This window comes from Chiroxiphia lanceolata, chromosome 6, assembly GCF_009829145.1.
Source record: "Chiroxiphia lanceolata isolate bChiLan1 chromosome 6, bChiLan1.pri, whole genome shotgun sequence".
Lineage (NCBI taxonomy): Eukaryota > Metazoa > Chordata > Aves > Passeriformes > Pipridae > Chiroxiphia > Chiroxiphia lanceolata.
This window is the reverse complement of record NC_045642.1, coordinates 31301432-31857068: the sequence shown is the minus strand read 5'-3', so window position 1 is coordinate 31857068 and position 555637 is coordinate 31301432. Positions and strand designations below refer to the sequence as shown.

The 555637-nt window shown below is 38.8% G+C and overlaps 5 protein-coding genes across 18 annotated transcripts; 3 read left to right on the top strand and 2 right to left on the bottom strand.

Annotated features, from left to right (window-relative positions):
- Positions 1-51677: 51677 nt before the first annotated feature.
- On the bottom strand, positions 51678-77647 carry BMF (Bcl2 modifying factor). Of its 2 annotated transcripts, XM_032690706.1 has the most exons (6): positions 77574-77647; positions 76132-76296; positions 74895-75215; positions 73795-73958; positions 60081-60178; positions 51678-51908 (listed from the first exon to the last, which is right to left on the bottom strand). In XM_032690706.1, the coding sequence occupies exons 3-6, from the start codon at positions 75208-75210 to the stop codon at positions 51791-51793; spliced, it is 696 nt and encodes a 231-aa protein (XP_032546597.1). In that variant the 5' UTR covers positions 75211-75215; positions 76132-76296; positions 77574-77647; the 3' UTR covers positions 51678-51790. The 2 variants fall into 2 exon arrangements, with proteins under 2 accessions (XP_032546597.1, XP_032546598.1); XM_032690707.1 differs by lacking the exon at positions 76132-76296 and having other exon boundaries at positions 77574-77634.
- An 89224-nt stretch (positions 77648-166871) lies between these two features.
- Positions 166872-458835, top strand: GPHN (gephyrin). Of its 12 annotated transcripts, XM_032689718.1 has the most exons (30): positions 166911-166983; positions 169135-169199; positions 258754-258832; positions 289113-289170; positions 322094-322186; positions 331910-331948; positions 347310-347404; positions 351557-351623; positions 355786-356058; positions 357293-357400; positions 363417-363551; positions 381253-381309; positions 383285-383356; positions 389351-389392; positions 403290-403352; positions 405719-405761; positions 409058-409195; positions 413679-413771; positions 417256-417311; positions 422264-422383; positions 426475-426533; positions 426748-426901; positions 428832-428953; positions 437686-437757; positions 448094-448181; positions 450164-450237; positions 452921-452985; positions 454251-454354; positions 455532-455628; positions 457831-458835. In XM_032689718.1, exons 2-30 carry the CDS (start codon positions 169187-169189, stop codon positions 457962-457964), a joined length of 2613 nt encoding a protein of 870 aa, XP_032545609.1. In that variant the 5' UTR covers positions 166911-166983; positions 169135-169186; the 3' UTR covers positions 457965-458835. The 12 variants fall into 12 exon arrangements, with proteins under 12 accessions (XP_032545607.1, XP_032545608.1, XP_032545610.1 ...); XM_032689716.1 differs by lacking the exon at positions 169135-169199 and having other exon boundaries at positions 166872-166983; positions 457831-457964; XM_032689717.1 differs by lacking the exons at positions 169135-169199; positions 331910-331948 and having other exon boundaries at positions 166872-166983.
- Positions 458836-477292: 18457 nt separating this feature from the next.
- MPP5 (membrane palmitoylated protein 5) lies at positions 477293-533962 on the top strand. The gene is made up of 14 exons (XM_032692113.1): positions 477293-477433; positions 505483-505995; positions 512499-512707; positions 517969-518046; positions 518763-518909; positions 519550-519711; positions 522624-522701; positions 523603-523786; positions 524852-524923; positions 525395-525466; positions 526200-526367; positions 527124-527326; positions 528716-528826; positions 530902-533962. The coding sequence occupies exons 2-14, from the start codon at positions 505629-505631 to the stop codon at positions 531076-531078; spliced, it is 2028 nt and encodes a 675-aa protein (XP_032548004.1). The 5' UTR covers positions 477293-477433; positions 505483-505628; the 3' UTR covers positions 531079-533962.
- A 596-nt stretch (positions 533963-534558) lies between these two features.
- Positions 534559-544700, bottom strand: ATP6V1D (ATPase H+ transporting V1 subunit D). The gene is made up of 9 exons (XM_032692117.1): positions 544557-544700; positions 541922-542039; positions 540680-540759; positions 539251-539318; positions 538541-538585; positions 538002-538105; positions 537553-537619; positions 536044-536122; positions 534559-535429 (listed from the first exon to the last, which is right to left on the bottom strand). Exons 1-9 carry the CDS (start codon positions 544595-544597, stop codon positions 535288-535290), a joined length of 744 nt encoding a protein of 247 aa, XP_032548008.1. The 5' UTR covers positions 544598-544700; the 3' UTR covers positions 534559-535287.
- A 131-nt stretch (positions 544701-544831) lies between these two features.
- EIF2S1 (eukaryotic translation initiation factor 2 subunit alpha) lies at positions 544832-555399 on the top strand. 2 transcript variants are annotated; one of them, XM_032692115.1, is made up of 8 exons: positions 544832-544954; positions 546618-546859; positions 548377-548456; positions 548900-549051; positions 551560-551666; positions 553393-553490; positions 554147-554290; positions 554578-555399. In XM_032692115.1, exons 2-8 carry the CDS (start codon positions 546619-546621, stop codon positions 554701-554703), a joined length of 948 nt encoding a protein of 315 aa, XP_032548006.1. In that variant the 5' UTR covers positions 544832-544954; position 546618; the 3' UTR covers positions 554704-555399. The 2 variants fall into 2 exon arrangements, with proteins under 2 accessions (XP_032548006.1, XP_032548007.1); XM_032692116.1 differs by lacking the exon at positions 544832-544954 and adding an exon at positions 545470-545492 and having other exon boundaries at positions 554578-555112.
- The last annotated feature ends 238 nt before the right edge of the window (positions 555400-555637 follow it).

Genomic DNA, 555637 nt, shown 5'->3' with positions numbered 1-555637 from the left:
CCTGTGCCAAGCGCCCTGCTGAGCGCGGCTGGCGCTGAAGGGTGGGATTTGAGACTAAACGAGCCAGATCCCTGGACTTGTACAAGAAACCTGCGTCTGGCAGGGGCGAGAGGGCACTTCGAATCCCTAACACTTGAAGCTCCTGAGGGGCGGGTTCTGGGAAAGGGGAGTTTTGTGTCAGGCCCGGGTTAGTCGACGCGGAGCACACGGAAATAGCGTGTGATCTACTGCCTTTTTGTGTTTCTCAATAGTAAAATAGATTTGTTTTTCCTCCGTGGACCTAACAAAAGTGAAAGATTGTGCCTTGCGTACACATGAAAGGGGAAAGCTGCTCTCGGGTTGATAGGTGCTTGAGCCCATGAGGAATTCATCCTGTTCATTTATGAGCTCTGGTCTGTGTTCTTGTTCTAGACAGAACTAAAATACCTTCTTGCGTTAACATTCTTATGATGGGAGTGTTGTTTAATATACAAAACAACACTAGATAATCAGAGCCTAGTCTTTTTTTAGAGTTCACAATTATTCTCTGTCCTTTTGCAGGATAAGCGGGAGGCAGTAGAGGGTGCTGTGATTGCACACACAGAAATGAAACTGCCTGAAGAACAAGGAAACAAATACCCAAGAAGCAGGTCATCACAACATGGCCATGGTTTACCAAAATCTATCAGGTTATTAAGGTAACTCCATTATGTTAGAGTCGAAGGGATTATAGAGATCCAACACTACCTTTCCCTTACTGTGGATGGTATTGTTCTCCTGATGTTTTTGCACTTGTGTTACTTGTAGTTGAGGAGGAAAGACTTCAGCAAAATAAATTCCATTGTTTCTCATAGCATTAATAATCTCATAAAAAACTACGGAATGTATGTTAAGTCTTCTGAAAACAGGCCTTCTAAGGGGACACCGTCAGTGCAGTGGTTGGAAGTACTGATACACCAAAGCCTTGCAGAATTGTAGAAAGTGATGGTCCCTGCCCCTACCAGCTTACAGTCAGTTGCCACAACAAGTGAAGATGGGTGGATTCTTGGAGTCATAGCTTACACGTACTTCCTCTAACCCTGCCTCACTGCAGGAGCAGTCATAACAAACTCACTACAAGAGGTTATTTTGTCAGGAATCAGAGCAGGGTTGTGTTTTCAAGAGAGCTCTGAACATAGACAATGTAAGAGCGTTGCAGATTTTTACAGGCAACTTGTGAAAGAAGAGCAGAAATGGAAAAACTAAAACAATTGCAACATACTCCCTCTTGGAAACTGCCATGGTCACAGACACTGGAAGGCAGAAGTACATTTCCACTCATGCTTGCCAAAAGAGACGATGGGTGGTCTCATAGCTGAAACACAGGGACTGCAACTCTCACCTGAATTCTGACTTGAATTCACCATGAGTTGCCATTAACTGGTCTCCTAACTTCCCTGTGCCACAACTCTTCTTTCATAAAGGTGGGGAAACATATGTAGTTATTATCTAAATCTTTTACATAACAAAAAGCATCAGTGCCTGTGGGATGAGCACCACAGAGGGTTTTTTTCCCTTTCACGTGAAACTCTCACCTCTCTATTAGGTGCTACTTCATTTGCCAAAGTGTCCCTTCAGGACATCATGGCTATAGTTGTGCCCACCTTGATGTAGCTGGGGTGTCAGTAGCAGTGTAGCTACTGCATCAGAGACTGTACAAGGATGCATGGCATTTACCTATCCAGGTAGATTCCTTGCAGGAACCCATGACACCAAAGCTCTGGTTCTGTTTTATGCTGGAAGAAGGGACAAAGGGGAAACCACTGTGAAGAACTCCAGAGAGTTGCATAAAGTTTACATTTTTCAAATCTGTTGTTTTATCAGCAATTTTTTTGAAAATGTATTTGTCTCACTGCTAATAAAAGAAGTGGCTCCACTGAACTGCTGAATTTCTTTCCACAAGAAAGAAGGAGGATTTTTTTTTTTTTTTGCATGCATGCATGCGTGTGTGTTAGCTTATCTTCCAGATCTTGAAGCTGTTTTTCAAGCCAGAATGTCACAATTTAATTGGAGGAGAAGCCTTAATCACAGCTTGCAAACAAGGTGAAAATGGAACATTTTTAACGATTCCTTTCCAAAAAATAAATGGAACAGGGGAATGCTGACATTGCTTTACTTTTGCCAAAGGCTGCCAACACTCCGAGGGAATAAGCTATTCAGCTGGCGAAAAAGTGCTGAACAAACACTGAAGGAGCTAAAGGGATACTCCCAACCATGATATACTCACTTTTCACTCTATCTCCTGCCCCAGTCTAATGGCTTTCCCCTCACTCCCTGCCCTCAGGAAAAAAAAAGGGGGTAAAAAAGGAAAAAAAAGAACAGAAAAGACAGGTTGGATTAAAACAGTAGCAAGAGGAATTGGTGGATCCTGAGAGTTGGCAGGGGTATTAGTATTTTGTAACCTGATCTGTCATGTGACCAGGGCTAGGCAATAAAAATAAGTCTCCTACCAGCCCTCCTGTTTGCTCGACTTTATTATATGGTGTCAGTGGAGAACTAGTTTCTTTTTTTTTTTTTTTTTGGCAAAAATTTAGCAAATGAAGCCACCTGAATCATTAAATCCTGAAGGAAATCTGGCAGAGAACTGGAGGAGGTTGTTGCTGCGCTTCCAAGTTTTCCTGGAAGCAAGCATGTACTGAAGAGAAAACGAGAGGGTGAAACCTTCTCCTCTTCTAAATGTGGTGGGAGGGGCAGGAAGCAGAAAAACAAAACTATTAGAAGTAAATTAAATTCTTGATCAGCCTTAGTGGAGGTTGGCAAAGATCTATTTGAATTAGCCAGCAAAGATTACTTCTCGTTATGGACTACCACACATGCACATTCAGCTGCCGCACACCACAGTGAGCAGAAATGTAATAACATACTGTAAATTACAGTTTGCTCACCACAGTGCTCAAGATGAGTTAATAACAGATAATGGCCCACAATTCACAAGTGGATCATTCTGGTAATTCTCTTTGATCTGTAAGTTCAAGCATACCACGTCAAAGTATAGCTATGTGCAGGAAAAAGTCAGTGTTAGAGCAAAACCCCAGTAACAGTCTCCCCCCCTTACAAGTCTATCATTAGCTCTGTAAAAGCAGAGATGCACACCTCACTGCCTTACTGGCCTCACCAGATCTGGGATTAATGGGCAAAGGAAAAGCCTTCCAGAGCCAATGTTTAACAGCAGCTGGTTGGGCAGAAAGGCTGTTAACCCTGGAATAGCTATCAAAACATCCTCTGTGCCAGAGAAATAAAGAAAAGTTTTAACAAGAGGCATGAACAGTTATTATTTTTTCTAGCATTAGGTGGATTTTCAACAAAGTGATTACTGGGTTACATTTGTAGAGGTGAATGTCAGTCCTGAGACTGAGTCTTAACCTTTTTTATAAGTGGCCCTTGTAAAAAGAAACAAAGGACATACAAAGGGATGATGATCAGAGACCTGTTGAAGAACATAGATACAGAGGCACAGAGCAGTATTGTTTGCCTGATAAGAAAAAGAGAGACATTCTGAATACCTTATAAATTCCAACAGAGAACTAAAGGCATTTTAGAAAGATCTTTCTGAGACCATGATATGCTACCGGAAAGCTGCTGAGCTCCTCGTGAGAAGGCCAACTTCCAAAGAGCTCTCCTCAAAAAACAGGAGGTGTTCTATCTCGTGTTAGGAGCAAGTTCATGTACCCTGAGCTCTTTCCCAAATATTTCTGTTCATCTTAGTGAATCCGTCCTATTTTATTTAATATCATGTTATATTTACACAAAATGAGTTTCAAAGATAGGTTAAGTAAACCCTTGAGTTCAACAGGCACTGACTTTCATTGTGTAATAACAATGTTAATAGTGACTTATATTTTGTGAGGGAGACTAGAAAATAGGTATGGGTAAATTTCTTAAAACTCTAATGCATCATATTACTATTGTAGTGCAAACTGAAGCCTATCTGAGTGAGACAAAAAGACTGTTTGTTGGAAAAGGGCTTCATGGTTTTGAAGTACCATCCATATTTTACAAAGCTTCCCTGTCAAGGAAGACAAGGGATGTATATTTACCATATTGTTATGTGTCTCACACATGCTCAAAATGGTTTTGTAACAAGCCCCCATCCCACAAAAAAACAGGGGGAAATAGGCCAAAAGAAAAGCAGCCCAGATGTGGAGTTGGTCATCTGTACAAGTGATGGCATCATCTATGCTCTCTAGGGAAAGCCTGCAATGGCAGGTATGTACTGAATCCATGAATAAAGTTGCAGTGCACAACATACTTCTGGAAACAGTGAAATTGAAGAGCCAATTCACTTAACACCCAGAGCGTAAGAAAGGGCCTAGGGACAAGAAGCAACATGTCACCGTATGTGTTTAGTTTTGAAGGACAGCAAAAGACAGTCTCACAGACTCCCAAACCAATGCAAAATACTGCAGGAAAACAGGTAAAAAAAAAAAAAAGAGATGCAGTTTGAACATCCACACTGTGTTTTGAAGGTACATTGCTCTCAGTAACTTTCATGTGTGAGTAGAGCAAGTGGAGTGTAAGAACAGTGTGTTCTGAAGTAGTGCACCTGTAAGGTAACACAGCTGAGCTGTCCTGTCTTGTCCCTGCTGCTGCCCTCCTCTAGCAGCCTCTCTGGTGGCAGCTGCCTGCTGTGACTGCTGCTGGGAAGTGACACTGCACTGCACACGCAGACGTGAACTAGAGACTGCATGGCTGAGAGCACAGCACCGTGGTTTTGTGATATGAGCTCTCTGTGTGGTTTCAGTGGATCTTTGTAAGTCATCTGTGAACTCCAGTGCTGCAGGATCAGGCCTGTACAATACAATGCACCTTCTGGGTGCTCTAGAAATTATATTTACCGAACCTCACATCTCTCCAGCAGGAAGAGGGTATATAGTCATCACTTCATTCTGTATGGCTGATTTCTAAGTAGGTACAGAATGTCTGGTTAAGAGCTGTGCAAGGCATCAGGGACGTAATTAAGCTGGAGCTCAAGAGTAATGAGGTGACAGAGATTGAGTTGAGCATCATTTCTTTCACATCGATGTGCCCTACTTTCAGAAAGACAGAAATACACTTATGAAGAATTTCCACTAGACATTACCAGTGAGGTTACAGGATTTTTTTTTAACTGTGTAAGTATTTAAGGGACAGAATGAAGAATATCACACCATTTAAAAAAAAAAAAAAACAAAAACAAAACAAAACAAATGTCAATGGGAATTCTAGGTCAACAGAACGTCACCAGGGAGGACAACATTGTCCTTGATATTAGAAATCAGCTGGGGATGTGTAATTAGAAAAAGAGCCACAAGGTCTTTGCTATCCTCTGTTTGCAGTCCCGTCAGAAAGACAGAAACACAAGCAGCATATATTCTCTTAATACAGAGGAGTGGTGTTGTCTCAGGAAAAAAGGGGTCACCTACCACCTCACCAGCACTGTTTCCTGCCTCTGTTGAGGGACCCCAGCAAAGCAAGACCTGGCTGAACTTCTGAGATTTAAGGATCACAGCACAGGCTGCAGTGCCTGTAAAACAATAGTTTCTTCTCGCTCGGGTAAGGATGTGTGATACAAGATCTGCACATCTCAACAAAGAGACAGTCAAGTCAGTTACCAAATGAGTGAGGTGACAGATATTGGCTTAGGCATTATTGCTCTCACTTCTAGAAGCCCTAATTTTGGAAAAACAGAGACAGTTTTGACTGTTACCAGCAGATATTTTCAGTATGACTCCCTTCTCATTAGAGCTGCCAAGTGTACCTGCTTATTCAAGTTTTACTTGCACTTCATGTGCTTCCCTAACGCTTCTCCAAATGTCCAGACACTTTCTAGGAACAGGTTGGTGTGGGGAGGCCACTTTGCACAGCCAGCAGCTGCCCTGGGTTCGCTGGGTCAGCGGCAGGAGGAAGCGGTTTCCTGTTTTGCTGGTGCTCAATGCCACTTAACAATAGGGGGAAAGAAAAAACTGCAGGATCTAAGCATTGCAAAACTGTTTTCTACATGAGCTGTCTGCCTGCCTCCCCACTCTGGTCCGGATGCCCCCACCTCACACACCCACCCTGGCTGGTGGATGGCAGCAGAGGAGAGGAGGCGAGGCACTCGAGGCTGAGGTAATGAGGGCTGGAAGGTATCTGAGTAGTACAAACAGCCTGGACCCATGTCAGTGAGTCTGAAACAGCAGGCTGAATATTGCTAGTTTGTATCCTTCCTCCTGCCTCCTATGCGAGAGAAAAAGAGAAACATGTGCAGACCTTCTGGAGCATCAGTGTCAGCAAGAGTCACTCGTGCCTTCTTACAACACCTAAAACGTCTTGTCCATCATATTATATGGTTTTCAACACCATCCTGAGATAACCAATTCCAGCAGTGGTCAGTTCATTAGGGCAGGAACAGCATTGGCCATGATTTCTCACTCTGCTGTTCTGAAATGAGTCCTTCTCCTCTAATGGTTTGCTCAGTGCCAAATCCTTAAACCTCTCTTATCAGCTCACAGAGTGCTCTTTCTCTCCTACTTGCCTCCTACTGCCTACACACTCAGGCAGTATCCCTTGCTAACATGACAGAGTTTGGTTCTTATAATGCCTGTACATGTCCAAATCCTACCTCACTTACTGGCTTTGTTTTTCAAGAGCTTCTTCTGAGATTAAGGGTTGCAGAGGGTACCTCTGTAAAGCAGATGAAACTAAGAATTGTAACTGCGACTGGAGCCACTCAAAAACAGGAAACGCAGGTACCCAAACTGTAATCTGAATTTGTTGTTATCCCGGTCCCTTTATTTCTGCCCCCCTCTCTGTTTTTGAGTATATGTTGTCTTCAAAGGTGCACAGAGCAGCAGACAGGAACCTCAGTTGGATTGGAAGTCACAAGCTCTTTGTTAGCACTCAGGCTATAGAAATCCCAGGTGAGTCACTCCTGCTTGCAGTAGCAGGTAACCCAGACATTGCCAATCAAACTCACGGAGCCTTAAATGCAATCCTGCCAAAGAAATTATCAGAAGCAATGCAGGTATTACAAACACAGTTCCTTTGTTATTGCCTGCAGCCTTAAAAACCTGTGACAACTGAATCCTACAGCTTTCGAAGTTCAGGAGTGGCACTGTTTGAAGTACATTGCACTAAGTTTACAAAACAGTGTGCCAGAAACCTCCTAATTGAAGGATTTATTTTGTTAAAGTTTTTGTTTGTTTATTTTTAAAGGAAAGCCTCATCTAAGAACCCCACTTGTTGGTTTTGGTTTGGGTTTTTTTCAGACAAGCTGTGATTGGGGTATAGTGCCAGTAAAAAGCAGTAAAATTTCCAGGACTTAAACTGCCAAGCACACAGTGAGTTTTACGTAGAGCTCAGTCAGTGAGACAGAGTAATGTAGGGCATCTATCCTTATAATCACCCAGCATTGTTTTATCATCATCTGAACACAGCAGGAGAGCTAAAACCCCATTGAACTACATTGGAGGAAGAGTGCTTTAGGCCTTTATGAAGAACATCACAAAAAGAATATGTTCAAGACCAAAAAAGCCCCCACAAGTCCTAGCATAAAACTGGCTTCGTCTATGCTAAAGGTTTACCTAACATTATTCTGCAATCAAGATATGATGTTCTCTCACCTTCGTCTTTATTTTTTACACAGACAAGACTGAAGAGTATCCTTGATGCAGGTTACTCAGAAGGCATCTATCATCTGTCACATGTGTTTATATATCCATGCCTACTGTGTGCAGTCTGGGAAAATCCCATAGTGCTCTTGAGGGAGGATAAAGAGCACAGGGATGAGCAGTAGCGTGACACCAGCTACCCATGGAGCAGCAGCGTCTTGAATGTTGTGTTGCACTCAGTGCTGTTAGGACAAGTTAATTATCTTAGAGGAAGATAATCAACAGAGGAAACAACATCATTATTCAGCAAGACACCAAATGCTGTCTCAGGTGCCTGTTACTCCAGCTCGACCACTTTAGCTGTTAAAGGTGTATTAGTCATCTGACCACACTGAACATCAGTCTTTCACTCCTCATTACACACCCAAATACAAGCTACAGTATAGGCTTGCTCTATCCTATAATTACATTATATGGCTGTGCTATAACATCTATTATGTCTAGAGGTCACACTCAGAAGCAAATTAATTAATTGCACTTTCTCCACTTCTAGATTAAGATAAGGTTTTGTTGCTACTTTTCAGTAAAAAACTGCTTTTTCTATAACTAACATGGTTTCCTATAATAAACTGCTTGTCAGCAAGAAACTCTTCATACTGAGGCAAGCAACAGGCATTTTATCATCACAGGGCACTTGATTATCAGTATTATAAAGTTATCTTTTGGCAGAGAAGTCTTGGCAGCAAACAGCCTCTTCAATCTGAGATTAGCAGTTCTGCACCAGGCCAGTGCCAAAGTGACAGCTCAGCCTCTCGGTTCGTACAGTGGCAGAGTGCTGCCTGGGGAGATGCATCCCTCTATACAAGTTGAGTGCTTTTCTCTTCAGCTTGGCAACAAGGGTGGCACTCGATGTCTTTCAGAGGCATACAAATTGAAATGATGGATTTAAATTGGATTACATGATTTGTCAGATGGCAAATGTTGGGGTGGTCTTTGGACTGTTTGAACGCAAGAGTATGGAGAAAGATAGTATTTTGGCAGCTCTTTAAAAAAGGTTTTCCCTGTCCTGCAGAGGACAGGGCTCCAAAACTGATTCCCCAAATTCTCACACCTTGGGGATCAATAGTGTGACCCTCCTAGGGACCAGGATTGCAGCATGGCAGGAGAATGCACCTTGAAACAGGCCTTGTGTTCACGGATGCTCTGATTCAACAGTGTGGGTTCAGAGAGGCACCAAAGAAACAACCTTGCTCTGGCTGAAGAAGATGCTCATTCTCCCAAGAATCATTTTGCCTTTTGTTTTTCTCTTTTCCCACATACACTTTTTGGGGGGGGTTGTTTCAGTTCCTCTTTTTTTTTCATTTTTTTCACTTTTGTTCCCCTCTCTCTCATCTCTCTCCTCCCCATCAGTTACTTCTCTGTCACCAGTTGCCATTCTTCACTACCCCCTGCCGTGTACGTGGCTGTCACCCAGGACGGTTTTCAATAAGCAAGGCAGTGACCTCACTAACATGAGGACTTCCCTGCCAGTGCTTCTGGTGCAAGCTGTGGCACTAATGTCAGAGCTGGAGTAGCCATGGCATGATCAAGCTTGGAAGGTGAGTCTTTTTGCTATTTAAGGCAGGACAGTTCTTAACATCGCAGCGCTGTGAGAAGGAACAGCCATTGCCAAAGGGAGAGCTGTTGTGCTGCTTATGGTGCACACTGGTGTTTTGGTGCAGGGGTCCAGGTTGCTGTAGGAGTTAGACATATCTGTATGAACCAATAGTTTCCCACCCAAAGTGCTCATAGTTTAAGGGACTTTCATAAGCTAAGCATGATCAAAATCTCTAGTGAAAGTTGCCATGCATTCAAAGAGCAAGTTGGGTAAGTCCCGTCCTCTGCAGAATGAAAGTCCTATCTCTGGGTGAGGAAGAAAACATATCACTTTCTCTCCTTTTCTTCACTGTTTTGCTTCTGGTCCTAAGCTACGAAAAAACCCCCAGGATTTCAGGGAACGTTCAATCTGCAGCTTGTTCTCAGCTGATCCTGTTGCAGGGAGCAAGTTCCTGGCTGATTCACGAGCAGTAAAAATAAACACAATCTGGGGAAGGCAGGGAGGAGGGAGGGAGGCTGGTGGTTACATAGGAAAAAGTAGGAGCTACAGCAGCTGGTGTTTTCTTTGCTGGTTCTTTTCAGAGGATTTAGGCAGGTTGGAGATGTAAGTGATTAATGGAGAATGATAACACCTCACCCCCCTCCTCCTCCTGGAAAGAACATGAGTCTTTATGCCTATCACTGGTCTTTCAGCTTTAACCTTTCCAAGATTTACACACTCCATCCACTCCGATGCAGTGCTGTGGAGCTGACAGCACATCTGGGTGTATTAACTGTATGCTCTGCGGTTTTTACAAATGCTTAGGGTTTGTTCTCAGTGTTTGGAAATGCTGCACTCAAAGCCCTGAGACTTCCCCCATGGAGCTGACCAGGCTGAAGCAATGAACTGCCACACAAACTCAAGACTGTTTTTGGGTTTTTTTCTAGCCTCTTCTCTGTGTGGAATAAAGGACACAACTCTGAATTGCTGGACCCCAGTAAAACATGCCTCCACAATGGCTCCCAAAACACATTTGGGAATAATGTACAAGTAGCAGAAGTCCTTTTCTCTCCCTCTCCACAAGTATGTCAATTGCTTTGCCAAGCACATCTAGGGATCCCGCCCTCGGCTCTGCTCAGGGCTGATCACATCACAGCATGCTTCTGTTCTCTGCTGCATGGGTAAGAGCTCTGCTTTTCTCTTACCTTTCTTGCACTGGAGAAAAGCGTTCAGCAGAAATAGACGGGCAAAGGTGCAGGCATAGCTTCTGCCATTGATGAAAAGGAGTTGCAGCAGAGGTTTTGTGTTATAACGTTAAGGAGGAGGTTCCCATCAGGAACAGCGTAAGACAAAAGTTAAGGAGCTCTTATTATTGTCTTAAGCAGGGCTAATGGAGGCATAAAATTAATAATAATAGTGTGCTAATGAAATTTACTGAAGATGAGATAACACATCAACAGAGAGGATGAGTAGAATGCCTGGAAAAAATTTGATGACTTTGGAAATTACAGAATCCACAGCACGAAAGGTCATACACTGTGGCAGCAGGAGCTCCTGCTGTAAAGACAAGGACACAGTATTTTGTAAGAAACAGTGGTGAATAAAGACCAAAACCATTTCATTCTTTACAAGATAACTAAGCCACCAGTGGGACACAGCCATGGAAGAGGTAAATACAGTCAGAGGATGTATTAGACAAGATACTTTAGCTGATTAGAAAAGCATTACTGCCATTGTATAAGTATCAAAACATCATCTAGAGCAACATATACAGCCCTTCACAACCATATTTACAAAAAAAAATTCCACAACAACTGATGATCAGGGACATGAAAACTGTAAAAGAAACTGATTTAAAAGCAACAAAACAACAGGAATGGATGAGCAGGGACAGGAGCCTTTAAATATTTCACAGGAGAAAACAACAGGGAGAGAAAACTGATTATTTAAAGTAAATCATGACCTTAACAGAAGAAGAAGATGGTATAAAATAATGACCAAGGGAACAAGCTTATATGAAAAGTCTCCATTATATTTAATAAGGGCGAAATAGAGTGAGGATGGAACTTCACAAATTACTAATGTTCTATGATGTGGAAGGCCCAGTCAGACCCTTTCCATCCAAAGTCCTGGCATGGACTTTGCAGATGCATATGCATTAAGAACAGCATGGGTGTTTACTCATAGGGTGATTTAATCTTTAACGATCAGGACAAGACACTGAGGTACTGGGAGTGAGAACTGGAACCTATCATGTCTTGGTCCCTCGCTGAAATTCAGACCAGCCTGAGTATGGCTGAAGGAGAATCTGTTGGTTGGTATCTCCTTTGGTAAATGAGCTGCTGTGCAACTTCTAATGGGCAGCTTTCTGTGTCACAAAATCACCACTGTCAAAAACGGTGATAGTGGTAAGTTTTGCAGGCAATATTTCTAGCGATGCCAAAGATTGCCTGGATAGGGAGAGCAAACGAGCCAGTAGCTGTGTGCAGTGCAGTGGAGGGGGTGGGTGGAAATCATGCCAGGTGATGCTACCTGCCCTGAGTTCAGAGAAGGATCTGGGTCTCTATGACTGCCTGCAAAACACTTGTTAATTTGACTTCCCCAGTGAAAGCACAAAGACCAAAGTGAATGGTAGTGCCCTCTTACTGTCCCAAAGCTGGTGGTGTCTGCCATGCTCTGCCAGTGGGGCATATGCATTTACACACACTTCCCATTCCCTGATTTATGAGACCATGAGCTATGTGCTTGCAAGGCAACCATGTGCCCCTCTCTTGCATCTCCCCAGTGCACATTCACCACCACATATTCTTCTTGTGGTGCAGGCTGGGACGAGAGGAGAGGAGGCCTGGTAAAGGCTGAGTTAGTCTCAACATACTGTAGTCTCCTTCAGTTTTAAGATCCAAGACAGGCTTTTGCCAAGACAAGCGCTGGCACATCTTGCAGCAGGAGGGAGGGGGGAGTACAAGGGAGACGAGGGAGCAGGGTAGAGAGGGAGACCAAGAGAGACAACTGATTATCTTTTTTTCTACTATGCTGGTCTTGTGAGATAGGGGAAATTTATAATGCATGTACATACTCCAGGTTTTTCAAGAGCTGTCTTTAGCTGTATATCATATTTCCAGGGGTCAAATGTTTATACATTTTGTCTACAAGAGTAAAAATGTGTATTTTTAGTAGGGAGTGAGCCAGAGTGCAATACATTAAATAAAAGGCAAGTTGCTTCACTTCTGCTGTGAGGTTAGCTAAGTGGTGTAGGCTTTGTGCCCCATCTTGACCAGAACTAGTTTATCAGTCAGACCACACCACCTTGACTGCATTGCATTCTTCCTTCCAAACAAAACCACACCATCTTGAACAACACCTGAGGACACTTGTTTAGTAAGCTTATACCGGTTTGAGAATTCATACATCTTTGATATGTAAATACTTTCCTGGACTCAATCAGCCCACATCACTTTTTTAACCCACAAGACACTGCAGTTGCAAGCAGCACATCACATATTTACACAACATGCATGTAAGTGATGTTGTAGCCACACTGATGAACTTTGTCCAGACAGGAACTCTGTAGGTCTTGAACACAACCAAACTGACTGGCTATCTATAAAAAGCAATATAGCTTTTCTAAATAAGTTTTCTAATTAAGTTTAACAAAAACAGATGCTATATTCTGCACCTGGGACAGGGCAACCCTGGATGTATGTACAGAGTTGGGGACGAGGCACTGGAGAGCAGTGCTGTGGAAAGGTCGATGGCAAGCTGAATACGAGTCAGCAGTGCCCTGGCAGCCAGGAGGGCCAGCCGTGTCCTGGGGGGCATCAGGCAAAGCATCACCAGCTGGTCGAGGAAGGAGATTGTCCCACTCTGCTCTGAAGCCCCACCTTGAGTACTGTGCTGTTTTGGGCACCACATTATAAGGAAGATATATATAAAGCTACTAGAGAACATCCAAAGGAGGGCTGCCAAGATGGTTGAGAGTCTAGAGTGGAAGACATACGAGGAGCGGTTGAAGCCACTTGTCTTGTTCACCCAGGTTGAAACTGAGGGGAGACTATTTGCGGTTTACAACTTCCTCACAGGGGGAAGCAGAGGAGCAGGCACTGATCTCTTCTCTCTAGTGACCAGAGACAGGACCCAAGGGAATGGCCTGAAGCTGAGTCAGGGGAGGTGTAGGTTGGATATTACGAAAAGGTTATTCACGCAGAGGATAGAACAGGCACTAGAACAGGCTCCCCAGGGAAGTGGTCATAGCACCAAGCCTGACAGAGTTTAAGGAGCGTTTGGACAACACTGTTCCTTCTCAGGAATCATCCCAGCATTGCTACATAGGGTGAGGAAGGATCACTGCTTGGAAAGACAGACATTGCTTATGACTCACCTTTATTGAGCAAGGTTTAGGGAACAAGGTAGGGTTTCTAAGGCCTTGAGCAACATGGTCTAGTGGGAGGTGTCCCTGCTTATGGCTTTGGGGTTGGGACTAGATGATCTTTAAGGTCCCTTCCAACCCTTAACATTCTATGATTCTTCTGCTAAAGCCAGAAGTCCTGTGAACAGCCTACAGGGAAAATGAATACACATCTCTCACAGAGTAAACTGTTTCTCAATGGTCCTGCTTTAGTTGCTGCCCACAAAGGCAATTTTTTGATTTTTTTTTTTAACAGCCTGTCTCAGAGTTCAGTGGGGACATGCTTCCCGTGGGATGAGGAGCCCTGCCGCCCTTCAGGTTGCTCAGTCATCCTGCAGGCTGCTCATCATTATCAAGCATGCAGCAGTCTCAACAAGTCTGGTAGCATTGCCCATGCCAGATCAGCTTGGTCTCTTCCCCTGAGTTGCCTAGTGTTAGATGCTCATTTTCCACACTCAGCCAGTTCAAGCTTTTCTGACTCAGAACTGCAGTACTTGGGGTCTTTTTGTGGCTACTCTTAAAACACTCACAGGGTCTGTCCCAGCTTAGCCTCAAGTATCTTTCTGGGTAACCTACTGCATACTACACAAACATGGGCACTTGCCAAAGTATCAATTCAGCGAGGAGCAGGCTGAGGTGTGGGCTGTTAGATACAGAGGGTTTGCAATAGCTGACAACATACTTGGCACAGCACAAGGCATTAAGACAAAGCCCAACCTCAGCATGAAACCATACCTAACTCCCACGTGTGTTTGTGTAAGGCAGGCAGCTCTTGAGGACAGTGTCATGCTTTTATGTGTGTTTAAATAGTGCCTAGCACAACAGAGTCCTAATCCAAACCGGAGCTCTTAAGTATCACAGTAATGCAAATTAAATAACACTAATAATATGCTTTCCCTCTGTGCTCAGCAGGTCAGGCACGAGGGAAGGCCCCTTGTTCTCTTGTTGGGAAGGACCTTCACATCAAGCTGAGACACATCTTCAGACTAACTTCAGTCAGCGAGTTACTGCCCATTAGCCAAGCTGCCCTGCCAGACCTGCGATCACACCTCCTCCTGAGAGGTGAAATGGGTTAGTCTATACCCACGAGAAAAGTTAATGTCATTCATCTTGCGTTTGCCCCAGCTAAAAGCACATATTTGTACAATTACCAGGGTTCAGCCAACACTGGTATTTTAGCAAGCCACGGTAACTTGGCTGTGTCAGAGTCTATAGGACCATTTTTTAGAAAACAGATAAAATGGAGTTGGTAGAGAAAAGTTTTCTGCAGACATTTGCTGAATGTGTACTTTTTAAAATAGTCCGTGCCAGTTGTTGTCACAAAACTTAATGAAAATTCTAGAACTTCTAGCAAATTATTTCTGACCCCAAAAGAAAACACGTTTCGGTCATTTCCATCTATTCTGTAATCCCACATTATTAGTTGGCCCATTTCCCGCAAGCAGAGTGCTATACAGCAGGTAATCCTACAGACACAGCTTGTTACAGACTTCACCTCCTGCCATGAAACTGCATTGTAATGAATGATGGCTGAGGATCTGATCATGACTGAGCATTTCATCTCTTCTAGTTACAGAAGGCAAGGAAGAACTATTAAAATAATTAAATATACACATCTACATCATTAATCAATAACAAAATTTTCCAAAAAAAACTCACAGAACTTGGCTGACAGTAGAAAACCACTTTCACAAATAATATAATTGTCAGAAAAATGTAATTAGACGCATTATCCCCAAGTAATATAGAAAATAATATGTATAGAACAAAGGTGCAGCATTCAAACAATTGCGTCCAACAGATGTCTTCAGTTAGCTGCTCATATACAGGGGATATCGTTTGAGAAGAGGCTGCAGACTACACAAGATCAGCACTGTGCCTTTTAGCACTGCAAAGTTTTAAATAGGTTTAAGAAGGGAAGCAAGATTGTAATTTTGCTTATCAGTAACAGCCTTTTTGAAGGCAAATGTTGAGAAAGATGAGCGATATTAGGATAAGATTAAAAGTATGGCTTTTGATAGGACATTTGTTGATTAGTTTTGTAGGTAAATGCACTGGATTAATGGCCTCTTTCATATTGTAACAGTATCCTCAGAGGGATTTGCTTCCTCGGCTGCTCTCGATCCCCTCCCCCAGCAGTGTGACATGAGAAATGCAGTGTTTTTAATGACTGGAGCAGGAGAGATCTTGTTATTGTGGCTGCATCACCCCTCCAGGACACAGTTCAGTAGAAGTTTGTCATGTGGCTGAGCAGAAACGATGAATGCAGGTTTTATGAAGTTCATTCCCCAAATACAAAGGAACAGGGGAAAAAACCCCACCACATTCATGGCTACAGGCTGTGAGAGTACACAGTTCACAGCCGGAGCTCTGCATTGATCACTGTCAAGCTGCTGGACTGCAATGCACCTGTGAGCTCTCCCCCACTCCCTGAGCAGCAAGCCTTTACCTGCACTCCCACCTGCATTCACAGCACCTTCCCCCTTACGCATCTCCCTTCTCACCCCTCTTCTTTCCTAGCTGGAGTCATTCAGTACTTTAGTGTCCCTCTGATACCTAGCTTGTCTGGGGAGAACTAAATCACTCCTCTGCTTAGAGGCACGTGGATATTCACTAGTTAATACCCACACACACTTGTTTCTTTACAGCCCTGCTGCCCTACCTCAGGTATTGCTTCATTTCCTGTTTGCTCCCAGCACTTGCCTCCTTTGCTTTAACTCCAGGCCATTATGCAGACTAATATCAAACAGGTGGAAGAGGTAAACATTAAAAAAAAGACTGAACAACCCAACATGTCCTTCCTCTCCTCAATGGGCATGATCATATTGTCAGGAAATGGGTAACAGCTGCAGGTGCTAGAAAATCAACTACATGTATAGGAATGCCTGGAGTTTGTGTGTTGAAAATACACAGGCAAATAACTTTTACTGTGAATAGGTTATTCTAAATGGGTAAGCACTAATGCAAGGTCTCCTTGAGAAAACACCCTCTGCTCACTTCTGCTATAACAGCAGTCATCTTGCACTAAGTGAGCCCCCTGGAATCATAGAATGGTTTGGGTTGGAAGGGACCTTAAACATCATCTAGTTCCAACCCCTCTGCCATGGGCAGGGACACTTTCCACTAGACTATGTTGCTCAGGGCTCGTCTGTATCCAACCTGGCTTTGAATACTTCCAAGGCTGGGGCATCCACACCTGCTTCGGGCAACCTGTTCCAGTGTCTTACCACCCTCACAGTAAAGAATTTCTTCTTTATATTTAATCTAAACCTTCTCTATTTCAGCTCAAAGCAAATCCCTCTTGTCCTGTCACTAAAAGTCTTTTGAAAAAGTCCCCGTCCAGCTCTCTTGTAGCCCCCTTTAGGTACTGGAAAGCCTCAATAAGGCCTCCCCAGAGATTTCTCTTCTCCAGGCTGAACAATCCCAACTTTCTCAGCCTTTCCTCCTAGGAGAGGTGTTCCACCCCCCTGGTCATCTTCTTCTCCTTCCTCTGGACTTGCTCCAACAGGTTTATGTCCTTCATATGCTGAGGACCCCAGAGCTGGATGCAGTATTCCAGGTGAGAGAAATTAGGGTCTGAGGCAGCCAGTCTGGCTTCCAGCAACGGCACAGTGCAGCCTTCCAGGACACAACACCACAGGGTCGAAACCTAAATTGGGAACTGCCACACACTCACCTCCCTGGCTGCCACCTTATCCTGATCTCTCCTCAGTGTGTTTCACTCTGCAGGATTTGGGAGCTTGGTTGCAGGAAGCAGGTGGCAGTTCTGGCAAAAAGCATATGTCCTCCTGCTGTGGCGTGTCCATAGGCAATCTGTGTGTACCTATGTCTGCACACACTGGTCCGATTTGACCATCTGAGGTTTGTGAATGCATCAAATGCTGGGCTTTATAGGTTAGGCACTTGGTTTAACATTTTCCTACATGTACTGGGTCATTCAGTTTGTTGGCATCTATGTGACAATAATTTAAGGTGCTGTTTTCCCTAGGAGGAAGGTAGGCAAGGCAGGACGATATCAGGAGTTGCTCCCTTGGCTTTACTTGTCCACTCAAGTCTTTCTTGAGTGCATTTCACCAGCTTTCTTTGGGAAATCAGTATCATTATTAGCTGTCAATAAGTCACTCCATTTACTGCTCTCAGCTGCTCAGGAGGGCACAGCAGACTCTGGACTGGGTAAGGTTACTGCATGATAACAGCAATTCTTAAGTCAAATAGTGTAATGAGGCTCTCTCTAAACAGTGACAAGTTTTGGATTTCCCATAGAAACATGTGATTGTGCCTGTGTCTTTGCCTGCTGTGTTGCGGACTCTCCCCCTCTTCTCCTCCGCAGGTCTGGTTCCCCAGCCCCAGCCCCAGCGGTGGTGGAGCTGAGTGGCTGTGGGCACTTGATGCTGATTAAATTCTGCTGACTGAGGAAGATGTCAAATTCTACCCAAAGCAGAGAGCCGCCAAGGAAAAGCTGCTTTTCTTTGCTTTTGACAGCTGGAGCCATGAATTTAAGCAGAGGTCTCACCTTCAGGCAAGTCAACAGCTGGGCAGGGAGCAGTCTTTCTTAAAGAGAGAGTGCACCGTATTTTGCTGGCGTTCAGTGTTTCCAGGAGGCGGACAAGTTGAAGTGCAAGAGAACATTTATGTAAAAACCCAGGTGCAGCTGGGTTTTTTGTTGTTATTTTTTTTTCTTTTACTAGAGAATGACCAAGTAACAAACAAGAAAGAGGAAATGAAAACACAATCTTAATTCCCACCCTTGGTGTTTCTCGTCTTCCATTTCCCCTGCAGTACATACAAGGAGAAGATGCAGCCCATGTCTGTACAGGAAGTTCCTTGAACACAAAGTCCTTTCGCTAAGAAGACCACGCACTGCGTCACATCTATTTTTATACTTGTATGCCGGCCATGCTTCAGGAATCAGTGACTCTGTTGACCAGTAGTGGGGTCCATAAGACTCTTCCCTGTTTTTAAACCTGTCTGTGCATAATAGCCATCCAAAGCTCTTACTGCTGAGGAACTGCTCCTTGCCTTTGCAATGTGACACCTGCAGGCTCAGTTCAGGGGGCAGTGGATGGAAGTTCACACAAAACATCGCTGCCATAACTAAAAGCCCATCACTGCAGTTATTACTGGCAGTATCACCAGAAGAGTGAGTGCCGAATGGTACTAAAATATAATTAGGCTTCACTCCCACACTGTACTTTCTGAGTCCTGTCATTGCAGGGCCAAGCTTTATGATACCAAATTTTCAGCCCCATGGAGCAGAAACCAGGACCCTGAGGAGGTCCAGAACTAGAAGGCAGGAACAGACACATCTTGGATCTAAGTGCAGAGGGAAATACATAGCACACAGTCGCATGGCCCATGTCATATCGTGTAATTCATGTGTATGGTATCTTAGCAGGTGTGATTGGCCACAACTGTGAAATGCAGTGGAGCCTTTTCCTATCCTTCATAAAGCCACAGCTGCTTAGAGTACTCTGGCCACTAGACAAGAAATTAGGGGTGCTCCCGAACGCTCTTGTGGAAAAGACAACTTTAGGAAAGAACGGGCCATTAGATGAACCAAAAGGAAAGTACAGAACTGTTTAGTTTGCAGTCAGATGGTAAGGGACATCCTGGGCTCCACATGCTGATCTCAGAGATGTTTAGGTACTTCATGCAATAGCTGCCTAATGCAAAATGCAGAAGCAATCCTTAAGCAGGGTGAGGAAGCCAAGGCTCTGGCTAGGGAGTGCCCTAGCCAGTAGGTATCATAGCCATAACAACTCTTTTTCTGTCTGACATAGTGAATCCAGTTTAATTTCCCTTCTCAGCTGGAAGACCTACAAGAGAAGAAATGTACCACCCCAGTCTCTTAATAGTGTTTAAATAGGATTTTTTTTTTTTCTGATTTTAAGAGCTGAAGGAACTATTGAAAGTAGGTTTTGGCAGAGTTAAGCAGTAACTGAGGTTATCAACATCAAAATTTAGGGTATAGGAACCAAAACTCTATCCAGATCCCAAACTTAATACAAGCAGGTCCTCTTTGGATTTAGCCTGACACAGCATTTTTTTCCTGAAATTTTTCATCTTTACTTTAACTCCCTAAGTAGTAGGAAAAGTTGAAGGTGATTATGAATGTGTCGTCTTATTTATCAAAGACACAGGGAGGCAAACAAAAAAAGAAGTTTTCTTAACTATTTCATTATCATGGCATAGATGGAAAATAAAATCCCACTTCTACCATAATAGCAATTTACTACTGTCCTAAACCTTTTTCTAAAACTAAATCTCAGCTTTCAAACATTTTTAAGTGCAAAGGCATTTGGAAAACCTGAAGAAGTTATAGTTCCAGTAGAATCAAAGGACAGAGACTACTTCTTGCAAGAAGGCATGGAAATCTGGTGCCAGACTTCTTTCTCACTAGATTTTCTGCCTCATTTTACAGACTCCTACTGTTCAGGTAGGGCTCTGTAAGAGTAGAAACTTGGATGGCTAAAAATATTTTCCTGAATTCCATTTTTGAATGCTTATGCAGAGCCCACCATCATCATCTCAAGTAATAAAGATCCTGAGTCCAGCGGAAACCAGCAAGACATGAAATAAAAAAGGATAGTTTGTTGTGAGCATTGCAGCTAGAACTGCAGCTAGAACAGCTTTGTGATTTTAGAAAAGAAACTTAACTATCAGCACATCATGACATTTTTGGTGTGATGCATGATGATGCGTGGGTGGACTGCAATGCCACATTATGTTATTTCAATATGTTATCATCATTGGGGTTTACTGAAGCGTTGCTGTGTTTCAGCAGAATGTCATTATCTCCTCCAGCAGCTTCAGCTTAGCCAATCCTACTAGGTTCGCAGATATTTAGTGAATAAAAAAAGTCTACTTTGCCTAGATTTGCATCTTAATATTCTAGCAAACCAGATGACTGGAAGAGATTTAATAGAAAAATATTTTAAAATGTAGCTGCACACATTCATACTGGAGGCCTCATTCCCACTTCAGTCTTTTCAGAGAAGGGAAACATGCCTTGTTACTTTTGCAAATAATCATGCAGTTTCCATTTCAAACAATAATTATAATTAAATAATATATTAGAAGAATAAAACCAAACTATTTTCTTCAAAAAAAGTGTTCTGTTTTTATTCTAAAAAAAGTGTCAACTATAAATTTTTCTTCTAATTCCCAGGTACCTTGTGGGCACAAAGGATGATCTTGCTGCAACTTTCTGTCAAGGAGAGATGCAAATAATTTGATTAGCTTGCTACACAAAATGGATCTGATCTTGAAATACTTGGGTAAATATCAACTATACCTTCTAGAAGTAAAGCTTTAAACTAACACTAATGGAAGTCGTAGGATGAAAGCTTTCTCTGCCACATTGAAGATACAGAGCACAATGCACAAACCTAGATGAATTTAAAAGAGAATTCAGAATATTTAGTCTGTAGTCATTTAAGCTAGGATCTGTTAAGCACACTTATGTATTCAGTTGGATAGTAGCTTTCCACACAGGCCGTGTCCTGGAACTGTGCTGAGATTATTTTAGCCATGTGAAGGACCTCTGTGTCCCTATTACCAGGAAATAGTTAATATTCTTCCCCGCTGGGGCCCACATGCACCTGCACAACTGTGGTGTGTGGTTTCTTCTTGCAGCTGCATCTGTGACTCTGCTGCTGCCTGCACAGAGGTCTTAAAGTGTAAGTGGAGAGCTGGTGAGGTTGCCCTTCAGTGGCACTGCAGCCTCAAGAGCTGCTGCAGAAGCAGTGAAACCACTCTCTGAGGAAAGAAATGTGTTCAGCAAAGTGTGTTTCTCAGCTGTTAATATTATATCACTGAAAAATTGAACACATAAATATACCAATTAATGATGTATCCTCATAGTGCCATTCTGGAGTTGCTGTCAATCATTATCTTGATTTTTATAGAGGAAGAAAAACTGAGGCTGTGAGACTAATTTTCATAAGGTCACTGAGAGCAAGCCTGTGGCAGATCCAGATACACAATGCAGATCTTTCCCAGCCCCATAGTTTGGCTGGTCAGCCTCTCTGCTGCTCCCTTAGTTTGCTATCTGAATTCCTTGAGCAAAAGGAGGACTATTTTTGTCCTAATTGCTAAAACCCATCATTCACAATATCTGCTCCCTCTCAGGAATGAGAAGATTATGGGGGTCAGTAGTCAGAAGAGAGAGTTATCAGCTAGCCCTGGGCTCCAGGAGCAGTGATTAGGATCCTGTTATTAACCGCAGACGCATGCTCTGGAGCAGAAGTGCTTGATTCTCCTCTGCATTCGAGATCTGTCTGGTGTGAGGGTGATATATGGGAGGGAAGATATTGTGTTCACTGATTCTACAAGGTGATGTGATTTAGAGGAGCTAGATGGTTGTTTCACTGTATTCCCATCATGTGATCCCCTTAAGGCTTGTATGCCACTGAAGAATCACCAGAGCCTAAGGACTGCTTGCCCTTTGCACTCCTTTTCTGCACCGTTCCTTCCCCCAGCACACTCCCCACGGTGTGGGGGGAGAGTGACAATGGGCACATGAGCCAAATCTGCTGCCTTTGGACTGATGGAGACTTTTTTCCCCCAGGCAACATTTTTAAGCCAAGGATTTCAGTGTCAACCTTGCTTTTAAGAGAGTGTGTGCTGTTATCTTTAGGTTTACAAGTTTCTGAAAAGAAAAGGGAATTTATAGGAAGAAATATGATAGTGCACCTTATCACGCAAGACAGGCAGACATACATGAAGAATTACTGCATGAGGTTGTTGGTGCATGGTTGCACAGGGAGTCTTACTTCATGTTCACACACAAAGCTGCTGGTTTCAAGCAAAAAGACTACCAGGGTGAGAGATCATGTAAGTGCAAAGAGATGCTGTCTGTGTTTTCTGTGTGTACCTTTTAGTATAAAAATTCCCCCTGTCTGCTCTAACAGTAGCTGTATTTAGGTTAAAAACACAAAATGTCTCAGCATAAATCACTGAAGTTTTTCTTACTTTAGAAGACTTCATTTCCCCCTTTCCCCCTGCTTCTTGGCTTTCTTTTATTTAAGCTGAAATAAAACCTCCTGAATTTTTTTGTAAGTAGGAAAAATCTATCCCTCTGTTGCACAGCAAGTGACTCTCACTTTATCTGGTTTAGAAGAACAAAAGTTATAGGAAAGATTCCTGGGAAATGTCTTATTACAGCCATAGCCCTAAGCCTTGATAAGAACTCCATCAAGCTGATACACCCACACATACATATGTAACAGGTGGCTGCTGCTCCCAAACAACCTGCTCCCAAAAGAGAATAAGGTATTTTCTCACAATATTTAGATGCCATAAAGATTTTGAAACTCCTGCTCAGTCTTCATTCACACTGTCAAACCCCTGTCTGAATAGCCAGGCCCCATTGCAGCAAGTTTAACTTAGAGGACAAGGCTTCATTGTCACTGACCCTTTAGCACACCCAGCATTCAAGCATTAGAGTTTCCCTTACGGATTTGAAGGATCCACCTCTGAATTTCTCTTCTGGCATCCAGCAACTCTGAGGAGAGCAGCTTCGTCATTAGGCTCGTAGCTGACCCGGGCAAGTCACTTTGTGTAAGCTTTTCCACTTGTTATAACTCATGCATAGGGACTCAACAGTCTTGCAACTCTTCTGCAAATAAATACTCTCTGCAGGAGGCAAGAGAATCAGACTATTTTTCTCCCCTTTCATTCCATGTCTGGTGCATTTTAGGTGGAAGGCAAGAGCTTCAGCAGGAAAGCAAATGCTAGTGAACCTTTTGCCTCAACTCTGGACCACCTGGATCCAACATCTGCTACTAGCCAGGCTGAATAATTAAAAATAAGAGAAAGATGGCACTATTAATGACACAAATCACAGTGGGAGGCTCCCAGCATGGACACCTAGTCAAGGAGAACCCCACAGCTGTGAGCAGTAAGAGAACAGCAATCCCTTCCTCTGCTCTGGAGCTAATACTTTTGTGACACTTCAAGCTAAAGGCTCTTTGTTGGCTGGCTTGGCAGCTCCTCAGCCCTTTGCTGGACTCTGGAGTTCTTCCTCTAGCAAGGAGCAGCAGCTCCCTCATTGCCTAGTAGAGAAACCCTCGATGCCAGGAGGCTGTGCCTCAGCCAGGGCCTCCTCTAAGCTCTGCCCGGTGTCAGGTGCTGCAGCAGAGCAGACTTCACCTTTTGCATCTGCAGGCTGGCGACCACGGGCTTACTCCCCAGCACCTCAGTGGGTGTCACTTTTTATCTGTGCCCCGTGCATTCCAAAACTGATACTAAATGTAACAAAGCCATCTGCTTCTAGCCATACTGAAGAAATTCATGCTACTACCAGTAACACCAAATAAGGCAATAAAAGACTGCTTAGTTTGCACAACCTTTTATTTTCCTTCCTAGAACTATTTTTAGTTAAACAATTTTCTGCCAAAAAAGCTCTGTCTGTGTCCAGAACTGCCCTGGTCATCGGCGCTGTTACCAGGGATTTGAGCTTTATGGCCCTCATAACTCTGGAGGGCGAAAGGTCGAGCTGTGGAGCCTTTGTGTCAGCTCCACATTTCTCTTTAAACACATGTGAGAGACAAAGCTCCCCTGAGACCCCCATGGAAACTGCCTCCGGGGGAGGGAATAGGGTGAGAGAGCACTGGCCTGGCAGATAAAAGCAACATCAAAAGGAGCAGGGAGCAGCTGTCCATCTGGAGAAGCAAGCTTTTTTTCCTTCTTCTTCTTTTAGGAGAAAGAGATTGTCTCAAAGGATAGTCTCAAAAAATTTTGCATGGAAGGAGAAAAAAAAGAAAACCAACAACCAACCCACCGGCAAGGGGGAGGGCAGAAAAGCCCTGGCAGCAAACAGAAGGAGGTGCTCCTTGGCAAAAGTCCCAGGCTCGATCATTTAAATCACTTTTAGTGCCTCCAAATGCCCGTCGTTGCCTCTGTTTATAGAGTCACAGTGAGAGACCTGAAGAGAATATATTTCCCAAAGCAACATCTGAGCTCAGGAATGAATCAAAACTCATTTCATACGCTGCAAACCCTCTTCCTTCTGACCAAGCTTTTGTTCTGTTGCTGGGCTTGGTGTCAGCCTCCATCCCCACAAGAAAAAACCCACAGCTTGATGACTGCATAGCTGAGCATGTTAATGACAGGTAGGGTTTTATTATACAGGATTTCCAGCAGGTGTAATTGCCAATAGTAAACAGTTTGCATATCAGTATTTGTATATATCAACACAGCAGTTCGGTGTGATCCTTCAGTGTTTCAAACTGACAAATTGCACATCTTTCCCATTGGATTTACAGACACAGAAAGCTCTTCTCCTAGGCTGTAAGTATTAAAATAGTTGCTCAAACACAACACATACCTACCCCAAAATGAAAAGAAAACTGCAGTCAAACTCAACAAATTCAGCAGAAAGTCCCAGTCAACATTATAAACAGGACCAACAGGGCTACCTCTCACTCCTGCCCTTGTTCGAGGGCTTCCCATCATGTCTTCTTGCACCTGAACACACTTAAGAAGATGCTGACAATATATTTCACATTACAATACTGCTGGAAAATACACTTTAAAAAACAGACAGTGAGTGACATAAAATCAAGGAAGTCTAGCTCTTGTTTTTTGCCAATCCGGCTTTCTCAGTATTTTGAAGCTAAAGGTTTGAAATTATTTGAGGACACAAGAGGATGACAGGCTGCAGCTGTCAGAGACTATTTTAAACTCTGCATGAGTAGATGTTGAAAATGTCCCGTAACACATGTTTATCTATCCTGCATGATTCCTAACCTGAAAATATCTGGAAGATTCCCACATGTCTAGAAATGTACCTTGTACCAAAGGGAGAAGGGATGAAGGATGGATGCAACAGTACTCTCACCAGATGGGCAGCACCCCAAGGTGCTCCCTGTCTGCAAAGTCCAGTGCAGCATCACTGCCCTGATGCAGGAACAAGCTCTTCCTTCCGCTCTGCAGTGTGGGTATGAGCCATGGCCAGGGGTAGGTACCCACCCAACAGGACCAGAGCAGCAGTCAGTCCCACCATGGCAGTCCCTGACACCCTGTGGGGTGCTTCACATGAGTGCCTTAAAACAGCTCGGATCATGCAATACGCATCTTCTGCATCCATGATGAGAAGGTGAGGGGGAAGCACGGCCCCATTCACAATTCACCCTGGGACACTGATCAGCATCTCTTTATGTCTGCACAGCCTCCCACAGTGGCAGACTGGAGTGCCCCCAGAAACCTGTGGTGGCTTCCAGAGGACAGGAAAACATGCCTGAGTGTGTCCAGCACACTCAGTGCAGCATATTGCAGGCAGTGCTGGCCTGGGGGACAAGGGCAGAAGCCTGGGGAGATCTCCAGGGAACTAGGCTAAGCAGTGCAGGGAGAGGGCAATGCTCCCACTCCATAGTGACATGGATTATTTTAGCCAACTTGCAACGGGCACCTGTGGCACACTGATGCACTCTAAGAAGACAGATACCTCCATCCACAGTGCTACCCATGGCTCCCATGGCACCCTCCTGTCCTCAACTCAGGCATCCCCTGTGCCACGGGCAGAGCCAACCCCTGCGTTCCTCACAGATCCGACTCCCAGCTCATGCCTTCTCACTGCTGGGATAATAAATACCTCACGCCCGAGCACAGCACACGTCCAGGCTGCTCTCCCGCTCCCCAACAGCACGTCCAGGGGCGGCAGATTGGCAGGTTGCTGGAGGAGGCGAACCTCACAGGCTGGCGGGCAGCCAGGCCACCGTGGCCTCCTGCCACAGACCCGGCATCTCACAGGGCCAGCCTGCCAAACACATCCCCTCATTGCGTGACAGGCCACTGGGTTGCTTCACAGGCTAGAAAAGATTTGAGAGGTCTGCCTCATCACTGAGAGGCCCGTGTAGGGTCCCCTTCACTGTCCTCAACCAGCCTGGGGCTTAGAGGGTCTGGTGGGTAAGCCTCCTCCTGGTTCTGATTCAGAATCAGTACCCAGGGTGCTGCAGATGACTTTCATCTCCCCTTCTTTCTGATGGGGATACTCTGTATTTACTGTTGTTTGTGTTTTGCCAACATCACCACGACAGAGACCTCTGCTTCCTGTTTTCCATTAGTGCAGGAAGGCATGAAGCCCAGGGGAGCCCAGGACCCACACTGACCCGCCCATGGGAACTGCGGTGCAGGTGAGCTCCTGTCAAATCTGGATGCAGAAAACCAGTGGCACTTCATGCCTGAGGTGTGTCCATAATCAACAGCAGTCTTTTAACCAAAAGCCGGGTTGTGTGAGTCCCCACGTATCAAACTGCTTCTTCCAGCCCCACTGTCCTGGCATGGCTCCAGTCCCAGCTTCCACAGTAGGAATAAGCACAGAGCCTCTCCTTCCAAGTAGCTCCAGTGCCTAGTCCCACTCTCAGCTCCACAAACCCAAAAGTTGGCTCTGACGATGCCGGTGAAGAAGACAGTGCTGTTTTTTCCTCAAGAGTGGGCTATCTGCCATGAGCCACAGATTCAAAATGTGGTGAAGCCTAGGGCTGCCCATACATCTATGTTTTCAGATATGTCCTCTTTTTCTACAGATAAATATCTCCAGTTGGATCCTTCTGGATATTTTCCTTTTGTTTAAGCTTTATAGATTTCTCATGGTTTTCTGAATATTTCTTTGTCCCATCAGGTCAAAAGCCCCTTGCTACCCTGCAGCACATCTCAGAGTCTCAGAAAAGTGCCCAGGAGTCACCCCAGTAAGTCCAATGCACAGGCCTACTGCATGTGCACTGCCTGAAATATCTAAATATCAGTTTAAAATGCAAAGAATAACTGTACAGGGCACACACATGCTGTGCATCTGTCTGCAAAATCTTGAACAGATACATGGGAGCCCTAAAGGAGAATTTGTTACAAATGTGTTACTAAAGCCTACTTGGTCTACTCTTAGTGTCTTCCTATCTGTAATAATAGGTCACATTAACTGATTGCTACTTGCGTGATCTCTTTGATTCCTCATGATTATCTCCCAGCTGTGTCTAGAGCAGAAGTCTCTGACGTTGCTCACTGCTGTGGTGGCCACTTCTGCTCGTGTGGTGCACACCATGCAAAGGTTACTCATCTAATGTCCCCATGACCTCATGGCACAGGATTTGCACCCCACAGCTCCAGTGGCTTAGACTGAATTATTCTAGACATGGGTAGATATAATTTCTATCAGAATCTGGCCTTTATTTTAACTGCATTTAGCTCTTGACTATGTTTCAAGTATGCTTCATCTTCCACAGACCTTTAAAATGCTCTTGCACTTGCACACTGTTGCAATAAGTGCAGCCCAGGAGCTGCTCTGATCAGCCAGGCAGAACATGTCAGTGCAAGACAAGGTGTTTCTGATGGATGGACCAAAGCTAAGACGCACGTGCATCTACTGGACAGCCATTTGAGCCTGAATCTTGCTCTTTTCAGCAAGCTTTATTTGAGCATGTAAAAAATTGTTTGCAAAAACAAAATATGAAAAAAAATCCTTCCAATTTTAAGGGCAAATGTCCACAATGTTAATTTATTAAAGCAAGTCCCACCAGACCATGCAGAGGCTCTGAAGAAAGGGCCCAGAGGAGCTTAGCAGACTAAGAACAAATTCTGAGAGTTTGTCAGAGTAAGACTCTAGTATGAGTTGTTTTCTTGCTCTTTCCTCTCTGAGCACCCCACATGCTCTGCAGGATTCGAAAGACCCCGAGGAAGATTTTGTGGCCCACTTCTGCACAGTGAAAGTGCTAGTGTTAATGCAGCACCTTCGTCAAAGCACATGAAACTTTCCCCAGGGCCTCAAGAAAGCCCTTTCCTGACTCTTTGTTTTGCTTTGCCAGAGCTGTGCCTGTACTGAAGGGGTTACTGTCTCGTACAATGTAACAGTGGGGCTGACTTGGCTGGAACAGACATTAACTTCCACAGTAAATCTGGCAGGAGCTGGTAATTACAGAAAAAGCAGCCAGGGGTCATGGCCAGCCAATGCTCTGGAGTAACAGAGCAGAAAATCAAAACAGAGGGGGAAGGGAAATCATATTCATCATAGTCTTCGGGCTGAGGTCGGTCTTCTCCGAACTATCAGGAGCCTGTCGTCAATTGTTATGTTTAGAAGGAGCCTCTGGAAGATGAGGTAATAATAATGTTAAACATTAACTTGTTAGTGCTCCCGCTGCACTGCAAATTCACCTCCACCCCAGCACAGCTGGGAAGGGGGAATGAACGCTCCCTGGAAACAGCCAGGAATACAGGTCGCTAATTGCACTCCTGCATTTGTCCCATTTCTGGCAGTTTTCTAGGGCTAACACGCAACCCAAAGGTTCCTGCTTCGTGAGTCCTGCACTCTCCCCCAGGTCCTGCGTTGTTCCCAATCCTCTGGCACACGCTTCTCCCCGTCCTGCCACTCCAGAGAGTGGGCAGCAGGGCAAGGGAGGTCTGCCTGCCTGCCTGCAGTGCTGCCTCTGAGCTGGCAGGGAGAGCACCCGTGTGATTCCTGGACAGGGTGGCAAAGACTCATGTATAGACCAGGAGCAAGCATCAAATGCCTTTATGGCATCCTGATAAAGCCTGGGAGAAAAGAAGACTGGAGATGTTCCTGATATTCTATAGCTCCCAACAGCTCTGCACTTCAACACGTCTCCTTACAGCCTGAGCTGAAACAATGACTGTCATGTAGCTGTGTTTGTAAGCAGGCTAGCACTTCCAGAGAGCCCATCCATGACAGAGCGAGGTCACAGAGAATGTGAAGGGTTGTAAAATGCAGGGCAACTAATAAGTAAAATAGTTTAACTTAGAGACTGGAGAAGCCATCAGCTCCTTTGGACTTTGGCTTGGCCTCTCACATGCACAGAAACCATCACACCATCCTGTCCTTTGACAGAGTTGCCTAGATTAAACAGAATGACATCCCATAATGGAAACAAACAGAGGAAAATGAGGCTTTATCCCTGGCCATGATGCAGTTTGGCACGTACCCTCTCACGGCTGCCTGGCCTCACCCAGCCCTTCTGTAAATGGAGGGTATTAAACCTGCCTTAAAGATGTGCTGAAGCTTAAATAATCCACAATTACAGAGTATTGCTGACATCTACAGAAGATGAGAGCCATTAAAATGGAGAATTCAACTATCAGTGGGACTATAAAAGAACTTGAGGTCTAATGCACAGAAAACATGGATTAACTGATGCAGGTTAAGCTGGCCTCTGGACAAAGTCATTGACACAGGTGCTCCCACGTGCTATGTACACAGTGGGCTTGCTTGCATGGAAGCCCCTCACCAGCTGCTGCAGAGGGGGACGAAAATAAGAGCCCCTTTTCTGCCAGGCTGGCTTCCCAGCTCAGGCTGAGTGATCCTGGAGAACGCTGGAGAAATGGTTTGTTTACTCATTAAATGACTAACAAGCCCTGTCTGGCTCTCTGCGTGCTGGCCGGTGCTCAGTGGGGCAGAGATGGTGGCCGCTGGTAGAGGCAGTGGGCCACTAACTGACTCAGAGAAGAGAGGGCAGGTGCTGTGCAAGTCTGTCTGCTGCTCAGAGCAAAAATCCATCTGCTGTCACCACCCCACTGGTTGTATCCCAACAGAGTTTACCTTTATAGCACTGGTGTTGCAGTAATCCTATAGATAGTGTGCAGGATGGTAAAACAGGCACCTGCAAGCATATATAACACAGAAAAGTGTAAATTTTGGCTTTAAAAAAAAGTTTGAAAATAAAATTGCAAATTATACAGAGTCTTCTACCCGCCCTGCTGCATGTCATCCTTGCATTCATAAAAACCTGTTACAAATGGAAAAGAAACAGATACTAGGCTCAGACTGGCTGGTAGCCACTGGCTACCAGCTGGTAGCCACTCACTGTTGTATGGTACACACCACCATGCAGGTCACCCTGTCTCAGCATTCTCATTCACTGTAGCCACCTCGTGTTTCTGTTCAAATAAGAACTAGGAACGATGAACACCTTTTTTTCAGGAGATTTCTAGGCCAATTTTTGCAAGCCCAAGGTGTTAACATAAGCTTCAGGTGTTCACACAAACTCTGGAGCACCTCCCTGAAATGCAGCCTGCCTCTGTTCAAGTGCCACGCTGTTCACAAACAACAGAAGCCCATGCAGCAGCCCAGAAGTCACCAGTGCTCTGCCACCCAGGCTTCTGGGAGGCCGGACAGCAGTGGCACGGGCAGGCACAGTCTGGGAGGTCTGAGGGAAGGCAGTACTGTCATTGCCCATGCAGCTCTCCCATGTCCAGGCACAGTTCCTCCTATGTAGCATTGGGGAGGCATCATTTGCTAGAATTAAATATCTCCAGGGTAAAAGGTCCAGGTTGGGACCTCTCTGAGGAGGGCCAAGCCAAGTGCCACTTGAACTTTTTTGAACCATAAAATGTAGGGACACACAAAAATAACAGTCCAGGAATCTTCAGAAGATGTGGGAACAATTCTTACTCTAAATACAAGTGCGATTTTCTCTAACCTCAGTGTCATGATTCAGCATTTCTAAAGTAAATAATTTACAATAACAAAGGCAAGAAACTAAGAGGTTTGTGTGGGATCAAGGTAAAAACAAATTTTGAAACATAAGAGAGATGAAAGGTAGATTACCATGAAAACAGAACATCTTGATCCTACCACTAAAGAAAAGCTGAATTCTCCACCACAAAACCTAGTCTGAGTCATTGTTTAATGAACCAAGCATTGCTCACAAAAACTCAGCTCTGAGAGCTTTTTTTCAGATAATAAAAACAGTGCTGATATTTTTATATTAAGTTAATGGTCTTGAAGAAGAGCCACAAAATTACACTTTGCTGTACAAACTCCTACTGAAGAGGAAAAGTAAAAAGATTCTTGATGCACTGTTTACTTAACCCCCTTCCCTGCCCCAAACCTCTTCTTTTCTCACACACGAGCACCTAAACCCACTTGTGTGCTTGTTGGGAATTACAAGGTCTGTTCTCAGGGCTGTGGAGTTTTGCAGCATGATTCAAAGAAAAGTAGAAACCCTCCTGCTCTCTCCTTGTGTTTGCCAGTTCTGCTAACACCGAGGAGGAGAATGCCAACATAGCTTAAATCTCAGCAGACCTTTACAGATCTGGCTCAGTGTTTCTATCCACATTTTACAGCTGGAGAAACACGTTCAAAGGCAGGACCTTGACAGTACCAGTGTGCTTTTACAAAACAGATTCAGCTGCCTCAAAATTAGCAAGATGAGCCCCGGCATAGGCAGGCCTCCTTTTCTGGCAGCAGAGTCCCAAAGGCAGCTGAAAGCCTCACTGTCTACAGCCATCTCCCAGCAGTGCTAATGCTTCTGCTCCAGTATTAGCAAGAAGGGATTTCTATGGAAATTTTGCCTGGGTGGAGTAAAGATTAAATTATTTGCCCAGGACCAGTGTACAGGTTAGTGTCAGAACCAGGAAAGGTAGCTAAATCTCTGGCTCATGCGGTTAAGGATGTGTGCAGACAATTGGGCTGGGAGCTTGTCATCACCTCTTATGAGGAAAGTGAAAGGGGGAGGCCTCTTGGAGAGCATTAGTGCTTTTATTGCAGAGAGATATTACAAAAGATTGCACAGTGGAACATGTTCCAGAATCGGGAGGGAACTCAACCCTAAATCTTTTGATTCCTTTTGCAGCTGGAAACATGTCACAGCAGGATCCACTGCAGGTCCTAGTGCTGGGAAACAATGGACATAAATGGTACAAGAAGGTTTTTCTCATATAAAAACCACACTTTTTTTTTCCTCACATGAAATTGTTTTCACACCAGGACTCTCCCCAACACTCGAAGGACCGTGACAGGCTGAGCGATGAGTAGATGTGGCACGTGACATGAAGGTGGAATTCAACAGTTGATGGAAGAGATGTTGATCTAAATTATACTTCACTTTACTGCTGTGTGACCCTTTTTCTTACCCTTTGACTGGACTTGAATGCTTCCGACACAGATTTCCATACACTGCAATATTTCAGATACTGCAACTGTAAAACTCAGTGAGGAACAGCCTGAGAGCTTGACTCCCTCACCTTGAACCTCCTTGGATGTGGTCAGGGCGTAGCCAGCCACTGATGTGTGAAAGCCAGCATTTGCTTGCTCACTCATTTGCTTTCAACCTCCACCCCCCATAGCCATTGAAATGTTGCTTTTGGCAAGAACTGGGGCACAGGGGAGGGACAATTACCACGAGCGCTCATTGTTTGCAAAATGTTTTTCTTAATGCCTTAGAAAAAAAAGAAAAGGGTCAGGTTGAAAGGTCAGCCGACCTTTTTGTTTTCTTTGGAATGAGAGATTCAAACCCTTCAGAAAATGTTTTATTAGCTCTTCTGAATTTCACTTTCCGCGGAGGTTTTCTCTCCAGGCGATGTTTAGAGGCACCAGCAAGGAGTGCCTACGCTCATCAGGCTGAAGGTGATTTAAGGAGAAGGACAAGATCTGCACTTTTGGTAATGGAAAGTAATTCTTTGCTTCAAATTTTGTTATGAAAGAAAAAACCCACTTGCTTGCTGAGGAAGGAGGAGCTTAGGGAGTGAGCAAAGGGCTGAGGAGTCAGTTTTACCTTAGCCCTGGTCAGCATTCACTGGAAGACTCTTCTGTTTGATTCAACCATCAGCTAGGGGCATTTTCAGTCTCCTGCATAGACCACGAATGTTTACAGGACAAGTCCGCACAAGCAACATTTCAGCCTCTGGAGCAGGGTGGCTGGTGAGGGCATGGTCGTGTCCTGGGAAGGCACGACAGCAGGCTGGCACTGAGTGGAGCAGTGCTCTGGCTATGCCTGCATGACCCCTTTTCTCCCTGTGGAAAAACACAGAAAATGAGATTCCTCTCCTTTGTAAAGGGCTTTCAAACCTGATGACAAAAGAGAGTATTCAGAGCTGGAAACTATTATTGTTCTTCTCAGGAGGCATTCAGTCCAGGACAGGTTGGAGATTCAGCAGTAAATAGGGATAAGAAAATGCCATTTACTATGGCATAAATGTGAAATAAAAGACTTTATTCTCTAAATTATGGTAACTTTTCTTACCACTATATATTTGGCAAAGTGTGTTTTTGAAGTGATCCAGGTAGTTCCATCCATGCTAATGGCACTAAGAAAGACTGATTTCTTCTTATTTTTCATTTTCAGAGTTGCAGTCATTGAGATGTAAAAGACATGGGCTCCAAACAGAGATGTTCCTGAAATTAGGGTAATCAAAATGGTGTTGGGGCCCTCAGGGATGGGATTCAGACCACCTTCTTCTCACCCTGTAGGAATGAGAAGAGAGTGGTTTAGCATACAGCCTCTCTTCATCAGCAGGCACTGAAAAAGCTTAAGTTTTGCATTCATGCTTCTCAAAATGCTTCACGGCAGGAGCAGCTATCACTTCCCCCTCCACCTATACTCTAGCACGTAAGTGCCAAGCCCACCTGATATGTTGCTAACAGCTTTATAGCTGATTGTGAGGACGTGAGTTGCAAACACAGGCATGTCTGTGCATGGCAATGAGCAGACCCATGTCAGAGATCCAAGGAGCAAACCTAAATAAACCAGTATAACACCATGTGCAGAAAGTAGTTCAGGTCTTGGAAGCAGGACAGCTGTGTCAGCAGGGTATCCATGCTGGAGGTAGCCCAGCTGATGAACCTGCTACCTGAGGTTGCTGCAGCACTCATCCAGCAAGGCTGCTGGGCTTCCAAGCTCCAAGGCAATGGTTCTTCTGGCTTGGGAGAGAGCTCAGAGGCTGCAACACCACAGTCCATGAAACAACAAAGACATCATTTCTTCGGATGTGGGAGCTAGGGGGGAAACTTACCATTTGTCTGTGGTCCCTTCCTATTTACACCTCCTTCATCAATGCGTCTGAGTAACAATTCTATCTAGCTTGGGAAGAGGCTGGTTTAGGAGCCGCTCCATCCTCAGCAGACCTCTAGATTCAACCCCCAGCTCAGAAGACAAGCCCAGATAAAGCTTCTCTTTACCAAAGCAATTCTTGCTTCCTCCCCCCAAACAGCACTGCCCTGCTGTATGGCCCAGCTGTCCCCTGTGCAGTACCACCAAGCCTTGAGTCTTTGAGTGGTGCAGAGGACAGGGATGGTGCAGGCTCATCCTCTGTATTTGCACCAGACAGACATTTTCATCAGCTACCTGGGCTTGGGATGGCAATTCAATCCTGTAGAGTAAATCTATGGATTACAGATTGGAGCAGCATGAGTTTTTGAGATAGGCAACCTACATGAATCCAAGCTACAAAAACAAAGCCCTGACCCTCTCCTCAGGCAGGGTAACCAACGCCCTGGCAGCTCGGCAAGCGGGCGGACTCTGTTACCTAATCTCCAGCTGTGGGCTCTACGCTGTGCCAAGTCTCCTTTGGCTCTGTCTAGTAATAATCGTTTCTGGAGTCCTGCCAGGGCCTCCTGCCAGTTCCAGTCACACTCTACTAATGCGAGAGGCAGAGTTTATTAATTCATCGCCAAGGCCCATTGTCTGGGACACTGCCTGGCTGTTTATTTACTCCAATATGGTCTGTATTTACTCAGACAGAGCAAGCGAGGAGACTTTGTTTAACTTTGTGAGACCTTCTGCTGGAGGAGACATGTGACCTTATGCAGAACTTCAGATAAATGTGCAGAGCTCGGAAAGAACCTTTTTTTTTTTCAAGTGTGGCCTCAAATAACACCGGTAGCTAGTATTGACAAACTGTAGCAAAGTGTAATAAAGGAAAGGAAAACATAACAGAGTTCTCATTTCAAATACATTTGTGAGTGTTTTGAAGATAAAAGCAGAAAAACAAGCGTGTACCCTCGGACTGAGGCCACAAGATAGGGATTTGCAGCAAAGGGAAAGGGCTTTGCTTACAGAATGGGACAAGTCAAGACAAGTTAACCTGAGGCCACCCTCCCCTTTCCACTGGCTTCCAGCAGCATGCAGCTGCAACCAGAGGTGGGAAGAGGCTTCTGCTCAGGGCATGTAATGGCACCTGATGGCAGCATGCTGGTTGTGGTACCTAAAGGCACACAAGAACACCAGTTGTAAAGCCCACTAGAGCTTTGTCCATCAGGAGGGTACTTTTTTCCAGGTAATCCTGCTGTAGGGGCATAAACTTTGGTGTGAATTTCTGTTGGAGTAAAGGTGTCTTCTGCTGATACAATTGAAGCTGAAGATTAAATATGATGTTTTCTTCAGCAATAAAACCTATTTAAGAAATTCCTGCCTTCTTGTCTTTGCTCTCGCCTTCACACTGTTCTCAGTTGCACCTACATTTGCTGTGAAATTGTGCTTGGACTCAATCTTTGCAAGAATCTGTTTTGGGAATGAAGGAAAAAAGAAAAAAAAATTCTCCCTGTAGCATATGATATTTGCAGTCCTGGATAAAGCACCATCACGTACATGTATCCTGGGTCAGCTCAGTCCAGAGAAAGGCTACTGTATTCCTTTAATTTTACTGATTTACTCAATGTAGTAGGAATTATGCATGCATGTACACGTGTATACAAACATACACTACTTATATGTATGTGTGTATTTATAGAGATGATCCCCCTGGGAGTGGGGGTAGGGAGAAATATAGCAATCTGAACAGTGCATGCTCTTGTCTGGATTGTTTTAAGTCAGATCCTCAATGCTATTGTAACATGATTTTGTATTTAATTTCCTGTGTTTGTAACTCAAGCCAGCTTCCAGTGTTGCTTGTGTGAGTGTTTGTTTGGGTTTCTCTGAGGGCCTTTCTTTTGTTGGAAAGTGTGAGGATTTTAACATAGCTGTTAACACCACACTAAAGAGCCCGATCTTGTTTTCATTGGGGCACCAGCTAAAACACCCTTATGTTTGCAGTGGGAGCGGCACTGGTTTCGTGTCCAGCATCACCATCTTCACACACTGGCCCTGCCTCTGTCTGGGGACGGTACAGCTGTCCTTGGGAGAGGTTTTGTTCCCACTTTGCACCACTATGAAAGACCCCTATGTCTTAAGCAGCAGCCCAGGCTGTGACTGACAGAGCAGGTAGATTCCTGCAGCTCCAGTTTTCTTGTCTTTGGTGGACATGTCCCCACCTCTGCAGGGAGATAAGCGGGACACATGGTATGGGCACCCCTTGCCACTGATTCATACATTCATGCAAACCAACTAAATGTGCCCAGCTGTCAAGCCATCATGGCAGAGTCCACAGCCTTGTGTTTTTCTCTTTGGCCTCACCAGTGAGGCCTCTCTGGGCATGAACACAGGCACTGCTTCCTCCCCGCTGCCTCAAGACACTCCCCAGCCTGCTGCACACTTTATGGAGGGACGATGAACCTCAGAGCATTGATGGCACCAGCCGTGGGAAGCTGCGTTTTCAGGGGGTGTGTAGTGGTAGTTTCTGTGGCTGCTGGGTGAGCACTGCAACGGCTTCACTTTGGGTGATGTGATCGCATCGGCTGCCATTCCACACAGGGCTGAGCCAGGGGCATGGCCACCCCTTCAGCTGCTGCCAGCAGAGCTGTTTGCACAGTATACTCCCTATTGAGGTTTGCTGCCCATCCTCCTCCACAGGCCAAAGCTGCCTCTCCAAATATACACAGTGGCTGATACCATTTGTGTGTTTACTGGAGAAGTTTTGCAATGAAGTGTGAAGAGAGGGATATAATCGTCAGGGTATCACGTGTGGGGTAGTGTCAAAACAGGGGGCAGGTGATATGTGGGTTCGTGTCTCTGTGCAGAATAGTACACATTGCCTTCCATGGGTTTTCCTTTCAAGTGGGAATCGGCAACCTCCAGGGTAGAAGGAAGAAGGTTCAGTAGAAGTTCAGCACCCTCTGGTCTTCTGACCTGTGTTGCGTGGATCGTATTATTATCCTTTGAGCTGCATTCTCCCAAAATGCCTAGAAGTGAGAGGATCACTGCTTGGGAGGTGGGCACCTGGGTTGGGCAGAGCCCAGCATTTTCCTGCCGTATCACACCATCATCGTCGCTCCTCCTGAGGGCCACCTCCTGAACCACCACTGACTGCTGGTTCAGTCTTAAGAAGAGTGGCCTGGTGCTATCAGTGTTCCCATATATATGTTCTATATCAGCCCACTTCAGTCCAGATTAGTGAATTTTCCATGCTTTTAGGCCTGGGGCCTGTATTCCCCAGTGGTTTATTTGGAGTAGCATGTGAATCCTAGAGGATGTGTAATCTTATGTTGACCATTGGGCCTCATTTGTGTATTTTATTAGTTAATTTTTAAACACTGACCTAGAGCTCTGTATCCATTTTAAAATAATCCAAATTATAAATAAACAGACTGCCTAGCATGGGCTTGGAACAATAAATCAGGAGAAAAACAATTAAACACAACAGAAAAAAATGGTCTTGAGAGAAAACAGGCACTGAAAGAAGAAAAGACACACCAACATATATTCTAGAGGGAGAAAGAGAAATAATACAAGACTGTAATAAAAAAAAAAAAGAAAGGTAAAGAAACTTCACATGCTTAAAAAAAAAAAGAAGGATTGCATTCAGGCAATTAATAACACAGCATTAGCACGAACATCTCTGTTAGGCTTAATTACAACAGATTCATCTTAATGACAAATCAATCCTCTAAGCAGCTCTTAATATTCACCTTCACTGCTTGTACCTGTTAATTGAGCCCCAGAGTAACAAGAAGAGCCTGTACTTTTATCACATTAAAGATTACACACAGCTGAGCTTTCCCTGACCCGAGGAGCTGGTGAAGGCAGCCCTGCTGTGGGGGCAGAAGGCAACCTGGGGGCAAGGTGATCCCAGCAGCTACGATGAGTAGTAGGGGGCTCATCACCCTCCTGTGCAAGTAGCTCAGGTTGTTGGCTGCAAGCAACGGCAGGAAAAAGCAAGGGTGGCTTTTTCCATGGCCAACTGGTCTTTATTACTCCTGAGTTTGGTGACACCGGCAACAGTATTTGGTTCTCACTTCAGGAAACATATTTGTCTGTGCAGTGGGTGAGAGCCATTTGTTGCCACTGTGTCCCGTTCACTCCTGGACCTGAAATGCCATACCTATACACAGTATGTTTATTCTGGTATCATCTCTCTGGCAGCAGCCAACATTTATTTTTCCAGAAGATGCAAGAAATCTTCTACAGTAATCTGCCCTGGGGAAAATTGTTTCTCTGTTGCCAATAGCAAGAGTCTGATTTATATTCTTCTTATCATATCTCTAATTTAATATTGAAAGTCAATGTTCTTTCACAGGACAATCTAGCTTCATTTACTCACTTTTGGACACAGTGATGTGGCAGTGAGCCCGCTGACGAATTGCATACTGGATCTGAAAAATAAAGGCAGTGCTTAGATAGCTGAGCACACCACTGGACCAGCAGTGGACTGGTGAAAATGGACTGCCACCACAGCACTGAAGGGAGTGGGGTCACCTCCATCCATCCCTGAGACAGATACTCACTGCAGATCTGCAGACAGAATGGCAAATTCTGGGCATTTTGCTGGACCAGTTGAGTGAGAAAGCACAGGCCATCCCTCGTGTGCCCACCAGGACTGGCATTTGCAAAGCGTCCATCAAGCTCCATATGAAAGAGGACAGAGGACTCACTTCTCTTGAGCAAGGTGTGCTTGGCATCCTACACTGCCACTGCAATAAGACCGGAAGGGGGCCTGGTGGCTGTACTGGTCTGTAATTCACTAAATTTATGAATCCTGTGATTTAAATGGCTACAGCACTGTTTCTTCCTTCACTTTTCCATCTCTTCCCCTCTCTAAGGCAGAAAGAATGATACATCCAGTTGCACTAAGCCTCAAGAACCAGTCCAACTCTTGAGAGACTCGTGGCAGCTCCAGCACACCCTGCCCCAAAGCTCCAGGATTGTGTAACAGGATGGTTTAAATCTTCCTAGAGCACACACATGGGGTACAGCACATGACATGCAGACCTTTCCCAGGACCCTAAAACAAGTGATCCTTCCCCTGACAGCACAATATGTGGACCTTGGCAAGAGCAGTGAAGGTCACCAGCATTTCCCCACTTTGGCTCCTCTGCACTGCAGAAAAAGCTCTGAGCTGGGTTCAGGCAGGAGGAGGTGGCCCAGGACCATTTTCCAGAAGCTTGTACCTTGTCCTGTGACTCACAGAGCCTTTCTGTACACTGATCCCACAGATACACAAGCATGTTCTTCTCTTCCTGACTCATTTTTCTAACCTTCCTGCATGGGCCAGTGGGTTTACCTCATCTCTGTACCCTCCACCAGCAGCACCTCTGAGCCTTTCCTCTGCAGTCAGGGGTTTCCCTGTCTTCCTGTGAAGGAGTAGCTTTCTTCTCCTAGCTTTGGCTAAGCAAGCTGACATCCTGGGGTGTTTTCAGTTGTGAGAACTGCCATTTCAAGGAACACACTATTGTGCACTAGATCACACCTGACAGGAATGTGAAGCAATCCAGGCCAGCAAACAGAGGGGTTTGTCCATATCCTGGGTACTCCATGAGACACCACTTCCCCACTCCCCCAACCCCACTGCAAGCAGGTGAATTTCCAGTGGGATGAAGATGGGTGCCTCCTGGTCCCTATCCTCTTCATACAGGATGGAGGTGTTGTTTCAGGCTGGGGAAGCAGCACCCCATCAGTTGGTTATGGATTTCTAGGAGCTAGACAACTTGCTCTGCATGACAGAAACTAAACCAAAGTGCCAAAGTTTCAGTTTAAGTATTCTAGACAAAATTGTTCAATTAGATGGGATTAATCATTAGTTAAATATCATTTGTAAAACACTTTGGGATCCTTCCTGCATTTCAGTGAGCTTTCCCAAATATTTAACCAACAGGCCTGACAGGAGCAAATATCCAAAGATTTGCTCACGTGATGCCTGCAGCTGTGAGGCTACCAAAGCACTTGTCAGGCTGAAGGGCAAATGAAAGGGACAAACTGTGTGTGCAGTGCATTCAGGATTGCTTCCTTCTGGGAAGCAGTGACCTGCCTGTCCCAGTACAGTGCCGTCTCTCGGACCATAATATCCCAAATCATGAATGGCAGTGATTTGCATCAAGGAATGCTCTCCATCATATCCACAGGAATATTTATGTCTGACTAAATAAACACCACCACATGGATGCATGTAGCGCATTAAATAATTACAAAGGGAGGCTGGAAGCAAATGTTCTCAGGCACCTGAGAGGATGCCTACATTGCAATGTAAAGGCATAACCAAAGACTTTGTAGCTGTGCAAGAACGAGTTTTAATTACCCAGCTTAGGCACTGATAATGTAGCACAGATTAGCTGCTCAAATATTTAGTTTTCTTGGGCCAGTTTTCCATCCAAGGCTGAGTCTCACATCACTATGAGTAGACTGCAAGTTCTAAAAGACCCTGCCTAAACAAGCTGTGCTCTACCACCATCCTGGACCAGAAAGGCTGCTTAATCTTTCACTTCAAACAATGATTGGAAGCTGGCATACCGTGAGAACAAGTACAAAGCAATACAAACTCTTCCCCTTTTTTTCCTGAGTATGCTCTACAGAAACTTTTGGTGAAGTTTCATGAAAGGCAACCGCAGGCAGTCTGCCCTTTCCACTCTTGGCCTTGTGGAACATTTGATGTCCCTGCTTCTGGCATGATGCACATGATGCCTTCCATGCGTGGATGCTCATGTCTGGCCAGCATGACGTTTGCAGGTGTCTATGCAGGCTGAGGGGCTGTGGACCAAGGACTAGCTGCCAAAGCAGCTCTCACATAAGGACCAGGGTGTTTTGGGTGGCAAAGGCAGAGGGTGTAGCTCTGCAGTGGGACAGCTGGGGAGGAAAAAAATGCAGCTTCAGCATTCACAGACCAAGCCAGAGTAATAAATAACTACTATAAAGAGTTGAACTGGGGACTCCATGTACCTGTAACATGGTAATGTTTTGAAATGAGCAGCCTCTGGAAGCACTGAGTAAACAGGTCAGAAGGTTCAGTGACTTCACATATTGGAGAGACTAAAAATTACACGGAATTGAGACTAAAAATTACACAGAATCGCAGAATGAGGAGGAGCCAGATTCTGCTTCTTGCTGACATCCAACCAAAGGCCAACATGGCAGTGCAAGCTCCATGCCCACAGGGATTCAAAACCAGGCCTTTCCCTGAAGCCTCTGAGCACCTGCTATCTCTTTGTTATCTTCTTAGAGGAAAGGATCAGGGCTTATTTTTCTGTATTTCCAGCTACTTTTGCTGAGGATCCAACTGCCTTAGTTTTCTAGCACAGGCAGCAGTTATTTGCTGGGTCAGCTTTAGATCTCTGGCTTCTCTATGAATGTCTCACTGGGCTACTTCTATTCTCAAAGAGCCTTCTAAATAACATATACAGTTTCAAGCCAAAAGGGAATTATGCTGTCCAGGCAGCTGTGGTTTATTTGTGTCAAGGTGGGGGCACTAATGTGTATTTGGCCATTTGGAATCACAATTCTTTCAACTTCTTCTAAATCTCAGCTTCATCATTCCTACAGAAACAGTGTCTGGTAACTATTTCAACACCTTAACTATTAAGTTGCTGGAATTGCTTTCTTCTTTCCCTGCCTTTGTGTATGCATTTTTTTCTCCCAGCAGGTTAAAAAAAAGTGTGCACATAATTTCCTGCTCTAGCATCAATATGACAAAACTTACCATTTGTGTGTTAAATGATGTTAAAAAGTTGGGTACAAAATGATATCTCTGGAAAGTTTATGTTTTTATGCTGCTATCATTTCTCCCACTAATATTTCCTTCTGTTCTCTAAATTTTGTTTCCTTAAAGCTTTCATTTCGTGGCCCTGCCAAGCTGTCTATATTTTCTTAAATTCTCATTTCCTCTGGCACACATCTCTTGCTTATAGTTACAGTAACTAAAAAAAAAAAAAAAAAAAGATTTTGCACTGAGCTCAATTTCCAGTATGTAATCTTCTTTCTTAATATTGCTTCACCACCCTCTTTATTCTCATGTTTCTGCTTGCTGCAAACTTACCTGTTAAGTTTGGAAACTATTAATTCACTTCGTTTTCAGAGCTGCTCAAAAAGAACTAAGGAAGAAGCATCCTGGCCTGATGCCTTTTATAAATTTGTGTTTGCTGTGCAAAGGCTGAATTCGTGCTTTGTTCTTCCTGGTTACTTGGGTGTTGCATCTCTTCCCTCTTATGCCTCACTCTGTTTTTCACAGCACTGGTGTTTTTCTGTTACTCTGACTCTCACCTCCTTCCCCTCTCCCCGCTATAAGTTGGGGAGTAACCGTGTGTCTTAACAACATTTAGCCCAAATTCCTGAAATGGATGCTGAGCTTTCTGGGAGAATCACCACTTTGCACAATGCTGAATTAGGGATTCAGTGCACCAAGTTAGATACAAAGATGTTTTATGATTCAGGATTTATCTGGGCTACATGAGCATTCCCCGATTATGCAGGAAGTGGCAGAAAAAGAGTTTTAGAAAAAAAGCTATGAAATTACTACTCCTTTCCTATTGACCATTAGCACCATGACTACAGTGAATGATCAAAGATTTAATTTATAATAGCATTAGGAGCAGCAATTTTCCCCAAAATACTTTCTAAAGTATTCTGAATCTTCACAATACTATGGAGAAATAAGTATTTTTCAGTCATTCTTTACAGAGATAAGTGAGTCATCAAGATGTTATTGCCCAGACTTTCAAAACAACAAGTTCATACTTTGTGCATTGAGTTCTCCATGTGATTACCATAATTGAAGACTTAATCACAGTAGGCATACACAAACGTATAGGGGTAGTAGCATAGTCAGGGACACTCCCATTTCCCTGAAAACACTGCACCCATGCCAGTGGCTAAGTGGGGAACAACCTTGGCATCCAGCTCCCTCAAGCTTCCCGGAAGACCTGTGCTGCCTTCACTAATCTACAACCAGGACTTGTAGAAGAAGACTTTGCTTGTATCAGTCTCTTTCAACATGCAGGAAAAAATAGTGGCAGGTTGATGTTATTTATGAAGAGTAAGAAGAGGAACATAAAACCAGCTGCACCAAACCAAGACTATCTCTGACAGAACAGAGAGCAGAGGACAGCCTTTAAGGGAAACAGGGAGATGAGCAACAGGAGAAACAGGACACCATAATTTTTACACTTCATCTAAAACTGTAAGTCTCCCCTCTTTTAAGCATCAAAATAGTCTGGCATCCACCACACACTTTCTTCAGACGAGGCAGCTTTCCCTCTCTGATGCTGTTTAGTGATGTGAAGGAGCAGGTGACAAGAGTCTCTGGCATGACCCAGTCAAAATGAGACCATGCTGCCTCTTGGAAACCAAAGTATGCAAGGAACAACCCTTTGCTCCTGGTAGCTTGTAGCCATACATCACAGCTTAGTCTAGCAACCGAAACATCAGAGCTGATGGCTTTGAGCTGTTGCGTTTTCACTCCCGGTGGGAGGAGTGGTGTTCATGAAGCCTGCTCTGGGACTGTTAACTTTCTGTCGGAAAGAGCTGCTTCTGTTAGGAATGTCTCCCACCATCAGCCATCTCAAGTATTTTCAGTAAGCTTTTCTGATCAAGAAATATTAGGAAGCAAGTCCAAAAAGCCAGAGTGAAATTAAACTGCTCTACCTAAAGCAAGGAATATTCAATTTTATCTCTATTTCAACATCTTTTGATGATGAAGGAGCTGATTCTGGTTTCAATTTAACATGTACTTATCATCTTGCTGACTTGAACTGTTGCAGAGAGAAGGAGATGCTAAGATTCCAGCTGGGAATTACTTAACAATAGCATCTCCTTTCAGAGACAAAGCAGGAAATCCCTTTAGGGTTGGGTAGAAAAAGGTGGTAAAGCATAAAGAGAAGCAAACATACCCAGCAAAGCCCCCCAAGGTGAATCCTCCTTGGCTGCAAGCCTACAGCACAAAGCTGATGAAATCTATTACTTTATGAGTGTACCTTTAAATGATTCTAAGTCAAACATCTTTAAGCCATTTTCCTCTAACTTTGTGATTTTTCTGTATAGATTGACTACACTGCAAAGAAAGTCCAACATGCCAGTATGTAAGAGACTTCTAAGGGCACTTGCAAGCAGATCTCAGGAGACACCACTGGGAGCTGAGGTGTGCTCTCCTGGGCAGAAAGTGCTTCGGTGGCTGTTGTAGGATGATCTGTAGTGACTGTGCAGAGCTCTTCTTGAGAAGACCAGGTTTCTGGTGTATTCAGAGGTCTTTATGGGGAGTGAAAGCTTTTGATAACTCTATAGGAACTTGGCATCTGTGCGTTTTTCTCTCTCTGGATAAAGTCTTGGCAGCTGCTCGAAGTCTATTTTAAACAAAGCCAGTGATTTCTGGAGAGATGGAAAACACATGAAGGGCACAATGAAAAACAAGCAGAAAATCTGACTACAGGACTGAGGGAAACAAAAGTGATAAAGAACACTTCTTCCTCACTGTCGTTCTTCTCCGACAGCAAGGCTAAGCCCCCTTCACTGCACACCCCAACATCAGGACTTCTCACTACTCTGCCATCACAGGTCCTGCTCAAAACTCAAGAGCTTTTATCTGCTGAGCTCCCCTCCCTTTGATGGTGACTCATGCTGCATGTCCCTTGTCCCCAGCACCGAGATGGGGCTGGTTACAGAAGGTGGCAGTCATGGCAGAAAAAGGGAGCGTGAGACACAAACAGTAATGCAAAGGCCTGCAAAATCTCTGGTAACCAAAAAAAAAATAAGTTATCTACAAAGAATGTCATTATGGTCAAAGCCATACCTCTGACCTAGGGCCAAGAAAGAGCTGTTTATAACTGTCAGTATGTAGAGAAATGAACCTGTAATTTCTGTACGCTGAAACATTATAATTTTTGATCTAGAAGCCTCCTTTCCTGTTGAAAAGCTTGGTAACCAACTGAGCCTTGATCACTTGGATCATATGGGATATTCATGCAAATCCTTTTACTAGACTCAGTTTAAAACATTATGCATGTGCATAGTGCAACTAGTGGAACGTGTCTTGGCCCAGTGACCTGTCCTGGGCTGCATCCCTCCTGCCCCTGGCATGAAAGGCTGCTCAGGTCCATGCACTGGGGAACTCCAACAGGCCAATAACACAGACAAGCAACTAATATGGCCACACATCTGTCTTTAGGTCCTGCCTACACAATCTATATGATCAACTGCCTCCCTTGCCTTCCTTATGCATGTAAGTTTGCTGTTACATCTTGGGTAGTCTCTGTTTGCATTGTAACCTCTTTGGGACAGGGAGGCTGTCTTTGCTTTGTTTTGGAAGGCACCCAACTTGCTCTCAAGCATTCAACAAGCAGTCAAAAAATGATTCAGATGGAGAAGCAGAAACGTGACTTGCCTGGGCTTGACAGCATTTCTTTATCAGCTCCCTGTTCAAATCAAATTAGACTGGCAAGGACCAAAAGAAGTGACTATCTGGAGACTGTTTGGAAGCCCCCAAAAGCTATTGCCATTCTGTTATTTTAGTGCAATTCTTTCAGGAGATGTCCACAATAAAAAAAAAATGCTATCACATCTGCTACTGGTTGGTATCCTTAGAAGCCATCCCAAAAGACAGATCAAGGACTGAAAAAGCATGAAAACTTTGGAGAGAAGTTTAGATGAAGGATAAGATATATTAGGTTTGGCAACATTATAACCTACCACAAATTTAAAAATTGTGAGTCACTCAAAAAAACCAAACAAAACCTACACTAAAAACAAGATTAGAAAATGCTTTTAAAAATACTTTTTCTTTTTTGTTCTGTCTTTCCATTTCCAATTCAACCTGCCCACTCCTAGGGTCCTTGTCAGTTTACCAACTTTGCCAACACTCCAAAATGTCTTGCAAGTGAAACTGCTTTGTTTAAAATCGAACATCAGAAATCTTGCTGCTATTCTTGGCTCTGGGAGCAGATTGCGGTCTGGTGGTTACAAGCATCATGGCTAGCTGAAACACACCCATGTTTGGGTCATCTGCAAGACATGAACCATGGATGTCTGGTTGCAAGAGCATGAATTTCCAACCTAAGGGCTAATGAATCAGATGCTAACACAGAAGTAGGAACAAGGTCAAGTTGCTTCATGAAGTTCTCTTGCAGAAGGGTGACAACATGGATTGCAGAAGGTCCTAATTTGGGATTTCCTTTTATAAGGCTATGTAGCAAGTAGCTGAGATGCAGTTCTGTGAAACAGAGAGCTGAGTCCTGTTCCAAGCTTTGCTCAAAGAGTTCTCATGTCTCCCTAGCTGTTAAGTGGACCATTAACCCATCGAGAACCTTACTATAGGGATGAACATGCTGAAAGACATCTAGGTGCTGGAACTGAAACTATGGCTGAGAAGGCCCTGCTTAGCCCTCTGTTTCTGGTAAATTTTTTCCCTTTGAAAAAATTGTATAATCAGCATGGAAATTCCTCCAGCAAGGGTCAAAACCACATTCTTTATGACAGCTGACAACACCAGCATAGCACAAGGAGGTTTGCACTTGAGCTGTCTGTACTGCCTTTACCTGAAGATGAACAGAAGTCTCTGAACTTCACACTGAGATTCCTACTCAGTGGAAATTTCAAGTGAAGTTGTTAAAAAAATTGTATTAAAAAGGTAGGGCACCTTTCCTTATGTGTTTTAAGGGCACGGATTCTAAAATGAGCAAGTGATGACCCATTTTTAAACCCACTTAGGGCATGCTTTTACTCTAGATAGAGCACGCATTCCTCTACCTCCTCTGGTAAACGTACAGAAAAGTGTTGAACCTTTCAGTACAGCCAATTAATCACTAGTTGGCATGATGAAGAAGTGCTCTGGACAAGCACCAACTGAAAAAAAAAAAAAGGAGACATTAGAAACCATATCTTATCACAGACAAAGAAGTGCAATGCACAGAAGTAATGTCCCATTATAGAACTGTCTATTCTGAGATTAACAAAATGCACTACCCTGTTTTGCACAGTAATGAGCAAGTAGAAGCATAATGACAGAGGGAAGTTAATATCCCAACTTAGAGCTCTGCAACACCCAACTTTTAGGTGCCTAGTTGCTCCATCAGCTCCACCACCCTAAACTGGGTGCCTGAGCTGCCCCTGAGGCAATGTAAAAAGCAGCAGATGTCTGAGAGCAAAAGACATCCAGGCTGCTGTCCTCACCGAGAATCAGCTGGGAGAGACACTGAGGCACAAAGAAAATGAGAAGACTGTCAATAAAACACTTCTCCCAGACTTTGAATACCTCACAAGGAGGTATTCTCTCTCAACCTGGTTCAAAGACTGAATCCTCAAATTCAACTGAGTGTAAACAGGGTCACAGATTTTACATTCAAACTATGCTTTTGCTAGCCCTAAGATGATTGTTTTCACTCTCTTTCCCTGCTCTCTGGCCTCCGAAATATCTAAGTGTTACAAATACGACTGGAGGAGTTTAGAGCAACCCATCCTGACCAGTCGCATGTGTAGGGCACCGCTCTGGGAACAGAGAGCCCCAGGCTCAGATCCCATCTGGCCACAGATGATGACTCTGGGTGAGTGTTCAAATGAGAGCTACTGGCTGATAGCAGAGAAAGGATCACCCTTCCCTGCACCTTTTGTGAACCCTGCTTTGGTGGCATACTCTGAAGCAAGCTGCCCCAGCAGGTTATCTCAAATGAGAGAGGAAAAAAAGCACCAGCTTAGAAGATCATACAGTACTTTGGCAGGAGATTGGTCCTGAGACGTTCAGTGCCTCCAGCAGAATTTTAGGTTGTTGGGGAATGTGAAGACCCCTTCCAGGGTTAGGCAGCAGCTGGATGAGACTGTATGGGTGGACTTCAGTTTCAAAAGGGATAAGTGAGCACCTATGCCCCTTGATGGATCTAATTTTATGCCTTATGTTACAAGAGAACTTGAAAACCAGGAGTAATAATCCCTTTGCCCACCTTCCTCCTTTCTCTGTTGTATCTGCTCTGATAAAGTGCCAAATTGGTTGACTGACTCCAAGCACCTTTAACTAAACATCACAACAGAGTTGGATGTTATAAATTATAAGCCACATCTACCATGTCAAGGAGAGCTCTACTGTGGATGTCGGCTGCGGTAACCCCCCTCCAGCAAGGGAAACTCACCCTGGCCAACTTCATGGGCAGCTAGTACAAAGCTGGATACTCTGTTTTGGTTCTTCTTTTCCAAAGGGCAAGTGAACTACTGCAGTGGGAGAGAGAAAGGGTTTGGTTCTGTTTCTGTGGATGAGGCTACCTGAAGGAAAAGAGGCCTAGTTCAGATGCAGGCATAAGGACTACATGATATGACATAAGCATGTCAGCTCCAGTTTAACAGCTTACCTCAGCAAACATTTCTTTTTCTGATAAATCCCTGATCAATTAAGTATTTGTTCGTGTTTAGGCACAACTCGAAGCACTGTTTGGATTCCCCTGTTATCAGCTCCCAAGAACCATGAGTCACAATCATACAGGGAAGGAATTGAAGGGGAAATGCTTTACTATATCCAACTTTGCAGGAATGAATGTCATGTTGTTGTTACTAGTGTAACCCCAGGCAGGGATATTGCCATGCAGGGATACAGCCAGGCTGCCAGACCAGCAGTACTTGGGTGGTGGAGCCAGGTTTCTGTCCCCAGGTGAGCTGCTCCCAAGACATACATACCAAACCATCCTACTGGAGCTTCAGCCCTGAATCCCACGGGCTGCCGGACCCACCGGGGAGCCACTGCCAGCAAGCAGGGCAGCTGGGCACCTCAGAAAGCCTGAAAAATATCTTGGATTATACATCTTGTCCATTTTTTTACACTCACTGAAGTTTTTGGTGGTCCCAGGCAGAAAGGGAATGAGGGCAGCAGAAAGGGCTGGGTGGCAACACTGAGCCTTGCTATGCCACACCATGCTGCTCCAGGGATACAGGCTTGCACTGAGGGGGAAGGCAGAGCTCTGCATGAAAGCTGGCTGCAAGTACATTGAAGTCAGCAGGAGCTTTTGCCAAGGAGTTCAGTGAGCTCTGGGATACATTAGTTATAGAAATGACTTTGGTAAGGTTTCCTTGAAAAGTGACACAAGGATGTACAACTAGGGTATTGGAATATAATTAAGAGAAAAAGAAGTTAGGACGGATATTGGGGAAAACCTTTTGTCAGTAAGATTTATTAGTAGGTACAGTAGTCTCTCAAGGGAAAATGTAGAAAGTCATTCACTTGGGATATTTAAAATCAGACTAATGAAAGTGCCAGCAAATATTCCATGGGGAGCATGCTTGCACTGACAGGAAAAATGAGCTCTGTGACCCTGTCCTGTCGAAGGAGTGTTGTGTGCAAGTGCTGAGCAGACTGGGAAAGCTGGCTGACAGCTGTGGAGCTGTGGGCTTCCCTGTGTAAACGGGAGTGGTGTGGGGAGCACCAGGAAGCTGCTGCCCCAGTACTGGAAGTGATGGGCAGGGTAACAGGGAAGACTTGTTAGAAGACATTGAAATCCTTTTTATAATGACAGCATCTCAACACCTTCTTGCCAAATGATGACAGCAAGTTCACTGACGACAAAGCTGGGAGGAGTGGCCAATAGCCCAGAGTGCTGTGCAGCCCTTCAGAAGGACCTCGACAGGTTGGAGAGATGGGCAGACAAGAACCTTCTGAAGTTCAACAAAGGCAAGTGCAGGTTGCTGCACCTGGGGAAGAATAACCCTGGGCACCAGCACAGGCTGGGAGCCAACCTGCTGGAAAGCAGCTCTGCGGAGAAGGACCTCGGGGTCCCGATGGACAACAAGCTGTCCATGAGCCAGCAGTGTGTCCTTGTGGCCAAGAAGGCCAATGGTATCCTGGGGTGCATTAGGAAGAGCATGGCCAGCAGGTCGAGGGAGGTAATCCTGCCTTTCTACTCAGCCCTAGTGAGGCTGCCTCTGGAGAGCTGTGTCCAGTTCTGGGCTCCTCAGTACAAGAGAGACGTGGAGCTCCTGGACCTGTTCAGCCTCGGGAAGAGATGATTGAGATGTAAGTCATCACTATCTGCAAGTATTTGAAGGGAAGGTGACAAGAGGATGGATCCAAGCTCTTCTCTGTGGTGCCAAGCAACAGGACAAGAGGGAAAGGGCAGAAACTGACGCACAGGAAGTTCTACCTGAATATGAGGAAGAACTTCTTTCCTGTGTGGGTGACCATGCACTGGAATAGATTGCTCAGAGAGGTTGTGGAGTCTCCCTCACACAAGATATTCAAGATGTCTGGATGCAATCCTGTGCCATGTGCTCTAGGATGACCCTGTTTGAACAGGGAAGTTGGAATAGATGACCCACTGTGGTCTCTTCCAACCTTACGCACTCTGTGATTCTGCAACAAGGAAGGTGGAGTGCAGCAAGTGACCATGGGGAGCAGGGGGTGGTTCAGAGCAGCCACCCTCCTCCAGGATGGCTCTGCCTCCAGCAGCACCTCCTGAGACCCAGCCAGGAGAGCAGCAGCCCCTGAAGGAGAATTGCACTTTGCTCCCAGTACGCACTTTGGCCAGTTGTGTTTGCACAGAGGTTAACCTGGCTACAGCCTGACAGCCTGTTTGAGCCACCTGCAAAAAAAAGTTGTCCCACACTGAATTAGCAGTGTTCCTGCCCCTTTCTCTCATCTTCTCAAACCTGTCACTGCTCACCAAGCTTCCTGTGGGCTGGTGGTCTCCTTAGGAAGAGCTGTCCTCTCAAACAGTCCCTGTTTAGTAGTCATGGCAGTAAGTCTGCTAGCAAAGGCATCCAAAAATGGGAGTTTCTCAATGGTGTGGGTGATCCTGCTGTTCTACGCTCACTGCTGGCATTGCAGAGAGTTGTGGTTCAGGCTGATCACTATGGCAAGACCTGAAATGTTAACATAAGCCCCACTTCGGTACTTGTGCCCTTGCTGTCTCAGATTGAATTGGTATGTTCCAATACCACAGTGGACTGCTACAACGAATCATATACATACATACAACGAATCATATTCAAAAAGGTGGTGAAGTAAAATGATTGAAACAAGCCATTTCTTTACAGATTCTGTTAACTTTTTCCAACTATTTAGTTCTGTTGAAATTTTTGCAAGAACTTGCAGTGTTGTAAGAAGTCAAGCCTCATTGTCCTCTGATTAAGAGCTAACTGTGTCCATGAAAACAAAGTTTCATGACTGTTGCTGTCGTGATTTGAGCAGCAGACGTAAACAGGGTCATCTCCAGCCATAGTGGGTGGATGTTTGGTTTATAGCACTGAGGTTAAGAGTGAAAGCGTGTGACTAAGAGCAGAAAACAGAGGAGTCTTTGTATACATCAAGAGCCCTCAGGCAAAACACAGAGAAGGAGAATGCTGACACAGACTTTAATGGAGAAAGAAAAGAGTCCATTATGAACGTTACAGAGAACATAATTCATTTAAGAGAAATCAAGATTTAAAGGACTTACAGAGAGGAATATGAATACTGATGTCAATGTGTCATGCCTGGTGGTTTGTTGTCAGACTTCATACGTGTTAGGGTACCATGCATCATGTCAGGTGGAAGACAACTCGCTACCAGAAACTGTTGTCCGCTCTTTGTTAGATTCCTGTTGGAAACAGGTTTCTTTCAGTTCAACCTTTCAACAGGAACCAGCGATATGAACAATGAAACAATTGCAGCTCTTGCATTTTAACACCAACCTCCCAAATCTGTAAAAAATTGCTTTCAGGATGCTTTTTCCTTCTCTATCCCTATCTCTCCACAAATAGAAATGGGGGTGGGGGGTGTGAGCAAAAGAAGGAAATGGGGCTGTATCTTATCTGAATTACTCAGGTATGAGAGCACAAGGAGAAAGCTGCTTAGTAGAGCTGTTTCCAAGCTTGCATATACATTGCAGAGACTGAGTACTGGCACATTTACTGCACCAAAAAACAACATTATGAGTGCTTGAAAAATATTCCCCAATCCATACACTATAGTGGCTTCTAAACTTCAGCAGCAGGAGTCATGAAAACAGAGTGCTTTATGCAGTAGCTTGCGCAACCAAAGAACTTTCTCGTCCTCAGAGTGCTTTATTATTTTTAACGAGACAGGCTGAGCACTTCTTGATAAACATTTTTTCCTTGAAGCAGTAATCCTACTTAAACTTTTTACCTTGTCCCTACAGCATACAGCTAGGAAGTTAATAACAAAACTAATTTTCTCTTAAAGTGCTAGTCATGTTAGCACAGAAAGTGAGGGGCCATGGCTGGAAATAAATTGAAAGTGCCCTGTTAGTATGCAGGCTTAGTATTTTAAGAAAAAAAGCTTTTCTAAAGCACATTTTCTAGGATATCCAGTTTCTTTCAAACTACACACACACAAAAAAAATTGTACTAATGTTGCAATAGGAATGTTCCAGCCTGTAGTGTTTGGTCCTGATGCCTAACCCTGAAAATGTTTCCATTTTCCTAAGTCTCGTTTGTCACAGGTGAGTGACAGACAGCAGGTCATGATAGAGCCAAACCAAAGAGCCAAGATTAATCTGGGAGATCTCAAAGGAAGGGAGGCTGTCCATACATCTGTGCACTTGCCTTTGCTTTGAGCAAGGTGCATCTGGGGTAGCATTACAAACCATTCCTTTTTTAAAAGCCATTCTTCGGTACAAGAATTATTAAAGCTTTTAAGAGTGAGAGTTTAAGTAATGGTGAGAATTTAACCACATGAATATGAGGAAATTCAGAGCCAAGCCTGCCATCTAAGTCAATCTCATGTCTGTCCCCTCGTATCAGGGTGTTACAACAGCCTCTTTCATGGTCACATGAGGCTGACCAGGGGACACACTTCTCACTAGATCTAATACAATGAAAAGAAAAACTGTCTTTTTCCCCCTGTGGTCTTAGATGCACATGTGGCTTTTCATACCATACACATCATGTGTTCTTGGAATGAAAGGCCCTTTTGTAACATGCACACACCAGCCGAGGCAACTTAACATCGGGTAGGATTGTTAACTCAGTTCCCTAAAGCCTCCCATGAACACTGTGGCAGCATTGCACTGGAGGAGGAATGTGGTTGAAGGAATTTGACCAGGAATTATAAATAATTCACGATACACACATCACCATTGCTGCTCCACCCAGGTTAACTACTGTTACTTAATGGAGGTGGGTTTTCCTTATCGGAACAGAGGAAAACTTAAGGACAGGCCTGATGATTACGAAAACACGTGTCTTGCTGTGCCTGGGATGGCCGAGACGTTCTCATGGCTGTGTTTGAAGGAGTCATTACCACTCTACAAGCACTCTCAAAGCCACGACCACCTTCCTCTGCTGCCTTTACGTCAGAAGACCAGTGAGAACCATACTTCCTTAGTCGGATTACCAAGCAATGAGTGTTTATTCTCAAGGCCTCAATGCCTTTGAATGTACCTGCGTAGGCAGTAGGAAAGCAGTCATCAATTAAAGTTCACATTTTGCAAATTCAGAGGATGCACCTCATGTATGTCTTAACAAGAGCTTCCTGATTTGAAGCAGCAAGTTAACCGTGCAACTCCAAGGAGCAGCAGTTCTCTGTCCAAGCATGGGAATATATCTTCTTGAAAGACTATTTTATAAATCAAATTATGCCCTAGGAAAGCAGTCCAATCTGGAAAGGTAATCTTGTCTTTGTTGCAGGGCTTGTTATTAGGGTGCACATAAAATGATCTACCAGATATTTTCAAAGTTGAACAACACAAATTTTATCACTGATTTGGATAACTCCAGAATGGGCTGGCTGTGTAAATGCCCTCCATCCATTAGAAAATAAAACAAAGAACACAGACAAAGAATTTAACAATTTTATTAAAAATTGTACCAGTTATTAGAAAAAAAAATCCAAGTATTAAAGTATTAAAAAGCACCAAAGAAGAAAGCACAAAGCAAATATACTGCACAGATACAAAAACAAAAGGAGCTCTGCCCAGTCACCATTGGTACAGGCAGGAGTCCTGGAGGCACACAACCAGAATAAACAAAATGCTACATTCTCACTGGGTCTCAGTCCATGGCAAAGAAGGTGTGTGCACTTCAGGACTAATCCAGACAGAAATCTCACAGGAGAGCATCGGGTTTACTTCTGCAGCAGGACAGTATCATATTCTGGTGAATATCAGAAGTCATGGGGAAACCCTTCATTGAGGCGAAGTTTATTAAGTACACTGCAAATTCTAGCTCACCTTACCCTTTTTGTTTTCCAGATGAAGGACTCTCAAGCCTTTTTTTTTTTTTTTTTAAAGTATCCCACCAAAGTAGAAAAGTCATGCGGGAAGCAGGAGGCATGAAAGAAGGGGGAAGAAAATGTGAATTCATATTTCACAGTATTTTCATCAGTGAATTTCACCTAGAAACATGGGAGACTGTACTACATACCATTGAAGAGAACAGAAGAGATACATGATTAATTTCACCAAAAAAATCCCCAACATCTACATACCCAAACTCAAATTTAGTGGCAGGATTTTCAAATGCACACAGTGGAAACAGACATACAAATCCCTCGGGTTATTTTGAAATTTCCCTTTTACAAGCCTAACTTCTGACATGTATTTAAGGAGATCCTGACAATGTTGTTTTTCCAATGCACTAGTCTCTCCCCATTTTGTCATCAAATACTTCTTTCACAATAGTCTGATCAAAAACTGAGTTGAGGAATCTGTGATGATGCTCTCCTGGAGCTGTGTCCACAAACTGGGGAGACTCCTTTAGATTTAAGAATAACTTTATACATGCAAAATTTCCATAATAGATTTTAAAAACAGTTTAAGAATCTACCCTTCCCACCCCTCCATTCCCCAAAGGCAGCACAGAGTCTGAAGACAGAACCGAAACATGGCTTTAAAAAACAGCCCACAGACATTAGGTTTTGCTTCCCAGAAACCAACTTCCAGCATGGGATTCACAGGAAGAGACCCTCCTTTCTGTGGCTAAGGGGGAAGGTGAGGCACGTGGAAGAAAGAAGGGGTAGGGGATGTCAGACTGCATTCAGTTCAAGAACACACACCCACATACATGCGCACACACACACAATTACATTCCAGTGCATTGATGTGTTTGGTCTTTTCTGCTTTTCCTGGTGGAGAAGAACTGAGCTGTGTAACACCTGCGTGAACACATGCAAACCAAAGAAACAGAGACCACTGAAGTCTTTAGGAACTGTAAAAGATTGTCCTAGGACCTTTTATCAATTCCTTGAGGTATTTCTTCTTGCTAAAACAAAGGCAACAGGTAGGCATTTTTGCAAATGATCACAAATGCCAGTTTGAAAAACAGACTCTTTTGAAAGACATTATTAAAACCTTTGTAGTCAAATTATGCTAATACTCAATAATGCTCGGCTCATGTGCAGAGCTCCCATGAATATGAATGGGCATTCTATGGTTCTTTTACTTACAATCCCGCAGTAAATACTGCTGGCAAAACAAGGCAAGACCTCCACAAATCTGCATTCTCCTTTGATTCTAGCACTTATACTGAGTGCTTTCTCTATTTTTCCCTTTACATAGCACACCATTCAGCATGTCACAGTCTCACCATTCCCACAAGTTCAGCAGAGATATGGGACAGGACTAGCAGTGGAAGGGTGGAATTAATTGTAGAGTTGACAGGGCCACTTTGCAATAACTGCCTCAAGTAATTTTGCTTTTTCTTTAAAAAAAAAGCAACCTTTCTCCCTAGTCTATTAATGGTCAGAATCTGCTGTTTCCCAAAAGAATGCCAAGTGCCACACCGAATGAAGTTCCACCTTGGGTACAGCTCCAGTGACTGCCATGGAGCAACTCCAGCACTGCAGTAACCTCACATGCACACATTGCCCATATCCAGGCTTGAGAGGACAAAGTAAACAGCCAGTAGAAAGGAAGATGCCTTTGCAATCACCCTTTCTACATCAAGAAAGATTAGGTTCCTCGCCTCTATTCTCTTGCTGATACACAGCTCCAAAACAAAGGATGATACGGAAGTTTCTTTCAGGACTCCTCAAACAAGAGTTTAGCCAACAAATATTTAATAACAACCAGCTATTTAAACTGAGATATGTGATCAGTTATGCAGGAATTCAGTGCTACCAGGGATTATCAGCACCTTGAGAGAATGCTGCAGCCCTACACAGATCCATCAGCAGCCCTTTCCATGCAGTTTCATCCTCTCCCCTGCCTTTGTTGTATCCTATTTGCAGCAGTTTGCAGCTATCCCTGGGCAGTCACTTTGTGATTACTGGCTCAGCTTTCAAGAACTGCAGGAAATAAAACTAAAGCTAACTATTCCCTACTAGCACCAGGCTTGCAGGATCCTGGAATGGGCAGGCTACAAGATATTCAAAAGGGTGGGCAGTCGGGAAGGGATAGGAAGAATGGTATCCCTCTAGGAAAGAGAGGTGAGGTCTGAAGCCATTTGGGAGATCTGGGGAAGGGAAGCAAGATATTTCAAGGCTGCTGGTACCATCGACAGCAGGTCAAGCTTTTCTTAAGAACTGTTCATTAAAATAGGCATTTGTTTTAGAAGAAAGATTCAACTCTTTTTTCTAAATTGTTAGACTGTAGTCTTACAGAGAGAAACAGTGTCCCATTCTTTTCACCAAAACGAACTAATACCTAAAAACCTGAGCATAATCGTTCACCAGCAGGATATAAGCCATGTTCTTTGGAACTGTTTCCCCAAATAACTGACATATGTCCATGGCTACACTGCAATAGCTACTCTGCAGGCAAGATCTCTTCAGTGGGTGCTCAAGGGGCCTTAGTAACAGAGAATGGGAGACACATACATGGGTGCTGTGCATCTGTGGGTTTTTTTTTACTAAATGTGTGAAATTTTCCCACTATTTTCTCAAGTAAGTGAGACTGTAAGTATGAAGTAGTTGCTTTTCCATATCTGAATAACCAGCCTGCCCCTCCAAATCTACACGAACCAAAGTAAGACTTTTGGGTTGACAGAGCATACTTCCTTTCTCCAAGATATGCAGATATGAAATATAATTAAAATATATTATCAGTGGTTGTAAATCTCTGGCACCAGTAACCAACACGCATATTGCAGGAAGTCGGCCTTTGTCTAGCATTAGCTCTATGTCTCCAATGAAGTATTGTTGTTCAAGTAGATTTTAACTTGAGACCCTGGCATGACCAATTTTGATAAGTCTGGGAAATACGGACTGGCAAAGATGTCTCTTTCCCTGAGCCAAATGACTCTATTGAGGCAGCCTGACTGAGGAACCATTTCAGGTACTTGTTTCTCCATGTTAAGAAGAGTCTTGCCCTAGATAAACTGGTTGGGTCACAAGAACAGAAAGCACCAGTACCAGACCTATCTTTCCAGCTTACTGATCCAGAAGACAGGCCTTATTAGCCTGTTTGGCCATCAAGTCAAGGCAGAGGGGAAGGGGAAAGCTCACAATGGTTTTTAAGTGTCAGAAGCAGTTGCTGAATTTTTATAGTTTGCAGGGCTGTTATGATGTAGCATTGACTGTTCCTGATAAAGGGGTCCTGGCAACCAGTGGGAAAATGCAAGCATCACAATCCTAGGGCATGCCATGCAGGGAGGCAGCATTGCTACATTGCTTCCTGAGCCTCTGCACTCCTGCCTCTTAAAGACCTTCTCATTTAAGAGTCTTCTCCTTAACATTCAGCTCCTCAGGAGTCCCTAGTTCAGTCTGTGCTTGCACTACCCCTCAGGCTTTCCCAACCATTTAAGTCCTCTTTCTCCAATGACCAGCGTTTACATCAAGCAGACTGTGCAAAGCAAGGTATGGAAAGCCTCGTCTCTGTCAACATGGGCAGAGAGTGGCTTCCACACTGCTGCAGCAAAGTCAGCAACAGCGATCACTTAGATCACTCCGGGTAGCTCTGTAGTGCACATGCTTAAAGAAACAACACAAAACCAAAAACAATACCCCCGCTAAAAAACCCTCCCACCCTCCCTCTCCATAAAACCCACCCCACAAAATATTACTTGAGATTCATTTACATGAATTATTAACCATCATGGACAAACATATTACTCTAGCTCTAGCTAGAAAAATAACATAAAAGGAGAAAAAAAAGTTTTTCTCACATAAACTCTCCTTATGTTGAAAGAGAGTGCCTGTGAGTATATGAAAGTGAAAAAGGCTCAGGGACCTCTTTCAGAGAGCTAAAGTACATTTTGCCACAGTAGAGCAGGATGCAAATCAAGAGAATAGGGCTGGGAGAGAGGGAGAAGGTCCAAATTTAACTCTGTTCAGCAAACTGTTACCAGACACTACAGTGCAATGATAAGATTACACAACTACTAGAGAAAGCATAAATTAGAGAAGAATATGCAGAGAGGGGTGGAGAAGGAAAGAGTATGTGCAAGTAAACTACTCTTCCGTACAGTAATGCTTATTTTTCAGAGTGGACCAAGAGCAGAAGGATTTCTCAACACCTGCAGTCAACATTTGTAACACAACTGAAGAGCCATTCTCTGGACAGCTCTGCCTCACGCTGCCTGTATCATCTGAGACATAGAACAAGGTGCAGTGGCAATATGGAAATGGTAAAAAAAAAAAAAATCTGTATTGCTTTTCTGTTTGCATTTTACCCTAGTTGTCACTGGGTTTGTGAACTAAATATATTTTAGGCTACAGAAAAGTAGCTATCAATATTTAAAGCTACTTCCTTTTGGTAGGTTAATTTCCCTGTGCTGGTCCAATAGTGTCAGCCATATGGACAAACTTCTGAGTGCATACAAACTGGGAACTGCTAGAAGATCTCCCTTGAAGTAATATTACTGCTGCTAGTCAATATATGCCTACAGCAGCCTCCAAACACCGCATAGTAGAGTAATGGACAGACTGCTGGTACAGTGTACATATCAGACTAGATACTAATTAATTTCCCTGTCAAATCCTGAAGCAAAACCATTGGATGCCTGGGATCTAAGCCTTCCTGATCAACCACACTATCGTAAAAGAAAAGAAAGACAAAACAAAATAAACACCCATCATAAAACTAGTAAAAACATATACATTAGCACTGTAGAAGAATGACGCTTGTGTCATATTGCATGGTTTTTGGCTTCATGCTGGCTCATGGGCACTGAGAACACTGAACTGGAAGCAAACAGTAGCAGAAACTACTAGTCAACAGCAACTCCAGGAAGGTTTAATTTTTTCTATTGATGGCAACAACAAAGAACAACTTCATGTGAGAGAGCTGCAACTGGTGCCCAATGGAATGACTGAAGAGGTCAGATTTCTTTGTGATTTTCTCTCACAGAGGGTGAAATGAAATAAACAGTAACCAATGAAGAAAACAAGTAACCCCATGGATTTAAGCTACCTGAATGCTTTTCATTGCTAAAAATGTGGAGGCATTGAGCATCTCTGCTCTGGAAGATACCCAAAGTACATTTAGTCATCAATCCCAGGCATCATTTTTAACTAGCATAATTTTTAACTAGCAGCCAAAATGACACTCCTGCACTCTACCATCACCTAATACACAGGGCAGAGGAAGCCTCCCTTGCACAGAGGTCACCGGTGCGGGGAACCAGCAGCAAGCTTTACCAAACACACCCACATTCTGGCTTTCCTTTGACAGTGTTGGACAAGAGCTCCCTGCCTCGCAAGGCAGACAGCAGCAAAGAAGAGTCCATAAAAACACCCAAACTTGAAGACGAGTATCAGAAAGTCAGAGTCCTCACATCCGGCCGGCGGTGTGCAATGTCTCGCCCCCGAACCAGTGTTTGTTCAGTGCTCCCTGCAGACTGGATGCGGCCTGAAACAGGCGGGCGAAGCTCACCTCTGCCCAGCGTGGTTCCTGTTCGCCTCCGCGTTTAAGGCCAAGTTGTGTAGGAAGAGAAAAAGCTGCCACCACACTTGATTTCTGTTCTGCTGATGCTGTAGACAAGAACAGTTGGAGCAAGGTTATTTATATTTCTAAAATTGCAACATACCACTTCTCTTTTCCAATAACAACTCAGTTACACTTTTCAAGAGCAGACACTTTAATCCCATCAGCATAACAAGGGGGTGCAGCGAAGGATGAGGGGAGAGAGGGAAATGATAAGTTCTCCAGAAATAATTGTAGCTCTAACATTACAAAAAGAAAAGAGCAGACCCTTTATGCATTGTGCACAAGAGGATTAAACTTTTTTTTGCTTGTAGGATTTTGCAGAGTTTAGCCAAGTGCTGTTTTTAATCAGATTGGCTTCTGAGCCTTTCAAAAGCCCCAGCTGCATGAACAAACAACCTTTTTTTTTTTTTTTTAAAAAAAAAAGCCCCCCCTTCACCCCGAAAGTAAAAAAAAAGAAAAAATATAACTGGTGATCCATCTGTAAGTGATTTGACACCGTGAAGGTCAAAGGGTTAATCTTCAATTTAAACCACACTGCTGAGACAGCAAAACTCTGATTTCATCTAGTACAAGAAAACACATTCGTGCACACACACACTCCCCACCCACCCTCCCCCCACCACATTTTCCTTCCCAGCATCTCCAAGATAATACTGCCCTTTTTATAGCCACTTTTGACAGTAAGCCATAAATAATCAGCCTTGGAGCCCTTTCCTACTGACTGGAGCCAATTAAACCTTAAGCAAGAACATACTTGAAAACACACAAAAACCCAAAACCAAGAGGTTATTTCAGGTCCCATTGTCAAGGAAGAAACATGGGAGTTGAGTTTCAGGGGGACACCAGACTATATAATGCAGCTTTGGGACAGGGACACTGCTCCTCCTTTTGTTATAGTAATAACCCTGCAAAAGTGGCCTCGATTATACCCCCACCTTCCTGCACTTTAATGGCATCTCATACAAACAGGTGGGTTTCTCTTTACATTGCCCAACCTGGGATACTATTTCACCTCAATAACCAACCCTCTGTTAGAAGTCAGTCTTCATTTACTCATCCAGAATTCCATATTTGCTAAGCAGACATGATAATTTCTGGAAAACAAAACAAACCAGCCCAAATCTCCGCCCCCTCTCCCCCCTCCCCAATCCCCAGCAGACAAGGAAACAGAAGACTGGCTTCCAACAACTTAGTCTCAGTGCAGAGAAGTTCATAAAAGAGCACTGAAGCACATTATATGAACAAGATGTTTCATCTCAGCTTAGCCCAACAGGGCAGAACAACACGGTTGCAAGGCATTTTTTTACACTGATGCTTTAGAATTTTAAGATTTTTAGCTTTTTGTAGATTTTAATGTAGCTGTAGTTTTCTTTCACTTTAGACTGTTATTTTCTCACAGTTTGTGTGCCACATTCCTGAAGCTTCAGTTTAGCCATCTTTTAACCCCAGGCGGCCTTCATTAAAAGAGCTGCTCTCTATCTTATCTATACCTAATATTGTTTGGAGAATTTTTTCCTCCCATTTTAGGCAACAACATAATCACAAATAAGAGAGAGTTGAAATTGCAGTTGGTGTATTGGAGATATGTCAGCTCTTCAAAGCCCTCCCAAACAGTCATTAAATTATGTTTGTATTTCAGCCTGAGTAGATCTGTGCCATTTAAATCAGAAGCACATACAAAACAGACTTCAGAAAACCTGCATTCATCTTGCATCTTAGCAGTGGGTCATTACTCTTACCCTCAAGACTTAAAAGTGGATGTAGAAGAAATGGATTTAAAAGAGTTTACGCAGATCCCATTACACATTTCAACAGCACTGTGTTCGGAGCATAACGCACAGACAGTGGCTCTAGAGCCTGCTATCACCTCTTTCAAAGTAACCAGCCCCGGGTTCAATCAGTCCTGACTGCCCAGGCATTTCTAGGCTTACAGGTGAAAACAATCTTCTATAAACTATCCCCTAGGGCTAAGTTAAAAAAAACAACACCCAATTTGATCTCAAAAAGCAAGATGTTTTCTGTTTCGTTACTTGTATCTCAGTTTGACCAGGTTTGTCCTTCTTCATCAAACTCCAGAGATTCTTCTCGTCCTCCTCCATACAGCCACACTCCTCCATACAGCCACGCTCCCAAACCTGCTCAAACGTGCACATGGAACCACAGTGTCCCTATGACATCTAGATATCTTGTTTTTATCACGCTATTACAGCTAAGGCAGACTGCTCCTTGGGGTAGGATGACAGTGAAGTGGCATGCAAGCATAAAGTTGCCTTCTGCAGTTTCCACAAGTAGGGAACTATGCTAGGAGAGCACAGTGGACAAACATACTACAGATGCTCTGAAGACAATTTGCTTTGTCAGATTATTCTATTCTATTGGCAGCCAAGAGGATAAAAATGTCTTATAGAGACTTAGTAAGGGAAAGTCAAAAGGATGTTTAAAAATTGGTACAGAAATCCTAAACTTGAAATATACCTCAGCTTCACTGGTGGGCCCTCTTTAATGGAAACTCTCATGGAATTTTATAAAGTGGGTTAATTTGCAGGCAGACAAGAGCAGTGCTGATCTGGGATGTACAACTTCAACTATACCACACTGTTGGGAGGGCATACACATGTAAGAACTCCCATATTAATGTCCCACTTCATGTAGGAGGCCGCTTCGTGCTTTTAACAGTTTTCCAAATATTCTGTCTCCTCCAAATTCTTCATCACCTCAGGAGAAAAGGATTACTTGCTCTTTGCAGTGATAGGTAAAGGACACCATGTTCCGGAAAACACAATGGAACGACTGAGCTCATGCTCCTCCCATTTTTTTGAAGAGGAGGAGCTTTTTGAGGAAGGTATTGGGTTTTGTTTTTATTTTGTAAATAAGAGTTTTAGAGCTGTACTTTTAGACAGATTACAGACCTGAAGGATAACCAATGGGATGGGTATGACAAATAGCGAGAAAAACTCTAATATGTTTTTAAGTTCATGTGCTATTGTGATTATTTCACTGCCTCTTGAAGCCCCTTTTTGTACAGCATTTTTGTCCTTTTCCAGTTAAAAGTGTTTCCCACATTTGCTTAAGACACTGAAAGAGATTTCCATGCAAGAGCAGAATAGGAAATACTTTACCCTTGTTTTCACCTGCTTATAAGAAGCATAACATCTCAAATAACTTTTTGAAGGACTTTGACACCATTAATTTTGTTTTGAAGTGAAAAAATAAAGCACTAGATTGAGGGCAGCTTTCCAGGTTTTATTCCTGTACCTAGAGCTTGCTTGTATTTCTGTGGGTCCGTATTCAGCCAACATTTCCTTCCACAGTACTGTGATCCCATACACACTTTCACTGGCCAACTGAAGCAGCCCACTCATACTGTCCTCTCCTTATAGCAGTGCAGGAAAGTGAACTAGAGCCGGATAATGATTAAGGCCAGAAATAATCTGATAAATAAGTTGCCTTTACTATTGAATAGGTCATCCTAATCCATGGCATCGTGTAGTCAGGCTGATGCTTGTGCCAGGACAACAGAAAGGTGGCTTGTGAAGAGGAGCAAGATGGGACTACTTGCTTCAGCAGCAAGCCTAGCTAATAGGTTTTAGAGTTATGGCTTCACTTCTGGGGTGATCTGCTTTCGGTGGTACTAATTCAATATGGGACAAGAACCATAGAATGGAAATGGCAGATGTTTTTTGCAGTAAACAATTTATGGAAAGAAATAGAAAATGTCCATTTCACAAGTTTCTGTATCTTTTCCCCAGACACGCCTCTGCCAAGATCAAAATTCTCAAATATTTCAAGTCTGAGGGTTTTTTGGTGTGGTATAAATTAGTTACCAGGAAGGACAGAAAACCAAGACGAGTGATTCCATTAATTTAGTAACTATTTTTTTTCATAGGTGATATGTTTTGAGGCATTTTTTTAAGACTCATAACTATTGCAACACTGGTGTATAACTTCCCTAAGCTTCACTGCCAATTTGTCCCTTATCAAAATAATTCAGTCCTCAGAGTCACTACTGCACAAAAGTATCAGGGACGAAGAGTTTGCCATCTCCATGCGGTAGCGACAAAATGACCCTTTTGTGGCTCCCTTCCCAAGAAGGAAAGAAGCCCCTTTTGCCCTCTTTACTAACTGTAACTAAAGAAGACTAGACTTGTGAATACAGTAAGTCAACACAAAGCTGGAAACACATAAAACCATTTCCTATTGCAGCTGCTGCTTTTTAAAGGGGATATCCTTAAGAGACTGTCTGTCTGAAGCGTTAACATGAATGCTTCAATGAGTCACAAGGAAAGGCCATTTTACAGGAAAAATGTCCTCTGCAGCAACAGTACACATTAGTGAAGCCTATTCCATGAACTATGCTGAACCAAAAGCCAGAATACTGGTAAACAAGCACAAAAAAACATGCAAGACTTTTACTGGAAGCAAATGAAAGAGGGACATGAGTGACCCGACATTTATTCCCTCCCCCTAATTAATTCCTAATACAGGTTCCACACTGTAAGCACACAGATATATATCTGCCAAATGGCACCCAGACATCAAAAACTTTTTACTCCTGCTGCGCCCTTGGACGCGGTGATCAAGGGAAGATCAGGACAGGTTATGCACCCCAAAGAAAATGCTGTTCCTCTGACACAGCTCTGTGCATCCTTGAGCATAAATGTTTAAAGATGAGTAAGATTTACTTTTCCACCTGATACATATATGCCATTAATATCCCTACTTAAAAAAGTAAAGAATATGTTCATCATATACACATTGTATGTGGGTCTGGTACATTTTTATCACATACACAGCAGGGTACCTGTCTACCCTCTTGATGTCACAGGCAGCTTCTGACTTTGCTTCATAGCTTCCAGATGGTTAAGGGTCATATTCTGATCCCATCTTAACTAGAAGGATTAATATGGTCATAATGGCACTATTAGAGCAAAAGAAGAATAATAGCATGTGCGTACGTAAAAACATCATTCTTCCTTTAATGACTAATACAAGTATTAGCAACAAGTTGCTGGGGTTTTATTTATTCACTGAATACAAAAATACTTGCACACTGGGAGCAGTTGCTGACTAATCTCTGAAGGCTGTTTTGGCTGCCAGGTGGCTGGAGGCATATTGTGCTACCACAAAATATGCTTTAGCTTAGAAAGACTAAAAAGTCACAGTCCCCAAAGCAACAGAGGTTACAGAAGGTATCCCCCACTGGAGCGAGAAATGCAGGCCAGTGGAAGTCAAATACAAATCTTTGCAGCTGTGATTCCTAATGACCAAAAAATAATGCATGTGTAAAAACTACAAGGAAAAAAAATGAGACAGTAACAGAGAAAAAAAAATGAAAGAGGAGTTTAGGGGCACGATTTCTTGTGGTGACACAGAGAGGAGGATGAGAGATCTTCCTTGGGGATCTGCACCCTTCTGGCTTGCAATAGCTCTTACATGGGACTAAATCTGTGGTAGAAGGAGGTGTCATCTCAAGTACTGCTTCCTTTCTCATGAGGCTCCATCAGACTTTGCATCGAGATAAGCAACACGTGTTTATGGAGAGAGGATATAGAGGACCGGGTGCTGCAGAAGGGATACCGGGCGCAGGAGGCCCCCAAAACCCATTTATGGGTGGCCCAGCCCAAGCACAAGGGGCAGCATGAACTCCTGCTGAGGCGCTAGGTCTGAGCAGCAAACGGCGACGGCTGTTGCCCCAAACCTGCTGCCGGCACAGCTGCGCAGGTGAGCCCTTTCTCAACTTTCTTGTAGTTCAAAAACAAACATGCAGCCACTCGCGCTTTCCTCTCCGGAGCGGGCAGGAAGGGGAAGCAGACAGCCGCCATGGTAACAGCCAGCTGACGGCAACCTGGGAAGGGCAACCATCGGCCACCGCGTTCCCAGGCCCCCGGCCTTCCCCTCCTGCTCCTCCCCCCGGGGGGGGGCGCTGGCTAACTTTCCACAAATACCGTAAATAAGGGACCTGCATTTCCACAGAGCCGCACCTGATACCGCTTTCTACCTGTGGTACGAGGTCCGGGGGGATTCGCCCCCATGTTCTGGGGGGTGGTGGTGGTGAGGGTGCTGGAAGAGATGCCCAGGAGAGGACACCTCACACCACCCAGCGACGGCCGGCAGCAGCAAGAGCGGGCGGGTTTGTTGACTCAGCCCGCATATGATGGGGCAGAGCTGTTCCACAGCCCACCGCGTCCATGCCCTGCCGTGCACGGGCCGCGGGACCCACTGACCTGTTTGGCATCCGTTTCCTCGCCAGCAGAAGGGAGGTGCTCCCAAAACTGTTCACTGCTGCGGAGACCCCCCCTAGTGATTAAAGTCTGCCTCGGGGTTTGGTTAAAATAACACTTTAAAAGTTTTTACAGGAAAAATATCCTGGCGCTGGGGGGAAGGAAGGGGGCGCGGGGCCGCCCGGCTGCGCGGGGAGGCGGCGGGAGGGCAGGTGCAAGGCTGGCGCCTGCGGGCAGCGCAGTCTCTCGTCAGCAGTGGCGATGACTCAGAGGCTAAATTTAGCGAGCGATATAAACACAGCCGCCGAGCGCAAACACGGCCCGGCCGGGCCCTCGCACGCACCGCCCGCTCCTCCTCGCCCCGGCCTCCGGGGCCCGCTGGCCCTCGGGGGCTCCAGCCCAGGGTCAGCACCTCCTCAGGTCAGCCTTGCACCAGGGAAAACCTAACTTGGGTTAGCAGGAGTTGCCTCACTACTTTTATTTTTGGATCGCCATTTGTTCTGCTGTGGTCCGGTCCTTTGAAATTGGCAAGGGTAGCTATCGAGGAGAAACAAAAAAAAAAAAAACCAAATGGAGACTATAAAAGGCTGGTGGGACATTCCTCCTCAGTGGCTTGAAACAAAGGAGGACTGCACTTGGGCACTTGCTTTCCTGCCTTTCCACCATAAAATTTAATTGAGTAAAATACAAACACACACTCCTCACCATAAATAATCAGTCCAAACATCTCATCATCCCCCTCGGAGTTGGCACTATCTTAATAAGATCAACCAACCTAAGCGGAGGACTGGAGGCAGAACAACTGGGTTCCAGTGAGCAATCTTTACATGATCTAAATCAAGTTATAACCTGCATTTTCTAGTCTCCCACACTAAAAAAGAAGTGGGGTATTACTTCTTAATTGAAAAATAATTTCTCAGCTGTCACACTGCTACAAGGGCAAAGCATGTTACCACTGTCACAGCCGGCAAAGTGCTCTGAGAGCTGAGGAAAGGCAAAAGAGCCTGTGGAGACTACAGGGGTTGTACTGGAGAAACATCAGCACTGAACATTAACGTCACTGCACTGATGTTAGAAATACTGCAAAACCGTTCACCTGTGCTGTCCCAGAGAACTGTTTTGTGCTCTTTATTGTGGGCAGCCTTGGTCTTTTGAGGTTGTGGCTGTACTGCCTGAAGACAGCGCAGTTCTGTGTCTGGCAGGGTGAAGGATTCACGGTGCACCACTGCATAGAGCTTGCAGGGCTCTCCTGCCACCCAGCTCCCTTATCCTCTGCCCACTTCCTCTACCAGAGCTAGGCAGGAAGTTTTGCTTTTTAACATTATCCCCTATTTTAAGCAGGAACAAACCCATAATATATTTAAATCTCTTGTCAGCTGAAAGCATGGAGAAGAAGGCTAGATTAGGCTGATGCAAAAGTTTTGTGGTTTTTATTTAACTGATACACAGTGGTTGTATGTGACTTGCATCAAGAGTTTGTATAGCCCAGCCTCCAACAGCAGCATTACGTGGCTGCCTGAGGAAAAGCTGAGGGCAAGTACATGCAATAGGTCCCCCTAATACTCTTTCAGCATCTAACTAGTTTGAGCTTAGGACTTCCCGAGTCAGATCTGGTTTCTGTTTATTTAATGTCTGCTTCAGTGGCCATAAACTTGTCTCGATTCCCCTTGAACCCAGATAAAGCACTGGGATGCACAATATGCCTTGACAAGGAACTCCACAGAGCTACCTGTTTTATGAAAAAAAATACCTCATTTACTTTGAACTGGCTCCTACTAGCTTGACTTGATTTTTCCTAGTTCTTGTACTGGGAGAAGTTGGTCTATCCATCTCCTTCATGTCACTTTTGATTTCTGTTTAATATTCCTTCCCTCTTGCTTTGTGTCTTTTTTTGGGCTTAGCAGTCCTAGCCCATTTTTTTCATTTTTCATATGGAAGTTCCATCATCCTTCTTGACTTTCTCTGAACCTTTTCAGAGATGCAATTCTGCTGCATCATTTTGGAAGAAGAAAAGCAGAATTGCATGTAACATTCAAGATATGGGAGAAACATGGATTTATACAGTGGCATAACTATGTACTTTTCTCAGTTTCTTAACATACCAAAGAATACCATTTCAGATCAGATGTGAAAGGGTCCAGCAAGTTTCTGTTAACCTAAATGTCAAGTAATCAGCTCCACAGGCAGCAGGATTTCAGAATGGGTGCTAGGCAAGGGGCAATAGGTTGTTGTATCATCTGTATGCATAGGGGAAGGTGCACTTCCAAGCCCACCTCTTCCTTCATTGTTATTGGTCAAAATGAAAAAAAAAAAAAAAATTTAACAACATTAAGCAAAAAAGTGTCTCCACTTCCTCATATCAAAGTTTCTGACACCACTGACCATAAGAATTCTTCTTCCCCCTATAGCAACCTCCTTTCCTCAAGCCTAGGACTCCAGTTCTGTAGCCCACGAGAACTTTGTTTTACATCTCAGTCTTCCCAACCTCACACTCACTCTACCCCCTGCCCTCTAAACCAGGCTCACTCACTTCAGCAGTTCACTCCCTCACCATGCTCCTGCATCCTCAGCTGGAGATTCAAGTCCTGCGCTGATGGGCAACGTGCAGAAAGCGGAGCTGAAGAGGTGACCCACTGCTGTGCACAGCAGCAGCAGGGACCAGCAAGCACTAGCCAGCTGGGAAGATCCTGAAACATACTGACCTGCTAGGGAAACAAAAGAATGAAAACACTTACCCAAGTCTCAAAGAGACTGCAGGTACAAGTAAAGTATGGAGCTGCCGGTGCTACAGGCTCAGTCGCAGGACAGTCTGAGCCTCTGCACTACATTATTAGGAAACTTTTCTGAAGATTTTTCCTAAAACATAAAGTCATTATAAAGAATGGTTTCCTGCAAACAATACTAGTGTAAAAAAAGCAACTGTTAAAAATTCCGTGGTTGTCCCTTAATAAACAATGAAGAAAAGCCTGATGAAGTTTGTGATAAATGATGCACATGTAGCACTATGTGCCCACTCTCTCATGCCAATGACTTTCCGAAAAGAGACGCAGACTCCTGTTGCATAAGCAGAAGTGTCTCAGAGGAGACTTTGATAACTCTCATGAGAGACAGAGGGGGAAAAAATATGCAAATTGTAACAGGTTTCACTTTCAAAGGAAAATAACATTTCCTCCTGGATAGGAGGAAATGTCATTGTCATTAGCTTGAGGCAAATAGGTACATGCCTAGTTGTCTGCCCACAGCCAGTATGGATGCAGGCATTTGTCTTCCACAGGCTGCTCAAGCCTGTTGCAGCAATGGTGAGAATTATTTGCTGAACCAACTGGGGAATTCAGAGAAACAAAATTTTCTATAGCTAGATCCACAGAGGCTTTTTGAGCATGGTCAGCATATCCAAATCAACTGCAGGATTCCTGATGTGTTGGAAAGGGGCTTTGTTGTTGTTTGTAATGCACTTATTTACTCAAGAAAGCTCAGCTCTGATTCAGCATCTGGTTCTCATTGAGGCTCAGCTTTTTTTAAACCAAGCTTTCCAGATGGGTTGACTGAAGCACAAGGAGGTCAAGAGACTTGTCTGAGGTCATACAGCAAGTCAGTGGCTCTGCTTGGACCTGAGCCCAGAACTGTTCAAGGCTACCACTCCTTGGCTCTTAAAGAGACAATTTTATCCCCTGTGAAGTGATCTTATCTCCATGAAGAAGAGATGCAATAAAAGTAGTCCTCTCAAAGCTGCAGCCTGCTTAAAAAGAGTTATTTTATTTGGAAAAAAGCTGTAGCATTCCAGTGTCTCAATGGAGCAAGTCAAACTTAAGGGGTGTGATACTGATATACAGTGTCATCCACCCCACCCCTGTATAACCCTGTGCTCCTCTGGGGTGGCTTTACGCTGCTGCCACTGCTGTCCCTGACTGTCTACTCACATCCCAGCTAGCAGCACATCCTGTCGTGAAATACACTGTTGGTTCAGCACAGATTGAAGCCCCTCCTCGAGGCAAGGAAACTTTAGTTCACTCAGGACCTGAAGCAGAGCCCAAGCACTTATTGCCACAGCCTGGGCATATGGGGTGTGGGCAGCACATCTCAGCCAACCAACCAGCAGATCCCCGAAGCTCATCTCTGTTCTCCATAATCTCAGAGTACAGTCTTTAAGCTCAGCCACAGACTGGGCTACAGCAAGCAGTTCACAGGCAAAGGCACACTTGCTCCAAACCAAGAAGGAGGTGGGAGGTCCTGGGTTCTCCTGGAGAAAACACGGCTTGGCTCTAGCTTAGTTTTCCAGGGGTAGGGTGAAAAAACTACAACGGGGGAACTTTGCCAGAAGCAACACAGCTTCAATCAGGTAAGAGGTAGTAAAGAACTCAAGAAAACACAGATGAGTCTCGCATGTCATTCTGCAGAACTTTTGCAAACTGGATCAACCTGTAACAGGCTCTGCTACTTAGGAAAACAGAGGGTTGCTCAAGCTCCTCTTACAATAAATTCAGCATCTTAACGAGATAAAAGCCACAGAGTTCTAGGGAATGTCACGTTATTGCTCTAGCACTGTTCTAAAGATGAAAAGGCCAGGTTTTAAACTACTTTTTTCTGTTTAACATATTAATAGGAAATGAAACTCTGGAAATGGTGTACATGCCAAAAGCAAGCATAGGTGCAGCCAACTTTCTTATTCTTACAAGATGCATACCCAAGAATCTTTTGTATAGCCAAGAACCACAGAATAAATACCATTTAGCTCCAGAAGCCCAGGGAAGAGATAACAGTGACTCTCCAGGGTTCCCAGTGTGGGATGGGGTTAGACCATGCATGCAGCTGAGTCCAATGACAACTCAGTGACGTCAACCTCAGCAGCTATTGCCTGCTCAGTTTCTCTCTCAGCCAGGGATGTACATTAACCAGCAAGTTTTCTGTCAACACAGACTTGCTGCTGCAGCAGGAGAATGGGGACCATACTTGAACTGCTGGAGAGTCTCACAGAACTCAAGACCCATGAGAGGGCAACTCTTGAGCTAACTGGATGCACTGTTCCAATACTAAAAGTCTTTCCTAACTCCCACTGAAAGGGCACACATGTTTTCTTTTCCCAGGTTCACAGATAAGATGTTTTGTAGGCTCCGAAAAGAGGCACAGCTTGTTGAAAACCAGCTTGCTCTCTCTCGGAACTTCACAAGACCACACTGGTGTGACTAACTTTGTGGTATTTTAAATCTGATTCAAGACACCACTCTGGAAAGTTGGTTTTGACCAAATGTTCGAGACAAGCTGGAACAGGGCATCCAAATCAGGGATTAGTTTCACAGCAAGATAAACGAAAGCCCAGTTTTTCATGTCTCAGAGGCTTCCCCTTCCAAACCACAGCACATTGTGAACCAGTTCACGTGTCTCCAGGGGCAGACCGCTTGCTTCTTCAGCAACGGGCTAGGAAAAGTCATTGCACATAGGATAGAGGGGCTTCTGCACAGGGGATCTCTGCCAAAAGCCAAAGGAAATCCTCCATGCAGGGCTGGGAGGGAAGGGATTGGGCATGACAACAAAATAGTCCATGGGGAACAGTGCCTTGGACACCAATATGTGGCTCAGTACTCAGTTTTCCTGACAAACAAGAAAGAATCCCTTAACAGATCCAAATGCCAAGGCCTATCCCAGGGTCAGGCTGTGGATAACCACTGGCTGAACTACTCCGTCCTCAAGTTAAGTTTTCAGGTTGTTTTGTTTTGGGTGTTTTTTCCTTATGCTTTGTTTTCAAATTCAAATGGCCAAAGGCCCTCGCTCCCGCCCCCTTTACAACTTGTTGCTCTTCCAGTTCAAACAAAGAGCGAAGCCCCTCCTCTGCCGGGCCCCAGGGGCCGGGCCGGGCCGCCCAGCGCAGCCGGACGCCTTTGTTTACTACGGCTCCCACACGCCGGGCTGGCCGCCGGCCCTGGCAGTGGGGCCGGGCGGGCACCGGGAGCTCCGGGCCAGCAAGGAGCCCGACCCCGGGCAGCCTTAGTGGGGCCGGTTCGGGTGGGAGCTCCTGGACGCGTTTCCAAGGCACAGACATCAGATATGGACACTCCCCCGAGATGAAAGGGGTCAAGTTACAACCAGTTCCACCAGTTCAGTGCAGGGCTCCTCCGGCGGGATGGTTAAACCTTCCCTTTCCTCTGAGAGCCTGGCGAGGGAGTGGGGTCTGCAGCTATCGCTGGCGAAAAGGCGCCACCGCGGAAAACCCCATTCAACCACAAACAACACGTGTTAAAAATCTCGTGGTAACTCGTTATTCCTGCAGTTTGCTAAATGACGTTCATAGCCCCATCTACATTTCTACAGAGTAATATTCTTTTTACAGTTTCTTTAATCCTCCTGCTATTAGGAGATGAGTCGCAGAATTCCCTTATGTCTCAGATGACACAGAGAGGATCAAACCTTTGCCCAGCCACAAGCCAAATTCTCTGGCCAGGACAGAGATCCTCACTTACCTTTGAGAAGGGCTGCAACAGATCCCACAGTTAACAGAGCAGCAGTTCACTTGGAGTGAGACAAACTTTCTGTCCCCCTCTGAAGTCAGCAAAATTTCTTCATATATAAGCAGATACACACTCTCCTTGTTGGGCTTGCATAGAAGTGGCAAACTATTACCTAGTGCCAAACCTCTGCAACCTCTGACCAGCTCTGCATGGGCTGAGATTTCCATTTACTCAACAGGGGAAGGAGGGCAAGGAAGAAAGAATCAGGGATTTGGGGGGTGATGGTTATTTTGTTTCTTTGAATAGCAGGGTTTCTTTTTTCTTTTCTTTTTTTTCTTTAAGAAACAAAATCAAGAATCTGGAGTGTGGTTTTCAGACCTGATGGCACCTTACAGCTGTCTTTTGTTGTGAGGAAGTTACTCACAAGTCTGAGATGCTAGCTAGGACTGTCTGACAGAGGAGCTGCTAGCAAGTCTAGCACGATCTAAATATACTTTATAACATTACATAGAACTACCCTTAGACAACAAGGAGTGTCAGAACAGACTCTAGGCTTCTTGTTATCTCCAAGATGAGGAGCTGATATAAGCCACAGATGGCCACTTATTCCACAGAAGAGAAGATGGTGGTGGTGACGAAAGTGGAGAATAGGAATAAAAGCTATAATAGAAAGGAGGAGATCCCTGGGAAAAGCCTCATAAACCCCGCTGCTAATGAACTGGAAGAGCTGGAATAGCAGCTGCTAACACAAAATAGCTACCTTCCCAGACAGAAAATGGAATCCCACACATTCTCTTCCTTCCACCTTGCCAATCTTTAGGAAGAGCCAGCAATCTAGCATAAGCAAAAATCTATCAGGATACTCCTGCCATTTTATTGCTGTTGGCATTCTGCTACCTGGAAGTACAGCCCACTTAGCTGATGCCTGGAGCCAGTCTTCTAGAATACCACTCTTAGATAGGTAAATCCCCATCTTCCCCTCCAGAGACACCCTACCCTCTGTATGTGGAGCCGGTGGAACTGGTCGGCAATGCACTGCAACTTCCGTGCAATCTGCACCTCAGCACGTGCTTCCTGCTGACCTTCCTGAGGTTCCTCTTGGAGGTGTGGATCCAACCCAAAGCCAGCTGGAGGGACATGTAAACGGTAACCAGCATTCCCTACAAAGCAGAGATCAGAAGAGTAATTCGTCCAGTGCGAAGATTACCTTTTCTACTCAGTACGCTTCATGTAGGAAAGAGCTGCACATAATCCTAAACTTTTGACTCATGTAAAAGTCCAGTTCCTGAAGCCCAAACAATGACTGTGTACTGTAATCATGGAGTAAAACATTTGCTCAGCTTTGAAATAGACTTATATAGATTAAGCAGAGCATTGTGTTGCTTCCCATAGTGAAATGAGTGGCAGGATCTTACAATTGGTTCTTTTTGCTTGTTTATAGTTCAGTCAAGTCCTTGGGTTTTTTTGATGACAGTTTTGCAGTTTTAGAAGATCTCTGCCTCAAGCTGTCTCCTCTTAGAGGTTGGAATATCTTTTCTCTCAGACTTTTCTCAGTTTTCTGGCATTTAGTGGTACTGATTTGAATTAAAGCTGAATTGGATACACAAAACTTAATGGTGTCGCATCAGTTGCTAGTAAAATACTGCGTGGACATGCTATTTATTCAACAACTTTAACTCTGGTAAAGAGCCTAAAAGCTCTAACTTTTTGCATTTCCCTCTTTCCACTGATAACTTCTAGGAGACTTCCTATGCAGATGAGACCAGTAGTAGTTAAAAAATATAGGCAAATTGTAGGATATAAGGTACAGTGAGCACTTGAACATCTAGCAGTAAAATCGAATGTGATAAAATAAAGCCAAAAAGTGAAAGAGAGGGAATATCAAAGACAGTAGAAGCAATGAGCAAGTGCCTGGTTCCTGCAGTGGACAAGCAAAGGTAAGAAAATAAGCTGTCTTTCTTGAGGGAGTTGGACCAAAGCAAAATAATTTCAGTCCTTTAATAACATGCCCTAATGAAAGAAACCTTGCTTGATTGGGGAAGTACTAAAGGGACAGTTTCCTTGCTGCAAAGCTAATGACACTGGAGTGCTCTTACCATAGAAGAGTCTCCGTGGCTCTTCAGTGACTCCACAAGGCAACATAACATCCTGACTGGAAGAGGACGGGCTGAGTGTTTGAGTTGCCTTGTCCTGCTGCTCAGGATGCCTGATACCGGGACCACAGCAGTGTGTGAGGGGGAATAGTTGAAACCTCCCCAGAAGGCAGCTGTAGGACTGGTTCTGTGTGAAAAAGCCAGTTGCAGTCATCTCACCAGGCTGACCTGCAAGTCCAAAGTCATCAGAGTGAAACACGTCATCGTCCAGCCCATCCAGGCTAGAATAGTCCTCTTCCAGGTAGCTGGGGCGATCCATTGCTCCTGCAATAAAGGGACATTTGAGGAAACAGCTAAGACACAGCAAGAATGCTGTCCAGGAGATAATGCCTTCTGCTCCAACAATAAAACATAACTGTTTTTACCACACTTCCCTCCCAGTGCTGCCCATCTGCATGAGCAGGAGAGGCAAGTGACCTTGTGGTGAATGCCAGAAGTCCTCAAGTGGTGGGCCAGAGAGAGACAAAGTTCACACATGTAACAGTCCACCGACAGCTCTAATTCTACAACTGCTCACAAGTAGGTAGCCAACCCCCAACCTCTCAGCACATGGAAACTGAAAAGACATTGTTTTAAAAGGCAACCCCAATCCTTCCAAAAGCCTTGTGGCCAGTCAGCTTCTTTGGGGTCTGCTTTGCTTTAGCCTGCTGTATTTGAACTTTATGGTATATACCTCATTCACTTTTTCCTACCTATTGGTTATTGAAGAAGAACTCCTGTAATCACAAGGCTGCAAGGCCAGATTTTTAACAAAACCCAGCGGTTGCAAAACTCTAGAGCTGGCAAAGCCATTTCTGTGAAGCTCTCCATTACTTGTCACTGGGAGAGCCAACTTTCCTTTCACCTTCTCATTTCTTCCCTCAGCTCAACTTAAGACATGTCCCAAACTTGGCAATGCAGTCACTTCTTTACCCCTCTTACCCTCAAGCCTACATGCACTGTCACTGCAGTGGTTCACCCTACTACTAAAGAAAACCATTGCTGGTCTCAGTGTTTAAAGCAGGACTTCTGTCGTTGCCACAGTAAACATTCCTGAGCTCTGTTACAGTACAGAGTTGGACTAATATGGTGGAGGGGAAAAACCCCCATAAGCCCTAAATCATTATTTAAGAGTTCTTTGCAAACATAAAGCAATTAGAAGCAGAATTACCAAAAATGCCACAAGTCCCTTTACTGTTACCTGTGCATCTAACCCAATTGGAAGACAGACTCCTAAGAGATCCATCTCCAGGATTTCCACCCAATTCCAAACAAGGCAGTGAAATTCAACTCTTCATGTCTCTTCCTTTGCTCTGGTTTGCGAAGCATTTAACAGAATGGAAGACTAGCAAGAGGAATTTCAGGCCTGAAGGAGACATTAATAATAATTTTATAAGGATGTGTTCAGCGCTGCCCTTGGTGCTCCCATCTCCTCCCAGGCGAGCAGCACTCAGGACACCAGTACTCTAGAGGAGACAAAGGGACTGAGCAGTGCAAGAACTATTTGTGCAGGACTCTAACTTGGGGGCACTATGGTTATTTAAGTTGCTGCATCTCAGCAGTTCACTCAGCTGAGCAACAACTCCCAAAAATGTGTCTTCAGAGCAGAACAAGTACCAGCCCCACAGTTGGTCCAGCTCTGCTGGATGACGGCAGTGGCACAGCACTCATAGCATTCTTATCCATGGCTTAAAGAAGCACACCGAAAGGAGTTACGGGCCCCAAGAGGCACTCATGGATGATCATCTGTCAGCCCCGCTGGGGCATTCCTCAAAGAAAGTGCAGCAAAGGCACAGAGCAAACACTGAACAAAAGAGGGTTTAGAGAGCAAGAAGTTTAACTCAACCTCCTGCAATACAGTCCGACCTTTTTTGAAGAGCTCCTCGGAAATGCCGAAGAGAGAATGCCGAGGCAGCGTGAAGGATAACTCATCCTACAACTCACTGAAACTCCCTCCACTCCCTCCAAACGCAGCTCACGCCGGGAACCGCAGACACTGGACAGCTCGGGTTCTGGGGCTCTGCCCGACGGCGGGCGCACGGGCACGGGAGCTCGCGCGTCCCCGGCGCCGTGTCCGACCCACGGCGCTTCCTTGCCCGAGCCAGCGGCCAAACCCCGCCGGACGGGGCCGCCGCACGCGCGCGCTGACAGGCGGCGGGCCGGGAGCGGAGGGAGGGCTTAGCGCACACGTGCGTGCCAGCGTCCCAAAACAAAGCTGGCCGGCCTCGCTTCGACACCGCCGGCCGCCCTTAACTCCTCCCCGCCCGGGCTCCAGCCTCGCAGATGTGCCCCCAGCCAAGAGGTTTAAACGCGGCTCCTTCGGGCAGCGCCGCAGGACGAGACACCCGAGCCCTGCGGGACGGCCCGAGAGGGGCAGCGCTGCCTGCAGAATCAGCCACCGCCTGCATCAGCAAATCGCTGCCTTCTCGGTGCCAGCCGAGCTCATTCCCAGCCCGCCCGCTCCTTCCTTCTCCTCGCTTCCCCGCAGGCGCGGGACTCCGGGCAGAACCGGCCGGGCGGGGGTTTGCCCCGAGGCGAACCCCCTTCCCTGTCACGATCGCGCCCGGCCTCGGCGCCGCGCTGACCGGAGACTTGGCTCAGAGCGGCCGGCCCCAGTGGCGAAGGGGCTTTCTGGGCACTCACCGAGAATCGGGACAGGCGTCCCGCAGGGACGGGGCGTCCCGGGAGCCGCGGCCGCCGCCTCCTCACGGCCAAAGTGCGGCCGGCGCCGCCGGGCGCGCCGCGAACAGCTGACGGCGGCCACGCCCTCCAGGGCGGCCCCGCCCCCGCCCCGCAGCCAATGGGCGCGGAGGGGCGGGGCCGCCGGCGCGCGCGAGCGGCGGGGGCGAAGCCGCTCCGTCCTGATCCAGGTGGGAGCGGGGAGGGAGTCGGTACCGGTCAGCTCTCAGCGGGACGGAGCCATGGAGCCGGGACCAGACCGGTCCCGCAGCCCGGCAGTCATCCCCGGCCAGGGGCTGAGCCACCCGCACGCTGGGCTAGTTTTAACTCTGATGGGAGTATGACTCCAGCTAGTTATCTTCCGACAAAACCCTGATTTCTTGTCTTTAGATAAGTTAGAAAGTTCTCTTTGACTTGTAAAGTCTGAATGCTGAGGTGTGATGGTCAAGGAGTCCTTCGCAGCATGTCGTGCTTCTTAGTGTAGATGAGTAGCAATACACAGGACTAAAGAATAAACTAATAAAGAAAAATTCTCAATAGTGCATTCTGTGAAGCCCCTCGATGAGAAGATCAGAAAAAACCCAAAAACAAACCCATAAAAAAAAAAAAGCCAAGCTTCATGCTCCAAACAACAGCTTGGTGCCATTTATCCTTCCTCTCCCACTGATTCACCAAGTCCCCCTCACCGAGCTGAGCGAGGCAAAACCTAGGTCCTCGCCGTGCAGCAGCACCCTGTCAGGATGTTTTTGAAACCTGCGTAACAAGATCTCTTGGAAAGGAGATTTTAAAACCCAGCTGGCAGCTGAGTAATGTTAATTGCTGTCAAGTCTGCCACACAGTTATTGAGGTTTGTAACTTAAACTCAGAGGAGGGGTTAGATTGGAAACCGATGACTGGCGAGGTGAGGCTAATTACTGTGGTTTCCTTGTATCACATTGTCTTGGCCAGGCTCTGTGAGCCTCTCCAGTTAAATGTTTCAGAGTCACTGTGATTTTGGGTGAGGTATTTACAGTTGCCATTAATAGATTAATAGGCTAGTAATGTTCATTTCCTCCAAGAACCCATTTCCTTATGGTTCTTGTCCAAGCGTTCATTTCTACTCTTTTATTTGCCAGAAGACTTGAGCCTTTGCTTATGTACGAGAAGATCAGCTCATGTTTGATTTTTACCTCACCACGAAGTAAGAAAGCAAAAGGACTCTTTCATTTTCAGTAAGGGTCAGGATCCTAAATTAATTTAAGCCTCACTGTCCACTTTTGATAGTCACGGGAGTTCTGAGTAGGAGGAGAGAAGAATGCTATTAAAAAAAAAAAGGTGACAAAAAGCATTCTGTATCTTCAAGATATTCAAATTTTATCACAGTGATGGTCAGGCCCTGGCAAAATGCCAGCTGCTGGAGGGCTATTTCTAATTTGAGTGTGTATCACTATAAATAAAAAATGAATGTGCTATGATTCGAACCACATATGCCTTGCAGACTGAGTAATAACGGCCTGCTGGTTAGGCTCATTAACAGTAAGAACAGTACCTGATTGGCTTTGTTTTCATCTCATTGAGCCACACTTTGTATCCCCAGAGGCTGCATTTTGGGAACTCCTACTGTGTAGAAAATGTATGGAAACTGAAATCTATGTATATAATCAGGCTAGATGGTAAGAGGGCTCAGGAAGGATATTTGTGCCTTTCAGTGATTAAAAAAAAAGATATGGCAGCATTTCTAAGAGAGGGGACTCAGAGGGATTCCTTGAGGAAATTAGACATTGTTAAGAAATGGCTCCGAGTAAATAGACCGAAACCAAGACAGAGACAGCGAGTCTGAAATGGAAAATTGTGAACTGGGGGCAAATTATACCACCAACCTCATTGCACTCTACTGAGAGAGTTTCTACAATAGTACGGAGACAAGCTTCTTACCTGGGAATAGGAGCCCCAGGGATGGGTACTCTGAGAGGTTTTTGCTCATTAGTGTACATGGCGGCATTTTGATTCAAGAGATTAATCTTAAACCACGTGCAGTAGTGTCCCTGTGACATCTGTGGATGGAAATACTGTGCCATCCTATAACCTTTCTGTCAGCCTGCTCTACTGCTCATAAAAATAGTGAACAAAATTGCTTCTTTTATTTAGTTAGCCCCCCCTACATATCCCCTACATGTCTTCAGAATTATTTCTTCTTATTTTACTGACAAAACTCTGTTGTCAGCACTGTGCTGTAATTGCAGAGTATGTTGTGATCTTAGGCATGGGTCTTGCCAGCTGCTCTGCCTGGGTGGGCTCCAAAACCCACACAGGGCCAACTTGACTTTGGTGGGGTTAGTCCTGTCCGATGAACTCAGTTTTCATTTCTATTTTTCTATTTTTGTAGCTCTCATGGTTGGAATAGGGAAATTAAGAGTAGCCTCATGGATCATAAAGCAAAGGATGAACAAAAAAACCATGCAGGGTTGATTCTATTTATTTTATCTTGAAAACATTTGGTCAATTGGATGATTTTTCAGGGGGCTCAATCTGAATTCCAAGGATTGGAAAACACTGTCTTCTGCTCTGATACATATCAGCGGGCTTGCTGTGTTCTGCCACATTTTACTGTTGTGTGTGGCAGAAAAAAAGTCTTGAATTTCAAGTTTTGACTATCCCTGTGCATTCCTTACATGAGCCAACCTCTTGGAGAAGGCTGGCCTCTGTCCTGATGGAAGAGCTCACTAGCTTCAGCACCCAGTGCTGGTAGGAGTAAGTGCTGCACATTTTAATGTGTTTGGGAGCAGGATCACTTGCTGACTATATATAAAAGTGAGAGGATAATGCTGTTGGAGTTGTTTTCTGAAGGAAGCAAATTTTAAGGCAGCTCACCAGGGTTCCTCCTTTTTGCTCTTCTGAAACCAAAATTGAAACACTTTTTTTCTCCCCAGATAATGACAGTGCCTTGGGAAAATGCTTCAGCCTCTCTTGGGATGCTGTGCTTGACTCCTACTGCAAACACCGAAGACAGACGTTTGCATTTTCCATTCAGCCTTTCGACTGTCAGCCCTGCAAATCCACTCATGCCTTAAAGGCAACGGGGCTGAGGGAAACACTGTCAACCAGGCTTGAGGCATCCACATTTCTGTATGTTACTGAACATGCTCTCGTATACTGGGGTCAGCCTGAATTTTTCCTCCCTGCTCACCTGCTCACTTTCTCTTTCTTTCTTTTTTCTTTTTTTTTTCTTTCTCTTTCTTTCTTTCTTTCTTTCTTTCTTTCTTTCTTTCTTTCTTTCTTTCTTTCTTTCTTTCTTTCTTTCTTTCTTTCTTTCTTTCTTTCTTTTTCTCTCTCTTTCTTTCTTTCCTTTTTTTCTTTCACTCTTTCTCTCTCTCCCCCCTTCTCCCCCTTCCTACCTTCCTTCCTTTTTCTCTTTCTCTCTCTCTTCTTCTCTCTTTTTCTCCTCCTCTCATAAACACTTGCTATACAATTTCATTTTCTCTAAGCAGTTGTCCAATTCTACAGAATTTCTACAGCCTGCTAATGATGTGGGGGAAGTTTCCATGAAGATTTCTCTTCCCTTTTTTTGAAAAAAAGAGACCAAAACCAGCATTTGCTCACATCTCTGGGTTTCTTACATGGCCCATCTTTTCCTCCTGATTCTGTACTCTTATACTCTCTCTTCTGCTTTTTCCCATCTCATTCTTATGAGTTTGCTTCTCCTTCATCATCTGTCCTTCTTGGATTCTGGACCAACTCCTGCAGCATAAAATTCCTCAGATGTTTGACTCCACTACTGAGACTTCGTAAGGGCTCGATATTAAAGTAAAATCTATGTCTAATCTTTACAGAGTTGCAACTTCATTCTGTTAAGGCCTGATCCACTCCTTGCCAAAGGCAAACTGACTTCAGAGGGGTAAGATACCAAGAACATTTTTACACGTGATTGGTAATGAACACTGACTATACTCAGGACTCACCAAGTATACTCAGTGCAGGGCAGCATTAGGTCTTTATATCACTGCATGAAAAGTTATGGTGCTGTTAAATGTCACAGCTGGCTAATGTGTAACCTTGAAGCTTGACACCACACTTCACTGCCTGCAAGGGTTCTCTGGCTGAGACTGATTTTGGAGCTCAGTTATCACAGAACTGCAGAATGGCTGAGGCTGGAAGGGGCCTCTGGAGGTCATCTGGTCCAACCCCCTTGGTCAATCACGGCCACCTACAGCTGGTGGTCCAGGACCATGTCCAGATGGCTTTTGAATATTTCCAGGGATGGAGACTCCATAACCTCCCTTAGCAACCTGTACCAGTGCGAATGAGCTTGGGTGGAAAATTATGTTGAAATCTCAAGTTCAAAATATCTGATACATTTTTATGTATCCCCAATTTTATTTTTTCCATTGCTTTTTAAACTGATGACAATGATTGTTCCTATCTTGGGGCCCATACACAGATTCTAAATTCTCAGTTTTTTCATTATTCTCAGTGCTACTCACAGGACAGAAGTCCTTGCAGAATCTGGTCCTAACAAAGTGCGTTGCATGTAATCCCTGTAGAGTACAGAGGTATCACTGTTCTCATCTTACAGAAGAGGAACATTGCATTTGTGTGTCATGTGTTTTGGCAAAGAACTGCCAAAGACTGCACATTGGGCTACAAAGACCTTTGGCTGGAACCAGCAGAGAGTATTGCATTCATTTTGGTAAATGGTCAGTGTTACTTCTTGAGGTCTGATCTCAAAAACATTCATATTTAGATGGAAAATGATGGAAAAGTAGAGCTCAACAATTCTGAATGTGAAGATATAGCAGAGAAACTTGACCTGAAGCACTGACTGTTTATGTTTTCTGCGGCAATACAGGACCATTCAGGGTGTTCAGCACAGTGGAGCATTAAGTCCTAGGTGCAATAAAATTCAAACTGGAGCTAGAAAGTAAAAGTGAGAATAAAACCAGAATTACCTAATTCTGTCAATAGTTCAAAAGGAAGATCTAGTGCTAGAAGCTGCTGAGTGCTTCACATTGTAACCTATTTAAAAATATATGAAAAGATAGATATTAAAAATATAGAATAGAAAAATATAAAATTGACTTGTTTTTTTTCCAGTTGCAGGTTTTCCTATCATAAAGGCTTACAGGGCATTGAATATTCAATCAGCTCAGAATACCTTTGAGCAGAGTCTCTGTGTGAGGACACTGTTGTTTGTAAATTCAGACCCTCCATTTTCATATGTAAATCTATGATGTCCCGTTTCACTACTCAGAGAATATTCTTGAAGTAATTTTTTATCTTTGTCTTTATTGTCTTCAGCTAATGACATTAATGTACTCTGCTTGTGTTAGAAGTGTTTTAATAAAACACAAAAATTAAAGATTGCTATGAAGGCAAAAAAATCCACTGTCTGTAGAAAAGTTTCCTTTTGCTGCCTTGACTTTTTGTTTTCACTGCATTCATTGCAATGCAGTATCTTTTAATGCATACTTTTGAGAACTAACATAAAACTGAGGACCTTAATCTTCTTGCAGTAAATCCAGTGGCAAATCATCTCCGAATTCCAGTAAAACTAAGATGGATAGACTTTTACAGTTTGGGTAGGAAAATACAAACAGCTTCCTGATAGATCTCAAAACCTGGAAAACAAGTCTGAAAAGAATTTGGCAGAGCAGGACGCCTTACAATTTTCCTGAAGGAATGTTTGCAACTAATGATTCAGCACTTCACCTCAGTACCTCTAATACTCGTGAAAACCCATTTCCCACACCAGCCTGGGGAGTTGCACCAGGCAGTTTTGGAAAGAGGGGGTTTTTTGGGTTTGAATTGTGAATGTGCAGCACAGCACTCCAGATAGGCAGCATCTAAGAGGAAAAGCAGCATTTCCTGTGATATATAACAAGCATCATAGCTCACCTGTTCTCCCCTGTGCAGCTGGGTGCAGCCGTCCTGGTACCAAGATCACAGGAAAGCTTTATCTGGAAAAGGTCCCTCTGTTTGGCTCCTTTTTAACTCTCCCCTTTTTAACAGATGGTGTTTCCAAGAACAGAGTTGAAAGGCTGAGACAGATTTTCATTTTTAATAACTGAGCTTCAGGTTCCCCAGGGAAAAAATGTTCTCCACTGGAGACAAGAAGGTCCTGTGTCACCCAAATTCTTTACTTATTAAAGAGATAGATGAGATCCTCTTACAAAACTACAGCAAAGTATCTCCTTAAATCTGGAGAGGTGGTCGCTGTTTCTTTTTTGCAATCTTTATTTTTGTGGCTACCTCATGAAAATCCAGCAGGTCATCCACTGCTGGGACTGACAGGGCAGGAAGAGCTGCAGAGGGTATGGAAACTGGGAGGTGATACCTGCATCCCAGCTCTGCCCAAGACACAATACTGCAGTGGGACCCACCCACATGGTTTGTGCTTCCGGTTCTACAGGTGTACAATATGGACAATACTGTGGTGGAAAACATACTGAGCTCCTTCCATAGGTGCCAGTGGGTGGCAAATAGTATTTTTCTCCATTCTGTTAAAGGGAGGTTGTCTTCCTTCAGACTCTGTCCTTCCTTCCTGACTGGTGCTGAGGATGTGCAGAAGCAGAGGAGATTGACACATGTGGAAAACTCATAAGAGAACATGAAACTCTCTGGACTAATTTTCATTATTTGCTTCCAATTATTTAAATGATCTATTTATTTTCTAAAAGAAAAGACATTTAGGGGGTTGCTCACTGGAAATGGAGCAGTTTGGAACAACAACAACAAAAGAACAAACTAAAATAAACCCAACCAGTGAAGCACAAGACTTGTCTGCTCTTTAAAGGGAAAGATTAACATAATGGCTTAAAAACCCCAAACAGTCAGCTTTTCCAATGTCCATCTGCACCTTGGGTGCAGAAGTTCCACCTGAGTATTGCCTCAGATTTTAAAATCTTACCTAGAACTTCTGGTTAGAGGTGAACTGAGGGGGAAAGCAAAGTGGGGAAGCCAAAATGGGAAGGTTGAAAGCTGTTCAGGCACCCACAAACTTGGGGCAGGTAAATCTTTCCTGAGGATTTCTCATAGAGATCAGGCTAACTGCTGGTTTCAGAGGAACGCAGGAGGAGAGAGGGTGGAGAAGGGGGGAGAAGCCAGGCAGCCATGGAGAAATGTGGGTCCCACCTCTTGGTGGCTGCAAGGTGAGGGGCAGGGGGGAGCTATGAGAAGATGGCCAGGCAGCACCCTGCCTCTGCATCTGTGACTCAGGGTTGGTTTGTTCACTCCCTGGGGAAGCACCCTGCCTTCCCCTCTGGTGCTGCACAACCCCATGCCTGACCTGACTCATTGCTCGTCTTCCAGGAAGACTAACCAGAACAACTATTTCTGGTGAAATCAACTTTCATATTCTGTCTCCCTTTTCCATCTCTTCTGTTACAATTTTCTGCTACTTCTTCTTTTTCACCTTTCTGCTTGTTTGCTAATGCTGTGTCCCCTCTCATCTTTTCTTCCTCTCATCTCCTTTGCTGTTCCACCAGTCCCTTTGCTTTCTGCCACCACCTGGTCTCATTTTTCAGTTGTCTTTCTCTTACTCTCTCGTGCCAAGGAAGGGGACTGGCAACTCTGGCCCCCAGCACCACCACAGAGTGTTACTAGCTCTAGTTTATAGCTGTAGTCAGTGTTTTTTGTTATCAAAGCACAATACAGATAGTATTGTTATGGTAACTGAGATGCACTCCAGTCACTGCCCAACCTACTTTATTTACAGTGAAGCTGAAATAGCTGCCTCATCTGCTTGCCTAATGATTTGTGGTATGAGTCTGAGATTCTAGCTGGCCTCCCAAAATCACAGGGCAGGTTTGACAATTATGTTATTTTTGTGTATGTTTTCCTTCAATGCTTGTTATTTCAGCATCTCACACTGGCTGATGCATCTGCCCAAGGCACCCAGCAGCTCAACACAGCTGAGACTCCTTTACTGAAGGCTGACTGCTAAGTGAGGTGCAAAAGCAGTTGGCACTGGAATCTCCCCTCTTTCAGTGCAACACCGCCTTTACAGAGCTGGCTTGGTGGCCTGCAGATCTAAACTGCTGAGTCACACTATTGTGTTTTGAGCTTTTTTAAAGCGCTAGACTATTTTTGAAGGGAAATCACAATAGAGGGATATGGCAGCTCCCACGTGGGGCCCCCCTGGGACGGCTGGGTCCTCACAGAGCAGTCCTCACCTTTGTGTGGTGCAGGGCTCAAGGAAGCCCACACAGCCCCATGCCAGAAGAATGAGCAGCTCGCTTCAGTATTTCCTTTCAATTCACTGTGGCCACTTTGGTAAGGGGTGGATTACAATATAGGAGAAAGGTTACATCTCATGCCTTTTTGTGTATTGCTGTGCTGCGATACCAATTTTTGCAGGCTTTCAGCTATAGCTGTGTGTTAGGTGATTCTCTCAGAGCTCCCAATCCCCATCCCAAACTTCTAGTAAAATCAGCAGATTTCTGTATGCAAGCTCCAATCTTTATTAATTTATCATGGCTAACAGCAGATAGCACTTTGGAAGTTTTTCTGAAGAATTAGCTACAAGTAAATTCAATGGTTAAGTGAAAGTAAAATTAGATCTGGCATGAGCAGAAGGCAGAACAAAGGAGTGAAATATGGCTAAAAATGAATCTGTAGGTGATCTTAGGCAAATCACCATGCCTAGCTCAGGACTCAGAGTTTATATTGCTAAAATAAAGATTCAGTTTTAAGTATCACCTTTATAACTCTGAGAATGGAACAGAAGCATATCAAAGAAATAAAAATGGTGATTATGTACTATAAAAAGGTAACTTTCTTAATTTGAAATCAAGCTCTAGATTATATCCATGTTTACCTCAGTTTTTTGCCCACGCAACACTACTAGGTTAAGGGAATTTAATATTAAGTTATGTTTACTGAAGAACAGAGGTAATAGATTTAGGTTTTATCAGTAAATTTCATGGCATAATACTGTCTGTGGTATCAGTTTATCCATTTCAAAAAATACTGGCTCTCCTCAACCTGTAAAGTCTTTATGCGAATAGAAGCATTGCCTAAATTCCAGCAGAATGTGAGGGTTTCTAAGCTTAAACGGTCTATCAGCAGCTTGTTGCAGCCCACCTCTATCTTCTATTACTGATTTTCTCTTCAAGTCTAGTGTTTTCTCCAGGGTGCCCCAGATGTAGGAGTATCCTATGAAAGTTTCTGCATGTATTTAGTGTATTAATATGCAAAAAAAAGCATAATCCAGGCATTCTGATCCACTTGCATAGTGAATTTCTACTAGTACGAAAGCTTACAAAAGATAAATTTGAAGTCCTTGCATTTGACTGTTCATGAAAAGCACAGAACTGGAAGTTAGATAACTACTAGAAGTTAGACAACTACTAGATAAGACAGATAATTGTGCTTTTCTGAGTACTTACCAAAGAAGTCTAACAAAGTGACCTACAAGAATTAAAATATCATCTTTGATATCAAGCACACTTACCTACACGTCAAACAGAATACTCCTCAGCATGGAAAAGAAAGAATTTGAGGAAAAATACCCCACTGGAAAATTTTAACAAAAAATCACTTGTAACTGTTTTCAGATGACGTTGTATACAAAGGGCAGAGGCTAATTTTCCTTGCATCATTTTGTTATGCACGTGTCTCTACTGTTTAACACTTAGAGGATTGAGGAGGGCTGTCACCAGCCAGGATGTCTGATGAGCAAGTGCCCTTCAACACAAATCAGGGGGCTTCCCCTAAGGGAAGCTAAAGAAACAGATATTCCAGTTTGCGGGTTGAAGGTGGATTGGCATGTGCCTGGTAGAGATTTCCTAACTATGAGGAAATGCTTACACGAGGGATAAACAGGATTTGTAAAAACAAACATAACTGCAGGCAATCACATTAAGCCAAATTCATTCCTAGCCAGCCTTGCCTGGCTTACGCTGCAGGGGTGAGTTTGGCTCAGTGTGTGACCTTATCTAAGGCTGGAGCCATGACATCTAATATGTACAGATATTAACGCTGTACGTACTTGGATCCTTTCATTTGTAAATGGATCGATAGACAAATTCAGTCTGGCATAGAGAAATCATGATGCCCTGAATTTGTGCACACATCTACGTGCAGTGTGGCACAGCCTATACTCTCCCTTAGTGCCTATATATAGAAAGTCAATCTAATGCGGCGGGGCAGTGGGGGCAGGGGAGGCTTTGGCCCTGATCCATTACACCTGGCCTTTCTCGTGCACTATGAAAATTTCATGTTGTTTTCCTCCCGTGTCTCCCGCAGTCTTTGTTCCTCTCAGGCCAGTGCTGACCAGCAACCTCATGGCCAGGCAGGCAGTGAGCTCCGGCTGCCGCAGGCTTCCTTTTGTTGCTCTTGCAACTTCTAATGAGCCGTCAATCAACAACCTTGTTTCTTCGAAGCTTATCTGGTGACTGCTGAGAGGGGCCAGGACTAGGGATAATGTGCAAGCTGGAAGAAAATACACCAAGAACATATTTAAAGTGCTTTTTTCTTTAGTTTTACAACCAAGATTTTTCTCCAAATTGTCCTGTTCAAGCTCTCACCGTAAAAAAAAGTCACTCACGATTACAACATGTAAACAAAGCGCTACTTTAGTATGAAGGAAGAGCAGTAATCTCTATGCCTTATCAAAGTCATCAGATAAACAGGACAAATTATTTTGCGTCAGACTGGCTGGCAAGTCACCTTTTTTGGCAGGAAGAAAGGAGGCTCATTTCTAGAGATGAGTCAAAAGTGGAACTGTGTTGCTAACCCACAAAAGTTTTGGAGGGTTGATGACAAAACATGGTCTCATTCTCCTCTAGGTCCACCTTTATTGTGTTCATAACTCAGCTTCATTACAGATCCATAGGGAAAAGCGAAAGAGGCTGATGGGAGCTGTGGTGAGCTCTGTGGCAGCCGAACCTGAAGTGGCCCTATGAGGCACCGGCTCCCTGGCTCGGTTCAGACAGGGCCACTTGAGCTGAGGTTTGTGAGGAAGAGTCTCACTTTACAGAGTGTGGCCTCTCTTTTCTGCAAGGAGAACAGACAGACTGAAGGCATCACTAAAACATCTCACCTGAAATAAGGCAGCACTGCAGACTTGTGGGGCTATTTCCCTTGAAGTGCATAGGCCTGAAGGGATCTTCCCGCTAATTTATTCAGTTTTATAAATTCCAAAGCCAAACTTGGCTTTGTAACCTACTTAGCAATACATTTTTTAATCATTTTCATTGCTGTCCCTGAGGAAGATGAGTGAGAAATAAACTGAAGGCCCACCAATTGATGTTAACCAAGTAGCTTTGTTTTATACCTAAATAAAGATGCTCATGCAGCTTTAATTTCAGAATAAAATGTGAAAAAAAGCAATCATGTTTCAGACAGCTGATAAAAAAGACAAGTGAGTTCTTTTTACAAGCTGTTGCAGAATCAAGTTGTAGAATTTTTTTGGGGGGGGGAGGGAACTATTTTACTTAATATCTTAGTTTCCTGGAACAATTTTAACATGATAAACGACCTCCATTTTTGAATGGAGGCTAACCATTACTTTGGTGGCTCTCTATTACTTTGACCTTGTAGAACAAATCTTAGAAACTGTACTGCCCCGTCCCATCTCCCTTGTATCTTGTCTATATCCCCAACACATCTGTGCAATGAGCAAATGCTCCACCTTTTACAATAGCAAGGAACTGAGGCCCAGGGAAGCCACGTGACTTGCTCAAGGCCACATCGAAGGTCCAGGGCAGGTGAGGGACCATGCAGGCAGCTGGCACCACTTATCCTTCACTGCCCTTTACACCTTTGCAAAGTCAGCTACCATTCCAGTCTGACAGCATTTTCTACCCAGTTCAGATTTTTACGTGCACTGGGTTTAAATACCAGATAGTCTTATAAACAGCTGAACAACACTGTCAATTCAAACAATTCACTGGGAGCCTCAAGATATCTAGTGGCTTCTGGCACGCCCAGCTCATGGACCAAAATATTATTTCTAACCATGGTGATGAAGGAGAAAAGCTTGAAAGGAAGAATTTCAATACTGAAATGCAAGAAGTCAGGTAGGAATAATCCTACACACTTATTACTTCTTAAAAATATGTGGGTTGAAAGCAAAGTCTTGCTTTTTTGTGGCTTGGTTCTTGACTGCCAGGTATTTGGCATTGCTGATACTGATATTCCCATGTTACAACCACAGTGAAAACACACGGTTAGCAAAGCTGGTGCTGTGATCAAACTAAAACAGACAGAGATGGTCAGAGCAGAGGTGTGAGGCAGTACTGTGGTTGTGTGGTCAGGCAGGTGTGCAGTACACAACTACAAAGTGTTACAAATGAGTCTGTGCTATTCATGTGTAACCTAAACAAGCTTGATGGTACACACAGGCTTTGAAGGGATGAAAATTTAAGAAAAGTTGTTCTAAGAGTATAAAATTTTTCTTATATGTGCCTTTCTTCAGAGTGTGACTGAAGAAGTGAGAGAGTGTCCTGGAAGGGACTTGAATAGGGACCTTGCATAGCCTATGAGGCATGATGGCTTTTACACACTACATCATTGCCAGGCTCTTGCTACACCATGCTTAACACACAGAATTTGCATGAGCTGTGAAGATGTGCAGGGCCAGGATTCAAGAAGTCCACTTTGTTTCCTGACATTTCCTTGCTGTGGTAGCTATCCACCAGCAATGACACATAAGGCATGCGGCTCTCTCATCTTCCAGCTTCGCTTTTGGATGGAAGTGGTTACAAGCTGCTGTGTCTTGTGCCTTGCTCTAATGATTAGGTTGGTTGCAATGTCAAGTACGTGCCTGATGAGCCGGTTACTTGTGTCTAAAGGGATGACTACTTTTAGGAGATACCTCAGCAGCCATAAATCCCCATTGTATGCAGCAGCTATCTAACTCAAGGCCACAGGTAAATAGCTAAGTCCTAGGGAACAATAAGGCTCCACACTCACCCCAGCTTTTCTGATTTCCTCTAGTATTCCCCTGCACAGCACCCTGGCTGCTGTAAATCTCATTCCAGCTATCAGCTGCTCCAAGGCGTTGGCCGTCTAATCTGGACTCAGGAACTCAAAAGCGAGTGCCCATAAAGCAGCTGTGGAGATGTTTGGCAAAACCAAGACTTACTATGTCTGGGCTTGGTGTATTAAAATGCACCTTTTTTTCCCAGCTTATATATAATAGCTGCTCTCAGACAGTACAAACAATCCCTTACTACACAGAAAGTCAGCCAGTCTATCAGCACAGATATAGTTGATTCCAGTCCACCCCTTTATCTCTTACAACGCTCTGTAGGATTTGAATGTGGTTAAAAGCTGTATGATCTACTGTCTTACTGACCCTGTCTAAATTAGCAGTCTAGTGTAAAACAAACTGTGTGCTCCCCCACATATGCTAGCCATGAGTAGTACAATACAGCCTTTCCAGGTGATTCTGGCTAAATCCCTCTACAGCCCTCTCCCCACAACCTGTCTTACTGATCATGTGGATGCAACAGTGACAGGTCCTGACTCTTAATAATTGATTATGTACAGGCACTGTAGTGGTCATTCAGGTGCTGGACCGTGCATGCAGTGTTAGCAGCTGTTCCCCCATCTCCAGCAAAGCAAAAAAATTTTCTATGAGCAAAGTGTGGCCCTTGAGTACCTCTTTTGTAGGTGAAATATGAGACTTTCTGGGACTACAATGGAAGATCCCTTTCTAAATGTCATCTCTAATTAGCCTATTGCATAATTCCTAGTGTTCAAGAAATATTCTCTGTCTGATCATTTGTACATTTAGTAACCCCAGCTGTGCTGCACAGAGGTGGCTGCTGCTTGCAGGGTTCCTGTGCAGTGATGCCAGTCGTTGATCTTCTCTGAGGTGTGTGAGCACAAGAACAAAGTGCTTCTGACAGGTCACAAGGAACCAACAGCAGTCCTAAGATCAGGCTTGGAACAGTTTGGTTTGGATTCTCAGAGTCAAGGAGAGCAAATCCTTTGGCACAAAATACAGCTTTACATGTACAGGGCTCTTGTGTTTTTAAAAGAGAAAACACTGTATATTAAATGTACAGAACATAAACGCCTCTAAGCTCAGATGCAAGCCCCAACGTCCCCAAAGTTTGAGGGACAGAGACCTATATATTTGCTCTTTTTTAATTGACAAATCAGTTCAAATGGTGCAAGTCTCTCCTAATGTGCTCCACCAAAATGGTCCTTGGGGTTGCAGCTGATACTTTTCAGGAGATTTCTTTTTCAAAAGGGTAGGGTCAAGAACCCCACTTAGAGTAAATACATGTCAGCTCCCAAGACCTTTCTCTGTGTTTAGAGGAGAGCATGTCTTATTTAAAAGGAAAATGAGAGAGAGAGAAGCTGTCTGAGTGGCAGGTAGCACACTGCAGTCCCGTGTGAATAATTGAAATGGAATCTGGAATGCACACCACTGCACCGGGAACTTCTGGAGACCATGTCTCGTCGGAAGAACTGACTCTTACAGGAGAGGTAATGGAGAAGTTTCTGGATGAAACCTCTGTAGTCTCAGCCCAAGGTGGAACAAATACTCCAGGATTGAAAGGGGCACCCCTCCTAGCACAAAGTATATGGGATTTGAAAATCAGGCACCAGTCCAGGGTCTAAACACAAATTCACAAACAGATCAATCAGTGATGCCAAGGACAGCCAGAAGGTTCCTTTTGAGGAAAGCATTCTAGGACTTCTGAAGCAGTGATGCCACAGGAGATGAGGGACTGTAGAAATCTCCTCTGACTCACTTAAGTGTTAACATCCCTGAATAGAGCTAGCTGACATGATATTAGAGATACTTTCATTCTTTGGCACCGCAGCTCTGAATGGTACAGGCAGCAATACAGCCTCAGCAGTGTCACAGTCTAGAGACTCTGACTGGCAATTTCTTCAAATAACTAATGATGTTGCTACTGCACTGGCTCAGTGTAGGGAGATGTTTCTTTGTTCTATTGCTGACATTGCCTCTATTGTGTGCTAATCTCTGAGCCTGAGGGACTTGTCTCAAGAAGGAACTCCAAGAGAAGTTTGTGGTGTACAAGATAATCTTCAAGAAAACAGCAGAAGCCTTTGTAAGCACCATCTTCTGCAAATGCTGTCCTTCTTCAGGCATGTTCTGTAGCCTAGATTCTGAACTTGAGGCAGTTTACCTCTCACATCCAGAACACAACCCTGGTTGCTAACTTTCAGACACCATGGTTGAACTGCATGACTCTCAGAACCAAAGTTCAACCCCCCTCCCTGTCCCCTGCACCCTAGTGGAATGGGGAGGGGAATCAAGGTAAAACTTGTATGTTGAGATAAGATCATTTTAATAATTAAAAAAAAAGTAAAATACAGTAATAATTGTAAATTATAATTAGGATGATAATAAAAAGGGAAAAACAAGTGATGCACGGTGCAATTGCTCATCACCTGCTGACCGATGCCAACCTCCCTTCCTGAATCCAGATTGGCACCACTTCCAGGTAACTCCCCCCCCCAGTTTATATACTAGGCATGATGTTCTACAGTGTGGAATATCCCTTTGTTCTGTTTGGGTCACCTGTCCCGGCTATGCTCCCTCCCAGTTTCTTTTGCATATCTCCTCACTGGCAGAGCATGAGACAAGAAAAAAAGTCCTTGACTTATGATAAACATGACTTAGCAAAAAAACCAAAACATCAGTGGGTTATCAACACCACTCTCATTCTGAATCCAAAACACAGCACTGTAACAGCTACTGAGAAGAAATTAACTCTACCCTAGCTGAAACCAGGACAAGATCAACCCCTTATTCCATACCATTGATGTCATGCCAAGTTTACACTCCTCAATATCCCATCACCTTCCCTATTTATCTGTTTTGATAGCTCTATATACAGACATCATTCCTTTAGTCTATGGAACACCTCTGTCAAATTTCCATAAAATGTCCACCAAAAAAAAAAAAAAAGTTTGTCGAATTCATTTAATCTGTGACTTTGGCCTTCCTACTTGGTCTTTCAAGAAAGAAAGATGGTGTGAGGTTGTTGGATTGTTACACGTTGCACATTTGAGTCAGTTCTGATTCCAGTACTGCTTGTTCAGTTTTATCCAAGTTCATTCTTCATTGGTATGAGTGCGACGATTAGAGGGAAGTCAAACTCAGATCCTCAGGGCACTTGTGGTTAAGATCGATGCCATGAGGTGCTCAGTGAGGTGATGAACATGTAGCCACCATAGAAGTGGTAATACACAGTGTTACATAGTTACTAATATAATGCAATTTAGTTCATCGGCTATTCTCACCCAAAATCAAATTCCCTTGGGGTACACACTGGAATTCCTCATTCTCTCGCGTTACCCACCAAGTGCACCTGGGTCCTTGAGCAAAAGTAATCCCATGGGTGGGTTTGACTTTGCCTGAGGCAGGAATAACCCAAACTGTTTTCCCCAACATGTTTTCCCCAACGTGCACTACAGGAACTTTATCCCTTTCTACAGTAGTAAAAGTTTTGATTGGGCAGGGCCAGCCTGATTGGCAGATCCTCTGGTGTTGACTAACCAGGTGACCTTTGCTAGATGTGTATCCCAACATTTGCAGCTCTCACCATCCATTGCCCTCGGTGTAATCTTTAACAGCCCATTACACTGTTTGCTCTGTGATTATGCACCAGGGGCTGCTGTATGATAGGTAATGTGATACCACCCACTCAAAGCCATGTTCTTTGGCCCAAGTGTCTATGAGGTCACTTTGGAAATAAGTTCTGCTGTCTAATTCCGTTCTTTCTGGAGCACTACTTTGCCATAAGACTTGCTTTTCAAGGCCCAGGGTGCTGTTCCAGGCAGTGTCATGGGGCACAGGGTATGTTTCCAGCCATCTGGTGGTTGCTTCCACAATAAAGCACATGGTGCTTGCTGTCATGGGTTTGGGGGAGTGTGATATAGTCAATCTGCCAGGCCACTCCATACTTATGTTTCAGCCATTGTTCTTCATACCAGAGAGGCTTTAAACACTTGACTTGCTCAATTGCAGCACATTACACATTCATGGATAACCTGTGTGATAGTGTCCATGGTTAAGTCCACCTCTGGATCATGAGCCCACCTATATGTTGCATCTCTTCCTTGATGTCCTGAGGTGTCATGGGCCCACCAAGCTAGGAATAATTCACCCTTGTGTTGCCCATTCAAATATACCTGATCCACTTCAATCCTAGCAGCCTGATCCACCTGCTGGTTGTTCCAATGTTCTTCAGTGGTCTGATTCTTGAGTACATGAGCATCTACATGACATACCTGCACAACTGGGTTCTCCACCCAGACAGCAATGTCTTGCCACAATGCAGCAGCCCAGATGGGTTTATCCCTAGGCTAAGAGTTACTCTGCTTCTGTTGTTGCAACCACCCCCACGGGGCATTTTCACACAAGATGGCAGGATCCATCAGTAAATGAGGTATATTGCTTCTCACTTTCTGGTTGTTTATTATATAGTGGGGTCCAGCACTTCACCTTGCTGAACCTCATACAACTGGCCTTGGCCCATCCAGCCTATCCAGATCCCTCTGCAGAGCCTTCCTACCCTTCAGCAGATCAACACTCCTGCCCAACATGGTGTCACCTGCAAACTGCCTGAGAGGGCTTTCAATTCCCTCATCGAGGTCATTGATAAAGATATTAAACAGGACTGGCCCCAAAACTGAGCCTTGGGGAACACCACTGTTTGCCAGCCACCAACTGGATGTAGCACCACTGGATGTAGGTGGTAGGATTTACCACCACTCCCTGGATGTAGCACCACTGGATGTAGGTGGTAGGATTTACCACCACTCCCTGGGCCTAGCCATCCAGCCAGTTTTTAGCCCAGTGAACAGTGTACCTGTCCAAGCTGTGGGCTGCCAGCTTCTCCAGGAGAATTCTGTGGAAGACAGTATCAAAGACTTTACTGGGGAACAAGGGAAATACAAGGGGAAGAGGAGGAGGATGACCTGGGATGTCTCTGGATGAAAGTGTTTGGAATTCTTCTTTAATATTTTGTCTTCATGTGGGAAGATTAAATTCTTCATCTTTTCCCCGCATCTATCCCAAAAATGCTTCCAAGCATTTCAGCAAAAAATAATTCATGTGACAGCTTATGTGAAGGTTTTCCTGGAAGCTAGTTTTGCTTTTTGTGCTTTTCTAACCATCAATCAAAATTAGATGGCAAGTGTTACTGCTGAGATAAAAATTTAAATCCCAATAGAGCAGCACTCTTCTGAACTTATTTAGTGCTAACAGGCTACTGATAACTTGTGTTCTGTAGAATCCATTCATTTGAACAAAATATATATCAAAGCCTTTCCAATGTTCACAAAACATTATCGAGTTCAATCAGTTAGCAGAATACTTTGCAAATTTCCTAGCTATCAAATCAAATACCTTGGAAATGAGAATAATTATTCTTGCTAATTTTAAAAAGGGATAGCATTTTTGCTAATGAATTTTTAAAGTTTCATATGTACAAATTTGCTTTTTTGCTACTTACTCCCCTTTAAACCCATTTTCCAACAGTCACTGCAGGCAGAAAAAAATAGCCAGAAATACTATACCTATAGAGACCCAGATTGCCACCTCTTGGGAACACGGAAGAGTTGAACAGGATGGGGAAAAGTGTCTGAATAGCTGCAGTTGTAGGAGGAGAGAGTGGTTTATTCAGTTGCTTCTCAATGACTTGTCTTACTTAGGTGTTTCCAGGATGCCCATCATATTGGTATCTGAGCTCCATCTCAACTGTCTGGAAGGCAGTAACAGAAAACTGCTATTTGATCTCACTCCTTCTTTATCTTATCTCATCTATCAAGAATGTTCTCAGCAACTCAGTATCTGAGCACCTCACAGAAATTACACAAAGTCATCAACCTTCTTTGGCATCTCCTTTTTGTATTGGAAAAAAGCAGTGCTTACAAACAAGGAAATCCAGATCAGCACTGTGTGATTCAGCTACACTTACCCACAGGGGATGTGCAGAGGATGAATAGGGGGAGCAGAGCTGCTGTGGATAAAAGAAGCTCCACTTGCTGTGGAAGTCTTCCAACAGCCACATCATAGCCACTCATTAATTATAATCTAGCTGATACAGAACCCAGCATGTTTGACATTCAGCACAAATGTCTTAAGATGTTTAACAGATGGCGAAAAGTGAACTACAGGTAAAATGTTGGTCCCAGACTACTCAAATAGCAGCAGAGCCAGAGCTGCACTCCTTGGGCCTGAATCCAGGACAATAAATTCTCTGCATTGGACTTGAGGTAGCCTGGCGAGGAAGGTTTTATGCCTCAGTGGACTCCCTTAACACATAGATCTACTATGGAGGACAACTGCTTCTCACCTCCTGTCCTCCAAGTACACATTAGTGAAACCTCTACTGACTGTGTCTTACATAGGTGCAGCACATCCTCACACTACAATATCCCACTCTGCCCACTCCCTGCTCACACACCAGGGACTGGGGAAGTGGATGAAGTGTGCCTAGATATGCCCAGCTTGACACTTGGGCAACCTTCAAAGCTGTCTATAGGCAGAAAAGGAGCAAAGATCCCAGGGCTTCAGACTGCTAGAACCTAATCTGACAGGGAGAGCTTTTAGCAGTGCTGCTGGCTCAAGCAGTCCTCACACCCTCTCTCCTTCCTACCCTGTGCCACCCTCTCCTCAGTTTTCCATTGTAACTGTTTGTGGAGTTGAGTGGTGACCCAGACTGACCAAGTGGCCTTGTTTGCTCCAAGGCACATCTGAAAGAGCAGCTCAGGGATAAGAACAAGCAGTTTGGGTTCTTTAACCCAGCACTCCTACCAGAAGAAACATTTGTCAGCTCCTGCCATAGTTCAGTGCTTAAATATAAGCCATACTGATGAGGCTGCTTGTCTCAGCTGCTCTTGCTGAAGCTTCTGCTACATGGCCTGCTGACAATAAGTCATTTGCTACATAAATTCTCATAATTTCTGTGCTTCAAATTAATTTAAAAATCTACTGTGATAAACGTTGGCCTCATGAGGAATAACAGAACCTTTGATTTATGCTCTTACAATTACATCTGTTAAGTAGTCACAGGACTTAAAAAAAATCTTAGAGTGGCCAAAGGCTATTTTGTGTACCTTCAGGTCCACAGTTCATATGCCACATAAAGTTTAATTGCTTTCCTGATCTGGGCTGATCAGTCCTGCTCTCTGCAGCATGGCCCTTGCAGCCTCGCTTGCCATCCTTGCCAGCTGGAGCCCGTGCCAGTGTATCTACAGTCAGGCTGAGAGAATGGTGCCTGCAATTAATAAGGGATCATGTGCTCAACTTCTATAAATAAATGAAAGGGACAGAGTCATCCCTAGGAGGCTCGTCACCTTTTAGGCACTCATGCATACCGTAAGTGCACTGGGCCAGGACAACAGCTCAGGAACAAAATGAGCAATTAATTAAACAAATGTACAGTAACAGAGGTAACGGAGTAGCTACCTCCACAGTGGGAAAGCTTCCCAGAGCCATCTCACCTGACCAAAGCCTGGACTAAGCCAGCAAGGTGGAAAGGAAATGGGTAAAGAAGAACTAAGCACGTTTTAAAATTATCAGAGGTTGTGACTGAAAACCAGGAATACCTAGTTCTGTCCTCAGGGTTCAGACACATTAAATCACTAAAGGCTGTGAAACTTCCAGTGCAGAGACATACTCCTGCCCACAGCCATCATGGCGTAACCTGAGAATGTTTGGTCCTGGGAGGAGGAAGAAAGGCAGCCACCTCACATTTGAGTTGGGCTCTGCTGGGTGACTGCTTGTCAGGTAAGCACCGTGCAGCTGGTGCTGGTGCCCTTCCGTTCATATCCCAGCTCATTGTGTTGTAAGCTGATGTGACCCTATCCTTATTTACACCAGCAAGCTGGTGGGAATATTGGCTGGGGTTTTACACTGCAACTGTGGTTAGTTTTCTGCTATAAGGGGGATAGGTATGTTGATCAGCTTTATTATGTACTGCAGGTGCAATACCTTCTGTCAAACAAGGCCAACAGCAAAGCATGGTGGCTCTGAGCAAAGTTTGTGCTAGGTGATGGAAGTGTCCTAGAGAAGTATTAGGAGGTCCCACTGTATGACTGTAAGAATTTCTTCTGTCTTTAAAGCAAACACATCCAGGTATCATACACTGAGATTCACCGTCAGCAGCTTCAGAAGAGCACTGCCCATCTCAGAGACTAAAATGAAGTGGGAGAAACCATCCCCCAAGTCTTTAAGCTTGAGATGAATAACAGTATTGATTTGGGCAAAAGTGTTCCAGTACTGGTATCAACAATGGCTAAGTTGCTTTAACACTCTTTGGCAGAAAAATCTCACCTTTGAAGCCACTTGGCTACAGGTGGTACAACTGACTAGTCCAGGACGACTGAGTGTTCATCAAACATTAGTGATAACTGGTTTTTGAAACACTCGGGAAACACTGATTTTGAGCAAACGTATTACAAACAAGCACTGACCAGCAGCTCTAGTGTAAGAGCATTAACTGAAATGCTAAAATTATCTGTGAATTTAACTTATTTCCAGCATAGATGTAAGCACAGGAGACACAGAGGTTTTTGCATATATGTAACTCAAACAGAGATGCAAAACTAAGGAAATGTGGGATGAAATATATAGTTCCTAAAAATATCTGGTGGGAAGAATTAAATATCTGTTGAAATAGTCATCTTATCTTCAGGTGGAGATAGGTGGATTAATCAGTCTTCAGGGAAATGCTAATTAGTGTAACTGGGAATAGATATGAGAGCCAGAATAAGACCAAGAGTCTTAGTCTGCACTCATGTGAGTGTAATTCCACAGTGAATTGACTTCTGTTGCTCTTGAGTTCATTGGAATAGATATGGTTGTCCATGCTGTGACCTTGTGGACTATGAGTCCCTAGGTGTGATATTAATAAAGGAGGTTTTTCTTTGATCCAGTAATAATGCCCATCTTTGTTCTAGAGCTGCAGAAACTGATTGGACTGTATCTCCCGTGGTGGGATGCAACCAGTGGTGCAAGTGATACACAATTCCCTCTCCAATACAGGAGGTAAAACAGACTAAAAACACACACATGCACACTACGATAGTAGCATTTCAAAATAAAAATGTCATGGTTTCAGTTTTACAAGACTATTACCGTTTACTTGGAAAAGAATCCCAGTGTTATCCCCCTCTCCTATTCTTTTGCCAACAAACTAAATTCTGATTTTGACTAGCTCTTTTTGTTATGGGAGTAATTAAGAATTTTCAAATGTTTCTCCATACCTTCAGCTGGTGCCTACTCTTCACTAGGTGCAGCGTGTTTGGATGGCTGAGTACGGCATATCTCATTGTACCAGCTTGTTGGAGGGCAGCGGGCCCTCTGCCTAGGGAGTCCAGGACATGTTTACCACCACCCTCAGCTGCCTCTTACACTGATAGAAGAAACTGAGCTTTCCCCAACAAAGTAACATACAAAAACAGAGGAAGCATGCTGATACTGTGATCTCCATAGTTAACAGCACTCTGACTAATCCCGGTGAATTCACAGCAAATGATATTGCTGCTGCCCTTTATCTCAGGCTTATAAAGGGAACATGTGGCTCTGATTTACCTTTTCTTACACAAATTACTGCATGAGGGAGTAGCAAGGGAAATAGGAGGCTAGACATAAAAATTACCAAGCAGTCTTTGCTATGTCTAAAGAAGCCCTCTAAGGGAAAAATTATAAGAATGGCAGAAAAATTGAGCAAGAAGGTTGCAATGTTATGTTAGGTACATGCAAAAGCAAGAAAATGTTAGGGCAGGTCTTTGGCTGCTGTAAGCAGTTGTAGCTTCATTAAATAAATTGGGCAAGGTTGATTTACACTATAGGGGATCTGTTATGGTGTTCAGTGCCATTATAATTTCTAATGAGCAGTTTTCACGGTTATTAATTCATCTGGTATTAATAATTTAGCTTTTGGACTGGCCAAAATAAGCTATTTTAACCAGCAAGAATAAGATTCCAAATTGCCATCTGAAGTTGTCTGTTGAGCCTCTGAAAGGTGCTTTTGAGGACTGCCCTGACAAAATGCCTGAAGGCAGATCTGCATGTCTGCTTGAAAGGCCTGTCTAGACTAGGAAAATGAGCAGCTCTTACAGTGTTCTAATGGGTACATATTGGTTAGCACATTTTAAAACACCTGAGAAAAGGAAGAAGATGCTCGGTCAGGTTATAGTGCCATGTACACCAGCTAGGATCAAGTTTTGCCTCTGATAAGGAAAAATCAAACAATCATGCTCCTTCTTCCCTTCATCTCCATTATCCTGTGCCCAGCTGTACAGTTGTGATTCCTGCTTTAAAACTGCTGCTCTCTGAGTCCTTGCTATGCACCAATTTACTAAGCCAGCAGAAAAATGATCACAAAAAAAAGAAATGAATATGTTTGTTGTTCAGTGAGTTAGGTCAGCTGATGGAAGGGTGCAAACAAATACCAGAGCCCAGTAAGTGTCAGGAAGGTGCAGCTGGGAGACAGCGTAGGAATGCACAGAAAATCTCCACCTTTCTTCAGCAGTTACATTGGCTCACTCTACCCAGTAAAACTGCATTCTCTATCCCTGGCATCTGTGTTGAGCCTAGTAAGAAGTCTCAATGGTTGTGTGGGTAGATGAGCACTCCAGTTTCACATCGGCCATCAAGAGAAGTATATAGACATCAGTTGGCTACCTTAGAAACTGTAAATTGTTAATTACAATTATTTATTACTTTAGCATCAGTCTTAATCTCCTCTTCAACCAAGCAATTTTCTGATACTTCATTAAAAGACAGTCTTGGCCCTTAAAATACAAGTCTTTTCACAGTTGTGTTCTGTCACTTCCACAGTTTGTTGTTCTGACTCTGTGTGAGGGGTGCATTCACCTTTGGCCCCACTGAACCCTTGTCATCCCACTGCAGGTCACCTAATGCACCTCATCCCATGTCCAGCTGCTTGAACACCCCTCCCACCCCTCTCCCTTCCACACAGCCTGTTGTATTTCTTCCCCTTTTTTTGTGCTACCTAAATTCAGTGTCTCCTGCTTTTGCACTCTCTGTGATTTTAATGTTTTTCTCCTCTACCTCCTGGGTTCAAACCTCTCCCTCTGCATCCAAATGTACTCCATTTGGGCCTTATTCACCTATTTCAGATCACTGTTTCCCCTTCAGGAGCTCAGATTCACTCAGTCCCTGGCCCACAGGCTGTTGACACAGCTGTCCGTACAAATATCTCTCCTTCAGATGGATAAAAACTGATCAAGATTTGGCCCTTGGTGAATTTTTGTAAGGCATGTGGCCTATTTTTCATTATGGTAAGTGTGTTTGTTCTGCTCCTTCTGGGTACAACAGGAGCTTGCTTACTTGGACAGACAGTGCTGCATATTACGAGGGTGTCCCTGTTCATTTTGGCCTCAATATCTATATTCAGCCCTTCTTTGCAACAGGCAGAAAAGGAGGGGTAAAATATCTAGCCTGAGGCATGAGCTGTTAGTTCAATATAAAGAGATTTAAGTAAGAGCAATGGGAGAAGGAAACAGGCTGAATATCAGGAAAAGCTCCTGCCAGTGAGACGTGTTTGGCTGTGAAATCTTCTCCCAGGGGAAAGAGGTCAAAGCCTCATTGTTTGGAAGTAGAGCTGGTCAAAACTGTTTTTGGAGCAGCAGCAGCAGCGGGAGTGGTGGAGGTGGGGAGAAGAGCAGCAGCTGTGCATGGCAGAGCAGCAGATATATGAGGGGAAGTGGCTGGATGCACAGCAAGAAGAAGCAGGAGGAGCAGGAGAGGCTGACAGAGGAGTGGTGCACGCACAGGCATGAGGGACACAACAAAAGGATCAACAGAAGCGCAGTAGGGAGCAGCAGACAAAAGCAGGAGAGAAAGCAGGGAAAGCAGAGGGGAAAAGAGGCAGGAGCAACAGAGATGCAGGACATGAAAGAATGGTGGGAAATGCCAAGAGAAGCACTGCAAGGAGCAAGTGCGCAGGCTGAATGACAATAGCAAGGTCTTGTTTTGTTTTGTGAACTCGGTGGCCTTGGCTAAGCAAAGCTGGAAGATATTGAAGGACAGAGACAAAGACATCAGATTTGTTGGTGACATTATTTGAACAAATCTCGCCACCTGGGACACTTTGTGCAGTTTTCTCATTCTGCATCAAGGTGTTTCAATGCATTCCTTGGCAAAGCCAGGGATGGGCAGATTTGAGGAGCCACCAGCCCATCATTTTGGGGCAGTACCTTAGAACACGAAGGATGGGCACAGGCCATATCCTGACATTTCCCATCTTCTTGATGATATGAGCTGAAGGAGACTGCCAGTATTAATATTGCACCATAGTTCATTGATTGCTATTTTTTGTTTAGAAATTCCACACATTCAGTGACATTTCATTCCTTTCACTGGCATGAGCTCCCCACCAAGCAAATCCTATTATGATATAAATTAGCTGAGGTTCTTCTGCGATCTCTATCACATACTCTATTAAAAGTCACCATTAGTTACATGGTAAAGCTCTTCACTGTTGCAAAAAAAGGAAATTCCCAGTTCAGTTTCTTTCAGTGTAATATTAATGTTTCCCTTGCTCTAAAACAGGCTACTCAATTTTGCTGAGGTCTGCTACATTGTTTCTACATAGATCTGCAAAGCAGAAAGCAAAGCTCGGGTTTTGGCTGGTCTGCCAAAAGCTTCATGTGCTTAACTTTTTCCTGAGAGATCAGGAGAACAGTGAGAAGATACAGGATCTCCCTAGGACCAAGTGACATGGCTAGAGCTGCACTGAAGTCCTCGTGGATTTTACCCAAGGTCGTAATCCAGACCATATTTCTGCTGCCTTGCTCTAAAGCCTTACTTTTAATTCTTACAGATCTTTTCAAATGCCAATCCACAATGAATATTGCACACTGAATACAAGACTTGCCAACTTAATTTGAAGAAATTGCTGATAATGACAACATCAATTGCCTTCTCATTCTGCTCTTTGTCTTCATTGTTAATCCTTTCTCAGAAACGAAACCCTACTTGGATTACTAATGACAGTCTCTTTGTTCTCCTTATTTTTTTGTTTTTCTTAATTGCCTTCAGAGAGCAATTTTAAAACAATATTCATGCCAGAAGTACAAACTGGCAGAAATGCCATTAAAAGGAAAAGCCTTCTGTAATCTTATTTCTGGTGCAGTGACCAGGACCTTCACAGTCATGTAACTAAGCTGCCAGTTCCAAGGCTAAAACAGTTTTGTGGTAGTTCAGCACAAATGGAACCAATCTAATATAAATCTGTTGAAGCTACCAGTGTTTTTTTACTCCGCATTCACAGCAACCAAGATCAGGATCTGGTGCTTAAAGTGTCAGCAGAATTCATGGAAGGAGTTTGAAGTGAAACAGATAAATCAGTTTTGTTAAATTTAAGGTTTGGTGTCTCTTTGAGAAATGAATGCATGAGAGCCTGGAAATGTGATGCTGCCTGTTACCTCTACTTCAGTTCAGATCAGTTGAATCACACTGAGTAGTTACTGAATACAAAATGACTCGGTCTCTGTAAGTGGATAAATCTCTGAGGCAATTTCACAGCTGGTAGTAACAGGTAATCGCAACAAAAAGCCCAAGTACTAAGTAACAAGGTCACTTACCCCCTCTCTAATTTTGAAATATTCCTGCCTGTCAGGGTAGGGCAACCTTGATGGAGCAGGGCAGCTTGTTTGGATAGCGCCAGGCCTGGGGACAGAGATCCTTTACACACCAAACCGTAATTTTCCAGAGCTGGTACTTTAACCAAAGGCAACAGTGCCCCTCGGTGATGTGATCGTGGTGTAGCACAGGGCTGACACCATACTCGGTTTCCTATGTTTATTGTGCCAAAGGTTCGGAGCAAGACCTCTAAATGAGGTAATGAGGGCAGCCTTTGTGCCAGGAATGTCCTACACTTTATTTATTGCAGAAGGGCCCAAACAGACAGGCCAGGCCACAGGTGTCAAGAAAGGCATGAAGGGACTACCAAAGACTGCTGGGGGCTTCTCTGGAGAAATGAATTCCACCCCATCTTTTCAGCATCACACAGGGACAAACACTCATGTTCCTTCTGGCTTCCAAATCTGGGATGCATCCTGCAAAGGTACTGATCCCTTGCAGTAAACAAAGTCAGTTTGGGCTTTGAACATAAAGTGCATTACAAGATGTTCAAGAGCCACCAAAGCTTGTAGAATTGATTTCTCATACAGGGTATGAGATTAAATAATTTCACTGAGAAATGATGGGTTTACCCTCTGTGGCTCAGCATCTAATCCACAAGATGAGAATATGATCATCTGGCCTTCAAGGTGCCATCCAGAAAAGTTGAAAGTTTATTAACTGCAGGTAGAAAATGAGAATACTGTGAAGATAGAGGATGGTATGAAGAGAGAAAGAAAATTCTATGTTGAAAGTAGAGCTTGTAGGATTTGTACAGTAAATAATGCTGAGCAGTATATATGTGCTGAAGTGAAGAAAAATAAAAAGCTAACATTTTATGTGTTCTAAATGAGGTCTTCAGTCTTTAGAAAAAGACTTGGTTATTACTTAATGACTGTCATCATGTATGCACACATGGACCAAATCAAGATAATATACACGGGCTGATTCTGTAAATTCCTGAATTTCAAGTTTTTGAAACTGTAAATTTCCTGGTATTTTTCTAGCTTAAGGGGTTTTCTGTTTTGTTTTGTTTTTAACGGGAAAAAGCCCAGCTCCTGCCCTACTCTTGCCTGGGGGCCGCGGGCGCCCAAAGCGGTGGGGCTGTGCGAGCATCTAGTGGCCAGAGGGAAAACTTCACCGCCACGTCAACCTCGGCCGGGGTTTCCCTCAAAAAGAAAGTAGAATTCCTAACCACGGAAGCAAACGAGTTAACTTAAGTCCGACATTCACTCTGAAAATTAAGGAATTATTATTTTATAAGAACAATGAAAATGAAATGTTAAAATCAGGTTGTATCTGTGCCCGCTTTCTGTTCCACTCCATGCATCTTCCTGTGCACGTGCTGAAATTATTACTTCGATTTTCTGCATTAGACAGAAAAGCTTAGAGGTTGCTGAGGGAATACTGCTTTATCAAATGTTTCCTGTATTTTACTTCTCATATGATAAAACTTGGTTTTCCTCTTTTCTGAGTCATTCACTAGTGTTTTCTCAGAAGGTTGCGGTGGCTAGTAGAAAACAGAATAGCTACACTATGTTTTACCATACTGAGGCCATGGAATGTTTTCTTAAAGGAGACTTATTTGTGGATGCTGATGTATTAATTTAACTTACAAAGATCATGTCCGGCCCAGATTTGTAGGAACTTGGCAAAGTAACTGGAGCTGCTTCCAGAGAAAAGAGTAAGGCAGAGCAGAGATACAATATAAATATAAAGGATTCCTCACTCTGAACTGTAACATTGTCAGTGGGATTTTCAAACACACTCAGCACAACCTTTCTTTGTTCAGACGATCAGAACCAACAGTAACTACCAGTGGTAATATTAAAGATAATTTGATACTGTCTCTTGCCCATAAAAATAGCTATTCTGCTTATTTGTATTACAAGGGCTGTGGGACTAAAGTCAGGGAGTTAAGTCAATTCACTTAGACACATGAAATACATGAAGATCAGCATATTAGGCTCAGAACTGAATAGAGAATAAAATTAGTGCTACCACTAGAAGTGGCCTTAGTTCTTCACTTTACGTATCAAGAACACCTGAGCTTTCTTTTTTTCCCCCCCAGGTCAGCCAGTTAAAGCATTCAGAGAGTTTTAGTCATCATCTTTGATGCACTAATTCCTTCACCTCAGCATTGCTAACCATGACTAAGTAGATATGCCTTTTGTGACAAAGCATCTAGGTGACAGGTAGCGGGTTTATAGGAGATGCCATGAACGACTAGGGAGAGGAAACTTCTAATTTCAGCTGATGCAGTGGCAGCGATTCCCTATCCTTTGTTTTGTGTGCTCCTAAAATAAATGTCAAATGGTATTTACCCAGTGGTGACAACAGACTGCATCCACTTAAACCCCAATCTTTTTCATAATTTTCTTATATTGCCTAACCTTGAGATCCAACAAATTCCGTATTTTTGGTAGAAATTCCATAAACAGGAGCATTAATTTCCTTCTTTTGAAAAAGTATTGAACTGTTCAGACATCCATTCCATTGCAGCACAGGGTACAGCATGGCAATATCCCAAGTAGGGCCTCTGTTCCCATAGAAGTTACTCCCATGGATAGCTCAGATAGACATCAAATATTAGTCTGCAGTAAGAGAATTTTGACATCAAATCAAACACATGTACTGTGATGTGAAACTACACATAAATTTTAATTACTTCCTTGTCACAGATGAACCATTTCCCACAAATTTCATGTGCAATTTATGATATTTTATGATATACATAATATACAGGTTTTTTGTTTAAATTGCGGTTTTGGGGAAGAAGTTTAAAAGCTTTAGGCATATTTTGTGTATGTTTCTATTGTAAAGTGATTACATCATCTACCAAACTCAAGCTAACTTGATAAGCATCCTCAGAAGACCTCCTCATTAAATAACATCCTATAACTTGCAAAGCAGTAGAAGATGTGGTTGAACACACACCAGCTGTGTTTATATCAAGGCTCTGATCCACAAGTTGATAAAGAACCAAAATATTCATTAACTTCAATGAGCACTTCCCTTCTTTACAAGTGCATAATCAAAGACATACGAACGACAGTCTAGATTTTTCAGAGCAGTTTTATGCACTTATCTTCCAGTCTTATTTTAAGTTCATCTATTTAAATCTTTTTGGTTGATTTGTAAGTCTAAGCTGTTTTATTTTATCTGAAAAAGTATCCACAGTAATAAAAATACAGAAGGACATTTTTTCTTTAGAAATATTCAGTAACTGTAGTCATCAGGCCACTATTAGCAGGCTGCTCTACTGATGTATTTCTGGAAAACATGGAAGTTTGACTCAATAGCCAATTTGCATTATGATGATTTTTTAACTTCAGACTTGAACTTATCCTAAAATTGTTGCTTTGCTCTCTTGTCCTATAAAGACAAAGAAGCTCCACAGCTGGTAAAACTAGGGTTGCTTTGGGGGCATTTTCCAGAGGCACTGAAATGGAAAAAGATGCATTAGATGTTTCTCTCCTGCCCTTCAGGCTGCTGGCAGGGAAGGTAATTGGGAACCAGCAAATATAGCCAGGACTCCCTAAGCTCCAGTGTCACTAAGCTACTGTTAGAGGAAGCTGATACCACTGGAGCACATATGGTGAGACAGCAGTAAGCTAGGAGGAATAAACCAGCTTTAAGAAAACACTTTTTAAAGAGAACAAAAAAGGCCATGGTTAGCCTCTGACTCAAGAAGCCCTACTTCATTGAGTCAGTGAGGCTGCCATTTCCAACAACAGTGGCTAGGAGTTCCTCAGCCTGCAATAATTTTGAATAATTTAATATAAATTTATGTGGAGATGGTACATGGGCTGATGCAGTGAACCAGCTGCAAAAAAACACATGCTGGATGACTGAATCAGAAATCAAGATCTTTTTGAAAGCTGGAGATAAGCTCTGGGGAAAAAAACAAGATAAATCTGATAAACAAACATTGTTTAAAAGCCTCAAGCAAGAACAATAAAACATACAGCTGGGGTAATAACAGGCAGAAAACGGCATTGTGCTATTGTGGATTTTACAGCAAGTGGAAGTCTTTCTGCTATATTGCCCTAATACTAAGATGGAGACTTCAGTAGGACTACTGCTCTTGTGTCCAGGCTAGAGCACCCTTTACAAGAAGTATATGGTTCCCCTGGAAGAATTCACAAGGGACAGACAAAAATGAAGTTACAGTGTTTCTGACTTTATATTTTGTAAATATCTATATATTTGGCACTTAATAACCTTTAGCACACTTACTGCTGTAAAGGCCATTACTTTTCAAGCAATGCAACTTCCTTTATATAACTGCACTTCCCATGAAGGCCAAGTTCCTGAATGATGGGCACCAAAGTTGTTCCTAGAAATTATATACACCATGACCATAGTCATCACCTTCAGAGATTTTACGTTGCAAATAAAACTTGTCTTCTCTTACACATGTATCTATTGGTATGTCCAAGTATAGAGAATGAAAATTATGTTTGATGTTTTTTAGGGGATTAAAATACTTTTTAACTAGTAGTGTAATAGCAGATGTAATGCTGATTTCTGCATCATTCAGCACACTTGTGGCAAGAGCAACCAGGGACTACAATTCTTGCAGAAATTGCAGTGACTCAAGGTTGTGATGCCTGACTCAAACTAAACTAAGACAGCTATTTCATCTTCTACGGATAATTTTCTACGGATAAAATTCAGTCTCTAAAACTAGTGTACTATCCATGTGTACTAAACACAAAGAGTAACATAATTGCATATTCCTAATTAAATCAGAGTGCTTTATCCTAGAAAACAAGTGTGCCTTGTTTTTCTCTATAAGAATCAATTGTGGAACTAATCAACAATATTTACCTGCAGACTAAATCTGTATTTCTGATCTATATTCAACTGCAGGCCAGAAACAGAATCTGACATTTGGAAAGATATTAAATCTTGTCATTATATCTTAGGTCTTCCAAGTTTGTCTATTTTGCTTTAGGATTCAGTGTGAAACATTGGGAGTCAAACAATCTGATAAAGTTCTTTTCATTTGTGAATAGGGAAAGTTGACTTGTATTTCCAGGATACTGCCACAAAAACTGTACTCCAAAACTGTGGTGACATTTCAACACATGATTTCACTTTTTCCTAACTGATATTTCTCTGCTTGTAGCATTGTTCTTCCCAGCCAACTCACACTTTAGGGCTCTCACACGTGCTTTAAAACCAGTCTTACCAAACTAAAATATTAAAGTACTAGCTGAACAGCAGCCTTCTCTTAATGAAAACAAGGCATTGCTCTTGTAGCAGTATGACCACGAGAGGGCACATCGCCAATTGTGATGGTCTCACTAGTGCTGTATTGCTTCATACAAGACTTCTATCTTTACTTTTTCTGCCTTTTCCTGTCTTTTCCAATCACATGAGTAATTTTGTAACCTTCTTTCTAAATTAAATAACATAATTCTCCAGACAGGTTCTTAGTCATCCAATAATTGCTATCTCAAAGCAAAAAAAAAGAAGGGTCTAAATAAAGAGGTGATGGTCAAGCTGAGATAGTGCATCTGTTTTCACTTAGAAAAGGAAGTAAGGCAGGTAGATAATACTTGTGGAACAAATAAGATAGAAGCATGAAAAAAAACCAGGAAAAAAGTATAATAGGTAAAAGTCTAATCTGAAAAAATATAAAGTGTATTATCACAAAAATGGAAAATTCTGAGTGTTTTAAAAGTCCAAAAAAAAGCAGCCATAGTTTGAGGATGAAAAATGAAAAAAAGGCAACTGAATTAATGCAATGTTGGTTTTCCCTAACTATCATATATGATTTTAGTTTTCCAGTGACCACAGCAACAAAGATGAAGAGATGCATTCAGATGTCACCTTCATCTGGCAATTTTAAAACTTTTCCTCTCTGGCCTTCCCTCCCAGTTGTCCCAGAGCACAGGTTAGAAATTGTGTTTTCCATGCAGATGTGCAGAACTGACTGATTAAACTGTAGAATATTTTACCTACTCCTGAAGCCTTTATTCCCTGCACTTATTACTTTCCTCTCTCTTTTTGTGGTTTTGTTTTTTTGGTGTTTTGGTCTGTGGGGTTTTTTTTCTTTTTGCAAGGGCAAATTGCTTGAATTAAATTTTTGGAAATTCTACTATCATTTAAAATATGCTCCTGCTCTCCTGTGGAGTTCTCTTGCAATAGTGGTAGCAAAAATGGCTTCTGTTGCTTTGGAAATAAAATAAGTACTGATACTGCTGACATCACTAGGAGTTACAATTTTGTAAGCAAGGAAGAGCACACAGTATCATATGCAGAAGTAAAATTGGGTCAGCTAGTCAGCATGTTTATAAGCCCATTTAAAATGAGATTTATGCTTTGCCAAAGGATTCTTCTCTGTCTCCTTTCCCATGGGATAGTAAGCCTTTATAACTCTTAGGATGTTACTAAAACTCATCAGAAGTACTTAGTTAATTAGTACTTGTTAGGGATCTCTTCTGAATTTCTCAGAACAGGTATTTAAACGAGAGAGTAATGGTTGTTTTACTTGATATTAGTTAGGGATGATGCAATTTGCAGTAGCATATTGCTGTGTTCTCCCATTGCACTCAAAATAAAGGAAAAACAAGATTAGACCTACTTTACCCGCATTAGTAACATTTTTAAACAGTATTTTTACTTATACATGATGTTATTTGGCACCATTTAATAGAAAACAAGTTCTTTTTAGAGTCAGATGAGGCAAGTGTTCTGAGAAAGGCCCAAAAGGTCAAGTAACTGTACATTGTCACATCTATATCATAATGTATATGCAGCCTGAATTCTCAAATTTCCTAAGATTTGAGATCTGAACTTTGAAACCATGAAGTTATTTTTATGTGTTTTTATAAAATCTGTATTGAAGAGTCATACATGTAGGTAGATGTATATCAATACCCATGTCTGTAACACAATTAGCTAAACAAGGCATAAGAGATTCCCAGCTTTCAGTCCCTATTTGATCCACTTTGCAGCTTTGAGAGGGGAACACTGTGCTATTTGGCAGTGAGTATAAAATTTTATCTTTTCAGTGACCAAAAAGTTTGCTTTTAAAGGAAATTCTTAGTACTCTGTGAAGGCTATTTAAACGTCCTGAGTACACAATATCCAGCCTATGAGACACTCAGACACCTTTAATTCTAGCAGTACTCCTGCATGTCTAAAAGGAAAGTTTACTTCTCTTGAGGTTCCTTTGAGCTACTGCTATAAAAACATTTAATAACAAACAAGAACTTACTGTCTATGCAAGCCTGTCCTATATCCTTTTTTTACGAGGAAAAAAATGTACCATGAATTCGCACTGGCCTACTAAATTGGCAAAAGAGCATTTTGAGATTCTGTAACCTGTATATAACTCCCTTCAAAGAAGCTGCTGTTCTGGCTGACAATCTCATTGCTAACACAAAGACAGTGCAGGTTTGCCGAACAGCACTATGAGAGGGCAATTAGCAAGCCGCCTTTACCTCCGTGCAACCCAAGCCATCACTTGCTCAGATGAAAGGAAGCTGTCAAAAGCCAATCCACTTCTAGCAAACAACACCTGAAATCAGGTCAGTGGCTTTGCAGCACAAGATGTTTCTTGCTGTGCCCAAGAAACTGAAGTTTGCCTTGCTTGACAGTCTCTCTTGACAGTCTTAATAACACTTAGTCAGTGCAACCCAGTTTCTTGCAATCTTATGACCTCCTTTGCAAGCAAAATGCTGGACGAGAGAGGTTCAGATGTTCCAGTTTCCTCCAAAGGTGGAGCCATTGCCATTTATACTCTCAAATTTAAAAAGGTTTCTGAAAAGCCAGAGATGATGTGTCAGTCCTTACATGAAGTCTTTCAACATCCTTTATGATGTTTCATGACTGTCTCAAAGTTGTTTTATACTTCATATTATGTCCCCAGCTAGATTATTAGACATAATGCCTTGCAAGCACAAGGTGGTTCAAATCTAACTTGAATCATCTGGCTTGGTAAAATAAACAAGCCAGCGAGAGCATAAAATTTCATATCAACCTTCACCAGATTTTCTATGTAGTTTTAAATGGCACAAGATACATGATTGCCATTGCCAAGGTAGAATTGCCAGAATAACGCGATATGTCATTCCTCTTCAGCAACTTTACCAGAATTTGAAGGAATAAAGGTAAATCAGCTGCTAGAATCCATAAACCCCATCACCCATCAGATCCCTGACTTTCTTACTCAGCACACAGGTCTTATAAAAGGATGGTTTAGTAGATTATCCAAATAAGTCAGCAGTGCCCTGGCAGCCAGGAGGGTCAACTGTGTCCTGCGGTATATCAGGCAAAGCATCACCGGCCAGTCGAGGGAGGGGATTGTCCCGCTCTGCTCTGCACTCACCTTGCAGTGCAGCCTCACCTTGAATATTGTGTGCAGTTTCAGACACCACAAAATAAAAAAGATATTGAGCTTTTAGAGATTGTCCAAAGGAGGGCAATGAAGATGGTGAAGGGCCTTGAGGGGAAGCTGTATGAGGAGCGGCTGAGGTCACTTGGTCTGTTCAGCCTGGGGGAGACTGAGGGCAGACCTCATTGCAGTCTCTCTGTAGTAGGTTGACCCTGGCCAGATGCCAGGTACTCACTAAAGCCACTCTCTCACTCTGCAACTTGACAGAGGAGAGGAAAAAAAACAGCTAAGGATTCACGAGTAGAGACAACAGCTGAGAGATGTCAGTTACTGATTACCTTTATGGGCAAAACAGACTCAAAGTGGGGATAGTACTTAGACTTATTACTAACAGGATAAAAGCCAAAGAGTGAGAAATAAAACAGTCTTAAAAACACCTTCCCCCCACTCCTCCTTCCTTCCATGTTCTCCCTCCTCCCCCCCAGTGGTGCAAGGGGATGGGAATGGGGGTTACAGTCAGTTGTTTCTGCCGCTGCTCAGGGAGAGTCGTCCTTCCCCTGCTTCCATGGAATCCCTCCCATAGGACAGTCCTTCATGGACCTCTCTGGTATGAGTCCATCCCTCAACAGCAGTTCTTCCCAAACTGCTGTCTTGTGGGTCACTCCTCCATGGGGTGCAGTCCTTCATGAATGAGCTGTATCAATGTGGGTCCCCCACAGGGGCCACGAGTCCTACCCGGAATAAACCTGCTCCAGCGTGGGCTTCCCTCTCCACAGGCTGCAGATCTCCGGCAGGACCCTGCTCCATCTTGGGCCTCCCACAGGGTCACAGCCTCCTTCATGCATCCACCTGCTCCAGCATGGGCTCCTCCATGGGCTGCAGGTGGGTCTCGGCATCCTGATGGTCCCCCATGGGCTGCAGGGGCACAGCTGCTCCACCATGGTCTGCACCACGGGCTGCAGGGGCCTCAGCTCCAGTGCCTGGAGCACCTCCTGCCCTTCCTTCTGCACTGACCTTGGTGTCTATCTTCTTGTTCCCATGTTCTTGCTCTGCTCTTCCCTGGCTAGAATTCTTTCTGCACCACAACCTTCTGTTCTTAAATATGTTATCACAGAGGCATTACTATTACTCCTGATTGGCTTGGCCTTGGCCAGTGGCAGGAAGCCCATCCTGGAGCTGGCTGGCATTGGCTCCATCGGACAGGGGAAGCTTCTGGCAGCTTCTAACAGAAGACACCCCCGTAACTCCCCCCCCCCCACTACCAAATCCCAGCCACAGAAACCCACTACAAACTTCCTCATGAGGGGAAAAGAGGGGCAGACACTGGTCTCTTCTCTGTGGTGACCAGTGACAGGACCCAATGGAATGCCCTGAAGTTGTGTCAGGGGATGTTTCAAGTGGATATTAGAAAAAGGTTCTTCTTCCAAAGGGTGGTTGGGCACTGGAACAGGCTCACCAGGGAAGTGGTCACAGCACCAAGCCTGACAGAGTTCAAGAAGCATTTGGATGATACACTCAGGCACATGATGTGACTCTTGGGGATGGTCCTGTGCAGGACCTTACTTCCCTTTTCTATCTGCCCATATTACTGCTTCCCTAACCCACTTCAGCCCAGATCGTCTGGGCTAGCATAAATATGTTTAATATTGGATCACTTCAGTTGGACTAGGCTAGGAAGAAAATACATGCGTGGCTTTGGCACATCAGAAAGTATGTGGGGCTCTTGCAACTCAGTAAAGGAAGCTGCAAGCAGTTAAAGGCAGGCTGAGGCAGCTTCAACTGCAACCAGGGTTAAGTTAGGGTTGCAGTCTTGTGGAGTTAAGTTATGACTGCAGTTATAATTGAAGCTAAGCTTCTTCAGCTCATCATTCTGGCTTAGGTTTGACTTATTTCAGCTGATATGTGCCAGGTCAGGTGATGTAGCACTCTAAGAATATCAAAGTCAAACTGTATAAAGCTGGCACAAGCATAGTTTGACCTATTGGGGCCAAATTTATACTGGCAGATAGGGTCAGCAGCTGAGAACAGGTCAGGCATTAACAAGAAAGTCAAGGCTTTATTGTGCCACAGAAATACTGTTTCTACTCTTCTGTAATTAAAGGGCAAAAAGATGCCAAAGCCCTTCCTCAGGGGGTACTTTAAGCTTGAACAACCTACAGTCTATTTGCACTTCTGTGCATTCCTTATTTGACTCTAGAAATGCTCCCTCCTCAACTGTGGAAAATGAGCATGTAGGGTAATTTTGTAGGATTCATCTGTGTTGCCTACTGAAGACTTTGCAGCACAATGCAAATGAGAAACATTCAAGATACATGGTATTTAATATGCAAATTGAGGAGTATTGATTTTTTTTTTTTTTGAGTACATATATAACTGTGTAGGTCTCAGCCTGAATTTGCTTAAACTGTCTTCAGAAATGTGAGAAGTTCAAACAAAATTTTGTGCTTATTTGAAAGTCTTGTTCTGGAATTTATTCAATATTTCTGAATAGTGAAAGATGTTAAAAACAGTAGGACATCCTGGGTTTCTTCTCTGAGTAAGCATCTTACTTGAAAATGGAATGCTCCCTTGGGGAGAGGAGATTTTGAATCACCCAAAATATAATTATTTTTTTTTTTACAAAAGGAATAATCCTTCACTAATTCGGGTGCAACACCGGATAATTAAATAGGTCTTGTCTTTCCCTGGTTTCTATGATGAAGATCACACTTTGTACTGGGAGAAAGTTCTGGTGACAAGGAAAGCTCCACAAAGACATCTGAGGTTGTTTTCCAGAGGAACACAAACTCTCTGCAGGACACTAAATCTAGAGGCTTTGCTTCTTTTCTTCCAGGTATCCCTGTACCAAGGGTGACTTTTCTTAGTCAGGTTTTGTTGTGTACAAACTAGGCCACTTATTATTTAGCCTGAGACTTAAGTGTACTGTGGAGAAGGTGGTGTTCTTTCCCAACTTGTTTTCCTGTTCTTAGCCTTAGTTTTCTCTCTCCCCATCTCTCTGAATTTTAAGATGGGAAGCCAGACTGTGCCAGGACTGGACCCGTTTCAGTGAATCTGTATTAGGTGATGAATGGACGCAGTGGACACTTTTCACCTTCTCTGATGCTGTTACTATTGCAAGGTAACTTCCTACTCTGCCCTGTTGGAGTTCTGGCAGAAAAGTGGCAAAAATGGTGGCTGATCAATAAGGGGAAGAGTAAATGGGCTAGATCTCATAATGGTGCTTAGGGACATGGTTTAGCAGTACTGGGTTAATGGGTTGGACTTAATGGTCTTAGAGGTCTTTTCCAACCTCATTGATTTGATGAGTCTAAGTAATCATAAGTATATGATTATAAGAATTTCTTTACTACAAATTAGTACTACTAAACCAGGAAACAGAATCTCCATGCCCTTGTGTATATGGATCTTTAAATATCTATGGCTTCGGTAACTAATAGTAAGAAAGAAAGCTGTAACATTGCAACCTGTATACAAATGAAGGGTGATATTGTACATCCTTTGTTTCCTATTGCAAGCTTTCAGGTATAACCTTTAATTCCTTTTTCTCCTGTAGAAGAACAACTTTCTTCTTTAGTTCTAGTTCTCTAATGTATGCTTCTTTATTTAAATCTCAGCTGAAACAAGAAGGCTTTGTAATTTAAATACTTTCAAACTGCACCTTCTCAAAACTGATTTGTTGCAACAAACTCTTCAAAAGTATACATTAACTGCAGCATTCAGCATGGAGGCATGTCATGGTTTGAGCTCTCTAAAAATTCAATTTCTAAGCTTTCCCACAATTTGCCTCAAATGTAAAAGAGAAGTTCTCAGACAGGCACAACTCAGCATGGGGAAATTTATATCAAAATTTATTTCAGAATTTATTACTAACATAATAAATACTATAGAAACTAAAAAGCAAATAAATACACAGTATTAATACAATCTCTACCACCCCTGGGGCTTTCCCACATCAATCCAGAAGAAGAACCCTCCAGGATGATAGCTAAAGTCTCTCTCTCCTTGGGGTATCAAGGAAGGGGTCTTTTGCACCCCTACCAGCTCCTCGGCCTCTGCCGAGGTCTCCTCCTGGACTACAAGAGAACACTTGTTTTACCAGGTCTTCATCACGATTTACAGGGGATCAGCTTTTGAGCCCTTTCCCCCCGGTTCGTGAACGTTCCTCCTAGAGAGTAAGATGTCCACTCTTGCTCTCCAGGGTGCAGGGTTTCTGGATTTTGCTCAGTCTTTATACCCTAAATAGTTTTCACCAGAAGTCCTTACCCAGAAAAAGCCTGCTTGGTTTGGCTTCTCTCTATTTCAGCTGATGCAGCTTCAGCTCGACTTCCACGTGTCACGGGAGGCATTCCTCCCCCCGCATTCCTCCTTCGGTTTTCAGCTACTCCCGTCCAAACCCACGAGGGCACCTCTGAGCCCCTCGGCCCGTCTCCATGTTTCAGCCTCAGCTCCAGGTCACTCCCGCCCCCACCATTGTGGGGGGGTAGCAGCGAGACTGCTTGAAGTTTTTCTCTCATCCTCTGCCTGGAATTCTTCCAGCTCTGCACGATTGCAGCTGCTTCTCTGGCTCTGGATCACCGCTCAGCCCGCCTCTGGCTCGGCTCCAATGCCGTGCCTGCCTGCCGGGCGGGCTAGCTCCAACCCCCTGACTGGCCTCTCAAGTCCATGCCACCGCCTCTCCTGGGCAGTGGGGGGGAAAAAACCCTAGCCTTTGGCCACAGACACCCGGTCCAGTTATAATACTGTTCCAGGCTCCTCCGCAGCCCAGCCGGGGGGGGGCGGGAAAGAGGGTCTGGTCCCCTGCAAGGGGCCCGCAGAGATCTCTCTCCTCTCACCTCATGGCTTCCGAATCCCTCTCTCTCACTGCCCACAACTTCCTTCAGCTGTAGTAATATGCTAATTTCACAGGGGTGAAATACAGCTCCAATTGGTCCCTCATCGGAAATTCACCTGAGATCAATCACTTCCAGCTCCCTGCCCGGCGGTGGCGGCTCAAACCACGACAGGGCAGAGCAAGTACTGGGGTAATCACTGAGGGAGAGCAGAACTGCAATTCAGTGTGAGGGTCACAGCTAAGTCTGGCTTCAAAAGGCAAAGAGGAGTTAAGTTGTAGGGCAAGCACCTCTGCTTGGAGAAGGTTGAGATTCACAGTGCCTGTATTCTGAGAAAACAAACTCTGAAATGTCACATAGGATAACTGCCCATCGGCAGCTACTGGCTGTTTGAGGGCCCCAGACAAGTTACTAGCATTGAATTTAGAGCTCTGGGACATGAGAAAGGCTCAATGGCAGGACTTCAGGGACATCGTTTTTTCCCTTCAGGTTAGCAGCCTCTCCCTGCTGAGGAGGCATTTGCACTTAGAGACATCAATCTGGAAAGGGAGCAAAATGGACAGACTAGGAAGGAGCTGCTGGAATGCAACTTACATCAGGTAAACATATTGTTTTGAAAATATGTGTAGATAAACTACACTTGGGAGATTATCCTTGCCCTTGAAATAATAGTTGAGATCACATATCTCAGTTTAAGTAGTTACTACTGTATGAGTATCACTGCCAAGTAAGTGTTTCTCTAGAAGTAAAAGTGCTACTGTAATTTCCTTAAATAGTTTTTCTTTAGCTGTGTCTAATGATACTTAATTTTTTTTCAATTAGAATTTTCTATTGTTGCTAACAGCAGTTCCCCTCAGAGGAGGGAGCATTACTCTAAACAGTGTTTCAGGCAGCAACTAACATTTAAAGCAGTCCCACTTCAAAGCAGAGCTCTCTGACCTCCTCTGTAAAACACCAGCAGCTGTCAGCACCCTGTTTATTCCAGCACACTAACTGCTGCTTCTGGCTGAGCTACTGCTACAGATCGTCTGTGCTTAAAATAACCAGGACAGGCATTAGGGAATAACTGCTTTGGTATAACCCTAGAGCTATTATTATAAGCTTAGATTCGCACCAAGAGCCATTTCAGAATGTCCAAGTGTAGTAAATTTCCACTCATAGACAAGCCCTTAGCATGGGAAAGAAACAGCAAATGCTTCTTGATGTGGATGGTCTCTGCAGCATTCTTGTTGCTTCGAGTCAACATACTCAGATTTTGAGGGATGAACACTGACAACCTACCACTGATGACAACAGAAGCTGAAATAACAATGAGCTGCTACATATTTATTTCCTGTGTACTTATCTAACAACTGCAGTAAGATGTAGAGCTCTGACTAGTTCCCAAGCATGTAGATCTCAGAGGAATGAATGAGATAATAAGGGGCTGAATCAATAGACTCCGTCAGGGTCTCAGATGGGACAGAAGATCTTGTGAAAGCCCCCAAACTGGTAATTAGAGGGAAGAAAGGTTTTGTTAGCACCAAAGTCCAGAGCCCTGTGGCTGGGGTTAGGGGGGGAGGAACTGACTTTTATCAGCAGTTTTGTGCCTATGTTAACCTCGCCTGTTAAAACCTGTGAAGGGTAGTGCTAAAGGTAGAATAAAAACACCCTGAAAAACATATAAGTCTGATGAGATGCATCACAGAGTCCTGAGGGAATTCACTTGATGTAGTTGCTAAATCGCTGTCCCTGGTATTTGAAAAGTCATGGCAGTCAGGGGAAGTGCCAGGTGACTGGAAAAGGGGAATGTTGCATCCATCTTAAAAAAGGGTAGAAAGAAGGACCCTGGCAACTACTGACCTGCCATCCTCACCTCTGTGTCTGGGAAGGTCATAGAAAAGATCCTCCTAGAAGCTAGAGTAAGGCACATGGAGGACAGGGAGATGGTTTGCAACAGCCAGTACAGCTTCATTAAGGGTAAGTCCTTCCTGACCAACTCAGTGGCCTTCTACAATGGAGTGACTCCCTCAGTGGACAGGGAAGGGCTACAGATGTCATTTATCTAGACTTCTATAAAGCCTTTGACATGGTCCCCCACTACATCCTTCTCTCTAAATTAGAGAAGATGGATTTGATAGGTGGACTGTTAGGTGGATAAGGAACTGGTTTGACAGTCATATCCAGAAGGCAGTGGTTAGGGGCTTAACGTCTGGATGGACATCAACGACAAGTGATGTCCTTCAAGAGTCTGCATTGGCACCAGTGTTATTTAATGCCTTCATCAGTGATATAGACAGTGGGATCGAGAGCACCCTCAGCAGATTTGTGGACAGCACCAAGCTGAGTGGTGCAGGACACACCTGAAGGGTGAGATGCCATCCAGAGGGATCTGGACAAGCTTGAGAAGTGGACCCATGGGAACCTTGTGAAGTTCAACAAGGCCAAGTGCAAGGTCCTCTGCCTGGGTCAGGACAACCCTTGGTATCAATACAGGCTGAAGGATGGATGGATTGAGAGCAGCCCTGTTGAGAGGGACTTGGGGGTGCTGGTGGGTGAGAGGCTGGATGTGAGGCAGCAATGTGTGCCAGGCAGCCTGGATAGCCAGTTGTCTCCTGTGATACATTAAAAGAGTGTGGCCAGCAGGTCGAGGGAGGGGATTTTTCCCCTCTAAACTGCTCTGGTGAGACCCCACCTGGAGTACTGTGTCCAGCTTTGGAGTGCTAAGTACACGAAAGACATGGACCTGTTGGAGTGGGTCCAGAGAAGGGCCATGAAAGTTATCAGAGGGCTGAAGTGCTTCTCCTGTAAATACAGGCTGAGAGAGCTGGGGGTTGTTCAGCTTGGAGAAGGCTCTAAGACCTTATTGTGGCCTTTCAATAAATGGGACCTGTAAGAAGGAGGGGACAGACTTTTTAGCAAGGTCTGTTGTGATAGGAAAAGGAGTAATAGTTTTAAACTGAGGGAGGGTAGATTCAGCCTAGATATAAGGAAGGAATTTCTTTACAATGAGGGGTCGTGAAGCACTGGAACAGGTTGCCAAGACACGTTGTGGAAGCCTCAACTGTGAAAACATTCAAGGTCAGATTGGATGGGTCTCTGGACAACCTGATGCTGTTGAAGATGCCCCTTCTCATTGCAGGGGGTGAACTAGTTCCTTCCAACCCAAACCATTCTATGATTCCATGAATTTCCATTTCATTGAGTGTAACTGAGCCTGAGGTATCAAAATGAAAAGAAATACTAGTAGTTAAATACACTTTATTTGGATATAAACAAGCTGAAGCAAAGCTAGAGAAGTTATGGGTTGGGGGTGTGAGTGCAATCTGCTACTGCAGATTCATGAAATAACACTTGTTTAAGGGTCACATTCAGCTGTAAGCTTAGTAAGAAAGATTAGTAGGCAAGTTTGTCTGAGGGGCCATTCAGTAGTAAGATAAAGTTGTAAAGTCTTTAAAGTTCAGTTTTATTGGAGGCTTTCACTGACTGACTAAAACTGTCCTGTGTGTACCTAATTCTTCTTGAGACTGCCTACGGGGATTGTCCTAAAGCTGTCTTCAGCAAATAGAGAAAAATGTGTGGGTTCCCTATGACAGCTGATCCCTGAAACAGGAAGAGAAACAAGATGTTCATGAGAGGCATGTAAACAGCTGACCTGAGCTTTAAGAACATGCCAGCAAATTAAAAATATCAGTGCAAGGAACTGGGCTCTTTCTCTCAGAATTCACCATTCCATCCATTAGAGTGGACTGTAAAACTTAACTACCTGCTTCAGAGGTGGCAAAATGCCAACACTTCTCAGCACCAACAAGAAATATCTGTGCTTTCATGAAATCAAATTCCAAGTTCTGCTTTGTGTGATAACCTTTACATGAAGTTTCAGGACTAGTAGGTCAGCTAAAATTGGCACTCACTATTCCCATCGCAATCCATAATCATCCCAAAGGGAAAACTGCGGTAAGCATCCCCATCAGTCTCCAGAAGTGCTTGAGTTAGACATGCCCGTCTTCCTTCCTTGCCCACTAGTCAGCTACATGAAGGCATGGCAGGGAAGCCAGGAGACAGTTTTCATCGCTGGCACAGCTGAAGGCACTATATTCTGCTAGGGAATGCACTTTGAGACATATTTCCACCCCCACCCCCCCACGTTTCTAATCTATTTCCAGGGCTCTGAAAAGAGTTTACCTTACATGTAAAATCTTCTACATGTTTTAAAACTATGGTAAACTTACATAAAGGATGATATGCCATATTTTGCCCCTGCTACCTACACTGAATACTTGAGTTGTCCAAAGCAATGTGAGGCTCCATAAAATGGTTCATTGAAATTAAAAAAAAAAAATCAAACCATCTACTTGCATGTATTCCACTTGCACATTGCATCAGATCCTTCTAGTGAAAGTTTCTCTGGAAAAGCACAGAGTGAGAGTCAGGGGTGACATTTGCAAGGTAAATTCGGATATTCTGTGCAATATGATCAAATATTGTGCAGCCTCTCTGGGCATGTGGTCCAATCCCCTGTTAGAGATGGAGAAGTCCTTGAGCAACTTGATCCAAAGTAGCTCTGCTTTGAGCAAGAGGGTTAAGCTGACGACCTCAGGAAATCTCTTCCAGCTGAAACTGTTCTATGTTATATGATTCTATTCCCAACAAAGTTTGGCTCAGTGGCTGGTAGGTAGAGAAAAGAGCAAAGACAATGCAGTCAAGGGGAAATCTCTAGACCAGGCAAGGAAATAGAAAAGGACTGAGAAAGGAAGAGAGGGTTACATGAGAAACTGGGAAGGGCAAAAAGCAGAAGGAACCCACAGCTGTGATAAATATTACTACAGCCCCCAAGCAGCTTTGGGACAGCAACATGCTGAGGCATGGCTGGGCAGCAGGCTCTCAGGGGTCTTGGATTCCTACAGATCTTCTGCTGTCTAGCCAGAGCTTTTTCAAAGCCACCTTCCCTTCTTCTCTCCCTGACTCTCCCTTTTCTTCTCTCCCTGACTATCCTCTGCTATGTCCTTAGTGACTCTAGCAGCACACTTCTGCCTGCACTGCACCAGACTACTGATGGTCATGTTGATTGTAAGACACAACAGTTCAGTATTTAAAATTTATTTGTACATGCTTGCAAAAGTTTGGTCATACTTTTTGGAAGACTAGTAAATTTAGGTCCTAGTTGTGTAGTAATCACTTCTTCCTGAGAAAGTCCCAGCAACAGTGCACTTCTGTCAGAGACACTGCAGCCATGACCACCACCAGCTTTCTCTTAAATAGCTTTTAGGCTAGTTAGAGATTGGCTGTCACTGTGGCATGCTGAGTACTTTTCTTCAGGAATAATTTCTGCTCAGTCACTCAAATTGTTTTCAGCTTGTTCACTCTCTCCTACATGCCCTCATGGCTTCCTTTCCAGAGAAGATGTTGCAACATGTGTTGTTTCTTTTACTATGAAGCATTCAGGAGTTCTAGGAGTGCTGATGCAAGGAAGGTATGGAAAATATGAGTACTTAGTATTGGATGAGTGTAGCAATTTGACTGTGTGGCAGCCAAACCCTGCTGCCTCAGCTTTGACAGATAACAGCTTCAAAAGCGCGTTAAGTCTCCATCAGATTTCCAACTTTGACCATTATTGCACCTGAAAAGCATGTGGATTCAAAATTTAAGCTGCTCCTGTTTTGATGAAGATGGGTTCATTCTGCAGCCTTAAGCCCATCAACTTTGAGAAAACTCCTGTGAGGATCAGGCCAACAGATCAGCAAAGGGACTTTTAACTCTGTATTTGGTGGGAAGCCATTTGCCCTTTCAGAAGGTTTAACTGTCCCCCAGATGCACAGTTTTCTGTGATGTGTCTGCAATTCTTGTAGCATGCCAGATGGCCTGTGTCAGGCTCATCTGTGTTTCTTGGCTTGGAAACATACACTGTAAACAACTTAAGGGATTTTTCTTTATTTCTGAAGCAGGTTATCCTTTGGCTCTAAGTTCAGTTCCTGGACTAGCTCATCAGCCAAAATACAATTTTGCATACAGTCTCTGCACCAAGCAAAATAAATTCTTAATAGTAATTTAAAAAGAAACCCAAACCAATCCACCTGTATTGCTATTTCCCTTCCATGAACAGTTGTCAAAGTATCTGTGGCAAAACACATTAATTCATCCAGAGAAGCAACTGTAATTTAGGCACAAGGAAGTGCTTTTAAAACCTCTGAAAGTGTCAGTTAGAAAGCTATGCCCTAAAGTATAGCCCTGTTCCACTTTATTTCTTGACTGTATCTGAGTGCAGTGCATTTTAGGGCTGCTTCCAGATATCCTGTGCTGGATACCAGTCGGGATAATATACATATATAACTGTGAATAACCACATATACACAGTCTGCAAAATTTGACTGCTGAGGTTTTTGAAAAGCCTGTCTCAGATCTTGCTGTGTTTAATCACTCTTGCCCATACTGACAGGTGTTTTCACAGGAATACATTCAGATCCTGCATTGCTGCTGGGCATACTTGCCAGGTTTTTTTCATTCTCTCAGAATCAAGAGAAACTCTTTGTTCATAGGCAGTGGAGGCTATTTTGGTTTCCTCTTATGGCTCTTGTTTTGATGCATTTGGAATTTCTTATTACTCCTGATACCCAGCTTACACAATTCCATGGTAAACTCCTTGTCCATCACTTCCATCTTTGTGGAAAGACAGCTGGGAGTAAAATTAGAGGAAACTGAGAATTTATATCCACATCCTAACAGAAGCTATAATGGTTTGGAAATTATAGGGTACAATACAGTTGCTGCTCCCCGAGTGGAATGTGGATGGCATGCTCAAAACATATTCCACAATCTGCAACCGTAAGCACCTGCCAAGGGGGATGGAACAGAGGGTAGAGCGGAGTGGAAGCACCATGGCCAGGCTCTGTTGAAATTGCAGGGAGGGGAACTCAATGGTACTTTGCAGCTGATAAACCACATAACACCTGTCAACCAAGGGAGATAGGAGATGTCTTGATGCTTAGACAACAACTCAGGTGAAATTTCTCTTCTGAGATGACCTTGGTTCATTAAAGCCTAATTGTAATATTAACACCCATCTCCATCCCAAAGTTACCCACCTCCAAGATATAACTACCCATCACTGAGCACGTGCTCTATATTTCATTGACTATTTCTTTAAGAGCAAAACAAGAGAATTTTACATTGGTCAGTAACAAAGGAATGTATGACTAGAGTCACTCAAGCTTCACCTAAACATAAAGAAATAGCGTAAAATTAAGTTGGGGAAGGAGGAGACACTAGAGAAGACTCCATTGTAACTGCTGGGATCAGTCATTGGGCTGAACTTGTCTTTTCCCCCATAGGGACACCTACTGGGTAAAGCCTGTACTCTGTGCATACTGAATACTTTTACTGGGGATTACAGCTATCTGTGAGTTTCTTTGAATATGTTTTTACAGTCAGATACTATCACCAAGAACCCTAGAACCTTAACCTGTCACAATTTTCTATTAATAAAGTGTTATTCTGTATGATGTTAGTGTGGATCCTTCATGGGTGCTGGGAGTCGCCAGCCACAGGTAACATACTTGAATAAAGTGGAAGACCTGCTGAAGGGTCATAAAGTGGGAAGACCTGCCTTATGCTGATGGTGTGTGTCCCTGAATAAGTCAGTTGAACTGCCCTCAGATGGAAGAAATACATTGTGTGATGGAGTAAGTGAAAAAAGATGGAAAACACAGATAGTGGGACACTTTTTTGAATGGTCACCAACAGCTACTGGAATTCTCAACTGAGTGCTTCACCCTGCTGTTATTTTTTTGATATTAACCCTTTGCTTTTAGTTTTAGTAATTGTCTTGTATGTTAAAGTTTGGATGATTATGAAACAATTAGCCTCTCAGTAGTTCATCTAGTGCTACACTTGCAGACTGACTGCTGTGAACAGTTCATAGGTTTGCCTGAAATCAGCTGTTGCACATGTATGTTGATGAAGTCTTCCATTGGGTTGTACTACTAGTCCCATGTAGTTTTCCAGTGTTATTGTTTCCTCTTGTCTTTGTTGATTTTTTTTTTCTTTTTTTTCTGTCTGACTTTCCTTCACTGTAGGTAGCTACAGTGCAGTTCTAGCACTCTCTCCCTGACTTCCAGAATGGAAATATGCTGGAAACAGAGTTCTGAATCCAATTCCCAGAACATCTAGGCACCTAAGCTTCAGCTTTATTAATATCCCCTTTGCTCAGTTGTTCAGCAGAATGGCACATTGCTTTTGACAGCTCCTCTCTTCCCCTTTGTCTTGTGGTTTACACAGTGGAATAAAGGGAAAAAACAAAACTGACAATGCTAAAGAGAGCCTGAGCAATAATGTATGACTATGGGAGGGGAATAGGAGGGATGTTGCTGCAGGGGAAACAAACCCATGTCAGGAACGAGTCCCTGTGCTTCAGTGACGATGGCTGGAGTTATTTTCAGCAGAGTTGTTTCTCACATTACTTCTCCTTAGCTATTTAGTCATCAGGGGGTAGCAGCCTGTCAGAGTCAGCATTCTCCTGTTGTTATGAAAACAGCAACTGCCATCACTGGTTTTTCACTTTGGGTGAATGAAGTGTTCAGTAAACAGTGTTCCCACCTAAGGCAAAATTATATTATGTTGAGAAGTAAGGATCACTGTCTTGCTTTCTTTCATCAATTTACAGTATATTAAACACAAAACCCAGTAGCAACTTACACAGCACCTTTCACTGGATGAATCCCAAGGCTTTACAGGGATAGTTTCCTCTCCTATTGAAACACAATCTTTCAAAGCACCCAGCAACATTATAAATAGTATAGGGCAGGGGATGGAACAGAAAAATGCTGAGACGAAACTAAGCTAGGAATTACTTATTTGTTTATTGAACAGATCTTAGCAGTGGGCAGAAGTTTACAGCCTCGAACACAAATCTTATGAATAACTCAACAAATTTGTCCCATCCAATTTTGAAATTGCCCTAAAGAAATCCACACAACAATCTAAAGTTCAGACTTCACAGTCCATGTTTTACTTTAACTGATATTAAATGATTTCCTATTTACTGCATTTGTGTTGCCCCTTTGATTTCAGTCGGAAAATGGCATGAACCCTAGTAATGATGTGGAAATAGACAATTAGCCACTAAGGGTCAGCCATGCCATCATGCTTGCTGTGCAAAGACTTCGTGTCTAAAATAAAAAGACACTAGGTACATAAAGCAATGCTAGTGAAAGCAGTAGTAGCTCATTGCTACTGGTAGCAGAGGTAAATGAAAAACCAAAGCTTACAGCCAAAATCTTGAATAGATATAAAATAGTAAATGCAATTTGGTTCTTAAAGTTAGAGGAACTACTAACTTTCTTTCCTGTGAAAGAAATTGTAAGCTTGCCTGAACAGGTTTACTTGTATGAGGTTTATTGCTCATTATATTTCTGGATTGTTTGTAGTATAAAATTCAGTGTTAGGAACTGCAGAAATTACGAAGAGGTAAATGTAGGAAATAAAAACCACAGACGAATTTTTATTCATCTCTAATGATGACAGATCTACTGTCATCATTGAATATAAATAATTTTTTGAACTATTTCTAGTGAGATAGAAGGGCAGAAAGGAGAGAGACATAAGAGCAAGGAAGAGCCCATGTAATTGTACAAGCTGAAGATGTCAGCTTAGGTCAACAGAGCTAGAAAAAAGGAAAACAAAATACTTCATAGTCAACTAAATAAGTAGGGATATTTTGTCAGGGATGCAGAGTTGAAACCCTAATTTCTTCTGTTTTGTACTGCTCTGCAGGGCCTTCTTTATGTGTAGCTGAATGAGAGCTAATATCATACTAGGTCCCTTCCAACTGGAACAGTCTATTTTTTTCTAATAGCAATAGACAGCCATGAAAGCTGCCCTTGGCAGTTCAGGAGGATGAACTGGTTGTTGCCAAGATGTGCCTCACAGGCTGCTGGATCTTGGAAAGCTTGTATATATGGATGACTACCAGTAACTTCAAGTCACTTGAACTGTTTTTCACATCATGCTTCATAGGTAATTTATACAGGAGTTCTTGGTTGTTCTTCAGAACCACTGCAGAAATTGGCATTATCTTTCCTTACTGGCATCTTTCTGTTTATGTGCTGTCAGGGTGGACAAGAATGTTGGGCCTCTGACAGATTCCCACGGCCAAGGCTCATGTTGTTCACGTGAAGTCTCTGCATGTCAGTGGGAAGTAGAAAGGTTGGGAGCCAGACTTTTATTCAGGCTTAAATGTTCAGCAGAACTTTCAGTCTTGGACTGGGAAGCTGCCAGGGGTGAAGCTGAGCAGTATCTAGTAGCGTTTTAGACAGACTGAAGGCTTTTGGGCAACTGCTTCCCAGCTTTGTTGGGAGAGTGCAGTTCTTTACTTGTCCTTCTCTCTGAACAGCTCAACAGCCACAAGAATAGGTACCAGGTTTGGACCTTGGTAAAAGGCATATCCCAGTATGTTCTACTGGTCCTCCCTTTGTTTCTGCTGGCAGTAGAGAAGAAAGCTACGCAAAAGCTCTCACATTACTCAGACCCCAATCCATTATCAGTTGGATGTTTAGACTGAAAATTGGTATTGCTAACGTTAATCTTAGGGTGGGGATGGTTTTTTACATCTAAATTCAGACTCTTTAGGATTCACAAAGAACCGAAGTGTGCAGGGCATAGAAAGTTCAGATGGCTGAATTACAGCACTTCAAACCTTTATACGAATAAAGAGGTATCTTGGTCTGCTTGATCATCCTGCTTCTCTTGTATTTGTTAGGGCTAGCTATCTCCACTGAAAGGATTTTTTTAAGCAACACCTTGCTACAACTGAATTTATTATTGAAGTATTAATGTTACTACTGTGCTGCACTCCTCCAAGCCAACAAAGTCAAATGCTGTTGCAAGCTTGAAGAATATAAATTGTTTTTAAAATAACACCTGCAGCACTTGAGATAAAGCAGGGTAAGATTATGCTGATTATGTTGTGAAGCAAGAGGGATTCCACAAGGCTCAGGAACATCTTTCTGCTACTTGGCAAATATTAAAATTTTCCTCTTCCAATGGAAAAAATCATCAGTAACTTGCTGATGAGTAGCAACATGTATCCCTTCAAGAGTCTGACAGTCAACAGTACCTTCACTACAGGAATCTGGCTCAGCTTCTACCACATCCAGTGCTGTGGCACTGAAACTTGAAGTACTGCTGCCACCTGCAGGAGTATGGAAATGAAACTTGATGTCATTTCCGTACTTTATTGCTGAGCTTATCAGGTACAGAATATTCTCCAGAATCTTGCCCATCAGACATGTCTGATTCCACAATGACTGTTTTTTGTTGTGTACCACTCTTTCATAGGCTCCTAAGGCCCAAACACCTCCAAAGCTTCAAGCAGGTTTCAAAGGGATTCTTTGGGTCTGTACTTGCAATGAAATTGCCATGTGTTTTTCTGTTTCCCCCTTTTCAGGTGCACCCTTCCTGTAAACTTACTTCTATTACTACAAAACAGACTGCTACTAGCCGAGTGTGAAACCTTGTAAATCTGATTAAACATCGAATTTTTCCCAACTCTGTCTCCAAAGTGGAAGGTGTGATTGCTTATTAACATGTAACCATGCTGCTCTGCATCTAATTCTAGTATTGTGTGTGCTCATGGACTTGTAACATGTATACATGTAGTTTAAAGAAAGCATCTTTGATAATGAAGAGGAATCGGTGTTGAGGGAGGGAGAAAAGGACTGGAGCAGACCATAGTAAGATAGCATTTGCTCGATACTTGTAGGCTACGTGAGCTAACCTAAGTTCAGCTTGACTAAAAGGCTGATACTAGTGGTGCTGGAGCTGGATGCAATCCATACTGCCTACACCAAAAGCAATGGGAAACGCTGGCAGGGGAATTGCAACTATGCTCATGTTAAGACAGAAGGAATTTGATAACTGGGGGGGAAGGAGGGTATTGAGTATTTGATGTTGGAATTGCATGTAAATCAGTCATGGATTTAGGTGTAATCTGTAGGATACTAGAATGCAATGAACAACATATTGGAAAGGCACAAAGACCACTGGGCCTGCAGCAGGCTCAGCAGCACAATTCAGGACTATAAGATGTAACAGAGAGTTAAAGACACTAAACACAAAAAGTCCTTCAAACCCTGGGATTACAGAACTTGGCAAAACTTTCTTGACAGAGTTTTTCTAGGCATTCATAACAGAAATGAAAAATAATGAGGTCAAACACTTCGGTAAGTATGAGTTTCATACATGACCCCATTATATCTGAGGTGTGAAGATGTAATAAATGATGGAGAGCCCCCACTTGTGTGGCAATTAAGAACATTTCTAGCTTTGCCTCTGTTTTTATACTGTGGAAGTGCTGGTTGATGAGATCCCATTTTCCTGTCCTGAACAACAAGCACAGAAGACAAATGAACTTCTTCTTCTTCTTGGCATTTAACAGATTGTTTTGCTTCTTATTTTTAAGAGTTCAGTTTCAGGTCATGTTCTGTCTTCTCATGACATTTTTTGGAAGGATTCTCCATCTATTGTACATTCAGTACAATCTCACTTTCACATCAGAGATAATTGTTTAGGATAGGCAGAAAAAGATTTTTCTTTCCATGAACTGAAGACAGGATTAGAAAGCAATTCTCACCTCCAAATTTGTTTTATTTCAGAACTGTGTTTTGCTTCTTGAAATGGCCTGATTTTATAAACAACGGCAGCCTATGACTGTGGCAAATTTGAGCTATAAGAATATTTGACATTAAAAAGCTTTAGAAGTTCATGTTAAGCAGTAATTTCCAGCTCTAGATCTGTGTGATGTGATTGCTAGGCACTGCAATCTGGAACCTGCTGAACAAACCATAACAAACCTCATAATCCTTCCCTGTTTACTGGAAATTTTTTACCTTATTCATCAATGACTTAGATAAAGGGACAGAAGCCTCCTCAACAAGTTCACTGATGACACAAAGCTGGGAGGAGAGGCCGATACCCCAGAGTGCTGTGCAGTCCTTCAGAAAGACCTCGACAGATTGGAAGGATGGGCAGAGAAGAACCTTCTGAAGTTCGACAAAGGCAAGTGCAGGGTCCTGCACCTGGGGATGAATAACCCTAGGCACTGCTACAGGCTGGAGGCCAACTTGCTGGAAAGCAGCTCTGCAGAGAAGGACCTGGGGGTCCCGATGGACAACAAGCTGTCCATGAGCCAGCAGTGTGTCCTTGTGGCCAAGAAGGCCAATGGTATCCTGGGGTGCATTAGGAAGAGGCACTGCCAGCAGGTCAAGGGAGGTGATCCTGACACTACTCAGCCCTAGTGAGGTCACATCTGGAGTATTGTGTCCAGTCTGGGCTCCTCAGTACAAAAGAGATGTGGAGAAGTCCAGCGGGGGGCAAAAAAGATGATTAAGGGAGTGGAATATCTCTCTTACGAGCAAAGACTGAGGTAGCTGGGCCTGTTCAGCCTCAAGAACAGATGACCGAGAGGGTGCCTTATCAATGTCTATAAGTATCTGAAGGGAGGGTGTCGAGGATGGAGCCCGGCTCTTCTTGGTGGTGCCAAGTAATAGGACAAGAGGCAATGGGCAGAAACTGATGCACAAGAAGTTCTACCTGAATATGAGGAAGAACTTCTTTCCTGTGCGAGTGACTGAGCGCTGGAACAGATTTCCCAGGGAGGTTGTGGAGTCTCCCTCACTGGAGGCATTCAAGGATCACCTGGATGCAATCCTGTGCAATGTTCTCTAGGATGACTCTGCTTGAGCAGGGAGGTTGGACCAAGTGACCCACTGTGGTCCCTCCCAATTTTTGGATGTTGAGGGGACCTCATGTAAGAAACGGAGGAGGAGATGAACTGGTTTGGGAATTTCTCTTTTCTCAGGAGACCTTTTATGGCTGGGAGATAAAAGGCTCCCAGCCATGTGTCAGAATGTGTCAGAATAGTGACATTCTTTTTCCCTTGAGCTGTTTTTTGCCAGGACAGACAAAACAGGCAAACCCTTACCAAGGAAAGTGTTTGCAAGTTACATCAAAGCATTCTTTTCCACAGATGGGGGAAGGGAAGAGGAGAGAGAAAGGGAAGAAACTGAAAAAAACAGCCCAGAGGGCAGTATATGCACGCCTTGCGCCTTTAATATTGATATGGTTTGAAGCTGGCTCCCTGCCAACTCTCCAAACCTCACCACAAGAAATTCCCCCCCCTCCCCAAAACAAAGGGAGAAGAAAAGGGAAAAAAAAAAACAAACAAGAAAACTGAAATGAGAGAGAGGCAGCTAAAGCAATATATATAAATATATTTACACATATTACAGTTATATACAATTGAAATATATGTACAGTTTCAAAAGGAAAAGGGAAAGGGAAGGGGGAAGGAAAAAAAGGAACAAAACCAAAATAAAATATACACGATCAATAGCCCAAGATCTAGCAACTAAAAGAATTAGCAAAGGAATATCTTACTACTCTCCTTGGGACAACAGAAAGTCATGCTGGAACAACCGCCGGCAACCTCCGTCTCCCAATGTTGGCAAGGCCTTACCAGGCCTCACTCCCCAACACGGCAGACTCAACAGCAGGGAAACCCGAACCTCCAAAGCTGCTGGAAGGAAAGAGGCCGAAGGCCTTTCCTCCTTTCTTCTTATACCCCAGCTTATGTAAAAATAATAGGGAATACCAGGTAAATACCTTGGTTACAAACTGGTCACCAAGGAAGGCCTAGGCTAAACTACCACAAATATGTATGACAAGAAGCCCACCTCGGTGTGTGTTGTTTCCTTCCACCTGGCTGTTTCACAGTTTGTATCGTGTTTCCGAAATGAATCTACTTTAATACTTGAAAGCTAATGGGTTAGCTCTCTGGTTACCTGCATGCATATTGGAGCATGCACAACTTTACTCATTCTGTGATTCTCTGAAGTATGGTCAGTAGAGTTCTGAAATAACTGAAATAAGCCCAGCAATGTTACTGTGCCTTCATCATAAAATGTTACCTGAGTCCAATGCAAGGCTGGACCAGTTTGTCTCCAGTGAAGGTAAGCATAATATTTTTGAAAAAACATGTATGTGTTTAGATATCTGCCTAGTGAATTTGAAACCAAAGATGGATGTGTTGCAATTGCACTCAAAAGTGTTTGAAAAGAGATTGGATGTACAGGATATTTATCTTGATCCTGCAGTCATCTTGTGCATTCAGCCCTTGCTGAAATGCTGCATGAAGACAGACGGAGTTAATTCCTGAATAGGAATAAAAGCCACTACTGAAGTGCAGCTGAAATACAGCTTCCATTTGTCAGCTGGAGTGGTGTTATGAGTAGCTATACAAATTCAGTGCTAGCTCAGGACAAGTGACAATGAACTATTCTCAATCAAATTAAATTTATGGCAAATGGAGAAACAAATCACAAACTGCCTTCTCTCTTATGTAAAATGGAAGGGAATTATTAGTCTAGAGGCCATATTAGTTTTGCCTGTCACCTAGATGATGTGTTGTCTCCCACTTCCAGAAGATAGTGCTCTCTAGACCAACACTATACATTGATTTTTGTCATTATCTAAGGAGATAAATCATTCTTATCAGTGCGACCAAAGCAATACTCAGGGGTTTCTTTAAAACCCAAGTACTTATCTATGCTAATGCTACTATGGACTAAGAGAAAATTTTTTCTTGCTCTTACAGGAAAAACGTGTTCTTTCTTCTTATCTCTGTTTTAAATACTCAGAAAAATCTAACTAAAGCTCAAGACATCTGTACCAACCAGCTAAAAAAATAAAACAAAGGCTTTAGAGACTTCAGAACAGAAAGAGCTGTGGAAGTTGGAAATCAGCTCCACCTGCTTTTTCTCTAGGGACTACTTTAGCTTACACCATTCCATGACATCACTGGACACATCTTTATCTTGAGAATACAAAGCAAAGATGTAAGAAACAGGATAGGGAAGTCAGAGAAAAATAGGTACCAGGAAAAAACCTGGGGTTTGTAGTTGTGCTATGTACATATTGTTTCAAGTAGCTGCTTTCACTCTCTAGGTGGTAGCATAACCTCCAAAGACTTTGTTACTCCTTTCAGAGCAACTGTGCAATTTGATTTTATTTTCAAGCCTACGATTCTTTGCAAGTTTTCTTGCTCTGAGCTAAATTAATACTTTCTGCTGTACAGAGCAAGAACAAGGACTTTTTACACAATGCTGGGACTTTGGGACTGAACATTTCAAATTCCTAAAAATAACTGGGAGTACATAAAAACAGTAACTGAAGGGGAAGGCTTGGGAGTTCTGTGAATGTTGGAAAGTTATCAGAATAAGAGATGTTAATAGCGATTTATGCATCAAAGTGTTGCCCTTTGATATGAGCAGTTGCAGAGCATTCATGGTCTTTCTGGCTTGTTTCTCTAGAGCAGTACATCTCAATAAGAACGCTGAAAAAGCTTCACTTTCCAGAGGCTAACTGTAAGGAATGTCAGTGAGGCATATTGTTCATAAATTCAGCAAGCCTTTCTGTGTAGTACTAGTACTGTAGTGCTTCAATAAAAAACCAAACCAAACCACAAAAAGAAACCTCTCACAAAATTTTTGTCATTGTAATGAAGTCCGATTTCAGTGCTCTCATTCATCCTGGATGAGAGGTGATTACCATGCATGTAGCATTGTGAGAATGGCCAATGGACTCCACAGACCTCAGTGTGTTTGGAGTCACACAGATGAAGAGGCAATGAAGCCTAGGATTCCTAGGGTTCAGAGAGCTCAAAGAAGCCAGCCAGAGGGCAGACGATGTCCTGATGAGTCTGCTGGTGTCTGGAGCACTGGATGCCTTCTGACCTCCCAGAGGTCAGAGTTGCTCTGTGTTTCCATCAGGTCATGACACTCACAGAAACTTCTGAAGTGGGAGATAACTGCTCCTTGTGTTCACTTCTGAGACAGCAGCACAACAGTCCCTGTCACTTTGTGCTTGTCACTACAGGGGCTGACATACCAGTGCATGAGGCTTATTTGAGCTAGATCCACCTGAATGGGTACACACACGCAAACGTGTGTGAAAGATAACTGATTTCTGTAAAACTCTTTCTCCTGACAGGATTCACAAATTGGACCTACCATAAGCATGGTTCAAGCACTCTCATATTCAAAGCAGGCACTGTTCCTGCCAATCTGCTGGTTAAATTGCTGCTGCTACTGTGGGCTGTCACCGGCTTCCCCCGGCCTTGGCAAGCGCTGTCGCTTGGAAAGCAGCAGGCAAATGTCACCGCTATCTCATGACAGGATTCCTTTAATCCTTGGCATCCCCTCACATGGTTGCTTGCTACTTAATGAGTTGCTCCTAAGCACACAGTTAAATAGAGTTGTAAAAAACTGAAAGCTCTCATTGCTTCAGCTGTTGCTTTGGCAGGATTTTTTCAGCAGTTTGCTGCCTTTGACAGTGTCTGGAACACATGCTGTTCTCCAGAAACGACTGAGGCCAGCCTTAAACTGCAAATGTCGTAAATGCAGATCCTGAATGCAGGCTTCATGCAGCCATTTCAGCTTTTTCCAAGAACTGGGCCATGGGCAATTAGATTAAATCCATGGTAAAGTTCATTTCATCTATACATAAAACATGCAAACACACATCTGCAAAATAAATGGCATAAAATTAATTTATACCTAGTTTTCCCTCTGCAGACACTTTTGTGCTGGAGATGATGCAGTATGTAGCCGAGAAAGCAATGTCTGGGGGACAGCGGGCCTACTTTGTTAGAGAAAGAAAGCCAAGTGCAATGGAAATAAGATGAAGAAATAACAGCTTCATAGTTAGGCAATTACATGTTATGCTGGAGAGATGGATTTAACCTCTGCCATAGAGTTACTAAGTGGTACTCATCAAACATCAGAGCATGGGCCACAGCTGTGTTGTGCTTACGTGGTGCTGGTGGGAGCTAGTCCACCCTGGGGACCTGGGCCAGCTCTGCTTGCAGTCAGCTGTGGCACCTCTGAATGTCTGGTTTAATTGGCAGTTCAGATAGACTGTCCATGGACAGGTAACAATTGAACTTCTAGTCCAGGGACAATGAACAGTTTGAGTATGTATTGTCAGTATTCCCATATTTGTCCATTATCTCAGACCTCTCCTACCTCACAACCTCAGCTGCAATCCTCTGCCACCTTTAACTCCTATTTTTTACTTCCTCATGCAAAACAACAATTTAAGAGCTGTTTGTTCAACTGTCATCCACTTCCCACACCCTTTTCAAGCTCAGGCTTAGGTATCTCCTAGTCACTGCAAAATTTGTCCAAGGCTTTAGCTGTGTTCTTTAAAATCTCAAAGTCAAATAAAACATCATCCCTTTCACAAGTCAGCAGGCAGGAAAACCTCATAACATTAAGCATTTGGTTTAAATAGTAATAATACCATTAAACCATTTACCAGGATTAAGAGAAATGAAATAATTCAGATCAGAGAATTCAATTATTTGGAGACCCCGGTTCTATTTTTTCAAGCCTTCAGACTATTTAGCAATAATTTTCTTCTAAAAATAAAGAAGTCAAATTTTGCCATCCATGTTGTTAGTACCAGCTGTCCAAGAGCAAATAAATCTCTTTCCAATCTTTGGACCTTGAAAGAACAATCTATTTCAGGCAAAAATGGTTTGCTGCTTCATATTGGGCAGGCTCCCCAAATTTTCAGTTAAAATAATATCACACATTTGCTCATAAAGAACATTGAAACAGTGTTATTTACAGTATTGTTTTTGAATGCAAATGATGTCTGCAGCTGAAAGGTGGTTTCATCTCTGAATTAATTTACCCCTTTCCAGTGAACTAAAGCACTCGTGCTTTCCAGTACACCCAAATGTTTATGCAAGTCCCAGGTCTAGTTAAATGAGGTTGAGAATATTCTCAATACATGGCTGCTAACACTCAAATACTTGCTAATGGCATAACTCATAAGCAAGACAATTCCATCTTCCTGCAACCACAGCCATAGGAAGAGCAAAATTATTAGCATTCTTTTAACCTAAGTTGACCTTATTTATGCAGGAGGATGAGCCATGAACCTCATGCATACTGCCCCCCTCTACCACGTACCTGAGCTCACCATCTGGTTACTGAGTCCACTGCTCTTTGTATGCGTGACCATTACATGTATGTGCTCAACAAATCACCCTGCCCAGTCCAGGGAAAAGAGGTGTGAGATGAGGTTTCATGATTCTTTGTCCTTTGTGGCCAGTTATTGGCCACTCTCTGATCTGGGAGGCAGAGGACAAGCTGTGCCCATGTACTGCACTGCTCATGTACAGTGAGTCCAGTGTGCTGGGGAAAGCACAGCAAATAGGGGACCAAGAGCCAAGGGAATCACTCTGGTGACTGTTTACAGCCATGGGATCTAGACTGAGCTCCCTTGGCTGGGCAGGACAGCTCTTGAGGTCAAACATCTAAGCACAACAGCAGAGCTCTTATTTTGCTTATTATCTTTGTGAATCACAAACATTCACAAATGATAATAAGCAAAGATCATAAATCATAATAAGCATAAATCACAATAAGCATAAATCACAAAATCATAAATGAAAATGAATTATTTGTGTTTTTTTGTTTCCTGGTTCCTGTTAGAATCAAAACTGTGAGGACAAAATAGATGAGAGCTATGCTAGACCAGCAGATGTTTCTGGAAGGAATGGCTCTACTTTTATGCTCTTATGGTTTTCTCTGATGGGGTGAATGTTACCAGTATCACCTCTACCCCTCTGCAGTTGAAGTAGTGTAAGCCTCCAGTAAGCAGAGGATAGGAGGGTACAGCTGGGAAATTATTTCAACATTGCTAAACCTGAGAGAATAAAGATCGTATTGCAAAGGAATTGCACACATATCATCAAATCAGAAGACTAAGCAAGCACAGTTAAGAAGATGTGTAGTGCTTTTCTAATTTGTCTTTGGTATGTTTTTATTCCACACAGAGAGGTGCACAGGATGCTTTGGGAAGATGTGTGCATGAGAGAGAGTGAAACAGTGTTTCCCACTCTCACAGATGTATTCAACAATCCACTCATTCACATCCCTGTTTCTTTACCAGTTATGGTGCTGATCCTGCTTCAGAACTGTAGGCTTCCTCGCTTTCCCTTCACCTGGCTCCGGGAGACTGAGCTGTGCACCTCCTGTTCATCACACCATGGTTGCAGGAGCTTCTGTGTCCCGCACACCTGGCCTTGCTTCCTCTTTACCACGCATATGCCAAGACAAGCTCCTGCACTTCTCCTGCATTTGTCAAACCCAGGCACAACTGCATGGCGAGCATTACTGTCCCAGTGCAATGACAAGCTGACCATTAAGGAAAACCAGCATCATGACTGTCTGACTTCGGGAAAGATGCTTCTTTCCCCAAAACAAACTTCCTCAACTAAATCAGCTTTTAGATGTTGGTTTCTCTAATTTGCCCTGGATGTAGATACTTCCAGGGCACTCCAGACAACTTTCCTATGTCCCTTTGACAGCAGTTTCCAAATTTCAAAAATCAAACACTTCTAACTTTGCATACCTGACACCATTCAAATGCCCTTGAAGGAATAATGCTTCATACTGTCCTAATAGCACTGCAACATCTTTCAGTTATGTTTTTCCTCAAATTTTTGAAGAACTTGCCAGGTCAAATGTGAAATTGCCCTGTGATACAGCAAACCATACACATTTCTTCGCTCTCTGCAACACAAAAGGCATAAAAAAAAGCTATTACTTTTTGTTCTGCTGTTATACAGAAATTCTGGTATCCACCTTTTCTTTTCTCTTTTCCCCAAATATGCCTACTAATTTGGACTGTGACAGGAACTTGAGATAAGAGAACAGTGGTACTATTATCCTAGGAGAAAAATGTATCCACAAGTGTGTAAAACTGGAATGCTGATGACTCAGACAATCCAGGTGCAAGCTGACAATTTGCAAAGTAACCACCCAGGTGCTGAAGGTGTGCACTCCTGCCACCCCAGGCTACAAGCAGGGTGTTCAACAAGATAAGGAGAGAGGCAAATCCTTTGAGACAGGGTAGTGTTTCTTTGTCCTTACACAAATGACTCAGCTGCAATAACTCCCCTCCCAGGAAGCCCCAGAACGATTCATACATGGCCTGAAGATATTCATGTCTGCTGATGGGCCATAATAGAATCACCTGTGCTGACCTAACAGGCAGCTGTAACTAACATCTTGGAAAGTGTCAAACACTCCAGAAATGTCCCCTGATCCAGTGTTACGTCGTCCAGTGTAGAACTCACTGCCCCAGGGGAGGTACCGGGCGTGTTCCCACCTGGCCTAAGCCCAATAACAAACCACACTCGGACTTCACCCAACACTGGGTTTTCTTCCCTCGCTACATGGGACTTTCCTCACCACCTGGGGCTTCCACCACCACCTCAGTGGATCCGGACTGTGACCACCACTTCGACCAATGAACATCGAAATTGCAGCAGCCAAGTCTTGCCACTGGATCCAACAGGTGTCTTGTGAGTCCTTCCAGTCACCCGGGGGTCCGCAGCCCTGCTCCGACTGCCATCAGTATTGTTATTAGCATTTCTTCTTGGTAAAGAGTTATTTTTTCACTTACATCCAGGCGTATTTGGTCTCTCTCTTTGTGTTGGAGAAACCAGGGGTATTGAATCCAAGGGAGGAGACTTCTGTCCGAGGTCTCCGCCCCTCCAAATGGTCTCAGAGACACCGAGTTAGCATCCCTTTTGCCGTGCTGTAACCATGGTTCCTCAGCCACAGCTGTGCCTGCTGCTCTCCTGGCAGAGGCTTTGCTGACTCACCAGCTGATTCACACAGGCAGCAGCAGCTTTATTTTGCTTCTGAGGAATATCACTATGCCTGTGTGTGGTCCCCTGTACACCCCAGGCCACACCTATATATAGGCACTGTGTCTTCATCCCCAGCACAGGCAGCTGGGCACAGCCTCCAGAGGCTGAAGTGTGGATCTTTTTCATCCTTTGCTGAACACATGGCACCACAGGTCTGGGCCAATAGTTTAGACAGAGCACCTGAATGGATGAGATCTGTAGAGTTAACAACCTAAGAAGGATTTCTCCTTTCTGTTTTGTTGCCAATAGCTGCCTTTTCTTCTGTTCTCCCCTTCAGTGAACATGCACAGTTCCCAGGAAACCTGTACAGTTCAGGCAAAGCATCAATAACTGGACAGGCTGTTATTTAAATAAAATCACTGGCTGTAAAACATTCTAAAATAACTTACATATATTCTGGTAAAAACAACAAGAGTTTATGCTGCAAGCCTGTGCAGGCAAGTGCTGTCTTAGTTCAACTTCGTAAAATATTGATGTTATCTTAGAATTTTTTTCATACTACATCAGTCACAAAAGGAGAAGATACACCTCTCTGCCAAATGGACTGCAGTTCTTCAAACAAAAATAAAGGAACAAGAAAAAGTTACACAGTATAGAAGCAGAAAATGCGTGGTATGTGTATTTTGTTTCCATTTTATTTTCTTTTCAGTTTTTCTCTTTTGCTTTGCTCTGTTTGTAATGTTTCCACTGCCTGCAGCTCTTGTACTGTTCCTTTAAATCTTCATCTCAATTACTTTTCTCAGCTTAATAAACTACACATCTGTTCAATCAATGGAAACATTGAAAAACAATTCTTGGTCCAAAATAGGCTGAACCATAATCAAGGAGTGGCAGGATTAGGAAGTTAACCATGCCCCTTATTTTTACTTGTTTTGTTAATAGATTTAGTTTGTTGAGAGGCTCCTGTGTCTGAGCACAAGCTGACATTGATGGGCTTCAATAGCGTAACTTGACAAGACACACTAATTTGACTGCCAGCTTTTTCCCTTCAGATCTAGGTTTGTTTCTCACGCAGAGGCTGAAGGGAATATCTCTGTCTCCTCCACTCAAGAAATTTGAGGGTGGTCCTCTCAGATTACAACTACAAACTGCCCAGCAATATCAAGTGTTTGCGTGGAATTGTCCTAGGACAAAATGTTCTAGGAGGCTGCTGCAGTTCTTCTGAGTTTCTGTATATGGAGAAACAAAAAGGCTGAGAAAAACTGATATTTGTAATAAGGAAATTAAACTGCATAGAGGAAATCAAAATGGAAACATAGGTGCGTATAGGGAAAAGTCATCCAACACTATCAGCGACACATTTTTGCATTTGTTTTTAAAGGCAGTATATTGACTGGGACTGGCATTCAACACTGGTTTGAAGCAGCACCGAAAGTGGTGGCATAGAGTGATGTTGCATAAAGTATCAATAAGAAGAGGTATACAAATAATGTATAAATGAGCTATTGATATATTGAACACTGTATATTCATGTTTAGTGTCTGGAGTGTGAGCTTCTGGGTGTCAGTTCCTCATGGGGATGTCCTATGAAGCAAGGTGGTTCATCACTACAAAGTCTGTTGTTCCACCATGTCTTTAGGGGAAATCCTTCACAGCTATCTGAATACCACCAGCCTGCATAACCCTTCTACAGTCCCTAAGATTGAACTTTTATTTCAGATACTAACGATTGAATTAAAGTTCAAAGTAGATTCAATTAAAGTTTATTCAAGATACTGTCCATGGAAAGTTATTATTATAACATAGCCTCTGTCAATTATCAGTATTTAGAGAAAACACATTAAAAATGCCTTGCACTCCTGTAATTGTCTTTCATTTGATTATCTCAAAGTACTTTCTAAAGAATTACATAACCCTGACGGCATCTTGTAATGAAAGAATTGTAGTGTTTATAGTTAGGCAATCATACAGGCACTGACAAGCTAAAGCCAAAATTATCAAGCATGAGTGCCTAAATACAACAATTTGAAGCCCTGTTTATTTTAATCAGTGTTAAGCATATGTCTGTCACTGACTTTACAGAAGCCAGAAGATAACATGAAGGTTAGACAAATAAAGCTATTCTATTTAACCATATAAATCCATACATAAATGCCTGATTTCAAGCAAGACCTTTTTAGGTTTAATAGTGTCTGACTATTCGTTAGTTGCAAAGCATGTGAAAGAAATCTTACATCTCAGGGCGCTACATGGAAAGATCCCAAAGGATTTAAAAAACATGTTTCGCTGCAATTAAGCCATTTCTGGAGTGGACTGTGAGAACTGCTTCACAGCCCATAAGGACTTACACAGCAGTGGAAAAGACCAAGTGAAGAACGCTGTACTGACCTGAGTCTGCAAGGAGAATCTGGGTCAGAAGATTGTAATTACTTGACCTGCCTGAGCAATGGGAAAAATGCCACTGATGTTCAATTTGAGCTCTGAAACAATCGAGGTTTACTTTCACTTGTAATAGTGAATTTAAGCAAAAGCTTAAGTAGTAGCAAAATATACGTTGAATGTGATTATTCATACAACTCTTTAAATGTAAAATGTCTTTGTAAGATGCAAAGTAATTCAGTACAGAAACTGTATCACTCAAATGGCTAACCAACAATGAATTAATGGAGGTGTTAGATAATAAATATTCACAACAAATTGTTCACAAGATATTAATGTAGGGAAAATATTTTCCAAATAAATTCACAAATAGGCACAGTAAATTAATGTGAGAAATTCCCAAGCATTTTGAGAGCAGGAGAAAGAAAAGAATATGGTGACTAACCTATCTATCAGAAATGGCGTCTTATGTGGTGATCCAATTCTTGCAGAAAGTGTCATGGGATTAAATACAAGAGTCAGAATCCCATGTAATTGATTTAAACGGAAACGTTGGGTGGTCTAAAAGCCATTATAAAAGATAAGCTTATCTTATTTTATTTAGCTGACTAGCATCCATTAGTACCCAAGGATACTAATGTCCTATATACTGTTCTAGTGAGAGAAGAGCTGCATAGCCTGTGAGGAAGAGGTTGTTTCCTTCTGTTCTGAAAAGAGCTTAATCACTATTGCTACAGCTGAAGTAGCTTTCACAAAATAGCTGAAACAAGATGCTTTACTTTGTGAAATCCAATAGCTGGCCAGTCTAAAAGAGAACCAGCTACAGACTTCACACATAAGCAAACTACAGAAGTCTTTTGGTCTTGTAAAGGGACTTATTTGGTCGCTGTCTTACTACATTCAGAGCATAAAATAGAATATTGTGGGGCAGTACTGGTGAATTTAAACAAACTCTATTACTCCAGCATAATTTATAGCACACATTATAAATACACCCCCAACAACAAAAAAAAAAAAAGCAGAGTGATAAGTTTCCCAAGACTGTTTAGAGTATCTTTTATTCACAGAAAACTGATACCAACAAACATGGGAAAATAATGTTACTAGCAGTTGTCCATCAGCTGACATCTATAAATTTCTTAGGGTGAAAAAAATCCAGATTTGTGATAAAAAATGATGTTTTAAAAATAATAATAAAACCACTTTTCCATATATTTTCATCTGGATTGAAACCAAAAAGAAGCCTACATCTTACTATTTCAAATGTACACAGCGTCACATCTGTCACAATATCTTGCAGTATTCTTTCAATATTCTTTCAAGTATTCAATACTTGGGGTCTCATAAAGTTTTAGCTGCTAATTTAAGCAGTTCCTCTCCTTTTTTAGCTGTTACGTATCTGGAGCCCTGAGTCTGTAGCCAAAACAGTAGCGAACTTGGGTTTCTACAAATGAAGTCCATCAGGTGCCCCCATCACAATGATTTTACTCCATGAGCCTTTATCTCTTTTTCTTTGAGCAGTAATTTGTGACTAAATCCATGAGGAAATTTACTCGCACCGACAAATGGTGCGACTCTTGGGGATGGTGCTGTGCAGGGCTAAGGGCTGGACTCAGTGATCCTTGTGGGTCCCTTCAATCTCAGCATATTTTGCGATTCTGCGATTCTGTGATTTTACAGCTGGATCTAAAAACACTGGTGAAGGATTTATACGTGGCAATGGAGAATCAATTTTGTGAAATTTAAAAGCTGAGGTTGACCCAAGAAGTCTTCAAATATTTTTTAGTTATCTTCTGCACTAGAAAATTATTTCTGAATTTTGAAACAGGAGCCAGGCCTAAAAGAGTTAACTGAGATATCTTGGCCTATTAAGAAACCCCAATACCTGTTTTGCTAGAAGAACATTTTAGGAGCACTGGTTAATATTATGTTCTGTTCTGCTCACTGGACCAAAGGCCTTATTATAGAAAGAATAGGAGTAGTACACACACAGTAATAAATTAGGTAAACTAGATGTTTGAATAAGATCTAGAAGGCCCAGAGCCAGGATTTTGCAAGCTTGAAGAATTCAGGTCACCTAACTGAAGAGGTCAAATTGAGGAAGATATCCATGGCGACCACCAGAGGGATGAAGGCTTGAGGAGAAGACCCCCACAGTAGAAGACTGCGCATGTCTGGAAAGACTCCGCCCAGAGACTAGCCTACATATTAATATGTATATTAAATGATGTAACCATGTATCTAAGGTGTATAAAATAGCTTGCTTTTGCACTTTCAAGTAGAGCAAGTTTGTCCAGCGCGAGCTGGCTTGCTCCTAACATTGAATAAACAAATACCTTGCTGCTTAAAGATAAAAGTCTCTGAGCAGTTTCTCAGACCGATTTTTTCGGATTCAATTTCCATAGCAATATTTTAATGCATCTTCCTAAAATGTGTAAGATTTATAAGGTCTTTTGACTATACCCATTGCCTAAGTTTCTGCAGAACTGCTGTATACAAAAAAACCAGTTAAGTATGGAGGCTTCAAAGTCATGAGCTGCCCTGTGTGCATCTCCTGTCATAGATTCCAATTTAAATGAGCTACACACAAGACAATATGTTTCCATGAACTCATTAAAGCCCCTTAATGCAACAGTATAATATTCAAGTTACAATGGAATGCAGGTCATTTGGAATAGTTATAGATTGAGAATAGCAGAAGAAGATAAGCTCTGGAAGAGAGCTGTGTAATAGAAGCAGATGAGTTACATGCAAAAGAATATGAAGACAAGGACTAGAAAGAAAATAAAAGCTTTTGCTGTCAACTACCTTGACACAGGAGGGTAAAAAGAAACCAGGCTGACGGGACTATAAAAGGTCAAGAAAAGAAGGCAGTAAAAGCATGGCAGCAAATTCTCCATTAGCAGCAATAGCACAAATGGGAGATTGACTTGAAAATCACCGTACCTAAAGGAATGCCTTAAGGGTGAAATTTTTATTAGTAACTTCTGAACCCAGCGTATCAAACACTTTCAGGAAGGACAGAAAAAAGACATACTGACATCCCAACTTAAATAAAGTCTGCAGTGCAAAGTATAAGTTTGGAAGAAGAAAGGCTTTGGAATAGGGGCCACAAAGCCAGCTGCACTTCCACCATCCTTGCAAATTTTTTAGCATTAAGTACCCACTCGAGTTTATGAAGAGTATAACACTAGAGCTACTCTGCCTCTCTAGGCCCATTAGGGTTTCAGCAAAGTCTGAAGGGGCAACCTGGTATACTTAAGCCTTCCACTGGAGTAAAAAAGAAACTATTTATGTTGTCTTTGCAATATGGGAATATATCTGCCAGTAAGGTGCAAAGGAAGAAAAGGAAGGGAAAGGTGCCATGAGAAAATGTGTAAAAGACATCTTTCTAATTAATTACTATAATATTGAACAACTATTGCAGTGTAATGTTTTTCCTGTCAGGCACTCCTGCGTTTATTAGCACCTAGGTATACTAATTTCCTTGTACCTGACCATGTAGATCATTAACCCAGTATAGGCAAAATGCTGGATCTGTAAGAGCACTAGCTGACATTGTAGCTGGAGGTCTTTTAGTTCTATTTTGTTTCCAAAAAGTAATTGCTGAGTCTGTCTCTTGCCACATCTGTCTCTTGCCACGTGTAGAAATAAAATCTGTGGGGAAAGGTAGGGGAAAGTGCCATGCACTTGGCCAGTAGCCATCTCTGCTTCTACACAGAAGATCAGCCATAAGGCAAATCACCTACCAGGTTCCTTACATCCACTTACATTACACACACACACACACTAGACATTTGTTGAAAAATGCATTTCAAAACAGTTTCATGGGTTTAGTTCGAGGATAAACTTCATAGTAGTGTATGTTTTGGTACAATCTGGTTTTTTCCACATTTCTTCGAAATGAGATTTCAAAGGCAGAGCTGAGACATTTCTCCAAAACAGGAATAGACTACATGGCATGCTATTATTAAAAAAATACCAATCTAACAGCCTTTCATCCAGTAAAGGAATGTCTTGCAGAAAACATGTAGAAGGATGGTGGTATGTTATTATCATTCTGTCATATTAGAAAGTATGTGGCCTTTCATTGTCAAATGACAAAAATAAGAAAAATAAAAATGTAGCACACTTAAAAAATTACTGTTTCAAGGAATGCACAGGCAGTGCATGATGCCACATTGGAAAAGAAAGCTGAAGTACTAAAAGGAAATACCTCTCCTCTATGACCCAAAAACATGATGCAGAACAATTCTGTCTTTTCAGCTACACATGACTATACTTTGCTTATATTGTTATTAGATACATTTTTTTAAAATTAAATACACACCTCTCTGATTTCCAGCAGCTCTGTAAATTTAATCTAAACATTTCTTTTCCCTTCAGGTAGCATTATAAGACTATTAAAAGGTAAAAGCAGAAGTGAAATGGAGTTCTCCTTGTGATGTACCTGGCAGAAGAGACAATAGCTAACCTGCAAACAAAACACACAGTAATAAAAGGAATGAAAAAACACCAAACCAGAAAACAAAAAATATTCAAACCTCATTCAAAAGTGTTAGCTATATGCAAACCTTTTCCAAATATATGAGCAGATTCAGGGACACTGCCTGTGTACAAAGAGCCACATTCAAGAGTTGTTTTCAAACTGGCCTGTGCCTGTCAAGTGCAGCCTGTCCTATCTTCTTATTAAATCCTTTTCTAATTCTTTCCTGTGTAAGGGACCCTATTCTGTGTGCATGTGTGAGCTAAATGGCCTGTGCAGTCTTCACTAAAGAAGATTCCTATCCAACATTTAGTAAAATATAAAGGGAAACCTTTCAGCTCTTGACCAATTTATGAAATATCAAGAAATATAGACCAGGTGATCTCTTTGTGTTCTTATTCAGTGCACATTCTTTCCTCCCTCCCTTTTCAAGAGTCACTGGCACTTCAGCTATCCACATGCTGCGGCATTTAATCAATGATTCAGTACACAGCCCATGAGATATGCCACAACACTTCAACAAGCAACTTGTATCTGTCTGTGGGGACAGAGGATCTGAGTTTGTGTCAGTCTCTTCTTGTCAGTTATAATTAACCATACACCTATTTACATACATAAATATTTATACACAAAAAGAAAACTTCCCAGTGCTTTATCAGATCCCACTTTATCACAGTGGATTCTGATGGCAACGAAACACAATTTAGTTTTGTTAAAAACTCAGAGAGAATTTTGAATCTCATAAATATAGAAATCATGGCCCAGATTTTGATACGTTAAGTATCTGTGGCTTCTGGGGACACCTGAAAATTGTAGATGTACACTATCCTTTTCATTTTAAATATCTAGCCATGGTCTTACATGCAGACATAGGAAAATGAATGACATTGTACAGAACTTTTATAAGACTTTCCAGTTTTCTTCAGGCTTTAAAAAAAGCCTGTCAGGTAATGAGAGTGGCAAGGAAGAAAATGTATAATGGATCTTTAGAACCACCCGTGTTTTTCTGGGGTGGGACCAGCTCAAGGCAAACCATCTAAATAGTGCATGTCACACAGGTCACTAGCTAGGTCAGGTGACACCTACTGTACACCTTGTGCTAACCACTAGCTGGTGTATGAACTTGGAAAAAAGAAGTGCAGAATATATACTATGCCTTGTTTAGTTGAGGTAAGTTATTTTGTTTAGAAAGTAACAAAATAATTTCTATCTGGTAAGTTTTAGGGTCTCAGTGACTTGTTAACATCTACCTACATACTGGAAAAATAGTGACAATATAAAAAAGACTACCAAGATTACAAGAAAAATAGCATTTACTGTCCACTTTTTATAGCAGTCTCAGTGGAGGGATTTAAGGACCAAACAGACTAAGTTTTGACTATACTCACCTTGCACCAGAGACTCCACAGGCCATGAAAGTTGGCTTTTGCTAAAAAGGAACAATTTCTCCTCTCAGTACTTCTCATGACCTAGATGCATTGTTCATGTAGCTTCATGCTTAGCCAAATCAGAAAACAGATCTAGACAAAAACTAGCAACTTGTGACAGTGACAAGCCCTCCTTTCCCTTCTATCAGACCACTTACACCAAGACAATCACTTTGCTTAAATATTTCTATTCACTAGAAGACAGACATTGAGGTGCTGGAGTTTGTCTGGAAGAAAGGCAATTGAGCTGGTGAAGGGTCTGGAGCACAAGTCTGACGAGAGGAGGCTGAAGTAGCTGGAGTTGTTTAGCCTGGAGAAAAGGAGGCTCGGGGAGACCTTATTGCTCTCTACAACTACCTGAAAGGAGTATGCAGGCAGATGGGGGTCAGTCTCTTCTCCCAATTAACAGGTGTTAGGATGAGAGAAAATGGCTTCAAGTTACACCAGGAGAGGTTTAGATTGGCTGTTTCTTCAAGGAAAGAGTTATAAAGGGTTGGAACAGGCTGCCCAGGGAAGAGGTTGAGTCACCATCCCTGGAGGTATCTAAAAGATGTGTAGATATGATGGTTAGGGACTTGGTTTAGTTGTGGACTTGGTAATGTTAGGTTTATGGTTAGACTTGATAGTCTCAGATGTCTTTTCCAACCTAAATGATTCTATTTGTCTGCACATGCAATTGTTTTGCTCGGCTCCAGCTCTTCTTGACTGTAATGAGAACCATTTTTGCCATTGGCATAGCTGACATATTCCTGCCTGAGCAAGAAAGATCTGAAGAGAGGAATCAAGCTAGGTGCATGGCTCCAGGTACAGCCATCTAGGTCATTTGCATTTGTTTTCCAAAGCCGGAATCCACAAAATGGAATTATTAAGAACTGAAATTAAGAACTTGAAAATGTGCTGTTGCTGTGAACAGCCCCTCACTTGGATAAAACTTTAAGCACATATCAGGAATTCTTGGAGAGATGCTAAGCAGGTGGAAAGGAACATGGCTGCCAAACTGAAGCTCATTTAATTTTCTAGCCTGTTTTACCATTTTAACGCTTACCTCCCAAAGCTGTGAAATGGTTCCCAAAGTCATGTTTCTAATTTTTAAATTATGTGGTCTAAAGTCCATCTGTTTTTATTCCAGGGATCTCACATGATCTAATAAAAGATATTCTCTCTTTTCAAAAGTTAGACCGTGATGACCACCACAACACTATAACTAAAAAATCTTTTTTTTTCTTTTGCCATGCAAGTGCCATGTCCCTGATGATGACTTAAGATTGCCTGTCTCACCTTGTCTCCCTCATGGTAGTGGATCCTGTTGAAGTGCTATGCACAAGGAGCTTTGAGAGAGTCATATCCCCACATCCTTCAGGGCATGTTCTTACAGGTGACACAGCAGGGGACTCAGGTAATAAAATATTTACTCTAAGGGAGAATGGGGCCCCTTTTACTGACAGTTGTGGGAAGAGAGCAGTTGAGCAAAGCACCGTGTAACAATTATGTCATCTCTGTTGCCAATGCTTAATGTGTGGAAGACTTTGTAGGACATAATTTATTTAACGATTATATGTTAAAATGTCTCATATGATATTAAGTAGTCAGAAGGGATTAGATATATAAATTATAGAAACACTCTGATAAGGGATGATTTAAAAATAGAAGGGAAAGCAAATGTAATCACCCTTAAGGTCACAGCTAATGGCAAAATGAGATCTGTCTACCCCTGCTGCATCCACAGTAGTCAGCCACCAGGTGCCAGGGAGATGACATGAGTTTTACGAGTACCAGAAAAAAAGACTGGATTGGAAGAGAATTATCGAGAGGCACACAAGAAATAACACGAAGTAACCTAAGGAAGAGAAAGATTAAAATGACATTAACCTGATTCAATGCAAAATATTTCTGAGAGTTCAAGGGTATCAGTACTTTCTGTCATACCTCTTTCATACGAATTTTTGTCCATATATACTGTATGACCAGAACATAAATAAAATAAATGGTTTTCCTAGAGATCTCTTGGCCATTCTGCAGCCTACTCTGTCATACCACAAATTTGGGGGCTTTTATAGAATTGTAGGTGCTGATACACCTACAAATGGAAGGTACTGATAGTAGCACTAGCAGAGAGCAACCAGAGTCTTCAAGGGGCTGAATGGAGTGGGAATGTAGAACTACTACCGGGTACTTGTGTCATCTTTTAGAAGCTCTTTTAGGAACTATCCTGACCTTCTCCCAAGTTACTTTCAGTACTGGGTATCTTAATTTCATTAACATAAGACCTCCACCAGTACATTCTGAGATTTTTGTAGAAAAGGCCTCAATCTGTAATTTTTGGTATGTGGGTATTTAACCCGCATATGTGGGTATGTGATATGTGCTAAAGTCTGAAGTGTAAGTGTAGTCAAGTGCAGACAAAACCACACAGCTTTGCATGAAACAGTCGATACGCTCTTTAAAATTCCTCTTCTAGAGATCTCAAGTAATTTGCACAGTGACATAAATTGGTTCCAGTCAGTAGACTGATTGCATTGGATTGAACTGCTAATTGCAGTTAGTGTTGCAGAATCAAGATGCAGTTCACCTCTTCGTGAAATACAACAGCTAGCTCTCACATGAAATAAAAAGAACAAGCACTTTATTATCTGGAAAGTGAAAGTTATTTTTTAGGAGGTAAAAATGGGATAAAGAAGAATTCAAAGATTGATCCAAAGAGAAATCATGGCATCTATGACAAATGGATTTTGTTGCCTAAGCTGAAAGCCATGATCTGTGATCTGCAGCTGTACTGGCTTTCTGGGTGCAACTTTTTTAGCCTGTCACTCCTTAGGTGGCTGTTGTTCTGTTTTTCAGCATGCCCAGAACTGTTCCAGCTCAAATAGCTAGTCACCTGTTCCCCATCTAAGCCTTTTGCAGTCCAGAGGCAGAGCATCACTTATGTCACCAAGAAGTCTATAGTATGCCTGTACTACGCCTATACTACTTTTCACGTGAATTCAGAGGACTGGCCCATTGTCTTCAGTCAAAGCAGTAACAACACGCCCAATTTTTATATATTTAGCCAGTGATTAAAACACTCACCAGAGAAGCAGAAGTTTTATACCCTTCAATCTGCAGATATTCAAACCACCAGCTCCTACCTTCTAGGACAATACTCTAACAATCCTGGCTGTCCCACCACTTCTGCTAAAAACAGGAATGTAAAAAGAAGTGATTGAGTACTTAGCCAAGCAGTAGGGCAATGGGAAAGGGAAACAATTCTGGCCTCTGTTCATCACCTACTGCATTTTAGAAATGAATGGAGATCTCTCTCTTTGATAGTGTAAAGAACACTCACAGGCACTTGAGTGTTTAGGTACGCACTCTAGAAATGACTAGGACAGCAGATTTACTTATGTTCTTGTAGAAGTGCTCCAGCTCCACTTATGCAAGTGGTGCCAGCGCAGGCACAAGGAAGTGAGAGACAGGAGTTAACACTGGGCATATAATGACTTTTCCCTTTCCTAAAAATCCAAATCCATATTGGCTACCTGCGGGCAGCTCCCCACTCCAGCTGCTGCATCTTTGGTCTCACATCTACTTTCTGTACAGAGAATCAAGGCATCTACGTCTGACTTGTAATTTCCAAGTTATGGCACCTTAGAAACACAGCTTCTAACCTCCAATCCCTCATAATATTCAAATCTGGTTTTAGCCAGGATACCTCACCTTTTAGGCCAATATGCACCATTAAGGACCACATCAGTCAAATCACTGATGTCATATTTTTCTTATGACAGTTTGCCTGAATTCTTCATAAATCAACACACAACCTGATTCCACTTCTGTCACAAAAATTGTTACTCCTTAACTTCTTTTAGATCACTGAACCCTTTTTTAAAAGCAGTATCAGACAGTGCCTGAATGTGCACTTGCTGCACTAGAGGGAGTAGGAAGCTCATCTCTGCAATGGGCCGCTTCGCCTGATGCAAGCTGCTATGGAAAACATGCTGTTTAGGGGCTGTGTGAGTGAGCAGGTTCCTGATTATTGGACAGTGAACTGTGAAACAGGGACATCAGTAAAGATAAAAGCTCACACTTTCTGTGAGCTTTTATCATGTTTATAGTTACTTGTTTCTGATCCAGGATCCAGGTGCATGCTATATACATGCCTCACCTTCTCATGATTTTTATTTTACGTTTTAGAACAAAAATAGTTTGCAATGAGTGTCAAACACCCTCTGACTTTGCTTCTTTGTATAGCAAACAGCCCTCCACACCAGAGACTTGTTACAAATTCCTCTTCTAAAGATGAAAAAGAGCACTATAGGGATAGTGTAATCTGTTTCTGTCCTTAAATTATAGGCAAAATGACCCATGCTACATCAGTTAAAGAAGCTTTTCATAGCTGATAGGCACAATGTAATCACTACTGAAAAACATCCATATGCTTCCATCTAAAATGCTCTAATAAGGGCTTTTCTTAAGAAAGAAAAATCCATCAAAATCCTTGAAGGAATCAGTGAGGGATAAATTTTTGTGTATATCATTTTTCCTTTACTGTGTCAAATGAATGCCTGCATCTGTAAAATTGTAAATGTGACAAAGCAAGAGAGCATAAAAAAGAGAAGGGATAACTTATAAAACTGCTTCTCATATATTGCTGCAGTAACTGTAGAAGCAGATCCTCTATGCCATCAAGAGGAAATAATGTACTTCTACTCACAGAAGCTATATATATTATTTACAAGTCACAGTGCCAAAGTCAAAACTACTGTTCTAGTAAGGTTCCCATGTCTTCAGCCATTGTAGCCACTTCTGCAATTTCAGATATTTTCTAGATTCCAATCATCTTCCTTTGTCTGCTTCCCTTTCACATTACTTGCTGGCCAGAAGGCAATAGCAGAATTCTCCACTTGTTTGCCATCCCTCCACCTCTCCCTTCACGTCTGTTTTCAGTTGTGATGTCGCTGTCTTTTGCTCAATCTGTTGACTTTTTTGTCTGACTATAATATCTTCACACTATCCTCATGACTTTCTTTCTTCTCTTTCATTCTTAATTCTGTCCTCTTCTCCTGGTTCTTTCCTGTCTACCTTCAAGCAGATCACAGGCTTCATTGTGTCATAACTCCCTTCCCTTTCCGCAGCTCCCTATCCCCTCCTTTGGGATAAACAAGGCATATAGTCTGTTTCCTCACTTCTAGTTCTCCATGATCCATAACATTCTGGAAACAAATTTAAAATGTCATTAGTCTAATTAGTTTCGAGGTTCAAAGCTTTGAAATGTAAACTAGTGAACATAATTCTCCAGGAAAATCTGAAAAGGAGTAAGTTTTCTGAAGAAGAACTAGAATACCTAGAAAAGAAAATCTCTCATGAAAATATTGAAGTGCTTGGAACTAGCTTTGCTTCCTTTTACAGTGCTGTGTGAATGAATGAGGGAAAGACACTGCCATTCCACCATTTCCCCCTGCTCTCAAGATGAGCAAAAATAGTCAGAAATGACTAACCTTCACAAGTCCTGTGAGGAGAGGCTGAGAGAACTGGGGTTGTTTAGCCTGGAGAAGAGGAGGCTCAGGGGAGACCTCATCACTCTCTACAACTACCTGAAAGGAGGTTGTAGCCAGGTCTAGTAACCACAGCAATGCTGGATCAAGGGTTAGACTTGATGATCTCAGAGGTCTTTTCCAACCTGGTTGATTCTATGATTCTATAATTCTCTGATTCTATGATAAAGGAAAGAGAAATCCATTTCTGTTTTTAGAGCCTTAGTATAGCACTATACAAATCTCGTTAGTCTCAGTTCAACTATACTAAAAGGTTTTGTTGGGGTGATGTAGAAAGGATTTAGAAGAAGAAAACCTGTGTTATAACATTGGAGGGAAAGGGCATCCTACATTTTTGTGGACATGTAATCAATATTTTAAGTTGCCTGTATTACCTAAATCCATTCAAGTGTGATTTGGGAAGCCTCTTCTTCTCTTAAGACTACAAGACATATGTTAAAAACTTTTTTCTTTAATAAATGAGGAATAGTTGTACTGTCTATAGAAACAGTCTATAGGAAAGAAAATGGAACAAGAGTTTTGAACATATTCAACAAGTTCCAAAGTTCTTTATCTCTATGTCCTTGAATAACTCACTTGAACTTTCCATTCCTAGTTTCCTTAACTGTAAAAGAAATTTATACAGCTTGTCTACTTTTGAGATTACTGGAGGAGGTGTACATTCCAAAAATTCTGTGAAAAATCCTGCCTCATATTCTTAAAGTTGTTTTATCAGCTGTACCTACCACCTAAGGGTAGAAGAAACCTCTGTAAGTAAAATCCACACAACTCTTTGAGAGCTTGCATTAAAAAATAAGAATTATTTGATGATGTGGAATTTCTTTTACTCATCTGAGAGAAGCAAGATGGATTTACCTCTCAGTTGACCAACACTAGATCCTTTGAGATGTGTCAGAATTGTGACTCATGAGTTTCATGACTGAAAAAAAAAAGTCATGAACTATCATGTACAGGTAGGTAATACAAAGCAAGAAGGAAAATGTAAGAATAAAAGTTCTACCAACAAACAATCTTGTGAAAATGATAAATGCAGATTTAAAAGCAATGAGGTTTTTTTGCTTTCAACCTTACTTTAAATTATGCTAGCAACCTCTTCTGAGTGCTAGCCCTACTGCAGGTCTTAGATGTCCCTTCCTTAGAGCCATAATCGTAATCTTGACTATTAATGTACACCAAGCCTAAGACCAGTTAGTCTGCCTCATACTCAGGCCAGTTAATGTGGTGGGAATTCCTCTCACACAGCTGTGTGATCCCAGTGAGTCCCCTTCTCTGAGAACAGTGTGCCAACACCTAACACAAAAGATATTATATATTATACATCACAACAGTTAAAGCATTCCTGTAGTGCTGTTCAGGATCAGAAAATCTGGCCACAGAGTGCCGCTGTGGATGGTCTTATAGAACTGAACATTTCAAAACTAAGAAATCAAAATCTGAGAAAAAGTTTGGCTTAGACACCTTGAGGGAAAAAATGAAGCTGTTTTTTTCTTTTGATTACATTTTCCAAATGTCATTTCAGCTTCTCAGGTTTTTTTCCAGCCAAGAATGCTGGAAGTAGAACTGAGATTTTGTTTCAAGGAGCAGAGAATTTAATAAAATATCACATTATTTGTGATTAAATAACCATGGTTGCCATCTCTGCTGCTCTACCATCTTCCCTAAAACTGAACAGCATTTATTTATATTAATTGCCATGTTGGGATCAGTTTGCTTATTCATGAAAGTGCTCCTGATCCTATACAGTGTACATATATAAGACAGGCTTTCCTTCTGAACCAAGCATATTTATATCTATTTGCCAGCTAAAGAAACACAAAGTGCTATTGAATACTCCATTAGGCAGAAAAGATTCTCATCTAAAAAGCCTCTAGAACTTAGAGAACTCCCTCTCGGGAGGGAGGGAGGGAGGGAGGAAGGAAGGAACTTATGTATAACACATTCCTGAATACATTTTGAGAATAATTTTTGAGAGAAATGGCTAAGTTCTGAGACACATAACAGCTAACTGATGCTGTTAGTCTGCTTTTCAGTGTCACTTGTATTTATAGGAGTATGTTTTCCTCCAGAGTATCAGAGTTACAGAATATTTCAAGTTGGAAAGGACCCACATAGATCGAGTCCAACTCTGAAGTGAATGGCCTGTACAGGGATCAAACCCATGACCTTGGTGTTATTAGCATCATGCTCCAAACAACTGAGCCAACTTCAGGGTGGTAATAACTCTATTTCAATGACCCAAAGAATAAGAAGGAAAAGACCCTTAATTGTTAAATATTTGACCTCATCTTTAAATTAAAAACTTAGGCTTACTTAGAGGTAAAGTTTCACATTATGTTGCCAATGAAGGGGACAAGCCCCTTCCTTCCTCCCTTCCTTCCTTCTTTCCTTCCTTCTTTCCTTCCTTCCTTCCTGCCTCCCTCCCTCCCTCCCTCCTTTTCCACTCCTTTTCTAATGACTGTAGTCATGAATTAGACCAATTCATTGATACAACAGGATATTGAACCACCAAAAGAAAAATATGATTACTCCATTGGTGCAATTTGGTGACTTTGATGCCCTCTGTGTACATGTAGTTGCTAAAGCCAGTGTAAAAGACAGGATGGGAAAACACAGCTATGAAAGGTAAAAGAAGCAGGAACATCCAGTTTGACCATATGCTCAATTGTATGCCACTGAAATTTATTAGACATGAAAAAGAAAATGTTATTTTACATAATCTAGACTATGTGTGAGTTATTGCTGTAATCAGGCAGCTTGGCTGCAGTACAGCCACACACCCTCAGGCTACTCTGCACTGTGCAACAGGGTCACTGACAATACCTACCAGGACTTAGAGCTTCTCTAAAAGACCTAGGCAATGAAGGGCACAAAAGTACTTCCAAGCTGTTGCAAATTTCAATCCATCGTTACAAAAATCCATTCCACAGTCAAGAACAGCTTTGTGTGAATTTAACACAATCGATGAATTTATATGAATTGATGGTGAAAAACGATCAGTATCTCCAACAATCAATGATATCTGAAACTCAGGATCACATGCAGCATTTGTCCTCACCAGAACAGCTTATACAACTTTACCTGCATTCTAACATCAATTGCACCTTGTATCAATATACAGAACATATTTTAGAAGATCTCTTACATGAGCATCTCTCAAGGCATCTTATTTGTTTAACTGATGTTACAGTGAGGAAATACCAGGATTTTTCTATTTGAAAGATTACCTCCCTTATTCCTAGTACTGTAACAGTAACAGAAAAAACCCCAAACAAACAGTTTGTTTCTACAAAGCAAAGATGAAAATCCTTCAGAGGTTTCACCTACTAAACAGACGTTTTTCTACACTCAGAAGCTTTTAAAAGTTATACTGCAGCCTGACCACTGAAAACAGAAAAGGAGTTCCAGAGATATGAAGATATTCTCCTGAAGTACACAGAATGTGAATGGTAAACAATCTCTTTCAAAACAAAGTTCAAGAAAGAATTGCACTCAGGTCACATTTAAGAAAAGTGTATTTTGAAATAGTGAGGTGGGATACTTATATGTGTATGCCTATGTAGTACAAATATGTACTATCTGTCTGTATTTAAATATTGAATTCAAAGTTATAGGTCAACTGGCTTTCCCTACTGGTGGAAAGAACAGGTGGAAAGAATAAAATTCCAATGTACCAGCAGAAAGTTTTCCTGTTAGTTTCCTGAAAACCCAACACTCAACTAATCTACAAAGACAAATGAATATATCTCATGTAAAGAACTGGAGAATTCTTTACTAAATGTAGCTTGGGAATATCTTGTTCAACTAAAACAGACACTATTGTGTAAATGGCTGAAACAAATCATGGACATCAGAAGATCAAAATGCTTATACTCCTTCCTGCTCTGAAATATTATGTGATCTTAGAGCAGTTCATAGTTTCTAAATACATTTGCAAATGCTGGGATCCTCAAAGCCAAAAAAGCATTTAGACATCTGATAGGTGGATGCTCAGCATCTCACAGTTATTTATGTTTTAGGGTGATCAAACTGGTAACAGTTACTGGCATTTTGACTGCAGTTCCTGACTCCTCATTATTTGTATAATCAACAATAAAAGAAATGAAAAATAATTTTGGAATACACACACATGAACATACATATTCATGCTTTTAGACATGTCTACATATACACAGAGACACTGTCCCAAATGAAGAAGAGGTTTGAGCCCTCAACATAGTATTTCATATTTCATATTTCATGAAATTGTTGTCATGTAAAAAAGTAATACAATTTTTTTGTAGTATATGGGAGAAAACATCTGGATCACTGCTCAAGGTACATCACCCTTGAAATGATTGACACTTGAAATCTGAGTATAGTCTAAAAACAGCGAGGAAAGTAAAAGGATATCATGCTCCCACAACAAGTTTATTTGTCACCTATGTCAAACATCGAAAGGTCAGCTAGATAAAAAAGGACTTCCTAAGTAGTTGTCCAATGGTGTGACAGATTGGTCTGGGCAATCCAAATTCAGGACTTCCAAGATCTTGTGTTGTAAGCTATGAACATTAAAAATGTAAAGTCGCCTGAATGGGAATCTAAGGGGGTTTTGTGATGACAATTCAAATTCTGCAACAGTTAAGAAATAATGCCAAACCAATTAAGCAGAGCCCCTGCAGAGCTCTTTTAGGGAATAAGAAGGTCCATATCCAACAAAGAAATAAAGTGAAGATTTCTTGCTCTAGGAGACTGATCTGCTAGATTGATGGGTGTTAGGATGCTAATACTGTAATCAGAGAGGAAGCTACCTGGCAGAAGCAGACTACATTGCTGCAGAGTAAATATTTTGAAATTGCAGGACCAAAGTTGTAAGACAGGTTGAGCTTTCTGCTGTTAAGAACTAAGAAAATGCTTTGTTTTGACAGCATGTAAGTCTCCCAATAAATTATTTTTAGCCAAAATGGAAATTGACAATGACATGGCAGTTTCTTTGATTTCAGAGAGACAATTTTGTAAAATAATGTCCTGGTTGCAGCTGGAATAGAGTTAATTTTCCTCTTAGTAGTTGATACAGTGCTGTATTTTTGATTTAGTATGAGAATAAGACAAATGTGAAAGGTCCTCCTAGTACGAATCGATTGCCTACTTATGAGCTATACATTGAAAATAATTATATTTTAATAAGAAGAAATCAAATTAATAACAGAGAACAGTAGAATACATGGGAAATGGTGTTATCCAATACCAGTTTGTCCTTGCTAGTCTGTCACTGGTTAACATGTTTTCCTGAGGCAGAGTAGCTAATATCCTAGAAAAAGTATGTAAATCATACAAAGTTAGGAACAAGGTCAGTAAAAAGTGTATTTGCGCTGCTAAGTTATATATTATAAACACTGATCTAAGGTTACTTCAAGAATACCTTAATGTCACCTACTCTAAATGGAGTTACTGGAAAGCTGATGAAATAAAATTACTTTGTTTTCTCACTCAAGTCGTTCCATAAAATGAGCAGCAACTACTGGACATACACTAAATCACTATGCTACTGTTTAGGTGGACAGCTCTGTACGTAGTGTAGAGGTGAACCCATGCCTGAGCATGGAGCAATACTCAGACTCACAAATTTAGGTACACCTAATGGTAGAATGGTAGAACCCAAGAGGATGGTAAAATACAGATTATTAAAAATTGTATACGTGTAAGATACTTTAACTATGTGAACCTATACTCAGGAGCTACTATATATGTAATTCTGAACTTCTCTAAGTGGTTTATTAGAGTCAGCCTAAGCAGCTACTGAACTGGGATTGAAGATTTCTGGACACATGTAGTTTTGATTAAGTTTCTTAATCTTTGAAAGATGGGTGACAGATCTCAGTTTCCAAGTAATTCAAAACATACAAGCAAAGACTGATATGTCAGAATTATACAATAAAAATAAATATGCACATTGTTAACTACTTGTAATTCCTGTTTCTACATTAATAAGTTACTTGTTGTAAAATATAATTTGAAGTGATCACTGTGTTTCAAAGTTGATAAGCAGTTACAGTCACACAAAAATAGACAAAAATTTAGAAATATTGCAACTAAATATGAGACAAAGTTTGTATGAAGTGGTAAAATGTCAATTTTTCTAATAAAACTGGCTAAAAAGAACAAGAGTTTGACCATACAAACTGCTGGTATAGTTAGAAATTCTACCTTTTTTTCATAGTTATTGTCTTTTGGGATGCCATTTCATGAAGTGTGGCAAGCCAGTGAAAGAAACCAAAGAGGACGGTCCCGTGCCCTTTCCAAGTTTCAACTGGTCTCTGCCTCCCATTCATACTAATTGCTGTGCTGTCTCTGGCACTCCTCAGATCCATCTGTGAGTGAGTTTCCTGCCAGCCCGTATTAAGTCCTGCACAGATTTCTGCCATAGGAGTGAAATGCATTGGCTGATGGAGGAGTCTGATGAGTGCAGTGCCAGAGAGGAGTAAGGATCAGGTGTGGAGAGAGAGTGTGGAGGACAAGAAGAGTGGAATAGGATGATGCAGTGATTCACCAGCAACTTTAAATCCCCTCTCTTAGGTATAGCAACACTAGGACCTGAAATGCTAACATTTTCAAAAGACATTTTAATCTTTCTTTTCAGTATATTTTATTTCCTCTTTGGAAATTGCCAGTATGGCTTAATAAAAGTCAATCAAATAAGATCTAAATTAAAATCAAAGAGAAAAAAAAATATTTCATTTGTGGTTGAACTGAATATTCAGTAAAAAATAACATTTTAGTGTTTCTTATTTTGCTCAGAAACTTCTGCATTGGTCCAATAATGTATTAAAACATTTTTGGATTTTTTTTTCGGATGGGATTGATTCTGTGAGAATGGTTAGCTTAATTTATTTAACTGTCTTAATTAATGACAGTAATATTTAATGTGCATAAATTTATATAGGTTGGACTTAAAACTTCAGTATTGACAGGTGGAGTAAAAAGGGACAAGAAGGATTTCAGTTAAGTGGGGGAGAGAGAAGAATTGATTTAGGTCATGAATATGATTGTCTTAGAAGTAAGGATCTGGAAACAGAAACACCTCACTTCTAGTCTCTGATCCAGTTTTAGATTAGAAGTTGATTAAAACTGTGATTAGAACCCAGGTCTCCATTTTCCCAAGTGAGTTCTTTAATATCTCAAATAATCAGTCACACTTGGGTATTCACCTTCTGGCTTAAGAATAATTATTTACTTACTCAAAGTACAAACCCTGTAAACAAGGACTGAAATCCTTACCCCATCCAGAACAGCTTCCAGAACTTGCTCCCTGGAACACTTGGAGGTGTAGATTTAAATCCAGATTTCAGCCAATATTTGACTGGAGAGCTGAAATACTTTTTAACTTTCAGGTCCCAGCTGAATGCCCTGTCCAGGTTTGTCTTTCTATTAAGGTGAAACCCAAGTGTGTGTCTGTATGCTGCTTCAGCTGGAGCCAAGAAGACTGTGGCAAGTTGCTAATCGGGAAACCATAACATCACAGTGTCCATCAGCAAGTTGGTTGTGATGCAGCCAGCACCTCTGTTACCCTCCTCTCTATAAAACCAGAGTAGTAGTGGCTAATCTTTCATCAGGATAAGTACATTGATTGTACTTACCTGGACACTCAAGCAATGACTGTTAATATCAGCATTTCAAATAAGCAGTGAAGAAGGACGGGTAAGCCCATAGAGGACTTAAGTGTGCCACGGAAATGCAAAAACCCAAAGAAAGGTTTGTTACTGGAAAGGTTATTTTTCTGTGTTTTTCTGCTTGAACTTTGATTAATTGTGGAAGAGGTAGATTACTGATAACAACAGCCTGACTATATTGGAAATTTAAGAAGTATCTGAGATGAAGCTGAGGCAAGAAAGAGTTCTGGAGCAAGACTAAATAAACTACTACAGAGTGTATCCAACAATTTTTAGCCCCGTCTAAACCAAAAATATACGAAACCCTAATAGTACACACAGGATGTGTATTAAAATCTCCTCGCATTTAATGTGACTACATAAAATGGCTTGTAAATATGCTATGTCATTTGTGTCATTTGGTAATTTCGTAGTCACATAGGTGGCAAGCCTCTTCTACTGGTCTACTATGCAAAGATGTATAAGCAGAAACAGCAAATAAGGTACTGATCAAGATCTTGAAAAGCAGAAAACCAAGAAAACTCAAAGAAAAGGAACAGGCATGAAATCTTCTCATACCACCATTGACTAGGCATTAAAGATAGTGCACACAACTGGTTTTATAGATATAGTCTATGAATCACAACAAAAAATATTTCTGGGTGTGATGGATGTAGTCAACTCCTTAACCAAACCAACAGTAGTTTGGTACAGGCTCCAAAGAAGGCAAAGGCCATAGCTGGGCCAAGAACTCCTCTAGAAGACACACCTACAAAGGAGCAGATGCACATGAGCTTGGGACCCAGTGAGCATGATGTACATGAGCTTGGGACATGGATCATGTGTATGCACATGAATAATGGATGTCTTTTCCAAGACTCATTTATCAAGGAACAAAGGAAGTTGTGGGTACAAGGAGTCTCTTGCTTCCCATTGTATGCAATTTCACTACAAGCCAATCACTCCATACCATAAATATGACATTAATGTCGTAAATCAGGGTTGGCAACATTGGAGAAGCCATGGCTACTTCCTTTTTGCCTGACTTTTATTTGGTGATACAGTTACATATGTCTGAAGGTGGACAAACCCTTTGAAAGTCACTGCCACATAGTTCAGACCTGAAACACAATATTATACAATGAATGTTGGCAAATTTGCCTTCAGTCAAGCTGGTAGGAGGCTGCAGCTGCCCTTCACCATATAGTATCCTTCTCTTCCTTAGTGGATCTATTCCAGTAGTTTTAATGCTTCTATTAAGTCAAAGCAAACAACATGGCATGGTTTCCTGCAGAAGCAAGCTGACAGTTTTTCACTTTTGGCCACAGCGTGTGATGACCATTTGTGGTTAGTTCATTCCAAAATATTATAATTTAATTTGGGTTCAAAATACTTACCTTCTCTTTTCTCTTTCTGCCTTATTTCATACAGTTTGGAGTTGTCTTCCTTATTAAACAAGATCAAGATTCCTTAAAGTTTTATATCATCTCTTACAAGGAAACAAGGGGAAATACAGATAAAGGAAAATAATGTATGGAAAGAATTGATTCAGCTCATCAGAATTCTGAATTTAGTTTACATGAGATACAAAAGCATTTTCCTGCTTTTCATATCCAAGTCCTTAATGAGGCAGTTTTGTCAAAGTGAAATCTCAAAAATAGAATGTTCCAGTAAGATGTCTTTTAAATCTGTCTACTCTTTGTGTATGCTAAACTCATCAACTGCTTTTCTAAAATAGCTACTGTTTTGCAGCAAACGAAGCACAGACAATTGAATGTGTCAACACCACTCATGTGGAGTCACACTAAGATTCATTTATTTTTGTCAGGAACCCATACTAGTAGTGAATCAACAGCACTGCATTTGTAGTCAGATGTCACACATATTCCATATCTATCTCAAAACCTTGGTTCTGCTCTCGGATGGGTTGTACAGTGCAGTAAGGGCTGCAGCGACCCAGAAGAACTGGTACCTGGGAGCATCAAGATTGCCTTTGGCTGGCCCCATTTCCAAATTATTCTGAAAGAAAGGAAACCCTTTTTTAGAGTGCTGTTCTTCAAGAAAAGCCTAGAACAGATTAGAATAACTACAGCAAAATATCTGGTGTATCCTCTTTAAGGTGGGACCGAGAAAGAAGACTTGTTGTAGGACCAGCTCAATGAATGATGGACAAAACGGTAATGATGGTGAATCCAAAGGTAATCCTTATCGCAGGATCTCCACTGCTCCTTAGGGATGGATTCAAGCCCTCGTTACTAAGCTGAGCGTATACTTCAATTTGGAACTTCTCTGCCTGGCACTTCTTGAATTCTGTCAGGGAAAGTCTGGACAGAAATTTGTATGTTTGCATAATGCAAAAAACCACACTAGTCCAACATGCCCTGGACACTGATCTACAGAACATTCTTTTCCAAAGACTCATGGAAACAGAAACACTTCTTCAACTGAAAAGCAAAACAGTAACATCTGAAATCTCAGAAAAAGAAAAGACAAGCCGGGTAGACCTACTTTGTGCATTAAATAATGAGAATATATGGTTTTACTAAAACCTTTATCATGGGAAGGATGATGGGGAAGGAAGAGCTTTTGCTGTTTTGGTCTGACCAGGTATGAGAGTAAAAAACCAAAAGGCTGCAATGTATTTGGATTGGAGGCAACTCAAATGGTTATCGCTACCACAGAGCCACCAAAGTCATACCATATAAGCTCAGTAAGTTTCAATCTTCCAGATGTTTTTTTTTTCCTAAGAATATATGTGAGGTTGTATCCTTGAGCGTATGGTGCCATTTCAAAAGTTACACCACAGTAGGCAGCTGAGTAGGAAGAGGCAGCGAGGGAAAGAAGCTGTATGCATGGATGTCTGTCAAGGCCACCTTTCCTTCAGGGTTTTCCACATGCTTGTCATTGCTGCAAATGCCCATATTGCAAATTGTTAAGCTAAGTTGTGATGTAGTTTGTTACCAAGTGGAAGAGTTAACAGTTTCTCTCATTGTGTAATCTCACAGACATAGGCTTTTGTTTAACAGACAAATTCAGCCTTGCAAATGTTGGTGCAGTGCAAGCAATAATGCACTTTTACCATAGACAAAACACATTTCCCTGCTATAATAGTTAAGACAATCACTGAATTTGGGTTCCTACTCATGACTGGAAGTGTAAAACCAGAGAGGGTTCTCAGGAGGCCTCTGGCAAAGGTGGGGTGGCAAGGATAGACTATGGTATGGGCCACTAGGACATTCAGATGGTTTTTTAACCCTACATAGCTAAAATGTTGTGCATGTTCTGTATATTCCCTAGATGCTTTCCCAAGGGAAGGAACTGTTTGGAGAAATTACCTCTTGTACCTTCTTTTAGAGTGATGAATATTTTGCTATATCAGTGGCTACACATAAAATGTTTATACTATTCTTTTTTAGAATTTATAGATCAATATGGACTATTTAAATGTATCAGAAACTAATAACCTGTAGTAGACTACTTTAAAACAATGGCTGCATTGGAAAATCTTTGTATTTTAATGTCTCAAAGCTTAGTTTTTTAGACTCACATTAATAAGCTGGGGGTTTCCTAGTACTCTGTCTCCTATTACTTAACCACTGAGCTAGCTAGTCTCTTGATCTTACTTGGATTTGCACCACAAATAAAATGGCACAGAAATAAAATGGTTTGAATTAGATTAATGATTCATTAAGCCAGGTATTTCATGACTTCAGTAGGATTTGTACCAATGGCACACAGTTGAAGAACCATGTTCCACTGCTGATCCAGCTAGCCAACCAGTTGAAAATAAAAAAGAATAGAGTTAATGAATTACATTTAAGGAGCCATTGAAAAAAAAAATCAAACCTATGTGACAACAAAACTAGGGAAATTATATTGAACACCTATTCTAAATATGAACTGTCAATGAGTTTTTAAATCATCCTTGCCCACATTGTAATCAAGAGAACAAACTGGTATCTTCTTGTAATCATATTGAAGTCTATTTTTTTTTAAATTAAGATTTCTGTAGGTATCTAAGGAAGTGCTTCCTGTATGCCAAAACTCTTACAGCCAAATGAGTAATTAAAATATGTCATTCTGTAGTGCTCATAAAATAAGAAAGGCTTTGATGTTGGCCAGTAGACTAAGACTACATGGAATAAACATGTCTGGCAGAGCCAGCTTAATGAAAGGGTGGTGGTTTAGTTATTGGAGAGGTATTGATAATTAACAGCTGGCAGGTAAAGGTAAAAAGTTTGCTGAAATGTTACTAAGTTGAGTTATACTTTGACATGACTGGGACAAAATGTGACTATCAGCTGTATATTGACTCTGATGATGAAAACTTGTTTTTCTCTGGACAGTCAACATGAACTCTGGTGTGGATTGCCAGCATATTTTCTAGAATGTCTCCCTGCAGTAAAAGGTTTCTGCATCACACACACTTGTTTCCTTACTCTGTCACAAACCTGACTGCAGGACATCATTCCATTCTCTTGAGCTATTATGGATCCATTATATTAACTACCTTTTCACATCACAGTAACAAACCCCCTATTATCAATTTCAGCTTCTTCTTTATTCAGTCTTCAAAAAATTTGTAAACTCACTTTGTTATGTTAATACAATCATCTACTATATCTCTATACAAAAAAATCTAATACAAATCCCACTAGTAGGCATTTATAAGCCAGAAAGTAATAAACCTAATGTTGTCAGCGAAATCTGAATTCTGCCCCTCCTTCTTACCATCCACAAGAGCAACAAATCAACAGGCTACACGGGGAGACTGTGAGATGCTCTGAATAAACAATACTGTTTTTAGTGTAGGGTGTGAGAATCCTCTGCAGGAAGCTACAAAATGTCAAGCTATTTGCTTGTACTTTAGATAATTTCAGATACGTTTGCAAAAAAAAATAATCTTTTTTCCTTGTCTAAGGCAGAATATTCAACACATAGTGACTGAACCCGTGAGGAAACAGCAGTATGAGCACCAGCGATGCAGTATATCTTCAGTAGCCATGCTGTTTTGGGTTCAGGCTTACACCCACCCACATATGTTGTATTATACCATTGCATAACCAGAGATCCCTGGAGCCTGAATTCTCAGTCTCTATGGCTGCACACACTGTAGCTGCTGTGCCAATATAGAAATACTGATATCGTGTGCTGGTGCACCACCCCATCAAAGTGCTACTAGTGTGACTTTCCCTGAGATATAGGATATTTGTTCAGCCCTTTGGTTTTTCTTTGTGCTAGTTGTCCATCTGAGAAAATTATATGCTAGAGAAAACTCCTGAAATGGTTCATTTATACCTACACAAATTACAAATTCTTTCAATAACTGCTTGTTAGTATGCAGTCAAAAGGAGACTAATATGGAGTCTTAACAAGGTAGCATTGAAAACTCAACTGGAATATCCTAAAATATAAATACCTGCGGAAGTAAGAGGGCTTGAATTTTGACAGTGGGTTGTCATTTGCAGTTGATGATGTTGTTGTTAAATGTGGAAGACATTTGCCTACACATCCAAAATGAGTTTAAATATTTGCTTCTTGAGAGTTTCCACTGTCATACAGTAAGACAAAAAAAGATACTTGGTATGACAATAAGTTGCTTTATCTAAACAACTATTGCTTTAGCTTTAATCTCAGAGGAAAGGAGAAGGTCTCACAGGTGAGGGAAGGGAAGTGGCCTGAGAAAGTTCCAAAAACACCTGGCTGAGCCCAAGCGGACTCAAAAGTTGGTGGAAAAACTTTGTGTCTCTGTATTTCTCACCCAGAGAAAAGGAGGCTCATGGGAGACTTCTCAGTCTCTACAACTCCCTGAAAGGAGGCTGTGGGCAGGTGGGAGTTGGTCTCTACTCTCAGGTAACAAGCGGCAGGACAAGAAGAAATGGCCTCAAGCTGCACCAGGGGAGGTTTAGATGGGACATCAGGAGGAATTTCTTCACAAAAAGGGCGATTAGACATTGGAATGGACTGCCCGGGGAGGTGGTGGAGTCACCATCCCTGGACGTGTTCAAGAAATGACTGGATGTGGCACTCAGTGCCATGGCGCAGTTGACAGGGTGGTGTTCGGTCATAGGTTGGACTCGATGATCTCAGAGGTCTTTTCCAGCCTAACTGATTCCGAGATTCTGTGATTTCATGCTAGCCAAAAGCCGGGATGATGACCGTCCTTGCTGCCGATCTTTTCCCACTGTCTGAGGAATTCAATTCTCAGCTCCGCGTAACCAGACGGCGGTTCTGGGAGCCGGCGCTCTCGGCACTGGATTGGTGCTGCCTGCGCCGGGTGCAGCGCGCGGATCTCGCGCTCCCCTCGCCCGCGCCGTTGTACCCGCTGGCCCCGCCCCCTGTCCCGCCCCCTGCCCCGCCCCCTCTGCGCCCGCGCCGTTCCCCCCCCCGGCAGTGCGGAGCTGCGCCGCGAACATGGCGTCCGAGGGCATCATCCTCACCAACCACGACCACCAGATCCGCGTCGGCGTCCTCACAGGTACGACCCGCGCCGGCCGCGGCGCCGGGGGCACAAGAGGGGCGGTCGCGGGTCGGTGCGCGCCGCGGGCCGCCCTGCGGGGTGCCCCTTCGGCCGCGTTTCTCTCCCGTGGCGCCGCCGCCGCCGCGCAGGGAGCGCCGCTCCGCCGTGCGCGCGGTACCCGAGGCCCGGGGCCGGGGTCGGGGCGTGGGGGCGGCGCTCCGGCCGCCGGCAGCAGCGTGAGCGCGGGGCCGGGCGGTGCTGGGCAGCGCTGCCGCAGGCGGGCGGGCGCCGCAGCCCCGGGACTGCCCCGGGGTAACCGCGCCGAGGGGACGGGGCGCGCTGGTGGGCGAGTGCCGGAGGGGCCGGGACGCGGCAGTGCTGCCTCCGAACGCGGCGGAGCCGTGAGTGCGAAAGCGCTGGAGAAGGGAGCCCTTGGCCGGCGCCGGCTGCGGGCCGGCAGATGCCGGGCCTGCCTTCTCCGGGCGGGAGGCGGCCTGAGCTCCCGGCCGCGGGAATACCGGAGCGCGGCACGCTCCGCACGACAGCTCCTTTGGGATGGCTCCTTCCCCTCCCCCTCTCTGGCCTTTTCTCTGGGCGAGGGGGATGCCTGTGTGCTCCCTGTTGGGAGGGGGAGGAGGGCATTTATGATGCTGCTGCTCATAGCGCACGGATGATCCTTTAATAAACCCCTGGCACATGACCTGCCGTGGCTGCACAGAGGGGCTCCCGGAGCCAGTACGTGTGTTGCAGGCCGGGGGGTCTCTTTGGGGGGCCTTTGCGGGTATCTCGGTGCCTCGCAGCGCTCGGCGCTCCGGGGGGCGCGCGTTGCGCTCAGAAGCGGAGCCCCGGGGGGTTCCAGAGTATCAGGGCGTAAATAGCGTTTCTGTGCAAGGAAGGCGCGAGAGATTTTAGCGAGATTTTTGGGCGTCAAGCTGAGAAGGTTTCACCGGGAGCCTGGGAAGACATGACTGTTCATGGAAAGCGGCGTTGTGAGCTCTCTTAGGAGTCGGAGGATGTTCAGACTGAAAAGGGGGTACGTTCATGGGAGAGGAGGCCTGGATTTAACCCGAGAGTTATTTGTTACCTCTGTCAGTGTTTAACCCGAGCGGCACGTTCGGAATCGCCCGTGCCCGCGGGAACCCCGGCGCTGTTCCCCTGCCGGGTGCTGATCCCGCCGCCGGGAGGGCGAGGAGTGCCGGAGGGATGGTGCCCTTCCCTCCTTCCCTTCCCTGAGAAGCGCTTGGCCGCAGGATGATTTTGACAGTAAACTGCTAGAAAAGCAGGGTATGATACCAGTGGAAATCCTGAGCGTTGCTTTCAAATTCCAGGCAGTCAGATCTTTAATAAGGACAGAGTGGATTGGACCAGATGCAGAAGTCAGACGGGGGGGGGGGGGGTGTTCCCTTTGTTCCTGAAGGCTAGGACATGCCTGCCACTACCTACTACTGTAAAAGTTAAAGTGAGAATGGGATACCTGCTGACAGAATGCTCTTTGCATGTTTTGTACGACTTGATGTTCTGTAACTTGGATTATTATTTTCTTTTGATCAGTGAATTGTAATAATTTTCATATGTAATGGTTCTCAGAATACAATACCAGATACATATAGTGTTATACTAATTTAAATAACTATTAAGTCTTGCAATAGATTCAGATAATCTTTCAGAATATATTGGTTTTTACTTTGTACTATAAATCCTGTTTGATCACTGTTAAACTCTTTCAACTTTGTATCGTAATTTGCAATTCCATTGAGAAGAGATTGTGGCCTGATTTTAATTTTTTGGTTTTAAAGGAAAACCAAAAGTCATAACCAAACGGAACAGTTTCAGCTCTTTTCCCCTTGATGTAATTGTTTCAAATTCCAGACCGAACATTTTTGCAAAGAATTATTTTGCCATTTTGAAAGGGCTCACCTTGCTTTCTAACAATTTTCCTAGCCCCCTTTTTGTGTATGTTTTTAGGCATGAAATAAAATTTTATATAAATGTGTTACTTTAATAGCATACATTGGACTAACCTTAATTATTTTTCATTCTAGAATTTCCTTTAACCCCGAAAGAGAACATTTGTACTTTGGAGGGTTTGGACCCCCCAGCTGTTTGTGCTTTTTCAGCTGTGGAAAGACAGCAGACTAAAAAATTCACTCTTCTGAATTTTTCTCATAGAAATGAACTAATAATTGCTTCTTGGCTGGTGTCTGGAGGAATAGCTGTGGAAATGGAAAGATTAGGTATCCAAGCTGGTTTTTTTTATTTTATCATTTAGAATAGCTTAGTGATCAGAAATTAGATAAATAACATGAATCTTTTAGCTTTTCAAATTAAGATCATAGCCATATGTTTGTTTTCTTAGCAGTATATACTTGTGGTCTTACCAGCACAGGCATAGAGATTTATGTTCCTGTTGGACCTGGTATGCGCAGTTTAGAAAATAATCGTTACTGCACTTTATGGTCAAATGCAGATGGAATTTAAATTTACTTAGAAGCAACTCTGTTTAATTAATTTGGAGTAAATTTCTGTGTTTATTTTTAAATGAGGACATATAAAAAATTATTTGGGCACATTGTTGTCATGGTTTGAGATAGCCCAAATTCCAATTCCCTAGCTCCATCCCCCCTCCCACATCTCAACTCAATGTGAGATGGGTTTTTTTCCAGACAAAACACAACCAGACTCAGAATGGGGAAAGGGAATATATTACAATGACTATACAAATAAATACTACAATACATTATACACACGACTACAACTATCTCTACCATGACATAAGTATTTACAATGGATCAGATCTCTTCTCCCCTCCAAATAAAAGTCCAGGAGGGAAAGAAGGACAGATCCCTTCCAGTCTCTTAGGGCAGCAGCTTCTTCAGAGTAGCAGTCACTAAGCAGCAGCATCTTCTAAGGCAGCAGGCTCTCTCTGTCTCTTCTGTCTCTTGCAGCAGCTGATAGCTGGATCTCTGCCAGCACACACGAGGGGGGTATCCCCCTCGGCCACTCGTCTCTCCAAACGAGTGGTCTTCCGTGGGCTTCGTCACCCCAGACAAGGTCGTATCACCACGTCATATCACGAAGCACAGGGGGTCTTCGTGACGGTCTGGTATCTTCAGGAGATTCAAGCTCCTTGCAGGGCCTCTGTGCCCTGTCTCAGGCTGCGAGCTTCTTTGTAGCTTGCAGCAAGGGAGGGCCTCAAGGCCAACCTCCCACACCATCCTGGCTGAGCTCTCAGGACGTCCGAGCTTCTCAGCTCCTCTCTGCAGTGCATATTGCACTTCAAGGCTCTTTCAAGTAAGAGTCTATCAACTTCCTCCTTCCAGGAGGTCTCAAAGGAGTTTTGGGGGGTCTGGTATCAGTTCTTACCCCCAAGAACTCTGTAGAACTCAGCTGCTGACTCTCCTTCCCCCAGGTCTCCTTCCAGGAGTCCCTTCTCTGGTGCTGCATGTCTTTGTTGCTTCTTCGGTTCAGTTCTGGCTGCTGCTTTCTCCGGCCACTGCCACGGCCACTGCCCACGATGGAGAAAACATCTCCCAGTATAACTATAGGCACCTAGCCCAGCATTATGCTGTTCCAGGTCCCCACAGGCCCCAGCTGGGGCTGGGGGCCGAAGCCCCCCTGTGGGGCTCAGAGCCCCTTCCTCGTGGCTCACAACATGGCCACCTTCTTCTCCCTCCAACTACAACTCTTCTCTTCCGGTCTGGTTGTGATATGTTTACATTTTTTGCAGGAGCGCTCATTGGACAGAAATTCAAAACTTCCAGGGGTTTCCACCCCTTGGGGTCTACCACTTTTCTTATCCTCTGGGGGAAAACGAAGTCCAAACCACTACAACACTCCACCCCTCGCTCCTGCGAAAATGTCAACATATCACAACAACTGAAAAAAAACTCTAATCAATATTCAATCTTCAATAAACTAAAATATAACTAAAATCTCTCTACTAAACATCATTAAAGCATTATCACAAACTTTACTCTTAGTACTTAACTTACTATAGTCTTACTCTCACTACAATGGTACAGTCTGTGTTTTGTCTGGAAAACTCTTTCTGTTGCCACAAGCATCATGGCTCTTATCTCAATTTATCTCGATGGTTCGCAACCATCCTCTGCTACCATTTTATGTCATGGTTTGAGATAGCCCAAATTCCAATTCCCTAGCTCCATCCCCCCTCCCACATCTCAACTCAATGTGAGATGGGTTTTTTTCCAGACAAAACACAACCAGACTCAGAATGGGGAAAGGGAATATATTACAATGACTATACAAATAAATACTACAATACATTATACACACGACTACAACTATCTCTACCATGACATAAGTATTTACAATGGATCAGATCTCTTCTCCCCTCCAAATAAAAGTCCAGGAGGGAAAGAAGGACAGATCCCTTCCAGTCTCTTAGGGCAGCAGCTTCTTCAGAGTAGCAGTCACTAAGCAGCAGCATCTTCTAAGGCAGCAGGCTCTCTCTGTCTCTTCTGTTTCTTGCAGCAGCTGATAGCTGGATCTCTGCCAGCACACACGAGGGGGGTATCCCCCTCGGCCACTCGTCTCTCCAAACGAGTGGTCTTCCGTGGGCTTCGTCACCCCAGACAAGGTCGTATCACCACGTCATATCACGAAGCACAGGGGGTCTTCGTGACGGTCTGGTATCTTCAGGAGATTCAAGCTCCTTGCAGGGCCTCTGTGCCCTGTCTCAGGCTGCGAGCTTCTTTGTAGCTTGCAGCAAGGGAGGGCCTCAAGGCCAACCTCCCACACCATCCTGGCTGAGCTCTCAGGACGTCCGAGCTTCTCAGCTCCTCTCTGCAGTGCATATTGCACTTCAAGGCTCTTTCAAGTAAGAGTCTATCAACTTCCTCCTTCCAGGAGGTCTCAAAGGAGTTTTGGGGGGTCTGGTATCAGTTCTTACCCCCAAGAACTCTGTAGAACTCAGCTGCTGACTCTCCTTCCCCCAGGTCTCCTTCCAGGAGTCCCTTCTCTGGTGCTGCATGTCTTTGTTGCTTCTTCGGTTCAGTTCTGGCTGCTGCTTTCTCCGGCCACTGCCACGGCCACTGCCCACGATGGAGAAAACATCTCCCAGTATAACTATAGGCACCTAGCCCAGCATTATGCTGTTCCAGGTCCCCACAGGCCCCAGCTGGGGCTGGGGGCCGAAGCCCCCCTGTGGGGCTCAGAGCCCCTTCCTCGTGGCTCACAACATGGCCACCTTCTTCTCCCTCCAACTACAACTCTTCTCTTCCGGTCTGGTTGTGATATGTTTACATTTTTTGCAGGAGCGCTCATTGGACAGAAATTCAAAACTTCCAGGGGTTTCCACCCCTTGGGGTCTACCACTTTTCTTATCCTCTGGGGGAAAACGAAGTCCAAACCACTACAATTGTTAGTCTTGTCTGTTGTAGAGACTGATGCACATGGCTCCAGAGTATATTAATACAGAGTGAGTAAAGTTTGCCATGTAGCTTGGTTTCATTGCATTCAGTCTTGTTTTGGATAAGTTACTGTATTTCTTTGTGGTTGGAAGACCTCTGTGTTTATGTGTGTATTGCTAGTTTCCATCTAGAAACAAATGTATACTTTTTTCACTTGCGACAAATTAAGACCACTACAAGGGACTAGAGAAATAGAAATTTTGTTTATTGTTTACCCAAAGTAACTTATTGTGTTCAAATGCAAAATTATGTAGAATGTAGCATCTTGGGCTTTTTTACAAATATTGCTTGTTAACTTCTCTTATATCCAAACTGTCAAGGTCTCTTAATGAAGAGTCAATGATAAGAATAGAGTCCATAATTAGGACATTTTTCTCAACGTGAATCAACTGTCTTCCTGAAATCAGGAAAAGTACTTTAGTGTATACAGCATCTATGGATTTGCAAATGTCATTCATATTTATTTTTGAGTTGCTATACAGAAAATTGTAGAGTTAAGCTTCTTTACTGAAACAGTAGAAAATATCAAAATGACAGATTGCAAAACTGTGAAACTTGTAAACTAGAGGGTTGTGTCTTAGGTGAATAGGAACTCTCACTGGTTTGTGGGTAGAAGATTGTGTTCCAATATTTGTGTGTTATTGTTTTAAGAAGTTTTGCAATTTGTGAAAAGAGTGCAACTGTGGAACTGTCCTACTCAGCCCCAGTGTTTAATGAAGTGTTCAAATTAAAGATACTGCTCACTTAGGTTCCAAACCTAGGTTTTCTGTCTCCTACCTTTGATATGTAGTGCAGGCACATGAGCGAATAATAGAGCTTCGGTGTTATGTTGTCGTGAGGTTTCCCTTACGGTAAAATAGATTTAAAAAGGGCTACAATGCTAAATGTCAGATTGGGAGATTTTTTGTGATGGAGTAACAGAGTTGAGCTGACAATGGCCAAAGCTTTTTCATTTAAATGTTCTCGATACCTTCTTTTAAAAAGGAAACACACACAGAGTAACAAGAAATGTGGGGTAGATAAACAAATGAAAAAGAGGAGACATGTATGCATTTATGGTAAAGGTTGGATTATATGTATGCTCTGTATGTGCTGTTGTGCACCAATGCTTCCTTAGTAAAATACAAATCTGAATTATTCTGGTTGCCCCTTGCAAGCCTTTCGTGTTTGGAATATCTCAGACAGAACAGTTGTTAATCAGTTACTAGTGGTGTCAGGTTATTGAACCTGGATTAGTTAGTACAGAATTTTGTAATGCTAAATTTGGCTAGAAAAGGGGAGAAAAGGTGCTGTGCCCAGAGTCGAATCAGTATTAGGTCCACCTTCACTGGTGCTGACATTGGTAAAAGTTGCATAATCTGTGACCTTTCTTGTTTTGAGAGGCTAAAGCAGACCCTTGACTAGAACTGTCCAGAGAGATCTAAATGATGTTGCCATCTCCACTAGCCTGATGGAAAAAAAACATACTCTTTTTCTCCCTGGTTGCTCTTATTTTGTCTTTTTTTTTCCTCTCCATCCTCATTTTCTTACTTACCTCTCTTCTTGTCTTCTTTCCAGTAAGTATCTAATGTAGCTGGTCAAAACTTGAAGTTTTGTTACATGTTTTTCTTGTTTTGTGTCTCCCCCAAATATTCCTGATAAAAATTTGTCAGATTTTGGGTTGGCTAATAACACTTCATTCATATAGTGGTACAGCCTTTCGCCTTTGATTGTAAAAATATTTTATAAAGGGAGTAAGGGGTTTTGGCGAAATGCAACCCTTCACTAATGGTTTCTTCTTAAGGTATATTGTTCTTCCTTTCTTCCTCTATGTAAAGGTTAGAATATTTTGAAGGATAGCTGTTGCCATAGGCCTAGACAATAAAGCAAATATTTGTGAATGTGTAACCTGAGACCTTGTTTGTTCTCTTAACGCTGTGGTGTGAAAGATGACACGGGTCTGAGACCACTTAGCTTTTTGAAATGATACAGTGTGGACATTGTGTCTGAATGCATCACTTTGAAGCAAACTCTCTTCTCAGATGGTGAGGGTGTTGACAACCTCACCCAAAGAAGTTCCCTGAGCAGATTTGAAGTTCACTGATATGAATATTTTGTAAACATTCTTTGAGAAACATAGGGAACAATATACTGAGAATGTCACTATATGTTGGTCAGACTGTTTTAGAAATATGTATGCTGTCTTTTTCTAACTAAAAAGTTATATGCCTGTCTCCTATTTTATGAGGTACATTCTCATGACTTTCCTCCAAGACTCTTCATTAATAACAGGCAAGTTGCAAGATCTTTTCTCGGTGGTAATGCTAGTCATGTTTTGGACATGCATTGGAATTTGTGATAAACTTTCTTATAGAGGTGTGTGTGGGAGGGTGAGGACTGACAGTAGGTTTGCTGGGACTTACTGTCTAATTGTCTAAATCGAAGTTGCTTAGTTTTTTTCTTGTGATCTGAGTTTCTCTCCAAAACTATGCCTTGTTGGGCACTCATCTTCAAAACAGATTAAAGGCAGCAGCTTTTCCTGGAAGCCTTAGTTTTCTTCCAAAAGCTTAGTTCAGCAAGAAAATTCTGGACATAGAGAAATGCTGCGCTTCCATTAAGAGTAAAACATTCTGGATTCAGAGCAACATTGATTTTCATCTTTCTCAGCTATAAGGCTGTCATAATGTTGAGCTTGTCCGTAGACACTAGATCTCCCTCTTTGCCATTTGTAGCCGTACGTCACAAAAGCATTTCTTTCGGATTTTTGATATGGCTATGATGATAAGCTTTAATGTCTCATGAATGTGATCCATAAAATTGCCCAGTTTCCATTTTATAGTTTATCTGTGCTTTACCTTTTAAACTAAAAGAGGAAGAAAGTCCTGGCTGTTTCCCCCTGTTTTTTTAATATGCAGCATGGAACAAAAATAAGTGACTGAAATCCCACTGTACTTACTGTTTAGTTTGTTTGCTACAATACTATTTCTTTTGGATGGGAAGAAATGGAAACACTGAAATTAAGAGCATCTAAAGCAAGAGATTAAAACATCCCTGTATAGTTGAGAAATAATTAGTACCTACTTATGTAAGAAATGGCAATTAATTTGGAGGTTTATGTGGTTTTATAGAACAGGGATAAGAAGTCTTGTGTACTCAGTGTTTCTTGATTTGGACTTCTTTACTTATCCATATACAGTTGAAAGACTTCCATCTTCACCCACGCTCCATGTCTGTAGTTCATATTTAGCAGCACAGAGCATACCCATTACATTCTGTTTTCATTTACTTTTCTAGGTTTGTATTTGTCTCCTTTTCTGGTACTGCAGGAAAACTTTCCGTGTTATTTACCTTAAAAGTCAGGGATTGTGAATTTCATGAGAACTGGCTTAGTTCTGGCTAAACCTTTAGTTGGTCTGCTGGCCTTGTTAGCTGGACAATAACAGAATCTGTGATCATCAGGCCATGTTTTGGAGAGTCTAGCTTACAAAAGCCTGATATGCAGACATAGTATTCCACCTTTAATGTTGATTTAGTCGCATCTGTCTGATTGTTTGTTTTTCAAGTGAGAGAGTAGTGCATCTTTGTTGAGAGGAACTTTTATATTATATTAGGATTTCACCCACAGCTTTTCTGAAAATGTCTGTCTTGAAATTTATTACACTTCTAAAGCAAAAAAGTTTGCTGTGCAGTGCACTTACTTTGTGAAGTAAAAGTTAAGATTTTAACTTTGCTTTATTTTTAACTTTAACAGCTAAAAAAGTTAATTTTCAGTATGTGGGAAAATCTCTTTTCATATTCTGATTGTTAAAACAGTTCTGCTGAGAGGGTTTAAATTTTTTTTTTTGTAGATAAGCAAGTATAACTGCTGTCTGCAATCTATGAGATTGTTATGCAACAGGAGGACATGATTAATAAAAATGAGAACAAATTTTAGTTATTGTTAAATATTTGTGAGGTCTTGAAATGTGGATTAAGTAAAAGAAATAATTTACATTCTTTTCCTATATGTAGATGTATATGCATCTACATTCCTATATGCAGCTCTTTACTGCTTAAATTGAAATTATTTTGTATTAGTAGTGTTGCATATGACAGAATTCTTCTTGAAAGTTTATCAGAATGCCTGAAAAAACTGTCCTTGGAGAACTGGAGGATAATAATCATAAAGTAAATGATCAGGTAGCAGCCTTTTTCCTCTGGAATGTTTTTAATTAATTAAAAAGTAGAACAGCCTTTCAGGTTTGTGGTTGTGTGTGGTTTTTGTGTTTGGTTGGGGTTTTTTTTGTTGTTAAATCTCAAGAAAAATATTTGAGAAAAATAAGTTAAAATTTAAAAGGAACAGTAATTGCATGAAAAAGTGCTTGGGAAAAATAGACTTAATTTGGCAGTTATCTTAGAAAATCTCCTTTTGCAAGTAAGAGATTTGTATGTGATGTTTTGTTTACTTGTTTTGTTTTCATACTAATTTACCAAGGCCTATTTTATGCCTAACTTGTCAAGTGGAAAAAAAAATATCATAATCCCTTAAGAATAATATTCTGTGTACATTTTGCAAAGTCTGGCAAAACAGGGCTCTATCCCACTGCTACAATGTGGGTGAATGATATTTTGTAAGGAATAAAATGCATTGTTTGTTCCTTCTACTATAAGATAAACCAGAGTTCCACTGTCTGACTTCAATGATTAGGGAATAGTTGTGTATAAGAAAATTTATTTTGAGCAGTAGAGTATTTTTTGATATATAGCAAGACCTGAAAGAACTGACTCAACATTAATTTAGCTCCATATGCGAGTTACCTAGAGCAGTAATCTTTAATAGTTTTATATGTGTTAGGACACTTCATTATGTATTCAACATACAAATTATATACGTAGACCAATATAATAAATATATTAAGTGTTGCTTATGTATTTAGGATCACAGCTGTAGAAATACATGTTTCTCAGAAATACTTTTTCTAATTAAATTACATCACTTATTATGTAATAAAGCGAAGAAGCAAAATACATGTGGGCTTTGGACTATAGTACTTCTGGGGCTTTTTAGTGCTTACTGTGTAGTTATGAAATTGTTAGTTTTCTTCATTGTCCTGTGTATTGTAGGGAATTTAAAATCTATGTGGAATATTTTTCCTTTGAATAATCTTTCTTGCATGTATTTTTTTGGTTTTCCTTGCTATCATATATGACTTTTGAGAGTTAAAAGTGAGAAGTCTATGTTAAAGTATATGGTATGGGGGTTTTTGTTGGTTTTTTTCTGGTGTTTTAGGTTGGGTTTTGGGGTTTTTTTCTGGGGAGAGGGGATTATTGACTTTTTTTTTTCCACCTTTTTTTTTTCTTTTTTTGGGGGGGGCTAAATATAGGGTGGGAGAGGATTTATATTCATACTGAAATCTAGGAAGTGAGTTGTTTATTCAGAATCGTCTTATGGGAAGTTGTATGAATGAAAAATAATATGCATATGTCAGGAATTAAAATTAATTGCAGTAAAGTGTCCTGCAGATCTGCATCAGAAGGGAAAGGTTTCTAGGACCTCTGCAAATGATGCTTGCCATTAAAAAGAAAAATCCCCTTTTTTCTTAGCAAGCTGCTCTTAATGTCCCAGGATAGGCCACTTGGGAAGGAATTGATAGCAAGACGTGAGATGAAGTCTGTAAAGTCTTCATTCAGTAATTGTTGAAGAAACATTGAATGTGGCACTAGTTAGGAATTCTGCAAACCAATACACTTCTACTCTGCTGTTTCTTACCCCTTCTTGAGACAGTTCTCATGGGTTTAGGAAGACAAAGCAGACCGCAAAAGAGAAGACATTATTGTTGGGCAGGTATGTATCCTTTTACCTAGGTACCTGCAAATCTTGTCCTAGGAAAGTGTGGTGTGGCAGTATGTTTCTGGAGGAAGGTTTCCAGGTATTCAGACAGGTATTAGGTAGTTTCCCACGTATGTGGTCCTTTCATATGCTGTAGAGTGGTGGCATAGCAATGTAGATGGTGAGAAGCCAAAGGCTTAGTATGTACTCCCTGTCAGAAACTTCACCTCAGGAAAAAAACTGGGAGAAAGCAGCAAAATGCCTAAAGTAAGTACGTATCTGTTAAGAAAAATGCTTGTTTCCAGAACAAAAAAAGGCAAAAAACCCCCATAAGATTAAAGGGAATACGTACTTCTTATTTCCTCTTTTTTTAGCCTAATTTCCCTTTTTAGTTGTGTGAATACTCAAGGGGAAGCATTAAATAAGCCTACAGCAAATCAAGGATTCTCAAAATCAGCTTCCTTGGAGAAATAAGCTGTAAATTAAGCGCACTGAGGAAAAAAGTTGCGAAATGTATCTTTAAAAGATAGGGCAGGGACAAAGTGTTTCTGTAGATAATGCTCAGAAAACTCCAGGGATGCTGAGATAAAGTTGCAACAGGTGTTCTTATGTGTGTAACTCCTGCTCATTAAAACTTTACTGTGGCTAGTGTACTCTGATTTCACACTTTGAAAAAATTTGAGAGAATATTATGAGACAAATAGGATATAAAGTGGAGTTTTTGGGGAATGTTTTTGTAATCTACAAGTTTTTCTCCTCCTGTTTTTATGCTGTCCTAAAGGAATTCTTTCTTGGATGGTTACTCTAATGGTAACCATCCTTTGCCTTGATAGATGTAGTAGGTCAGTGAGGTGTAACTCTCGAGCTACTAGCTTTAGCTAAATCTAAATCAAAGTACTTCTAGTTATTGTAAAATATACTTGATGATAGGCTTTTTTAATGATCACTGTAATCAAACAGACTGAAAGGTCTGCAGGGGGAATTGCTTTCCCTCCTAACCTGCCGTTGTGAGGGATTCCAAACCAGTCCCATTCTGGTCATCCAGACATTTGTTCCAGCATTTATTTAGCAAAATAAAGAAAAGAACAAACCAGTAGAATATGTAGAATAAACCAGGAGTCTTAGGAGGCATGTTGAGATTTTTTGAGAGAAATCTTTTCAAGTAACGTGATTGTAGGGTAGTGCTGTATAACATAGTTCTTTGGACAGATAGCAAGCACAGAGCTTCAAAAAGTTGGGAATGGTCGTGTTAGTAACATGGATGTGGTTCAAGTTGGGTATACTTAAACTGTTTCAGAATCTAATGCTATTCTGACATCTATTTTTTAGAAATGTGCCCTGTTCCTAGGTAAGCTGTCAAACCTTTAGGTCTGATCTTGCCAGTTAAATTCCAGCATGGAATTAAAGCTATTACTGGTGTATCCAGTGTGCAGGACCTTCTTATCTGAGTGAGACTCAGGCTTTTTTCCTAAGCATCAAGGATCAAAATGGAAATTCTGAAGTTCATGTTAAAAGCAACTGCTGAAAAAAGCAGCTGATGAAGAATTTCCTGTGATCGTTAAGCTTCAAGGAAGCTCACCTGCCTGTTCCTATTTCTTTATTCCAAAGGGTATAACTCTAGTTCATGCACAATGGTTTCAGTACACGACTTTTCTCTTTGGCTTGGCAGTTGATCAAAGAGAATTAGTGAAAATACTAGTTGTCATTTCACCATTGTTTCGTCAGAAAAGGGTTCAAGTAGACTTTTTTTGAGTCCTTTGATGAACAGAACATCTTTCTGGAAAAGGCATCTGAGGCAAATTTCTGTATAGCATTAAACTGGGACATCATGGATTATCTTTAGTATTAGAAAAATCTCTTAATTCCTTGATAGCCTGTCTTGTATTTCATTATTGTTATGTGTAAGTTGCTGTGACGACTCATCAAATGGTAAGGGAGATTTTAGATGTGCAATAGTAATAATTTTCAGTATTTCTTACCAGAATAGTAGCAGCTTCTAGTACACTCCAGAATAATTTTAGCAAGTCTTCAGATTATTCCTAGGATACTTTTTCTGCACTGGACAAACACCTGCTAAAAATGTTTTACCTGTGCTACAGCCTCCAGAAAGTAAATTCAGCTGTGTGTATGAAAAAAATATGTGGAGAAAAATTACTTTAAAATGAATGGTCGAGATCTTATTGGCATCTAGAAAGTATGGAATGATTAGGGCACATTCAGGAGCTTTTTCGATATTTAAGATGTTGTGAAAACATGAGCCTGGAGCCATTTGAGGCAACAGTAAAATAAATATTGTAATTCCTTCAAAGTATAAATTTAAACTTAACACCCCTTAGATGCTGATGTTCCAAGTAGCAGCCATTGCAGGAAAAAAAAAGCCCAGGCAAATGCAGAAATTCTTTATATTTGAATAATTAGGTACTCTCAATTCTGCAATGATAAGTAGGCAATTTAAAAAAAAATAAAGTATTTTGTGCTGTACCTATATAAGTCTTCTGACTGTAATTCACTAAGTTAATTTTGTGATTTCATTCAGTTTAAGTCTTTGTTAGCAGATAGTGCTGCCTTAGAGAAGCAGATCTTTGTACTGGGGGTTTCACATTCGCACTGTTCAGGATGTTGTGCCTCACGCTAGCTCAAAACCCATGGAGTGACATCAGTCATTGTTGGAGTGCATTAGGTGCACTCTTGGAATACATCTCATTTGGTTTTGTTCAAGATGAATTCAGTGTTTTTACTTTGATTCTTCTCTTCACTGTGAATCAAAGTATGCTGACCGGGGACTGTCAGGAGTAGCTCAAAAGCCACACTCTTGAACCACAAGCACAAGAGCTAATATCCACACACTATTTGCTATTTTTTGCCTCCGTGGGATTGTGTGCACCTCTTAGAATTCTTGTGCATGCCAGAGACATCTTCCAGTGGGCAGCCTGGAGGAGACTTTCCTAAGGGCGGAAAGTGACCACAAAGATACTGACTCTTGAACTGTTCCTGTGTGAAAGTAATGTGGATTAGGGCATAACCTTTGGATACTCTGGAGAAAGTGAGACATGCATTTTTTAACTAGCCTTGAAATTACTCTTAACTTAAACTAGCCTGAAATAAAGTTCAGTAGTATGTAAAAGTATTTCAAATGACCAAAATTAGCCATAGAATTACAAATCATTATCAAAGCTGAATGAAGAAATAACAGAAGAAGCATATTTACACTAATACTTAGTTTGAACAGGCCCTCCCTGCCTCATCTGTTAGGAAGATACATGCAGCACCTTGTCAGGGATTTTATCTTCCTGCATTCACTACATCTCAAGGTGAGTTATTCAGAAATAATTTTCTTCAGGTGTACCATGCAGTCTGCTATGGTCACTGCTTTAGAGCCCAACAGGGCTCTGTCCAGGTTTAATCTTATGCCATATGGAATTTTGGCAAAGGTTCTATCATCAGTGCTGCTTGTTCACTGCCATGCTGTGCTGTACTGGCATAGCCTGTTATGTGGCTGTTGCAGGCAGGGAACTGAAACGGCTAAAACTCAATCTGCCAGAAAAAAAGGATCCTTTTGAGCTGAATCAGCTGTGTGGTCTGGTTCAGCACTGAGCTCTGCAGACTTTTGCTCCAGTAGGTGGATGGTGAGCAAGACTGGCAATTTTTTACCTCTATTGTCAATTTTTTTCATTTCTATTCTTTTTTAGTACTCTTCTATCCTGCCATTTTTCCCTCTATGCAAAACAAATTTAACTGGCTAACCTAGTGGAAAACTACTCTTTGAGAGATTAGTTTTCTTCAGCCTGAACAAACTGAATCAACTCAGCAAGAGACTTCAGGAGTGCCAGTTTGAGAGAGGAGCTGGCTTGCACAGGTGGGATAGGTAAATGTGGGAGATAGGAATTCTGCTTTCTGAACACAGCTCAAACAGATGTATCTGTTTTGTGCGGTTCACTTGTGGCAGTTTTGAAGGTAGTCTTGATACTCCTTTATCTGGCTGTGTTGTCTCCTTTCTTGCAAGTATTGCTTTGTCAGGCCATGTGTTCTCTTGGTGATATTTACTAGCTTTTTGCGATCAAAGCCTCTGCTGAATAATAAGCAGTTAAAAAAAACATAGTGAAGGAAGGGAAAGATTTCCCAGAATAATTGAAGTTGGAATAGACTTCCAAGATCATCAAGTTCAGCCTCGATCAAAGTGGCCTTCTGGAGCTGGGAAGGTGTGTTTAACACTCTGGTCTGCCATTATCACCCCAGGAAGCACCTTGGACACCTGATTGGCTTCACCTGGTCTAGATTTTCCAATCTACTTGTCAGGACTAGGAGCATCAGATAGATGCATCATAGAATCGTGGAATGGCCTGGGCTGGAAAGGACTTCAAAGCTCATGAAGACCATGGGCTTTGTGCATTATAGGAAATTTTTTTGAGGAGGGTGTAGTCAAGATGTATTTTCCTGTTTTGTATGTAGTGAGTAGTAACTAGGTGAGTATGAAGGCTGTGCTAGGCATTTGTGCTTAATGAAGAACTGAACATCTGAGAACTTGCATATGTTAGGTAACTAGAAAAGCTGAACATTAGACTTCTGCGGTTTTAAATTTGGGAAAAGGTGAACACTGTTACACATTTACAGGCAAGTAACATCTTTTTATGAATGTGTTAATTTTTAATAGCCAAAACTTCTAACATTTCGTTTTTCTAACTTATTGACTATAGTACTCCTGACATAACTAATTTGAAGACTATATATATATAATTAGTATAGATATGGACATAAACATTTATTATAGTATGTATCAATAATTAAAAAAAAATGAAACATTACCCATCTTTACCAGATCTAATTTGCCTTCTGCTTGAGGGACTTCTTTGCCACCAATCAGTCTGTCATCTTACTAGCACTCAGTATAGTTTTTCTAAACATGTCTTTACCAATCAAATTAACTATTATGCAAACTTTGAGGCTGCTAACCTGATATGTACTAAATGGCAGTTGATATGCTGTTGACTTATTTTTTTGTTGGACATCTGTCTGTACATCACCTATATAAAACATCTGCATGCAAGATCATTTTCTAATTTCACTTTTGTCCTGCATGCCTTCTTCTTGCTGACCTGAGCAGAATCGTTACCTTTCTTTTGGGTGGACTGTTATGCATGTGATGGAGGTAACTGGAACAGCCAGTCACAGGCATCAGCTAGGTGAGTAAGTTAGGCTTTAGGATTCTTGATATTTCCTTAAAAAGGGGGAGGGATTGGGATGAAGAAGGAGGATAGTTTAGTTGTATAACTGTGGTCTGTGGACCATGTGCGTTTGATGCAACTCAGAAGCCTGCTGGTCTGTGCATTTGTCCGATACTGTATCTTTCCGTTGTCTCCATGGCTGTTGTGTACAGACCGTGGTTTTGGTATGAAAGGCAGTGTTTGGAGATAAAGGCAGCTAGCTAAACTGAGTTGCAATCTAAGCAGCATCTTCAGAGTTAAGGTACATCTGTAGTGGAAGTGTGGTTTTAAAAATAGCAGAAAATACTAAAATGCTGTAGTCACTGAAAAAGCAATCATAGCATAAAAAACCACTTTGTCTAAAAAAAAGCTATAGATTAATAATAAAAATGGAATTTTATGGGAAGTGTGAGAAAAAGAAACTGTAGAGGGAATTGATAACCACATTTCATAAATCAAAACCATATAATAAATAATAGCCTCTAGCAAAGAATGTAGAGACCAAGGTTATACAAATGAGGCGTAAAGGCTGTTAATGGACAGCAGACCAGCTAAAAGGGGGAAAAGATTTGTGTGCTTAAGTATTATGCCTCTGTAGGTATCTACAAGTGTCTCATTTACTAGAAAAGTTTAACAAGAGCAAAATTAGGAAATTGTTTTTATAAGAAGAATAGAGTAATAAACATATATACCAGAGGCTTATAATCCCAATAGTCTCTCCTTAAAAATCCCTTACTGAGCCTTACTTGAAGCTGACAAGTATTGAATCTTTCAGCAATTCTTTATAAATTCGTCTTTTACTCCATTTTATTAATGGCAAAATTAATCCTATTTAGAGCTCTCATGTGTCCATGAGCTCTCATTTGTCCCAGCAAAATTGTTCCTATATATGGTGAACGAAATGTGAACTGATGTAGATGATAGTATTTTGCCAAGCTCATTTTCAGTGAATTTCTTTCAGTTTACTATGAGTAAATGCTTGTGCCCACACAGCAGAGATGGGAAGAAGTTACTGCCAGTAGAAAGAAGGTAGGGTTTTTTTCTTGTGCTAATAATGCATGAGAAAAACTGGTCTTTGACCAAGACATTAGTGGCCCATGTTCTTGGAGAATATACTGTTACCAGGCCTTCAAAGCTTGTATTATTACTGTAGTGCACTTTTACCAAAATCAGAAGTTACATTCTTCAAAAAGATTGAATGGATACCATTACATCTAGTAGCCTTGTGCACTACCCATTGGCCACTGATTGCAATTTCAGAGTGGGTGACCTGAGGCTATCAGTGGTCCAGAACCTGTCATTCGCTTAATCATGCTCGAGAAGCATATGTTGTTTTTGAGTTTGTGGGATATTTCTCTCTTTTTTGAATACAAAATGTTTGGCTTCCTGGTTTGGAAGTAATTGTGATACTTCTGGTGGTGTCTGGTTGGTCTGTGAATCTGCTCCTACTTTACTAATGTCTGCCTTCACAAGAACAGTAGGTTCTGTTTATTTTAATTACTTGTCTTTATTAAACTGTATAGAACTATTGAGTGTTTGCTGAGGTTTCAGAATTTAATTATGGCTCCTATTACAACTGATACAAAAAAGGCAGGGCATAGGGAAGTACTCCCAAGATTTTCAGCAGTTCCTTTTTCATTTCACCTTCTCACCATGGAGCAAAATGCTTGAGCATACTACTATGCTTAGTGATTGCAAGATTGAAGGCTTTCTTATAGAATTTCTACTAAATGTGAAGTGCTTCTTTTCTTGGAACTTTTTTGTTTGTAACTGCTTTGAATTGACATCTCCTGGAATCTCAGGATTTCATTATCAGGTTATCAGGTCCATAGTCATAATTATCTTTGTTTTCTCATTTTATTTTTTCCTTTTTTTTTTTTTATCTAAGAGATGGCAAGGCATATCTCCCACTTTACCTCATGTTCTTGAATGTCTTCTTAGGCAACTCAGTGAAAGACTTTTATTTCCCGAACTCCATCTTTCTTACATTAGCATAGCTCTGAGAAGGATGTGTTTTCCTGTATAGAACTGCTTGTAAATATTACCGCTTTTGACCATGGTGTTAATGTTGATTCTTTCAAGACTTTAATTTTTTTTCCTGTGTTTATTTCATTCTGCAGCCAGTGAGCTTTTTACTAGTCTCTTGTCCAGGAGGATGTATCTGCAGAATATACTTCTTTTATGTGGTACAAAGGAAGTAATTGAAAGAAATCACTGAAGGTGATTGTGTGGCTTGACCCCATCCAGCAGCTGAGCCCCCACCTAGAGGCTCACTCACTGCCCCCGAGCAGGATGAGGGACAGAATCAGAAAAGCAAAACTGAGGAAACTCATTGGTTGAGATAGTCAGTTTAATAAGTGAAGGAAAGGTGTGTACCTTACTGAGATCAAGGTAGACAATATCCACTGCTGTCTACCAAGCCAGTCATTTCCTTGTAGAAAGTAGATTTTGTTAGGCTGAACTCTGTGTTCTGCTGCATTTTTTTTCTACCTGTTAGTCAGACAGGTAGAAAAGTATAGTTTTCCTTTATATGTGGCCTTCTGCTGGATGGAAAGCATCTATAAGAAATTTTATAGCTTGTTCTACTAATCTATCTGCCCCCTTTCTTCATGAATACGGGCAGTTTATAGGTCAGTGCAAGGAAGCAAGACAATTGAATTGTCCACTGTATGGCTCTGCCATCTGCTACACATCCTGTAAAGACTTTTATGAACATCTTTTGTCTGTTTGCATTGTTGGCTAATGTTTTTTCTACAATTGGTGAGTAACATTTCTACTTCTCTCATGTTAGTTGTTTGTAGCTGTTGAAAAACCTTTGGAGATTCATCTCTTTTTCTTGCCCCTTCACTGGAATCAGAAATAGAAATTCAACTTCCATGCTTTCAAGGGGTCTCCTTCCTAAAGAGAACGAAAAGTGTCCATTGTAACTGTTAGTTCCATTTGAGTCAATGTAATACATTTGCAATGTTCCCCTGGGCTGTTACACCACTGTCTAATGTCAATTACTGTGTTGATGATGCTTCTTAAGATACAGACTATTTTTTTAAACTATGTATGTGAATGTGTGTGAATGTAATTAAAGTAAATCCTTTCATTGGATGCTCAGATGAGATCGTTTGAATAAGGATGGGTTTAAAGATGTTTAAAGCTCACAGCACTGCACAACATAACACTGTTCTGTGATTTATTCTATATTCGATGTAATTTGAGATACTGAATTGTGACTGATAGCATTGTTCTCTGTGTATGAAGTTCTTTCTGCCAAAATATATTATTTATTGTTTATACATTTTGTACATTTCTTTTATTTACATAAGTACTTTCCAAATTCTCAGGTAAAAAGGAAGTCTTGAAACTTACATGCCAGATAGGCTACTTGCTAAAAAAAAAAAAAAAAAGTTTTTTTAAGTCTTGGAGGACAAGATGCAGTAGTAAACTGATATGAGAGGTTCTTGAATAAACTTTGATTTTTGTTTTAGCTTGGTTTCACTCTCATAATTACCTTTGGCTAGTTAACTTTGGCTACTCTATCCTGACTTTTAAAATGTGGTGTACTAGTAAAACATGCTTGTTGGGTATTTAAGAATTTCTGAGAGAACTAGTATAATGTAATATATAAGTTAAGACATCCCTTGAGACCACAGTCAATTTGACTATTAAATGAGATATCACTTATTAAATATCTATATAACAGTCCTTGCATCAAGGGCCTACAGATCATTTACAAAAACAAAATGTAGCAGTTCAGAGATGGTCTTAGAACATACATAATAATTTTGTTTCACTTCAGTTTTTCTGTTTTGAAAGAGTGGTTTTTTCAGATTTTTCTGTACTTGAATATCGTTTCTTACTAAGCCTTTTCACATCAAGTAAACAGGATTAGATGTCTTGAAAGCATTACATGGGCACAACTTTGTTCTTGGTCTCATTCTCTTTAGTTCCTCATTTTTTTTAGCAGAATACTTTAGTATAGAATTTGTTAGCTGAATAGCTAAAATTCTGTAGAAATAGTTTGTCTACTCTGTATTAAAGAAATGCCTCACTAAAGTATGAACTCACTAGTCTGTTCATATTAGCTAGTCCAGAGAAGTATAATTCTGTATATTAGAATTACGTAATGTATATTTTTGTTGTATACTTTGCTATAACAGAGTCAAGAGGCTTTGGATTTTTCCTCATAGTCTGTCATAATCGGTATTACCAATTTTTTACCCTTTCTGGATGAGGCCTAAAGTACAGTCATTAAACTAAAGAAAAAAGTTGAAATAAAAAAATAGTATTCTAAGAGTAATAACTATATATTTCTCTAATAATTAAGGTTTACAAACCTCTTAATTTACTGAGGCACTACTAGTCTACTGGAAATGACATACATGGAATGATACATTTTGCCTTCCTTTTACATCTGAGCTTTTACTTCTGACTGCATCCTTCCTTGCTTCAGGGAATAAGAATTTGAGATGAGAAGTTGAAGAAGCACCAGTAGTTTTAACTTAATGAAAGTATATAATAATTTCTAAAAGAACGAACAAACATTTCACAATTAATTTGTCACAGTGATTAATCTATATGAATATTACCTTTCTTTTGTGTCTTAAGGGTAGATTGAAGATTTTTGAATGAAGACAAATAAAAAATGATCCACCAGATGCAAGTTGGGAAAAAAAAAAGAGAAAGAAAAGCTGCAGTTGACACAAGAAGGTGGTTAGCGTTAACATACAGTGTGATGATGGATGTCGGGGGCAGAGGAGGGTGTTAAGTCATTGTTTTAGACTTGTGAGGTGGATTTACTAGAGTTTGTAAGCTCCCTGAGCAGAGAATATTGTGTTGATCCAGTTCTGCAAATACCGATTTGAGAATATTTTCATTGCTCCAATGAATGCTGTATTAAAAGTAGAAGCAGTTTTAAATATTCTTTAAAATGGAATTCTTTGCCTTTATTCTCTCTGTGCAGCAGTGCTATTAAGAGCTACATCCCTAGCCACACACTTGTGAAATTAAAAAGGCTTCATGGCTGAAGACATACCCAAATTCTAAGAAATCTTGGATCTCTGAAGAGAGAAATAAGTAGTCAATCAAAAACAAGTATCTGTAACACCTTGTAGACCAGTTCCAAAGAGAGACATAGATGCGGTGATGCTTCAGTATTTTAAACTTAATAGTTTGGATGGCACAGTGGGAGGGAAGAGAACAGGGTTCAAATATTTGCATTTTAAACTATTGTTGCATTTTCTTTTCCTGTTCCAGGGCAAGTAACTAAACAGAAATAGTACATGGAGCAGGGACTAGAATCTAGGTCTTCTCTCCCAGTTGAGCGTCCCAACTATAAGGCTACAGTGTGATTCTTGTTAATTGTCCAGATGCCATAGCATTTTAATTTTTAGCTGGGTAGTTACCTAGCTTTAGCAGATAAGAAGCTTGTTACCATCCATCCTTTTAGTTTCTTAATTGAAGTACTCTTCTGGGAAATAAATGAGTGGTTTTGGATCCTCGTATGTTAACAGGGAATTAAACCCAAGTTCCTTGCCTCTGTGGTATTTGCTGTAATCCAGTGTGGATCTACAGGAAAAGTCCTGGGTTGGTAGGCCCAAGCCATTTGTAGACCCTTGTGCAGTGCTTTTACACAGCACCTACTACCATCCTTTCACAGAGTATGTGTATGCTGCCTCAGGTGTAATCTCTGTGTTACCTTGCATATGAGCTTCTTGGCACGTGTCTTGGTGGACTTTAGCCTTCTGTAAAGTTTCCACCAGAAAAATTAAGTGCATGTATTATCTCTGTGCGTAGGGAAATCCCGTGGTGTTTGTTGGATTGCTTTACATAGAACTTGAGGACCTGAGTTTTACTTGTATGCAAAACCACACTTATTACATGCTACCATGGATTCAGAAGCCATGCAGATGATGAGAAAACATCAAGAATGTTTATGAAATATTTGAATATGGTAATAGTAGGAGCACTGTTTTTTGTTGCCATTTAAATAAAAATATCTTAACAGTCAGAAAGTTCTGGGATCACCCAGCCTGTATGCTTTATTAACACACCTGAAGGAATTAAGTTGCTGGACAAAGAGATTTTCCTTTCAGTTGTTTGAGTTAAATAAGAAGAAACATTTTTTTAAAGAAAAGAAAAATAACTGCCTGTTTCTCTTAGAAACGTTTTTCTTTCATGGTTTCTCTGATGCAGTTTTGTTCAGTGTCTTCCCTTAACACAAATGATTTGTGTGTGCCTTAAGAAGATTGTAACAAGCAGGAAAAAAATTTGAGGAGAGCTCTCCCTAACATTCTTCCCCAAACCCTTATTAACATGCCATACAATTAAAAAAAGAAGAAAGAAAGTATAATTTGAAATCTGTCCCCCTCCCCTCAGTTTGTTGCTTTCCTAGATAAATAAATCCTTCGTGTAGTTAATTATATTTTTTAATTATATACTCTTAGTGTTTTTGCAGTTATTAATTTTTTTGGTAGTGGAGCTTCTGTGCAAAATCGGAATTGAAGTTACTCAAAATGATTGGTGTCAGGGTTTTGGTTTGGGGTTTTTGGTTGCTTTTTTGTTTGTTTGTTTGTTTATTCTTGAAAAAATGCACCGTGTCTTTTCCTGCTTGCTGGACTTCTTTTAAGCTGGTACGGAAAATAGTCCTGAAAAACATAAGAAGTGCTGACATGACCTTGTCCATATCTAAGCTAGCAGGTGCCCTTAGAATAAGATGGTACTGCGTCATAATTTCCTGATGAGTTACAGCATCATGGTGGCATGTGCTCCCACTCAGAATCTATTTTAAGAAAGGACAGAAGCACTTTCTTATAATTAATCTTGTACTCAAAAATACTGGACTGGAGTGAAGAAAGTCTACAAAGTAATGACGTTCTGGAGATCAAAAGAGAACTAATGAAAAAGTAATTATTTAATCTGCATAATAGGAAGGAAAAACCTTAACAGAAAAAAAAACCAACAGCATAATCTCTCTTTTTCATACTTGTCTATATGTTTGTTGATATAACAGGTTCATACAACAAAAGAAACACTCAAGACTTCCTCAAACAAACTTGTGGCCCACCTAGTTAGGCAGAACTTTCAAAGACTATTCCGAGTTTAATGCTGTAATGGCTGTTAGAAATTGCAGCATGTGTTATGGAAATTTATGATCAAATCTTCTGAGCATGTGATCACTTTGCTGAACATTCCTATTTTGACAGTGCTTTCAGTGTCAAATTGTTTGTCAGTGTCAAATGTTTGTCAAGAAAAGATATTTCATTTAAGCACAACAGTTGTAAGGGGCACGTTTTAAGATGAAAACTCTTTAGTATGCTACTCTTGGACAACTCTGTATTTTCCCAGAATGCAAGGGTCCTGAAAGTGTTTGAGGATACTCTGTACAATTAATGTGTATTGACTGGACCACAATAAGGTGAGCACAGGTTTTTATACACCTGTTATTTCAGATTAACTGTATTTGAACAACTAACTTGAATGAAGATCTTTAACACCCAGCTACATACACTGTAAGTTATTTGAGTGTAAAAAGCATTTTGTTCTAGCTTTATACTGCACTTAGAAAACAGGATAGCTGTGTACTACCACAATACAGATTAGTACTATTCCAAGAAACGCCTAATACTAAGCTAAATATTTTAAGTCACGAGCCATAACATCTTCTGGTGGTCTAGGGTATTTTTAACTTCTTTCTATGCTGCTTTCCTTCAGACTTCCCGTTACCTGAATATAATTAATTCTAGTGTGCTATGAACACATCACTATTTCTTAAGTGGTCTGTGGGAATAATCAAAATTTGGAAAATGGAGCACAGAGGGGACTGACTTCACCTAGCTTGCTTATTTTTACATTAACAAAATGTAGGTAAGAAATCTTTAGGTCTCTGCAGTCTTCTGTTACAAAATTAGGACGCTGTATTTAATGAATGAGTGCAGTGAATATGTGTGTAGCCAGAATTGAATGATTAAATAATTTGCTATGATAAATTTAAAAGGCTATCACCACAGTATCAGAGGCTTTGAGCCTTTGACACATGAAAATAATTGTCTTTGAGGAACATAGAAACTTCCTAAAGCAGTGTTGCATTTTTGAGGTTTAATTAGTGGGGATCTGCTGTGAGTGAAAAGGTCTTTCTTTGGAAGTAGATGTAACAGTTTTGCAAAGCATTCTGTTCTATACATATAATACAATCATCTCTCCGTAAGTACTGGAATTCTACATTTTGCAGCAAAGGATTATTTTTGTGGCGAGGTCCTTCCTAGCAACAGGTTTGACATGTTAAGAATAATTCTGGTGGAGGTAGTGTACTGATTCAAATCCAATCAAGAAATTAAAAATTACTCAGAAGATGCAGTTTCTCAAAACATTGTAGTGTTTAGTCATGCTATTTTTTTTGTGAGCAGGTACCCTGTAGGCTATTTCTTCTGTTTATGTTGGAAGATGCATTGTACACACACTCACTTCACAGGTTCAAAGGAGAAAAAAAAACAACCAAAAACCCCAGAAAAAAAATGAAGAGGAACATTTCCTGCATGACTGATAGGGCATTTCATGTGAGCAGAACACAAATGAAAGCATATTGGAGGTAATGTTTTGAAGAAAACATTAAGTAAGTGCAATAACTTGCTTTCTTTAATGTGCTTAATATTGTTTTTTGTTCCGTGAAGCAGTTAATCCATCAAAGTTTACTGGAGGGATGGATATGTCCTTGTTTTGATTTTCAGTACCAGTGTAGCTTGAGGAACTCTGCTTGTTTGCTGACACTGTTTGTGGGGGTATGTTTCTGAAGCTCAGTTTCAGATAAATCTGGGTATTGTGTGACGGACTGTAGTGTAAAGTGGGACCTATCAGGAGCTAGTGAATCCTTCTGAGATCAGCCTGTTACCCTGTGCTTGTTGAATTGGTTGCCTGAAATGTGAGTTAACAGTACTGTTTGCGTGATTCTATGGATCTGTGGCACAAGCTGTGCCCTGTTTAGTCCACCCTATTTCAGAGTTTCTTATATTCTTCTGGTTTTGAATTTGTTTAGTAGTGGTTGTATTGCTTTCACTGTTCTGTAAATGTTGCGTATAGAAAAGAGTTTAATTCTTTTTTTGAAATTAACTATTGGTTAAGGAGAGGTAAGTTTAAAAATTTTGGAGGTGAATTTCAGTCAGCTAAAATGTGTGCTATTGGCTTTAGAAATCATAGTGCAGTATTCCAGAACTGTTTCATTTTTAATTAAAGGCATTTTTAATTTGTTTAGAAAAATGATCTAACGTGTTTTTTGAAATTGTTCAGCTGATTCAGAAGTGCTAGAGCAGCTGTATTGTGGTTGCAGTATTGGCTACTTTGCTGGTGTGCCAGAAAAAACCCCAAACCAGCAATAGGTCTGTGTGAGTTCCATGTCTCATAGACACATTAAGTTGGGATTTTTGTTTTTGATTATTTTGTTTGTTGGTTTGGTTTTTTTGTTTGTTTTTTTAAATGTTTTTCTTAACTTAGGCTTTTGAAGGTTGGGATATTGGGAATTCAATCTGGGAGTACAATGTAATTTATCAGCATTTTCTGTAGTCTGCTTGGGTTTTATGATTTTTTTTCCTTAGAATTAATAAAAATCACGTAAAGGTCTCAACTCTAAAGTAATGACTGAATGGAAGTAATGAAAGATCTGGTCTCTTCGAGGAGAAGGTAGACTGATAAAAAGCCACTAAGTGTGCCACAGTTGCCTGGCTGGGATAGCTGTGCTTGCTGAGCCCCCCGTGGTTTCTACTTGGATAGGTGTGTGCAGCCTCCTGAAATGACAGATGGGGACAAAAATTTGATTTTTGTCTAATATATCCTGAATTCATCATATTATTTTCTTGAAAAATAGTTGCATAACAGAGGTGGGTTTTTGTTTTTGTTTGATTTTGGGTTGTTTTGTTTGGTTGGTTTGGTTTTTGTTTGTTTGGTTTTGGGTTTTGGTTTGTTTGGGGTTTTGTTTTTGTGTGGGTTTTGTTGTTCGGTTTTTGTTGTTGTTATTTTTTTTTACCAGGGCATATCTGGATTAGGACTCATTCAAGGGGTTAAAAGGTATGTACTGGCTCATGAGATTGTATGAAGAATATGAACATCTTTTAGCATCATTTCTGTACTAATATCAAATGGCAATTAGTCAGTGATCTTCTATTTACAGTTTTTTAATGTGAAAGAGAATACTGCCTTTTGACAAGTCTCACTTTTCATTTAAAAAAAATTGAGTATGCATTTCAACTTGCTGTTTCAGTTTCGACTAATAGGATAAATTCCAATTTTCCAACCTGCCATTTCTAAAGTGAATAATAAAAGTAATCTTCTCATCAGGTGGTCCTGGCATGGTTTAACATGCATGTGACAAGTTTTCTGTTTCTCTACTTAGACTAGAAAAATAAAATTAATATCCAGGGTCAGATAATACTTATTTTTTCCTGTCTCCTTTTGTGTTCTGTAGGAAAATGTAATTACGGTTCTGTTTCAGACTAGAATCCATGTGGTGTAATACCACCTTATAATAGGCATTAGGGTTAGTTACTTAGTATTTTTATTTTTCTCTTTCTTGCATCTCAGCTTCACTTCTTATTGAAACACAAACAAGACATTTATTGTCAAGATTTTTTTTTTTAGTCAAATTCAGTTGTTCTATTATTGCCCTTACTTTGATGTTTCTTGATCACCTTTAATTAGAAAATTGCATGTAGAATGGTATTTGTAACAATTTTTTTTCTATAGGATTTAACCTGGAAGTTATTTTAAAACTCTTCATCTTGCATACTATAAACAAATTCTTACAAACGGATTTTCTGCTATTTCATTGAAGGTTTTTTTTCTGATAAAACTGCACAAATATTTATGGATTAGAGTTTAGATCTTACATTTATAGTTCTGTGTAATTTTAACACTTTTATAGCCATAATTTCATTTAATGGTGTTTCGAAGGTAATGTTTTGATTAATTAGGAGACTTCAAATGTATATACTTAAAAAAAATATTTTGCTATATGTCTACTTAGCAGCATGTCTTCCCTTTTTTCAGTTTGTGTTTCCTTTGGAGGAATTTTGCAATCAGAAGCTGTTACCTTATTTTTGAGCTCTTTGGTTATTTTCAGTCAAATTTGATAGAGGAATAGCAGTATGGAAAATTTTAGGCACCTATAAAATGTCTTACTTAGTAGAAGGAATATCCAGCAAGGAGCAGACTTCTGTGTGAGTTCTTCCCTACTTACCCCATGAAGACAAATGACATTTGATTCATTCCATCACCCATGGAAATTCTTTTTAGTGAATGAACTGAACTGAGTGAAACATAGATTATTCAAATATGTATTTGCTTGCTTCTTGTTGGGACTTCATGTAAAGCTGTATAAATATTTTTTATAATTTACTTGTTGACAGTGGCCAGTACAAAACATTTCAAAGTTACTGCCGGTTCACCTCCAGAAAGAATATTCTTTTGAAGTACAATAAATTGGTGCAGGGTGTGTGTGCATTCAATATTTTATTTAGTTTTGCTCCCTTTATTCCTAGGAATGGCTTGCCTGTTTCAGTCCTACTAAGCTCTTGATCTCTGTGGCACATTCTGTCAATTGTTATTTTGTAATCGGACATTGAGTTGCAGGACACTTTGCTGTCAAAAGATACATGACTGGAACTGAATGCATCTCATCAGTTTGCAGTGTAGAATGAGAAAGGAAAATGAGTTGTAGCTGAGATGACATTGCACCATGAAGGAAGAGGTAACAAGGCCTCTACACAAGTTCTGAAACTTAAATGAAAAAAAAAAGGTTTTTAAAAATTTTTTAAAATTTTATTTATTTTTCTTATTTTAAGGAAACTTAATGAGCAAATACAAGATTATACTCCTTGTGTTCTAGCTCTTGTCTCTCCTTGCACAAGTTACATATGTGTTTTTCTTCAAGTTGCCAAAATATGGAACTGATGCTTTTTCTCTCCCAATATATTGCACTTAAAAACATTGAAATAATGACTCAAGGTTTGTCTTTCTTAATTTACTGTTCTTATTACTATGACAAACATGTTTTATTTTTGTAACTAACACTTCTTAACTTTCATTTTCCATATAATGTCCATGGTCAAAAATTAAGTAAAGACTGAATAGCAACTGGCAGATGTCAAAGAGCTGCTTAATATGCCGTTCATAATGTCATATTCTCTGCAGGTGATCTTCTGAAAAACCCTCTGTATTCTAAAAAGTGTTATAGAAGTTTCATAACATTAAACAAGAGTGATAACATTTTCTACTTTATTGAAGTTATGTCAACATCAGGCTTCTGTCTTGCTTTTCTTCTTTCTTCATTGTAATTCCTTTTTCCAGTAACTTCCATACTCGCATCTGTTATTCTGTCCCTAACCCAACCCCAACAACTGTGAGTGCCATTTCACTCACATCCTCTTCCTCACCCACTGCAGTTACTCTTGGGGGAAAAATGCAGAAAAAGTAGTTATAAAGGAAAAATGGTTTACTCCCATGGAATCTAAGTTAAGATTACATTGGTGCAGAATACAAAGACCAAAATTCTAGATGCTGAAATGAGTGCTTCTAGGGAAAAGTAGTTTGTCGAACTGTAGGAAGAGAAATAACATTTCACTTAGATTCTGCTAAGTACAGAAGGTGTACTCTGTAATTTTTAGTCAAGTTCAGCTTGTATAAAAGGAGAAAAACCAAAAAAAATCAGAGTGAGCATATATAGAAGTGAGGCAGCTAGCTAAGAAAGAGCAGCTGAATGGTTTGTGATACTGTGCAGTCTGTCTAAAGTCATCGTATGAGACTCAGAACTGGAGCATGGGCTGCAAAAGGAAAGGCTTCAATTAGCTGACCTCCAGCTACTTTGAATGGCACAATGTATCAGTCTCAGTTTTATCTAGATCAGAAGGCCATTACTGTGCCCCATATCTCCCATTTAACCTGTGTACCTTTATTTGCATTCTGTGGAAACCAAGCTGTGAAGGTGTGCAGAGGTCCTGTTTCCCCCAGTATGGAACTGGTAAGTAGCCATCATAAGAGCCACTCTTTAAGAACTACAAAGTACTCCTCTGTTTCCCTGGGCTTTGATACAGTATCAGAAGACCAGAAAATAAAAAGTGACATGTTGAAACTTCAGGAGAAAGGAAGTTGTTAGTAATAAAAAGATGTAATAGATAGGAGGAAAATAGATCAGAGAGACTATGAAGTTAAATACAAAAATAGGAAGACAAGTCCAAAAAAGACTGTTGTGAATCAACTTGTTAAAGGCATAATGCCTAATAATAACTATTGTTTATGTATATCAGGGAACTGAAAGTTTATCAGTGTTGGTGGGATCAGTAATGATCAAGACATAAAAGTAGCAGTTGAGGGAAATAAAACCATCATGTAAAAGTTCAATGTATTCTTTGTACTAGTCCTCTGTACAGAGAGGAGCTTACTATGCTAAAGCGTGTGGGGTTTTTTGTTTTTATTTTTTTAACATGATGTTAATCTCACCTTGAAGGTTTTTCACAAAAGTTACTGATTCTGGAGTAACAGAACTCTGAAAGGAAGTATTTGGTCATTTTTTTTAAGGGAATACTTCTGGTCATTATAACAATTTCAGACCAGGAAATCTGAATTCTGCATTGAGCACACTTCAGAAGCTATAAAAGAAGCTAATACGTTTTCAGCATATCTGCTAGTACATTGGGGAAACTTTCCCTGAGGTAATTCTGTTCAGTCTGCTGGAGGATTTTTTAAATGTCTCATGATGCCTTCAATGTGAGGGATATGATATTACAAATTTGCATTTTCAAAATGCTTCAAACAGCTCTTAAAGAAATTAAAGTGTCCTGCAATAAGAAACGAAGTCCTTCCACTTCTTAATAGGCAGTTAATAATTAGAAAAGTATAGGAATAAATTGTCAGACTTCTCAGTAGAGGCATTTACAGACAGAATTACGTAGGGATGAGCTCTGCAGGCTGTCACGGTTAACATAAGATAACACAGAACAACTTCTGTTCTGCTAACTGCTTCTCGTATCGCAAGTAGTAGAAGGCATAAGTGAAATTACGGGTTGGTAGGTTTAGTTATACATATCATTGCAACGGCTTCAAAGTTAACTTGTACTCAGATAAAATTTGTACTTTTAGTCTCTATAGTAGTAGTATGTAGTAGTGATCAATTAATTTTTTATAGTAGCTGTCAAAAGACTTTGCTTACCATTTTTAGAATCACAGTAGCATATACCTTTTTTATGTTTACATAATTTTATAGAAATTAGCACATGTATTTGCCGGAGTATGAAAAAAAGAAATCAGCAAATGGCAAGTATTTAAGAGTTCTGCTGGTTTCTTTTTGAAATCCTGAAACCAATTTTTTACTCTGTAAAATACATTTGCTATTGATTGCCTCTAAAACTGAGAATCTCCCATTGTTCTTAATGATTACAAAAGCTCCGTGGTCTTACTGGTAGTCCTAGTTTTAAGCTCAGGGTTGTTGCTTCGGTGTTAGGTAGGAATTGTTTAAACACTTAGGTTGGAAACAGATGGACTTTTTTTGTCTTTATTTGTGAATGTGGTTCACTTTCCTAGGATTGTCTGAATCACTGGGCGTGTTTCTATATAAGAATAGGCTGCATACTTGGTGCCAGTCAAAGACAGAAATAGAATGCAAGGACTTGGGAGGAAATAAATGGTGAATGTTATTATGTTAATGTCTAAGCTCCTTGCAAAAGAATCTCGTAATAAACGCCAACTGTTACTATCCCCAAATTGGAGTTGATATGAATGCAAAACATCACACTCTTTATTCAGTCTTATTTATGTAATATAACCCTTTTTGCTTAATTGTCTGTCTATGTCTTGTCTGATTTTTTAGAGTGCAAATCCTAATCTAAGTTGGGACAACCAACTGCTATTGCAATGCAAGTCATATTTACAATTTGGAAGCACTATCACTGTCTAATTTGTTTTAAAGATGCTTAAATACTGTTATAACTGTATTTACACAAGAAAAAATGCTGCTTAAATGTTCTAAATTTAGGAGTGGAAGAGCTTTGTGAGGACTTAGTACTTGTATGTATTTAGCATTTTGTTGTGAATTTTCCCATTAACTTCAATTAAACATGTTGGTGCTTTCAGGGGAAATGAATATCTAAGTGTTCACAGGATTGAGCTGTAAGTGGTGAGGGAACAAGTGAACACAGTTGGCAGAGCACAAAGTAACAGCACATATTGGCCGCTATAATTGTCAGTGGTGAGAGCATGCAAGTAATCTGTCTGCATTGCTGGACCAACGGAGCAAACAGCCAGCATCTTTGCATCTGAAATGGTAAATAGAGTTTAGTTTCAGATTATAACAGACGTATATTTTCTGAATTCAGTACGAAGACAAATGTGTAACATTAGCTGCAAATCACTTGTTCTAGGGTTTTGTTGATGTTTTAAAACCTACTGAGAATTACATAAAAGTCTGAAAATATTTCAGCAGCAAGCTATTTTCAGATTAGAAATTTGTAAACTCTTTTGTTTCATTTACTTAGTATGCTAATTTTTCTTAGTGCTACTTCGCTGTCATATTATGTGCTACTTGCTTATGATTGGTATTGATAGCATTTATGTTCAGTAATATTTATGAATTAAAATATGCATGTGTATACCAGAGTCATGCATCAGAGTCAAAACAGGAGTAGCAAACAAAAAGCATTCCTGGCTGCAGAACAGCTCTGAACCTGGCAGCTGTGTTTCACAAACAAAATATTTGATTTGAATATTAAATTCTTTTCAGTAGATGTGTGGAAAAAAGTGCAATCCATGTGAGAATGGAGTGTGACAATGAAGGATACAAAAAAAGTATCACCTGCATCTCCCACAATTGCTTTTGCCTTCTGAGATTAAGTTAGAATCTGTGCCGTAACTGTGCCTAAATGTGAAATGCTGATAAGGCATTTGACTCAGTTGGGTCTGGTGAAAGACCTGTGGTACGGGATGGTGTGTGCATAGTGTGTATTGAGCAATCTCAGACCCATTAGAGGTTTCATGTGATCTGAAATACTGGTAAATAAATAATAACCTGAACTACTGTATTTGTTTTAGCTGTGCATTTCAGAACTCTAGGGTAGACCTTGGCTCATGCAGTCCATCTGTGTAACATCATTCTTTCATAGGGTTGTGCAGGAAAATACAGATCTTAACCAAAACAGGGTTGCACAGCATGTTGGCCATCTGTAAACACTGGCTTCTTGCCTTCTAATACAGACTTCACCCGAATTTTGGCAAGAAAGTAAGAGTTCAGTTTTATTTTCTTTAAGTAGTAGAAATTAATGGATGGATAGAAGGCTTGGCAGTATTCTTGATGCCCATTCCCCTACTTCCAGTCTTGGCCTTGAGATTTTGGCAATTTAAGCTTCCTATGCGTTGTATAGCCATCATTCTACTACAGTTTTGGTCTCTAGGCATGGGAAAAAAATTCTTATAGTAGATAGCAATTATTCAGTGGGCAGCAGGCTTAAGTATTTTCAAAATAAACATTTTATAAAAAAAACTCCATCATTTTTTACTTGAACATTGTTCTCCAGAATGCCATCGATTCAGCTTGCTTGTCGAGGTGTGCTTTTCCCTTCTCAAATAACAAAGTTCATCTGGTTTTTATTTTGTAAGAAATTTTGCCATCATAAATTTGGCAGGCTGTGGGTAGTTTTGTGAAAGGAAGCTGATGTTTTTCAAGAAAGTTTTGTGCGAGCCACTGACTAATAATGTTCATTTTGCTTTACAGTCTGTTTTAAAGGTTTGGGTTTATTTTGCTGTTTTTTTTGTTACCGTTGTGGGGTAGTGCTGCCACATGGACAACTTGAATACAAAGAACAGGTCTAGAGTATGTATAGTCAGAGAAACACCTGTGCTTTCTTGACCTCAAAAATGTGTTCATATTTCATGAGAGGCAGTTTGGACACTGTAACTTACTTTTACAAGTGTAGCTTTTTGTGAGAATTTGGGTCTGTGCTCTACAGATAATGTGAAGGGCATTGGTTTAAAAAACACCTGTTGTTCTGCTCAGTTTCTGCTTAGAATTTTAGAGTTAGTCTGAGAGATGATATCAGACTGCATGACTGTATGAAATGTGAAACTTTTTCTTACAATGCTAAGCATGCCTTTAGCAGGTTTTAGATTTTTGAAGCGGTAATTTTTGAAATAAAAATTCTATATATAAAAGCATATATCGAAACATTTTAAAGGTGACAAGACACAAAGGTATAATACTGTCCATAAGAAAGAACAGGTGATAGTTGTACATTTCTGTTACTTTATTTCTTCACCTTTCTTAGTTACGAATGTAGAACTGCATATTGTTTTCAGTAGCTCTTCGGTGCGAAGGAGGATATCTTGTTGCTGCAGGAATGCACTAGTGCTTGTTTTTTGCTCAGACCTCTTGATTGTTGTCACTCTGACCAGTTGACACAATACTCACCAGTGATTTGACTGTAAGTAAATTCTTCTAAAATACAACAGTTGATTGCTATAAATTATGGAAAAGCCTGTCTAAATGTGCTGAGTAACTCTTCTGTGTTGTTAATGAAGTTATATTTTTTTGCTGTAACATGGTTTTGCGTGTTTGAAAGTCATTTGAAGGTCAATGGTTATGAAAAGGTCTCAGTGGAATTTGGTCATGCTGTAGCACAACATGCGCTTCTTGGAGATCTCAGGCTTGGCTATCTAATGAAGTGCATCATTATTGTGGTTTAACTCCTGCCAGCAACTGAGTAGCCATGCATCTGCTCACTCACTTCCCCTCCCTTCACCCTCCCTCCTGTGGGGAGGTGGTGAGTTGACCTTGGCTGGATGCCAGGTGCCTACCCAGCTGCTCTGTCACTCCCCTTCCCAGAGGGACAGGGGAGGGAGTAAGGTGGGAAAAAAGAAAACAACTCGTGGGTTAAGACAGTTTATTTAAAGCAAAAAGCAAAGCGAAGCGAAAGGTAGGAGGTTTTATTTGCTACTTCCCATGAGCAGCGGTGGTCAGCCACTCCTGAGAAGCAGGGCTTCAGTGCACATGATGGTTTCTCAGCAGGCAGCCAATAGACAATGAATGCCCACCCTCCTGCTCCGTGCCTCAGCTTTTATATCTGAGCTGATGTCATATGGTCTGGAATATCCCTTTGGTCAGTTTGGGTCAGCTGGCCTACTTGGGCTCCCTCCCAGGATCTTACCCTCAACTAAGGAAGGAATGTTACAGTGTTGGTGCTGTGCTCAGCAATAGCCAAAACACCAGTGTGTTATCGACACCTTTCTAGCTGCCAATGCAAAGCACAGCGCTGTGAGAGCTACTGTGGGGAAATGAACTCCAGCTAAGCCAGACCCAATAGAGGGGAGGAGAATCTAAAAACAAAGTTGGGATAAGAACAGGTTGATAACTGAAACAAAATAAAATATAATAATACTAATTATAGCAATGATAGTAATGAAAGAGAGAGATAACCTGTCAATCCCCCCAAGTCTCGTTAAGATATTTACCTAGGATGACTGAGTTCTTAACAGTGGGAGCATTTTATAAGTAACATATATACAAGTATGTCTTTAAAAATGAGTCATTATTGTCTCTAGAATTTGTAGAACAATAGGCCACTATATGGAATAATAGAAATTGTTTGGATAGATTCTCTGGTTCAGTCTGTGTTCAGTCTGAACAGCCAAGCCACATTTATATTGTCATTGCCCAATCAAATTTGTAATTCTTTTTTGGGTAGTTTTATGTTGCTATTGGATAACGTCTTAGCTTCCTCTTTGCCAGACTGAATAAGATCAACTCCCGCAATCTGTCTTCTCTGTGCATATGCTCTGGCTCCCTGACCATCTTGGTGCTCCCTATTGGACTCTCTCTAATTTTTCAACGCTGCTCTTAAGCTAGGGATCCAAAACTGAGCACACTGTTCCAGGCGCAGGGTCACAAGCGCAGAGCAGAAAGGAACAGTAACTTGCCTAGATCTGCTGGACACCTTTCCTATTTTGCTTAGTCCTAAAGTTTCTTGGATTGCTCTCTGCAAATTTCTTATTCTGATTTAAGGAGAAAAAAAAAAAGAGCCAAACAAAAGACCACAAAACAATTTAAAATTAACCATTTGGGCCCTTCTGGTCTTTACAAGCTGCTACGTGAACGTTAAGTCATTTACTGTTACTTTTTGATCTAGGCAGTCTGCCTAATTTTCAATCTAGCTAACAGTTTACTCCTCCACCCTGTGCTTCTCAGCTTCCAAACAGTGCTGTGTGAGATGGAACCAAAAAACTCACTGAGATTTGGTTACATAGCTTTCCCCTTAGCTACCTAAGTAGTCATTAAAGTAGTCATTAAAGTAGTTAGTCAGGTTGTTCAGGTGTAATTGGACCATGGTAAAACAATGTTGACTGTTCGTGGTTACTTTCTTGTCCATCTTGTGTTTGGAAATGTACTCTAGGAGGACGTGCTCCACACGGTCTTCTTTGGTACTTTCTGGTTCAGATTGTCTGGCCTGTTGTTCTATGGATCTCTTATCTGCCTTTCTTAGGGATTAACCTTTTTTTAATCCTTAGAACCTCTCTAATACGTCAACTGTTAGAATTTTTGGTAGCTGGTAGCAGTCTCATAATCACATTGGCCAACCTTTTCAGCTCCCTTAGGTGAATGCCATCTAGGCCCAAGGGTTTGAATACAGCTGCACTAAGTATTTCAAAACTGTTGGTCCTGTACTGTTGGTTTCCCTGCTCTTTCCCAAGCCATGTTGATACCTGCAGTCTTCTGGGAGCATGCCTTGTCTGTATGGAACAGGACAAAAGAGAGCATCGAGTATTTCAGTCTTTTCTGTATCATTTGTCACTCAGCTGTCCTTACCCATCCACCGGAAGATTCTTGTTTTCCTGAATTTCCTTTTTTACTAACAATACCCATAGATTATTTTCTTGTTTTCATTTATGTTCATCAAAACAAAAGTCTTCCCAATTCTTGTCACTGAGTGATGCTTTTATTCTCCTCCTTTGTTGCCTGTTCTTGTTTCTACTTGCATGTTCCTCTCTTGTCGTCTTCTTGTAGAAAGAGAGCACCCTATCCCTAACTGTATGGACAAGCAGGTTTCAGACTTCTGCGAGGAGCAGAGGGAAGAATGTTTTCACCTTTTGCTTTGTTAATGGAACTCTTAGTGACACAGTTTTTATATTGCTTGTCTATAATTAGGCAAAATGTGCCAAAATAAAAGGGATTCATAAAAATATCACCAGTAAACCATGTAATTCCTATCAACGTGCAAGGCTTGCAAAGCATGTTTTAAGCAGCTTTTTACACTTATGTTTCTAGTCTGTCATGAACATTGTTTTACCTCTGCTAACTAGGAGAAATCTGAATTTATTATCTGAGCTGAATGGTACCAATAATCATTAGACTTTAAGACATGGTAGTTGAGAAAAATCAATTATGGGGAAGTTTCAGCTTTAAGTGGCAATGTATCAATGCCTCTTAATAAAATCTAAATATTCTTTGTTTGTTGAATCCTGTTTCAGGATCGAGGACTTCAGTATTCAGTTTTCCGAGAATGGATATGTGTGACCTTAAAAGCATAAATCCTCCCCTTATACACAGCTGTTATCTATCCTTTATAAAAACTGGAATACTTACTACTGAATTGTCTTTCTACAACATAACACTAGGCATCTAGGTCTTTGTTTTCCAAAGTGGATTTTGTGTTCCTGTTATGACTATTGCCTACTATGTGTCCATGTCTGAAGTACCCATAGAACAAGCCTACTTTGGATTTGAGAACACTAGAAACTTTCACTGGACCAAACTGAAGCTCTTCTATTTGTTTTGTGCTGTCTGTCAGCAATGGACAAGGAAGTCTTGGGGGAATTGATATTTTCTAGGTAGATAAAAAGATCTACCCAACCAGAAATTGAACAGTGCCCCTAGGAGCCATGGTATTTACATGGCCAGAAAATACATTATATGAAGGAAAATTAAGAGTGCTAAAAGTGTGCTGTCTTTCAAAAACAACACTAACAACACAAATTCTTTGATCTTCTTTCCTGCAGAGAGGTTATTTAAAGATAACTTTACAGTTATCAGCGGCAGTAGTAGTTCTTTCTTTCTCAACATGGAATTTATGTTGAATTTTGCCTTCCTCAGTACCCTCTACTGCTTAAGTCCCACTAGTGATATCTCTATACCTTTTTGTGAGAGAAAAATAAAATATCAACTTGATGAGTTGAAAAGTTCTTTCATATATGTATGAGTAGCCCTCAAAGGGCAAGCTTTGAGAGAGTTTTAGTTTCAATTTCACTAAGTGAAAGAAGTTATTTTCAGGGAGTTAGTTTGCTCTAATGAAGTTCTTAAATCCCCTGCAAAATGAGTTTGTTATGCTGAGTAGCTATTTAATGACACTTATGACCAGGCAATTAAATTTTCTACTGATAAAGTCTTAGTTTTAGTAGTATGTCGTTGGATGGTTTGCAGTTACATATGCATTTGCCTTCATGATATAAATAATTTTTGAATAAGGAATTTTCCCCTCCTGTCAAATAACTTTTATTTCTGACATGTTTCTATCATCTTTATTGTTGCTATGTTTTGCCTGTCTCTTGTACTGTTCTTGGTATACTTCAAACATTGCAATCCCAGACTTGCCTTCTGTAACAGAAAGACTCCTTTAGGTCTGTTTCTCAATTTCTAATGTTAAGAAAAATGTAATGAGTCCAGATATTTTGATTTTTCATTCATTGAATTGTTGGCAAGGACAGAAAAGGACTTCTGATTTGTGGAGCATTACTTTGGCTGGAGCAGAGACAGGAGTGGCTGTTGAACATTAGACTCTCAAGGGAGCTGTTGAGAGTCCAGAGCAGCCTTTCCTACATTCTCCAACATGTTCAGATTGGCTTTTTTCTGAAGTAACTATGGTTTTTACAGATGCTGCTTTCTCTTATGTAATATTCTAAGTGGGTCTCTTTGTTCCAGAGATCTTTACAAGTAAAGCTTTCTATTCCAGATCATTTTCCTGTGCCTGGTGTTACATCTTGGTAACTTCGACAAAGCTCTAATTACAGATAGTAAGTTAGTCTTCACAACCTCCAAAACTGTTCTAGAGACATGACTTAATTTTTTAATGGCAATGCTTCTGTAAATAATACAACAGGGTTATGAACCAGGCATGGTTAATGTTAGTATAGAGATTAGTATTTCTGCTCTGAATTGCCAAGCATAGATGGCACACCTTATATAGAATATCCCCTGGGTTAGTGAGTCATATTTTAATATTACACTCTACTTCTTGCATCCCACAGTGTATAAGTCAGCTTTAGAACTCCGTATTATTTTTTTCTAATTACAAGAATTATGGACTATTGTCTGTATCCTATATTACTTATTTCATTAAAATATATTCTTTCTTGCTTGCAATTTGATAAGGAGTTGTCTCAGAAGATAAGCAGCATTAAAATCACAAAGATTAAACATGAAACCACGAAATTTGTTTCCTTTTGTAGCAATTGTTGTTCTCCCCCTCCTTTATTGGATGTTTGTTCCTATGCCCAGGCCACTTCTCTGTTTGTGCCAGCACAGCAGTTTGTGGAGCTGCAGTGTAAGTTTGGATTAGTGCATCTTTTCTGACTTTTTTTTTTTTTTGACTGTTTAATGACTGTGTTTGGCTTGTCAATTGTTTATAAAATTGCTGCATAAATTGTTCTGCTGGCACAGCCAAAGGGACAGTCAGGGTGGGAGCAGGGGGCAAGAATTTGAAACTCTAAACTGACATTTCTGCTGCAGTTAAGTTACATAGTGCACTTAAGACTTTATTCTTTGGCTTTGAAAGCCATTACTTCAAACTAACAGAGAAAAGAACTGGCTCCGGAAACCCCAGAGCTCCGCAGAACTTCCCTCATCTGATCAAATTTTTAAAAACCTTTTTTTCTACACTTATCCTGAGAGAAAATTATTTAACGTCTGTGGTATGTATATGATATGAAGTTTCACATCAGTCTGGTGTGTGCCTGACCATCACGAATCTCCTAATCTGTTACCTGAATCTTGTTTGTTGATGCAGACATGAAAAGCATGTCAGAAGAGTGTCTTTCTGTTTGGAATGCTGGTGTCCCTTCCACCCTTCCGGGTGGATACCTTGACAAAACTGTTAGAATCTGCATTATCTAACAGGAAGAGATAATCTCCTTGGAGGAAATTCTGTCCTAAAAAGTCTCTAGTGTCTTCTGTTTCCTACTTTTCTCTCTGCATTTGAGGAATATACCTGAGATTACCGTGTCCTAGCAATGCCTAGCTGCTGAAAATACATGTCAGTCCCAGGATGCATCAAAATTGCTTCTTGAGTTGTGCTAAGAACTGATGCTTCGTTATGTGACTTGGTACAAGGTCTGTAGTGGCTGTTGCCTGTCTTGATGTATAATGGATTTTTTTCCCCACTATTTTCTTCTCTTTTCATGTGGAACAGGTGAAGTATTGACACCTGTAGGCTTCTGCCAGTTAATCAGGGCTGCTTACAGTGGGTAGAAGTACAGTAATAAAAATATGTTTAAAACAAACTGCTTATTCAGAAGCTAAAATAGTTTTTGAAGGTTTCTTGCTTTCTCTTTGGGGAAACACTTTTACACCTTAATTTCAAGTTATAAGTTTCAAGATAATAGTAAATAGAAGTAAATAGAAAAATGAGTAGCAAATGGTATGGCTAAATAATTAGTCATAGGCCAATAGTATCAAGCTTGAAAGTCAGACTGAGATTATTAAAAAAGTCGATTACACATTGAGAAGTTTATTTTAGAAATGTACCTTGTAAAACTTAGTCTAAATATATGATGCCTTGTCTCCCTCTTAGATCTGAAATAAAGACAAGTGAAGTCTCTCTTGAGATAATTCTGAAAACCTCCACTGTGGAATAATGTTCACTAATTTATTAGTGATGGTGAATCCTGGGAACATTTTTGGTATGTAAAGATCTCACAGTGTGTGACAAATTTTGTCTTTATTAAAATAGCACTTGCAATCCTTTCCCTTTTTTTCTGTCAGAAAAATGTCCTAAAGTGGCAGATCTGCTGCCCACCAAAGGTAAACCATCTTTGAGCTGTAAATGGGAAAAATATGTACATAAACTATTCTATTCTGTTGGATACAAGTGTAGGTAGTTGCTGTCTGTAAGCTCTGGATACTTGGTAATTTTTTCAAGGATATGTATTCCACATAAATCAGCATGCTGGATCTGAAGGCTTTTTATCAGGAACAAGTGATTTTGAAGCAGAGCAGAAACAAGCTATAATAAAAAATTGCAAATTAATTAAGTTGATACCAGAAATTTGTCTTCAACAGGTTTTGCACAAAACACTAAATACTTTATTTGTAGATACCTTGATGTTTGAGAACATCTGCCAAAAAAAAAGATAGCTGCCCACGTGCATTTCTGTCTACATCCCATGGAAGCTTTTTGATGTTAAGACATTTCCTGTCTACTCTTCTAAATTCACTTCTGAGATAAGCCTTTTTGGTCTGATATTCTAGAAACTGGTTTAGCTGTTTGTTCACATAATCAGGCTTGATACTTCCCTTCTTTCCACTCAAGACAAGGCCTAATTTTGCAAGTAGAAGTTTGTATTCTTCATGACTTCTTCGCTTTGTTCATCTCTACAAAACCAGAGCATTGTTTTGGATCTGTTGCCTTACTCAAGGAGTCCTCTGAGGAAAAAGTATTTCATTATATTATGTTCCTTCCTTCCAGTGTGTGTCTAGTTTTCATCATTGCTTTGTTTTTCTGAACCTCTCTGATCCCTAGAACTGAAAGGTGCTTTCACTTTGGTAGCACTTGTTTTATAAGAATCGGGGAAATGAAACCTTTGCTCCTGAGTGCATTATTTTCTCTCCATTCTGTGGCCATAATAGGGGTTCATTGACTGACAGTTTTTTTGGGGTGGATGGTCTCAAGAGGAAGTTAATATGGTTTTCTCCCCTTTAAACCAGTTCAGAACTGGAATTGAAGGATAAGACAGATAAGTCTTATTTCCTATGTAGTTTATTTACTGTCATAATTTTTTATTTCATTGCTAAACTTTTTGGTCATCCATCTCTACTTCCCTGTAATCTGTAGAATTTTTTTTTGAACAAGCAATACATACGTTGGCATCAGTTTTGAATGAGGTTAAGGGGCCACAACCTGTAAGATTACTACAAAAAGTTTGGATGTGGTTTGGTTTGCTTTTGCACCATCTTACCAAAGCATGTTTCAGAACTGTGTGTCATTGCACTGGCCTACTAGAACTGCTAATGTCGTAGGGCCTACTTCTTATGTAGGCAAACTGCTTCAAGATTTTCAAGGAGAGAGAAGGAAACAATTCATTGGCTGGCCACAGTTATTTTCTTTGAAAGTCACTGTTGTGTGTTCTAAATTAACTCCTAGGTTTTGGAGTTACAGTAAGGTATCTTTAACTTCTGAACCCACAGGAAATGACTAATTTTTTAAGAAATCAATTCAGATACATTTGATTAGGATTTACTGCTTTTCTTCCTTAAACTTCTGATTTTCAATCTGTTGATTTATGCGAGTGTTTACCAAAAATGGAACTCCCTACAAATACTGTTGAACAGCTAAAAAGTTTGAGTGCTACTGTTGATGAGAGTCATTATTAAAGATGCAGTGTTGCATCATTACCTTGTATTGTGCACGGCTTCTAATGTAGTTGGTTCTGGTTTTCTTTTTTTTTTCTTTTTTCCTGAGCATTAGCAATTCAGGTATATAAAAAAATTTGAAAATTTTTTTGCAAAGAGAACTTCCTGCCAAAATGCTTAAGGTGTGTGGAAAAATAAATATTAGGGTTGTAAAGTGAAGGATCTTTAATTTTTATATGAATACGTACTTCTGTCAAGCAAAAAGTGGCTCTTGTGTTGTTAGTGGTTTTATGTGTTTTCTTAGAAATATGATGCATTTGCATAAACATCCAAAATAGATGCCTTCTGGTAGCATAGTAAAGTCATAAACAGCTTTCTGCATACTGTTGTTCATTGGTTGGAGTTTGGTGTTTCAGGGTTTTTTTTAATTGTTTGGTTTGTGCTCATATTTCATTGTGAAATTGAATAATCTTCAAGAATTTTGTTTCTAACAACACAGGCTGACTCTTTTGAGCCATGCATTCATGTTAAATTGCATTCATGGTAAATATGCGTAATATTTAATGGTAAAAAATACAGAAATCAGAATTAAATGAGCTAATTTTGTTAGTTCATGTAAAACTACTGTTGGTCATAATTTGATATTAATAAGATATTAAATAAGAACAAAGAATTGTCATATTTTATCAAATCTTACATCCTTCTACTTTACTGTCCTGATCCTGATAGTGACTAATTACAAGTGTTCGAGAAGTCAGCAGAAGTGTTCCAAAGCTGGAAGGTTGTTTACTTCTTTGCAAACTTGATCTTTTTATAGGACATTTGCATATATTTTGAAATGTCCCATATCAAACATCTTCCCAAATTACTTGTGTTAATTTTGAGATCTAGATACTAACTGAGTGTTACAAGAAAAACAAACTACTTTTGGATTGCTTCTTTTTTTGGTTAGTGGTGCCTGGCTGTGAGATTTTGCACACTTACATCACACTGCATTCTGATATGTTTCTTTTGTGTGCTTATGAATTTTATGTCTTCCTGAATGTGTCTTATGTCTTGTTTTGCACTGAATGGGAAGCACCTGAGATGCCAGTTATTCTGTTATCTTTTTGTTCACATCCAGGTTCATTAATTTCCTTTTCAATAACTAGATCTTCATTTTTGCATAGATAGCCTATGCATAGTTTTTAAGAAGCATCTGAAGAGGACAAGTTTATGCTGTTGTTGCAACAAAAATAGTTCCACTTGTCATTGGTAATTGCTTTGACATTTTTTTCACCTATGAAATCAGCTATTTTATTTTGCATAAATGTATGTGCATTGCATTATTTGTAAAGAGTGCATACATTTGAGCTGATAAAAAGCCATTTAAATTAATGGAATTGAACGTGTTGAATGGAGAAGACAGTAAGTCATGCAGAAAAGGTTTAAATCCCTTCTGACACGGTAGCATGAAAAAAAATCAGTAGTCTTTTCTTTTGGTTGTCAAATTTGAAACACACTTATTACTTGAACAACTTGCTTACATTTACATGAAATTTGTGTCATGCAGCTGTACATATGAAAATTTAGTGTCTTGCATCAAACTAATATGTCAAGATTCCAAATACTATAAATTTGTCAATAAATACTATATCCTGTGGTATCATCTTTATTAATATGAAACACAAAAATGCATTTTGTTAGCACATAATTTGAATTGGAGGTGGCATTTGATTTTGCTACTATGAATGCATTAATGTAAAATACTTGGTTTTCTTAGAATGTCTCTAAAAATTTGTACAGGTGTGTAAGGACATATTTATGTTGTACAATGAAATGCGGTGTGGGAGGTGGCAGAAGAGGTGAGTCTGAGATAGCACAGGGCATGGGAACAGTACAGTTGCATTAGGGTGAGTCTGTGCCTGAGGTAAGAAACCCTTTCCTGAAGAGATAACAGGTTGTGTTTGAAGAGACTCTGTCAAAGTCCTACTGCATTCAAGAAATAGGCCACATTAATAGAGGTTCTTTGTGTAAGACACCTTCCCTCTCTCCTAACTTTATATATTACTTTTTGGACCTTGAAATGTCATGTAACTTTGATGTAATTTTCGATTTAAATAAAGATTTTTTTTCCTTGCTCTAGATTAAAGAAAAAAATAAAATTTGTAATTTATATTGTTTTTTAATTTGACCTAATTAATTTGGAAACAAAAATAGGAGCTGAAAGCTTGTGAAGCTGTTTGGGAATTGGTTGTCAGCTTGACATTGTGGAATATCTTTCATCCTAAAGTAAACCCTCAATGTTGAGTGACTACTTCAACTGAAAATGAGATACTGCAATAGGAGAATTCCACAGTGGTTTTTTGGATTTAGTTCATGCCCTTTCATATTTGGTGAGTTTTATGGACGTATATGAATACCACAGGAAATATGAATACCACAGGTGGGTGGCTTAAAGAACAGGTAGCTGTGAAAATATCCAAGAGAAAAGCCAGGAGGGCACTTCATGGCAGCTCTCTCTTGTAATCACAAAAAGGTACACCCAGGGTCTGTTTCCTGTTTGTGAGTGTGTTTCTACAGTATATTTGCAATTTCTATTAGTGATAAATGTCATGGGATGTCTTCAAGCATTGGAAAAAATGTAGGACTCTCATTGTATGTGGAAAGTTTGCAAAGTACATTGTATATATAATTATTTACAAGTTTGCAGTGGTTAATAGATATTAATTGCCAGCTGTCTTTTAAAAAGATTATATATATAGATGTTGTATCAGCAGGAGTTTTTGTACTGTTTTAAGTAAAGGGGGTTTTTGATAGGTGTACCCTGTACTGTAATTCTGTGCATCTGTCCATGAAACTGTCTTACTAGTATTAGTTAAACTGTACCTGTAAGACCATTTTGATAATATTTTCTTAGTATTCCTGGCTTGCAGGCCGTGTGTATATTTAGAAAGAGTTGTCTTTAATTAATCTTGTCTGATTCACTTGGTGATACAATATACCAGTGAGTTTTTCCCATTACAGCTGTTTCCATGGAGATGAATAGTGACAGTACTCAGCAAATGAAATGGGAAATTTGTAGTGAATTTAGAGGGAGAGCACTCACTTTTACATCTTGTTGTTTGGCATGATTAATGGGAAACTGAAATCATGAATCTTAATGTCATTGTGTTGAAACATTAGAGTGATTGGTAGAGTTCTCTCATTCTTTCCTGACATTTGCCTTTTTTCATTCTTGCTGGTGTGACTAAAACCTGACCCACAATACTCTGTGTAAGTTTGTTGGCCCTGCAAATGGCTGGGTTATTGAGCATGAAGCTTGTATTGGTATTGTCACTAATTCACTATGAGAGGAGCTGGGGGGCTAGGGAGGAAAACTAATAGGGCAGTTTCAAGTCTTCTTTTGGTATTTAGCCACCCTAGCTTTAACATTTGGGAAAAACTAGGGCTGTCAGCCTATTTTCTTCATGTGTTTTCCAGTTATGCAGGCTAAGCACACTTTTCAGGCCTTAGCTGGATGCCTAGCAATTTCTAATTTAGCAATTTATGCAATTTCTAAAACCTGAAATTAGTCTATACTGCTCAGAATACTAGAATTGGTTTCTAAATATCATACTTATATTTTCACCTACTAGTCAAGATCTTTCAAGCCATATCAGAAGTTATTTTTGCAAGCTGGACTGTACAGTAGAGCCATTTCACCAATCTGCAGATAAACATTCGTAACTATTTTTAGGAGGAATAATTTTTAAGAGGTTATACTTATATCCATTTTTCTGTGGAGGAAGAGTTTAGCAGAGGTGGAATGTAAAACAGATGAGGAGGATTTGTATTTCCAGCACTACAGGACTGGTGTTCCCAGGTGACTAGTTGTCCGTTTCCATAGATGATTGTCAACACCGTATACCTGGAATCCTGTAAAACATTTCTTCAGTAGGCTTGGCATTTGTACAGATTAGAAGGACAAACTATTCTTTCAGTCTATCTGCTCTATGGGTAATGCATTGCACTCATCAGCACTCCTGTTGGTTTCACCTTGCTTGCTTAGAGGTTTAAGGATGCTTTTGTAGCTCTTGTGATTCAGTTCCTGGTGGGTTTTTACCATGCGATGTTACATCTGCTACATTGAGGCATCATTAGAAAAATGAATGGAGGAAAAATCCCTGAGTGCAGTTAAATACACAGGTGTCACTTCTTACTCAGGAAGTCCCTAAAGCAGGAGGTTGAGAAGCTGGGAGAGTGGTCTTGGAAGTGTTTGGATGTGGTGGGTAGACACTCTCAGAGGCATGCCATGAAGACTGCCACTGAGACGCTTGATCTACCCTGCCAAACAGGGAAAACTGTTCCCTCCTTCCTGACTACAGAAGCAGGTTTCACGACACATGGAATAGTCAGGACAACAGGTTTGGTTTGTCCCAAATGTGGTGTTCAAATACAGAGCCATCCAGCATATATTACTGAACAGGAGTGGTCATATAATTTACGTGCCTTGATACAAATTTTCCAGTTTTCTAGCCCTTCATTTCACTTCTTCATTACCTCTTTGTCTAATCCAGGCTTCTTCCAAGTTAACAACTCACCCCTAATTACTTTCTCCTCATTGGTTTTTTTACATGGGCCTTGATACTGTTGCCAAGGGAAGTTTGTATGGTATTACTTCTAGGTGGCAACTGCTGTCCTGGCAAGATGCTGCTCCTCAAAAGGTCCCCAGTTCTCCCCCTCAGTTAGCTGAGAATCTTGGCTGTTTCTCATGTAACTGGCTGTGAAATCCAGCTGTTCTCATGGTGCCATCTGTGATTTCTGTCACTTCTCACACTGTTGACTCTGACACCCAGCAATTTCTTGTGTCCTGCTCAGTTAGCTTAAGCTCCAGCCTGGGCCTAGTTGGCAGCCTGGCTGTTTTCCTGCAGCCCTGACAGGAGGTACAGGAGTACCCTTGGAAAGGTCTGAGTGGTCTTGGCATTCACAGCTTCCTAGACGTTTGTTATTGGTGAGGGTCTGAGGAGCCATATAATAACACAGGATCACAGACAAGCCTTTGCTCTGCCCACTGCAGCTATTCTTAATAAAGAAATCATGCTGTGATGGAGGCTGGAGGCTATGGTTGCATGAGCACTGTAATTCAGTATGCTTCTGGGTCCTTACTGAACAGCCTTCTCCTCTTGCAAGCCTTCCAGTCTGTGTATGTGCTGCAGGCACCCTGCTTGGCTCCTCACGGGCATGTAGACTCTCCCTTTAGCTGCCCTGTAGCTCTCCTCCCCTGCTGAGAAACTCCTGAGGAGCTTACCAGGCCCAGTTCTTCTTAGAGAGGCTGGAATTGAGCCAGAGTACAGCAAGCAAGACACAATAAACATACAGCCTTCCTCTTGGCCGTGCAGTATTTTAAACAAAATATGCAGTGTAGAGACCTGGAGTAAATTTTGACCAAAGAAAATAATTTTAAGATGAAGTGTAGTTGTGAGAGTTAAGGACTAGACAGTAATATGAATGTTTCCACTGTACCCCATAATTCAGCATTTCATTCAGAACACCAAACTGTCGGTAAATGTGCCTTGCAGATATGTTCTCTCTTTCCCCTTGCTTTTTTGTACTTTGTAGGGAAAAGTGCAGGAAGGCAGACTTCTCAATCATATACACCAACAGTAAGGTGAAATAGGGGGTGATTCTAGTAAGAATGATGATAATTTGGATAATAAGTATCACTTATGAAATGGCATTTTATCAAAGTTTTTGTCCAGAAAAATGCCTGATGTAGTTTCTTTATTTCAGGAAGACTAGTGAATTGGGCAATTCAGATATTAGTGAAGGGGTGATGATAGCCGAAATATGAACTGACTTTTACTCCTAGTGCAAGCTGATATTTAAAGAAGAAAAAAATCTTTCCTTAGGCTATATCATTTGCCTCCCTTGCGTAGGGCCACAAATGGTACATGAATTCTAAAAATTAAAAATTCTGTCAGGATTTGGAAAGGAAGCCTGCTGGTTTGCAGACTTGTTCAATTTAACAGATATGTTTTTGTGTTTGAAATGCAAATTGTGCATCATACAGTATTCATTTATGAAATGCAACTGTTTCAGTCATGTTCAAGGTGCATTGGATTTTAGGCACAATTTTTTTTTGGGGGGGGGGGTTCAGCAAAGATAGGATTTATCACAAGGAGCTGGTAGCTGAAATAATTGAGTTTCCAAAAAATGCAGTCTTAACTAGTGATTCTAATATGGGAACAAGTTAGTATACTGTTTGTTCTACAACAAATGACTCTGTGCTTTTATATTTTATTGCTAATTGAATTTGGGTAAAAAACTCATTCCCATTAGGAGAAAAGGAAATTCCTTGTGTTTTTTTCTCTTTTTTTCACTAGTCAAAACTGCCAGTTGGAAAACAGTTCAATGTTTCATTGAGAATTGTAACAGTTCTAGTATCTGTTAACTGGAGCAGTTTTAGTTATGGTGACATTTAAGAAGGAAACAACAGTAGAGATCAAAGGGATTTTTTTCTTTATTTATTTTGAACCTTGTCAGCACCTGCAGAAAGCTTTTTGTAGTATTTGAGTTCTGCTAGTAAATTGGTTTTGTGGTGGAGAGAACAATTGATACTAGAGCGCTGTGAACTGTGAATTCTGAGTAACAAGTTTACAGGCACCAGTGTTAAGTTATGAACATTTCATGAAAAGAATAATGATGAAGTAAATATTGCTATTCTGCATATTATATCAACAGTGTTTATGCCTCATTAAATTTTATGATCTCCATTGTAATGCATTATTCTATTAATAGTAACTTATAAAAAGTTAAGGAATAATTGTATTCTCATTTATTTTGACTCCCCTCATGCCTAGATGAAATTTGCTGATAGTGGGGAGATGCTGTGTGTGTATGTTTTTATTTATTATTGAAATAGTTTGTTTTCAAGTCCTTAAGTGCTCCATCTGGATAGTCATGGAACTGAAGTGGATCTTGCTGTGCTAGACTGAAGTGAAGGGATAACCTCATAAATGTGCAACTCAGAATCCAGCAACATATGAGGTGCTTGCATACTTGCTTGCTGCAGGAGATCTGAGAATGCCACTACCAATTTATTTATTGCAGTGAATAGTTGCAAACTAATGAGTGATGGCTCGTGTGGCTCAGAAAATACCTCAAATATTAGCTTGACTGCTAAGATGTGATGAATTTCCAGAGCAACTCAGAGAACCATGTGGTGTTTGTTTCAATCCAGAAAATTGCCAAACTGAGAGGGAGCCTGAAAGGAAGATCCCATCCCCTCAAAGGCACAGGTTATGATTTTGTTTTCAAACCCTTTGCTTTTATTATGTTTTATCCAGCAGATCTGAGATTCCTTACTTCAAAGCTTCCTTGTAACATTTTTATTTTCCTAGAAAAAGAAAGCTGTATAGATGCAGAACTCTTGCTGTGGTTTTGTTATTCTCATTTCAGGGAGAAAATTCTGAAAGTTTTATCCCAAAGTGTTGACTGACTTGTCCTGCTATTGCAGTTCAGAGGCTTTTTTCACCAGATTCTTTAGAATAACAAATGTTGAAACTCTCAAATTGTGTATTCCTGTCTATTTTTAAAGTGGATTTAATCTCAGCTAGATTCCAAGTCTAGTCACTATCCGTTTTTTGCGCATTTTCAGTGAGTATCATAAGAGTCCTTGTGTATCTTAGCTTTAGTTCCTTTCCTTTCTTTGGATGATGTGGTAGCTGTCACAGTGAACAGCTGCCTCTCTCAAACATGTTCTGTTCAGGGCCTGGAACAAAACTCCAGTATACATTTGTTGTGTAACTTAGTTGCCAGAAGTCACAGCTGTGTCGTAAGAAGAGAAGATCCATCTTGCATCTGTTAAGCCAATTTTTGGTTGGATTTTGGTTTTGTGGGGTGTTGGTTTGGGGGTATTTTTTAACACCCTATTGGGAGTGAAGTGTTAACCATTGTAACAGTGTTTACATAACAGTGTTAACATTTTCTGTTTAGCATTTTACTGAGAAGTTTCCTAATTAGTCATCTTACTGGTTTTGAAGAAGAAATCTTTAAAATTTCACTGCAGGGAAAGGAATCTCTGTTGTAGCAGCAGATGCTCTGCCTTGTTAGCAAAGGCAGAAGTCTTTCATATGCATTTAGTAGCTCTTGACTGAAAAAGCAGCCTTTGTAAAACACTTAAAGCAGAAAAAAAAATTCCCAAATGTACTGTTCCACTTCTTTATGTGAAAGAGGAATTTACTTAATTCCTTTAGCTTTTAACTAATCAAAAATCAGTGAGTTATCCTGCAAAATTTCACAAGCAATTGCTTAGGCATTGGAAATTGTGAAAGCAATTCTGCTAACAATTTGCTCAAAAACTCTGGCCTCTTTTCTGTGAAATTTCAACCCCTTTCTTGTCCATGAGCTCTCTGTTATCTTGTGATATTTTTCTGCTTTCTAACTGTTGCCCTTCATTTGCTTTTGTAATGTGATTGTAGGTGATTTGTTAGTGCTTTTACTTCATGTATTTTTCTTCTATTTTTTTTTCCTCTTCACAAGGTCTGATCTTAGACAATGGCAGGGAGGACATTAAAATAAATATCTGTAACAATTATCTTTATGCTGCCAGTTTTTAAAATACTTCATTAGTGATGAACTGACTCCTTCATCTAAGCCAAACCCAGTGCCTCTAATCTCTCTGTGCCTGTCTGGTCATCGTTTTAAACATGCTTAAGGTCTTGACAGGTAAGAGAGAGGTTAGATAATATTAATTAACATGTTACTGTTGCTACATTTGATGACCAGTTTCACTAAAATTTTTACAAAAAGTCACGAGTTATTTAAGCAAAAAACAAAGTAAAAGCAGACTATTTCTAGCTAATTGTTACACTTTTCATAATATATAGCCAAAAAAGAAAATCAGATTTTCAAAAGTATTATGCTGAGGAAAACAAACATTTCTGAAACATATCACAGTATAAGCAAAATCATCTCATGTATGTAATTTTCATAACAGATTTGGGGTTCATGTCTCCTTCTATTGCAGTTTATTCTGATACTCCCATGTTGTTTGTGCCGCCTTACTGGTTTTTACTGTTCAACTGTCAGATTCTTGCTCAAACACTTTATTATATTTTATCTGCTGACAAATTATGCATGGAAAGAAAATCTAGTCATTGCCTTTACTTTTTAAAATTCCTCCCCAAAAATTGCTTAAATATCTGAAGCTCAGGGTACTGCTTTGATTTAAGTGAAAACTTCTGATTTTGTTGGGTGGCATCAAATACTTCCTCTAGTTTTCTTCCTGACTTTACAATTCAAAGAGGATAATTTCCCTATCTCTGTAAGCTAGTATTGCTTACTGTATAGAGATGAATATTGGAAGGACTAAGAAAAATGCTAATGCCTTTGGAATATTCTATGCAATGAAGTGATTTCCTTCTGGGGAACAAAAAAGCTTCATATCATGAGTTTGCTTCTTACGCTTGCTTTAGCATTGCTGCTTGGAAATGATGTGGTGAAGTTGATTATAAAACATGTGGACTGAATGTAATCTTGTGTTAGAGTTTATTTACCTGGTCATTTCTCACCTGCAGTTCTTTCCTTAATAATGCTACTACCAGGAGTAATATGGTGTAGATCAGTCAAAGGGGAAAGTGTTTAAGGCATGCCTCTCCATCTGTGATGCTTGTTGCTTTGTCTTGAAGTTTTCAGCAGGAACCCTAACAATGGTGCCTAGCCTTCTACCTTTTTGGGGTCTCATGGAGTTTCTGCTTTTTCATATCATAGGTTTTGAGGATTAATTATCCTCTGGTTTTCCCAGAAGACAGTCTTCCACCTGATGTCTCAGGTCTCTATATTTGTAGCATTTGGAAAGCGTATTTGGGTTCTGTAGGTGAGAATTTCCCCTCTTAACACACAGAATTTACAAGTTTTATTTTAAATAAATCAATAAAAGGAATTGTAATTTGTAGTGTTTAAATAATTATTCTTTTAGTTCAGCATTAAACCCCATGCATACTAATTATGTTCTCCTGGCTCCTTTGAACTATAATCATTTTATTTCAGGCTGCCAATTTGCTATACTGTTTCCTGATGATTTCTCAGAAATGCAGGAAAGTGATCTTGCTGCTACTTCTGGTGCTGGAGTCCTGGCTTTAAGACTGGGTTCTGCAACACCTTCTGTAAATTATATGATTGTGCATACAGCATTAAAATAAATTTTAAAAAATTCCTCTGCTCAAGAACTAGTCAGTACTAGCTCCATAGAAATCTTTTGATCTCTAGTATTTTTCATAATTGTCTATTAAAGCGTTTCTTACATCAGCATCATGGAAAGCACATGCAAATGAAGACAGTCTGGGCGTGGCTGCCTGTGGTCAAGGCCAGCTGGGCTGGATACACATTGCTGGATTGCAACTGCCCCTGGTTGCTGACCCTGACATGCTCTGCTCTAACTTGGGTGTGATGGGATTGTGCCCTGGTTGGAGAGGTCATTGCACTGCCTGACTTTCACTTCAAGAAGTAGGGACCATCAAATAAAAGGAGTATTTAGCATGCCCAAACAAATGGAGATGGTTATCAGCATACAGTGTAGTATGTAGCTTCTTGCTGTACAATGTTGTGGATATTTAATGTTTTATGTTCAAGAACTTGATGGAAGAGTTCTTCACTGGCGAAAATAAGTATAAATACTGCTTCAGGTCTTTGGAGTCTCCATCAAGTTGGGACCTGACAGAGCTGTCTGTAGCAGTATCACTGCACACTGGGCTAAATGCTTCTTACGTGTCTTCTGTTTGCCACTGTTAGAGAACCCGAGCTCAACACATATTTGTCTGACCCAGCACAATCATTCTTTTGTTCTTAATGTAAGATTACTTAAATATGTGGGAAAGAGTGATGGCATTGATGTTATGGAATGCTCTTGATCTGATGTTAGAGAAGAAAAACGTTATCACTATCATTATCATACTATTCTCAGTACAGTTCATTTGGCAAGAGCAATTGATTTTTTCCCCCCCTGCATCTAGTAGGTAATGATCTTTCATTCTGTTCAGTTACAACACTATGACAGATAATGAAGAGATGACATGCAGAATTGGCTAGGGAGCCACTTCACATTCTTCCTGATCACTTGCGGAGATTTTTTTTCCCAGTGCTTTTTTCCACAAGGTTTTCTATCCATGCAGTGGTAAAAAATCTTGCAATTTTTAAATTTTAAAGTAAACTATTACTAAACTGTTTTTTGTCTGGAATAATAGGTACAAGAACAAGGCACAAATGAGGCAGCACTTGTTTCAAGATAACTGGTCTCCATCAGAAGTAAACATTTGTAGCTTTTGCTGTGCTCCTACAAATAATGTCTGGTTTACATGGCCGAACATTCGAAAAGCAAGAAAAAGCCATAATAAAGAAGATAAATGAGAAAAGGAGAGAGATAATTTTCAGTCAACCTGCCGGTGAAGATACAATTCCATTTGAAGTGGAACTTGAGTTCTCTTGAAATATGCTTCCAACAACATTGTTTTTCATTTGAAATCTGTGCTTTCACTTTTTCTGTTTTGTCCTTTAAGGCTTGACCTACCCAGGAGAAACAGTTGCATATAGTTCATGTGTCATTTGTGTAAATGTAAACTTGGAAAGAAATTTACTATCTAACTCTGCTTGGGTGATTTCAAGAGTGGGATCATACCCTAAATCTAGTAGTTTAAAAATTAATTTTAATTGATTTAATTTTCAGTATTTTTCTCTAGGTAGGAGGAGCATTAGTCAGACCATGGAAGAAGGAGTAAAGCCACGTTAATCTTTCTGATCATAGTTTAACAACTCTGCCATTTTCTTTTTGTTCATATGTCAGAGAAATAAATGTATTGTGAACATAGCTGAACCCTTTGCAAACAAGTCTTACTTCCATTATTCTGAAGTACTCTTATTGTATAAGAAACATCAAAAGGCAATGATCTTCCTTCTGTTTCTTCTAGTCAGAAAACACAGCGTATGCACAGTGTGGCAGACCCCACTCAAACATCTTTGTTCATCAATACTTAAAAATATTGATGAGGAGGTGGGTGGTGGAATCATCTACTATTTTTTAATAGTATATTAATAGTAATAATATTAGTTAGTAGTAGATTATCTCTGACCATCTGCATTCTACCATTCAGGGTAGTCTTGCCATTCCTTTATCTCTGTTACATATTTAAAACTATTGGGGTGATACTTTTTTCCCTGAACGTTCACAACACTTTTTTTACATAATTTAAAAGAAAATTTGTATATGTATGTCCAAGTCTCTGAATGGGTTCATATCTGCCTTACCGTGATCTGCAGGTGCTCAGTGGAATTGGGGATGGAACATTTTGCCAGGGTTTTAGCTACTCCATAATTAGAAAGCTGTATTTCTTTCACCCTACTGAGTGACATTCTCCTAGCTGATAGGATATTTTATTCACGAAGTTCCTTTTGGTGTAAATTAAACTAGAGTGTAAGTATATAGGAGGTAAAAAAGTTAGTGTTTTCCCCAACTGGTGATTTTCACTTAACAGGACACAGTCATTTATTTGTGTTTCATAGATTGAGGAGGACAGTGTTACGCATGTGCACTCCACAGTTCAGTGAGGGTTTGATTTTGGAACCGTTGTACCATGGAAGCAAACATAGGCAAAGAAAATGGAAATAATGTCCTGCTTTTCAGAAATATTTACTTCCTGTGGGGCCATTGTTTTTTCATACCTCTTTTAGCTGAAGAAACTTTGCAAAGTTTCTGGACAAGTGACTTTGTGGCTGTGTTTCCTTAGAGAAGGTTATTGTTTCTTTGTAATTCTTCCTCTCTAAGGACTCTCCATTCTCAGCCATCTCCTTCAGAGAATTCTGATGTTGCCAAGAGCTGTTTTTGTAGTAGCATGTGTGGTATTTTGAAACTGATACCTTGCTTTTACAATTGACTTTTATTAATTTTCTGAAAACAACTCCATTTGAAGTGAACAGGATTTTTAAAAAGACAAGATTTTTGTAGGTGCTGGCTTCTCTTCTGATTGAAAAAAAATCTGTTTATCATCTCAGAGAGTCAGTCTTTCAATACCCATTGTATTTTGAAATAACAGTTTGCAGGGGGAAAACATTTGAAATAATTTTTTGAATTATGTTATTTTGAATAATAGACCTTGATGTTTGTGTTCTTCCCCAGTAATACCACCATACATAATAAAAAATTATTCTTTCTTAGAATTTTCTTCATGTAGAGCACATATTCTACATTAGAAGAATGTTTACTCTTTAAACCAAAGGTGATGTCTTAGCTGACTGAGATGTTACTGTCATGCATTTTTTGAATGCTCAGTAGCTGGTCATAGCAAGTTTTATATCTGAGATTGTTCAGTATTGCTGAATAGAATTTCATATTCTCAGTGTGTGCTTTTATGTGGGCCTGTGATTATTTATTTATTTTTCGTAGAGCATTTTGAAAACATACAAACAGTTAAAAGACATTTCGAGTTCTTTCTCCTTCTTTCAAAGGTAGATATTCATGTCTGTTACATCATCTCGAGCCTATTTCTGCTTTACTAACTAAAAGCTATGGATTTTCCTGGTAATTGGCCCAAATTAAAATCCGTTGATAAACTGCATACATTAATCCCATGTGTAGGCTGAATGAAGTGTGGTTCTTAATTTAAAGTGCAAACTTTTATGTGAAATACAGACATGAGATATATCAAATTTTAGGAATTGTAACGTGGAAAAACTTTGCACTGAGTTTTGAATATTGCCACAGTATAAAAGTAAACTGTTTCCTTTCAGTGCAAAGCCACTGTTTGCTGATATCTTCATGTAGTTGGATGTCAAGATATATATTAAAAGGTTCTGGTAGCTGTTGCGACAGGAGGCAATTGCATCTAGACTTCCAAAAGGCAATTATTCCTTCCCGAATGGTTGAGTCACTGAGTAATCCAGGAGAGGCATTTTGAAACTGCTTTCTAAAAACGCTGGTGATCAGTAATTTTGAGGGGAGAAAAGGAGAGTGAGGGTTTAAATTCAAATAAAAAAGAAGGCAAACTTCTGTGTGTTTATCACAATCCCTCAAATCCTCAGCTAATGTGAGGGTGTAAGTCTTGCATAGGAAAGGCTCATGGGTTCCATGGATGGGAAATGTCTTGACATCTGATTAATTATGGAAAGAAATTATATAAAGAAAGAATGATATTTACTTTAAGATTAAGAACAGTCTTAAATCTGACCTCACAGACCTCAGAGATGTGAGCATCTTTCTAAAATTTCTGTTAATCTTTCTTTGTAACCCATGAAATTGGGGGTGTTTTTATTTGGAATATTGCAAGTAACTGTTTGATTTGTATTTACACTGTTTTCAGACAGGACAGTATGTTTTTTTTGGGAAATCCTGATGCAGTCGTTCTTAAAACAAAAATACTGCACTGCTCTTGGAATGTTTGCCTTTGCAGTACCGTTCTCCAGGGATGTAGGCATGAAATAAAAGTAGAGCTGCACAAAGTTGCTAGTGACAGTGATGGAGCTGATAAGTAGAGTTCTCTTGGAACAAAAGATTCTGGTGGTTTCTCTTAGGGAAAAAGAGAAACTCTTAAGGATTTAGGAAGATAATAGGGAATATGTTTTTGCCAGTTTGTAACAATAGCTTTTAATAATTGTTCTTTTGATATGAACATCTCTTTTAAGACATGGATAGGTACTTAGAAAATTTGTGCTCCGGGAAATATTAATTTCTAATACTTATTCTAAGGGATGTGTAGCCATATGGGGAAAATAATAGTATGGTGATATATAACAGGTGTTTAGCAAATACTTTTAATTTAGTAATTTTCTTTTTCCATTTTCTGTTCATTCAGCTGTCTTTTGTAAACTGCAAACAAGAATTTTTGTACTAGGGCTACCCAGTCTGGTTTTCCTGCCTCTCCAAAAGTCATGCAGTCAAGAACTGCATTCTGCTTTATAAGTCACAGATAATGTGAAATTGAATATTAAATTAAAATTTTTATCCGGACAATATGAATGTGACTGTTGCTATAGAACATATTACAAGGAGTGTCCATAAAAGTAAAATTTATAGTAGATGCCAGAAATATATTTACCGAGAAGAATGTTAGTCAAACCCAATGAGGTTTCTTTGAATTACTTTGTGTTTATAATGTCAAAAGATAACGCAAAGTATATTTTCTTAATTATAGAAAAAAAAATATGCTATAAAACTTAATGTACTTGCAATTCCACCAAGTATTACTGAATCTAGGAACCTTATTCAGACTTTAATTATGCGTTTAAAGGCTCTGTTAAATGTTGTAATTATAAACCTTAGCACATCAAATTCAGTAAGCGTCTGGATTTAAAATGCCCATCTTCTTAAGCTTGAACATCGTGTTAGTCTGTAATCACCAATTTTTTTCCATTCTCCAGTGAACTTCATTCATCAATGCTGCGACTGCATAGCTATGCATTTCTTTATAACGTCATCGGTTTTTTGTGAGCAATAAGCCTTCTTCGCCATTCCAGGAGTATAGTGATAAAAAGAAATGAGTTTTGCTGGCAGGTTTTCTATGATTTGTCATCTCAGCATATCAGTTTGTATGAAAATGGAGTTTATTTATCTTCTCTGATGTAGGGAAGCATTACTCCTTTCCGCAAATGGCAAATGGAGAAGTGGAGATTTAAAGTTTGTCTGGTCAAAAGTGTCATGTTATTTTGTTTGCCTTGAGACCTCCTAGTTTTCTAAATTCTTCATAGTAGTAGCATATTTACTTTCTCCAGTGTGCCTTGATGACTGTAGCTGTTGGAAGGGCATGGCCATTTAGGGCTGGTTTACAGGGATGCCCATGTCAGGCACCACATGCAGAAGGGACTTGGTCCAGTGATTTGTAACAAGTTGGTGGCAAGAATAGAAATGAATGCTCTGAGGAATCAAATTCTTCTCTGGTCCAGGAGAGCTCTTCTGCACGTTGAAGTGATGTTGATTCACATTTAGAAGCTTACTGTTTTAGACAAAAATAAAGAAGATGATGAAGGAGACACTTAAGACCCAAATGTTGATTGCAGTCTGCAGCATAAGTGTATGAATTTTATATCAGGAGTTTCCTTTGAAGTGGAGTAGAGAAAGAATCTGTTTTTCTGCGTAGTCCAGTATTGTATATAGGTAGCAGGGATTTTAAATAAGTTGGGCATATAGCCGTATAACTACAAAATAATAAATTTTTATGCCTGCCTTTAGCTAGGGATGGAATTACCAGGTGTTTTAATTTGACTAAAGGGCAGTCATATTCAAATATTAATGACAGAATAATTCAAAATAGAGAGGCAAACAGAAAGGAGTGTGAAACTCAGCATTGACAAGTAGATTTTATTAAGATTTTCTTTTGTTAAGTTGTCTGGATTTTCTTTGTCCTGCAAAGTAAATCTGGATTTAACTTGGCTGATCTTCAGTCGAACGAGCAGTACATGAGAACGTGGTTAAATTGGTCAGGTTTAGACCACTGGTACTTACCCTGCAGAATTCCTTGGTTTTAGTGTCTTTAAAGTTTATATGATGACTTGAATGTGTTTGTAGGGTTTATCTTGTTCTGTAGAAAACCATTTAAACATGACACAAATAGAAGAGATTGGAACATTGGGAGAATATACTTCTAGTTCTGCTTAATAACAGTGTTGTCACTGGGACAATAATATCTGGAAAACATCACTGATACGGGGCAAAATACTATGTAGAAGAAAGTGAGTTCTCCTGGACTGACATAAAAAGTTAAGATGATGCATAATGCAGATTTATGCACTTGATATCTAGAAAAATGTTGCAATAAGTTTCTTCTATCAGATGAAAGTGACAGAGAAGTGTGAGTTTGAGAACTGAGTACGTGTTAACTGTGAGATGACTGTAGACTGTCAGTGTGATGTAACTAAGAAAAAGAAACTTAAAAAATTAGGTTGTGAAAGAGAGAAATACTCTCTGCTTCAGGTCACCACTGTTTATTTTGTCCCATGATCTTGGAAGGAAAAAAGCCCAACTCCAAACCCAAAACCAGGCAGTTGGCAGTTACACTGAGCGTGGTAGTCAGGTCCTCCTCCCTCAGTATTTCCAGATTCCTTTCCAGGATTCCTTTATAAGAGATAAACTGTGGATCAGGAGTCTATATAAACAAATGCCAGAGAAATCTGTTTCCAGAATGAGATGCAGAAGACTTGGGGTAATTGGCAGTTGGAAAAAATTTTGTCAGGACTCCTGGAGGGCAGGTATCTCCTCTGAAAGCATGGTCCTTCAGCAGCCATAAGGGCCAGACTGAGGATGCAGGAGAAAATTTTGATTTTTTTTCAGGCTACATTTATTATTGTTGAAACAACTGTTCCCTGTCCTGGGAAGAAAGCTTTCTACCAGATTCTTCGAACTAGTCAGTCTTCTGTTCTACAAGGTTGAACAACCCCAACTCTCTGCCTGTTGTCATAGGAGAGGTGCTCCAGCCCTCGGATCATCTTCACGGCCCTCCTCTGGACTTGCTCCAGCAGGTTGGTGTCTTTCTTATGTTGAAAGTGCCGGGACTGTACACAGTGCTCCAGGTGGGGTCTCAGGAGAGCAGAGCAGAGAGGCAGAATCACCTTCCACCTGAATCATCAGAATCCACCTGCTGGTCACGGTGATTCTGATGCGGCCCAGGACACTGTTGGCTTTCTGGGCTGCAGGCATGCACTGACTGGTCACGTCAAGCTTCTCATCCACCAGCACCCTGAAATCCTTCTTGGCAGGGCTGCTGACCCAAAAGCTGTATGCTGCACCTGAGTGTAGTCAGTCAACTGCCTCTTACTAATGGTTTTCCTACCTTCCCTTTCCTGTGGGGAGACTGGCAGGGATTCTGACAGTGTGATTATATGACTGTGCACTTTTTCACTGGAATAAAAGAGGTTTCTAAGCAAAATCCGCTAGTGTTTCCCTTTTCCTACAGGAATGATTTTGAGTTTCTTGGTAGCAGCAGTGAAAAGTTTAAGCCCTCCTAAAAAAGAAATTAATGTAGTCCATGATATTAGGAGGAAATTAAGATACTCTTGCCCACGTTGAAAACTGTTTCATCCCAGACCTCCAGAGATTCAATCAAAATTGTACAAAAAAAAGAATTTAACACTGGTGGCTGTCAGCTATATTATGATGGACTTTTTCTATACACTGTTTATGTGCTCACAATTAAGTACTTAGAACATTAGAAATAGTTGTGATTGTTATGGCAACAGCTCTTACAATTAGTGGTGTCACTGTATTTGTTGTTCTAAAAAGAATGTAGAATGGAAGTCTGTATTTTCCCTTTCTTGGATTTTCTATTTGGAGAAGAAATGATCTCTGGAAAGTGTCAGCACTTTCATCATGGAACTGAAAGAGTCAACTTAAAATCTGTAATTTGTATCCCACAGAAGACATCAGTTTTATTTCAAATTCTATTTGGAATTAAAATCCTGGCAAAAACAGAAGCAGAAATTTAAAACTAATAGTTTGCATTGTCTATTTGAGCAAAGTCTTATGGTTACAACTGTATTTGTTCTTCACAAATCATATTTACATACCTGTTATATTAGTGTCATAACATTTCTGTCAAATCATATCAATTTCTTGGAGAGACCAGTCTGGTAGTGGCAGCCCATTCTCCATTTGTTTAATTTTTCAACTTGCTAACTACCAGATAGACCTGATATGGCTTGAGGGAATGCGAATAGAAGAACTCTTCATCCTGGGACTCCTTGTCCTGAGAGCTGTGATAAGCTAGTACTGCTGATAAATATTCTGTTAGGTAAGAGTTGGATAACTAGGGTTTCTCAGAGATTGGAGGTCCAAAGGAAAGGCCCTGTCTGATGGCCAGACTGCCAATGTTTTACCTTGACTTGCAGTATTCAACATACTACTTGCTACATGCTCTGCTGGAAAATTCACTACAGAAAGTGAGCTTTGGCATGTTTCCAGCCATTATATACTTAGCTTAGAAGGAGAGCACAATGGCAGACAGACTGATCTATGCTGAGTTTTCATGTCTGGCTTTTGAATCAGTGAATAAAGATTCAGATCAGTGAGTAAACCTTGTAGTTCAAGAAAAACAGAAGATCAGTCCCCAGGCTGGAAACTGTTCATTTTCTGTTTCAGCACATCAAAAGGATGACTTTACTTCGAGTTCTCATGCAGTGTCCTAAGGTCAGTTTTGTCACATAGAGTGTAGATCCCAGATAATTTTATGAGACAGTTTATGCTGCAATTATTTATTACCTGTGTTGCAGCAGCACCTAGTGGTTCAAGTTAAGATCGGGAATGAACTTTTCATGGCACATGATCTCTGATGGAAGAGCTTACATTGAAAATAGATAGAGTGGTAGTAGTAGGCTGTGGGAAACCAAGGCAGAGAACAGGGAGATGTCTTACTAGTGACTACAGGAGACCTGAGGTACAGCCAGCAAGAGACCTAAGGGTCTAACTTCCTTTTTACGTAGAAACTTGTTTTTTCTTAAGAACAGCTCTTGTTAGCTTACTGCCTTTGGAAAATGGATTTTTTGGATATGGACATACCCATATAGTCTTGGTTAGAAGTCTGTAATTCTAACACGTTGGTCAGATTTGAACAAATACTGCAGCCCAACTACCTGTTATTGAATGTTATCCTTTGAAATTCAGAGCATGGCATTAGGTTTGCTCACTGCATCTCAGTGTGTGATGCTTCTTTCACTTGGCTGCTCTAAAGATAGAGCTTCACAGGTATATAGTGCACATTAGTATTCCAACTGCATTGGCTGCCTGGAAAGAGGGTCTGTAAAGAGGGTTTAGTTGAAATTTCCAGGCATATGAAAGACAAGAAGGTCATCAGGAGTAGTCAAGATGGTTTCACCAAGAGGAAGTAATGCTTGACCAGTAATAAACTTCTGTGATTAAATGGCTGGATTGAAAACTGGTAGAACAGCCAGTGATCAATGGCATGAAGTCTGGTTGGAGGCCAGTAATTGGCAGTGTACCACAGGAGTCAATACTGGTTTGAGCCCTGTTTAAAATCTTCATTAATAGTCTGGAGGATGGGGCAGAGCGTACCCTCCAGAAGTTTTCAGGTGACACAAAACTGGGAGGAGTGGCTGATACACCAGAGGGTTGTGCTGCCATCAAAAAGGACCTTGACTGGAGAAAGGAGCCCACAGGAACCTCATGAAGTTAACAAGGGGAAGTGCAAAGTCCTGCAGCTGGGGAGGAACAACCACAGTCAATTAGAAAGCAGCTTTGCAGGAAGGACATGAAAATCCTGGTGGGCATCAAGTTGAAATATGCCAGCAGTGCACCCTTGTGATAAAGATGAGGAGTGGTGCCTGGGCTGTACTGGGCAAAGAATTGCCAGCAAGTTGAAGGAGGTCATCCTTCCCCTCTACTCAGTGCTGCTGAGGCCAAACCTGGTGTGCAGTTTTCAGTCCTGGGCTCTGCAGTAGAAGAGAGACATGAACATACTGGAGATTGTCCAACAAAGGTCGAAAAGATGAGTACAGAACTTGAGCATCTCTTATGGAAGGAAAGGCTGAGAGATGGGACTATATAGCCTGGAGGAGAGAAGGCTCAAAGTATATAAATATCTGAAGGAACTGTGCAAAGAAGTCCAAACCTTACTTCTCACTGGTGCCCAGTGATGAGACCAGAGGCAATTGGCACAAACTGTAATGCAGAAGGTTCCCTCTGAACATCGGGAAACTGAGCACTGGCACAGGTTGCTCTGGCAGGTTTTGGAGTCTCCATCCTTGGAGAGAGTCAAAAGCAGTCTGGACGTGGTCCTGGGCTCTAGGTGGCCCAGCTTTTGAGGCAAGGCGGGTTGGCCCTGGTGACCTCCAGGGATCACTTCCAGCCTCAGACATTCTGTGATTCTATCATATAATAAAAATCTTCTGTAGGTCATTCAAACAGGAAGTTCTTACAGCAACTTTTTTAATACTGTGGAAATCTGAACAGCTTTTAGAGATTTTTGGATCAGAGCCTTGATCGTACTGCTAAATATTTAATTTTTTTAAAAGCAAACTTACAAAAAAAGTGTTAGCAGACTTTAGTCATGATTCATTGGCAAGTAAGAAGGAAAAATTAAGGACAGAAACAGGGAGTCTATACTTGTGACACAAACCTGGTATTCATACAACTCCCTTCTGCTAGTTCTCTGAGAGTCTTGGACAGTTGGTTTGCTTTGTGAAAACCTGGTGTGTTATGACATTCACTATGCAGAATTATAAGAATGCTTGTACACTCAACCTACTAAATTTGAAAAAATGGTTCAGAAAAATAAGATACAAATTTAATTTGGATTTCCAGTCTTACAGGAAGGGCTGCATTTAAAGTCCAGCACATTCTTCGATGGATATCCTCAATAAAGGTAACAGAATGGCCTTTCTGTTGAAATAACTATTTTTGTGTGGGTGAGATATAAGAAACTAATGTTTCAAGAATGTTGACAGAGCCCAAGTGATTTTGATTTATGTTACTAGGGCTTTATTAAAGGAATTACTTACAAGTTAAGAAGGGAGAGAAGTTAAACTAGAACATGAAAGACAATATATAACTATCACTTTCTGCTTACACTTCTCTTGTCAAGCTTCCTACTTGCTTGTTTATCAGCTTTTTTCAGACTCAGTTTTGTTTTCTGCTCTGCAGCATCAGTGCACTGCACAATCTAGAAGAATTCATCTGCTGGTTCTTCCCCTCCAGCCATCACCCTTTCAGCTTGTCACCTTCTCAGCTTACAGGTCAATTTTGTTGTGATACCAATAGTGAATGTGGTTGTTTTGTTTGACTTTTTAATTTTGTTTTTCCTGACTTCTGTCTACCCGCCTGCCTGTCTGTCTTCAGAGTGTGAGCTCCCTGGAGCATGGACCGTCCTGTCGCGATGGAACTTCGTTTATTGAAGATTGACAGCAGCTTAATATACACTCTATAATAAGCTCATGAATATTACAGGGTTAGGCTCCTTATTGGTACACAGTTAGGTGGTGATATCATCTCAATTGCCTTTCATTGTTTACACAGGTGGCTCGTTAAGGGTCTTTGTTTTGTTAATGCCAAGCTCCTGTTTTTCAGCTCAATTTAGAATGCCCGAGGACATTGCTGCTTTCTCACGGCCCTGCTATCTCAGACTTCTCACGGGCCTAGTCAGACTTTAGCAGCTTATACATGGCCTTAGCCATGCTCATATGTCCTCGCATTTCTAACCAAATCCTCTACACCGTCCCTTTTTTGAATGGCTGGAAAATACTAGCACATTATGGCTACTACTGTATACACAAAATAATCTGTGGCAAGCAAAGATTAAAAGGAAGACTGAGACGAGTAACTGGAAGATGTGAACTTTGTCCATCAATCCTGTTAAACTGTAGGAACATTTTGTATTTTAAGGTGAGGAAGAAGCTCTCATTTTTACTTTCCTAATATAGCTCTCATTACTGTATGCCCTCTTCTGGTGTGATTTCTAGGTGTGGAATACATATCGGAAAAAATTTTCTCTTCTTGTTATTTCTTGCGAAATCACTGCCATGTATAGTGAAGTAGTTTTTTTGTGGTAAGAGAGACAGAGATGTCTTGCTTTTGCTGAAAGTTTTTTAAAAATACTTCACGACTTCCTTATTTTTTAAAAGTCTGTACCTTAGTGTGAATCAAAAAGATAAATTATTTCAGAGCTTGGAAAAAAGTTGTTAACTTAATCAAAATTAGTTCTGTTTGTTACAGTGTTTCACTGAGTACTCAGGAAACTGAATTGCTTGAACTAACAGTGATGTAGATAAGCTTATGAGTAAAGGACTTGCAGTGACAATTATCTACCACTACCATTGAAACAAACGTTTTTAACTTCTGTTGCTCTTGGATTTCCTTTCCCCATAATGCATATTTCTATTGCTCAAAGATTATGATGTACCTGCAGTTATGCAGTATCCTACAATGGGAACTGAAAAAGCTGTATGTTGGAGGGTTTTTTTTCTGTGATGTATTTCTGCATTGAACCTCCATTCTTATGTGATCTTTGCCTACCTGATAAAATTTTTAAGACTCTTGTATGAAAGTGTAATTTTTAGATTTTTTTTTCTTTAAATCTGAGTTTAAAATAAATATGTAGAATCATCAGATACCTCATTATGGACAAGGTTATGAGAAACAGGCATATTTTTTAACTTCACTAAACAGTGCACGTAAAGTTAGCTGTTGCCATGATTGAAAATAATTCTTATCTCTTGTTCATATATGAATGCTCTAAGTCAAACTCTGCTGCTTGCTTTTTCTCTCATTCCTGCAGAGAATTTGTACCAGTCCTTACAAACACTCTGCTAGGAATAGCATTCATTTTTAATAACAAAGATATATTCCAAATACTGAAATTGGAAAAAAATTTGTATTGCCAACAAAATTGTATGTATTGTTTCAAATTGGTGTATTAGAAAGATATACTTCCTAAACTGTATTTACAATACATCTGGAATAAATAATTAATTTTCTTTGAGCAGTAACCATGTTTTTATTAGTTTGGTTTGTAGACTACTTGTTTTTAACCTTTGCTACCTGAATAACTTTATCAGATAGCTGGAGATAGTCTGATGTATCTGTTAACTTTAATAACTGTTACTCTTAATAGGCTTACCTCTTAATAACTTATCAACTGATCTTAATTTTTAAGGAGTTAGTACCGCTAGTCAAAAGATTTTAGTTTTAACTAAAGTTTGCTGCTGTTCTCTTTTAAAAGACAAAATCAAGGTAGACTTTTTTACAAGCATATGAATATACAGACTGAAGGTTAAAAATGAAAACATTTTCATTATGAACTACTGAAAACTACAGTGCAGCTAAAACAAATGCACATATACTTTATTTGCATTCTGTTTGGCGTAGAGACATTGATTTCACTGTAATTTGGAGATGATGCTGTGTGGGCCAATATCTGGGTCTGATAAATTGCTTTCCTGATTGGTTAGTTATTGGGGCTTATATGAAAAGATTAGAAACAGTAAGACAGATACAGACTAATTTTAAATTAAAGGAGCATAATAAGTTTATTAAATTTTGGATTGATTTAGTTTATTTTTTGGTTGTGTTATTACACTGAATGCTGGACAATTGGGTATTACACTCCATGCAAGAAACTGTTGAAATACTGAAATTTTCTTCTCTAATGACCTAAGTCTGGAGTTGTGTTATTACAGAGGGATCTGTTACGTTGCAATATTTCTAGTTATTAGTATTATGAAGAAAAAAATGAAAATATAAAGCCCAAAGGGCTCAAACTCCAAGGAAATGTTAGTATTGTAATTAACGAACAAACAAACGAAGGAGGATGAGGAGTGGCAGGTTTGAATAATTAAGTGCTGAGGAGCTGCATCACTGGCCTTGGATCTGCTGGGATTTCTGCTGGGCTGTTAACGCAGTTGCTCTGAAACAGGCAGCCTTAGTGTTGCAGTCAGGATTGTGACTGTTTATTTGGGGACTGAGTCCAAATATACTCATTCCTTTGTCCTCTTCATGATCTCTCTTAGGCAAGAAAGTACCAGAAACAGAAGCAATTAACAACAGGGGGGTGGGGGCCAAGGAAGGAATGGAATTCCTGGAAGAAGCTTTTTGTTCTTTTTCAGAACAAATAGGCAGGATTGACTTTGCCTGCAGTATTTATTGGAGTTTTTGCCTAGCATTACTGCACACCAGTAACTTACTTTCTACTATATTCAAGCTTTATGAGGTGGCTATCAATGCAGTCAGAATCCTTCTTTCCTCATGATTTATCCATAATTATAGTTTACATTTACATTTTAAATCAAGTTAACTTCTGCTTCCGAATCAATCATATGTTGTTTTGGTCATACTTTAAGAAAAATTTTGTGTTGTTACCATTATTTCAGGCTCTTCATGAATGCTCTAGAGCTGTTCTGTTCAGGATTTTTCATTGAGGACAATACATACTGCCTGGGTGGGAGCAGACTGAGTGGTCATGCAGCAGTATGACTGTGGATGTGTACACTGATTTTAACTAAATGAGAGACAGGAAACATCTACCCCTTTTTTCCTGCCAAGTTCTAAGAAATGAAGACTGTAAAATTAGAAGAGAAATATACTACGGAGGTGGGACTTGTTCATTTCTAGAGCACTGGTGAAAGTGTGTCTGTGTGAATCCTTAGTCTCTTTTTGAGTAATCATAAATATCAACCTATAATAATACCAAGTTTTGTGAGTCATCTTACAGAGTGAAGTCAAGCAGTTACCATTGGCTTCGGAGGGGTAGTTCCTGTAAGTGAAGATTATAAGTGTTGTCATTCATATATGGTATAAGTGATAAAAGCAGCTCTGATGTTATTTTAAGATGAGGAGCTTTAGAAGGGAGAGATTTCTCTGCTAAAACAGCCTTTAATATTGATTTACTCACTTTTTACTTGTTTTTCCTACCTTTCCTCTATCTCCATCTTTTCTTACTGGTGGTTTTTTAGAAACTTGCTTACTGCCTTTTTTTTTTTTTTTTAATGAGATTATAGGGTGTATAAGTATTCATTATTTTCCTGGAAATTGTGTTCCATTACTTTTCATGACACAGGTTGTAACCATAGTTCTAGTTGCAGATTTCACTTCTGTCAGGTTTGAAAGTGCAGTGTTAGCTTTAACAGCTTGATATTTGAAGAGCCTGTAAATCCCGAAGCCTATTTTATTCTGAGATATGTCCCTTACTTTTACAACTGTGGTTCTGCTGGAATTTATTTGTCTTTTGTGGTATGTCCAGGTTTTTTTGTAATAATTAAACACAGATACTGATTCCTCCCTTCCACAAATATTTTAGATGTTCTGCTATCATGATAGGTGTTTCAGATCTTCTGATAAGCATTTTTAAGTTAAGAAAACTAAATTTGTTTGTAATCACCAGTTGTCTTCAATTAGCTGCAGAGCATTGAATAAACATCTTGATTTCAGATTACTCTCAAAAATTTGTTTGCATATGTGCCAGTTTGAGCCACATTAGAAATCCAAAATCCAATTTCCAGGCTTCCCCCCACCCCTAACATCGGAGAGAAACTTTCAGGCCAGAGGCTTCTGTAGGGGAAGGGGGAAGTATATACATTTATTTACACAAATAAATACTATACAAACTAAAGGCAACTATATATATATATATATATATATATATATATATTACATTCTATCAGTCCTTTAAGCCCCTCCCTTTAACTTTAGTCCAGGAGAAGCCTTTCAAGGCTGCTGAGTAACACAGTCTCTCTCTCGTGGGAGTGTTCTGGGCCCCTGAACACTCCCTAACCAACCTTCAGCTGTTCGTTGCAGTTTTTCCTCCTTAGGAAGTCCAAGAAAGTAACTTTGAGTCCTTTCTCCTTGGTCTGTGTCATTTCTGCTGTGTGATCTCTCCCTAGGTTCATAGGCTGCTGTAGCTGATCAGCCTACGCGTCCTGGAATGTTGATTCCTCCAGGTCAGCTTCTGCAGGGCAACTCCTGAGCTCTTGGCCCGTCTCCAATTTCACCTGGGATTCTTCTCCCGAGCACCGAGCCTCCTCCTCCGGCCTGTCTCTTGGCTCTGCTTAAATGCTGAGCCTTTCATCCACTCTCATTGAACAGCGAGAGGGGGAAAAAACAGCCCCTCTCTGCAGCCTGGCTCCCACTTACCAGTTGTTTGTGAGTCGTGTTCCTCACAAACATTCACTTCAATGCTGCCTCCAACTCCGGCCCAGGCAGAGTTGGTGGGGCTGCAGGGCTCCCCTCTTCCCCCCAGGATGGGGGAAAGAAGGAGCCCAGCCACCCCCTGGCCTTCTCCACCCACACGCAGCAGACACCAACAGCAGAACTGGCAACAGCTTCCAGTGCTGTGTATATGTGATTTAGAGCAGAAGTGAACAACCTGGACGGTGATTGGCTCTCCAGGGAACACTGCCCTGGCACTCAGTCACCTCTGAGCCCCCCAAACTATTGGGGGGGGGGCAATTTCAAACTATGACAGCTTATGATATGGAGAGTAGTTGTTTGCAACATTTGTGTTTACAGGAGGAGAACAGTGTTGGAATTCTGGCTGTGAAGTGCTACAGTGCCGTCTTGGATTTACCCTATCATTGATCATAGTCTGGATGTCTTGGCAGAATGTGTACTCTTTGTGAGTTGTTGGGTTACATGATGACTTTGGACTTAGATTTAAGTAACAGTTGAATATCATTGCAAGTCTCTCTATTAGCAAAACACAGTTTTATTGTAATGTTTTATTTTTTATGGTTTTAGGGAACATTGAAATCAATACAAATTTAAATCAATATTAATTTTGAGTGATTTGGGTGATTGAGTTGCTGTTTCCAACTTCATTATATTCATTGGTAGAATTAAAAAAAAATATTTTTCCGTAATACAGAAGGATCTAACCAGTGATCTATTAAACTGTATGTATACGTATTGAACTGTACAGCTTATATAAAGATTATGTAGCGTATCTAAAATTGTATTGATAACTGTATATAAATTTGAGAGCCCAGAAACTGTAAAACAAGTGCAGAGTGGGGAAAAAAAGGTAATGAAAATATTGAAACGGATGACATGGGGACCATGTAGCTCAGCTATTTTTCTTTTTGTTTGCTTTTTGCACTAATTCTTTGCCAGAGGGAGAGAGGGAGATGGTGCAGAGTTCTTTTTGGATGTCACTAAGAAAGACTGGCCAGTGAACAGCATGATAAAATAGCCATATTAATAAGGAAGAATAAAAAGAGGAACATAGTAATTAAATCTTATGTCTCTTCAGAGTTTGGGATCCTCTCGGTTATGCAGCCTCAGAATTACAAGAATTACTTGTGCATTCATCCACGCAAGCAGTAACTGTTTCCTGTCTTATATTTGCTAAACTGTTTTTGAGAACTTGGACTTCTGAAAGCTCTGGTGAATTTAAGGTCCTAGTAAAATGTGGCTGCTTCTGCTTTTCAAACGGTACAGAGGCAATATTTCAAACCACGCAAAATAATTTACTAAAGATATTTCTGACGTATACCTATTAAATCCAAGCAACTACTATGGCATTTTTTTCCCATTACACAACTTTTTGGGTGTTGTAGCAGTTTCAGTGTCTCCAGTTTTCCTCCTTTACCTCACATTTTAAGAAAACAGCTAATTCATTATGGTAGAGATATGATTACAGAAAACTAGCAGCAGGCTAAAAAATGTGCAGAAAAGGTGGCAATATAAAAGCTGACAGCAGCAAACCTTTTGGGAGCCTGCATCTGGCTCACACTATTAAGAAAACTGCTCAGTCCTGGAAACCAGGAATGTGCCTTTGTAGAATTCTTACCTTTCAGCTAAATAATAATATTGCATTAATAATGTATGAGCAAGTTGGACATAAACCCTTAAGAAAGTTTGCTTTAAAGAATTTTAGTAATGCAATGAAGGCTGTGAAGGTCAGTCATTCTTTTTAGTCTGTTCTCTATACACATAAAGGTCTTTAACAGCTTGAAGATGCTAGACGGAACGACCTCAGCATACCTAGCTTGTCACCTGAAGTTTAGAGATTATGTGGGTGGTCAGTAACTGTTCCTTTGACACAGTGGAGTGTCCAGTGCAAGGATAAAATCTATTTGAGTGCACAGGCTTTTCTCTGGTGCTTATCCAAGGCTGTGAAGCAGGATCTCGAATGAGAGCAGCAAAAATGAACATCTCCATTCTCTTGTTTTAACTGGAAGGTATTTTTCTTTCTTTTATAATGGAAGTGGGGGGGAGGAGTACAAGGAACACACTGGTCTTTAAAAAAATAGTTAAAGCCACGTAATGGGTTGCTTTTCTTTCTGGGGAGAAAAAAGAAAATATGGATCAAAAGAAGAAGAATCTAAAGCATGTTACTGAATTGACTTTTGAAAGGTGACTAGGTGTTACAGTAATCAAGATGTTATACAAAGAGGATTTTTTTTTTCCAGCTTAGAATTTGTGCTCACTCATCTTTTCTCCTTCTGTCTAAATGAGTGTTTTAATGATTTCATGCTTCCCAGGGTGTCTGGCTTCACAGCATGCTGCAATCACCTTGCCTTTGGCCCTAGAGGCCGAGGAGCCCTCATAAAATAAATGGGAAAAGCCAGAAGCTGTCTCCTGGGCTTAGCATTTTCTTTCAGCTCTGCTTAATGGCAGAACTTTGTTGGGTTTGGTCTCAGAATGGTGTCTCTTCAGCGAGAGCTTCCTCTGGCAGCCACTGTCTGCTCCCTGCTGCTTAGGGGCATGAGCTGGGATGCTGAGCACAGTTGTCTCCCACACAAATGCTTGCCAATGCCTGCTGTAAGAGCTTTTTAACTACTTGTCCTGTATAGTACTGGCTTTTCAGCTAACCATAAGCATCAAGAAATGTCAAGACCATGGTAATTCTGATAACTTGCTGAAGAAGTAGATCTGTTAGGTTTTTTTCTTACAGTTCTGTACTTAAAACAAAGAAAAAGGCTGATAAGCATGAAACCCTTAAAACTGAAAATGCATAGATAGATAATAAGTAGAGGTGATTTTTTCTAGGTATGAATGTGCCACTGAAATCACAAGGCTGAGATAAACATATTATTTGTTTCTACAACACAAAGAGAAATGTGTTGTTTGATAAGAAAATTGCTGGATGGGAAATATAACACTTTAGAATTATGAAACTGGTATCCAATTAGTGTCACTCTAATTCTGAATATTTGTGCTGGATATATTTAGGTTTTTATTTGTAGACAAACCTCAGTTGCTTTGTCCATTCTTCAGTCTAGGTAGCTGATGTCAGTGTTAACGTGGTAGGTAGTTCTAGAGCTGACTTTGGCAGACCTGTCAGCTCAATTGAGGCATAGCACCTCTTCAGTGGATCTGGCTGGCTTTTGGAGGAAGTCTGGTTTCTGTCTGTCCAGTTCAAAGTATGAGTAAAGGATGTTTGTATAGGTGGTCATATACATTTGTTAGTCTTTTCTATTTGATTTTTAAATTATCAGCAGGGAGCTAGTTTAATCTTTTATGCACTGCTTTAGAGCTCCAGAGTCTGTCAGTGCAAAAATGTAATCTTTTAGCTTGTTTAGTGTGTCATTACATGCAATTTTTTTGAATAATTAAATTTCTTCAGAATCATAAGGAAAAACCCTTCTCCTCTATGGAGTATGTAACACGCTGTAGACTGTCAATGGCTTCAGAATATATCTTTCAGAAAGTTAAGTAGGCTTCCTAACCTCCTTCTGCCTTACACAGAGCTTTGGTTGTCTCTTTTCCAGATTATAGGTTAATTTTATTATTTACAGATCATGAATCATGGATTAGGATTAGTGATTTTGGATCTGTGCGCCAGAAGCAGTTTTCCATTTAGTCACCTAAAAATATACGTTTGAATACATTTCTTACCTCTCTTTTGGCAACAGCCATTTTATTTTGCTTGTTTCTGTTCTTGTTTTAAAAAAAATAAATAAGACGTTTAGAAGACAAGTGGAGATTTGTATAAGCTCTCCTCACCCAAAGTTAAAATGGAAACACAGAAACTACTGTCCTTAATATATGGAAATTACTGGCTGAATGGCTGGCTGCAGATGGCAGTGATCAGTGGCCTGAAGTCTAGTTGGAGGCTAGTGGTGTACCCCAGGGGGTCAGTACTGGGTCCAGCCCTGTTTAACATCTTCATTAATAATCTGGATCTTGGCAGCAGGTTTGCAGATGGCACAAAACTGGGATGAATGGCAGATATGTAAGAGGGTCATGCTGTCATGCAGAAGGACTGTAAAAGACTGGAGAAATAAGCCAGCCAACTTGTCTCTGAAGCCAAGACCTACTGGTTTTGTGTAAGAATTTTCTTCAGTCTAATACAACTCTTAAAATACTTCATGTTTCCATTTGACAAATACGAACAAAGAAGTTATTCTTAAGGTTACAGTAATAACTAAGACAACAACGATTGTTTCCTTTCCTCAGGAAAAGCAAATTTGAATTAGTGGGTTTTTAAATTCAATCCATTGAGATATCTTGTACTCTAAAGCATGAATGCACCTCATATTTGGGAAGAGGAGGAAGTGCTGCCTTTTTCTCTTGGAAATGTACGGTGATATTATTGAGCTATGGGACTTTTTGCACATTTAATTGGTATTCCTAGCTTTTACCAATTTTAAAGGACTATAATTACAGATTTCACAGTGGGATAAAAATTTGGTATTCTTTGAAAAGGTTGCATGCACTGTTTTGGCTTTAGCAAGTTCTTTAGCAGTTTGTAATACAAATATTTGTATAGAAATGTTTTAAAGCAAATAAACAACATTTTGAACCTGAATAGTTTCCCTGATACTTCTGCCATCATAGAAAAAGTATATGAAGTTTTGCAAAGTAGTGAGATTTTTTAAATGGTTGCATATGAATTTTTGTATGTATAGAGAGGAGGAACAAAATAGCCAGTCCTGGAAATGTAATTCATGTCTTCTCTGTTGTAGATTTGTAGTATCTTGAGAGTGTCAGAGAGTGTACATAGTAAAATTAGAAAAGCAAGTTCTCCAGTTATACGTTATCCCAGCCCCCCTCTGACTCCCTACATTGTTCTTGATTTCTAGGTCTGCTCTTCTGTAGCCATCTGTTCACTTCTTAAAATAGCACTGCTTGTGTCTCAATTTAGAACTTATTATCCATAATACATTTTAACTTCCCTTTGAATGATACTCATTTTGATACCAAGTTTTTTAATACATTGCTCAATATGTATACATTAAGTAGTTGAACACCAGCATTGAGATTCATAATTACACCAACTTGTTTTGGAATGTTAAACATTAGAAATAGTTCTTGGTTTTCAGTGTTTTCTGTTTGCTTAATTTTTTTGCATTGTTCTAAGTATTACTTCATTAGGAACTAGGCAAATACTAAATTATAAGTCATTTAACAAGCTGAAAAGTGGTACCACAAAGTCACACAGTAGGTAATTCCAGATTCATCCTATGTTTGTAGTGATTCAAGGCTGTATGTGTTTTGCATGATTGATCGCTGCTGGACTGGTGATGGACTAGAATGGATAAGAGCCCTGTCTTTGTAGGGGTACTAATTGGCCTTTCAGCTCTCCAACTATTGATTTCCCATACTTTCTGTCATACTGTCTTTGATGTCTCTAGTTTTCTGTAATGACTTAGAAGCTTTGACAGTTCTAATTTTGTAAAATTCACTTGAAGTTGGTCATGAGGTTAAAAAAAACAATATTTGGAAGGAAACACAAGGGAAGGAGAAAAGGGAGTTGAGCACAGAGAGAAGGATGGACAGCATTTAAGTAATTTTTATAGGCAAAAGCAAGCATCTTTACTGAAGAATTTAAAAAACATGTTTAGTATGTAAGTCTGGCAGGCAGATTTTTTTCTATCACAGCAGTGCTGAAAGCTTTATGCACTTCAGAAAATTATAGATGTTGACGCTTTTAAAAGTTTAGTTGCTTCTCTGCTCCATATTCATGCAACAGTTCTTTGGATGAGCAAAATGGCCTTTCTCAATGAACTGGTCAAGCTGCAAACATGGGCTTTCGTTGTTTAATAGTGATTATATTGATAGTTTTCAGTAAGACATTAAGATTTTTTTTTTCAGGTACTTAGGAACATTTTTAATATGTTATGCTATATTAATATACTTCTGTAAATACACAGAAGTCAGTAGTGGAATTCAGAAAAACTACATGGCAAACGTGCATACCATGCATACCTATAAATTTTAAGACCTTTTTTTTTTTATGGCTACTGATTTCAAGGAGAGAAATTCCAGAATCCACTAGGAAATTGCACAAGCCATTCAGTCTTCCATCCACTCAACAGCCTATTTAAGGAGGAATAATATTAGTATTAAAACTATTGCAGATCTCAGAATACACTGTGGAAAAAAAGAAAAAAGAAAAAAAAAGCGTTTGGCAGAGAAGTGTTTTCTTCTTTCTCAATTAAATTAACCTTGATATCCATTTCCGTTTTTATAATCTTCAAATGGCTGTTTTAAAACATGATAGCCCAAAGGTTTCATTAAGAACAAAAGTAATTCTATAATGATAGAAAATACACCAAACTTTTCATTGGCATATACCATTTGCGTCTATTTTTCTTGGCCATTTGTGAACCATGAGGATTGCTAAAGATACAGTAAATAATAACGAAGATGATGCTATCATTCTAGTCATCCTTCCCCTCACTGTTGATCAAGCAGGGAGGACTCAGAGCAAATAAGGAAAACCAATATACATGTACCACTTGGAGTTTCAGAAGGCCCACAAGAACATGTTATTCTTGGTAGGGCTGTAAGAGGTGCTAAGAAATGGAACATAACCTATTTACCCTTCCTAGCCGAGACAGCCACACATACACATGGCCTGAGACTCTATCAGAGCCTGTAACACCAAGTGCTGTAGCATGCCAGCGGGCAGAGACAACAAACCCAGTGAGGCAGGCAGGAGGGAGGCCTGTGATTGCCAGGGAATACTGTTTCTGTGGGCTCTGTCAGTGGGAATCTCTCGGTATTCTTCTGCTGCTCTGTTTGTCTCCTTTCCAGGACTGTTGTCTTGGCTGGGTGCAGAAGGTAGTGAGGGAGAACCCTTGGCAGGATGCTCCATGTTGCCATATTACAAATGTGGCAACTGCTGGGTTTCTTATGACCTGCAAGAAATTTAAATGAAGTGGAGAAAGTATTCATATGGGGTGTCATTCTCCTGCAAATGCCAGAGTGGCTTGGTATGGTCCTGACAGCTGATTGATTGATTTGATTCATTGCCTGGATAAGCAAACATATGAGAGATGACAGGCTGTATAGGCTTTAAAGACATCTCCCATTTTGTTGCTTGCTCTAGGCTTAGAGTTAAATATAGTTAAATATTTGGAATCAGCAAAGAAAGGGAACTAAAAGTTAAGAGTAAGCAATCGCATGACAGGATTATTTCTAGAATATCTAAATTTTTCTCTGTTCAGGCAAAGAAAAATACTATGTATTTATTCACATTAAACAAACAGGGACAGCAGTAAGATAACAACATTTGCATGTTGCAGAGGTGTTTAGGAATAGAAATGACTGGGAGTCTCTGAAAGACAAAGCAAGTTAGGTAAATCAGCAAAAAGATTATGTCATAGGTAGCTAAAACAAACAGCAGAAATAATTTAGGCTCCATACCACATCAGTAATTCCCATTTCATTGTAACTAATAAGGAATGCAATTTTGAGCATGGCTAAAATACAGTAGCTAAAAAAAGAATCAAGCACAGATAGAATCTTAGGAGCGAACTTGCCTAAATGCTTGGAGGAACGTTCATTTGAGGAAACACTGGGCTAGAGTTCTCTGGGCTCATGTCAGATGAGGGCTGCATAGGGCTAGAAAGCAATTCTGTTTACTGCCTTACACCTGCTATTAAAGTAAGTAAATTTTAAAGTAATAAAATATTTTATATGCAGTTCATGATTTGCCAGTTACAATTGTTGTTTAAAATATCTCATTGTAAGAGCATAGCAAGACTGAAGAAAGAGAATGGATGGTAAACTGAGATAGAGCTTCTATTTTCACCGTATAATCAGGACCTGAAATCAGGGACTGGGAATCAAGACTCCATAGTCTTGATTGTTGAAACTCAGTAAGTGAGCATAAATAAAGGTGCACAATTGTAAAGTTTACCCTGGCATAATTTCTTAGCTTAATTTTTAGTCTCCCTATCTTTATTTTCTATATTTCATGTTTGATAGAGCATATGTTTCAGGTGGTATATGAGACATGACTTGTAGTACTCTGGAATCATCTGAGATTGTAATTTTAATAATTAGTTAAATGAGTGAGTGATGGAAAAACTTAGCTTTAAGACTGATTTTCAGGCTTATCACAGCTGACTGAAATAATTGGCTCAGTTGCAACTATTTAAAGCTTTTTCAGGATCCTTCCAATTGAAAGAAATGACGAGGCATTGGTTCCTGTTTTCAAAGTTTATTCATAAGCATTAGGAACAGACATGTGGAAACAACACTGAGATGAAGAATCAATAATGCCAGTTCTATGAGCCAGTTCACTGAAAAGTAGTCAGCTCCAGAGCTATTAGAATAGACACAGTTTATAAGCATAACATTAAAATAAACAAACATTGGAAAAAAGATTTAAACTTTTCTTTTTCTTTGATTTAGAGATGATTGGGGGTAAGGAATAAATCTTTGTTTCCTTTAGAGTTCTTTGTTTCATGAAATATAGGCTTTCTTGTGAGATATCCTCTCGTCCCATGATGCCTGAGTGGAATTTGCCCCACTGAGGTCTTCACCACTGCCATCAGTAGAGATAGCAGTGAAATAAATGTAAAGAATATTGAAAATTCTAGATTTTAGAACTTTCCTTTATAGGATTTGATATCAGCAGTTTTTCAGGAATGAATGTAGCTGGATCTCTTAGCAGTTCCGGAATGGCAGTTCACTGTTCTGGAAAGACCTGTGGTGCATTTCCAGAACATTGTGAAGAAACAATTTCCCATTGCTTGTGATTAGTGACTAGTGACTAGTTCACCTCTGTGTCAGTGTGACTATATTTCTTCCAAAGCTTGAGGGTACTTTGATGCCTTTACACCACTGCAAATCTTAGCTAATAAACCCAGTCGTGGCTGAGTTGGCACCATATAAAATTAGCTTAGGTGTATCTGTCTTGGTGTTTCCCAACCTAGCTTTATATAGTGGCATTAGAGTGTATAAAGTCAGTGAAGGTTGATCAGGATTTAATATATGTGCCTCAGTGCTAGTCCTGCTGTATCCAAGTGCTGGTGTTGCTAATGTGACGCCTCTGCCTTATGGTCCAGATTTAGCAAGGCTTGTCAGTTCAAACAGAGCTCTTGCCAATTGAATAAGTCCCTGTGCAGTGCTGCATCTGGGCAAGTAAGACCTACCAGAAGCAGTGTGTGATAGCCTGGGTTGAACCCAGTGAACAGAATGGGCTGTGTCGATTGATGTGTTACACTGCGTGCAGAGGATTTTTCTTCCGTTGTGTGAGGAAGAATTTTTACTCATTTTACGTCTGATAATGGAAAGTTGATTATAGAAAGGAAACAATAGAGTGGTAGTTGCTTTTTAAACAAGCTGCAAGGTTTATCTTAATTCACTTTGTTTTTCTTGACCACTTCTGCTGTCGGGTGTTTGTTTTGGTTTTTTTGTAGAGAGAGTTTAAAATTGCTCCTTAAAATATTTATTTTTTGAAACAGTCTGTTTTATACTAGCACTGGTTCTAAGAAAGCTTAAGAGTCCTAGTACAAAAAAGATATCTAAAGAAAATACTTAAGTTTTGGACAAAGAGGAACTTTCCTGTTTTTAAGGATTATTACAAGGACTTTCAGTACTACTGTTTTTCCCACTTCCATGAAGAATTTTCCCATAAACTATCAAAAATTCACATTCAGTGAATTGAAAATATGTGGATATAATTTACTTCATAATAAGATTTGGGGGAAAGTAGTGAAAGTAAAACAGCTATATTACCATCTTAACAGTATTTATTTATACTAGATATGTAGTATCTTGTTGGGGGTTACAGAAAAATTCTGGTATCTGCCTTTTCTTTTATCCTTTCTCCAAATATACCTTTTTGGCTCTTCGGTCTTTTACCTTCTTTAAAGAGACTGAACTGCTGCGATTAATGACTCAAACATTTGACCACCTGCAGTGACCACCCAGGTGCTGTCAGAGACTGGACTGTTGGTGCTCGTGGCTCAATCAGCAGCATGCTTCCCTAGCAATCTGCAGAGTGGCCCCGCAGGCCAGGGGCTGAAGGCTGTGCATCCAACACTTCAGGCTACAAGTTGGGTGTTAAACAAGATAAGGAAAGAGGCAAACCTGCAAAGTGGGGTAGTGTTTCTTTTTCCTTACACAGATGAGTCAGCTGTGATAACTCCCTAAACATTCACATCCAGCCTGAAGGTATTGATCTCTTGTTGATGAGCCACAATGGGCCATAATGGATTCAGCTGCACTGACACAAGACACAGCTGCAACATCTTAGAAGGTGTCAAAGACTCTCAAAGTATCCAGTGACTCACAGTGTTACATCATCCAGTGTAAAGCTCCACGCCCCAGGGGAGGTACTGGAGGCATTCCCACCTGAACCTGAGTGTATATAACTGAGTTTTGGGGCTTCCCTCACCTGGGACTTCCACCATCACATCAACGGATCTGGACTGTGACCACCACTCCAACAGGACTACAACCACCACTTTGACCAAAAAAGATCAAAATTGCAACAACCAAGTCTCATCGCTGGATCCAGTGGGTGTCTTGTGCATCCTTCCAGTCACCTGGGGGGTCAGCAGCCCTGCTCCGACTGCCTGTACCAACACCGCAGCCTTATTCCAGCCCCACACAAGCATCTGCCAGTATCGAATCCCAGCTCGCCGCTGTTTCCTGCCACCGCTGACTCTCCAGCTGTTCCTGCCAGGTTTTCCGGGCTTGGGGGAGGTGAACCATGTGGAAGGGCAGCCATCCTGTCTCTCTCCTGTGGCCACATGTGTTTTTTCCTGGTGGGGGAAGACAGCTGCCATCTCGATTTGGTCTGGTGAGCAAGGCTTGGGAAGTTTCTCCTCATCAGTTGGTTTAACCCAATTTTATCAGTATTGTTATTAGCATTTCTTCTTGGTAAAGAGTTATCTTTTCGCTTACATATTTGGTCTCTCTCTTTGTATTGGAGAAACCAGGGGTATTAAATCCAAGGGAGAAGACTTCTGTCTGAGGTCTCAACCCTGGCAAATTGTCTCAAAGTGAGACTTACTTGGAGTAGCTTTATTAAATTTTATTTTAAACTCATATTCTCATTTTATGTTATTAAATTATATTGATTTGTTTAAATAATTAATCTTCTAATTATGAAAGGGAATAGTTTAAAGATGCCTTTGCATGAATAGACACCCTTACATCCATTAAATAAATAGCTACAACTGAATTTTCGTCTCAACATCTTTTCATCATCTCTGCTACCAGAAGAAAATAATGCCTTTTGTAGCTCAGTATGGTGTTTGCAAGGCCCCAGTTCAGAGCCTTGCATGTAGAGCTATGATAAATAAATGATTATTATGTAATTGCTTACAGGAGACTCTTCTGTCCCAGGTGATTCCATCAGCATGCAAACTAAAGGGGACAGATACACCAGACTGGACTCAGGTGCTAATTTTGTCTAAAAAAATAAAGGAGGGAATGTCTTTTTCTTCAAGTCCTTGCCTGTAGTGAAGTTGTTTGTCCATAATACATGATTATTTTCTGGTTTGTGTGATAATTGGTACTATTTTGCTATGATTACCTCTTCAGGCTTTGAAGTCTTACAGCTGCATATGATTTAACACTCTCCATTCAGTTTGGAGTTGCACTTGATTGTCATTGGGATTTTTGCAATTTTATTAGCTCATTAATGTGTTTAGTGTTTGGCTTTCTCCTAATTTCTGTTAATCTTGGCTTGTGTCACTCCCCTCGCCCAGTACTGTGGGTGACTTTTAGCTTTCACTTGCTCATAAGACGAACCCTTAATATTCAGACATCTGGCTTTGTGATCTGATCCTGGATGTCCTCCAGCTCCATACCTTGTCTTTGTGTTTCCCTTGTGCCTTCCTGTAATCTAAAATTTATAATGTCCTTCCATGAAAGTCCTGTAGTGCATAGTTGTAGGTCTGGATTCAGGGAAGACATCTTCTCAAACCATAGATACAATGACTAGGGGAACCATAGAATCATGGAGTGGTTTGTGTTGGAAGGGACCTTAAAGATTAAATTATTATTGGACCTTAAAGTTCCAACCGCCATGGCCAGGGACACCACCCACTAGACCAGGTTGCTCAGAGCCCCATCCAACCTGGCTTTGAACACTTCCAGGGGTGGGGCATTCACAGCTTCTCTGGGTAACCAGGTCCAGTGTCTCACCACCCTCACAGTAAAGAATTTCTTCATAATATCTAATCCAAACCTACTCTCAGTTAAAAGCCATTTCCTCTTGTCCTGTCACTACATGCTCTTGAAAAAAGTCCCTCTCCTTCTTTCTTCTAGACTCCCTTCAGGTACTGGAAGGCCACAGTTAGGTCACCCCAAAGCCTTCTCTTTTCCAGGCTAAAGAAACCCAATTCTCTCAGCCTTTCCTCATCAGGGAGGTGCTCCATCCCTCCAGTCATCTTCATGGCCTCCTCTGGACTTGCAACAGGTCGATGTCCTTCCTGTGCTGGGAGCCCAGGAGCTGGATGCAGAACTCCAGGTGGGGTCTCACCAGAGTGAAGTAGCGGGGGAGAATCCCCTCCCTCGCCCTGCTGGCCACGCTGCTTTTGATACAGCCCAGGATACAACTCACTTTCTGGACTGCAAGTGCAGATTCTCAGCTCATGTCCAACCTCTCATCCACCAGCACCCCCAAGTTCTTCTTGGCAGGGCTGCTCTCAATGCCTTCATCCCCCAGCCTGTATTGATTATGGGGGGTTGCCCCGACCCAGGTGCAGCACCTTGCACTTGGTCTTATTAAACCTCATGAGATTTCCTCCAGGCCCACTTCTCAAGCTTGTCCAGGTCCCTCTGGATGGCATCCCATGTTTCAGGTGTGGCAACCGGACCACTCAGCTTAGTGTCATCTACAAAATTGCTGTGGATGCCCTTGATCCCTTCATCTATGTCTTTAATGAAGATATTAAATAGCACTGGTCCCTATACAGACCTCTAAGGGAAACCAGTGGTCACTGAAGCCTGTCGGGATTCTGAGCTGTTGACCACTGCCCTTTGGATGTGACCATCCACCCACTTTCTTATCGACCACACAGTCCACCCATCAAATCCATCTTTCTCTAATTTAGAGAGAAGGATATTGTGAGGAACTGTGTCAAAGGCTTTACAGAAGTCCAGATAAATGACATCTGTAGCCCTTCCCTTGTATACTTCCACTGTAGAAGGCCAGCAGGTTAGTCACACAGGACTTATCCCTGGTGAAGCCATGCTGGCTATCTCAAATTACCTCCCTGTCCTCCATGTGCCTTGCTCTAGCTTCTAGGAGGATCTGTTCCATGACCTTCCCAGGCACAAAGGTGAGGCTGACAGGTTGGTAGTTCCTGGGGTCCCCCTTTCTACTCCTTTTAGAGGTAGGTGCAGTGTTTCCTTTTTTTCTAGTCACTTGGGACTTCCTCTGTCTGCCATGACTTTTTCAAATGCCTTGGAGAGTGGCTTAGCAACTACATAAACCAATTCCTTCAGGACTCTGGGATATACCTCATCAGGTCCCATAGACTTATCTATGTTCAGGTTCTTCAGGTGGCCATGAACCAGATCTTTACTTACAGTGGGATGCTGCCCCAGTCCCCATCCTGCTGTCCATCCACTGAGAGGTGTGGGAAGAGAGGTTGTCGTTGAAGACTGAGGCAAAAAAGTTGTTGAGTGTCTCAGCCTTCTCCTCATCTGTTGTTACTACTTTTCTAGCATAGTATATCGAGGGATACACCTCCTCTGACCTTGAATCCTCAAGTTTGTAGTTGTTGCTTTAAGCTAGGACATTTTAGGCACTTCAGGTACTGGACAATAACCTGAATAACGCAGAACAAAGTACCTTCTTTTTTTTTTCCCCCTTCCCTTTTTTACTATGGGTTTTTGAGGTGGCTTCCTTTAACAGTGTTTGGCAGGCTGTGTTGAACAGTGCAGAAAATACCTGTTTCCTTAAGGACGACAAGTTACCTGATTTCTGGTGTCTGGGGCTGTATGAGCAGAGAGAAGACAGGACATTGAGGCCCTGGGATCTGTGGGTTAGTCCTGGAGGATTATCTATGTATTAGCAGGTCTGTATGCATTTAGCTCTGCAGCAACGTAGCAATGCAAAGAAGGGTGTTGTTCCAAGCCATAGTGTGAGGCTGAGTTTCTTAAATCCTGTTGTTATTTGGTGATACAAACCTTGGGTCACAGGTCCATAACAATGGAGAGGTCACTGAAGTGGTTTACATAAGAAATGCAGTGTTTATAGATAGAATATATCATTAGGAAAACGGAGTATTGATTTTCACATGATTCTTGTGGATTTTAATCAAGCTGGCAGATAAGATGTGAAATGTGTTAGCATCTTGCATAGGCATACTTTGTCATATATAAAAGTGCATCTAGCTGAAATGGATTGTAGACTTGCTTAGTGTGCACTGCAGCCAAGGATCCATGTAAGCTGTCAAACTGGGCTTGCTGTAAATCAAGACCTCCTTGTAAAGACTGCCCTTTAAAGGAATGGTTCTTGGCATCTGCTCTAAGTACAGCTGTTGTAACCTGTGATAGAACTAATAATTTCAGAGAAGTCTAAAACGAGGTAATAATTTTCAAAGGTACTTAGCTTTTTGTTGTTGTTTTAACTCTTCCCCTCCATTACATGTGCTTACCTTCTGTCCTTTTCCTTCCCCTCCTGGATTTTTTTATGGTTTTATAGTGAAAGAAGATAAAACTAAAACTTCTTAGAGGAAATACTTGGTGGTAAAAAACTCACATAAAACACAAATTTATTATCTGTGATAACAAGAGCCCAAAGAAAAATTCCATCAAGTGTTTAGAATTCATAGCTTCAAGGAACTTAATTTTTTTATTGGGTACAAACAATTAGAAGTATTGCTAATGCTACATCTCCAAAGATTTGATTGTCTTTAATGGCTTGATTTTATTTTTTTTGTCTGAAGTTCACCTGATCACTGTAGTGACAGTGTGACTGAGTTGAAACTCAAGCTTGTTAGAATATTAGATTAAAACTCAGTATAGAATTTGTAGCCTAAGGCCACACAAATATTGTAAATTTTAAATGATAAATCATTTGAGAGAGGCATAACCCACTAGACTAATGGATACACAGAAAAAAAGGCTCATTTAATTGCTGTTAGAAAATGTGAGAGAGCTGGGGGGTGATTTAGAAGTTCATGGCCTTCAGGAAGCTCTAACATAAATTTTACAACATTAGTAACTGTGGTACAGAATGCTTCAGGTCTTCAAGAACTATTCCTGTGTCAATTCTTAAATCTCTTGAGAACCAGTCTATACACTTTCCTTGCCCTCACTGTTCTTACAGAAGGATTATTTGTGAGGGTTCACCTCTCTAAGTCTTGGGAAACTTGTGCTCTGTTTCTTATGATTTCCTCACAGTTTTTTTTCTTGTGCTATGCTATTTTTTAATCTTCTCTCCCTCTTTTGTTTGTTATGCTGGTGTATTTATATAAACACACCAGCAGCAACCATCTAATGCTTTTTTCTTGCTAAGCTAATCAAGAAAGTGAAAAGAGCTTCCTCTGTGATGTCTAACTTTTCTTTATCACTGCAATAGCTCTCCTTTACCTCTGGGTTACAAGTGCTTCCCTGTGTTTTCTAGTAAAAATCATGTCTAACTTGTATTTCTTGTTGATGATCACCCTGTTTTTCAGTAGGTCACCTGAACCTTTCCCTTCCGTCGTTCCAGTGGATTATCTCCTTTTTTATGTAGTACTTCTTTGTCATTCTTTGATGATACCATTCTGGCACTTCATAACACTTTGTCTGAAGGGAAAGGGAGAGAAGATTTACTCTGGTATGAAATCCAGTAAGACGTATTGAAAAGCTTGCTATGGGACGTTCATAAAGGTGGATGTTAAATTTTACTGTCTTGAATAAATAAACTTAGAATTTCTTTATGCTTTATTATAATGAGAAAAACAAAGCAAATGTCAGAAACATTAGTCAGATGTGCAGGGCAGCTATATGCAGGGGGTCAAACTATTCACTGCAGTCTCGTCTTCAAAATCTGTGAAGCTGATAGCTTGTCTACTGTGTCAGCCTTCACCCTGTCAGAGAGAACAGGGACAAATACATTGCATTGGTGTTTTATGATGTGTTAGGGAAACAGAAGGTTCTCACTGGGTGGATGAGAAAGTGGCTACTTATGGGATCTTGGTGAATTGAGATAGCTGGAATAAAATAAATGTGTTCTTGCTCTTGTGTGCTGAGAACTTAAATTTGGGAATGAATTATTATATATGAATTTAAACTACAGTTAATCTTGATACTATGACTAGCTCTGAATGCCCAATGAAAATAAATTTTATTGAGTAAGTTGAAGTTACTGGTTTGTTCTTTTATTTCAGGTGGGTTAATCTCAAAAGTGAGCTTTCTTTGGTCTGGAGGTTTCATCTGATAGCTTGCAGAAGCAGCCTTTGGTTTTGTATGAGATTTTTACATTGCTTCTTACAATAAAAATTCTCATTGGTAAATACATTCCATAACTTGTTCTAAACTCTTGTACCTCAGCCTTTGTATTTCTGACGACAAACTTTTCAAAGATAAAAGGAAAACAGTGATGTGATCAGGACCTTCTCAGCTACTTTCACTTTTCTGGAACTGCTACTGTTCGTGACACCTTCTTTGGCAGTAGAAAATAAGAGGTTATGTAAATTAAAAGGATACAACACTGACTTAGGAAGGCTGCGCTTATTTCTGGAATGTAATTTTTTGTTCTCGTGGGTTTAAAAAAAAAAAGGTATTTGAATCTGGACTTATATGAAGAGCATTAGCCATCTCTGATACTATGTGTCCTGCACAACTTATTTTCACCAGCACAATATTTTGAACTTGTTGAAATACAATATGTATAAAAGAGACGCTTTTTTCTTCATGTAGCTATTTTAGCTCTTTTAATGCTCCATTTAAATAAAATGTTTTATCATTTTTTGCACAGCTCTCAGGTCAGAATATGTGAACCTGTGGAGGGGGTGGCATGTTTTCTGTCGCCTAACCCTGCTCACACCAAAGCAAGTCTTTGAATGGTCTTTATTTGTGTGCTGCAAATGTTACCGTGCTCTAACTCAATTTTTAAAATTGTTTCCACTGTGACATGTTGTCACAGTGCAGATAATGCACAACCTGTTAATAACTATATTGCAGTGCTGTAACTATTCTTGTTGTTAAATAATTGTGGGTTAAAACTAAAAGTGTTACCATTTTATGATTTCATTCTCTTAAGCTGATGTACATCAATGTCTTGCAATTCTGAAAATGGTTTTTAGATTATCTGCCGTAGGAGAAAAAGGCTTATGTGATCAGAAGACAGTGTCATCCTTCAGTCTTTCCATCGGTCTGTTGGATTCCCCCTGGTAAACCAGTTTAACCCACATATGAAAAATGTAATAACAGTGTAATAGGAAAGCAAACACAATGTAACAAAAAGAAAATTTTGAAGTTATCTATAAATTAAGTGAACATTAGCAGCCAGGCAAAGAGGAGACTCAGATTATTAGTCCCACTGAGGAGAAGGCAGATTGGTGTTGACTGGTGCTTTCACCTGCATGGCTTTGTATTAGCTTTAGCTCTCTTCCTTATGTGGGTATCAAAGGGAATCTGGATTTATCATGGTGATAGCAAAGGGTGTTTAGATCACAACTTCTTAGGAAACCAGCCTGCCTTATTTCTGCTACTCACAGACAATATATTTCCTTAGTAGTTATAAGTATTTGCAGTTTGCATGCAGACTTGTAGTTCTTTTTAATCTGCAAATACATCAGAGATTTGTGTGCAGATATGCAAATACTATAAGTGCTGCACTTAAAATTAATTTGCTGTCTTTTTTGATGGATCTGGAGAAGATGCTACAAAATTTCTGTAATGTGCCATCTGTTTTATGTGTGTTTTCTGGTTGACATGCACTCACTTGAAAAATATGACAGTAGCAGAGAAAAAAGGCAGGATATTTGTCTCTGATGTTACTGTTCATGGAACCTATAAAATACCTTAAAATCATTTTAATATTAAGAGAATCAATCTTCTGGTACTATCTCATTCCTTTGCCTTCCTGCCTATAGGACAGGAACTCTGTGTTTGCAGGAGAATAGGCTTTTATAGAGAGATGTTTGGAGATTTGAGAAAAAAATGTTACCTTATATCCTAAACCTTAAGCTTCCTTAACAGAGTTTCTTATGTTGTGAAGTTAACAATAGGTAAAAGAATGTGCTTGCTGCCATGTGTATCAGGTTGGGCCTGTAAAAGCAAAATACTTGAATCCTGCTATGTTTGCATGCATCAAATGGAACAGGACTACCTAAATCTGAAATGAGATTTCTGAATAATGTTTTATTGCAAGCAAAACCAGGCTAGAATACAATGCTGTGTCAGTCCAGTACTTTCCAGAACATCCCAAGTGTACTAGATATGTTTTATATTTATTATCTGCTGAATGAATCTGTTATAAAACCTAAATATATAAATAATCCTATAAAAAGAGGGATAAGGAAGAGAGAACTGCAAAAATACTACAGGGAGATGAAGAGGTCCTAAGAAAAAGAACTGAATTTAGGAGATGTTATCACTAAAAGACAAAAATAGAAGACATTGATATCTTTTTCTTCAGTGCATACTGTTCAATGTTGTAGTAGTCCAGTATTTTCAAACTAATACCGTATCACTGTGAGTGGCTACCTTCGTGAGTGTAACATTTTTGTTGTCAAGATGATGTTTATAAACAGGTAGTCACAGCTAATCTAAAAGCAGTTCTGAATTCTGGCAACCAAGAGGAAAATCTGACAGGTAACAGTAATTTTCTGGAATTGCGTATTTACGTATGGGGGATGTAAACTTTATTATTAGTTTGCTTTACCAAACTGTAGATATTCCTTCATTTTTTGAGGGCAGTTATTGCATTTCATCTAAAGCATATGACATTAAAATGACAGTTAACAGCTATGGATTTGAAAGTGCTTTGATCTAAGGAGAGGTTTTTCGGTTTTTTTACTGGGAATACACTGTGTGGGGTAAGAGATTATGTGACATGTGTAAAGAACTACATGGTTTTCAAATTCTAGGATATTTAAAAAAAAAAAGAAAAAAAAAAAGATAAATTTCACAACAGATAATGTCCTGCCTGTACTTGAAGAAAATATTAGTTTACCTTCAGAGTTAAAAGAACTTCTCATTTTGGAAATCAACAGGCTAATAATGCATTTTTCTTCAGTACGGTCTCATTTAAAACTGTACTAAAGAAAGCAAAGGAAAAAAAATCATATGGACAAATTTAGAAGTTCACAAATGCCAAGTGGGAAGGCTTCACAGCTGTTGTAAATTGAATGTTTGCACATTAGAGTGTGAATAGTGATTTTAACCTTTCTGTGGGGAATTTGGTATGCTGTGTAATTGACAGGTGAGAACTATATTCCCCTATTAGCTTCCCACCTCTGTTGCTTCCTCAGCACAAGACTAGACAGGAGTCAGAAACAGAACATCAGTAAGAGAAACCAGAAGCTGAAAGTAGGGCAAATGTTGGGAAAATTGGAGCTATTGCTAAATCCTGTTTGCTTTTGATACGTATAACAGCTCACTTGGAAGTCAAACTGTTTAATGGATGTTTAAGGATGTCTTCTTAGTGTGATGTTTTTCAGAGTATGTATTTTGTTTAGTCAATACCTGTGATATTTGTGCCAATATTTGGTTTGTTAAAAACATTTCTAGTACCTTACAGACTGTCACTGAATGTGCAATACTCCACTGAATGTGCTTTAGGGAGCTATTTTTTCTTGTCATTTGCCTTGTCTTCAAGGAAGTACATCTGGGGGGTGTAATGCAGATCAGAGGCTCAGCCACTTGGAGTTTATGTAGAAGGGAGCAGCTAACAATTCTGAATCTCTCCATAAACCATTCACTCAACAATGCTTAAAATACTACCTTTTATAAGCTTTTGGAGGGTTAAAAAAATAAAAATTTAATTTTGAAGCAAGACAATAAAATCCTGCATGGGAATTGTGTTCATATAGATGTCCAATGCAAAAGTATCCGTTGCTTGTGCTTTAAAGAGAAATTAGGCATAGCCATTGTGTATGTAGTATGATTTATGGCTGTGATGCAAAGTTTTTTTCTGTCTTTTCTTCTCTCAACCTTAAAGCACCATTGATCACCCTGATATTTCTGTCATACCTTCAAACAGAGTTTCATGCTCCTATTTCCTGTTTAAAATAAATAGCTTGCATTTCAATCAGAGTATAGATTTTTTTAAAAATATGTGCAGTGTTGATTTAGAGTTTTCTAAGCTGTGAGAAATATAGTACCTGCTCTGCTTGATTGCTTCCACCCTGTATTTATCGTTGAACATTTCTTTTATTTGTTTATGGCGAGAGTTTGCACGAATGTGAAGGAGCACGGCCGTGCTTGTTTGCAGGTCGAGGTCTTATTCCACTCTATTCATCCGAATGATTTCCTCTCACTGGAAACTCCTATTGCTATGAATGCTAGTCATTTAATTGACAGTTATTGCCAAATGTTAGTATTAACTGAACTATTGGAATTCTTGGTTGTTAAAACTGAGTTTGAAATTTTTCACATTTATTTGAATTCTCTGTGATTTCTGAATCTGGCTAGAACAGTAACTTAAGAAGAGGCTTGCTTACAAATTTGCAGCTTTGCAGTTTTCTAGCTCTCCTACAACCAAAGAAGAAAACTAGAGAGACAAGATTGATAACTTTTTCAGAGTTTCTAGATATTTGGTGTAGAATTAGGGGGTTTTTTTAGCTGAAGTTTGTATTGCTGAGCTCTGGTAACTAGAAGGAAGGTTTGTATTTTTAAAATTCAGGAGTATTATAATATTAGAGTTATGTTGAGACAAATAAGACAAAGGCATTAATTTTAAACTCACTTGTCGTGAGTTTCACACAGACAAATAACGGCCACTTTTGCTGATGAGATAGTTTTATGTTGTCATTTTTCATTTTCCCTTTAAAAAAGTTTTGAGACAGTCATGGTGGTTTCCTTGATACATCATTGTGATTACTTTCAATGAGGAGATTGGAGAAGACAGTAGACGAAATGCAGCATCTTTAGATTAAATATTTAATGCTTAAGAAATGTTTGATCTGTTAGTAGTGAAAAAATAGTATTGACGGTAATTTTTATTCATGATGTATTGTGTTAATGTAGGAGATATGTTGATGTATCAGTAGTGTAGGATTTCTGATGAGACAGTAGATAAAATGTTCTGTTTGCTATTTTGTTGCCAAACTTGACAAGAGGCAAATATAAACTATCAAATATGAATTCTAGGTGGTAATTTTTTCTCCCATAAAATCTAGAGTGTAGGTTGTTTGTGAGTCTGCTGATCTTGGAATTACTGCTTTAACTCAAGAGTAAAGACATCCCCTCAAGGGTCTTAGGTTCAATGCAATAGATGAGCACGGAAATGAAAAATTTCTGAAGGCTCGAGGTGCTCAGGGAGAGCTTCCCTGGCAATATGGGCAGTGCTTGTGAACTCGGTACAGGTAACTTTCAGTTAACAAACTTATACAGACAGTGATTAAATTCTCATGTGAGGAACAAGCCAAGAGTTCTGGGCTTAGTTAGCACAAGTAGCTGCTGTTTAAACTAAAGATCCGTGTCAAGTACCTCAAAGACAAGAGCTTCCTGGGGATATACTGACTGGCTTTCAGGGATTGTACGTAACCAGCAACTGTTAGGTACTGTTTTCAGAGATGGTGGATAAGAGAGACCTAGGATATCAACTGGTTATTACAATGTTGAGGTGCAAGGCAGGTAACCTCTTAATGTTTTCAGCACTTGACAAATACTGCCTTTACTGTCATAGTTTGTCAGGCTTTGTCTGTGAGCTGGGGCTAGTACCTGTTCCATCAGTACTCCAGCCTCCTCTTCTGGGATGCTTTCTTCCAATACTTGCCTTTCCCAGCAGACTTAACAGGCTTCAAGCTTGTGAGATGCATTGGCAATAAGGGGTACTAGTAGAAACATTTTGCAGTTTCGTAGTATGTTAGGTAGGTCTGTCACTGTATGTGTTGTAATCTGTGAAAACAATATATTTTGGGAATGATTTGCATTTTCCTGAGGCTGGTGATGCATATGAATACTTAGAGATGTAAATTAAAGAGAGTGTTTTGCATTTAGAGAGAAAGAAGTAGGAACACTTGCTTTTGCAGATGATTTTAAACACATCCCCTTTCACTAAGTATGAGGCTGTGTTCTGTGTTGGAAGATGAGCAATAATGCATTTCTTTATAAACTCTCTTCTGTTTTATCTGACAGATTATCTTACTAGTTATGGCTAATTGATCCTTACACTGAATTTTCCATATCATAACCCCTGTGTCCTTCAGAAAGTTTGCTGCAGTCAGATATAACTCTAATTCCTCTAAACTCATGCTGGGTTTTTTAAAAAGTATTTGTGCCACTACTTTTTTCCACCTCTCAAATTGACTATGGTGTTATTAAAGAGGTTAAAGAGGAATGAGATGGTTTGTAGGATTGGGGTACATGTGCTGAGAGACAAGAGAACAAATTTGGAGTTTCAGGTTTAAATATATCTTTTTGTTCTCCTTTTTTCTTTTTTTTAAGTAGTGAAGAAAACGAAAGCACACTAATACTCTTTTAAATGTCTGTGAAATTTACTGTAATTTCAGTTATTACAGTAACTAGCTGCATTACATGCACTTTATAAGTTAATTACTAAGTTGTTGGAATAAATTTTTACTCTTAATGAACTCGTTTTGGTTATTGCTCATATTAAACATTTTTGCTAACCCATGAACAACTGTGAACTTAAATACGTAGCAGCTCTCATTGTTTCTAATTAGGTATAGCGACCAGTGCATGATTAAAGATTCCTCTGTTAAGTGTATAGATATCTGTGTATACCTGCACATCCACTGTTTGTGTGTGACTTCCTGTTGTCCCAGGTGGACAAGTAGTAGGGACACCAGCTGAAACTGTTTCTGCTTAAGCTGTGATACTGTATTTATCATTTTCCATTGATTTGATTTATCTTTGAATTAGGTGAGACCTCAGTGAAAATCAGATTCTATATATGAATGTTCAAATTCCACCCAACACCAAAAAGCATTTTTAGTTAATCAGAACTGTGTTCTGTTCTTAAATTTCCACCTCTTTTTCTCCTTGTTTTTTTAGTTTTTTTTTTGTTTTAATTTTATTTCTATTTTTTTTAGTGAGTGACAGTTGCTTCAGGAACCTTGCCGAGGATCGTAGTGGGATAAACCTTAAAGATCTGGTCCAAGACCCTTCTTTGTGAGTATCTGGCTCTTATTGCTAAGCAAAGAAAAGCTTCTTCCTGATATCCTCGTGAGTAGTTTTGTAATTATATAAAGAAGTAGTATGATGAAGTACACATAGTGCTTTAGTGGTAATATGCTTGCCAAGTTGTTAGTCTTTAATACAGGCAAATATTATTAATACCACCTTGTTTTTAATATAATTCTGTTTATGAACTAACATCTAGATACCACATATGGTAAAGGGTGAAAGAGTCGTCAGAGGTAGCAGATGGTGCATGCTGGTATTTCTGTGGAGGATTTGTATGCATATTGTTGCCTCTCTTTTTTTAAGGAGGAACTGCATATAAATTAGGAGATTATTGGATAACTGTGTTATTGCCAGTTATCATTAACATGTATAATGTGTTTTCTTTTTATCTGATTTCATACAGCTCATATTTACTTCTTCCTCTACTACCTGTTTTAATTGAAGTGTCTGAGCAGATGATCTAAATTTTGCCTCATGGAAAGACTGCTGGTCTTTGTCAGTGTTGTATCTTTCTTTAAAATAAAATTCAATTTCGTGAGCTCTGATCCATACGTGAAAATGTATCAAACCTTCTTTGTGGTTTGGTTTTTTACTTGGTTGGTTTTTTTTGGTTGTATTTTTTTTCTCTTAACTTCAGTACTTGCTGAAAGTGCTCTTGCTAGTGTGTGAGTGTACCACTTGTTCTAAGGGAAGGGAAAGAAGGGGAAAAAAATCACGTGTTTTTAAAATTAATGATACTGCGTTCCACTGTGGGTGATGAGACTTGATACTGACGGAGCAGATTTTTCAGTATTGGTTGAGAAGTAGTGAAAAAATAAGATGTATTTGACATCTTTTTCAGTTACAGGGGATTTTTAGTAATGAAGTAGATACAGAATTTGCTTTGTCATGTTGCTACAAGTGAGTGATATGCATATATACATGCATTCTTGGAAAATTTTGACATAATGGATGCAGTTCATGATTTATACATCTGAAATTATAGAGGTACAGGGGCAGACATAATTGTTGCTTGAGATGCACAGAACGAATGCAGTAGGTAAATTTTTAACGATAACGAAGTGTTATGCAAAGGTCTTAATTGTCAACTAAAATTTGTTGACAGTGTGAGATTTCTGTTGTTATTTGTTGGTTGTTTTTTTTGTTTGGTTGGTTGGGCTTTTTTTTTAAGGATTGTATGGTTTTTGGAGCTGCAGGTATACTTATGTGCTACATATAGTTTTGGGTTTGCACCTCTGGAGTTTACTTTAAGAAAAGTTGAATTGTTGTAAAATGATCATTTTCCTTTCTGTTTACTGAAAGTGATGAAATCTTCTAGTTTTCTTCCTTGACTGTAACTTACATGTTGAATATTTTAATAATTTCTTTTGAATGTTACAATAATTTAATTTCTTTCTGTTGCTTACAGCATAACAAGCGTAAGTGACTGCAATGTAGCCATTTTTGTCACTTTTAAAGACTGAATAAAGTCTCAATACATGTCTTAGGTTTCAAGGACTGCTTATGATACTTTGTTGTATGACAGATTATAGTGCAAGAAGTCTCCTTTCTGCCTAATGATAGGAATGTACAGGCTTGAATTTGTCTTTCAAATTGATATTCTTACAGTTTTATGACCGAGTGCCTCTTAAGAGTTCTTGCAAAATGTATAATAGTGTGAGTGAATCTCCAAAATGGAGAAACAATCTAGCCTTTTGTAGGTGACTGTTAAAGTCCCATGAGATCTGCATTCTTTGTCATGCAAAGGACAGCGTGGGGATGAAGCACGAGAGTGCCAGCCAATGAGATGTTTTAACCTTTTTTGAAGTAAGAATAAAGTTTACTTAAAATCTTGAGAGTATTTCTTGACATGGAAATGCAGAGATTCTGCTTGCTGCTGTAGGGAGAAAATTTGTGTGGCCAAAGCTCACCTGGAGTTGAAGCTGCCAGAAATGTAGGGGACAATAAAAAGAGGTTTTGCACATATATTAGTGGCAATAGGCAGTATAGAAATATCATCAACCCCTTACAGGATGAGGATGTCACCTCACAAATGGGGACAGAGACAAGGCAGAGATGTTTAACGCTTTCTTTGCCTCTGTCTTCGACACGGATGATGGACCAAGGGGGTCTCTCTGCCCTGAGCTGGAGGACCAGGACTGTGAGAATGATCAACCCCCAGTTGACCCTGAAATTGTGCAGGATTTGCTGCTCCAGCTGGATCCTTACAAATCTCTGAGGCCTGATGGGATTCATCTCAGAATCCTCAAAGAGAAGCTGATGTCGTCTCAAAACCTCTGTTGATGGTTTTTGAGCAGTCTTGGGAATCTAGAGAGGTCCCAGCTGGCTGGTGATTGTTGTCCTGATTTTCAAGAAGGGCGAGAAGGAGAACCCTGGAAACTACAGGCCTGTCAGTCTCATTTCAGTGTCTGGTAAAGTTATGGAGAAGACTATTCTGGGAGGCATTGAAAAACACCTGCAAGACAACGCAGTCATCAGTCAGAGTCAGCACGGCTTCAGGAGAGGAAAGTCCTCCTTATCCAACCTGATTTCCTTTTATGACAAGGTAACCCACCTAGTGGATCAAGGGAAGCCAGTTGATGTAATCTTTCTGAATTTCAGTAAGGCTTTTGATACTGCCTCTCACAGGATCCTTCTGGACAAAGTGTCCAGCCCACGGCTGGATAAACACATCATGTGGTGGGTGAGCAATTGGCTCACAGGTCAATCACAGAGGGTAATAGGGAATGGGGTGACATCAGACTGGTGACCTGTCACTAGTGGGGTTCCACAGGGCTCCATCTTAGACCCTGTGCTATTCAACATCTTCATAAATGACTTGGACACAGAATTGGAAGGGATACTAAGCAGGTTTGCAGATGACACAAAACTGAGAGGAGCTGTTGACTCCCTTGAAGGCAGGGAGGCCTGCAGTTCAACAACAGGAAAGTTCTGGATTCTGCACCTGGGATGGGGTAACCCTGGACATACATACAAACTGGGGAATGAGTTGCTGGAAAGCAGTGCCACAGAAAGGCACCTGGGGGTCCTGGTTGATGACAAGTTGAACATGAGTCAGCAGTGCCCTGGCAACCAGGAGGGCCAACCCTGTCCTGGGGGGCATCAGGCAAAGCATCGCCAGCTGGTCAAGGGGGTTGACTGTCCCAGAATGCTCTGTGCTGGTGCAGCGTCACCTTGAATATTGTGTGCAGTTTTGGGAACCACAATATATTAAGCTGTTAGAGAGTGTCCAAAGGAGGGCAACAAAGATGGGGAAAGGCCTTGAGGGGAAGCCATATGAGGAGCAGCTGAGGTCACTTGGTCTGTTCAGCCTGGGGAGGAGGAGGAGACTGAGGGCAGACCTCATTGCGGTCTACAACTTCCTTGTGAGGGGAAGAGCAGGGGCAGGCACTGATCTCTTCTCTGTGGTGACCAGTGACAGGACCTGAGGGAATGACCTGAAGCTGTGTCAGGAGGTTTAGGTTGGATATTAGACAGAGGGTGGTTGGGCACTGGAACAGGCTCCCCAGGGAAGTGGTCACAGCACCAAGCCCGACAGAGTTCAAGAAGCATTTGGATGGTACACTCAGGCACATGGTGTGACTCTTGGGGATGGTCCTGTGCAGAGCTAAGGGTTGGATTCAATGATCCTTGTGGGTCCCTTCCAACTCAGCAGATTCTGTGATTCTGTGAAAATTGTTGCCTGTAATAATACCTGAAATAGCAAAATAACATTTGATTCACCCTCTTGCCAGTTTAATATTTAAAGTTTAGGATTTCTTTGATACTTGTTTATGTTGACTGTAAGTGAATTACCTCTTTTCTTTGTAATCTAATATCAGATACAAACATTAGATTTACCTAAAAAAATTCTAATTCTTTCTCTGCAAAATGATCTCTCCCTTATTGTTTGCCACTCTTGGCTCTGTCACAGACAACTTCGCTCGTGTTATTGCAGAAGGCTTTTTTTTGGAGGGCTGAAAGTGTGTCTTTACATTGAAATGAAACTCTATAAAATAGATAGCTTTGTAGTGGTTTTTGATTAATGTCTGATTTATATCAAGTATGCCTAATTGTCAGAGTAGTCTTTTTTCTCCAACTGATTTCCCAGATGGAGCTATCTGTAAACTTGATCTGCTTTCAGTTCTCTCATCATTACTAATAAAAGCTCTGCTGCTCAAATCAGAAGTTTGATCGTGTATACTTGTATGTGTTTTACTCTGTCAATAAAAATGGAAATGCTGCTTAAGGAAAAAAAAAAAACAAAACAAAAAACCAAAAACCAAGTATATCAAATAAACCTGAAGTGAGGAGTTAAAGACTGTGGGAGAAGGAAATATGTAGCAACTTTAAAATTAAATTTCATTTTGTGGTTAATTACTGAAAAATTTAATTTCTGCAAAAAGTTGATTGGAGATTCAACTGTAAAGAGGGTTTGAGAGTTAAGTGCTGTTCTTTATTCATTTCAGCTAATCATAAAATAGTTCGGGTGGGAAAGATCCTTTAAAGGTCCTTTGGTCCAACCCTCCTGCGGTGAGCGGGGATCTCTTCAATTACCTCAGATTGCCCAGAGCCCAGTGATGTGTCTGCTACATGCAGTGTACAGTTTGGGACACAAAACTTAGAGATCCAGAGGTGTGTAAGAGAACAGCAAGAGGAGAAGGCAGTTAGAAAGTGCAAGGCATGACAATTGTGGTTCCCAGTTTAGGAAACAGCAGCAGAAGAGAGAAGTATGAGTTGTCTACAGTGCATAAAAGATGAAGGGGTTTGTTCTTTTTGGCTGATGAGAAAGAATTGGTTCAATTTATGGCAGACAAGATTGATTGGATAGTTTGAAAAAATTCTAAATGTCAGTGTAGTGAAGAAACTAGAATCTGTATCTAAGAATGTCAGGGAGAGCTCTGCAGATTACAGTCTACATATTTGATCCTGTCTAAGTGTTTCATCGTGTAAGTGAAGAGAGCTGAAAGGGCAAACTTTTTTTTTTTTCTCTCCTTTTTTTCTTTTTCTTCTATGAAAGTGTATGCATTCTGGTTTGGAATCCACGTAATTAATATGACCAAAAACCAGGTGGAACTTACTTGTAAGTTCCTATACTTATTCCTATAAAGGTAACTTAATATGGCTATGAATATTCAAATCCTATTATCTGGTTTAGATGAAGCTCCAACTTCAGCCCTGCCTACCATTCCAGTAACACTTAAAAGATATAAAAAAATGTTGTGTTCTACAGAGGAGATTGATCTCCATGAGAAGACTATAGGTGTTTTTCCATGAATTGTCACTGGAGGAACTAGGCTCGTGGTTGGTTCTTAGATCACAGCACAGATGTTGTTCAGACTATATGCAGCTGAGCTAAAATGCTAGCTTAAGATGCTTTCGTTGGGAAATCTTTGAGGCTCTGTAGCAAGGCAAAATTTCTTAAGCTGGTGCTCAAGGAAGGATAAAAATATTGATCAGTTCATCTGATCCCTTGTTCGTGACCAGACTGAATGCTACCCTCTTTCTTACTCTGTCTCCACCCTCGATATCTAGTCTGTGCTCAGCAGAAAAATGGGTTAAATAGTATTCAACATGACTATCACCTGGAACTCCTTCTAGGTTCTTTACTGCTGACTTTTTTTGCAAGTTATTTAAATACACCTGTGAAGAGTGAACCATCAGATCATTAGAAGGTTAGGTATATGTCCACCTACTTCAAGCAGAAGTTCTGTGTATAGACATTCCTAAGTTTTAGTTCTTAGCATCACTTTATAAGATGTTCCTTTCAGCTCTAGCCTGTATATAGACATAAAGTTTATAACTTGTCTAGACAAAAAGGAGGATACTTTTAATCTTTCTATGCAATTCAGTAGCTGCAGCTGCACATAATCACTGATACACATTTGTTTTGGAAACATTTTCAGAGCTGAGATAAACTTAATATCCAAGAGATTCTCAATAACTTCTTTCTAGGCAAAATCACATCACATCTAAACTGTGTTTCATGTCTCCCTCAGACTGACTTCAGTTATGAGGGAGTAGATAAATCTTAAAGGCACAGGTAACTTCTGAGAGGAAATAGGAAGTTGTTTTAATAAGTGTGTAATACAGAGCTTTTTTCTGTATATATTGTGAGAAGAAAATGTTATTTGCCCTCTATGTAATTGTATTACAGATACAACCGAAATGTTAATAGGTCTGAGTTAGAAACGCATAGATTAACTCTGAATTTCATTTGTCCATGACAGGAGATAGAAGTCTGACAGACTTTATCGCTGCCTTATTGTGTTTTACAACCTTAGAAGGAGGAGCTAGGTAATTCTCTGGAAAACAGTCATGACACTTTTAGAATTTGTTACTTAAGGACTGAGGATGAAGGAATTCTTGAGGAGCTCTGATTTTTTTATTTTTTTTTTTAGCTTACTGAGTACACAAGCTATACTGTAGGATGATACAACTACCTGGTTGGATGAAGGAAAAGCAGTGGATATTATCTGCCTCAGTTTCAGCAAGGCTTTCGACACTGTCTTTCACAACATCCTTGTAGGCAAACTCAGGAAGTCTGGACTGGATGAATGCACAATGAGGTGGATTGAGAACTGGCTGAACGACAGATCTCAGTGGCACGGGGTTTAGTCGGAGGCCTGTCATTAATGTTGTCCCCCAAGATTCAATATTGGGCTCAGAATTCTTTACCTTAATTCATCAGTGACTTGGATGAAGGGGCAGATGTCTCCTTAGCAAGTTCACTGATGATGAAGCTGAGAGGAGTGGCCGATAGCCCAGAGTGCTGTGCAGCCCTTCAGAAGGACCTCTGTTGGAGAGATGGGCAGAGAAGAGCTGTCTGAAATTCAACAAAGACAAGTGCAGGGTCCTGCACCTGGGGAAGAATAACTGGGCACCAGTACAGGCTGAGGGCCAAGTTGCTGGAAAGCAGCTCTGTGGAGAAAGACCTGGAGGTGCTGGTAGACAGCAAGCTGTCCATGAGCCAGAAGTGTGTCCTTGTAGCCAAGAAGGCCAGTGGTATCCTGGGGTGCATCAAGGGGAGCATGGCCAGCAGGTCAAGGAGGTGACCCTGCCCCTCTACTCAACCCTGATGAGGCCTCACCTGGAGTGCTATGTCCAGTTCTGAGCTCCTCAATACAAAAGAGACATGGAGCTCCCGGAGTAGGTTCAGAGGAGGGCAACAAAGATGATTAAGGCACTGGAACATCTCTCGTACAAGGAAAGGCTGAAGGAGCTGGACCTATTCACCCTTTAGAAGAGACAACTGAGAGGAGACCTCATCAATATTTCTTAAGTATCTGAAGGGAGGGTGACAAGAGGATGGAGCGTGGCTCTTCTCGGTGATGCCAAGCAATAGGATAAGAGGCAACGGGCAGAAACTGATGCACAGAAACTCTACCTGAACATGAGGAAGAACTTCTTTCCTGTGCGGGTGACTGAGCACTGGATCAAATTGCCCAGAGAGGTTGTGGAGTCTCCCTCACTGGAGATATTCAAGAACTGTTTGGATGCAATCCTGTGCAATGTGCTCTTAAGATGATCCACTGTGGTCCCTTCCAACCTGACCCATTCTGTGATTGAAGACTTGATAAACACACTAATAAGTCTGTGGATGTAAAATTTCAGTTTCTGTCTTCACATGGAGGAACCTGTCTATCAGGTTTTTAGCATAACTGGAAGTATTGGAGTTTATTCTTTCTGGGTTTTGCTCATCATTTGAAAATCAGTAACTGTCTCGGTAAAGGTTACAAATCCAGCATGGTGATGATACCAGTTCTTTCCCTCTCCTCTTTGTGCAGCCTTTCTAGTTTTATAGTGCCTGTTATAATATATGAATGTCAAGCCTTTTTCTTTTATTTAACTGCTGGTCTCAGTAATACTGCATAGAGAGGAAACATTTTTTCTGTAATTGTGTCTGCTGTTATCTTGTTTTGCAACAGCATTCTAGTGGGAGTGCATGCTCAGTTGTTTGTCCTTTAGCATGTGTTTTCCCTAATACACCTGGCTTACAAAAATACTCTGCTTCTCTTTCTCCTGAGTTCTTCTGTAAACATGAAGTGATTTTATCAGGTGATCTTTTTTAGTCCTCCAAAGGTGATCTTTGGAGGACTGTCTCTGGTAGCTCAGATATTCTGTTACGCAGAGGCAGAAGTGCTGAGCATTACAGAAATGCTGCCTATTTTAAGTATTGCATCTGATGAAAAAGTTGTACCTGACAAACTTCCAAAGGTCTGACACTTACCTAAAGGAATTCATGATGATGAGTCTAATCTAATAAGCACTTCTCAAAGTTGATATATATGGAATTGGCTTCATGCTAACCTGATAGTTTCTCACGGATCTGGGGAATTGAGCGAGACAAGCTTTTATCTGCTTCAACTGCAAGCAGAGTTTGCATGTGCCTGAAAAAATTTTATTTGCCCCCCTTCAAGACAATTAAAACATGCTTAAGTGGCCAAAGTTTCTTCTCAGGCCAGTTTCCCTACTTGGCTTCTCCATAGTCCAACCTACCTACGTTAAATGTATCACAGAGGTGGTTCTCCATTTCATTTGCCAAATAATTTTAATCTCCAATCATATAAACAAGTCCCTAAATGTTTTCTCTGTTACTTGCACTTCAAGTAAAGAATTTTCTCAATGTACAAGGTTCCTTGGCAGTTTATAGCAAAAATTGCTAATATTATATGTGTCCTTTGGCTGTTTAGGCATAATGACTCATAAACTCATAGGAACAACCTCCTCTGTCTGAAGCAAACCCTTATGAGTAGACAGTGGCAAAGCAGAACATAAAATGTCTTCCTTAAGCACCTAGTAACTTTCAACTCTAATAATTTTTACCTCCTGGCCCAAAGCAGTCTCCTGTAACCTCTTTAAAGCTCCATGTCAGCTTTATCTACCAACATTCAGAACAATTGTGTCTTCTGTCATCATACAGCTTTCAAATTCTTAGGAGTTTTCTTCCTTTTGCTCTTGCAATGCCCTGTGGTACCTTGCAATTAAGAAATCTTTGAGCTAATCAAGCAACTGAAAAAATTGTTCTAGAACCAGAGGCTGCACAGCCCCAGTGCTGTGTCTGGGCTGGTAGGTGTTGCTGAGGGGAAAGGGTTGTTCATTTGCATGGCACCTGAGCTTGGGTGTTCCATCTGGCTTTTCAGGTCTAGTACTAGTTTATGAATTAGTCTTGTACTTCTCTGTGGTGCAGAGATGTACTGCTGGAAACTTGTTAGCAAGAGACCTCTATCTAAATGTGTTTAGGGAATTTCTGTACTTGTGGAATCTGTAATGAGGGATCCTCCTTGTTATTATGGAGTTTTAAATTTAGTACATGTGAAACACAGTCTCTTAAGGGGCTTTCTTAAAAAATGTTTGGTTTTTTTCTGGCTTGTTTTGGAACTAGCAACTGTAAATGGATATGATGTTTGTTGAAATAAGAAACTTCATCATTGGTTGTGGAGATTTACTAGGTCCTTCATTTTCAGAGTTTAAGTTGGTTATTTTTAGAAATATTTAGAAAATATTCTTTAAGGGTTCTAAAGAAAAACTATGCTCTTTTTGCTCTGTTTCTCTATATTTGTTATCTGATGTCTGAAAAGAAATACATAGGACACAGGTTCAGAAATCTTGAACAAGTTTATATCTATACAGTTTCACAAAACTGATTCAAAGCTGTTTCTATGTGTGTTTTATACCTTTATTTTAAAATTGTCCTCTCTGGTTGTGACTTGGAATTCATGCCAGTTTTTTATTTTTCCAGTTGTAATTTTTTAAATCCCGTTATCTTAATACTCCATTGCTGGGGTGGCAGAGCTGGGAAAGAAGAGGCCTTGATGCTGTACAAGCACTGTTCAGCCATAGTTAAAACATTGGTGTGTGTAGTCAACACTGTTCAATCACAAATCCAAAACACTCTAACATACCAGCTGCAGTGAAGAAAGTCAAGTCCATCCCATCCAGACACAGTACACATATAAGTAATACTACAGTTGTGCTGGTTTTCCTTTTGCATTTGAAGGAATATAGACAAACCTTCTGTGTGTCTGAGTATATTCAGGATCAGGCCAAAATGACTTGTAGGGAAGAAGTAGGAAAATTGAGTATGTACCAAGTACTGTCACAGTCTCAGAATTAAGTACCAGAAGACTTTTTTCTGTAATAATTTGGACAAATAATTAATAAGAATAGATTTTAATAGAATGTAAAGTGTTCATTTGATTGAATATAACTTTACAGCCCATCATTTGCTTTGGAATTTAATAGCATAGCCCAACTTCCTGGTCAATGTTCTATTTTTTAAAATCACAGTCCAAATTATTTTTAAAATCTTAATGTGTAATGCTAGGGACTTCCTTGAGGGATTATGTTGTTCATCTCTCTGGCTTTGCATTTTGTCTTCTCATCCAACCCAAATTCACTGCATCTTGTAGTAGCATTCTCTAGTCATACCTTGGTGACCTTATCTTACCTTTCTTGAGGGATCTTTTCATTGCATTTGCTAGCTTTCCACTCTCTGAGGATCTGTGACTCCCAGAACTCAAAACAGCCTCTTCTAGGCCTATTTTGCCACCTCTAAGCATCATCCAAATCTCAGCTACTCTGACGTTTCACCTGACCTCATTCTTTCTATCTCTAGTCCTTGTTTCTGTTTGTATTTAAATCTTTTCTGGGTATTTAAAGGGGCTGTCTTCTCACAGCATTTAAATATTGGAAAGAAAAATATATGTATCTACAGGAGAGAGGTGGTCCAGTGCTTAGCTTAGCTTAACCTGCAGTGGTTCAGATAATTCTCTGAAAAGATTCTCTTAATACTCAACGGTGTATTAAGTGTGTTTCTGCATATTCAGAAGAGAAAATAAGAGATAAAGACTTACTAAAAATCAAGAATAAAACAGAAGACTTATTTGTATGACTATATAAACCTCAGATGTGCTTACATCTTGACTTCTGTATTAACTTCTAATAGGGGTATGGTATGGATGATAATATTAAGCAGAGATTTGGAACAGCTTCCACACAAAGGGAAAATAAATAGACTAGAATTTTTCACTTTAACCAAGAAACAAAGTATAGTGGAGGTATACAAAATGAATAGCATTAAGGAAAAAGGTTGGAGGCAGTTATTCATTGTTTCTTTCACAGATGAACAATTGTGACAGGAAAAAAATCAAGCAGCAGGTTTAAAATTAATAAAAATACATACTTGTTCAAGTGTAGCAGAACTGAATATTTCATAATTGATGTAACATCATATGGCAGCTGGAGTATAAATGATAGATACAAAAAAAGGAATTAGAGTGATGGACCTACTAGGCCATTAAAGCTGATGATCTGCATGCAGGTAAGCAAAGCTCCCGAACTGAGGATGGCAAGAGGTAGTAAGTGTGTAACAGGAAGCAAATCATGTTCTATGTCATCTGTTTATTCCCTAAGCATTCGTTTCTTAGCACCAGAAAAGTCATGCTGAGTTGTGTGCACATTTAGACTGAGCTGTTATGGCAGTTTTTATATACTTCTTTTATAAATTGTACTTTCATAAGTAGTCGAGCAGCCACAAACTCAAAAAGTTTTTCCATTGGGTGAACTAACTTGTCCTTCAGAGTAGAGTGGGCTTCCCTGACATGGCTAAACTTAAATTTGGAACTCCCAGTATTGGAGGGATAAAAGCCTCTCAACAAATGGATTTGGATAATTTATTACACATTAAAAAATACCTCTCCTCTAATCTCACTATTAAGATTACTAAATGCTCTTCTGAAATGCTCTGAAAACCAATTGTGAACTGAGTCCTGGATGTGATTGTCTTTGTAGGAGAGGCTACATTTTGTCAAAGGTATAAATACTTGAAAGAGTGCCTTATTAAGAGAAGAGTTCTATGAAATTTGTGTACTTATTTGCAGCATAGATTGTTAGCAGGGAAATTGGATAATCTGCTACTGAAATATTGTAATAGAACAGAAGTGTAAAGGAAGCATTTGCCGCATTCTTAGGAATGCTTCTGACACTGAGATACAGAAAATCACTATAAACAGATGTTTTCATGCTTTTATGCAATCCTACTCACTGCACTTAAATTCTAGTTTGCTTTGTTTATTAGAATTGTCCTGCCATAATTTGTTCTGGGAGACTTTTATAATCACTTTCTTGCAGTGTGCAGCAGAAATCTATACAGATAGTGGCTTAAGACAGAAATGTAGTTACTCCACAGTAACTCTTGTGTTGTTCTCATGTACAATTTTCTCATTTTCTTTCACTGTAATTTGAATATGGATTGCAAATGCAGTAGAGTAGGCACAATACCTACCATGGATTCTTCACTTCTTCACATTTTACCATGGATTCTTCACTTTTTCCCATTATCCATGCTAACATATAAACATCACAAGAGCATAACCAAGACTTAAGTATATTTTCTATGGATGATGACAGCATTGAAGTTCAAAGGGAGATATTAAGGGTTCAAAAATTACCTCATGATTTTCCACAGATAGTTGTGTCAGAAACACACTTTTACTACAACAGTAAATGCTTCCCTTTATACCTTTACAAATTATAGTTAAAACTTTTTACTTTTTCTTTAGCTACAGCATCTCTCTTCTTACCTCCAGTTTCATCCCCTTCATTGTATTATAATAAAAATTTTTACTGTAATGAAATTTATTTTTATTTGTTATTTAATTTCAGATACAAGAATCTATCTTGTCCATATTTTTTATTGGAAATACAGTTCTTCCTTTTTAAATTTGTTATTGGTGTCATTTTTAGATAGGTGATTGTTTTAGAAAAAACAGGTTGCTCTGGAATGTCATTTTGATTGTAACACATCTTTAAAAAATGCACATTAAGAGCTTGTTTTTTTCCTTAACCCCTCTTCATTCAGTATTTTTCTCTCATCGTCACAAGCATTCTGCACAACTAATGTGCTCTATAGCTCAGTATAGAGCTATATCAATGGCAAGTGTTCAACAACAGAGTAGGTTGTGGGGGGACTGTGGGAATGCAAAACTGGAATGTGTAGTCTTCTCCATTTAAAAAAACCCATATTTAATTTGTTTCTGTAATTAAAAAAACCCCAAAACTTATGAGGTAGTGATTTTTAGTCTGTTGTGTTCCATTTTTCCAAAAGGTGCACTAAAAGATGCAAATGTGCTTGAAAGTTAAGATAATTTTAATTGATTCTTTTTTTTCTACTAACATAAAAAACTCCATCATTTTAACAGTCATTCACTATATAGATTGCGAATAATCCAGCAAATACATTAATATGTAAATTTGTTTTCATTTTCACATAAAAGAGAATACAATATGACTGAGAGATATTTACCACTGTAGTTCTGGAATGGCTACCAGATTCAGGACCAAGAAGCAGTGTATGGTACCATGAGCAGCTGTTGTGTCTGTTTTGTGCCTGGAGCTCTAGCTGTACCCATATTGTCTGCATTTTGTTCAGGAAACTCTGTATCGTGCCTACTCTACAGTATTTGCAATGCTGTGAAAATTAGGCAACAAGATTTGAACAAGGTTTGATTCAATTTATCGTAACACTTCCATACAGTTTAGAACCTCATCTTCATCTAAACCTACATGAATTTCAGGGGAAAATCAGAGGCTTCAGGAGTATCATCCTGTAGTATTTCAGGTTTCTGTTGCAGAGTGAGTACCAGTAAAAAAAGAAAAAGGTATTTGAGTTTTTAATAATCTTGAAACATTAAAATTCTAAGGTCCGTTTTCACACAGAATAAGCAACAAGAAGCAAAAAATGCTCATCCCTTGTGGGATGATGCTCATCCAGTCCTCCCTATCTACTGGTGGTCACAGTGAATTTGTGACCAAAAGCTGAGTAAGAATTAAAGGTAATGTTTATGTTCAAATAGATGGAGTACTTCATTATTTCCTAGTGCTTATATAGACCTTAGTAATAGATGAACTAGTAAAGATTTTGAGATTTCAGAACAATTTTATATTTTTAGTTCTAATATTTTGCATTTATGCAAATAATTTGTTTTATATTGTGAAAGAATTTTGGGAAGTGTGTTTTAAAGAAGTTAAAACTGAGAAAACTTCTCCCCTTTTTGCTAGTGTCTCAGATGTAGTGAGAAGTGTGTTTGCTTCTGTCTGCATGGCTGAGCAGAACATTTTGAAGATATATATGTGAAACAAAAACACCCCCAAGTTTTTCTAAATCTAGTAGAAAAAGACATTATCAGCTCAAGGTTTTGTTCAGAAATCCTAGTAATAGCAGTGAATTCTACATTTAGGAAGGTGAGTTTTTTTCTTCATCTTCCTTTAGGAATTCCTCCTGTTCTGTCTTCTCCTGCACATACTCCAGCCAGCACTGTAACTCTCACACTCCCCAGCCTTTTAATATCTTTAGCCAGTTTATTGTTTGTGCTAAACAACAGGGTTTGCTTATGTTTTTTTTTAGAGCTTGTAAATGCTTACCATGCTCAAGACCTCTAATATAGGTTCAGTTGTCTTCGGATTGAAACCCCTTTTTATCAGCCACTGGTTTTATCATCTTTGCTTTGGTACTATTATTTTCATTATGTAAACGAGGAGGCAAACATTATGTGAAAAGTGAGATGACTGCAGCATGTATATACACAAACTATTTTTAAAAGTCAGTATTCTTATATTACATGGATATTTTTGCATAGCTTAATACACTGACTTACTGTGAAGGGACAGCAGTAATCTGTGACAAAGCTAGCAAGCTAGCAGTACTTTGAAATGTTTTTTTCTTTTTATTTCTCTAATGCAGCAAAATTTGTTTCAGTGGCATCTTAGCTGAAGATTGCTATCACTTTCATTCCCCAACAAAGAACTGATTTGCACTTCCATTTTTAACTTCAGATGAGTTAGAACTGTCTCTGTTGAAAACCTCAAGTTATGTGAAAAAACAGACAGATGAGACCTGCCCATCCTCATTAATAGAGTTCCTTATTTTATCAGAGGGATCTTTATTCTTCACATCGTTTCGTTCTGTCTTTCTCTGCCTCAGTGTTCCTCTTAATTTGAGGCAGTGGTCTATATATACAGAGCTTTCTCAAGACCAGGAATTTTTGGTGCTACTTTGGCATATGAAGTGGTGGTTTCTTTGTATTATTTCTGTTCTTCTGCACAAGACAGAACACAAGGTGAATAGTTTTAACACAACTTAGATTCCCAGATTATTAACTACCCTAATAGCAAACTTTTGTGTCACCCTGCCCTCTGTACTGCTATTCAACCAGTTTACAGAAGTCTTATGTCAGAATCGTCACTGAAGGAGCAAGAAGAGATTGATGAAATGCTGGTAATCATTAATCAGGCTCACTAAGGGCAAGTTTTGAAACAACATATTTGGACAAGAACTGTGACTGTAAATATATCTACAAGGAAGTAGACATCTGTAGTTTCCTACAATTACAGTATTACAAAGCAATGTGTATTTCTTAAGACATTTTTAAGGAATAGTGAGTAATGGGAAAGATCAAACTACTGACAGCTTTATGACAAGGAGGTTTGTACACATTTGAGCGCTTCCAGAAGTGATGTGCCTTCCTTCAGCAGAGTTGGACTCTAGCTGGTATATGCCCTTTCTCTCTCAGCAAAAGCTGCTCTTGAGGAAAGACTTTATCAGAAAATCTTTTGACATTCTATTATACTAGAACAGGACTGAATGATTAAATAATGCATTCATATATATCTGCACTATTCAGATTTTACAGCTACTTCATTGTAAAGCACATGGAAGAAAATACTAACTGAAGTTATTGATCATTAGTGTGTGTTATTCCTGTGTTCAGCTCAGCAGTGGGTCAGCCTCTTTTCCTTCTTTTGAGGGTGCTCTTGTAACAATCTTATGGGATAAAATAAGCCATCTCCTGCAGTAGCTAGCTACAGGAGGAAATTCTCACAATCACTGGAAGAAAGGGTCATATGTATATGTATGTTCCTCAACCTTGAGAAAAGGAAGATTATGTTTAAAGGGTTTTGTGCTGGGCAGAGAGACTGGTCTTGGGGAAATTACTAAAAATTAGTCATTCTGACCAGAATGTAATAATCAAGAGCCTTCCTAAACACTCAGTTTCACAGCTATAGTTCATGTTTTCAAGCAGCAGAAAATAAAACTTTGACTGGTACTGTTGATTAGTTTGTAAAAGGAAAGTTATGTCAAGGAATAAGACTTTTTTTTTTCCTTTACAACTGCTATTAATATAAAAGTCTAATGGTGGAGTGGGTTGAGGGGTGTGGATTAAGGGAGAAATACTGAATGAATAACTTAAGTGTTAAATTTAATATGCCAGTGTGATCAAGTGGGGCTAAAAATACAGGCAAGCCCTTAAGTTCATGAGGAAGAGGAAAGCAGATGAACTAAGCAATAAATATTTTGTACTTGGCCAGTAATGACTGAAATCAGTGAAATGTTGAACACAAAATTAAACTGGCTAAACCAAAAAAACATAAAATTCGATTTCAGGTGTTCATAAAGCCTTTCAGTGAGGAGCTTTGATAGAATGTTATGATGCACAACTTTTTAATTTTAATTGAATTACATGTTTAGGTGAAAAAGATTCACTGAACTTTTGTCAAGTAGCTCTTAACCAAGTTTTATATGAAACTGGTATAGATGGTATAAACTGGTATAAATGAGTCATATTTGCTACTAACAATTGTGCACTTAAATCATTCTCGTGGAACAGCACACTGTTTCTAATTACGCTGTTATAAAATGCTACATATTTAATACATTTCATTTTCAGATAATTAATATAATTTACATATTGCCTTGTTAATAGCTTTTGACATATAAGGACAAGCAAGTACTCTGTACTCTCAGCTGGCTGGTTATAATATAGATGTCTGCAGCACAGTGCTGAGTACAAGCCAACATGCTTTCCCTCTCAGCATGGTTTATTAGTTGTGGCTCAGTGCCACTCTAACTGTGGTACAGTGTTGGCTGTGATCTCATGTGGGATGCTGGTATAGCTCCCTGAAAATAACAGATAGACAGACTCAAGGTTTTGGGTTTTTTTGTTTCCTTCATCTGCTATGTTTAATAGTTCAGTTGTTAATAAAAGCTCTGAGAATTCTGGCAGAAGTGGTAGTAAACATTTTAAGAAACAAGCAGCTAGCTTGCATTATTATGCATCATTCAAGTATCTGTCACTAGCGATTGTTCAGAGTTAGGGTTATCATTTAAATTTATTTCAAAATGAGAAGACTTCTAGTGCCTTATACTTTCTTCAAGGCAATTTAATGCAGAACTGTGTCATGATTGAACTGTTCTGTAAAACAGAACTCTCCAATAATATGCAAGCTCCCTGAAGTATTTTTATATTATAGCTACTTATTCAGCTAATTTTAGAAGGGGGAAAGACTGGGGGCGGGGGGAATGGGGAGGACTAGAAAACCTTTATTCTGCATTTGTGTTTGTGCATGTATCAGTGTAGTTCTGAGGATGAAACAGAGCTGAGGCAAAAGTAGAAAGGCCAATAAAGCTACAATACTGTATTAATGTATTAGTGTAAACTAAAGGTGAAATTCAGAACTCTATGAGTAGAGTTTTATGTCTTAGTGGCATTTATGGCAGAAGTGGAGTCACTATGCTCCATTGTAAAGATTTGCCCACTGTGGAGTAAAGATCAGCCGAAATGTGAGCTAATCAATAAATGTGACAGAAAGATAACCTTGGAATGAACAATTGTAGGTATCAGATACTCAGCTTTGACTTTCATTTGTAAAAGGATTCTACCACATTTTATTTCTTCATTACAAATGGTTTTGAATTCACTACAAGTAGGTTTTGGACAAATTATCATATAAGACACTTGAAAAGGTGAATCGGTGGGGGGATGCTTCTACTGAATGTTTGCTTTTCCTTAAGTAAGATGAAAGAGGATATTCTGTTCTTCATACTAAAACATCTGTAATTTAAACTTTAGAGCATGAGAACTCTCCTTTTTTTAAAAAACCATTTACTATAATTATTGTCTGAAGACAATAATTATGAAGACAAGTAAATGTGCACTGGTAATCAGGTTTGAAGAACACTACTGAATTTGGAGAAGCATGCTGTATTGGGTTTCTGTGGCCAGGGTTTGGTAGTGGGGGGGCTACAGGGGTGGCTTCCGTGAGAAGTTACCAGAAGTTTCCCCATGTCCAACAGAGCCAGTGCCAGCTGGTTCCAGGCTGGACCCACTGCTGGCCAAGGCTGAGCCAATTAGGAATGAGAGTAACACTTCTGTGATAACATATTTAAGAAGGAAAAAAAATAGTTATTGAAGAGATGAAAATTGCAGCCAGAGAAGAGCGAGCAGAGTGAGAACATGTAAACAGCTCTGCAGACACGAAGGTCAGTGGAGAAGGAGGGGCAGGAGATGGGACAGGTGCCAGAGCTGAGGTTCCCCTGCAGCCCATGGTGCAGACCATGGTGAGGCAGCTGTGCCCGTGCAGCCCACAGAGGACCACGAGGGCACAGAGATCCCCCTACAGCCCCTGGAGGAGACCTGTGCCAGAGCAGGTGAATGCCCAAGGGTGTCTGTGACCCTGTGGGAGGCCTGTTCTGGAGCAGGGTCCTGTCAGGCACCTGCTGACCCACGGAGAGGGGAACCCACGCTGGAGCAGGTTTCCTGGTAGTACTCGTGGCCCTGTGGGGGACACACGCTGGAGCAGCCTGTGCCTGAAGGACTGCACCCCATGGAAAAGTGACCCACATTGCAGCAGTTCATGGAGAACTGTTGCCTGGGGGATGGACTCATGTTGGAGAAGTTCATGGAGGACTGTCTCCTGTGAGGACCCCACACTGGAGCAGGGTAAGGACTCCTGTCTCTGAGCAACAGCAGAAACAACCTGTGAAGAACTGACTAACCCACGTTCCCTGTCTCCCTGAGCTGCTGGGGGGGAGGAGGTAGAGCTTGGGAAGGAAGGAGGGGTGGGGAAGATGTTTTTAAGATATATTTTACTTCCCATTATCCTGCTCTGATTTTGTTAGTGATAAATTCAGTTTATATCCCCATTTCGAGTCTTTTTTGCCCATGATGGTATCTGGTGAGTGATCTCTCTCTTGGACCTTATCTCAATCCATGAACCCTACATTATATTTTCTCTCCCCTGTCCAGTTGCAGAGGGGAGCAACAGAGTGGCTTTGGTGGGTACCTGGCATGCAGCCAGGCACATGCCTTCTTAGCAGCTTAAAGTATAGAGGCACTGCAGCTATGAAATGTATCTTGACACATATCTAGGGTAACATTATGCATCAATGAGCTTTTAAAGTCAGGTGATATGGCTGGAGGAAATCGGAGCTAAAGCATTGACTGTTGTTGTGAAGGGATAGCACCACTATTTGTCCTGACATGTTTTGGATGAAAATATAGTTGACAATAGAGTTTATGTTAAAATAATCTAGTAAAATCTACACATGATATTCTGTTGGAGGGGTGGGAGGGAGGATATTTTATAAGATACAAAATCTGGAGATTTCTTGTAACTTATAAATGGCCTTTAGTCCACTTGCTTTCTATATCCAGTTTTTACATTTTAAATGAAAGAGATATGTGTATTAGTTTAATGGGTTTTGGATTTGTACTGAACCTCCTTCTCAGGATAGGCCTTTCGTTCTTTCATTGCTTGACCTGATGGCACTATCCACCTGCCTCTAAGCAATTTGATCACAAATGCAATTCCAAAATAAAACAAAACCTTGTAAAACAATTACCTTGTGGCATTGTTAGCAAAATATGATCTTGTAATTTAACCAGAAGTTAAGATCCTAAAATGTATTCTACTGACATTATCTATAATGGTTTTTCTATTAGTTCTTTAAATGTTCCTTCTTAATGTAATGCTGCAGTTTAACTCAGTTCCTTAGTTTAGGTACCACTTAAACTCTTTTCAGTACAGGTTGGGATTATTTCTGTGCTCTTATAACTAGCTTTTTGTAGTTGTTACTGTGTAAAGGGTGAGGGTGCTAGTCTTGGAAGGAAAAGGCAGGTTACATAATAATAAGTGCTTGTTTGGAGTAAAACAGTAGATTGTGATTTGGCAAGAAAATGGCAGTTTCTTACAGTGTTTTATTCGTAAAGCCCAGGTATCTCTGTACACAAATCTCATATATTTTTTTGGATATCGGTGTCATGCATACACTGTACTGTCCTCATTAACAGTTTGCAGATAGACTTGCCCTAACCATCTTTGATTTCCTTTCTGCACCATGGCTCAGGAAGTACTTCAGAAGTATTAGCAATGTTAGCATTGGTCACCTTAGTCATTTGTCTGTTGATAGTCAGGAGTTTAGCCCTTTAATTAATATAAGGTGGTTCTGGGTGTACAGTATAAGCAAAATCTATAGTGCTTAATCTTTTCCAATGTGAATCTATGATTATAATTTACATAGTGGCTGTTTCAGATGCCTAGAAACACTTCTAAGTTATCTTTGGTATTTGCTGGTAGGATTGTAGGTTGAGCATTTTTCAAGACTGTTCTCCAGATATATGAACTTGATTGATTGTGAGACAATGGACACCAACACAGGCATGCTGAAAAATGAAAGATCTCTACTATTTAATTTTTAAAAAAAAAAACAACTCTGTGAGGTTATAATTTCCAAATACATTGTTAAGTGGCAGAGACTTCTAGACTAAAATTCTGCTTTGGACAAGATGCCCCCCTGTCACTTTTATATTTATCTAGGCAAATTGACTTGGGCTCACTGACATGGAATATACATGACAGCACTCAAGGAAGTTATTTTACAGAAATGTAAACTCCAGGATTCACCTTACCTGTTTTCACTCCTGTGCTGAAGCAGAAACTGAGGAAGAGATTGAATCTCTTCTTAATCTGTGTTCTTCAACTCAGAGATTACTGGAGGCATGTTGAAGTTATGAGCATGTTGTGGTCGCTGTTGCCCAAAGGAATATGATAGTAAGTACTGTAGTGTATTCAGCAGCCTTGTGCAGTCATATTTAAAAAAAAAAAAAAAAGTCTTCAGTTACCATAAGGTGGGTTACTCTTCCTACATGTCATACTTACAGGGGGATAAATAAAAGGGGAAGGGCTTCAGAAAATGGAAACAGAAGGGATTGTTCTATCTATTATTTTTGCTTTTAAGAGGACATTATACAGAATAGATAGATAGAGAACATAGCTGATAGTGAGTTACAAGGTGAATTAACGCTGCAAGTAAGGAGAAGTTAATAGTTAAATTTTGCCAATGGATTATGTTTGTGCAAGCTATTTAGAAATTAAAAGTAATAATTATTTTTAAGACCTGAATGGAACAAAATTCATAAATATACTTAATCAAAGACCTTTTAAGTTGTTTGAGATCCACATGTCCCCAGCCTACCATGTATTTGAATAGTGAGTCAGGTGTTGTGATACTGGCAATACATCAGTAGTTCAGTAGTTTTTAAATTCACCTAGAAACTTTTTTGTTGACATTTAAATGATCATATACAGAGAAAAAAGGGATTGACAACTACAGAAAACAATAATCAATTCTAAAAAACCCATATAGCTAATAATATATGAAAAACAATGAAGTGTTTTTCAGTATCTTGATTTTGAATCCTGTAGATATATTTCACAAGCACGTGTAAAGTATGGATGATGACAACTTTACAAGTAACCATAAATTATCTGGAGTAGTGATAATCTTACTTGCAGTATTGTCAGTAATACTATTTGTCTGTAGGAAGTTCCTTCTAGGTATGAAGAGAGATAGATCAAATGTGGAGTTGTTTTATTCCTATGACTCCATTCTGTAGCTAAACAGATTTTTCTTTTTCCCTTTCGTATTCCCCAGCACATAGCATACAGTAAGAAAACCCCATTTGAATTCAGATCACTATTTTAAACACAATTTAATTTACCTATTTAGGCCACATGGGGCAATATATGTATATATATGCATACACACTAAAGTACAAAGGAAAAAGAAAACCAGCAAATTCTGGCTCTGAAATTAACTGGAGAAATATAGACATAACAAGACTGTCATTTATTGTATATTGGATTGTATTCATGCTTTACATCTCTCTGGAATGTGGTGGAGAAAAACAGGTCATTAGAGCCTTCAGAAGGTGCAGAATTGTATGAACTAGTGTGGTAACCTTTCTAGATGCTGTTTGTCTCTGAGATTCCTCTATCATTCTTGTAATATCAGTATTGTAGGATTTTAATTTTTTTCCAAAATGTTATTTAAAACTTCTGATGGTCCTCCATAAACCCTGTGATTTAAATTGAAAAGAACAAATTTGATCTAGAATCTGGAGTGATCAGACCATTCCCACATATTCTCCAAAGTTTATTCTTCCCTAGTTTGAGTCATCCTGCTCTCGCTGTTAGATCTTACTGGCATTTTTTTGAATGAAGATTTTTTTCTGGATGTCTTTTTGCCTAATCATAGAAAATACTATGGTTGGTCTTTTCAACCTGTGGTCTGCAATTCATTCCAGCCTGTTCTCCAACATAAGTGTTACTGTGTTGCTGATATTCCATCTTCTGATTTTACATATCTTGGTCAAAACTTCCTCTCTTTAAAATAAACACATAATATTTTTTAACCTTGGCATAAGCTGGCACATGGACTTTGTGTGTCTAAGCATGCTTCACAAGAAGCATTTGGGTAGAAGCAAATAAAGCTCAACTGAAATGATAGGAGTGTCAGCAAAAATAGCTGTGTCTGCCTGTATAGGTTTCTACAAGCTGCTATGGTAATTTACCAGTGAAATCTCTCGTTTCCAGGCGGATCATTGCAATCCTTATCATATTGCCTAAATCCTTTAATTTGCAGTGCCTTCCAAGGTAGGGAAAAGGTCACTCTTTAGCACCCTAAAATTTTGCTTTCAGTTGAGGTAGGTGAGGATTTTTTGACAGGCAATTGCTAGCAATATATATGCAAATACTCTGTATCTCTCCTAGGTATGTACTTGCTGGAAAAAATGCAAATACATATTTTGCCCTACTATGGTATTTCCTATAGGACAAAGTAAGGTCAACATTTATTATTGTCTTGGCACTTACTATAAATACTTTTCATACGGTGTTTTAAAGTCTTCAGTCTACCAACTAAATCCCAACATGGATATTAAATATATATATCTTTGTCTAAATGGTGAGAGTTTTACTGGTTTTGTGATAATGGTTTTTGTCTGCTTCTGCATATTTTTTCTCTCAGGAAATTTCCAATCTTGCTTATGTTGTTTAATGAGCTGGCTGGTCAAGCATCTGATGCCCCGGTGGGAACTTTCAAAGTCACTGAACACATTTTTACTTAAATCTAGCTGACATTTCTGTCTGTTTGATTTAATGTATGATTTCCATATTTAGATTACCAATCAGATGGAGCATAGTACAATCATTCCGCTGCGCTATAAACATGCATGCATCCCGCACGGAAGTGGGCTTTTTTTGCTGTTGGTCCACATGGTAAGAGCATTTTCAGATTCTGCTGGCATTTGGGAAGACTTTAGAAGTCAGTTTTAATTAGAAATAAAATTTTGAGTCTGTAATGAAAATTCGAAGTGCAGAATTAGTCTTCAGTACTTTATTCTCAGCCCATTTCAGTTGCAGTGCCCCTCTCTGTTATAATCTGGTAGGACTAGTCTATTACAAATAACAAAGTATTTATTTAGCAGTTAAATGCTGAAATCCTTAAAAGAAGCTCGAAGTTATAAATATCCATATTGTTTATATTTAATTTCTTTTTATTAAAAAATATTTAAATGTTTGCTGTTTGCAAGCTTCAAACCCTTACCATGAAGCATACAAGCATTAATGATAGAACTTTTGAGCAATTATTAATTAATTTGTTTAATGACAATCAGAACTTAAGTAGTTTTTGCTTCTCATGGATGTTCCTCCTAATTTTGCACAGAGAGCTCCTCCCCATACTGAGATTAAAAAAAAAAATAAAAAAATTGCACCACTGAAAGGTCCATGTATTTTCAGTGTCGTCTTCATCCATTTTGTTTCTTTTGGGTATCAGTGTCTGCAAGCCCAAAAATTCTTGGGGATGGTGCCTTCCCTGCTCCCCTTCTGTGTCTTTGTTAGGCAGTAAGCAAACTGATAAACATTTTCAAGAGGGGATAGAGCTGTGTTTTGCCTGGCAGCGGTGATACCCCAAACTGTCATACACAGGTGTGCCCCTGTGTTAAACCAAAGATACCCCCTAGAAAACTACTCAAAGCTCCGAACTCATGTTTGATAGCTATACAGAGGTGTGTATTTTAAGGTCATATTCTTTATGTCATAACAGTTCCAACTTTCCTCCCCAAAATTAAATCAAGTCAGATTCATTCTGCTAGAAGGGGAGAGTGGCTCCTGGTCGTGTGATTGCCAAATGACCTTCATGTGACCTCATCCCAAGTTTCTGACATATATTGAGAACAAATATCCTGGTTGTGGTCTTTTCAAATAACAGATTGTTGAGGTGATAGTATTTTCTTGCTGGAGGTGTCTGAAAAATTATCCTCTTCTGATTTGTTCTTGCTTTTCCTGTAGTAAAATTAAAAACAAACAAACAAACAAACAAACAAAAAACCCCAAACAAACTCTGAGGGGTGAAAGAGAAAAATAACATGGTTTTCCTCCTTAAAAATAATGTTTTCATGTAGTTTGTTGCTTTCGTTGAATAAAACAAAAGCCAGAAGGCAGTGAAAGATGTGGTATACTTGTGACTCTTGGAAAAAGTTAAGAAGGTAGGGTTAATCTTAAAACATTGGGTTAATCCTCCTCCTTCATTGTTTTGTGTGTGCACAAAATCTTTGAGACACAGTGAGGCAGAGGTAGAGTCCTGTAAGTTTGATGTCTTAATCTCAGAGCTATTGTTCATGACATACATGAACTGACAGAGGGCATGTCTGCAATAATTTGATTTCTGTGAAGTTTTTGAGTACAGCATGTTGAAATTAGCCTAAGATTAATGGGGGATGGGGGCAGGAAGGCAAGTAAGTTTTCAAGGATCTAATTATAGAATCCATTTAAAAAATGATAAAAAAACCCCACCCTCCAAAAGCAACTCCAAAAAGAAAAAAACCCATGAGGTGGATGTTCATCACGTAATTCTACACTGAGTGAGACGGTTGTCGGGATCCGCTCTGCAAGCTGTTTTGCACAGTTCCTTGCTGGCGTGCAGCCAGCAATAGGAGCTGCAGCCCAGCTTGCTCTAGCTGCCAGTGTTCTGTTGTGTAGGAAGGGAACCCAAAATAGAACGCCTTCTTATTGCCTCCCTCAGGGTGCTTTAACAATTTCTCAAAGGTCAGTAGAAACTAGTTATCAATTAAAGTGGGTCTGTTTCTGCTTTTAAGGTATGCTCTTTCAGGTAGTAGAGAATAAAGTTGCTTTCAAATGCAGTCCTCCTGCCTCTTTCCCTGGAATATTTTGTGAAGTTTTGGCTGTGTGTGAGGATCCAAGGCAAGTTGATTTGTTGATGTCACAGCAGTCAGCATTAATCTAGTCCAGTTGAATAGGCTAAAAATGCTGACTTGGTCAGTTTGCACTGGCAGGAGAAATATGTAATAAGTATTCATTCAGTAGCCTGTGATAAAATGAACATGCCCTTGGAAATAGCCAATCTGGCTTCTAGTCATTTGATCTGCTCCCAAGAACAGTCTCTCTTGAATAATCTGCTTGGTTTATAAATCAGTCAAAAGGTAGAATATCCTGATGCAGATAACAAATATATTTGTGAGATGGATCTGGAAAAAATGTTGAGTGGAGGATTTTGAGTTTTGCTTCCATTAAAAGATGAGGGAGAGTTTCACTGGGAGATTTAGTGACAACTTGATATTGTTTAGACAGTGATCTATCTGAAGAAAGATTAATGTTAATTAAAGTAACATTGGAGAACTTCAGCAGATGACAGCAGCCAAGCTGGCTACAAGCTATTTTTAGAAAATTGACTTCATTGCGTTTGGTATGATTCATTTATTAAGTCAACAGATGAAGCAATAACTCAGCTTCTTTTGGCAATCACTGAATATGGAACTGTATATAAAGACTGTGTTCATATCTTTGGTCAGAATTCAAATTATAAAAGCTGACCCATATTGATTCAGTCCAAGTGTGCAAGTGTCTTGCACAAGATATAGCTATGCAGTAATAATCCAGTGAGTCCATCTGAACATGCATATATACAGGGGCACAGGGGAAAATCAATCAGAAGTCCAACTGGCAATATATGGAAAGTAACACTGATAATTTTGACCTTATATCCAGAATTAATGTTTTAAAAATGAGAAATTAAGTTTCTGTTTTAGATAGAGTGTTAAACAGCAAACAGGTCATAAAAGGATGGCTTATTAAAATAAAGGATGGTTTACTGTTGTAACAGAGTTGTAATTTATTTCTCTTTTAGTTTTGTCTTGAGTTCTCATTTGAGACATGGTTCTTTTTTTCTTGCCTCCATTTGAGCGCAGATCTTCCTGGTTTTCAACTTTCCTTAATTTGGATGGAGTTACTTTTCCCTCTTCAGTGATGTTCTGCTTTAATTTGTGAAATAGTAAAGCTTCCATCTGTTCCAATACAACTGTGTTGGCCTTACTTCAGTTTATTTCCAGTATTTTGCTAATTTCTTAGGTTGCTATAGAAACCTTTTTTAGACTGTTTTTCACAGTCTCCTGAATCCTTTTTGTGAACTTTCTGTGAACCCAGTGTAAAAAGATAAAGACACAAAGTTTCTACTATTTTTAAAACCCCTGCACAAATAATTATGTGATATTTATTATTTCCTGATTATTTTTATGAAATTTCTATCTTACCTTTTCTGATTCTCTCCTCAAAGACCTTCACCAGTTTAGCCCATTAAAGGTGTAGTTCTTCATTATTATTGTGTCAGTGCTAATTTCTACATCTAGTAATAATTTCACTTGTCTTCTGCCAAGGGAGAACTGGGGTGTCTGTATTACATGCAGGGTCTGATACAGAGCTGATGATGTCTATCAGAATTTGAATATAAGTTCCAGGACCTTTGAGATTATCTCTTACATTTACATGTAAAATATTAAAGCTAACTAGTATTTAAAATAATTTCACTATTAAATAATGTGGCCTGCTATAGTGTGAAAATACTGCAGTTTGGGAGATAAAGACTTCACACATTAGGTCTCTCTAGATGAAGTTTGTGACTGTCTTTTCAGTGTACTGGAAGTAGCTGGCTGTATATTTAGCTTTGCTTTTGGTTGGTTGTGTATTTTCTAAGAGAAATGCCATTTACATTGGAGGATGCTGGGTGTTGTGTTGTTCAGCCGGAGAGAAGTGTAATTAAAGTCTGTAAGAAAACTAAAATGTGTGAAAGATGAGTGAATCTGCACAAAAATTGAGTCTGTAGTGATCTGAGTTCTGGCCGTTCTAACATGTTCTTTGCTGCATTATATTCTAGCGTGCAACGCCCATAGTAGTTAATGTGTACTCCCTCATGCTACCTGGTCCTTTGCTTTTCTCATTGCAGTGCAATTACTTCTTGAAACATTGTGATTAAAAATTTTAGTGTAAAATGTTGTAAAAAAACCAACCTGCTCAGAGAGGTTGTTCACAAGGAAGTGAAAAAACATGCCAAGTACGAGTCCTCTGTCAAAGTCTGTGTCATCCCGTAGCTGAAGTCTCCTATGTGTAATTGTCTGGTCTCTGTTCTTTACGGTGTCAGTAATCAAATCAAGGATTTGCAAAATAACGAATAAACTTCCAGAGAGGCTACAAGTGATATTGACACTTTAATGCAATTCAGAGAAATACTTGAAATATAAAGTTTTCTTCAAGTTGGACATATCAGTTAACGCATTGATTTTCTGTTTGCCTTGATTTGCTGTTTTTTCTTACCACTCATCACAATGTTTTTGTTTTTCTCAGTAACTTATGTGTGTGTGACATTGTCTAGTCCCTTACACTTTGACTGTGGGAGATTTGTAATAGTGATGTGGTAACACCAAACTAAATGCTTTCAAATTTCTCAGAGTATTTGCTTTGAAGTAGCAATAAGCTGGTGTTCATGGTCTTTGAGTGAAGAGTATGCACCATGTTTCACAGCAGATTCTACCTCTTAGTTTGCTAAACTTTATACACAAAGTCAAATGTGTTTATTATGTCCTTTACCCGTTAAATCTGGTACTATAATCTGTGGTGGATCTCTCTTGGAAGTTATAAGATAGAATGAAATCTAATGTTCTGAAATGAAGAAAATATAGACTTCCTTAAAAACTTCATTTCAACTCTTAGGCATTTATAAAATTGTAAATTATTGTGTCTATGATTCTCTTTCAGCTTCAAGTTTGTTATTATTTATGTTTGTGGTCTGGATTTTTAACTAAATATGTCAGCATAGGATTGTAAACATATTAAGAGATATGTGAGCTGGAGCTATCAGTGAGAGATTTTATTTAAACAGTAACGTAACTTTTAATATATCTTTCTCTTTTAAAAATGTGTAATTGTGGACTGCAACTTAGCAGATTCAGAGTGTGTTAAATTCTTGACACAAAACTTTACAGAAGTATTTGCATAAAGTGTTGTTAACTAATGGTTTAAGCAAACCAGATGAGCTTACTGAGTCAATTATTTTGATTTTTTTTTTCTCGAATATGTTTCAAGAAAGTGCTTAATAGTTGTGTTGAGGGTGGCCAGGAATGAAATCTGCCAGGTGGAATTCCCTGTTGCTGGAGTACTGACAGCAGAGGCTCTATCCTTCCCTTCTGCTAGAGGGTAGAAAGTCACTGAAGTTATTTTTTTGAGTACTCCATAATGCAGGCAGGAATGGATCTGAAAGAACTCAATAAAAATTTGTATCTTATGGTCCTCATTCCAGCAGCAATAGGGCTGGTCATGTGCAATGTTAACATACATTCATCTGAGCCATCTCATGTCACAGTCTGATGAAGTAATCCTTCGTCATGATGTTAAAACCAATTTCTTGTAGCTATCCCGAGAAACACCAGTTGAACAAAGGTCATGAAAAATAAAAGCTCATGTTTGTACTTGCGCTGGCAAAGAAAAGTTTCGATTCTCTCCAACTTTTAAGCTCACTTAATGACTGGCAGCAATGGAAATTGCAGAGGAGAAAGCAATTGGTATACTCATCGTTCATGATGAATTTGAATGCTGTAATATCTGAACTCTGTCTGTACACAGAAATCATACTTGATGTTACTTGGAGCAGTGACGGACTTCAGACTTGACTTTTCCTGTGCAGACTTTATCTTCTGTCTAAAGCCTTCAACAGTTCGTTTATGAGTGACTTACTTGTAGAGATATGGAAAGGCAGGACTTATGCAGAAAATCTAATGCATTTTCTGTATTACTCTCTTCTCCCCTTTTACTCATTGAGTAAATAGTATGTGTAATAATTTCAAGATACAATATAAGGAAATAGATCTGTGTAGAAACGCTGACAATTGGAAGAAAAAGTTCCAGTAATAGGGAGAATAATACAAATGTGCATTTGATAGCTGTCTACTGCTTTACAATAAATAGTTTCTTATGTGATTTCCATTTCTGTAGGACTCAGAAGAGTAGTGTTGTTGTGCAGAGCCAGCAGGAAGACATTAATTGCAATTACATTTTTAAGTCTGAATTGTCACTATCAATAATACTGCTTCATGAAATGAAAGAAGCCATATCTGCATGTGTCTGGGGAAAATGTAATATTTATCACTATTTATAGTACATGCTGTTCATGCATCTTCTGCATGTAAACTATTCTTTACCAGGATTTAAAAAAGTAATTTCAATGAGTTCAGTGTGGAACAAAACCTCCTATTTTTCTCCATCAGTGCCAGCTATTGCGCATCGCCCACTTTTTATTACCAGTCATGAACTGCAGAGACTTTTCAAACATGGAGGCCATAGAGCCTGTGTGATTTGTGAGGTCTGTACATGCACATTTAATTTAAAAAATTCAATTTCTAGAATTGTATTGGGATGCTTTTAAGACTATATAGTAGCTTAGTGAAATACTGAGCACAAAGCACATCAGGCTTCAAATATTTAAACTCATCCATATGCCTTAGGCCACAAACAAGAAATCATAGAATATGATGATTGATGGCTGTTAATATAAAGAATACCATCCCGGTGGTGGTAATTCTGCTTGGTCGACCTAATTGTTAAGGTGAAGGACACCTTCTTTCTAATGTTTATATTAATAACATAAAGGTTTTTTGTTGGATAAAGAGAGGGGGGGTTTTGTTCTTGATTTGGGGCTTAGTGGGTTTTGCATCTAAATTGCTAGAAGGAATATTTGTGTTTTGGAACAAGTCATGACACCATTAACACATTGCATTTTCTGTTACTGATTTTGAGAACATTTTTCTTCTCCTTATTTCAGGTTGGGTGGGACTATATCTGCATACAAGATAGTGCCAGACGAAATAGAAGAAATCAAGGTACAGTATTATTGCATTTCAACACTGAATTTCTTTGTTTGAAAAATTACAGAAAAGTTACATTAAAAAGCCATACGATTTCTTATTTTGAAGTGTATTATGGGGGAGAGGGGAAATTATCTAAAGTTGTTAGATCAATATTTACAAATCTAAAATAGAATTTTAGTAATTTCTACCAGTACAGTTTACCTTCAGCCTAAGTTGATTTCAGCAGGATTTTTAATGCCAGAAACTTGCGTAATTCAACATATTTCTGTTTTGTTACCAGAAGAGAGATGCAGGACTCTTCTGGTAACAAAACTCTGGTGAACATTGAGTTACATTTTCATAACAAAAATAAACATAGTGTCTGTCTGCTTTTGAGATCAAAAACCCATCCGTATTTTTCAGTAGTCTTAAGGCAATAGTATGAAGTCATTGGTACTCAAAATCATTACAAGCTCTTTGATTTTGAGTTATGACAACAGTAAGTTCTGAAGTTTACCTCCAATGTAATGTTCATTATAACAAAACTCACTTTAGCCAAGTCCACTCGTGGAAAGTGCATCAGCAATTTGTGTCAGTTTTGTTTTTCAGTGGGGTGAAAGATGGGTACTGGGTGGGAATTTGGCTTAGATCTGATTGCATGGTTTGTGTAGCTGGTTCTTTGTTTGACTATTAGTAGGTCAGTCTGACATATTGCTTGCTCACTGTGATTGCTTAACCCGTTGTGCTGTTTCATATACTCATTTTCAGCTGTGCAAAGAGAATTAAGAGTAGTTTAAAATCTTGTAAAGGGAAGTGATTGCATAATATCTGATGTAGACATGACTTTGCAGTGTGTAAAGTGGTGAGAATTTATTCCTCCTCAATTAGTATCAAATGCACTGCTAGGAAAAACACTGACTGCCTGTATCTGCATCAGTCAAAGTTATCACACCATTGTGATCAAAATTTTTTTTTCTCCTTCAAGATGCATGGACTCCCTTATCCTGAATTTTCAAGGGGAACATGATTTATTAGGATAGATCCAATGTTCAGACTTTGGTCTTGGACAGAAAGAAAGAATGTTTTCAAAATTTATTAGTGTTACATAGTATTTCCATGATGTTCAGAGTACTGCTCCAAAACTCTTTAAAAAATGACAAAGACCCTAAACCACAATCTTGTTCTTTTAATATAGGGAATCCAATCCCACTGACATTTTGCTAATGTTGAAGATAAAGAAAGCTCATATTTCTGGCTTCATTGTCTAAACTGAGTTCAATGAACCAAGAAAAATGGAATGTTGGAAAATAAGAAATAATCTTACTTCTAGGAACTTAATGCAAGATCAGTAGTCACAGGAATGTGGTTTTACCTGAACCTCCTAAGGAGACTTCTTCTGAATTTTCAGCTTTTTCTTACTCAACTGGTGTTTAAGTGCTTGAGATCCTGGAAACAGCAAAGGATGGGTTACTCATTAGTCTCAGTTGTGCCAGCAAATAAGTGTGGAGGAAGGACTGTATTATTCTAAGTCAGAGTTATTTAAAGTGTTGGGGAAAAATCCCTTCCTTTACTTGTTCCTGGTAGCTGTCTTGTCTTGTTAGGGTAATGGGTTTTTGATGATATGACTTAGGTCAGCCCACCTCTCACACCTTAGATGACTGAACTTCTTAAACTGCAATACAAAAGGTGTTATTCGTATGAAACAAGGAAGATGCTAAGACACACTAGCAGTGAGTATAATGGACAAACATATACTGAATATGGAAAAGTATTATTTTGCATATACATATTTTAAATGACAGCTGAAAAGCTGGAAGACTAAGTGTCCTTGCAGTAAATATAGGGAGTAGTCTTAACTTATGAAAGATTTTCCCAGCAGATTTGAGTAGAAAAAGGAGAGAGGAGAAATAGAAGGCAAATGAGCTTATTGGAATGTTACTTCCAGAGAGAACATAATCTTATTCCATGCACAATGGTTCATTATTTTGCCTCACAACTATCCCTCCTCTATGTAAACATGAAATCTTAAGGGGGTTAATTTGATGAAATATGCAAAAAGAATAGCTCCATTTTTAAAATCTGATTTAACTTGATGGGTTGCTGAATTATATTTATAGGAATTGTAATATTCTTTTTTTCTGATAGTCCTTACAAAGTAAACTGCTTGCTTAAATGACAAAGGAGGGTACTTTATCAGACAGAGAGCAATAATTTCTGTGGCAAATAAAAAGAAGTCTCTTAGGTAGTGTCTGCATAGGAAAGGTAGTAGATTAACCGCTTCTACGGCTCAAAATGACTTATGAGGAAAACTGATTTATTATTTTGTTAATTCACGTAATTACATCTTAGGTAGAACATCACTGTAAGCAGAGGCTGTATCTCTGAGTTTATAGAACAGGAAAAATTCTGCAAGCCTTAATATATCTGTTGATGGAAAAGTATCATTCGAAGATTAATGAAGCGCATGTTTCTAAATGTATTAGTAATTTTCAAATATCCTATATTTTATCTGTGAGAATTTATTTGTCTGTATTGCAGTACTACACATTTTAACATGTCTTTATAATGTTTCCACTCTGGAGTGTTTAGAATGTATTTATTTTTGCATATGAGTGTGATTTCACTCTGTGTATATATGTACTATGAGACTTTATGTGTCTAGAATATTGCCTGTACATACGTGTACCTATTTCCTTGAATGAGTATATATCATCAGTGTTGGGTATAACTGAAGCAGTGGATCTCACTTGCCAAAATTAAGTGATGTGTGGCATCTTATAGGCGTATGGATGAGGAGTATTTATGGCAGAAGTGATAGCATGTACCCTAACTACCCTCATGCATTATACCAAGGTTAGGAAGAATTGTGTGGAACCAATCACCACTACAGTTCCTCAGCATCTCTCTCAGTGTGAAATGAAGTGTCATGTAACTTACCATGCCTAGATTTTTGTCATAGGTGCATAGGTTTCTCCACTGAAAACTCTTCTAGGAGGTAGATGCATCTTTTGTCACCTTCTATCAGGATCTTCAGGACCAATGCTTCAGTAAGAGAAGCTTTCAGAGGAGGAACACCTGAGTGAATGCCTAAATGGATGTACTACCATCTGCATTCTTGTCATTCCTCTATACTGGTTAAAGCAATGTCACTTCATTTTCAGTACCTGCTGGTTTTAAAATACTTCTGGAACTGATGAAGACAGTAAATACGGAAATTGCAACACATTTCTAAGAAGGTGTCACTGTTTTGACTTTCTCTAGACTTCTATTCTCATCAGAGTTATTTAGTCCTGTAAGCAAGAAGCTTTTCAAACTTGCAAAAATGCACCGTCAGATTTCAGCCGTGCTCCTCACCTGCTGTAGTAGTATGTTGTGCCCTAAAGAGGGGTCTTCTAAGCCAAATGATTTCGTGTGCATAGGGCCTGTGAGCATATCAGGCAACACTGGTTCTGAAGAACATTGTCTAGTTGGAAATTAAAGCAGTTGCATTCAAAAGAAAATAAAAACCAGCAACCTTAACATTACTTTATTTCTAGTTAATGACATTCATGACAAAATACAATTTTGTTTACAGTATTGAAATTTTTCTCAAGAGTAACAAGCAATTTATGACTGATTAGGGAAAGTTTGGATGGTGTGCCTGTAGATAGTTTTATGTCAGCAGTAACGCCTTACGGTAAGAAATGGTCTTTTTGATTGCAGCATTCTGTCATTAGAAAGGAAATACATGATGTAGTGAAGGATTATTATTCTAGAGGAAGACTCAATGAGTGAGAAGACCACTCATTAACAGATTTCTAAAAAAATACTTAGTTTGCTAGGATTTGCAAGTCAACCGCAAAAAGGAATTGAATCGTTTTGTCTTGGGGTTTTTTATGTGCTTTCCCACATGTTTTTCATATAGGCATATGCATGCATCTCATCATCTCAAGACCAGAAATTAGTTTTGTAGCAGGTGTTCAATTCATGAAAGTAATATGCAAAAGAAAGACATTGCCATTTTATTTCATGCCTATAATATTTGTGACAAGAGACAGATATTCCCATGTAGAGAAAAAGTTTAAATGGTTACCTCCTATGGTAGTTAATTTTAAGAAATCTTGTTAGAAATATTTTCTTAGTACTGATTGTAAATTGTAAATTTAGATCTAAACCAGTTCTGGAGGAAGGTGGGAATTTTTTTGGTTCCATTATCCACCCTTTCTCACAGAGACACACTTTATGCTCCTCAAAGAACACCTGTAATTCTTCTGTAGGTGCTCTTTAAATGAAAGTATATGCATAAAGTATTAAAGGCTACATATAAGACTTACACAGCTTTCCCCCTGAATAGTGATAGGATAGCTCTCTTTTTTGTTTTGAAGCATTTGTTAACTTAATAGTTTAATAGATGGAAATTATTTTCATGAATAGCCGAAATGCATTCTTCTTAGATTGTCTTTGATCTGTGAGGCAACAGACTCCAGTGATAAAGATCGAAGAGTAAAAAAAGATAAAAACTATGAGGGAGAGGGAAGTAACCAGAAGGGAAATGGGGAACACTGTGTCTTCTTAGAGATGAGTTGCTCTAGATGACTTAGGAATTCATGAGATTTTTACTTTTCCACATAGTCATATTTAGGAACAGCTTGTGAACAAAGTAAGCTGATTTCACTATAAGCTGTATTTCCGAGCAAAACTGGACTTTCTGCCATCAAAAATATGTATCTTTAAAATGACTACAAATAAAATTAATCTATTCAGAGACTTTCTCAAAATTATTTGTTTTTTTAACTTTATGGTGTCGTATACCTGCATAATACTGCATCCCAGAATCTTTTTGCTGGTGACAGTAGCTGATGAAACTCATGCAACCTTTGTGTGCAGCCAAGAGACACTGGCCTTGATCCTTCAAAATATTTTCGTGTTTGCCAATGTGTGCCAAAAATAAGTAGCAATTTGTCAAAAAATGCTGGTTTGTAGTCCTATATAAAAAAAACCCACGAATGAGAGAAAGGTACTCATCAGTACTGTAGTGGATAATCTGTAAGAACAGAATTGTACCTCAAAATATTCAGTCTTCACAAAACTGATTTCATATCTTGATATTGGGTGGCGGGGCAGCATTTAAATATTTTGTGCATCTTCTGCAAAATCAACGGTGCATTACATAAACAAGGAGATGCACTGTCATCCCAGTTTTGCATAGGAGTTTGTCCTGTAACTGGTTTACTTCATCATTGTATTGATGTTCATCTGCTAAGTGTATCAGCATTGGCTGAGGATCTTCACACAAAGTTTCCCCAAGGTTTATGATGGGAGACACTGGAATTTGGTAATAATACTGAGATTATTGCTCTATTTATCTGTTTGGATCCAGTTTTCCCTCTCAGAGTAAGAGTTTTTTGAAGAGACTCCAACTGTTTAAAGTATATACATCCCAGTGTTTTCCTCATTCTCAGATTATAATTACTCACAGCACAAGAGGCCTTATTAATTAGCATGACACAAAAGGGTATTATCAATTGAATGTCTAGCGAGTATTAACAAGTAGCATTTCCATAGACTTTAAACCTTACAGATGCAAGTTAAAAAATTTAAAGGCAATTTGTTATGGTCATGTGTTATTCCATGATTAGATTGCTAGTCATACTGGACTATGAGTTCGTTAAAACTGAGAACTTGTCTTTTAACTCTCTTAATATACTGATTCCAGAATCTGACTGTCCAGTACACAGTTTCACTGTGCTCCTGCATCCAGGAAAAGAAAGTTTCTAGAAGCTTTTGCAAATGCCCTAGCTAGTAACAAAAAATTGGCACTGAGATCTGAATTTAGTGTATGAAATCCCTAATAAACTTGGAGATTTGGATCTCCTACTTCTTGGGTTTTCATGATTGAGAGTTTCTTATGGCCATGAATCCAACAAGGACAATTAAGAAGTAAAATGTGTTAAGTTAAAACAACTTTGTCTCATCATATTTCCCTGCAATTAAAGTTCACCTAATGTACACACAGATTTCTTCCTGAGTTCGTTTCCAAATCCTGTATTAGCAGAGTCAATCACTGACTAGTATTCTTTTCCAAGCTACATATGACAAAAAAAGTGTAAATTACATCATTTAAATGACAGAAAGAACTCTGAGTTTTTTACTTGCTGTATAAACCCATAAATGATGTTACAGATTTTGTTGTTTCCATGCTGGAGAGAATTAAAGGCTTGTGTGTGAGATGATCTGACAAATTGTCAAAAACTTTATATAAAACAAAAAATTACTTTCCTTTAATGTCTCTCCATGTATATGCATTCATGCTACAAGCTAGAGATTTTCACCTCTTGTAGTATTGTTAATGTACTCTTAGCCATGTATTTGTGCTCCATTCTTTTAAGTTCTTGTCTATAGCCTTATATTTATATTTATTATATGGTATCATATTGCTTCTAGTTGACTGTGATTTCATTGTCTGTTGTGCTATGTCAGTTTTTCTTCTAGTCCTTTGTTGATCTAAGTTAGTTTTGTTTCTTCTAAGTCTGATTTTGCCCCTTTTTCTGGAAAGTGCAGTCTGTATTACACTGGGTTCTGGGTCCAGGCTTTGGTGCCAAGCCTGGCTGTGCAGGCATGAACCGCTGTGCAGGCACACTCTCACACCAGTGCCATACGAGTGTTTCATAGGACTGTCTTTTGTATTGTGGGATTTTTTTCCCCACCTATGAAACCATTAGTAGTTGTGAATATCAGTTTTGACTTTTGGATTGTTTCTACTCTGATAGGTTTGAGACTGTTTTTGCTTGAAGGAAATGACTCTTCCCAATACTATGGCTATTGCTATCTCAAGTTTTTGCATAGAAAATCCTTAGGGAGTACTCACTGAAGGGGCTTTTCATCTGTTTCTCTCATCTTCCAGGGATGATGCAATTACAGACCCTCAATCAAAAAAAATCATTACAAAAGAATGTAAAATGAGAGATGACTGAAGTGTCTATCACTGTTCCCTGATTATTGGACAGCAGGATTCAGCTCTGCCCTTGTGGATGTTTCCGGGCATTTGATGGGATTTCTTTTAGGTCCAGGCAGTTGCTGACATTACCAGTATTACAGATTATTCTTGTCTGCCTTACTGCTTCTTTACTGTTTTGAGGGCTGTGGGTGATGTAAACCAAGTAACTGAGCAGAGAAGCTGGGTATCTGCTCTTTTTGGCATCTGGCACTGAAGAGGCCAATTGACTTTTCTTTCTTTAGAAGAGATATGTGGGGGTGGCCCAAATTTCTTTACATCTGTTAGTGATTTAACTCTGATCTTTATTAGGACTGATGAATGTATCAAGAGCATTCCTCTGCTTTTCTGGCAAGGGCATCAAATGCCTAGACTCTCTGGATGAAAAAGTATACTCACTAACTTTCCCTATGAAAATAGGAATTGTCACTTCTTGTTTTCTTGCTGTCTTCCATCTTACATTTCATGGGCTTTGTGGCCTCACAGACTTAGTGGCTCTAGAAATAGCAGATGAGACCACCTCACCAAGCTACCGTACTCTTACAAGCTGTCTTGAATATGGACAATGCTTAAACATTGTTATTAATTCCTGTTCTAATGTGAGAAGAATTTAAACAAATGTATTTTATGTTTTATTGTGTAATTTAGTCTTATGAACATACAGAAATGTAGCTTGTGCAGATCATGGAATATTGCAGCATTGAGAAGGGAAGGGCAGGAAGATAAAGATAGTCCATCCATTTAAGTTGAAATGCCTTGCTAATGACACAGTATCGTTTCAGCAATGCTATTATTTACTTTCTAAAGCAAACAGAATAGTTCTTTAGTTTTCTCACAAAGAGAGAAGAAAAATAGCTGAAAGCTAATTTACAAGACAGACCAGTATATTGCTCATCCTTCAGGCATTTCTGATTACCTTGCATTTAAGAGGAGATAATAATGTGCATCAGATTTTTCATTACCACAGTCCTGTTTGTCTAGTCAGTCTTTCTTCATTAAATGCATTAGAAACAGGATTTTAAATTTCTTCTTGTTTTCCAGCATAGAAAATATCTCTACCTGTGACCATAGTAACCAATTTGTCTAATTTCCTCCTGGCTTTCTTTCGTTTTCCATTTTTGCGAACTACATATCTCTGTACCAGCCATCACCTGAAACCCGCTTAGTTCTTGGGGCATCTTCTGACCAGCTCTAACACAGACTTTTTTACTTTTCATCTGACCCCATATACTGGGAAATGTTTTCAGTGCCTTTTGTTCTCACTGGAAAAGTCACTTATTAAATGCAATGTCACTTAGACTGAATGAGAGGAGGAAACAAAACTCAGCTTCATTAAGCAGCAAATAGCTTTTGGCAAGTATATAAGTAAATCAAGTTTGTATAAAAGCCCTAATAATTTTCCATGTGACCTGTTACATTAAGTTTTGGTTGGTTATATTTAGGCTATAAGAATGTTTTCTGATGATTCTTTTTTGGGATCTATGAAGGAAATTTAATGTTGTCCTATCATAAGTGATAATGTCATAATTGGTTAAGGGCTTGACTGAGTTTGAGATCTACAGTATGATCTTTCCTTGTGGTAAATAGATTTCTGAAAGTTTTTTTTTTTTATGATTGCCACAATAGGTGAATGCTGGTCCTGTATATATAGGAAAAAAGGAGATCAGGTTTTCTTGGGTTTGTTTATCTTTCTAAAAACCCTACAGGTTCTACGTGCTGGTCCTTTGTATATAGGAAAAAAAGAGATCAGTTGTGTTGTTGTTTGGGTTTTGGGGTTTTTTTTTTTGTTTGTTTGTCTGTGGTGTTTTCTTAAATAACATTCAGGTTTTATAGCTATTCACAGGTAGTGTCTTAGTGAATTATGAAAATTATTATTTTTAGAGAAATGAAGTATTAATGCAAATAAGGGCATCAAAATGCTAATTGGTTGACAAACCATCTGATGAAATTCAGGGAAGGTTAATGTTAAGTAATGTGTGTGGGAGACATAGAAAAATCCCCAATTTGCATATAAAATAGAAGTCTCTAATTAGACTGCTGTGATCCAAGAATGATCCTGAGAAGTGTGCTAAGGTGGTTGCTATTAGCTCAGTGTGCAGGAACAACTGAAAGGGTGGGGGGGTGGGAGCAGGGGGGAAAGACTGAGGGATTATTAGGAAAGTAACCAAGACCAGAACGGTAAACCGTTTCTGTTATGTATGAGTCTCTGGTGCCAGACCATATACAATGGCACGTGAAGGGCTGATCCCCTAATTACAAAAATGACACAGTAGGACTGAAAAACATTTAGAGTCAGATTATAAAAATTATCTAATTTATAGAAGCACTTCTATATGAGGAACAGATAAAGAGATTGAGACAGAAAAGTCCAGAAGTGGCACATTTGGTTGCATTTCAGCAACATTCTTACTTATTTCTACTGCACTTTTAAAATTAACTCTCATGCTTAATTTATGCAAATTGTAAGACTGCCTGAAAGCAGGCATCAAAGTTTTGATTATATGTCTTCCATTGGTTGATAATGTACTGATTGTAAGAAAAAAAAAATAACACACAGGGCACAGCAATCATGTCTCTATCAGAAACCAGCTTAATACACTGTATTTTTCTGAAAAAGATTTGTAGCTGATAGACTGCAGATAATTCCACTAGAGTAGTGTAGTTTATTTTACTTTCATAGTATGTTTTCTAGATATTTTTTAATGTTGTGTTTTAATGTCTTGATTGGAAACCACAGTAGTAAGACACTAAAAATTGCACAAGCCTTCCTGTGATATGCAAGCTTGCAAACTGTATTAGTAGAGTGACGCTTAGTACTTCACTGTGTGATTACACCTAATTAAACTTCTCTGATGATTAATTGTTTTTTATGGTGCCCTAATCCTATTAGTGACTGTCATACATAAGGTCCACTGTCTAAAACAGAATATGAAAGATGATATGTTTTTAACAGAAAACCAACCAAAAACCTCCTTCAAGGAGACATAAAGGAATGATGTAAAATAGTATTGACATATTGAACGATGTGGCTAGAGGGATTTTATTTGCTCAACTGCTTTCTCTTATCAGATGCACAAGATTGGTCTAGATGAGATTTCGTGCTGATGGGCTGTATCTGAGCACAGATGTGAAATGGAAAGTTTTAAGTGGATTCTATGTTTTATTGAATATGTTGGTTAAGTGGCTCTTTTCATCTCTGACACAGAGCTGGAATGTTGTCTTAAGTGATGTCCTAAAGGCTTCCACAAATGGTGTCTTCTAGCTAAACAAAATCAGAGCAAGGTGTATAGAGACAAATTTTAAAAATGCCTGCCTTAGTCTTAGCCACCACATCCCTGGTGCCAAGAACTGAATTATCTCGAATCATGTCTGTGTTACCAAGTTATGCAAAGCAATAAAATGCATCTATCTATAAATTAAAGCATATGGTGCTGGAGATATAGCATCCACATAGTATGTACTTTGTTTTATTTCAAACTGCTTCTAGCATTATTCTGTGTACCTCTTAACAGCTGGAGTGGATTACATGTTCTGCATGTCCATTTTCCAAATAAGTTTTAATTGAAAGGATTCCAGTTCATATACTCAAAGGCTACTTTGCAATATGAGCCAAACAAAGTCTAGTAAGCAGAGGGCTATATAAAAGTGCAGTGCTGAACTAACAGGCTATGGTAGATGTGTTCCAAGCCTCCAGCACATGTATTCTTGTAATACAATATATCAAGGTTACAAATGTGAAATTAATAACATAGTATCATCATTACCAGTGAAACACTGTTGTCTGAGCTAAGTAATTAAAAAGTGCCCATCCCTCCTGGCAGACTATTAAAAGGAAAAAAAAAGGTCTCCAAACTTTTTAATCATGTAAGGAATTTTAATCAGTAAGGAATTTTTGAGTACACACCCTCCAATATAAGTATATTCTAATTTTTTCTCCCTATGATAGATCTATGATAGATCATAGATCTATCATCCACTATGATCCACCACAGTGGATCATAGAATCGTTTAGGTTGGAAAAGACCTCAGAGATCATCCAGTCCAACTGTCAACCGAGCACTGCCAAGTCCACTGTCAAATCAATTCCCTAAGTGCCACATGTAAACATCTTTTAAATACCTCCACGGATGGTGATTCCGCCACTTTCCTGGGCAGCCTGTTCCAGTCCTTGGTAACCCTGTTGGTGAAGAAATTTTTCCTAATATCCAATATAAACCTCCCCTGGCTCAATCTGACGCCTTCTTCTCTTGTCCTGTCACTTGTTACCTGAGAGAAGAGGCCGACCCCCACCTCCCTACAACCTCTTTTCAGGTAGTTGTAGCGACCGATAAGGTCACCCCTGAACCTCCTTTTCTCCAGGCTAAACAACCCCAGCTCCCTCAGCCTCTCCTCATAGGACTTGTGCTCAAGATCCTTCACCAGCTCCGTTGCCCTTCTCTAGATCCACTCCAGCACCTCAATATCCTTCCTGAACTGAGAGGGCCATAATTGGATGCAGGATTCAAGGAGCGGCCTCACCAGTGCTGAGTACAGGGGGACAGTCACTGCCCTGGTCCTGCTGGCCACACTATTGCTGATGCAGGCCATGATGCCATTGGTCTTCTTGGCCACCTGTGCACACTGCTGGCTCATGTTCAACCGGCTGTTGACCAGCACCCCCAGGTCGTTTTGTACTGGGCAGCTTTCCAGCCACTCTGTCTCCAGCCTGTAGCACTGCCTGGGGTTGTTGTCACCCAAGTGCAGGACCTGGCACTTCACCTCATTGAACCTCACACCTCAGCCCATCAATCCAGCCTGTCCAGATCCTGCTACCCAGTGAAGAGTGCACCGTCCAAGCCATGAGCAGCCAGTTTCTCTAGGACAATGCTGTGGGAAAGTGTCAAAGGGTTTGCTGAAGTCCGGGTAGATGACATCCTTGGTGTTTTCCTCATCCACTGAGTGGTCATCTTGTCATAGAAGGAAATTAGTTGTCATCCTGCATGCAGCCCACTTTGGAGACCACTAGTCTAGACTACCGAAATGATTTACTGGTTCAGAGAGCATCACAACAGTAAATAATGAAAACACACCCTGATTAGCTGTTTTCTGGATTGTTCAGTACTAATCACTCTGTAGGTAATAGAATTCTTAAGAGGCATTTTAATTTCTCCAATATTTTTGATTTACATAACTTTGGTTTTAAGTGAAGTTATTTTCTTCTGTGCCTGTGTAGTGGGTTGATCCTGTCTGAATGCCAGGCACCCACCAGAGCTACTCTGTCACTTCCCTCTGCAACTGGACAGGGGAGAGAAAATGTAATGTAGCATTCATGGGATAGTTCACTCACCAAATATCATCACAAAACAGACTCAGATTGGAGATATTAGTAGAATTTATTACTAACAAAATCAGAGGAGGAGCAATGAGAAGTTAAAACAGATCTTAAAAACACCTTCCCCTACCCCTCCCTCCTTTCCAGCTCTACCTCTTCCCCCTTTGGCAGCACAGGGAAATGGGTTTAGGGTTGGTTCATCACATGTTGTTCCTGCTGCTGCTTCAGGAAAATAGTCCTTCCCCTGCTCCAGCATGGGACCCTTCAGGGTCACAAGTCCTACCAGTAAACATGCTCCAGCGTGAGCTCCTCTCTCCACAGGTCCTTGCCAGGAGTCTGCTTCAGCTTGGGCTTTCCACAGGTTCACAACCTCTCTCTTGGGCTGCAGCCCATAGAAGAGACCCATGCCAGAGCAGATGGATCTCTGCACCCTGGTGGTACTCCATGTGCTTCAGGGGCACAGCTGCCTTACCATGGTCTTCACCACGGGCTGCAGGGGAATTTCAGCTCCAGCACCTGGAGCACCTTCTCTCCGTCCTTCTCCACCGAACTTGGTGTCTGCAGAGTTGTTCCTCTCACATATTCTCACACCTCTCTTCTCTGGCCACAATTACATCAGCACAATAACTTTTTTTTTTTTAAATATGTTATCACAGAGGCGTTACTATCATTCCTGGCCCAGCCTTGGTCAGTGGCACGTCCGTCTTGGAACCAGCTGGTATTGGCTCTACCAGACATGGGGAAAGCTTCTGGCAACTTCTCATAGAAGCCACCTTTTAGTCCTTCTGCTATCAAAACCTGGCCATACAAACCCAGTACAGCCTGTCATAGTTTACTGAAAATCACAGCATTCAAAATTTCATGTGAGGTATTTATAAAATTGCAAAAAAATCCACAGAAATGTTACTTGAACACATTAGGATCTTCATGGAAATCCCCTAAACCATAGGTTATTAAAAGGATCCAGGAAAAAAAGGTAGGAAGAGGTCTACTCCACATTTAAAATACTGTATCGCAGCAGTTTTAAGTAAGGAGGTTCAGTTCTTAACAGGCTGAAAGGAATTCTTCCTCTGAAGTCTGCTTCTGTGACATAATAAAGAAGCTTTCCCAAGAGCTTCCTCTGTTTTTTTGTTGTTTTGTTTGTTTGGGGTTTTTTTCTAAGATATAAAGTCTTATTGTGTTAATTAACATTGATAACCACTGTATTTTATCTGCTGTTTAGTTTATGTGATCCACAGTTTGTGGAACTATTTCTCTTCATGGCTTTTACATAAAGGAAATAAGAAGTGATGCCACCAGGTAAGAAGGAGACAGATGTGAGAGCAGGGTGCATCTTGGGTGGAAGCATTAGATTCCTAAGGAAATGGGGTTGATATGCACAAATTATCTCAGAGAGCTATGATTGTAACAAAAGCCAATTATTTTTGCTGTGGTGTGTGGAGACCACACTGATTATGTTTTTGACTGGACAACATTATATCTTTAGATGCAAGATTATGTATTTTGCCAAACAGAATGTTTTGATAATACAATACATATAATGTAATTTGTTGTGGCTGAAGTCACAATGTTTGCTCTCCTGGATTATCTTTGAGCTCCTTATGGAAGTATTTCTTAGCATGCACCTACCTAGGCAAGAAAAACAATTCTTTTCAAATTAAACAGATATGTAAGGTTAATTTTCAGTGTCTCTCCTTTTCATTTCTCCTGTGGTTTTGATATGTTCTTTTTCTGGATTCCTCCATGATAAAATAGCTAGCATTTTGATATTATTTTCTGTAATTCTGTACTTTTCAATTATTGTAGGATTTCAGAAATTCTGTGACTTAATTGTCCTCAGGGTAATGTATAAGGGAAACAATGCCATCAAATCATCAGAGTTCAGTAGGGGTGGAGTGGTTGCAGAATTTTACTTTTTAAAATACATTCTTATAAAACATATACACAAAGATTTCCAGGGTTGTTCTGTCAGAAACGTTTGTGTTCAATTTCAGCCGTGTCATCATTATGACAAGATTAGGTGGAATGCTAAGATTGCAAAGGTAACACATATATTCACTTTCACCATTTCTGCATAGAATGACATTTCTATTTTCTCTTATTATTTATAACCTGCTTCATTATTGTTGTTATGCACTATCAAAATACCCTTGATTTTAAAATTACAAATACTATAATATTTTAACTGTGTTACCTCAGTAGCATGATGACATAAACCTCTCTATTAGGCTGATCTCCTATGGAAATTTTTATTGCTCAGTCCTGTCATTTTAAAGGGTTCTTCTGCATTCTTACCATTCTTGGTAGTTGAACATAATTTAAAATGAGTGAGAATTACCTAAGATTTATCATTCTGGAATATGAAACTAAGTATCTGAGGATATCTTATGAAGATAAGAGCTTAACATCGAGATGTTTTAAAATTCTTGTTCTTCTTTGATAAAGCAGAAAATAACCCTTCTTTATGTATTTGGAGCAAGGAATGTGTTCTATATTTTTTAAAGTATTTCTAGGGAATAAATTCTATATAAAACAGGCAGTATGTAAAAATAAATCTGACTGTCATTTGGGACACTGAAGCTAACACTTGAGTTTTACAGAGTATCTTGAGGATCTAAATGACAGCACACAATTATCCTCAGGCTGTTTTGAAGGAAAGATGACTAAAATTAGGAAACTGTAAAGAACTACTTTACATACAAAAGCTTCAAATGCCTCTAAGTATTGTTCCAAACCATGAATGCTTCTGTTGCAGACGTAACCATGGAAAGTGCTTGCAACAAGCATTCTGACCTTTCAGCCAATAGTTGATATACAGGCATCAAGCTTTATTCATAATGACACAGTTTCCTACATTTGCCCTTTTGTTTTAATTAAAACAACTGAGCTACACCTCATGTATTTTGGCACCTGGGCACTTTTACAGTGTGTTTTTATATTTAAATGTTTTATATGAAAGAATGTACAGATTTTAATGTGATATTTGTGTGTGCACTTTCAGAATATTCTGAATTTCTGTATTTTGTTGTGCAATTTTAATATCTTAAACTGTTTAAAAAACAATCCTATATTTGGACAAATAGTATTTTTGCAGAGTCATAATATTACAACAGCAAAAACTGAGCTAGTTATGTGTAGTTCATCTAACACCATGACAATCTCATAATATACAGACTGAAAAAGAAAGGGAGATTCTCTCTGATGGAATAAACAGCGAATTTCAGACTAGCTTTTATCAAAAAGATTTTTGAATTCAGTCTGCTAGATCTCTACCAATGAAAACAATACTGGACATATTTGAGCACTTATACTGCCTTCTGAGGGTAGATAAATAATAGGGAAAGAAAACCAGAGGAAATATTCTAACTGTCCTTTTGAATATTGAATGCATTTTGAATAGATATGAAACATGAAATTAACATGTGATCGGCTATCTTCAAATTTGATCCCCTTTTGTTGTCTTAAATTAGGAATGTATTCTGTCATTGAATCATTTAGTTTGGAAAAGACCTGTACGATCATCGTGTCCGAGTGTAAACCTAACACCACTGCCAAATCCACCACTAAACCATGTCCCCAAGTGCCACATCTATGTGTATTTTAAATACCACCAGGGACAGTGACTCTGCCACTTCCCTGAGCAGCCTGTTCCACTGCTTGATAACCCTTTTGGTGAAGAAATTTTTCCTAATATCTGATCTAAACCCCCCAGCACAACTTGAGGACATTTCCCCCTGTCCTATTTATTTATTATTTATTCCTTGTTACTTGCAAAAATCAACCAAACCCCACCTCACTACAACCTCTGTTCAGGTAGTTGTAGAGAATGATAAGGTTCCCCCTTAGCATCCTTTTTTTTGAGGCTATACAAGTCCAGTTCCCTCAACTGCTCCTCATAAGACTAGTGCTCCAGACCCTTCACCAGCTTTGTTGCCTGTCTCACATCATCAGCAGTCACAACCTAGTTCTTCAAAATTAACACATTAGGCACAAGTTTTTCTCTGACTGCACACCTAACATTACAGTTAAATCATTCAACTTGTAGATTTCAAAATCAGGAATAAGATTCAATGCATCAAGCCCACCAACAAAAACAAGTTTACTTTATAGAGAGGGTGGATAATAGCTTACCAATGCCAGTAAAAAATAAAAATAACGAAATCAATTTGAATTTGAAATGGTGGTATAAGCAGTTAATTTAAAATGGTTCTCTAGATCACTGCGATTTCTTTCATACAAAACTCTCAATGAAAACCATATTTATCTCTCTTCCCCATCATAGATTATCTTCCGGGAACTGAAGGTAACATCCAAAGTACAGAGTTGCAAAAGAATGAAACATTTTCCTATCAAACCTCAGTCAAACACTGAAATCTGTCCAAAGAACAGAGATTACTGATGAAATTTTTTCTACAAGTAGGTCAGTGAGAAATTTAATATCTCCCTACAAAAGCATCATTATAATAGAAGGAGCCTAAAAGCGTGAAGCATGTTTATTTTGTTAGCCTGCAATTATTTCTTGAGCAAAATAGTGTTCTTTTGTCATTACTGTAAATTAGGATGGCCAGATGTTAACTTGCTAATTAACACATTCAACTGAGTATATTTAATTGAAGTGGTAGTCTATTTTCCTGTGCCTTAGTTTTATCATGGTTATTATTAGTTTTACATAAAATACATGAAATTCAAATTTCCCAGTTTCAAGAATATGGAAGAAAAGGAGCTGTCTGACAAAAAAAAATGTTTTATCACTTTTGTTTTTTAGAGTAGAAAGCTATATGCTTCTCATTCAAATGAAATATATTTAGTGTATCCAATGTCTTATAATGTTTTCTTGGTGATATTTTTAAATTTGTGTGACAGACAAAAAATGCTTAGTTTCCTACTAAAAATATTTCTACTTTTGGAGTTTAACAGAAGTGGAAACTGAAACAGCAGCTAAAGACCTAAGGGACTACTAAATGATCTGTGACATTTAAGAAGGAATAGCTATAGTGGCTTGGAAATTGGCTTAATTTTTTAGATTTGATCACTATGGATGGTTACAACTGCAAAACCAAAATACTGTGCTTAGATTCATGGGTACAAATGTAAAACCTCTTGGAAGATTGCTGCTATAGAGTTAATGGATTCCTGGTAGACCTGATATTTAACCACAAATTTATAACTGTTAGCAGAAGAAAAAAATCTTTGATTGTTTTTTAATGTCTTCAAATATCATAGGTATTACTGGGCCCAGAGAGAAAACTTAGAGGACAGAAAAGACTTGGGTAGTAATTGCAAGGAAAGAGCAAGGGCTTCTCCTTCTGTAGTCAGAAGGGATGAGTGTTGAAATGAAAAGGAAATTCTCTGTGTGTGTATGTGTGTGTGTGTGTGTGTGTGTGTGTGTGTTTTATGCTGGGGCAGGAAAGTGAGAGAGGGACGTGCCAGATGTGTTCTGGATCTCAGTAAGAAAGGCCTGACAGCAAATAGCTGAATAAAATACCTGAATAAAAGCAGAATAAGAGGAGGAATATAGATAGCAGATAAATCTTACTCCCTTCAGATGCTGGGAACTTTGTGTTCATGCAGCATCGAAACAATCTGTGGCTAGATTTCTCTACTCCTGAGAAATTCTTGCTACACTTTTGGATAAAGGAAAACCATGCTGGTGGTGTAATCACCAGTACTGAGTGGGAGCGCCTACAGGCTGCTCCATTGCAATGAGGTGGATGAGTCTGTCCTTTGGCCAAAGGGGTTTGTGCAGCATGACACATCCTTGAAAACCACACTGGGCATAGTGCTCAGGGCAACCTTCTGTGGGAACTTCTGGAGAACCGTTATGTGGAATGCTAACTCCTTGACGTACAATGGTCTCCTGGTCAGGAGCACTACAATATTAGAAGTGTTATAAACAGAACATTGTGTGGTCTCTAATTTCGAGAGGGTGTTGCCCAGTTGTTGCTCACAGATAAAATGTATTACATATCTTCCTCATCCACTAATGCCACCTACTCTCTCTTACTGAAAATACTATCTGAATGACTGTGCTGCCTGTGTAGGCTCTTCGTCACTCTCCAGCACTAAAGTGGCAATTGTCTCTACAAGGGAAAGCAGTAGTCCAGAGATAACATATACTGCATGCATCATAATCCTCAAAGTAGAATGTGTGGGAGATGAGACAACTCTTTGAAAGGGGCAATATGGTATTTTTAATTATTGAGATGATGCCTTTATTCTAAGTTGCATTGAGCAGTTGACTGTAATGTGAATTGAACTTGTCCAGAAAGGTAAGTTTTGCAATTAAAAATCCAAAAACTACTTATATAAACTTTTTCATGTAATGGACCATATGTTAGAATAATGGTATATAAAGCAGGAGATACACAGTTGAAAAGACTCATTATTTCTTATGCAACTCTTCTTTGAACTATATAAATAACTCTGGATTCTTGTAAAGGTTACTCCGTGTGTCTTCTTAAATTGTATTTAATGTAAGATATCATCATCATCATCATGGCTAGGCTTCGCAAACGAAGATTTGGGAAGGACTCTACCCACATTTGCTACAATGTAAGATATATATTATTTAAAATAACAAACAAGTACTTCCTAGTCCAGAGGGCTTTCTGTGGTTTCACAACTCTAGAAATGACTCATGCTTAAGCAAGAAGCGTTCTGACCAGTGGCAGAGGGTCTATTTGGAGGCTTGTCACTAGCGGTGTCTCCCAAGGTTCAATACTGGGCTCAGTATCCTTTAAATTATTCATCAATAACTTGGATGAAGGGGCAGATGCCTCCTCAGCAAGTTCACTGATAATATGAAGCTGGGAGGAGTGGCCAATAGCCCAGAGTGCTGTGCAGCCCTTCAGAAGGGCTTGACAGGTTGGAGAGATGGGCAGAGAAGAGCTGTCTGAAATTCAGCAAAGGCAAGTGCAGGGTCCTGCACCTGGGGATGAATAACCCCCTGCACCAGTACAGGCTGGAGGCCAAGTTTCTGGAAAGCAGCTCTGTGGAGAAGGACCTGGATGTGCTGGTGGACAACAAGCTGTCCATGAGCCAGCAGTGTGGCCTTGTGGCCAAGAAGGCCAATGGTATCCTGGGGTGCATTAGGAAGAGCATGGCCAGCAGGTCAAGGGAGGTAATCCTGACCTACTACTCAGCCCTGATGAGGCCTCACCTGGAGTGCTGTGTCCAGTTCTGGGCTCCTCAATACAAAAGAGACATGGAGCTCCTGGATTGGGTCCAGAGGAGGGCAACAAAGATGATTAAGGCACTGGAACATCTCTCTTACAAGGAAAGGCTGAGTGAGCTGGACCTATTCAGCTTCAAGAAGATATGACTGAGAAGGGACCTCATCAATATTTCTTAAGTATCTGAAGGGAGGATGACAAGAGAATGGAGCCCAGCTCCTCTCAGTGGTGCCAAGCGATAGGACAAGAGGCACTGGGCAGAAACTGATGCACAGGAAGTTCCGTCTGAACATGAGGAAGAACTTCTTTCCTGTGCGTGTACCATGCACTGGAACAGAGAGGTTGTGGAATCCTCCCTTGCTCAGGATTGTATCCAGACAGTTCTCGAGTATCTCTACAGCAATCAAGAGACTTGATACAATCACTGCAAACATTTGTGAGGAGAAGACATTCTATACTTCTCTCATTCTGATACTGCTGATTAGTATTTATCATTTAGTAAGTGAAGCTTGGTATATGTCCTTAGAAAAACAAGAAATGACAAGTGATTCTGCTTAGAATTGTCCTTTCTGACTTTTTATGTATTTCTTTGAACTTTATGTCCTAGTCAACTATCGCATTTTGAGACTGGGTTGAGCTTCTTTTGTGAAGCAGTTGAGCTTCTGTTTGCCCATTTTCAGCAACTTTATCAAATTAGGAAGACTTCTTACAGAGTTATCTCCAGTTTACTTGGCTCAGAAGGATATACATATTTTATTTTTATATAACTATAATCTTTAACATAAAAATAGCGATAGCATATCTTTCTTTATAGCACAAAATAATTTCCAATAATTTAGGGCCTTAGAAACAATGGAAATTGGAATACAAAGAATTTTGTGAAAGTGCTCAAGGTTGTTTGATATTCTGTGTATTATTTTGCCTGAGAGATTTCCAACACTGTAAAGGCATGTTTAAACAACCTCAGTACCCTGGCAGATTTTAGTTTCCTTTATACCAGCTGCAGAAACAGTTGGAAGGTGATCTTGAAATCTCTTTAAGATTTTGAATGCTTTTATTGCCACCTGACTCCACGTAATTTTGTTGTTAGGATGTATCAAGAAAAAATTAGCATCTTTTAAAAACGTATCAAAAGAGAAATGACCAGAAAGTTTCAGCTTTTAGGGAAAGAAGTCTTTCTGATGTGAGTTGTTCTGCATCATTTTTCTCCCGAGTAGAATAGTTGGATTGCAGTGGGATCATCTAATGCTAAGACACCTCTGCAAGCTGCAATGGAAGCAGACGATGGCTCATCAAATTCTGTGGTAACAGCTTTCACCCAGTATTATGTAATAGTTATAATCCTTTGGGCATATAAGAGAGATTCTGCAGGGACTGAATCCTGAAAAGGTCTTCCCTGTGAAGAGAATGGCCTTTTCAGTTCAGTAATGGATTGTTTTGTAACTACCAAAGGTTTTTTCACTACATGTTACTCTTCATATGCTTATACTCAGGGATAAACAGTAACCTAATCAGCAAGGCAGCCTATTACTAGTTCATTCTGTTATTCTTTTAGTCTGCTCTATCTTTATAAAAAAAACCAAAGCGATAATGGCTCACAGGGAAAAAGCTTTTTTCTGTAATGATCACAATTATTTATTTTTCATTGCCTTCAGCGGCTGTCAATATATTCTTTGCATTAAGAACCATCAAGGAATCTGAACTGATTTTTATCCTTTCCTTATCGCTTTTGAGAATAATTTGCAGAGTCTTCAGGATTACTCCCACTCAACAGATAATGGAGAAGTGCAGACAGTGTAATCAGTTCCAGAATACTCTAGTCTTCTTTGTTTTCTTGCATATACCTTTCTCTTCATTGTTTGTATGCCCTATCACAAGAATATCAGAGCAGGATGTCCACATCTTCCTTACATTTAGAGAACTGAACGACATTGGTTTGTTTTGGATGAAGGGGCTTCTTTACTGGTGGTTTATCTTCTGGAAGCTAAATCTAACATTGATTATTAGACCTGGAAGGTCATTTACCACCTATAATTGGTACTATCATAGATCACAATAAGATCATATCTTTAGTTGTTAGACCATACGGCCTGTACATGCACTAGTTGACTTGAAACATCTTACGTTTCATTTATGCATTATAATTATATGTCAGAGAATTATACAGCTGATAGACAGTAATCTCAAAATCTCTCAGCTGGTAGAAGGATCCACTACAAATATGTAGAGGTGTCAGTTAGGCCAGCTTCTTTGTTGCACAAGAGGAGCATCCTTAGGATATTCTGTGATTCTAGTAAGTGTTACTAGGCAGTATCAGAGTGCTGTTCCGTACCCGTACACCGATGAGCAGAACAATGATTTTTGAGTGAACAGCACCATCATAGTGCACTGTGTGAGCAAACATGGAGGTGCTAGATCCATCTATTATGTAATTACTCTGTCTATGGAACTGATGTGCTTGACTTAATATAATTGTTACAATCCATTATCTTCAGGATCTTCAAAATATGCTGCCACATCTTCTTAACAGCTACTTCTCTAAATATAAATAGGCAATAGTATTGCCAGTATTATTCACCAAAGACTAATTAATCTATGATAACATCAAGAAATGAAAAGATGTCTAGAGGGAAAGAACATCTGAGTTGGTAGGGAGATACCTTTTCATTTTCATGCATTTCAGATCAATGCTTATCTACCAATATCCTTATTCTATTGTGGTTAAGAAAAAGCAGTGCCTGAGTCACTACAATCACTCCATTCTGACTTGCACAGTATCAGTACCTGAAATTCAGGAGCTTGTGAGCCTCTGTTATAGTCCTTTTTCCTCGCATTGGTCATTTAGACCAATAGACTCATACTGAGGCCTCAGTTTTCATACACTGAAGTGTAATAACATATTTGACTATTTAAACAAAATAAACATATTCTGGGTACAAAGGAGTCCATGACCTTTACATATGCTACAAAATGGCAATGGTTTCACCTCGGGAGAATCCATTATCTGTGAAGGCCTTGTTTCTCAGTACTCTAGAATATTAGAATATTATTGGAAACTTGCGAGCCTAGTATACATCCAGCAGTTCTTTCCACACTTCATTCACCAGTTTGGTTGCATGTAAATTGTATTAATCCTGCACTGATTATCAGGCTTCCATTTAAAGTAGAGGAGTTAACTCAAGTTTGGAATATTAATGTGATTCTTCAGAGTGCTATTTGTTTGACATAACAATGTTCTTTGTTGCATACAGAAGGCAGTGACCCCTGATATAAGTGGCTTTGGCTCTCGTTACAGTCCTTTGGAAGATAGATATGATGCTTTAGACCAAATCTCTACATTTCTTCCAAAAGTTTGGATTTTTGTTTAAACCAGTTCATTCATCTGCTCTTCCACTGGTCATTTGTCCAAAAGTAAAACATTTACTGATCTTTAAGAGTATGTTTTGAAGACAGATGTCTATCGGGGATGACAGTATAATCCTAAACTGGACAGAGAGGGAACTGAGATTCCATCCGGGCCCATTTTAGTATATTCTTTAGAATTTGATAAACTAGACTTTCCCAAGGAAATTTCTGTGAGGAAACAGTTGACCTTGCTGTTTCATTTAGGGGTATTCTTTAGAGGACTTAAGTCTGTTCTTCGCAATACTGCCTGTGCTTCTGCTAAAATATACTCATTGTTTTGGCATCTCATGCCGATGCCTGGCTTAATAGAGCCATGCAGCAATTTTGTTTGGAGTAGGCTTGCAAAATGGTTCTTCTTCTTTTATGATGTATTGATTGTAAGTTACTGTGATTGGCACACATACAGAGAAGTATTCAGTAAAGACAAAATTGTGGGGTTTTTTGTTTTGTGACTTTACCACATTCTGGCAGTGGGTGTAGTCATAAGCAGCTATGTCAGATTTCTTTCATAGTCTCCATACACGCTGTGTTTCAGCTCATCCCTGGCTTTTCTTCAATCTGCGTCAAGTCGAAACATTAATCAATCTCTAGGGTAGTCAGTTTTTGCTACTCTGCAGAGTTATGAGCAGAGCCAGTAGCATGAAAGTATAATCTAGACATGCATACTGTATGAGAAAACAGTATTGTCTGTATGGTATGGTTTTTGCTGCTTTGATCTCAGCCCTTTCAGAATATTTGTTCCATGTTGTTCCTTTGATTTCTCTTTGTACTTTGGTGAGGGTACCAGGTTGCTCTCTCTGATTGAGTAGACTGATTTTCACATGTGTCACAACTCACATCTTCCTAACAGCTGATGTATTGAATTGTTCATGACTGATGACAGTTTTCCACTGTTCATGCAGTGCAAACCCACTAATTATAGTGGTTCCTTCTCCCCTTTTGAGCTCTAAAATTCTTACTTCTGCTTACTCCTTCTGGTTGTGTCTATGAAAGTTTTCTCAGCCAACTACTGAAGTATATGGGTCCTTATAGTTTTTATTTTACATACTACCTGTGTATGGGCAGAGTGTGCATTCTTCAGTCATCCAGAAGTCCTTCTTGAAGTGATGCCAAAGTTACAGAGTAGCTAGGAAACTAGTCCTTCAGTAATAATTTCCAGATCTTATGTTTCTTTGATTGAATTTTATGCTTTACTTTCTTCATTTCATAAGGCCTTCATAATTTCTCTTCAAAAATCCAAATCTTCTACTTTGTTTCTTTGCTTGTTGCACTGTTTGAATATTCAGAAGTTTGGTTGTCTTCACACAATGATTGTTCAGATGGATTTCTGTCTCTGAGTGGACTCGAGGAACTTCACATGGCCAAATCAAATTCTGTTAGATCTCTGGGCAAACGTAGTATTTGTATTGTATGGTATGTAGGCATTTGCTGTAAGGCCATTGGAATTCTCTCTTTGCTTTTTCCAGCATTGTGTTAGACTAGTTGTATCCAGGGCTGTTTCAGCCTTCAGTGGAGTGATGATGCAGTTGTTTGTGGGAGTCCTCAGGCCTTCTCCTGGATGGGAAAACGCAAAGTTAACTGATTAGAGCGAGTCGTTGTGGGAATGTACATGCAGACTCAAAGAAGAAAGGTTACTTGTCAGTAACTGGTGTTCTTTGAGAGGTACAGTCTGCATGTACATTAGTCTCCTACCTGCCTTTCCCCTCTTTCTGGATCTCTTTCAGGTTTGATTGTGCATTTAAGAGGAACTGCAGTGGTGGCGGATGCACTCTGCCCTGTGTGTCAATGCCTCAAGCAGGAAGAGGGGAGGAGTGAGAGTGCCCCTCCCGGGACACTCCAGGGCAGGCCACGAGCCCACCCAGTCTTAGAGTATATGTATGGACTAAGTGTCTCAAAGTACTGCAGCTGTTCGTTGGTAGGTAAATTTTCTTTACTGTATTCTCACAGGTAAAGCATTAGAATTTCTTTTAAAAACAATTTCGTTCATTGACTCTATGGATGATATGCATGAACAATACACATGGGGGGAAATTTATGCCACAAACTGCATTACACTGAGTAGCTCCCTGTCTCGCTAACGATTTCAACTCTTGTCTTTCCCCCCTATCCTAACATTTTTAGATATTTGAATATTTTTGCTCTGTTCAATTTGTCATTTCCACTGAGAGCTACACCAAAAATTGAGATCATATAAGTTGTAATATTATTTAAAAAATAAAAGGAAACGTCTTACACAATTGTAGCTAAGTGCAGAAAGTAACATGTAAGATTGTATTTACTATTAGAAAGTGAAGCTAAAAACTGAACTGGGTTCTGTAAGAATCAATTGTATTTTTACTAGAATATTTTTCTTTAAAACTTTGTAGTTGCAGAAAAGCCAGCATTTGAATTTAAACATTTTTTCCACAGCTGGCTTCCTCATGTGGTTTTTTTTTCTTTTTAATCACAGAAGACTTGTAGTAATTTTTTAATTCACTGCGCTTCCTGCCAATTAAACAAGTAGATGTGTGGTATAACCTGGCTTAAACTGGAGTTGTAGTTGTCCCTGTTTGCAAATATGTACATGCAAATTCTGCAAGTGGTTATTTTCAAGTATAGTTTCTAAGAAGTGCAGGTTATATGAGTTGAGGGCTATTACAGAAATATGAGTCTGAGGTGCTTGTACTTAGAGTTCTCTGAGACCTATCACCTTTGCCAGTATGTTGGATGTGCTTTTACCAGTTTCTTAGCGTTGAAGCAGTTAGTGTTGTCTTGGCAGCTCAAAGAAATTTATGGTTGGTATTCTGTCACTTTGCCATTTCTGTAAGATTAAGATGTAGCTTATCTGAGCTTACATCCAGTTAATGTTTGGTGAAACTTCTGATCTGTGGTGCATGAGATACATGTGCTGTAGATGTTGGTACACATAGATAAAATATTATGAAGAGCTCTAGTTTTAGAAAGTTACTGACTTGTGTAATACCAAGCTGCCTTTTCACATTCTGAGAAGAAAACTTGAAGTAAACAGTTTTTTAAACAACCTTAGATGAACACTAATGTATGCAAATGGGAAGAAAATGTGGAAAAAGCCATCTTGTTCTGCACAATTAATTTGAAGTTTATGGCTGTAAAACAAAGCATTTATATCTTGTGAAAAAGGTCTTTGAAGTGCTGCTTAAATTTAAAAAAAAAAAAAAGGCAGAGAGAAAGTTTCTCTTTATCTATTGTTAGTGAGCAGTATTGGATTAATTTAATTGGGTTTATGCTGGGTTTTTTTCCCTTTTCATTCCAGTTGTTATTTTAGATTGTATTGTTGTAGGAATAATTAAAGGCATATATATTAGATGACAAGATTCTCACTAGGAAAAATAACACTGGCAAGGAGGCATTATGTTTTTCTTAAATTTTTAATTGTTTTCAAATAAATTCTTAAGAAAAATGGAATTTTTATAACTCTGTAATATTTATTTTAGCAAGTGAACATTATATTTTAGAGAGGCCTTTTACACATGACAGAAATGAGAGATGTTGAATTTCAGTGCTTTTGCTAATACATTTTTACTATGTAAAGGCAAGCACATGTGCACATAGGCCCACACATACATATATATCTGCCAATTTCAGAGTCTTCAGGAAAGTTGTTTCAAAAAACAGACATGTTTGGAAAATATCTAATTCTGACTCTTCTGACAGCTCTAAGTTCCATCCCTTCCTCCAGGAATCTGAAGAAAACTGTTATGCTACGGTGCCCGATCCTTTCTTGTGAGTAGCCGTTTCAAGACCTTAGCACACACTCTAGGAGGGCACCACTGATACCAACATTAGATGGGAACAGATTTTCTACAGAAGGAAATAAGTCTTGTGCCTTGGTGCACATGTAGATGCATGGTTTGCTTCTGACCTAGACCTCCTTGTAGATTTTTGTACAATTTATTAAATCATACAATACATTCACTATTTTTCTTAATTATGCTAAGACTAATATATCAAGGTTGTTAGCTTGAATTCAGAATGCTTCCTTTGTCTTTCTGAGAGGAAATCAGCACAAGGCATTTAAAACCGCACTTGTTTTTTTGAAGTCAGTCTTGTACATTGTCTCTACTCTCTTTATCTTTCTCCATCATAATAGTTAGAAATTCTTATGTCAGTCCCAGCCCTTAAAAGTGCTGGCACTCCCAGTCTGGTTGTTTGATGAAGCACTTCAGTGTTTGCACATCTCTCTGCTTGACTTTCCCTACTCATTTGGATAGATGACTTCTGTTGACCATTGCCTACTTTTTTTCCCTTGTTTTTGGAATAGTTATCATGAATAGTAGGTTTTAGTAGATGTGAAGTACTTTTTGAGAAAAGGTTATGTTACAGACTGCATAGGTATGTTGAACCTTGAAATATTTGATAGCTGCAATTTACTTTAAATGGAAAATGCCTTTAATGAAATTTCCATTTAAGAAGTAAGCCATTTATAGAGAACATTTTTATTACTTTCCTCCTTTAGTATTGCATTTCAGTAGAACAGTTGCATTTTTATGACATCTGCTAATACATTAGCTTTATTTAGAAAAACAACTGCAAAATTTGTGTGATGCTGGAAACTGCAAATATATCTGTAGAATCTTCAGAAGACTACTTACTGTGTTCTGTAAAACCTCAAAATATGAAAAGGTCTATTTAGACATATTGAGATATGTACTTCCATTTCAACCAAGTCTCTTGACTGCAGTGAGTACACTCTGAACATAATCCTAACATTTCTCTTACTTTCTGCCTTTTGCTTGTGGGGGAAGGAAAAAATGGGTGGAAATAAGAGAAAACATCAAGCATCTATTAAAATTAGTAGACAAGCCATGGTCCACTGAATAGAGAAGATTCAAACTCCTAAATAATACAACAATGAGGAAAAATTGGGTTACTTTTACCTTTCATTTTTCTTTTCTCCTGCTTTGTGTGCTGTGACATGAATTTCTGATTCATTCAGTTATGTATACTCTCTCATGCCATAGTATCAGGCTTAATCTTTAGTGAGCTGGGGTCTGGAGTAATTCAAGGCACGTGACTAAGTAAAGGTTGTTATGAGATCTTAATGTGCCAATTCCTGTATTCCTGAAACTCAGTGGTCAAAATGACATCCAGTTCTCTTAGCAACTCTGTGACTATGCAGACTTTCTCTTTTTTGATACATTTTTCTGTATAGTCATTCATTATAATTTTTTTCATCAGAATGATATTAAATCATCCTAAATGAAATTTATCTCAGACACTCTTTTAGCTTGAGCCCAAAAATTTTGAAAGAAAATTAAATTGATATTTAGTATGGCTTTTTATATAAGAATTTTTTCTTATACAACTTGGATTTCTGAGGAAAGCTATCATTATAGTTTTAGGAACATATTGTTCTCTGTTCATCCTTGCATTTTGAAATATGCTTTCCTAGAGTAAACAGGATTTACTTGCAAATATAGAATTTACATAACTTTACAAAGCTTGTCGTTTTGAGACTGTTCTGGAGAACACAGACTTCTGTGTCTCTAAATACTATTAGTAATTTTTTCCTGGAAGCCACAATGATCTTTTAAGTCACTTGAAGTTGTTTTGAGAACTTCTGGATAGTGTGCATGTTTGTAAACCAGCTTGTACTAATTTACTTGTGTTTTGAAGTCCAGTGTAAATAAATGTGTAGTGTTTCATAATTAAACTTCGTATTTAACACTGATATTTGTTCAGCAATTTCATTTAAATTTTTGCATATTTTAAATGGTCCTTAATGTGTAATTAGTTTTACATATAAGGTGAAATAACTTCAAATTTGCACTGTGCTAGAAAAGTTTAGCATGTGCCAAAATACCAGACATTTTCATTAACTATGGAATTGCTTAACCAATTTGAATACTGAATATAGAATGAAAGAATTCTGTATGGATTCTTTATGAAAACCCACATGTTCATATTGTTTTTAGCATTCCCCTATTCTTTCTGGATGTTTTAAATTGTAGTGGTGTACATGTCTTATTCTAGTGGCTAAAGTGTATGAAAATATGCATATGTATTGATAATTATTTTTACAATCCTTGTATTGTGAAGTAAATTACGTACTGATAAGAAAAAGTTATACATGTAGCATATAGCACCTAAGTGATAAGCACCAGAATATTGACTTGAAAGAATGTATTCTAGTAATTTTGGAGGCATAAACACGTGGGAGTGTTATCACACTCTCAGCAAAGTGATGGCAAAAATAGGACAGAAAAAAAAGACAAGAAACACCATAGACTGTAGCATCAAAGAAAAGGAACAGCCCTCAGGACCTCAGCTCTTCTGTGCAGGCATTTAGTCTGATCCCCAACGACCATTTTTGTGTGCTTTGTAGTACTTCTGCCCAGATAAGGGTTATAGTCTCAATATCTATGTGGAAGACCACCATACAGTAGCAGTAAGAGAACTGAAGCAGTCTTGCAACCTGTCTCAAGTTTAAATTTGTGACTAACACCATGGTTTATGATATCGTGTCAATGAATGTGTGACCTCTGTCAATCTGAAAAGGAAATAATTCATACACATATACAACTGCTCTACTCCATTATTTAAGTGAAGCAACAATCAAGGACATAAGACTCCAAAAATTTACTAATGTAAATAATCTATGAACTTCAGTTATCTCCAAAGATCAGGGAATTATTCCTTTCATTTCAGTAAGGAATCCCTATTTGTTTTTCCTGTTCAGTTAGTAATAGGAATTAGAGGATAGTTCATTAATGGAGTTATAAAATAGCACCACTGTTATTGTGCATTCTGTGGGCAGGTGTCTTAGGTATCACGGTGGAGCATTATCCCACAGAAATTATTAGTAAGGAAGAGTTACTAGCAACACAACAGTACTCAAGATAATCATGAATTAAAACCCTGGAAAACCCTACCAAATTAAATTATTATGTATTTTTTCTCTCTTGAACCCTCCAGATCAAGGCTGGGTGGTTAATTAAAGAGCCTGAGTCCTGGAATTTGTTTTAAATACAGGAGGAACTGACCAGAATTCTGTGACATGCCCATTGCCTTTTAGACTAAGGTAGTTTTGCATCTTGGACATTGAGATGCTTAAGTTACCTGTGCAGAAGGAAATATGTCTGTAAGTGTTCTAGGCATTCAGTGACTGAAATATCAGGTAGCACTAGTTTAGGTGTGGTGCCAGAAGAATTTGGATTTAGTGTGACAGTGCCTATATGAATTTGGAAGCATGTATCTGTGATAAACATAGGGTCTCTGCACTGTGCCATACACTGTAGGCATTTTTTCCATGAGGAAATGGTCTTTATTGGTTCTTAAAATCAATAATTTTACATGTGAAAGACTAAGAACTCAGAGAAAGAATGAGGCAAGGTTTTTCTTCTGGAGGTCTGTAGTTTTGTTCTGGCTTTTTAAGATTTGGTGGTAATTTTACAGTACTGTTTTCAGAGCCAGATACCATATTTTGTATCCATCAGCTCCATTCCATTGACTTGATTGAAATGACAGTGATTTACATAATCTGTTGACCTAGTCTCATTTTCTCTTGAAAGCTTATCATCAGTGAAACAATAGAAGGGATGGAAATATGCGTAGAAATTATTAAATTAATTTTTCTTTGGTTGAGATGTTATATAATAATTTTACTTGTATAGCATCAGTGAAGCCAAATATCAGGTCACTGGCTTAGAGAAATTCTCATTTGAGGACACAGAAAATTCAGTTCTTTGCAAAGCCAGTGGAGAATCTAGCTGGACTGCCATCAGCAGCAAAGTGAATATGAGTCCACTATTTGTCCACAATTGTGTGGGGCTTCCTTTTTCAAATACTTAAAACATCAGTGAGAATATTTTGTGGGACAGAGTTTTATGGGCTAGAGAGAAAGTAAATAAGCTGAATATCAGTCTCAGGTATTTTTCTGTGGTTTTAAAATATCTAAGTTATAAATTTGCACTTCTAAAATATAATGAAACCCAAACTAACTGCCTTATAGTGAGAGGTGTTCTTCCTGAAAGGCTGAAAGATGCTGGACTATAACATGAACTTGATAGAGAATTCTGTCTGCCTAAGTACACTGATGGAGTAGCAAGAAAAGGCACTTGTTGCTCAGTTAGTTAAAGAGTTAGGGTGCTGATTTCTTCAGTTTATTGGAGGGTGTCACATTACTCTCTTCCCCCTTATTAACCAGAGTATTACTGAACTGTGGCAAAATGAGAACAGAGGAAGGATTTTTCTTTATTTTCTCTGTAAAAACAGTTGGAGTTTGGCAGGTTTTATTTTATCTAAAGATAAATGCTTCATTAAAAAAAAACAAAACCACCAAAATATATCCCTCCTGTTTCATACTGAGAATTTTTTCCTGATTGTAATAATTTTTAAAATACATGCAATATTAAAGTCTAACTTTGTCAAACAGTGAACTTCTCTGAAGTATTCTCTGAAATTTCTACCTGTTTGAAGTCAAGACAAATACATTTCTAGATGATAAAACAGAGAAGATGCAACCTCTTTAAAATAAATTTTCTGATGTATATCTATGTTCTTGAAACAAACAGTTTTAAGACTTAAAATGCTTTTTACTACCATAATTCACATGTTTTTCAAAATGTAAGCTAAAAGCCTGACTTAGTGGTTCAATTATGTATGGATTTGAGACATTATCTGTGTTCTTTTCTCTTATTTGAAATGTGCATGTAATGAACTTCTGGTAATCTACAGCCCCGTTAGAGTGCCATCCTCCAAAGGGATAGAGTAAAAAGATGAATGTGATTTTAACAAAGACGAGAGAGAACGCAAAAGAGAAAGTAGAAGGATGTTTAAAGAAAGGAGAAATAAACACAGAACCTTTGGCTTTGCCACTTCTTCAAGTAATCCTTGGATACTTTTGCATGATGGGGCTTGCAGGCAGACACAAGTGTATTCTAGCTGCAATTTGGAAGCGTCTGAATATGAGCCTTCTGTTAAATGGAAGTTACATAGCAGTGCTAACCTCACAGAAAATACAGCTGAGGATTAATCTAAATTGGTAATACTTTTTAAAATGTTCTGGACAGTTTTATTTCAAGCTTTTAATATCAGTATATTTCTTAGAGCTAATTTTATGATAAATAAGAAGCTTCAAGCCAACAGTCACCAATATTATTCATTGCTCCCCAATATAGTACTCTAGAAACTTAAATGTGCCATAAACTTTTTCAAAGAATGATGTTTCTTTGCTCTAAGAAGGATAGCTCTCTAAGTAATTGATCTGATTTGTGCAGATGGATACTTTACTGTGTAATAAGTCAGTGTACTTCAGGCAACACAGCTAATTTTGCACTCCAAGCAGATATGCTGCTGCTGTGCTAGCACACAGTAGAGTATGAAGGATAAGTGATATAATCACATTGAGATTAAATAAATTTTCTACTTATGTCAAATTTTTATCACAGCTTGAGAATTTGTTTAAAAAGTCATTTGAAAAATGAATGCAAATAAAATTAAACAGTTCTCTAGTATCATGAGTTATCCAGTATTGCAAGTCATTTTACATGACAGATTTTTTGGTCCAGCCTTGGAATGTGTATACACACTCCTGTTGAGATGGTGGAGGGAATGTAGAAAAGGTGATTATAGATCATCTTTTTGTGTTGCTGCATTAGGTGCATCTTGTAGTAGATAAGCTTACAAATATGTGGTTCTTGCTTTTTTCAGGGTAATAAAAAGTGCAGCATGGAAACCAAAGTTACTGTGACAAGAATCAACAATGTAATCTGAATTAAATGCACGTACTCTATTAGCAGGTGTCAAAGGATATTATATTTATATATCAAAATAAACAGTGATAGAAATTAGTAACTGTGAATTCTTGTTTTCCATTTCAGGTCAAGAGATGGAGAACAGAATTTCAATTTCCATTTCCAAAAAATACTGTGTGGATACTTGCATTATTCTGTCTTATCTTGGTTATAAATAGTGGTTTAAAGTGTTTGTGTAAAAAGCATGAGTGATTTTACAGTTCCCTGTATTTATTGTGTGTGCCTCTGTTTTTAAGACATTTCAAGTCTTTGGGTATTTTCTGAGATAACTGCATCCCACATACTGCTTGCTAGATCTGACAGGATTCATGTTCTCTTTCAGGAGACGCTGATAGATTGGTGTGATGAAAAGGAACTTAATTTGATTTTAACAACTGGAGGAACAGGGTTTGCACCACGAGATGTCACTCCAGAGGTGAGATAGTCCTGGAATAGAAAAATCTGCCCTTTGGTGTAGAAATGTATGACTCTGGAGGAGGCGGGGGGGGGGGGGGATTTTTTTTTTGCTTTCCTCTGTAACTTCACTTTGCAGTATCTATGGACAGGTCAAGGGATACACAACTTGGAAGCAGAAAAAAGCAATAGAGAGTATAGCATAAGAGAATAACTCTGACCTTGGGTTCTGACCCAAAACAATTTTCAAACTAAAATGTGGTATAGCATAATGGTTTTCTAGTCCCCTTACAAAACAAAATTCTGATGGCTTTTTGGCATAATTTTCCTTAGCACTGCAGTACAACACTGCTAAGCAAAATCTTGTTATGTCCACAAGGAGAAGTGGGATAAGAGAGATCCTTTAATTCTCCCTTGCAGAATACTGCATTGACAACTACTGCATTGTAGGTTGGAGTGTGAGACACAGATAGTAGGGGGAAAAAATTCCATGCAAAGCTACTATTGATCTGCTTGATACCACATTGTCAGAAAAACCTAAACAGGCACAGAGATGGAGGCAACCTGCACCAATAAATGTTGCACAGGAAATTTGGTTACATTCCACTTATACAGAGCTGAAGTAAAGAGGAAAAAAGGGACATTTAACCTAATGACCTCATGGCTATGAGTTGTCATATGAAATTACTGTGTGATTGTGATTGAAGTATTTTGATATTTATGGTTCCAAATTAGATTAATATGAACTTTTAAAATTACATACTTTATTTGATTTGCTTATGTTCACTAAAGGGTAGAATTCAGATTGAGTGCCTGAAGTGTTTATTTGCATAATGTAACAGATCTAGGTTTCTCTTAAGTACTCATATAAGTTTTCAATTGCTTAGACTTTCATGTTGGAGTTGATTTGAGTTCTTTATAGCATATCTACAATGCTTTTTACTTACAAATGTGTTCTGTCACATGGCTGCAGTTTAATTTTTTTCCCATTAGAAATCTATGAACATTTTTTAATTTATTGTACAACACTTCTGTAACTAAAGAAACATGTAATCAAAATGCTCCTGTTCATTACTTCTGATGTTTTTAGATTATATACTAGAAATCTTGAGTAACTGAAACTTTGGGGTCTCTTTATCAGAATATGGGAACAGTGTAAGATGACTGCAGTGTGCTATCTAGTGAAACTGATTGTTGTATTAAGAGGACTGTGTAGAAGGGTGACTGAATTTCTTCTTCAGTTTTCCTTTGTGCAGGGATGAGCCTAGGCAGTAGTGCCAGAGAAAGCATTGCAGCCGGGGCCAAAAATTAGCCACAGATTCTCAAGCAGCATTTGGAACAAGAAATAAACAAATGAGAACTCTGCACATAAACACCTGGTGTTTTCCTTACACTGCGTTGCTGTTACTGAAACTAATGAAGATAGGTGGGGGGGACTTGTTTGATCAGTTTTGATGAGTTGATGAGTTTTGAAAGTTAATAATCTGAGTTGTTCATGTGTCTTTATATAATAAAAACACATTGATATAAAAATCATTAATAACTTGCACTGTAGAAAAACTGCATTGTTTTTAAAAGTAACAGATATGCAAGACTTGGGCTGATCATAACAGAATCGGGTGTTCTGACTGTCAAATTATTCCCATACTTAAAAAGAATTTTCTTAGGAGAGTATTTACTCACTTTTCACTCAATTAAGTTGAATCAACTTGCAGTACTAAGTTTAAATCACAGTGGAGAGATTGAATCCCAGGTTTTATTACAAAGTGGCAATGATAAGGGTCATTCGTATGATAGCATTTATTAGATCATTCTTTCAAACAAATGCTTCAATAGAAGAAAATCAGTTTGGCTGTTCATGTCATACCAAAAACATATTAAGAAGCGTAAGTTTTGTTCCCATAATTTATGTCTTGGGTCAATGAGAAAGCCAATTCAAAATGGAAAATTCGTTATGTCAATATGAAATGTGCAATAACAAGCCTTTAGGAAAACTTGAGCTGATGCAGGAAGTGGTTTTAATCTCTTCTTTGTGACGTATTGGTCCAGCATGCTGTCATTGCTGAACTGATAATGAAAGGATGTGATCATGGCATTGTGCTACTGAGATGTCATCTTTAAGATGTGATTTTAAAACTTTTAAGAATTCAATCTGAAAATGGAAGATGTTTTAGTATTTTTCCTGAGATTAGGGAGAGTGGTCCTATGGGTCATATTTCAGCTGGTATGTTTCCGTCTTGCTTCTCCCTGCTTCTCCTGTAATTTGGATTAGAAAGCATGTTTTCCTGCTTTCTTTTCTGAGTATAGAGATATAATTGCTATTGTACATATACAATAAAGGTTGTTCCCAAGAGTATTTACAGGCCAAAGACTTAATTGAATTTTGTAATTATTGATAAAATTGAAATTCAGTGCCTAGCGTAATGTAGCTAAAAATAGCTTCTTGATACCTCAGAAATGTATAATTAAGTTTCAAAAAAAATTAGTAGTTTCCCCACTCACTTTGCCTTTTGAACACTATATCAGAACCAGGTTATTGCAGTTGTTTCCGTCATGTCTAATGACATTTTTTCTTGTACCAGAAAAAAATTATTTTAGGTATATTTGCAATATCTGATTTTCCTTACCTGTCTCTGTTTCCTAAATTTGTAGCCTCGGTCTAGTCAGTGGGTGGAGAGATGCTTTTGAATTAGTCCTACAGTTCACATTTTGAGGGTTGAAGGTCAGTTTAATTAAGCAGTGTGAATATCCTTCACTTTCTTGACTACATGACTAGAAATTATGAAATGCATGTGGGTATTTAAAAAACCAGATGCACTCAATGGATGGCTGAATTTGAAAGTAACTGTGTTATAGATGTTATTAGTGAATGCTGGAATTCTTTATTATGGCAGTTGGTGGCTTAATTTTGTAGATACAGCCAAATTTTTTTTCCAGTCTTATTTTACGTATAATTTATGGAGATAGTCTTTAAGTCTCTGCTGGAACTGCATGTACAGTCTGCTTGTTGATTTAAAAGTCTTTGTTGCAGGACAGAGTTCAGAACTTACATACAGCATTTCTTGGTGCAAACATGTTTTCCTTTGAACTACAATATTTTAATGGTAGTTCTTAAAGAACGTTGATAATAATATATGTTAACTTTTGTGAAAAAATTTAAATACTCTTGCAGCATTTTTATCAATCACTATGTATCCTTCTGAGATAGAAATGTATTTTCTCTGTTGCTGTTGGTTAGTACAAAAGGGAAAGGAAAAATCTCATGTATACAGGTGCTCTGCTCAGTTTCTATCTTCTGTCTTCTCTACTTTTACATTTCTTCTTTTGCAAAAGTGTACTTCTAAAAAAGCCACGTCTGCTTCCCTTCGAGCTGTTTTTTTATCCTCTGTCTCTAGTATCATTCTGTGCAAGTCTTTTTAGCCCAGCTATGAGACTAATTTTAAGTACGTAGGTAATAGCAGTAGAAAACAACTTACTGTGCCTCAGCTGATGCTAGGCATTCTTGAACTGTGTTGCTATGTGTATTCACAAATAGTTCATCCACACTGCAGATAATTTTCAGTCCTGAAATTTTAAGATAATACTTTAGAAGAAGCGCAGAAGAGCTCTTTTCCAGCATGTAAAACCAGACAGATGTTTCCTCCTTTTCCAGTGTTCTGGAAAATTTATGAATGCTTCTTTTGGTTCTTGCTGTTCATATTCTTCAACACTTATAGACTGGTTTTAAATGTATTTAGGCACATTCTTGTTTTCATTTAATCTGACAATGTATGCATATTTGTTTATTCTTTCATCAGGGTTCTCTAGTCCATGAAAAGAGCTCATTGTTCTCTGGAACTCCTTCCATTTGTCAGCATTTTTCTGAAAAAAGCATGCTCAGAATGAACAAAAGGCTCCAAACATAGCCACACAGAAGCCATGTTTGGAGGGAAGAAGGTCCCAGTTCTGCTGTGATATAAGTCTCTGTATATTCAGTTAAAAATTGCAACAGCATTTTTATAATCATTACCAATTGCAAATTTTCGATCACCTAGCTTTCCCCCATTCTCTAAGGTATCTCTCAGGATTTTTCTTCAAATTCCATTTTATTTCCACGGACTATTTTAATATCTATATCCTTCAATTTCTCTGTCTCAAGTAGTGTTGGCAACCCTCTTAATCTCTATTATTTGTAGTTTTGTGTGTTCTGTCTGTTTGTTTACTTTCCCTTTAACTCTGTTAATGAAATAAGGTGCTTGTGACACAACATACTCTCACAGCAACAGGTGTTCCCCTCAGATTAACCCAAATCCACTGAGACTTACACTTTCAAATAACAATTTCCATTTAATAGGCAATAATTTAAACTAGAAATAATATATTGGGGATGGAGAGGGGGTTGTCCTCCCTGGTTCAGAGCAGCAGGATTTCTACTATTGTTTGTTGTGGATATAGGAGTGCTTCTATTCTTCTTCAGCAGTATTTTAGGGTTGTTACTGTAACAAAAGAAATTGATTTTCTTTTTACAAATTGTCACTTCAGCATGGCTCCACAGTGAGAAGGAATGGAGCCTTCATCTTACATGGGGCATAACTAATTTTGTGGTAGGAATAATATGAAATTTACGACCTTTCATTATCCAGGCTGTTGTTTCAGTTTTTGACCCTTCAATATTCTAGGTACCCTCCAGTATAATAGCCTTTTGCATCATATATATATATTTGTAGTCTATATTAAGACAATAGCTTTCCATATCTCTTAATGGAGGTCTTGCTCCACATTGTTTGATTCCTAGGTTGAGTTATTATATGATGAAGTATGCTGTGTATGGATGATGTCTGATCCTGTAACTTGCCATCAGACCTTTTGAGGCCTTCATATTTCTTAGAAAATTGTTTCCAACCCAGCTTGCTCCTAAAGGGTCTGAATTAGAAAACCTTGCCACATGCATCTAAGCAACAAATGTGCTTAAATGGAATAGATTGCTCTGTGACAGACTCCTCCAAATTCTGTGCTACTGTTAGAAGTTTAGCAGCAACTCTGTGAAGTACCATTGCCTTTTTCTTAGTCCTCCAGACAGTTCTTAGCTTGTATGATTAGACCTTTATCCTATCTGCTTTAATTTTTCAATAAAATGTTTTGTTTGAAAAGCTGTATTTGGTGTTACAAAAATCCAAACATATTTATGTACCATAATAATTTAATTAAGAATTCTTTATTTAGATTTTAAATCTCTCTTTGGAAGGCAAGCTATTATAACAGAATTGATATATTTAGTTGCAGAATACTTTTCACTTACAACTATTACCAGTTTCTTTGAGAAGCAATATACAAATTATTTGCACTACACAGATTACAAAAGCACCTGCGTCTTGAGAAATTCCACACTGATTTAGCTGACTTACGAAGGGCTAAAAAGTGCCTTTCTCTTCTCTTATTTGAGTTTCTCAGGGAAGCTTTGTCATTGCTGAAGGGCTTGGTTGCTATCATCAACTGCAGTCACTGCATGGGAACACCTGCAAGCTGCCAGGGCACCTATAGTGAGAAATGTGAGGGAGAAGAAAGCCTGATCCCATTTCAGCTCCATTTACTCTAATATCAGAGGTTACTAAAAAAATAAGACCACCAAACAAAACAAACAAAAAACCTCAACCAAATAAACAAAAAAACCCTAAAGGATGAAGAAAATAGATGCAGAGAGAGTGTTCCTGGAGAATGGTTATTTTGATAAATAAAAAGGGCTTGGTAAATTCTTGATATTCTGCTGCATAAACACCAGTTTTTGACTTGTTTCTTTGTCTGTGTCAATCCAGCTGACATACTAGATTGAAAGAATGTGTCTCTCAACTTATTTGTGTCTAGATTTTCCAAAATAGACAAATATGAAGAATATGGGGAAAATAGAAGTGTTGTAATGCAGAGGATACTTGTCTGTATATGGGATTGATGTGTCTAAAATGCAAAGCTGCATATTTTTTCTGACATTCCCTTTTAAAAAGTTTCAAATGTCACAGTGGATACAGAAAAAGGTCAAAAAATATACGATGGCTTTCTGTGAGAGTTATGCAACTCGGTCTGTTTAGTTTATCATAAAGAAAACTGGGAAATATCTTGGGTTTTACCTGTACTTTCTTTGGGAAATAATAACATACAGCACTAAAGGCTTTGTAAGGTACCAAAGGCTTTCTTTGCCTACTTAAGAGAATTGTAAAAATAGCTGGTGATAGAGAGCTTGAGTCAGAAAAATCTAATAAGAAAATAGTGGAAGATTTTTATGTGTTGAGGTTGGTTTGCTTGTTTAGGAGATTAATCACACGAACAAATTCCCTAAAGACCTGTATTCTTCATTTTAATTCTGTCAAATCAAAAGTATTTGATAGTGGGAGAAATGTCTTATAGAACTCAGGTTATCTTGTACTCCGTACAGAAGTCGTGGATGATGTTGAATGAATTATCCTGCATGGAAGGCCAAACTAGATTCTGGCTTTATGTTCTGTGTGTGTTAGATGAGAAGATAGTTTGACTAAAATGGATCCTGAAATGAATAATTAAGCAATTTTATTTCATGAATTCAAAAGGATCACATTAATTGCTTCTGCTTCTTTTTTGAAAATGCAAAACCCTGAAAATACTGGCTGAGGATGCTGGAACAAATAACCTTTAAATTACTTAACTAGTGTATTAACCTTCTGTGTAAAGTTGTCTGACCATCATATCATAAAGGTAATGCTAATAGAATTCCTCTTGCACCTTTGAATATTTTTGCCCATTTAAGGATCAGCTTTAATTTGCTTTATTTTAGCTGTCCTTAATACTCTTGAATAGCAAATAGAAGTTCTGTTTTCTGACTCTCAAACATGTATGAAATATTTGCAAGCTCTGTTGAAAAGAATAGTAAAACAGTAGTGAGGGATTTGAATGTTCCATAAAATGAGAAGCAAAGCCACAGTGATGAGCCACGAAACCTCACTTTTTTATTCTTAAATTTTGAAAATAAGTTTTTTATTCCAAGGTAATTTCGGAATGGAAGTTGGAAGAAGGCTGGCATGTCCTGTGAGTAGACAAATGGTTCCTATCACAGTGAACTCAAATACTTCCAAAAATACAGCCAGAAGAACAATATGATTATAGTTTGCTTTTCTATTGAGGTAAAGAGAAGAGTTATACTCTTCTTGGTATTACTGATGCCTTTTAGCCATGTTTTCACTGTAGAGCCCACAGCTGTCTCTGTTAACTGGCTTGTCTCCTATTAGCAATGTAGCCACAACAGTGAATATATTTTGCAGTCCTTTCTGTAACTGTGGAAAGAAAAATAGGCCTGCCATAGGACTTCTGCATAATAAATTTTATATTTGGAACTTTTGGGATTTTTTTTTTCCTCTTAAGCATTTCTAAAAATAGTTTCTATTAAAGCATCACTTCAGAGAAGATAATAGGAAACTGAAAAAAAATTAAACATCAAGTTAAGGCAAAATAATCTTAAAAACATTGTCAGGCCTGTAATTACACAATTTTTGCCCTTAATGTGTCATTTTTTTCTAGTCATGGTCTATTGCAAAGAGTAAAAGCTTAATATGGGGAAAATTAACAAAAAAATTGTATAGACATGTTAGGAAGACTTCTTTGTGACAGCAGCTTAAAGACATGAAAACTGGAGGGCAAATACTAGTTTGGATTTAAGATGTGTGAAAAATTGAGTGAGTTAGTCCTTTTGACATAAGCACACCAGAATAGCAAAATGACTCACTATTAACATAGTTGATCATTAAAACTAATACTTATTAAAGAATAGAGAATTTCTCATTTGCTGCTTGCCTGCTGTGTAGGAGCCTTTCCAGCCACTAAGTGAAAAGAAACTAGAAGAGTTTTGGAAAGCAGCTGGCTTCAGGAGTTATTCTTAGGATTATAACTAGTCCTTCACCTGCTTTTGCTAACTGCTACCACATGGAGCAGTGAAGCTTTAGCAAAATGTTGACTCGGTATAAGTACCAAAATACAAAACCAAAATGACTCTTGTCACACTCTGTCACACTCAGGCTTGAAAGTCTTATCTTATTATGGACAAGAAAATTATTATTTTTTTATCTTAATTTAGATTGTATTTTAGCTTCTTGTCCCTTCATGCATATATTCTTTTCCCAGTTATTTTTTAATTGGAATACCTAAATTAATAGTGAGGTGCATAATCTGCTGTTACTAATTGTTGACATTTAAACTTTCACTGGATTTAAAAAAACTCCAGATTTTCCTCCACAAATAAACATTTTCTTATGGTGTGCTGAGATCAGTTTGTCATAGTTCATTTTCACTGAGCTTGAAAGATCTTACTTCAGAGAGAAGGTGATAGCAATTTTGTTCTTGATGTGCTGCAGCTAATTGTGTTTGCTGCTGGCCACAAAATCACAAGATTTTATAATTACCTCATGGTCTAATTTCTGTTTGCAATTCCTGGCTGGTTTATACCATTTCTAATCATATGATGGAAGTCTCTTGGTCTTCTCTGCCTTAATTTCCTGCCTTTTGTTATAAGCCCAAATAATAGTGTTTGATACAGGAAGGTTTGGATATGGAAGAAATTCCTTTTCTATGACCCCAATTTCTAAATTTGAAGTTGTATTAACCTGTATTGTTCTTGTGCCTTGCTCAGCTAGAAGAAGAATGAGTGGGTGATACCCAGAGGATCAGTATAAATACTGTTCCATCAGCTTAGCCTGTCGCTACTGTATTCCTTAAGATCTTTGTTGGGTATGAGTGCATGGCAAGTTCATACAGATTCTCTCTGTGACCTTTCCAAATCCTGATTCAGCAGGGCATAGCAGAGCTAATGATGCCTTTATATTATCTAGGATTCTCTACAGTTTGCAAAAGAGGGAAGAGTTGGCTTCTTGTTGCATATTACTACCTTCTCAAAGTGGAATGTAGGTTTTTAGTGTTGCCAATAAAAAGTTAATGTGCAGGTGAATAAATGCACACACAATGTGAACTTCAAAGTGGACAGAAATAGTGAAGTTTGATTCTTGGTTGGTTGACTTCTAGTTACTAGGAACATACTAAATAAAAAGACTCATGACTGAAATGACAGATGAGTCAAATTACTGAACTTTATTACTGCTGGGATTTTCTCAGTTCTTACATTTCAGACTTCATTACATGTTTCTGAAATAGAGCAGCAGCTAAGATTTCTGAAACATAGTTTAATTTGTCTAAAAAAAAATGTTAAATAACAGAGTGCTCAAGTTAAAGAGAAGAGGATATTCAAGGTAACAAAAAGGTGCTTCTAAGTTTCTCACTTAGAAGAAGGTTACCCCACAAGATTCGTAAGACTAATTCTTTTCATTAGAGTGTGGATGTATCTAAGCCAAATTCAAACACCATCATACACTAATAATGAGTAACAGCTAATGATGACTCCAGTTTATCTCACAAATGGCCAGCAGTGGCTAATGGGTACTCCTGTTCAACTTCACAACCTATTTTGCAGTGGCTGTGGGAATGAGCTCACAAGACCATCCCCTTTCCCCTCTTATATTAGAGGTGCTAGAGGTAAGTGTGGTTTTGGGGATCAAGGGTGGGAGGTCATGAGATGAAAGTGATGTGGTCTTCTTAAATTTTTCACAAACCTCAATAAAGGCATGTATCTGGGGATGGGCAAAGATTCAGTTGAATTCTTATTTTTTGCCCAAAGAGATTACCCAGTCCTAAAATGACATGCTTTCCTTGAACTGGGAGTCAGAAATCCCTTTTCTCTTCTGTTTTTCTGCTGCAGAAATTCCCAACATTCCCATTATGTGGGCTCCAGAGAGGGGTAAGCAACATCTTCAATCCCACCCAATCATTTCCAGACTAATTCTTTGCTAGTATTTTTTTGCTTTTTTAATCATCATCAGAAACAGTTTTTAGCCACATTTTTCCCATTTGTTTGATTTTCTTGTGGATTCTCATATTTTTGTTTTATAGGAAGGTCCCATGGCCTCCCCAAGTGCTAGGGTCAGACTCATTTGCTGTTTCCATTTGTGTGCTATTCTCCTGTGGATTTTCATGGTTCACTCTGATCAAATGATATTACCAAAGGGTGAGCGTCTGGATTGTTGGGACTTTTTCACTCATGGTATCCTAAGTTATTGAAAAAGCACTGCCACCCTGCTGCCCTGTTGATCATTTGGCAAGCTTATGTTTTGTCCTTGCCGAAAGTTGCATCTGATTATTTGTGGGCTTTGGTCTTTTTCTGACTTGTCTGTCTGGGGACTGCCTGGCATTTACTACTGTCTTTTATTCTCTCTACCTGCTGGCTGTGTGGCATTGTCCTCCTGAAGTCTTGGCCCTTTGCCTGACTGTCTGGCATTGCCTCTTGGCAGCTAATTGCTTGACACTGACTACCTACTGCCCTGTCCATCTGTTGAACGGCATGTATCGCCTCCTTACTGTCCTTTCAGTCTGACTGTACACAGGCATTGGCCTTCTGCTGCCCTGTCTCCTGCTCCAAGTGCCTGGCATTGCCTTTCTGCTGAGTGCATCTGCTGACTTTGTGAAATTGCTCTTTGCTGCTTGGCACACGTGCTGACTGTTTGGTACTGCTTTAGCAACTTGCTGAATGTTTGGCATTTTCCTTCTGCCTTTTCACCTGATCCTTGAATGCAGTGTCCCTTTGCTGCTCTTTGGGTCTGCTTACTCACTGATACTTGCTCTTCTGCTGTCCTGTCCACTTGCTTTTATGCCTGGCATTTCTATCATATTGTTCTGCCCATCTGCCTAGATTTTATTTCTAAATATGTACCAGTCTGAAAAGATTAAGAAGAATTGTAAGGAATGGGGAAAAAATATTGTCTGGCTCCTTCATGATCTGATTCAGTTTAACATACCAACCAAAAACTGATCTCAGTACCAGCATTCAGCTTTTTCATTGAACTGCTCAAAACCCTTTTGACCTTACAAAAAAAAGAAACCAAATGCAAAAAAACCTGAATTTTATTAGTCTTTGCTTCCATCACTTTATTTGATAGGTATATTACTGTTCAGTAATACTGTGTTCAGTATTAAATTCAATACTAAATAATTGCTACAATGCTAATATTACCCACAGTACTTCTCAGAATCCATGGAAGGTAGGTAATAACAGGGGGGAAAAACAATCTGTTGCTGAGGCTCAGAAAGGTTAAGGTTTGAATGTAGAGCTATGTTCATTAAACACAGTGGACCAAAGGAGCTAAGTAAGAAATTTTACAGACCTCTTAATTTAAAACAGAGGGTTACAGCTAATCTAAAGAAGCCATTGGATCAGTACAGTATTGTCGAACCACAGTGTGTCCTACTTGCTGCTTCCCACTCTTTCTGTACTGGGAGAATGGTCAATTGCCAGTTTACAGAAACCTTTTACCACTCTCTCACATATTAAGAACAAGGACTTGACTATATCGGTGAGGTCCATAGTAAGGGAATAAATCACTGTCACATCTTAGAATAAGAAGCAGGATTTCCTGCCTCCTCTTCTAATTCAGCTTGTTTGACCTGTCTTTTTGTAGCTCTGCCACAGTTTCTAGCTTGTTATGTGTGGGTTTAATTGCGCTTTTGAGTCCAGTACCAACTAGGAACTGGAGAAAATATTCTGTCGTAATGAATCCTGTCATAATTTCATAATAAATTCTTACTACACTTAAATAAATTTCATGTAATATTCTTTTAACTCTAGATTTTAATCTCTTCAGATATATTAATACTACTTTTGCTATCTTCAAAGGTACCTTAAGTATGTGAAATTATGTCTAAGCATAGAGGCAGGGCAGCACCCTTGAGTCAGTAGCCTCCTTCACCAAGTGCGAGACCAGCTGTGGAGTCAGAGGAAGACTGTGGGAGAGGACCTTGTTCCCATGCTCCCAACAGCAGCTTGCTGCTGTGGAGGATGGCTCCCAGGACAGCTGACAATATTCTTAGTAAGAGCTAGTAGGATCCTTCTCCCAGTTTTCACATGAACCTCTAGAAGCCAGTAAACTTGTATTCTGCTCCAGGGAACCACGGGACATGAATGTCCGCCTTTACTCCTTTACAGTCTCATAGACTCTTCCGTCCTCTCTCTTCTCAGCCTTCCCAACCCTCCCTTGCTTCTCTGAGCATATTTTTTTCACAACTTCACAAACTCTTAAAGATGGTAGGCTGGCAGTCTCTCACTTCCCACCAGCTTCATGCTGTTGAAGGGTGTGGTGACAAGAACAGATCTCAGTGGTAAATCTTTCTCCAAGCTTTAAGTCACGATGTTACTGTGATGCTTCCCTAGGCTATTGTTTGAGAGGTGTATCAGGTGGTGGAAAGGAGGAGGAATATTCACTCTAGTACTGCAGGGCTACAAGACGCTGTTAGAACTCATTTCTTATCCCAAGAACCATAAGTAATTTTTTTATGTATCATTTTAGTTATTTGAATATAGTTTTTTAAAACTTAATATTATCTCAGAAAAATGTGGGGATATTTTCAAGTACTATTCAAGGTACATAAATTCCACATGCAGAAAAGCAGAGAAATTGGAGTAAAATCAAAACAATGCTTTTTCTTGAATATGGGTTATTTTCTTAGTTGAAAACTATACCTGTCACAGCATTGATGCAATACTGTCTCAGGCAGCTTCACTGTAACATATCAAGATAAATCAGTTTTCCATCTGAAGTGATTAAATGGTCACTTGGTGGTGACCATGGTACAAATATAAGTTTTAAAAAATATCTGTGGTAAGTTGAAAGAATACGCTGTAGGTTTTGTCTTATAAACGAGTCAACATTTGGTGAAAGAAGCAATGAAAAATTTGCACACAAAGACCTGGGAGTAGAGTCTTCTCTATCAAATCCTGGTAACAGTGATATACAACTTTTTTTTTTTTTAATAGGGTGGGGGATTGATCTTTTGTTGTTGTTGTTGTTGTTTTCTGGGGTTTTTTTACCAAGGTATTCTTTAGTCTATCTTGCACTTTTCAACCAAAAACTGGCTTTTGGAACAGTCATGAAGACTTACAAGTCTTTCCAGGTCATAGAGTTTCCCTTTCCAGGATAACTAAATTTCCTGTTTTCAGCCTAATTGTATCTCAGTTTTAGTCCTCGTTAGACTCTTTTCCTTCCTTATTATCTCTGATTAAAAAAAAAACCCTGTTAAAGTTCTCATAGTCATTTCCTGAACTACAATATCTGAATCCTACAAATTATTTTTCAGGAGAGAGACTGTTTTTCGTATATCTTCTTCCCTTTGGTGTAGTTTTTAATTTCCAATTTTTTTTTTACCGTTCACTTTCTTTATTCTTCTCTGTTTTCTAAAGGAATCCTTTCTGATTATAGCAACATTGCAGCCTCTAAGCAACTAATTTCTTCAGTTGTTTCTGAAAAAAAAAAAACAACAACTTCCTAACTAATACAGGCCTTTTGCACTCAAAAAGAAAGACAGGTGTGTAATTATTTTCCTACCCTAGGAATTTCCAGGAGGTGTTTCACTGCCCTGATCCACTTAATTACTGCCTTCAGTTTCAGTTGAAGTTTTCTATTCTTTTAAGAATAATGTGTCTGACAGTGAGTGTGTCTGACACTCATATCAACTTGGAATCAACTTCAGATTTTCTTAAGTCTGTATATTGCTTCTGGATTCAGTCCGAAAAATTTATTGGTTAATTTGAGACAAGAATGTCTTAGATGAAACTTGTGCTAAAGAACATATATGCCTTTTGGTTCATGCATTGTCATCATCAACAAAGGCTTTTGATGTTAAAACTCGTGTAACAGTTTGCTGAATGAATATTGATTCTGAATAAGTTCAAGTGTCTCTCTAGTGTTACCTCTTTACTTAGTGGGTAAATAGCTTTTGTTGTAAAAGTGAGGACGTGATGTTGCATTAAGAGTGTAGAAATTTGGCAGAGAATAAATCCCCTTGCTTTCCTGCTGTTCCCTAGAGATCAGAGGGGCTGGGTGCAGCCAGCTTACTTTCTGATTGCCACCAGTTTGGCACCATAAGTCTGATTATGGTGTTCGATAAGGACTTTCACAAGCACAGATTCACAAGTAGTGTAGTTCATGGAAGCAACATGTTATAGATTCTTGGTAAATTGACTGTGATAAATGCACTAGATCTACAAAATGTAAGTGTATAGTGCTATGTACAAGTCTTCCTGGATGTGCTCCGATGGAGTCAGAGGCACAAATCTTATGAAGAGGCGTCTCATCTTTGGGGAGGAGAGAGGACCAAGCCTATTGATTTGTCTGCAGAATGGGGTTGTATTCTCATCCTCTGCCAAAGATGATTTCAAATGCAAAATTTATACTTTTGGGAGAAGTGGAGATGAGATTATAATCAAATATCCTGTTGCTGCCATCATAAAAGTGGAGGGCAGCCACTGTGTATATAAATGAGAGGTATCACGCCTCCATCAACAGGCCATCACGCCCACAATAATTCCTTTACCACATATCTCACGGCATATCTCATGACTTTAGGCTTTATTCCTACAGATGGATACACGAAGTAGTGTATCAGTCAGTGACTGTTGGAGAGTTGTTCCTCCCAATACATTTTGCTGCTGTTCTGCCCAGACAGGTTTTGGGTTCATCCTGGAGAAGAGAAGGCTCCAGAGAGGCCTTATTGTGGCCTTTCAGTACTTAAAGGGGGACTATAAAAAAGATGGGAACAAACTTTTTAGCAGGATCTGATGCAATAGAACAAGGGGGAATGGTATTAAACTGAAGGAAGGTCAATTTAGATATTAGGAAGAAATTCCTTACTGTGAGGGTGGTGAGGCACTGGCACAGGTTGCAAGAGAAGCTATGGGTGCCCCATCCCTGGAAGTGTTCAAGGTCAGCTTGGATGGGGCTCCGAACAACTGACTGTAGCTGAGGATATCCTTAATCATTGCAGAGGGATTCGACTTACATGGCCTTTAAAAGGTCCCTTCCAACTCAAGCTATTGTATGATTTGCTGGAGCTTCTTTCATTTCATTTGGTAGTTTGATGAAGTCAGATTTATGTAATGGTTGGGAAATTTTATCTGAGACTGCATCTAAGCTTTTGTTTGGTTTGGCCTTTACTGCTTTCATAGAACATCATAGCAACACTAGTCAATCTTTTCCACCCTCACTATTTGCTTTCAGGAAATATTTGTACAAATTCATTAGACTTTTTTCTTGTAACCTTTTTGCAGATAGACTGAGTGAGTAGGAAATAGCTTTATTTTGTGTAGTGTTGCAATCACATACATCACTCAAGTGGAAGATTTTGCAGATTTCAAAGCTGAATGAAAGCTACACATTGCACCTTTTATTTTGTCTGAGTTTTTGAGCTACAGCTTCCTTTTCAAGAGTGAAAAATGATAGGGTTATTGCCACTTCCTAGGATGAGCTGACCAGTTCTTCCTTTAAAACCAGATAATACTTACGTATCAAGTGGTATACAGAATTAATCCATGAACAGCAAGGCCTAACACTATGGTCTCTTTCAAGATCTTCTATGAATCATGCGTATTTTACTGATTTCTGCTGGTCAGCATTGGTTGTTCCTGGACTGAGAACAACAAAGGCTCAAAGTGTTTTAGATGTGTTTGTCTCCTAAGAATTTTGTTTCCCACAGCATCTTAATGAGAAGCTGCTGTTAACTCATCATTATCATTTGCCAGCAAGAGTATGTTTTCTTTTGACCTTTCTTAAGGATAAGAAAGATGGATTTTTAACCTAGCTAGAGCTGTAGGTTTTTCTCAATTAATAGCTTTAACACTGTTTAGACAGTCTAATATTTTCCCCAGAGATATTTTGTATCTCTTGTAACTTTTCCTTGTTAACCTTTTTTTTAAAAGAGGACTTTTTAAAATATAATTCATTTAGTCAGATACATAGTATTGGGCAGCTAACCTTAGGCGCATCTGATTTCTTCGTTATTCTGAATTATTGTCTTCCATCACCCTTATATCTTATATGGAAACACAGCTGTCTGATTTTTTTTACTTAAGTTAATCTGCTTAGAGGTATGATGTTTGTAGTTGCTGTACACTTAAAAAAAATCTAACCCTCTTGAGAAGGCACTTAGCTGGTTTCCTAAGCGAAAACAAGTTTCTAGCTTTTCCATTACAAATTCTTCTGAAAGCACAACTGTTCCTACACAGGGCCTCACCACCCTCATAGTGACCTGCTCCAGTGCCTCACCACCCCCACAGGGCTGACTGACTCTGTATCAATATGTCTGATTGGAAGCCATGGCCAGGAAATGGCTTAGTGTCTCCACTAGCACCCCCTGGGCTTACCCATGTGCCCTGAGGGATGTTAGGACTATGGCAGGCCTGGGCATGGTGTCCCCTTAGTGCTGGTAAAAGCTCACCCCAGCCCTGCCAGCTGTGTGAGGTGAGCTCTGAGGTGTCCCTCGGGGCTGGTTTGTAGCTGCCATCTGGACCACAACCACTACCTGGTTGGGGTGGGGAGGGTGGGCAGACGCCTCCAACGGGGATGCCCACTGAGTGACTGCTCTTCTCTCCTTCCTCCCCAGCCCCAAACCTCCCTCTTCTCTGTTTCCATCAGGGCCTCAGGCTATTCACCAGCAGGTTCTCACCCACTTTCCCTACCCAGCATGCTGAATACCCTGCCCTGACACTGCAGAGAAACTTGCTGTGGTAGTGAGATGCTTAGCATTCATTGCAAGAGTCCAGTCCTGTCTGTATTTTGAGTACACGGAGCAAGAGCTAACTTGTGCACTGTACCTATCTAAGGATCTCTTTTGCCTTACCAGTTCTTGAAAGCTACTCCCTTTTCTTAGTGATCTACTTCCACACTGCTGGTATAAAAATCAGTTTGCTGAAAAAGTTTGGACACCAAGTGAATTTTATTAAAAAGCAAAAAGATTTTTCAGCACAACATGGTCTGCTGCTTCAAGCACAGCAGAAGTGTATGTGAGGGGAGGTGCTTATATACCTGTGTTGCTATATCAATGGAAAGGTGTGTACAATATAACAACTTCAGGGTTTCAAAATTAAGAGTGTGCAGTTGGGAAGTAAACTGGCATAATATGTCTATACAGTGTGAAGTTGTAATAAAAGCATTGCTCTGTCACAGCTGAGTAGTGTCAATAAATGCTTGAACTAATTTTAAAATCCTAGGGCATAAAAGATACTTTAACGTCTTCTAAAAATCTAAGAAACTGGAGTTTTGAAAATACGTATAGTAAACATCTTAGTAGCAGTGTAAAAAAGGGAATATATTCTCTACTGGGTTGAGGTTTTTTTTTAATATCGTTAACTATTACTGTAAAGTATTGTAAACCATTAATTAAATAGTAAAATCAAATTCCAGAGGAAAAGGTTAACTCAATGTATTTAATTTTCCTCAGTATAGATTATGAATTCTGCTGTCTTCTGTTTCAGTGCTCTGTGCTGCGGCAGTCTCAACAAAGTACTTTCCATCTTCTTTGAGAAACATTTTCATTCAGTTGTTTCCATGAGAATATTGGAGGAAAAAAATGTAATTTGTGCCAGAAGTTAAATAATCCTGTATAGGAAATCGTTTGACAAAAGGCACAGTAGTTCATTCAAAATCTGTTTAGTTGTTCAGTTCTAATAAAAGCATCATTTACGTGTGCCAAAATTGACAACTGTTCAGACTGTGAACACATGAATTGCATCAGTGGATGTCACAAAAGAATCCTTTTTAAGAATTTTTAGGTTATGGCAGAAGTACTTTAAAGCTGCTGTTATTAGAGATGATTTATCATTTACTTGGAAGGTAAAGATACTGTGTAAGAGAACCTTAAGAGAAAGTGAAGTACCTTTTGTAATTCTTGTGTTGCCATGGTGTGTTCTTGAAAAATTATCACTCATTAGTCCATCCTTTGTAGTGTAGAAGGTGTATTTCAGGAAGTGTTGGTTTTTATTAAATCTGCAACACTGATGATTTGAGATCTGAAATTGTTTTGGAGGAGCTACTTTACCTGTGGCAGAAACTGGAGATTTAGAAGTGCAAAATTTTGTATGCCATATTTTTCTTGGCAGAAGGTAGTGTATGTTAGGAAACATCAGACAATATCCTCAAAAGAAAGGAGTTCCACATCTCAGTCAGTAACTAATGTGCTAGAGCTGAGGCATTGCAAAATTATTTATTTACAGCAGTGAAATTGCAAGTAAGAACTTTTGGTTCTTTCACTGACCAAGAGACTGGGCAAGTTCTTAAAAGAAAGCAGTGTGCATTTCTACCTGGTGACCTCATTCTTTATGTGTACTGATGAGAATCTCTAAGGAGTAGATATTCTTTTCCTAATATCACAGTAGTTCTAGACTTCATTGCTTAGTATACTTCCCCGACCCACAAACACACCCTCCCTCACCTTTATAGAAGAATCTAAGCTTGGCACTAGTTTTGAAATGTAGCTAACTGTACCCTGACTCCACTCTGGTATAGATATATAGTCTAGAAGATAGTACACATAATCAGAAGCACTGTCCAGGCTACTTTTTTATGAGACAGTATTTCCTAGTTATTACACTGTTAGTTAAAGCTCATTACATTCATGAGAATCTGAATGACCTACATTCTACAGTTCAGTCATGTAGAATTCTTATTGACATAATGTAGATACCCATACTTCTCTCATTTCTGCTGCACAACTCCGTGATTTGCAGAGAACAGAATTTTTTACTTCTCAGGTTTTGTTTCTTTTCTTCAGATTTTAAAGAATTATGTGAAAGTTGGGCTAGATTTCCTAGGTTTTTACATTTTGTATTAAATATAAAGCAGTTTGAAGTAACTGAGGGAAAACTTAAACAAATAGAAGTTGTTAATAGCTAAAATTTTAACAGTGTTTTTGTAATAGCAGTATGGTATTACTGTCTTTACTGGGAAGTCTTCAACTGTACTATTTTTACTGAACAGAAAATTATTTGTTCTTGCACAAAGTGGAGTTCAAGTGGGAAGTACAGCAGTTTGCACATGAAAAAGAGAGCTGAAAAAGGAAGTAGACACCTGACCCTTCTTTGTGCTAAGTGCAGTGGCTTGTTTCCAGCTGTTGTTTTAACAAGCTAATCCTCCTAACCTCTCCACCATTGCAAATAATCTACCTTTTGACACTGGCTCAACACACACCATTAGACAGCTGTAACGTATGCATCTGGTGGGCTGTGTGCAACTTTGTAGAGCCTAAATGCATTCCTTATAGTGCAGAAAAGTATTTAGTGTCCTGTTTGTTTGCTTAACAGCTAGTAAAACTGATTGTTCCAGTGGGTTTATGACAATGTATGGGGCTAGGCAGTATCATAAAATTAAGATCAGGTTTTATGGTAAATGTTTTATACACATTTATGATCTTAAAACTTCATTTAGCAATTAGGAATAAAAATTATTAACACTTGATATACATTAGAAGTGATATTTTAAAAATGCCCAAATACATCAATTTCATTAACATTTCAATTACACAAATGGGGCAGACAAATCACTGATATATGAAGTTTATGTAAATCAGATGCAACCAAGTTTAGCTCAAAATTTAGATATAGGGAGAAATAGAGAAAGCAGAGTCTATGTTTAATCTAACAGCAGTTATTGCTGTCACATTTTTGTTCCTTAACCAGGTAAGTTTTGTAGGGCCGTTCTGTGATATTTAGGTTCTTGGTAGCAGCAGAATCACTGCAAATATGCTGAGTGCAAGCAGTATTCTTGTGCTGCAGAATTATTGTCAGTGCATTACTGGTGTGGGCAGATACACCAGTTCGTAGAGTTCATTTTAAACCAGCTACATTAATCAGGGTTTCATTCACCTTTGGCTGTGAAGTTAGGAGAAGAGGAGGAAAAAGAACATGGAATCAGGTCAGTTATTGGAGGAGTATGTATCAAGCTCACTATTGATAAGAGGTAAAGGTGGTAGAGTAAGCCACCCTAATATGATTAGACATGTTTTGTTTTATTTTACATTAAAAAAAAATATAAAAGACTGAGAGTGCTCTCAGTATGTGTCTGTGTGTGTCTGACGCAGATAAAATCAAAATCATTTAAAATCAAAAATACCGAACAGGAACATCAAAATAGAATCTCAGAGTCTCAGAGTGAGTTTCTTACTGTGCAGTGAGATAGACATAGGCTGATAGTCACTTCATGAGGAGGAACAAACACACACATCAGGGTCAGCACTGGACTGATGTCTGCCTAGCCACCACCAGTCCATCCTATGAGCCCAAACATAGTGATTGCTGCTTAATTTAGCTTTACATCACTTATTCTCTGCTACCCTGGGACTATACAGCTGCTGATGGGTTTTTACAGGCCCAAATCATTAGCACTAATGGATAATTTATTGTTGGAGGAAATTACAACCGTCGAGCTATTACCTTTTTAAGGTGCATGTGGTTCATTGGTGTGGGTGTGAATCTGTCAAAAGCTCTAAGATGACAACAAACACCTACTTCGAAGCAGCTATACATTGCTCTCTTGACTTATATGGATCTGTATAATTTGACTTTGTTAAATCAATGATAATCCTAATTGCGTACATATGAAAAAACAGCCATTACATGATGTATCTCTTACTGCAGCACTCTAAAATGTTGTTAGAAGATTGTTAACTTTGATGACAAGAGAGACTTTTACAAACCTACTTGATTTTGGTTGTTTTGCAGCAATAGCATATGTGATCAGTTTTATCCATTTGTCAGTTAGCCAAAGAAATTTGATTTTGGAAAACACCAAAGAGCACAGTTCCTGTCAAGCCTTACATCCCTAAAAAAAAGACACAGATTATCAGCACACAGGTTATTGGTGGCAGGGAATAGGAAGAACTCAAGGAAAGACAGCAAGATGGTGAGAATGAGTTGACTCAAAACTGATCCTTATCCAAAAACTTTTCGGTATATTAAAAGAAACCAACTGCTGAAACCTGCATTTCGTATTGTACATGGAGAAGAAATAGATAAGTGTTTTTTAGGGAAGAAGCTCTGATCAGTCTAGCTCCATGTAAGCTCTATTTTTTCCCCTGCAAAATAAGAGTAGGGAAGTAGGCAATAAGCTGAAATAGCTGACTTGTGAATAAAAATTACTGGCACATGTGTTGTCTCCAACAGACATATTCCAAATAACCTTGAAGAAAGCATCTCATCTCCAGGCTGAGAGATACAATTTTTATTCCTAGAGTATACACTTCTTACACAACTGGTTGATAGACATGACTGACCTTTTTGTTGCACATTTGACTGATCTGTCTCTCTAGTCCTTTCTCTGCTGTTCTGAATTTTGACTGTGGTCTGTGAGCTGTGTTGCAGAGGATATATAAGTATTTCTTTCATTAGGCCCTTCCAAGATTTCAACTTTCAGTGAAAAGCTCAAATAGGTAATAAAATGTTATCAGTGTCAATTCTGTAGTCTGTTAAACATAAATTATCTGCAAATTTGTCCATTAATTTGCATATATAGCTCTATGATATGCTATTCAGAGTCATAGATTTTAACTTTTTCTACAGAAATAATATTTTCCACAGAGGCAGTCTCTGTCATCTTAATTTAATTGAATTTATTATGACTTCTGAGTCTCATATTTGCATTTTAGTTGAAGAAATAAAACTATATTACTGTCCAAAAACTGCTGAAGAGTATATGAAATGTCTCAAATCATTACTTACTATTGAGGTCAAACTTTGCTATACTTAGTGCCTGAAAGACAAAGATAAGGAGTTTTTGAACATTTCAAGAGTAGTCCTAGGTCTTTTAATTAAATCAGTCTGCAGTGGGTATATCCTCCAAAAACTGCCTGGAAGGGCTTCCACAGGTTGGGGACTGAACTAACTTAATTTATATGGAGGCAAAGAAAGGCAGTGAAGCAGCAGAGAACTCTGTGAAAGCAGTTGGCAGCGAGCCATCTGTTAAGCAACAGCAACTACGTCAAAGATATCTAAAAATATATCAGTTGGTTTGGGAACATAATGCCCTAACTCCAATAAAAAGGCACGTTGTAAACAATCAAAAATGTGCTTTAAAATCAGTTGGATTTATTCATATAGCAATGAAATATAAGAAGTACTGCTCTCATAGACATTGTTAGTAAATCCTGAATAATTAAATTGTTTGTCCCTACTTCTCCTCTCTGGAGTAGAATTTTAGTCCCGTTGTCTGTCTCCATGGTTTCCCCACAGCCGTTTCTGTCATGTTCTGCCTTACTTTTTGCTTCACCTGAGTTTTTCCCTCATGTGTTGTCTGTCCAGACTGCCTTGTGCAGTCTTCCTTTGTAGAATTATAGAATGGTTTAGGTTGGAAGAGACCTTAAAAATTATGTTTCCAACCTCCCGTGCTATTTTCCATCCCACTCACTTCACTCACTTGCTTTCATTCTACTCTTGTTTCTGCCCTTCTGACAATTCTTTCTGCTGGGAATTCCTCTCCACAATTCTGCCTTTCCGCTGAATCACTAGTTCTTTAATAGTTTCCATGCAGGCAGGTGCTGGTACCAGACAGTTAACTCGTGAACTGGACAGAGATGAAAATCAGGGTTTGACATCTCTCCTCCACCCTTCTTTCAAAGGAAAAATACTGAAAGAAATATTAGAAAACCTGGCCACTAGCACTTTGGTATATTGTTACTTGAAACAAAGAGTTGTAACAGATAGACACAAGTTGTCTGTCAATCATTGCAGCACTGTTAATTTCATTCATATATGTATAGCTAATTAAGAGCGTCCTTCCCAGTGTGATGGTTATTTCAGATCCTGTACACTGCACATTTTAAGTTGTGTTATTTGAGGGCATCCCAAAAGTGGGCTGTCCAGTGACTGATTTCAAGAGCAGGTGTCACTGTAGAAGTGGTTACTTAGCAGCAGCAGGTTTTTTAACATCTATGCAGTAAGGCTGCAAATATGAAAATCAGAAGCATTCCCATGTTTTCAGAGGTCTACCTACAGAAATAAATATAAGCATATATATTTTGAAACAAGTATTTTTAGAAACTTCTGTTGAGGAATGTACTGCTGTTTGGACTTGGTGCCCTTTCAGATTTTGTTGCTTAGTCTATACATTTTTAATAATCATATTGCCTGCTAGCAGTGACATTTTGTGAAGGTCATTTTTCTTGTGAAGTTGGAGAATGGACTTGAATTTCATTGAAGGACTCCCTGAGCTGCAGGATCGTTGTTTATGGAACTCTCTTGCATCTTGTACTACCTTTGAAGCCTGTTTAGAATTTTAACTAATGATATCTTCAAAGTGTCACTGTGCTCAAGGGCAAAAAATAAATTTCAAAATGCACTTTATATTTAAAACCGGTTTTGAATAGCTTTGAAGCTTGGTATTAGCTGAAAATAAAAGGCATAGATACAGACTTCCTATATATGCACACAGAGAGAATTCCATGTTTCACCAACCTTTTCATTGTCAGCAAAGTGTCTCTTCACCATTGCAATGCCTTTTTCTTCTATATTATAAAAATCATCAGGTCTGTGGATAGTCTTAAAAATTTTTAATGTGATTGATAATTTAATACCTCAGCAGGTATCCTTCTTCAGGCTATCCTTCAGGTAATCTTCCTCCATGGAGAGGTTTTAGTTTTGTCTACATCATTCCAAGACCACTTCTCATTTCCCCTGTGTAGAAGCACTGTCACTGGGTTATATTTATATGGCTTTTCTGTTTCTGAGTATAGGATGGCAGATACTAAAATCAACATGCTACGCTTCAAATAAAAGAGGCTGTGGTGTCAGCTACTGAATTGAAATTGCTTGGTTTTGTATAAACCAAAGTTGCAGTTTCCCAGAACTGAGCACAAAGCCAGATTGCTTATTAATAAAATACCCAAAGGTTTACATGGTAGCTGTGTCTGATGTCTTCTGATACTGGCATATTCCTTTAAAACATGTTAAATGTTAGTGACAGTGTTTGAGAATATGGACACATGAATATCTGTACTGTTCAGGGATTTTTTTTTTCTGTTTTATTTATTGCCTCCTGCAAGCGTTTTATCCATATAACTAGTATAGGACTTCTGTATCCTTCTTATAGGGATGCCTAGATTGGGTTAATTCTGTCATTTTCCTTCTCTAGGACTTTGTTTTTCTATTTGTAAACTAAAAGCTTACCGAAGTACAAGGATGCGATTTATAATTGAATCTTTCCCACAAAATATTTTGTCTGGTTTTTTTCCATTTTATTGTTTTGCTATATCGAACTGCCAAGAAAATTCAGCTTATTCAGCATATCCTTATATTTAAGATGCTCTTTTGTATTTCTGTTTTGATAGCTATACCGTCAAAGTGTTGTAGTTTGACTGTCTGTTATACCACAGATTTCACAGTTTTATGATCGTTGCTACCAGTTTAGTTATGCCAAATAAGTTAGAATCTTGTTTCAGGATGTGAAACAGTGTGATCCACTGAACAGCAACTACTGTGGGGTAAATGAAGAGAGGGTGAGACTGTAAGCAGTCTTTAAGTTGTTGTGTACTAACTAAAGTTAGAAGTTGGGAGACTGGATGGATTGTGTGTTCAAGAAAATTTGTGTTAGGAAGTAAGGACATAATGTTGTGCATGATTTTCCATCTGATTCCTTTTGTGGAAAAAAGGACTAAAAAGACAAGAGTTTTCAGACTCTGCTTCCAGACTCTCAGTGCCCACTGCATATGGACTGCTTGTGAATAAAAGCCATGAGCCTATTTGGAAACACTGTTTTGCTGACATGATTGAAAGGGAAGGCCTCAGCCTCTGGCCACTATCATTACCATTTTACTATTTTTCTGCTTGCCTGCTACATGGGCTTCCCTTTGCAAATTTTTTTTTTCTGTCTCACAGACTGATTTACCCTTCTCATGCCTGGGAAAATGCAACAGGAAAATGCACAAGATTGATGAGGAAGAGAAGGCAGTCTTGTCTTTGCTTATTCTCAAACACTTTTTTCTTTCTGTTCGAGGCAGTTGTTATTTCTGTGGTTAATGCTTTCTATATTTATAGGGTCCTGACTTTTATAATTTTCTATAGGAATCTTCATAGTCAGCTAACAGTACTACTTCCCAACCCCCTTGTCTTTTTCCTTTTTTATACAACCAAGAGAAAATTCTGTAATGTATTTCAGTGTTGAAAATTTAGCAACAACATTTTTTGACAGAACAAAATAAGGAGATATTCTTACCCAATTTTTATCTGGTTTTATACATTTTTTTCTTATCCTTGTATTTTGTCGCTCACTTTACTATTTAATCTTTGATTGCAGGCCACTAAAGAAGTAATAGAGCGAGAAGCCCCAGGGATGGCCCTGGCAATGCTGATGGGATCACTTAATGTCACTCCTCTGGGCATGCTCTCCAGGTAAGACTATTTCCTTAAAAATATAAGGTGAACTCTTTCCTCAGAAATACACGTTGTTATTCAATGACTATGCACAAATTTCCTGCCATTATTATCAAGACTAGAAGTCTTAACTTCTCTGAAGTTGCCAAATTCCAAGAATGATAATTGCCTTTTCTCTTTTAATTCCCTTTGTTGTCTCTATTAGAAACTGTATCTTCCTGTATTTTCTGATCCATGTTATTTGTAATATTGATGAACACTGTTAAATAGCTGTCTTTTCATTCTAGAACTGTGGCATTTGGGTGATGAGTGAAGAATTTTTCTGTATGTTGTTCATCAAGTACTAAAATGCCCTGTTTGGCAAAAAAAACCCAAGTCTTTGATAAAGACAAATGTATTGTTTTGATATTGCTTTTATTCCAGTATCGGCAGAAGGTCTCTGTAGAAGGTAAAATGGTATTTTGTTCTATGCTTTCAGATATTGTACTTTAATTCCTAGAGTTTAGTATTTCCTACTAAATAACTAGTAACTGTTTCTCTGCCTGTAGTTATTCTGGTTTTTATAAGTGATACCTCTTATTCTGTATTTTTTTTCTGGAGTTGATTTTTATTTTATTCTGTCAATTTGCTTCATTTTACATACAATAGACAGTAATAGCAATACCCTTCATAAGTTAATTTGCACTTACACATTATTTCAAGGTAAGTAAGAAACAATGGCTGTTACAGGTTTTTGATTTCTCATATAATGAGGGTATAACAAGAAAATAATTATATAAGAAATAAAGAAGAAACTTTTAAAAATACAAGTTTGTGTTCAGATAGTTGCATTTTTAAAGGACATTTAGATGAGAGGTTTAATGAATCAACAAGGTGTTTTAAAACTTTCCATACCCTGTATCACATATCTGAAAGGGCAACATTACCAAGGTAACCCTTCAAATTCTGTACCAATTAAAAAGTATTTTCACTTTTTTATCTGATAGAATTTTTTATATCAGTTTGTATTTATCTGAAGGGAAAGGATAACAGAATGCTACTCAAAGAGAGTAAGGCTAATTTAGCTGTTCTGTTTCTGACCAAGAAAAGGATAACCGCCCCCAAGTTTGATCTAGGATGTGGTGTGATCAGGGTGGCTGAAAGGATATTGTAATGGCAGTGGAACCAAAATGCAGGATTGCATCCTGGCTCTTCTGTACATATAGACAGAAAATGGCTCTTAAACTACAGCCGCTTTCAGTAGTAATTAATGAGAATGATGGGAGATAACATTGCGAAGATGCTGCATGCAATCAGGCCTTAAAAAAATTCCCAATGAACAGACCTAAAAGCAATCAGCATACAAAAGGCCATTATTTTTATAACACTGTTCAGATCATAAAGTTAAGTACACAAAATTACAACATTCTGATTTCTTGTGCAATCTCACTTCGACATGAATGCAATGTTTTTTATAATTAGAATTTTTTGTAGAACTCCTATGCAAATGCTTAAGATGGGGAAAGGAAATTTACTTCTCTCTTGTTTGTTGTCCTGTGTGTAACACTCTGAGTATTGGTGCTCTTTATTCAGAATCTTCTCTGAATGGAGGCACATTCTCTGGTATTTTTCTTGCATCAATTGTTATTTGAAGACCCAAATTGTTAATATATATTTTCATATACTTTCTGCAAATTGAGGTAATGCTGTAATCCCCTCTTACAATGAGAATTAAAGCACACAATAAAAGAGGTCAGAAACTTACACTAATTTTAGATACAGAGTTAGGGAAATGTAAATCCTAATTTTTTCAAGTATAAAAACATTAAATGTCACTTACCCTAAGCTTACCTCCCACTGACTTCATTTTGAAATGAAGTCCTAATGGATAATTCTGCCTGTAATTTCTTTGACTTTTCAAATAAAAAAAACAAAAGCAGAAGTTCCGTTGTGTAACATTAAGCTGACACATCTATAAATCACCTGCAGGTTTGGAAATGTTAGGTCAGTCATGTTGAATTTTATCACATGAACTTTTAAAACTTGTTACAAGTTATAGGCTGTCTTCCTTGCCTTAGGGCCAGCATTGGCAAGTTATTTTGTAGGCTGGGTAGAGCGCAAATGAGGGACAGAGACACTCTCATTCTCAGTTCAGATTCAGACCCAGAATCGAGCAGGGACTGTCTTAGAATATTAAAGACCTTTTTATGTGTTCCCTGAAAGTGTTTCCATTTCTTCTGTGTGACCTTCCAAAACTGGCCTTATCCCAGAATTATCTCTTCCCTTCACCTGATCCCTTGCCTTCAACTGCCTGTGCATGCCAGTCTTTACTGTGGCTTTTTAAAGCACTCTCTGTTCCTTTGCCCATCTTTTCTGCTTTTAACAGCATATTTTCTTACCAGGGAGATCATGGGGTTTTTTCACACGATATTTTTTTGCAAGCCATGCATTTCTTAGGTACTTTTACTTACTTTTGCATGCTCTCTTGAGAAATTTTTGTCAGCTCCATTTCTCTCTTGAGCCATTAGATCTGATTATTGGCAGCCAAAACTTGCAGTTTTCCGGAGAAACCATTTTCAGCTGGTTTAATCCCTTTTTTATTATCGGCTGATTGTACTGGTTATTTAGCTTATAATGTTCAAAATTATTTAAAGCGGAATAGAAGAGCCAAGAAGAAGACTATCAAAGGAGCTATCTGCCAAACAGAATTCCACCTCATTTTTATTTCTCTGTGGACAATTCCTATTTCCTTTGTTTTAAATCTGTCATAAACTGTAAGCCATATATGGGATTTGCTAGACTGAGTTTTGTGCTCTGTAGGCTTGACGACTGCAACAAGAATAAATGAAGACATTTCTTTAACTCAGGCTCTTCATCTTTGTGTTGCAGTAGAGCATTCCTCAGCTACCAGGAATTCTTTCTGAACTGAGTGTACGTAGTGTGAAAGAAGTGAATATGAGAAAACAGAAGCTAGGAGTCAGGCAATATTCAAACTGCCAGTTGAAAGCAAGACTTCTCTTCAGGCTAGCTTGACTGTGATATCAGAAGTTCTTTTTGTGGCACAAAAATGATCTCTCTGCTATTTACTTGTGAGCATTATGACAGCTGTTGCGGAAATACTTGCTACCCTGATAAAAAATGCCATGTTACCAATAAATGACTTTAATCACTGAGAATTACTTGTATAAGAAGGAATCCGGAGAAGTTGGCTACCCAACAAACCATATCCTTTGGCTCAAAACTTTTGGTAATGCCATAACTGGAAATTATTTTCTTTTCTATTCTGTCTTCACTTGTAACTTGTTTTTTGTTCAGTAAAGTGATTGTCACAGTTTCTCTTAACTATAACCTCTGTGTCTTTGTGGTTTGGTATTGTCCTTTCACTTTTTTCTTATCCTTATATCCCAGTCCTGTGTTTTTCACTGCTGGTTTCATAAACAGAAGAAACACTCTTTACAACCTCAAGACAAAACTCAGTAATTTTAATTTTTTTTTTTTTTTTAAAATATTTAGCTAAAATGTTGAAGAGTCAAACTAAACAACAGAAGACATTTGCTGCTGGAGTGTTTAAGTTCAGTCTTCCATGAACACCAAAGGAATTCCCTAAAGACAAAAAAAGTGAAATAAAAACTTCCATCTTTGATAGTTAGTTTTGTCTTTTCTTGAGGGAAAAACTGTTAGGAAGAATTAGATTTGAATTGCAATTTTCACTTGATAATTACTACCCTCTTCACGTTTCTTATGTTGCATCTTTTTTTTTTAAAAAAGAACATATTTGAATTAATGCAACAAACATGACTTAGTATTTTTACCTGGCCAGGAACATAGTGTTTGACACCATCAGTTACATTGCAAAAGAACATGTGTAGGATCAAATAGGGACTATATCGAATAGTTTTTTGGATACGAGTAAACAATAGGATTAAGCGAGCTACACAGATCTAAATAAAGATGGAAATCTATCCAGTCTTTATACTATCAGTTCAATGTTAGATGCTGTCAGCCTGGTTTGATGCTTTCTCAGTTCAGCTTCTCCTCAGTTCTTTTATGAGAACATTATCAGCAAATATATTGGAAATTAGGTTTACAAAATCTGATAAATCATTGAATGTATCTTAAATGCTTTGGTTTTGTTTTGATAGTGGAGATAGTTGCATGCAAGAATTTCAGTCTGTGTTTCTTTTTTTTCAGACCTGTGTGTGGAATCAGAGGGAAAACTCTCATAATTAATCTACCAGGTAGCAAGAAAGGGTCACAGGTAAGAAGTGTTCTTGCTGATCTGCTAGTGAGGAACCATGATGAGTACTTCTCATTGTCCTGAATGGTAGAAAGTGCCCACTACAACAAATTTTACAAAAGTGAATTGAAATGCATATTCATGTAAGTGAACACACCATCACCCTCAGCCAGGTACGGTACAATTCCAATCTGATTGAAGGTGCTGTGTGACCAGGACAATGTTACATGTAGTGCAAGCAAGCACTCACTCTAGCAGGCAGTACTAATGAAGACTATAATAGTATCTTACACTTCCTTCTTCTTCTCTAGTTAGCCTGTACCTGATCCCTGGGGTGTCTACAGCAAGAAAGCGTTCTTTTTTGCACAGAAATAAGAGGAAGGCAGAACAGTAGAACTTGCTGGAGTATGAAGAACATTCCCAGTTTTGATCAGCAAGAGGGAAAAAAGGGAACATAATTTTTGAGCATTTGAGGATTTTTTTAAATCTTCTCAATATTGCTGTCCAACTTTTCACCCTTTATACAGTTTGTTTTCTTCCTGCGTTTTGCTTAGTTTGGACAGAGAAGTTAGGCTTTATGTTTTTATTCATTCTTTCTTTTTGACTGTAACACAAATTTCAGCAGGAATTTGTGTGTGTGTGTGTGTGTGTGTGTATGTATGTGTGTGTGTGTGAGTTAGTAAGGCTAGATCTTTCACTGATTTCTGTGTTGTTGGCTGATAGGAAAACAGTCTTCTCACAAATACTGCCAAGCTGAATAGTGGGCTGTACAACCTGATACAAAACTGCTAAGGTAGATTGTCCCATCACAAGAAGCTATTTCTTCAGGGCTCAGACTATGTCAGTGGCCTTATTAAAAAATGTCTTTACCTCTGGTCTTTAACAAATGCATATCTGGTAGACTTTTTCTGAACCATTAGTACCCAGTCACAGAGGAGACAGTACTAATGTGTTTAGCAGCACAGCCCTGAAGTCACTGTTTTTGGAAAGACTTGTCTCTGGAGATAAGTAAACAGCGTTTATGTGGGCTGTCATCTGGAAGCTGAAGAGGAAATGTTTTGAATGCTATGATCTCAAGAAGCCACCTTAGGTTTTCAGATACATTGTAAATGTGTTTCAGTTCAAGGACTCAGTAAGCCCTCTTATGATTCTACCATTCCTTAGAGCCTTTTTAGGAAATCTAATGAGACTGGAATTAAAAAGAAATTTAAAAGTCTTCAAAACATGCAACAGGAGTTGAAGGGTGCTAAGGTGGAAGTATACCTTCTTGAAATTTTTCCACTTATGAGTGGGAAGTCATAGGGATGCACATGTATTTAACATAGCAATGGCCCCCACATGTTAAAGAACTGATGCACCAGTAAGAAGATTATTTTGGAAATGAGTACTTCTTTTGTTGAATTATGAAAGAGATTAAATAGCCTACAATCTCTAATGGTTTTTATTGTGTTCAGTAGCACTACTGACATGCTTGGTACAGAAGCAATTGTCATTTTCTGTCCTGAGGCAATCAGACTGTGAAGACAGATAAATTGCAGAAATGAAGAAATGAAAAAGTGTTAATAAGTATTTTAACAATAGTTTGATATTGAGTAATTAATAAAAAAGAAAATTCTGCTGGAAAGGAAAAAAAATGTCGTATGATTGCATTATACAAGCAAGCTTTTGATAAACTGATGTTTTATTTGCTCCTGTCGTGATGATACTCTGTCCTGTCACAGTTTATTTTAGTACAAAGCATCTGTAAAGTATCAGATTTCAGCAAAGATTTTTAAGATGAATAGTAGAAAAAATTGTTCCCTAACAGGCTGACTCTCAAGAACCAAAAAGGATTGTTACCAGGAATTTCTCTCATTTTTCTCTTTTATGACTTGCTAATTTCCTTTCCACTGTATAAATATGATTATATAAGAAACTTATATGAAACTATGAAATTGCAGCAATATACATATTACTTTAATAAGATATTAAAATATTAATGGCAGCAGTGTCAATGCTTAATCTCAAAAGTTAACCGCATGCCAAATGTGTTTTCTCCAGAGAACATTTTTGTGGCATGTACCACTCAATCCAGATCTGTAGAATACTTCCATTTTTTCTGGTCTCTTTTTTTCTTTAGCCTTGCAAAAGATAGCTAATGTTATGAAAGAGGGCAAAGTGTGAAATTACCAGGTGCTTCTTAAAATCATTTGGTCTATGGCAATTTTTGTAAGTGTAGTAACAATTGCCTAACACAATGAGTTCCACAAATAACATGAGCTTTTAGAGTACTTACTGAGAACCATTGCAATAACAATCAAGCCAACAAGGTTCTATTTCAGTGGTAGGAGTGGGCAACGTGATTCTCTAATGAGTCAATTATTAATGTACGTTTTCACAATTATTGGTCAGTTCAGGGATTGTTGTCCTTGTTTTTCACTTACTGGAGGTCTGTGTTTTTGCTGAAGGAATGATGGTTGTATGTTTCATAATTTTAATCCATTTTAAAAGTAATACTGTGGTGGCATAATAACTGTGATTTGCAGTTAGATTATAAGTCATAATTTTTATTATCTTTACAGATATATTTTAATATATATTCATTTTATACAGCATCTTACAATCATCCAGTTTACTCCAGTTCTTCACAGTACCAAACTGAACCTTTAAAGAATTTATAAGTATGTGAAGTGGTCTGACTTATCATTCATTACTCTTAAAGGAATAACTGAAAGATGTGTTCTTATTTAGAAGCTTTGAGGAAGTAGTGTTTGTGAGTCATGTTTCACTTACAAAGTGGCTTATATAAACTCCAGTAATTTCCGATGGATGGTTTGCTCTTTATTTTGTTTATGTAGTCATTTTTATTTATTGAAAAGAATTTATTTCAATATCTATTTATAAAATTTTTATCATTATTTATTTTCTAGATACTCTGAAATTTCAGAATACGTTTTTTAAAATCTTCCTTATGCTTGAAACAAAACTGAAGTGCAAGACAAGGAATAATTGCCAGCTTTGCCTGTCAACTTGTGTGTTCCCTGACTGCATCACTATGGCAATTCATTCTTGTGACCCTGCCATTATTTTCCAATAATTTAATGTTTATATGCAGTCTCCTCAAATGACATGAAGAAAAACTTTTTATCGAGGTGCCTGGCAGGAGAATGAGAGACATTAGTCATAAATTGAAGAAGGTAGCTTCCAACTGGATAAAAAGAAATGGAAAACCAAACCAAAATGAAACAAAACCCAATCAAACAAACAAAAAACCCCAACAAAAACACTAATTAAGGATTAGAACAGGTTTTCAAGAAGAGTTGTAGAGTCTTTGTTCTTTGATTTTTTTCAAGACTTGACTGAACAAAGCCCTAAGAAGCCTGTCTGAATTTTGTATTGACCCTGATCTGAGCAGGCAGCTGCAGAGCATGACATCTTGGGGTTCCTCTTTGATTTGATGAAATACCAGCATATTTTAGCAGCATAGGTAGCTATATATGTATGTGCCCATTATGGAATGAGAAAATTACACAGTGTCTGCATTTTTGCTTTCTCCAGCCATATAAAATAAACCTTCCAATTGTTTTTAAGATCATAGAGCAAAGAGAGGTTTGAAAAATAGATTATTTATGAACCATTTTTTCTGAGTTACATAGCATTATAATGACATCAGTGTAATTTGTAATTCTTCCAGTATATAGGATAAGTCCATGAATAAAAAAGGATATAATTGTATAAAAGTTTAATTATGGAAACCCTTATGAATTGTTCTCTAATTGTGAAGGAGCATAATAGGAATGATTTGAAGCTAATATCCCTGCAGGGATATAGTTAATGTTTTTATTCTGCGTTTTTGTAGCATTCTGCCAGCTGCTGTGAACTGTTTTCCGCATTACATATTCACAAAAATTTAACTCTTGTTTTCTGAAGTTTTAATACAGTATTAGCTTAATTACAGTAGCTGTGCAATTTACTCTATTTGCATAAAAAAAGGCAAAAATATATAGAATAGTCATCAGGTCTCATTCTGAGTTTATTTTTTTTACCCTCTATGAGCAATTGCATTGGACAGGTAAGGTTTTATTTATGACTGAGTGAAAAGATGCATCTAAGTCCCAAATATATTTTAAGAGTAAATCTGAAAGATCCTTGTTTACTTCTGCAGGTAACTTTTCATAGTCATTTCTCTTCTTGTTGTGCATAGGAATGCTTTCAGTTTATACTGCCAGCCCTACCTCACGCCATTGATCTTTTGCGGGACGCCATTGTAAAAGTAAAGGAGGTACACGATGAGCTTGAAGATCTACCTTCACCACCACCCCCTCTTTCTCCTCCTCCAACCACCAGCCCTCACAAACAGACAGAAGACAAAGGAGTACAGTGTGAGGAAGAGGAGGAAGAGAAGAAGGATAGTGGAGTTGCCTCAACAGAAGACAGTTCTTCTTCACATATAACAGCAGCAGCTATCGCAGCTAAAGTGAGTCTGACTTGTTTCCCTAAGAGACCCCTTTTGTTTCTATCTCAGGTACTTTCCACCAATATTCACTGCATGTTAAGACTATATATTGAGATCTCTGTGGTCAAACAGATGTATTTTAGGTACGTTTTGTAGAAATATAACATCTAAAAAAATATAAGAATTCTGTTTCAGTAGGTGATTTCAAATTTCAGTGGGAGATAAATGATTTATTACCTTGATGTTAGCATATGTTTTTGTGATACTGTTCTGATGTGACAGATAGTTTTTAGTGGTTTTTTTTTAATTCAAAGTACTCACACACCTGAACATGCAAAGTCCATTAGATGGCATGTTAAGGAATCGCAACAAAATTTCCTAACCCGTAATATCTAATTTGAAAATAAAATGTTGGTTTCTGAAAACATTGATAAAAAGTATGACAGATAGGTAGCAGATGAAGTAATAAGCTATCCAGATTACTATATTCTAGTGTGCATGCCCACATAAAAGATGTGAAATTCTGCCAACAAACTAAATATCATCATATTGTCTTTATAGCCTTGCATTACTCAAACGAAAATAATAAATTGGAGACCCCAAAAAAAAAATAACACCTGTAAATAATTTTAAATGTTTTCCAAATAATTATTGTATTATTTGAAGCAATATATAAATATTTACCTCAGTTTTTTGTCTTCAGTTTTCAAGTGAAAAGACAATGTATCCCTATGTGTTTGGAAAGGTTTTTTTCCAAACTGCTTTGTTCTATATTTACTCCACAAATTGTGCTTTTAATTCCTATTATGCGAATTGAAAGTCTAAGTAACTCAGAATTATATTAAACAATTTTTAAACCAAAGCAGCAACATTCTAACTCCAGAAATGTGAATTCAGGTCTGAGACATCTTGACATTTCTAAGACAGCTGCAGCTGGAGATCATCTCCCAATATACAGGAAATCCTGATTACATATGTCTTTACAGGGATGAATTAAGGTAATTATCACTTGCAAGTATCAGTTTTTATTAATGCAAACTTTAAATTGTTTAATTTCTTGTGATATAGGCAAAGACAAATAATATGTGCCATTTTTAATGGCAGAAAATACCTGAGATCTAAACTGGCTGTGTTCACATGAACTTGGCATTTCAGTGTCACACTCGTTTTCACCTCATTCCTTTTTGGTCATTTGCTTGTATAGTTTCATGTTTTCCTGTCACTGTATTCATGGCTGTTATGTGTTGTGCATTAGAAGCATCCATCCTACACCAGTTCAGCTGTTATCATGGCAAAAGGTGAACAGCCCATCCCTGGTCTCATCAGTTATTGCCATCACGCAGCAGGCAGTGCAGGAGAACTGGTAAGAGACACTTCCAAGAGGCTTTTGCACTAACACTAACTAAAAATACACTGCCTGCCTCCTAGTCTGTGTGTGAACAGACAGTGTTAGTTATTTTCTTCTAACAAAGACACATTAGTGCTATCTTTTAGAGCACATGCTACAGAAAATATCTGTTTAAGATATAGGGCTAAACGAGGTAAAGTTCACGTGTTTTGTCAGGTTGAATCATTCAGCTGCTGAGATAATAATTGCTATAAAGCCTGTGTTTCTGATTAGTCATAGGCTTTATCATCTAATATACTCAATAATTGAATATAATTAAAATAATCTCCTAAAATCACTGCTTTAGAGCTATGAAATTGTAACTTTTTCCCCTTTGTTTGCTTTGCTTTACTGCTTTTTTCTCAATAGATTTTTTTGTCAACGCAATACAGCATTTGCACTGTATGTTCGTAGTTTGCTTTCATCACTTGCAGTTTCTCCTTCATTTTTATTTTCTGTTTAGAAGTAGAATTTCTCAAAAACGGAAGACTTCAGGAGTCAGGATACAGGATACAGGTCTTAATATAAATTACTGGATTTTAGTGAATCGTAGACAACTATTTCAATGAACAGCAGAAAGGACCTGTTCCCCTAGGCAAATAGTAATTTAAACCGTCAATCAGATCGCCTGATACCTCTGTATTTAAAACATGATTCTATGTCTCTTGAAAAGTCACTTAGGAAATGGGAAGACTTTAAAGTTCACACACCTGATTATAAAGCTATATGCATAGCTTTGTCATACATATACATGCATACGTACATACACTCATTTATTGCAATAGTTCATTTTTTTTTAGTTGAGGTTACTAAACTAGAATTTGCACTGTATTCTTCAGTATCAGTAGGACGGTGATTTTAGCCTCTCTGAAGCACGCTGTTAAGATGTCATCCACATTTATGTGCCCTTTTGCAGATTAGTCTTGAGCTACTGTATTGTGCACTCTATAATCCAAATCAGATCTTGAAACTCAGCAGAAGGTGGTTAGTTTTTTTGCAGGTTACTGGGGTTTTTTAAGCTGTCCTTTCTCTATGTCATTAAGACATTTTTTCCTCTTGTATAGCAGTCATAGTAATTATCATCTACTTGATTATTTTCTTTCCTCACCAGCACTGTCAATCTTTGTTCCAGTCCTGGGCAGAAGAGAATAAAAAACTCATATATTTTCCTTTTTTCCCTTCTTGTCAATGCTTAGTTCTCTAATCTGAAAACGCAAATATTTAAACCAATATAGAAGTATTTCACAGAAAGGCCAGGTCAGATTAAACTTGTAGAAGCAGTAACTGATGGATACACTGAATATCTTTCTCTGTCACTTCATTCATTTCTCATTCATTTCTCTCTTCATCAGTACGTTACAACAGGTTTTCCACCCCAGCTAGTGCAAACAGAAACTATTTTCGCTGAATTAAGAGGTTTTTTGTACCTCACTTAGGGTTTTGAGATCTCTACCCTCAATTAAACTATTTGAAACTGGAAAATGACTAAAAACTTTTAGAGAGAGACATTATAAATGCTCAGAATGTGACTTTGTGAAAGTTTAAAAAAAAGTCTATCCAAAATGCAATAATATTCCTGCCCTTCTTTATTGCAGGTTTCCATGCTTCAGGAAGCACAGAAATTTCTTATGGTTTATTAACCTCTTTAACAGGGTTAACAAGAAGTTGCCTTGATTAGAGACTTAGATTGCCTAAATTTAATTTGTTTATTTTTAAAGGAAAAAACCCTAAATATAGGTGAGAAAAAGCAGAAACTCCCCATATCACATTATAATTTTATATATTTCTGTTTATGCAGTGTGCATAATAGTACCTTCTCTGAATTCAGCAGGTTGATTTAAAGAGAATATTAGTTCTGCTTTTAGCAATACAGCACATTCCACTATCATATTAGAAAAAGAGCAAAATTTGTAACTGTGAACTAACTTAATTCTCTCAGTGAAATTTTTTTCTAGAACTTAGAGTTCTAGGCAGGTTTATATATAAATTGTTTTCTGGGGATTGTATTTTATGTAAAGGTAGTGATGCAATAATTCTCATTGGAATTAAATGCCTGTGATCATCTTTTCCCTTTATCTTCAGCTTCCTTTTCTGATTAATGTCCTGACTGAAATTTTACTTAAACTTTATTTTTTTCACAGGCAAAACCCAGTATTACACATGCAGTTCAGCAGAAACTGGGTTTGTCTCAGGCACTTTGTTAAAGAGAGACATTTTTTATTATGAAAAAGATTGTATCAGATAAAATTTTAGAAGCAATAATTGATCAATATGGTGGAAAATAAAAAAAAAGCCTTTTCTTTCCTGAAGAGCATGAGACAATGTGAAATATCTAGAGCAACCAGAGTGAACTGGAGAGAACTGCATCATGGTATCTTTTGCAAAAGCAGTATTGTTATTTGTGTTGTGGGGTCTTGGAGTGTACAAAAGGATAATAGATCATACACAATCATCTCAAGATGTGTACAGCTTTGTGTCAAAGGAGTGTAAAGAAAAGGTGTCTTATTTAAAGACTTAAAACTGTTCTTTTATTGTCTTTTTTTTATTTTATGCCTTTCTCAAGATATAATTTTTGCCCTATTATCCTTAGGCATGGAGATTAAAAGGAAGCATTAAAAGTTGTAGGTAGTATCTATGCCAATATAGAACTTAGGGATGCCAGCCTATTTTTGGGTTTAACAAATTTAAGATGGGATTTCAGGAGAAAAAATGAGCAGAAGGCAAATTGTACTTCTGACTACAAACTGTTTGAGTGTTCAGAATATCATTGAACTTGTTTACCTCTTAAGTAGATCACTAAGGTTTTTAAATGCTGACAGAAATTGACTGGCAAAAAAACCACTGTTAGTCTAGAAACACAGCAGTAGAGCAGAAAGGAGGCAATTGGTGCACACTGTGAACAAGATCTCTTTTCACACAACTTATAAACAGATTATAAACACAAGAAACTCTTAATATGTGGAGGAGTGTATATGGTGAAATCTCCTAGGTATAACCCAGTATGTCTAAGTCAAAGTTGCTAAGTTAGACATAGTCATTATTTATAGATGGGAACCAAGGAAGTTGAGGGAGTGGGAAATGACATTAAAAGAAAAGTATTTAATTATATGAGTATTAAGATGGGTCATTTTAACTACACCGAGACAAGCAACAAAGCTGTCTTAATGTCGTAAGAATGCAACAGATAAAGGATTCAAGCTAGGATTCAAGCTTCTTCCTGGCTTACAAGGCAAGAATGCTCAAAATGCCTAGATGCAGACTGGGTAACAGCATATCCATTTAAGAAAAAATCCCATCTGGAAATACCCAACATTAGTGATTTAGCTTGTCACTGGATCTTCATTTCTTCCTTCCTCTTATTGTCTGCTACTGCCATTTTCCCCAAACATGGAGGTTCTTTTGGTGGTTCACTTGGAGCTTCAACATCAGGCTGAACTCAGAAATTCTTAATGAGGAGAAAGATCTTAAGATATGTATGTGTATATACCTTCAAAGATCTGAATGTCTACACTTTCTGGTTTGTTGTGATAGAGAAGTGAATTGATGGAAGTAAGAGCAAAGTGATCTTGTAGAATTGCTGCCTCTGAAAAAGGAAGGGGTTAGAATAATGAAAACCAAATCAGAATAACCCTTTGTAAACAGTGTGTTATAGTAGAATCTATTGCATTTTGAGTTGTAGAATTAATGTTAGAGATCACTTCTCCTATCTGAGGTATTTATCATTTCTATGTCTTAACATTTTACACTAAATAAATAAATAAATCATTGTGTTAAAAATAATAATCTAGTCAATTATAAAGCTGATGTGATAGCTACATGGCTGGACCCAAATACTACAGTCATAAAAGCCAACAAACTTTCTAAGACTCAGCATATAAAGTTTAAGAAACCTTTATTCTCAAATTCATTCCTCTATCTCTTTTCTTTAAAGCTGAACAGAAGGGACAGAAGATAAAAAGTAATGATAGATTCACTTTTGTAACTGAAAATAAGAATGCTTTCTCACTGTTGTAAGTTGGTGTAATTTCATTTTTTTCACCAACTAAAGGATCTGTCACTAAAATTCAAGCTTATAAATATAACCATAGAATAGTTTGGTTTGGAAGGAACTTTTAAAGGCCATCTCATCCAAACGCCTACAATGATCAGGAACATCTTCAACTACATTGGGTTGTTCAGAGCCCCATCCAACCTGACCTTAAAGGTTTCCAGGGATCAGGCTTCCACAACCTGTCTGGGCAACCTATTCCAGTGTTTCACCACCATCATTGTAAAAAATATCTTCCTTATATCTAGTGTGTATCTACCCTCTTTTAGTTTAAAGCCAGTACCCGTTGTCCTATCACCGCAGGCCCTGCTAAAAAGTTTGTCCCCATCTTTCTTATAGCCCCCTTTAAGTATTGAAAGGCCACAATAAGGTCTCCCTGGAGCCGCCTTTCCTCCAGGCTAAACAATCCCAATTCTTTCAGCCTGCTTTCATAGGAGAGGTGTTCCATCTGATCACTTTTGTGGCCCTTCTCTGGACTCTCTCCAACAGGTCCATATCTTTCCATGCTGAAGACCAGAGAGCTGGACACAGTATTACAGGTGGGATCTCACAAGGGCAGAGTAGAGGGGGAGAACCCCCTTCCTTGCCTTGCTGACCACGCTGCTTTTGATGCAACCCAGGATACAATTGGTTTTTCTGGGCTACAGGTGCACATTTCTGGCTCTTGTCCGGCCTCTCATCCACCAGCACCCCCAAGCCCTTCTCAGCAGGGCTGCTCTCCATCTGTTCATTTCCAGTCTGTATTGATACCGGTGGTTACCCTGACCCAGGGGCAGCACCTTGCACTTTGTCTTATTAAACCTCATGAGATTCCCACAGGCCCACTTCTCAAGTTGGTCCAGGTCCCTCTGGATGGCATCCTGTCCTTCAAGTGTGTCAAGTTAACCACTCATCTTGGCGTTTGCAAATCTGCTGAGGGTGCAGTTGATCCCTTTGTCTGGGTCATCAATAAAGACATTGAATGACATTGGTCCCAATGCAGACATTTGAAGGACACCACTTGTCCCTGATGTCCATCAGAACTTTTTGCCCTTGACCACTACCTTCTGGATGCAACCATCCAACCAATTCCTCATCCACATAACAGTCTACACATCTTTGCTCTCCCAATCCCTGGCTTAAGGGCAATCCACTCAAGAAGTGTGAGAAAAGAGGTTGCCAGTGACAACTGACACAAAAATTGTTGAGTGCCTCAGCCTTCTCTTCATCAGTTTGCCAGATGTTCATCAGGGGGGATATGCTTTCCTAACTGGCACTCTAATATATTATGTGAGGAAAAGAAAAAAGACTGAATTTTCATTTTTCCCCTCAGAATGTATTTTAAAGCAAGTATTGGCTTTGGATGGTGGTTTCTAATGCTTTTGCCTTTATACCCTCCAGAGAGGCCTGTAGCTTTTGCAGCACAAATCTAACATCAAGAATTTTTGTAGCTGAAATAAAGTCTTCACAGAATAAAGAGTATTACGCACTGCATGAGATTTCTTATGAGAAATTTTCTCACTGCATGACATTTCTTTAGAGGGTTTCAGTTATTGCTAACAAGTGGTTTTCTTTCCAGAATATTATCCCGTAGTTAGAGAATGGAAAGTTTGCCTCCCTTCATGCCACGGCAGAAATCACTCTTGGTCATTGTTGAGTTTGAAACAGAGGCTTAAGAGGAAAACTATTATTTTCTTATTATTTGCTGTTGTAGTATATCTGATTCATAGGTTTTTCAGGGCAAATAGTGTGTTCTGTGCTACTTCAGTTAGAATATGATCTTATATATTTGCTAGGAATTTGTTACTGAAATTTGGAGAAAATGCCATTAACCGCTGTCAAGCACTGTGTATGAGGAGGTACGCAAATGGAGGAGTGGGGTATTCCCATGTTTTTGATATAAAGCTTTGAGTAAGTTTTTCATACAGTATTTTTTTTTACTATTAAATCTCTCTCCTTTTTAAGATTCCAGATTCCATCATCTCTCGTGGCGTTCAGGTTCTCCCACGTGATACAGCCTCCCTCAGTACTACTCCTTCAGAATCTCCTCGTGCCCAGGCCACCTCTCGTCTCTCCACTGCATCCTGCCCAACACCAAAAGTAAGTACTCTTATGCCTTGCAAGCTCCATGCTCGGCCATATGATCTATCAGATTAATATATTGCCTCTGCTGAACAAGGTTGGTTCGCATGCAAGGTTGTGTCATTCTGCATAATAGATAAACGCAAGACCGTATAGCTTGTTCTGTGTATACTGTTGCACAATTTAATATGTGGATCCACCAACACCTTATGGTTACTGAAGTTTCATGTTATCTCTTGCAATATCTGTCATGAATATGAAATTGTTAGCACCTTGAATGTATTTAATATGCTTTAGTATCCCCAGGAACATAGATAATCCTGCCACTGAGTAGCAACATTGAGCAAGTAGTATTTTGTCAACAAAATCTATGTGCAAATTTCTAGCCTGGGATGGGGCAGATCTGTGCCCCACTTTATTATTGATCAGTTTAAGACACTTTCAAACCAACTGGCTTTGCTCAAACTTAGATATTTGCTGCCTGACATTTGGAAACAAAAACCAGCCTAAATTGAATAGAAAGAAAGTTTTAATGCCAACCTTGTGGGATTATTATTCAATTCTTACTGATTACACTATACTATTTAATCGTTGAGGTGAACTCTATTAATGTGCTCTTTTTATCAAACTTTAAATAGCATACATGAAAAACTAAGCAAATTGACCAGTGGCAAGGCCTGAAATGTTTACCTTCGGCAGAACTCCTTTCAGCAGAAGAAAACTGTCTGCATTCACTTTGTTCATTCACATCACAAAGATCTTTCTGTGGCACCAGATGCTGACATACTAATAGACCAGTAGCAGATGGCAAATAATAACATTCTTCCTTATCTAATTCGTGATCCTTGAGGATTATTCTGCCTGCTAAAATGATTGCCCAGCATCTGCTAGTTCTTCTTTCCTGCTGTCTCATTCTTTTCTATCAGCAAACAAGATTTATTGGCAACCACCCATATAAATATTTTGGTTTAAACTATGGGATTGTTTTATGCAGTACTCACCTTCACTGTAATAGAATCAAAATTATTCTGATAGCCAGCAAACTTGAGCTTCATTATATAGTCTACTTTTCTTAAGATTGTTTAGTGAATTCTATCTGCAAGCACCTCCTTCATTTGTCTTCTAAAAACTTGTGTCTTGTCTAATGACTTAAAAATAAAAATCTGGAGCAGAAGAGCAACACAAAGCAGAGAATCTGCACTGAGTTTTATGCCTGTTGACAAAATGAGAGTGTCCAAAGAAAACCAAAGGAGACCAGTAACAGGCATAAATAAGAGACAACTCCACTGAGAAATAGCTCTACATGAAGACTATATGTTTTCAGGAAGTTTATCACAGTGGGAAGGAGTAAAGCTTATCTGTTATGAAACAGAAAGTACTGCTCTAGACTGTCTTCAAAGATTCAGAGAATACAGAAGGAATCTACAAGAACTTTGAAACAGACTAAAAAACTGAAACTGTGTTTGAGAAACTAGGTGAGATGAGCTCATTTCATAATAGGATCATGCTTTGGTATTTCATGTTGAGACCTGCTTTTCATGTATTACTGAAAAATATATTTTGTTCAAAATGTGTGAGACCACACCACTTTTATAATAGGAATCTCCATGCAACATCTAGCTAGTCTAGATTTTCCGTGATGTCTTTCAAAGGTGGGTGGTACAAGCTGATACAGGCAAAGATAAAGAAGAGCCCAACTGGAAAATAAACTTGAAAGGTTATGTCACCTGTTCCTATTGCCTAGAGGTTGGATTTTGCACAAAACTGTAAACTTCTTTGCCACTTAGAGAGCTCTTTGCTCATTTTACCTATTACTTTTAAAAAACCAAAGAAACTACCCAATATCTTTTTGTTCAGCCCTTTTCAGTACCCTTAAGTTCTCAAACATCATCTGAATTCGTCAAGAAATACAGGTCATTCATATTCTTCAAGATTATCAATATGTCTAAATGTCTTCACTTACTGAGTTTTACCTTCTGGATCCTGGCATTCTAATAATGCAATATAAATTTAGTTCACACTGGACTTCTTGATCCACACAGTAATGAAAATAAAGGTAAATTGTACTTTAGCATCCAGCTGATATTACAGGGTGCTTTTTTTTTCTTCTTTAATCTGCAAGTGTATTTCTTTTCAATATTCTCATTTGCTAGTTGAGGAACTCATTTCAGGGCTCCAAAATGTGTATATACAACATGAAACAAAAATGAAGAAGTGCCAGGGGAAAAAAATTATTTCTTTGATTTCTTTGGAGTGGTGGTCTAGCCACAAACTAGTGGCACTATATTTCTTTGTCAACTCTGTATTCCAGTTTATTTTGTTGTACCATTTTCATGTGGTTTTTTGTCCTAAGTATATAATACCTTACATTTCTCTTACTGAATTTGGTGAATAGCAGAAAAAAAATCAAGCTTCTGCAATAATGGGAGCACCTCTGTTAAATGAATGTAAGTAGCAGGTTACTAATGCATGAGGGTATTGGAGAGAAGGTGTGGGAGAATGCATTACTAATGCTCCTGATTGATCTGTTAGGAGTCTTTACCTTTTCATAATGGTATTTTGGAAAACTAGTGTTGTTTATATATAAAACAGATCGTGTAGACAAAATACAACATTTAATTTTAAATGTGTTTTACTGTTTACACTTAATTGTCCATGTTTTCTGAAAGTCTTTGTTTCTAACAAAGTACTAAATGATGAATATTGAGTTTGAACCTTGATATTTCAATCGGTCTTCAAAAATGTAATTTCCTGGTAAAAGAAGTAATTATGGAGACAAACTTTTTAGCAGGATCTGATGCAATAGGACAAGGGAGAATGGTATTAAACTGAAGGAGGGTCAATTTAGATATTAGGAAGAAATTCCTTACTGTGAGGATGGTGAGGCACTGGCACAAGTTGCAAGAGGAGCTTGTGGGTACCCCATCCCTGGAAGTGTTCAAGGTCAGCTTGGATGGGGCTCCGAACAACTAGCTCTAGCTGAGGATGTCCTTACTTATTGAAGGGGGGTTGGACTTAGATGGCCTTTAAGAGGTCCCTTCCAACTCATACTATTGTATGATTTGTATGATATATTTTTCACTTTAGCCTCTTGGGATATTGAAACTTCTCAAGACAAATTGCCATTGGGACTACTCTGCCTATTATTAGGTACATCCCCAAGACTAAGCAAAGTAGCTTTTGTTAGCTTTTAATAAATCTTTGTAGAACACCTTTCTTGTTCTCTAAATTGTATTTGAGGTTCAAACAAAATCGACCACTGCTCAAAGAGCATTTTAACCATATTTATAGTAGATGGATTCACATATAGAGGCAATCTAAGTTTTACTCAGAGGAAAACTGCACTAGCAGTCCTCCCTTTTTGAGTCTTTCAACCATAAAGTTGATGCTGATTGTGACAGATATTTTTATTTTCTACAATATAGTTTTAAAAGTAAAACTTTTAAAAGTTTTACTGCTTTCTTAACAAGGTTAGATGATTTTTCAGAATACTTGCATGACAAAAGTTTAGGATGACACAGTGTGACTTGCAAATTTTTCTTGTCATTTCCAGTAGCTGCTCAGATTCTAAAATCTTACTATGTTTTTGTGTGTGTTTGTGGTTGGCATTTTCATCAAGTAAAACGCAATGTTCTTTTCTGACACAAAAGCAATATGCTACCTAGTGTCTTTTTTTTTTTAATATTTCCATTTGTGTTGACTCTTGGGTTTTTTTATGCTTACAGTATAAAATTTTAGATCTATAACTTCAGATAACTTAGAAGAATATATCCAGAGCAAATGACTGAACCATTATTTCAAACTTCTAATTTTGTTCTCCTCTTAGGGAGATGATATTGGTATAAAAGAAAATTACAGTTTTCAGGTTGAAGTCTTCACTTTTCTATATAAATGGCATAATCAATATTTAATTTTTGGCAATGTTGTGTGTCGAAGTCAAATGAAGCAGATTTAGAAGACCAAGGGCAGATTTTAAATTATTGCCAGGAATTCATTTCAGTGACATTTAAGTGTTCAAAGTATTTCACTTCACAAGATCATCAGTCTCACTGATGTTCAGTTCTTCTACTTCAACGTGCAAAGTTTCTTTCAGTGTTATCCTGAAGGATCCTAAGGAACTTGTAATAGTACTTTTAAGATGAGAGTATGTTTTTCTTTTTCCATCTTGCTGCTTCCATGCCATAACTTCTTATATTCTGCATAAGTCTCTCTCTACTTTACTTGCTGATTTTCTGTCCCATCCTAGCTATCTATTTTTTAGTTACACTGAACCAGACAAAACCCTTGGTGATAAGTTTGATCCTTACATATTTGTAGTTGTGATAGATGGCTTTTGATTTCTATGTAAGGCTCTATCTTACAGCTAAAATGAGCAAGCAAGGCTACTTTTCAGAAGTTTTTTCAAGTCTAACAAAACAGTCACAGAATCAAAGAATATGCTGAGTTGGAAGGGACCCACAAGGACAATCGAGTCCAACATTTAGCCCTGCACAGGATAATCTCCAAGAGTCACACCATGTGCCCAAGAGTATTGTCCAAACCCTTCCTGAACTCTGTCAAGCTTGGTGCTGTGACTACTTCCCTGGGGAGCCTGTTCCAGTGCCCAACCACCCTCTGGTGAAGAACCTTTGTCTAATACCCAACCTCCCAAATACCAAACCTCCCCTGACACAACTTCAGACCATTCCCTCAAGTTCTGTCACTGGTCACCACAGAGAAGAGATCAGTGTCTGCCCCTCCTCTTCCCCTCCTGAGGAAGTTGTAGACTGCAATGAGGTCTCCCCTCAGTCTCCTCTTCTCCAGGCTGAACAGACCAAGTGACCTCAGCCCCTCCTTACAGCTTCCCCTCCGGACCCTTCCCCATCTTCACTGCCCTCCTTTGGACACTCTCTAACAGCTTAATATCTTCCTTATACTGTGGTGCCCAAAACTGCACACAATATTCAAGCTGAGGCTGCCCCAGTGCAGAGCAGAGCGGGACAATCCCCTCCCTTGACCGAGTGGTGATGCTTTGCCTGATGCCCCCCAGGACAGGGTTGGCCCTCCTGGCTGCCAGGGCACTGCTGACTCATGTTCAACTTGCCATTGACCAGGACCCCCAGGTGCCTTTCTGTGGCTGGGAGGTCTATAGCAAACTCCCACAGTGACATCCACATCATTTGTTTGGCCCTTGATTCTTACCCAGAGGCTCTCAACTGTGCCATTGCCAACTGTGAGCTCCCTAGATTCTATCCCTTCTATTACATACAGTGCCACCCCTCCACCTTTTCTGCCCTGCCTATCCCTCCTGAAGAGCCTGAAACCATCCAACAGAGCACTCCAGTCACAGGTCATCTCATCTGTCCACCACTCCAGCCATCCACACCTTCTTTGTAGCACAGTGCATTTAATTCTGCTAGCTGATCACTTTCTGTAGCTTAGTGTCTCCTTTGAAGAACTGTTGTCTTTATCATTGAGAAGTTGACATTCACCTAAAGACTTAATATTCTCAATGTAAAAAGTATGATACTTGCAATTTATGTACATGTTTCAGTTGCAGAGAATTTCTGAAATGAGATAGCCTAGAAAAAATACATTAAACTTTTTTTAAAAAAATAAAAGACTGATGAGAGTTATTTCAGTGACAAAAAATATCTTATTATTTCAGTCATTTCTTATGCTTCCTTCCAATGAAAGATGATGTTTAGAACACCTGTCATGAGCCACAGATTTAATGTTTGAATGTGTACATTGACATTCACACAGTCAAATGAGCTATGGATTTATATTAAACCTAATTATGATTTATGTTTTCAGTCCAGTGTTTGACTTCCAATATACAACTGCTATGTTGAAATGAGCAGATGAGAGCAGGTGGAGTTGGGAAGGTGTTTTTGTCAATTATTGTTACTATTTTTCAGTAGAAATATTCAGTATTTTTCAGTAGAAGAAAGATCGGGATGCTTATCAGAAATTCTTAGTTAATAATAAGAAGCTGTTCAAGACATGTTTTGGCAAGCTGTAGTTTTATCCATAGTGTAGATGTTTTTCATACATTTGAGTGCTTTTTTATTTTTATCTTGATTCTTACTATTTCTTCTTAAGGTGATCATCAAGGTGAGAGCAATAGGGCAAGTATGTGAATGTATTTTAAAGTTGGAACACAAACACTAAATTTCCAAGTGAAATTTGTTTCCTTTTTATTTATTAAGTTTGCATGTGCTGAAGTTTTTTCTACGTAGGACCTTGCTCAGGTAAGTAGCAAGTGTTTTAGCACAGCTCTTTATCTGTGATATGGTTGAGGACCATAGGAAAGTTCAAAGGATGTTTTAAATTGTTAGGATCATCTACATAGAATAAATCACACCCCAAGCACTGCAAGCGTTTCTTGGTTTTTCTTGTAAAAATACACACAGGCATAGTTAGTTACTTGATCCTGCTAAAAATTCTAATGTTTTCATGATTATTTCTGGGTTTAATTTTCTCTAAAATGTTTTTAATGCACATTCCAGGATTACAGAAAATTATATTTAGTAAAAAGAGACGCTGAGAGAATGTATATGGGAGCAGAAAGTAGCCAGAGTTGCCTCAAGATGAGGAATCCTGCTTACTAATGCAACTAAACTACTATATCCCCCTGGGTTCTTCTCAGTACAGTGCAGCAGTGGTTTTCAAATCAATTACTCATTAAGATACTAGCATATTTTCATATAATCACTGCCTTTTCCCCTTATTGTTTAGAGTGTATTGTCCTGGCAAAACATGTGGATAATTGAGCCCTAGCAGGTATTATTTTTAGTTTACATTTTGGTTACAAACCCTGGTTGTTAGTTAACAACCTGCTCCAGCTTCAAAAGTGAGACATTGTAACTAAGAAGCTGCTTGGTGTGCTTGGGTTATCAAAAAAACATCATAAATAATAAAAACAAAGTTACTGAAATCCTCTCTAAAATCAAAGATTCACTTTGTAGGAAGGTCAAAACTACAGGGGTAGGCTTTTAGGGTTTTTTTGTTTCTACCAAAATAGACCTGTCAAGAAGTCTCTGGAGAGGAAGAATCAAGACTGGGATCAAGTGCAAGCTGAACATTGAATTTCAGTGGAAGTACCTGTTTGTCTTAGCTTTATTTATTGAATATCTGTGCTTCAAGTAGTGCTATATTTATTGATAAAAGTAGTAATATTGATAAATAGTATAGCAGTGCCAAAATCTAGTTCCCTTCCCTTACTCATGCTGGAGAACTGCTTATAACAGAACTAAAGAAGGATGTTAGAGTAGTTGGGAACTGGCATCAGATCCAGAAGTTCCAGAACAATTCTCATATTCATAGAATCAGCTACTTTTCACACCTATTATATTGAATCATGCAAAGAAGCTCTAATGTGCAAAATATCCCTGCATTTCTCTTCTTAGTAATCAGTTGGTATTTATTAAGCTACAGAACTTCATTCTTTTCCTGAGTCCAGTGAAACTTCCAAACATGTCAGAAAAAGTTTCTCAGGCTTTCCATGGAAAAATTATTTTTTCACATTGTAGCTATTCTGCATGTGTATCCCTTCAGAAGAGAATAATCTTCCAGTACATACATCCTGGCTCACACATGCATTGCGTGTATACTTATGCTGCATCAACTTGTCAGTTCCTCCTTGAAATGTTTTTTTCAATTAGTCTTGGGCTCAAGAGTTTTCATTTCTTACTACACTGTCTTCAAAGACCAAGTGTTTTTTTCAAATTCTCATAACTTCAGTTTGTCATTTCCTAAGAAAAAGATGTGCATCCTTCTCACATTAGTTTCCTTACCTGCACCTTTTCAGTTCCTGTCCAAAGCAAATCTCTGATTTGAATTCTGATGTAATGCCAGAAGAGGTTTTTTGGGTTTGTTTGATGATTTTGGCTTTTTCGCAACAGCAGTGTAGTTACATGTATCTGTCATCCAGTGTCTTCAATTAGAAATTACTGTGACTGCACCTCTACAGAATTGTTTCAAGCTCTATTTTCAATATATTTAGTTCTGGTCTTTCACCAATGCTTGTTGAGTTTGTTGGCGCTTGGTGATCATTTGATGTCTTTGGAGTTGGCCTCTTGGAGGAGGAATATTGACTTCCCATCTCCATTCATTCTTTTTTCATTGGGGATATTAGTTCCTGTTACCTAGGTCAATTGACTTAATCTTGTTTATGGAGAACGATTTCAAGAGTAAAACTATGCATCTTATAGGCTGAATTTTCATATAGTCATATGTTCTGTTTGTAGGAATTTGGTTTTCTTCTGCTCTTCTTCTTTAGTGTCTTAGTCCATTCATACATTAGCCTGATCTTAATCAATAGCTCAGGTACGGGAAGGCTTGCTTCTGTTCCTTCACTGACTATTGACATAATAAATAATCCACATCACTTACTGCTGTGTTCTTTTTTGATAAAATAATCAGAAATTTTAAAAATGTACCTGCAAGGATAAACAACAATCTTTTTCTAGTTGTTTCTTTCTTATTAGAGCAAATAATTTAATGATGCTGTAGCAGAGTTCAATGCCAGCTATTATAGGAGAGATAGGTGATGTATTTTAAAACAAAAAAGATTTCATTCACCCTTTCATATATATGTACTCAAGAGCACAAAAATACATACATTCAGTGGTCTGTCCAGTGTCCGTAAGTGTGTACCCACCTGGTCTGGTCAGGATTGCCCGAAATGATGGAGAGGACACGCGGCACCAGCTACAACATTCTCCACAGCTTCTCTAGCATCCTTCTTAGCCAGTAGCCATTAAGTCAGTGTTGAATCTACCTTTTATACTCTTTAGGAGCTGACAGTTAAGGGGGTATTTGTCTCTCCATCTGGCCGCACCTCTTGAATATGTTAGATTTTCTTACTGTACTGTGTTCTCTTTATCTAAATCTGCTTTTTATCATTCCAACATTATCTCACAGTGGTTCAGTTCTTTATTTTGCTCCATAAACCATTTTAGGTTGTCTTCTCTTACTGATGGGGTATCCCCAGAAGCTGCATGAAGTGCTGTGAACTAAAGTCAGAGTGGTGCTTTTGAAAAAGGCTGATGAAAGGTGGTCATTTGTTGCCCTTGGTGGATAAAACTTTTATCTCAATACAGAAAAATATATTTTTCAAGATCAGTCTTGTTTGAATTGAGTACCTGTTCACTTTGGGTTTGTTGAATCCATATTAAAAATACTTCCTCTTTCAGAGCAAGTCTATCTTCATGTAGTCAAGCAATCGGGCAATTTCATTACAGTATGTGAAGTCATTCTTGATCTGATGTGGTAAGAAAAGCAACTCTCCAAAAAGCCAGCTTATCTAAAAAAAAAGTTTATCCAAAAATTGTTTACCTAAAACCAGATTGAGCCCAATGCAAGGCTCATATAGACCATTTACTCTAGAATATGTGTGTGTCATCATCTGGTTTTGCGTGGCACTTACAATGTACCTTCTGCAAGGCATAGGAAATATAAACCTTATCTCAATTTTGAGATTTTTTTTGTAATAACTCTTTCATATCAAGTCTCATTTCTGATGTCTTTTTTACCGAAGCACATAAGCTTTCACTTTTACAAAAGCTAGTTCTCAGAATCATGTTACCCTTGCATCTATAGGTCGGTACAGCAATGCATCAAGTGTGAATATAGTCATTCATCTTTTTTTTTTTACCCAAGATAGACAAGGCAAGCCATTTTCTTTTAGGACTTAGCCTGAGTAATTGCTAGCAGCATTTGAGAGTTTCATTTGTCAAGAAGATACTTACATCATCTTGATTATCCAAGTTTTTGTACTGTAGCTATTGTTTCCCCACCAGGTTTTTAGAAAAATGGACAAGATGCTTTCTCTTTAACATTCTTCTGCCAAGTTCCTGTGCCTTATTTCCTGGCTGGAAAAGGAGAACTTGGTATGTGGCCTGATGTTCTCGCTTCTACTCAGTCTGTGCCTCACTATTCCTCAGGATGATTGTTTAAAAAAAAAATAAATCTGTGCACATTGTTACAGTCTACTGTGTAACCATAACCAGGGAAGATGCATGCACTAAGCTAATGCTGCTATATTCTTTGGTGTGGTCCTACACTATGTGTTCTAAGTCAGTAGATGACAGTTTAGAGTACCTGAAGTGAACAGTGATCATAAGCATTAGATGAAATAAATTTATCTGGAAAGCTTTGAAAGCATTATTGTAATCCCTCATGTACCAAGTCCATTCCATTAATAGTCCCTGTTAAATTAAGCATCAATAAACAGTGCTAGGAAATGAGAGAAAAATGTGATGGAAAGGTAAAGGTTTTTAGAATCAAAAGAACATTTGTCGCAATCACTTGTCCAGCCTTCTCATAAACAACCATTCTAAATTTGTTAATACAGTTTCACCCTGTTAATTCACTTCTTTGTCTGCTTACCACTCTAACTACCTCCTTTCTCACAATGGAAGTTAGAAGCCCTTTATTTTGTAAATAAAACCATTAAGGCTTAGGTCAATGCTTATCCATTTCTGTATCCTGGGATCTGCAAAGAGTATTGTGCATGTGCCAAGTGCATTGCCTGTGTTTGAGAAAATTTTTATTTAGTGTCACTTTTTGTTTAGTAAAATATTAATCAAAGATTGTTCTTCCTGTTTTAATTTTCTGCAACAGGAAAAGGGAGAAGGCACTATAGTGCTTCAGGGAATTGTCCCATTTTGAACTTCGGCAACTAGTTGAGCAAACCCATTCTGTTTGCTTCTTGAAAGATTATGTAAGAAAATAGTATTTAATTTTTTCTAAATTTCTGCCTTTGAAAAACTAATAAACTGTAGCAGCACAAATTATGACAAAACTCTGATGACATGTTAATATACAAGTTCAAAATTGTGTGACCATGAAGATATTATTCTATTCACTGATGCCTCAAGATTTGGTGTTTGAATGTGTTCTGATGATTATTAGTGATGGCAATGATCCAAATGAATCCCCATTTTTATTACACTCAAAATTATCTTTAATATTTGAAATTAATTACCTCTATTTTGCTTATCCATTTAGTTTAATTTTAAAGGCAAAATATGGTATAATCTCTTTAAAAGGGTCATTTATGAATAGGGTAGAATTTGATTTCTTCAATTAGGTTTCAACAGTATGTTTACTTGTTTGAAAGGAATGGAAGTGTTCTTTCTGTTTTCTGATCCCTTTTGCACTATCATTGCATATTACTGGACAGAATTTCTGTAGGCATTTATTGCTATTTACATTTACTGAAACCTGCATACATTTCACTATGTAGGTTTTTATTTAAACTAGCAATACTGGAGACTATAGGAATGTATTTATGGAAAAAGTCTATGACAAAAAGGGTCCTGAAGGTGAGTCATTCAAAGCGCTTACATTTGAAACATATTTCTCTTCAATGACTGTTGGAAATGGGGCCTCCCACTTGATTACCCTACAGTAGATTTATTCTGTAAGAAACAGTGACAGGATTGGCAAGATTTCAAAACAGCTGTTGCCTGTTTTCAAATTTGCGCCATTCATTGCAGTTTATTTTTTAAGACTGTTTTTTTCTTTTATAAATACTTTTACAAAATGTGAGGAGTGCCTTTGAGCAAGGAGTTCATATGGGTTTGGCACAGCAGTTCTTTGCAACACTTGGTTTGCTTTATTAAGTTTTCTAGGCAGCCTCCTTGGACAATGGTTTCACTCAACAGCACTGTCAGTATGGACAAAGTGACCTTAGTAGCTTCCCAGGTTATTGCTGGTAGTTAGCCGCTTAAAGGTCATATTGTTTTAAGTTTCTGCAAAGTGAATTGAATCCCAGATCTTTCTACCTTAGCTTTGTCTTCCAAGGTCCTCTCACTGCTTTAATTGTTTCCTATGGCTTAAGTGGCTACACCCTTTTCCAGTATCCTTACCAACCCTTCCGCTCCTCTTTTACAGTTGAACTCCTCAGGACACGTAAATGCGAGGAAATACATGGGACAAGAAGCTTTATAGATTTTCTAAACACAGCCCTGTCTAGTCAAAAGTACAGGCTGTAACAGATATTTGAGAACAAATCTTAAATGCACTTAAACAGGTTTACTCTTCCCTTTAAAGTCCCGCTGGCCCACATGTTCTCAGAAAGATGAGACCTTCCTTGTTACACTGAGCCCCAGTGCAAACACCTCTCCCTTAATTTTGCTACTAGAAGTGGTCAAAGAGAGCAAATATTTGCTTTATAACCCTACCAGAAAGCTGATTTGCTTTATAACCTGCCTGTCGCACCATCAGGTCGCTTCTAAGTGACTTCATTGGTGCAAGAGTTTTCACCGTGACCACCAAGGTATCTCTGATAGGAGTGAACTTAGTGTCTAAAAATGTTTAAAGGACTTTGTCCTCCACTAGATGTGCTATAGCTCTGTATGTGCCTGCATACACAGCTTAGGACAACAAGGCAAAATAGCAGCACACTCAGAAGTGAATTGTCAGTTTGGGAAAGGTATGCAAAAAGAATGCAAAACTTCACCACCTAGGACTTAACATATCTTTATTTTTTCCTTAAATATGACCTTCTTCCTGCTTGCCAAGACAGATTTCTGCAACAGGTGTTTGGGTTTTGAAAAGCTCTACTAGTAGCATGAGGTGCAAATTCTGCTTTCCTTTGTGGGGAAAGCAAGAGAATAAATGAGGCTGCAGGCAAAAGTGGGGAACAAAATGTGCCAGCAGATAGTGAAAAAATGTTCAAGCAGTTCTGAAATGCGAGATTTAAAGTATTGAACTGATGTGAAATTGAATGTAAAGGTTGTGTGGTAAAGGTCTAAAACGAAGCAAAGCAGTATTTGTGGCTCTTGAGTGATGAGGCTGCAGGGCTGAGAGAGGTTTGAAGAAGAGTAGGAAGTAGCTTGGATGCAGGAGGCAGCAAAAGCATTATGAGAAAAGAAGGGCTGTGGTCAGGATAGAACTGGGAGGAAGGCAGCCTTGAGCTGGTATAGAAGGGTTTGCGAACCTTCAGCTATGTGACAGGAGGGTTTGTGCAACCTGTTAACTGCATAATGAAAGTGAGGACCCAGCTCTCATATGCCCAGGTCTCCAGTTTAAACGAGGACTTAGGACATGAAGTCACTACAAATCATCAATCGTGGCTGGGCTTCACAAACAAAGAGTTTGGGAAGGACTCTACCCACATTTACTACAGGCGCACTGGTGGCTAAAGAGGCCAATGCGAGATAGACAAGCCTGGTTGCAAACTACAAATAGAGACATACTGTATAATGGTTGTGTTTATTGTAGTCTGTCTTTCCCTGGCTGTGCATTTTCACCTACCAGCTTTTAGATTTATTTCTGACCATTAAATTTCACTTAAGTCACTAGATATTTTGAAGAACTAGGCTGCCACATGTTGGTGTAAAATAACCAGTGTATTATTACCAAGCCTTTTGTATAAGGACATGGTTACATTATCTTTGCCACTATATGTGTTAACAAAGCATTTGATCTAGTGATGATACTTCAATACTGCAACAAAATTACATTACTTTCTACCATTGATTGTTCCACCTGCACTGTGTTTATTCCCTTATCTGCACATGGAACAGTGTGAGGAGTAGTGCCCATTTAAAAAAACAATGTGAGCTGTGTGAGCAAAATTTGTGATGGTATGATAATGATGTTTTATTGGCATTCATTAGCATTCACATACATTATGCTTTTGTAGATTTACCATTATCTATGAAGTGCAGCAACCATAATAAAACTTTTATGCCATACTGCAGTATAATGCACAGGCAGGAATATGTTTATTGGTTGAGAATATATGTCTCTTTTATAGGAGCCTGTATTCCCTTTGTTTGAAAATATTCCCTGCTTATTTAGGAAGCCCCATCGAATTGGTGTTTGTCTGACCTAAAACTGCAGAAATAAAAATACTTTCAAGTGCAAGTCTATTTTTCATATATGAATGTAAAAGTTAAGCATAATGCGTTTTTAAGTTGAAAGAAATTGATTTGCTGCAACATTAAAATATATAAACTCTTTGGTTTTGCTTTTATACATCCACCTACCTTTCACTGAATATCTCTTTAACCTGGACTGGAAACTCATGCCCTTGTTTTTCTTCTATAATTTTGTCTTTACTTACTGTTCATCGTTGATCTCTGTGTAGTAATCAAGTGGGGAGAACAGCAATAATCTGAACTTGTTTTGGATGCTGTGTAGTATAATCTCTTGATTATTGTGATTCCAATATTGTATGCCAACCATTGAATGAGGTACTTGACATCTTTTTAAACTACTGCTGTGAAGAGTTTACATTGTGAGTGGTTGCATTTATTCAATTTCAGAATTAAGTAAATTGATCATATCAAAAGTTATTGTCATTATGACCCAGGCATGTATTGGCCAGGATTTTGAAAAAAAGTCTGACAGAAGTTTGGCTTTTTGGTGAATGTGGATGGAAAAACACATTTCTGAAAGCTTTAGGTCTGGCAACATTCCAATTTCTGTGTCAGAGTGTAAGCAGGGAAAACTTTAGAGTAGCCCACACAGAGTATATTATCAGAAAAGGGAAGGAGTCTAAAATGGATAGTGCTAAATATTTGAGGCTGTTTCTCCTGTTGTGGAACTCTTCCTTTAAATAATCCAACAAAAGGCAGAGTCTCAGATTAGCTAGTTGTTCAGAGCTGTTCTTTCTTTATGACAAGTATAACTGCTGGTCTAGATATGTATTTAAGGTTAGGTATTTTAATTTTTTTTTTTCTGAAGTAAAATCTAGGATGAAGATAACAGGTACATTTCTCATGTGCCTCTATTAGGTGGAAGGTAGGGGAATAATAATGAAACCATATGCAAGACTTCTGCTTAGAAAACACTGTTCACTCATCTTCTAACAAGTTCATTAAGCATATTTGAGCATTCCTCTTTGCTAACTATTTGGTTCTGGTTTCCCTGCTTCCTAAGTTTTCTTCCACTGGCTTCCTATCTCATTCTGCTCCAACTGTAACTCCACCTTGTTCTTCAGGTATCAGGATAGGGACACCTCTGGCTAATCTTTAGCTATTAAATCCTACTATTAGTGCCTTGTGATAAGAAAGGGATGTAAATATAATTTACTTAACTGTCAGGTTCATTATACCTTGCTAGTTTCCTGGAATGTTGCCTACACAGCACCTTTCTTTCTTCATTACACTGAGTATCTTAATTCGCCACCTTCAGTGTTCCCAACCTTCATGTCTTTCAGGTAACATTTTTGCCAATACTACTTGGTGTTGCTCCTGCCTCATCTCTTAATCCACTTATTTAGCTTGTGTTATGGTATAGATACTTTTGATTTAGATCACTTACACACGTTTCATCGTAATCTTTTATAACTACAAGTGTTCATCTGTGATGGGGTTCTTGTGTCTAAGTGAGTTTCTGAAAAACAAGGAGTGTATAATCCATGCCATTTTCTGAATTAGTACTTTATCTGTCAACTTCTAGATCATCATACAGGAGTTTACCAGAGAAAGACAGGAATATACCTGAATTCCTTTCTGTGGTATTTGCCGAGAAAAAAAAAAGTGGTTTTTTTATTCCTACTGTCACTTGCCTTCCTGGTAGTATGCTATTTAATTCCCAGGACATATGTAGTGTGGCTTGTCCAATACTCATATAACACTGATTCATCCCTTGAGAAGTATTCAAATTGTACTCTGCAAGATTCCTGTAGAAAACACATTTTCATGTATATTAACAGTGCCATGGATGTAAAACAAGAGTTGACCTTAGGCTATCTCCTTGTAATTCATATGTCCAAGCATTTATAACTTCGTTGCTTGTAGTGTACACATTGTTTATATATTTCTATATATATTTTGAAGAAAGAAAGAGTAAGTAATATCAGTTATATGCACCTGTAGTATCTCCAATCTCATTTCTGACTGAATCCTAAACCTTCACCACAACTTGAACAGCCACAGTACCCATATTGGTGAGTAATTCAAGAAAAACTTTTTCCCTGAAGTGTAATGCATATTGTTGCCACTTAGAACTTTTCCTCAGGTTTCTGTGTTATGTGACATTTTTCTTAATGATCTAGTTCCATGTGAGATTATAAGCATTCCATGTGAGATCATAAGCATTTATTGTTTTTCTCTTTCTCATTTTTCAAAACAAAACTAAATATATTATTTTTGAAAAAAGTTTCAAATTGGTAAGATGAATTAGGGTTCTAGTAGATTATGTCTTATTACCTGGAACTGGATATTGGGGAAAGTATCTTTGCTCTAGATCCTGATGTTTTCTTTTCAGATAAGGATCTTTTTTTCCTAGTTGAGGTTTCCTTTTCTTTTCCTCACTTAGGAAATATATAGCAACTAGGTTATAACTGCATATATTTTAATTGAATTTGTCTTCTAAAGGAGACATATTTTATTTAAGAATGACAGTTTCTTCTTAGTGTATTAGATTGGAGATTTACTTGGAGTACCATGATAACAGTAATGTGGGTGTTTCACTTGAGAGTTCAAATCAGATGCTATTTTAATGCCATAAGACCAGGGAAGGAAAGCAACAATTAACATAAGTATTTCCAGTGTATTTTTCTAATGGACACCCTGTCAGAACTAAATACTTAAATTGTTAATATATTGTTTCGTTGCATTGTTTTCTTGAGAATCAAATGCAAGTTAAAAAAAAACCATTCTGTTGACTGAGTTTTGAGTAAGAATTTCTCCATTTTACATGGCTCAGGTAAAAAGAAACAGGACAATTTAACTTGTGCCTCTGCTAGTGTCCTCCAGAGAGCATAAAGCATCATTGAATTTCCGTGGTTCATTCAGTCTTTGGCTTCCTTAATGAGATTTCTTAAAGAAAAAACAATTAGTGTGGTTTGAAAGGGTTCACCTCAGTTGTGTGGGATTTTGTTTTACTTAGGCTATGAAACAACCATCAAATAATAAAAACTTTCCATTCAGTCTTGACTCAGACTAGAAGGATATTGCTAAAGTAATTTTTATTGTCGTCTTCTCTATTTCAGATGACACAAGTTCAATTTATCAGTAAAAGACATTTGTTTACCAGATTCAGCAATTCTGAAAAGAACTTTTGCTGTAAATGAGTGTTTTATGCTTCTAAAAATATGAATCCTTTTGAGAAGCTACCTGATTTGTTTCTTCCATACTCTGAATCATATAGGAAAAAATGTATATAATAAAGGAAAAGTAATCAGGTAGAAGATGTTGGAGATTATATATGTGGTATATTTAAATATTTAAAATAAAATCTAATGTTGGTCTGGCATTAAAATTTTCTGGTTGGGCAGCATAATTTTTAACTGGGAATCTTGACAGCAGTGGCTAAAATCTCTAGACCTGGGTCAGTAGGAATCTGTATTGCATTCTGTCAAGTATCAGTTGTGATACTTTCAGGCTCCCAGTTATAGCATATGCTGATCATATGATTTGTAGAAGGTATAGGGTGCTTTTTCTTCAGTGAGAGTTTAAGAACTTCGTTATTCTTAATATCCAAATCAGATAAGTAACACGTATTCTTTCAAAAATGTTAGTGAATTTAGCATGCAACATGTGTGCCACATTGGTAATATATTGAGATAAAAGTGATCAACAAAGCAAGTTTAAAATGCCATGATAAAGCATCATTTATTTCAGAAGTTAAGAGTCTGTGTCTTTGTCCTCTAGAGGTGTCTCAGAGAGTCAAATTGATGTCTTGCATGTACTGCTAACTGATTGTGTGGAAATTTTTTAAGTTCACTTTTTCTTTATTCTTCTGTCTTTTTACCCATCTTCCCCCATTGTAGCAAATTAGACGGCCGGATGAAAGCAAAGGAGTTGCTAGTAGAGTTGGATCCCTCAAAGTAAATATGTTTCTAACATTTATTTTGCAAGTTTTCTTCTATAGCCTACACTTTTCCTTTTAAAGGGGGAGGTGAGGGGAGGGAGGGAAGGGACTTTTCCATTCTCACCATCCCATCATTTTTATTTCAGTATTCTTATTGCTGTTGGGTCACATTTTGTTTGTTTCTGTGCTACACATAGAACAACCTACTGAAGGCAGGCTGCCAGTTAGGTAGCTTTGGATGTCACTACAAATAAGAGATAGTAACAACTTTCTTGAAATGCCTGTAATTTGGTGATCATGATTAAACCACTTCTCTGATCTCTGTTGTTTGTTGCCTGTTACGTGGAGAAGTGGCTTACTCATCTTCAAACTACTGCTTCCCATCTTCAAACATAATTAAACTTTTATGGTGTTGACACTTTTTGCATTTAATTCTGCAAAACACCATTACAAGATAGTTGAATATTTCATATATATGTAGCCTTTAAATTAGAAAAAATACCAGAGTAAGTAAAGATGAAATGAGAGATTCAGAAGAGTCTGTGAATGGAGCCACTGTTTTGCTGATAATTAGTATCTTCTGCCTTTTGATGTTTGTATAAACATGCCCAAATATTTAGATTGCTTAACAGAACAGGCAGATATCTAAACCAGTACCCACCATGCATAGTGTTACACCCTGATAAATGGTTTAGAACCAAGATTGCTGATCATATGCAGTCCAAGCCATTTTGTTTAGGTTCCTTTTCAAGAGTTGCCTCTATTACAATTATCCAATTTTCACTTTTCTCCACTTTATTTCCTTTTAGCACTTTCTCAAGCACTAATTTTTTTTTTCTTGTGCATTCTCCTTGCCTTTTCTGCCTTCTTGTTTTTTTACCTCTGTTTTGGTTTTGGTTTTGTATATGAATGTACTGCCTTTGTTCCAGGACAAGCCATCCTCTCTGTTCTCTAACACTGTTCTACAGCTGCTCTTTGTGAAAATGTTGTTTCACTGAGCACAAAGAAGGGGAGGGAAAAGATTAATTATGTACCTTTTTCCAGTAATGCCACCACTTAAATTGATCTCAACATAGAAAAAGAAGGCAGTTGCTATTTGTTTATACAAGTTCTAGCTAGAGGCATCTGTAGCATTCCTCACTGTCTGTGAGGCTTTATCTTTTCATCTTGTGATTTAGGAAGTGGTTTTAATTACGGTGTAGATGAGAAGAGCACTGTACATGAATGAGGCACTGTTTCAGTGGGAGACATTCAGACCACTGAATTCACATAGAGGAAAATAAAAGACAGCACAGTTTCTATGCTGTTTTTGAAAATTGTGTATGTAACTGCAGTGACCTGTGCGTCTTAAGGCTTGGGTCATCACATACAATTCTAGATTTGTAATGCATGTATATATGCAGAAGATGTAACTTATTTATGTGGTGGGTTTCACCTATTATTTTTATGGACACCCAATGATACCTAATTTTGGATTAATATTTCTGTATCTGATTGTTTAGGATTAATTCTATGACATATTTAGACACAAAATCTTCCTTATAGAAAATGGGAAATCCTAGTTGAGGTTCCCAAACATGAAAATTTACCTCTAAAAATTATTCTTTATGGAAATAAATTCTAGGCACAGCCTTACCAATAAACAAGCAAATAAATAAATACGTACATAATAAACAGTGTAGCAGAAATTCGATAGCTTTAGAATGATAGTTCTCTTGATTTTTCAATTTTTTTTTTCCTCTAGTGCAAAAGAGCCATGTTAGGCAAGATGTCTTGCTTCCAGATTCCGGGTTTACTGAGCTCGTATGTCCATGTTGTTGAAAGCACTTGAGGTCTTGAAATGTTTTGGCAGAGGCAGTGAGAAATGCGTTAAGCTATGATTTATTAAAAACAAATAAAACACAAAAAAAAGAACAAAATAAAAATGAAGAAAAAAAATGATTATGAGAACAGGTTGCTTTTTCAATTCATTTCCTGATGTTTACATGTAGCTCCGTCGAAAGCGGAAGGAGCTCAGAGATCACCTAGAAGGCAATGTCAAAGGATGCTCTCTCCGAGTAAATGTACGATTTCACTCGGTCATCTGATTTTTTTAAAACTTCTGCTGGCTGGTAACACCAAATCTGATTGGTTTGTCCTCTCATCCCCATCTTTTTCCTTTCTCCTTCTCTTTCTCCCTTTGTGTTTACTTTCTTTTCTAGCTGGGGCTTCATTTTAATGTGTATGAGAAACCTGACCTAATTGACAGCTTGTTTAAAAGGACATCCTACTGCATTTTAATCAATGCTAATCAAACTGCTTGGCTTTACAGAAACTAAAAAAAAAAAAAAATCCCTTTCCAAAATCAAAGTTGCATATCTAAAACTTCCAAAATCAAAGTTGCATATTTAAAAGTTTCCTGAATATTAAACTTAGCAATAAATAAAACAGATGCCCTTAATTAAAAGGATAATTCTTCTGCCAGAGATTGGTAGTCCTACCTGAACCAAAAACTGTGGCTAATATAAGGTAACTCAAAAGCTTATAGGTTCACATGTACCTCTGTCTTTAGCTTCAGTCTTTTTGGGTTGGGTTAATATTTGGCTGAATGACAGCTGTGAAAATTTGTTGCTTGTTTTTTAGCAGACTAATGCATAAAATTCTGCAGCATATTTCCTATGCATTACATTTACTCCTTAATGAAAAAAATATGAAAAAATAATTAGAATCTACTGTATGTCATGACACCCCTATAAAGTTGCACATTTTTCACAGAAATATTTAATAAAGCAAGTTAAATCCAGCATAACACTACAGACAGCAGTACCTCATGTTTAGTAGTTCAACTCATAAATTAAGATCAGCTTTTCAGCAGTTCTGTGGAAGTGACTTTAAGCCACATAATTTTGCGTATAATGAAAATTAGGAAAAAATGACACTTTTAGCATAGTAGATGTGAAACTTAGTAACCCTTTATCCCTTTGCACATCCATTCACTGAAGGTTCTCTGAATTATTTCTTTGGATTCATGTCCTGTTTGTCTTCCATACACTGTGATTGTTGTCATTCTCAGCACTATCATTCTAATGCATAATCCACTAAGGTTATACAGTGCAAGATAATTTTAGTAATGATAACGATTTGATAATTTTTACCCCTTTGGGTGCTTTTGCTTATCCAGCTATGTATCTGACATAAAGATGATTACTGCTTATTGTCAAATACAAATTCTTGAGTTTATAATCTTTTGCAGGTCAAATACAAGGAAATCGAACTGCTAGTATTTTGCAGTTTCTGTAAAATAAATTTGATTAAAGGACAGTATCTTTTTCCTGGCAAATCTTTTAAGAATCAAGTTTTGAGGGGAATAAACTGTGTCATATTTCAGATTTGGTGGCAACTCAAATTTATTAGTCACAATCAAGATAAAACAAGTTCCTTTATTTTAAACTACTCATTCTTAAATTTGTGATTTAATGCTTAAGAATAGATATAAAGCCAGGAAAAAAAATTATGCCCTGAAATCTTGTACTACAAAAAAGATGTTATAGTCACACATTATGTCACAGATTGTCACATGGGGAAAGATTTCAAATTAAAAGCTGTGACTACATTAGCCGTGACAACATGACTACGAGTTGTCATGAAATTGTCCTGTTCCTCTGTGCCAATTTATCTGTTATTTCGTGACCATACCCTACGTAATCTAAGTCAGTCAGTCAGTAAAGAATGTAAGTAATTAAACAAAGAAATGTTCCACATATTCTGCATATGCCTTTAAGTTTCTTAAAACAAGCAGGGCACATTGGTAAAATTTACTACTTTGTCACTGCTGTTCTGACTCATGCAGTAATAATGGATGTTTTAGACAGGACAACATTTTAAAAAACAATATACAAATGACTGATCAAAGAAAAGAAATATTGGACAGTTCTCAATAGGGGAGAATTGGAGAAAAAAAAATGAGGAATCTGTTAATAATTCATTGTTAAAATAATTTTCATCTTTTCCATATGCTTTTGGAAAGGGTTTTAGATGTAAATTGCTGATACTCCTACAACATGGCAAAACTATTGAATGGTATGGGAGGGGAAGCATGTAGTATCTGATGGCCAGCTCCATAAGTGAAAATGAAATGCTATTGCACAATTGTGTATTGCAAAATACCATTAAGGTGGAACCTTTGTTCCAGAATGAATTGCAAAGACTTGCTTTCTGGATTAAATTCAAAGGCTATTGGAAATATGTAGGAAACATTGGAATTCTGCAGAATATCCCCGATGCCACCAAAAGTTTAGAAAGCCTGCTAGATATTTGAAATAAAATTACACTGAAAACATGCATGAAAATTTGAGTTAATTAAGCAATTTTGGAGGTTGAGTAGTTTTCGTTTTTAATATGCTTTAATATCAGCAGTAACACATAACCATTTACCAAAAGTTAATCCTGACCTAAGATTTGGGTTTGCATTTCTTCTTGAGAAATTCATTCATCTTGAAGTTATTTTCATTATTTAATCCTCTGGCCCCTCCCAGAGACCAGTTTGACACTGAATTGTTGAGGAAAAAATAGTGTTCTGTCACTTGGATATGTTAGCATTCCCCCACTGTTCAAATTAATGTAGCAAGTGTATTTGCTACTGACATGATCAACAGTGGAAGAGTTGACTGGTTTATATTTTAGAACTCATAATACCTGCTAAAACCAATACCCTTATGAAAGTGTGGAATTACTGTGAAATTCAGCAGAAAAATAATGCTTCTGTCTGTGCTTTGGAGATTTTTTGGGTTTGGGTTTTTTTTTGTAATTGTGCAGGCTAAGAATTTTAAATGCGAGTTTAATTTCTGCAGAAAAATATTATGGAAAACCCATCAGAAAAAAATTTAAATCTAAGTATAGAAGTTCTACACGGAGTTCCCAAGTGATATGCCAAACAATTTTTTGTGGCTTTTAACCAGTATGGTTCCAAGTCAGAGATTCTGGATTTGTTCAGGAAAAGCATTCTTAGAATTCATAGCAGAGTCCAATAGATTATGTTAAATGGAACTGGGATAATAATTTCTCATACAGGCCTGTGTCTCTCAGAGTCTACAGTCTCCTGCATGTGTTTTCTGTCTGACTTTAAGTACCTGCCTTCTTTGGCCATGATAAAGGATTACATTTACGTGATTTTTGTTCTTGATCCTAATATTCCATTATTAAAGATCTGAGCCAAGCCAATAAAGCCTTCCAGCTGACAACAAATTGCTCTTGCAGCATTTGAACCAGGTTCTCAGTTGATGTAAATAGGCATAGCTCTTCTTAAATCATTCTCACGGTGGGGAATTTCTTTGACTGATAATTTGACCCTTAAATTGAATGTTCATGGGGGGAAAAGAGCACGTTAGCACATTAGCTTCACCTAACATAATATGTAGGGGTTGTCCAGTAGCATGCAAAATAAGGAGAGCTGCCCCCTCTGTCAAACTGGAAGAAACAATCACTTAAGTTCATATATGACTACAAATTTTAAGTAGAGTTGGTGATAGATTGCAGAAACATCCAAGGAGCTTGGAAAAGGACTGACATTTAATTTTAATAGCACAGAAGCTTACAAAATCCTGGAATTGGACAGATGCTAAAAATGGAAACTAGTTAGCAAGAAAGCAACACATAGAAATGATCAGGAAATTGTAAGTGTGCAGCAGATTAAACAGTCACATTGTGTGATCCAATTGAAGATAAAACACACAACAATCCCCAAGGCACGAGTGTGCTGTGAGCATAATCCTTTCCTCAAGAACATTAGGTCATTTTGAGACTAGAACACTTCAGTATATCTTTGATTTAATCATTATGAGAAAATTAAATAAGTACATTGAGAGACTATACATAAAAAAAAAATTAATTTTGAAGTAAGATTAGGAGATTAAGGAAAATTGTGTATGTGTGTGTTTTTTAGCATAGGAAGAAATAAAATATACTGGTATCTTGCTGAAGGGAATATTATCATTGCTTCTATAGAATTAGAACTATGAAAAAGAAAATATAAAATTGCTTGCAGTTATTAAATTCTAATTGGAATAAAAATGAAGTTAAATGGTTTCATTATTAATGAAAATATGGATAATTAGATTACAGGATACTTTGACAGGGAAAGTAGTAGTATTCTACTTGTAGTAGTTGTCTAAGAGAAGATTAAAGTACACAAGTGTCTACCATATCCCTTGTGAATTGGTGTGGGGAGTAGACAGGGTGAGATCTTTATGGAGTATGGTTCCAAACTTCCTCACCATTGTTGTTTTTGTTAATCTAGTTGCTCAGACTTTAAAAACTGATGCTATGATGATTCTTGCTATTACTGCATACTTTGGATTCTCACCTGCAAAGCCCAAGCTAATGTTTTTTTCCATGCTGTTGGAAGACAAACCATGGGAACAATGGCTGGACATTATTTATGAGAATCTTAATTAGAAACTCATCCAAAAGTCTTGGGTGAATAGCCGTGCCCCTGTTCTGAGCAAAAGCACACCTGTCTTTCTTAGAAAGATTTCAAAAGCAATGTTTCTAGGAACAGTTTTTGCTCTGTCAGAAAAGGATCTCTCTTTTTTCTTTTTTTCTTTAATTATAAAATAGACTATTTAAGAATAGTAATTGATTTCTTAAAACTGTGGGATTTGCTCTTGCTATTTGTCTGAAGGAATTTTCTGGTTTTGTCTTAATCCTTCTGCAAATCGTCTCAACATAAAAAAACATTTCATCAGTTGAAGAAAGTGCTGAGGATATGAATATTTAAGATGATGTGAAGTGATTCAAATTTTCTTGGTAGTGTTATCTGGAAGAGCAAATGAAATACACAATGCAAGAAAGGAACAAAAATATTTTCAGAGTATTAAAAGCTTTTCAAGGAGGAAAAATCAATTGTATAGAAACATAATGGAGACATAATTTAACACAGACCAATGTGACTGTAGAAGTGATATTTTATATTTCAATGAAAAAATATGGAATACACATTTGAGACTGAAGAATATTCTTCAAAGACTTCTTATGAATACCATGTTCTCTACTCAGTCCATTATATACCTAAGTCAGTAAGTGGTCACTAATAACTTATGTGGAAATTCTTGCTGTATTCATCTTTACCACAAATATATCTGAACTGCTGTACAGTTTTTTAAGTCTAAGGAAGTTTTGCTAAGGCTTCTCATAATTAATATTTCCCACCAGAAAAAAAATCAAGAGATTTTTAGTGCATTTATAAGAACCATGTCTTTTTAATTTTCACTTATTAGGGTGCTTTTACTCATTCTTCACAGACAGTGAAACATGAAATATTCTCACCCAAAGAAAGGATTTTCCTATAAACTACTGGAGAGTCCTTTTTTAATGGACTGCGTGATTAATAGTTTAGAGTATTGGCTATCTCATACAAACAAAATGTGTCTTAAAGCGATCAGTAAAACTAGTGTTACCAATTAACTTGTGTTTGTACTGCAAGCTTCTGACAGTGGACAGAGTCCCTCAAGAATCACAGACTTTATGTTGCATAGAGGCATAATCTGCAGTTTTCTACCAACCTATATTTGTCCACTAGTCATTGAACTTTGCAAGTTATTCTGGTTTTTGGGGCAGTGAGATTGAAGAAGAACCTCCACTGTTAAAATGCTGGTTCTGAGTATGTCAACACATAAAGATATACAAGACCTCTAATGGGTTTTCATATTGTAGCCTTTGCAGAGTTAGAATAAAACTAATAGTTTTAAATGAAAGAGATTAGTAAAGTTTCATCCTGGAATACCTTATTGTCCTAAGGATAGTGTTGTCAGTTATTTAGAGGAGGACGGATTGATAGTTGTCTTCAGATTCATCATTAGTTTTAATTATTTTTCAAATACAAAACTTTTTCTTTCTTTCAAGAAGCTTCCACCTTAAAAGGCATAAATTTGGAGTCTATGAAACAGCTGGTCATGGAAACTTTATGAACCCCCTGTTACTATCTCAGTGCTGGAACCACCTATACAGAAAACTTTCTGAGACCCTTACTGTGCCACCATTTCTTTTTTAACAATGTTTTCTTTTCCCCACTGCACAACCAGGCTCGACTCCCTTCGTGCTCATCCACCTATAGTGTTTCTGAGGTATACTTTGCACGTGTTCTCTCACACAGTCGACCTGCTCACCCATCACACTTTTTTGATTTAATTTACTTTTATTCTTTTTTTTTTTTGCATTGCACTGTGCACAAGTGGGGAAAAATCAGCTTGGGGGGCAGATTTTGCATGATCAATCTGCAACCATGTTCAGCGTGGTTTTAAAATCACTGTACCAGTCTGGGGCCACCATGATGTATAGTCTAGCTAGGCATCTGCTACATAGCACATGAGCTGAAACTGTATGATAAAGCATCCTTAGTTATCTCTTACATTAAAATATAAATAACAAAATGCCAAATGCTGCACCGGTTAGTCTGACCCCTTTTCAGAAAGTGAAACTGGAATGACTTGTAAAAATGGCCATCAAGTTATAATTACTAATTACCTGTCTAGATATAGGTGTGTTCATTATATCTGAAGTTCACTATTAATTTACAAAGCTCTGGCTTGGGTCATGGCCTGCCAAAATGCATAAACCATTTTAAATACTTCTGTATCAGCTTCATCATCTTCTACAATGAGGTATAGTACCATCTTAACAGGACTTGAAAATAAAAATACTTTCAACTGTAATTAGAAGGGGGGGAAAAAGAAGAAGTATGTTAAGATAAACTAGAATTCACAGTATCATGGGACAGAAACAGAGTTTATAAAATACTGTCAAATTAACACCATTACCTGCTGTGTAAAGATTAGGCTTCAGCATATTATTATAATTGATAAATGAAAGAGTATCAAAAAGATGGACTTGAGGTTTTCTGCTATACTGAATCAGTCTTGAGCAGATATAGTTATTTATTCTGTATTTTAAAATAATCCCTTAAAGTTGACAAGATCTTATAAAAAGTTAACAGTTCGCTCTATCTCGCACTGTGGGCCAAGTTCTAGACCTGATCTGAATGTTCTATTCATGAAAATTATACAAAATGCAAGCATAAAGAGCTCATCAGTTTGTCCCTAAACAGAAAGATCTGTGTGTAACCAGTACCTTGCTGATATGTTTTTTTCTCAAAATCTTCAGCTTCTCAAGCAATCATTTCTAGCACTTCCTTATCCTTAGTAATAGAAGGTTTTTTCCTAGTTTCAGCATATGAATAGGCAAAAGATATAATAGAACAGTTCTTAAGAAGAAAGATGCCTACCAGTTTTTCTGTAATGGATCAATAGTTGTTGTCTGGCTGCGCCAGAAGACAAGTAATTCTAAAAATAATCAAGTATGTGTTCTTAAAAGCACCTGATACGTATTCTGCAGTTTATTGTAACTCATTACTGTATTGTATGAAAGCCTCATTGTTTTTATCATTATCATCAAAACACCAATACAGAATAAATAAATTATACTGTATTCATGTGCATACAAAGACACTTTTTTTCTGAGCTAATATAGGAGCAAGAAATTAAGTTTAGTGCTTACAGATGCAAGACCGAAACCATCCTCACTCCGTTCTTCGGAATATCTGTATGAAATTAAGAAAAAGCAGTGGATCACCATCAGCAAAAATGGTGAACATGCTCTTAGAGATTATGAATCAATAAGTCACTTTCAGGGAAACTGGACTCTTCATGCTTTGCCTGCAGCTTCAGTCATTTGTCCTTCCCTCCACTTTATGGAGGGATCACTGTCTTTGAAAAAAATACATACCAAGGTATTGCAGCTGGTGACTAGTCAACATGTATGGGTCTCCTGCTTGATCAGATTCCAAAAACTTTTTTGCCTTCTCTGAAGCTATCACTTATTTGCAGTTTGTAGAAAAGACTCTGCTAGCTGAAGTATCAAGATGCCACTGCAAGACTGTGAAAGCAATTCATCCTTTATACTCTGTCCAAGGGCAAGATCTTCCTGTCTAAAATGCAGGCATCTTCTGATGCAGTTTCTAGCTAATCACAAATCGGAATTTCATGCTCATGGAACACACAGTGCAAGACCTAAACAGTCCTGTTTTAAACTGCAAACTGAAGGTGTAAAAAAAATACAGATACATTATTCTCTGGTGGCAGGATAGCACCCTGTGTATTTTTGAATAGACCATTTGAGCCAGTGACAGATCCAAAGGAACAAATCAATTGAAATTTAAGGTCTCTGTGGCAATTGTAGCTATTTGAAGAGGCCGGAAGGGATTGGAGGTTCTCTGGGGTCTGTAAAGGATTTGTAGTCTCACTTCTATCTTTGTGAGAGACTCTTCATTTGGAAATACAACTTAATGTCTGGATGTATATCAAGCAGTGCTCAATGTCATCTGCTATTATTTTGGAAAATGGTAAAGGTTGCTATGAGTAAACAACATCTTGGCCTCTAAATGACATGATAGGAAATCTCCCAAACTGAGTATTGTTAAATCAAGTCCGAAAGTCTGCCAGCAGTTTTGATCAGGGGAAGAAAATGAGTAATATTGTATTGTATAATGTCTCATATGCAGGAGGGAATAAAGGACCACATTTTTGATAGGATCTCAAGGTTGTTTCTTACGTCCACACCTATTTCTGTGGTTCTTATTCCAAGAAAATATTTTTCTTAAGCTAATTCTTAAAGCACCAGGTTTGGAGATTCTTACTTTTCTTTGTCCAAGTCATCACCAAATAAATAGCTTTGGACCTTCAGATGATATCAGGAACACAATGACGAGAGAAATGGAATCAGTACTGTGGGAATTCAGCTGAATGTGCCTTCTGAGAAAGGTACAACAAAAGATAAAAGGGAGAACCTCATATAAATAGTTTCTGAATTCTGTTTTTAGGAAATAGATGTATTAGATTCATCATAAAAAATTTCCTCGCAATTTTCATTGTTAAGAAAAGCTCTAGAATTGGATTAATTGGCACTGGTACAGCTCAGATTGCCAAAAAGGAAAGTGAGTGTACTATCGAGGATTTGCTGTCACATAGGAGGTCTTTGATTAAAGAAGTAGATCTTCCAGCAGAAGAGAAACAGTACCTGCGTATTCTGCATTGTGAAGAATTTAAGGCAGATTTTGCTGCCAATGTTTTTTCATAGAAAATATTCTTGTAGAGGCTATTTTGCATCTGAGTCCAAAACTAGAAAAAGCTTTTCACCTGTTCCTTTTTATTGTCACCAGTTGCATAGATGAAAGTGTAGATGTGGTCAACTGATGCCTATTTGAGAGGAATGGGCAGAAAGATTTTAGAAACTTATGCTTGCTTTTAGGTACAGAAAGGTTTTCCTAGTTTGTTGAGCTCCAGGCATTATAGGATAGTAGTATTATATACCTATTTAGCCCCAGTCAGCACCTTAACAATTCCACTTGTCTAGAATCAGATGTTGTCTTTGGTTCAATTCAGTGAAATTGAAGTGAGTTTCTTTAAGTAGTGATTTCCTTGTGACGAGAAGTAAAGCTTTAATGCTCTAAAATGCTATAATGATAAAATATGTGTTCATATTATCTTTAAATTTCACAGCATCCAATAAAGGTTTTCACTATTGATGAAAACCAGTTAGCTTAATGCCTGTAATTTTTGCGAATGTTAGCAGGGCTGCTTAAATGATTTGTCTAAGACTAAAATTATTAATTAGAACTAATAATGACTTAGCAGTTGTGAAGTATAGTATATGTATAATATATCTGTAATTTACTTATTATCCAGTTGTCACAAAACATAGTAATTTATTTTTAATTAGCAGTAGTTCACTTAAGAAATTATTCCATCAAATTGGCTTCACTTACATTTTTAGAAGTACTCTGACATCAGCTTGTATCTTAAAAATGTCACACACAATGTAAATTGAACAGATTGTCCAATGAAGGTCCGTAGTGTCCTAATGTATAAAATTACACTTAGGTACTGTTATGCAATGGCCCCATTTTTTATTCTCATTTGTGTCTCAGGCTTTCTGTTACCAACATCAGTTTCTTTCCCCCTCTGTCTCCCTCTCTCTCCCTGTCCTCTGGCTTTTGCATGCGCTTTGTGTTTGGCTAAAAGCGTAATGAAGGAAACCTGTTGATCTGCTTGTTGGAAGGACAGTGGCAACAAAATGTTTACTGCAGTGCTATTCCTACTTTCTAAACAAATTAAGTTTTTCAAAGAGGATGACACTCAGGTCTGTAGCTTGTCATATGTTTTATTTAGCCTCATTGAGTGGTTAGATCATGATGCCTTTTATTGTGAAAGATCTGCAAAATATTACTTTTCTCTCCCACAAAATATAATTATTTCCATAAAAATAGTTTTGGAATATATATTGGCTGCATACTTATTGATTTGGTTGTATACTTAGCATTGTTAATAAAACAACAGAGACCTGTATTGTCTTACCTAATTATACAGGGTAACCAGTACAGGGAATTAAGTAGCAGTATTCAGAAAACTAGAGTCAGTACTGTTTCCTGCAGCAGGTAGTTGACTTCAGAAGACCATTCAGAGACCACATGAAGATTTTTAAGTGCTCTAGGTTAAACTGTTTTATATAGTATACCTTACAAAATGTTGTTAATAACTGAATCTTGTTCTGTAAAACTAAAGACAGGTAAGAGGCTGGTTCTCCTTCTTAGGCTAGATTGACCTGAAAGACCAGGAACTACAACTCTGACTTTCACATTTACCACCAGCACAGAACCTAGAATTCAGTTTTAGGTACAGGATGTTAAGTTCACTGTTGATATCTGTTGTAAATCTGCTCTACATAGCACAAGTAAAGCAAATATAAGCAGTTTGTGTTTTCTGCTCTGATTTCATGCAGAAGTCCAGCAGATAGAGAATTTGGTTCCTTAAATTCTGACATAAATATACTGAGCCATTGAACAAAAATTCCTTCATTAAATTGAGATTGCCTATCTTGTTGCCTTAGTAACGCCATATACTTTGTAGAGAGGCCTTTTGAAATTTGAAACGTTTTTCCAAGAAATAAATGAACACAACAGAGCCAGTAAGGATCCAGCAATCAACTGGGGTTTGTCCAACTATGCTGGAACAATCTAGTCCTGGGTTTCTGTGGTTTCGATTTTTTTGAGGGTTTTTGGTTTTGTTTTGGTTTTTTTTTCAAATAGAATAATGAGTTTTTAAGTAAAATTAGAATTTATAGGTATTTCTCTTTCGAACATGAACAACAGGTCAGAGCTTTCTATTTTGCAATTGCATTTAAAGGATTGCATTTTACTTTGCTAATAGTACCACCTTACTCTAGGCTTAAGAAAAATGAATGAATTAAAATTCTAACTTTTAGAGAAACGTGCACATTAAAGTGCAAAAATTTATGAGAAAACGGTGATCTAGTTTCCTTATTCATAGAAAATAGTTTTGCTAGTTCTATCTTCATTCATGATATTAGGATTAGTTTAGGATTAGCATTAGTATCTTCTCTAGCATTCTCTCTGCCATACAACAACAGAATATGGCAAAACTTCCAAATTACATCAGGAAGGAAAGTATGTTATTGCAGTAATTTATCAAAGTATACATTAATAACTTTGATTAATGACATCTTAGATAATTAATATTTTAAAAGTCATTAAGAAATGTTGCTATATTTGTACTTTAAATACTATTTATCTTTGTTTACCCATTGCTGAATCTCTTAATTGGATCCATTATTAGTTCATACATTCAAAATAGAAGCAAAATTTTACTTAACTCTACATTTTCTCTTACCTTGTGACTTCTGCCAAATAAAATTATCCCTTCATATTAATCCTTTGGACTTATTATTTTGTTCTCTTCTAGTAAGTTCAATTCAAGCACTAAGTTCATTTACAAAGAACTATTTAATACTTGGGAGAGTGGTAAAAGAAGGGGTTTTGAATGGCATCTCATTTCATGTTACGGATTTTGGCTTAACCCTTATCTATTCAAGTTAACAAAATTGCAATATTTTGGTTGATTTTCATTATAGTAAAATACTTCCCAGCTCTGCATTTATCAGAGAAAGAACAAATAAAGTTTCAAGTGCTTATTAGGAAGCATAGGCACTAAGAAGTTGAATGATAAAATCACAACTATTTTCCAGATAATGTAATATACATTTCTATATTCTAAAACCCAAGTAATTCAGAAATAATTTCCATCCTTCCCCATTTGAAACTTTAAAGTTCCTTACTTTTTGTTTCAAAACAAATCTTTATGTTTCAGTTTTTAATAAATTCTTCCCCTTGCTTCTTGTACCACAAAATAGGGAGACATTTCACCCTGCTAGAGATGTGCAGTCCTTTATGAAACAAATTAGATCAAGCTAGAGAGCTATGAATGTCATTTTCCTTTTGACTGATTATAGCTTAGACTCCTTCGCATTTTCCAAAGTCAGTCTTGTCATTATTTCACTAAAGATACATCCATTTAAGCAGAGGAGTTTTTTCCATTTTCTTGCGCTGTGCCATTTTTTTGACTGTATGGCAATAAAATTGACTTGATTAGATATAACTGTGAGATTTCTTTTCTAGACAACTGCTGTTTTCTTTTAAAATCCAGTATTAAGCTGTTCACCAGCATATAGTGTTTAGAATTTACTTGTTTACTACTTAAATCAGCTTGTTTGAAAAGCCAGACATTATTTTGCATTCTATTACACTGGTAATAACACTTAATGCAACTGTGCTCTAGGTTCAGCTCCCAAAGCAATCTAATGCTTCAGTCAGCTTCAGTAATAGAATCTGTGGTAAAATAGTCTAGATTCTGAAATAGCAATGAATCAAAGTAGAGCAAAGCTTTTATTACACTGCTGTTACAGCTTTTGAAGTAATCACTGATATGAAATGCCGTACATGTGATCTAATTTACATGTATCTCTAGTGGGCAGTGTCTGTTTTAATACATGGAAATCAGATATACATAGCAGTGTCAGTATCAGTAATGCATAGCTCAAATGTCAGTGGATTCCCATCAGTGCTCCCTATGTTATCTTCCTTTTTTTCCAGTTTTTAAATGTAATTTTGTAACATGGAAACAACTTCTTTATTTTAGTTAAGCTCAATATTTTTACTTGAGCTAGGAGTATCAAATTTGAAGGGCTTCAAGTACACCTGTACACTTGTTTGAAGCATAACTTAAAAGAGTTTTATTCATTTTTGAAAATCTGAGATTTTGGCTGAATATTGTATACATCAGTGACTATAATATACACCATATATAAGATTATTGTTCCCTGTGTTTACTAGGTTTAGCTCTTGTACTTGAAGCCTTTCAAATTTGGTACTCCCAGCTCAAATAAAAATACTAAGCTTAACTAAAATAACTGCTTTGGAGTCATGCTAGTGCAGAAATTATGATCGTACCACATGGGGAAACATGTCTTGTTCCTGCTCATATAGTTTAAAAAGTAGTCCAGCTATTTGCTTTAGAATAACTATAAAAATCTCCAACCAAAACTGCTGGTAAACACCAGCAGAAAAAGGTGAAAATTAACTTTAAAGATGATTTAAAAATGTAAGAAATTGGGTGGTGGCCTTTTGTTGACTTTGGGCCTGAAGGTGAACTGTTCACTTGATTGGTGGCTTTTGAAGCCACAGAGTCTTTGATTTTTTTGTTCCTGTTTGTGTGTGTTCATAATCCTTTCACACAGAAATGCAAATAATGTTACCTGTTTGGTCAGCTTCCTGGAACATAAGACTGTAAGCATGAAATATGGGTTGTAGACTTTGTTAGCAGTTACAAGTTTGAGTCAGACTCCTTCAAACATCAGTGGAGAGATGGTTTTCACTCCACAGACCTTGCATTAAAGGGATGGAGGCCCACAGGCCTAGGAGCAGATAAGAGCAAAAACAGTAATGCTAAAATTTCCAAACTGGCCTCTTGCCTCTTCCCCATCAACGTTTATTCAGATATTGACAATGACTACATATTAAGAGAACGGAATTTTGTTTCCCAGGAGGGAATTGTGTTTTCCAGCTGGGTTGAATGGTGCTGGAACAGAAAGCGCAGTGCTGTAGCAGGAAGGCCTGAATGGGTACCAAGGAAGCTTATACCACATTTTCTCTCCTTATTAGTGCTGACTTCACTTTTCATGCTGGAAAAACGTCTTGCACCGTTTTCAGGGGTACTCATTTTCTGTGTGTCGTTTTTGAGTTACATATTACGTAATGTTCATGTCACACCACAGCCAGCAATGTGCACTCACAGCCCAGAAAGCCAAATGCATCCTGAGCTGCATCAAAAGCAGTGTGGACAGCAGGTCAATGGAGAAGATTCTGTCTCTCTCCTCTGCTCTAGTGAGACCCCACCTGGAGTACTGTGGCTTGGTCTGGAGTCCTGAGCACAGGAAGGACATGGACCTGCTGGAGAGAATCCAGAGGAGGGCCATGAGATGATCAGAGGCATGGAGAACCTCTCCTGTGAAGACAGGCTGAGAGAGTTGGGGTTGTTCAGCCTGGAGGAGGCTCTAAGGAGACCTCACTGGAGCCTTCCGGTACCTGAAGGGGGCTACAGGAAGGCTAGAGAGGAACATTTTACATGGGCTAGTAGTAATAGGATAAGGGTGAATGCCTTTAAGCTGAAAGAGGGTAGGTTTAGATTAGATATTAGGAAGAAACTACTGTGAGGGTAGTCAGGCACTGAAACAGGTTGCCCAGAGAAGTTGCGGGCTCCCCATCCCTGTAAGTATTCACGGCCAGGCTGGATGGTGCTTGAGCAACATGGTCTAGTGGAAGGTTCTCTGCCCATGGCAGGGAGGTTGGAACTAGATGATCTTTAAGGTCCCTTCCAATGCAAGCAGTTCTATAATTCTATGCTGAGCACTCCAAATGTAGTTGAAATAAATGGCAGCTGATGATCAAATATCTGTAATCCAACTGGATTGTCTTGTAGGCATGTCAAGTTAAATTTAGTCTAGATGTCTCTGGGTCTCAGTTTCCCATTTGTAAAATCAAGTCATGCCTCTGCTTCACAAAGATTTTGTAAAAATAAATTCCTTCATGTGTATTACAGTGTTTCATGTTGTAGAACCAAGCACAACAGAGGAATCTGTAAAGAACTAAATTATTCCCCATATACAAGATGGTTTGCATAACATTTAGTAAGTAAAACGTGAAATTACTCTTTGAGCAGGGAGATTAAAATGAAATAGCCTTATCTTGTCTTATGAGAAGCCCTGCTGAAAATGATTATGATGAAATCACAATACTTACCTGTCAAAGTGAAAATAGGAGTTGCACACATGACATTGATCTGTCCTAAAAGCTGTTTCCCTTAAACTTGCCAATTTTCCTTGACTATATTTGAATGAAGAATTTATTTTAAAATTCTATTTAGAGGGTCATGCAATTCAAGTTTCCATTTTTTTGCAGTAGTATGGATATTTCATTGTTTTAATGCTTCATTGAAATCAGCTGTTGCTGGGTGAAGAAATAGAAATGTAAAACTAGTTGAAATTTCATTGAAAAGCAAAATACTTGTAATACAAATGAAGCTTTTTAAAATGTCAACCTTATTAGTGTATATGAAGGGTTAGAGAGTAATTTATGGTGTGTTTGAAGACAAGAATTTCTATCCATCTCTTATGTATCTGATTGACATTTGATTGACAGTAGCTTAAAAGGCTGGTTAATATGGAATGGACAAAAAAGTCTTTTTAAAAAAGTTTAAAAAGTCTTAATGCTGGCCAGATGGACTATAAGTCAGGCATCTAATGCATACTTTTAAGGCTAAATGGTTTGTCAGTCAAACCCTTTCTATGGCAAACAACAAGGACAACGGTAATTCTTTCCCTTGTATCTCTTAGGAAATACAACTTATTCTCTTTGCTTTTATTTACACTATCTACTTCTCAAACTGGAGAATATTTCTGAGGCATTTGGGGAATGCTGAAGATTTTCATTCAAACAAATAAAAGATCTTGTTCATACCTAATATTGCGAGGAGCAGAACTTCTGATTTTTCTGAGTGCAGTGTTCCTAGAGATTTCTTGTGTCTTACAAATCCCACTTGAATTTTCACAGCACCAGTTGGAGTTTGTGCACAAATTTGGCAAAAATTAAGTCAAGCTTATGGCTTAATTTAATATAGGCTTTAGCTTATACAAGGTGCATGACCTCTTCATATTTGAGTATTTTAATTAATGCAGCTTCTCTGAACAAAAAGACTATGATATTGAATAAGCTGTGAATAGCCCCTAAAATATCACAGAAATGTGCCGTCTTTCCAGTGTTATTCATATGGCATGTCTGTATGCTGTCCCACGCTCTGAAGAACACAAAATTCAGCTCATTTTTTTTCTCATATAAATGTAAACATTTCATTAAAATTACTCTGAAGAAAATAAATCCCTCTTTGCCTCTTTTTATTCTCCACTATTAAGCCTATACTACCAGTTTGTAGGAGCCAGTTTGCTTTCCCATTAGCTTACTGACCAGCGGTTTGCTATTTTGTCTCCTTTTTTTGCTGTGTGTATCATAGATCTTCCTGTTTTCTCATTCAGTGAGGTGTTCAGCTTGCGATTTTAGTTGGTGTGTAAGATTTTATTTGGATCCTCTTCTAGTAATAAATGTTTTGATTTTGCCTCTCCAGGACAAAGTCAGTTTCCATTGAGAGATGACTAATCCCAGAAAACTGCCCTTTGCCATTTCATTCCATATTGTTCCAAATATTGAATAATATCTTTCTTTTATACTGCTCCTGTAAAAGGAACCAATTCAGGCCTCTTGTTTCTGCAGTGTATTCATCAATCACTTCCATCATCCTGTTTGAACAGTAGTTAGGATTAATCATAATCTGACCATAAAACTCCATATATGCGTTCGTAGTCTACTGGGAAACAATTATCAAAATTAAAAAAATCTGTATGTAAAGTGCGGGTGTCTAGAGAAAAACTCAGAAAAGAGAACTCAGTAATATATGGATGAAGACATAACAACACATTCAGAATTTGAAAATTACTTTTGTTCGGTGTCCAGTAACACTTAATAAACGTAACACTTAAGAAGTGGTAAAAATCTGCTTCTAAAATGATTTTGGCCTCAAATGATTTTTTACTTTTTTCTTCCCAAAAGAGCTGACTCCAAGTGAGTGATTCCCTGTGTGGAATACTACATTAATCATATTTAAATTTTGGTGAGGTGAATCCCACCATCACTGCTGTTTGTTTTAAAAATTGTGTTAATGAGTAATGTCTGGTGCTATCAAATTCCTTGTGCTCACTTTTCTTTCCCTTTCAGAGGTTGTCTCAGTATAACAAGAAAAATTTCTTCTGTTGTATTGAACTGACTTTAGTCCTAATTCAGATGGCCATAAAATATTCTCTCAAGACCTCGTGTGTTCATGAGCTCAGTGTAAAAGTGCTGTTTGAATAAGAATGCATTTCTGAAATAGGAAGATGGCATGTTGTAATAGGATTATTTAATCCTTAAATACCGTATTGAACATTTTCTGAAGTACGCAATTCCAGATACTTTTTTTTTTTTCTGGAACTGGATCATCTTTAAGGTCCCTTTCAACCCAAGCCATTCCTGTGAATGTTTTCTTAGTAATTTCCTTAATATATTCCCTATTAATTCAATTAAAGCAGTTCTCTCTATTCTTCAGATTAGATTTAAAACATTCTTTTAATTAAACCTACCAATGTATTTAATTGCATTTCTTTATTTGGTCCTAGTTAGAATAACAGGCCAAAATCAATTTTTAAATATTGTTTTATAGCCAGTTTGAGCTGTTGGTTCATGGTTTAGTTTTCTCTTATGTGTTTATTTAAAGACACTGAATAATTAATGTATGTTGCACTGTTAGAGGATAAAAGGTATTTTAGGCAAAAGATACTGTGCAAATTCTACGGCTATAAATCAGATCACATGTGATTTGAAATCTATTTAAAGCAGGCAAATATTTCAGAGACCATTCATGGTGGCATGTGCCACTGTATATTGTACAGAACTCAGATTATGTAATTAGTAATAAAGCACATGCAGAGAAAAAAACAGCAGCAGCATACTTTCCCACATCATAGAGAATAAGTTGTCTTCATAAAGCTGCTGAAGTTTCAAGGAAAGGTTGTATGAGTTATGCACATTCTCACCAGCAGTAAGTGTAGTAGGTGCAATACCTCATAAACAGGCCTGCCTGGTGTTCATGAGACACTTAGAGGAATATAGTTCTTAAATTGTTAGCAACTGCTGTGCTTTGCATTCCCTGCTTCCTTCATTACAGCTTGGCGAACTCATTCCCTTTGCTGTACCTGAGTCCTCTGTGTAGATTTGGGTTTCTGCTGGTGGTTCCACATTCTGCATGCTTTCCTCAAAGTGGAGCAATGTGCTTTCCCATAAATGCTAAAGGTTATGGGTCAGCCTCCTACAGGCTCTGTGTTCCTGAGAAACGGGCTCTTTCTGTTGGTGATAAATCATGTTTTGATGTCATTGTTCCGAAACGTTCTTCATGTTGTAATATTGAATTGAAATGTACTCCCATAAGAGTTAGCTTTTCATATTGGGCTGGAAAATCTTCATCTTCGTGTAGCAATTTGTTTTATTATAACCAATGGCTTTTAATTGTACCTCCCATAATGAAGAGCTGACTTAATACTCTGTGCTAATCTTGTTATGACTTTAAAAAGGTAAGTAATTTCTCTAACAATTCCTAACAGTAAAGTGTTAAAGGGTTTCTCAGTTCTCTTTTTTCATTTTTTTTCACATTAATTTTTCACTTGTAGCATGAAAATTTCTTTGTATCTTTTTCTATTTTACTTGTAAAAAATTTTTTTGTGGACAGATTTTTATTTGCAGCAAAACATATCATGTAAATTTAAATGAATCCAATTTAGTATAGTCATTAACTTCGTTTTTCAGATCAATCATGACTGATAGATAGAAGCTGTCAGCAGAACTCTTTGTTTTACCATTCCCTTAATTTATTTTTGAGTACTTTATTTCACATTCTGTTTATTACTTCAGCCTATGGGAGAAAGCTTACTCTGCATTCCACATTATGAAGTTTTATCTTCAAGAACATAAAATCCAGTTTGCGTAAAAAACAGAGTAATGTGAACTGAATGCTTTGGGTTTGATTACGTTCTGTCTGAACTACGCAGGAAAATGGTACTGGCTGGTAGCCCAGTGTATCTTCTGCCAAGATAGATTGTGAGCAAAGAGACTGTAGAGTGGACAAACAATAAATCTATACTTTCCCTGTGAAAGGAAAGACAGCCGTAGGTTGTTATTTCTGTAACTGCCTGTGAATGAGAAGAATTATAGTAAATACTACTACTGATAACTCTCCCCAGTTAGTCATGGCACTATATGTAATATAATATGGATTCTTCATTTAACAGTAGCTGTGAAAAGAATACAGATTTTTTGTAAATGTCAGAAATAGCAAAGTAGTAAAACATACAAAAATGAATATGATAAAAGGCACTTATTAAAGCACATAACCCCATTTATACAAAGCTCCATTGCTGCTAAAACTGTATGTGTTAGGAAACTGGTGGGTTTTATTCAAAATCATTTTACTGGAGTTTTGATTAAAAATAACGTTTAGGATAAGAATGTGCAACTCATATTAAACAGAAGTATTATGTAATGACTAATTTTGATGTCAGTTATGTTAAAACATGGTTTGTATTCTGCAGCTGTGAGCATAGGTGGGGAAACGATCAAGTCTGGCTGATCAAGCCTTTTATTTTATTATCATGGATTCCTCTTCCACAGCTGCTTTTAAAATTTGTGGGAAGCAAATTATTTCTCATACTGCATATGTTGCCCATCAGGTGAGTGATAATGTGGAAACTGTAGGCTGGGTGTAAGAAATCAAAAAGTAAATATAAAGTCCTCTGTGTGCACAGAATTAAAAAAATGACCTGTAAGAGGCTGTATGTGAAGCCAGCTGTCTTTTGTTGCCATTGTCATTTGGACATTGTAGAGCAAAACTTTGTCAACACGTTTTTTATATTAGAAGATTTGATCTGCAAATCTCAGCTGCTCTGTTCATTATAAATCTCTTGTTTTTGTCCATACACTAGCTCCACTATAGGTTGGAAGGGCTTAAAGATGAACTCAGGAGGAATAGAGGCTACAACTCGAGAGTAACTATTACTGCTCAAAGGAGCTGTTTTCCATTCGCAAACATTGCTTTGCGCTATGGGTTTGGGCTCCTTCTGTTCCTCCACTTTGTTGAAGACTCTCTCTTGACTTCCATTTTACTTCTTTAGCACTGTCTTTGTCTGCTAACATTTTTCCTCCTTCTCTAGTAGCTTTTATCTGTGTCCTTTGGATCACATATTTTACTTAGTTTGTTTTAGTAGATTGTTTCAAATGTTTGTGTTTTGTATTTTTTGGTTTTTTTGCCTTTTTCTTTAGGACTGTGTTATCTCACTGAGTTTCATTCCACAGTTTGCTGAATCGCTTGGTTATTTTGCAGCAGGCCCCTTCCTCATTTTCTCTTTTCATATGTTTTTCAGTGAGAAATAAGAGAGCCTCTTCCATTTTAAACAGTAGTCTTACACACATAGACCCATGTCTCCTTTTGCACACACCATCTTCTGCCTTGCCACATCCATCCTGCTTCTCTATTTCTCTCTCTCCCTCTCTCTCTTAATCTGTGCTTCTCTTTTTTTTGTGCTTTCTTTCCTACCATTATACCATCTTTTTGGTCCAGAATTGTCCTTTGGTAAATTATAGGTAAATATTTACTTCTTCCAGAGAGAGTTCATATTATGCCTTTAAAATCTGGTAAAACAACTCTGGGCCAAATTTGAACATCATTAATATTTTGTTTGCAGTTTTCTTGTATAGTATTTTTGGTGGGAAGGGGGGAGGGCTTGGGTTTTTTCTGTTTGTTTTTGTTAAACAAGAGTTTTTTTCAGGGAAGGACACCATAACCCACTCTAAGTTGCAACATTACTTTCCATAAGTTATTCCATTACAATAAGTAGACTGTGTTGCGCTGTAGAATCCAATTTTTTTATGTGAATATACATTTGGGGCAAGCTGCTGTGGAACAGAAGAAAGAGGTTTAGAAGCTGGGGCACAGTTGGTTTCAACCTTTCATGGTGGTTCCTTTCTGAAGACAGCTTTTAGAGGGTTAAGCATGTACCATTCTTCATCAGTTGTTAGATCATACATATTCACTTTCTAGGCAATTTTTCTGTAAGTGCAAATTCCAAGTGAGGTCTGAAAGATAATCTGGATTCGCTCCTTTGCTCTTTCAGCAGAGACAAATGTTCTGCTGGGAAATTACACCCTCAGCATCACCTGTGCTATTCCACTTCTTTCACCACATGTACACAGTTTTACTTTATTAATACTCTCACTGAAATTTAAAATACCTTTGTCAGTAAAGTAAGAAAGAGAAGGATTCCATTCTTACTATCTCAGAGGTTTGTTTTCTTGTGAATTTTACTTTAACTGGGGTTTTGTCCACGCAAAATGTTTATTATTCAAGTGCTGCCAGTTCAGTCAGCTGGCCTGCCAGTAGTTCATCCAAAATCTTGCAGCTTCAGGGTTATTATACGTTGTGCTATCTTTCCCAACCTGAGAAGAATTAACAAGAGCTGATGCCTCAGTATAGATAAAATTTATACTGTCTGGTGTTTGCAGTGCTGATGCTCTTCAAAAAAACAATTCTTTTTTAAATCGTTCTGGTAAACAGGTGGAACTTTAAATGTCCGGTTTTACTACAGTATTAGACCAGTAAGAATTGTCAAATTTCCCTGAAATCAGACTATCTGGAATAGCACAGTGGCAGCTAATCATCAAGGAATTTATTGAGAAACCATTTGCCATTCTCACACAGTTACTTTTTAAACTAGAATTGCACTGTAAAATTTATACTGAACACAGCATTTCTTTTAACCAAACAGGAACAACTGAGTAAATTTATCTGGCTCCAGCCAGGAGCTGTTTATACAATTGTGAGTTGCTTATACAATTGTGAAGAATTCTTATTAAACATTTTCAGAATCAACACAATTGAAATTGAATATTGAATACTTTAAACTCTTTCTATAGTGCCTGAATATATCAACAATAGAATGTTAAATCAAGTCATGATAATAATTTATGTTAGTTATGTTAGTGTTCTGTCTAATCATAGGACCTAGATTCAGAGCTACTGTAATTACAACTGTATAAGAAAATGTGGATTTTTTGTTGAAAACTGGAGCTTAACACGTGACTTCAAACACTCTGTTCTTTGATTTTTCCCTATTACTGTCCTTAGGCCATGTTGTTTCTTATGAGAAGGGTGTGGAATCAAATTGCTTGTATCAGATTCTGACCATCAGCTACTACTGTTCTGCATAAATATACTTATCTCATGCAAAATATGTAAGAATGTTGCTGAAAATATGTATAGCCTCTGTCTTAGATCCCAGGAGCTTGCCCATTTTATCTCTGTATTTTGCATTCTTGTTAACTTCTGTAGCTCATAGAATCCATGCTCTCTCTGCAGGTCCAGTCTAGGTGCAGCAGCAAGGAGAACATCCTCAGAGCAAGTACGTACTGAAACTTCATAGCTCTATTGAGAAACTAAGACTGCTCAGGAGACAGCAAATGATAATCAGATCAGAAGTATATGGTTGGGACATAAGTGGGTTTGCAGATGAAATTTAATAACTTAAGACAGTGAAATTCAGTCCAAAGATAAAAGTGTAAACAGCTCCCATTGTTCATGTATTGATGGAGAGACATCCTTTAATTTATTCTTCCAAGTTGTTTTTCTAATGACATGGAGGTCTGTGTTGTTTGTGGTGATGCATTGTTGTAAATGATCATGTGTGTCCAAGTTTTATGGACAAGAATCAATACTTAAAGACAATGAAAAGGGAAATTCTCAGATTGACTATACATGATTTTTATTTTCATGAGCGTTAATTTGAATGTTGGATTACATAAAACCAAACAAAAAAATGCAAAGATTAAGAATTTAGATTTATCCAAATGATGTGTTCTTTAATTTGCACAATTCTTTTCCTTTGTTTTATGGGAATTTTTCTAGTGTAAAATTTGACCCACCATATACGTGTGTGTGTGTGTGTGTGTGTATACATATATGTGTAATGACAGCAATAGGAAGTTGTTTTGGTGATAAAAGAGAAGGATGTCAGGAATTTTCTACCTTATGCAACCAATTGACTTAGCCGCTTCTAAGCTAGAGGATTATTTTGTCATACAAAATGCAGCTTGCTGTAAGTAGTTATTTTTAGAGCCATCTGACATTTCACATTAGTGAAAGATAACTTGGGAAAGTATGAGGAGTTGTTTAATGTCACTTACTTGTAAGTAAAAAGTACCATTTAGTAATTTTAGAATTTAAAAAATCATTATTTGTTTGTCTCTTGGATCTGTTTAAATGTGTGATACCTCTAATAGAACAGTTAACATTTGTTTGTAGTAAGAAATATGGAGAGAGAAGGGTTAGTAGTTACACCTGCATCTTTCTTCCTTTCTTCATTAAGGTTATTCATGCTAGTGTTAAACCTAGAGATGCTTTATTTTCTTGGCCTCTCTTGCAGTAATAATGGGGTTTACTTTTGGTGTTTGACAAAGGTGTCAGAGATTAGGAAATTTTATCTGTGTTGAAGAAGACAGATTTGTCAGAGATTTCTCTAAGATTTCTCAGATTTTAACAGAACCTTTGGCTTAAGCAAATGACGATGTATTAGGGACAGACTTGCGAATCTGAAGGTAGTACTCTGGGCACCATTCAAAGCATTCAAAACCTCTGAATTCATTCACTTTTTAAGTCTTAGAGAAGTAAAATAATAGTCTCTGAAGTAGCTTACAGTGAATTTTAGATAGCACTAAAACACAAAAGCATCTAATGGCTGCAGCATCAAGGTTGTTCACTGCCACATATATTTTTTCCTAGCATCTTCCTTCATTTTTCCCAACTTAAAAGAAAACGTTAGGAAAATGTGTGGAATCTGCTGGACCTGCAGGATTTACAGTGCTGCTAAGCAGGGGGTTTTTTTCTATACAGAGAAGGGTATGGGAAGTTTATATATGACAAATGCTTCCCTTTCCTTTTCCTTTTTAATGAGGTTGTTAACAAAATACAGGCATAATAATTGGAAATGCAAGCTTGCTAGGAAGATCCCTGTTGTTGGAACCAGGAGTGCAGTTTTTCCATTAATTACACTTTTATCTTACAATAGTTAAATTTGGATCACTTCTCCGTAGTTTGCAAATGAGAAAGTGAGGTGTAAGAGTGTGTAAAGTCTTAGTATAGTTAGAATATGCCTCACTGGCTGTTTCTGTCTTCCACAGAATGCCAACTGCAATCTTAAAGATAGGAATTTAGTCAATTAAAAATTATTTGTGATTGACAAATTCACAGTGCGTGGTTTTATGGTCATGTATCTTCCAAATACATACAGAGATTGTTCAAATAGTTTCTTCCAGAATCTTTCTTAGGAAAATTAGGTGGGCAGTTTTCCTTGTCTCTACTTCTTCCTCTGAAAGATAGTTACTGTGTTGACAGCAAAAAGTAATCAATGAACAATTTACCACATCAAAAGGCAAGCATGTGTTAGTGCTGAAAGAAGTATCAGATATACAGATTAATTAGGAAACCTTCTCTTCTGAAGGAAGAACTTATATTGTGTGATTGTTTTACTATTTTTTAGTTATTTTTTATTAGAAGACTACACTTAAAGCAATAATCTATTTTTTTTCCAGAATTTGAAGGCATGTGCAGCAGCAAATGGGATATTTAGGTAGCTACTGCAAAGCAAAATCATGTCATTAACAATTAGTTCCTATTATTTGTTAATGCTTTCTTATTATAATTTGTGTTCTTTAGGAATATCATTACATATTACATTTAGAACATCATCCACTTTGGCTCTCAAAAATACCTTCTTATTCTAGGTAAATCCGTTCAAGATATTCTGCAACTGTAATTGTCTTAATCTTTTGGTTTGTGTGTGTTACTCTAGTTTATGTAGTCATGCAGTAGTTCTCTTCAGTTGCTTATCTTCACTTCCAAAATCCTTCAAAGCTTGTTGTCTCCTTGTTTACTCTCTCAGTAAGTATCATGAAATCAAACATGCTGCTGGCTTCATTTTCAAACAACTTCTGTGATATTTTCTCCCTGCCTGTCCCTCATAGTTGGGAAAAGTAAGCTTCCATTAAGTTGTCCTGCTGCCTTCACTCAAATTATACATTTAAACAACACTTTGCTATGGTGACTACAAAATCTTGGCAATAGGTAGGATGCCCACTAGCTGGAAACACTGTCTACTGTGCTGACTGCCCAGTGATTTCATTGTGCTCTCTCTATCCTCCTCTCAAACCTTTTGACTCCCATCTCACTCTTGGATTACAGACTGGCACAATGTCCATTCTTATGTTTTATCTGTGCATGGCACAGAGCATATTGAGATGTATTTGTGGAGAACAGAATGGAGTGAATCGTCCTGAGTTCATAGTTCATAGAACTGAATTAGCCTCAGATTATCATCCTCAGTGTAAAATACTGAATCATCTTGAAGGGTTTCTGTTTTGGATTTGTGCTCATCAAGACTTCTGGTATGTTTTTCATTATAAATAAGGATATACACTTCTGTGAACTTTTTCAACTGTAAATTGCAGTTAGTTTTAAATCTCTGTTGATTCTACTTGAATACAGTGCTTTCCCAGTGTCTGACATGAATGCTCAATGATGATAACTAACTAATTTAATTTACTCCAAAGTGCCAGATTAGTTTCAGTAAAGTGGTTTAAATTAACATCACTGTGTGAATCTGCACATTGTAGCATACATAAACTTGGTTCTTTCTCATTGCAGGTCACAGTGCTGTTGACATTACCAAGGTAGCAAGAAGACACCGCATGTCTCCATTCCCATTGACATCTATGGACAAGGCCTTCATCACAGTTCTGGAGATGACCCCAGTGCTTGGAACAGAAATCATCAATTACAGAGGTATTTTAAGTTGGATATTTTGTGAGGATTAGGGTGGTTATTTCCATATTTGACAACTTTCTCTTCTACTAATTTTGTGAGGTATATGAAACAGTACTTTCTCCAGGAGAAGCTGCTTTAGAAAATGCCAATAATAAAGGAAATCTCCTTTCAAAGTAAGGAGAATGTCAACTGACCTCAGTGCTGCTCCCTGAAGGAGTCTGTAATGGAACTCTAATAAAATGTGTAAATGAATTTTCTTCTGGTTTGTGTTATATGCAGCAAACATATTGTACTCAACCATAATTTGCCTCAGTGGTTAACACTGGACTTTTGTACATGCCAAGTAGCTCCAAGTTGTACGGTGATTGGCTTACTCTGTTCTTTTACTATGGGAGATTCTCACTAAGCCCCTTTCCAATCTGAGATTAATGATCAAAGGAAAGTGATTATAGATTCCAGGTCACTTTTTTCCATGTCTATATCTTTAACAGTTCATCTCAGTCTGTTTTTCCAGTTTCTACTTAGCCTACTATAGATTCCAGAATTTTCCCCTTCTTCTCATAAACACGACAATTCCTTTTCTATTCTACCACTACATTTGATCATTTTCTTACTTCCTTTTAATGTTGATTTATCAAAACTTTGTAATTAAAGCGTAACTGGTTTTGATTTATACAGTCTTTATAATAAACAAAGACACCAAACAGCAGGCAAAATATCAGACTTTGTGACTGTGCCTATACTCATAAGTAAGTAGGGATAGGTGAAGCCATTTAGGACATTGGTGGACTGCAGATAGCAGAGAGGTCCAGATGATTTCTGAATGGAATGTTCTGTCTTCTGGCTTGAAAGTTCAAAGTTTTCATACTCTTCACCAAATCTTTGTGCTGCCACAAACTTTCAAGATGCCTTCATATTGACATACTGATTTAGCAGACTGTATGTATTATCACACCTGTTAGCTTCAGAGATAGAGTCTGATTTCATGTTCACATAAGTGTACCAATAATGAAGATATTAACAAAGACATATTCCTTCATATTTTTGCAGTGTAGTGCAAAGTTGTATCTCACAATTTATTTTTCAAGAAGTATATGCTTTTTTTAGCACTGTAAGATTTTCAACTATATCATATGAAATTTCAGGATTTAGCCTATAGGAGACATCCTAAAGGACATATCTGTGTCTGTGATACTGCATATTCAGTTCCCTTAATCTATGGATAAAAATCTCAAGATGAAAACTCATTTTCAAAAGTTCTTAAGTGATCACCATAATGTTATACAGACTAGTATATAGGATTGTTTTGTATAGGTACATATATGTGTGTGTGTGTGTATGTGTGCATGTGTGCGCACATGTATAGTTGATGTTAATTTTGAAGAATGCAATGAATTAAGATTGAGTTTTTCATTTAGTTATGGATTCATTTATTTTTCAGTTCATATACTTCTAATTTTGGAAAATAATAAAAATGTAGTCCTGGTGGTCTTAAACTGTACTCAGAAAAGCACTGTTGTGCTGTGTTTGTTTTCTGTGTGTTTTTGTGTCTTGAATTAACACTGAGCTCCCCAAAACTATCTTTCAGGAGCACAATCTCTCTGTAAGGAAAGTGAAATGTATAAAGTTCTAGGATTGCAAATTGCCGAATTAATTTAACCTGATTCAGTTACATTGCTAAACATAGTGTATAGCATTCATCCTTATAAATAAGGCTGCCAAATGTTATTCTGTACAAATAGTCAGTAAAGTCCTGATTTTATTCTTGATTAAGTCAAAGTATGCTGCAGTCTCTCAAATCTATCTATTCTCTCCTAACATGAGGGGGAGGATAAGTAAAGTTATCTTTTAAACATGACTTTCACACTGGTAAATTGCTCAGTGACTCAGTAGATCATTTAACTTCTTTCATATTAAAATAAAAAATGGACGGTCCTAAAACATTTTACAGAGCTGCCATAAACCAAAGGTGTCTGAAGCATATTTCCCACCTGCCATCACTGATATCTGGTATGAAGCCTCCAGTTAGCCTTTTATTTCAACTAAATTTAGTTACCTGAGCATAGCTCTATACACATATAAGCCTTTAGACAACATGATTATGATTATTCTTCTGAAACTAAGAAGATACATTTAAGTTTAATTGATAATAAAAGTGCAATGCAGAAGCAATCTACGCTTTTTGAGCTTAAGCATAAGCTTAAACCTGAGAACAGAGCAGGTCTAGTCCAAGAGCCTAGCTGATTTTTTTGATAGCATTGACTTTTCATATCACTGCTACCAGGGCAGTATTTACAAAATCCATCACCTTTAGTACAAGATCTGTCTATTTGCTGTGCCCCAGTATCAATACCCTGAGAAACCAAAGTTCTTTGCAGAACTGTACCAGTGCTGTCACCTAAGCTTTAGCAAATAGCCACATTTGTAAAGTGAGTTTAGTGTAGTTCTCCATTTTGTGTTAAAAGCTGTGAGCATCACAAGGGGTAGTTTGATGACATTAAAATAATTCAGAACATCTTTTTGAATTACAATTAGTCAAAATAAGGTCAAACTGTATTTTTAGAATAGTTGCTTAAGTAAAAGAGAGTACAGAGGTACTTCAGATTGTCCAAGTTGCTGACTTGCTTCATTTTTAAATGCCTAAGGCTGCTTCACCAAGTAATTCTAACATTTTTCTGCCTGTAATAAAATTCATTCCCATTACTGGCTGGCCATTTATTCCTTTCTTGGCATTCTGCCAAGAACATACTGTTCAACTTTGCTCTAATTGGTGTGATTTTGCATGCAGACAAGAAGCAAAAGGAAGACACAACATGCCTGCTAAAATTAGAAGCATCACTTTTGTATGAGATTTCGTGCATCTTGGAACAAGGGTGTTTTTACTAGGCCTTTGATAGCTGCCTTTTCTGTGCTTTAATTTAAATGTCTGTTTCTGCATTCTTTTATTCAGTGTATGAGCTTTTGTGAGCTTTTAATAACTTGTATATTGTGTATCACAGGCAGTGATACGCAGTAATGCACAGGTGAATTAATGTCCATCACAAAGGTGCTTTTCTAGTTGCTTTAACAGGTTTTATCAGCATTTTCATGGCAATACTTATTTCAGAAATGCAGCATGAATGTTAAATTCAGGCTGAAAGTTAATACATATGGATGTGAACACAATGATGTTATAGTTAAGATAATTAATTGCTAGCTAAATCACTTTGTGTTAATACGTAAAATCTTTATTATAATAGCACTTCGCTGGAGCTGAACACTTTCAAATCGAGTAGGTGCACTTTTTAACAGGACCTGTCCATTTAGTGTGTAGTGTTAAGCCTTCTGCCTTCCCAAGGAATCCAGAACCACATTGATTTCCCTGTCTGTAAAATAAGAAACATACTTCATGCATGTCTCTTTTTTGGCGTGTCTCGAAGACCATAATCTCTAAAGCACATATCCATGGAAATTCTCCTGGTAGAAATATTCATGCATCCTCTCATTCCTTCATACTTTCAGCTGGATATTGCCTTCCTGTGCACCCTAGGAACAGTGGCCTCTATTATGAGCTGAGTTTCCCTTCTTCTACTTAGACATACCGGAATCAAGCCAGTCTCAGTAGTTCTGACCCATATACCCCTTTCCAATCCATCTAATCACACATGTAATGAATATGCTTTTTCATGCTTACATTGTATGAAGGGGTAAGTTACATATTTTCCATTCTGTTCCACATTACACTAAAAAATGGCTCTTACTGGTGCCATAAAAGTACCAGCCACTTGACTGAGGGTGAAGTAACTCATATTAATCTCTACAGGGAAGCTGAGCCAAATTACAACTCATCAGTCATAGTCACTAAGTGAAGGAAAAGGATCTGTTTGAAACAGCTATTAAAATATTTAGAACTATAACATTGTAAATTTACATAAATAATCCTGACACTTATGTTCACTCACCCTCCATTAAGCAGAAATGCTCTCAGCAATTAGGCAAAGCTAATCTATTGCAAAACTTTCTTGTCAATTTATGAAAACTTGTCCATTGTTACTGACAAGTCCTCAATCCATCACCTCTCACCTTTTGCACACAAGATTAATTTCTGAAATGTCATTTTAAAAGCTTTTAAAAAAAATTTTATAAAAATTTGAATAAAGGAAAATACATAATTTTAAAAGATCTCAGGAGAAAAACTTGACTTAAAGAAGCAAATACTTGTTTTTTCTGTCTGACCCTACATCAGAGCTTTTATCTAAACCTTTGGATTTGGATACTTGGCATTCAAATCTACTGTCAGCAATTTAACCATAACCCAGAGCACAGACTTACTGAACAAATCCTTTATCAGTACTTTCAGACTCCAGTCTTTTTTCCTTTATGTAGAGGCAAAAATCAAAAGCCTGAGAGATCTATGTGTCCCATACATACACATTTCACCTATCAGAGCACATGGCTGTTAACTTTTTTCCCCCTTTCACTAGCTGTAATGACATGGAGCATGGTCTTTTCTCTTTTCTAGATGGAATGGGCCGAGTCCTTGCTCAAGATGTATATGCAAAAGATAATCTACCGCCATTTCCAGCATCAGTAAAAGATGGCTATGCTGTCAGAGGTAAACACTCACTTTGTAGACAGTGTCTGGAAAACCACTTTATAACATGTTAGTTCACCTGTTTTGGATCCAGCAATGGTTATTTTCCTTTAGATTTGATTCAGATCATTGCTGAAGTCACAGTTACATAGAATGCAACTGTCTTGAAGGAAGGCCATAAAGCTGAGTTCAGACCTTTTAAGTGGATGCATATGTCCACAAGCAAATGTACATCCATGTGTGCTCATAGACGTGCAACTCTGTTGCTAGTGCATTTCTTGCATTTCCTTAAGAATTCAGGAGATTCTTGGAACATCTGTTTCTGAATTACAGATTCTTCTTGTATTCTTCTGTTGTTGATTTAATGGGGATTTTCTTTCATATCTGTTACTTTCTTGAACTGTTACAGATCCAACTTCCTATCAGTGAATATTTTATTGATTGCATTAGAGAATTTTTGAAAAAACTTACAAGAATGTTCTTTTATGGACACACCTCAAAAGAAGAACTGATTTTTACTTTAAAAATATTGCAGCTGCCATATATGACCCTGAGATTAGCTCAGTTGGTTAGAACATGGTGATAATAACACTAAGGTTGTGGGTTTAATCTCTGTATGGGCCACTTACTTAAGAGCTGAACTCAGCGATCTTTGTGGGTCCCTTCCAACTCAGAATATTCGGTGAAGTGTTCTGTGAAAATGAGTAGTGTGACTTTACTCAGTGCAAGCAGTGAATATGGTTTCCCAGGAGACCTGAATTCATACTGTGCTTTGCCATGAAGTGCTGCATCATTTTGAGCCAGTTGCTTCTCTGTGCATCAGATTTTCTTTGTAAAGTAACACTAATGATGCTCACCTCAGATATCTATGAAGAAAATTTAAAATATACAGGTTTGAGCATTATACTAGTAGTGATTTAATTGTGGTAGCAGTCCAATTGTTGTAACACCGTGTTGAAATTTGTACACAATACCCAACTTCCTTCTGGGGACATTAAAATATCCTTTTTGTTGCTGGCAGCTGAAACAATGGAAAGCAACTGTCCATGAAATAATCTGAAAACGTAGGCAGTGGATGTAGTCCAATAGCTTCCACTATAAAATTTCAGGTCTACAAGATGAGTTTGCAGCTGTCTGTGGTCTATGTGTGAGAGACAGGCAGACCAAAATGGGGGTGCAGATGTAGCCAGAGAAATACAGGTTATGTGACACTGAAAAAAGCTAAGAGGGTGAGCTCTGAGTAGAACACTGAGTGACAAGGGCCTTGGGATCAAGCAAATGCTGTCTTGCAATCGGATTGCTGCAGGGTAAGGGAAAGCACAAGTACAATCTGAGTAAACATGCAGAATGAACAGAATGATCATGAACACTGTCTTCAACAGCTTCTGTCTGAAACAACACACAAGACCATAATTTTTGCAGTGGATTCAAGGAGAGTAACACTGAAATATTTGAGTGTGTCCAGAGCTGAGTGAAAGGACTGGAAGAAATGTCCTATGAGGAGCAGCTGAGGACTTTGAGTTTGTCTAGTTTGAAGAAAAGGAGGCTCAGAGGTGACCTCACAGCTTTCTACAGCTTCCTGAGGAGGGGAGTGGGAAGTGTTGATCTCTTCTCGCTGGTGTCCAGTGACGGGATGTGTGGGAATAGTTCAAAGATGTGCCAGGGGAGCTTTAGACTTGACATTGGGAAACATTTCTTTACTAAGAGGGTGGTCAAACACTGGAAAAGACTTTCTAGAGGGTGGGTTGATGCCCCAAGCCTGTTTGTGTTTCAAAGGCATTTTAACAATTCCCTTAATTATTTGCTTTATCTTTTGGTCAGTCCTGAATTGATCAGGCAGTTATATTCTATTCTGGTTTTTTCTATTCTTTTTGTTCTTGTTATCTTAGGATATGAAAAAACCGCTTATAGGCAGAGACAATATTGAATACAATATTAACTATTGGATATTTCTTACCAAAAAATTAAGGATTAGCTTTCAGTTACATAAACCTGTCTGCCCAAAACCTTGTCCTTTTTTCAAGTTATGTCAGTTGTACATCATCTACAAACTTTGCCTTCATATTATTACCAGTGGGGAAATAAAATCTAATTCAGTAGTATTTTATCAGATTTAAAAAAATTTTGCTGTTAGGGATTTCTTTCTCTTCTTTTGCTGGATCATCCAAGTGCATTTTTTTCAGTGAAGGTCTGACAACTGTTTTCACTAGTATTAAATGCATTATTCAAGGACAACTAGTTGAAAAGTGCTTTTCTACTTTCTTATTTTAGATTTTGTTCTAAAGCTCATAGATTAGTATGTTTGATAGGCTTTTAAAGTTACGTTAATTATTAGTCTTCAAACATGACTAAGTACCATAGATAATTATCTGCAAAGCTGCAGCCAGTGCCTGAGTACAAATGTGGTAAATCATTATGCACACTGAATGGGCATCCTTCCTGAAAGCAGTTCTTCTCAATATAAGGTTATCTAGGTGTATATTCAGGGCTCTTGAAGTAAAACAGAAGGTATTAAGATAACAGTTGTCACTGATTAGACTTCATCTCTGGTAAATCAACTTTTGACAGCTAGAGATTTAAAATTAATAATAATACATATTTAAGTGTGATCATACGAACCTGGGTTTTCTGACCACTCTTGGCAGCATGACAGCTGTGCTTGGAAAGCCAGAGTTGCTTGTGCTTCATACATGCTTTACATCATGGTAAAGCCTATAATACCATGAATGTAACTTGCTGAAAGACCTTTGAGGCAGTCAGGAGTTTAAATTTCATAAGTACTAGTGCCTTTTTTGTCCCTGTAAAAGTACAGATTTGCTAAATTGGAAGTCCTGGAGACTTGTTAAATCCGTGATCTCTGACTCCTAATTTTCAGTATTGCTTCAATGAGAAGTGTAAGGTAGCTAGATCAGTGCTAATCTGAAGTTACAGAAAGAAACAGGACTCAAAGTTCTAATGTGTCAGTCCAGAATGCATTATCTTAGCCCTGTTCCTCTTCACAACTGTGGTCATCTATGCAGTCTGTAATCATTGCACTTTTCCATATTTTCCTTCCAAGATAGAGATGGAATCTAGAAATGTCAATATTCCATTGTTGTCTAGAAAAAGAAGTGCATAATACATTTGCGAAACATATGATTCCCCTGTGTTGCTTTCACTTAAAAAGGATTTGCTCACAGTGGAAATTTTTATAAAAATAATCTCATGAACACTCTTAAATCTTTGTTATTAATCTAATTCCTCCTAATCTTCATTTACTTGACCCCATATTGCCCAGAAATTTTTAGTTAAAAATACCCTGTTCTCTATAACCTGTAATTTTCAAAATAATAAATACAACTCAAAGGACCTAAAATGTAAAATGTTTTCAGAACTTCTATAACCTTAGTCATGCTGAAACTGAAGAACCAAATCTTAAATCATCTTTGTTTCTCCCATTCTTAATTTATAATGTCATCATTTGTTTTGGTTCATCTTTTACTATATGTATTGTCCATCTTAACAGCTGCTGATGGCCCAGGAGATCGATTCATCATAGGGGAATCCCAGGCTGGTGAGCAGGTGAGCAAAGTTTCTTTTTTCTTTCTTTTTTATGTATTTTTCTGCTGTAAGATTTTGCTTTGTCTTTTTGCAAGTGTTCCTAGTGCTCCAAAATTCAGTATTCTTGGATGTGGCGTGAACTAGGACACAGCTGTACCGACCCTCCTGCTGTGTGCCTTGGGACATGATTTCAGAAAGTGAGGTAGTACAGTTATGTAAGGAACTAACAAGGATATCCCAAAATACTTCAGAGCATTGTGCTGACATGTCTGATAGGAGTGCATAGAGTAATGGTCTGCCCTAGTACAATGTTTGGGGACATAAGATTTCTAGTGGCTGAACTATTCATAAACAAAGAAAAGCCTAATTTAACCTCTTCTTGCTGACAGATTTTTAAAGGGTGTCAGCCCAATAACTGTTTCCATAAGATGCTTGCACATTCCACACTGATACCTGCAAAATGAAGTGTAAAAATTTAGCATGAGGTTTTTAAAGATAAATAATGATCAGAACAATCTTGAGGAAGCCTGGCAGCAGCCTTGTTTGAGACTGGTTTGAGAAGAGTGTTTGTACACCTTAGCAGATGTGAGGATTGATTTTAAGAGCAAGTTGAGGCAGGACCCATTTGTAACCTCCTGTGCTCTACAAATGTACATATAGAGACACAATTTGTAATTTACTCTCAAACTCAAGACTACATTTCATGAAATTCCTGTATTAATACTGGGGTAATAGGAAAAAAATCAGTTATGTTCAACCACTCTTATTCTGTCAATTTAATCCTGCCTGCCACCTTCTGTTTAGGAAAGCAGAAGTTAATCTAAAATATTTCTCCAGCTATTTCAAGGCCCCGTTTATAATTCTGTGTGTTGTATATGAAATGATGGAGAAAGGGGAAAAGTAGAAGGCAAAACAAAGGATTGATTGGTTTTAATGAGGATTTTAGTGTGTCCATTTTGACTCCTAAACAAAAAAAATCCAAGTAGAAATGACGTATTTCAGAAGTTGTGTCAGGTTTTAGAAGTATTACCAGTTGCAGAATTATTCAGTTTTTTTAAATGGAGCTGAACTGCCTGTAAATGTGTAACAGACTTTTAATTTGGCTAATCATGACAGATACAGAGAACTGTGAAAATTATTTTTGCTTTAAGTCCCATCCATCATCATGAATTATACTTTGGTATAACAGACACCTTCTCAATACTGATATTCATGTGAACTTGGATTAATGAATCTGTAGTACAAAATATGTAAAAACTACTTTAAATACTAAAAAAAAAAGGGGCAAACTAATGAATTCAGAATTTTTTTAACCTGCCTTGTATTTTTAGCCTTTCTTGACTGCATTTTTAAGCATTAGTTCAGAAACCCTTTCTATGGACACTATAAAATAGCAAGAACCAGCAGAGCAACCTGCTGAATTATCACTCCTATCATTATTCCCCTGTCATCAATATTATCATTTTGCTAGTTAAATACCACAGCACAGTGGTGCTTGAAAGCAGTACTGTTGAAGCTGTCTCTAGTGGGGAGGGCTGCTTATTAGAGGTCTAAAGTGTTTCAGTATGCTAATCAGTTCAGCAGGTTTGTACAAAAGATAAAAGGGCAAATGGGAACTCGCTTCCCTCCTACAAAGTTTAAGAGCTCACAAATGTCTCTCTACAGGGACAGTCTGTCCTGCCAGATTACTGGGAATAGGAAGCCTCTCTGGCAAGGAACAAAAATTGGTGAGAGGAGGCATGCAGAGAGAGCGTATTTCTGGAAATACCAATGGCAAGTTAGAAAAACAAGGCTGTTGACCTCTGAATAATTGGTCAAAGTTTTTTTCTTGGGCCAACGCATCTTCAGGTTCATCTCCTTCCCAAGAAATTATTTATAGCCTTGGAAGGCTCCTCAGTCTCATTTCACCCTTCAGCCACTGTCAGCAGCAACATTCTGCCTTTCATGTTACAGACCAATTAACAGAATGATTCACAGCAGGGAGTTCAAAATAGTTTTAGGTTTGGCTCCTCCTGTAGGGAAAAAGGTTATGTAAGTACTAAGTAGAAATGAAGAAAATGGGACTGAGAATTGCCAGGAGGCCATATAGCCAAGTTGGACATTTCTGTATCAATTTTTAAATTATGTACTATTTTCTGAATTCCATTTCCAGGTGATCATGTTCATGTTAACAACCATTTTTTATTTTGTATCAAGGAAAACTTTCAGACACTATCCTGCTTTGGGAAGGTTAGGGCACACTTGAGATGACTAGTAACAAGCCATCCACATAGCCTTTGAAACAGATGGGGAAGATTGGTTTTCTTCCTATAGACTTACATAGTCAAAGCATAACATTTCCTGCAAGACTTTCTAAAGATGTTTGTAAGAGGCACTGTGACTAGCCAGTTACAATACAGGATGAAAAACAGACATTTTCCCTGGTTCCACCGACTTGGGCGTTTTTACAGAAAGGAACATGGCTCATTGTAAATCACACAGGAGAGGTGTAATTGTGTGTAAGAGAAAATGCCTGAGATGGGGGCTGTGCTCAGTAGATTATCTCTGGGTTTTACTCAGTGACTAAAATTGAGTAGATTATCACTGATGAAGGCAAAGGGCAGAAACCAGTATTGCCCTATTCCAGGTAAAAGCGAGATCTCAAAGGCCTTTTAAAAGAGCTTCTGTGAAATTGTTGTGTGTTAATTTCTAAGAAGCAATCATTTCTTTATCTTCATAGTCTCTAGCACAGAAGAACACAGCCCTGGAGATTCACACGCAAATCTGATGGTTGAATTTTGTTCATAAAGTTAATCTGATCAAGTTCCCAGAGGACAAAAAGGAAATTAAATATATAAGCAACATAACCAATTCTAACAGCAGTTGTTATTGTATCATTAATTTGTTTAAATGTATCACATCATTGCATCTCAAAAAGTTAACTCATCTGATAGTAAACTCCAAAAACACAGTTAGTTACAGCACATTTTATCACCATAGGCACTGATTTGTGGCAGTCAATGTAGACATTTTGTATTCTTCGTGGTGCTTTTTAAATGGGAGACATTTTTTATGTAATACATTGTTCCTCTGAAATTTGTCACCAAAGTCAGCGATACTTAGTTCAAAACAATATAACCTATTTGTAATAAATCTTTAGATTATATCTACAACAATATACAGAAGAGCTCCCATAATCCAAGGCATAAGCTTTGCCTTTTGCAACATTTCTTTTCATAAAAATCAAAATAACACACTAGACAACATTATTTTGCCTTTTAAGCAGCTTCAGCTTCAATGGTAGTATCTGCTATCCATCCACAGCTCCTTGCATAGGCTGTGGTGGGAAATAAATACTATTTTTAAAAAGTAGTATTTTTATGTCATCTGGTTTGGATATCTACTTTAGGATAGCATGAATCTTGCCCTAAAAACACACTAACCGTGACATATGGCAAGTGTGATTTCTTTAAAAAATTTATTTTAGCATTTGATTTATGTTCTTGAAGGATGTTAGATTTACATTGCCTGTAGAAAAGGGTCAAGATTCAATCAGCTCCAGGCTCAGTTGTTTCTTGGGATACATAGGTCACTGCGAACTGTGGTAAGCCAGGTACAGACCATTCCCAGCCCCTTCCTAGGGCTTCTGTCCCAATAAGTAGTCTTTGAAATACACACATTTCTAAGTAATACCTTTCAGAGGCTATGACAATGCTAAAGTGGAGTAGAGAAACGGGCAAGACAAACAGCTTTATGCAGCTGAAGTGTTGGCCAGTGGTCTAGAGTTTGCAGGTGTCAACAGCCTCCTGTCAAAAGTCATGGAGTAAAGGACTGCTGGGCAGGACAGGTAACAGTGCTTGGGCAGTACTGCCTGCAGGCCTGTGGGTTGCTGTCAAATATGTGCTAATCACAGTTTGAGAAGGCCTGGATGTATTCCAATGCTGCATATGGAATATAGAGTCAATCTGCACATGAATTATATGTGTGACACATACAGAATATGTTGCTTTGATCACAGCTGTGTAGATCTGTGTGTAGCACATGTTCACTAATAACAGTAAAGCCTAAATAAGTCAGGCTTACTTACAGTGCCATGGGGAGCCAGCAGTGCTGTCATCAGCTTCTTTAAATGCATTTTTTTAGAAATTTTTCTTTTAGTTATTTATTTATTAAGTAGTTATTGTCAAATTACAGTTTTACTCTGGATTTTTAAAAGTGTACGTTAAAATAGTCTGCCTGGTGAGAAATATTATTAAAAACAAGTCGTTTGTTTTATCATGTTGTTCTGATATTTTTCTATTCTTTGTATTGCTTCTGCTGAAATTTTTTGATGTTCTGTGACTTCATGTAATTGTAGAACATTATCAATTTTATGCTCTGCTAAACTGACCCTGACAAAGATAGATATTCTCTGTGAACTAGTATTGAGCTGTCTCTCAGTATGAAGAAATCTGCTTAAAAATGAAGCAACTGGTTACATTACTATGCTTATAAGCTGTTAGTTTTCCATATACAGTGTGCTGGTAAAACAAAACAGACCAAAAATCCAACCAAACCAAAGCACATAAATTTCAACCCTGGGGACTAGACTACTCTACAAAACATATATATTCACAGAGAATTACTAGATTTTTGCACATCTAAGTTTCGAGGAGGAATCTAACCACTAAATTTCTAAGCCAGTTTTTTTTCTGAGCCAACCAGAGTATCAGTATCTTGCTTCTTCTGAAAGTTATTCTTGCGATAGAAATCTAAGGGGGAAAAAACTGAAGCCACCTAATATGTCACCACATAAATAAAGCCAGATGTGAAGCAAAGACCTAATGATCTTTAAATACATTGGAGTTTATTATACCTGTTGATATCACTCGCAGCATATCAAGAGTCCTGCTGCAAGTGAGAATTCTAGTCTTTCAGATTATTTGCATAAAAGTCAAGTGGTTTGAAAGTGTTCGTTTCAGAAGTAGATTAGTTTCTGGTTTTTTATTTTTCAGCCAACACAGACTGTGATGCCTGGTCAGGTAATGCGTGTTACAACCGGTGCTCCAATTCCATGCGGTGCTGATGCAGTGGTGCAAGTGGAAGATACAGAGCTCATCAGGGAATCAGATGATGTGAGTCACAAGTTAAAAACCTCATTTTTCTTTTGCGTTCAGCAGAAAATGGCTCACAATACAATCCTGTAAATATGAAAGATTGTTCTACAGAAAAGCTCTTTAATAATCTCAGAAGTTTGAGGATTTTTGCATGGGTTCCTAGTGGCAATTTTCACTTTTTCAGGCTGTGATAACAGTGTCACAGACCTACCTGTTCTGACTGATTTTTCATCAAAAAAATCCTGACACCAAAACACTTGGGAGCAGGATTTGAGTGAAAGGCAAATGCCTTCTGGAGATCCATGACTACAGTCCAATTTGAGTGCCTCCTGTATTCACATTTTAAAATACACAGTAGTGACAACTTCACCAAGCAAGAAGGGGAAAACTTTTCTTAAATTACATATTGATCCCAGAATAATACATTGAAATATTACAGTGCAGCATTACTGCTGATGTAATTAAAGCTGAATATGATTTTCTGTGGGAAAGTGAACTGTTTTAAGTGCTGCAAAATCCATGGGATGACTTCAGTTCTTTTAAACTATGTTATGGAGATAATTTTGTATTATCAGAATTGATCTTATTTCAACAAAGGTGAATTTGGTGGATTTGGGAGAATGTCTTGTACGCATACCTTCCAAGGCATCTGTCTAGAATAAGGGGTTTTCTTATGAAACAGGGGACGTAAGTGCCTCCCAAATTTTTTTAAACCACAACTAATTTTTTTAAATAGACCTTTGTGCTCCTTTAAAATGAGAAAATTGCTAAATTTAAGACCTCTGGAAATGGAGGAAAATCTTCAGGAAGTGGGTAAGGTGCATATGCCCCCAGAATGTAAACTTAACTCTGTTTGACTTGAACAGATTTTCCAGCATACCTGTAAATCGTATTAGTGCACTACCTTACAGATGCTGCAAAATACCACAGAAAAAATATGTAGTACTAGTTCTGTATGCACAGTTGTCTTAACAAAGTAAATTGTGCTTTTTGCGAAACACAGGAGCTCTCTATAAACACCTTTATTGCAAAGAGTCCATCTTGAACTTCCTTTGTGTTCAGAGAATTCTTTCTGAATCATTACTTTCACTTACCCAGCTGTGATTTCAGGATACCATCATCACGTTTGCTGCCCTCTGAGAGATTTTAAGGCAAGAAGATACGTCTCTTATTGACACAACTTCCAAGTTCAGTTTTGGAATGAACTACGTGTATGGTTCTCTGCTCAAATCAGTCTTTGCTCTTCTGCTGCTGTTCTGACAAGGTGTTCCATTTCACCATAGCTCTGTGCTGTCTTTTGATTGCAGCCGGGCTATAAGCAGATGAATTCTAGTGTTCAGAGCTGATGAAGACAGCAAAAACTGAAACATACTCTCATGATCCTTTCTCATGCCTTATTACTTTAAATATATAGTATATATATATATATATATAGTATAAATATAGTATATATCTTTACATCTAATGAACTCAGCAAGCTATCTAGGCTGTCCTTCTTCCTGTCAGAGAAATTATTGAGTCAGTCCTGCTCTGAGGTTACAGATGTGTATGTATAGATTATATCATCTGTAAAGTACACCATTGCCTTCACTGCTTATTACTCATTCCATTAGCCTTAGTGAGCAAGTTTTTTGTGGCCATTGCCCACCTTATCATGAGAGGACTATCACATTGTAGAGCAACATACATGATAACCTGGTATTTTCTACTTCTTTGGATGTCTCTGTCCTGTCTTCCACTTCTTATGTCTGTATTCTCCTCTGCATGTGAGAACAGGTTATCTGGCTACGTGCTGAATTTTTTTTCAAATGGTCAACCACTTTCAATTTCTTTTTTCTGCCTCTAAGTGTGAGGTGGAATTCTTCAGTTTCAGCTTGTCTTTGAATATGCCACTCTGCTAATCCTGCGCACAGTAATTAGTACAGTTTAATTAATATGTTATTTTTTTCTCTCCCTTTTCACATCTGGGTGGCTACACCAAGAATATTTTTCTTTTTAGTGTTAAGAACTCCTTCAGGGCTGGGATTTAACTGAAATTAAATCTCTAATATTTAAAAAATGTTCTTATGAAAAGAGATTATTTTTAAAAGGAACTCACTCCTTGACTTCTGGTTGTGGTACCAGTACTTAAATTTCATAGCAAGTATTCCCCAAATGACTGTTGAAGTCATAGGCTTGAAAGGAATTACAGTTTTCCGTCAGGAAGAAAAATTCTCATCAGCTTGCCAAATGCACAACAATTGAGAAACGTATCTACATCCTTTTCATTTTGAGTTTTTATGTCACCTTGTAGGAGAAAGGAGTCCAGTGTGATCAACCAAAAAAAGACCAAGCATCACATATGGATGCTGACTGTTAGCAACCATCAGAACAAACCACTCAGACATAGTTCAAAATATATTAATACACAGCAAGAAGAAAGCTGCCTGACACACACCAAATGAAAGATGTTCTCAGCAAAATGCCATACCTCTCTACAAGCCCTATCTTTAGCTACCTTGAGTTGTCTCGTATTCCTTAAGGATTCGCAGATATCCATCAGTTCCATAAATAACAGTCTCTGCACGTCAACATATTGTCCACAGTCACACTGTCCATGGTGCTTTTCAAACCTGGGATTACTGAATTCCTCAGAAGCCTTTATTTTCTTGTTTCCCCTAATCCCGGAGTCCTAAATAGGACCTTTTATATTACTCAAAATGTATCATTGGCTCTCCTCTGGATTCCCTTAAAATCTTCCTATCTATCTTTAAATGTTATCAAAGATATGGAAATTTCAAATCTTCATGACTGGACAACCATTCCAGAGTGTCATAAAAATAAAATCATTCTTGGACTAACCATTGCCCCAAATTTTTATCGTGAGCTTTTACAGCCTCAGATGGCAATAAGGGGGATAAAAGGCCATCCTGGGCACCAGCACACCATTTTGAACACTCAGAGCCAAAAATCATTTCTTCTCTTATGCAAGAAGAGCAGGTTTAAAGAAACAGAATTTACAGTAAAAGCATATTTTGAAAATATTGGGATAAAGTAAGAATTTTTTAAATTAGTAATTTTCTGGTTTTCAGGGGTTTAAATTTTCACAGTAGGTAAATAGAATCACAATCTGTATTAAAAGATTTATTAATTTTAACTTTGGGTCCTTAAGTTTAAAGTTTGAACTCAGAAAATGCTGTCCATATCACCTTTAAGAAAAGATACGTGTCCCAGTGTCCTATACAACACTATTGTTCCTGTAAAAATTCTAAATGACCCTGACATGCTTAGTTTGTCTTGTAATATTAGTGTCTGATTTATAACTTTGAGGTATTTAAATATGAAGCACTACATGATAACGTAAAAACAAAATCTGTTTAGATTTAGTGCTACTAACAGGCTGGCACTATTTCAAAGCTGAGTGTATATATCATCAACCCACTTGCAGGCTTAAAATTAAATATTAACAATATAGGTCATATGCCATTTATTGGTATTGAATGAATCACCAGACCATTGACATTCTGGAGAAGTAAATGCATCAGACTTTTCAGGCCACTGTCTCTGGTTCACAGTAAATAAACAAGATGAATAAGCCTCTTTCTGATTTGTACAAGGCTCTCAAATAGGAGTTTCCACTACAGAAATCTACATGAAAATCCTGAAAGAGCTAAATCATATAGCTTCTTCCCACCTTTCTGCTAACATAGTGACCTATTGTCTAATGGTCTTTTTGAAGTATCATCTTCAAAATTGTTCAACCAGATCAAGTTGGCTGAGAGGAGTAGAAAGAATCCACTCGATATACCAAATCATCAGACACAGAATGTAGAGTAGGAAAGATATATAAACATGAGTATCATTAAAACAAAAAAGGAAGCTAAAACTACATATTCAGTGCTGGCCCTTCCATGGTGAGCTCATTAAAGAGAGAATTTCTTATAATGCTGTTCAGTTTTAGCATACATTGTATTACAATCTTGGCAGACAAATCAGGAGAGCAATATGATGCTTAAACCATAAAGTCTCAGTGTAATGAGTGCTTTAAGCTGTGTAGACTTGTGAGAAATTAAACATTAATCTTCTTTGAATAGCTCAGCTGACTCTATTTGATGTCCTTGTCTTTGTAGGGCACTGAAGAACTAGAGGTTCGAATCCTGGTGCAAGCTCGACCAGGCCAAGATATCAGGTCTGTATTTGTAAACGATAAAATATCTCTGTTAGGAATAGAAAGGCTATTGATTTTTAAGGTAATTTTCTAATGAGTAGTACAGATATTTTGACAATCTGACTAATGGACTTCCATGGACACTCCTCACCTGGAGCAAGACCAATCAAGGAAAGATACTTTGAATCTCATTCTGTTTCTCTTTCATGTTTTTTTTCTGTGCTATGATTTTCAGACCTATAGGACATGACATTAAAAGAGGTGAATGTGTGCTGGCTAAAGGAACCCACATGGGTCCATCTGAGATTGGTCTCTTAGCAACTGTTGGAGTAACCGAAGTAGAAGTTAACAAGTTTCCAGTGGTTGCAGTAATGTCAACAGGGAATGAGGTAAAAAAAGTTTGTTTAGAATTATGGTCTGAAATACTATATCTTCTTTGGACAGTGTTTTGGATAGTGACTTCCACCCTATTCCCAAGCAAACTCACTTTTTGAACTGCAGTTCATGCTGACATGAGATACTTCCATGGGGGATCAACCCATGATCAGCTGCTCTTGCTTTCTCCCTCAAAGGCTCTCTCACAAGTCTCACCCACTATCTTTGCCAAAATTTTGATAATGTATCCAACCATCTGCCAGCTGCTTTCCTCCTGCCAGCTAGGGAAAACCTGTGGAGTAGTCAGGGTTTTAATTCATACTGCCAGTCATGACTGAAGAGTAGTTTCTTTTGAGCAGCTCTCCTCTGTAGCTGTAGTGCAAATGGCAGATAATCTGTCTTTGAAAACTGAATAGTACTACCAAATGCCTTGCTGTAGTATTGTGCCTTAATATTTTTTCTGATAGTAGCATATGTTGAAATTCAGACTCTCTCCTGTTGATAGAACTCCAGACCAGCTTTCTAATTGGTCTGTCTTAACTACATCAGAAAAATCAGGTTCAAGATTAACTTAATTTACTACTTTTACGTATGTTGTATGTTGACCCAGGCCAGCAACTGTGCCTACTCAATTCTTCCTGCAGCAGGGCAGAGAAAGAATAGAAGAGCAAAACCAAAACAACATGTGGGTTGAGATAAAGTCAGCTTGAAGTTTAAAGACAGCATGAAGTTTTGACTGTCCTTTGAGACAAACTTTTGGAAATACAGATGCAAACATTAAGTCAATAGCTGTATTCTCATACAGCTGGAATATACTGAATTTTGAAAGATTTTGAAAACTTCTAATATATTGAATTTTGTCATCTGGCCATGTCCTTACAACTTCCACAACCCCAGTGAAGGTGACTTCTAGGTACTGTGGGTGGCTAAGGCCAGCTTTGCTGGGACAGAATCTTGCCAGGTTTTGTAGCATAGACAGGGTGTGGCATGCAAGAAACATATGGCTAACTAAAGAACGAATCCACAGAGCTACAAGGATTAGAGATGAGATGATGATTTACTGATTAGTAACTTCTGTATGATTGTAGATTCTTATATGTCATTAAAGGGTTCTTTACCTTGTGGGCATTCTCTTTTGTTTCATGTTAAAAAAGATCCTGCACAGTGGGTTTCTTAAACATTCTATGAAAGTCTGCACAGAAACAGAGCTGCTAGCCAAAGCATAAAATTTAGCCTTGCTCCACCTTTGGGTATTCTTACCTGACTACCTGATGTTATGGCTGTAATTTTGACAGATACATTCTTATTAGCAGTATTATTGTTTATCTCCTGTCAATATTATATCGTTCTTCTATATCCTACAAAAGAGTTCCTAATATATATATAAAACATATGTTTACATAATACATGACACGTGTAAGGCAATTGCCATGATACCATCTTGAGAGAAAGTTTTTCATCCAAAACAGTAATTGATATAAGAACTAAGCTTTAAGCTTCTGTCTGTTAATGCAGATTGTTGTATTTAAAAAACGTATTGGTAAGTAGACAATTAACTTCAAAATTTCCTTTAATACCTTTAAATCTAGTTAGCAACATCAGTGAGGTTCCTTTAAAACTATTTAAAGAGAAGCAATAACTTGGAAATTTGTTTTGTTTTGTTTTGATTGCTAATGTCTGAGATTAGAAGCCAGGTATTCATAACAAGAAAGAAGGTTTTGCAGACATGAACCGATAGGAAGGAAAGAAACAACATGGATGATTGGGCTAAACAAGTACTTTACATATTAATTATTATTAATTTAAATTCACTAAATCACTTTATACATACATTTTATGATATGTGTCTAAAAATATCCTGTCCAGTCTGAAAAAGAAAATTCTCACTTGTGTAAAAGCACAGTATTCCAAGGAGATTGACTAAGTCTGTTTCTGGTTTTATAGCTACTGAATCCTGAAGATGACCTCTTACCAGGAAAGATTCGGGACAGTAACCGTTCAACTCTCCTAGCTACAATCCAAGAACATGGCTATCCAACAATCAACTTGGGAATTGTGGGTGATAAGTAAGTACCACATGTTAGTAAAGATGTCACTTCATATTCATGCGATGCACTTTATGGCATCCATGGAAAAAAGGAATACCAGAGAAAATGTCACTCATTGCTAGTGTCACAGTGGTGTGACAGGGCACATCTTGGAGAAGGTATTTCACCCTTTTTGTTAGAGAAATAAGTAAGTCTTTTCTAATATTAAGACAAATCATTTGAAGAAGTTTTTATTTAATGTTGTTTATTTTGTTTTGCCTTCTGTTTGTTGACACAGATATCTATTACAGCTGCAAATCGAATTTATTGCTGCAGTATCATTCCAAGCACTGTACTTAATACACATAAGACGAGACGATTCTACAGCAGCTATGCTTTTTTTTCTGATCCAATAAACGGAGAAGGAAAGTTTCTCTCCGAGTTTATTTTCCATGCCAAAATTAACTTAGAGTATAAAATTTTGTCAGATTCTGAGTACCTGTGTTTTCGAGAAGGCCCCACTGCTGCATGTTGCTCATTTCCAGAAATACATGGAAGAATTTAACAGGAGCTTTTTTAAAAAAAAAAAAGTTACTGGTCTCTTTACTTTGATAGCCACAGAGTAGCACCCTACTGATCAGTCTTTCTATTCATCTGACAGTGATTGCTCCTTGTTTCCCAGTGGTAGTGAAGTCCTGTCTTGAGAGCTCTAGGATAAGTGATTGAAGTGTTCAGTTTTTAGTCCTTTGCAAGACTCTGCAGTGCCTGCCATCCATGACTTGAGTTTCTCGGCATAACATATTTCCTCAATCTCTTAGCCCTAGAGGCTTTGAACAGGCTTTCTTGTTTCTCAATTTGGGTGTCAAACCAACTGACAGACTTGGTCTGATAGGGAGTTTTTCAGGTTGTCCTTCTGGGTAGTTAAAAATGAAAAAAAAAAAAAGAAGGGAGATATTGAATTTCACACCCACATTTCACCAGTGGTTGATGACAAAGTCCCAACCAGGAAGACAAGGTTACTGCAAGGGAGCAGGTCATTTCAAAACCAGTCTTTCATAGTGCAGTATTCAATCCAAAACATCACTAGTTTGACAGAAAGTATATGAATGAGCCAACCACTGCATGGTTTTACAGTAGTTTAACTAACCTGTCTGGTGGCTGCAGGAAATACAAGTGTGTTTGAGGTATTCATACAGGAATGTGATAAACAGCAACTGGCAACTGTTGTTGTGATCTTAGGGAAAGCAAACCCTTCTGGATACTCTCACTATATCCAGGCATCATTTTTGCTTTTCTGGCCTAGCAGAATATCATTGCTGTTCCAAAGAGCAATAAATATCAAAAACCTCCTGCCCATGAATGCTTCCAGTTTCAGGTGGGAATTTCATACAGAGTCTAAACTTGTGAGACTGCTCTTTCCAGGAATGGTATCTAAATGTCCTGGATCTCTAGAGTGTTTTCTATATTATAAGGACCATTTTAAACTTTAAAACAGAGGTAGTGAAGTTTTCAAATAAAACTATTATATATGGATTCTAGATTTGCATAGCTGAGGAAAAAAAAAAAAAACAAACACGAAAAGGCTCTCAGCTCCTGTCAGCAAAATACTCTAGGTGGAACTTTTTACCACCTGCAGGACCAAAAGTAACAGCTACTGTTACGAATATTATCATCAATGACAACTTACATACTGTCATTAATAATGTGTTATTCCAATGGAAAAGATGCTTTCCCTGGTAGTCCCCTCTGGAACAATAAGAGTGTGAACTTGTTTGTTCTTTATGGCCTTGTCGTAATCAAATAAGGATAGTCTCAACTTTGCTATAAAGTCAACACTGTCAAATGGAGATTTTAACTTAAGGTCGTTGTGCAAAACTGTGGCTAGGTACTCCATTGCCTGCAGAAATTTTTTCTATGACCTCCTAGGCATGGAGCGTCTGTGAAGATAAATAATCTTGAAAGCTCTCAGTAAATTTTAGAATCATTGAATCATTTAGGTTAGAAAAGACCTTTCAGGTCGTCAAGTCCAACCCAGCACTGCCAAGTCCACCACTAAACCATATCCCAAAGTGCCACATCTGTACATCTTTAAATACCTCCAGGGATGGAAATTCCATCACTTCCCTGGGCACCCTGTCCCAATGCTTGATAATCCTTTTGATGAAGACATTTTTCTAATATCCAATCTAAGCCTCCCCTGGTGCAACTTGAGGCCACTTCCTCTCATCCTGTCGCAAGTTACTTAGAGAAGAGACCACCCCCCACCTGGCCACAGCCTCCTTTCAGGTAGTTGTAGAGAGCAGTAAAGCTCCCCTGAGCCTCCTTTTCTCCAGGCTAAATAACCCCAGCTCCCTCAGCTGCTTCTCATAGGAGTTGTGCTCCAGACCGTTCACCAGCTTTAGAATGTCTTTCTTGTAGTGAAATTTAAGGCCCAAGAGAAATTTTTTACTTTTCTGTTTTTTACAAATATGTTTTGTGACCCTTTTTTACTTGTCAGATGCTAGCTGGAAACCAGACAGCAATCATATATATCAGTCAAAGTCTGCAGCTTTTCTTTCAGTTATGAAAGAAGTTGATGCTTTTGAATCCTCACTATTAAGATGATCTCTGAGTCTTGAGATAGTATTACATTGGCAAAGGTAGTAAGAGTTCTTTTTAAACTTTTGGTTTCATGGTTTTTTTAGTTTTATGCTTCCAGAGTCACTTCTCCAGAGGTAGTTACTTTAGCTCATGGAATAGAAATAATGAGCCTCCAATTGTAGAGTGCTTCTGTACTTTGCAGTAAGTTTTGAAAGAATAATTCAGTACTGTTGACCTAGCCAAAAGTCTTCTGCACCTGATACCAGGATTTAGTCTTAAAAGTCTTCTGCTTAAAAGTTCTTCCACACTCACATGCCCAATCCATATATTTACAGCTAAATGCATCTGCAGTTCTGTTTCAGTTGAAAGGAAGATCTGATTCTGTAAATTAGTTTGGTAAGAAGTATGGCGTTATTTCATTACATAATAAAGCTACTTAACAGAACATTGCCCATATGGATATTTCAGTATTGATCTTTTGCACTAACATGACTGATTTGATGGAGTACCATGGCACTTGAACAAATGCAATAGACTTACAGAGAGATGTTACAAAGGGTAAAGTTTTGACACTTTAGTTAACATGTTTGTAGGAAAGATGAACAAGCCTTCAGTGTCTGTTTTATGGTTTACTGAAGTTAAACCATAGATTATGTGTGTTTGTGTGTACTCATGTATATGTGCATTTTGTATGTATAAAATGTGTCCAGAAATTGAAAAATAGAAAGATTTTATATGCCTGCAATGCCTGCAATACCTACAGGTGCAGTAAAGATACTGTCAAACATAGTTTTCCAAAGGAAAAATTAAAAACTTGTAGTTTCTTTTTTTAAATGTATCCTGGTAATGTATTTCTTCTTTCCCATACTTTAGATTTAGAGTGGTTTTTTCCTATTTCTTTTTTTTTATGAATCCTGTTCATATTTGCAGATCTAATATTCAAGCATGAAAATTGTTTTAGAGTAATATTTGCAAAGACAAACTTAGAAGTCAGTATTCTTATATGTCATTTCAGCATATGAATCACTCAGAGGTGGTTAGGCAGAAAAATAGCTTTTCCAGCTGCTTCAAAGCCCAGGATTGTGATACATGTAAACACATTCCAAGAGGGAATCTGAAAGGATAGGGAAGCACACAGAATGTCTGTGGGTTTCTGAAGAGTTGTTAGAAACATTTTAAAAATACTTTTGCATATTAATCATATGTGAAGTTACATTTTGCACTGACCATTCGAATGTCACCTAGCCTTCAGGTGTATTTTCATTTGAAACCAATATTTTATTTCTTTTGGGAGCATTTTAATGGTTTCTGTCACTGTTTGCTTCTGTTCTCATAAATTGTATATATGACTCAACATTCAAAAATTAAAAACACCAATTCCAAAACACATAGATAAAGTTTAGAGTTGAAATCCTAGAAGAAATCAGTAGGACAAAAGAACAGACCTGGAAATGCAATACATGAAATTACATCTGGCTAGAAGCCAAGATTCTCTCTCTTGTGTTCTTAGCAAGTAAAACCAAGCTGTTTGAAAAGCACACATCCCTGAGTAGAAATGGAAGATATATCCATTTCTAGAACTACTCCAAACACAAGAAACAAATGCAAAACCAAGAAAAGGAAGAACCATTCTGCTGTTCTTCTTACTGTTGTGTCTTACATTTTTGTCTGAATCTCAGAATACTTGCTAAAAAATTAAAAAAACAACTGGCCAGTTAAAATTCATATTCCAATGTACTTTTGAGTGTTGCCTTCTAATAACAAGACCAAGTTAAAAAGGCTTTTAATTTAGTTTCCTTTGCTTATAGTCTATGAAATTATTTGGGGTTTTTTAAATCCATTGATAAAAACAAGGCTTTGATCTGATCTGTAGAAGTCTAATTATCAGGATATTTTTGTGTCTGATTATTTCATTTGTGTTGTTCTTTTTACACACTGTTTGTTTAAAGTGTATAGTTTAGCCCTAGCAAAATCTGCTCTGGGCCTCTATTCTAGAAAGTCATCTTCCATTTTGACGGCTTTTCTTCTATGAGAGACTCTCTTATTAAACTTGCTAAAGAATTTTGATTGCATATGTAATGAATTCAATTTCCTCTCTTTTTACCTTTGTTTACATGAGTGCATTTCCCACTTCTCTGTGTTCATCTCCCTATTTTCTAATTCCGTTATCATTTTTCTCAGAGACATGTATAACATTAGCTGCTTCCAGCTGCATTTTCATTTATGAGCCTGTGATTTCACAGTGAAGAGAGAAAGAATCTCTCTCTCCTTAGGAGAAAAATTTAGGAAATTCATATTATCGGCTCACTTGCTTTAAAAATTTATGCAAATAGTTACTAAATCATATGAGATAAATCCTAAAAGCCTATGAGAACTTTTCTACATTAGAAGTGTTTAGTCTTTATTTATATACCTCCTCTTTTTGACATATTGTGTGACAAAGAGCTTCTAAATGACAGGTACACCAGTTCAACATCACCCTTGCTATTGTGACAGCATTAGTCTGTAATATCTCTAAAATAAAGGCTTTGAAAGAGTCCCTTCGTATTTTGGAAGGGATACTGAGGTCTTATTCAAGGGTTTAGTCTGCTTGAATTTTATGTTTACCGTCCAAAGAAAAGGTTTAAATCTTTTGTACTTGTGTGGGTTGCGTGTAATTACCAGTATTATAATAATGATGGAACATCTGGAGTGGAGGGAGAAAAGCAGAGAAACTGCTCCAACACCAGAATTTCTCGTGCAATATCAGCCTGACATATATCATCATATGAGTTAGAATATGAGTTACGGGCAGAATTCAGACACAGAATCCTTGCCTCTCCCTGCACCAGTTTAGTGCCCAGCTTGGGTACAATCAAATATACTGTGAACAAAAGTAGTAGTAGTAGTATCATTTTAAAAATGACTGCAAGAAAACGCTTGTTAGAGTAAAGGCCTTAAATTAAATCTCACAACATTAGTTTTTGCTAAAGTGACTTCAGCTCTAGATCTGCTCGCAGAATGATGGTGTTATAAAGTATGATCATAGACTAATGAACACAGGGACACAGGGTAATGGTTTGCAGGTGATTCAGACGTGGAGGTCATCTCCTTTATTGTGCCCTGTCAAGAATATTCTCCTTTTCAAGCGGAATGTTTAATATCTGTCACAACAACTCTTGGTAATCATTAGGGAAAACTTCAAGTAAGTTGTCTTATTGACAAGTCGTCTCATCTAATGCACATATTCCGAAAACACAAAGAAACATCTGAGCCAAAACAGAGGTGAAAAAAGAACTTGCAAAACGGGGCAGTGAAAGTCCCAGGGAATCTTCTGTACTAGTAGGAAGCTACATAGTGTGACAGGTTATAAAATTTCATGTTGTAGAAGCGGCAGTTGCAAAGCTAATGCACAACACTGTGTCATTTTCCTAATTGTCTTCAACACAAGCATGGACTTCTTCCTGAATTAGTATTTATAGAATTACAGCCCAGTAGTAGAATATGACGCTAAACAGCAAATAGTGAAGAGGACAGAATACTATGAAAATCCTGTCTTTGAAAACAAAGGGAATCTGTTCATTGGAGGGAAAGAAAACTTACTGTGGCCTATTTTAGAGGCATATGTTAACTATTTTAAATATACTTGAAGACATAAGTTCTCCTCATAAATTCTGTTTTCAAGAGAGCTTCTAGAGGCCAAAATACCATTCACTTAAATGACTTTCTTAATACCTAGAGTATATATAGGAATTTGGGTTCCCACGTCACTGAGAAATTTCTGAGGATTGAAATTTTACTATTAATACCCTAGAAGAAAATAACTAAAACTAATAAAGGCAGTAGATACAGAACAATCATAGAAGTGATGAACATTGAAGATGGGTCACTGTGTCAGTGACAGGAATCACTTAGAAAACTGGTTTAAGTATATTGTTAATACAGCCAAGTATGAATTCATATATATAGGACTGAAGAATGTAAGTAAAATTTACAGGATGGAGGATTATGTCCTGAGAAGTAAAGATTTAGGAAAAGATTTGAGAATCATTGAAATACAAATTCTATCATATATATAAAGAGCTGTCTCCTATAGAATTAGAAGGTTGTTTTTGACCTTACCTGTGTATTCCCCAGACAAGAACCACTGAATTTCTTACATGCTTGAAAGATGGACTGTGTACTCCAAAGTATTAGAACTCAGGCGGTTTAGTTCAACAAGATATTCTTACAAGATGACTTGATTACATTCCAATAATACTGAGCCACATGGAGAATAAACTGAATAAAGTTTCTATTTCAGCAACAATGCCTATATATTCAAGTTAGACTAATTCAGACTGTAAGTAAAGAATGATTTTAACAAGAATAGTAATTAGGAAACTGTATCAAATGCTTTAACAGATACTCATTTCAAAGTGAGATTGGACATATATTTACAGTTCAAATAGAAGCAAGTTCAGGAAGGTTCTCAGGCTATCCTAAATAAAAGTCATTAAAAAAATGAAAATTAATTCCCCTGGTTGCGAGTAATCTCTTAAGTCTTATTTCAGAAAATTAAGTTAATTTTCATGTTATAGTAATGGACAATATGTAGAAGCACAGACTCAGAAGACCAGTGCCAGCAGAAATAACTCAACAGAGCTGGAAAAAGGTGATAAGTAGTAGTTAATGAGTAAACCAGAAGGTGGGATTATTTATGAAACTTGAAAATCTTTTCTGTGTCACTTCCTGACACAGTGACCCTATTTTGAGAAATAAAGATTGCCTTTTTTCTCTGGCAATGAATAGAGGAACAAATGAGGGACTGAAGCCATTTTAGGAAATGCCTGTCTTGGGAAACCTGTCAGAAAGAAATAGATATCTAAACTTATAACCTGAATAGTTTTAATGTTTTTCCATGACTTTGAAGCAACATTAGTATGCATCTGATGTCACAGACGCTTTCTGTGATGACATATGAGAAGAAGCTTGGCAGGGATTTACAACTTGATAAAAGAAGATTTTAGATTTCACGTTAGCAGTGACCCTGTGCACGTGTAACAGTATAACAATAGTGCAGGGGCATTGACCTAGTGTTATCCTCTCATTCTCCAATCAGACAGGACCTGTGTGTGTGCCCAGAAGTGATCTTTGAAATGCCAGACTGAAGCTGCTCTGTGCAGGAACAGCTGAGTCTAGGCTGGGAACTGGGGAGGAATGTTGACTTTGTTGTTAACAGTCCAGACAGCTGATAAGAAAAACGGATTCAAGAGTTGCACGATGATGATTCATGACATGGTCCATTTCAAGCTTTAATATTGTATTTTAGTTTTTTAAAAAAAGTATGTCTATATATCTTCATGTCAAATGAAGATTTTTTACATGTTACATATAACTGTCATACATTTAAGAATATAAAACCATAGATTTCTATTAATTTTATATTTCTGTTACAAAGTGCACTATCTAAAAATAGTTTTTCACAGTAAAACTGACTTGGAGGAAAGATATGTAAAAGGTAATGCTGCCTTCATAAAATGGGAATTCATAGCAAAACATTAATTGTTTAACATAAGGTCATGATAGGAGTAATTTTCTCAGTTTTGGACATTTTTTCTGATCCTGCCTCTTGCAAAAGGGTTGCTGGGTATGAAGCTTCTCATGAATGAAGTGGCATCTTTATTGACTATGGAGTTATAAAATTACGATAAATAGCTCTTTCCCCCTTGTAGTCAAGAAGGTGACAGTTATTATGCCTTGAGACCTATTTCCTGAATAAGAAGCTAAAAGTGTGAGTAAAAATGTTTCAGTGGGACCCATCTCCAAATATTTTCCCATTACCTGTGATCCTCCTTCCAAAATGTCAAGTTGTTTAACACTTCATTTTGTGTTGTTTGGAAGTAAAGAGTAAAGAAATTTCTCCATAGACTCTGCAAGGAAAAATGAACTATGCATTGTTGGCATGCCCATTTGAGCCTAAATCCTTCCTTAACTTCACTTTTCAATCCTTATGAGAAGCCTGTCCAAACTGTAATAGAAATATGTTCCCATGCAATCCCTTTCTCTCCCATTGGCTGGTCTTGCAAAGAGGAAGCATTTCCCATGGTGGATTTTGAATATTCAGAGCCACCAAGGGGGACACAGCTGGGCACAGAGCTTCCCTTTGACCCCAGGAGATTCTCTCCTTCCCTGGCTCTTTATTATACCCCTTCTGCTTCCTTTACCCTCAGGAAGCCAGATGTTTTTAAAGAAGAAGGGACACAGAGCTTCCAGAACACTGCGGAGACAGGCCTACCAGATTGGTGAGCACTGTTTTTAAAACACTTGGGACGTTGAGGCACATGCATGCTCACAGACAGGCTCAACTGGGTGTCTGTCAGTGCAGAGCTTGGAGCATGGATTCTACCAGTGGTTGCCATACAGAAGCAAATGGTGTTTTATTCTGTCCATTAAGTAACACTGCCTTGTCAGTTAAGTTCTTATGCACCAGTGCACTGTAGACTTACATGGCTCCATGATATTGAAAAATTTTAAATTCTGTTAGTATCAAGAATGTTTACATTACTCGTCAGTAGCAGCAAACATCTTTATCCACCAAGACTTTTCCCTTCTAAAAATAGAGCAAATTAGGAAAAAAGATGTTTAAAGGTAGTAGTGGAGTACAACTCCAGGGAAGTCACTGTTATGACTCTTCAGTCATAGCAAGAGTTGGACTTTGACGATCCTTGTGGGTCCCTTCCAACTCAGGATATTTTGCGATTCTATGATACTCAGACTTGGTTTTCCACTACTATGCTGATCGTCTCTAAAGCAGGCTAACTGGAATATTCATGAAATCTCTAAACTATCTACTATGCATTTTTTCCAAAATACATGTACAATTATATAACACATCTTATTTAGGGAGATGGTTAATAATATAGATTAATTTACAGAACTTGCCCTCTAACACAGACAGGCCAAAGGGGCAGGAGTGATAACAGAGGGAAAGTAAACCACCTGTTATTTCCTCCATTAATAAACAGAAAAAAATAGTTTCTACAGTTTCATTCTTGTAGGAATTAAAAATAGGTAGAAAAATAATTAAAATCCTATAGAAGGCTAGTGCCTGAAAATTTACACATGAGGATCCTCACTGGGGTAAGTGGACCTATTTTTATAACAAGGTTGGAAGACTGGCTTATAGCTTAACGTTCACTTTGCATGCTGTGAAAACAAGTTTCTGTTCTCGTTACTGAATCCATCTGCCATATCCTTAGCTCTCAAAAAACTGGTTCTTGTTTAACAACTGGTTGTTCACACTGAAGCCAGGTGTTAAATAAATCTAGGTTTTCCTCATGAAATTGACCAGAGATCAACCCACTAGAATCTTTTGCTATACTCTACACATCCCAAAAAATTTAATTGCAATTAATTTACGAGAACCTGTAGTCTTTAAAACATTTTAGATTAATGTGAATAACATGATATAGACTGTCTGCGTTATCTGAAATTGCTTAGAAGCTGGAATTTACCAGCAGGTGACCAACTTGAAATTTCTCATGCAAGTCAATTCACACATCATTGGTAGCAGCCTGAAACATTAAGTGAGCCTTCTGGCTCTTCTAAGCAGTGCTAGGGCAAGCATCAATCAAAAACAGCCCCTAAAATAAGCCTTGCTACCCAAAGCATGAGCAATAAGAAAATGCTTCAGCTCCCAAAGCATGAAAAGATGCAATGGGCATTTTCTTACATTAAAAACATCTTTGTACTTTAAGGAATAGAGTCCAGTATTGTACAGACAAATGAAATTTCCTTCCATTGATTAACAGCTGTCAAAAAATTACAGAATCACAGAATCAATTAGGTTGGAAAAGACCTCTGGGATCATCCAACCTATCACGGAACATCATCATGTCAACTAGACCTTGGCACTAAGTGCAACATCCAGTCTTTCCTTAAACATGTCCAGGGACAGTGACTCCACCAGCTCCCTGGGCAGCCCATTCCAATATCTAATCTTCCTTTCTGTGAAGAATTTCTTCCTAATGTCCAACCTGAACCTCCCCTGGTGCAGCTTAAGACAGTGTCCTCTTGTCCTGTTACTGGTTGCCTGGGAGAAGAGACCGATCCCCACCTGGCTACAACCTCCTTTCAGGTAGTTGTAGAGAGTGATAGGGCTCCCCTGAGCCTCTTTCTCTTCAGGCTAAAGAACTGGAGCTTCCTCAGCTGCTCCTCATAGGGCCTGTGCCCCAGTCCCTTCACCAGCTCCATTGCCCTTTTCTGGACACACACCAGCACCTCAATGTCCTTCTTGTAGTGAGGGGCCCAGAACTGAACACAGGACTCGAGGCATGGCCTCAGACAATCACTGCCCTGGTCCTGCTGGCCACACTATTGCTGATACAGGCCAGGATGCCATTGGCCTTCTTGTCCATCTGGGCACACTGCTGGCTCATGTTCAGCCGGCTGTTGACCAGCACTCCCAGGTCCTTTTCTGCTGGGGCACTTTCCAGCCTCTCTGGAAGCCTGTAGCACTGCATGGGGCTATTGTGGCCAGTTGAGTTGCTGGTCTCAAACGGGCTAAGTTTCTCAGTTCCTTCTCTTCACTAATTTCTAATACTGTAGTTTACTCTTCTTGGGAAACTTGTATATCTCAATAAACAAAAATCGATGTCATTATTTCATGTTACATTTTCTAAAAAATAGCTGTTTGTTTTAGGACACAGCTGATGACAGGGAATTTTAAAAGGTCTTTGTATATTGTCTCTGACCTGTGGCTTCCAAGTCATTTTTCTCCTGGAGACAGACATTTTTTCATGTGGTTAAGTTATGGTTGTGTAAAAGGTAGAGCTTTCTAAAGAAAGCCTTCATTTTGAGGCATTGCTTTTAGGGACTCCATTTCTACCTGTCATAGAGACATCTATATTGTAGTCCAATAGCAGTTACACCAGTTTACAGGGGGGATGAATTTTCTTAAAATTCACTTCAAATTTATTTAAAATTTACTCTTACTTACAGTTGAGGCTAAATTAAAATGAAAAGGTAAGAAATTACATAGTAACAATACCATTTTACCTTATGTCAGATTTGGCAATAAATTTGCCATAAAGCAATACTATTTGCTTTACATAAATGGCTGGCACTAATTACATTCATCATATTATTTTAACTTCAGTTATTTCAGTCTCCTGGCTGCTCTAACTACGACATCAGTATAAGCCAATTCTCATATTTCATGAGTGAAATAATTGGAGAACCACAGTTACCCTTCAGACTCAGCAGTGCACTGACATGTCTTTGGCATTGAGTATTGTACTGTGTGGTGTAATCTTCAGTCATATTGTTACAACTCAGCTACAACTGTTGAATATTTTCCATTCCAAAAGTGCAAACTTTTCAATGAATCCATATTGATTTACTTCCTTTGTAAGAAGGAAGATAAAATAAAAATCTTTATCAGTGTAGTCCCATCCAATTTATTGGAAAAACTAATGGATTTCTGGTAAGTATAGTGATAAGGTTCATTGTCCTCAGACAGTAAAATAGCCAGAGATAATTTTTTAATTAGTAGAAACCAGCAGTTCTCAGGCTGCTTCTTACATTTAGAGGAGACACAGACTATCCTGGATTTAGAGTGAATAAAGTGCTCATGGGTTAGTACGACAGCATAGCACATGAAGATGACTGTTATCAAAGCTTTGGTCCTGTTCTTTCAGCATTGATGGAAGAATTCACTACAGTTCAAAAGCAAATGCTTGCAGATGAATATACACAAGTAGCAGACAAGAATGTGATACAGGACCCTTCATGTAGGAATGTGCTCCATAGTACATAAAACCTAGGTTCTACAGCGTGAGACTTTTTCCTGTAGCATTCCCATGGCTATCTCTTTTTTTGATCTCCCTGGTCTTTTGTCACTCTGGCATATATATGAGTGGGAGTCTTCTGAAACAGTTCATGGAAACAATGGAGAAAAAGATGTTATCCAGATACAGAGAAAACATTGAAGCACTAGACAGATCTCATGGTAACGTCAGCAAAAGAGTTGAAGACCTCTAATGAAGACCTCTAAGCAAAATCTCTGAGTTCATAAATGTAACATAGAAAAGAATACTCTGCAAATATCATTCTTATTTACAGCAGCAACAATTAAAGGAGCAGCAAAAAGTACCAAAGACAGACTCTTTTATGTTGCTATCAAATAGACAAAACTTACACAGTCATGTTGAACAAGCCAAAAGCTGCTGTAATTATTCCAGCCTTCCTCACAAGCTGACCTATATTCCTAGGGAAAACATATTGCATCTGTTCAAAGTGATCCAGGGAAATACCACAGAAGGTAGAAGGAAGAAACATTATGAGAACGTGATGAAATACACTTGAGAATTTTGAAACAAATACAGTTTCACGAGAGTGTCCATATGTTACTACGTACACCATCAAAATTTGATTTTGTTCTTCATTCAGAACCCATACTAGTCAAAACACGGAATTCCTATTACATTCAAATATTCATTCATTGAATTACATTTATTGAAATATATTCATCGATTTACATTCAGTATTACATTCTACAGAAGTTGGATTTTAGTTGGCTAAACCTATGGCATCTATTCACCATTCTGCATCCTGCAAATTACTGATATGTAAAATATTCCTCTTGGCCATGAGGTGAGAAGTGGGTGACAGACTTTGTCTTTATGCCTAGCTGCATTTATCTATTCACCTCAACTGGATGAGCAGAAGAAGAAAAATGAGAGTTAATCATAAAAGATCAAATCCATATCCCATCTTTCCTCAAAAAGAAATGTCATTGAGCATGATGAGATCTCTGTTTGAGTACAACAAGTACAGTCTCTTGGTTATTTGGTGGAAGTTTTTCTTTGGTAAATTCCTTGGTTTTTTAGAGGTGGAGGGTTTTTTTCTGATGTCGAACTAGAAGCTTGAAAGGAATCTTTGCATGTAAGGGGAATTTCTGGCAGGTCCTTGTACCTCAGTTAAACCTTTTCTTCTTTAGGGCCTCCTGTTTAGCAGAAAAGAGATCTCATAAGAAGCAAAACTAATACAAACCAGTGTTCTCAGTTTGTGGGGACATGGCCAGAATGTGCTAAACTCAGGGCACCTCCAGATGGCACATAGCCTCTTGAAGTTTACAGTTAACTACTGTAGTTTTGAGGAGCAGCTGGTCTACTTTGGTCTTTAGTGTGATTGATGTAGGATCACTGCTAGCACTTCAGTTTTCACTGGAGTGTGTCCAGGAATCTGTAGCATCTCTGAATCTGTGAAGGATCCTATCTTTCAGCATGTAACTGAAATACTTGAGATACTTTCAAATAAAGTAAAACAGTAGGCAAGAAAGGTTACCCAGGTCTGCTTCTGAGCTTTTGAACTCACAATAGACACTTCTGCATGCATCTGGTGCATTACGGTGCATGTGTATCTTTCTGTATCCGTGTCCAATATATCTGTAAAGCACACAGTTTTAAGGTGCTAACTGTGATGGTTTGCATGCACAAATTTTGCAAGTACGGGTTTCCAGAAGACCTGTGTATATAAAAACCCAGTCTGGCTGCATTAGGAAAATACAAAAATCACAAGTGTTTGATCAGCCACCCAATAGTAATAGCTGTATATGACAATGGACAGCAGGGGCTGGAAATGACTGTCAGGTAATGAGGTTAATTTGAATGAATGATACTACTGTGGCAAAGAACACGATGGAAATGGTCCTGGAAATTAGTAACAAACTATGGATTTTGTACTGTGACAATGGCTTGATAAGTCAGTCCTAATTAAAGGTTGCAGTTCAATTTTAACAGGGATCACTCATTTTATTCCAGAGTAGTAGGTGATGCAGAACGCCATTTGCTGTTATTTGTTTTCTAAATTAAATTTTAAAACTGAGAAGTTTAATTTCATGTATCAAACTTCTGCTGTGAAGGGTTGTATCACCGGAAAAGCTGACAGATTTATAATTAATGACAGTGAAGCATAACAATAGGATCAACTAAAGTGAATTAACAGATGTTGATTTCTGTTTAAAAGAGAAAATTACACTGTAATTTAGGGTACTTCAAAATGGCACTTAAAACACAGAGGATTCTTTGATCTTGACTCTAACATAGCTATTTCTTTTGAGAGTGAAAAGGAAAAAATCTACATGGCTAATGTAGATTTTAATGACGCTTGCATTATTTTCTTGTTCAAGCTCTTAAGCTTTCCTGTGTATGTTTTCAGTTCAAAGGCTCAGTAATCAAATGTTGCATAAGTTTTCCACAAACTAGCTTTGATAATCAGAATTTTTTATGAATCCATAAGGTGTCCCTGTTCTGCTATATTGCCATCCTGCAAATCCTCTCTTGAAATTAATGAAATCAAGTGGCATGTCAACTGCAATGTTATGCATCTGCTTACTGGATGCATGCTGCTGCCATTATACAAGTTACCTTCCAACTAATTTCCAGATTGTAATGCTCATTCTGTTCCATGAAACTGAACAAAGAGGGTCAGGAAATTGTGATAGCAAAGTAGATACTCTGTTTATCAAACTAGCAAAATTAGCAGAGAATATAAAGATATAGTTAAAAATACATGCACTCTTCATACAAATTATTATTTCTGCAGTTTAAAAAAGGTAGGTACAGTACACATAATATTTCTGCAGACACAATCTGCTCTAGATGTTTAGAGAAAGTTTGGATTTGTCCTTATTTATCTATATGAATAGTTTCATAAACTCTATGCAGCCCTTATAGAACAAATTTTCTTCGAGGTATTTACAGAAGATGTTCAGATGTGATCTGAAACATACAGAGTATAACTTTTTTAAAGTTGCAGCATGTTAGAAAAGCACACTTCCTTTTTGTGCACAGTGTCACTCTGACTTTGAAAATCACCAAATGAAACAGAATAGTTTTCCCATCTGGAAATGAGACTTCCCATCAAAATCTACTTTACATTGATTAAAGTATTTACCATTATATTTGAGCACTTATTACAGTTCTGTCCATGAAGGAAAAAAATCCAAGAATAGCACTTTGACAAGACATTTTAAAGGATTTATCATGGTAAATTAGACCATTAGTCTAGCTAATCCAGTATCCTGCCCCTACTAATGGCTAGGGCTTCAGAATACAGCTTCTGATTTGTACCTGCTCAGACACTGAGTGTTATTTCTCAGCTTCATGGTGATTTGTCACATGCCATTTAGAACTATCATGTTGTGTTATGCTCAGATGCCAAAGTTATCTTGTCTATTCTTTCAGAATTTTATTGGTTTTAATTATTTATTCCCTTTCCATGTCAATCCAAAGGAGAAGCTGCTGACTGTTGCACAACAAATGAAACAAATAGTATCTTGTTATCTGATTATATCAAATTAGTGTTAATATGCAATTTGAGCAATAACTGTCTGCATTAAATCCACTGAAGGAAAGGAAAATGTTTGCTACCATGTTGATTGAAGATTACAACAGGTGACACCTATAAGAAGTGCTTAGTGCTAGTTGCAGAGTCATGAAACTACCAGTACTTCATGAGCCTGAAGTACCTCATAAAGTCAGGCAGGCCTGAGTGACAAAAAGGAGGCTGCCAAAAATGGTAAAAAGAACAAATACAAGGGAGGGAATTCTGTAAATGTCTCCTTTCTTCAGAATAAAAATCAAACTGACATAATCATTCAGTTTATTATAACAAAATTTCTATCACATCTTTTGTTTGGGAAGAATTAAATGCATTTTGCAACTATCTAAAAATGATATGCAGTGCTATTAGTTGGATAAAGTTTTAGGGGTAGAATTTTAAAATGTCTTGCATTATACAGACAGTAAAGAAAAGGGTATATTATACAGCTCATTTATTGGAAATGCTAAAAAATGTACAAAGTCCAGTAATATTCAACTTTTTATGTGACATAATAAAAAACTGAATGATGAACTACTCCAGTGATATGCTACCCTCATAAAGAAAGGTGAGAATAGGGGTCCTCACATGGTTTGAGTTTGGGCTTATTTTGTGAGGGGGGAAGTTTAACTTTTTTTTTTCTTTGTTAAGTGATTTTATAATATATAAACACATAGATAAGTTCAGGATATAAGTAGCAGCACTTCCATTCTATTTAACTTTAACAACAGTTAAATATATACTTGTTTGCTTTTTACTTTCCTTCTATTATTCTCAAACCACAACGAAAAGCAAGTACACTTCATAATCCAGAATTAACATGTCCACAGACAGGTGGTCTTGCCAGCTATGAATAACTTCGAAATAATTTAACAAGATAAAATGAAAGAGCCAGCCTGGGGCAAGCTCCAGATAAGGTCCTCAACCCCATCACCAGTAACTCCATCACCATTCAGTAAAATGTACTGAAAGTAGTCTTAGGCTAGTAATAGTGGCATTAGTCTCTGACTGTTGAGCTTAAGAAATGCTAGTATGTGCAATGAATATGTATTCCTTGCTGCATTCCAATCTGCACTCTCATTGGCAAGAATTAAGGAATACTTAGACCTTGAGAGACTTCCTATTACAAACTCCATAATATTCTTAAACAATATCTTATTACATACAGATAATACTTAGACAATCGACATGAAAGACTTGGTTCTGAAGAAAATACTGACAGTAGCCAACAGCAGACTTGCTTCTTTCTGCTTTCCTTCAATAACTTGTGCTGCATTTTGGAGAAAATAATCTTAAGATTTCAGAAGGGGCAGCTGATAAAGTGTCTTTGTTTCCTAAAGAATAAGGGAGATGGTTTTGCTTGAGTCTGTATGTTTTATGTTTTCTCCCAAAGAAAACAGAGTTTAGCCATTCATTACAGGCCATTAAAAGTATCCAAGATACCCAGCACCCTAAACAAAAATCATGATGGCATGCCACAATATTTGCAGCCACTGTTCTCTTTAAAAAAGGGGTAGTGTATATTTCTATCTTATTGATAACAGTCTGTAGCACCAACAATCTGCTCTTCTTTCTGCTGTAGCTTGTTGCCTGCCTCTTACAAAGCAATATGACCCTAAAGAGTGGATGTAACCCAGCACAAATAATAACAGTTTGCAGGATAACCACAGTGTCATGCCAAAGAGGATACTGCTTCAGTCACTGGACATAGTGGAAAAAGGGTCTTGAGTCTTTCTGCCTGTAAGGCATAACCAGGGTAGAGGACACCTGAGGGCTCTCTGGTGAGAAGATGAGGAGTGTGCAGGGTTGCATGCACTTGAGATATCTTCTCAATGAGGAAGTGCAGTCATTCTTGTGTCACATAAACTGTAGTGCACAGAGCACCTTGTCATGCTAACTGCTGCTTATATTTCACTAAACTACAGACAAATAAAGGATGCTCAGAAGAAAGAATTTTTCTTTCTGAGACCTTTTGAAACATACAATTTCTGCTTGCCTGTGAAAGGTCAATTAGGACTTGCATAATGTTTCTAGTTTTACTATTTTGAGCTCAAACTCCAAAACAACTGCAGTGGTTCTACTTTTAGTGAAATATAGACAAAGTTCTAGAAGGATAGCCCACATGCTATTTTCAGCCTGCAAAACCTTGATAATCCATAATGGCATTTTGTAATTGTAGTGTGCCATTTACCTGAGATGCTGTATTGCAGGTGAAGTCCTTCCTACAGTTGCTAGCATTATTGCCCATTCTTTCAATTACATTCTAAGTAGGAACAGCCTCTCATGAAAAATTTTCAGGATCACTGAAGTGAAAACATACTGTTGAAGAAACATTACATGGGGTTGTAGCAATTGGTCAACTTCTGGTCGTTCACAAATGTTAAATGCAAAGTATGCATTTAATATAATGGAAATTCCTTTGGATTCCTTTAGCCTTGTGTGAATTGTACTACTGAGTTTCTCCACTGCGTGCCTTGAACCTCTGTATTAGCATCAGTACTGCTCTTAGATATCTAATTCCCACTTCAAAGTTTCCCATTTAGATCTAAAATAGAAAGAAAAGAGTTAGGACACCAACATCCTTCACCTTCATAGTTATACTCTTTGTATGGAGGAACATCACAGCTCCCCTTACACTGTTTTTCATGAAGGTGAATAGACTCCTGAGCAGGATGGATTGTGCTTTTTCAAGATGAAGTGAATGTACAGCTGGATTTGCTGCACAGCCCTCTACCAGAGAAGATAAACAAAGGACTTACTCCCACTGTTTCGCTGGTAGAAGTTTGAAGTGGAGCCTTCCCCCATTTTTGTACATATCAAGTAAGCTAGACAGGTAGTACTGCAGGCTGCTTGGTGGCCAGTAATTTTCATGTGTCAGGTCCCTTTATATAGCCCTGTCAGTTCATCTAAATCATCGTTTGTATTGCTACCTACTGTGCCAATTGAATACTCCTAGACACTTGTATCGGGACTCTTCAGTCCTGATCTAAAGTATCCCACTGTTCCTGTTGCAAAGCTCTTAGACAAAAAGGTGCCAAACAGTGTGGCGTTCACTGAATGAGACTGCAGTTCTTGACTTCAGTTGAACAGTGTGGAGCCTTAAGAAGGAAAATATCTTGTATTATTCTAGAGCCAGGATCTCTTTCCTAAGACACGTGTATAAATGCATCTATATGTGTGCACACAGACACTCATTTACATTACAACTCATAATAGTTCCATGCCACTAATCTGATTGCCTGTTCTTTTCTGTAGCCCAGATGATTTACTGAATGCACTGAATGAGGGTATCAGCCGTGCTGATGTGATCATTACATCAGGAGGTGTATCTATGGGGGAAAAGGTATGCTAAATTTAAGTATGACTTGCTACAATATATGTAAGAATTTCAAGCCAGTCTGTCATCAGAGCTACTACCTTTGTAATAATGTTTGTTAAAAAGGGATCCTACTTTTCTTGGAACAGTTATATGTGAATTAATTAAGAAAATAGTCTTCAATGCTATCCGTGTTCCCTTTGTTCTTGTTACTGCACTATAGTAGACATCGTACAACAGAGGAGATTTTAATTCTTAATGTGATTTACAAATGTGTTTTTATTTAAGGAATGATTTGTGTAGTTTTGATGAGGAAGGTGCTTGGTTAATAGCACATGCAGGCAACAGACTTCTTTTTGTTCTTAGAGTAGGTAAAATGTAGATTGAATTAAGATACTTTAAAAGTACTTGGAAAAGCAACCTGAGTATATAAAAAGCTTTTTTTTTACTCAGCACATCTGTTTCCTGAATATGCCAAAGCTCTATCTGTTACAAAAATAGTTTTAGCACATTTTGCACCTGATAGTCCTACAGAGGCAATACATATGAGACCTAGTGAGTTGATATATTTGCCTTTTGAATCATTAACATAATTGTTGATTGAATTCCTGTTGGTAATCCCTGTGCCAAAACCATCAAAGAAAATAGGGATACACAGATGCTAGTGGGGCAGAGATGAACCTTCAGGACATTTATTAATCATGACTTATGTGAAGGAAAACTCAGATTCCTTTTTGGTCCCAGGCTGAATCTGTGAGTTTGGCAGCTAAAAGAAACATCTCTCCTTTTATAACTAACAAATACTAAAGACGGTCATTAGGAGATGGCAAACATGAGTTTTTGTCACTTTTTTTAGTAGAAATGTTATTATTGGATACATCATGAAAATGGGTAATTAGTTAAACCAGTGCCAACCACTTTCAATTACTCCAGTTGTTTTCAGTATTTTTAGAAAAATAACCAAGGACAAGTGCTAATCTTTAAACTGGGAATGTAGTGACATAGTGCAGAGATAGGAACACTAGGACGTGACTGGACCGCTGAATGGTCTTACAGACATTCATGCCTTCTGACTGATTTCTCCCTGGTCTGAATTTGAGACAATAGCATAAAATCAATAGGCTCTATATTCCACTTATGGTCTGCCCTCTGATACTGAGCTTTCTACTCTGTTTCTACTGAGTTCTAATCAAATAACTGTGAACATCCAAAAAGTAAATAGAAAATAAAAATGGGGTTAATGCAATCAATAATTGAGAATTCATGCCCGGCTGAAATGAATTGCTGCTTTCCAAGTATTTAAACACACAGACATCAGGAAAAAAAAAGAGCTGGGAAAACAAATGACTGTTACAGTCTGTGTCTTTAACCTCACTAAACACAACAGATAGGGTACTACATCTTTAAGCACAGCAATTTTCAATAAAGACTAAATAAGTAATTCACTTCATTTTAATAACTGGATCAATTGTGTTTATGCAAAATCATTTAACTTAACTCACATACAAGTCACCCACAGTTTTTCCTTTCTAAGGAATGTTAAATACAACCACTGTGAATTAGACCATGTCCTCAGAAAATTACAGTATCCTGGAAAACTATGATTTCTACAGTACAGTAAAGTACGGATTTCAAAAGTACTAGGAGATCTCTGAATCAACTGCTAAATAGGTTCCATGGCAAAAGTTAAATAACTTGATGATTTTAAGTCTTAATTTTGAACCATAAAGGTTTTTTTCCATCTTTGACATAGAAAATGTTTTAGGTATTTGTGGGGTCCTCTAAGATTCTGATGTTGCAGGTGACTTTTAACTAAATATGTTACTGTGTCCTTGTGGAGTCTGGTTTGGTATCTAAAATGAGTCTATTCGCCACTCAACTGTAGCCCTTTGAGGATATGGAAAGTCTTTCATCTTCACTTGATATTAATTAATTGCTTTGCATGCTTAGATGATGTAAAGCCACTTTGATGTTACTTAATTGATTTTTTTTTTTTTTAATTTAAACAGGACTATCTTAAACAGGTACTGGATATTGATCTTCACGCACAGATTCACTTTGGCAGAGTTTTTATGAAACCAGGGTAAGAAATCTTTTTGTTTAGGCAGCCTAAATGGAGGCTATATTGGGCCAAATATCCTAGTGAAGTGCTTCAGTAGATTTCAGTTTTTCAGATATACTAAAAACCACAGAATAGATATATATGGAAAAATAAGCAAAATCAGTGCTATTCAGATTAGTTATCATCTTTATGGGTGAAATTAACTGGAACAAAGAAATTACTTTTTATCAGTAAAAGATATTTCTCTGATAACTGTTGCAAATCAGGTTTGGGGATTAGTGGTATACCAGCATGGTATAAACATTGCCACAGTCTTCAGTGTGATCGCAGAACTCACACTGATGTTGTTATGAGATAGCCAGAAATATAAGGAATTAAACTGCTAGTTTGCTTAAGGAGTATCTTATTTCACTTCAAAATTTGTGTAAATTATCTTCCTACAAACAAGCAGTTCCTTGAGAGAGGTGGAATGACAGCTAATTTACAAAGCTTTGTCTAATTGGCATATTGAGGATAGTAATTTTAAAGTAAGCACAATCCTTTATGTGTGTAGTTCACCTCAGGAAACTGTTTCAGCATTGCTTTCCTTTGCCGTAGTAATGCTCGTTAATGAGTCTGCTTTATAGAGGAAATGAAAACTACATATATTGAAAATAGTTTCCTTTCACAGTGCAGTAGTGAAAAGATGTCTGCAGCTCTACCTCACTCGCTTTGGAGTGCAGTTTGTTTGCAAGCTAGGTTGGCATGGTCCAGCAACACAAGACCAAGCACAGCTTTGAGAAATGATTCCCTCTAGTCCATAACTGTTGCCAGGGAGCAGAACTGAAAGTGAGTGTTTGCTATGAAAACAGATAAATACTTTTAGTGCCTTTGCATACAATCCAGTAAAGAACTGCATGTGGGCTTGGTGCTTGTGCTCCTACTGCCACCATCTCCCTTCCATAACAGGAATGACTGAGCTGGAAGCGTTTCTTCCCGTGGTGGATGTAGCCCAGGCATGGAAATTGCTCTCTGCTTCTGTCATACTCTTACAATTGGTGTAGCGAAGTCCCTGAACTGGGATCTGCACTCTAGCCTCTGCTGCTGACAGGAATGGATAACCCGATTTAGAGAATTCAAAATACTAAATTCTAGTTCTGGCTTATCTGAAAGCGAGCATAATTCTTTCTTCTAGCGAACCCTCTGTAGGCTTGTAGCAATAAACTTTTAATAACTAGCTAAAAAACCTTCAAGAAATCTTTTTTCCCCCAAACATTCATTTTCATTTTATGCCACAAGAAAGATATTTTTTACTGCTACCAAAACATTTGGTCATCAATTCTTAATCTAAGCACTCTCATTTTCATTGTCTGTAGTGCAATACTGTGTCTTGGGTTTTATTAACTGTGTCATAAAAGACCTTAGATATGACTTGTGAGTTGGGAAAAAATCCCATAAGTAAGTTCCAAGAGCAAAGTCAGAATTTGTTGTATGCCTATATTTTGATGTGCTACATGAATGTAGAGTAGGACCTGGGATTTACCATCCATCCACTTGATCTGAAAGTTGCTGAGCTCATGCAAAGTTATGTCTTGCCTAGCAGCCCTGCTAGAAGAAAGTACTGGAAGACTTTACCAATGATGGTGTTGAAATCTCATATGAGAATTCAGAGTTTCTAGTAAATATGAATTAGCAATTAGATTTTTTGTACCTTGGTTTGTGCACTGGTTATAAGAGTTGGCGGTCTGATACCAGACCACCGATCTGGTTCCCATCATGTTAGAAACATTTTGAAACAGAAACATCAAATGTTAACTTCCCCTGGTAAAATAGGATATCAATCAGTCTTAGCACATACAAAACTAGTTGGTAATGACCAAAGTGTGGCAAATCTCCAAAGTTGATTCTGGTCATCAACTGTCATCTGCTGACCAGGTGAAAGTGGTCAGCTCAAGATGAAGCCAAGGAATCCAGCCTAATTATTGCTCCTGTAAGGTATCATTTCTAATGTTTAAAATGATTTTATTAACACAGGTGTGTAGAATTCTATTTTCATGATGAGTCCCTTTTCTTTACCAGCCACATTCTTGAGCCAACATTACTGTTCTATTTGTATAACTGTAATAGCCCTCATAACGACATGCTAAAGATGACTCAGGAGCAGCTCTCAAAGGCAAACAAAGCTCTTCACTGATAGACCTGGGTCTTACCTGGCTGCAGCTCTGGCCATGGATCTGAATTTGTTCATCTGCAGACTAGCTAGCATTTGCTGTCAGAAATACTGTTCTATTGTCACTACTGCTGTAGAGACTGGAGTAAGAGAATTGGAGTCACTAATGTTATAAAAATTTGGAGACCCTTGTATGAAAAACAAACACAGCTCTGTAATTGCATCATTTCAGTATTACTTCTTTATTGATTGGCTTCTAGCATGAAGACAATGCTAGAATTAGGTTTTCAATTACTAGTTCATCTCCTTTTAGATGTTTCCTCTCCAGAAGCAAACTCATCTACTTAAAACTTCATAGCTGAATACCAAGAAAAACTAATTGTTCTGTCACTACAAAGAGAGGATTACACCTCCAGTGTGGAATAAGCAGAAGGTGCTAGTGAACTGCTGAGAAAGATATATTCTGTTTTGTTTTCTTTTCCAAATGTTTTAAATGATTTAATAATGTTAAGTCAAAGTCTAATGTAGATATTAAATAACTTTCCTTTTCCATAGCTTGCCAACAACTTTTGCAACTCTGGATATTGATGGCGTAAGAAAAATAATCTTTGCGCTCCCAGGTAAGATGTTTTCTGGATTACTTTTGTTGCTGTGCAGAGATGACAGACATGAAACAGAATAGTGACATCACACAGTACCTGTGCCTGGTGTTGGCATCCCTAAGGAAGGTATTTGTAAGATTTTCTCAGAAATTTCCAGAAGAAATGGACTTACAGGAATGTACTAAGGAGTTCTCCTTTATTCCTGTCCTCAGAATTTGCTGGTGTACAGGTCTTACTTCTTCCATCCAACAATTTCCTTTGGTTTTTTTATAAGGGTTTTTTTCCTCTAGCTTCCTCCACCTTTGCAGTAAATATCCTCTGTGTGTGTGTAAGTCATTGCATCCACTCTGATGTACTGAAAACGGAAACAAAAATGAGGGAGTGCCAAGGAACATGTCACAGAATATTTTTGTTTATCATGCTCCTACTGTGGAACCAAAAGAGGGCAGCACAGCTGCACCACTGGCCACTGAGTGCCCTGGGAAAGCATCTATTCAGAGTAAACATTTACTTAGGGATCCCTGCCTTCCTAGATCAGGAGGAATTTATTTTATTCGTATCTCTCTGGCTTTCCACGAATTTTAACACAGAAATACACAGAGTCATGTTCTTGATAAGCTGGTGGTTTTCAGATGTATCTAGTGGTTTTACCCTCTCTTGCTTTAGTTGCTGTAGTACATTTTTTTACTGGGGAGAGATCAATGGAGCCTCTGTTTAATCATAGTATTTACTTTAAAACTGTCGTCTAGGGAGGTCCAGATGTGTAAGACAGTGGTGTTTGACAGGTGGTCATAAACCTCTGTCATGAGTCAACAGAAAACATATAAATTGGTAGAATTCTCCTCAGAATTTGTATTTATACCATTTTTCCACTCTGTTAGGGAATTGAAATTTTTCCACGTGTCTGGGAACCATTAATCATGCATCAAGGGCTCTGTGAGATAGAACCAATACCTATGCACAATAAACCCTGCCCCAGCCCCAGACAAATCCAGGCATAGGACAAAGGCCATGGAAGAACAGAGGCAAATGGTGGGGCCTGAGTAACATGGGGCAATTCTGGTCAGAGCAGGATTTCAGCACACCATCATGCAGAGTGTAGCTTTCAACAGCTGTACTTGCCACATGCCACTGCAGTTTTGAATGAAACATTTCCTGTACATAGCGTGAAAAGCCCTGTAGAGTTCTTTAGAGTGAAATTGCTATAAAAACATGAGTTCACTTTTAGCAATTCACAGAGTAAATCAAGAGGGAGTCACCACCAACTGTTCTTTGTTCTACAGGCAACCCTGTGTCAGCTGTCGTCACCTGCAATCTCTTTGTTGTTCCTGCACTGAGGAAAATGCAGGGTATCCTGGATCCTCGGCCCACCATCATCAAAGCCAGGGTAAGAAGCTTGTCCTCTATTTAAAAATTCTCTCAAGATGTTGAAGCACAGCTCTTTGGGCTTTGAAAGACTGCCGTGTTTGGGTAATCTGAGCCCTAGACTAGTTCTGGCAGTTGAAGGAAGTTCACACAAAGATACATTCTCAATCTCTGTTAATTGTAATAATCAGTCCCATAACTTCTGAGAGTTAGATGGCCATCTAATGGAGTGAGATATACAGATGCAGAGGCAGACGTTTGACAGTCAAGTGGGAAGAACACTTTTCTGTTTAAAAAAGGTGTTTGTTGTAACTTGTGGTAAAAAAATGCAGAGTAATCTGTGAATACCTAGAGTTGGATAGTTCTGCATTAATGATAGAAAATACAAACTTTAAAGCCTTTCTGTTATCTGTATAAGTAACCTGCATGACCCCCACCCTAAGCAATGTAAATCCCTTAAACTATTCACTCTTCTAATAAATCATGAATACTGTAATTCTATTTAATCTAGATGCAAGGCATGTTATTACAATGTATTTTTCTTCTATTTTTGATTCAAATAATACACGAAGGAACACGTCACATTTTGGAGTTTTCCTAGTGTTCTTGACTACGCGCTTTTCTCTTACTGCTTATCCCATGTCTCTCTTTTGCGCTTCCTCAAGCATCCAGATTTTTCTTTACCTCACAGCTAAAATATTCTAAAACAGAGAGCAATTTGTAGTGACCTTCACTTTTGCATTCATTTTCCAGTGTGTTCCATTAAATTCCGTTGTGAGCCGTTTCCTGTATGTCTTTTCATTTCAAAGATTGGCCATTTCCCTTTTGTCAGAGCTAGCAGGATTTTGAATGCGACTAACATTGTTATCTTTAATCCAGATAATGTAATCCAGAGATCAGAAAATACTTTTTTCAGGAGAAAAACTATCTGTAAACTCCTAGTAAAGGAACAGTTTTGGAATATTACACTTAATGCATGTATACTCCATCACAAACTTTGATATTATAATATCACAGTTGTATTTTCCTTAAATACTGCAGTCTGTGCCTTGTACAGCTTCTAATTTTGCACTAGATACCATCTGACCTCAAAATGCAAGGTTTTTTTAAGGAAAAACAACTGAACAGATTGTTCCACTATATTAGACACTGCAATGTGAATGCATGACATGTTCATCCTTTCTTTTTTTCTTCTGCAGTTATCATGTGATGTAAAATTGGACCCCCGCCCAGAATATCATCGGTGTATACTGACTTGGCATCACCAAGAACCACTACCTTGGGCACAGAGTACAGGTTAGTGCCCTGTCACACAGACTGACAGACACTCACACAGGTCCTTGCCTTTTTATAAACAACCACCATGCTTACTTGCACTCAGACACATTTGCTTCGTACTGCTGTTGTGCATGTACAAACACAAGTTGGGGCATACATAGGAGCAATATAAATAACAGAAATGTGATTCTAGCTGAACTGGAAAAGTAGAAGAGATAGCAGAGATTGTATACGTTCTCTTAAAGTAGACCAAGGCCTTATTAGTCATTTGCCACCTAGTGATACTTCAGGATACTCAGCTGCAGTTGAGGTAAATACTAGATTTTAATACTTTGTTAGCTGTGTACTGCTAGAAGGCTGACTGACAGTTTCACAAGAGATTCAGGTCCTTAAACAACTAATTGTCTTTTTGGTACATCCAAATTGTTTAATACAAAGCTCTATATATGTCTCCACAGGGAAAATATTAGTTCCTGTCTGTTTACACAGATAAAGTTCTTACCATTGATTCCATCACACAGCCTCCAACACATTTCCAGCTATAAGTCAAGTTATTACTTAGATCTACAATGCTGTGTTTGGTTTTCCTCTGTTTTGTTGTGCATCATTTCTTTCCCTATACAAACAGACAATATGGAATAATTTCTCTGTCAATCTGGAAGTCTGAAAACTAAGAAACTAAAGGGAATGACTTTTTATTGCATTTTTGTTTTTTGTCAGTACAACCAATATGATACCGTTCATATTCAGGATGTGTTGTGAAGCCCAGTGTTCTTTTGAGGTGGTTCTCAGGGTACAGCTTGAGCTGGGTGTCTCTGGAGACGGACTCCTACACCAGATCACACCCTCCAGTTATACTTGTACCATCCAGCACTTGATCCCAAAAGCCAATCACTTAATTCTGGTCAGTGGCCTCTTGATTTCTTATTGGTTTTCTTTGTTGCTGGCTTGGCCTTTTTCTGAAGTTACCTTATTCTCATGGAATTGGTTCCTTGATCCTTACCTTCTTCATTCTGCTCGTATCTGCCAGATTCAGCTAGTTCTGTGCTAGCAGCCTTGATTTTATTGAAAAGTTTACTCTCTGTCAGCTCTTCAACTATTTTAGCTACTAGTGCTAAGCTACTGATGCTAAACAGGAGTATTCTGCAGCCCAGCAGAAAAGGACCTGGGGGTGCCAGTCAACAGCTGGCTGAACGTGAGCCAGCAGTGTGCCCAGGTGGCATCCTGGTTTGTATCAGCAATAGTTTGGCCAGCAGGACCAGGGCAGTGATTGTCCCCCTGTACTCAGCACTGGTGAGGCCACACCTGGAGTACTGTGTTCAGTTCTGGGCCCCTCACAATGAGAAAGACATTGAGGTGCTGGAGTGTGTCCAGAGAAGGGCAATGGAGCTGGTGAAGGATCTGGATCACAAGTCCTATGAGAAGCAGCTTTGGAGTTGTTTAGCCTGGAGAAAAGGAGGCAAAAGGGAGACATCGCTCGCTACAACTGAAAGGAGATTGTAGCGAGGTGGGAGTCGGTCTCTTCTCGCAGGCAACTAGCTTCAGGATAAGAGGAAATGGCCTCAAGCTGCACCAGGGGAGGTTCAGGTTGGACATCAGGAAGAATTTCTTCACTGAAAGGGTGGTTAAGCCCTGGAATGGACTGCCCAGGGAAGTGGAGTCACCATCTCTGGAGGTATTCAAGAAATGACTGGACATGGCACTTAGTGCTGTGGTTTAGTTGAAATGGTGGTGTTTAGTTAAAGGTTGGACTCAATGATCTTGGAGGTATTTTCCAATCTAGATGATTCTAATCAGAGAGAATAAAATTAATCAAACTTATTCTATAGCAATATATTGAAAATATTCTAGACTGTGATGATTTTAATGTTTGTACAACTGGATTTAGGTATACAAGTAGAAGACTAATTTTAATATTAGAAATTCGAACAGAAAAGCAATTTACTAGGACAAGATACATGTACAGATAATGTGGAAGGCTGGATAGGAAAGTAATCAGCAAAGGGAGTGATGATTTTGAGAGCTAGTCCGATGAGAAGCTGACTAATTCTCCACAGAGCTCTCTGTTTCCATTCACCTTGGAACAGGAAGATCTCAGCTCTGTGAATAAGTTAGCCACATAAATGTCTTCGTAATAAGAGCTTTTGTTTGTTGTGTGATGTGTTGCAGCATTTGGAACTAACTGAAGACTTAACTGAAATTGTTCTCTGTCTCCTGTAGGGAATCAGATGAGCAGTCGTCTGATGAGTATGCGCAGTGCCAATGGACTGTTGATGCTACCTCCAAAGACAGAGCAGTATGTGGAGCTTCACAAGGGGGAGGTGGTGGATGTCATGGTCATTGGAAGGCTATGATGTCACCAGCAAGAGCGAAGCTTTGATGCATGTCCACATATCATTGACTGTATCCTGTAATATGCAACGGCACAGCTAGTTTTTCTGATTTGGATAAAAGTTGATCAGTATAGTCAACATCTTGAAATATATTTCAAATGGAATTTAAATAAATACCTTTTAAAAAAAACTTTAAAACAAATCTTAACAAAGAAATTTATTCTGATTATATCAAAGCAACTTTTTCCTTTCCTTGCAATTGCTTTGTGTGTTCAATGCTAGTTCTAATAGCGGTAGCTTTTAGTAGACAGCAGTAGGTGCCTGCAGAACTTGTGTTTTTTCTCATCTTTAAGATACAACTACTTATGCTCTTAAAACAAGGCTGTCTGCTTATTTATACTAGCGTAGACAACACTTGGATTTCCCTTATTAGTATGCTTCATAACCGCTTCACAGAGAGCTTCTGCTTGTTCTTTATCTTGTATCTCGTGTTGATGTGCACAGTGCCAAAAGCAGAGTGGCTGCACTGGGAACCCAATGAAGCCCCGAGGTTTTCTCACCTCGCTGTGCTTTCAGGGATCTCTCTTGTCCCAGCAGCCACCCAGCTCAGTACTCTTGGGCAGTAACTGGATACCTTTTATTTCAACAAACAAAAAAATTGCTTCCTTAAGTGCTGACAGCCTTTTTAACCAATACATTTAAAAATGTACAGAACTAAAAACTAAAAAAAATCAAAGACTGATCTTGTACAGATATTAGTGTTACCAGCATTCATGTGGAAATCAAACGAGCAAAGAAATAAAACTAATGTTAAACAACTCTGTACCATAACATTTTCTGTAATGATATTGAAACTTAAATGAATAAAAAAATCCTCAATCATTATTTAAAATTTCACCTGTTCAGCCTTTTTGTTTGAAACAAAAAAGTAGTGATTTAAGAGGGTATTTGGGGTGGGGGAAGAGGAAGAGAAATAGTATGTGCAGTCTGGGGCCTTCCTTCATGTACATTATCATGGGTGAACTAAAACTACAGAGTGAGCTCTCTCTCACTCACCTCCCAAGGAATAAAATGGAAGCAGTGTTTGGTGGGTGGGATTTACAATCAGACTAGTCAAAGATGGAGAATACTTTCTTTTTCCCATCTAAATTGCTTAGCAATTGCAAACAGCCCTTGTGCTGCACTGTGTGGAACTTGATAAAGTGTTCTTTTCCTCTTTCTTTTTTCCCCCCATGAGATGCGGACTTTTCAGCTCTTCCCAGATTGTGTATTTTGGTAATTTCACATTTCATCTGGGATTAAGACCATAGCAGTGCCCTACAACACCTTACTTCATGGAGTTCATGGGTAAAATGCTATCCCGTCAGCTCCATTCATGAAGCCAGAACGTTTGTCTGTAGTATTTTTTGAAGACTTAGTCAGGGAGAACACAGAAAACTGGGTTTAAATCCTGACTGCCACAGTGGACCAGAGCTGTAGTTCTATTATAACTGCATCAGGGCATCCCTGAGGCTGGTTTTAGAACCAAACTCTTTGTTGCAGTGAAACAGCCTGAATACTCCCTGCACGGGCCATTGCAAAGGTTGAAGTCAGGTGTGTTTGAAGGCAATCCAATTGTTCAGGAAAATAGTAAGACAACTTGCTCATCATATTTCTTTGTTCTGGACTATATGTCCACATTTGTGATCACTCTATGTAGCAGCAGGATGATACCAAATTAAAGTCATGTATGCCTGTGTTTACTGTAGCAATGTTGTAAACCACAGAAGAAGGGAGAGGAGAATTAAGTCCTCTCTAAGAAATAATGCAGAAGACTGCCTATTATAATTCAAAGGATTAATATTATCATATAGTTAAGGCAGCCTCCCTGAAACAACATCTCAGCCTCGGCCATATTGATCAACATAACTGGTCTACTCTGACCTCCAGTCGGGAGGTCTGGAGACACACCATCTATAACACTGTGGATGCCTTTGAGAAAGCACGCAGGATCACTCTCGAGGAGAAAAGACAACGCAGAAAGAATTGTGTCCTGCAGAATATACCACCTAAGGAGTCTTTCTGCTGTGCCTTTTGCAACTGGACATGTCTGTCTCGCATTGGCCTCATCAGCCACCAGCGCGCTTGTGACAAATGTGGGTAGAGCCTTCCTAAATCTTCGTTCGTGAAGCCTAGTCATGAAAAAAAAATTATAGGCAGCATATGTAATGAAAATCAGAAAATTATAAGGACACCAGTAACAACAACCTGAGGGAAGATTGTTCATGCAATTGGAGATGCTAGATAAAGATAAAAGAAAGATATGAGGAAACCTAGCCAGAAAAATCTTTGGTTTACATTTACAAATGTTGCTGAGAACAGTTGGCACAATGCTATGTATAAAGGGAAAAAAAACCCATGAAAATCATCTGTCATTTTTGCTGACACTTTACAAACATTTCTAATAGACTTTCATCCCAAATAAATTCAGGAGTATAATTCCAACCTAATAATTTTTTGTGAGGTTATTTTGCACATTTCCCAAATTCAAGGTAAGAAATTCCTCGCTTAAATGCATTATATCTACAATAGTTCCCTTCCTGAAGCGAAAGCCAGCTTGCGTTTCCCATGAAAAAGCTGAACTCTAGGACTACAGGTTAGACATGGAAGGGCATTTATGCATGTATTCAAAGAAAACAGAGACACTTCTAGGAGAGCAGGACAACAAGGTGGTCAAAGTCACAGCTATTTATGAAGACAAAGGGTTTGCAGTGGGGAGAACAGTTGTAGCAGCTGGTGATCATTACAGCAACAATCTGTAGAACAAGATATAGTTTCCCATAGAAGTATTTGGTCCATAAATCACAATGAAGTGCCTTAGCCTCAAGATGAAGAATGTGATCTCTATTAACTGTAACCCCTTCGCCTTCCTAATGCCAGCCAGTCTCAAAAGACAAAGCACAGCATTTGCACCCTTTCAGCATGATACTGTCAGCAGCTGGACTTCTATATTTACTCAGAACTGAAAAAATTCACACTGCTGTTTCTTCTCTGTTTTCTTTTATGGATTTGTGTGTGTGTGTGTGTGTTTGGTTGTTTTTTTTCAAACTTGTCTGTTGTTTTCTATTAAATCTATCCCAGCCTCCACTCAGAAAGATGAGTCACCGTGCCAGATTCAAACTCAGCATTGAAACGCAGACAAATCTTGGGTAATTCGTGGGGAGAAAAAGCCTGCACATTTTGCAAATGTTACACCCTCGTGAGCTGCTGCTAGTTGCATGTTTTCTGAAAGGGCTTAGTGACTCATTCAGCATTAGATTAAGACTTGCTCTGTGCATTTGTGCCATATTGTACACAAGCTGATAAAGCCCTTGCAATATAAATCCTTCAAAAGGAGGATGCACAGAGGCTCAGTAGCTCTCTGGTTGTTAGACTGGTCTGGCTCGGATGACTTGCTCCATCCCAGCACTGTTCAGCAACATCCAGACTGCTCTGTCCCTATGCAAGAACTGCATTTCAATTGACCCAATTTAGGTTTAAAAATACAGGCAACTACTTAATTTTTGCAGAGTTAATTCACAAGCAAAACTGAAACCTTACTGTACACTAGTAACTCCACAGATAATCTGAGCATACCAAAGAAAGCAAATCTACTGGCATGATCTTGATAACCAGGGATTCAAAAGTAAAGTAATTTCAAGAAAAGTATAAGAGAAAATGGAAGGTGTGTATATAGATAGATATATATATGTGCAAAATCTACCAGATGCATTTGTTTCCCTTAAAAAAAACCAACCTGATATTGCAACACTTATATATTACCAGCCACTAGCACAGGAAAATCTGTCCCACCAGACTGACAAGGAAGAATGCAAATTGTTTTTTGTTGGTACCTATCATTCTCACGCGTTTTACTGTGGTCCAAGATGGTCTGAAAGGATGCCATTGCCAAACAAAAATTGGAAAGATCAACAGAACAAATAACAGCACATCAAGGATGAAAAGCTTTTAAAAAACAACACAATATTATGTGTCTGATGAGCATTTCCTAACTGTAATCAGTGAATTCATCATTTTGAAACATGGTGCTGGATGGACCACTAAGGGGGACCCAATTTTGCAATGTTGTGCAGACCAGACACTTGGCCAAGGGGAAACCAACACAGATGTTTGCACACACATGTTTCTACACTGGCAATGGCTGGAACCAACAGGAGAAGGGGACTACTTAAGAAATCACTGAGAAGGAAACAACATAATGCCAGAAACGTCTCTGTGCACTTTTTGATTTTTTTTTTGGGGGGGGAGGGATGGGCATTTTTTGGTTTTGTGTTTGGTTTTGGGTTTTTTATTTTTATTTTAGTGGTTTTTTTAAATTAGCCCTGTGCAAAAAAGTGGCCAATAGTTGACAATACTTTTCTCAAGAGAAGTATAAATGCATGGCAAGTAGATAATTATCCATCTTTCAAATACTACCACAGTGTTTGTGGCAAGAAATCCCACATTTTTACAGTGTGAAGCAGCATCTCCTCTGCTTTATTCTGAATCTGCCACCTCCTAGTTCTGTTTGATGCCTCTCAGCTTTTGTGTTAAGAGTAGATAAAGAGAAGTCAACCTCACTTTGCCACCCACAGTTTTATAGATGGCTATCATCTGAATTAAAAGTCCTAATCTATGTAGTCTGCCCTTTGTGGTCACAGTCCATATCCAAGGGTCTGTAGATTGGATGATCTCTGTCATAGAATCATAGAATCATCAAGGTTGGAAGAGACCTTGAAAATCACTAAGTTCAATCATCAACCCAGCACTATCTCTGTAACCCCTAAACCACTCACACTATATCAACCATTCCTGTTGCTCCTCTTTGCACCCTCTTCAGGTTTACTATATTCTATCTGAAATGAGATCAGAACTGCATATATATTAAAAGGTGACTATCTCGTGTAACCACATAATGCTGACTTCTGTTTGTTCTCTACTTCCTAATAATTTTTGTTCTTCAGTGCCTGTGATCAATGTGTTTTTATGTATCTTAAAATACAGATAACATTAAATTCTCATGTTTTATTGGTAGTAGTCAACCTAGGAACAGAAATTATAATTACAGTTTAATAAAATATTCTCCTCATATGAGTCATTTTACTTCTATCTGTGTTGAATTTCCTTAGCTGTTTTAATTCACTTCCACTCAATTTTGAATGATGTCTGCAGTTCTTGGTCCTGGTAAATAGGTATTTTCCTGTAATTTAGTTGATTTTAGTTCAATCTGGTAATGGAGACTGCATTGATTACCTCAGCTGAGGATCTGTTCTATATTGTGTGAAAAGACCTGTTTTGGTGGCTTGAGAGCTACGCTGTAATACTTATACTTTACCTTATTATGCCTGATCTTTTCTTGTGATTAATTGTCAGCTGGACTGCTCACAGCTGCTGACAGCCTCTTCAGCTGTGCTCATTTTAGGATGCTGTTGCATCACTTTGGAGAACTGCCAGATGACCAAAACCATCCTCACACATACATGGAGATGTGCAGAGTAAAGAATTGGGCTTAATATTTTCCTATAGCTTTCTTATATTTGGGTGAGGCTGCTGGAACAGGCTTGTTCATAGTGAAGACTGGCAGTCAGTCTTTTGGGATGTGGCTCTGCAGAGCCCCATGGTTAGAGGCATGTGCTGTACTCAAAGGATTTAGCTCACAGGAACGTATAGGTGAGTCTACTGGAGCCACTACTGATTACAGCAGGTCAGTTGTAGTATACTCTGCTTTTCTGCAAGCACAGCCTGCCAGGATTTCTGATTTTAGAGCTAGGTAGCTATTCATCAATAAAGTATTGAATAATGAAAATAAAAATGGCCTAAGAGCTATTTATCTGCCAGTCTTTCATGGGGGGAGAGGTACACTTGCAGGTGCAATGGTATTTGAGCCCATCTAAATAAAAGATAGTTAGCGGGCACTGTACATCCATGACTGACTTTCTGTAATTTACTCCCTAATGGCCTAATCCAATCAATTTGCCCAATGTGCTAAGAAAAGCCAGAGAACAGAGCAGAAAATAGGATTTAATATGCTCTTGGCAATATGTGTTGCTAAGGAGTCAGGCTGCAGTCTTCTCCATTAACTGGTTTTTCTAAGAGGTGGTGAGGAGGGTTAGATTAAAACAAAAAATAAACAAACAAAATCCACACCAAAAAGCCCCAAACCAATCCTCTGTTAAGAGGTGGGATAAAAAGCAGACATACAAAGGATCATAAGGGATGGTGGGTGGGCAAACCTGAATAACACAGTGTCCCAGCTTTTCCCAGGCCCATCACAGAAGCCGTCAGCCCATCACATGTGCACTTGTGTGTGTGTCTGAGTGAGGGGTCGGTATCAGCAACAAGAGTGGGATTGCAGTCTCAGGGGCTCATATATCCAGATGCCAGCAGCTGGGGAGACTGGTAACCAGAAGCCAGGTACTGGACAGACTGTTTGAGCTCAGCTGCTGATGGACTAGACATTGTATACATGCTTGTATTTCCCAGTAATGGATCTCCATTACCCTCCACCCTGATCAGTCAGAGAAGCAAAACAGGATGATGCCATTGGTGCTGTCTGTGTTTGTGTGAGTGCTGTATATCCAGAGCAAGACATACAACTACAAGGTCCATTTTAAATTGGCTTGTTAACTCTCAGGCCAGGGCCCTGAGTGCCCCAATAGGTCTTAATTGCTCTGATCAGCCTCACCTGGGATCTCCACCCCATACCTTCTACCACAGGGCTGGGAGCTACACTTTGGCCTCAGCTTGGTACTTAGTCCTTGCTGGAGAGAGGCTATAGCTGTATCTATCGTCAGCCCTGAGTCCTGTTTGGACTTCCTTGGATAAATATAACAGTTCTGTCTTCAGTCCTGCTTCCAGCTACTCCTAACTGGTCTCCTGAAGCAGAGTTTCAGGATAGACTCCAGATCTGATTCTGCATCTTGTCTGTGCCTGCCAGCAGATCCTGTTACCACCATCCTTAGCCCATTCTCTAGGAATTCTGCAGTACTGGAGGACCGTGCCTGGTGTAGCAGACTGAATCTTGCTGTTCTCTGGCAACCTGCAACACCTGGAGAATACCTATGTAAATACCTCTGATGTTATCCTGCCCTTAACATCCTCATGTTGCAGATGAATACGAGCTACCTGTTACCACTATGCCCTGATACAACCAAGAAATGGAATTGTGAGAACACAAAGTGGGTGATGCATTACAACATCAGCAGTGACTGGTCTGAGTTCTTCCAAACCACCCTGCCTGATAAAACTTGCTGCCTCATGTACGTGCACTGAAGCACCACTTCTCTTCATATCATCACTTAAATAAACCCAACCAGGGAAACCATATCATCAAGACGGTGCCTGATGATGATGCCAATTGTGAGTTTGTATACTGGGAGAACTCCAGAGGTCTCTGCAGAAAGTACTAGCACACTTGTGTCCTCTCATCTTATCCCCTGCTTAAGAAATGGGTGGACCTCAGTGAAACAAGGTATGATTGGGAAGCAGAGATCTACTACATCTGTTCTTTTAAAAAGACTAGCGATAAGTTATTTCTATTCTCTTTGGCATTCCATCACTTAGGTTAATAGAAATTAACTGTTTAATAAAGATTTATGAAATGTAATTAATTATTAGCTTTGAATGGTTTTGTTTCCCCCAGTGAGGGAATTAATTTTGTTACTTGTTCTCCAGCTTTTGTGTTAAAGTCAGCTTGATTAGCTGCCAGAGAATTCCAGAGCGTTGCTTAAGTCCTGCCCTCTTCTTGATGCCTGGCAAAAACATATGTGATCCAAAAGGTGCAAAGACAGAAATCACCATCAAGCATTGAGAACAGTCCAAGTGTTTGTACTGTTATTTGCAAAGTATGTCACTATACTATTGTAAAAAAATACATTGCCTTAACTGTCAAAACTATATAAGAATACTTATAAACAAAAAGAATATACTGAAGTATAGAATAGCATGTGCAAAGTATGTCTGTAGAGTCACAGGCCCTTTTTCTTTAAATAAATAGTAAAAGAGGAGTTGAGAGCTGTTAGAAAGCCTTACAAAGTTCTCTTTTGCTCTTGAGATTGCATGTTCTTAAAAATGTGTGTTTTGTGGGGAGAGGTTCTGCTGTTTCATAGTGTAATAAAGCCTAAGAGGAAGCATTATGTTTGTTTCTTTTAATAATCATTGGAGGGGGGATGTTTGGGTTTTTTAACATATAAGCTTTTTTATTTTTATTGCCTTTAACTTGTAAATTTATTTTTGTTTTGTGGATAGGCAAAATGAATAGCAAGTTTGATTTTAAGAACATCAGTTCAAGTCAGATACCCATTAGGGGTGATCTTCAGAGACTTCTTAGCCAAGGAGAATATTACCCTTTTTCTTTTTCTTCCTCAGCTCAACAGGGATTACTCATTCGTTTATTCTCACTATTACTGTTCTCCATTTTGTTCTCTCACTAGTATTGTTCTCTGTTTACTACACATGTATGGACATATTTCCCTTCTCTGTATAGACTTATTCTGTTCACACTTTAAAGGCAATAGTTCAGAAACCCAGCAGCAGCAGCAGTGCTGCAAATTAGAGGACAAAGAATCATGTTTTCACTCTCCCTTGTCCCTAGTCTCCTGTAGCAGCAGCTAGGACTGAAAATATTTTCAGCTAGGACAGAAAAATTTATGGTTCTGTGGTACCTCATTAAGGTTTTTAGCCATCAACATCAATTCAACCCAGTCAAAATCAAAGCCAGTCTTTCCTGGGCAATCTCCCACCACTTGCAATTTCTAATATCCTTGCAGGGACTATCACGACCCTGCCTGTCACCTTAAGCACTGGCCAAAGAACCCTGTAGGACTCTGGCAACAGTCTACACTCCTGCTATTCCACATTCACAGTGTGTCTAAAATATAGGAATCCTATTTACATGAAGAATCTCAACAGTGTTTTTCATAGGGTTTCATTACCTTAGTGATAATTGCAACATCCTTTGGTCTTGGCTTGATTAATTAAATCTTGCATTGTTGGTACACATGCAGAATGTTGATGAGCTATGAGTCTCCATTTTCAGGGTACTTTATGATTTATCCCTGCTTTATTTATCAGACCTCATTTACTACAAAGGAGATAGTTGCTTTAACCAATCAACCCAAGAAAATAACTCCATCACTGACTCATTTACATTAGAATAAAATAAAAAATAGCCTTTGTTCCTTTTTTACATGCTGTCTCTCACATTTTGGAGGAGATTCTAATAGACATCCACAAATTTACTGCACTGTTCTCCCTCAAATTCCTTCCCTAGATCACATTTTTTCCCTGATGTCTGTCAAAACCAAACCCTGAAAATGGTACATAACATATGATTCAATTATACTTATCAGCTTATTCTTACCTTCTTGTATTTTTTGTTTTTCTCTCTCTGTAATTTCATTTCTTACACGTAAATTACCTGGCATCTTTCTCTGGTCTGTTTTAGTATAGCACCTAGCAGGATTCTGGTTCCTAACCAGGTCCCACTAACATCACAGTAACGCTGACAAAGACAGTAAATCATCAGAACTTTCTCTTCTATCACCTTTACACTAAGAGAAATTATGGTAATGATACTTAAGAGGTTTCTGACCACAATAATCAGATATCCAATGATTTTGATTACACAAGAACAAGTGATATCCAGTCCTCCATTATTCTTTTTCAACTTCTTTCCCTTCTTTTCATTTATATATATTCCTGTCTCCGTATTCCACATTCCCCTCTCTCCTCACCAACACAATACACAAGCTCTAGTCCAGCTAGCCAAAACACCATGAAATGTATCGGTAACATACTCTCTGATAGATCCTATGGCAAATGTCAGCACTGATAGGGCTTTTTTTTTTTTGTTCAGGTTAATCAAAAAGGGAAATCAATTTCTATCCATAACCAACTGTGTGATCATTGGCCTCTGTGCTGTCAATCCCTGTTCCCCAATGCTCAGTGTGATGCTGATAGTACACCAGGTGCCCATGTCCCCACAGGAAAGCATGACAAACTTCTGGCAACTCTCACAACAGCTATCCCACAGGAAACATCTAGAACTTACTAGGTGAGTTAGTACTGAGAAGGGTTAAATATTTCTCTGAAGAGTAAATAAGAAATATGAATGTATTTTCCATTTCCATACAATGTTCTTCTTTTAAGGTTCAGTTTATTAACAGACCTCATATTTGTACTGATTCTTTGTCTCAGCACTAACATCATAAAGCTGGGAGACACAAATTTCAAGTACACATCTTTTGGCCCTTCAGGCCAACGCTACCCACATGTGTATAGATAGGCAGTGGCTATGAATACTTAATAAACTTTTTTCTAAATATATCAGAAGCTGAAATCTGGTAGCCAGACTGAGAGTATAGGATTCTCAGGGAATAAGACAGTGGAATAAAGGCATTGTAGAGAAGCCAATGTCCTTTGCCTCTGTTCTGTGCACTGCTGACCAGCATTTCTTCCAGAATCAGATAGAGGCTCTCCTCAAACCTTGTGGAACTCTGTTCACAGCAGAGATAAACACCGCCTCAAGTTAAAACTACTAAATTGACATTCCTATTATTTAGAGCTCTGTGCCCTGCCAGAGCACCAACAATGCCTATTCCAGCTCTGGCTGAAGCTCATCTCTCTCTTGAGATCCCCAGAAATTACCAGCAATATTGAAGTCAACCCAGAATGCAAGAATTTTGGCAATTGTCACAAGAAAGCTCCCAGCCCCAACAACCCATCAAGAAATGCAAGTCTTTAGCAAACAGATATGAGCTCAAGTTGGCGAATTAGAAAGTATCACTTGTGCTGATCTCTCTCAAGTCAAAGGTTTTGCGTGCTTTGAAGGAGCTACACTTCTGTTTATCAAAATAGCTGACTCGCAAACTCCCTACAGAATTTCAGGGCAATGGGAGTGAGGATGCTAGTCACACCATAGCCCTGATAAATTTTTACAAATCAATAAATAACATATTACTTATTGCTTGGTGTTTAGTTTTCCCTCCTGGTTGGGGTTATGTTCTTAAATGGTTCTCTTTGACTGAGTTCCAAAACCCACTGAAAAAATGCAGAGAAAGACAGACGTGGCACAGACCGTGCAGGGACAGACAACTAATAAGCGAAGAGGACAAAGTCATTTGATCTATTCAAAGGACAGAAAGAGAAGCTCTTGAGGTAAATGCTACACTAAGCAGTCAGACACAAAGAAGGCTGTTTGCTGTAGCTGAGAGAGACACAAGAAGAACAGTGAGGGTCAGCAAAAATGCTTCAGGAAGTCCTGAGGACAACAGCACACACAGATATTTCACTAAAAGTCAGAAGGGACCTCTTGCCTTAAAGTCACAGTTAGAAAGGAAAATGGATGGTTAACGAAGCTACTCAACATTATCTAAAGTTATTTCCCCTAAGTTCCAAGCAAACATTTTGTCAGCACAGGAATTGATTGGTTTTTAGTTCTCACTCAAGCCAACTCAGCTCTCCCCTGAGCAGAGGCATATCCACAGGGAGAAGAAAAAACCAAAATCACATGGCCAAGGCTCAGTGCTATATGTACTTCTTTTCTCTGCACTCAGAGATATACATAATTCACAATTTCCGAGGAGACAAATGTCAATCTAAAGTTCCTTGAGAATATAAATTAACTTAATACTCTTTGAGGGCAGCTCACATGTAATCAGATTCCAGTCTAGGATGCTGTAAGAAACAAGTGGTGGCAAATTCAAATTCTAGATAGCACACTTACTGTGAACAAGAGTGAAATACTATTCAACATAACTGGAAATTCCAACACTATATCCCATGGGGGAAAAAAAAATCTAGCCTCTGTTTATCAAAAGAGCAAAGTAGTACTTACTGACAAGGAAGAAACTGTCAGGCAGACCCTGACAAAATGGTTGTACAGCATGTTTTCTGCTCCAGGGGTAGTAAGTACTTCAATGACACATGACTTATGAAGTGCTGCTGTGCAATACAAGAACAAGTTTAAAATATTGCAAAAATACAGATCTGTAACTGTATTTTCACTATCTTCTACATGCAGACTGGGTGCAGATGCTTACCATCAATGAATTCACACTAAACTTACACACTAGAAGTGAAGGTAAAATGAAAATTGTACAACGCTGGTAAATTGATGATACAGATTTTGAATATTCTCAGATAGAGTAAAGCAGTTTGTATTAATCAGAACAATAATTTTGCTAGAACAGAGATAATAACTGAATAATGTATCAAGATATGCTATATATACTAACTAATAAAATGGAATGCAATAAATTAAATATTTAACTAGGAATACCTCCCTCATAAGCTAAATGCCACATCTGGAGAAGCATTGCACACTACCTACAATGATACATTTAGTTTGCATTCAAACAACCTCTCTGGATGCAAACACTAAGCCCGGAAATAACTTCGTCCTAAGGAAAATGTTTAAATCCATCAAAATACAGAGATCAGATACCCAGGCACATTTTGAGAAGAGTGGTTTTCAGATGGGAAACAACATTGAGATATACTCTTTTGAATTCTCAGAGCTGAATTGCTGCTAAGTAAATGCATTTGTCCCAATTACAAGCACTTGTCACAACAGAAGATAAGCTGATGAGCCAGGACTGAAGAACCAACAAAATACTTTCCATGCTGTGGTAAATGAGACAAAGGTGCCCACAAAGCTCAGGACATTAGTTCAGAAGTCATTGATGTGGCAAAGCAAGACTAGAATAACTACTCTTGAGCGTTGTTTCTCTTATCTGACTGGCCAGGTAGAAATCGTCCTTTGCCTGCAGAAATCAGGATTAGTCTGAGAATATACTGTGCTGCCAAACATTGTCACTCTTACATGCATAGTACCTTAATATGTGGTGATGTTGACAGAGCTTGAAGAGACAGGGTGTGACAAAGGACTGCTGCACCATGCAAATGGAACTACTATTCAGCCTCAGTTTACTGGAATCCCATCTAAAATGCTCTCAGGCAATACTGCAAAGAACAAAGAACTTCAGATTATTGTGTTTCCCAGACTACAACAGTGGGAAGGATGAATTGCCTGCATTGCAAGTGCAGTAAAAAATACCTCTTAATTGCTGTGCCTGGAGCAAAGAAAAATAACTCAGCATGGATGCTTGCTGGCTTACACACCAAAACAGTCTTATACTGAGCTGATTCAGTAGACTGGCATGCAGTGTTGGCTCACTGAGCCAATAGTCTATCAGCTCCTGTGAAAGAAAAATTACTGCTGGGAGAATGACAGCCATTGAAGGTCCTGCAAGAAGGAGAGCTACCAAGCATAATGTGTTTGACTACACTTTTCAGGAAGTACTGCGAAATAGAGCTGTATTCATGCAATATAATCCAAATCAGTTTTTGCAACTTTCTATCAAGATGCAAGCTCATGACAATGGTAAAGAATTAGCACTGCAGCTTACAGATTTATCCAAGGATAATGAAGACCATCCATATAGCTTCACATAGCTACGTGGAAATGATTATTCTGTTACTATCAAAACAACTTCTTTCTTTCTTAAACATGATTGTGTAGCTGCTGTTGCTTTCTTAAAGGCAATTAAGTATACCAGCTTTGCTTATGGCAACATATCACAAACATATTTTGGTGCTATCTTCCATAATTCACTCTCACAAATCAAGCAGCTATGCCTCTGTGGCTCAAGAGGTGTTAATGGAAACCTGTTGGCATCTTATAAGGAAAATATTATGTAGGGATCAGCATGGACTCCTAAAGAGAATCTGGGTGACATACCTGAATTTCGTCTGTGCCGTGACACTCCAGCTTTATGCATAAGAGGAAATTACACAAGAAGGATTTTTCTGAGCATGTTTCTCAAAGGAAAAATGTTGGTCTCAGTTTCAGAATATTTCCAAATAAAACTTACACAGTTATAGATCCAAATAAAACAGATTTTAAGCAACAATTCAAATGCTGAGGAACAACAGACATGCTGGTTGGCAGCTAACTGCCCCAGATATTATTTAGAATCTGCTGAAAGGAAGTTCAAAAACTAGGTGAATATTCGAACAAGGGTTTTAAGAAGAATAATTTTGAAAGTGATTCTGCCTTTCATGATTCAGGCATTCATGTTGTTAAAGGTACAGCAGAGAATAGCAACAAATCTTCTTGTGTCAGTTGTTAAAATATAAGAGGGGTGCGACGACCCTTACGGGAGGGTTGTCACACAGAGATGCACAAACTAAAAACCTATGCCAAATAAGACTGTTAAATAAAGCATAGCATGCAAGATTATGTCAGTGAAAACTTAGAAAAAGAGAACAAGAAGGAAAATGATGATGTTGTTTATGTATGTTTTACAATATCTTACAGCTGTCTAACTGTACATCTAGTTTGCTTTCAAGAGAAAGATTTATTGCATTTCAGGTTTATAGAATATGTGAACAATATACTGCATTATCACAGTTTTGGTTGATAAATATATAAAGTTTAGGTTGATAAATATATAAAGCTCAAGCTATACAGTGCAGCATTATCAGATCAGAAGGTCTTGTCTTTAACATAATTACCACTACTGTGCTGCCTTTCAGGAAAGATGATCACACGTGGGGAGAACCTAAAAACCACAAATGTCTTATTTCAATAGGATTTACCACCTAAATATTTTCCTTAGGCAGTATCAACCTTTCTGTTGGTTCTTTTTGTTGGTTCTTCCCCTATTTTATCGCAGATGTCTGAGTTATCTCATAGGTTTTTATTTCTTCACAAATAGAGGAAGAACAAGAATCAATAAACAGATACAAAGAGACAGATAAGGTAATCACTAATTTGAGTATAACTTAATAGGGGAAGTGAAAACAGTGGAAGAAAGATAATTTTTATTACCCATTATTTGTCTGGATTAAAAATAGGGCCCCAAACTGTTACATTAACAGTCTCACTTCTAGTTTTTATTTGAGGCATCCATCTTCTGGGAATGATTCCTATTTTTAGGGTTGAGACCCTGCATTGAGAGATGAATAGTATTCCCAGAGTTGAGACCTCTCTTCTGGAGATTAACTTTTTTCTACAGCTGAACTTCTGCTGGCTTTATGACCCTATTTGTAAATACTGTGACCTTACCTGGAGTTGTACAGTTTTGGATTTGAAGGATTAAGGAGTGGCAGAGGACACTAGATACTAGAGAGGAAGATGTTTTGGCCACACAGATGAAAGTGAATACAGAATGAGATTATCGGATAGGAAGTAAGGAATAGTTCTAGATGCTATCAAGGAGACAAACCTAACTATGCTTGAATCCTTAGAATTTGTTGTCCTAGTTCAAGGAAGGTTGAAACGAAACTGGATTGCTGTTTTAATTTCAAAATTCAGGGTTTCTGTTGCTGGGTTGGGGAGGCCAAGAATTTTTAGGGATTTTTTTCTTGCTTAATGCAGAATTTGGCTTTGAACTTTTGTGTTTTGCACTCTTCTTTGAAACACTAGATATAACCAACCTTACAGGTGGACTAGTGCTCCTGTTACATTTTTTCAGATGGCTGATGCATGTGTCCTACTTAGGGTTAAAACAATGACCAGATTTGTAGAAAGGAGGTATCAGATTGCTATAAATCAAACTGGAAAGTTCATTGGGAGATGCCGTCACTTCTCCTGAAACACATGAAGAATATACAGACAAAGTTTGAGCAGGAAGGAGCTCACTTTCACTCATATTCAGTTAAAGGTGACATTTAAATGTGATTAACCAAGGTATAAGCTATCAATGTCTAAAGGCCAAGGGAAAAATTCCTGTGAAATTCTCAGAGACAGGAGGAAAATAGTCTAATCAGGTAGATGTCAGACATGAAAGCAGAGAGATAAAGAGAACACACTTTCCCAAAACTGTGCAAGAATAAAAGATCTAGAAGGGTAATCAAGATAATAAAACAACCAAGCAACCAAACGGTAGAAAGGTCAAGAAAGAGGATGGAATACAGACTCTGCCATCAGGCAGACAAGAATGCTTTAGGGATTGCATAAAAAATATTTTGGCAATTAAAGAGGGATGACACCTGCTTGGAAGGTATCCAAGACGAGATGGAAGAGAAAGTACATCTGCTGTAGAATGGATGTTCAGTGAGTTTAGAGATAAAGAGTTTAGAGATAAAGGGGAGGAGAGTAATGGGGCAGACAGATGGGGATTACTTCTCCAGCCCACTGACATAAGCAGTGTCCAATGTGGCTCTTCTGACAGAATTCCTTTTTTCCGTCTCTCTGTACAACCATTCTTGGGCTGTAAAGCATGAATTCAATTCACAAAAATAAAAAGGAATTTTTACCTGATCCTTCAGTGATTTTTCATTTCCCCTCCAGAGGGCAATGGTTTCAAAGAAAACATTTTGTCCAATGTTTGGCCGATGCCTCAGCTTGAGTCAGAATTGATTTTTTCTTTTCTATTGATTGCAATCAGCCAGATTTAGATTGATTAACAGTTATAGCTGCACCTTGCTCGCAAACAGTGACACTAATTCATGTCAAATTCAATTCATCAAAGATGAACATTTTCTTTGTTAAAAAATATTTATCTGTAGAATGAATGCATCAATCTTAAAAAGAGGATTCTTTTGTAATAAATAAAGTTGCCTAAATACATTGGTTCTGTAGCTGCAAGCACGCTTTAATGTTTCCATAATTCCAAATAGTAAAATAATAGAAAAATGTTGGTTAAAATCAAAATGTTCAAAGATCCCAGCTCACAAGAGGTACCACTTTAATATTTCTTTTCAGTTCCTTTCTGCTTAAAAATAATAATTGAAAACATTGAACAAGAGATGGAACAGAAAGCCTTATAGTACTTTGGCAAGTAATTTTCTCAGTTCTTTTAAAAGCTGTCTTAGTAGATCCTCATAGGAAAGATTAATCAGCTAAGACAAAACAAAGGAAAACTAAAAGCTTTAATCTTACCAATCACCTCTCCATTGTTCTTCCTCATCCTCCCATTCACTTTCTTTATCTGTGTCTTTTCTGTTTTATTTGCAGATTTTGTTAAATTCCAGCTAAAATGTTGATTTTCTGACAGTAATGTTTGTGTTCTCAGTGTACCACCAAATAGCACCCACAAGGCAAAATGAACCATCAGAGCTGTCTATTTAAATGATTCAACACAGAAAGGTTATCTGTGTCTTTACAAATAATGCTGCTGATCTCTATTGTGAATTGTTTTCAGGTATGACAACTTCTTGGCCTGACAGAGTATTTTAATCTGTTGGACAGAATTAGCCAAGCACGCCTCATTCAAATACCTAATGAATGGATTTGCCAGCTGGGCAAGGGCTAATATTAGGGTTTGTGGAGGCCAGAGGGAGAAGATTGGTTACCAAAGAAACAAACAGATCTTTAAGCAGATATATCCAAGAGTTATCCCAAGCTCAGTCTTAACCTGGTCTGGTAACCCCTTCTGGCAAAAAAAAACCACTTCAGCTACAGATGTAAGACGGTAAAGGAGGGAATGTAAATTCTAGAACTGATGTGAATCCTTCTCTGCTCTATGACAAATTACACAGCATGTTGAAGAACATTCCCTTATCCTGGTTTAAAAAGTGGCTACTGGACAACATGCAAATTGGAGGCAATGAGATTTTTTGTGTGAGGAAGTACAAATGCTGTCAGTTGAGGGAAACTGCAATAAGGCTTTTTTTGTCTGATCATCCCAACCTTGGATGTAGAAAAGAAAGTTAAACTAGTGATCAGTTAGGATGAGGATGACAACAGTAAAGAGGTAACTGATGAACCTACCTACTTTTTCCAGTCATTATAACTTCTAGGCAAGTATCATATTTTGAAAAATTCCTCTGGTTCTCAGGTCTTTTGACAAAGTGGTTTGAAAAAAAGATTCACGTGAACTTTCACCATTTTCATATGAAGGTGAAAAGAACCATGCTTGGTGCTGCTCACCCACGACTTACCAGTGTCATGTTTTCCCTCCCTTTCTATTTCCCAAGTAAATAATTCTGCAGTCCAACATTTGTATTTCCTGCAGTGCTGCAGTTGTGCTCACTTGACACAAAGACCCCCATTATTGATCAGAACAGAAAAAGCTGGTTAAACACAATTACAAGGCATTGCTGCTCTGAAAACAGCAAACAAAAAGACATCCTGGGGAGTTTGAGCCACGATATTAAAAGGTAGAACACTTTCAGTTTCCTTTGCAGATAGATGGACAGGATGTACCTCAGTGTCAGGTTCAGCTGGCCTTTCCACACAACAAGAAAACCATAAAATTATAAAATTGGCCTTTGTGTCTGTCTTTAGAACGGATCCAAAAGAAAACATAGTATAGGGTACAACTACAGAAAGTCTGGATTTCGCTGGGAAGAATGACACAGAGTTAAATGACGCAAATTGGTTAAACTGAAAAAAGGAGAGATGGACTAAATAAGTACCTCTTTAGGACTTTTTAGTGATCTAAGAATGCCTTTTTTTACTTGTCTAGTTATATGGAACATTTCTTCTAATGCCTCAAGCAATGATCTAGCCACAGGCAATGATCTAGGTGGGCTAGCCTGAAAAACCAGGGGAGTGAATGCACTTTGCAGCTCAAAGTCAAACTATGTTTGAAAATATGTTTCCCTGTTTCTGAACAACGCAGCCATGGATACAAACAACCCGGTAAAACTACTTTTAACCTCCTGTTCCCTTAATTCTTCCAGACATTCTGTCATGGGTGCCTTCTATGCCTCAGCTTCCCGAAGGCAGACTGGACTCTCAGAAGAGATTAAACACTTTTTCACCCACAGCAGGCTCCAGCCTGGCTGAGGCATTCAAGCTTGGGCTGCGGCTGCAGCAGGAGTACAAGGGGAGCGGGGCGATGACAAGGAGTGTGGAGGAAAAGGGGGCTGCAGTGGCCTGGCGCGGCCCGGACACGGGACACGGGACAGCTGCGGCGGGCAGGAGGCGGCAGAGAGAGCCGTGCTAGGGAGGTGGGAGACGGCGGAGGGAACAGACTGGACTGCAATGGGCTGCCCAGGGAGGTGGTGGGGTTACCGTCCCTGGAGGTGTTTAAGGGAAGACTGTATAGGGCGCTCAGTGCCATGGTCCAGTTGACATGGTGGTGTTCGGTCATAGGTTGAACCCGACGATCTCAGAGGTCCTTTCCAACCTAGCTGATTCTGTGAGTCTGTGAGGAAGGAGATACGGCAGCAGTGCCACGTCTCCTGTGTCCGCTTCAGAGCCGAGGGCACCCCCGCCCGCCCCCCAGCCCCACAGCAGCCGCCGAGGACAGCCCCGCATCCCCTGCCCGGCTTTGGCGACAGCGCGGCGGCCACGCGCGTGCGCGGCGGGACGGGGCGGGGCGGCGGCGCAGGGGCGGGCGCGGGGCCGGGCCGGGCTGGGCGACGGCTGCGCAGCGGGGCGGGGGCTGGGGCTGTGGCCGGGGCCGGGGCTGTGGCCGTGGCCGGGCGGCTCCGCGGGGACTGCGCGAGGCGCGGGAGACCCCGAGTTCCAGCGGGCGGCCGGGTTGGAGCGTGTCAGCGGCGGCGACGGACGGACGGTGAGCGCAGCGCCCGTGCCTGCGCCCGGCGTGCGAGCAACAGGTCCCGCCGCGGGGCCGCGAGTCCGGGCTGGCCGGAGCCTCCCCGCGGCCACGGCGCCCGCGCAGGCCCGGGGGTCCGGCCGGGCCGCGGCCAGGACCGACGGCGGGGCAGAGCCGCGCTCGGTGGCTCTCGGGGCACGGCGCCGCTCCCCGCGCCCCGCCGGCGACGGCCCGGGCTGTGTCCCGGCCGGGCGGGGCGGCCCGGGCGCGCCGGCTACAGGTGCCGGCGGCGCTGCCCGAGTGCGGGGGGCGCCCAGCCGGCCTCCCGAGAGCGGCTCGCTCCCTCCCTCCCTTCCACACTCGGGTGCCTCCCGGGAGCTTAGGCCTGGGAGGCGTAAGGAAACCTCCCGCACCTAGCTGTGCGCTCTCTCTGCGTGGTTACAGGGAGTGTTTTAGCGAGGGGGGAAACTTGAGGGCCCCTGCTCTGCGCTTCTGATCCCTTGGCAGCTCTGTGTTTGGAAATGGTGCCTCTGTAAAGACATGGCTTCATTTTGGTTTAGGAAGGGCTAAGTTAAAACAGTTTAAACATGGGCGACTTCCAGTGCATATTTTATAGTCAGCAGTAGTTAGAGTTATCCCGGCTCGGAACAGCTTTTCCGAAAGGCTGTAGTGATAATGCCCTGGCGGTGCTGGTGTTTTCCTTACGGAGGGACCGAGGCGGTGTGGTGGGAGAGACTCCACAGACAAGCAACAAAGAACGCGGTGACTGTGAGCTTAGTGAGACAGACCGCATGAGAAGACTAAATTAACTTGTAGTTGACCTTTTTAAAAAATATGTTCTTAGATGTCTCCCATGAAAGAGATTCACGAAAAATAACTTAATGAGGAATATTACAAGGGGTAAATATCAACCAGTGCTATGAGGGTTTTTTGTACATGATGATATATCACTGACTGCAGTCAGACTTCTAACAAGTGACTGGTGATCTTTTTGCTGCTTCAGTGTACAGCTTCCTATGCCTTAAAGAGACCTCTCTGCCTTTTTGGAGGATTGAGGTATTTTTATTGACTTCGTAAAAAATGGGATATCTTTGTATTGTCTTTAGACATCCGAGTCCACAAGCTTTTGGTTTTAATCTGTTGTCACAACTTTCGCATGCAGTAGATATTTTTTTCTTAAGATCATATTAGAACTGTTATTACAAATATGAATGTCAAACACTTTAGTGTCTGGCTGGTTCATACAGATGTAAACTCTTTTCCAATATACTGTGATCAAAAAAAAATTCAATATTTTACACATTAAAAGCTTAGCTAATGGTTAGTATGGTAGTTACTTTTAATAAGGCATCACAAACATTACAGCACTTTGAAGCAGTGTAGCAGAAGGTTAAATTTAATTTACATTACTGTTAATAAACTTACACAAAGTTAAATGTTAATACATGATCAATGAACTCTTTTCAAAGTTGTTCTTTCAGATTTTACATCCTTCCAATGTGTGTCATGTTGCCTTGCAATGTATGGAATAACAGTGAATGGTAATTTTTTCTGCATAGAATTAGGTGATGGTAAAGACTGTAATTTTACTTAGTTTTTATTAGATTTATTCTCAAAAGTTCTGAACTTACTTAGGAATTAACATCAAGGTATTTCTTCACTAGACTGATTTATCTGCCTTAGGAATCTGCAGGAGTTTCTCAGGCCATTGAGGGGTGACAGGCATCTTTAAGTACCACAGCTGTATGTGACTTAGAAACTGTGAAAATGCAATGTAGAGGTTAGCGTTCATACCAAGGGCTGTGGACACAGAAAGTTTAATGTAGTCTGAAGTTCATATGCATCCATTTATTTTCGCATGTAAATAGTTACATTTTCCTAACACCTCCATTTGCTGCTTTTTAATTAAAATCTCTTACTATAATTTGAAGTTGCAGGCTTTTAAAAAACCTGCACCATTTTTGGACGCAAATTCTGTTATGATGTATCATCAAAGGTTGGAACTTAACATCACATGCTAACAGTTGTAACTACCTGTTTCAGCTACCATTTGTTTTTTCCCAGTTTTCACTTTTAAGTGCTTTCCTTTTGCAGAGTTAGCCTTTTAGAATGCCGAAGGATAAAATTTCAAACAGTCTGCTACTTCTTAGATAACAGGATTTATATTTGTGTTCATGTGTCGTTTAAAATTTTTAAATGTTCTGTCAGCTGACTATTTTAAGTACTTTCTCAGTGTGACAGGTAGCGTTGCAGAAGGGCTTGACATTACGGTATTTGGAAGACTAATTACTGCCTTGGTCATGCATTTGGAAACCTCAAGACTTTTTGTAAATATTAATTAAATAGTGCTGTCTTGTTTTCTTTTTATTAGTGGGTAAAGAGAGGCATTTGTATATTTGAAAAGGTTTGCAGCCATGTCTGCAATAGAAAACTCAGTGGAAGCAAGTTTACGTGATGGTTTAACATCAGTTATGCTGGCAGAATTACTTTTCTAGTGTAGTTATCTACTTTGCAGCTTTCTTCAATACAGCTGTTCTGACAGCAGGAGAATTTTATGTACACCTTCTACTTCCTACCCTCCCAGTATAGCTCGACAAGCTACACAAAATGTCTTAGGTATAGTTCAGGATAAAGTACAAAGCAGGAGAAAAAGGAAGTTATAACTGAATAAATAGTTTATATTGCAGAATATTATAAACTAACTTTTTGGGGTTTGGTGTTTTTTTAATCAGAAGTAATCAGGTGTGTCTGTTGGTAACAACTTGTTTTATACTGCTGGAGTGTCTAATTGCACACTAACACATAGCTGTGTGGGAAGAAAAAGTGCTGTAACTCTTAAGACTTGCATCAGTTAAGTTAGAAAGCAAACAGCAGTACCATTGGTAATGCATGCTTCTACAAGGAATACTTTTCTTCTGTGAAGCAGGAAACACAGGAAGGCCTAACAGTGCACACTTATCTTTTGGCAGAAAAAGGATGTTGCATTTCTTTACAGGTACGTAAATGGTTTAAGTACCTGCCCAGCATGTTGAGATTTGGGTTCAAATCCTCCTGCTTTTTGGGGGAGCTGTCAGTTCCCAGAGGGAATGCCTAAACCACCAGGTCACTGGGTGTTTGAGTGTGAAGTGCTTTTATGCACCAGGCAGTTTTATTCGTGAAGAGTAATATTCACTTAGGAAAAGAGTGAATGGCATGTGTAGCCCAGAGAGTGGCTTGATCAAGTACAAATCAGTTATATGGACACAGATTTCCTTGTTACAGGCAAAGTGTAGAAAAAGTAAATTAAAGGGATTCTTCTTGGTAATGTTTTTTTTATCTCCCCAGCATGGCATGAAATTCTGGAGACTTAAATCTCTGATCTTTGTTTATTCTTGGCTAACTTGGCCCATTCTTACTAGTGTTGAATATTAGATATTTGAACAGCACTTATAACATGCCCTTTTCATTGTAGGGCAGAACTTGGTTGCTTATCTGTGGGTTGTGGAGTCTAGTAGGTGGCATAGCATTTAGATTCTCTTGTTGATCTAATTCTGCTTTCTTATAAGATACCAAATAATTGGACAGAGAAATGTAATTGTTTTGACATACCTGTGCTTATCATCTGTTGTATTAAGATTATCTCACTGTCTTGTGTTTCCTTAAGTGATTTGCCTGTTGCATTATGTATCTGTTCTGGTTGGCCATAATTGTCTTCTAAAGAAAAAATAATGAGTAAGAAATAATGAATGTGATTTTATGTTATAATTTTTAATACTTGATTTTGCCTCTAGTGTTTTATGTTTAAAATTTCGACCCTAGGGTTAGAGAAAAGGCTTGAAAGTTAATACATGTGACCATGGAGCTCATGGTTCTTATTGAATTCACTATACTTTACCAGCATAGACAGTAAACTCGTCATGTCTTGCAGGGGTCTAACAGAAGAATAGTTGTTAGGTAGAAATTCTGGGAAAAGATAATTCTTAAGAAAAATGAAACAGAAACCAAACTCTAAATTTCATTCTTGTATCGGGATTCATCTTCTGGGGAAGCTGTTGAAAGGCCATTCTTGATTATTTGGCCATAAGAGATAGTTTAGAAGACTCAAGTCTGGGAGTTTTTTGGGGGGAAAGCAGTTTAAAACTAGGAATGATTTCTGGCAAGGACATATTCAGACAGTGAAGCGATCCTTTACAAAAGGCATTATGAGTACTCAAATGTGGCAATAGTCAGTATGTTAGCATCTAAAGTATCAACCTGTGTACATGAATTAACTGAATAATCAGTGTGAATTGTCTTATTTGTGTAGTGTGAGGTTGTTCAGTGGTTTCTTCAAGCGCTTGAGAAAGTTCAGTTCAGCAAAACAATAAACCTTTGATAACTGCGAAGTGCCAGTGCAACCTCAGCATCTGCTCTTTGACCTGGCAGTGGTGCTGGGAGGTGGCTGTATGCATTCAGAGTCTTTTTCCAAGGATAAGTGTATATTTTTATAGTCAGGAAGAAGATACTGGAAAAGTATTCATTTAGATACCAGTGGTGTTGAGTGGAGTTCCCAGTACAACTGTGTGAGCTCAAAGGAGGACAAGGTATGCCAATGCCTAAAAGTCACTTCTCATATTAACAGTATATTATAAAGAATGCAAGTGATACATATGAGAGCTGTTGTTAGCAGTATGATGCCACAGAAGTGACTTGTCTTTATTGAGGTGTATACTAGAGAGGAACTTTAAAAAGTTCACCTTGTTCAAGGCTGAAGGCAGGTAAAATATAACTGGCATGACATCTTGGTGAAAACACTATGGAGAGAAATTACTTTTGATGTTTCCCTGGAGCCCAATCTTGATCTGGGTTTGGGTGGCAGAGATCAACAAGTCAGCCCTCATCTGAATATTCAAATGTAAACCCAAGTGTTCTCTTGACTGGGATGATCTTCACAGTTAAGGTCAATGAAGGTAGTATGCTTTGGTAATGCCTTCTCTGTCAATCCCTTTATTTAGAAGGTGGTCTTCAGTGTGGCAGAGGAGAAAACTAGGGAGAGAAGCCTGTTTTTCTGCATGGTGTTTGTAGTACTGAGTTAAATTCTTTAGCATAGCAGATACCATGACAACTTCTTTAGAGTGTGATGCCTTTGTGTATAAAGCTAAGTCCTCACCTTACATGCTGTGTTCCTGCAGTATTGTGATTGAGAACTTGATTGTCCTTGTTTGTTTTGTTTTGTCAAATTGCCATTTACTTGTCAGCTACTGTTAATGAAACTTGAGGTAGATGAATCATAGATTAATTCAGTGTACCTTGGCTAAGAAAATTCAAGTTGCTTTTGTAGAAAAACTGTGTTACGGATAACTGAATTGTGTGCTGTAGAAATTAACCACATCTTGTATTGGCTAAGAGAGCGTGTTGCTAATTCCTCTGGTATATCTTTCTAAAGGTTCTCTCATCTCTGAAGGCAAGCTCAAGCTTTTGGATTAAGTATCAAGCTGTCAAACAGATGAGGGTTTGGATTGTTTAGGTGTGTTATCATTTTGGTTGTACTTCTTATGGATGTATATCCTTGTTTTCAGAGAGCAAATCTCTTCTTCCTGGTGTCTGAAAGGCTGTGTGATGTCAGCAGACAAACTTAGTCCTCTGTTAATGGGACAATATAGCATTAGTGGACATCACATGCGTTCTGCAGAATCAGTTCCTGTAGGATCAAGTGATGCTGGAGTTGCTTAGTGCCTCTATGCAGTGGAATTTACATTTTGTTCGAATGGTATTAGAAGTCCTCAAATGCAGGAGGTAAGGAAATTGGGTTGAAATGGAACTGGATATATGGTGATTATTGTACAAGAATATAAGACAAGCTCTCACCATTTTTTTTTTTCAGTAATCAAGATATGTTCTAAATTAGTAACCTAATTACTTACAGGGAGGAATTAGCACAGTGTCTTAGCGTAAAGTGAGGTAAAAGCTGATCAGCTTGACATTGTCTTCTTGGGCTGCCTGACTAAATGACTTATGAGTCCAGCAGCATTGATTTTGTTTTTGACAAGTGGAATAGTCTGTTTTGCACATTTATTTTTTAAGAGTATAAAAAGCACTAAAAATCCACGTAAGCCTGAGTTGTTTTTAGATTTTTAGACTTTTTCTACTGAATTATCAATTTAATTCTTGCTTGTTCATAGAATATTAATTTAGTGTGAGTTGGGCTCTTTTCTCAAGACTTAACCTATTGTCATCAACCACTTTGTGGTGAAGTGTGTTGCTTCAACTGGTATGATAAGGGCTAGATGAGAACTCAGAAGAGACAGGTTACCTGGCTTCAGTGGAAAGAGAAGGAGAGTGGAAATCTGAGGATTCTACAGTTGAGTTGACACTTTCCTGCCTTTTAGCTTACTTAAATTTCTTCTTTCTTCATGAGCTCATCAAGCAAGATGTAAATATTAAGGACTGAAAGTGTATCTCAAGGAAAGCTGGGAACTGAAAAAGTAAATGTCACTTGTCCTTCCTCCCAAAAGAAAAAATCCTGGATTTTAGGATAACATAACAGGCAAAAAGCTATTCAGCTAAAGACTGGTTATTTTGGCATAATTTGTAGGTCATTACCTCTGCTTACCTAGCAAAAGCTTAAAGAAAGTAAAAATGAAGTGCAATGGTGAGCTGTTTTTCCTTGACTGAAAAAGAGGACATCTAATTATGTGATACTTTGAAGCAGCAGTTATTTTTTGTTTATAGATTGTGAAGTATTTTTTAGGTTAAACTTTCCTTTTTGATGTCTTTTTTATCCAGGCTAGTAAACCTACTGCAATTAGTGATTAGTCATATGATCAATTTTGAAGAGTCATGATGTACTATTTTTCTTAGATCTTTCCTGGTTTAGTGTGAAGTTATATTTTTGATGCTGCTTTTTTTGGCACACCATCTGTTGCTCATCTTCATGCATTCTTTCTTTCTGCAGACCTCCAAACATGAGTCTTTCTCAGTCTCCTCTCTCCACATAGGGAAGATGGACAATATTGGGAAGGAAACAAAGATTCTGTGTGTGGGTCATGTAATTTCTGTACTCTGTTAAGTCTTATGATCTTTTGCTTTCTCTTTCTCATCATATTATTGCCTTGTGTCTTCAGGAGGGATTGGCTTGTAAAATAATACCTATACTTAGCATTTCTTTCCTTCTGCAGTCCTGGTTCTCCTTTTGATCTTCTGGTGCTTGTGTTCTCTTACCTCTCATTACAACTTTGATATATTCAGATACCTGCTCTGTTTCAGTGGGAATTTTTTTCTGTAATAAGAGTGACGTTGAGCAGAAATAACTGGTTTTAATGGGACATAATGATGACTATTATCTAGTGCTGTGCAAAACAGAGTAGTTCAGTGCTAGAAGTTCAAGAAATAATTTTAGCAAGTGGTGGGATGGTTTGAGATTTGTGAAGTGCAATTAAATCGAACCAGACTCCTTGCTTTTGTAGAACTGTCAAGAAAGTTATCTTTAACCCTAATGTCTGTTTGTTGTGCTTTATGTAGTGTGACGACCATAAAGCTAACAAAATGCTAAATGTATCAGGAAAGGCATTAAGATGACAGAACCCATCATATTGCAGCTATGCAAAACCCTGTTGTCCTCATTCTTGTGTACAGTTCAGGTCTCTGCATTTAAAGGAATATGCAGGAGAAGTAAAAAAGATAAAAAACGGCAACAAAACCAGTCAAGGGGTGGAGCCTTGCAAGAACAGACTAGAAAGATTAGAACCCCTCAGTTCAAAGGGGATGTGACTGAGATTTTAGAGAAAACAAACAAAAAAGACCATGGAGGTGGTGGATCTTAAAAATGTAGGATGCAGTTGATTAAAATCATAGGTTTGAAACAGGTACTCTTCAAAGCTATTACCTCACATACTGGGTGCTGAACTACTGACATTTGTTGTCATAGGAATTTGTGGAGGTAACCAGTATCAGCAAGTTTAAAAATGGGGTTATACGGATTTCCAGACAAGCAGATCCACTGACAGATATATTTAATCATTCATAATTGAGTAGGCAGTAGCACCATGCAGGGACGTCTTGCAATAATGGAGCTTCTGGATGCATGAGTAATCCCTAAACAACATGTCTGGTTGCCACTGTCAGATGGAGACTTTTGGGGCTTGACTGACCATTGGTCTGACACACCAGAGGGGTTCTATGTTGTTGCTAGAAACCATGTTTTACACCTTGCTGAAATTTGTACCATAAAAATATGGTAGATATCTCACCCAGATGCTGTACTGTGCTGGACTACAAGATTGTAACAAGTTGCTTTTCTTTTTTTTTTTTTAGGTTGGTTAGTTTTCAAAAAGGGGGGACGTGAAGAGCTGGAAAATCTCAATTAGAGATTAACAAAACAATACAACAACAATATAATAATGCAATAACTGTGGATTCTTTTCTGCTAAAATGAAATGCCATATTTAGGATTCTGTGTTGATGGCTCAGTTTTGATCAGTGGCCAGTGTGCAAAGGAGGGTAGGGCCCTGTGCTACAAATGCATCTGCATGATGCTGAACTTCTGTATGATGCACTTGTTTGAAAAAGCAATCTTAGGAGCTGAATACCTCAGTTGAAGTTGGGATGGGGCAATCTGCAGAAATTAAGTTAGACCTGCTTATTATGTACTAAGCTCTTTTTGAAGCTTCGAGTGTGTTTTTCATGGCTAATTAGTAGTGGTTCATAATTTATAAATCTTATGTGAAGTAAACGTTGTATGTGTTTCATTTTAATAAAAGCTACTAAGGCAATAAGAATTTTACTTATTAGGTTGTATAAAATCTGCAATAGGACATCTGTAGTGGGAGAGGATTAAATATTTGCATATATGTTTTTTTAAATTTAACAACTTGAGTTGAAAACTTGAATTTATGTATACTTTGTCCCCTGAGCCAGTCTCTGACTTCTGTAGGTGAGAACTTCATACAGTTTCTCCTTATGTCAATATTTTTAAAGTCTTTTCTATACAAATATTTAATGAATGCAGCTGCATACCTAAATGATTAGGTAGTAAATGTAGGGTAGTTTGTGTTCCCTCTTAAGTCACACTCTTGTCAAATCTTGCAAAGATATTTAATGCTGTTCATTTGGTATTTCATGTGTTAGTGCTCCCTACAAATTCTGTAGTTGGGACTTCATGTGATAATTAAAATTCCGTAAAGATCTTCAGTTCTTAATTCCTTAAGGCTGATTTGAAATTGAATATTTAGCCTTTTAAGTACATAACATGACTAATTGCTGCCTGTTAAACCTAATAACTAATTGTTTAACAGTTCACATTGTGCTTCTGACACTTTTTGGTGAGAGCGTGTTTTTTATTCTGGAATAGATTTATGACAGTTGGCACAGCTGATTCTGGCTACTGTAGAAAAAATTTAGATTGCAACTATAGCTCTGGGAAATCTGATTTGGTGATGTCGGTTTTATACCTTTCTCCTCTGCTCTAGTTCATTTGCAGTGTTAACAGAACTGCTTTTTCCTTGGTCATTACAGTTCATACTGTGTTGTCTGACTGAAACTATGATGCCAGTCTTAGCGCTGAGGTGGCTGAGGTGTCAGCACACGTTTCTTCCTGGCAATTCTACTTTTGGTATCAGTGACTTCTGATGGGAGCAGAGTCTACAGCTGAGGATAGTAACTTAATCTGCTACAATAAGATTTGCTAGAGCTTGTCTATCAGCATGTTTAATTTAAGCTTGCTGTTCTTTTAGTTCAACCCCTTATGAAGCTTCATTTTCTTCTTTATTGAAAAAAAATGAGGCAAGGAGATATAATAATTTGCCTTATTTTATAATCTCTTCACAGCAAATTCCCTGGTTAGCTTCTGACTTGTACTTTGAGAAACCCACAAACAAGCATATTGCTGCTGACCATTACACCATTTTAGGTATCACAGATTCATATGTCATTATATTAATATATTCGTACAGGTATGTTTGTGACAATTTTTGTTGAACAAGTAAACCATCCAGAAATGTACTGTGTCAATTCAATATACAGAACCGTAGGGTGTGCAGAACCAAAAGCCAAATAGAGACATAAAAAAGTTTAAGAGTCTTAAAAAAGTTTAGGACATACTTTTCTACGACTGAAATATTGTGCGTGGGAGCTGTGTGAATAGGTGCTTAAAGTTTAGAGGAATAAGAAAGCATTAAAAGTATGTTCATGGCTTTAGCTTGTTAAAACTGAAAGTTCTCTAATAAGTACCCCTTGTTTGTGTTCAGAATTCCAGAACTGGTCTTAAAAGAGTATAGGTGCATACTTAGAATGATTTGAGTTACTGGAGCATGAAGGTATTCATAAATCTCATTGACCTCAAATAATAGATTCTGATTACAATACTTAATTTGTAACATAATTTTTTTCTGTAAGTAATCATATTTTTAATCTGTGAATGATAACTAAGTATCTGGAAATAATTATATCTCTTTTCATAGATTTAGAATTCAAGAATAAAAAAATTTATGAATGCTGACTCTGTTGGAAGTTCTCTAGATAAATCTGTCTGAATAATTTTCTAATATAAAATGTGAGCTTCAGGTAGTAAATATATTTCAGATAGACAAATATCTTTCCACAACTTGGTCAATTGGAAAAAGGCATATGAGCTTTTGGTTCAAGTTTCAAAACTCCTGGAAGTGGTGGACTGCCTGTGGGGTTACCTAAAACTTACCAAATTGTGGCATATCTAAACCTTCCTAATTTTGCTTTATTATTTCTGCTTTACAAAAATAAATTTTGTTATTGCACACATTCTCGCCTTGGTAGTGCTGGAACAAAAGCCTCTGCCTGCATTACTGAGATCATTTGCAGTCTCTGGGGAGAACTACAGCTCATCTCAAATGCTTTCTTTAAATTGAGTGGGATAAAACCATTTTATTAACAGAATGTCACTGGTAAACAGATGTGTCATAAAGATAAAATGGCTGATTTGATTTCAAAAATGTAAATTTCTGCAGCTTTGAAGCAAAAAATTGTATTGTAGACATCACTTGAAAAATTTAAGGCATTATTGTAAGTATTGGGTTTCCTTGGTGATTAGTCTTTTGTTTCCAGTGATAATCATCAATGGCTGTTGCATCGATCGTTTTCAAATTTTCAAGTGGATTTAAGGTTATAAGCTGACCTAAATTGCATTGTAATAAGTTTCTGTAAAACAGAAATAATGAATAATAGCTAATTTACATCCCAAAATTAATTTCTGTTTCCTTAGTAGCTGATCATAAAAAGTAACGATAAAGTTTAGAAACTCCATCAAGACTCATTGAAGCTCAGATATACCTGCTTTGGTTTGCCTCACTAACACAGTTGGTTGATTTGGCACTAAAGATTAAACCCAGTGACCAGTCTTGCCAGTTGGTTTTTCTGAGTACAGAATCATAGAATATCCTGAGTTGGAAGGAATCCGTGAGGAGCACTGAGTCCAACTCCTGATCCTATACAAAACACCCCAAGAATCACAACATGTGCCTAAGAGTGTTGTCCAAATTCTTCTTGAACTCTGCAGGCTGGTGCTGTGACCACCCTGGGGAGCCTGTTCCAGTGCCCAGTCACTCTCTGGATGAAGAACCTTTTCCTAATATGCAGCCTAAACCTCCCCTGGCACAGCTTCATTGCCTTGGGTCCCATCACTGGTGACCAGAGAGAAGAGATCGGAGCTTGCCCCTCTGAGTAATTGCCATGGGAACAGTGTTGCATCTCTTGTTCAGGAGGCCAGTGTTCTTCTGACATTATTTGAAAAAGTACCTACTATTTTACATGCTCAAGTTCCAGACAAAATGATGAAGTCACCATAGTGTTCCTGGCTTCTTTGGAAAAAGTAAATGGTTTTGGGGCTTTTTCTGGTTTTTCCATCTATGAAAAATTATCAGTCTTAAATACTTCCTTAGGATAAGTACCCATGTTCTGACTGTGCAAAATTATAGTCTTGGACCCTTGCTTTTTTTTTTATAGTATCAGACAGAGTGCATGTAACAAGTGTTCAAAAGGGGTGCTGAAAAAGAAAGTAATATGCAAAGCTGTTAGTGAAAAATGTCTGTCTGTGAGGCATTAGGACAATCATCAGAGGAGCTGCTTTCAAGTAAGGTACCAGTGCTGTTCACTGTGTGCATGCTGGGTTAGAAGGTGGGCTAACCTGTTGGGCTTTTGAGAAAACATACTGCTTCATATTTCTGCTACCCTCTCATGAGGAACTCTAAGCCACAAAGATTTGCTGTTGTACGTCTGACAAATGGAAAATATAAAACCATAGCATCTGCTGTTACTTTTGGAACTTTCTTACTATGACAAAATAATTCCTGAACTGATTTTACTGGCCTCATATGTGGCATTTCAAATCTCAGTTAAAATTCTTTGTTAGTATTTTCAGTCTACCCAACTTTGCCTGAAAGACTGTATTCAGTGGCTTTATAATTGGACTGTTTGGTGTCTGTAGAAACAACGGTTGCGTGTTCTAGTGAATAAAAGAATTTAAGGTTGGTGCCCAGACAGTAACCTGTCACCTGGCCAGCACCCTGCAGAGCCGTAGTGCTGGATGTACTGGAGTGCCAGGGAGGGAGCAGTCTGTTTTCTGAGAGCCCTTGTGATTAAAATGCAGGTGCCTGAGCTAATAAGTTGTTAAGAACTTGGAGGACCTAGTTAGCATAGCAGGGACAGAAATTAAATTTAGCATGGTTTATTAATTTTAGGCCACGGTCAGTTGTGCTTGACCCAAGAACTTCCCAGTGTCACTTGATTTTAGTCCTCTAAATTCATATCTACAGTCTTTGCTGCTATGCAAAGTCTCTTACTGCTCATTGGGACTACAATATTTTTATTTTAGATTTAAAATAGATTTTGTTTCAGCCATTATATGGAGTGGTACTTTGAAAATTGTGCTAGCAAACTGTTTTTAATTGACCTGTGGTCATGCCAGTCCTCTTGATTTTACTCCCTCAGTTCTGTGGTGAAAAAAATTTACTGGTTAAAAAAAATAATTGTTGAGACAGTCTGAGGTCCTGACACCCTTCCCCTTGACATGAGGGATGAAGGGAGCCAGCAGCATTACCCTAACAATGCTGTTTATCTGCTACAGTTATGTGATGGCTTGACTAAAATTATATTATTACATTTGCATGTCTTTTTCAGTTCACACAGCTATTTGGTTCCTTTTGTGCACTGCCCGTAATAAAATCTTAATGACTTTTGTAAGCAAACCACTTTTTTGCTCTTAACGTTTGTCGAATAACCTTTTATTTAAAAATGCATGAATTAACTTCTGTAGCCTGTTCATTGTCTGTACATCCATTTGTGTATTTCTTTTGTTTTGTGTGTAAATCTTGTTGTGTCTTTCTAATTTACACTACTGATCTCTAGACCCTTCTGGTTCTTTTAAGAAAATAAGCAAAACCTATTCTGGGTGAAAGGTTTATATTGTTTCCTTACATAAGAGAAAACTGAAGTGTTCCCTGTCTTCTATAAATTATGTTGATTCATTTATCTTAATGGAGACTAGTCTAGTTTCTTTTTTTAGATGAAAGGATCAAGTATTTTCCTCATAATGTGACCTAGTACATTTAAGAAAATGTCACTGACAGCAAGTAATTTAAAATAATCTGCAACAATTCAGGTAGACATCAAGAAAACACTGCTTAAGTAGTAGTCTTGTTTGTATTGGGTCACATTATTGGCTTGCATTCTAATAGATTCTATAATTCTTTTTTTGCCAAAGCCCAGAAAATCCCCTTTGTATGTGGGACCCAAAAATCCTAATCCTGGTCTTACATTCATGTTCGTAAAGTTCTTCGAAAATGGAGAAAGCATATACCGTGGGGTACTTCTCTGTTCCTGAATCATTTGTTGCTGATCACACAGCACAGTTCTGGAATGGTTTTGGATTTTATTTGTTCTATCACTTAAACACTCAAGCACATACAATTTTTTGTGTGCAGACTTGAAATGATTTTTTGGGGTATAAACGGTCTACTCTATACCAAATAAGAGTTTATAACAGTTAGGTTTTAAAAATCTGTAAGTCATCAAAAATTGCAATTGTTTTGGTGATGGAGAGACCACTGTTTAATATGTAGATGATCTCTTATGGTCTCAGAGTATTTTGCTGCTGAGAATGAGAGGTATCTTTCTCTTGGGTTTATTTTCAGCCATTTTATTCCAGTAAGACGCCTCATGGAGAGCTCTAGTGATGCCAAAGCCAGTGTAAAGATAAGTGGGGAAGGGAGTTTTGGAATAAGGTAAGAGGTGTCTCCATCTTGCAGAATCATATCCTAAATTGAAGTGAGAAAACTGGTAGGAAGAAGTAGAGGCTGTAACTCAAGATTGTTCTGAAACATGGATATATGTGCTTGTTGAGGCATGGGTTGTGTGTATTGCTGCACCCTGGAGGTTTCCAGCTGTGCTGCTCCAGTGAATTGTGACAATTTGCTGCTGGGAAATCTTGACAAAGTATGTTAAGGAAAACTAGTCTTCCATTTCAACTGGTCAAGGCTCGTCAAATTGCTAGGTAAAGGAAGGACCAGGTATTTTCAAACGTAGCAGTGACGAACGCACAGACAAGTAGTAACTAGAGTACTTGCAGCCTGTCAGATGCTATGGTTAGGATCTGGATAAACCTGCCTGTTTCTTAGGGTCACTGCAATGAAGGTGTAAGAGTGTTGTGCTGTTGTTACAGCTCTAGTGCTTCACAGTGATATTCGGAGTTTTGTCTTCAAAATTTGTTGCTTTTTCTTATTACTTACAAGATAAATGCACCAGAGTGGGTAGTTTTAATTTCTACATACATAACCTTTTCAGTTTACTTTTCATCACATTTCTGATTCATACCTAAAACAGAGAAAATATGCTTTATTTCTTTCTTTCTACTCCCCTGTCATGGAGAGGAAACAGAGTTTATCTCTTTCAGTGGACCACAGCTTTCACTCTTTTCTGTTACCGTTTGGCTGACCTCTTTGATCTGAAAAACTTTGTGGAAAGACAGTGGCAGCTTCCCAAGCAGCATACTGAAATGCTGATATTGGCCCTGAGCCCCATATCCAGTTAGTGTTCTTGCTGTCTGTTCTGTCATCTTAGCCTTGCCCTTTGACACTGGATTCTGCTTTTTATATAAACAGGGAATCTAAAGTACTTCTACTTTGCTATTCTTTTGATTATTACTTGAATGAAAAATTACTCTGGTTTCTTCAATAATGAGCTACTCTCTATATCATTTGGTTCTAGACCCTTCCCTTTTTTCTCCCCATTTTCCTCCCTGTGTTTTCATTCTTTTCTCTGGCTTCTCTCAGAGGAAAACAAGATGGGTCCTCCTTAGCATTTCATATTGTGTGCAGCTTCTGGGGGTGGTCTGGAGCAGCAGTTGAAGTCCTGATACCTGGTTTTGCAGTAAGGCAAGGCTGCCACTTTTGGGTCAGAAACACTAAGAATATTTCAAGCTGTCCTGACTGTTATTGATGGTGAATGCCAGTATTTGTGGCACATTTTAGTAATGATAGGATAACTTCATAATTGTAACAGTTTCCGGAATGCTTCGGTATCATAGTGCCAGTGCAGCCTTGTACATAAGGCTGGCGTTAGGTTACTGATTTGTCTCCATCTCTAGAGGAAAACACCTGTCTGTGTGGTCTCAGCATGAGAGGGCAGCATCCAGGATTCTCATTTTGCTGAAGGACTTAAGTAATACTTTCACTCAAAAGTTCACATTTTTACAGTTACGTAAATGTGAATTTAAGAAAGAAATACCTTATGCAGAGTGTTACAGTTCTTTTTATTCAAAGGATTAGTATAGTAAAACTTGTTAAAGACAAATTTACTGAAGGCTTTATTATTTAACCCAAAGGAGAACTGCCAAATATGCTGCTTACATTCTTAGATAAGCTTAATTAGGGAAATTTGACTCTAGAGTTTTGAATTTAATAGCAGTTTGGGTTCAGTTGGGTGGCATCATTATGTTCTTATGAAGCTCACACTTCTAATAAGTGGATTCCAAAGGAGTCTATATTACGGTGATTCTGGAATGAAACTAAATAATTATTAAGTCACTGCCATCTAAAGTAGCTATAAATGAGACAGTTTACCGTTCACATCTTTGGGATTTGGGACACTGAGTTCCTTCTGATTCAGAAGTACCTGATGACCGAGTTATAGATATTGGGGTAATAAAGTGTTGAGCTGTTTTCTTTAAAGAGATTTATCAGCTGTGTTGGTGTAATGCTTATAAATGTGTTTGCGTCACTGTTACATGTAACTTGTGCAAGCTTAATCTTTAGGTGTTTGTTTAAGCGGTTGGGTGTGTGATGGATTCTTCCAAGTATTGCTCCGTATATGTTTCGAATGTATTCTTAATGTTTAGTGCCCTTTTGTATAATACCTATACAATTTACTCAGTGGTAAAATGCAACGATATCCTGCATTCATCAGTTGAAGGTGGTCTTACCTCTCTTCCTATTTTCCTGTTACACATTATTTGAATTGCTGAGTTCTCATATTAGCACCAGGAGTAAAACTGTTGTAGAGAAACTTTCTTATCTTGCATACATTAGATTTTGATTCAGCTTATTTTTTATGCACACTCATTTCAAAGCAACATCCAAATAACTTATGTTTTCTACTTTTCTGTTGAGAAACTTGTTTCAGAGGTGACACAATAAAAATGCATAAAATGCATGAAAGATAAAGCAAGGACAAGAATTTTGAACTAGGAAGACTGTTTCTGGATTGAGATTTCCATTTTCTCTTGCTGTTACCATTTTCTTTATTACAGTGGGTAGTAGTAGATAATATGAGTTTATGGAACAAGTTTTAGTTGTCAGACTGTGATAACTTAAGTTGTCAAACTATTTTATAGAGTTCTAATGATGCAACAAAATTTACGTTGAGTTTTGAGATTTTTGGGGTTTTGCTTTTGTCTTTGTTTTCTAATGAGTTACTGTGTGTTTGTTAATACAAGCGAGCGTATAGTATGGGTTAACATACATTTCACTATTTAACCATTTCACTGGTAAAGAATATTAAAGATAACTGAGAATTTTTTTTGTATAAGAAACAAAATGCAGTATTCAGCTTCCAACTCACAAGTTGGTGAAGGGAAGAAGGCTTTAGAGATGCTACCAAAGAAAGAAAAGATTTTAAACAGAGTTTACACCACTGCTGTTTGAAGAGTCATCTTCAGCTTGATTACTGTAAGAATTGAGTTCAAATGATGTGTTGGAAGTTCATTACATTAAAAGATTCACTCTGTGATCTTAAGCAAAGAAGCGTTTCAGCTGAATTGCACTTTACTAAGTGTTGAATCTTTGTTTCTTACCATGATTTGAGAGTTCTGAGGAGGGACTTAGATCGCTTAGCTTGCCAGTGTTTTTCCCTGACTTGCATAGTGATATTTAATGTGTATTAGTTCAACAGCTCAAGTGATGACATGGTTTTCTGGACAGGATTATTGCACCAATACATACTAAAAAAATTTGTCTACCTTCGCATAGAAAGGAGGTTTACATTCTTGTGAATTTACCACAAATTTCTAATGTTTTCTTAATAAAAAGAACATGTACTTTAACAAGGTTTCAGAAACCAAATGTACTTTCTTTGATTTAGTGAAAGAGCTCTGCAGCCACAGTGCTTATGTTCTTGAATTGAGTTTGCAGAAGTGAATTTGTTCCTGTCAGGATTTTATCTTAATTTGTGTAACGGATTGCTAACATTAGGCCCAAGAGTCCACTTAGATTTAATAGGAAAGAGACTGGTTTTATAAGGCACAGAAGGTCTCTACAATGTTATGTCTTTATAGCCTTTTGAAGCTTTCTCATGCATTTTTATTATGAGGTCTAGTTATTTACAGAGCATTTGATTTTCACATCCTATAGTGAAATTTTCGTAATATTCTACATAAAGTATTTTTCTATGGGTTTTCCTTGTGGTCCGTGTTTTAAGTTACTGGATGGTATAAGTTTGTTCATCAGCCTTGCCTTATGGTGTGACCAAGAAATCAGCACAAGTTCTTTGGTCATGGTTGAAATTGTTCATTCAAGTTTAACAGCTCATTGGGATAAATGCGAGAAAGAGTGATTTTTAATTTTTGTCCATTCCCAAGTTGTTATTCGTATATAAATTCCATTTTATGCCTGAGGTAGTATTTTTTTTTTCTGTTAGTGCTCATCTAGTAGGTGTGCTGTTTTATGCCTTCTTCTGCAAGTACCCAGAAAATTAAGATTTATCTGTTATTGCTGTCCACTGAAAAAAAAAAAAAAAAAAGGCGTTTGCTTCTGAGTCCTGGATTCTCATCTGGTGTGTTTATACTATTTACACAAAGGTAATAGGTTGAGAATACTAGTTGAGTATCTTAAAGTAATGAATGTGCAGAGATGTTCAGCTGTTGAACTCACCATGTTAAACACTTGGGTGTTTAATTTATCATTTTTATTTGAGAGGAAATATCCTCAAAGAGAAATGCAAGTTTTGTGGTGCTTTACACCCACAGTGTTTCAGAGTATGCTTTTGAAGAGAAACCAATGCTTTCTTTTAACTGTCCTGTTCACACAATCAGGAAGAGATGCAAATCGTTGTAGGTGTGTGGTTGCTTTTCTGTGGTGGGGTTTTTTTGTGGATTTTGTTTGTGTTTTTTAGGATGAAAAGAATGGGTAGTTGTTTGAGATGTTTTGAGGGGTGAGGGGAAGTGGATGAACTCACAGAATATGGTTCCATGAGGTGCAGTCCCATTTGGAGTTGTCCCTCTGCTGCTGGGGTGAGGAGTTGCTGCTTGTCTCTGTCCTCACCTCTTTACCTCCCTGATCTCAACCACTTGCTCCTAACCCTTGTGTCAGTCTTTTCACCTTTCAGATTATTATGATCTGTTTTAGCATGCAAATTTGACCAAAACCGAACAAACTGAAGTGTTTTATGACATTCTGCAGTCTTGTTGAATTAAAATGACTTAGTGATGGATTTGACAGGCTTCGAAGCTATGAGAGAAGGTATTGGCTGTACAGCCCAAAAGTGGAGAGGGTAAGGGAACAGTCAGGAGGTATGAGACTGCAAGTCTTTAGCAGCAGCAAACTAACACAGCTTAAGAGTCCAAACAATCATACTGACAGTATCTTTTTTGGTTCTTGTCATAAATTCATGAACTATGAATTCTGTTTGGAAGGATGCAAAAGTAGGGCACACTTGAAAGCCTAGTCAGCTTTGTTCTGTTCTAGCAGTCAGGGAGTTAGCTGTGCACAAACATGAATTATGTGAGTTCCCTCAAGAAATTACTGAAATGTTTGCAATGTGACTGACACAGTGTTAAGAAACTACAGCACTGCAAATTCTGAATAGTTGTTTCAGTCTGCAAAATTTTGAGTTCTGACTTTGCTACTTCTCAGGAGTGAGAAGAATCCCAACAGGTTTCATGGGCACAGATTCAGTTAAGCATAATCCTCTGCAAACTTTGACTGTCACTAGTCAGTTCTTTGGGGGTTATATTTGCCAGAGTTATCCATTCAACTTATCCTGATTGAGGATGGTTTCTTTCTTCTGTAGTAGCAAGGGCTTTTGTAATCTTGGTCTTACAGGCCACCTCATCATAGTTGTAATATCGGAACAGATATCATAGGAAAAAAATCAACGTGCATGGCTGGTATGCCTTGCTTACAGTGTCTTCCTGACAAATCAACTACAGATTATATTAATTAGAAAGAGAAAACCTTAGGGAATTATGTCCATGAAGAGAAAATACTTCAGAAGGAAAATTTTAAAATTTATGCAGCAGTTTTTTAGGGATTTGCTCAGTGAAACAGTCACCATTATCTCAGATGAGCTTAGGAATGAAAAACTTGGGACATCAGAGATCTAAGCAGCTAAAATAGTTTGTGGTTTAGGGTTTTCTATCCTATAAATAACGAGAGAAGAGCTCAAATGAAATGTGGTTGTTCTGTGTTAGTGGTAAGTGACTCTGAGTTCTGTGAAGTGCAGAGATCATCAGTTGTATAATTTTGTGATTTATGTTCTGTTTTTCATAATGTCAATCTCTAGAAGTCTCAACTGACTTTCATGGAAAGAAAAAAAAAATTCAGAAGATCCTTGTCCTCTCCCCTCCCACATACCTATGAATAGTATAATGACAGGGCTAATCAGGTTAAATCATTAGAGAGAACTTAAAAAAACCTTAAAAATTACTGCTGACACACATTCAGTTAATATTGCAAAATAGAGTTGAAAAGAGCCTGAGGAGGATGGCCACATGAAAGAAGGTAGCACATGAATCTTTGTTACATAATGGTGGGAGACTTTTTGTTTTTTTGAACTTGCAAAGCCTATAGCTCAATCATATAAAATTAGAAGACAGTCTTGATCCCTGTATACTCTCTGAAGACTGCTGAATTAGATAGCTAATGTTTTGGAGGTTTTGGATGAAAGCTTTAGAGAAATGGCTATGTTCCCATTTTCTTTAGATTATGTTTCTAAATATGTTTATTGAATTCAGTGGGTACTGGAATATTAAAACATAGATAAGGAAGAAATTTATCTTTCTTTAGAGTATCGTAAATACAGCTTAAGGATAACTTGCTATGGAGGACTAAACTAATACCATTTTATATGAATTTAAATGTCAGATGAGATGGAAATTATGGAACTTCAATTGTATCTTCAATTTAATTTGGGATTAGTTTAGTTTCGGTTCAGTCACCTCTTTGAAGTGAAAGTGTCCTATACATACTAGTACCCATGAACGTTTACTCTTACTACTGAAGCAGTGGCAAGCATTGGCGTTAAAAATAACATGCTGAAAATACAGAGATTAAAATGAGACCAGGGTGCAAGAGCCTGAGCGAACAAGGATACAGTTTGAAAGGGGTAGGGGAATCTTACTAGAGAACTAAAATAACAGCAATATTTTTAATTTCACAGAGAGTATAATCCCTGTTTAAAGCAAGGACAGGCATATTTACTTTTAAGACAATGAAGGCTGAAGTCTAAACTGTGAATAGGTGATAAGAAATGACTGTCTTGTTATCATGCTTCTTGCTGTCCTGTGAGATCTGTTAACAATCCCTGGAATTCTAGGAATTTCTTTAGTCTTCATTTGTTATGCTGGAAGGTTTCTAAACATTTTAAGTAACTGCTAAATTAAAGTAATTCCTTTTTATTTTCACTGTTCTGTCATCTTTTCATTGCAACCTGGAGACATCCATCTTATCTACTCATATCTATGTATAAAATAATTGTTTCTTGTCACAGGGATTGTTGTTGCTAAAGAATTGATTAGATATGGGTATTCAAAAGTATGCATAGTTGTAGCCTATTAATCTAAGCCATAGTGGGATGCTAGGGTGGCATATCTGTGTGCTGTTTTGGGGTGATGTGGGTGTCAGACCATTTAATGAGCTGTAGTTTGGATGTTTCTGTGAGCTCCTTTTTGAAATAGCTTTGTTCTTTTTTTCTCAGGTTCTCATTAATTGCTGCAGAGACTGCCCTCTGCTGTGCTCCTCACCACAGTTTAGGGCTTGTCAGCACCTAAGTGTTCGACTATGTCAGGGCTTTATTGAGAAAACAGATGGCAAAATATGTACAGAACCTAAATACTATATTACTGAATTGTAAAATATGCTTAAATGACCTTGGCAAGAGTCTTTAAATTTTTCTGTCTAGCTGTGATTTTTAGCAATAACCTGCTTGAGGCCTGCTCAAATTTGTTTCTGTTGTCATTCCCTCTCAGCCCAGCTGAAACTTTATTCTCCTTGCTGTCTATGTTTCATTTGGTCTAAAAAGCAGAAATTAATGATGATGCGTAAGTGGTTGTGTATATTTTAAACAAAAAAGGAATTATGGTTTGTAAGATGCTTATTCTTAGTGTTTTCAACAGTTTTTAATCTCAGTCAACTTTGGAATCATTTTAGTTATTCATGTAACTGAAAAAAAACATTGATAAATGCAGTAGAAAGTCAGATTTGTAACAACTAAAGAAAGCTCCCTGTTTGATCTGTGCTATCACTTTTAACTGATAAAAGGAGCTCACTACTGCAATACTAACCAAGGAAGGTTGTCGCTAATGGAGCGTGCAGCATATGTTTTTCACAGAGAGATTAGCAAGAATTTCAATAAGCTTTAATTGTTCATTCCTCTTCATATGACTGCTGCAAAAGTATCTTGCATCTATTGTACTGCAAAGGTGCAGTTGCTGTAGAGAGGTCCCAGGGATGTGGATGTTGATTGACATGATGTAGTTCTCCTATCAATTCATGTTTTTTCATGAAAACACTGCTCATATGTCTTTTGTAGGGAGTAGACCTGTGTCTTTTGAAGTTGATAATGTAGACTGTCCAGTTCTTGAGCTGTCCCTTTTTTGATTGGTACCACTGCCTTAACAGATAAACAAGCCTAATAAAATTAAATGTCTAAATAGACCACAGTTGTTAAATGTAATACCAGTGTGATACAAAAATGCACTTATAATTTCCCAGGCTTGCATGTTGAGCAATTTGTTAATAAAATTTATGAAAGTGGAATCTAATCTTAGAATCTCAGTTTTCAGTTTCATCAGTTTCTTTGTGCTTTAATTCTTTGTGCTTTAAAGTTGTAAGTTAACATTGTTATTTAGAAAGTGCTTTGTTATTTAGAAAGTGCTAACAATGAAAATTACGTTCATTTTGAGGCATTAGCCCTTTTTGCTGTTGATCCACATATCTTGCCCACGTAAGTGAGCATGGAATGTTAAAACCTCTTGGCGTGGCTGAAAACCCTTTGAAATTCACATTGTACAGAGTTACTGTGCTTGCCAGGTGTAATAGTGAACTCTGTTCTGAAATTACTAGAACTAAAAGTCAGCTGGATATTAAAGGAAGAGTTTTCTTTCAATACCAAGTCTATGCTAGAACATCTCATTACAGGAAAGAATAGTCAAATTATAATAGTAGACTGAAAAAACTAACCTGCACCAGAAGTCACATTCTTGAATGTGTTGCAGAGCTAGTGTAAAGATAATTATTTTTTCCATTAAATTTTTATTTTTTAAATTAAAGAAAAAATGTATCAAATTATCAGAGGTTTTGTAACTTTTACGTGTTTTTGAAAAACATCAGGCTGCTCCAGTCTTACCAGTTATTTCAGGTTCTACTAAGCTTCATAGGAAATATTGAAGTATTTTCTATCATAAAGTCCAGTCTTTAACTCTCATCAAATACTGATTAATTTTATGCTGTGTAACATGGTTTGTGTTGTGTTTTGATTTATGTAATTGGCTTCCAAGTCTCTTATTTTTGGAGATTCACTTGAAGAAAAAAAATTCACCACTGAAGAAAAAATGGTGCATGGGAGATGATGCAAGGAAAGCTGGGAATTATTTTTTTGTTTCTACACTGAGCTTCCATTTGTGGAGGTGTTTAACTTTGTTATTTTGTAATTTTTATGACTTAGGTTTTGATTCCTTAGAAATCTGAAATATTGAGTAAAAATACCAAAAGGCACACCATTATGTGAGCCATTAATATGGCAGAAATCTGTAGCATAATTTTATGCTCATATTTTATTAGTAATTCAGATATCAGGGAACATCTTGTATGTGATTTTAATCTAACTTCTAATTCACTTCAGCAGCCTGGAATTCATCTTCCAGTTGTTTTTAATTAATGTTTTAATATACCATGTCTCTCATAGTATATGGCTTTAAGATGATGATAAATCTTTTGCCCTGTGCTGATGTTAAATATATATTTCTTGTGTTTATATGATAATTACAGATATAGGCTGGGCTTTTATACTCTAATCTGTGCCATAACTAATGACATTCAGTTGGAGGTAAGCACTGAACTTCCTTGTAGTCGTCCAGAATTTGTAGCTTTAATGAATTTTACAAAGGGAACTATCAGATCTAATCATACTTCTAGCACTGAAAGAATTTTAAACACCACCGAAATGTAACACAAAACCTCATCCTCCAGAAAATGTCATTTTTGCTCTTTGGAAGTTGCTGAAGCAAAACAAATTTAATTTTACTGTACAGAATTTAGTTGTTAAAGCAATTAGGATTGCTATGCACACCAGCCACAGTCCCCAGGAAGCAAGTGAAAATGTAAACCGCTTTACAGCACTTCTGTTGCTGTCCCTGTCAGTATTTTATACCAGCATCTGTGTTGCACACCAAGGTGATCACAGTTATGTATGTTTGTTCATTGACAGAGCTTTCAGGGTCTGTGCTTTGTTTTGTATATTCAGGGTGTTTAAAAAGATGATAGGAACCTGACATTCTTAGGATTCAGCATGAAGAATGATTGGTGGCTTGTAAAATACAGTATTTTTGAGAGCAGCAGGTATAGTTAGCTACATAGTAGTTGTGGTTTTTTTCTTTAATTTTGCTGGTTTGAACTTTCATCAGAAATATGGTTTGTTTGCTGTTTATAATTACTTCATAGTCAGAATCTGATGATGATATTACTTCATAGTCAGAATTTGATACCTGATGATGATCAGAGTGACTGAAGTGCTCTTTCTCAATGGCTGTACTAACATTATCAGTTTATAAAAACCCTCCTCTGTAGGCCAAAAGTAAAAGTCATCTGTGAAGAAGAGACTTTCACATATGCTTTTCAGGACTGTGTTAGTAAGACCTGTGATATGAAGTTGGACAGAGAGAGCCATAAATCTGCTTTGTTTGGAAAGCTCTACATGTCATGTGGAAACCCTGATTCCCCAGTTAGATATCGGCAGTTCAAAGGAAGATGGTCAAAGCCACGATTTAACCCTATTAAACTTTGAGCAACCAAACTCTGTGTAATAGAGACTTGTACATATCTAGAAAACATAGGACCTGTTACTACCAAGTTCTAAAGTGGAAAAGAATTCTCTTAATTACAAATGTTGTTATATTGATTGTACATATGAAGTAGTAAAAATGGTATTATTGAATATGTCTGTAAGTTGTCCTCCATAGTTCTAAGTATTAATTTAGCAAAATAAGCTTCTCTTGGCCTGAAAAGCTGTTTTATTGGATGATCCACAACTTGCAGAGAACAGACTTGGTATAACAACTTATTGTTGCTATCATGGAATTTTTAAAATTGCAAAAGAAACTTTCAGAAAGAAAAGCCAAGTGTTTCTGAAATTATTCATCGTAAGACTTTTGTTGCCATGCTTATTTAAGGTTTTAGAATAAAATTTTATGTTCCTGGTACCTGCCTTAAGTTGAATCTTATTTTTAACCTCAACTACACCACACCCTTAATTTGAGGACCAGGTTAACACTTTATCATTGTCATGTCTTATATTTTACAGTTTACACTCTTAGGACCATTGTAGAGAGGGACTTCAGAGATTATCTGAATTTTTTTCCTTATGTGCTTATTTCATTTGTCGCAGTTGGGCAGTAGTATTTTTCCAGAACTCTTGGAGATGAGGCTTTGTGATGGCTGACACAGACTTGAGACAGTAGAAGGAAGAAAGGGCTTGGAAGGGGTCACCCATTTTCAGAATTTCTTTGATTAAAGGAAGTTGTTCAGCATTCCAGACTTGCAGCATGCCTATGCTTTTATGGATTACCAGCTGGTTATATTTGGGGGACCTGGTTTTTATGTAGTTGGTTTGATGTTTCAGTAACATCTGATTGACTCAGATCTTATATACCGAAAGTAAGCAGCTATTATTACAGGCCACTTAAATGTTTTGGTAACCCTGTTCCAAGAATTTATATACTCTTTGTGTCTTGCATGCAGCTTATACTGAAGTGTAAGCAATGTTACTAAAGTTGCCTATTAATATTTACTTCAGACTATATTTTTGTTTCTCTGGTCTTCAGTGCTTATTACTAAACTAAAGGGGTTTTAAATCTTCTCGTTCTATATACAAATATTTGAGGTTTAAGTGTGCCCTTTTTTAGCTGGTACTTTTAAATTTGATGGAGGAGATGTAGCTAATCTCACTGTAAATATTTTTGATCAGTTATTAAATATTTGCCATCCACTTAATTTTCTGATGATTCTTTCTGATTAAGATTCTTTAGTGAGTGTGACATCATTTAGCTTACACATGATTGAGTGTAAAGTTGCATTTTACTTACTGCGTATCCTCAGATATTGGTTTTGAGTTTTTTAGTGCTGATTAAATGGATATTATTCATTTCCTCCAATTGTTTCAACACCTGTTGGTTGTACCATATAGACTGAGGAATGTGAGTTTTCTTTCAGCTTGTCAGAGTTGAAAAGAGATGAGTGTAACTTTGAAAAGGCTCAGTCTTCAGACAAGCTATGACCAGTACAATGTGGATGAAAAAGAATTTGAATTAATCTTCCACCCACAGTTAAATTAGAGTTCTTTGCAATTTTATTGTACCTAATGAGACTTCCTTTTTTGGGATTGGTATTTCTGTACAGTGAAGTTGCCCTTTCAGAAGGGGAAATGTGGCTTTCCAAGGATCATTTTGCTTAATTGCTATCTACCTTTCTCTGAATTTGAGACTGGTTTTTTTTAATGTGGTGCTTTATACTAACTTTGTGACATTATTCTTTGAAAAGCTGTTCTTTTTGAGTTGGACATTATCTGAAAGCTTTATAGGCACTAAATAATTGTGAAGTACATGCAGTGCTGGTCCCAGTACCATGCAGGTTTTGATCGACTTCTTTGTTGCGTGTTTTTTTCCTGAATGTGGGAATGCTGAACATATCAGTGCAGTACAATTAAGTGTCTTTTAGGGGCCAGAAGGGGATTTTTACTACCATACAATGTTTTAATTTAATTTTCTTCTTCAAAGATTTTAGTAATAACTATTTTAGTATTGCCTAGACAGGAAACAATTACAGGAAATTGTTTCACTGTTGCTGTATGTAGCTGTGTGCTACTCCTTATGAAAATGAGAAGCTGTACTTACTTAGAATTCCAAGCTGGCAGAAATTTGCGTAGGAGTTTCTATTGCTGCTCCTCCAAAACATTACTACAGATATTTAATTTTTAACTTAATTACAACATAAGTATCTTTCTCTTACTCCTCCAAACACAAACATTTAGTTTAAGAGTTGGTGGTTGTTTTGGGGGGTTTTGTGTCTCAGTGTTTCCAGTGTATCTAGTGTATAATAAAACTTTGAGATACTTTCTAGTATTTCCTTTCCGTAACTTAAAAAAAAAAAAAAGATTAAAAGTAACTTGGAAAATTAAGTATATTGCTAGTATGGTACACAGCTATCTATTAATTTTATGACGTTACATTATCCTCAATCTAATTGAATCCCTGGCTTTGTAATACAGAAAGGTGATGTGGTACAAAACTCAATGTTATATGTCATATATTCAGGAGCTGAGTGGTTAATATTTATCAAGACAATTAAGTTCTTTAGCCTGAATCATCAGAAATAAGAAACCGGGTTAAGATGGATGGAGTATAGTGGAACGCCACTACTTGACTGTAGAAACTAATTATTATTCTCTGCCAAATCTGTACATCCATACACCCACACAAGGATTTTTACTCTTGTTTTTAATTCTTCCTGCTTTAATGCATACCTATAGGAAGTATTAAGAGTAGCTGCTAACCAGAACTGCCCAACCCTTCTCCTAGGACTTTATTTGGAAATGTGTAAGTGCAGTTCCAGACGGCTTTATATAGTATCTTTTGGAAGAACTCTATGCCAAACCTGTCTTCTCTGAACCTGGGAAGCAATTTTTACATAAAAATGCCTCAATTTATGAACAGTAAATGCAAATATCTTTACTTGTGTATAACATCCTAAACTACTTATGAGTATGTTGTTTATAACAAGTTTTTCACATTTAGTGTTTCTAGGATTGTAAGCATGGTTTGTGTTAGAATTTTTTAGAATGAAAGAATAAATTCAAACTGGGTGGGAATGCTCAGAAAACTGCTGGTTTGCAATTGTGTTAAGTACAGAATCGCCACTGCTTTCACTGGGGAATGTAAGAGGCTTTAATATTAGTTTAAACAGTGTTCCTTTTCTAACAATGGCACATGAAGTTTACTAAAATGTGTGAAAAAGATTTATAAGGATTCTGTAGTTCTTAGTAGGGGAAGAAGTGCAATGTGAATGTGGACGAAAAGTTCCATTGTCCCAATGCCTGAGGACCTTAGGTGTTTTCTTATTAATGCAGTTACTCATTAACTTCTTTTGAATATCTTTCATTAGATTTTCCTCTCGGATGTTTCTCAAGCGTCTTGTGATGGAAGGGAAACATTTTTGAATTTATGATGGATTTCACACAACATCATAACGAAAACTGGCCAAATAGCAACATTTGTGTTTGAAGAGCATAAGCGTTATTACAAATAATCATGACAACTTCTCATATGAATGGACATATCACAGAAGATTCTGACAGTGAGACAAAAAATGTGGATCTTGCATCTCCTGAGGAACCTCAGAAGCACAGAGAAATGGCTGTTGATTGCCCTGGGGATTTGGGCTCCAGGATGATGCCCATGCGGCGGAGTGCTCAACTTGAGCGAATCCGTCAGCAACAGGAGGACATAAGGCGCAGACGAGAAGAAGAGGGAAAGAAGCAAGAACTGGACCTTACTGCTTCCATGAGGCTAAAGAAACTAGCACAAATTCCTCCTAAAACTGGTATAGATAATCCCATATTTGACACAGAAGAAGGAATTGTTTTGGAGAGTCCTCATTACACGGTGAAGACACTAGGTAGGTAAAATGCAGTGAGTGGGCTAATGGAATAAATATTTAGTTGATATCAATGTTCTTTTAGGCCACTGAAAACCTAAGTCAGCTGATTTTTCCTATACAGATTTAAAGTCTGGTCCTTTGGATTTTTGGTGGCTTGGGTTTTTTTATTTAGTCAAACATCAGGCTATGTGCCTCAGCAAAGGGGCTTTTCAAAACTGATGCGTTCAGGAAACAATGAAATACCCTGTAGATAACTAATGAATTCTGTTGATGTCTTTATATTCTTAAGGCTGGGGAAAACAATGCAAGTAATACCCACAGACCAGAATAAGCAATAAATAAACACAGATTGTAATTTAAAATAAAAATACAAGTGGTTTTAATATTTTAAAGAGAAACATGCTGGTGGTTTTTTTCTCACTCTGTGTTACATTGTCAATTGTCATCTAATATAAATGTAACACCAATACTTCTCTTAAAGTTGATAATGAAAATCTGCTTACCCTTGGCCCTTAGACATTGATGAAAATGTAATGTCAGTAATTTTTGAAGAAGTAGATGCTGAAACTTTCCATTTCTTATCTGTCATTATTTTAACTGTGCTTGTGTAGAAAAAGTTTCTAACCTTTCTTCCTCAAACGTAAGTATCTGTTAAAATAAAATACGTTGTTTCACTGGAGTGAAAAAGAAGCATTTGGAGTTCGTAGGAGTCCAGTTCAGATTTCCAAATCTATACCTGTTTGGAGATCCAGACTGCTTTAAAAAGGCAGCCCTTTCTTTGGGCTGCACTAAACATTCTTGCAATTTTTTTTCCTATTGGCCAGTAGTTGAGAACACAGAGTGAAAAATAGCTATGAAATTGCCAATTTATTCTTTTTTTACTTCATCTATTTGTGTGCCCAAGCAACACTTCTGCTAAAGACACGTCTCAGCTCCGTAGCCTCTGGTAATCCTTATTGTACAAATCCCTCTTTAGGAAAATTTAGATTAAAAGGGTCATCAGGAAGTCATCCTGTTCAACCTCCTGTGGAAAGTAGGGTCAGTTACAAACAAGGCAGGTGTGCCTTGTTTTAGTGCGCAGCTTGTCAGCTTCTCTCTGAGACATCTCTTTGTAAGAAGGAGATTCCCTCATTAACTTTGTGAAGTGTTAGGTATTCGATTGTGAAATTCGCTTCTTAGAGGGAGCACGAAGCAGAAGATGCAAAGATGGACATCAAACAGTAGAAGTGACTTCAGCTGGGACTTGCTTAGCCACAGACACAGGTCAATATTCTCACCTAAAAGACATATCTTCAGAAGAAGCTCTGTGGATTAACACACACACACACACACACACACACACACACACACACACACACAAAATAAAATCAGTATTGTAAAGAAGAGAGGATTTATAGTTTAGCACTCTGTGAACCAGCAGTGTGCCCTTGTGGCCAAGAAGACCTGTAGTACCCTGGAGTGCATCAGGAAGAGCATGGCCAGCAGGTCAAGGGAGGTGATCCAGTTCTTCTACTCAGCCCTGGTGAGGCCTCACCTGGAGCACTGTGTCCAATTCTGGGCTCCTCAGTACAAGAGAGACATGGAGCTCCTGGAGTGGATCCAGTGGAGGGCAACAATGATGATTAATGAACTGGAACACCTCTCATGGGGAAAGGCTGAGGGACCTGAACCTGTTCAGCCTTTAGAAGAGATGACTGAGAGGGGACCTCATCAATGTCTATGAGTATCTGAAGGGAGGGTGACAAGAGGATGGATCCAAGCTCTTCTCAGTGATGCCAAGCAATAGGATAAGAGGCATTGGGCAGAAACTGATGCACAGGAAGTTCCACCTGAACATGAGGAAGAACTTCTTTCCTGTGTGAGTGACTGAGCACTGGAACAGGTTGCCCAGAGAGGTTGTGGAGTCTCCCTCACTGGAGATATTCAAGAACTGTCTGGACGCAGTCCTGTGCCATGTGCTCTAGGGTGACCCTGCTTGAGCAGAGAGGTTGGACCAAATGACCCACTCTATGATTCTGTGACTAAGAGTGGTGCTTTTGATTGTACTCAGCTGTGATGTTGAGTTGTTGCAAACATAGGAGAAAATAGTTGTAAGTGAAACACTGTGGTCTTCTAACATCTGTAGTCCCTAAAGAATGAAAACTAGGTTAAATTTTATATTTAGCAAAGTACTTGTGCAGTAGCTTGAACTCTTCCAAAATTTTCCTCTGCTGTTAAGCATATGTCCAGTTTCTGGAGTAATCTTTCTAACATCTGACACTAATGCTGAATTTCAAAGTAAGAATACTTTTTCCCAGAAAGGTGTCTGTTTCTGATTAGTATCAAGGCTAGGGATATTGTCTTCTGCATATGTATTTATATACACATACACTCACAGAATAATACAGATTTATAGAGGGGATTTGAGTCCGTTATTGTTAATACTTTTGCTTTTTTATTCAAAACCTGAATTAGGCCAGATTTTTTTAAATTTACATATACAGCTTTTTGGTCTCCAAGGAACTTACTAGCTTATGACTTTATTAAAAAAACAGCTGCTAGCATGTGAACTTTTTGTAGTTGTCTCTTTGGTTTTACTGAATTTCTGATCTACACTGTTCCTGCTCTTTCCCTCTTTCCAGTTTTGCTGTCCAGGTTAGAGTGCTTAATCACTTTCACAAATCTCTGAGCTTGATTAGAAAACCCCAAATAAGCCTGGACAGGTGCTAGTGAATTATGGAGGTACTAAACTACCCTCATTCAGTATTTTTTACAATACTGGTTTTATTTTGTGTGTGTGTGTTAATCCATAGAGCTTCTTCTGAAGATACATCTTTTAGGTGAGAATATTGACCTGTGTGTCTGTATTTTTAATTTTAAAAACATTTTTTGAATGCCAATGTCTAATTTGGCAGATCTTTGCCAAGTCTTTAATGTTTTCTTCATTAAAAAAAAGCAGACTAGATTAAACAAATCAGATTTTATTTACAAAAATAAAGGAGGACACTTAATCAAAAGAATTTTAAAGGGCATGTTTATTATCAAAACAGTGTATGATTTAGACAGCTGTCTCAATGGAAATAACATTCCCTACACCTAGAACATGTGCATGTAAGTATTTAACAGACTTTTTCACAGCAGTACACTTCTATAAAATGTAGACTCCTTTTGTTTGCTACAGTTCAAACAGGTAACTTAGTTAAATGAGTGACATTTCATGGAAGTAAATCCTTTCTGACTTCAGTGAATTTTTTTTAGGGGAAAAGCCGGCTATTTTTTTGCTTTTTATGCCTTGGCCAAAACTTATTTATAAAGATGTTATAAGTAGACTTTCAGAAATATTGTTTTATCCAAACCCCCTTTTTCTTAGCTTCATGATTCAAGTTATATTTGGAGAATTAAAGTGATGGCACCAGCACATAGAGTACTCTAGAGATCTATAAAAAGGCTTGGAACTGAAGATATTGGTGCTGACATATAATAACACCCATCTTCTTAAGCTTGCTGTTCTTAACTTTTTTGGTTTAGGTGATAAACAACATTTATTTTCTTTTCCTTATTTTCTAATCTGCCATGTTAAGCTGTGACCGCGGGTCCTCCCCTGCAGTTGCATACTTCTGCCCTGGCAGTCTTTTGATTAATGCATATATTGCACAGTGCTCAGTCACATTCCAGCCATTTCATAGTCTAATGGAAAAAAGGCTGCAACACTTCTTGTAAAAGAAGACTTGACAAAAATCAGTATTTGATTGCTGATTGATCTACGATTAAAAAATGGACTTATTCTGCAAAAGAACCCTGACTTTTCTGTGAGTAAATGCAGATGTTAGTCTTTTACTGAACTTTTTTTTTCCTCAAGACAACCTTTCAACAGGAAATAGCTAGAGATGGAGTCTTTTGTTACTTGGCTTTTTTTTTTTAAATTATTGTTATTTTAAAAAGACCAAAACCAACAAAGAAAACCAAACTCTTCACCAAAATCTAATCTGTAATCTAGAATTTAGAAACAGGAACCTAGAGAGAATTAGGCATGCATAAAGCCAGATTTGTATGTGGTTTTATGTGTATGGGTTTTTTATTAAACAAGTGACTAGGAAATTGATTGCTATCTTTTGAGGAATATTTCATTTCACTCCTTTCAAGCATTATTTCTCTTTTATAATTGTGCTGAGGGATATATTTGTTTGCTTTTTTGTGGTGGTGGGAAATCACTTGGTATAAGACTTGGCATCCAGCAGGTAAAGCCTCACTATAGAAAGGAATTATATGAGGAAGAGAGTACTGTGGTAGTTTGTAAGAAAGGGCAGCACAGAAGGAACTAGCAAAGTGCTGAAAAGAGAATATGTAAAGGTATCTAGGAACAGGATGTCTTTGTTATAGATACAGTGTAATATGTCTTTCTATATGAATTTATATCTTATATATGTATTAGAAAGAATTATGTGTGTATATGTGTATGTATTTGAATTTTCAGATATATAAGGAAAGAGAGACAATTCAGAAATAATGGAATAAAATAACAACTGCAGGATGAGTTAGAAAAAGTCAGTTTCTTCTCTAGCACCTCACTGCTTTTTGAATCCAGCAAAAGTAACAAATAACAGAACTTTGAGTTGATATGTTTATTAATTGAATAGGTATCAATGAGAGCTATACAGTAACATCTGTTTTACACATCTTTTTTTTTAATGCTTGAAAATATCACCCTTCCTCAGACTTGAGAGAATGAGTTGCAGAGATGCTTTAGTTCTCTGCATACTTCACTAGATGAGAATTTTGCCAACTGACATCATCCTATTTAACAAATATTCTCACTTGTAGAGTGTTCTTTATCCTTCTCTCCCAGTGATATTTCTCCCCATGTGGTAAGCAGTATATTGTGTACACAATTTCCTGGTGAGACATTGGCTACCTTAATTAGTGTTGTGAGTTGTACTGAATTTCACCAGTGGAATATCCTGCACAGCTGGTATCCAAGCTTTCTGTGCAACTACTGCCCTTTGTTCCCTTGGTGGTTACAGGAAGAAGCCCTTGACCTTTGGTGGGTAGGATGTTTTTAGCATGTGTGAAATGGTTTTGGAGGGGGTTTTATTACATTTTTGTTGTCCTGTGGACAGTAAAGAGTAGTAGCTCTGGCTTGTTTGTCTCCTTTTATAATACAGAAGACTAACTTGCAAACTTAGAATTGGCAACAGGTATGGTTTGTCTGAAATAAAAACCATTAAGCTTGTTTAAAATACATATTTTATTAGGTCATATGGTTTTCATGTGCCCATTTATCAACCATTTTTCATCTTGTTCTCGACAGTTTTGAATCTAGGCTTGTGTTCAGTGGACTGATGAATTCGAGGTTAAAAATTTGTAAGGGAAACTTCTTAGCAGAAGTATTCATGTGAGTTAACAGAATCTACTATGATTTTTTCATGTAAAAAGCAACTTAGCTGACGTCTTGATAGTGTTCCTAATTTTTTTAGCTCATAATGAATAAATGAAGGTTGCTAAAACTTAAATCATTCTCAAAGCTGATATTTTGATATCAGTAAGGGAGATGAAAATTCTCAGTTGATAATGAGGTCAAAATTTGGGATTTTCTTTGTTGTTCATTTTTTAAAACCACCAATATTCAAAAGTTCAAACTTACTTGCATTTATTAAAATATAAGATAGCTGACCAGCCTCCTGTGGCTGAACAGGTTTTTTCAGATAATGTATGTTATTTCAGGCTCAAAACATCCACTGTTTTTTTGGTCTACTTGAGGATTTTTTCACCTGGGTTTGATTCACATTCCTTGTGTCAGGTAGTTTCTCAAGTACTTAATACTGAGAAGTGACATACTCTGCAGAAGTTTGGATTGGTTTAAGAAAATATAAAAGTCTTTGAAAAGCACCTGTAAAGCATCAGATCAATTCTTGAAACTCAAGAATATTTACAAACATATAGAAACTGGTTATTAAAATGTTAAAATATTTTATTGCCCCAACAGAACCCAAACTCTTGCAGGTAAAAGATATGGACTTTCCTCTGGTGTAGATAACTTTCAAAACTCATAGATGTTCATACATCATATTTTAAGTAGGCAATATTTGGTTGAGATACATACATACCTGCCACATGTGGCAGATGCAAATGGAAAGGTGGATCAGTGAATATTCAGTGCATCAAGATTAGCTTAGCAAAGTGGTTATTTTCATATTGCAGTGTAGTCCCTCTTTCACATTTGGCTATACATGAGCTGCAGTTATGGGATCTTTCACGTATTAGCAATTTCTTTTGTGGAAGAACTGCTCCTGCAATAGGAATTTAAATTTGAGCAGTGTATCAGCTTTTTTCTCTCTTCCCTTACTTACTTGAGGATTTTTTTTTCCTACTTTTTTAATTCAGTTACATTCTGCTACCAAACATTAGAGTGAATATGGATAACTAATAAACTTGCATACATGACTACTGATTTAAAAACTGAACAGCAGTATAAATCTTAATATTCCTTAATTATTTATCTTGATAACTCATATCCTATTTGTATTTTGTTATTTCTTACCTAGAAGTGGAAGAACTGCTAACTTCTCTTAAGCATATCCAGCACGTTTTGGTAGACCCTCAGAGCCAAGAGGACATCTCGCTCATTTTACAGCTTGTCCAAAATAGCGATTTTCAGAATGCATTTAAGATACACAATGCTGTTACTGTGCACATGAACAAAGCCAGTCCTCCATATCCTCTCATCTCCAATGCACATGAACTAGCACAAGAGGTATGTACAGTATGCATCCCTGTGATATATGTGAAACCTATAATCATAGCTACTGCTGAAATATGTACTCGTCAAGCTTGTCTGAGTTACTGAATGTTGAATATGAAAGGAATTATAATAGTCACTGCTTGCTGTATCTGGTTTTTCCAGATTTCCAAACAGTAACCAGAAAAATATTTTGGGGATAAGGACTCCATTTTTAGCATGGATAGATATGTAACAGAGAAGGTACTATGTTTAAACATAGGAAAAAGAAGCAGTTGTGAAAATCTAACTCTCTTACCATCGATATTCTTTGTTTCAAGCGTTCAGGGATTGAGTTACAGTTCTCTCTTACTGTGGCTTTCCTCTGAATTGAACCATGGTTCTTTGATGGGGAAGCATCTCTGAAAATACAACCACACTGGAAACAAGCATTCTGCTTTAAAGTGAGCAACATACTTAATTTCAATGTTTTAATTACTGCTGTGATGGTCAGATTACACTTAATTTTTTGTCTGACAGATGACAGCTCTTTTATAAGATTTGATGTTTTTTAGAAATTGTTAAAATATTCTGAGGGATTGCTCAGTAACTTTTGTCACAATTTTCTTGGTTCATGTATATATTGTGGTGAAGTGTGGCTACATCTGAGATGAATATCTGTTTGTTAACTTTGAACTAGGTAGTTTAAATACCAGTATCAGTGCAAGTCTAGCACTGTAGTTCAGCAAAACCAGATCTCAAGGCTGGATAAAGGCTCCAGCATTTAGCACCCGGTGAACCAAACTGACTCAGATACTCTGGTTGGGGTGTTTCAGTATGGCAGCAGGTTGTGGGTGTTGGTGGGTGGTTTTGGGTTTGTTTGTTTGTTTGTTTTAGTGTCTGGTTTTCTTTTTGCCTGAGGCATTTTTTTTCAACAGATTTTTCCACTCTCCTTCCTTTTTCTAGACTTTAGCCTTGTAAGTCAACAGTATTGTAGCAAGTTTGAAGTTCTTTTGCAGAAGAAATTACTGATTCTTGAGGGACATCATTTAAATGCTATCTAAAACTGCACTTGCTGATTAAACTGCAGCTTAGGATTTTCCTGTTTAGGTTTGTCAGTAAGACTGTGCCAAAACCAGGTGGGAGTATTTTACATATGAGCTTCCCTCCATCTTATTCATCAGCCTGTAGGCTGCTTCAGAATCCTCATTAGGCTTCTTCAGTGTCTGTAAGTCTGAAGGAACCTTTTCAGTTAACTTCTGTTTGTCAGCTACTTCCCCAAACATCCACTATACTTAGGCCTAGTTTGGGATTTCATTCAATACAAGCCAGAATTTTTGAACCTCCTTTTGTAATTACAGATTTAACTCTTAAGGGTTAACTCTTAAGAAAGATTTAACTCTTAAGAAAGCTGGGTTTTCCCCTTTGTGATTATGATGTCCTTTTATTTGCTACTTAATAGAAGTTTCCAAGAAGAAAATATGCCTAGGAAGACTCTAGGTCTGTTTTCAAAATTTCACATTCCTCCCCGTTTTTCACTACCCCTTACCTTCCCAACATATTCTTCTCTTTTTTTCAGGTGATTTGGTAAATCCTAAAATCAGAAGGTGGTGCAAAGCCAGTTTTGTGTCTCTTACCAGTCCATGAAGAAGGTTAAGCAAAAAGAAAATATTTCATTAATCCAAAGTTTTTAAACCAACACAATTTGATCATCACCTGCAAGACTATTACATAAAAGGCAAACATATCACTGCACTCATTTTGATTCTTCATCTCCCATCCCTGTCTTGTCCAGCCTTGAAATTCCTGAAAAGTCAATATTTTGCATATGTCTGTGCCCGTTTTCAGGTGTAATCTAGTTTCCTAGTGCTTCAGCTTCTCATGTATTTAAGTGACTTGTATTTTGCAATATGTTAAATAACATCCTAAAATGATAGAGCCAGAAACTCAGGACAAATATTTCTGTGTCTGACAGAAGCGTCTCAAGAGGAGGAACACCTTGAGGCCTTCATTCACATCATTCTATATTTCCTTGTCTTGTCTGAATAGAAGATCTTATGTTTGCTTTTCAGATCTTTTATTCATTTTGGAAAGACTTCTGTATTTGTTATGGTAGCAGTATGGGAGGAAATTATTTCTGCTTTAGAAAAAGTTGGTGGTGTTTTTGTTTTGTTTTGTTGGGGTTTCTTGTTAGTGTGGGGGTTTTTTTTAACCCTGACAACGTGTCTATCTTGCGTGCCTAAGTTTTTTCTTGTACTCTGATTTTTTGTTGTCTTTTGCTTTTTCCATCCCTGAGCATGGGTATGGGAAGCTCCCCCAGAAAGCAATTCATTTACTTACTTCGGAGTGTTTTTGAAAAGACATTTGCAGAAGCCTGGATTTAAGATACTGATAGCATCTTCATGATAAAGCCACAAGACATTACAAGGAAGAAAAATAGCAGATACCTGCATGACATTAATTTTAAATGGCAGGTAGTGCTAATGTGCATATTTTAGTGCACAGGTCATCAGTGACAGTGTATAACTCTGAAACTGTTTTGGAGTGTGTGCCCTAATTTAAAGCTACAGACATATTTTGTTTGAGGCTATATGCTGTGGAAGAGAAGAGCTCTAACAGGCAAAGACAGTTTACAACACAGTTTCAGAAGGCAACATGAAGCATCCTTGCTTTTAAAACAGAAGTAATATTAGTTACATAAGTGTACTTTTTAAAAAAAATTTTCTAGTCCTCTTTCGAAAATACTTAAAATTAGTAATACACCTGTACAGTTAACTTTTCCCGCCAATTCTGATAACCAGACAGAAATAGCTCAAGACTTGTCCTTTTTTTTTAAAAGAAACTTTAATTGAATTAAAAAGGTGGAATGAAGCACTTGAGCTTAAGGAATTTATTTGAGAAAGCTTATCTTCATGTAATGGAGTGTAGTCGAAATCTTAAATAAAAATAGCCAGTAAACATCAAGTGTAATTAAATTGATTTTAAATCCATTTAAACTTGACCAAGATGGGGGCAAGGATTATGGGAACATGGTCTGAATCTTGACCTTGTGAGAATATTTGATGCAGCATTCCAGACAGTTTATAATTTTTGGCCTGTAACAGGACATACCTTAAAGACGTTCTTGCTATTAAGTGTACATAATAGGTTCAATTTATATAGGCTATGTTTCTAAATGTTTTGGATTTGTTACTGTTGCTTCTGCAAATTCAAGCAAATAAACCAGATCAGTACTTCTGAGGGGATGCACTGGAAGCTTGTAATTTCTGGTGTAAGTGCACTAGTATGTATATGTACATTCCATCCAACAGTCCTGCTCACCTGAGAGTAAACAAAAACAGGATTTTGCAGGTGCAGTTAAATTCTGAATGTTTAATATCACTCCAGCACATGCCTCCACCGTACATGCCTCCAAACTGTGGTGTGTAGAGTGAAACCAAATTGATAGCTTTTGGAGGGCTGCTTGAACTAAAGTTAACATAATTAACAATAAAAACTAGTCTGAAGAGTTAAGAAAATGCAAGTATTGCCACATATTCAGTGCAATTCATGCTTTATGTGGTGTTTCGCTTCTGGAATGACAGGCTACTTCAAATTTCTTAGTCTGATAAAGCTGTGGGATTCATTACCATGAGTTACAAAGGACTCTGGCATGCAGCAATACTGGTGTGATAGGTGGTGTATTTGGCAGCCTAAAGGTTTCCTGGCGCTTCATTAAATAAACAAATAAGAGATGTATCTTTCTCTTAAAGAAGGGAGGAGCCAATAAAGTTTTGAATAATCAAATTATTCAAAGACAAAATTCAACTTGAATAAAGGATGTTCACCACACACAGAATAACCGGTTGGACCGGGTTGCTTTCTTTTCCACTGCCAAATCCGCAGCCTCTGACCTTGCATTCAGAAGGTTGTCTTGCTTGCAGGACTTCCAAGTTGCTTTCTGAGTAGGCTTTCCTGTAAAAAGGTTATAAAGATTGGATAAATAAGACTTTAAAGCTTCTTGTGTCTTCTTCAATAAAGGAATTCAAAGTCCTTTGAAAGTTAAGAGACCTTAAATAAGCCTCTATGAGAAAGTCTGTTGTATAGAAGACTCTTTTCTGTTTACACAGGACAACTTGTTAGTGAAATATGTCCTTTACAGAGCTCTGTCCGCTATATGACACTCTAAAATTTACTCTAAACCAGGCGTAATAGCTTCCTGGCTAATTCAGAGGTATGACTGAAGTCAGACTTCTGTGAAACTGACTTCTTTCTGTTCTCTAGGATTTTAAAGAAATCACTTAAAAATAATTTAAATCTGTCTTCTTGTTTGGCTGTTCTGAGGTATACTACATTCACCATGAGATATGCTCTAGAGATGTCAAAAGGAAGGCATTAGGAGGTTATGCCAGGTATATTGCTAAGCATGGGAACTTGTTCCATGTGGCAGTGTTTGGCTGGCTATGTGAGGATCCTGCTTCATGGAAACAGTTCATTTAGAGGCTTCTGCTAGAATTTAAAATTTTCTTGACTTTTCTCAGTACTGCCATCTAGTTGCATCCAAGAGAGTTGTTAGCATTTCTGTAAATAATTGCTCCTAGGCTAGAGGCTTTCCCTTGGATGTTCTTAGATCATACAAAATGCTTTATTTTCTCTTTGAAACTTTTAGTTTCTTGATTCTCTGATGGCACATTACCTCATCTGTAGGAGTAAAAAGCTCTTGGAAAAAATGTTTTCTGTCTCTCTGAAAGCTGCTGCTCTGATATGTATAATCTGCTCTTGATGTGTCTGTGTTCATTTGTGCTGTTGGACCTGTGTGCCTTTGGTCAAATTAAGCCAGAGGATAATGGCTATGGAAAGTATCTTCTTCAACCTCACCTTTATGTAAGGAGGACTTCTCTGCTGGTTTAAAAGCCCAGCAGCATATTCACATAACACATTGTGATTGATTCCACTAACGTGAAATCACTAACTTTCACTAACTTTCTAGAGTTTAATTCTTTTTGTGTGCATTTTTGTGATACCTGAGCTCATTTCCAGTCTCTGGTATTGACAAATCTGTGTGATATACTGAGTACCAGCTTAGATTTGGTAGATAATTACTGAGGCAAGATGTGCTGGATTAGTCCTGTGGTGTCATTGCATGTTTTCCTGATGTGTACCAGATTAAGTTCAATCTGCAGCCATTGTAACTACATGGATATACTTTATTTTCAGTGAAATGAGTAATGGCAATAGAGGGTTGTGCTTGAGTAGACAGGGGAGGGTTGATAAATCACTGGGTAGATTGAGAGTTTTACTGCTTGATTTCTTTTTAGGTACAGTGTGTTTTGAAACCCAGCCACCATAAGGATGGACAGGAGCTTAATGCTTTGCTGAATGCCCCTCACATGCAGGTAAAACAAAATGAAACTTCTAATCTAATGGATGTATTTCTTATTGTTGTTTTCATTTGCAAAAAATAAGTTATACTGTCTTGGGCTGACTGGGCAAGGATTGATTTTATGCCTCAACCTTCATTTTTCTAGGATGAGGAGTTTCCAGTTTCCAGAAACCAATGAAAATTTCTAATCAAGTGTAGTTTATTATTATATTTAGCCCTTGCTACAGTCTACAAGTTTTACAGGATAATTTGCACATAAACAATGTAGCAGTTGATCAGTAGCAACAGGGCAACACATGAGCTGCTTTGCTTATCTATGTTTTTACCTTTGACAGCTGTTTCATGCTTACCATAGGATGCATAAAGGGAATTTTGTCCTGGGGTGGTGATGTAACTGGTTTTCACTGCAAAACTTATTATGTCTGAATCTGCAGTCACATACATAGTAAACTAGTGTTTGGGGTTTTTTGTACAGAGAAGCCAGAAGTACAGTCACAGTTGTGTTCAAAATTGCTTTTTTATTATTTTCCAATTTGAAAGAAAAGATTTAAAAAGCAGTAGGTGCTACATAGTTGCGATAAATTATTTTTTTAATTGCTTGAGTCAGTTTACAGTATTCTGTAACCTACAGAGACTATTGAAATTGCAGAATTTCGTTGAACTGTACTATTTTGTATACGTATCAAGTGTGACATTTTCTGTAATTGATTTGATTTTGTTTAACACCAGGCACTTTTACTGGCTCATGATAAAGTTGCAGAACAAGAAATGCAACCAGAGCCTATGACAGATGAAAAAATTTATGAGAATGTTGGTGTGTACGGAGGGGAGACGGTTAAAATAGTTCGCATTGAGAAAGCTCGGGATATTCCATTGGTAAGTACTGGTACTCACTAAGTTATGTGTAAAGGAAGTAAGCTTTTTTTATCCTTTTCGGATTGCTATGAAACTTTTGGAATTTGAATGTGAAGGCAATGTTTGACTTGTAAACACTCTCCCTCCTTCCCTCCAAAATGAGAAACAGTCACTCACGGTAAACCTGTGTTTAACTTCATTTAGCAGTAGCCATATGAACTTGTAAAATCTCTTCAACTTCTGTAAGCTTGGATTTGGACAGATCTTGACATGAGTCACTATACCAAGCTTGGCTGAAGGGGAGCTTAGAGCCTTCTGCCAACTGGGTGTGAGTTTTTATGGTTGATTGGTTTCTGGTTTTGATTTGGTGGTTTTTTTAGTGATATCATCTTCTATTGCATCTTTCAAATGAATGTTTCCTTAGAACTACGTTTGTAAAAAAAATAATCTTATGGTGTGGAGCAATTAAATTCTTCAGTTTTTAGTGTAGCTTGAAGGAATTAAGTAGTGTTTTTTTGAATTGGAGCATTGGGTGTATACATCTGAGCTGTTAACTTGCATTGTCTTTCAGCATAGTTCTTTCACTGTCTTGGAATATATACAATAGATGGCTTTGAGTTTCATATATATAATAAATTCAGAATGTGTTGCTGCTACACAGGGTGCTACTGTTCGCAATGAAATGGATTCTGTTATCATTAGTCGAATAGTGAAAGGAGGTGCTGCAGAGAAGAGTGGGCTGTTACATGAAGGGGATGAAGTTCTGGAGATCAATGGCATTGAGATTCGTGGAAAAGATGTCAATGAAGTTTTTGACTTGCTGGTATGTTGAAACACTTCTTGTTTTCTCTGCAGCAAATAGTCATTTCATAAGTCTAGTGCCTGTTCACTCTACTTGTCATTTTACTCATATTTAGCTTCAAAAATATTGTCATTCTAGTACCTGGTGTTTATACATAAAGGGCCATTTCAAGTTTTCTTTCTGATGCATAAGATGATATTGATAAGTATAATGGCAATTATCTGTGAAAGTGAAGCCCACAAATGTAGAAGAACCAAGCTATTATCTTTAGACTTCTAGTGATTTCTAAGAAAACCTTTGTTTAGCTCTGAAAAGCCATGACTTTTCATCTTTGTCTCTGGTTGAGAGAGATGTGTGGCTGTGTGATTGTGGTAGTGTGTGGCTGGGATGGAGGTAATTTTCTTCATAGCACTTTATATGATGCTGTGTTTTAGGCTGGTTTTAGACTGAAATAGTGTTGATAAGCACCAGTGTTTTAGCAATTGCTGAGCAGTGCTTGTACAGTGTCAAGGCCTTCTCTGTTTCTCACTCTATGCCCTGCCTGCAAGTAGGCTGGGGTGAGCACAAGGCTGGGAGGGGACACACTGGAACAGCTGACCCAAATTGACCACAGTGATGTATCTTGCCACATTATTTCATGCTGAGCAGTAAAAACTGGGTGGTGAGTGACTGCTTTTGCATTACTAGTTGGGTTGGGGTTTTTCTCCTTCACTTGTTAAACTGTCTTCACCTTGACCCATGAGGGTTTTTTTCTTGCATTTGATCTTCCGATTCTCTGCCCATCCTGCTGAGAAGCGGGAGTGCTCTAGGAGCTGATAAGTGCTTAAGTTGCAAGCCAGACCAGACTTAACCCACCACAAATTGTATCACATGGGACCTTTACATGACTAGACTTCTTATTCTTTCCCTCCTGATAAAAGCCCTTTTGTCTAGCAGTTTGCTAACAGAGACGTTTTTCTGTTTATTACACCATTCATGACAAGAATTGAGTTGAAAAGCAGCTGGGCAAAACTGCAGGCAAGAAATCTGTCAGGAATCAGTAGATGCAGAGGTACTTGTTTTCAAAAAGGTCCTGTGAGACAGAATGTCAAAAGCTGGCAATTACCAGTATTTTCTGTTGCCCAGTTGCACTTGCTTTCTGTTTTCCCTGGCACCTACTATGGATTGGGACACCTGGAACTTAACTTTGAATCTGTTGTCCAATTGGCAACAGGCAAGACCATTCTGTCCAAGTGAAAACAGATGCAAATGACAATTCTTTTTGAAGTTAATTTATAACTTTGACACAAAACATTGGAAATATGAACAAGAACTTATTTAATAGGGTTCTTTGGGGGGAAAAAGGAGAGGAAAAATACATTTTAGTAAATCTTCAAATTACTTAGTAGATTTATGTTCTACAGACGTACAGAATCAGGAAAAGACCTGGGTTCTGCTCTAAGTTGTGTCATTGTAGGAAGAACAGGCAGCGATATCCATAGATGAAATTGTCTTATGGTACACTAAGACACTAGTTTTTAATGGACAATTTTCATCTTCAGTTGGACTTTTTTCTGAAATTTGCTGATAGAAATTTTCAGCTAATTCATGCAATGAGGTCAAGTAGAAGGAAGCAGAGGAAGAAATGTGTGGAGTTTGGAGGTTTTCGTTATATTATTTTTAATTTTTATGCTGTTTAGAAAGATTCTTACAGTTCTTTGAAAAGCCTTCAATGTCCATGTGTTTTTTGGATCAAAGATACCTGAGATTCTTTATATTCTGTAATTGTCTCTGCTTCCATCTGTTTGGGTTTTTTCCAAGCCATATTTAGCTATGTCCTATACTTCTGAAAATAGTGTTGTGTAGGTGATTAACAGGTAATTCAACTCTGGCAGTTCAGTTCTCTGCAGAGAGCTTATTCTGTTCCTGAGCAGCTCCTGCAACCTAGGGTTAAAGAATAAAAAGTTTCAAGCCACAATACATTAGCATAAGAGAAAATTACTTGCTGAATATTAAAAAAAAATAAACATAACCTTATGTTTGTATTTCTTTAAATATATTTTTAATACAATTATTTTAAAATAATACTTTTAATTCTTTATATGTTGTCACTTGTATTTTTTAATGTGGAAATAAAGTTTTAAAATACTTTAGACCCCCCAGAATACTTAAGCACTGGAGAAGGAAATTACTGACCTCCTTAGTTTTGCCTCATTACTTGCTAGTCAAATGATAATGAACTACATGTGACTTTAGACTATTCACATGATCACTGTGAGATTATATACATTCCTCATGGAACTGTGCATGCTGACTGAAAATAGTGGATTTTCCTTTCCTGCAGCCTCATCATATTATGTTCAGTTACATTTACTTTTTTTAAGCCTTAGGTCTGAATTTTTTGAGATACATGCATTTGCAAGGGTGACTGCAATGTTGATATTAAGTACTTCACATATGCAGGACTTGAGTATATTAGTTAAATTTTTGAACAGTGTTTTGCATTCTTTAATAATGCTAACAGCATAAAATCGTAGTAGAAATGTTTAGATTTGAATATACTGTTCCATTTAAACAATTCTAGAAAAATAATATTTTTAATATATTTTTTCTTCCCAGCGTAGATCCACTTGTTGGTATTTTTGAACAGAACAAGAGAATATTGTTACCCATTTCTCCTGACAGAATTCCAGCTTCACCATTTCAGATAGAAGCAGTTAATAGAATGCTAGGCTTTTAAAATCTGAGTATCAACATTTGGCTTTCTAGCCTGACAGAATCACTGCATCTGTATCTGTACTATGTATTTTAAACCAGTTAAGGGATAGACGATGCGCTGTTAGGAGCAGCCCTTTATGGGGATTTTTAAAGCATTTCCTAAAATACATTATTAAAATTCCTAAGGTTAAACCATATTTTGATACTGTATATGAAGAGTGTATTTTTCCTCTCAGGCCGACATGCACGGTACTCTGACCTTTGTATTGATTCCCAGTCAGCAGAGCAAGCCACCTCCTGTGAAGGAAACAGTTGTAAGTAGCTCTACATGTGTTCTTGTGCTTGGTGATACATAATTTATTTTACCAGTAATGTGTAGAAAGTTCTTCACTAGGTCATTTACATTGTGGAACAAAACCAAAATTTAAACATTTAAATTGATTTGTTACCAGACTGACACCTGAATTAACTGTTGAAAATTATTGATGTCTTAAGCTGAAACTCTTAGTATGATTTTAACTGAGTTTCTAAAATAGCAAGAAGTTGTAAAAGTAGAACTTTATGTGGTTCTGAATTTATTTTGAATTTACGAATTTCTCTATTTTTTATATATATATATGCATGTATGTATTAAAAGAAAATGGATCAATGGAACGTGCAAATATGCTTTGAGAGGAAAGGTTTGTATACTGGAAGCTTTGTTTATTATCTTTTTGTCTAACGTACTTTTCTTGAGATGGTTTTAACAGTTTGAAGAAAAAATGCCCAGACATGAGTGATTGGTGACAAAATACTGTACAAGTGAAACTTCACTTAAAGCCCAGGATATTGGTTTCAGTCTGTGTGTTTATTAGGTATTTTAACCAATTAGAATATCTCTGATAATTTTTGAATGCAAAGAACTTAAAATCAGTAGGTTGGGGCGGGGGGGAGGTTGCCTCCTGAAATGGTGAGGAAGTTTCATGGAGTTGAGAATTACCGAGAGTTAAATTCAAGCGTTTATGTCCAACCTAGCAAAAGTGTGTCTTTTCCATTGCTAACATAGGTAATGTTTTCATTCCAGTACTCCTGTATGCCCCAGATAAAGTTTGCATTTTACAGAATCTTGGAGGTTTTAATATATTGGAGCTCCAGTGCAGTCAAGGAAGAGGGGGTGTAATTCTTCAGAAGTCACTGGGGTGGTTTTTTTCTGATTTTACATTTGATCTCCCACAGATACATGTGAAAGCGCATTTTGACTATGATCCCTCTGATGACCCTTATGTCCCCTGCCGAGAGTTAGGCCTGTCTTTTCAAAAAGGTGACATTCTCCATGTGATCAGTCAAGAAGATCCAAACTGGTGGCAGGCTTACAGAGATGGAGATGAAGATAATCAGCCGTTGGCAGGCCTTATCCCTGGTAAATAAACCTCTAGAAAAAACTTGACAGTTCTCATAGCCACAGGAGCTGTCAGGTTTTCAAAGACTTGTATACCCTTAAATATCCATTGCCTCAAATGTCTGTGACACTGAACCTTTTGCAACAGAACCTACTGCTGGCTACGTAAGTCACTTAAAAGTTGACTTTTTAAAGGCATCACTGTGTTATCGCTGTTAAACCAGAGTAAGGCTGCTGCTGCCACTGCAGGTCGCCTTTCAACAGCTAATGTCCTCTTCCTTTATTCCTCCACCCTGTGGGGACTCTGGATTCAGAGTTCCCTCTGGCTGCAGCAGAGACAGGGGACTGTAACCCAGTTCTCTGGAGATGGGTGCAGCTGTGAGGTTTCTTACTTTGTTCAAATAAACTACTTGATACAGTATCTTTTTTGTGGTGACTTCTCTGTATATTTTCACTTACCAAAGGGCTTTAGTTGCTTGTAACAGTCAGGCTTTCTTTCTCATTGTTGAGGGCCTTCAAGTAACAGGGTTTTCAGAGTTTTGACTTCAAGTCAGTTTATAATTTTTGCATTGCGATATTATTGTGCTCTAGTCCATTTAAGATCTGCTGATCGGTTAAACACAGCGAACAAGAGACTTTTCAAATTCCATAAAATATCCCGCTGTTACTTTATGAATGTTTGAATAAGTTGAGAGAAACACCGATTTAAATATAGGCTAATGTTTTTAAACTGAAGTCCAAAATATTTCATGTAAATAGAACATATTTGACATACAAAAATAGTTAGAAAACCATAGCATCGTAGTGGGAAAGTGTAGTCTTTCCAGGCTACAAATGCTCTGCAAGTCTTTCTTGATTAATATGTTTTTTAAGTATTAAGTTTTGTAGTAATTTTAGTTTCTCCTTTTAAATTTTAATTTCTCTTTTTAAATTTCTTTTAAAAGAATATGTTTTATTCTCCTGAAACCTTCAGAGATGTAAAAGCTTAGGAAAAAGTCAAATGAGTAAGTCATTATGAAAAAGCATGGACGTGGTTTCTAAATGTTAATGGCTCTTGTGCTTTTTCATTTTTTTTAATGCATCAAGGAAAAAGTTTTCAGCAACAAAGAGAAGCAATGAAGCAAACCATAGAAGAAGACAAGGAGCCTGAAAAATCAGGTTGGATATATGTTTTCCAATGGAAAAAAATCTTTTATGGAGGTGCTAATTAGTGATATATATTGAACCTTGTCATTGTGGAGTTGTAGAAAATTATTCTGGTTTTTTGTAATACAAGTGGGATGATTCTTTGAAAGTCTTTATGTAATTATGGGTCTCAATTTAGCACTTAGTTGTATAAATCACGTGGGATTTTTAATAACTGTGCAATGTAATTAGGATAATGTAGGGAATTTGGAAAGCCCCTTTTTTCTTAAAGAATTTTATCTGCCATGACTCAGTTTAAGTTCTTGACATGAACATTTGCTTAATACACCAGACCACTGTAATCAGCAGAAGGATATTATGTCTTTTCAAAACTGCAGAATAAATTCTCCACTTTAAAGATCCAGATAGTGGGTAGAATAGGAGGATTTTTGCTGTATGGGTGTTTGATTGTGGTGATTTTTGTTTTGGAAATAAAATTTTCAGGAAAACTCTGGTGTGCAAAGAAGAACAAAAAGAAACGGAAAAAGATTTTATACAATGCAAATAAAAATGATGGTGAGTAACATGTTTTCCAGAATATATGTACTTATACACATATAACTATAAAAGATTCCATAACTAGCCTTGTGAAAACAATGCTTAAATTCAGGATATGATGTTAGAAATAATAGCTGATGAAGTTCTCTGTAAGAGCAGTAGTATGTTCTGTTGTAGCATTTAGTGAAAGATGTAAAAGAGGTGACAGGATATGTAGGGTCATTTAGTGTCTTTAATGAAGACCAGATTATAGGGGTAAAAAATAGATAGCTTTTTAGGCATGGAAGCACTCATAATTTTACAATGGTGAACTAATTTGTTATGGTTTTGTAATGTCATCTCCCTCTGCATAATTAAGTTTAGTAAACAAAAACCTTCTCCACAAAGATTTTTATAGGCTATTTATACTATATTCTTACACAAGTACTTGGGATGATTTTTGTTGTTGTTGGGTGTAAAGTGTCATTCTTATACTAGATACTTGTTCCTTGGCAAGAAAGTTGTTTCCTGAATTTATGCTGCTACTTATATGAGTAATAGTAAGTGGAGACACATTTTCTTTCTCAAGAAAGGGAGAAAAAGAAGTCTGATCTTACTGAGCAAGTGATGATCTTTGGGGTTCTGTTGCTTTGGTGACTCAGAGATGCTGGGCAGAGAGTTCGGGAACTACCTCAAACTTTATACTGCATGACAGGCAGTACATGCAGCTGTTAGCGAAGTATTTGTGACTGTTTTATTGTTCTCTCTCAAGATTATGACAATGAGGAAATTCTGACCTACGAGGAAATGTCACTGTATCATCAACCAGCAAATAGGAAGCGTCCCATTGTCCTGATTGGCCCACAGAACTGCGGCCAAAACGAGCTGCGGCAGAGACTTATGAATAACGAAGTGGATCGCTTTGCCTCTGCAGTTCCACGTAAGTTTGACAGGCAGATAAGATTCTGTATTCTAAACATTGTCTGCAGACAAATCCTGTTGTGTTGAAAATAGTAATTAGGATCCTGGGGGCTTTGAGCAGTATATATTGAGCTCTTGAAAAATGGGCAAGGAAAGTGACCTCTTGTATGGCAAAAAATAGCTTTGGTAAGTTAATGCAAATCCAGTGTCTCAACACAGTGTTATAAAGGCATTATAAGGCATGCATTTATTCCAGTTTGCATAAAATTGGAGTGAGTTAGAGAAGTTTAAAAAAGAAACTGGTATATAGGGCAAAGAATTTTTAACCAAATGTCCTGCATAAATTTAAGTTTAGGTGGTTTTGGTGCCTTTCCAAACTACTTATATTTCAGTGATGATTATATTTTTAATGTCTCATGTACCCTGGATTATGTTTACAAACAGCTTAGCAATATATATTGTTATAAACAACTAATGGCTGTTTTCACATTCAGATCACAACTGCACAGTTAAAACTATTCCTTTCGTAGTTTGCTACTTTTTTATCGTCTAGATAATGTAAGTGAAACCTTTGAATTAAGTCTGACAACTTAATCTGACCATGGACATTTATTGTATAAAATAAAATACATGGATTTCTTGGATATTCCATATGTTGGTGGGGTTTTTTTTTGCTTGATTAGCAACATTTCTCCTAAGAGAAATGCTGATTGCTTTTCTTCAGTTCTACAGGTGTATCACTCTCAATGTCTTCTTTTGTTGCTCTTGCTTGTAGATACTACTCGGAGTAGGCGAGAGACTGAAGCAGCTGGCAGGGATTACCATTTCGTTTCTCGACAGGCATTTGAGAGTGACATAGCTGCAGGGAAGTTCATTGAATATGGAGAGTTTGAAAAGAACCTCTATGGTACTAGCATAGACTCCGTGCGCCAAGTAATCAACTCAGGCAAGATATGCCTTTTAAATCTTCACACCCAGGTATGGCAAAAATGTTGCCTCTCGTGTTTTAATTGTAGAAGCTGCTGTGAGAACCTACAGAGCTCTGTTTGGTTTATATAAAATGAGTGTGTTTTCAAGGTCCATATTTATTCCAAGTTTTCTTTCAGTGATGTTCAGTTGACTATACAGTGTATTATACAGCCTTCTTGTTCCTTGCTTGTAAATATGCACATCTTTATCCGCTACAGGTATTAGGGGCCTTTTCACCAGCTTTAAGTATCTGGAAACCATCTGAATTAAAAAGATGAATTAAAATAAGATTTGTGTCTCTCAGTCCTCCAATTATTCTGTGAGCTCTGAGATTTTTGAAGATGGAGAGGAAATTGTTTGTACTTGGAAAGTGTTTTTTGGGACTGTTAATGCAGTTTCCAAATCCAGTTCAGGATTAAAGTATATGACATCATTAATATTGAAAAGCTGTTTAGCTGTGACCTTCTGGTTATGGAGAGGAAAGCCATGTTTGCAGACCTCAACTTGGAAATTTAGTGAAACATGGGAAGAGGCAGAGTCCTGGAACACAGCCCGTTTTCTGATACACATGATATGTGTGAGGTCTGCTGCTGTTGTAGATCTGCAAAAGAAGCCCTAAAACTCAGACACATCAGTAAAGTCTGGTAGTATTGAAGCTGTAATTAGTCAACAATTAGTTATCACCAGTTGGGACCATGTGATACTTTACTAGAATACCTTGTGGGTATTGCAAAGCATGTCATAAAGTGAAAATTCACAACTCTTTAAAAATTTGTTAAATTCTGTGGCTAAAAAAATCTATTTCAGAGACAAGTTGTTTGTCCTGAGACACAGAGAGTAGTAGGCCTTTTGGAAAAACCGAATGACAGTTTGTATTTCTTTACTTCTGTCTCTCAATATAAATGTAACCTGACAAAACAAAATGCTATGCATACTGTAGTAGTGTATCTGATACTTCTATTTTAATCTTCAAACAGAAAGGGTTGAACTGTAGTCTTCAAAGTAAACTGTAGTATTTAAAGACTCTTCTCTCTGTTCAAAGCTGATACCATTCCTTAGCATTCTAAGGACACTTACCTCAATGCAGATGACTTTTTCTTTGCTTTTGGATACCAAAAGATCCATTCCTTCAGTTTAGTTAAGAATAATATACTTGAACAAAAGTAAATGTTTCAGTTCCATGAAGCTGAAAAATGTTGGAATATCAATTTTGTAGGAAAAGGTGGCTTAACTGTGAGTGGTGATGATAATACTGTTAATTAATTATATTGTTGTTAATATATTGTACAGTTTTCGTGTTTGAAGAGTATATTATCAATTATAACATGAATAATGCATCATTAAATGCCCTTTTCTTGGGTGGAATTGTTAAATATTTAATAAATCCTATTTCTGCAGTCACTGAAGACACTACGTAACTCTGACTTGAAGCCATATATTATATTTGTTGCACCACCTTCACAAGAGAGACTACGAGCTTTATTGGCCAAAGAAGGGAAAAACCCAAAGGTAAGGTGTCCTACATGTCTTCTGAAACCATGTTGGCTTTGGTAAATGTGTGCACTTTCTTTGGAATTGGGACCCAGTAATGGTCCTGACAATTACCACTGCAGTGAAACAGTGTGGTTGGGATCTGTGTGTTCCAGGTTAGTAGGCGGACCATACTAAAGGAGGGGTTCAGGATGCTTTTGTCTAATGTGATGCAAGAGGTATTAGAAACGAAAATGCACTGCTAAATCAGTAATCCTGGGGCACAAGGTCTCTGCATGGGGATCCTTGCATTTGGGTACAAAAATATGAACTCTTATTTCAAAACTGTGGAAAACCCAGCTTTGTCCCCAAGTAAACCTGGGAATAATTCTGTGGAGCAAAGGATTACTGTTTTTCTTTTGAGAATTTACCTGCCCTTGGGAAAGCATTTACTTGAAAATTCAAAACTATTCAGATAAAATTATTTTAATGCTTGGTCCTGTAGGATCACTTTTCATGTTCAGCCAGAGTCATATCCAAGATTTGAGCTTATCCAGTTAAGATCCAGTTTAGTTACTGAGAAGGTAGTTCTGCAGAATGGACTCAAAAGCCATAGATTAAACCAAGACATCTGAAAGCTCAGAAAATTTCTTTGTCAGCTTACAATACACAAAGTGCTTATTGCTAGGACAATGAAGTAGCTTTTCAACTGAGATCTACCCTGTGGTGGTTGGTGGGAGCCGTTTGCTGCCGTGGTATCTTCAGAGTACTAGCTGAGCATAATATGGTTCATACTGAGGAAAAACAATCTTCCCAGCATAACTCAGAGGGACTCCTGACATGGCTGTTGGTCACGGATCAAACCTCACTGTGTTTTGTGGCTGTGTTGTTTTGCTTACTTGGATGCAAGACCTAGAAGTCCATTAAAGTCCAAGTGTTAAAAGAGAGGGATTTTTCTTTTTACCTTCCCCCCCTCACCCTTGAGTCAAATGGAATCATAGTCTTTAAATGGGTGTGTTTCCTCCTTCATGTTTATGCAACTAATGACACTTTATTTTATGTAAACATTGCAACATTGTAGGTTCTGGATTCTTGCTGCAGTAGTCAAGGAATCCATTTGCAATAAAAAGGAATACATTTCTTGGTGTTAAAGAATGCCTGTTTTCTTTCTGATTAATAGTATTGGAGTTGTATTTATTTCAAGGGGGTACATGTTCTCATGTTAAACCCCCTCCCCAATAAAGAAAAGGGTATTTCTTGCATGTATGCCTGTATGTTACTTTGATTTTATCAAGAGTATATAATGACTAAGAAAAAAAATCTTGAAGGCTTGAAGTCCTTTTTGAAATTATACCTGAATATTCCTTTATACAATAGAAAACTAAGTTGCAGAAGAGGAAAATAAACACACTTCTAGCAGCTAATTGTAAAAAAAAAAAATCTGAAGTGAAGTAAAGCAAAACATGTCTACTTCTCCCTTTGTATCATTTATCTACATCTGCAATATTCTTGCTTTTGACATAGTCCCTTCCAGCTCCCAAATGGTGGTTTTCATTTTTCTGCAATGTTATTCACTGTTATGGTGATTTGGTCAGCTTAAACATATAAGTCTCCCTGTGGTTCTCATTGCTGTTTGTTGAGCAGTTTTCACCAATGACAGCTGTCGCCTTCGGCTATTTGGCATTTGCAGTGCTGCACCTTCAGAGGAATGTTGTCTTGTTCTACACCATTCAGCCTTTCTCTCACACTATCTCTGCCACCTTCAGTCTTTTTCAGAAAGGATAATGAGCTTAGCAACCTCACTTATTTTTCAGAAACATGATTTAAGAACCTCAGTAAGATCAGTGTTGTGCAATGAGCAGTGCTGGATCTTCCTCATTTTCCTCAGCCTGGGGCAGTTATTTCCAGTTTGCCACTTAAGGCAAATCAAACAGGATTGTCTTGAATGTCCTTAGCTTTCAAATAATGTATCATGGTTCAGTGTTACTGTAAACTTTTCCATAGCCAATAGCAATACCATGAGAATTTGTGTAAAAAAATTGAGTTGTTACCTTTCCCTACTCCGTTACTGTGAGAGGCTTGCACACCTACACTAACTCTGTTTTTGATTGCAGCCAGAAGAGCTGAGAGAAATCATAGAGAAGACAAGGGAGATGGAACAGAACAATGGCCACTACTTTGATACGGCAATTGTGAATTCTGACCTTGATAAGGCCTATCAAGAATTACTTCGGTTAATAAACAAGCTTGACACAGAACCCCAGTGGGTGCCCTCTACCTGGCTACGATGAGAGCAGTTCCAAGCGACAAGTGGACTTTAATCTAGTTATCTTTCCGAGGAGATTGTGTGTAGGCCTGCTCAATTCTAGTATAAATGCATGTGAGCTGTGAGCTCTAGACTTCAGTGGCTGCATCCTTTGCCAGTGAAATTGCGTATTAACGAAAAATACGCTACTCAGCTTGTGAGCCAATTTAACTGATCTAAAGATTGTCCAAGTTTTCTTTCTCTGTGGTCTAGAAATGGAGACTGTGTCAATACTAAATTCTAAGGCTTTAGATAGATTTTTCTAGCAGCTACTTTTATACATAAATCCACCTTTTTTAACCTAGTCACCCTTACAACAAAGATTTTAAGTGTGTTTATGTGTATATATATATAGTCCATGCTGTCACATAGTTATAAATATTATTTAACACTTAATGACTTTGTGGGACATGATGCTAGTTCAAGAGCATTCTACAGATCACTGGGCAGAGATATAATCTACATGTGAAAAATATTAATGAGAAACCTCTCCTGTTCCAAAAATACACAGAATGAAGATGCTGCTCTGATCTGGGGCTGCCCTGTGAGGCTTGAGTTAATATTTTAATTCTCAGACATTCCACTTTCTAATAGCACTGTAATTGGAAAATGTGTATAATGTAAATATTTCAATCCTTGCATCTTTTTAGTCAGACTTTTAAAATCAGATTTGACTGCACAGTAATTTTAGGTCCAAAGATGACTGTTATATTGATCTTTTAGATGTGATATTTTTATTATATTTTCTTTAAAATACTGATTGACTGATTGGAGCCACTGTTTTCCGCAGATCTGTAGAGGTATTTAGAAAGGCAGAGCTTATATTTTTGTGAAAAGGTATAGTTATAAGACATACTACTTGAAAGTCAACTGAAATTCTCATGTTTTATAACAGAATACTGACTAAAATAGACTGATGTGCTGAACACTGGAAGACAGTGTGGTTTTTTAATCTCTGCAAATGGTTCATGTTGTGGCTGTTGGACTAATGGACAACTAACTGGAAGTCAAATAGCTGAATGTAGCTACTATGTTATGAGTATTGTAATTCACTAGCCAACTTATTGTCCTGCATTTGCTCAGTACTGCAGTGAAAATATGTGTAAAACACTGGTAACTGACTGAGAAGTCACAAAAAAGGGGAATATTTTTAATGGTTCAAACAAAAAAAACCAACTTGAAACAAGGGAACAAAAGGCAAGATCTGTCTGTATCCTGGTGCATTCTGCAAAGCAGATGGGAACATCTCTGCATCCTCAAATTATTCTGGATGTGAAGGTTTAACTACTAAGTCTGCAGTAGGGCTGTTGTCGCTGACCCTAACTGAATAGTAGTATCTTGGCTATTTTGGTTTTGGGGTAGCACAAAGAACCTTAACTGTGAATATCTTTTCATTTTAGCCATAGTGTTTCCTCGTTCCTACAGGTAAAACACTGGAGTTATGTCAGTGTGTAGTTCACTCCTGTCTAATGTTGAAGGATGAAAAAGTAGTTAATGTTTTCCATTCTATCTTGCATATATTCTTTCTTCAAACATTAATGGAACAAATTCACACCTGTAGCTAGAGAGCTCAGAGTGTAGAGCAGATATAAAGAAATTGTCAACTATCCTAGGTACTGAACAAATATTCAGTACATTTTTGTATTGAAAAATGGAAGGATAGAGTGCATTCCTGTCTTGTTAGAAAGCAAATTGATTTGCTAGTTTAATTAGTATTTATGGCTGAAAGGCAATTAAGCGATTAGTTGAGATTAGTAATGACCCTTCAGAAAGAAAAGGGGGTGCAAACTTGAATATCTTTAGTTCAAGTTAGTGTTAGAAATGATAATGGATATTCAAAATAATGGCTTTTTGCCTCACATTGCAGGCATGTTCTCAGTTTCATCCATAGTTTATGAGAACTACAATGTTCAGGTATATTGGATATACTTTATTGATTATACCCATTAAGAAAGATGCTTGCCAGACGTATTAGGCTTCTGGGTATTGACTGTTTCATAGGTGGACAAGAAGGTGGGAAGCAGTAAAATGTGTGTTGAGTAAGGGTAACCTAGCTCAAGTTACATAGGTGCTGTCTAAATTCTTGCAGTCACAATCAGCTCAAGGTGGTTGCTGAAGTCCCATTGGTATTCAGTGTTCATAGGCAGCATCAGTCTCAGTAAATCATGCCATTAATGTTATTTCACCAATGTTTGTCTCCCCAGTTTTTCTGAAATGTTGTACAGAATGTTTTTTTACAAATGAGCTTTTGAATGTAGACTTAAAGCATATTGCTTGAAGTTCAGCTTTACTCTTAATTCCCAAGGCACACAGATGCTGACATCCACATAGAGAGGTGCTATGATAGTTTATAACCGGTGTTAGCAATGTATCCTGCTGAAAGGAGGGGTTTGAGCAGCACTGAAATGTGTACTTGACTGTCAGTCTGCTGTCAGTTTGGACCTGGAACTACCTTGTGTAAGAAATCATTGTCTCTAATGAAAAATGTGTGCTAGTTCCCTTGAGAGTAAAAGAAAATATGCAGACTTCACTGGTGAAACTCTTTGACTTTATCACAGGTTATGTAGTGAGCTGTATCAGACTGAAATGAGGGTATCTGCATTTTTACCAGTCCAGATTTAATTAAAAATAAATGTTAGCTGAATTGCATAAAAGAATTTTTGAATGTAATTAAATGTGACTTTTCAAAACATTAGATAGGGGGTTTCATGCCTTAAATAATTAAGGTAACTTTACTGAGACCTGTGGTTAGCCCCACTTGTACTTTTATACATGTATCTGCACTCTGTATTTTGAGACATCATGAACTGCACACTAATGTAAAAATGTAAAATATTTCTAGATTTAAAATAAATCACTGTACAATTTTATTTCTCGTACCGGATCTTCTTTCTGCCACTGTGCTGAATGTGTGAAACATGCTGTGACCCATCAGTGCCCTAGGGGATGTCCTGTGCTCCTTCTGACACCATCCATCCCATGGGAGAGGTAACAACATGTCCAACATGTCTTTCTTTCAAACTAATCTGTATCTTACAACAGACTATGGACTTACTGTTCAGCTGTGCTGTGTTCAGCTTCAAAAAAGAAGAGGCCTCGTGCTTCATACAGTTCTACAATGACTTTTAAAGGTGTTAGTAGAAATTCATTTCCTTGCACTTACCTTGCATCTGCAGTTAAGTGCCAGATCCTGTTTAAAACAAGATGCTTACCTTGAACAGACTGGTAGTACTAGAGACAATATACTAGTGTTAGCTCTGGGGCGTGTGTTCGGTTTGCTGATTGCAAACCAATGTCTTCAAGAACAAAGAACACAACCATTTGTGTTCAAGAAATAACTGGACATGGCCCTTAGTGCTATGGACTAGCTGGCAAGGTGGTGATCAGTCAAAGGTTGGACTCAGTGATTTTAGAGGTATTTTTCAACCTAAATGATTCTGTGATTCTGTCTTTAGGAAAACACCCCTTCAAACTGAGCAGAAGTTTTATTTTGAAATCAACACAACAAGCTTTTAAGACCACCATCTTCTAGCAACTTGAGCCAGACACCGGGTATTTTAACATTTAAAATTTACACTTGTTTCTAGCACAGACAGTACACTAGTTGGCAGAACCTCTAATTAAAAACGTAGATGTTTTAGGCCAATGGTAGCAATCGTGCAACAAAAATATATAACAGAAGACTGTGGATTTCATCAACAGGTTAGAAAACTAGAGTTTCCTTTACTGGCATTTGACTTCAGCTGTGCCAATACTGGCTTTAAGCAACTTGAACATTAATAGTTCAGCAGTGAAGAATATTACATGCATCTCCCACCCTAAGTGACACTTTCCTCCTCTTGTATGAGGAAGGGGAGCAATTTAAGAGGAATCTGATTAGGCAAATCCAGCGCCATCCTGCAAAATATATAGCTATCAAAAGTCTTTGTTACTAAGTGAAGAAACAGGCTGACCACAGAAGGCTTGCCTGGATGATAGTAAAGCATCTGACACATTTCTCCTTTTCTTCCTATGCTATAGTCAAGTTCCCAGATTTCTAATCTCCCAGGAGAAATCCACAATCCATTCAACTCAAGACTTGGACACCAAATGAGAAGCCACATAAGTATCTTGTAGGCAACATGTCTTGAATTATATTGTAATTGGACATTCTGTATTCTGGGCCCCCTGCTCCATACACAGCAACTGTGCAGGGTTACTCAAAGAGAAGGTCTTCATCCTTCTCTTCTGCTAAGAGATTGGCTGGTTCAATTTCCCCCCCAGCAGCCCTCCGCAGCTCCCGTTCTTGATCAGATTTTTCTTTCAATACTTTTTTCTTTTCCTGGATCTTCTTTAGCCTGTGAAGAGAAATGTGGCTTATTTGTGAAACAAATACATTTTCATAAAACAGGCTGGCAATAAAGATGCCATACAACCTGGATATGATAAAGCTGCCTGGAAAAGTTCTCTGGGAAATAAAAATTCTGTAACAAATGGCAAATTTGGCAAAATGGCAAAAATAAAAGGCTTTTATTGCTAGCTGCTGTAATTGAGAAACTTCATCCAAACCATAAATTACATTCTTGACTCTAAACACTGCTCTGTTTGTCTTTAATGAAGTTAATTTCTCTTTTGTTCATTTCAGGTTTGACACTATTTGCTTCAGGTAGCCCAGAACACTGACCTCTATAGCAGAAGTGTCTTTAAGGCAGAACACCTCAGTGTACTGTATCACATCATTCCCTCTGGCAGAATGATGACAGCTATGTGCAACTTAGTGGTAGGGATTCATTTACAAGTTTCAGACAAATAATTGCAGATGCCCAAGTGCCCAGCTCTGGAAACTCAACATGCAGTAAGAATGAGGTCGTGTTTAACAATGTTTGTTGCCAGATTTGGTGAATAGTTCTCCTAAGTCCCTTCTGAGGAATGGTCTATTTCAGAAAGAGACCAGCCTAGTCTAGATGTTTACCTGTAGAACTCCTCTCGTTCTCGTTCATCCAGTTCTGTGATGATATAAGAAAGCGTACGCTCGATCCTGGGAATAATCACTAAAAACATAAATAAAGAAGTTTTTGGACTGCTGTTATATTAGCCAGGAAGTTATATAACGGAGTGCACAGATGTTGTTTGAAGTCAATCTACTAATTATTTTGACAAGGGGAAATTTATGTCTTTCGTGGAAGATCATACTATTTTCTGATGGAGAAGTACACAGAATTGTTTTCTTTAGTTAGTCCAGGACTAAGCTAGGACTCTGAACATCGCAAAATCTCCCACAGCGTGTTCTTTTAAAAATGCAATGGAATCAGTAAGCACTGATCCCTGATTGTTAGTAAGGTTTGTTTTTCCCATGGAAGTGGTTAAAAAAAACCCTGCAAGAGGTGGGCTAAATTTGAATTAAAACTATGTTCTTCCATCACATTCTTTCAGAAACTTCTGTTCAGTATAGCACTTTTACTCACAGAATTATCTAGGTTTAAAAAGGCCATCATGAAAACAAATATTCAAATATAACACTATCACAAGGGAAGAGATAAGACACTAAACACAGCTTTAACACCCAACTGGAAAAGCTATGTGTCAGAATCCCTTTTTGAAAGGAGAAAGCTGTTATCAGCACTACCAGTGTTATTTGGAGGGCTGCAGAGGAAACCTTTTCTAAGTCAAATTCTCAAGAGTGATGATAAGCTGCAGTTAAGGCCTGCATGTTCAAAGGAACCAGTCTATGGGAAACAGTACTGAAAAAGACAGTTTAGAAACACAGACTGAAATAAGTTATTGCATACATGCAAAGATGATTAAATCTAAGCTATCAAAAACTCAGAAAGGAACTTGAAATAATCAAACACTGCAGCAAAAGGAATCACAACAATATTCTGGTTGAAGTAGTACTTAAGAAATGGCAAGAATTAAATTTACAAACAAGAACAGGAAGGATAAAGAATTCACATCAAAGAAAAATACCAGGGTATTGACATAAGGACTGTTCCATCCAAAATCAAAAAAAAGTCAACAGCTCCTCACTGGGCAACACTATTACAATTTTAAAGTTTATTAAAGTGATTTAAATCTATTTTGAAGTTATTTAAAGTTTATTATGCTAGCTATTGGAACATCTCGAACATCTAACACTTAGAAACATATCTTTTGCCTCTAGTCAACAGACCTGACCAATTAAATCAAAGTCATTAGCAGAGATTCCAGAATGTGTTTGTGAAACTTTTGTCCTTTAGGTTCTCAATACAGTTTCCTGATTACTTTCTTATGTTTGCATATTCATTTATCTATGTGTACTCCATTATACTGGGCTTTTCATTTTTTTCTTCCTTGCAATATGTTTCATTGTAATGCTTTCTAGCAAGAGTTCTTGAACTGCTTAGAAATTCTACTAATAAGCAAGAGGTCAAATGAGTGGCTTCCATGACCCTGATCCTCATTTTTGCATGGATGTTATGCATCCCAAATGGAAAATACTCACCATGTTCAATTGCATTCACACGTCTGTTTGTTATTTTAATGGCTTCGTCCAAAGTAATAAAGGATGTCTGATGGAATAGGATTAAATAATTAATACATAACAAGACAAATTCAGCATTTCAATCAATTCTTCACGGAAAACTGAATAGCACTTGAAAGCCAAGTCTGTAATGTAGCTTTACAGACTATGTCCTTGAGAGAATCAGAATTTTTTTCTACTAATGTCACTAGCACACTTCACATCAGCAGTTACCCACTCTCCAAAGAAAGTTTCTTCCTAGTATTAAGGAATAAGGCCTTCTTTGAAGTGGTAATTGTTTTATGGCTGAAAAAGGTTTGCAACTTTGTACAGCACCGAGACTAGAGTATGCTACAATTACTGGGACATGTTACTTTCTTTTCAGAAAAGTGAGAAATCAATGATGCCCTTCTTTTTTTCTTCCCACCAACCTGTAAGGAGGCCAGTTCCACAAGCAGCTCCACAGCTTTGGCATAGTTCCTCTTCAGCTTAGCTAACTGTTCTCCACCTCTGGCCAAGCCAGTCAGCTCATAGCCTGAAAAAAAATAACTTTTGTTACTATTGCTACCATAGTATTTTTTTACTAGATAAAATTTAATACTTTACAGCGATACAAACAGCTCAGCAAGTGAGAAGCTAAAGCCTTTGCCTATTAACAAATTATAGTGGTTTATGTTAGTACAGATCATTGTTGTGCATGTCCACAGTAAGACTTAGCAGTCTCAAAATCTGGTACCTAAAGACAAGTCTTCTCCCCATCTGAAAAACTCACTGATTTAGAAAAGTAAAATCCACTGCAGTCCTTAATAATCCTTCCACATCACAGGAACAGGGCAAAGCATCAAAGGAAGGAAGTAAAGCCATGCCTATGATGTAAACTGACTTACTACCATCAAGACATGACATTTTTGTATTAGCATGGAATTGTGTAAATATGTGCAAGACAAAAAAACATTTGGTTTGTACTTACTGTCCCCTCCTTCCTGGTAATGCTCAAAAACTGGCAAGGTTACACCTGACAGGAGTGAACAAAAATGTAAGAGACATAAAGGGCTACAGATTTGTTAAGTACAAATCACTTTTACATCCATTTGCTTCCAATTATGTAAGATTATTTTTCAAAATCTTCCTATATAGCTTGGAACGATTAGGTCATGCTGGTGCTCACATATAACACGGAACTTCTGAATTGTGTTGAGATCACAGAGATCTAGACCCTGAAAAATTCAGGGAAGTATTCCAGTTTGTTCAGTTTTATTATCTTTCTGTTTGGTAATGTATTCCCTTTACTTAAGGAATATTTTAAGCATTCAGTCATCTTTTTTGTTTTCTTCATAGACAATTACTGATATTTAATTGCCTGAAATTTATTTAATTTTGGTACTTAATTTCCCAATCTATTTTTCAGTAGAGATCTATGGAACTTATACTTTGTCCAAAGATCTAGAAATTGGACACATTCATTTACACATTCATTTAATTTTATGACAGGTAAATAACTAATTATAAAAATCATACACTATATGTGAAAAAATCCCTAACCAATTACAAGTGTTCCTACTGTTAGATAAATAAGAGAAATAAAGACGAGGAGACAGCGTTTGGATACATTCCTGCATACTTCCAAGTGTCCTTCCATAATTCCCTTGAGTCAAAACACTGATGGCCTGGAAAAGTCACCTGCTACATTGTCTTTCTTAGCTCTGATCTTGACTTGTGCTTTGTTCACATTTTGGATCACAGTGGTACTGTAAGGAAGAAAACATACAGGAAAGCTGAAGTAGTTCATTAAGTCATCATTATATACAAGATGAAGCAGTTACCAAATAGCTGTAAAGACCTGGAAACTGTTGTCAGCTCAGTTCTCTATGCAATTCATTGCACAGACTTTGAAGCTAACACAGAAGCTTTGAAAGAAATAGGTTTCCAGCAATGTCTGGAAATGTAAAAGACCTGTGAATGTAATTTTAAAAATATCTTAGACCAAGTATTTAAAGCATAGCTAAAACTACCTGGTTATCTGGCAAATTATTTTAATAACATCGAGTCTAATCAACCCGTGAGACCTTTTTCCCAATAAAAGTCAAGAAATTTCAAGGCTTTAATGCAGACCAAGACCACAACACTTTGTTCATTTTAGTTTGTATGTATTTGTTCTTTCAGAACATCAGTGAGTATGTTTACCCACTGACTAGGACATAAATAAACTTGAGCTTGTACAACAATTCATCTTGACAAATTCTGAAGTATCTCAAGGTCTTCCAAGAATACGTCACTGTGGCTAACTCTTCTGCCTAAGTCCAGTTTACTTTACAGGGTGGAATCTGACTACTGTTTACAGCTAAACACTGTGACTAGTTAGGACAGGAAACAGAACAGCACCACATCCAAATGGAAGGCCAAAAAGACTTTTCAGCAGCACACAGATTACTCCTGTGTCTGATCACTCAGTTCTCCATCAGTTGGTAGTACCATCAGCTGAATCATTAACACTTCTCCAACTTTATTTCACAAGGTCTATGCACCCTTGAATGAATTACACAAACACCCTGGACAGAACTGTAATTTATTAAATACAATTAAAAATATCCTACTGGAGAAAAAAGATTTGTTTCCCCTCTGGCATACAGCCCTCATGAGTCCTAGTGAGACAAGAGGTCGATGAGACAGGAGATTAGAACAACTGGTAAAATCACTGTGTGACTTTCTGGGAGAACACACATTACACCTCAAATTCACAAGCAAAACCAAATTAACAAATACCACAATACTCTGCTATAAATTCTCACTTCCCTGCATATTTGATTCCAAGCTGCAGAATTCCACACCTTCTCAAATCAAAGACTTTTAGGTAAATTCAGTTAGTCTTTCCACTTTGTTTAGCTTCCAATGGAGTCTATGTTTTCATCATGCAACTTATCTCTCTCCTGCAGTGATGTCTCCCACCTTTAGCTAAGGGAATTCAGTTCATTCTGTCCTACCTTGTCCACTGTCTTTTTTTTCTTTTTAAAGTGCATTTAAGAACTTTACTTTTTCCAAAAGAGAAAATAATAATTTGTCAATCGCTCTTTCCCATGGGTATGACCTCTACAAGCTCAGCAATCCTCACCTGAAGTCTCCTGCTGTAAACTTTGCCTCGGCAAGTGAAAAGGCAGCTTCTCTCATCACCTCACCCATCAGCATCTTAGTCTGTTTAAAAAAATAAATAAAAAAAAAAGGCAGCAAATACAAGGCATATCATTACTCCTCTTCCAGGATAAATAACTAAGAGCATAATGAGAAGAAAACTGAAAGAAATTGAAGAGAGTGAGAAAGTTCTATGTAATAGCTTACTTTAAACTGCAAATTGTAATTCCCAGGTGACTGGTAAAAAAAAATAATACTTCAGCTATTTCACTGATCCAGCAAAAGATTTGCCTGTCTTCATAATCATAAAATTCTATTACGTGGGGGTTAAATCACAACAGTAAAGTGGCTCATTAGGAAAACACTCTTCTTCACATTATATGGAATACTATGAGAAAGGTGAAGCTGTTTTTCAACATAGAGATGTATGCAGCTTTGTGAAGCTGCACTCTCCTCCTACTCCATTTTTTCCCAATTTTTACAGATTTGTAGTCCTTGTAGTTAAAAAACATGCTATTGAGAAACAACAGCCTTTGTGTGTTAGACAATCTGTAGGAAACAATGATACAGAGTGCTGAGAGCTTGTCTACAGCACGGCAACAAAGCACTACTGCTAACCATGGATATTGTGGCAGCCAAAACAGTACAGCTAAAACCCATCTGGCACGGTGGAACACAAAACATATTAGGCTCGACTGTGTATCTTAGATTTGTCATCCATGTTGCAGAGGAAGAAGCAGGGCTCTGTTTCCTCATAAAGGAACAAGTTCAATCTGGACAAAACTTCTGCTTGCTAGTGTACCTAGTCATGCAGGAAACATTATAGATCTGCAGTATACTCTTAAGCTGAATAAAGCAACAAAAATAGGGCTACAGAACATGTTAAAACCACTCCTAAACTATTTGGCAGCATCAGAGCAAAGTCCCTGTAATTTAGAAGAGATGATAAGGAACTTGGAACACAAACCAAAGCAGAACCTAAGACTGTCTGGAAAGAGGTGAAGAATATTAACTCTTCCAAAGTTTCTATATCACTGCAGCCAAAAAAAACGTAATTCTGCTCATGTGTCCTCAGTAGTCTCGTTTACAAAAAACAGGTTATCCACAAAGTTGTCCTATGTTCCAGCCTACCTAATGAAGTCAGCAGAACAGGAATGCAAAACTGAAAGGACAGATAGATTTCAAATAAAGCAAGCCAAACAAAGGAAAATTCTAATTTACCTACCTCAATAATTTTCTTAAGGATCTGCCTGAATCGAAGTGTCAAAGCATCAGATTTTTTTTTTAAGAGGTTACGACCTGTTTGGGCTCCTTTTAAACGAGCCTTCATGATGGTCTGAGCCCTGTTAAACAGAGGAATAAATAAAAATGTTCTCCATCATCTGAAGGGATTAGGAAAAAATTTATGCAAAGTTTTCTGACGTGGATGTGACTGAAATTATGAAGCAATCAAGAAACATCATTGCAGCAGAGCAGTTTGGCCACTTCAGGATGGGGTTTCACATTCTCGTTTAAAATCAAGGGAATTTATTATATTTATCTCCATCATCAATGAGAACTACAAGGTTATTATCTGTAAAGTCAAAGATCATGGAAAATTGATGAGACATTTTTCAGCGCTTCCATAATAGGTAATAAGAGTTTTCATTTTTCTTGATGTCTTACAAGTACCAGAAATCAAACTACCCCAAAAGCCCACTGTTAGTGTGACACTGGTATTGCTTTTAAGCTCTTTTACCACTATGTCACCTTCTCAAAATCAAACAACACAGCAAATTCTTCATGTGACCATAACTGTTGATGCTGTGTTCTGATTTTATAGAGCAAGACAATACAGTAGTTGTACATTCTGGTTTGAAGAAAGTCAGAAAGTACAATGATTCCTTATCTTCATATGCTGCATAGGAGATTTACAAGCTATTTAAGACAATCAAAGGCAGCAACAGTTGAAGAGGTATATTAGTGAGTTATCTGTAGTTTTGCATATCCTTTACTATCAGTAGCACTCTTGAAGGTTCCTTGTATGAAATTATGCACTGAAGAAGGATCCAAACCTTGCTTCCCTCTCTGCTGTAGAGTATCTTTTAATCTGAAGAATCTTTTTGATTTAAGTTAACTAGAATAGCAGGAGTTATACTACAAAAAGGACAAGCTGTGCTAACTTAAGCTACCACTGTGCAGCCACTGTGCACAAAGGACAACACTCAAGTTCTTACTTCCACTCTGACCTTGGAAAAAGTAAGTACAACTAAGATTCTAGCTACACATTACTGTCCACATCTACTGGCATGTGATGAGAATAGCTCTATTACCGTCTACCAAATACTTATAACTGAAAACCACAAACACTTTATGAATGTTTATGATTAAAAACAATCAGTGTAAAAAGGCAAATTTACTTTTCCAACCAGCAGGTGTCTTGAACTAACCTTGAACTAACTTGTTCCTTCTGTTCACCACCTGCCAGAGACTGGCTGACCTTCTAGTTTGAGCAAGATTTCACCAGCTCTGAGAGTGCTCTAAACATCTTGTTTACTCTCAGAGAGGCTGAGTTTCTGAGCTGATGATATCCAGCACAGAAGAGGCTCACATCAGCAAGCCACTTCATAAAAATTAAAAAAAAATTAAAAAAAAAAAAAAAAAGCAAACCTTGTGAAATTCTCTTCTGTCAGTTAACAAAATTAATTGTTGCAAACACATGCCATCTTCATTTTACCATTCTAATTTACATTCCTCTGGAAACACCAGCCACATTATTGGTCTATTACCTCCTTTGAAGCAATGCTTGTAAAAATTAAGCCTTTTTACATGACCACTCTCCTGCCACAGTGGCATATCAGCCCACAAAACCAGATACCTTTTAAAAGCGACTGAAGTGCCCCCTCTTGGACCTGTAAACTGAATGAAAGGAGTGCTACCAAAGAGCAGGAGTGAGACCAAGATGACTTACGTGTATGCAATAATTCATTTCTGTGTATGTAACAGTTTATTCCTGAACTAAGTTTCAAAACAGAACCTTTACCATGTAATGTATTGATCTTTCCATATAAACTGTCCTGAGCTCACACACGGGGGAATAATTATTATTCTACATTTGAGGTTTTCTGTCCTGCAAGGCATGTTTTTATAAAGATTATATGCAGGCATCAACCCACTTTTATGCAAGATTTGAAACAGCCTTTCATCTTAAAGCAAAGTCTTTCTGTCCTGGAGGGTTCTAAAGAGAAACTGAACAGTATTATTAAAACAGCAATTTTGTTCAGTTGTGTTTGTTCCAATGTTGGCAGCTTTGTAAGCCTTGTCAGGAGACATATGATCTAATGACAAATAGTCTGCTGTCAGGATCTGGAAAATTACCTGACTGTCCACTACACTTTGAGCATTTTACTTCCTTCTTCTTTTTTAACGCTTTATGGCCAACCTCCCGCACAGCAGTATCGTCTGTTGCAAAGTTAAGGGAAGCTATGGCTCGATTTGTCCATTTTCCCTTTACCCACACATTTTACAAAATGTTCTTTTTTAAGTCAGGTTTGCGTGATGGCACGATTTTAAATGCCACACCCGGCATGTTTGTGCCGGATCCCTCCGCGGCCCTCTGAAGGTTGACAGAGCTGATGTGGAGCCCAAAAACGGAACCTGAAGGAGAGAACTAAGGGCGGCCTCCGAGTGCTCGGTCGCAGCATCGCGGGGGAAGCGGGCACACAACGGGTGGAACGACGGCCAGCGCCGAGCCCCGACGGGAAGAGAAGCCCTGAGAGCCCCGCGAGCCGCTCCGGGCCCCGGCGCTGCCCCGGGCCCGGCCCCGCGCCCCCGCCGCCTCCCGCTCGGCGCTATCCCGGCCCGTCCCGGCGGACACTCACATCCGCGAGGGGAAGATTTCGATGCGGTCCTTGCCCGACATGACGGCGGCGGATCCCGGTCCGGCTGTCACGGCTGTCGCCGCTGGGGCCGCTCCGGTGTCGCCGCCGCCGTCACGTGACGCGGCCCCGCCCCCGTGCGCACGGCAGCAAACCCGGATGCCCGCGCGGTCCCGCGCGCGCCGCCTGCCGTCACGTGTCCCCCGGGAACGACGAGGAGGGGGAGCGATTGGCTGAGTGCCCCGCTCCGCCCACCGCGCGGGGGCGCTCGACGGCGCTCGGCCCTTCCGGCTCGGCGCCGTGGCCCCGGCGGTAGCGCTTGCGCAGTGGTGCGGCGGGGTGCGGGTGCACGCGGCGGCAGGAGCGGGGCCAGCGCGGGACCCCCCGGGCCGCAGTCACAGGTACCGCCCGCGGGCACCGCACACGGACACCGCCCGGGCGGGGACGGGCCGGACCCGCGCAGTTCAGAGCCCGGCGGGACGGGACCGGCACCGCGCCCGCGAGCCCTGCAGCCGGCGGGGCCGCGTGTCCCTCTCCTCCCGCCCGCGCCGTGCCGGCGATGGGCATTGCCCGGCCCCCTCTCCGGTGCGGCGGCCGTGGGGCAGCGCCCGAGTCGGCGGCGCTGGGTAGGGCTGGCTCCGTCTCCGCAGGGGTGGCTCGGCCGCCAGGGCCGAAGCCTCGGTCGAGGCGTGTCCAGTTTCGAGGAAAGATGATTTCCGGCTCCGGCGCGGTGGGCGCAGTGCTGTTCCTGGGAATCTTCCACAGGAGGCCAAAATAAAAACCTTGTGACTGTGGAGAGAGGAGTAACTGTGACTGTGGAGAGTGCTGTGTGTGCAGGGCGGTGTTTGTCCGCTCTCGTTGTGGCCTGGGGTTGTTCTTTGCAGCGCAGCTTCCTTATGCATCCTATAAGTACCAGTCTGTATTTCACTTTTCTGAAAGTTAAGAATGGAAATAAGAGTGGACAGTGTTCTGAATTTTGTGGCCGTGTGTATGTAGCATGTGGCATTACCATCCTACTCTGTTTTTAAACTTTTGTACAGCTAGAAAGCATTGGTACTGCTGTAAAGATCAGGACTAAAATTTCAAAATGGTGACTACAACAAACCTTCTGAAGGAGTGATGCATTTGACTCTGCATCTTAGGCTCCTACTGCTGTAGAAAATTTTCTGTGTGAAACTTCAAGGCAGAGACAAAAGAAATTGAACTAACCTCGTTAGAAGTTTAAAAGCATGTGGATTCATCATCAGAAAAGTGAAGCAGTTTAAGCATTCCTTCTTACCACTACTTGGTTATGGAGTGTTGTTTCTGCACTTTTTTTTTTTTTAATGTATAATGAAGGAATCCGGGGTTTTTTCATGTAGTTCTGGCGGTTTTTTTCTTCCCTCCTGACTTGCAGTCTGTTGGTGGGGTGCTTTTTTTTTTGTTTTTTAGTACTTCGCTCAGGCTAGGCTAGTTCTGTTCTGATTAATGCCTTTGCTTTCTTTGCTGACAGTTGGCCTCTGGAGCAGGTCTTACAGGATTATCCCAAACATCTTATGCTGTGTGTAGAAAGTCATCCTCTGGAGTCTGCTCCTCCTCAGTACTACAGGAACTTCCCTCTACCTCTTATTTTCTTATTATGTGCACACAAAAACCTTCATGAGCACTGCAGGCTTCTTCTCTCCCATGTCCTCCTGCTCTTATAAGCTGATTGAAAATGTTACACAACCTTGTGAATTTAGATGAGTGCAAGTGCTACCTTTCCACCACTTGAAGCCTCTCCAGTGTACAGTGTTTAGGTAGTACAACAGTTATAATGAGGTCTGGGTAGCAAGCTTTTTCTACTTTAGTGCAAAAAATTTATTATCTTAGCAAATGATTGTGGTAATACTACTTAAAATACTAGTTAATTTATTATGTAATTTCTATTAAAACCTGAGCACAAGCCTTATCCTAATTTGCAATCTTTTGTGTCAGTGTTGTTCTCTGTCCTCCCCTGTCCTTGCTGATTTGTTGCCATGTTTGTGGGAGAAGGCAGTGATGTGCTGTGAAATAAAATCTTCGGGGTTTGTGCTTGAATTCCAGAATGCCGGGACTAAGCTGTAGATTCTACCAACATAAATTTCCAGAGGTGGAAGATGTAGTGATGGTCAACGTCCGCTCCATTGCTGAAATGGGCGCCTACGTCAGCCTGCTGGAATACAACAACATTGAAGGCATGATCCTCCTCAGTGAGCTGTCCAGGAGACGTATTCGTTCCATTAACAAACTCATCCGCATCGGGAGGAATGAATGTGTTGTGGTCATCAGGGTTGACAAAGAGAAAGGTATTTGGGGATATTGTGGGTATATCAAGATTGAATTCATAGAGAGGAATGCAGATAAACCAAGCGGTTTAGGTATTTCTGGGTTTTGTCAGGGCTACTTATTTTTAGGGCACTTAAGCAAAATAGACCATCATTGTTCCATCGGACACCTATGATCATTCTTCTGTTCCTCTATGTTCTTTGGGAATTGGCTTAATGAAAGTGATTCATGTCAGTAAAGATTTGCTCAGGTGGGTCCTCACCAGCTCAGTAAATGAACCAAAGTGAAGGGGAATTTTCTTTTGATATCTTCAAGTCTTAACCAAAGAGAAGGATCATATGCTATAGAGATAAAAATCTAGATGCTAAGCATTTAGTGTTCGCAGTCTGTCCTGTTCGTTGACAAGTCTTAAACCTTGTCAATAAAATAGATGACAAGTATGTAATTATTGTGCCACATTACCTCTGTAGGGTGCAAGCTGATATTGTACAGACAACTTTGTCTCTTCCTATCTTTCGAACATTTGAATCTTTGAAAAAATTTTTAAATATATTTTGTATTTAGAAGATGTTGGATTTTGATAATACTGTTCCATGCAGTCTCTAAAATCTATATCCAGGTATAAAGAAATAATAAAGACTGAGAACATCTCCTAGAAGTGTTACTGTTGGTGTGATGTTTCTCAGGTAATAGGCTTTTCTAGAATACTTGTGAAACTGCAGTTAACTCTGAAATTCAGTAATAAATGACAAGATAAGGAAAAGCAGAGAGGAAAGAAAGACAAACATAAACTTATTTCAGATAGATCTGAAGTGAAATAAGTTTCCCAGCATCTCTAATGAAAGTATACTTCCTTTTACAAGTTAATTTTATTCTCATACTAACAGAGCAACACATCTGGAACTCACCTAGTGGTCTTTTATTGAATGCATGGAGGAACCTATAATTTGTGAGAAATAAGGGAAGGCCCTTTCAAACTTAGAAGAAGTGGTTCAAAAGAATTTTTTACATGGGTATTTCTCCCAAAAGGGTATCCAAGAAATTAGAGTCCAAATTTCAGGCCAAGCCTATTTTATTAGGAAATCGTTCAGAGCTAAACAGGTGGAGTGCCAACCTTGACTGAAATTGCATTGAACACTACAAAAATATGCATTAAACTTGCTTCTTTGTATGCTGCTATGTTTTTTTTCCCCAAACTGTGTACAGCAACATACAAATGGATCACAAATTGCTGAGATATTATGAAAATTTGTTCAAAATCTGCAGAGAAAACATTAAGGCAGTAATTTAAAGAAACGCTATACAAAGTATTTGCTATTTTAAGTATTTGCAGTTGAAAGAAAAATTTTATATCCTAATTTGGATCACAATTAGTTCAAATCCATTGAGATTTGGTCTTGTTACTTTCTGTAGCAACATATAGGGATAGTGTAGGCAAGGGGCAAATCCTGAACCAGAGTGTTTATGAGTTTCTCTTGAAGCAGTCAGACTTAATTTGCACTATGGCTGACACTTTCAAAATCATCTTCCTCAATAGGTTATATTGACTTGTCCAAAAGAAGAGTATCTCCAGAGGAGGCAATCAAATGTGAAGACAAATTCACAAAATCAAAGACTGTAAGTTGCTTGTCTGTATTCAGGCACTGTGTATTTTCAGCTTCTTTCTTGAATGACCAAAATGCACAGACATAAGATAATAGGAAAATAAAGTATTGTTCTTGTGTATTAGGCATACTCTAATTTTCATTTACCCATGCAAGGATATGCAAGACCAGTTCATCTGTCCATGAGTTCTTTGGTAAACTGCTTCTTAATTAATGAATAGATCAAGAAAGGTGTCAGTTGAAAATTTATGATGTAAAGGGGTATATTTAAATTATTTTATTTAAATCCAGAAATATATACTGGTTTAGCACACTGTGGGCAACTATTTATTGAAAAGACATGCACATAGTTTCAGTCTCCCATCCTTACTGCTGTATGATCTTAGCACTTCTGAGCAGAAATTTTTGTCTGTTTTCAGTATTTGTTTTGGTTTTTGTAACACTCCTGTGTTCCAGGTTTACAGCATCCTTCGCCATGTTGCTGAAGTCTTGGAGTACACTAAGGATGAGCAGCTTGAGAGTCTGTTCCAGAGAACTGCCTGGGTATTTGATGACAAGTACAAAAGACCGGGATATGGTGCTTATGATGCATTCAAGCATGCAGTCTCGTAAGGACACCTTTTATACTTCTAGGGACTTATTTCAAATTGCAGAGAAGTGTTTCCTGAAATAGAAGTATCATCACATTCTTTTGGGCTGTTTTGTTTGGGTACCTTTCCCAGAGTCAGTATTGAGAATATACTGATCAAGTAAATCTAGTAAGTTTTTTTATCAGTCTTCCAGTTGCTTATTGTAGGTTTCTCTGTCTTACTGATTTTTTTCAAATTCTTGATTTTTATTGCTACAGATGAGTCTGTGACAGTTCTAACAGGAAAAAACACTGATTTTTGGTTTGTCTGTCAGAATCTGTCTGTCCTAAGCAGATTTTATCAGAAATATCTAGCTCTGTATCTGAAGATATGTCTGCTCAGGGCTGATTGTCACTCTTCCACTCCCTGTGCAGTGAAGAGTGACAATTTCTTTTTTAAATGCAATGAACTGACTCGTTACTTCTCTACGATTCCAAACTTAAAGAATGGGATCATGAACTTAGAAATGGAAATTTTAACAGAAAGAGATGAAAATTGTGATGCTAAGGAAATATATACTGAGGTAGATTGCTTTTATATTTTTAATAGTCTGATATTGTAATTTTCTTTCAGAATTAAAGTATTTGGTTTCCCTCCAAATAATCTGTTGTGAAATTGCCAATCCAAAACTAGATTTCTCAATAAACATTTTTAGTTTTACTCTTTTATGCCACATGAATTGGAGTTGAATGCTAGATGGCAGTAATAAAAGTTTCAGAAATTGTGTTGACTTTAGGAAGTGGGAGGGCACTTGATAGTATTTTTAAATAGCTTAAAACCATCTCTGTGTTTTGGAGGAAGAGACAGCTTGTGTCCTCGTTTAGACTGTGTTTTGTTTCATATTATAATAATTTTCTGATGAGAACAAATTTATTGGTAAAGGGCAAATCTGGATACAGTGCTGTAAAAGGAATTCCAGATAACTCTTACCTGACAAGTACTTAGTTAAACACCTGTATACCAGAAGAAAAATAACCACCCTATAGTTACACTGGCTGGCTTAGGTTTTCTCGTACTCAGGAAAATTCCTGAGCATAGGCCTTTTGTTGCTCATTTGCTATTCAGTTTGGAGCACAAACTTCTGAAGCTATCTGTTCTCAAAACATCTTTCCATCAATAATGCCTTAAGATTTCTGACAATGGACTGCAATTTTTATTTGTTCATGTTGTGCTCCTACATAAATATATAACAATAGAGCAGAAAAATGTGGATATTGGTGCCTTCTTATTCTTGCTGAAGTGCTGCATGAGGTTTAGTGTTCCCTCTAAGAATTTGACTTACTGTTCCTTTCATGAGGATTAGTGCTTTGGGGTTTTAGACAGCAAAAATTGGAAAGTATATTTACCTTCTGATTAGTAAAAAATTAAACACTGGGGACCTATTTGGTGAAAGCCTACCAAAAGCTTATGAAAGTAACTCGAAGATTTAACAGGATCATTTGTAAATAAAGCAGAATTTGTATGTCACATAAATCACTTCTGGCATGCAGGTTCATATTTTGATGTGTTAAACCTGTTGTATTTTTTGATTCTGTTTGCTTGTTTGGCCCTTCTGCTATCTCTATTGAGTATACAAAACCATGAAAGATGATGATGTATTAGCAGCAGAGACCAATCTCCGTTACTGCATCTGGTTTTTGGGCTGTTTTGTTTCATGTTTGCCTGCTGGTAATATTGTAGGTGGTCTGGTATTTTTTTCAGAAAACTACCACTCCTGTCTCTGCAGAACAGCAACAGTTTTTGTGAGGAGTTTTTTGGTTATGTTCTCAGTTTCAGATATATTTAGGATAAGTTTAATACAGCATAGAAAATTGACACCACTTCTTCAAACAAGAACTGCTAATTTATATTGGTGAACAGCAGAGGAGTTTGCTTTTGTGAGCTCTGAATTTTAAACTGTTAGCTTGCAATTTAAAGATCCTTTACCCTTTCTTTAGCCAAGAATGTAGCCAGCAGGTAAGTGTCTGATCCAGTTACTGTTAAAAAGGGGTACAGAATAACATGGAATGAGTATAGGTTACTTTGTAGAATGACAAAAATCTTGTGTTTGAAACATTAAAATAATTCAACCCCCCAAGTTTATCATGGATTCACTTTCATGTGATATGGGTTTATATTCATATTGGAGGAAACTTAAATATCAAGTATCAATAGATACTTGTCTCATTCCATGTATCATATACAAATGGAGGTGGACAGAAGTCGTTCCCTTACTTTAAAAAAACTTAAAAATCATTCAGATGATTCCTTCCAGGAACAGATTGAATAAGGTACTTATCTGCTTTGTTTGCCGATAGAAAATAGTTTGAAAATAGATGTATTTATTTTCTTCCAACGTTTCAATGAGCTCTTTAGAAACTTCCCTGTTTTGTTTGCCTAGCAAATATCTAGGATTATTTGCAAGAATATAGAAATAGTACCTGAAGTTAATGTTGTGTTATATTCCACTTCAGTATAACTTCTGTAACATTGCTTTGCTTGGCTCAGAGACCCTGCAATCCTGGATAGCCTGGATCTGACAGAGGAAGAGAGACGTGTATTGATTGACAATATTAACAGACGTCTGACACCACAAGCAGTCAAAATCCGAGCTGGTGAGTTCTTCCCAGATGCTCATTGAACACATCTTGACACTTAGTTAGTGTATCTTGTCGCAGACTATAAATTCAGTTAAAACTAGTGGTTTGTAATGCTGATATTTGAGTGGAACTGTTCAGAATTAAGACACCTTAATCAAGGATTGCTTTCAAAATGTCTCTGTGGGTTCTACCCCAAAGTACAAGGTGGTTTAGCTTTTATTTTCCCTCCAGAACTGTGGATTCCTTGGGACACAAAGTGATAGTCATGACATATAATGCAGTTTTCATATTGCATTGGCACACAATGAACTTCAATATTTTATAGTTATTGCTGCATCTACAATATTCTTTTTTGTTATTCAGAGTTTTAAATTAATTGATTCCCTGACAGATGATTGATCTCTGTCAGCACAGCTACAGCACTTGTCCATGGACATATGAAAATGGTATTTCTAGCTGGTTGATTGCAAATCATTCAGCAGAATGTATCAGCTCAAGCCTAGCACACCTCTGATGTATTCACAAAGCGTATGAGCTAATTGTGTCTCTTTAATAATTCACTATGGGCAGAAAAAGCACAGGACTGCATTACTTAGGAAGACATACTTCAAAACTGTAAATCTGGCTGAACAGCCACATGCTGTTAAACAGATAGTCAGTGTATCAGTCATATTTTTACCCAGATTGTGAAACTGCTCTGCAAGGATATATTGAAGAGCATTAACACTTGTTGATTACTGTGGAGAGAAAAGATAAGCCTTATCCACATGACACTGAAGTTAAGAAGAGAGTACAAAAAGTAAGGTCATGAAAAATTCCGTATTACTTTAGGCTGCCAGGACTTAACATAGGCTTCAAAAATGTAAGTAGGATTTGACTGCCCTGAAGAATGAAATTGCTAACATGAATAGCACTTCATTAGTTTTGAAAATAAAGTTACTTGATGAGCGTGTGTTCTTACTTCCTTTGTGGTACCTATTTTGTTCTGGTGGTCTAAGTCATTGTTCATTTTGTCATCAAGACAAGTGTAGAAATTTGCCATTGGCTTCTGTTCTCCTCCTAAGGCTGATTGGAATGCACCTCTATGAACTTGTTTCTGATAGCTGAGAATTAGCAGGTTGCTGTGAGTCACCTGGAACTGAGACCAACTTCTTTGTAGCTTAGTCTTGTACCATTGCTACATAGGTAAAGGAATCTTTGTCTTTATGCTGATCACGGTATTACAGATTTCCAAACATCTACAAAAAGCCGTAGCCAATTATCATTGTAACTGTATGTTAATATAACTTACCTTTTAAAAAGAAATTTTAATGCTCCTCGAGTGATGCCTCTCTGCCTCGTTGTAATTGCTGAGAGAATTCCATAAACTTGTGCATGTGTTCCTTTTCAAGTTTCACTTTTCTTGATCTTTCTGGTATTTATTGCTTTTATATCTTCATCTCTCCGTGTGAAATACATAATCATTCCTGTTGAATTTATTGGATGAGAAGAGACTGAATGTGGATGTATAATTTTGTATCCTGGCTTTTCAAAGCACAATATAAAATGTTATATGTCTGAAGAATTTATGAAGACCTTTACCTCAACTTACAAATCAAGGAAGTGTAATACCTTCCTCAGATTTGGGAGCTACTGAGGCTCTCATTGTGGAGAGCTAAAAAGATTTAAAGTTAAAAAGCTTTAAAGATTTTACAGTTTTTGGTAACCTTAAAGTTTCATTATTTGTATTTCTCTGTCCTAGATATTGAGGTGGCCTGTTATGGTTATGAAGGCATAGATGCAGTAAAAGAAGCTTTGAGAGCAGGCTTGAACTGTTCCACGGAGAACATGCCCATTAAAGTAAGTGCCAGTCTTAATAATGGAATCAAAAGCAAAGTTTTCTGCTGCCCTCAGGTACCAGTAGCATGCAATTGCTCTTGTCTCAATCACCTAAGTGAGCGTGGGGAGCCATGTGCCTACTTTCCAGTTCTTGTCTAGCAGGTCTGTAACACACTTCCTTTCCGCTGTGTGCTGGCAGTTGTTCCTATAACTGTGCAGTGGCTTTCGAAGTTCCAGAAACTGTATTTATTCTGTTCAATTTGTTGAAGTCTAGTATTGGCACACTACATACCTCCTATTCCTTTTATGCAACCTTAAGCAGGGAGCAATGCATTTTATTTTCAGGTATAAGATTGTATAAGAAAAGGAAAGTTTGCTCCACTGTTGATAGAATGGCTACTGTAGCCAGGCCTGGTTTTTCTTCCCCAACAATTTGAGGATATTAAGTGTATTACTGAATAAGTGTTTTTAAAAAACTTGAAAGTACTCCCTTCTTTGAAAATTATTTCTTATGGTAGTTTCTTGTAACAAAAGAAAAAATTTGCTTATTTAGTCGTCGTAAGAAATAGTACGTGTTGTAACACCTTTAATTGTCTACCTAAATAGACATATCAACATATCATTTTTGGCTTTGTTACTGAGTTTGCTTTTTTCCTCCAATCCCTGCAACATGATAGATTAATCTGATAGCCCCTCCTCGTTATGTGATGACTACTACAACACTGGAGAGAACTGAAGGACTGTCTGTTCTGAATCAAGCCATGGCTGTAATTAAAGAAAAAATTGAGGAGAAGAGAGGAGTCTTTAATGTGCAGATGGAGGTAAGAATAAATTACATGCTAAAATACAATTTTTTTCCTTGCAATATTTCTAAAGTAGAGCAAGATCAGTTACTCTACAAGAAATTTTAGCGAAAAGGTATTAAAGAAAAAAACAAACCTGAACTTCCATGTTCCTTAGATAAACAAATGGTCAAAAATTCTACCTTTCTGAGTTTTATTGTATGACTTCAGGATATATTTTATCTCTTTATGTGGAATCAGAGTCTACAAATACATATGACATTTCTTTGACTGTTTACCACGTGTTTTGGTTTGGTTTTTTTCAGCCTAAGGTGGTTACTGACACAGATGAGACTGAGCTTGCAAGGCAGTTGGAAAGATTGGAGAGGGAAAATGCTGAAGTGGATGGGGATGATGATGCCGAGGAAATGGAAGCCAAAACTGAAGACTAAATGTTCTGGAGTACTTAGAAGAGAGACCACATGAAAAATTAGAAACCCCATTGCAAACACTCTGGACTAAATGTTTTACAGTATTGAAAACTTCAAATGCAAATACTTGAAGTGTTTACTGTTTTAAAAAGACCAAAATGTAAAAGGCTCTTCTAAATAATCTTTGATGCAAAAACTTACACAAATTGAATCCTTTGAAAGGAAGGTTCCTAGTCACAGATCTGTCCAGAAGGAGTTTGCAATCCCATGCTTAACACTTACATACATAAAAATTCCTAATTGGTGATTACAGCTCAGTGCATCTGTTAATGATCTGTCATGGGAGCAGCAAAAACAAGCAGGCTGAACAGTTCTATTCAAAATGTATTTCAGCAAATATTCAATAAATTTCTGGGCTATGTAACTCCAAGGTTTTGGCAGTTTTTCTCCTCTTTTGTCATATGGCCTAGAGTGGTATGAATATAAAACCTGGAACAGTATAATCAACGAGTGACTCCCTTTTAACATTGAAAGGTCTTTTATTTGCTTTAAATCAAGCCAAGAATGAGTGGAACAAAACATTTGTTTTGCAAGTTTGTTGATGCAGACTTTAAGTGAGCATTTCCTTTGTTCATCATCTGCATTTATGGACTGAGAACTTGAAAAGTTTGAAAATAGCTTGTTACCATTCCAATAAACATAGCTAATAAATGAAAAGTTACATAAACTTGCACTTTGATCCTATAGCTGAATATAGCAGGAACTTTAATGAACTTACTGATACTTCGAAATGGGCAGCACTGTCTTGTGACCTCACTGCTGCATGACCTTCAGTTCTGCCTACCCTAAATCCCATTTATACTGGGCTGAGCTGTTCACTCTAGAAACAACCTGTTTATCTTCTCTGAAGAAGAGAAACAAGATGTGTTTTCTAAATTGGAATTAAAAAGAAAAA

Bases quoted from the DNA above. Each gene is read 5' to 3' on its own strand.
- BMF (XM_032690706.1), bottom strand. From the start codon at position 75,210: ATGGATCGCCCCAGCTACCTGGAAGAGGACTATTCTAGCCTGGATGGG. The intron at 73,959-74,894 runs GTAAGAGCACTC...TCTGCTTTGTAG, and splicing joins GCCACGGAGACTCTTCTATG to GGAATGCTGGTTACCGTTTA. The intron at 60,179-73,794 runs GTAGGGTGTCTC...TCTTGTCTACAG, and splicing joins ACCGGCTCCACATACAGAGG to CATCAGCAGAACAGAAATCA.
- GPHN (XM_032689716.1), top strand. From the start codon at position 166,920: ATGGCGTCCGAGGGCATCATCCTCACCAACCACGACCACCAGATCCGC. The intron at 331,949-347,309 runs GTAAGCAACATC...CTTTGATTGCAG, and splicing joins TATGTGGGCTCCAGAGAGGG to GCCACTAAAGAAGTAATAGA. The intron at 448,182-450,163 runs GTATGCTAAATT...TAATTTAAACAG, and splicing joins GTGTATCTATGGGGGAAAAG to GACTATCTTAAACAGGTACT.
- MPP5 (XM_032692113.1), top strand. From the start codon at position 505,629: ATGACAACTTCTCATATGAATGGACATATCACAGAAGATTCTGACAGT. The intron at 512,708-517,968 runs GTATGTACAGTA...ATTTCTTTTTAG, and splicing joins CACATGAACTAGCACAAGAG to GTACAGTGTGTTTTGAAACC. The intron at 519,712-522,623 runs GTATGTTGAAAC...TTTTCCTCTCAG, and splicing joins ATGAAGTTTTTGACTTGCTG to GCCGACATGCACGGTACTCT.
- ATP6V1D (XM_032692117.1), bottom strand. From the start codon at position 544,597: ATGTCGGGCAAGGACCGCATCGAAATCTTCCCCTCGCGGAT. The intron at 540,760-541,921 runs GTAGGTAAATTA...TTTTTTAAACAG, and splicing joins TCCTTAAGAAAATTATTGAG to ACTAAGATGCTGATGGGTGA. The intron at 536,123-537,552 runs GTGAGTATTTTC...TTATGTTTTTAG, and splicing joins TGTGAATGCAATTGAACATG to TGATTATTCCCAGGATCGAG.
- EIF2S1 (XM_032692115.1), top strand. From the start codon at position 546,619: ATGCCGGGACTAAGCTGTAGATTCTACCAACATAAATTTCCAGAGGTG. The intron at 548,457-548,899 runs GTAAGTTGCTTG...CCTGTGTTCCAG, and splicing joins AATTCACAAAATCAAAGACT to GTTTACAGCATCCTTCGCCA. The intron at 554,291-554,577 runs GTAAGAATAAAT...GGTTTTTTTCAG, and splicing joins TCTTTAATGTGCAGATGGAG to CCTAAGGTGGTTACTGACAC.